This window comes from Eretmochelys imbricata, chromosome 17 (assembly GCF_965152235.1).
Source record: "Eretmochelys imbricata isolate rEreImb1 chromosome 17, rEreImb1.hap1, whole genome shotgun sequence".
NCBI lineage: Eukaryota > Metazoa > Chordata > Testudines > Cheloniidae > Eretmochelys > Eretmochelys imbricata.
In genome coordinates, this window is record NC_135588.1 from 22,907,710 (window position 1) to 23,317,022 (window position 409,313).

General features: G+C 48.6%; 3 protein-coding genes and 1 long non-coding RNA gene across 4 annotated transcripts; all 4 read right to left on the reverse strand.

The window, feature by feature from the left end:
• Window positions 1–15,762: 15,762 nt before the first annotated feature.
• MPO (myeloperoxidase) lies at window positions 15,763–78,813 on the reverse strand. The gene is made up of 13 exons (XM_077836539.1): window positions 78,738–78,813; window positions 74,617–74,710; window positions 62,153–62,328; window positions 61,274–61,397; window positions 59,351–59,480; window positions 49,470–49,676; window positions 42,110–42,425; window positions 38,276–38,436; window positions 28,952–29,198; window positions 26,767–26,937; window positions 21,939–22,176; window positions 17,755–17,966; window positions 15,763–15,845 (listed from the first exon to the last, which is right to left on the reverse strand). Exons 1-13 carry the CDS (start codon window positions 78,811–78,813, stop codon window positions 15,823–15,825), a joined length of 2,175 nt encoding a protein of 724 aa, XP_077692665.1. The 3' UTR covers window positions 15,763–15,822.
• A 36,343-nt stretch (window positions 78,814–115,156) lies between these two features.
• TSPOAP1 (TSPO associated protein 1) lies at window positions 115,157–347,022 on the reverse strand. Its single transcript, XM_077836656.1, has 31 exons — window positions 346,660–347,022; window positions 325,032–325,139; window positions 321,723–321,851; window positions 310,787–310,963; window positions 301,310–301,579; window positions 277,935–278,042; window positions 275,416–275,499; window positions 270,570–270,659; window positions 265,736–265,858; window positions 264,518–264,622; window positions 264,104–264,154; window positions 250,774–250,794; window positions 244,708–244,900; window positions 231,127–231,365; window positions 205,974–206,083; window positions 204,922–205,031; window positions 191,346–192,158; window positions 190,419–190,570; window positions 174,758–175,342; window positions 172,490–172,810; window positions 171,999–172,178; window positions 142,391–143,533; window positions 141,612–141,738; window positions 141,266–141,405; window positions 140,882–141,050; window positions 139,612–139,683; window positions 139,137–139,175; window positions 133,023–133,126; window positions 132,090–132,161; window positions 129,810–129,938; window positions 115,157–115,540 (listed from the first exon to the last, which is right to left on the reverse strand). The coding sequence occupies exons 1-31, from the start codon at window positions 347,020–347,022 to the stop codon at window positions 115,325–115,327; spliced, it is 6,543 nt and encodes a 2,180-aa protein (XP_077692782.1). The 3' UTR covers window positions 115,157–115,324.
• A 12,184-nt stretch (window positions 347,023–359,206) lies between these two features.
• Window positions 359,207–362,233, reverse strand: LOC144276603 (uncharacterized). The gene is made up of 2 exons (XR_013348286.1): window positions 362,082–362,233; window positions 359,207–361,796 (listed from the first exon to the last, which is right to left on the reverse strand). It is a non-coding gene; the product is annotated as an uncharacterized LOC144276603 (long non-coding RNA).
• A 23,814-nt stretch (window positions 362,234–386,047) lies between these two features.
• Window positions 386,048–391,805, reverse strand: SUPT4H1 (SPT4 homolog, DSIF elongation factor subunit). The gene is made up of 5 exons (XM_077836658.1): window positions 391,671–391,805; window positions 391,085–391,191; window positions 389,599–389,654; window positions 389,170–389,223; window positions 386,048–386,568 (listed from the first exon to the last, which is right to left on the reverse strand). Exons 1-5 carry the CDS (start codon window positions 391,737–391,739, stop codon window positions 386,501–386,503), a joined length of 354 nt encoding a protein of 117 aa, XP_077692784.1. The 5' UTR covers window positions 391,740–391,805; the 3' UTR covers window positions 386,048–386,500.
• Window positions 391,806–409,313: the final 17,508 nt, after the last annotated feature.

Here is a 409,313-nt window from a genome sequence, read left to right on the forward strand (position 1 = left end):
AAGGTGCCACCGGACTCCTTGTTGTTTTTGTGGATACAGACTAACACAGCTACCCCCTGATACTTGGTAAGGTGGGCTCACTTGAACAATAAGCCTTTTAGGCACACTTGTACAATGGAGATCTGTATTTTGGGAAAGTGACTCTGAAAGGCATTTAGGTGTCCTGGTGGAAAATCAGCAGGACATGAGCTCCTAGTGTGATGTTGTGGCTAAGAGCACTAATGTGAGCCTTTGATGTGTAAGCAGGGGTATATCAAATAGGGAAGATATCAAGATGGTATTATCTCTATACAATCCGTTAGCAAAACCATTGCTGGATACTGTGTCCAGTTCTGGGGGCCACACTTCAAAAAAGATGTTGAAAACTATAAATTGTTCTGAAAAGTGCTACATGAAAAATTCAATGTCTAGAAAAACCTACCTTATAGTGAGAGACAGGTTAAGAGATTACTTGATTACAACCTGTAAGTACCTATATGGGGAGAAGATTTCGGATACTAGAGGGCTCTTTACCAGAAAAATGCAAAAAAACCCAATGTCTGGAAGCTGAAGCTAGATACATTCAAAACAGAAATAAGGCACAAAATTTTAATAATGAGAGTAATTCATCCTTGGAACAAATTACCTACAGGTGTGGTGGATTCTTCATCACCCTCAGTCTTTTACTCAAGATTAGATGTGTCTTTCTAAAAAATACTTTAATCCAGGAACTATGGACTTGACACAGTTTTCACTAGGTGAGGTTATCTAGCATATCATATCTAGCAATCACAGTGGTTCCTTCTGGCCTTAAAAGTCAATGAATGTTTCTGAAGAGAATGGATAAGTTGAAAGGAGGTGGTGAAGATAACTGAGGAAATCCTACATCTCTTCTTAACTGTATCCACTTACAGAGCAACTCTGCCTTTATCCTCTCAGTTCAGCCCAGCTCATTTGATTCTTAGTAGACAAATAAGAATAGTTCCCACACTGGAGAAAAAAATGTATCCTACATGGCCAGTGTTTAACCTGTTCAATGTGCTGATGGGAAAGCTAAAGAGAGATACAATGGCATTTAGCAGACCTTTCACTGGAGGCACAGTATCTCTGCAGCATAGGATCCAACTATGGAAATCTGAGTGATACACATGTGCCTGTGTTCCCTAGGATTCACAAAACTAGCAATAGCAGCAGGCAGAATATTCCTTGCAGTTGACACCAGGATACCTTTCAATCTAGTCTTTTAGTTAATTAAAATTCAGAAGAAAGCAATATGATATGCTTACTTGCACTTATGTGACATAAACGTTACCTGTGTCTTGGTGCTGTATGAAGTTCCAGGAAGGGTGTGAACCTGGTACCTAAAGGAGATTGGGCTGGAAATCAAGGTGTATGGAAGCCTGTATGTTAGTGTCTTCACATAATTCACCCACCTTGCCCTGGGGACCCTGCCCAAGACTCACCCTTCCTGCTGGGGAGGGCCCTGTATGTAACTCATCCAATACATTCAGTATGGGCGGTACACAGCATCCATTCTCCAGTTCTCGGGGCCAAGCCAACACTCCCACCATGCATTATGCTGGCAGGGCTGCAGCTCCCCCTCCAGCTCATGCGTCTCAGCCTCCCACCCCCGCAGTGTGCAACTGACGAACGCAAATGTGACAAAAAGCCAAAATGTGAAACGCCTGTGTTTTGTTTTGTGTCACCCTATAACTGACATCATAATAATAATTAACCATAAATAAGGCTAAGTTTTAGTCACGGATATTTGTAGTAAATGTCATGGACAGGTGAGAGGCAGTAAACAAAAATTCACAGCCCATGACCTGTCCATGACTTTTACTAAAAATATCCCTGACTAAAACTGGGGGGGGACTTGGGGGCGTAGCCCAGGGGGTGCTGCGGGTGCCGGGGAGGGGGACACAGGTGCTCTGGGGGTGAGTCACGGCCCGGGGGGGCACCACGGGTGCTGGGGAGGGAGCCATGGCCCAGGGAAGCACTGCGGGTGCTAGGGGGGGCTCAGGGTGCTGGGGGAGTTGTGGTCGGGGAGGGCGCAGGTGCTGAGGGGTGGAGCTTGAGAGGGCTGGGGCAGGCTTCCTACCCAGCTCCTGGGAAGTGGCAACCCCAGCTCCCTAGCTCCATGTGCTGCCTCCACTCCGTCCCAAGCCCTGGTTCTGCAGCTCCCATTGGCTGGGAACCCCGGCCAATGGGAGCTGCAGGGGCTGTGCCTGGCTGCTGGCAGAGGCAGCATGGGGAGCTCTGGGAGCTGAGGGAGAGGAGCCCCCCACGTAAGCAGTGACCCCAAACCAAAGCCCCAAGACCCCCCCTACCCAAACTTCTGCTGCTGGGGGGTGAGAGGCCCCCGAGACTGCCCCAGCGACAGACCTGGGGCTGCCCGAGCAGCTCAGATGGCTCCTGGGTCAGGCACAAGTCACAGAGGTCACGGAAAGTCACGGAATCTGTGACTTTGTCTATCACTTGAGCCAAAGAAGTAAGGGCCACTTTGTAAAGTGATTGTTATGGTGCAAGGTGTTAATGGCTGCTGTCAGGGTTCCCTCCCCACTCTGAACTCTAGGGTACAGACATGGGGACCCGCATGAAAGACCGCCCCCCCAAGCTTATTTCTACCAGCTTAGTTAAAAACTCCCCAGACACAAATTCTCCCTTGTATCTTAGGTTTAAGTAAAGCTGCCACCACCAAGTGATTTAACAAAGAACCAGGGGAAAGGACCACTTGGAGTTCCTCTTCCCCCAGCAATCCCCCCAAGCCCTTAAGCCCCCCTGAGAATAATATCCTAACCAATTGCTTACAAAATGATCAAAGACCCAAACCCCTGGGTCTTGGAACAATGGAAAAATCAGTCAGGTTCTTAAAAGAAGGATTTTATTTAAAAAAAAAAAAAGGTAAAAATCCTCTCTTTAAAATCAGGATGGAAAATACGATACAGGGTATTCAGAGCCAAAACACAGAGGATTCCCGTCTGGGCAAAACCTTAAAGTTACAGAAAACAGGTTTCAGAGTAGCAGCCATGTTAGTCTGTATCCGCAAAAAGAAAAGGAGGATTTGTGGCACCTTAGAGACTAACCAATTTATTTGAGCATAAGCTTCCGTGAGCTACAGCTTACTTCGTCGGATGCATTCATGTGCAAAACCTCCGAGGAAGTGAGCTGTAGCTCACGAAAGCTTATGCTCAAATAAATTTTTTTGTCTCTAAGGTGTCACAAGTCCTCCTTTTCTTTTTGAGAAAACAGGAATAAACCTCCCTCTTCGCACAGGGAAAATTCAAGTTGCAGAAAACAGGAATAAATCTCCCTCCTAGCACAGGGAAATTTCACAAGTAAAACAAAAGATAAACTAATCCTCCTAGCCTGGCTTATGTATCCTGGTTGCAATATTGGAGACTTGGATTGGAATGGGTTGGAGAAGATGGATTTCTGTCTGGCCCCTCTCAGTCGCAAGAGAGAACCCCCCACACAAAACAAAGAGCACAAACAAAACCCTCCTCCCCTCCCAAGATCTGAAAGTACCTTCTTTCCCCATTGGTTCTGTAGGTCAGGTGCCAACCAGGCTATTTGAGCTTCTTAACCCTTACAGGAAAGGAGGAATTCTAGGCTACCCTTAGCTGTATGGTTATGACAGCTGCACTAAAGCATGTCTTTTATCTACAAGCAATCACAGACCTCCTCTCAGCTGATGGGAATGCTAGCCACCCTTCAGCAGTTAAGCTCTTTTATGGAATATAATAGCTGGAGACAATGGAAGCCACTGTCCAAAGCACTAGACCATATTCAAGGCTAATCAGAAGCCAACTATGTGGGCCAAGGGGTTTCCCCGGTGATTGATTTCAAACACAGAGACTGGAGCATTGATTGATTGCAGCTATGTGTATCTCTGTGTGTCAGAAGCAGAAAGCAGACAGAAGGCAAAAAGAAAGCCAAAAGACAGTGAGAGAAGCCATGGAGATCATGGCCCAGAGAGAACACAGAGACATCGCTCCTTGCGACATAAGACTGGCTGGAAACGCTGGGTTGGATTTCTGACCAAGGAAACTGCCTACAAATGTTGGTTCTTACTGTGTTCAGAGGAACAAGACTGTACATTCTTTGTAAATAAACAGGATTGCACCACACAAATACCTGACATAAGAACTGCCATACTGGGTTAGACCAATGGTTCATCTAGCTCAGTATCCTGTCTACTGACCGTGGCCAATGCCAAATGTTTCAGAAGCAATGAACAGAACAGGCAATCATGGAGTGAGCCACCGCTTGTTGTCCAGTCCCAGCTTCTGGCAGTCAGAGGTTTAGGGACTCCCAGAGCATGGGGTTGCATCCCTGACCATCTTAGATAATAGCCATTGATGGACCTGTCCTCCAGGAACTTCTCAAGTTCTTTTTTGAAGCCAGTTATACTTTTGTCCTCCACAATATCCCCCAGCAAAGAATTCCATACATTGTGTGTGGTATGAAGAAGTCCTTCCTTCTGTTTGTTTTAAACCTGCTGCCCAATTTCATTGGGTGATCCCTAGTTCTTGTGTTAGGTGAAAGGGTAAATAGCACTTCCCTATTCATTTTTTCTGCATTATTCATGATTATATAGACCTCTATCATATTGCACCCCTTCATCTCTTGGGGCATCAATTTCTCCTGCTAATTGGAACAATCCTACAAGGCCCTGGTATTGGAAAGCCACTCTCGACAGATTTTTAAAGACAGTTAAGTGCCAAAAGGTTTGTTTAGGCATCTTGAAAATCCCACAAGGTGACTAAAAGAATATTTAGGGACTTAAATACCCTTTAAAAGCTATCCCTTTTGCGTTGGGCAGCCAGAAGTGGGAGATGGGAAGTGATTCTACTTTGCTAATGGGCTACACAGCTAGTAGCTAGCGAGCTGTACAATATTGGGAATCTAGCTCCCTGAATTTAGTCCTGGCTTTGGAAAGGGAATGTGTTCTTGTGGATAGAGCAGTGGTTACCAGTACACAGGTTTGGGATGTCCTGCATGATATTGTAGTCCAGTGGGCTAGTTTGCCTTTATTATATTCACTGTTTTGCATTATATTCTGCTTTGCATTATATTTAGCAGTAATGCAAGAAACCTACAGGCCTGTATCATATATGAAATGCTTCAGCAAGTTAGCATAAGGCTTGAGGCCTATGAACTTTGAACAGATAAACTTTGCACAAAAAATGGCCCAACGGAAAACCTCAACCATTTGGGGAGCTGAAAATAGAGTTTAAAGGGAAGTTCTGACCACAGGTACGTGAGTCCACCACAGAAGTGTCCTGGCAATGAACAGATGTACATAATAGGTACATAAGACACATCTAAGCTAGCCTGCTTGCTTGCCTGTATATCTTTTCTTATATGTTTTTTATTTTCTTATGGATTTGATTATTCGTTTTATTATGGGTTTATAGGTTTATATTAAAGTATATTTTGACTGTAACACAAGGGATGTACTGGGCACATCCTGTATGTTGAGTTAATGCATAGTGTGCATACATATATTTGGGACCTTTCACCTAGTGATAGGGTGATGGGAGGGGGGAGGGATAGCTCAGTGGTTTGAGCATTGGCCTGCTAAACCCAGGGTTGTGAGTTCAATTCTTGAGGGGGCCATTTAGGGATCTGGGGCAAAAATTGGGGGATTGGTCCTGCTCTGAGCAGGGGGTTGGACTAGATGACCTCCAGAGGTCCCTTCCAACCCTGATAATCTATGATTCTATGATGAGCTAAAACATAAGGTCCATATATGGCTGCAACCTTTAACATAGAGGATGCATTGAAGTAGGTTGGCATTGGGGCTTCCTAAGTAAATACCCTTTTAAACTTAACAGGTACCTCACATCTTGGAACTTAGAAAGAACTGAAATAACCAGTTTGGACAGAAATAACAAATGTGATCCCTAACCACAAAAGGGCCATGGTAACAAATTGACATATATGATAATACGCTGAGATCATTGATATGCTAATCGATGGGAAAAGACACTCCAGTGTTAGTAAAGTGAGGAAATACAAATAAAGGAAAAGAGGGGGAAATCCCCTACTGAATACGCATCGAACATAACAGTGTCAGCATAACATATTATAAAAGTGGCATCCCAGCCTAGGGGCAGTAGGGGAGAGAGATGTAGTCCTTGGGAGGTGCCAGAATGATGGGCACTGGTGATGATGGGGAACGTGATGAGCAAGATGATGGCTAATATTTCCGGTTGTTCTACAGGAGGTGTGTGAATATATGCATGTGCAGATGTACGTTCTGTAGTATCTCTGTCTGCCTTACTGAGTTGGGGTGTTTGTGACTATTAATAATCTGTAGTTGTAAATATAAAGGAGTTCCTATAGTGTAGATGTTGCAACGGTGCACATTGGGTTTCCCAACTATATGATCATTTAAATAACACTGAGCCTGATCTTGTCAACCCTCAAAGTAATAACTGGGGAGTCTTAAGTAGTCAATACATAATCTAAAGATTGGGCAACAATAGGAAGTGCAGCTAAGCCTTGAGTCTGTCATACTAAAGACCTGATTTTGGTTACTAGTGCTGTCAAGAAAGATCCTGTGTAACTTCATTTGAAAAATAATGGAAGGAAACCACTTGCTTCCCTCTTAGGGCAGGGATGCTGAACAGTAGATGTTGTGACGCACCTACGAACACAAGTTTCCCTCAGTGAGGGAGAGGCATATGTAGAACCTACATCCTCCTGGCTACTAGGTCTTCCCTGAAGCCAAAGGGAACACTGTGGTGGAGTCTCATGTCTTCAGAACATTGACTTACTTTGGAGGTAAAACAGCCAAATGCAGAGAATCTCATGCAGTGGGGGAGGTACTCAAGTTGCAGTGGGGGAGGTTTAGATTGGATATTAGGAAAAACTTTTTCACTAAGAGGGTGGTGAAACACTGGAATGCGTTGCCTAGGGAGGTGGTGGAATCTCCTTCCTTGGAAGTTTTTAAGGTCAGGCTTGACAAAGCCCTGGCTGGGATGATTTAACTGGGAATTGGTCCTGCTTCGAGCAAGGGGTTGGACTAGATGACCTTCAGGGGTCCCTTCCAACCCTGATATTCTATGATTCTATGATTCAGTCTGGAAACATTGAGAAGACTGCTCCCATGAGGCTCTGTGCCAGTGGAGAAGGGAGGCAAGGAGCAGGGTCCTCAGAAGGCAGCTCTGAGTTGCTCCCTCCCTCCCCAAAACAAACAGTATTATTATAACAGAGTTGCCATCTCTCCAATATTTTTCACAGAGGCAGGATTTCAGAGGGGGCTGGAGCTTGTCTGGTGACGCTGAAGCTGGAAGAGTCTCTCCCCTCCACTACCTGCTTTGACGGTTGGAGGGGACAGCAAAGAGCCCAGCAGTCTGGCATGGCTCTGCTCCCTCCTCCCCTTCTGTGAGATTGCACCAAACAATTGCTGCTCCTCTCCCTCACCCAGCCTGGAAAGGGGGAGAGGGGACCCCACTGCAGACCCCTAGGCCAGGAAGATGGACGTGAAGAACCATAGGAGGAGCAGAGGTGAGGGTTGGGGACAGAACGGCTGGGGGTAGGCACTGATGAGTGGACCTACCTGACTAACTGGGGAAGTGTACGTTCACCCAAAGGCGATTGCATCATTTTAGTCTTTGTAATCTCATCAAAGACTAAAATCAGGTTTATTTGGCAAGAGCCATTTTCCGTAAAACCATACTGGCAGACACTAATTATATCGTCTTATTCTTTAACTCTTCAACATTTGAATCCCATATCAACTTTCCATTATTTTGCCCAGGACTGAGGTCAGACTGACTGATTTATAGTTACCCAGGTCATACCACTTGCACTTTTTGACTATTGACACAGCATTAGTACACTTCCAGTCTTTTGGAATTTTGCTGGTATTTAAAAATGTATTACAAATTAACATTGGTGGGCCACTGATCTACTCCAGATAACTGTTTTAGGACTCCTTGGTGCAAGTTATTTAGGCCTGCTGGCAGGGCTGAAACACAGTGCATCAACCTCATGTGACACAAATACATCAGCCTGCGTCTTTTCAGATACAGAACAGAAATATTTATTGAACACTTTCTGTATCATCATTAATTATTTTACTATTTCCACCTAGTAATATGCCATTACCATACCATTTTTAGAATTTTTTTAGATCTTAATATTCTTTTAAAACTCCTTCTTATGCATAGCCCTACCAGCCTTAGATTTTTTCCTGATGTCTTTAGCCTCCCTTATCAATATTCTACACTTCATAACTACTAATTTATATTGATTTCTATCTATTTCCTTTTATTTCAATGTCATATATTGTTTTTTTTTATTTCTTTATTTTATTTATTGCTGCGTCCACCACATGACTGAACCATGATGGACTTTTAATCAAAATTGTCCTCTTTCTTGATGGTGGAAGTATGGCTTTTTGAATATCTAGTAAATTTTTAAAGAACACCCAATTTTTATTCACATTTTTTTTTCTAAATATTTTTTCCAATCAATTTCCCACAGAATTTTCCTCAGCTTTGAGAGATTAGCCCTCTTGAAGCAACAAGTTTATCTGTCTCTGTTGGGACTTTCTTCTGTTTGTCCATAATGATGTACTCATGTTATGATCACTGATCCTGAGGCAACCACCAACTTTCAGTCCAGTGATAAACTCACCTTTAACTGTCATAATGAGTTCCAAACCAGAGTTATATCATGGGTCCAATTTGTGTTAGCTTTTGTATTAGATAATTATTATCTATAATTTTTGGAAATTGGAATTATGTTTTATTACTGGCTGCAAGAGATCTTCAGCATATGTCTCCTAAATTAAACGGCCCCATAACAACACCACTTCTGTCAACACATAACAGGTAGATATGTTCTATGGTCCAATTTAGTGACCTGTAACAGACCCCGCCACCAGTACCCTGTCCTGGGCTTTGTTAGGCAGCACATTGATCCATCTGCATTTGAGATCCTCTGTGGTTCTGAGTTATCAATAACTCTAAAACAGGTAACAGGGTCTTTAATGTAGAGTGCTACCTCCCCTCCACCTCTTTTATCCAATCTAGCCTTCCTAAGCAGGTTATAGCCTTGTCCCACAAGCGTTCAGTAATGCCAGTTATATCCATTTTTTATCCATGAATGAGCATTTCTAATTCCTCTTATTTGGTACCCAGACTCCTAGCATTAATGTATAAGCAACTTAAAAATTTCTTCTCTTCATTTTATTTGTCACATCAGTTCAATTTGTGCATGATGTTTGAGTTTTGTACCACATTTGCCTCCTTAGCATTCTTCTTTTGCGTTGATGGTTAAATGCCCTCCTCGCTGTTTCAGCTAGTCTTCAGCCTAGAAGACTAGCCCCCTACTTGTGAGATGCAGGCTATCCTGTTTGTACAGCCCCTTGGCCAACTGGAATGTGGCCCAATGATCCACAAATCCAAAACCTATTTTTTGCCTTCTCTTGCTCATTAGGTTGGTAGGATCGCTAAGGAGATCACTTGGACTGTCCTCTTTTTCTACTCCCTTCCAAGATGACTGAGATTTTCTATCATTTGTGTGGTTCCATGTGATGCTTTGTCTTTGGTTCCAGTGGGTATCATTGTCAGTGGAGACTTGCCAGACAACTTCATAATAATCCTGTCTAATCCTACAATGACATCTCATACTTTCACTCCTGGGAGACAGCACACCAGCCTATTCTCCTCATGTCCCTTGCTGAATTTTCTATCCACTCCTCTTAATATGGACTTGCTGATGATGATTGTTTGTATTCTCAGGATGATTGAAGAACCTCTCTTGGTAGCTGCTTACTTCATATCATATCAGGTGTGTCCCCTGCAGTTGTCTGTTCCATTCCTTCAGAGACTGGTTCTTCCATGGTTGGCTTGCTGAGTGTCTGAAAACTTTTTGATACTACTAGTCAGGTTGAATGACTACAAGTTTTCTTTCCCCTCTTGGTCACAAATCTCCTGTTCACTTCTTTGCTTTCTACTCTCTTCAATTCCCTTACCACTGATCGTTTCCCTTGTGGTGTTTGTCACAAAGATTTCTGAATCGGCTGATTCAAGAAGCTTTTGTTTTCTCAAATGCTGCATAATGTTGCAACTTATGCTTCCAGATTATATATCTTCTCCTCTAGTAAGGCCACCAGCTTGCATTTCATTCATCAGAATTCTATTTTATCATCTGACAGAAAGGAAAGCAGCACATCTAAGGCAGGTCACAGCAACGGTTCCCTCATCATCCATATCTGCTACCTGTTGGAGAGTCATACCTCAAATAGAGCTCACACTCCCTCTCTGCATTCACACTAGAACTCATCTGGTTCGTCTGCCTCTGTTAACCTGGCAACCATCATACTGCCTCACTGCTCAGCTCGCTCAAATAGCCACCCGGAGCCTGGTTCTGGACAATGCCCCTAGGCCTCCCGCCACACACCCTTGTTGTTAGTGCTGCAGAGTGGTGTTGAGGCTGCAGCGTCGCTAAGGCTGCTAAGTGCTGTTGTTGCGGGCGCTGCAATGTCAGCTGCGTGAGCAGGGAATGCAGGTCACCGATTCAGCGGACCTCGGTGTTACTCATAAAGAAAGGCCACGGGTTCAATTCGGTGGCGAAGGCGCTTGGCCGGGTTTATTATTTGCAAAACACGGTCCTAGTGCCCTGGCTCCGTGGTTACAGGTACACTAACACGTGTATGCTCACGACAATGGTACCACCTCAAACAGGACACCACAATCCTGTCCCCTAGACAGGCACCAAGATGCCCCTCCTATGGCTTCTCCTTTTATACGTTGATACAGACACGTTACGTATTACACTCCAGACCACCCTTCTCCGTGGACCTACTGACTTTACCAGAACATCCTTATCCATTGTCCTGTCATCGCCTCCTTATTTTTATGACAGGTCAGTGTGTTCCTGTGCCGTCTCTTAGGGATGTGTTTACACAGTTATTTGAGAGATTTGTGTGTTTTTGTACCATCATCTCTGGTCAGGAATGTAGTTATCTGGTTAGCTGACACCTAGTGTGTTACTATTCTGCCAAGGCCGCAGCCTTTGGTTTACACTGCTAGTGATATCTTGAGCTCCTGCAAGGCCTACAGTCCCGCCCCCCCCAGCCACTGTGGGGGCCACAGCCCAGCCACACAACCCTCATGCAGAAACACAACAAGCACTGAATCCTTCTTCCTGCAAGCACAGTGTTGGGGACACTGGGGCATGGCCACTAGGTAACTCGAGGGGATGGAAGACCACGAGTGTCGATGAAGCCCCCTCGCACTAGGCCCAGGTGTCCTTGGTCCCCCCGCCTGGAGGCACACACAGCAGTTATGCTGAGAATCTGCAACAATATGTTGCAGAGTCAGACTGCCTGAAACTAAGCAAGGCCACACAGGGCAGATATGGAAGAACAATGCTGAATAAAGCAGCTTTATGTATAGTTTAATAAATGATACAGAGAACCAGGGAACTAGCTGGGAACTGGATTGGCTGGCTATATGGGTACTTGGGGCAGCTTGCTATTGGATAAGTATGCTGGGAAAAAGGATGTATAAAAGCCTGTGTAACTTCCTGCTCTGTGCACAGGATTTGAGATTCAAATCTCCCTGTACCTATTTGAAGCTTCAAATAAACTTTTCTGCTTCTCCACCCCGTTGTGATTATTGGGTGTAGCATACCGGGTAACGAACCAACTTCAGCTGTTGTTTAGCCTCTTGGCACTGGGTGCCGGCAACAACAGGATTCACAGCTCAGAAGCTCCCTGTCTGCCGCTCTTGTTACCTGCTAAAGTGTTTGGAGAGGAAGGGAAGGAGGCTGGTGACATAGGCCACAATTTTTCACAAAGAAAATGTCTCAGCTCAGGGAGTTCCATGTCTCACCTCCATTAAAACAGTCTAACGCTTGCAGGCACATGTCACTTGGGGTGATCCAACATGTAGTTTGTGACATACAGCCAGTCAAACCCCATTTTCTTATTCAAGCTCCACAAACAGAATGGAAATGGGCTGGGGCATGACATCTCACAACACACTGCTCAAGAGCAAAGCATCAGGTTAGGGAGCGGCATATCCTGACTTCTTCAGAACTGTCGCACAGTTGCAGAGATGTGTCGCTTGGGCTGACCCACAATGCCATTTTTTTTGCATACAATCTGTAAAAACCCAGCTACTTATTCAAGCCATTTACACAATGAAAGTGGGTGGAGGTGTGATGTCTCATGGCATATTGCACAGAAGCAAAGTTTGGGGTAGGTGTGTGGCGTGTCCCTGCTCCCTCAGCACAGGCAAACAGCCACAGAAACGTGTCATGTGGGGCCAGCAGAGACAAAGATAGTCAAAACCCAGCTCTTATTCAAGCATCATTTCCACAATGGAAGTGGGGTGGAGGGGTGACATATGCCAGCAAGTTGCTTAAGAAGGAAGCTTCAGGTCAGCAAGTAGCATGTTCCAGCTACTTCAGCACAGTCGAATGGTCAGACATGTCACTTGGGGTGACCTGATCATACAATAGAATCATAGAATATCAGGGTTGGAAGGGCCCTCAGGAAGTCATCTAGTCCAACCCCCTGCTCAAAGAAGGACCAATCCCCAATTTTTGCCCCAGACCCCTAAATGGCCCCCTCAAGGATTGAACTCATAACCCTGGGTTTAGCAGGCCAAGGCTCAAACCACTGAGCTATCCCTCCCCCCCCCCACTCCCCCGATGCTTATTTTGTCATGTACAGCCAGTCAAAACCCAGTTCCTTCTTCAAAATCCCTGTACAAAATGGAAGTGGGGGGTGTGACATCACACAGGATATTTCTCAAGACCACAATGTCAGGTCAGGGAGTGGCATGTCCCAGCTGGGACTTGTTATGTGGTGTGACCAAAGATGCATTTTCTCTAAACCCAGTTCCACTCAAGCACCATTGACCATATGGATGTGGTGCGGGGGGAGATGGGGCAGCTTTGGGGTGGGGAGTGGCTTGTGCCCCAAAGCTGATGGTCATGGGGCTGGGTCAGACATTTTGTCAGGCACAGCCAGTCAAAACCCAACTCCTTCTTTGATTATTTAATTAATAATTAAATAATTGCTCATTTACATGTTTATCACATTCAGTCACATTAATTTGATGAAATTTCTAAAAAAAATAATCTTACATGGATATATTTTAAATAATTTTGCCCTCTGAGTAAGGCACTGGCAGTAAGGAAGCAATTTCAGCCTCATGGGCACCGGTCCCTGCAATCCCCCGTACTTACTTTGAGGGCTCAGCGGGGATGTCTTGTCCGCTCTGTGGGAGGGCTGGGGGTTTCATTATCAGCTGTTTCTCTGAGAGGCAGTTGTTGATTTGTACCATGCCCGCTGCAGTTCTCCTCCTCAGTTTTCTGTCACGGTATCCCATGTCCCAGGAAGCTAAGGCATGCCTCTGCTGCACAGGGACTCGGCAGGGCAATTTCTTTTCAGCATTCTCTACTTTGGCTCGTGCCTCTGGATTTGAGCAGGTACCTGCCGAGTCCCTGCACAATACCTGTCCTCACCCACCTCCCTTCACGACTTACTGCACTCATCGCGTTGCACAAGGGAAAGGAAAGTCAGCCTCGGTTCCAAAAAGCATTTTATTGGGCGATGCGTTACACAGAGAGTGGTTATACAGCAGGCATAGCAACTCAAGGCCCATTACAGGAGCGAAGGAGAAGTTGGTTTGCCCCTCACTTGAGGAATGGTGGGATATGTGTGGAATGAGACTATTTGAACTAGATCTGCTCTAGAACAAACAGGAATTAATTCAGGGAAGTTCTGTGGCCTGTGTTATACAGAAAGTTAGAGTAGATGATCACTATAGGCCCCTCTAGCCTTATAATTAATTAAGTGAAAGAAAGCTTATTTACAGACAAAGGCTCAAAAAAGAGTCACTGCCATCTGTATTGTGCCCAGCTTCCCACATAAATCGGCATGGCTGTAATAAACACACTTCCTGCCTCCCTGCGGATGCAATCCTGATTCTGCTGCTTAGACCCAGACTCAAACAATTTTGAGGACAGAAGAGTTCTAACAGAGAATGATTTTCTTCTCCAGCTTTGCTTATTCTAGTCCTAGCATGACACAGGGGCACGTACATTAACTGAGAGAGGACTTCATGTTCTGAGCAGACCTGAAAATCAGAGGAGTCCCTTGTTGTGTAATGCTGAAGATCACACTGTGGCTTTGTGACTGTCACTAGCAATTACTATTCACATCCCAAACTCTCAGCCCTCACTCAGCAGAAGATTCTTTGCACTGATGCCTGAGTTAATTAAATTAATTGAGGATTAAATTAAAATGCTAGAGGAACCACACAAATGAACACACTGGCTTTCCAAATTTATACAGCCTATGTGACTGGATAGCTAGGCACCAAATCACCCAAACGTAGGGCTACTTTGCACAATTCTAGCCACTTCAGCTGGACAAAGCAATTCTAATGCTAGTGGACCCTGTCCCAGAGAGCTAAACAATTATCACTGCATCAATTGCTGGTGGATTCCCCCTGCCTAAGGGAATCCTAAGGTAGCACAGAGCTTGTGTAATTTCTCCTGCACCTCAGCTGCCAGATGGGGATGGAGCCAGGGGAAAAGGAAGCATAGTTAAGGCATCCCTGCACCCATTTGGTTTTCATCTTCCAGCTGCTCTACTTAGCGCCAGGACTGGTCCCATCACCCAGGTTTAGGATGCAAAGACTCATGCCAAGTGCTTCTTCCCCAGCCCAGAGAACTGAGGCTGTCGTGCCAATTTCCTTTCATATGTTGATTCCTTTCAGATGATTTAACTGGGAATTGGTCCTGCTTCGAGCGGGGGGTTGGACTAGATGACCTTCAGGGGTCCCTTCCAACCCTGATATTCTATGATTCTATGTGGTGCTAACACTAATAGCACGTCCTTATTCTTTTGTGACTACCATGGAATAGCTTGGGGGGAGATAGTGCAGTGGTTTGAGCATTGGCCTGCTAAACCCAGGGCTGTGAGTTCAATCCTTGAGGGAGCCATTTAGGGATCTGGGCCACAAATTGGAGATTGGTCTGGCTTTGAGCAGGGGATTGGACTAGATGACCTCCTGAGGTCCCTTCCAACCCTGAGATTCTATGACTTTTCCAAAGTCTGCAAAAAGATTAGGAATTAATGAGTTAATGTCTCATTTCTTCAATAGAGACACTTTGCTGACTCACCATTCCAGGAAAATCAGAAAGAGAAGCTTTTTTATGCTAGAAACCAAAGAACAATAATTAAGTGGCATCACATGGCTGACAATCATTACTCTCTCGTTCAAATGCACCCCTGGAAAATCTGCAAACTTTGTTTCTCTTAAAGGAAAAATTCTAGGATTTGTTATACTAACTCAGAGAGCACAACAGAGTTTTAGTAAATAAGAGATATGTTGAGAGTTCATTGCAGAGAAATTCTAGTGCATCCGTTGGACCTACTTTGTCCTACAACACCATCTCCCAACAGAGACCCATATGATTATGGAAAATCAGACAGAAAGAAATGGCTCTTAAGAAATAGCTGATTTAGGCCAAATTTGTGTGAATTTCGTAAGAAGGCAGCTTCCTGGCTGATTGTCAAATATTCTGTTGTCGTTTTGAAAACTCATTCTAGTGCCGTTCTCTGCTCTGTAATGTCATGTTTAGAACATTTCATATATTGCACTGGAATGTCTTTTAACAATGCTCACTTTAATTTGGTTGCATCTCACTGAAGAGGCCTCATGCAAAACAAAATCAAGCCAAACGCTAGCACTTATGCCGTGTATTCCAGGCAGTAAAATCATTGGACTGAATGTGGTAAAGAATCCTTGTGGGCAGCATCCTGAATCCAGCCCTCCAGGGGAACTTCAGCTTCCATCACTAGTAGTCACCGGATGCTTCTTCTGTGGGGTGAAATGGGCAAGGTGTTAATAAAGCAGTGAAGGCCCCTGGGAGGCTGGGATTTTGTTTTATCTCTATGGGTTAAGCAGGAACAGGAGGACAAAGGGGAGAGAGGCAATATATCCACCAATCGATGCCCTCAGGCTCTGTGGGAGATGTTCACCTTGCCCAGCTGGAGTCCTTCTCTAATTACCCTAGTCCAGTACAGCAAAGCAGGATTCCCATCTGACTAGGCACAGGAGCCAAAAGATGGCCAAAGAACGTTTTAGAAGTACGACTTTTAAGTCTAAGACATCTACCAATGAGAACTCATGACACTTTGTGTACAGTGTCCCTCACGCCCCTGGCATTTTTACCACTTGAACCAGAGCGTGCAAATCTACTGGACAGGAAGGGTGGCAGTTGGTTGTATATCACAATGGGTCCTCTTGAACAGGTGACCTCATTTAGTCTAAAATTGTAATAATTAGATAAACAGTCATTAATAAGTTAATTTCTAATTTTTTCAAATGTAGCTTGGGCAAGAAATTTCAATGTTTTATCTGTTGGATATTCGTTGGTTACTTAGCTGCTGAAGAAGGGGAGCTACGTATCTCAGTTGCAGGGCAGGCTCCAGGCACCAGCTAAGGAAGCACGTGCCTGGGGCGGCCCCTGTGGAGCGGCGGCATTTCGGCCCATATTGGGGCGGCTCTTTGGCAGCTCTCTGTTTGCCTTTTTTCGTTTGCTTGGGGAGGCAAAAAAGCTCAAGCCGGCCCTGCTCAGTTGAGAACCTGAAGGATCAGAAAGGGCTGAGGAGCAGCTGAGTTCTGCAAAAGGAAAAGGCAGGGAAGCACCTACCAGCCCTGCTCTAGCCTGCTGCGGGAAGCCCGGGGCTGCAAGCCTGAGCTTGCACTGCAGTAGAGAGATCTCCTCGTGCCAGACCTCACTTCTCATGTTTCCTCAGATACCATCAGTTGACACTCCCAGGATGCAGCCACCCGGTATTCCCTGGTTACCAGGATGGCTGTTGTGTGAGAAGGGGATCTGCTAGCCTCTGCAGGGGAGTGACCCTCTGCAGCTGACCTCTTCCAGCTCCCTGAACCAGGACTCCTCTTGGCAAGCCATAGTGAAACATTCTCCTTCTGCAGCACTGAACTGCTCCTCACGTCCATCCCACAGCCCCCTGCGCTCCCTGCATTGCCCACTGGCAGAGGTGGTGCTAGCCCACTGGGGGCCCTAAGCAGGAATAACTCTCAACTCAGCCTTATCTTGGGAGCCACTCCTGATCCCTCAGCAATTATTTGCTAAGCACTGACAATGTGCTCAGAACAAGACAACAAGGACAGATGGCTGGAGGGATTGCTGCTCTGACCCACTATGGTAATTTTGATGTGACAGGAAGACCCGTCCTGAAGAGGTAACAAGCTAAACGTTTATATAAAGTCATCCCTGGCAGCCCAGGTTAGCTTTACCTTTGACCAGCCATGCTGAGGGACTGCATGCCCATGAGCTTACTCATAACGGGCCCAATTTTCAAGCCTGGGTGCCTAAATGGAGGCGTCTAAATCTGCATTAGGCATCTATATACCAGTTTCTGGACCTAAGAACCAGCTTTACAAAGCTATTTAGGCACCTCAATATGTAGATAGGCACCCAGTGGGATTTTCAAAAGCACTTCAGGGAATTACATGCCGAACTCGCACTGATTTTCAAGGGAGCTAAAGTATCTTAATCAGTTTAGGTGCTTTTGAAAATCTCACTAGGCCCCTATTTGCATCTTTAAACAACTAAAACCTTTGAAAATATGCCCCGTAAGTATATATCTAGGCCCATAAATGCAGATGCAAACATGCACCTTTGCGTATCCTACTTTGAAAATTGAGTTCCCCATGTTACGCTGAGTGCAAGCCAGCCAGTTCTCTCCATACCTACCTTCCCCAGCATACGTTGATCTCCAAGCTGAGAGGTCCAGCTTCTGTATCCGATTGCAGTTCACAAAGTCTCTGGGGTAAGTATTGGCATAGAAAATATGCCTAGGAACCTCAGTAATGTGGGTGTTATCACAGATTATACGTGGCAAGCTGATCCGTCTCAGGGCGCTTCGCTGCTGGGGAGTGAAAATCCCGATATTCTCCCACCAGAATCTGCCCAAAACAGGAAAAGAGCAGCAACAGATTTTATCCTGTGGGTTTTGATAGACTCGGGACAGCTGGCATGTCATTTCCAATGAAACATGAACACAAGCAACATCTTTCTCTTTAAAAAGAACAGGAGGACTTGTGGCACCTTAGAATAAGAGAATAATAGAATATCAGGGTTGGAAGGGACCTCAGGAGGTCATCTAGTCCAACCCCCTGCTCAAAGCAGGACCGATCCCCAACTAAATCATCCCAGCCAGGGCTTTGTCAAGCCTGACCTCACTAGTGTCGAATAGAGGGGAACGATCATGTCCCTCCATCTGCTGGCAATGCCCCTACTTATATATCCCAAAATGCTTTTGGCCTTCTTGGCAACAAGGGCACACTGTTGACTCATATCCAGCTTCTCGTCCACTGTAACCCCTAGGTCCTTTTCTGAAGAACTGCTGCCTAACCATTCGGTCCCTAGTCTTTAGCGGTGCATGGGGTTCTTCCATCCTAAGTGCAGGACTCTGCACTTGTCCTTGCTGACCCTCATCAGATTTCTTTTGGCCCAATCCTCCAATTTGTCTAGGTCCCTCTGTATCCTATCCCTACCCTCCAGCGTATCTACCTCTCCTCCCAGTTTAGTGTCATCTGCAAACTTGCTGAGGGCAATCCACACCATCCTCCAGATCATTTATGAAGATATTGAACAAAACCGGCCCCAGGACGGACCCTTGGGGCACTCTACTTGATACCAGCTGCCAACTAGACATGGAGCCATTGATCACTACCCGTTGAGCCCGACAATCTAGCCAGCTTTCTATCCACGTTATAGTCCATTCATCCAGCCCATACTTCTTTAATTTGCTGGCAAGAATACTGTGGGAGACAATGCCAAAAGCTTTGCTAAAGTCATGGAATAACACGTCCACTGCTTTTCCTTCTTCCACGGAACCAGTTATCTCATCATAGAAGGCAATTAGATTAGTCAGGCATGACTTGCCCTTGGTGAATCCATGCTGACTGTTCCTGATCACTTTCCTCTCCTCTAAGTGCTTCAGAATTGATTCCTTGAGGACCTGCTCCATGATTTTTCCAGGGACTGAGGTGAGGCTGACTGGCCTGTAGTTCCCAGGATCCTCCTTCTTCCCTTTTTTAAAGATGGGCACTACATTAGCCTTTTTCCAGTCGTCCGGGACTTCCCCCGATCGCCATGAGTTTTCAAAGATAATGGCCAATGGCTCTGCAATCACATCCGCCAACTCCTTTAGCACTCTCGGATGCAATGCATCCGGCCCCATGGACTTGTGCACGTCCAGCTTTTCTAAATAGTCCCGAACCACTTCTTAGAGACTAATAAATTTATTTGAGCATAAGCTTTCGTGAGCTACAGCTCACTTCATCAGTTTTCTACTGCATGCATCCAATGAAGTGAGCTGTAGCTCACGAAAGCTCATGCTCAAATAAATTTGTTAGTCTCTAAGGTGCCACAAGTCCTCCTTTTGTTTTTGCAGATACAGACTAACACGGCTGCTACTCTGAAATCTTTCTCTTTGTGAGCTTTGTAATGAATGGGGCTTTGTGATGAGGCTGAGCGGACTCGCTCTGAAGTGGAATGTGAGGGACCACTACATTTTTGTTATGGTCTCCCACAGTATTTTTGCCAGCAAGTTAAAAAAGTATGTATTGGATTAATGGACTATAAAATGGATAGAAAGCTGGCTAGATTGTTGGGCTCAACGGGTAGTGATCAATGGCTCCATGTCTAGTTGGCAGCCGGTATCAAGCAGAGTGCCCCAGGGGTTGGTCCTGGGGCCAGTTTTGTTCAATATCTTCATTAATGGTCCGGATGATGTGATTAATTGCACCCTCAGCAAGTTCGCAGATGACACTAAGCTCGGGGGAGAGGTAGATATGCTGGAGGGTAGGGATAGGTCCCAGAGTGACCTAGACAAATTGGAAGATTGGGCCAAAAGAAATCTGATGAGGTTCAACAAGGACAAGGGCAGAGTCCTGCACTTAGGAAGGAAGAATCCCATTCACCGCCACAGGCTGGGGACTGACTGGCTAAGCAGCAGTTACGCAGAGAAGGACCTAGGGGTTACAGTGGACAAGAAGCTGGATGTGAGTCAACAGTGTGCCCTTGTTGCCAACAAGGCCAACAGCATATTGGGCTTTATTACTAGGAGCATTGCCAGCAGATCGAGGGAAGTGATTATTCCCCTCTACTCGGGGCACTGGTGGGCCACACCTGGAGTATTGTGTCCAGTTTTGGTCCCCCCACTACAGAAGGGATGTGAACAAATTGGAAAGAGTCCAGCGGAGGGCAATGAAAATGATTACGAAGTCATGACTTATGAGGAGAGGCTGAGGGAACTAGGGTTAGTTAATCTGCAGAAGAGAAGAATGAGGAGGGATTTGATAGCAGCCTTCAACTACCTGAAGGGGGGTTCCAAAGAGGATGGAGCTCGGCTGTTCTCAGTGGTAGCAGATGACAGAACAAGGAACAATGGTCTAAAGTTGCCGCGGGGTGGGGTCTAGGTTGGATATTAGGAAACACTATTTCACTAGGTGGGTGGTGAAGCACTGGAATGGGTTACCTAGGGAGGCGGTGGAATCTCCTTCCTTAGAGGTTTTTAAGGCCCAGATAGACAAAGCCCTGGCTGGGATGACCTAGCTAGTGCTGGCCCAGCTTAGAGCAGGGGGTTGGACTAGATGACCCCCTGAATTCTCTTCCAACCCTGGGATTCTCTGATTCTATGCTCCCCTGGGTGGGCGGAGCCAAGCCCGCCCCACCCCTTTCACTGGAAGTACCAGGAGCTCCTCTGTTACTGAGCCACAGGAGAGACCGGATGTCTCTTCAGGGGAGCAGACGTCCCTGCAAGAGCCTGGTCCAGCCCAAGTGGACCGACACTTTGCCATCATGGGAGGCAGACGAGGACCCCGAGGAGCTGCCGGAGCTCCCCGTGGCCAAGTACCCCGAGCAGAGAGGGAACCTTTGGGACCAGGGCTGGCTCCAATGTTTTTGCCGCCCCAAGCCGCAAAAAAAACCCAAAAACATGTGGCTGAACACTGAAGCGGAGTGATGGTGTGGCCGCCGAATTGCCGCCGGTGACTGTAGAAGAGTCACATCCCGCCGCCGCTGAGGGCGGATTGCCGCCCCAGAGCCCGACGTCCTGCCGCCCCTTTACATTGGCCGCCCAAGACACCTGCTTGGTTCGCTGGTGCCTGGAGCCGGCCCTGTTTGGGACCCTACATCCAGACTGTGGTGGGGGGGGGCCCAGGGAGACCAGACTCTAGTCCGGTCCTGCTGCCGGAGTGTGAGTCAGCATGCTGCGGCTGGAATCCCCGCTGACCCAGTGGCAGATCACCTTGCCACTTTCAGGGGCCTGGGCTGGGATGCAGTGGAGTTGGGTGGGCCTGCGTCCCCCTGATACCCCACCCCTGGATGGCAGCCTCCCCACCATAGGCAAAGAGGCCTGTGTTGGCGTTCACACCCCCCTCCTCCCCCCCCGCCTGAGCCTCTTGTCTGCTTTGGTGCTCAGCTCCCGCTCTGCCCCGCCTGAGCCCCCAGACTGCTTTGGCACTCACCCCTGCAAGAGCCCTAATTGTGACTCCGCTCCGCCCAGAGGGAGCCAGAGCCCCTCTACAGACGGTTTGTAGCTGTCTGCCCAGCCAGGTGGCTGCAGGCTAAAGACTGTTTGTGTTTCTGCCCCCCCCCAAAAAGGGGCTGGAGCTCTTCCCTATAAGACTATTACTGTAGTCTGCCTGTAGTGAGGTCTGCCTGTAGTCTGCCTGTAGTGAGGCAGAGTAGCCTCCCTCTCCCACTTCAGAGTGAGGGACCACTACAGGCTTAAATTCCAGTGGCTTACTATGAATGGGGATCCCCTTTTCTGTATTCAGAATACCTACAGTGGAGCACCCACAGGGACACTACTCGAAGAAGAATAAGTAGATATCAACTGGGATTCCTATCTTTGTATGATCTCTTACCTGTCCCCATCTCGCAATTTTCTGAACTGAGATCCAATGAGGCAAGCCATGGTGGGCCCAACTCTGCCATTGGGAACAAATGGCTCCGCGAGTGCCCCAATCCAGATGTCGATATTGTCTGGTGTCCCGTACAGGTCCATGAACTTCTTGGCTAGCGTACCATTTCTCAGCTTTTCAGAGAGATCAGATACGTTGCGAAGCTGTGAAAGCCCACAGAATTGCCTCCAGGCGTTATATCCTGCAGAACCAGAGCAGAGCAGTCAATACCACCATCTCCCTCCCATCTGTGCTAGCAAGTTGTTCCTCTTCCTTGGGTGACGCAGTCACATATTTGTTTCTAGTGTATTTGAAGTCTTTTCTAAAGCTCTCCCCTTATTGTCTCTGATTTTCTGTTCTTTGTGTCAACTCTTTGTGTCAACTTTAGTTCCAATTAGTACCTTACCTGGCACGATCGGTATAGTTCAGGCAGGATGTCTATTCTTTAGATCATGCTGTTTTAGACATAACCCTTTCCTACCCGGCAGCTTTTACTCTTTGTTTGTTTTGGTGTCAGAGGCACATGAATAATTGTGTCTCTCTATGGAGTCTTAAGTTACTTTCAGGCTCCATTTACAGTTTAAGATTCTAACATATTCTTCCACCTACTATTAACCAAAATGATCTTTGGATGTATAAAGAGGGGAATGTTGAGTAGAACTAGTGAGATTCTGTCATCTCTGAATACATCACTGTTGGAACACTACATCCCATTCTGGTCTCCACACTTTAAAAATAATATTGAAAACCTGGGCAGGGTTCAGAGAAGAGCTAAGGAATCATTTGAAATCTGGAAAGTACAACTTACACTAAGAGATTTAATGAGCTCAATGTATTTCACTTATCAAAACAAAGATTAAGAGACTCTTTAATCCTGTCAATAATTGCCTATCTAGAGAAGGCACCAGGTATTAGGGAGCTCTTTGCTCTAGCAGATAAAGGCAGAATAAGATCCCATGGCTGGAAGCTGAAGTTAGACAAATTCAAATGAGAAATAAATTGCAGCTTTTTAACAGTGAGTGTAATGAAGCATTGGAACAGATTAGCAAGGGAGGGAGTAAATTATCCTCATTTAGAGGGTTTTAATCAATTTGGGTATCATTGTAAATGTTCTGTTCTAGTTCAGACACCTGGTAGTAGACCCAGTTGTGTTGCCTTATAAAGCAGGGAAGAATTATTCCCTCCACTGCAGGAATGACAGGCTGATGTTATATGGTCTGTGTTATGCCGGTCAGATTAGATCCTAGAGGTTACTTCTGGCCTTGAAAACTGTGAATTTATCACCATTCCTCACAGTTTTGAAGTCTGCCTTATTAAGTTTCCCACCACAATGCTATCCTAGTTACAATATCAGCCTAATTGGGCAGTGATCACTGTTAGCCCAGGAAGCTTCTATGCTCCATTTTAATTTTATTAACTCCTGTCTATTACTCAAGACTAAGGGCTTGTCTACACTGAAAACGCTGCAGCTGCCCCACTGCAGTGCTTCAATGAAGACGCTATCTACACCTCCTGTCGACATGGGTACTCCACTTCCCCAAGAGGTGGAACTAGGTCTGTACCAGGGGTCAGGTTGGTTTAACTGTGTCACTCAGGGGTGTGGATTATTCACTCCCCTGAGCGATGTAGTGATACTGACCTAATTTCCTGGTGTAGACCACATCTGAATTGAGAATTGCTTCTTATGTAGGCACCTCAACAGGCTGATATAAAAAGGTATCATTCTGGTACCAAACTGATACTCCAAACCATTCCCAGATTCATAGAGTGTAAGGCCAGAAGGAACTATTAGATCATCTAGTCTGACCTCCTGAGTAACACAGGCCAGAAATTTTAGCTTCTCCTGTGCTGAGCCCAACTAAATGTGTCTGAGTAAAGCATCTCTTCTAGAAACGTTTCAGAGTAGCAGCCATGTTAGTCTGTAGCCGCAAAAAGAAAAGGAGGACTTGTGGCACCTTAGAGACTAACAAATTTATTTGAGCATAAGCTTTCATGAGCAGCTCACTTCATCGGATTTGTTAGTCTCTAAGGTGCCACAAGTCCTCCTTTTCTCTTCTAGAAAGGCTCCAGTCTTGCTCTGAAGACTTAAGGAGGTGAGAATCGACCACTTTCCTTGGCAGTTTGTTCCAATGGCTAATCACCCTCTATTAAAAATCTGTGCCATATTTCCCATTTGAATTTGTCTGGCCTCAGCTTCTAGCCATTGGCTCTTGTTCTGCCTGTCTCCACTGCATTAAAGAGCCCTTTAGCACCCAGGCTTTTCTCCCCATGATGGTACTGAAACAGTATAGTCCAGTCACCTCTATATCGTCTTTCTGATCAGCTAGTCAGGTGGAGTTTTTTAAGTTTCTCACTGTAAGTTTCTCCAGCCCTCAAATCTTTTTAGTGGCACTTCTCTGTACCATCTTCAGTTTGTCATCATTTTTTTTCATTGGAGACACCAGAAATAGACGCAACATTCCAAGACTGGTCCCACCAATGCCGTACACAGAGGTAAAATCACCTCCTTACTCCTACTCACCATGGTCTAGTGAATCGTAGGGGAGTTAAAGGCATCCACTATAATTTTTCTACCTGCTACTTTTCTTTACGACTCCTCCACTTCTGCAATCTTAGCTGTGAGGTGTTACGGTTGGCTCCTGAGGGCACTGACCTGCTCACAGCAGGGGCACATTTGCCACACAATAAGTAGTGGTAGCAGATGACAAAACAAGGATCAATGGTCTCAAGTTGCAGTGGGGGAGGTCTAGGTTGGATATTAGGAAAAACTTTTTCACTAGGAGGATGGTGAAGCACTGGAATGGGTTCCCTAGGGAGGTGGTGGAATCTCCCTCCTTAGAGGTTTTTAAGGTCAGGCTTGACAAAGCCCTGGCTGGGATGATTCAGTTGAGGATTGGTCCTGCTTTGAGCAGGGGGTTGGACTAGATGGCCTCTTGGGGTCCCTTCCAACCCTGATCTTCTATGATTCTATGAGCCACAGACAGGACATGTGAGAAGATGCGATTTGTTGAATCAAAGAGGCAGCGTGGTTCAGGAGCTGGGCAGAGTTAGAATGCAGCAATTCCTGAATTCTAGTCCGGGCTTGGCAATGATTCTTGCAGACAAGTCATTAGCTTCCATGCCAGTTTTGCCATTTATCAACTGAAGATAATATGTTTGTTGTGACACAAAGAGAAGAGTTCATCAGTGACTGTTTGCAATGTTCTGTGCAATGTGATGTGAACGTAAAGGATTATGCCGCTAAGCATCTAACTCCAGTCAGCTCTTAGCTCCACACTGGCTGCTAAGTCAGTGGCTAACTTTCATAGAATCATAGAATATCAGGGTTGGAAGGGACCTCAGGAGGTCATCTAGTCCAAACCCCTGCTCAAAGCAGGACCGATCCCCAATTAAATCATCCCAGCCAGGGCTTTGTCAAGCTTGACCTTAAAAACTTCTAAGGAAGGAGATTCCACCACCTCCCTAGGTAACGCATTCCAGTGTTTCACCACCCTCCTAGTGAAAAAGTTTTTCCTAATATCCAACCTAAATCTCCCCCACTGAAACTTGAGACCATTACTCCTTGTTCTGTCATCTGCTACCACTGAGAACAGTCTAGAGCCATCCTCTTTGGAACCCCCTTTCAGGTAGTTGAAAGCAGCTATCAAATCCCCCCTCATTCTTCTCTTCCGTAGACTAAACATCCCCAGTTCCCTCAGCCTCTCCTCATAAGTCATGTGTTCCAGTCCCCTAATCACTTTTGTTGCCCTCCGCTGGACTCTTTCCAATTTTTCCACATCCTTCTTCTAGTGTGGGGCCCAAAACTGGACACAGTAGTCCAGATGAGGCCTCACCAGTGTCGAATAGAGGGGAACGATCATGTCCCTCCATCTGCTGGCAATGCCCCTACTTATATATCCCAAAATGCCATTGGCCTTCTTGGCAACAAGGGCACACTGTTGACTCATATCCAGCTTCTCGTCCACTGTAACCCCTAGGTCCTTTTCTGAAGAACTGCTGCCTAGCCATTCGGTCCCTAGTCTGTAGCGGTGCATGGGGTTCTTCCGTCCTAAGTGCAGGACTCTGCACTTGTCCTTGTTGAACCTCATCAGATTTCTTTTGGCCCAATCCTCCAATTTGTCTAGGTCCCTCTGTATCCTATCCCTACCCTCCAGCGTATCTACCTCTCCTCCCAGTTTAGTGTCATCTGCAAACTTGCTGAGGGTGCAATCCACACCATCCTCCAGATCATTTATGAAGATATTGAACAAAACCAGCCCCAGGACCGACCCTTGGGGCACTCCACTTGACACCGGCTTCCAACTAGACATGGAGCCATTGATCACTACCCGTTGAGCCCGACAATCTAGCCATCTTTCTATCCACGTTATAGTCCATTCATCCAGCCCATACTTCTTTAACTTGCTGGCAAGAATACTGTGGGAGACCGTGTCAAAAGCTTTGCTAAAGTCAAGGAACAACACGTCCACTGCTTTCCCTTCATACACTTTCCTACCTACTGGTTTACTGTGGCACAGTAAAGCAGACAGGACCCAGAAGAGATCCCGGCAAGATCCCAGCCAACACTGTGCTGTCAATATTTACTCTCCATGTTAGACTTTTTGTCGCAGGGTATGTGGATGGCTTAAGGTTGACTACATTTCTCTGTATTCCATTATGGGACTGTCTGGTTTTCCCCCTACGTTTCTAGAATATACTGCAATTTACATTCATTCCTGTGGGGTTTGGCATTTTGGTTTTTCCATTTCCTCTGGAGTTTTGTTTCTGAGATGGAGCCAGCTGGGATCCTCACCTGGGAGACCTTTATCTCTGCCCCGCTGCATGTTAAGTGCCGCTAAATCCAGTCCAATCCTCATGACCTGTTCAAACAGCCGATCCCGGACTTCATCCACAACCATTTGCCCCTGTGTCATCAGTTTGGCCTGATTAGCCATCAAGCCACGGAGAATAGGGTCAATGCCACCTGCAGGAATTAAACAGCTACTAGTAAATGGCCTTCCACATCCAACAACATTAGGGATGGACACTGCATTTGAAACAGAGGCCCTACCTGGGCTTTTGTTCATACATCTACTGGTATAGTAGATGACTTGGGAACCTAAGCTTTGAATTTCCTGATATCTGGAAAAGTGCTCCTTCAGAAAAGGAGGGTGGTCCAGCAGTTAACATGCTGACCTGGGACTCAGGAGACTTGGGTTGAATTCCCTGCACCATCACAAACTTCCTAGGAGGCCTTGGGCAAGATACTCAGGCCCCAATCCAAAAAAGGTGCATGGCCATTGTAAAGATTCACTTCTCGGTGCCTGGAAAATCAGGGGACCCACAAAGCCTGAGGTAGGCATCAGTGCATAGGGGGGTGGGGGAGTGAGGCACCCGAGGAAAGGCTCCACCAAAGCTCGGTGGGGAGCCATCCCAACTAGCCAACGGGGGAGGCAGATCAGAGGGCAGTGTTCTAAGCCCCACCCCCTCGCAGAGTTCAGCACCCAAATCCAGGCTGCAGGAAGACGCCTATCTCTGCTAGCAATCCACAGCCAGGAACCCCTCTGCTGGAGTCAGGAGGTTTAGGTGGCTGCCTAGCTTCCCACAACACTGAGGAAGCTGCCTCCTGTATAACCTTCAGTGCACTGGTTCGGGCACTCACCCAGGACATGGGAGACCAAGTTCAATTCCCTCCTCTGCCTGATATGTAGAAGGGATTTGACCAAGGCTCTTCCCCTGCTCATATGAACTGAACTATGGGATATTCTGGTAGTGCTGTCAGTCTCTCTTGTGAAAGCCGTTCTACTGTAACTAAATATTAATTGGGCCAGAGAAAGCATGAGAATCTCCCTATAGTCCAGTGTTTAAGGCACTCACCTAAGAGGTGGGAAAGCCCTCTTCAAACTTTTTCGCCTCATCAGGAAGAGGATGGAATTAAACTGGGGCCTCCCCCTTCCTGGGTGAGTACCCTAGCCACTGGATTAAAGGCTATAAGGGAGGCCAGCTCTTCCTCTTCCTCCCTCCTTGCCTGACTGTTCTGTGTAGCGTTAGGCATGTTCTGAGCACACCCACTGGACTGGGTCCTGCAGGAAGATAGGTGGAGGAACATGGTCAGGGTAGAACCATAGACCCCAAAGGAGCATTTGCAGCAAATGCATTTAGGCACCTAAAGGGTTAAATGGCAGCTTAGTGGGGGTTTTGTGACTTGCAGTGGTGCCTAAACAGGGATTTAGTCCCCTAAATCTGGGATTTAGGCACGTACATCCCTTTGTGAATCTCTCCTGTATTCTCTCTGGGCCTCAGTTCCCCATCTGCAACTGGGGACAGTAAGAATATCAGAACGGCTATCCTGGCTCAGAGCAGTGGTCCATCTAGCCCGGTGTCCTGTCTCTGACAGTGGCTGATGCCAGATGTCTGCCCTATCTCACAGGGGTGTTGTGAGGATAAATACCTTAAAGATTTCGTGAGCTACAGCTCACTTCATTGGATGAAGTGAGCTGTAGCTCACGAAAGCTTATGCTCAAATAAATTGGTTAGTCTCTAAGGTGTCACAAGTCCTCCTTTTCTTTTTGCAGATACAGACTAACACGGCCGCTACTCTGAAACCTTAAAGATTGTGAGAGACCCAGACCATATGGTGATGGGGACCATGTAAGTACCTCACATAACTCCAAACTTCCTGCATTCAGGTCTTTTTTCCTCCCCTCTCAGGAAAATGTTTATCTTCAGTGATTTTATTAACAACTATAAACATTTAACCAACCAGGTGTGAGCTACCCCAAGAGGACGGTTTCTACTTTGACCACTCAGAGGAACTGTGCTGGGATGGCAAGATGCTTTGGCCACTGGTGACTGGCAGGATTCACTGGCTGATTTTGAGACAACGACCCCTATGTTGATGTATCCTGTTGTGAAGTCTGGCCATAGTGGCAGACGGGAAGTGTCTGACCAGAATGGGTGTGGGGCAGCGGAGAGTAGGACTGCAGGAAGGGTTTTACCTTGTGTCACAATTTTCCACGTAGCAAAGAATTCTTTGCTGAGGGGAGTTGGGGGGCCTACAGGCTGGTAGCGATCATCCAAGCGGAACACAAAGGGCTGAATCGAAGCGTGAGCAAAGCGGAAAGCGATGGTGAAGATGCTGGATATTCGGGGATCCACAGAGTCATTGTACCCCTGGTAGAAAGGAATCGCTGTCCTGAAGTTATTTCCCAGCACGCGGGGCAAGTAGTCTCTGAAGGTTATAATCTGGGGAAAACAAGGAGAGGATGATCCACTCATGGCACCAACCATCAGCTCCCTGGGAGTGCAGAGAGGGCTATGCTCATCTCCCAAGAGTTATTCTATGTAACTGTTTCAAAACCACCTGTCTGGGAACACGCAATAAAAGGGCAAGTGCTTGTACAAAATGGGAGCAGAGAAAGTGCACAGGACAGGGGCTACCCAACAATCTCTCTGTTGACTTGGCCAGACACTCTTTTCACCCAAACACACTTTAGTCCCAGGTACCAGATTGTAACTTACTTCCTAACTTTGTGGCACAGACTCATGGTCCCTTCTACAGCTGGCCATTTTATCACATGGTCAGTGATGCATCTTTCGGCAGGCCAGATTTGGGTGTCAGCACAAAAGTCCTCTGCATATGGCTGCGGCTTCCCCAGCCATGCAATTGTTTCAGAATCTCAGCTTTCGTTACAAATAACAAAGTTTCCACCCTTCATGTTTGCTCAGAAAAGAATTAAAACACGCCCCAGCAGGCTACTGTGAGCACGTCAGACCTGTCCTCTACTTCCTACACTTGCTTACCATAGAATTTCACATTAAGTTCAAGGTCTCAGTCCCAGGGTATCTAAAAGACTAGCTAAAGCTCCCGGATGAAACCTGTGATCGACAACTCTGCTCCTCTGGCACAATGGAACTCTCAACAATCAGAGTAAAGATCATCGGTGTAGGAGACAAGACTTTTTCCGGGTTTAGTCTGACACAGTGCAATGAACTCCCCCAAGAATCAAGGACCATCCCATATCTCCTTGCTTTCCACTCCAGGTGCAAGGCACATTTCTTTGACCTTGCCAGTCAAAGGGGGCTGGTGGTTCCTAAAAGATGTAATCCTAGATGCTCAATATCAAGCTATTCCAGTGCAGAGAAAAGAAAAGAAAAGCCACAAGAGGCCAATGTGGCTGCATGAGTATCTTCATAGCTATCTACAAACCAAAAGGGATCCATAAAAGAAATGGAAGGAGGGGCATGGCACCAAGGAAGGATACATGGGATAGCGTGAGTGTGTAGGGACAGAATCAGGAGAGCCAAGGCAAAGAATAAGTTACAGCTGGCAAGGAATGTTAGAGACAAGAAGGGGATCTGCAAATATGTCAGACAAAAAAGGGAAGATCAGGGATGCTGAGGGTCCACTGTTCAATGGAGAAGGTGAACTGGTAATGGAAAATGATAGGAAAGAAGAGCTGCTCAATGTCTACTTTGCTTCAGTTTTCACGCACCAAATAACACGTGACTGGACGACTAGCGAAGTTACCATAGACAATAAAGGGGAAGGGATGCAGATCGGGATAAGTAAAGAACACATCAGAGATCTTCTGACTAATCTGAATGAATTCAAGTCAGTGGGGCCTGATGTTATTTATCCCAGGGTGCTGAAGAAATTAGCTGAAGAAATCTCAAAGCCACTGGCAATAATATTTGCAAACTCATGGATGACAGGAGAGGTCCCGGAAGACTGGAGAAGGGCAAATCTGGGGCTCATCTTTAAAAAGAGGAAAAAGGAGGAGCCAGGAAACTACAGACCAGTCAGCCTGACCTCCATCCCTGGGAAGCTACTAGAGCAATGTACAAAACAGTTAATTTGCAAATACCTGGAGGCTGAAGGGTGATCACAAGCAGCCAACATGGATTTATCAAGAACAAATCATGTCAAACCACCTTGATTTCCTTCTTTGACAAGGTCAAGAATTATAACATTCATAAACCAGTCGGAGAACACTTCAATCTCTCTGGTCACGCAATCACAGACATGAAGGTCGCTATCTTAAAACAAAAAAACTTCAAATCCAGACTCCAGCGAGAAACTGCTGAATTGGAATTCATTTGCAAATTGGATACTATTAATTTAGGCTTAAATAGAGACTGGGAGTGGCTAAGTCATTATGCAAGGTAGCCTATTTCCTCTTGTTTTTTCCTACCCCCCCGCCCCCAGATGTTCTGGTTTAACTTGGATTTAAACTTGGAGAGTGGTCAGTTTGGATGAGCTATTACCAGCAGGAGAGTGAGTTTGTGTGTGTATGGGGGTGGGTTTTTGGAGGGGGGTGAGGGAGTGAGAGAACCTGGATTTGTGCAGGAAATGGCCTAACTTGATTATCATGCACATTGTGTAAAGAGTTGTCACTTTGGATGGGCTATCACCAGCAGAAGAGTGAATTTGTGTGGGGGGGTGGAGGGTGAGAAAACCTGGATTTGTGCTGGAAATGGCCTAACCTGTTGATCACTTTAGATAAGCTATTACCAGCAGGACAGTGGGGTGGGAGGAGGTATTGTTTCATATTCTCTGTGTATATATAAAGTCTGCTGCAGTTTCCACAGTATGCATCCGATGAAGTGAGCTGTAGCTCACGAAAGCTCATGCTCAAATAAATTGGTTAGTCTCTAAGGTGCCACAAGTCCTCCTTTTCTTTTTGCGAATACAGACTAACACGGCTGTTACTCTGAAACCATTCTTTGACAAGGTAATTCGTTTAGTGGATGGGGGAAATGCGGTGGACATAAATACCCTGACTTTAGCAAGTCTTTTGACACAGTCCCACAAGACATTCTAATAAGTAAGTGGGAGAAATGCAGGCTCGGTGGAACTACCATTAAGTGAATACATAATATGTTAAACAGCCACAAACAAAGAGTAACTATTAATGGAATGATGTCAGATTGGAAGGAGGTCTTGGGTGGAGTTCCACTGGAATCTGTTCTGGGCCCAGTGTTGTTTAACATTGTTATTAATGACCTGGATGTAGGTATAGAGAGCACACTGATCAAGTTTGCAGATGACACAAAGCTGGGGGTGGTTGCCAACACTTTGGAGGGTAGAGCTAAAATTCAGAGGGATCTTGATAAACTGGAGAACTGGGCTAGACAACAAAATGAATTTCAACAAAGACAAATGTGAGGTGCTACACTTAGGGAAGAAAAACCAAATGCACAAATACAGAATGGGGGAAAACTGGCTTGGCAGCAGCTCTGCTGAGAAGGCTGTGGGGGTTGTGGTGGATCACAGCTTCAACATGAGTCAGCAATGTGATGCTGTTGCAAAAAAAGCAAATGCAATTTTAGGCTGTATTAACCTAAAGCTGGTTAGGCCTCAGCTGGAGTACAGTGTCCAGTTTTGGTCACCAATGTGTAGAAAGGATGAAGAGAAACTGGAAAGGATCCAGAGGTGAGGGACAAAGATGATCAAAGGAATGGAACACAAGCCATATAAGCAAAGGCTGAAGGAACCGGGTATGTTTAGTTTGGAAAAGAGGAGATTAAAGGAGGAGATAATACGATCTTCAAATACTTAAAAGACTGCCATAAAAAAGATGGAGAAAAGTTGTTCTCTCTTGCCATAGAGGACAGTACAAGAGGAAATCGGTAAAAACTACAGCATAGCAGATTTAGATTAAATCTCAGGAAAAACTTCCGAACTGTAAGAGCAGTAGGGCAATGGAACAGAGGCCTCTGGAGGTCATGGAAACTCCCACACTGGAGGTTTTCCAAAGGAGGCAGGATAGCAGGCTGTCTTGTATGGTTAAGACCAGTGGTTCTCAAACTTTAGCAACCCGAGGACACCCTTGATTTAAAATTTTTTGGGGACCCCCAAGGCCCTCCACTTAGCCCTGGCCCTGCCCCCTTCCCTGAGGCCATGCCTCACCCCTTCTCCAAGGCCCCATCCCTGCTCACTCCATCCCCCCTCCCTCTGTTGCTCGCTTTCCCCCACGCTCACTCACTTTCACCAGGCTGGAGCAGAGGGTTGGGGTGCAGGAGAGGGAGTTGGGTGCAGGCTCTGGGAGGGAGTTTGGGTGCAGAAGGGGGTCTGGGGTGCAGGCTCTGGAAGGGAGTTTGGGTGTGGGAGCGGGCTCTGGGCTGGGGCAATGGGTTGGGGTGCAGGAGGGGGTGACGGGTGCAGGCTCCAGCTGGGCAGTGCTTACCTCGGGCAGCTCCCGAAAGTGACTGGCACATCCCTCTGACAGCGGCTCCTAGGCTGCGTGGCCAGGGGGTCTCCGCACGCTGCCCCTGCCCACAGACACCACCCCTGCAGCTCCCATTGGCTGCAGTTCATGGCCAATGGGAACTGCGGACTCAGCACTTGGGGCGGGGGCATCGTGTGGACACCCCCCCCAGGGGTCGCAGGGACATGTCGGCCACTTCCGGGAGCGGCACGGAGTCAGAGCAGGTAGGAAGCCTGCCTTAGCCCCACTTAGCCCCACAGACTTTTGGCATGCAGGAAGCGCTGGGAGGGAGGTGCAGGAGTTGATGGAGGGATGGGGAGATCAGCAGAGCCCCTCAGGGACCCTCAGGGGTCTGCAGACCCCAGTTTGAGAAATCTGGTTTTGACACAAGAAATCCTTGGCAGTGGGTTAAAGTAGATGACCCTTGCAGTCCCTTCTAACCAGTGATGAGCTGCCAGAAGCTGAAGAACTGGTTCCCTCGGTCACTCTGGGTCTTCGGCAGTGCTGCCGAAGGGTCAGAGTGCTGCTGGGTGAGTAAAAATTCTCAGGGAAGCTTCCCCAGCCGAGAGCTCAGGCACTGGCCTCCCTCTTGGGGGGGCTCTGCCCCTCCCTTCTGACCTTTCGGCTCCACAAGTCAGATGAGGGCTGAAAGTGGCAGTGTCTCCCAAACACCATCCACTTGTGGCTCCAAAGGGAGATGCTGTTTCCAGCAGCCTGTGCAGATCTGTGAAATCCCGTCCCTCCTTTCTTGCATACTATAACCAATTTCCAGAAGAGTTAATAGTGCTGACATTTAAATTATCACCATTATTGAGCATAACCCCAAATATACATACAATACGATGGGGGCTAATTTAGCTACAACTAATCAGGAGAAAGATCTTGGAGTCATCGTGGATAGTTCTCCGAAGACATCCAGGCAGTGTGCAGTGGCAGTCAAAAAAGCAAATGGGATGTTAGGAATCCTTAAAAAAGGGATAGAGAATAAGACGGAGAATATCTTATTGCCCTTATATAAGTCCATGGTACACCCACATCTTGAATACTGTGTACAGATGTGGTCCCCTCATCTCAAAAAAGATATACTGGCATTAGAAAAGGTTCAGAGAAGAGCAACTAAAATGATTAGGGGTTTGGAATGGGTCCCATATGAGGAGAGATTAAAGAGGCTAGGCTTTTTCAGCTTGGAAAAGAGGAGACTAAGGGGGGATATGATAGAGGTATATAAAACCATGAGTGGTGTGGAGAAAGTGAATAAGGAAAAGTTATTTACTTGCTCCCATAATATAAGAACTAGGGGCCACCAAATGAAATTAATGGGTAGCAAGTTTAAAACAAATAAAAGGAAGTTCTTCTTCACTCAGTGCACAGCCAACCTCTGGAACTCCTTGCCTGAGGAGGTTGTGAAGGCTAGGACTATAACAGGGTTTAAAAGAGAACTAGATAAATTCATGGAGGTTAAGACCATTAATGGCTATTAGCCAGGATGGGTAAGGAATGCTGTGCCTAGCCTCTGTTTGTCAGAGGGTGGAGATGGATGGCAGGAGCGAGATTACTTGATCATTACCTGTTAGGTTCACTCCTTCTGGGGCACCTGGCATTGGCCACTGTCAGTAGACAGGATACTGGGCTGGATGGACCTTTGGTCTGACCCAGTATGGCCATTCTTATGTTCTTATCTGCACTCGAGACCCCAAAGCAATGAATGAGGCTGTCATAAATATAAAGGGAAGGGTAATCACCTTTAAAATCCCTTCTGGCCAGAGGAAAAATCCTTTCACCTGTAAAGGGTTAAGAAGCTAAAGGTAACCTCGCTGGCACCTGACCAAAATGACCAATGAGGAGACAAGATACTTTCAAAAGCTGGGAGGAGGGAGAAAAACAAAGGGTCTGTGTCTGTTTGTGTGATGCTTTTCCCAGGGACAGAACAGGAATGGAGTCTTAGAACTTAGTAAGTAATCTAGCTAGGTACGTGTTAGATTATGATTTCTTTAAATGGCTGAGAAAATAGTTGGGCTGAATAGAATGAATATTCCTGTCTGTGTGTCTTTTTTGTAACTTAAGGTTTTGCCTAGAGGGATTCTCTATGTTTTGAATCTAATTACCCTGTAAAGTATTTACCATCCTGATCTTACAGAGGTGATCCTTTTCTTTTTACTGTTTCTTCTATTAAAATGTTTCTTTTCAAGAACTGAATGCTTTTTTTCATTGTTCTAAGATCCAAGGGCTTGGGTCTGTGGTCACCTATGCAAATTGGTGAGGATTTTTACCAAACCTTCCCCAAGAAGTAGGGTGCAAGGGTTGGGAGGATTTTTGGGGGGAAAGACATTTCCAAACAACATTTTCTCAGGAACCCAGAGAAATGTTTGGTGGTGGCAGTGGAAAACCAAGGGCAAGGGGTAAAATAGTTTGTATCTTGGGGAAGTCTTAACCTAAGCTGGTAAAAGTAAGCTCAGGAGGTTTTCATGCAGGTCCCCACATCTGTACCCTAGAGTTCAGAGTGGGGAAGGAACCTTGACAGAGTGGGGAAGGAACCTTGACAGGGGCAGCCCATGCATCTCAGAGCTATTGTTTCAAGCCCTCTGACGATTCAGGCAGGCATCACACTCATTTCACATTTTCAAGGTTTTCTCTACAACTATAAAGGCTGGAGTTAGGGCTGAGCAAAAGTCAGAATTTCCATCCTGTGGGAAATTGCAATATTTCAACATTTATATCCGACCCTAGTCAGAATGAAAAGTTGAAATTTCAACAATGTTTGCAGAACAAAATAGTCCAAAATATTTTGTTTAGGAAATGCCAAAATCATAGAAATGTTGGGCTGGAAGGGACCTTGAAAGGTCATCTAGTCCATTCCCCTGTGCTAGGCCAGAACCAAGTAAACCTGGACCATCCCTGACAGGTGTTTGTCCAACCTGTTCTTAAAACTGCCAGGGATGAGGATTCCACAATCTCCCTTAGTAACCTGTTCCAGTACTTCACTATCCTCTGAGTTAGAAAGTTTTTCCTAATATCTAAAGTAAATTTCCCTTGCTGCAGATTAAGCCCATTACTTCTTATCCTACCTTCAGTGGATGTAGAGAACAACTGACCACTGTCCTCTATAACAGCCCTTCACATATTTGAAGACTGTTATCAGTTCTCCACCTCCCTCAGTCTTTTTTTCTTACGACTAAACATGCCTAGTTTATGTCCTCATAGGTCAGGTTTTCTAAACCTTTGATCATTTTTGTAATTCTCCTCTGGACTCTTTCCAATTTATTCCAATCTTTCCTAGAGGGTGGAACCCAGAACTGGACACAGTACTCCAGCTGAGGCCTCACAAGTGCTGAGTAGAGCAAAACAATTACCTCCACTGTCTCACATATGACACTCTTATTCATATGCCCCAGAATAATATTAGCCTTTTTCGCAGCTGCATCACATTGTTGACTCACATTCAATTTGTGATCCATGGTAATCCCAAAATCCTGTTCAGTTGTACTACTATCGAGCATGTTATTTCCCATTTTGTAGTTGTGCATGTGATGTCTCCTTCCTAGGCAAAGTACTTTGCACTTGTCTTTACTGAATTCCATCTTGTTGAATTCAGACCAATTCTCCAATTTGTCACGGTTGTTCTGAATTCTAATCCTCTCCTCCAAAGTGTCCTCCCAGCTTGTTGTCATTTCCAAATTTTAAAAGCATACTCTCCACTCTATTATCGAAATCATTAATGAAAATAGCAAATAGTACCAGGCCCAGGACAGAGGCACCACTACATAACATCCTCCCAGTTTGACAACAGACCATTGGTAACCACTCCCTGAGTGTTGTCTTTCAACCAGTTAAGCACCCATTTTATATTAATTTAATCTAGGCCATGTTTCTCTAGTTTGCTTACAGGAATGTCATGTGGGACTGTGTCAAAAGACTTAGTAAACTCAAATGCTGAAACGGCAATTTCCATCAGAAAATCATCCCAGCCGAAAACTCCAAACCAGCTATCGCTAAAGACCCTTTTCTAATATTAAAGGGAGAATCTGAACAAGTGGAGCATAAGAAAAATACTGGTTTCCCCAACATGGTATTCCCTAGCCTAATACAGCCCAGCAGATAGTGGAATTGGCTGGATGTGCTGTTGATGCAGAGTGAAGAGGAGGGGGATATGCTGTGTGCTGCTAAGGGCTGTAGGAGTTTTTCTTCCACATCACAACAGGGGACCACCAGAAAAATTGTGACTCCTTGGGTGCATCCCCAGTGCGAACCTTCACTGAGCAGCCCCTTCCTCAGGGCACAGTCTAACAGTCAGAGCAATGTTAATTCAATGCCCATCCAGCATTTTAAAATTTAAACCCACAGCATTTACACAATGTTGCTCCCTCCTACTTTCTTTGTCCCCATATTCCTCAGAGAGGTCTAGGCAGGAAGTCTGACAAGACAGACAAGACTCCCCACTCCCCACAGTGAAAAGTGATTTCCCCCACCTGCGTAACTCAGCAGTGGCCATTGTGTGCTCTTGCTTTCAGACAGGGAGTCTCTGAGGGGCTGGCATCAGGCATCTGATTGCTTAGCCAGAGAGGAACATTTTCCAGAAGTTCTCAGCAGCTGATGAGAGGGTGTTAAAGAGGAACACCCTTCTCAGCATCCCTCAGCTACTGCCATATCTTACATCCATGTGACATCAGCTATCCCAAATACTTCAAACCAGATATACAGTATCTTTCCACCCACCACGGAAATGCAGACACCACTTGCATAGAACATATAGCTACTTTATATCTATTATATCCAGAGGAATTTAGGGATGTCAAATTGGAATTTGGCAAAGCCCAACACCTACTCCCCTCTGAACAGTGCCGAGGACTATCTATTGACCTGATGAGGTCATAGCTTGGTTTCAGACAGCATCTCCAGTACCACAGTTCCCCAGCACCACACTGGGCATTGGTTCAGAACTGACTCAGAAGGAAAAGCACCACCTCCCTGACCCCTTTTGCCTCTTCCTGTAGGAACACAGATTTCCCTTGATGGTCCCATTTTCAAGTACTGATGAAACCTGACCATGCTTCGCCTATAAGCTCACAGCCCAAGGCAGCATGGCTGCGGGAAACCAGTCATTACAACTGGTACCTGGATCATGGCACCTATGATCTTCCGGGCCTCCTGGTAGAGCTTCTCTCCATCCCACTGTGGATTTAATCTCCTCAGCTCTCTGGCCAAACGATTGTGCTCCCGGAGAAAAAGTGTGTGCAAAGATGTCAGCTCTGGCATTTCATTGGCTCGAGTGTCACCTGTGGAAATCAAAACCACTTATTTCAGTCTCCCAGCCTTGTTCCCCTTGTAATCACATCTCCTTCCCCTCAACCCCCTACTGCTCCTCCCACTGAGTAGGTCCATGCTCCCTCCCAAGAACCCATAAGTAACCCTTTCACCCCAGACTCTCACTCACCGCCCAGCTACTCTTACCCTCCCCGTTATTTTATGCAGAATTCATATTTTCTGACTTCCACAAAGCGAAGAGGCTAATTCCTAACATGTCATAAATGTCTCAGCCTAATTTACTAAACACAGTAATGCAATCTGTGCTCTTCAGAGCTAATGCAATGCATTGGCCTAGCATGGGGAGGTGTCCTAGTGCTGCTCACAGCCTACTGCTAACTCACACCGACAGGACTCTCCACTCTGCTAACCTCTGTTCCTACTTGAGATTTCTCTCTTTATACAACCCAGGATCACATTAGCCCTTTTGGCCACAGCATAGCACTGGGAGCTCAAGTTCAGCTGATTATCCACCACGACCCCAAAGTCCTTTTCAGAGTCACTGCTTCCCAGGATAGAGCCCCTCATAGTGTATGTATGGCCTACATTTGTTCCTTGATGTATAACTTTATATTCAGCCATAATAAAATACATACTAAAATGCAGTCTGGATTGCTCTATATCAATGACCTCTCCTCTTCATTATTACCACTGCCCCAATTTTTGTGTCATCTACAAACTTTATCAGTGATGATTTTATGTTTTCTTCCAGATCATTGATAAAAATGTTAAATGTTATTTTAAAATGTTAAATAACGTAGGGCCAAAAACTGGTGCCTGCGGAATCCCACTAGAAACTGACCCACTCAATGATGATTCCTCATTTACAATTACATTTGAGACCTGTCAGACAGCCAGGTTTTAATCCATTTAATGGCACATTTTGTTATCAGTTTAGTTTTTTAATCAAAATGTCACCAGGCACCAATCAAATGCCTTACAGAAGTAGAAATATATTACATTGCCTCTGTTATCTTTATCAAGCAAACTGGTAGACTCATAAAAAAAAGAGCTCAAATCAATTTGATAGGACCTATTTTCCATAAGCCCTTGATGATTGGCATTAATTATATTAGTGTCCTTTAAATCTTTATTAATTGTGTCTCATAGGAACTGCGGCAATATTTTGCCTGTGCTTGATGCCAGGATGACATGGAAGAGAGCTAATAGGATCCTGGTTTGTGCCTAAACATCATGGTAATCAGACTATGTGTGATACACCAGAGTGTATTTTGCTCTCACTGGTCTGGTTAGATCCCATCAGGATTGGCCACCTTGTTTGCAGAAAGATATATCATCTGCAGGGATGGCAGTGGAACGTAAAGCCTGAGATATGAAAGTTGGAGAAACGAGGGCAGGGACATGGTGAGAGGAGTGAAGTATTTCAGCCAATTTGGGGTAATTGAGATGGAAGCTTTATGATCCCGTAAGGTTTTCAAACTCCCCTGATGCCAGATCCCAATCCCACAGGCAATTGGGGGTCACAGCAAGAAACCAGGAAGGGGGCATTAGGAAAGAGTGGGTTCTCCGGAACATGATCTGACACCTTGCACTTCCCTGCAGGTGTGGCTGACACATAGGCTTTCAGAGCTCCAGAAGGACCCCAGGATGGGAGGCTTGTGGGACTCATGTGCTACAAATAGGTGCCCCTAAACAGGCTCTTTGCCCCTCCTTTCTCTTTCTTTCTTTCTTTCTTTCTTTCTTTCTTTCTTTCAAAGTCTGAAGATGAGCTGTGACAATCAGGATCTGACAACCCCAGAAAAGAAGGTTTAAACCCCACCCCCCAAAATAAGCAGTTAAACCAACTGATTGCATCCAATGTTATTTTACTGTAAGAGTATATTGGGTAAAGTCTTTTATGAAAAGTTGCAATGCATTGAACTTACTAGTAATTACGAGCTATGAATACAGCTTATGGTTATGAATGGACATACTGTATCTATAGAACATTGTAATTGTAACTGTGGTGTAACTTTCAGCATCGCCTCACAATAGGGTGAGGAAGCCATCAGGCACAAAGGAGCCACCCCCACAACCAGACCAGACCAAGCCATTCTCCAGTTCAGGAAAAAACCACGTGGAACCATCAAAGGAAATGGGAACAGCATGAAACAGAAAAGAAAATCCCAGTCTTTGGAACCCAAGAAAAGAGGGAGTTTTCCCCTAGTGACTGAAGAAAAATCCTACAAACTCTTTTAAAATGGAAGGAGTTTGTACTAAAGTTCATCCAGAACTTGGGAGATGGTCTCAAGGTAGAAGGCTGCCCATGAGTGCTGGATCCCTCCTATAGCTAGGGGCTATGCTGGGAAACTGTTTGAAGGCGAGAAGTAACTCTGATTAGAAAAGGGATTTTATCCAGTATGAAAGTGTAAAGCCTCAGGTTGTCTTTATGTGTCTTTTCTGTCTGTTCGCTTTCCACTTACCAGTTCATCTCTCAATCTGGCGCTTTTCTTTGAAATAAACTTTTTATTGATTTCTCTCCCAAGCTGGTCTCTAGTGTGCAACCTGGGTGGTGTGTTGTGCCCAAGGGACCCAATAACTGGGACAGCTGCTTTCCCACCTTTGGACTGGAAGGACTATTGGTGTCACCATTCAAAGAGTAACTTGACTGGTAAGAGCCAGGGTGAGCTGGCTACCGGTGTCAGGGAACCGAACCAGAGCTGCGCAGCACAAAGGCCCCCAAAGCTACAGGGCAGGCAGTGACAGAACCCCTCTGTGGTCTGGGTGAACCCAAAACTTCACACTAGCTCAATATTATACCTGCAGGGACACAAGCGTGTGCCAACAATGGAAACAGCTTCCTTGTAGAATGAAGAGAACAAGCCAGAGTAATCCAGACTGCTGCATTCCCCATCCTACAGATGTGGAGAGCACGCGCCAGGGGCTGAATGCAACACCACTAAATAGCCACCGAGTCAGAGAAAAGAGTCCCCTGACCCATCCTCCCTCGCTCACGGGGGCCGTTCTTTAAGGGGATCCTGCTGCACTGGCTGTGTCTCTTGTTTATGGCCTTTTCTGCCACCGTTCTCCAGATCGTGGTGCAGGTAGGAGAACGCGGGGCAGTGACAGAGGTGAGCTCTTTATTAGCAGTGAACCAGGCTGACGCGGACAAGTCTGCACCAGCTCCACCAGCAGTGAAATTTTCAATATGCCCACTGAGGTGTCTTCAAGCCTAACGGCTTGGGGTTGAGCCTGCTGCACTGGCTTGGCTGTGCTTTCTGCCACAAGCCTGGCCTCTGGTGCTCGGCCTTTAGTACTACTGGAATGTATCACTTCAAGCCCTCGCTCCCTCAGTATTGTAGAGCGTCTGCTGGCCCTGTTTGAGCTCGTGTGAGCACAGCTCTGCAGTCCTCATTCCAGTGCTGGGTTGGGGTTATTGTTCAGGAGGTACCGTATCAAAGAAAGAGAGAGAGAAAGAGAGAGATTGCTTCTTCTCACCTTTAGAGAGAGAGTTTCTTCTCATCTCTAGACCCTTGTCTATTACAACCTGACCTGATCTTTAGAGAGTTCTGCTCTGCCCCTTTTTCCACTGATGTAATTGTTTGGATTTTTTAAAAAAATCAAGATACAAAATAGAAACCATAGACTCATTCACTCTGGGTCTCACTATCAGAGAATGGCAGATGCTGCAGATACCCGACTTACCTGCAAGAAAACATTGGATTTGAGCTGTTTTGTTGGTGAGAACACAGATGTCTTTCTCCACATTACTGAATGGCAGTAATGCCAATCCCTCATCAGTAAATTGCTGGTTAACAGCCATCAAGCCCAGCTGGTTGGTATTATTCCTTAGTCTGTTAGCCAAAGGTACTTCACTGCCGTACACCATGCTGCCATCAAGGAAGGATGTGAGTGCATTGATCTGGTTTCGAATGGCTCTGCCCATGGTGCATGCAGGGGCTGAGCGGGTGAATGGAATGCAGTCACTTTGGTTTTTAATTCGTGGATCGTTGGGTGGAATCTACAGCAAGAGATGAACGGGATTAATTACCACTGAGTGCAGAAGCCATTCTCCGTCCCGGAGCAGCATTTCCTGCCCTGCCCCATACTGAAACAGCCTCAGTTTCTTGTTAGATTTAAGCTATGGCTACACATAGAGTGCTTTGTTAATCCAGTCTCAAGGTGACAAAGGCCTGGGTCACTGCAACAAGCAGAGAAATGGTCACAATCTTATGGGCAGGTGCAGAGAGGAAAACATCTTGCTCGTCACTGCTCTTGTGTGACCATCCAACAGCCAAACAGGGAGCATAATGAAGGCCTCCATCAAGGATCATTCCCACTCTTCATCAAGAGCCTGGGTCTGGGGGTGCTGAGGGCACTCACTGCCCATAGGAGGGCCTCGTTCACTGCAGTCTGGGATGCAGGGGTAATGAAATGGGGGTTTCCTTATTCTATGACTGTACTTAGCCTGCCCTGATTGAAGGATCTCCATAACTTGAACCTCCCTCACTAAATATGGGGGAATGATGCCAAATCCAAGTAAAAGACAGAGGGGGCAGGGACAGTGTTCCTACCTGGTGGTGAGGACTCTGTTTAAGGATCTTAGATGCCACTGGATCCTCACTTTCCGGTATGTAAAGAGAGAGCTGAGGAGAGAGTCTGTGTCTCATCCCAGTGATCACTAGAGCTGAAATCGTTGACCGGCTGGCCTGTGGGGCTGCGCTGAGAGCCGGTGTGGGGCAGGGTTGTGGGGAAAGACAATGCAGAGGAGGGAGCAGCAGTGAAGTTCCCCATTACCTGGTGAAATCACGAAGAGCTGGGCTGCCTGGTGGAAGCTGCGAAGGCAGCAGTGCGGCTGCAGGCTGTGGGGCGGAGGGGCGCAGTGTAAAAGGGGCCCCTGCCAGCAGGCTGAGGGCTGTGATTACTCCTAGCTGGGCTAGGCGGGGCTCGTGGGGTGAGAGATGCAACAGCAGCAGAGCGGCGACAGAGGTGCAGGGGTGAAAGGTGGCAGCAGCAAAGCAAGACATGCACTCCAAGGGCTGCCGATGAACCCTCCTGCTGCACCCCTGGATTCTGGCCCTTTGCTGCCCTCAGGCAACAGCCCTGCATGGGGTGCAGCAGAGTGGAAGAGGGAGTGGCATGCTGTCACGGGACACTTGTTCATGGGACTTTCACACCACAAAGTGGGAAACTGAGGCAAAGGACAATGCCTAAGACACTGCGGAGCACGTGTTTTATTTATTGTTTGCAGACTATCAAATCATTGTTCCTATTTTCCCCTAATGAATGCTGTTTTTCCTCTCATCTTAATAGAAGATTTATTTGTGCTGTACACAGATTCAGTGCTTGTGACTGGGGAAGTATTGCCTCTTAGGGGTGCCCAGGGGAGATACATAGTTTTTCAGGGTTTCTGACTGGGGGCTCAAGATGGTTTTGTTTTGTAATTCTAAGAGGAACCCCAGGAAATTATACCCGGCCCTTATTGCTGTTAACAACACCTGGCAGAAGGGTTACATCAGAGACCTCTCCCTCCCCCTGACACACTTCCCCTGGTCAGCGGAGGCTTCTGAGTTGAAGAGTGATCAGTATAACAGAGAGAGGTGTCTGAGTGTTCTCCCTTAGGGCACTGTGTGAGGAGGTGTATTACTTCTCTTTCCATTATGGTGTCGCAGGGACACATGATTTGATTGGGAGTAATTGACAGGTCTTTTTAAGAACATCAGAGCGGCCATACTGGGTCAGACCAATGGTCCATCTAGCCCAGTATCCTGTCTTCCGGCAGTAGCCAGTGCCAGGTACCCCAGAGGGAATGAACAGAACAGGGCAACTATTGAGTGATCATCCTCTGTTATCCAGTCCCAGATTCTGGTAGCCAAAGCTTCAGGAACACTCAGAGCATGGGGTTGCATCCCTGGCCATCTTGGCTAATTGCCATTCATGGACTTGTGCTCCATGAATTTCTCTAATTCTTTGTTGAACCAATTTATGCCTTCACAACATCTTCCCACCTAGAATCATAGAATCATAGAATACCAGGGTTGGAAGGGACCTCAGGAGGTCATCTAGTCCAAACCCCTGTTCAAAGCTGGACCAATCCCCAAATAAATCATCCCAGCCAGGGCTTTGTCAAGCCTGACCTTAAAAATATCTTAGGAAGGAAATTCCACCCTCCCCCCCCCCCCCCCGCAGGTAATGCATTCCAGTGTTTCACCACCCTCCTAGTGAAAAAGTTTTTCCTAATATCCAACCTAAACCTCCCCCACTGCAACTTGAGACCATTACTCCTTGTTCTGTCATCTGCTACCACTGAGAACAGTCTAGATCCATCCTCTTTGGAACCCCCTTTCAGGTAGTTGAAAGCAGCTATACATCCCCCCTCATTCTTCTCTTCCGCAGACTAAACAATCCCAGTTCCCTCATAAGCCTCTCCTCATGTGTTCCAGTCCCCTAATCATTTTTCAGAGTAACAGCCGTGTTAGTCTGTATTCGCAAAAAGAAAAGGAGTACTTGTGGCACCTTAGAGACTAACCAATTTATTTGAGCATAAGCTTTCGTGAGCTACAGCTCATTTCATCGGATGCATAATTTCGGATGCATTATTTGAGCATAAGCTTTCGTGAGCTACAGCTCAATTCATTGGATGCATAATTTCGGATGCATTATTTGAGCATAAGCTTTCGTGAGCTACAGCTCACTGCATCGTATGCATCCGATGAAGTGAGCTGTAACTCACGAAAGCTTATGCTCAAATAAATTGGTTAGTCTCTAAGGTGCCACAAGTACTCCTTTTCTTTTTGCTAATCATTTTTGTTGCCCTCCGCTGGACTCTTTCCAATTTTTCCACATCCTTCTTGTAGTGTGGGGCCCAAAACTGGACACAGTACTCCAGATGAGGCCTCACCAATGTCGAATAGAGGGGAACAATCACGTCTCTCGATCTGCTGGCAGTGCCCCTACTTATACATCCCAAAATGCCATTGGCCTTCTTGGCAACAAGCGCACACTGTTGACTCATATCCAGCTTCTCATCCACTGTAACCCCTAGGTCATTTTCTGAAGAACTGCTGCCGAGCCATTCGGTCCCTAGTCTGTAGCAGTGCATGGGATTCTTCCGTCCTAAGTGCAGGACCCTGCACTTATCCTTATTGAACCTCATCAGATTTCTTTTGGCCCAATCCTCTCATTTGTCTAGGGCCCTTTGTATCCTATCCCTACCCTCCAGCATATCTACCTCTCCTCCCAGTTTAGTGTCATCTGCAAACTTGCTGAGGGTGCAATCCACACCATCCTCCAGATCATTTATGAAGATATTGAACAAAACCGGCCCCAGGACCAACCCTTGGGGCACTCCACTTGATACCGGCTGCCAACTAGACATGGAGCCATTGATCCCTACCCGTTGAGCCTGACAATCTAGCCAGCTTTCTATCCACCTTAGAGTCCATTCATCCAGCCCATACTTCTTTAACTTGCTGGCAAGATTACTGTGGGAGACCGTGTCAAAAGCTTTGCTAAAGCCAAGGAACACCACATCCGCCGCTTTCCCCTCATCCACAGAGCCAGTTATCTCATCATAGAAGGCAATTAGATTAGTCAGGCATGACTTGTCCTTGGTGAATCCATGCTGACTGTTCCAGATCACTTTCCTCTCCTCTAAGTGCTTCAGAATTGATTCCTTGAGGACCTGTTCCATGATTTTTCCAGGGACTGAGGTGAGGCTGACTGGCCTGTAGTTCCCATGATCCTCCTTCTTCCCTTTTTTAAAGATGGGCAATAGATTAGCCTTTTTCCACCTCTCTGTTTATCCCTTTTTCCAGATAATTTATGAATGTGTTGAACAGCACTGGTCCCAGTACAGACCCCTGGGGGACACCACTATTTCTCTCTCTCCATTCTGAAAACTGACCATTTATTCCTACCTTTTGTTTCCCGTCTTTTAACCAAAAAGAAAAGGAGTACTTGTGGCACCTTAGAGACATTGGTTAGTCTCTAAGGTGCCACAAGTACTCCTTTTCTTTTTGCGAATACAGACTAACACGGCTGCTACTCTGAAACCTGTCTTTTAACCAGTTACTGATCCATAAGAGGACCTTCCCTCTTATACCTAGACTGCTTATTTTGCTTAAGAGCCTTTGGTGATGGACCTTGTCAAAGGCTTTCTGAAAGTCCAAGTACACTATATCCACTGGATTACCCTTTTCCACATGTTTGTTGTCCCCCATCAAAGAATTCTAATAGATTGGTGAGGCATGATTTCCCTTTACAAAAGCTGGGTTGACTCTTCCCCAACAAACTGTGTTCATCTATGTGTCTGATTGTTCTGTTCTTTACTATAGTTTCAACCAACTTGCCTGCTACTGAAGTTAGGCTTACTGGCCTGTAATTGCCATTGTAATTGCCTCTGGAGCCTTTTTAAAAAATTGGTGTCATATTACTATCCTCCAGTCATCTGGTACTGAGGCTGATTCAATAGATTACATACCACAGTTAATAGTTCTGCAATTTCACATTTGAGTTCCTTCAGAACTCTTGGGTGAATGCCATCTGTTCCTGGTGACTTATTACTATGTAATATTTGTTTATTTGTTCCAAAAACTCCTCTATTGACTCCTCAACCTGGAACAATTCCTCAGATTTGTCACCCAAAATGAATGGCTCAGGTATGGGAATCTCCCTGACATCCTCTGCAAAGAAGACTAATGCAAAGAATTCATTTAGCTTCTCCGCAGTGACCTTATCTTCCTTGAATGCTCCTTTAGAACCTCAATCGTCCAGTGGCCCCTCTGATTGTTCAGCAGCTTCCTGCTTCTGATGGACTTAAAAATATTGCTATTAGTTTGTAAGTCTTTTCCTAATTGCTCTTCAAATTCTTTTTTGCCCTGCCTAATTATACTTGGACACTTGACTTGCCAGAGTTTATGCTCCTTTCTGTTTTCCTCAGTAGGATTTGACTTTCAATTTTTAAAAGATGCCTTTTGCCTCTAACCGCTTCTTTTACTTTGTTGTTTAGCCATGGTGGCACTTTGTTGGTCCTCTTACTGTGTTTTTTAATTTGGGGTATACGTTTAATTTGAGCCTCTATTAGGGTGTTTATTTATCAGGTTATTTTTAAAGATTGTCAAGGGTTCCCAGAGTATCAGACCAGCACTCGTTATTGTAGTTGGTAAAACATCCAAACAAACAAATAAATAAATAAATATAATGTATGAGTTAGCACAAGCCTACAAGGGGATTATGACATTCCAGACCAAAAATTAAGACAAAATTAATATTGTAAAGTGAATCACTCAAAAGTTGGGAAATTCCAAATTTAAGGGAGACTATGCCCCATTTGAATTTATATGACACAGTCTTTGTCTATGTGATCATAAACTATTATTAGCCTAATGCCAGGTCGTACATCTAGGAACAAAGAGTATAGGGCATAATTACAAGGTGAGACTGAGCTCTGGAAATAAAATGACAGTGGAAAAGAGTTAGGGCTCCTGGTGGAGACCAGCTGTCCATGAGTTCCCAGTGCAATGTTCTGTCTGAGAGGGCTAATGCGACATATCTGAGCAGGACAATATCAATTAGAGAGGTGTTACCACTGTGTACAGCATTATTGAGACCATTACTGAATACTGTGTGCAGTTTTGGTGTTCATACATTAAAAAAGGAAATTGTCAGATTGGAGAGGATTCAGGGAAGAATTATTTGACCTCTGGGAGCTGCCTCGCAAGAAAAGTTTAAAGGAGAGAAGAGAAGGTTAAGAGGTGACTTGATTACAGTTTATAAGAACTCATATGAGGAGAAGATGTCTGAGAGTAGGGGCACTTTAATCTAGCAGACAAAGCACAATGAGATCTAGTGACTGGAAGCAGAAGTTCTCTGGCCTGTGTTATACAGGAGGGCAGGCTAGATGATTATAACGTTCCCTTCTGGCCTTAAAATCTAAGAAACAACACCCCCACTCTCCTCTTAGTCATACCAACATGCCCTTTGGGAGGGAGACTCACTTGCAGGTATCTGCCCATGGAAAAGGGCAGGGAGAGACTCTGACAAACCCAGTCCCTAGGAGAAATTGATCAAGGGTAATGATCTGGATGATGGGATGGATTGCACCCTCAGCAAGTTCGTGGATGACACGAAGCTGGGGGGAGAGGTAGATACAATGGAAGGTCGGGATAGGGTCCAGGGTGACCTAGACAAATTGGAGGATTGGGCCAAACGAAATCTGATGAGGTTCAACAAGGACAAGTGCAGAGTCCTGCACTTAAGACGGAAGAATCCCATGCACCGCGCTACAGACTGGGGACCGAATGGCTCGGCAGCAGTTCTGCAGAAAAGGACGTAGGGGTGACAGTGGACGAGAAGCTGGATACGAGTCAACAGTGTGCCCTTGCTGCAAGAAGGCTAATGGCATATTGGGCTGCATTAGTAGGAGCATTGCCAGCAGATCGAGGGACGTGATTATTCCCTTCTATTCGGCACTGGTGAGGCCACATCTGGAGTACTGCATCCAGTTTTGGGCCCCCCCACTACAGAAAGGTTGTGGACAAATTGGAGAGAGTCCAGCGGAGGGCAATGAAAATGATCAGGGGGCTGGGGCACATGACGTATGAGGAGAGGCCGAGGGAACTGGGCTTATTTAGTCTGCAGAAGAGAAGAATGAGGCGGGATTTGATAGTTGCTTTCAACTACCTGAAGGGGGGTTCCAAAGAGGATGGAGCTCGGCTGTTCTCAGTGGTGGCCGATAACAGAACAAGGAGCAATGGTCTCAAGTTGCAGTGGGGAACGTCTAGGTTGGATATTAGGAAAAACTATTTCACTAGGAGGGTGGTGAAGCACTGGAATGGGTTTCCTAGGGAGATGGTGGGATCTCCATTCTTAGAGGTTTTTAAGGCCTGGCTTGACAAAACCCTGACTGGGATGATTTAGCTGGGGTTGGTACTGCTTTGAGCAGGGGGTTGAACTAAGTGACCTCCTGAGGTCTTTTCCAACCTTAATCATCTATGATTCTATTATTCTAAGGTGAGGTGCCCCCTCACTCTTCTGTTCCCTCCAGGAGAAATCCTGGCAGTACCTTGATGGGGAAGCAAGGTGGTTTTTTGGCACAGCTGGTCTGACAGTCCGTTCTGCTGCTGAAAGTGACTGTTGCTGGAGTCGCAGGGCCAAAGTCCATGTCATGGTCAATAAACTGGCCCCACTGCATGAAGATGAGTGCTCTGTTCTGATCCGATACGAGCTGCTCAGTGGGAAAGCATACAATCTTGTTTGAAACTTCTCGCACCTGGAGGGATTAAAGCAGAGAGTGTGTGTGTGTAATAAGATGGGCTAGGAACATGTGTTCTGTAGACAAGATTGGGGAGTGGGAGGTCAATTTCCCGTGCCATCAACAGGTGTCTAAGTGAGATGGAAGCTGCTCCAATTTCCTTTTTAAAAACACAAAAGTTTAAACGGTGAATTCTTTGTTTAATTTTCCTGCCGGCACCATTCTGGACTCCCTTACTAGAGGGCTCTAACTCTTCATTTGCCATCTCTGTTCAAGTCTGTTCAGCTCTGAACACACACTACAATACTCCACACATAATGCTCCTTCATTCATGGAGCTCAAAGAGCCTCACCAGTGCTTAATTTGTAATGAAAGAGGTGCTGGGGCTCAAGCAATTGTTTTACTTTCATAACTGACATGGCAAGCCCAGAGGTGCCGGGGCTGTGAACTGCCAGGCCCAGAGGTGCTGGGGCTGTGAACTGCCAAGCCCAGAGGTGCCGGGGCTCAGCCCTGGCAAGCCCTTGCACAATTATGCACTGAGCCTCACAAAGATGGTCAAGCTTTATCAACCCTTCACAGACTGGGAACTGAAGAAAACAAAGATAGAAGTCACTGTTTTGAAATGGGGGTGTCAGAAATGAGTCACCTATTGAAAACCTTTGAGAGTCAGCTGCCTCAATTTTGGCACAGACATTTGAAAACACTGACCTTCACCCCTTTGGTTTCCGTTACCATTTCTGTGAAAGAGAGGCAATGTTAGTTCCTTCCCACGTGGACGAGAGAGTCAAGCCTGCCTACCTACCTATATAAGTCTAAGGAGGAAAGTATGAAGGCCAGGCAGCGGAAGAACTACCCTCTTAGTCTTTTAATGGAATTTCTTAGGTTTTGTTTTAAAAGGAATTCCATAATCTGGACCTATCTGGCCAGCTCCCAGGCCTCTGCTGGCCTGCCCTGTGCTGCAAAGCACACATTGAATGAGACAAGACTTCACTGAAGCCCTTGCCTTATTTAATGTGCACTTTAGAAGATGCACATGTTCACTACATATTAAATTAGCTGAGTGCCTTGTCTAGTCCAGGATTTAAGGTGTGATGTTAGCACCTGTTAGATAATATGTTCCAATTAATACATTTTAAAAGCCTAATGTAGACATGGCTCACACAGCCTTTACCACGGGGATGGGGAGGGAAGCCAATGTAACACGTTTTCAGTGATAAACTACCTTATCTACACTAGACTTTTAGAACATTAGAACATGTAATTTTCAATCCCTAAGAACCTTTCTTTTAGTAACTTTATCTAGGACGTATACGAAATCTTACAAATCATTACCAAGCAAGTACCAAAAATACTCTATTTACAAATACAAAAGTGGACCTGCTTTTGCCAAGAGAGACATTATCCATTGGGCAGGGATAGTGTACCTCCTTTTATACACCATGAATGCATAAAATAATGGATTTTTTTTGGATAATAGTTTATAGTAAATATCTGGGTTAGATACAAACAATATTGCATCTCTGTTTGCTGCCTTCACACATCTCAGACTGGAGAACCTAGGCTCCGTTGGCTTTCACTGCTGCTTTTGTTCTGGGAGAGGGAACAATGATTCATTTAAGGCAATGGAGGCCAGTGCCAATGTTCATATGGGACAAAGTTCTGAATAAAAAATGCCACTCTGTCCTGTAAAACCCTTTTCCTCATCTGGAGATAACAAGAGAAGCATGTCCCCTTTAGCTCTGGCACTATGAATTACTCCAAATACTATACAAATATTACTTGACCTTTGTAAAGTCCTTAATTAATCCAGTTTGATCTGAATGTATATAAATCCCCTTCAGTTCTGCAAATAAAGAACAGTTTGGTGTGAATCTGGGCCTATCAGATCTGCATGAGGGAAGGGCTTCCCTTTTTCCCACGTTAGGGAGACCTAAAATAGCAGCTTCTTTCATAGATTTTGGAAGTTCCTCCCCTAACACAGCAGCATTAAAGGATCAACTGATACCTCCTTAATAGCTTTATAAAATTCTGCTGGAAATTTACAAGGCCTTGGAGTTTTCCACTTTTTAAATTTCCTCTGTTATTTCTTCTCCTAAAATTTCTCTGTCAGTCTCCTGTGTCTTTGGCAGCTACTTCCCACTGCCCGTTACTTCCAGATATTTTTGATAAAAAAATAAAACTTTAAGTATCTGAAGTATAGAGGTTATTCTAATAACAGCAAAAGCAGCACATACTTCGTAGCAGTGTGTAACTATCTTTTGCTGAGCATTTTTAACTGGTGGGATAGTGTATTGCTCTTTAATCCTTTGAGCTTTTAAGCATCGAGTTATCACATTTACTTCCTTTTTCATAGAAAAGCCTCTTTATACAAGTAAGGGCTTGTTTAGGGACATCTCCCATAAACTTATTCACTTCCCTCCCTATTATTAGTTAGCTGGTGATATGTTGTTCTGAGCCTGCACTTTTATGAATCTGTCACAGATTTTTGGAACATAGGAAGTGCCAGACTAGGTCAGACCAATGGTCCATCTATCCTGTCTTCTGACAGTGGCCAAAGCCAGATGCTACAGAGGGAATGAACAGAACAGGGCAATTATCCAATGATCCATCCATTGTTGTCCACCCCAGTTTCTGGCAGTCAGAGGTTTAGGGACACCCAGGGCATGGGGTTGCATCCCTGACCATCTTGGCTAATAGCCATTGATGGGCCTGTCCTGCAGGAACTGATCTAATTCTATTCTGAACCCAGTTATACTTTTGGCCTCTATCACATCCCCGGCAACGAATTCCACAGGCTGACTATGCGTTGTGTGAAGAAGTGCTTCCTTTGTTTGTTTTAAACCTGCTGCTTATTAATTCAGTTGGTGATCCCTGGTTCTTCTGTTATGTGAAGGGGAAAATAACACTTCCCTGTTCACTGTCTCTGCACCAGCCATGATTGTATAGACCTCTGTCATCTCCCCACTCAGTCGTCTCTTTCCTAATCTGCACAGTCCCAGTCTTGTCAGTCTGTCCTCACACAGAAGCGGTTCCATACCCCTCATCATTTCTGTTGCCCATGTCTCTACCTTTTCCAAATCTAATACATCCTTTTTGAGGTGGGGATTACCAGAACTGCAGGCAGTACTCAAGGTGTATCATGAATTTATATAGTAGCATTATGATATTCTCTATTTTATTATTTATCCATTTCCTAATGGTTCCTAACATAGTGTTAGCTTTTTCGACTGCTACTGCACATTGAGTGGATGTTTTCAGGGAACTATCCACAATGACTCCAAGATCTCTTTCTTGAGTGGTAACAGCTCACCTAGATCCCGTCATTTTAGCTAACGTAAGCAATAATTTACATACCCCTGTTAGTAGTTCTGCAATTTCATATTTGAGTTATTTCAGAACTCTTGGGCAAAAACCATCTGGTCCTGGTGACTTATTACTATTCAATTTATCAATTTCTTCCCAAACCTCCTCTAATGACGCTTCCATCTGGGACAGTTCCTCGGGTTTGTCACCTAAAATAATGTTTCAGGGGTGGGAATCTCCCTCACCGTCTCTGCAGTGAACACTGATGCAAAGAATCCTTTAGCACCTCCATCATTCAGTGGCCTCACTGACTCTTTGCCAGGCTTCCCTCTTCTGATGTACCTTTCTATTTTCCTCAGAAGGATCTGACTTCCAATTTTTAAAAGATGTCTTTTTGACTGTAATCTCCTCTTTTACTTTGTTATTTAGCCATGGTGGCATTGTTTTGGTCCTATTATTGTTTATTTTTTGTATTTGGGGTATACATATAGTTTGAGCCTCTGCTGTGGTGTTTCGAAAAGTTTTCATGCAGATTGGAGGCATTTCACTTTAGTGACTGTTCCTTTAAATTTCTGTTTAACTGGCCTCCTCATTTTTGGGTAGTTCCTCTTTTGAAGTTAAATGCTTCTGTGATGGGTTTCTTTGGTATTTTCCCCCTACAAAGAAGTTAAATTTTATTATATTATAGATGCTATTACTAGGACCCTACCAAATTCACGGTCTGTTTTGGTCAATTTCACTGTCATAGGATTTTAAAAATCGTAAAATTCATGATTTCAGCTATTTAAATCTGAAATTTCACAGTGTTGTAAATGTAGGGTTCCGAGCCCAAAACCGGGGGGGGAGGGGTCCACAGGATTACTGGGGGGGGGGTTGTGGTACTGCTCCCCTGATTTCTGTGCAGCTGCTGGCAGGGCGCTGCCTTCAGAACTTGACGCCTGGCCAACAGCCGCCGCTCCTGGCCGCTCAGCTCTGAAGGCAGCGCAGAAGGGTGGCAATACTGCGACCCCCCCCCAAAAATAACCTTGTGACCCCCTGCAATGCCCTTTTGGGTCAGGACCCCCAATGCTGGTCTCCCCCATGAAATCTGTATAATATAGAGCAGTGGTTCTCAAACTTTAGCAACCCGAGGACCTCCATTTTGATTTAAAATAGTTGGGGACCCCCAAGCCTTCCCACTCAGCCCCAGGACTCTCCCTCACTCCACCCCTTCCCCCAAGATCCTGCCTCTTCCTGCCGCCCGCTCACTCCATCCCCCCTCCCTCCATCACTCACTTTCACCAGGCTGGGGCAGGGAGTTGGGGTGCAGGCTCTGGAAGGGAGTTTGGGTGCAGGAGGGGGATGAGGGGTGCAGGCTCTGGGAGAGAGTTTGGGTGTGGGAGGGGGCTTAGGGCTGGGGCAGGCAGTTGGGGTACAGGAGGGGTGAAGGGTTCAGGCTCTGGGAGGGAGTTTGGGTGCAGGAGGGGGGTGAGGGGTGCAGGCTCTGGGAGGGAGTTTGGGTGTGGGAAGGGGCTCAGGGTTGGGGTAGGGGGTTGGTGCAGGAGAGGGTGAGGGGTGTGGGCTCTGGCCAGGTGGCGCTTACCTCAGGCAGCTCCTGAAAGTGACTGGCACAGCCCTCTGGCAGCAGTTCCTAGGCCCACAGGCACTGCCCCCACAGCTCCCATTGGTTGCAGTTCCCGGCCAATGGGAGCTGCGGAGTCGGCACTCAGGTCAGGGGCAACATGCAGTGACCCCCTGCTTCCCCCGCTAGGGCCGCAGGGACATGCCAACCACTTCCGGGAGTGGCACAGAGCCAGGGCAGGCAGGGAGCCTGTCTTAGCCCCGCTGCGTGGCCGGACTTTTAGCACCACTCAGGGAGGGGGAGGAGTTGAGGGAGGGAGGGGGAAGAGTTGATTAGCAGGGCTTACGGAGCCCATGGAGTACCCTCGGGGACCCCAGTTTGAGAAACTCTGGTATAGGGTAAAAGTACACAAAAGACCAGATTTCATGGGAGGAGACCAGCTTTCATGGTCCGTGATTAATTTTGATGGCCGCGAATTTGGTAGGGCCCTAGCTATTACCAAATGGTTCAGATATATTCACCACTTGGGTCAGCTCCTGTGCACCACTTAGGACTCTCCCCTTGTGGGTTTCAGAACTAGCTGCTCCAAAAAGAAGTCATTAATGGTGTGCAGAAAATTTAATGTCTACATCCCGGCGTGAGGTGACATGTCAATATGGGGGTAGTTGAAATCCCCCATTATTATTGGGTTTTCTGTTTTTGTAGCCTCAATAATCACCACGAGCATTTCACAGTCATCATCACTATACTGGTCAGGTGGTCGGTAGTATATCCCTACTGCTATACTCTTATTATTCAAGCGTGGAATTTCTATCCATAGAGATTCTATGGTACTGTTTGACTCTTTTCAGATTTTTACTACATTTGACTCTATGCTTTTTTCATATATAGTGCCACTCCTCTTCCAGTGCAACCTACTCTGCGATGCCTATTATACCAATATCCTCATTTAATACCGGGCACTCTGTACCTCAAAGTAGCATCCTGGAACCCCCATATTCACCACTGTGATAGGATTATGATATGTTTTGTACAAACTATACCTTGTGAGGTATCATTTTAAAAGTCTTGATCTGCTGAACATTAATATCCTGTTGGAATGTATGTGCGATCATTGTATGGGAAGTTATGACGTATTGCTATCTGTGTTACTGGAATATGTTGTGAGGTTGGGAACACACACCGCCACCCTTTCAGTTGCAACAAAGAAGGGCCCAGACAGCATTAATGGCCCATCAAAAAAGAGTCCCCTATCCCAGAGATTCCTTAGAGAAGACACCTATGCAATGAGGACTGCTTGACCAATGGGGACTGCCTAACCCCCCCCCATCTCATCAGGGATCTTTCTAGCAGCTGGAAGAAGGTATAAAAGAGGGAGAGTGACATCATCACTTGGACTCTCCTTCACCCCGCCCCCAGTTCAACACCTGGAAGATCATCTGGAGGACAAAGACTTTGAACTAGGAAGATTGGTCCCAGGCTGGAAGGATTTCCGTCTGTGTATTGAGGAACTGTAAATGTTAGGGTGTAAATCTGTTAATCTGTAAATCTGTTAGGGTGAGAAACCGTTTGATTCAAATCTTGTTTAGTCTGTTTAAGCGAGAATTTAGACTGCGTTTCTCTTTTTATTTCACTTAAAATTGATCTTTCTGCAGTGACTAAATCGGTTTTATATTTTATCTAAACCAGTGTGGTTTTGGTGGAAGTCCTTGGGAAATTTCCGCTCAGGTGAACAAGGGCTGTTGCACGCCCACTACACTTTTGTAGGACTGGTGAACTAATTAATGAGCTTACACCAGTCAGGCTTCTGACCAGTGCAAAATGGAAACAGTTCTGGGGTGTAGGGCTGGAGCTGGGGGGAATTGGCTGGAGCCTTTCTACTGATGGTTCATGAGTAGGGCCCTATCAAAGTCACAGCCCATTTTGGTCAATTTCATGATCATAGGATTTTAAAAATAGTAAATTTCATGATTTCAGCTATTTAAATCGGAAATTTCAGTGTTGTAACTGTCGGGGTCCTGACCCAAAAGGAGTTGGGGGGGGTCATAAGGTTATTGGTGGGGGGGGTTGTGGTACTGCTACCCTTACTTCTGCACTGCTGCCGAGGGCGGCGGCGCTGCCTTCAGAGCTGGGCGGCCGGAGAGCGGCGGCTGCTGGCCGGGAGCCCAGCGCTGAAGGCCGAGCCGCCGCCAGCAGCAGCAGTGCAGAAGTACGGACGGGATGGGATGGCATTGCCACCTTACTTTTGCCTTGCTGCTGGCAGGGTGCCGCCTTCAGAGTCGGGCCCTCGCTCTCCAGCCACCCAGCTCTGAAGGCAGTGCAGAAGTAAGGGTGGCAATACCATGACCCACCACCCTAAAATAACTTTGTGACCCCCCTGAAACTCCCTTTCAGGTCAGGACCTGCAATTTAAGAAATGCTGGTCTCCCCCGTGAAATCTGTATAGTGTAGGGTAAAAGCACACAAAAGACCAGATTTCACAGAGGGAGACCAGATTTCATGGTCCATGGTGCATTTTTCATGACTGCGAATTTGGTAGGAGCCTATTCATGAGTGGCTGGGAACTTGTTCAAGTAACTCAGGTGGGTGTGTCCCTGCCTGTGGATGGCTGTGTAAGTGCAGTACCTGTCCGAGGCTTGTAGCTTGACATTAGCGTCACTGTGTGAGAGACAGCCAAGCTGGTGGGTTTGAGAGCTCAGCGGTTCACAGTCCAGGCTGCACCCTGGGGACCTCGTCACACCCCCACTGTAGTGTTTAGAGTTCTTCCATTGCTGTAGAAGCACTTGTAAAATTTGTCAATATTTAGTTGTCTGCATTCATGTGGTATAACTGAATGAGATTCTATTTCACTTGAATGTTTTATCAACTTTATCAACTTCTATCTTCTCCTCTTTACTAGGATATCCCCATTAATAAATCCTTCCCTAAGGGATGTCTCTATTTGCACTGTGTGCCCCTCCGCACCTGTCAGCTTTCCCCCAGCCCTTAGTTTAAAAAATCCCATATGAAGTTTTTAATTTTATATGCCAACAATCTGGTTCCATTTTGGTGTAGGTGGAGCCCCTCCTTCCTGTGTAGGCTCCTCCTTTCCCAAAATGTTCCCCAGTTCCAAATAAACCTAAATCTCTCCTCCCAACACCATTGTCTCATCTGCACATTGAGACCCTGGAGTTCTGCCTGTCTAACTGGCCCACGCACGGAACTGGAAGCATTTAAAAGAATGCCACCATGGAGGTCCTGAACTTTAATCTCTTACCTACCCCAGAACCTCTCTCCTCTCTTTCCCTACGTCACTGGTACCCACATGTACCATGACCATCGCTTCCTACCCAGCACTGCACATAAGTCCGTCTAGATGTCTCGAGAGGTCTGCAACCGTAGCACTCAGGAGGCAATTCACCATGCGGTTCTCTCGGTCATCACAAACCCAACTATCTATATTTCTAATAACTGAATCCCCATAACTATTATCTTTCTCTTCCTAATAACTGTTGTTCCCTCCCGCAGAAGGGTATCCTCAGTGCCAGAGGACACCACAACATCATCTGGAAGGAGGATCCCAACTAAAGGATTGTTTCCCTCTATCCCAGCTGATGTTCTCCACCCCCGAGACTTTCATCCTCCTCAACAGCACAGAGGCTGTCAGACTGGGGGTGGGACCCACTGTACTGTGCCCAGGAAAGTCTCATCTACGCACCTCTGTCTCCCTTCACTCCTCCCATTCAGCCATCCTGGTCTCAACAGCCCATGCTCTGTCTCCGAGGGTGAGGAGCTGCTTGCACCAAATGCACAAGGTGGATTTTGGAAAGTGGAATGAGCATTTCAGCTGAAATCCCCAGCTACCCCGAATTCCTGCCTTTCTGAGCGCTGCTGTCGTTACATCCCAGTGGAGCAGCTAAAGGCTCCCCACCCACCCTGAGGAGCACACGTGGACAGACAGACACATACGCTTCCTTGCTGGGTATTTTAAAATATTTTTCTTCGGGGTTTTGTCCTTTAGAACTTTGCGCTCTGCTTTTTGGCAGGGTTAAGAGTCTCAAACTCAGGAGTTCAAAAATTATGAGTCAGGGCCTCAAAAGTCATGAGACTGGCTGTGAAATCACAAGAATTTTTAAAATAGTGACTTTGGGGCCTTTTTCTTTTGCCTTCTGGGGGTTGGGCCATTAGGGTTCAGGGTTCTTAGCTCTTCCTGCCAGCATACACGCTAGAAACTCTTTTTAAAAAAATGAAAGCAGAGATTTTCATGACTTCAAGAGCTGGGGATTTAGAGAAACCACCCAGTATGATGACTCTCCTGATAAAATTGTGTGAGTCAGCAATACTGGGTTAAGTGGGTCTAGGGGGAAAAGATGGAGGCAGATTATTCTGCTTTCCACTCAGGCTTCAGACAGCCATTTTAGGGTACAGCTACACTTTGAGCTAAGGGTGATTCCCAGCTCTGATTGAGCCAACGTGCTAAAAACATAGTAGGCCACCACAGCGTGAGTAGCTAGCTGCACTGAGTACCTACCCTACCTACTGGGCAGCTAGCTTCTGCCTGCGCCTCTGCCTGCTATGTCTCTTTTTAGCATACTAGCTCGATCAGATCTAGCCCTAGTACTTTGCCACGCACTGAGAATTACTCCTCCAGATGGAAGTGCAGACCTAATGGCCTGCTGTTTCTTTCATTTTTCACTTTGGTCATTATGTGCTCAGCTTAGAGATGGCAAAGGGGTTACTGATTGTGGAGGACGTGTGCCATGGGGCCCCTGAGCTATCCTACCTCTGGCAAAACTCTGAGCTCCCTTCCTACTATTTTAATTCAAAGAATTGAATTGACAGTCCTTACCAATGGGAGAGTAAATCCAGAATAACAGATTCCTTCTGTCCAGCCACGAGGGATTGAAACACCATCTTCATACTCTTGAGGCAGCCATCGGCTATAGGCTCTGTTTGAAGCCCCTAAGGTAGGGCTTCTCCTGGGAGATGGAATGAAAGAATCTGTATTTATAATACAGCAAATTATACCATCAACATCATCATAGAGCCTAGGAGCCTCAGTCACAGGCCAGAACATTGTGCTAGGCACTGTACAGACAGAACAAAAAGACAGTTCCTGCTCCAAGGAGATGACAGTCTAAGAATAAGACAAGAGACACCAAGTGGACACGAACAGGCCAGTGGAGGAGCACAAGGAAACAATCTGGGTCAGCATGACAAGCAGGGGCCTCAGCACACCAGCTGCCTAACCACTGCTGACTTTTTAGTAGGCGTCACTGCACAGGGGTGTGTTACGGAGGAACTGGAAGGAGGAAATGAGGTGGCATTGCTAATGCTTTTGGGAGCTTCTGCCATGGGTAAGGGGCAGTGTGGGGCAAAGCACAAAGCTTGTATGAGAAAGTCATGAGAGGCAGTGAAGGAGGGCATAGCTGACAGATGAAGGCAGGAGTCGATAGTGTGTAAAACACTGAGCAAAACCATTGCAAATGTTTCAGTGACACCCTGACACATGGCATCCTGGGGACAGACTAGACTATGAGCTGAAATCTGACCTCTGTTTTGGCATGGGTGTGACTTTCGCTCTAGGGGTTTTCTAGAAACCAGCCTGATTGTGAGGCTTGAGCCAGCCAGCCAGGAACACATGAGGAGGAAATGCTGGCTATTGAGCCAGAGCCGGGCACAGAGCCAGCAGTGTAAAGGGCTCTTCAGTGAGCTGCATTAACAAGAGTGTGTAGACACCAAATGCATGATCAGGCTCACCACTCCTGGTGGGGATTTTCCCCTGTGTACCCTGTGAGATTTCACCGGAACAGGCCTGGCTAGTGAGTTAGGAACATAAAAGCATTAGAACAGCCATACTGGGTCAAAGCAAAGGTCCATCTAGTCAAGTATCATGTCTTCTGACAGTGGCTAATGCCAGGAACTTCAGAGGGAATGAACAGAACAGGCAATCATTGAGTGATCCATCTGCTCTCGCCCATTCCCAGCTTCTGGCAAACATAGGTGAGGGACACCATCCCTGCCCATCCTGGCTAATAGCCATTGATGGACCTGTCCTCCATGAACTTATCTAGTTCTTTTTTGAACCCTGTTATAGTCTTGGCCTTCACAACGTCCTCTGGAAAGGAGTTCCACAGGTTGACTGTGCGTTGTGTGAAAAAATACTCCCTTTTGTTTGTTTTAAACCTGCTGCCTATTCATTTCATTTGGTGACCCCTAGTTCTTGTGTTATGAGAGGGAGTAAATAACACTTCCTTATTTACTTTCTCCCACACTAATCATAATTTTATAGACCTCTATCATATCCCCCTTTAGTTGTCTCTTTTCCAAGCTGAAAAGTCCCAGTTTTATTAATCTCTCCTCATATGGAAGGTGTTCCATGCCCCTAATCATTTTTGTTGCCCTTTTCTGAACCTTTTCCAGTTCCAATATATCTTTTTTGAGATGGGGCAACTACATCTGCAAGCAGTATTCAAGATGTGGGCGTACCATGGATTTATATAGAGGCAATATGATATTTTCTGTCTTATTATCTATCCCTTTCTTAATGATTCCCAAGATTCAGTTTGCCTTTTTGACTGCCACTGCACATTGAGTGGCTGTTTTCAGAGAACTATCAACAATGACTCCAAGATCTCTTTCTTGAGCAGTAACAGCTAATTTAGACCCCATCATTGTATATGTATAGTTGGGATTAGATAGGAACGTATAGATAGGAAGTTACTCTAGTGTAGGGAGGACCTGCCATGCTCTCCTTGACAGCTAGCATCACCTGTTGTTGCATTCACCAGTGATTGTTCGGTAAGGGTTTGCTTCGTCACATGGTATATTCATATTTTGTTGGGCACATCCAGTAGCCTTGGAAATCAATTCCAGCTGAGCTGGGGTCAGCATGTCTGCAAGAGAATGCAAAGGAGGTTCAGCAACTTGGTGTGCTGGGACTGGTGCCCCAGAAATGGGGCGAGGCAAAGAATTCTTGGAGGCCACTTCTGCACTCTGTCAAATCACTTCCCCAGCTCACTGCTGCCCTCACCAGGATGCAGCCTGCTCTGGTCGCAGAGTTGCTGTCTGGACTCACAGTAGAACAGAGTCTGAAGCAGCTGGGCATGTTCACACAGACATCACCGGCTGACTTTGAAGCCTCACCTCTGCAAAGCGGGGAGGGAGATGCCAGAGTGAAGGGAAAGAAGGCGGTACCAGGGAAGAGTCCCCTTCCCATTCCATCCCACAGCTGGACAGTGGTTATACCTGACCCAAATTCCAGAAGAAAGTGTTGGGGGAGGGCGGGAAAGTTGGCTTTCCCCTTCACACAAAGGAGCCTCTTGAACTACAACGCCTCCCCCTGCTTCTAGTCTCCCCAGGGGTTTGTGTCACCGAGGAAGCTATCTGAGTGACGAATGGGGAGATGCTAGCTCTGACGTGCATGACCTGACAGACAGACAGAAAGCTGCCATGTTTCATAGCTGGCCACTGCCTGGCAACAGACCCTTGCATGTACCTTGCAGCCACTCATCTTCTAGCTTTACAGGTGTATCTAATTAAGGGCCCAGTATTGCAGGACTGAAGTCAGTGGGAGGACAACTGAGCCCCAAGACACTGGGCAGAGAAAGGGCTCAAGGAGAGGAAGCCAGACTGACTTGCACCCCTGTACCTGTGACATTAAACTTCCTCTTCACAGTCCACTGCAACTTCTCCTTCAGCAGGCTCAGGGTGGTTTCCATGTAATCAGCAGCTCGGACCATGGCCCTGGTTCCTCCCACTGGCTGCTTGATATGTCCCAGGATATCTGCAGGGGTGAAGGCTTCATTCCTCAGTTTCTCCTTTAAACTGAAAGAAAAAAAGTCCCACTGTAGCTCTGGAGCAGAAACAATCCTACAAGTTGCAAGGGACCCCTTCTGCCTTTGGTCCATCGCAGCTCATTCCACAGTTACAGTAGTTACTATCCTGGCACGTGTGTGCGGTGTGGGGCTAGCAAACATATGTGTGCAGGCCAGAGCTGACCGGCAGGATGTATTGTGGCCTATATGATACAGTTGGGTTCTCCAGAATCTCAGCTTTCATTTAGAAAACCAGTTAAGTGTCTATCAGTCATGGCTGCAGTGCAGACATAACCTTCCCAAAGTGACTTAAGAGTAGCCAAGGCAGTGATGCCTGCCTAAGTCTGCCCAGAGCCTGACACCATGGCTCCGAGAGGTGATCTCCCCTGTTCCTCTCACTGAGATGTCCACTTTAAGTACCAGTGATGACATGTCCATGTCAACAATAACTGTTTAACTGCTGACCATTTAGTGGTTGGATGGGGAGCATGGGGAGGGAGTGAAGCCCACAGGGAAGAAATTGGATCTGGCTGCAGGGAAGGCAATGCAGAGAAAGTACAGAAGAATCACAGACAGTATAGGGAGAGAAATGGGAAGGTGGGTGGGGAAGGAAAAGAAGCTAAGGGCAGGACTAGCAGAGGCCTAACGAAGAACAGATTCTCTCAGTGTGTGATGGATATGACTATAAGGCACTGAACAAATACTACAGATAACAAAACAAACTCATCGTCGGGCCAGAGAGAGTCACAAGTGTAAGGCCAGATGGGACCAGCAGATCATCTAGCCTTCCCCCTGGGCATCACAGCCAACCCCCAACCCCTGCACACTAACCCCAACAATGGCATGAGCAATCTACAGCCCAGTGGTTCAGGCTCTCCGCTAGGAGGTGGGGCAGCCAGGTTCCAGTCTGCCTGCTCCAGTCAGTATTGAATGATTTACACAAAGTGGAGCAGATACGGCAGGAGAGACAGAGAGCCCTGCCCCCAAATCCCCTGACAGCTAGGGCACTCTCCTATGAGGGAGGAAATGCAGGTGAAGCCCTTTCTTAGGGGGCAGGAATTGAACCTGTTTCCTACATCCTGGGCAAGTGTTCTAGCCACAGAGCTAAAGGGGGCACCACAACCCCCTCTGCTCACCATTTTCTGTCAGTTTAGATGTGTACAGAGGGCATCTACCGGACCAATCCCACAAGGCAAGATAGGCAGGGGAATCCCTCATTTGTGAATCCCATCGAGTGTTAGGTGTTGAGCTGCATGGCAGTGTGGGGAGGTGCTCAGCTTCCAAAATGTTGGTACCTTGTGGACTTTACTGGCAGAAATATGGGTGCCTATCTATGGACTTTAGGCACCTACATGGTTACACAGAAGCTGACAGAGGGGTTGTGAATGCCAGTGGCACCTAACGTTGGACTGAGGAACTTAAAGTGGCAGTTAGGTGCCTATGTCCGCCTTGTGAATCCCACCCTTGCAGTCTGGTGTCTCTTTGCTCGTACCACGCAGGCTGCTCTCATCCAAAATGGCCACCACTTCTCCTGGTTCCCACTGAGAGTGACTCCAAGTTGCCTCCAGGGAAGACAGTAGTTCCCCATGCTATAAAGGAGTGGAGAGGAGCAGGTGAAAGGAGGCGGCGTCCATCTTTGCTATGGGACTCAGAAGAGTAAGAGATGGCAGCCATTTTGAGAGGGCAGTTGTTCATAGAATTCTCTGAAGTAGAACATTTTTCTTCAGCCACTGCTGAAGGAAAAACTTTCAGTTAGGAAGAATAATGGCAAAAAATTACCATGAATCCTAAACAAAAATTTTTGAGAAGTAGCCTATGGATACAAATTCAGTAAGGTTAATGATATGGAAAGTTTGAAGAGTCTTCATTATTTCATTAATGAGATTAGATTGGAACAAAAAAACTGTAATTATTTATTTTTGTATTAATTGTAATGCTGTTTAATTAATAGATTTTCTTGTATATGCTCAGAAAATTCATTTTATTCTCAAAGACTAAGTGCTGTCAGTTTGGGGAGGATATGGGGAGGATACGCAGGATGGTTCATACAAAACAAAATGCTGAATTCCTATGTAAAGTGCAATCTCCACACAACTGTGGAGTCCCAAACCGTATCTCCATAATGAGAACTTCCTGGGCACGTGTACAGCCCCCCCCCCTTACTCCACTGACTCATTTCACTCATTGGAATTGCAGCATGCAAATCACCTGTCAAGGGATTGTGATGGTTGGTTGAGTCATCTCTGATGCCACAAAAATGATCTATGCTGTTTGAACTGTCCTTGCCTGTATTTATGGAGGTGCCGGTTGCAGCTCGATAGTTTAGGCTGAGTTCTGTTTTGCACTTAAAATAGGGGTTCAATCTCTTGGTTATCTGTGAAGACAAATTTACACCTCCCTAAATTTACACCAATCACTCTTTGAGTTCAGAATGAATTTTCTGAGAATTTACAAGTAAACCTGAGAATTACCTTATGAGTTAAAATTAATTAAAAATTGGATCCTTTAAGAAATTTACCATCTAAGTCAGTCTTTTCTTTATCCCAAAATAATGGAATATCACACACTTATCAAATTTCCACAGTTATGATATTTGGCATCTTGTTCATAGTCTATATCTGAAGAAATGTGATTGTAATTAATTAAAGTATTAGTGATTGTTGCATAAATTGTTATGGTTGTACTGGGTCCAGATAAGATCAGGGCAACATCTCAAGTAACTCCAAGTCCTACCAATGTGACATCAGAGGTAGCTTAACTAATCCTCATCCTTCTTCTACAGCTCATTCGTGTGCAACAATTCTATTGGTGGTAATAAGACAGGTCTGAAGGAGATGGGATATGTCAAAAGTTCTCATTGGTAGATTACACAGCACAACTGCCACTCCTTTTAAAGGTCCCGTAGCCCCATACTGGCTTGGTCATCGGTGCTTGAAAGTTTCCCATTGGCTCCCCTGCACACAGAGAGGCCGCACTGCCAGAGGAAGTGAGGCAGGAGCACAGGCTAGAACTATTGGGACTCAGCAAACTTGTCTCTCCCAGCCTCCCTTCCTGTCGCACCAGTCTCGCTAACACCGATCAATAAAGCCACTGCAAATGAAGGGACAGATTTACCACTGTGCTTTGGCTGCTTTGTACTGCTCTTGTGAAGGGAAAAATAAAACCCCCTTAACGGTTCCTTAAAAAGTCCATGTCCTCCAATCTGGAACCACAAACATGAAATGTCTTCATCACAATCCAGAATCTGGAGTTGTGTGGTTATTGCCTGGCCTCACTACTCGCCACTCCCCAAACCTTACCACGTTTGGATTTCTTTTAAGCATAACTTTAACTCTGAATTTCCCAGGTTTGGAATGTTAGATATAGACTCACAACAGCCCTGAAATGTTCTTTCCCCTAAAATGTGGTTACATATTCTCTATCTTAACTATATTTGAACTACAACGGTTAGTAAAAGACGGTTACCTACCTCTTGTAACTGTTGTTCTTCGAGAAGTGTTGTTCACGTCCATTACAATTAGGTGTGTGCACACCACATGCACGGACGTTGGAAACTTTTTCCCTTAGCAGCTCCCATCAGGACAGCAGGGAAGCTCCCTAGAGTGGCGCCCTCATGGCAGGGTACATATTACCCTGCCAGCCCGACCCCCCTTCAGTTTCTTCTTGCCTTTCACTCCGACAGAGGGGAAAGGGGGTGGGTATTGTAATGGACATGAACAACACATCTCGAAGAACAACGGTTACTAGAGGTAGGTAACCGTCTTTTCTTCTTCGAGTGATTGTTCACGTCCATTCCAATTAGATGACTTCCAAGCTTACTATTGGAGGAGGGTAGGAGTCATGGAACGATTGATTGAAGAACAGCTCTGCTGACTGCTGCATCATCTCTGGCCTGTTGGTTAACAGCATAGTGGACTGTAAACGTGTTCACTGAAGACCAGGTGGCTGCTTTACAGATCTCCTGGATAGGGACCTGAGCCAGAAAGGCTGTCGAAGATGCCTGTGCTCTGGTTGAATGGGCCGTAATTGCTGGGGCTGGGACCTTGGCCAACTCATAGCATGTGCGAATGCAGTCTGTGATCCAGAACAATATGCACTGTGCAGAGACAGGAAGACCTTTCATTTTGTCAGCTATGGTGATGAACAATTGGGTCGACTTGTGGAAAGGTTTCGTGCACCCTATGTAGAAAGCCAGGGTTCTCCAGACATCCAGCGTGTGTAGGCTACGGTGTCTCGGGCTCATATGGGGTTTTGGAAAGAACACTAGTAAGCAAATGTCCTGACCCATGTGGAATTGGGAGACCACCTTGGGGAGAAATTTAGGATGTGGTCTAAGCTGCACCTTGTCCTTATGAAACACCGTGTACGGTGGTTTAGAGGTGAGGGCTCTCAGCTTGGACATCCTTCTTGCTGATGTAATGGCCACCAGGAACGCACCTTCGAAGAAAGATAGAGGAGGGAACAAGTGGCCAGGGGCTCAGATGGTGGGCTCATGAGTTTGGAGAGGACCAGGTTCAGGTTCCAGGTTGGGACTGGTGGTCGAGAATACAGGAACACCCTCTCCAGACCTTTGAGGAATCGCCATACAATGGGATTAGAAAATACCGAGTGCCCAGACTCCCCTGGATGGAAAGCTTAAATGGCCACCAGGTTTTCTCTGATGGAGGAAGGGGATAGACCCTGATGCTTAAGGTGTAGGAGGTATTTTAAAATAACTGTGATGGTACCCTGGAGTAGTTGAAGGCGCTTGGGTTCACACCTTATCCATTTCACCAGGTAGGTAGCCCCAGCAGAAGGTTTCCTACTGCCGAGGAGAATTTGTCTCACCAACTGAGAGCACTGGCTCTCCATGGGATTTAGCCACGGAGTTTCCAAGCCATGAGATGCAGAGACTGCAGGTTTGGGTGAAGGAGGCACCCGTGGTCCTGCGTGATCAGATCTGGGTTGAGGGGCAGGGCAATCAGGGCGTCTACAGATAGCTCTAGTAGGGTTGTATACCAATGCTGTCAGGGCCAAGAGGGGCTGATAATGATCACCATCACCCTATGTCTGCGAATTTTGAGGCGGACCCGATGGACAAGTGGGATAGGAGGGAAGGCATACTTCAGACCCTTGCCCCATGGTATTAAGAGCACATCAGCAATCGAGCCTGGACTGTGGTTTTGGAATGAGCAGAACTGAGGGCACTGTCTGTTGCTCCTGGTGGCGAAGAGGTCTACTTGGGGATCACCCCACTCCTGGCAGAGTGACTGTATGTTGTCCAATCTGATTGACCACTCGTGCATGTGGTATGACCTGCTGTGGCGATCAGCAAGCTCGTTCCACACTCCTGGAAGGTAGGATGCTTTGAGCTGAATGGATGAGGCTATACAGAAGTCCCAGAGAAGAAGAGCTTCATGGCAGAGAGGTGAGGAGCGGGCTCTGCCTTGTTTGTTTATATAGAACATGGTGGTTGTGTTGTCTGTCAGGACTGTCACGCTGTGACCTTGCAATGTGGCGTGAAAGGTCTGGCAGGTGAGATGAACTGCCCTGAGCTCCTTCAGGTTGATATGGAGAAGTATCTTGTCCCTCAACCACAAGCCTTGTGTCCTCAGGTCCCCTAAGTGTACGCCCCAGCCCAGATGTGACGCCTCTGTTACTAACATCAGAGAAGATTGGGGCTTGGCGAAGGGGACCCCTGAACAGACCACTGATTGGTCCAGCCACCAGCACAGGGATTTTAGAACCTGTTCCAGGATCATCACCACGAGGTCCAGGGGGTCTCTGTACAGACGATAAGACAGTGCGAACCACGCTTGCAAGGGTCTGAGTCTCAGTCGGGCATGGCTGATCACATACTGGCAAGCTGCCATATGCCCTATTAGCTGTACGCAACACCTGACTGTGGTAGTGGGATACCGAAGCATTGATTTTACAATCTGCTCTATGGCTTGGAATCTGGGCTCTGGAAGGTTCACTTTTGCCTGTACTGAGTCCAGGACTGTCCCTATAAACTCTAACCTTTGGGTGGGTATGAGAGAAGATATGGGCACATGAGGAGGATCCCCAGTCTGTGAAATGTGTCCATGACTACCATCACATGGGACTGGACCTCATCCTTGGAAGACCTGTGAGAAGCCAGGTACAGGTACACTCGAACCTGCTTTTTCCACAGGAAGGCTGCCACCACCGCCTTGCATTTCATGAACACTCGGGGGGCTGTGGACAGGCCGAATGGGAGAACCGTGAACTGGTAGTGATGTTGGTTTATGGCAAACCAGAGGAAGCGTCGGTGCACCGGATGAATAGCAATATGGAAGTATGCGTCTTTCATGTCGAGGGCAGCGTACCAATCCCCGGATCCAGTGATGGAATGATAGTGCTCAGGGAGACCATGCGGAACCGGAGCTTGACCATAAATTTGTTGAGTCCGCGAAGGTCTAAAATGGGTCGAAGACCCTCCTTTGCCTTGGGGATTAGGAAGTAACAGGAGTAAAACCCTTTTCCCCTTAGCTCCTGCGGAACCTCCTCCACTGCACCTATCTCGAGGAGCAAACGAGCCTCCTGAAGAAGGAGTTGCTCGTGAGAGGGGTCCCTGAAGAAGGATGGGGAAGGTGGATGGGAGGTAGGGGAGGAGGAGAACTGGAGAGAGTATCCAACCTGTACCATGTATAGGTCCGATGTTATATGGGACCACGCATGGTAGAAGTGGGATACACAGTTTAAAAACTCTGGGGATGGATCCAGGAGCTGGGTTGGTACACTGTCCTCGGGCATGCCTTCAAAACCCTTGCTTGTTTCCCAGTTGGGGCTTATTCTGGCCCTAGTTAGGCACATTGTTCTGTCCGTGCCTGTTATTTCTGCCCTGCCGGCAATACGGCTCCTGTCTGGGGTGGGGTTGATACTGCCTCTGCAGAGGCCTGAAGGGCTTTCTCTGGGTTGCCAGAGTATGGATCCCTAGTGACTTCAGGGTGGCCCGAGAATCCTTAAGGCGATGCAGCCTGGAGTCTGTTTGCTCCGAGAAAAGGCCTGAACCCTCAAAAGGAGGGTATTCTGGAACTCTGGAGGGAGGCTCGACGCTTGGAGCCATGCTGAGCATCGCCTAACTACCCCTGAGGCAATGGTTCTGGCCGCAGAGTCCGCTGAATCGAGGGAGGCTTGTAATGAAGTTTTAGCCACCGCCTTCCCTTCCTCAATTAAAGCCGCAAACTCAGAGTGTGAGTTCTGGGGCAGGCGATCCTTAAACTTGGACACGGCCATCCAAGAGTTGAAATTATGACTATTAAGGACTGTCTGCTGATTGGCTATACGTAACTGGAGGCTTCCGGAAGAGTAGGCCTTCCTATCGAAGAGGTCCAAACATTGGGCTTCCTTGGCCTTTGGGGCCAAGGCTTTTTGGCCCTGTCATTCCTTTTCGTTGACTGCTGAAATGACTAGGGAACAGGGAGCCGGATGGCAGAACTGGAACTCATAGCCATTGGAGGGAGCAAAGTATTTCCATTCTACGCCCCTCGAGGCCGGGGTCTGCCATATTGTTTTAAGAAAAGGAGTACTTGTGGTACCTTAGAGACTAACAAATTTATTTGGGCATAAGCTTTCATGAGCTACAGCTCACTTCATTGAATGCATCCGATGAAGTGAGCTGTAGCTCACGAAAGCTTATGCTCAAATAAATTTGTTAGTATCTAAGGTGCCACAAGTCCTCCTTTTCTTTTTGAGAATACAGACTAACACAGCTGCTACTCTGAAACCATATTGTTTTGTAATTCATTTGTATGGTCTTTATGAGAGGGAGCGCAACTCTGGAGGGACCCTCGGGCATCAGGCTATCCACCATCGGATCCTCTTGCTCAACCATTTCTTCTGCCTGGAAGCCCATATTGAGGGTGATCCCACAGAGTAGCTCCTGGTGAGCCCTGTGGTCAATCAGTGGCGGTCCTGAGACTGATGTGCTTGCCACTGCCTCATCTGGGGAAGAGGAGGAAGTGAGGTGCTGCAGGTTGCCCTCATCTAGACCCTCCTGTGTGTCCTCATATGCCTGGGTCACTTCAGGGCCCTGCAGGGCTTTGACACCTCTCGAGGTGTCGCAGAGCTTGGCACCGCCTCAGGTATTGGGCCTGGAGGCGCGGTTGCTCTTGTGGGTCTGGGGGTGGCCTAGAGAGAGTGGCCTCCCTTGTCCTTGATGGGTGCCTGTGTGGCGACCTGGAATGGTGTCACATAGATTGTCCGGACCCAGAGGCTCTGGAGGAGATGCCCTGTTGCTGGTGGTAGGCCCATGGGGTCCAGAAAGGCCACTGACCCGGAGGAGGCCATTGTGGCTGCCAAGCTGGTTGGGATTCTCTGCTGGCTATTGTTCGATGTCTGCTATAGCTAGAGCGACCAGAGTCGGCCTCAGAGCTGGAGGATACTGATGGAGAGGACCAGGGTGGTGCCGAACGTTGAGCGGTCGCAGGGTGCCGGGGAGCTGGGGAGGGGTGCCTGGCTGACCAGGACCATGAACGGTACTGGGAGTCTTGGGACCGGGATCAGTGTCTTGCACTCGGCGCCGGTGAGGTCCGGTGCCGGGCGACCAATGGTGTTGGGGACTGGCGTGCAGTCGCCGCGGGTGCCGCTGGCTGGTTCGTCTCTGGTGCCATAACCTCACTCTGGGTTGTGGGCACCAAGGAATAGTAAGACGCCGAGCTCAAATGGGAGTGGTGCTGAGATGGTGACCTCAAGCGGCGCACCATTGCCGGCTTCCCTCTGGACCGCCCCCTTTTAGGTGGTGCCAGAGGCTTCTTCCTGCACGGGAGTGGGTTTGGCACCGACAACTCAATGAGGTCTTTTTCTGTCTCAAAAGTGTTGGGTGTGGAGGGGTGTTCGAGGACCTCCTCCAGGCCTTCGTCGACACTGAATCAGCTGGGTACCAGAATCAAGAGGGCCTGTGGCGCCGGAGTCGATGGTGCTGGTTCTTGGCTCGGGCTCGCAATGTGTCTTTGCATGTCAGGAGCATCTTTGAGCGGTTTAGTAGCTCTTTGGGAGAGCGCCCTCTTTCCCCTTGCTTGTGCTGCTTAGTTGGTGCCGGAGAGGTCGACCAATGCAGAAGCTGGTCATCCCATCTCAGTGCTGGTGATTTACGGTGCCTGGGTGGTGCCGGGTCGCGCACGGATGCCAGGGCACTTTGCACCGAGGAAGCTGGGGCCAGTGCCGCTCGGTCAGAGGCCAGTGGTTGTAATGCAGCCTCCATGAGCAACTGCTTAAGGCGAAAGTCTCTTTCTTTCTTGGTGTGCAGCTTAAAGGTCTTGCAGATTTTGCAGCGCTCTGCCTGATGAGACGCTCCCAGACACCGGAGACAGGAATCGTAGGGGTCGCTGTTAGGCATAGACTTGCGGCACATGGCATAAGCTTTGAAACCCTGGGCTTGCAGCATGCCCCACAGCCCCAGACTGGTGCTGGAACTAGCTTCCAGACACCTGAAACAATGGAGTTCTAACAAACTGGCAACTATCTAAGAACAAGACTGAAAGGCTAAGGGATCTCTCGCAAGCAAGAGAGAGAGAAAATGTTCCAACACCGCCACGGACAGTAAGAAGGAACAGAAAGGGGGGTCGGGCTGGCAGGGCAATATATCCCCTGCCATGAGGGCACCACTCTAGGGAGTTCCCCTGCTGTCCTGATGGGAGCAGCTAAGGGGGAAAGTCTCCAACGTCCATGCACGCAGCGCGCGCACGCCTAATTAGAATGGACGTGAACAATCACTCAAAGAAGAACTTTCATTATGACCTGATTTGTTCAGCTGTGCTGAGTCCCCAGGTTTTTCAATGTGTGTTAATTATGTGGAAAGTTTGCAGGGTTGAATAAGGTGTCTGGAAGCTAGATGGGGCCCAGGAATACCTGTGACTCAAAAAAAAGTGATTTGTTAACATTTAGCTGAAAACCCTCAGAAGATTCAGCCTTTGCTCCCAGATTGCAGCTAGCAAGGATGTCAAGAGTACTAAGAAGGGTTTCTTCAGGTATGTTGGCAACAAGAAGAAAGCCAAGGAAACTGTGGGCCCCTTAATGAATGAGGGAGGCAACCTAGTGACAGAGGACGTGGAAAAAGCTAATGTACTCAATGTTTTTTTTGCCTCTGTCTTCACTAACAAGGTCAGCTCCCAGACTGCTGCGCTGGGCATCACAAAATGGGGAAGAGATGGCCAGCCCTCTGTGGAGATAGAGGTGGTTAGGGACTATTTAGAAAAGCTGGAAGTGTACAAGTCCATGGGGCCGGACGAGTTGCATCCGAGAGTGCTGAAGGAATTGGCGGCTGTGGTTGCAGAGCCACTGGCCATTATCTTTGAAAACTCGTGGCGAACGGGGGAAGTCCCGGATGACTGGAAAAAAGGCTAATGTAGTGCCAATCTTTAAAAAAGGGAAGAAGGAGGATCCTGGGAACTACAGGCCAGTCAGCCTCACCTCAGTCCCTGGAAAAATCATGGAGCAGGTCCTCAAAGAATCAATCCTGAAGTACTTGCATGAGAGGAAAGTGATCAGGAACAGCCAGCCTGGATTCACCAAGGGAAGGTCATGCCTGACTAATCTAATCACCTTTTATGATGAGATTACTGGTTCTGTGGATGAAGGGAAAGCAGTGGATGTATTGTTTCTTGACTTTAGCAAAGCTTTTGACACGGTCTCCCATAGTATTCTTGTCAGCAAGTTAAGGAAGTATGGGCTGGATGAATGCACTATAAGGTGGGTAGAAAGCTGGCTAGATTGTCGGGCTCAACGGGTAGTGATGAATGGCTCCATGTCTAGTTGGCAGCCGGTGTCAAGTGGAGTGCCCCAGGGGTCGGTCCTGGGGCCGGTTTTGTTCAATATCTTCATAAATGATCTGGAGGATGGTGTAGATTGCACTCTCAGCAAATTTGTGGATGATACTAAACTGGGAGGAGTGGTAGATACACTGGAGGGGAGGGATAGGATACAGAAGGACCTAGACAAATTGGAGGATTGGGCCAAAAGAAATCTGATGAGGTTCAATAAGGATAAGTGCAGGGTCCTGCACTTAGGACGGAAGAATCCAATGCACCGCTACAGACTAAGGGCCGAATGGCTAGGCAGCAGTTCTGCCGAAAAGGACCTACGGGTGACAGTGGATGAGAAGCTGGATATGAGTCAGCAGTGTGCCCTTGTTGCCAAGAAGGCCAATGGCATTTTGGGATGTATAAGTAGGGGCATTGCCAGCAGATCGAGGGACGTGATCGTTCCCCTCTATTCGACATTGGTGAGGCCTCATCTGGAGTACTGTGTCCAGTTTTGGGCCCCACACTACAAGAAGGATGTGGATAAATTGGAGAGAGTCCAGCGAAGGGCAACAAAAATGATTAGGGGTCTAGAACACATGACTTATGAGGAGAGGCTGAGGGAGCTGGGATTGTTTAGCTTGCAGAAGAGAAGAATGAGGGGGGATTTGATAGCTGCTTTCAACTACCTGAAAGGGGGTTCCAAAGAGGATGGCTCTAGACTGTTCTCAATGGTAGCAGATGACAGAACGAGGAGTAATGGTCTCAAGTTGCAGTGGGGGAGGTTTAGATTGGATATTAGGAAATACTTTTTCACTAGGGGGGTGGTGAAACACTGGAATGCGTTACCTAGGGAGGTGGTAGAATCTCCTTCCTTAGAGGTTTTTAAGGTCAGGCTTGACAAAGCCCTGGCTGGGATGATTTAACTGGGAATTGGTCCTGCTTCGAGCAGGGGGTTGGACTAGATGACCTTCTGGGGTCCCTTCCAACCCTGATATTCTATGATTCTATGATTCTATGATTAAGTGTTGTAAATTGAGGAAGATGCACTGTATTCTTAGATGAAAAACTGAACCCAACCTTAACTATGGAATAGCTGCTGTCAATTCCATAACAATTATGTCAGAGCACAGGTAACCATGAGGCTCACAGGCAGGTCGTGCATATACGAGAGGCCCATGGGGACAGACTGTCTCTGTCCCTCCATCTCTTTTACTGTCATTTTCTACTAAGGACAGTTAAATACCACCTTATTGACGCCCCTTTTGTAGCCCTGCTCGAGAATGTCACCAATCACAGATTAGGGCTCAGGCATTGTCCTACTTGCAACCTGGAGTAGAAGAGTGCCTTGGACTAGGGTCAGATATTGGACTGCAGCATATTACATATGGAGAATTACTGTGGGCCAGATTTTGACACCTGTGCTCAGGATAAGTTGCACCTTACTCTGCAAATAGTGACACTGAAATCAATGGAGCTACCTACTCATGGAGCAGGGAGCTATTCACCATGCAGAAGGGTATGACAGGCTGACCCTCTGTAAACAGGGAACTCACCGGTTCCGGGTGTACTTATATGCTGCATCCACCAGCTGCTTGGCTTCATCAACACTGCTCAGAAGGGACGGAGCCGACAGCATCCCTGAGATATCTAGTCCAAAGAGAAGAAGGAGCATGACATGAGGATAACTCCTTCCCACAAGTTCACTCCACAAATCAGGATTTGCTGTATATATTGGAGCAAGTCTCTGCCCATCGCAAGTTGAATCTTCCCTGAGGCTCACCATCTGGCCTCTGTCCCGCTCTCCTCAGATCGTATACTCACTCTTACAGCTATTCAATACCCACAGAGCTTGGACATTCAAAGATTAGGTTTCCTTTGTACTATTAGCTCTCCCATATAGTACATGTTGCATCAAATTCTACCCAAAATTACTGACATGTGCTTTGAAACTTGACTCCAGTTTAATGTAGCTTTTGTCTGAGAATTGCCCTGTTCTCTTTGCACTATTATTTCTCCACATGGTACCTACTGGAGCAGGTTCTGCCTAGTTGCTTCTGTGTGCCCAAGCTGAACTGAAGAGCTCTGTGTAGCTTGAAAGCTTGTCTCTTTTACCAATAGACACTGCTCCAGTAAAAGACATTATCTCATCCACCTTGTCTCTCTAGCTGAAACAGACATTTATAGACCAGAACAGGTTTGGATTTCTTTTAAGTTTAGTCTTTACTCTGAATTTCTTGGGTTCATAACAATTGTTTATGGGATAGTTACAACATCCCTGTTTTGTTTGTTATCCTAAACTACTGATACGTACTCTGAAACTTGATTTCACTTTAATGTAGCTTTTGTCTGAGAATCATCTTGATTTTAAAAAAATAATAATTTGCTTTTCATTTTTATGGCCAGATCTACTGGTTCAGGCTAACGTTTTTCTGCCCCTTGGAAGCAGCACAAAGCAGCAAGTACTGGCCATGGAAGTTGGGTTTACAGCTGCTTTGCATCTCCACAGTATAGCAAAGCAGTTGGAATACACTTTTTCCTCCCTCTTTCCTGCCCACATTCCCCTGAAGACACATTCTGGTTTCCACCTCCCTCCTGCTATCCCCTGTGTACCACTACACATGCTCCCCTCCTCCCCGCTCCCCCGAATAGGTCTGGTGCAATGGGTAGTTTCTGAAATGAAAGGTACAGAGCTAATTGTCTTTCCCATTACTCTTCATCACTGAAAGTCTGGAAGAACAATGAGAGAAGACAGACCTTTTGCAAAAGGGAAATTCATAGTGAGTTTCTCTGAAAAAAATTATTATTCTTCAGCCTCTGCCAAAAAAGAAACTTTCAGTTATGAAGAAAAATGAAGAATTCACAATTTATGCTAAAAATTATTTGTGGCATTACGCCCCATATTCTTCATGGTATTATTATTATGATATGAATATGGCATAATTATGATATATTTGGTACAAGATAAGGCATGTGAGATATCATTGAAGAGGTTATGATTTACTGAATATGATTATCCTATTTGTATGTATGTATCATTCTGGTATCTGAAGTTAGATATATTGAAATGTGCTTACACCTGGGGAACGCCCACTAGACAGAATGCAATCAGTCTAGATGGCTGGCTGGGAAGGGCCATTAGGGAAAACAATAGGTCTTAGAAGATGCTAATCTCTGACGGGGGAGCCTTTCTGAGGATGCTACAAACAGCATCTGATTCATGGCTGCTGTGGCCTTACAGAGACATGTGGCCAAGTCACTTGGTACTGGACTCCATCATAGAATACCAGTGTTTTTTCATTGAAAGGCATGGGTTGGCGACAAAGTTGGTGACAAAGGGTTTCCGCCATTTGCAAAAACTATTTAAGGCAGGGGAGTGACATCATTGGGGTTCTTCTTGGACTCCCCGCCCAAGAGAGACTGCTGGAAACATCTGAGGAACAAGGACTGGAACTGGGGAGAAGGGCTGGACCCAAGCTAGAGGGGTTTCTAGCCTGTGAAAGGAATAATGGGTTTTAAGTTCCAAGAAAGTGCAGCTTGCTCTCAAGACTCTGCAAACTGCCTAAATCAACACTTAGGGTGAGAATTTGCTACCGATATCCAATTTCTTTAGTATATTAAGCTTAGATTGCATTTTTGTTTAGTTGCAAGGTAATCTGCTTTGATCTGTTTGCTATCTCTTATAATCACTTAAAATCTATCTTTTGTAATTAATAAACTTGTTTTTGTTTTGTCTAAAACCAGCGTGTGGACATTATAACTTGGGGCAGAAAACTTTTGCATCTCTTTCTCCACGTTGAGGGAGAGGGCGAACTTCATGAGCTTACAGTTCTCTGTGCAGCTCTCTGTGCAGCACAAGACTGTATAATTTTGGGTTTACCCTCCAGAGGTGTGGTGTGCCTGAGAAGCTGGTAAGTACCCTAGTTGTATAGCCTTCCCATGCAGGGGCTGATCAGAAAGCCTGTTTGCATGTTACAACAGGTGTGTGTCCCTACCTGTGTGTATGCTGATTGAAAGAGCAAGCTTGGAGAGCTTAGCAACTTGTCACAGCAGCACAGTGTGAGAGGGAACCTAGGCTGGTGGGTCTGGGAGGCTCAGTGGTACCCAGTTCCAGGTGGCACCCCAGGGGGAACCCGTGACATTATTGTACACAGTTATTTAGCTAGATCTATTCAAAATTCACCTCTCTGCCAATTATTGTATGGACAGACAATGTCCGAGCTGAGATCATTGAAGAAAAAAAATGGTCTGATACGGCGTGCTAAATTTCTTAAAGAACCCATTTAAAATTCATTTTAACTTATAAACAAATTAGCAGATTTATATGTAAAGTCTCAGAAAATTCCTTCCAGATTCAAAGAGTAAGTGCTATAAATTTGGGAGACCAGGCTGCATTTTTCATGCCTCGATGGTCCCTCTAAGGACAGTGGGCCCAGCTTTCTTGTGTCTGCAGCTGGACCTGATTAGGAATGTGGGGTGGCATCTGGGGCCAAGGAAGACAGAAGGAAATTTGGGTAAGAGAGGATAGCAAAAGCCTGGGGGTTGGAGAAGGAGGGAGGCCAGGAGAGACTTGCCTGCTGCCCTCCCCAAGCCAAGAAAGCCAAAGGGCTGAAGAAGGCTGAGGGCCAGGGGAGCAGCAAGGGGGTTGCCCAATGACTTGTCCAAGTCTGAGAACAGACAGTATGAGAGGGTGCTGGACCATTTCCTGGAGGAGAAAGGATGCCAGGTAGGAACGCAGGGAGTTCCTGATGGACAGAGCAGGGAAGGATTTCAGATAGAAGGAGCTAGGGGGCTCCTGGATAAAAAGCAGACTAGAACTTAAGAAGAGCCCTGGGGCTGGTGGAAGGTCTCGGAGCTGTACAGATGCTGTGTTGATGGGCTGTATTCAAGGACTTGGAGAACGGTTTGAATTGTTGACATTAATAAACCAGCCCAAGCAGAGGTATTATTGCCCACAAGAAAGCCACTAGTGAAGTTCTTGAGCACCATGAGGAGGAAAAGCTGACAGGGCCCCTGCAAATATCATGCCTGTCACAAGGGAGCAATTAGGGATAAAGAGAATCTGTCTGAAGCCTTGTGGCTCTGTGGTTAAGATTGAGTTGAGTTCTGCACTTAAACCAAGTGTCCGAATCCCTGCTTTAAGAGCAAAACTCAGATTAATCTGAACTGTGCAGCCACAACTGGTGCCTCCATAATTAAATGCAGAGAAATCTGTAGCTAAGGTTGAGTTTTGAGGGAGATTCAGTCTCTGTTGGGCATGCAGCATGCAGCACATCCTCCCTAACATTATAGCATTTGCTCTCTGAATACCGAACGAATATAAATAAAACCAATAACATCTCTGTTCGACATGGCTGAACAGCAACAGGACACTAGCTGTCAGAAACTCGCCATCCTGTAGAATGACCAGTGCAGGAGAGGGAAAGGGCACTTGGGTCTAAGCGATTCTGAAAAGGCAAATTATCAACTGCTGGTTTGTTTTCCTGAGCAAGCTGTTTATTTCTTTTGTGGTTCAGCTTTTCTCGATGGAAGATTTCTGTGCAGGTGACATGTTTAATTCCTGATGCCATTGTAATTTTGCACTTTTTCCTTCTCAAAAATATAAACCACTTTTAAAAAAAAAATCTTTTTCAAACTTATTATAGAGAGCAGGAGGGGCAGGAGAAAGGGGCAATACCTTTCAAGGAAGGTCCAGATCCCTGGCACAGGCTCAGCGTTACCAGGAATCCGAAGAGGGTGATTGCTGGCTTCATCCCTGGAAAGATACACAAATACACCTGGGTTAGTGGCAATGAAGGGTGTCAAGGATTCACAGATTTCACCCACCCATCAAAAGAGCTCAATGCCCAGAGCTCTGACTGCCCCTCTCCTCGGTAAGGTTCAACTCCAGGCCAAAATCTCCTGCCTTTGGGTACAGATGGAGTCAGCTCCCAAGAAGTGAGGGGTTATTTTCAACCCAGAAGAGAGCCGCTGCCACACGGCAGCCGAATCCTCGGCTCACTCATACCACTGCAAGTCAGGCGTGACTCCACCGAAGTCAATGGCATTACCTTGGTGCAAAACCACTGGGCAAGGAGCTGGAAGCCCAGTAGGTAAGTGTCTGCTCCTCAGCCCCTCTGCTCAGGTGGCGCATCCTCTTGCTATTATCTGGTGACAACAGCAGAAAAGCTCATTGCATCACACCCTTTTGATGTGTGAAGTCACTTCCCCTGTGTTCAATGCTGTGTCCCACAGGAGCACCTCCTGCGTGCATCGCTCCCTGAGGAGCTGTGAGGGCAGTGGTCCCCTCCTGCGTGCATCGCTCCCTGAGGAGCTGTGAGGGCAGTGGTCCCCTCCTGCGTGCTTCGCTCCCTGAGGAGCTGTGAGGGCAGTGGTCCCCTCCTGCGTGCTTCGCTCCCTGAGGAGCTGTGAGGACAGTGGTCCCCTCCTGCGTGCATCGCTCCCTGAGGAGCTGTGAGGGCAGTGGTCCCCTCCTGCGTGCATCGCTCCCTGAGGAGCTGTGAGGGCAGTGGTCCCCTCCTGCGTGCATCGCTCCCTGAGGAGCTGTGAGGGCAGTGGTCCCCTCCTGCGTGCTTCGCTCCCTGAGGAGCTGTGAGGGCAGTGGTCCCCTCCTGCGTGCATCGCTCCCTGACGAGCTGTGAGGGCAGTGGTCCCCTCCTGCGTGCATCGCTCCCTGACGAGCTGTGAGGGCAGTGGTCCCCTCCTGCGTGCATCGCTCCCTGAGGAGCTGTGAGGGCAGTGGTCCCCTCCTGCGTGCATCGCTCCCTGAGGAGCTGTGAGGGCAGTGGTCCCCTCCTGCGTGCTTCGCTCCCTGAGGAGCTGTGAGGGCAGTGGTCCCCTCCTGCGTGCTTCGCTCCCTGAGGAGCTGTGAGGGCAGTGGTCCCCTCCTGCGTGCATCGCTCCCTGAGGAGCTGTGAGGGCAGTGGTCCCCTCCTGCGTGCATCGCTCCCTGAGGAGCTGTGAGGGCAGTGGTCCCCTCCTGCGTGCATCGCTCCCTGAGGAGCTGTGAGGGCAGTGGTCCCCTCCTGCGTGCATCGCTCCCTGAGGAGCTGTGAGGACAGTAGTTCCCTTCTGTGGAGCAGGAGGGACTTGTAAAAGGCTCAGTTCTGAAAATGTAGAAATTAGAATAGGAACTGGCCAAGAGAGGTGTAGCAGGAGAAAGACTGAGCCACCCTCCTCCCTGCTCCACAGGTAACTTTGGTGGGGCGCGGACAGGGCAGTGGACCCAGCTGGGCACAAGGTAGGGGGTCGCTGGGGAAGGCTCCGGGGGCAGAGTCTCTCTGCACAGCCAGAGGTAGGGATATTGCGCACGCCCCTCCCTCTGCTGAGATGTCCACGCGGGCATGGGCACTCCAGGGAGACACTGGTGCTGTGAGTCAGGCTGGAGCTGGATGCCCAAGCCCAGAGGCACGTTCTCCCTGCTCCTGTGGTCCCAGCCTCCCAGGAGCCAGCGGGATTGGCTGTCCTGGCCCAGGGAGGTGGGGCTGGAAGTTCCTCCCAGGGGCAACACATTGTGCCCCCCCAGTATCAGCAGGCATGAGTCATCTATGCCTGAGACCTTTAAAAGAGCTAAAGTGTCAGGATTAGTGTGGGGAGCACAAGTAACATCTAAATCCAGGAACTATGCCAGGGATGCCGCTGGCATGGGGATGCCCTCTACAGCTTGGACTGTCAGGAGCAGATGAATGGTGCTAAATGAGCAGCAGTACAGCAAGGCCTACAGGCCTCAGCTGGGATCAGCCCCATCGTGCCAGGCTCTCTCTCTCTATAGCGAGAGACAGGCCTTGGTCCACAGACTTTACAACCAACCAGACAAGAGGGCACAGAGAGATCAGGTGTTGCAGCCAAGGTCCCCAGGAGTCTAGAGCAGTTCCAGCAAATGAACCCTGAGTCTTAGTCGGTACAAAACCGCCCTTCTTCTCCACCTAGCCTTCTCTTCAGCAGGGAGCTGAGTCTCATGGAGTCATACAATCTAAGGGGCCATTGTGATCATCTCATCTAAAGCACAGGCCATTGGACTTCCAAGAACCAATTCCTGTTTGAACAAGGGCTGATCTTTTAGAAAAACCCCCAATCTTGATTAAAAATAGTCAGTGATGGAGAATCCGCCACAACTCCTGGTAAACTGTTCCAACGGCTGTTAAAAATATTCCTTATTTCCAGTCTGAATTTGTCCAGCTTCACTTTCCAGCCATTGGATCATGTTACACCTGTCTCTGCTAGACTGAAGAGCACTCTTTTATCAAATTTTTCTTCCCCATGTAGTTACCTACAGTCAGTGATCAAGTCACCCCTTAACCTTCTCTTTGTTAAACTAAATAGATTGAACTCCTTGAGTCTATCACCATAGGGCAGGGGCGGACAAACAGCCAGGCGTGGCCCAGCCCCCGCCTCCTATCTGACCCCCCCGCTTCTCGCCCCCCTGATGGCTCCCCCGGGACTCCTGCCCCATCCACCACCCCCTGCTCCCTGTCCCCTGACTACCCCCGGACCCCTCACCCCTGACTGCCCCCTGCCGCCCCAGCCAATCCCCCCCATTCCTGACTGCCCCCCCAGGACCCCTGCCCCATCCAATCCCCCTGTTCCCTGCCCTCTGACCGCCCCGACCCCATCCACACCCCGACCCCTGACCACACCCCTGAACGCCCCTGCCCTCTATCCAGCCCCCGCTACCCCCTTACCACACTGCCTGGAGCACCGGTGGCTGGCGGCGTTACAGCCGTGCCGCCCAGAGCACCGGGTCAGGCCGCGGCTCTGCAACTGCGCTGCCCGGCCACCCAGAGCATTGTGCCGGCAGTGCAGAGCGCTGAGGCTGCAGGGGAGGGGGAACGGCAGGGGAGGGGCCGGGGACTAGCCTCCCGGGCCAGGAGCTCAGGGGCCAGGCAGGAAGGTCCCGCGGGCCATATATGGCTCGCGGGTCATAGTTTGCCCACCTGTGCTACAGGGCATAATTTACAAGACTTTAATTATTCTTGTGGCTCTTTGAACTTTCTCCAGTTTCTCAACATCCTTCTTGAATTGTGGACACCATTCTGAACACAGGAGTCCAGCAGCAGTCGCACCAGTGCCAGATACAGAAGTAGAATAACTTCTCTAGTCCTATCCAAGATTCCCTGTTTATACAGCAAAGGATTGCACTAGCCCAAAGGTCCCCGAACTGTGGGGTGAGCCCCCTAGGGGGGCATGGAGGAACCTTTGCAGGGGGTGGGGGGCCAGCCCAGCCCCCACAAGGAGTGGGGAGAGAGCGCTATCCAACCCTGCCCTGCCACCAGCTCTGCTCTGGCCCCACCCCCAGCCATGGCCCCAGCTCCCAGACCTGCGACTGACCCGTCCCCAGCTTCGTGACTCCACACCTGGCCAGGGGCCCAGCTGCCAGCCCCCAATGTGGCCCGGCTGCAGCTCTGTTCCTGGCCTCACCACTGCCTCCAGGCTCGGTCCCTGGCCGCAGCTCTGGCCACAGCCCCAGACCCACCCCCGGCAGCAGTAGGGTTGCCAGGTGTCCGGTTTTCTACCAGAATGCCTGGTCAAAAAGGGACCCTGGTGGCTCCAGTCAGTGCTGCTGACTGGGCTGTTAAAAGTCCAGTCGGCAGTGCAGCAGGGCTAAGGCAGGCTCCCTACCTCCCGTAGCTCTGCGTGGCTCCCAGAAGCAGCGGCATGCCCCCCCCTCTGGCTCCTACACATAAAGGCAGCCTGGGGGCGCCACGCACTGCCCCCACCACAAGCGCCGGTTCAGCAGCTCCCATTGGCCGGGAACTGCAGCCAATAGGAGCTGCGGAGGCAGCGCCTGAAGACAGAGCAGTGTGCAGTGCCTCCTGGCCACGTCTCCACATAGGAGCCGGAGCGGGGTGTGACATTAGTGATATGAACTGGGACCCTATAGATCATTTTTGCAAGTAAAGGCCTGTAGTGGCCCCAAATCTTACATAAAGGGGGTCATATAAGGTGTCTAAGACAAGGTTATGGTTTGCTGGTTATGGTTATGCTATATATGTGTATATCTGTATATGTGTATCATTTTGCAGTTAAAATTATGAATATTGGCTCTGTACTGTCTGTATTTCAAACCTGTGCTATGCTTCTGGGGAACACTCCAGACAAGTTGGTGTCAGCTCTGCCTAGCCTGCTTGGTGGCCCATTAAGGACCATCAGACACAGGCACCAACTTTTGTCAGCGCCCGTGGATGCTCACGCCCCCCCCCGCCCCTCCCCCCCAGCTCCGCCCCTCCCTGCCCCTATTGGATCCCTCCCCAAATCCCCACCCTGGCCACGCCTCCTCCCCCAAGCGCACCACGTTCCCCCTCCTCCCCGCTCCCTCCCTGGCTTGCCACACAAAACAGCTGTTTTGCAGTGCAAGAGCTGGGGGGGAGTGGGGGAGAAGCAGGACCCAGAAGCGCGCTCAGGGGAGGAGGTGGAGCAGAGTCGGGGGTGAGCTAGGGTGGGGCGGGGAGCTGCCGGTGGGTTCACAGCACCCACCAATTTTTCTCCGTGGGTGCTCCAGCCCCGGAGCACCCATGATGTCAGTGCTCATGCCATCAGCGACACAACTGACCCATTGAGAGAAGGCAGACATGCCTTGGGACTCAGCCAGGTGTGCAGGGACCTGCCTAGGGACAGAACTGTGAGGTTTTTCCAGGCCATGTGCTGGGCAGCTCGTCCTTGGGACAAAGAAAGCAGAGACCACATGGCAGGAGACTATAAAAAGCTGCTGCAGCTCGTCCATCTTGTCTTCAATCCTGCTTCTTACCTCTGGAGGGACTTCGCTGCACTGAAGCTTTGAACCAAGGACTGAAAGACCCATCCCAGCTGTGGATGTTCTCCAGAGACTTGATTTGAACCTGCAGTTTACTCTATCACTGCGGCAAGCCTGAACCAAGAACTTGGCCGTTACTGTACGTCATTGATTCCATTGAACCAATTCTAGCTCTCATCTCTATTTCTTTCCTTTTATGAATAAACCTTTCGATTTTAGATTCGAAAGGATTGGCAACAGCGTGATTTGTGGGTAAGATCTGATTTGTATATTGACCTGGATCTGGGGCTTGGTCCTTTGGGACTGAGAGAACCTTTTTTCTTTTACTGGGACATTGGTTTTCATAACCGTTTGTCCCCATAACGAATGGCACTGGTGGGGATACTGGGAAACTGGAGTGTCTAAGGGAATTGCTTGTGTGACTTGTGGTTAGCCAGTGGGTAAAACCAAAGTCTTCTCTGTCTGTCTGGTTGGGTTTGCCTTGGTGTGCATAGAAATCCCAGCCTTGGGCTGTAACTGCCCTGCTTTCAGCAATTCATCCTGAATTGGCACTCTCAGTTGGGTTCCGCCAGAACCAGCATCATTACAGGGGGACATGCCGCTGCTTCCAGGAGCTGCTTGAGGTAAGGGCCAACTGGAGCCTGTACCCCTGAGCCTCTCCCCACAACCCAACCCCTGATCCCTGCTCCCGCCTTCCAAACCCTTCAGTCCCAGCCCGAAGCACCCTCCTGCACCCTAAATCCCTCATCCCCAGCCACAGCCCATGCCCCCAGCCAGAGCCCTCACCACCCCTGAACCCCAATGCCTTGCTCCAGCCGGTGAAAATGAGCGAGTGAGTGAGAGTGGGGAGAGGGAGCAACGGGGGTGGGGGGGGGGCTCAGAGAAGGGGCGGGGCCTCCGAGGAGGGGCAGGGCAGGGGGCAGGGGGCAGGGCAAGGGTGTTCAGTTTTGCGTGAGTAGAAAGTTGGAAACTCTAGGCAGCAGACCCAGACTCCTCACCCTCACCCTTGACTGTGGGCCCCCCCACCCCAAGACATGGCCCCACTCCTGGCCCTGACTCCGGGGGGTGGGGCATGGACAAGGGGAAGGAGAGACACCACCATCAAAAGTTTGGGGAACCACACTACATTAGCCCTTTTGACCATGTTGCACTGGGAGCTCATGCTCAGCTGATTATCCTCCGTTGTCTCCATGTTGACTCATCTGACCAACATTTGTGAGTGATGTCGTCCTCCAGGGACCCCAACTCAGAGAATACGATGAGGGCCCAAACTACAACTCCCATAAGGCAATGCACTAGCAAAATGAAGTTTAGTGGGTTTTTTTAACTGATCTGAAACAAAATGTTTCAGGTCAAGTTAATAAAATGACATATTCTGATTTGTGTTAAACTGACCCACAATGAAATATTACAATTTGATTTTCCCAATAGAAAATTGGAAATTTTTGGCAAAATTGAAAATTTCGCAAGGAAAATTTCAATTTTTGTAGAATCTGTATTTTCTGTCAGAAAAGCATTCTGATGCATAATTCCCAGCCAGTGCTATTAACGGCATTAAGCACTTTAGAGTGTGCAAAACTGCTGAGATGGGGAGAGCAGGATTTTAACAGTGGGACTAATTCACAAGTTTTGCTACAGCAGTATAACATAGAAGCTGGAATTCACAGAACCCACAGGAGTTCCCAGAGCTGCTGTTCTGGGTACCACTCGCTGGGGACTAGTGTTCTTACCCCAGCTCAAAGTTACAGGAGCCAGTTCTAGTCAGGAGCATGCAGTGGTGTTCACCCCACCTCAGAGGAGCTGCTGGCTACTAGCTAGTGCCAGACGACCCTGATTCTGGAGATCAAAGGTCACTAAGCACCACTTTGCCTCCCAGATGGCTGGGGGCCAGAGAGATCCCCAGTGGTTGCTCTAATTTATGCTATGCTGCAACTGCTCCCTATGGAGCCATCCAGCAGCAGAGACTATCTGGAGCAGTGTGCTCTGGCCATACCTCCACCTTCCCTCAGATCACCCCCCAGCAGGCCCCTGGGCCTGGGGCTGAGCCAAGAGAGGTGCAGGGCCATGCTGCCCTCCTTGCACCAAGCTATACACTGGCTTTGCATTTCCTGTAGGCCTGCAGAGCCAGTGTACAGGGCTCTCCGCGGCGGCCCAGTCAGGTCAGTGATGGTTCCAGACACAAGCAATGTTCGCAGCTATGGATGAACACTGTGTGTGGCACGGGGTTGCCAACTTTCATGATATTTGTTGCTTTTCCTAGCCCCCAGCTCCCGAGTCATGTGATTATCTGAGACTCTCAGCTGTCACATGAGGTAGAAAAAGTGTAAATTTCTACACTAATTCTTGTAGAGAAAAGCTTGAAAACATGACCAGAGTGCAGGATAAAGCTCCAGAATCAGAAGCCAAAGGCATATTATTATTTTAAGCCACTCTCATGATTTCTGAAGCCTGACACATGAATCCTGAATCTTCTGGGTTGGCAGCATTGGTGATAACTAGAGAGGGTCTGGAATTTTTTGATTAAACATTTTTTTTTCACTCAGAAATGTTGATTTGTTGAAACTGAAACTGTTTGCAAAACAGTTTCAAGTCTGACAAAACACCTGGCTTAAAAAAATAAAATAAAAAAAAAATTAAAAAAGAGATTAAAAAAAGTCTTGAAATTGTCAGAATGGAAAGTTTCAGATTTTTGAGTCAAAATGACTTTTCATTTTAAAATTTAAATAAACTTACACTAAAAGAGGTCTTTTTAATAAAGGAAAGAGTCCAAATCAAGACAAAATGTTTCAGAATTATAAAAATAAAATGTTTCTGTTGACCCAAACCCAATTTTTTTTCTTATTTTTTGGTTTTGGAAAATTTTCAAGCTTTTGATTTTTGTCACAGATCAGGCCAGGAAAAAATTTCAAAATGTTGAAAATGCTCCTTTTCCACCCAGCCCACATCACGGTGTTTAATTCTCCCGCAGTGGCTACTCCAGACTGGTGAGACTATTCCAACACACCTAGAGGACAGGCCCTGGGTTGGGGGGACAGGGCTGGGCAGCCTCACAAGCACAACAGTGGATGAAAGGGAAACATAACCAAACTCAGATCTCTGGCTGCTTTCCTTTGCCCCGACCCCCACAATGAAGATCACCCCCCAGCAGATCCCTGGTACAGTGCCTGGCTCAGCTGAACACTCTGCAGCCCTAGGCAGGCAAGCGTTACTACCAGACAGAGCCTGCTGGCCACACAGCAGAGACAGTGCCCAACGCTGGCACAGGTCACATGCCGCGGCGGCTGCCACACCGTGCAAAGCACTAGCAGGGACTTAACCGAGCTTTCCACAAGCAGCTCCCTGCACACCCTCCTAACAACCATGCCATTTTAGCAGCAGTTCTGCTCAAGCACATACAAGCATTAAACCTGCAGCATCTCACCTGCCATCTTCTGTTCCTCTTCGCATTGCAGCCTGGACCCCTGCACTTTTATCTCAAGGCAGGGGCAGCTCCTGATGGGCGGGACCTGCCAGGCTGTGGGAAATGCCCAGTTGGCATGAATTGGGCAGGGCCAAGAAAAAGCTCCGCCCACTTCTTGCCACCTCCCAACTCGTGATCCTGAAAGGACCAAGGCTTAGGGGCCATGTCACTGGTGCGCCCTGGCTGCTGTGTGCAACCAGAGAAGGCAAAACAACCAGAGCATACCAGTGAGTCTGAAGGTGCAGCTCCACCCCTCACCCCTATGCCTGGCTGGAGGGAGCCTAGTGCTAAAGCAGTGATTCTGTCGGTTTTCTCAGGGAGAGCCTGGACTGAATGTTAGGGAGGTTTTAGTGGCAGAGTTGAGGGGCTGGGACGACCCCAGGGGCTGTCTGGCATTTGCTTCCCCATTAGTTCTGTTAATCCCTCACTACTGTTCCTGACTCTACGCTGAAGCTGCCTTGCCCCGGTCCCTGGGAAGTCTGTGCCACTAGCTCTAAGTGCCTTTCCTCCTATGCTGGACCTAGCCCTGTCCTTCCTCAGCTCCATGCTTTTGGTTCTTGTCTTCCTGCTAATATAATGTATTATTCCTGCACGAGCCTAAAACATTCTTCATCTTCTCACAGGAGGTGTTAGACCAGGTGCCTTAGCAAAATCCATAGTAAAATCAACTCATGGCAAGATAGAGCCTGAATTTCCTTGTCTATGTTACCACAGCTGGCTTACACAACCGTGACCGTTCTTATGCAAACCTGCAGAGCTGGCAGATGGTTCAAGCTGTTATCGGTGCATTTGCTCTGCGGTCTCATACTACTTGCCCTTTGTAAGATGATCAATCTTTAGAAGATGCCACTGAAAAGTGTTCTGGCAGGCCTATGCTGATATATGTGTTATGCAATGAAGAACTACTGCTTTCATATGGCATTTGAAAAGCAATGGCCTGGAGCTGTAACTGCATCTTGAGATTCGAAAGCCAATTTAATGCTGCAGGAGTGGCCAGGTGGATTCCCCCTTGTGCCAAGCGTGAATGGGGCAGTCGAAGAACTTATTAAACCCCACTAAAAACCAGTGCCTGGTCTCACGATAACTGGATCTTCTGGGGGAGATTTTGTCTCTTGAAAGCTCCTGTCCATGCTCATTGTGGACTTCTCCCAGGAGCTGCCCACAGAACAACACTCTGCAGGAGCATGCATCTGAGATTCCCTTTGTGTTTTGGGGCACCTGTCTGCCAAACATCACCTTGAGCCCCAGAGCCCTCGCTGCTGCCATTTCCACCAAAACAGAATCATTACTGACCCAGGCTGAGGTGACACCAGGAAATGTGGCAACACTCCCAGAGCAGAGACTTCTTGCCTAGCCCCGAGGGGATTCCCTGGTCTCACGAGCTGAAGGGATGCTCATGGGAACGTCAGGCTTTAAACATTCTAGACACCCCAATGATACAGACAGACCCTCAGTGCAGCTGGAAAAAAACAGAATGGTGTTTCTATTTGGGGTCTATGTGTGTCCCTTAGTGAAGGCGGTTACCCATGCTGAGATATCCCCAGCCTGGGAGGAGGAGGAGAGCGCTGCTGGACTGGCCTGCGCCTCTTCACCATCATGGTTTGGCTGCCAGACCATTTAGATGAGCAATACTTTGAATATGGCACTAAACTACAGATCATGTCCAGCCTGGCAAGGGTCCTGCAACTGCTCTTTACTAACAAACACTGCACAACAACCATCTGTAACCCACTGGCCAGTGTGTGCAGGTCCATAGACAGATAACGCTCGGCTCTGACAGATTTCTCCTAAGCATAATTATTTATTATTGCTTCTTAAGCACCCATCGTGTGCAAGGGACACTTTAGACATGCTCCCCGCCTCAAGGAGCTTACAGTCTACACAAGCTCCAGGCAGACACAGAGCCACCAAGTTTTGTGCAGTACCATGCCAGACATTTGATGCAATTTTTTCAATCTAATTTGCATATTTCCAAATAATTTGCATAAAACAATAAACTTCAGTTTAAAACGACACGGGTTAGTGCTGGTGAAACAGTCCTGATGAATCAAGTCTACTCTTTACTTACAGGGCAGCAGCAGAATATGGTTCCCACACGCACTGACATGTCAGCCTGCTTCATCTTAATTCTTCTAGGAGGTCCCACAGGCTTTTTGGCCTCTCAGCCGAGGCTCCTAGACATGGTGCAGTGGGCAATGAGTTTGTGTGTTTTACACAGCAAGGAATTAGCCCCGAGCCCAAGTTGGCCGGCACGGGCCAACCATGGGTTTTTCTTTGTTGTATAGACATACCCCCAGTGGCCTATTAACCCAGCCCATGCACTGCCTTGGGGGCCTCAGGTCAGTAACCCAAACATAAGAACATAAGAACAGCCATACTGGGTATCAAACTGTCTGGCGTGGCTCACAACTGTGAGTGCTAACTCAGGGCAGGACAGACACCCCAAGTTGGTGGCATGTTCTATAATAAGATTTCACCAAAACCAGTAATAAATGTGAATTCCTGGATCACTACAACAGTCTTATGATGGAGTCACACACTGTCCCTTTAGACTCCCTAGTCTATCTTGCCACCCAAACAAACTGGATTTAGTGAAAAATGATAACTTACACCAAAAATTACACCACATTCAGGTTGCTTCCAGTCCCATAAGACCAATCATCTACCCCAGGTCACTCTAGATCCTACACCAAAGATAATGCCTGGAGCCAATCTTGTAATAAACTATCTAAAGGTTGATTACCTAGGGAAAAGGAACATGGGAGTTATTTACTGGGTTCAAGCAAGCAAATGTATACACACCAATAAGATACCATCTAAACCCTAAGAGTGAGAAAGTTGTAGTGTATTCCAAGTGTCTTTCGGGGCAGACCCAGGAGGCTGGGGATGTCTGGCTTCAATTTAGAGTCTCTGGCCCTTCAGAGTTCAAACAGCCAAAAAGATGCAGTTTCTCTTCTTGTCGGGGATTTTTATCCCTTCCTCCAGAGTTCAAGATGGTGGGATGAGTGCACATCTCCTCTTCATGGGTGGAGGGGGAGCAATGTCCTCTGATGTTCCACCATGGTTAGTTTGGTGTCTAGGGGCCTTCTTTTGCTGGGCAGGATATAACGCCTCCTGTGGCAAACTAGTATTTCATACTTGGTCATGTTTCTCTCCTGACTGTGGGGGTTTACAGTTACAAAGCAAACACTTAAATATTACCTAATCACATGGGATATAGACATTACAAGTGAGATTAATGCAGTCAGCAACACATGCAAGCGTTCCATAAGTCTAAACACTAAATACATTCTTATAAGATTAATACCTATTTTGAGCAAAACTAACATCCAGGTGACCTGGTCTGGTCTCCAGCTATGAGGTTGTCAGTTCTTAGCTACTGCCTGCAGCCTGGGCAAGGGCTGGAATTTGGCCTGCCAGTGTCACACTGGGTCAGACCAGTGGTCCATCTACCCCAGTATCCTGTCCTCAGAGAGCGGCTGGTGCCAGACATTTCAGAGGGAAGGACCAGAAGAGGGCAGTTATGGAGTGATCCATCCCCTGTCAGCCATTCCCAGCATCTGGCAGTGTGGAGTCTCTGGAAGTGGCATGGGTAAAACAAATGGGAGTGGTGTATTAATTTAGATGGAATATATGTGCCAAAAATGTCAAAAGTGTTAACTGTCCAACATTAAACATAATTTGGTGTTTGCTATACAGAGAACTCGGCCTGCTCCATCCCATTGCAAACACACATTTAATTAAAGAGACAGAAAAGAAGAAAAAACAGTTAAAGTATGTGCAATGTAAAATATTAAGCAAGATTTTCATTTTCACACCATCCCTTTATCTGGCGGGAGTTTTTAGAAGCTCCCCACCTCCCCCTGCAACTCTTAGATGGTATTAAAACTGGCAGTAACTGTTCTTTGGGGGATAGAGAAGAGTCAGTTGAAACATATGGAGCTGTTGTTGCTGCTGCTGTTGTTAAATCACAGAATATCAGGGTTGGAAGGGACCTCAGGAGGTCATCTAGTCCAACCCCCTGCTCAAAGCAGGATCAACCTCAACTAAATCATCCCAGCCAGGGCTTTGTCAAGCCTGACTTCAAAAATCTCTAAGGATGGAGATTCCACCACCTCCCTAGGTAACCCATTCCAGTGCTTCACCACCATCCTAGTGAAATATTGTTTCCTAATATCCAACCTAGACCTCCCCCACTGCAACTTGAGACCATTGCTCCTTGTTCTGTCATCTGCCACCACTGAGAACAGCCGAGCTCCATCCCCTTTGGAACCCCCCTTCAGGTAATTGAAGGCTGCTATCAAATCTCCCCTCATTCTTCGCTTCTGCAGACTAAACAAGGCCAGTTCCCTCAGCCTCTCCTCATAAGTGATGTGCTCCAGCCCCCTAATCATTGCCCTCTGTTGGACTCTCTCCAATTTGTCCACATCCCTTCTGTAGTGGGGGGACCAAAACTGGACACAATACTCCAGGTATGGCCCCACCAGTACCAAATAGAGAGGAATAATCACTTCCCTCGATCTGCTGGCAATGCTCCTACTAATGCAGCCCAATATGCCGTTGGCCTTCTTGGCAACAAGGGCACACTGCTGACTCATATCCAGCTTCTCATCCACTGTAATCCCCAGGTCCTTTTCTGCAAAACGGCTGCTTAGCCAGTCGATCCCCAGCCTGTAGCAGTGCATCCTAAGTGCAGAACTTTGCACTTGTCCTTGTTGAACCTCATCAGATTTCTTTTGGCCCAATCCTCCAATTTGTTTAGGTCACTCTGGACCCTATCCCTACCCTCCAGCATATCTACCTCTCCCCAAAGCTCAGTGTCGTCTGCGAACTTGCTGAGGGTGCAATTAATCATCATCCAGATCATTGATAAAGATGTTGAACAAAACCTGCCCCAGGACCGACCCTTGGGGCACTCCGCTTGATACTGGCTGCCAACTAGACATCGAGCTGCTGATCACTACCCATTGAGCCCAACAACCTAGCCACCTTTCTATCCACCTTATAGTCCATTCATCCAATCCATACTTTTTTAACTTGCTGGCAAGAATACTGTGGGAGACTGTATCAAAAGCTTTGCTAAAGTCACGATATATCACCTCCACTGCTTTCCCCATATCCACAGGGCCAGTTACCTCATCATAGAAGGCAATCAGGTTGGTCAGGCATGACTTGCCCTTGGTGAATCCATGCTGGCTGTTCCTGATCACCTTCCTCTCCTACAAGTGCTTCAAAATGGATTCCTTGAGGACCTGCTCCATGATTTTGCCGGGGACATGATTTTGTCTTTACTTCCCCAGGTTCTCTTTTTTCCCTTTTTAAAATATGGGGACCATATTTGCCTTTTTCCAATCGTCTGGGACCTCCTCCGATAACAATGAATTTTCAAAGATAATGGCCAATGGCCCTGCAATCACATCAGCCAACTCCCTCAGCACCCTTGGATGCATTAGATCTGGACCCATGGACTTGTGCATGTCCAGCTTTTCTAAATAGTCCTTAACCTGTTCTTTCACCACTGAGGGCTGCTCACCTACTCCCCATACGGTTTTGCCCAGTGCCGTAGTCTGGGAGCTGTCCTTGTCTGTGAAGACTGAGGCAAAAAAAGCATTGAGTACTTCAGCTTTTTCCATATCCTCTGTCACTAGGTTGCCTCCCCCATTCAGTAAGGGGCCCACACTTTCCTTGACTTTCTTCTTGTTGCTAACATACCTGAAGAAACCCTTCTTGTATCTCTTAACATCTCTTGCTAGCTGCAACTCCAAGTGCGATTTGGCCTTCCTGATTTCACTCCTGCATGCCCGAGCAATATTTTTATACTCTTCCCTGGTCATTTGTCCAATCTTCCACTTTTTGTAAGCTTCTTTTTTGTGTTTAAGATCAGCAAGGATTTCACTGTTAAGCCAAGCTGGTCGCATGCCATATTTGCTATTCTTTCTGCACTTCGGGATGGTTTGTTTCTGCACCCTCAATAAGGCATCTTTAAAATAAAGCCAGCTCTCCTGGACTCCTTTCCCCCTCATGTTATTCTCCCAAGGGATCCTGCCCATCAGTTCCCTGAGGGAGTCCAAGTCTGCTTTTCTAAGGTCCAGGGTCCATATTTTGCTTTTCTCCTTTCTTCCTTTTTTCAGGCTCCTGAACTCAACCATCTCATGGTCACTGCTGCCTAGGTCGCCACCCACTTCTACTTCCCCCACCAATTTTCCCTGTTTGTAAACAGCAGGTCAAGAGGAGTCCGATCCCATTTCCTAGAAGACAGAACAAGAAACATGCACAAGAGGGGCGAGAAAAGAACAGCAAAAAGAAAATGCATCTTCTGTCTCTAGCACTGACTCACTTGCACCCTCACTGCTGGAGAAATAGAGGCACAGCATAAGGTCTTGTCAGCCACTCCAAGACCTGGCAAACTCGTACGACCATCAGGCTCTTTAGGACATTGCTTTTAGCTGCTTCTTTATGGCCAAAGTCTGACAGCACTGTTGCAGTGCTGTTACAGTCCTGGCTGGCTAAGCCAGACTCTTATTAGACAGAAGGGAAAAAAAGAGGGGTATGAAAGAGAAGAAATAAGTTAGGGAAGGAAAAGGACATGAGGGGGTGGGGAGGGAAGGTAACAAAGTCTCTCTCACATCCCATGTGGTGGCTGGGATTTAGCCAGATCCAGTGGAGGTGATGATGTCAGTTGGATCCCTATCTCTGGCCCAGTCTGGTCATGACATCTCTCAGGACGAAGACCACAAAAGCCCAGCAATGACATCTCCCCAGGAGGTGGTGGGGTGGCAAACAGGATAGTAAAGCTCACGGCAGCGGTTGTTAGCAGACTGCTTCTTTTCTGCTACTTTTTGCCCCAAAGGCTGTTCTTTTTAAGAACCCCAAAAGGGAGCGATGGCGGGAACAGACCATTCTTCTAGTCACCAATTTAGATATAATTTCCAGCACACCAATTTTGGGTCACTGATTTCAAATCCCTTATTCCAAAAACCTTATGCTGTTCTCATTTACCAGGCATGATCTTAAAACAGACCTTGAATTATATCAGGAAGCCTTTTTGTTTGTACTAATTCAGTCAATTTGCCTCCCTTTTGCACCTTTTTACATCAGCATTTGTTGTTATAGGTTATTGTGACATTTCATGAATTTTCACTCACTTGTTGCACTTGACCTCACTGTTAGGTAAATGTATAAGCCCAATGATTGCAACAGTGACTGCCACCCACTACGCCAGCCCAAAGATCCCTTTAGCAAAGTGACGTGCATGGTACGAGGAGCTCTAGACTCTTCTTCACTTGCGTGCTGTTAATAATTCTATGCTTTGCACAACAAGCGTTGAACAAATCATTAATGTTTCAGTACAGTGATTGGACAGAAAATCCCCCCAAAACTCAGGGCGTTTTGAACCTAAACGGGTTTCGTTTTTCTTAGTTTTTCTTGACAAAATGAAAAAGATGAAAAAAAGGTCATTCTGGCTGAACAACGACATTTCAAACTGAAAGGTTTCCGCAAATTCATCAAAGAGGTTTGGCTGGAAAAAAATCCTTAAAACAACATGTCAGAAATGTCATCGCAATTTGAGGCAATTTGTTTTGAAACGTCATTGTTCAACCCGAATTAAATGTTTTCATTTTGCCAAGAAAAACAGAAACAATTCCATTTCAGTGAACTTTGGGGGGATTTTCTGTTCGACCACTGAACTGAAACATCAATTCTTTGTTCAGGGCTAGTTCTGCAAGGCACAGAATTATTAACAGCACGTAAGTGAGAAAAAAGAGTCTAGAGCTCTTCGCACCATGCACATCACTATGTTAAAGGGGTCTTTTGAGACACCTTGGGTACGTCTACACTGCAAAAAAACCCTCTGTGGCAGCAAGTCTCAGAGCCTGGGTCTACAGACTTAGGCTAGGGTTAGGGTTAGGCTCACACAACAGCACTAAAAATAGCAATGCGGCTGTTCCCATTCAAGCTGGAGCATGGGCTCTGAGCCCCCCAGCACCCCTCTCTGGGTTTCAGAGCCTAAGCTCCGGCCCGAGTGGGAATGTGTCCACTATAGTGTGAGTTCCATGAGTCTGTAGACTTGGTCTTTGAGACTCACTGCAAGGGTGGGGTTTGGGGGTTGTTGGGGTTTTTTTTGCAGTGTAGACCTATTCCCTGATGTTCCAGCGTAACAAAGCAGAATGGACAGCTCCAGTAAGTGTCCTTGCTAGGGAAAGGTTAAAAACAATTGCGACACTGTTCCGTTTTTTTCAAAAGATCTTAAACAACCTGCTTGAGAAACCACAGTCAGTATATTCAGTTATAACTGCTAACCGACTTCCTCTAAGGGGGCAGGCAACTATTGAGAATGCGTACACTGTGGGGAGGGAGAGTTTCTGGAGGATTGCCAAAACTGGAACTGTGTCTTTCCCAGCCACTGATACTCATACTAGAGGTTTAGCTTTAGAAAAAAATCCAGCCTCACTTGCAAGTTCCCTTGTGCTTCACAGAGCGTAAATCCACCCATTCCTGAGACCATTGTTGTTCCATTGATCACTTTGTACTTAGATTAACTTGAAGAGCTTTGAGAATTGGTTCTTCTCAGCATTCTGGAATAAACAGGGGGTTGTTACAGGAGTGGGTGGGTGAGATTCTGTGGCCTGTGTTGTGCAGGAGGTCAGACTAGACGATCATAATGGTCCCTTCTGACCTTAAAGTCTATGAGTCGATGATTCTATGAAACCAGCTTTATTTTTGAAAAGTGTTCACCACATGAACTGTGCCACTCATGATCATTTACTTAAAGGAGGCAGAATGTTTGCATTATAATGTTCAGAACTTCCCTAAACATTTCCCTTTGGGGGGGGTGACACCTTTGAGGCCCAGTCTCTGCCTGTAGGTGAATATTTCTGGCAAGCTGTAGAAAAATCCCTGTAGCCACTTCTGACATATAGGAGAGTAAAAGAAATGCATTTCCCTACCCCTGTACAACAGGAACTGCCAACTGTGTGTGTGTGTAAAGGGGTAACAACAAAATAGCAAAAGTTCAAACTTATGGCCCAATCCTGCCCCCATTGAAGTAAATGGCAAAAACTCATGCTGACATCAATGGGTCAGGATGAAGCTTTTGGAGACAAAATGGACTTGTGTTCAGTTGAAAGAACCAGGCTGGATTTTGGCCCCCACTGTTCTCGTGATGTGTGAGGACCATGGAGTGCCTGCAATGTCCCCAGGGCAGGAGGGACCAAAAGCCCTATGCTGCCCTCCTGCACAGCCCTCACAGTAGGAGATCTCTGGGGGAAGGAGTGGGAGGAGCGGGGGGTGCTCCTCAGTCCAGCCTATTCTGGGCAGCAGAGTGGCCCGCAGGGTGCTGTACAGCCCAGTAGGCCGCAGAGCAACCCTGAAGGCCGTGTTAGAATAACGTTCTCATGTTTGAAAATGCATAGTGGGGCATTTGTAGAAGAAACACCGTGAAGCTGTCACAATGCTGCCCAGGCATTAACTGGACGGTTCTTGGTGACCACAATTTACTAGTTCAGCTCCTGGAGTAGGAGGTGATTGTAAAATCAAGAGACTTAGGAGCTGTTTAGCAGGTGGTGGTGAAGCCAGTTAGTGCAGCTAGTAGCCTGGCTTCGGTCTTAGGACCTTGAAGCACTTTTGTATTCACCACCCACTCCTTAGTCTGACAAACTGTACCAGTGGGAGCTGTGCCTAGAGCCAGTCTGCCCCAGGAGATCTGTCCAGTTAGCTGGGACTGGAGAGCTGCCACGGACTGCAAGGGCTGTATTGATACAGGGTTGGATGTCTCCACCCCAAAGCATTCAAGTGTTAAACCCTTGCTTTACTACCACAAGAGTAGACAGGTAAGTGTGGTTCAGGGTTGTTGTTTGAGGCGACAGTGGCTCCCAGTGACCGAGCCAATCATAAAAAGAAAAGACAATTAAAGACTTTGAAATGTGCAGATTAAAGTGAAAGTCTCATTGTAACAATTCCCCTTATTGCCCTTCCCTTCGCCTGTATAAAGCCTTTGAAATGGTAAGTGCTGGGCGACGTCTCTGTATGTGTGTGGGGAGGGCCCCAGCCCACTGCCCCAACACAGCTAAGATGGGGGTGGCAACAGTAACATCACAGATGAGTCCCCATCAGGGAGGTGTCACAGGAGCAGGAATGGGGCAGAGGTGACAACATTCCCTACATCCTCCTGGCCTGTGTGTGGAGCAAATGTCTTCCTGAGCTCATACTACACACCTGTGAGTGCAGCCACGTCCTCCTCCCACTCCCAGCCCTCCTTCCAGCTCCCACTCTGTTCACTGCCCCTCCTCCTTCCTCACCCCTGTCATGACAATGGTGTGACGGGTTCCCCTCAGGGTGCCACCTGGAACTGGGGTACCACTGAGCCCTCTGATCCACCAGCTTGGGCCCCTTCTCACACTGTGCTGCTGTGACAAGTTGCTAAACTCTCCAAGCTTGCTCTTTCAATCAGCATACACACAGGTAGGGACCACACCCAGCTGTTGTAACATGCAAACAGGCTTTGTGACCAGCCCTGCATGTCTTTATTGAGTGTCCAGGGAGATTGAAGTGCTCTCCTACTGGGTTTTGAATGTTACAGTTCTTGACGTCTGATTTGTGTCCATTTATTCTTTTACGTAGAGACTGTCCCGTTTGACCAATGTACATGGCAGAGGGACATTGCTGGCACATGATGGCATATATCACATTGGTAGATGTGGAAGTGAATGAGCCCCTGATGGTGTGGCTGGTGTGGGTAGGTCCTATGATGGTGTCCCTTGAATATATATGTGGACAGAGTTGGCAACGGGCTTTGTTGCAGGGATTGGTTCCTGGGTTAGTGGTTCTGTTGTGTGGTGTGTGGTTGCTGGTGAGTATTTGCTTTAGGTTAGGGAGCTGTCTGTAAGCAAGGACTGGCCTGTCTCCCAAAGTAACCTTCCTTGAACTAAAAAGAAAAGGAGTACTTGTGGCACCTTAGAGACTAACCAATTTATTTGAGCATGAGCTTTCGTGAGCTACAGCTCACTTCATCAGATACATACCGTGGAAACTGCAGCAGACTTTATATATACACAGAGAATATGAAACAATACCTCCTCCCACCCCACTGTCCTGCTGGTAATAGCTTATCTAAAGTAATCGTCAGGTTAGGCCATTTCCAGCACAAATCCAGGTTTTCTCACCCTCCACCCCCCCACACAAATTCACTCTCCTGCTGGTGATAGCCCATCCAAAGTGACAACTCTTTACACAATGTGTATGATAATGAAGTTAGGCCATTTCCTGCACAAATCCAGGTTCTCTCACTCCCTCACCCCCCTCCAAAAACCCACCCCCATACACACACAGACTCACTCTCCTGCTGGTAATAGCTCGTCCAAACTGACCACTCTCCAAGTTTAAATCCAAGTTAAACCAGAACATCATGAAGGTTGCTATCTTAAAACAAAAAAACTTCAAATCCAGACTCCAGCGAGAAACTGCTGAATTGGAATTCATTTGCAAATTGGATACTATTAATTTAGGCTTAAATAGAGACTGGGAGTGGCTAAGTCATTATGCAAGGTAGCCTATTTCCTCTTGTTTTTTCCTTCCCCCCCCCCCCCCCAGATGTTCTGGTTTAACTTGGATTTAAACTTGGAGAGTGGTCAGTTTGGACGAGCTATTACCAGCAGGAGAGTGAGTCTGTGTGTGTATGGGGGTGGGTTTTTGGAGGGGGGTGAGGGAGTGAGAGAACCTGGATTTGTGCAGGAAATGGCCTAACTTCATTATCATACACATTGTGTAAAGAGTTGTCACTTTGGATGGGCTATCACCAGCAGGAGAGTGAATTTGTGTGGGGGGGTGGAGGGTGAGAAAACCTGGATTTGTGCTGGAAATGGCCTAACCTGACGATTACTTTAGATAAGCTATTACCAGCAGGACAGTGGGGTGGGAGGAGGAATTGTTTCATATTTTCTGTGTATATATAAAGTCTGCTGCAGTTTCCACGGTATGTATCTGATGAAGTGAGCTGTAGCTCACGAAAGCTCATGCTCAAATAAATTGGTTAGTCTCTAAGGTGCCACAAGTACTCCTTTTCTTTTTGCGAATACAGACTAACACGGCTGTTACTCTGAAACCTTCCTTGAACTGTGTGCGGAGCTTGCCCCTGACCTGCAGCACAAAATGAGAGCTGCCCTAACGGTGGGAAAGTGAGTGGCAATCGCTGTGTAGAAGCTGGCAACTCCAGACTGATACCAGTCAGTTCAAATCAGTTTGGAGTTGGGAAGTCCACTGTGGGGGTTGCAGTGATGCAAGTGTGCAGGGTCATTAATTGCCTCCTGCTACAAATGACTGTGACTCTGGCAATGTGTGGAAAACAGTGGCTGGCTTTGTGGCTATGTGATTCCCTGACTGCAGTGGGGTGATAACTAGCACATATATTCCAATTTTGGCCCCAGACCATCTTGCAACAGAGTACATCAAGAGAAAGGTTTACTTCTCTATGGTAGTTGATGGTTCACCAGGGTCATTTCACTGACGTCAACGCAGGGTGGTCATGGAAGATGCATACATCTTCAGGAACACTGGCCTGTATAGAAAGCTATGCAGGGACTTTCTTTCCAGACCAAAATCTTCCAATAGGGGATATGGAAATGTCCACAATGATCCTGGGAGACCCAGCCTACCCCTTACCTTCCCCTTCCCCCCTTTCTCCCATGAAGCTATACAGTGGAAACCTGGACAGCAGCAAGGAGTGCTTGAACAACAGGCTCATCGGGTGCAGAATGACCGTAGAATGTGCCTGGGGAGAGGGTGGTGCAAGATGAGACAGGGTCTGAGTGGTTTCAGAAAAGGATCAGTACAAATGCCTGGAGACACTATTCTGAACACTGGCACCATTTTCCACAGGTGGGGGTGATTGAAGCTGAAAGTACACTACAGAGGGTAACCGAAGATGCAAGGATGCATCTCCTGCATGTGTGTGGCTTCAGACCAGGTCCCTATGCTGCTCGCCTGTGTGCTGATTTAGTTCCTGCAGACACAATTGCTGATTGGCATGGCAAAGTTTCCTACAATGGGGGAAGAAACAAAGCAGCTCTGCCGAGGAACCTTTGGCAGAGGATTGCAGAGTATCTGCAGGAAAGTTTCCTGGAGATCTCTATGGAGGATTCCTGCGAGATCTTGGTGTGCATTAACAAACTTTTCCACAGGGCCTCCACTGTGTAGCTGCATGGGAGAATATGAAGCAGATGCAAATAGTACCTAGGGTCATTAATTTTGATCCCTTCTCCCATGTGCACCATGTAACAAAATAAAGGACACCTCTATCTCATGTAACCAGGCATTATAAAAGAAAAATGAGTACTTACCGGAGCTCCCCTCTCCTGCTTCAGGCATGCCAGACCTGGATTGCTGGGACTGGCTGGACCCCTTCAGAGTCAAAAAGAGGTCCTGGCTCGCCACACCACCAGATGAACCTGTCACCTGTCCCACATCCTCCTCCAAATCAACCTCCTTGTCCATCACTTCATCCTCAGAGCTGACTCCACTGACTGATGCCTCCAGTTCCCCTGAAATATCCACAGGGCTCTTGACAGTGGAGGTGGGATTGCCACAGAGGATGGTGTGCAGCTCCTTGTAGAAGGGGCATGTTTTCGGCACCACATCAGAGTAACGGTTGGCCTCCCTTGCCTTCTGGTATGCCTGTCTCAGCTCCCTTATCTTAGCATGGCATTGCTGCATGTCCCTTTCTTGCCCCTTCTCATCCATGCCATGAGCAATCTGGTTATAGGTGTCAAAGTTCCTACAGCTGGATTGAAGCTATCACTCCCCAGCCTCCTCTCCCCACAAATGCAACAGATCCAGCAACTCATGTACTCCACATGGGAGCCCATTCGCTGCGGAAAGCTGGCATGGTCAGCTGGGAAGATGCAATGTGCGTTGTCCATGCCTAGCAAACAGGAAGTGGAATTTCAAGGGCTTTAAAGGGAGAGAGGTGCATGCCTCTGTAACAGGCTGCAAGGCAGCGGAGTAGAAACTGCTGACCAGAGCAGTCATGATGGGCACTGTGGGATACCTCTTGGAGGCCACTTAGGGCAACATGAACAAACGTAGAGTCTACACTGACGCTGCATCACTAACTTCTGTGCAAAAGGCTCCGTGCCATGCAATGAGATGGTTTTATTATGGTGGCGTAGCAGGTGAGTTAAATCAGCAGGAGGAACTTTGCAGTGTGTACATCTGCACTGTTTTGTCAACAAAAACTGTGTAGACAAGGCCTTAGAGGGACCTGTAAGAGTGATCTAGTCTAACCCCCTGACAGGGTGGAGAATTTGTGTCATCAATGATTTAGAAGTAAATTGGAATAACAGAGACTTGGTGGGATAACTCACGTGACTGGAGTACTGTCATGGATGGGTATAAACTGTTCAGGAAGGACAGGCAGGGCAGAAAAGGTGGGGGAGTAGCACTGTATGTAATGGAGCCGTATGACTGCTCAGAGCTCCGGTACGAAACTGCAGAAAAACCTGAGTGTCTCTGGATTAAGTTTAGAAGTGTGTGCAACAAGGGTGATGTAGTGGTGGGAGTCTGCTATAGACCACCGGACCAGGGGGATGAGGTGGATGAGGCTTTCTTCCGGCAACTCGCAGAAGCTACTAAATCGCATGCCCTGGTTCTCATGGGTGACTTTAATTTTCCTGATATCTGCTGGGAGAGCAATACAGCGGTGCATAGACAATCCAGGAAGTTTTTGGAAAGCGTAGGGGACAATTTCCTGGTGCAAGTGCTGGAGTAGCCAACTAGGGGGGGAGCTTTTCTTGACCTGCTGCTCACAAACTGGGAAGAATTAGTGGGGGAAGCAAAAGTGGATGGGAACCTGGGAGGCAGTGACCATGAAATGGTCGAGTTCAGGATCCTGACACAGGGAAGAAAGGTAAGCAGCAGAATACGGATCCTGGACTTCAGGAAAGCAGACTTCGACTCCCTCAGGGAACGGATGGGTAGGATCCCCTGGGGGACTAACATGAAGGGGAAAGGAGTCCAGGAGAGCTGGCTGTATTTCAAGGAATCCCTGTTGAGGTTACAGGGACAAACCATCCCAATGTGTCGAAAGAATAATAAATATGGCAGGCGACCAGTTTGGCTTAACGGTTAAATCCTAGCGGATCTTAAACATAAAAAAGAAGCTTACAAGAAGTGGAAGGTTGGACATATGACCAGGGAAGAGTATAAAATATTGCTCGGGCATGTAGGAATGAAATCAGGAGGGCCAAATCGCACCTGGAGCTGCAGCTATTAAGAGATGTCAAGAGTAACAAGAAGGGTTTCTTCAGTTATGTTGGCAACAAGAAGAAAGCCAAGGAAAGTGTGGGCCCCTTAATGAATGAGGGAGGCAACCTAGTGACAGAGGATGTGGAAAAAGCTAATGTACTCAATGCTCTTTTTTCCTCTGTCTTCACGAACAAGGTCAGCTCCCAGACTGCTGTGCTGGTCAGCACAGCATGGGGAGGAGGTGACCAGCCCTCTGTGGAGAAAGAGGTGGTTAGGGACTATTTAGAAAAGCTGGACGTGCACAAGTCCATGAGGCCGGATGAGTTGCATCCGAGAGTGCTAAAGGAGTTGGTGGATGTGATTGCAGAGCCTTTGGCCATTATCTTTGAAAACTCGTGGCGAACGGGGGAAGTCCCGGATGACTGGAAAAAGGCTAATGTAGTGCCCATCTTTAAAAAAGGGAAGAAGGAGGATCCTGGGAACTACAGGCCAGTCAGCCTCACCTCAGTCCCCGGAAAAATCATGGAGCAGGTCCTCAAAGAATGAATCCTGAAGCACTTACATGAGAGGAAAGTGATCAGGAACAGTCAGCATGGATTCACCAAGGGAAGGTCATGCCTAACTAATCTAATCGCCTTCTATGATGAGATTACTGGTTCTGTGGATGAAGGGAAAGCAGTGGATGTATTGTTTCTTGACTTTAGCAAAGCTTTTGACACGGTCTCCCATAGTATTCTTGTCAGCAAGTTAAAGAAGTATGGGCTGGATGAATGCACTATAAGGTGCGTAGAAAGTTGGCTAGATTGTCAGGCTCAACGGGTAGTGATCAATGGCTCCGTATCTAGTTGGCAGCCGGAGTCAAGTGGAGTGCCCCAGGGGTCGGTCCTGGGGCCGGTTTTGTTCAATATCTTCATAAATGATCTGGAGGATGGTGTGGATTGCACTCTCAGCAAATTTGCGGATGATACTAAACTGGGAGGAGGGGTAGATACGCTGGAGGGCAGGGATAGGATACAGAGGGACCTAGACAAATTGGAGGATTGGGCCAAAAGAAATCTGATGAGGTTCAATAAGGATAAGTGCAGGGTCCTGCACTTAGGACGGAAGAACCCAATGCACCGCTACAGACTAGGGACCGAATGGCTGGGCAGCAGTTCTGCGGAAAAGGACCTTGGCGTGACAGTGGACGAGAAGCTGGATATGAGTCAGCAGTGTGCCCTTGTTGCCAAGAAAGCCAATGGCATTTTGGGATGTATAAGTAGGGGCATTGCCAGCAGATCAAGGGACGTGATCGTCCCCCTCTATTCGGCATTGGTGAGGCCTCATCTGGAGTACTGTGTCCAGTTTTGGGCCCCACACTACAAGAAGGATGTGGAAAAATTGGAGAGAGTCCAGTGAAGGGCAAAAAAAATGATTAGGGGTCTGGAACACATGACTTATGAGGAGAGGCTGAGGGAACTGGGATTGTTTAGTCTGCAGAAGAGAAGAATGAGGGGAGATTTGATAGCTGCTTTCAACTACCTGAGAGGTGGTTCCAGAGAGGATGGTTCTAGTCTATTCTCAGTGGTAGAAGAGGACAAGACAAGGAGTAATGGTCTCAAGTTGCAGTGGGGGAGGTTTAGGTTGGATATTAGGAAAAACTTTTTCACTAGGGGGTGGTGAAACACGGGAATGCGTTACCTAGGGAGGTGGTAGAATCTCCTTCCTTAGAAGTTTTTAAGGTCAGGCTTGACAAAGCCCTGGCTGGGATGATTTAATTGGGGATTGGTCCTGCTTTGAGCAGGGGGTTGGACTAGATGACCTCCTGAGGTCCCTTCCAACCCTGATATTCTATGATTCTATGAAATGTAAAATCACTGCTGTTAAAATTTGCGAATGACACAAAGATTGTAAAAGTGACAAATAACAATGAAGACAGGGCAGTCATACAGAGGGACCTGGAATACTTGGTAATCTGGACCCATTCCAACAATGTGCTTTTTAATATGGAAAAATGCAAGGCCATGCATCTAGGAACAAGGAGTGCAGGCCAGACCTACACAATGGTCTGGGGTCCCTAAACCTCTAAATGCCAGAAATTGGGAGTGGACGACAAGGGGTGATCACTCAAAATTGCCCTGTTCTGTTCATTCCCTCTGAACCATGTGGCACTGGCCACTATCAGAGACAGGATACTGAGCTAGATGGACCATTAGTCTGACCGAGTAGGGCCAGTCTTGTGAGTGTATCCTGGAAAGCAGTGACTCCAAAAAGGTTTTAGGGGTTATAGTGGAGAACTCAACATGAACACCCAATGCAATTCTGTGGCAGAAAGGGCTAATGTGATCCTTGGATACATAAAGAGGGGAATAGTGAGTAGGAGCAGAGAGGTGATTTTACCTTTGTATACAGCATCACAGAGACTGACGCTGGAATACTGTGCCTAGTTCTGGTGTCCACTTTTTTAAAAGGTTGTCGAAAAATTGGAGAGGGTACAGTAAAGAACTACAGATATGATGTGAGAGCTGGAGAAAATGCCTTACAGTGAGAAACATAAAGAACTTCATTTGTATAGCAAAAAGACTTGATTACAGTTCCTTCACAGGGAGAAAATCCCTGGCGTGAAAGGGCTCTTTAATCCAGTGGAGAAAGGCAGAACAAGAACCAATGGCTGAAACAAGACAAATTCAAATTAGAAATTAGGCCCAAATTTTAACAGTGAGGGTGATTAATCATTGGAACAAATTGCCAAGGGAAGTGGTGGATTCTTCATCTCTGAGTGTCTTCAAATCTCGACTGGCCACCTTTCTGGAAGACATTTTAGTCAAACAAAGCTATTGTGCTCAATTTTGAGGTTAAAAGGGAGAAAGTATGCTATACAGGATGTCAACGTAGATGATCTAATGGTACCTACTAGCCTTAACCTCTATGGATAAGATGGCACATGAGGGAGTGAGGTGCTGGAGGGGGAGAGGTTCCCTTGTGGTGGGAAGGTACCGGACTGGGCTGTCAGGGGAGTGAGGCGTCAGGGGGCTTGTTTCTGGATTGGTGATGGCACTGTGTGTCTCTCCAACCCTCCCATACCAGCAGAGATGGGGACACCTCCTAAGTTCCCTCTAAGCTGTGTGGCTAGGCAGCTGCCCAGCAGGCTAACAAGTGCCTCGCACTTCAGGTGCCCCTCCCCCAACTGCCACGTTGCTCCTGCCTCTGCCCTGGATCCCTGGCCAGCTGCTCCCGGGAGCCTCCTGCTTGCTGTTCTGATCCAGGGGGGAAGGGGCACGCTGATGGCAGGATGTCCCCCTCACCCAGCTCCTGTACCCCATCTCCACAAAGTGTGTGTGGGGGGGAGGGGGAACACGACAGAGCTCAGGATGGAGGGAGCTTGCTGGCAGCTGTTGATGTGTCTGAACAAGCAAGGAACAGGCTTCAGACTACTGAGTGCCAATCTACTTAGAAGGGCAGCATACTTAAAGGGACTACACGTGTCTCTCTGTCACACACTGTGATAAAGTGGGGTTTTATTCATCTTATGTTGTATGTCAGCCTGTGTGAGCCTTACTGTTTTGCATGAATGCTGTATGTGCCTAAGTTTCCCTGTTTCAGAGTAGCAGCCGTGTTAGTCTGTATTCACAAAAAGAAAAGGAGGACTTGTGGCACCTTAGAGACTAACCAACTTATTTGAGCATGAGCTTTCGTTAGCTACAGCTCACTTCATCGGATGCTGTAGCTCACGAAAGCTTATGCTCAAATAAATTGGTTAGTCTCTAAGGTGCCACAAGTCCTCCTTTTCTTTTTGCAAAGTTTCCTTGTGTATTACACCAATGCCTAGCTGGTGGGAATAAGGGTGTGTGACTTTTGCTGAGACACTCGGGGGCAGGTGAGGCTGCTCCAGCTGCCTGCACATATGCTATGATGGTGCCTTTCGTAATCTGAGACCCAGGAGGGGGATGCGACCAGCCCGCAAACTGAGACAAAGGCCAGGAGGAGAAGCAACAGGGGTGTCTGAGATTGGGTCACTGGAAGCTGGGCAGTCTGCTGTGGGGGCCTGGAAGTGCGGGGAGTCCAGGGCATCTGGCCCAGGGTTCCCCCAAGATAGACTTGGCTGAAAGTCACAGATTTCTGTGCTAACAAGTTCTGTTTTATGCTGTGTTCCTGTCGACTAATAAACCTTCCATTTTATGCTTGCTGAGAGTCACTGCTGACTGCAGAGCTGGGGTACAGGCCCCTCTGGCTTCCCGAGGAGCCCTGCCTGTGCGGACTCGCTGTGGGAAGCACACGGTGTGGAAGGAGATGCTGAATGCTCTGAGGTCAAACCCAGGAAGGTCAAAGCTGTGTAAGCTTCTTGCCCTGGTGACAATCTTCTCAGAGAGAAAAGGCTTCCCCAGAGTCCTGACTGGCCTCATATGGAGTAGTTCTAGAGCATCACCCCGGTAACTCCAAGACAACTGGTGGTAACGGTGGGATAAACTGCACCCTGTGGACAAAGCATCCTGCAGTAAGTAAGTAGAACGAAGGGGGATTAGCGAGAGACAGGCGTGCTGAAAGCTTAGAGAGGTGCGGTTCCAGGAGGCAGAGGAGCCTACGGCTTAACCCTGAGAGTGGACCCCTGAGAAGGGCTGTCACACTGAAGGGATTCCTCCCAGGGACCATGGGGAGCTGAGAGAACACAGGCCTGTGAGTCCCTGACAACTTGTGAACAGCGTGGAGATGGTTATACGTCCTTAAGAAGGACATTGTAGAGCTGTGCAGAGGGATACGGCTGCTCATTGGAAAGTTCACCAAAGCACAGCTAATTGCTCAGTTGGAGGAGAATGATTGCTCTAAGGAGCTGGTTCCTGACCCAGGTAGGGCAGCGAGAGAGGCTGGGAGCAGCCAGACAGCTCAAGGGACCCCACCAGTACCTGAGCCAGATGGGGCCGTGAGAGAGGCTGGGAGCAGCCGGGCGTTCCCGAGATCCGTATCCCTGACCAGCCGGAGGTCTCCACCAGGTGCCCCGTGGATGGATCTGAGACGGATGGAATTGGAGCTCCGATTGAAAGAGTCAGAGGACCAGGAGAGACAGGGAAGGCATGAGGGAGAATAGCAGGAGAGACAGAGGCTGCAGGAGGTGGTGATGGCTGAGCTGAGAGGCAGAAGGACCGATCCAGGAGTGAGTATGGATGGACCCAGGGGTGCCAATTCCCCAGGGAACCTCGACACTAAATTGCTGCCCCAGGTTAAGGAGGGGGGAGATATAGATGCCTGTCTCATGGCCTTTGGAAAGGCTGGCTATTGGAACCAGGCTGGCCCTGTGGAAAGGATCCGGTGTCTAGCTCCCTTCCTGGGTCCCAAGGCCAGAGCTGTTATAGCCAGATGGGTGGTGTGGCAGACTGGATCTCACTCCTAACCCCAGCAAAATGTCTGTCAGGCCCCTTGGACACCCAGTGGGAGCAGAAGGCGATGGTCAATAGGGAGACATTCCTAGGGTGGCGAGATCCTGGGACAGAGAGAACTGTTGTCAGGCCCTGGGTGGTGGAGCCTCAGCAGATGCTAAGGGGCTGTGTGACTTGGGTGAGGGTCCCAGGGATGAAGCCCCTTGCCCTGCCTATGCCCAGATCCCTGTGCAGACCCAGTAGGGGTCGGGCTGGCTGGTCATTGGGGTTCTCCAGGATATTGGCTGTGAAGTCCTGTTGCGGGGTGACTGTGTCTCTTTGGGACAGGATCCAGGCCCCGCTCCTGTAACGGCTGAGGATTTGAATTTGAATCCAGGGAACCAATCAGCTGAGACTGAAGCAGTCAGTGTAAATGCAAATGACCTGGCTGGCAGGGATGAGGAACCATAGAATCATAGAATATCAGGATTGGAAGGGACCTCAGGAGGTCATCTAGTCCAACCCCCTGCTCAAAGCAGGACCGATCCGCAATTAAATCATCCCAGCCAGGGCTTTGTCAAGCCTGACCTTAAAAACTTCTAAGGAAGGAGATTCCACCACCTCCCTAGGTAACGCATTCCAGTGTTTCACCACCCTACTAGTGAAAAAGTTTTTCCTAATACCCAACCTAAATCTCCCCCACTGCAACTTGAGACCATTACTCCTTGTTCTGTCATCTGCTACCACTGAGAACAGTCTAGAGCCATCCTCTTTGGAACCCCCTTTCAGGTAGTTGAAAGCAGCTATCAAATCCCCCCTCATTCTTCTCTTCCGTAGACTAAACATCCCCAGTTCCCTCAGTCTCTCCTCATAAGTCATGTGTTCCAGTCAACTAATCATTTTTGTTGCCCTCCGCTGGACACTTTCCATTTTTCCACATCCTTCTTGTAGTGTGGGGCCCAAAACTGGACACAGTACTCCAGATGAGACCTCACCAGTGTCGAATAGAGGGGAACAATCACGTCCCTCGATCTGCTGGGGATCTGCCCCTACTTATACATCCCAAAATGCCATTGGCGTTCTTGGCAACAAGGGCACACTGTTGACTCATACCCAGCTTCTCGTCCACTGTAACCCCTAGGTCCTTTTCTGAAGAACTGCTGCCGAGCCATTCGGCCCCTAGTCTGTAGCAGTGCATGGGATTCTTCCGTCCTAAGTGCAGGACTCTGCACTTGTCCTTGTTGAACCTCATCAGATTTCTTTTGGCCCAATCCTCCAATTTGTCTAGGTCCCTCTGTAACCTATCCCTACCCTCCAGCATATCTACCTCTCCTCCCAGTTTAGTGTCACCTGCAAACTTGCTGAGGGTGCAATCCACACCATCTTCCAGATCATTTATGAAGATATTGAACAAAACGGGCCCCAGGACCGACCCTTGGAACACTCCGCTAGATACCGGCTGCCAACTAGACACGGAGCCATTGATCACTACCCATTGAGCCCGACAATCTAGCCAGCTTTCTATCCACCTTATAGTCATTCATCCAGCCCATACTTCTTTAACTTGCTGGCAAGAATACTGTGGGAGACCGTGTCAAAAGCTTTGCTAAAGTCAAGGAACAAGACGTCCACTGCTTTCCCTTCATCCACAGAGCCAGTTATCTCGTCATAGAAGGCAATTAGATTAGTCAGACATGACTTGCCCTTGGTGAATCCATGCTGACTGTTCCAGATCACTTTCCTCTCCTCTAAGTGCTTCCAAATTGATTCCTTGAGGACCTGCTCCATGATTTTTTCCAGGGAGTGAGGTCAGGCTGACTGGCCTGTAGTTCCCAGGATCCTCCTTCTTCCCTTTTTCAAAGATGGGCACTACATGAGCCTTTTTCCAGTCGTCCGGGACTTCCCCCGATCGCCATGAGTTTTCAAAGATAATGGCCAATGACTCTGCAATCACATCCACCAACTCCTTTAGCACTCTCGGATGTAGTGCATCCGGCCCCATGGACTTGTGCACGTCCAGCTTTTCTAAATAGTCCCAAACCACTTCTTTCTCCACAGAGGGCTGGTCACCTCCTCCCCATGCTGTGCTGCCCAGTGCAGCAGTCTGGGAGCTGACCTTCCCGTGAAGACAGAGGCAAAAAAAGCATTGAGTACATTAGCTTTTTCCACATCCTCTGTCACTAGGTTGCCTCCCTCATTCAGTAAGGGGCCCACACTTTCCTTGACTTTCTTCTTGTTGCTAACATACCTGAAGAAACCCTTCTTGTTACTCTTAACATCTCTTGCTAGCTGCAACTCCAGGTGTGATTTGGCCTTCCTGATTTCACTCCTGCATCCCTGAGCAATATTTTTATACTCTTCCCTGGTCATTTGTCCAATCTTCCACTTCTTGTAAACTTCTTTTTTGTATTTAAGATCAGCAAGGATTTCACTGTTAAGCCAAGCTGGTCGCCTGCCATATTTACTATTCTTTCTACACATCGGGATGGTTTGTCCCTGTAACCTCAATAAGGATTCTTTAAAATACAGCCAGCTCTCCTGGACTCCTTTCCCCCTCATGTTATTCTCCCAGGGGATCCTGCCCATCAGTTCCCTGAGGGAGTCAAAGTCTGCTTTTCTGAAGTCCTGGGTCCGTATTCTGCTGCTTTCCTTTCTTCCTTGTGTCAGGATCCTGAACTCAATCATCTCATGGTCACTGCCTCCCAGGTTCCCATCCACTTTTGCTTCCCCTACTAATTCTTCCCGGTTTGTGAGCAGGAGGTCAAGAAGAGCTCTGCCCCTAGTTGGTTCCTCCAGCACTTGCACCAGGAAATTGTCCCCTACACTTTCCAAAAACTTCCTGGATTGTCTGTGCTCCGCTGTATTGCTTTCCCAGCAGATATCAGGGTGATTGAAGTCTCCCATGAGAACGAGGGCATGCGATCTAGTAACTTCTGTGAGTTGCCGGAAGAAAGCCTCGTCCACCTCATCCCCCTGGTTCAGTGGTCTATAGCAGACTCCCATCACGACATCACCCTTGTTGCTCACACTTCTAAACTTAATCCAGAGACTCTCAGGTTTTTCTGCAGTTTCATACTAGAGCTCTGAGCAGTCATACTGCTCTCTTACATACAGTGCAACTCCCCCACCTTTTCTGCCCTGCCTGTCCTTCCTGAACAGTTTATATCCATCCATGACAGTACTCCAGTCATGCGAGTTATCCCACCAAGTCTCTGTTATTCCAATCACATCATAATTCCTTGACTGTGCCAGGACTTCCAGTTCTCCCTGCTTCTTTCCCAGGCTTCTTGCATTTGTGTATAGGCATTTGAGATAACTTGCTGATCGTCCCTCCTTCTCAGTATGAGCCAGGAGCCCTCCCCTCTCGCGCGCTCCTGCTCATGCTTCCTCCCGGTATCCCACTTCCCCACTTACCTCAGGGCTTTGGTCTCCTTCCCCCAGTGAACCTAGTTTAAAGCCCTCCTCACTAGATTAGCCAGCCTGCTTGTGAAGATGCTCTTCCCTCTCTTCATTAGGTGGAGCCCATCTCTGCCTAGCACTCCTCCTTCTTGGAACACCATCCCATGGTCAAAGAATCCAAAGCCTTCTCTCCGACACCACCTGCGTAGCCATTTGTTGACTTCCATGATTCGACGGTCTCTACCCAGGCCTTTTCCTTCCACAGGGAGGATGGACAAGAACACCACTTGCGCCTCAAATTCCTTTATCCTTCTTCCCAGAGCCACGTAGTCTGCAGTGATCCACTCAAGGTCATTCTTGGCAGTATCCTTGGTGCCCAAGGGTGGAGAAGCAGGAAGGGGTAGCGATCCGAGGGCTTGATGAGTCTCGACAGTCTCTCTGTCACATCATGAATCCTAGCTCCTGGCAAGCAGCAGACTTCTCGGTTTTCCCGGTCAGGGCGGCAGATAGATGACTCAGTCCCCCTGAGGAGAGAGTCCCCGACCACCACCACCCACCTCCTTCTCTTGGGAGCAGTGGGTGGAACATATTATTATTGTTGTTGTTATTATTACTTGTTATTTCTTTCAAAGTGTGTGGTTTTAGTTTTTTGATTGGTCTATGCATTTCATAATTTTTATTTCTCTTGTATGCTTACATTTAATACTTTGAGTACTGAGTTCTAAAATGCCTAACCTGTCCTGGCTGGAGTAATTATCCTTATGGTAAAAAGAAAAGGAGGACTTGTGGCACCTTAGAGACTAACCAATTTATTTGAGCATAAGCTTTCGTGAGCTACAGAAGACACAGTATGCATCCGATGAAGTGAGCTGTAGCTCACGAAAGCTCATGCTCAAAAAAATTGGTTAGTCTCTAAGGTGCCACAAGTACTCCTTTTCCTTTTGCGAATACAGACTAACACGGCTGTTACTCTGAAACCTATCCTTATGGTAACTTTTTAAAAATATATATTGTATCTAGGTTTTTTGTTTCTACTGGTGGTGCAGATCCACACACTACATCAATATGGTGCACATAAAAAAATTCATTGTGCACATGGATGAAAAAAATTAGAGGGATCACTGGACACCTCCTGCATCCATTTACAAGTCGCTGGATCCAGTGCAGGCTCAAGGCATCTAGCTCATTCCTGAGTGAGCCAGTAGAAATGCACCCCAATGGCACTGGCTCTGAGTGAGGATGTCCAAGGTGTGTTTTCAGATTCCATCGGCTATTTGCCCATGCCCCTCATAGCCAAAAAGGGTCCAGGTCCTCATGCTTCTTCCACAGACTTTTTAAGAGAAAGAACCGCTGTTCCTTTCTGTCCGTTCCACTTAGGGTGACCAGATGTCTCGATTTTATAGGGACAGTCCAGATTTTTGGATCTTTTTCTTATATAGGCTCCTATTACCCCCCACCCCGTCCCGATTTTTCACACTTGCTATCTGGTCATCCTAGTTCCACTACAAATCTTGCTCAGGTCCCTCATTCATCATCCTGACCACTGGAAGTTCCCTAACATCCACACTGCCCCGCTCCAGTTCCATCCCAAGTGCTGATGCTGACATCACCGTTCTTGCCTCTTGCCCTGACCCTGTCTCCCCCTTTTCAGAATTCGCCTCCCTTCCTCCCCAGCATTGAGTTTAAGCTTTGCACATAACACCCCCACCTCCGCAAAATTGCCCCATATTGGGCCCTTGTTTCTTGTCACTTCACACCCCACCCTCCAATCCATGATGCCAACCTCAGGTCCCCCAGTCACCTGTGTTCACACAAACATCTTCATGCTTTCTCCACACTGACCCTATGCGTGGAACGCCTGTCCCACAGCTGAACCACAAGATTCCATCCCCTCCTCATTCATGTCTCTCGAGACCCATTTCTGCTGTGACACCGACATGAACTCAGACAGCTCAGACAACCATTAGCAAAGAAAACTAAAGAACAAACTCCGCCCCCCTTCATGCCATGCCCCGTCCATGCTGCGTGCTGCATGTAGCAACTTCCCAGATTGTCATTCCCCCACCCCACCTACTGCAGCATCGTGTCCAACTCAGCATGTCCTTTACCCAAGGCAGGATCAGTTGGTCTGATTTTAGGGCTGGCAAGTGCATCTCTGGACAACCTTTCTCTGAGCACCCCATTGTCTCTTGTTTTGGAAGGGGTTGGGTGGAAAAAATAAGCAGTAGTGAATTTACCCTTTTTTGTAGAGAAAGTGTATTTTTGTGAAAATAGATTTTATTACAATAAATTTTCATTTTAAATACAAACATACTGTATCACCAACACCCCTGGCCTGGCCTGCGTGTCATTCAAATACCAAACATAGCTGCCTTGCTCAAAACAAATACCCACCTGAAACATGCAAAGGAATAAACGCTGCCATAAAAGGATGGAACCATGTATTATAAAACTCTCCTTGGCTTTAGAAAGGGATGCATTCTCAATGCAAGGAGCACGGTGTCTCTTATGAAAATAGCTGCAAACTCTCTGGCGGGGTTTTGCTCCCAGTTCCGCTCTCCAGACACACACAGTCAGGATCACACAAACGTTGAAACAATCCAGTCAAAACAAGTTAAAGAAGCAGACAAGTCAAATAAGGCAGAATCCCCAGCTGACTGCAATTGCCATGCACCAACTGCAAACGCCAGGAATGTTTGTCCAGCAGACTCCTGCTAAAGCCTGCCAGCAGCCATGAGGAGATGCAAAGCTGCAGGGGGTTGGACTAGATGACCTCCTGAGGTCCCTTCCAACCCTGATATTCTATGATTCTATGATTCTATTTAATGTATCCCCTACTGCAAAATGCTTTGTGGCATTGACTCCAGGGCTGCTGGAACCGGGGGGATTAGGGGGACTCACAAGGGAACATTGTAGTGGTGCCACCCAGTGTAAACTTTGTGCACGCCGGATGGGGGGGGCGGAGGGCAGGAGACAAGGGGGGCAGAGGTGACAATGGGACCCAGAGGCTGGAATGGGCCTGGAAGCCGGCAGGTGGCCTCAGGACCCTCCATCCCAGCCTGGAGATGGCTGACCCTCCCCTTCCCTGCCAAGTCTCAGTACCACCCCTCACACCCCCTCCTATCACTTCCCCCCCCCCCCATTTTCCGGAAACTTTTGCCCTCCCCCGAATCTACTCCTTCCTTCTTGGTGAACTCTCGCAGTGCAGCACGACTGAGATGGAAGGATGCTCCTAGGCACAGCTGCATATTTACAGGTTTACAGTACAAATGTCGAACTCATGAGCCCAGAGGCAGCAAAAGGGACCGACAGGGAGTTCTCTCCAGTGCAAACACTCATTTCAGGGAGTGGAGGAGGAGTCGCCAACAGCCTAATCTGAATGGAACAGAGAAATGCTAGGGCACGCTAGCCACCGGAGTCTCAGTCTTACAACAAAGGAGTGCTTCCTAAGGGATCGGGCCTTAGTGGGAAGAGCCGGTTAGTGAAATTACAGCCAGAATATCTTCTTTGAAATTAAAATATGTACAAGGAGTTGGTGCTGTTGAGAGCTGGCTGGATCTGGGCACACTACTGCGAAGTACCTGCACCCCAGCTCCCAGGCCTCTTTGGGAGGTACCTGCCCCCTAGCTCCTAGGCCCCTTTCTGAGGTACCTGCATCTGAGCTCCTTGGCCCCCTCCCAAGGTACCTGCCCCCTAGCTCCTAGGCCCCTTTCTGAGGTACCTGCATCCGAGCTCCTTGGCCCCCTCCCGAGGTACCTGCCCCCTAGCTCCTAGGCCCCTTTCTGAGGTACCTGCATCCGAGCTCCTTGGCCCCCTCCCAAGGTACCTGCCCCCTAGCTCTTAGGCCCTAGCTGCAGGATCACTACCTCTGGCCAGGCAGTCGCTACACTGACCGTGCAGTCCCACAGCGGCATGGCTCTGTGTGAAGATGAGGTGAAGGAAGCCTAGGGTTGGAGCCATTGCAAGTCTTTAATCATCAAAGTTCACTTTTCCTTATTACAATACTCTGCGATGGTCAGTTTGCTGCAGAGGGCTTGTCCTTGTCTGGGCTCCGCAGACAGGCCTATGGAGATCAGCAACATCCTTTTCTAGTTCTTCTTACTGGGTCCTAGTTTCTTTAAGAGCTTTTTCCCCTTGCAGAAGAAGCTTCTCTTCTTTTTACTCTGAGCGGACAGGTCACTTGATTCAAGAGTCTCCAGTGATTCTTGGTCTGGACTTGGGTCACAAATGAGAGTGCAGGAAGGTGGCACTTCAGGAATGTTAGGCAAGGGGTCCTTCTGTTCACCAGGCCCATCTGAATTCAGCTAAACAGGAAAAGAGTAAACAAAAGAGAGAGTTTAGACCCCCAGCAGTGATACCATCTCCACAGAAAGGCTGTACAGTAAGAGAAAACCCTGACAGCCCATGTCTATAGCTGGTCATCTCTTCCGGAAAAGGCCACTTCCCCAGCAAATTCAGCCAGGCCATTTCTAGCGGCTTTAAAATGCTCCCCAGCTCCCACCAAGACCATGCAAGAGATCAGACTTTGCACAGCCCTTGGTAAATTTTGGGCTACACAATGAGAGTATCCCACAGGCTCTGAAGTATTGGAGACAATGCAGGCCATCTGCCTTTGGGTGACAGGCGCATAGCTTTGTGGGTGGAGGTGGTGGGAAGCAGGTCTTCAAGGCTGTGCCCTAAAGATGCCAGAGTAGGACTGGGCTGGCTGCTTGAGGGGGTCAGCCTGTGAGCTACCTGCTAAATATTCGGGCCACAGGGTTTGCCATGAGGCCTCTCCTCAGACTGGGGAGCCCAGGGCCTGATGGGGAGGGGTGTATGTGGGGTCTGTGTAGGGGCAAATTGCTTGGCCGAGCATATGCTACAGCTAGAATACTCCCATAACAGCAGCTGCTGGCCAGACCTGAGCTCTGAGCCTTTTCAGGGTCCTTCAGCATGAAGCACAGCTCAACCACGGCAGATAGTAACTATGGGAAGCTGCGTATGACTCAATGGGCAGGGAGGAGTTAATCATGGACCTGGACATAAAGGGGATCCTTGGAGCAAGTGACCATAAAGCAATTGAATTTCCAGCAGTAAGGAAGGTGCAAGCAGCAAGCAATCACAAAGAGGTGCCCAACTTCATCCAGGCAAATGGGGTTTGGTAGCACACAGCACAATGGGGCTCAACCTTCTGGGCATTACTGACATGTACAGAGTCATAGCAACCATTTGGGGCAATCCCGGCTCCTGGACCTTGTCCCCCAAGAAAGAGTACGGCCTTCACAGGCTGGGATTCCCTTCCTTCAAGCAGGAAACTCCAGTCCTTCATGCAAAGTGAAATTATGGAGGTAACATTTCAAAAGCACCTCCATGTCTTGGCAGCCAGTTTCACTGTAAGTCATGGACTCCAAAACCCGTACGGGGCTTTTGACAATGAGACATGGGCTCCTAAGTCATTCTGGTCTAGGGTCACAAAAGTCCAAAATCCCAGATTTAGGCTCCAGTGTGATTTGCAAAACTCCCATTGACCCTGCATGTGCCTAAACTCACTTGGCGCCTCTGTTTCTGAAGTAAAACGTTCCCTCGGTGCCTAGGTTTCTGCCTCTCGGCATACACACTGCTGCCTGCCACTTGGTATTCAGCTGCCTAAATTACATGCGGGACCCAATATGTGCTTAGAGGCTACCTAGCAGATCAACCCCTCAGGGGAGTTCACACAAACCAATGGGACGGGGCAAGGGGAGGCCCCCACAGCTATTAGCCTAGTGGTTCAGCTACTCATCTGGGATGCAGAAGACCTCCAGTTCATGTCCCCAGCCTCCACCTGATGAGGAAGGATTTGAATCAGAATCTGCCACCTCTCACACGAGTGCTGTAACCGCTGGGCTATGGGATACTCTGATAGGGGGAGGGGTGGCCTCCCTCACTCTCTGCTGTTGAAACGGTTTCACTCTGGCTCAATAATTAAAGAGCAACTGGAGCAGTGGAGCTGGACCCTGGGCCTCCCACATCCTGGGGGAGCACACTAACCACAAGGCTACAGAATCAGTCTCATGCTTGTGCCAGGTCTCTCTTGCCCAAAGGACTCTAATGATTTAATCCACAGTGGAACAGCTTCAACAGAAGTGGCTGTGAGACCCCCACATGAGAATATCCCATAGTTTAGAGTTAGATCACTCCCCGCAGTGGTAACAGAGCCCAGTTTAAACCCTTCTCCTTCTCAGGGGCTCTCCTAAATCCCAGGGGAGTAGCTGAACCTCTGGACTAAACATTATGACAGGTCATCCTTTCCCTCCCCACACCAAGCTTCCTGCACAAATCACCTTAGGTGCTTAACTCCAAAGCAGGGTCCCAGCTGAGAATCACTAGCAGAGACAGGTGCCTATCTCCAGGAGAGGGAAGGGCACCACACACACCCTGCTCACAGCATCTCCCACTGGCTAGCATAGGCAATTCCCTGCCTAGCATGCTGGCTTCTGTGAAGCGCAGTCTGAGTATGCCTACACAGCAACACAAGCCCCACGACAATGGGACTTGAGTTAGCAGACCTGGGCTTGAGACCCCAGAGCTCAAGTGGCTACAGCGCTAGGTCTTTAACCAGGATGTGAACTCAGGGCTCTGGCATCCACACTGCATCCACATGCAGATCTGAGTCCATCCAACGGTATCCCAGACTTCCTAGCACCCTCCCAAAATGTGGCCGCTCTAGACCTTTGTTGATGGTGCACTGTGGGAAAAGTTGACTGTCTACCCTGCACGTTACAGGAAGTTTGAACAACCCGCCAACGCATTGTCCAACTGTCATTTTAGTCTGTGCAGTCCCAGCAACATGAAGAACTTTTCTCACTTGCACTTTCACTCCTGTTTCAGGAAACATGCACAGCTTCTGTGAGACACTGGTGGACATTTCAGTGGTGTTTTCTGACCCATTGAAGGCACCTGACAGAGTTAATGATGGAGGAGGACGAGAAGGACACAGACATGGAAGTCTCAAACTGGCTGATGCTGCTTATAACACTCAGTACACCCACTGATGTCCCTTTTATAGACTGGCACTTCTGGGGCAGGGCCACAAAGACAGACTGGTGGGACCACATTGTCTTGCAGACCTGGGATGACCAGCAGTGGGTCCAGAACTTCTGCATGAAGGAATCTACTTTTCTAGAGATCTGTGAGCAGCTTGCCCCGGCTCTCCAGTGTGAAGACACATACATGAGGGCGGACATGGTGGCCCAGAAGCAGGTTTCTATAACCATCTGGAAGCTGGTTACCCCAGACTGCTACAGGTCCATTGCACACCAGTTTGGAGTTGGAAAGCCGACTGTGGGTAAATTGGTGGCGGAGATATATGAGGCAATCAGACGTGTGGTTTGCCCCAAGGTGGCGGGCATTACAGATATTCCTGAAGTAGTTGCTTGAGAAAAGTAGTTTTTGAGAAAATGGGGTTTCCAAACTGTGCTGGGGCTGTTGATGGGACTCGTGTGTTCATAGTTTGCCCTCTTCAAGGAGCACATAAACAGCAAAGGGTTCTACTCCATTGTTATACAGGCCTTGGTGGACCACGGAGGGCAATTTAGGAGTGTCACCATGGGTTGCAGTGGGAAAGGTCATGACGCCAGGGTTTTTCACCGATCGGGAGTCTGCATTCATGGACAGGCTGGGACACTATTCCCACAAAATGGCATTGTCATGAATGGAGTTACTGTCCCCACCGGTATTCTGGGGAACCCCGTGTACCCACTTTTGCCTTGGCTTTTGAAACCATACTCTGATCTCAGAGCTCTCACAAAAGACAGTTTAATTACACTGTCAGCAGGTGTGGAATGGTTGCTGGTTGTGCGTTTGGCAGACTGAAATCCCATTGGAGATGTCTACAGACCCATTTGGATGCCAGTGTCATCAATGCTGGGTGCATTGCAGAGGCTTGCTGTGCCCTTCACAACCTTTGTGAAGCCAGAGGGGGGCCATTTTCCCTGAATGGGCCTAGGACAGCGAGGAGCTGCTAAATCGGGACGCTCAGCCACAAAGTGCAGCTCCCTCAGCTGGAGCTGGAAGTACTGGGCACCAGAAGGCAGGGATGCTTTGTGCTCCCACATTGTGGGCTTGCCTGGCCCAACGGAAGAGGGGAATGGCACCTGTATGAATGTTCTGGGGTGGCGGGGGGAGATTCATTGCTTGTGGAGGGTTTCAGAGCTGCAGGGGGTTGATTGCCAAGCAATGTACTTATGAATGACCTGACTGAATATCAAATGGGGGTAGGGCGTTTTTCAAAGTTCGGGTCGCGACTCAGTACTGGGTCACGGCATGCCAGGCACTGGGTCATTCTGGTCAGCACAGCTGACCGAAATGTTAAAAGTCCCGTCGGCAGTGCTGCCCAGCTATGGCAGGCTAGTGCCTACCTGTTTCAACACCATGCTGCACCCTAGGCAAGGGGGACCATGGGGTTCTGCGCACTGCCACCGCCCATTGAAAACTGGCCAATGGGAGCTGGGGGGGGGGCAGTGCCTGCAGGTGAGAACCACATGGAGCCACTTGCGTGCCTCTGCCTAGGAGACGGACCTGCTGCTGGCCACTTCAGGCGCAGTGGAGCCCGCGGTGCCAGGACAGGTGGGAAGCCTGCCTCTGCACCCCGACTGTGCCATTGACCAGGAACTGCCGGAGGTAAGTCCATGCCCTAACCCCGCGCCCCAATCCCCTGCCCCAGCTCTGAGCCCCCCCCAACCTGGAACCCCTTCCTGCACACCAAACCCCTCATCCCCGGCCCCACCCCAGAGCCTGCACCCCCAGCCCAGAGCCCTCACCCTCTCCTGCACCCCAACCCCCTGCCACATCCCAGAGCCCCCTCCCATACCCTGAACCCCTCACTCCCAGCCCCACTCCACAGCCCTCACCCCCACACCCCAATCCTCTGCCCCATCCCTGAGCCCCTCCCACACCCCAAACTCCTCATCCCCAGCTCCGTTGGGTCACGGGCATCAACAATTTTCTTCAACTCGGTCCCTAGAAAAAACGTTTGAAAACCCCTGATGTAAGGTGACTGATGTAGCTAACTGTATTGATAACGAATGTTTGGCAATTGTCCCTGATCATGTGTTACCTTTATTGTGTGAAATACACACAGTATGATGTGACGCAGTGATAGCAATAAACTTTCTTAATAAAAAGCTTTACTTATAAACATGGCTCAGCTGCCATTAGCAAACCAAAACGCCAGCCACAACAAACCTTTAAAAAGAGAACAAAGTGCATGAACAAATGCGAACAGTGAAACCATGTCCAAGACAGAACCCCCCCTCCCCCGCCACTGCATATTCCCGGGCTCTCCATACCCCCTTCCCTTCCTTCCACATGTGCTGCACACTTGGCATCGGGGGAGGAGGGAGACAGGCATCCACAGGGGCGGGGAGCAATATGGAGGGCTGCATGTGCCACAGTTGCCCTGGCCCGCCGCTCACTGGGCCCAATTGCATGGGCCACCCAGCAATGGGCGTTGTCCAAGCTGTTTCTGGACTGCTGCATGGGGAACCGCCGAGGGGACTCAGGCCTTGGTGTGGGGGATGCAGCAGGAGCCTGTTAGTGATAGCAGCCACTCAAAAAGTTCTTTCTGCTGAGCTCCGTCCTCCTCCCTTAGTCGCTGTCCCTGGTCCAGGAACTGCAAAGAAAGTGACTGCTCCCACGCTGCAAACCTGTCCTCAAAGGCAGCCTGAGCCTTTCCCCTGCCTCTCGCCGCAAGTCCCTCTGCCCTTGGTTCTGGACCTGCCTGTGGGCCCTGTCCGGCACTTCAGCCGCCAGTTCATCACGGAAACACTCCCTCTTGGGACGGTCTGGGGAGGTTCGTTGGTCCAGGCTTCTGCTGCACTGTGGGCGAGCTGTGGAGGTGCTGCAGCCAGTAGGGGGCGAGGGGCCTGGCACAGGACCACACACCGAGGGCTTTCTTCTCAAACAGCAGGAGCACAGGAAGAATCCTTGTGGAATTGCAAGGACATAAAATGTTACTTTTCCAAACTGAACTTCCGTATATTGTGAGAGGGATGCTACACCACAGAAGCTCCCTGGACACAGCCTGGATAATTGCAGCGAAAGATGCCCAGAGACAGTGGTAAGTTAAAAATGACTGCTGCTTTTTTTCCCCTTAAAATTGCAGAACAACTTGGGTTAGCAGGGGAGATGGGTGGCCATACACTGCACAAGGGTTTCCTATCATTTCTGGCATTCCACATTTTGGAGGACGGAACAGTTCTTGTGGTGCCTGATTGGCAAAGAAAGGTGTTACTCCAAGCTGCCAATGGGAATCCTGCAGTGTATGCCACTGAACAGCACATCTACAAGTGAAGTGGGCTCATCAGCTACTGAGATGGCCTGGGAAAATACGACCTTCTCTGTGACTATCTGCTTCATGAGGGAATCAACAGGATGCTGCATTAGCTTCCACACAGTTTAGCCTGTTATGGCTCCATGCAAACACACAGAACTCCATGGCCTTGGAGAAAATTTCAAACCCCAGGACTGCATGGACTCCCTTAAACTGAAATGGACTAGATTTGTAAATGGAACATGTTTCCACACTCCTCCCTTTGGCTGTTTTCAGGTGGCTCGTCACACCACTGAGTGGTTACAGAGCGGTGTGATTACAGGGACAGCAAGGGAAGGTTATTATTTTCAAGGAACAGGAAAGCACTAGTAAAACTGTGCACCTTTTCAGTAGAAATTCACTTTTCAAGGTATTTTTTACTGTCTGCACTTTGTGGTCACCATTTTGAATTCCACATGGCGGGGCAGAGCGGGGGTTGCTGGGAGACACCAAGGTGCTGACATACAATCTGCCATTAGCAGATACACGCTGATAGCCAGGGCTAGTAATAACTTCTGCATTAGTTCACAGAATAGAAATCCCTCCCGTTCCTATATTAATAGACATTAACATGGAGCCCGAAACTTACCAGGCTCCAGGACGGCTTCTGTCTCTTCTGTTTCAGCTGCAGGTGCCAGGGTGGTTCCTCCTGTGGCATCAAAAAGCTCCTCTGAGTACAGCCCAGGTTGTATTGCAGCTGTTTTTGCTCCAAAGCCTCCTCCGGGACCAGGGCCAGCTTTGTCCCTGGCTTCCATCAGCCCCTGGCTGGCTCTGTGCTTGGCACAGTGCCCAGCACCCAGTTAAATGCCTCATAAAACGATGTCGGCAAGTTGCCCAAGGTGCCTTTCTCGTCCCTGTTTTCCCTGTCCTCAGTCCTGAGCTGCTTAGTCCGCTCCCTGCCATGGTCACTGGCCCAGTAGCTTTCCAGCATTGCCAGCTTCTTTCTATTTGCTGCTAGGCGTGGTCATTCCTGGTGCATCTCCTAAATCCACTGCTTTGCTGGCCTCACAGCAGAGATTTCCCAAATCTAGCGGTGCTCCCACAAGCATGAAGCAGCACGCTTTGCAAAGGATTGTGTCTGGTCAGTGTCCATTTCAAACACAAGAGGCTTTCTGAAGGTGTATTTGGAGCTTGGCGGTCGGGATAAAATGGAAGGGTTAAACTCTGACTGCCTGAGCTGCTGTAATACAAGGGGGAGTTGCTTCCATTTCCCTGGAATCAACTGGCAATTCTTGGGAGAGAGAACAAAGGAAGTTGGCCTATGGGATTATGGAATACTTTTGGCAGACTCCCAGAACCCGAATCGGGGGGCGGGGGGGGAACGGATGCCGGTGGGCTGCATCTACACTGCAGAATGATGGGGCTTGACCCTGAGTCCCAGCTTGACTCAAGCTTGAACCCTCCACCCTCTCAGGGTCCTAGGATCCTTGGTCTGAACTTGAGTCCAAGACATTTGTGTGTAGATGGAAGGGGGGCTTGGGCTCAGCTCAACTTTTGGTCCTGCTTTGAGCAGGGGGTTGGAGTAGATGACCTCCTGAGGTCCCTTCCAACCTGATATTCTATGATTCTGAGTCTAAGCCCAGGGTTATGCTGCAGTGTAGATATACTCTAAGGCAGTGGTTCTCAACCTTTCCAAACTACTGTACCCCTTTTAGGAGTCTGATTTGTCTTGTGTACCCCAAGCTTCACCTCACTTAAAACCTACTTGTTTACAAAATCATGAAGCTTTCCAGCTCAGCCATGACCTTAGCCATCCTGGGCTGCTAATGTATTGTGGACCCTATCACAACAAAACAGCCTTTGCCCTTTCTATGGCTCCTGAATGGGTACTGAACATTGACACTGACTTGCCAGGTCTAAGAATCATCCTTCCAGCTTCCAATTGTACTCACTACAGCATAATCACCTAAAGAGCAGCCTTGCAGGCAGGGGCAGAGAAGTGGGCAATCACCAGCATGCTGTTCTCAAACAGCATCACTAGAAGCTTTGTTCAGGAAACCATCGCTATTCAGGACAGCACCCAAGTCTGAGTTTAGGTTCCATAGGAGTCAATGGGAGTTAAGCACAGGCATAAGTGGTTTCATGAATCGAGGGCTAGAAGTGTCTAGCTAACAGAATGCTCCGTTGAGAAGAGCATGAGCCAGTGACATAGACAGCATGATGTTCTGCCTAGGGAGGGGTATTAGCAAAGAGCACAGAGGCTGTCTCTGGAGACAAGCATCGTATAATGCTGTTGGCTAGTGTCACTTGGGGACTTGGGCATGGGAACGCTTTGCTACTAGGAGCATGTTACAAAAAGAGGTTGCAGGTGCTGCATAAAGCAGAAATGGAGGCTCATATGGCTGGCAGTCTTGAGCCTGTTTCCTGTGTTGAAATAACAGACATAGCATCCCTGCATTACCCCACTGCTGAGCAACTCGGTGCCATTCAGGAGCAGTTAACAGGAAAGGCAGTTGTCTATGGTCTCTTTTTCTTTAGAGTTAAATTCCCCTCTAGTTATTCCAGACACTTCATTCATTTCCAAGAAGAACAAATTATAGGTATAAGATGAGCTGAAACACCACTTCTAGGGAGCCAGATCTCCTGAACACCTTGGGGGCGGGGTGTGTTACATGGAAAGAAGCCATTATTTAGCAGAGGGGTGACAAAAGTGGAATCAGTATTCCCGAGAAAGAGCCAAATGGACCTTTTAGAGAAATATGGCTTGGTACTGATGCAAAATGCATGTCGGTTCCCAACTCCTATGCGTTAACAGCAAGCACAGTGACTACAATGTTGCTTTCCAGCATCCCAGGTCACCAGGGGCTTGTTGCTGTTCATGGATTTAATAGACTTTAAGGCCACAAGGGACCATTATGTTAATGGAGCGTGACCTCCTGCACAGCGCTGGCCAGAGAACATCTCCCTGTCAAACCCGACATGCTTGGTTGCACTACAGCATATTTTTTTAGAAAAACATCCAGTCTTCATGTAGAGACTCCAAATGATGGACAATCCACCACATCCGTGAGTAACTGGTCCTAATGGTTCACGCTCTCAGTGTAAAACACTGGCATCTTATTCCCAACCGGAATGTATCTAACCTCAGCTTCCAACCGTTAGATCTTGTTCCGCCCTTGTCCATTAAATTATAAATTAAAGACCCTCTACTGTTGGAAGTCTTCTCCCCACATAGGGCCGATAGACAATTGGTTATAACAACAGTACTAATATATCAATTCACATATCAAATCTCCATCAGTTAGAAGGACATGACTAACTGTCTTTGTGGTCACAAGTCCTTCTGATTGCCATCTCTGGTGAATGACACACACTCACAGGCACACATGTACACACACACACCCCTCTAAGTTACATAAAGGCAGTGGACTCAACTGGTAAGTAACAAATGGAAATTCAAGTTCTGGATATTTCTCCAAGAAAAGAAATGAAGAAAAATTACTCTGGAAACATCTTGGTAAATAGTGTTAGTGTTGCAAAATCGAACAATCATGTTAGTCTTTTCTCTTCTCTGTTACTCATGAGTTTTTTCTGAAATGATAAATCAAATGTTAAAAAGGAAAAACACAATAAATCTGCTCCCCCTGCACCCTTCAAGCGGTGGAGTGCAGGAAGTCATACCCCACAGCCGCCTGGATACAATCCTTTCTGTGAGTGCTATCAAACAGAACAATTATCCGCCGGGGTTAATTTTAGGGACTAGCACCACCCCCATGACTTATTTAGTCAATTTGCTAGTCTTTGGATTGTTTACGGGAGCCCCAGGGCACACAGTGAGGAGGAACGGGAGAAAACTGAGCAAAGGAAAATGCAGGCTGAATATGGGAAACTATTAGCTTGCAGGCTGAGGCAGGAGCCCCATCACATGGGACAGCTACACCCAGTCTGGATAAAGCACCATAAACTACTGTGCAGAGAATAATCTTGCTCTAGCTGGGGCCAGTCCCTTGTTATCTCTTATTTCTAAGAAATCATACCACAGTCCCCAAAACCACCCGATAATTGTTCCAAACAACTGCACTTCACAGCATGGCTTCTCTTTTGTGATGAGCCTCATGCAGCCAGCCACTTCACAGCAGGGGAAGGAGAGAAGTCTGGCTGCATGGCAAGCTAGGGTACTGGGTCAGGCAGGTGATTAAGGCAACCTTCTCCCATACACTTACATGGTTGCTCTCTCTCTCTATGTATCATTCTTATCTATCACTGGACTCTTCTTTTCCTCATTCTCTGAAGAATATAACCGCCAGGGGTACATAATATGGGCAGAAATAAATAGATGAAATAAATTAGAATGGAATACTTTCTAAAGGTGCTTTACAAACCTCAGTCTTTGACAGAATTGGCATATTATTGATGCAAAGCATACCCGTTAGAGCAGTCCCTTGATAGCAACAACTATCATTGACATTACCATGGGATTTTCACTGTCGCATCCTGTTTTCACATGCTCAGGACTTCTCAGGGAGTTTCCCTTTGGGGTTGAGTTTTCAGTGCTTAGCCTGAGTCCAGAAGTGACATTTGTGTGAAAGTTTAAGCAAAATCCCTTAATCTCTTTCAGTTATTGGAGAGTTAAAAATATCCCCCATGTTTCCAGAATTGTACAAATCGTTTAGTCACCAGTGATTCACATAACTCATCCTCCTTCCTCTGCTTTGTATGGAAATCATCCTCACTGAGGTGCTGGGCCCCTTCTTGGTGTGGGGGGGAAAGCTTAATCCAGAAAATTATAAGCAATTGGAAAATCACTTATGAGTGAGCTCCTGCTAAGATCTGAGTAGGGCCTAATGAAGCTCACAGCTTTGTTGTGACATCACGTTGTTCGGTGACCCTGCCCTAGCAGGCAGAATGGCTCAGAGGCTGCAGCTAGGCAATCTGGCAGGAAGAATTTCATCCCCAATCTTCCAAAAGATTCCAATGATGCTCTCTCACTCCTGCCACCTCTCTGCTGCTTTTTCAGCTCTGCTGCCCTGCTGACCCAGCTTTGCGAGAAAAGGTCCCCAGCCGAACACAGGCAGCAGCAAATGTGAGAACTCCTCTCTCCTCAGCAACCAATCCCTTTCCCTGGCCAGGCCTAGCCTCAGCAAATAGGCTGTTTAAAGCCACGCTCACTAACACTTTTTAACCAACATGAGAGTAGGCCTGTAAAAATATGCTAGCTGGTTATGGTGAATCCTCAGTTCCCCCAGATGTACTTGGGTTGATGTCGATGAAACTATATTGATTCACAACGGGTGAGGATTGAGCCCACAGAATACATGCAATGTAGGCAGCTCAATGCTACTAGGAGAACCTTCACTTCTACCTTTCCTGCCTTTTGGTGCTTGCTATTTAATTTTAATGAAGCAATACCATGGGGGTGGGGAGGAAGGGGCTTGGCGAGGCTGTAGTATGTAATAGGAGTAAGAATGCAGCTCAGAGGTCCTGGAATGAGGCTTTACCGGTATGTTTCTTCTGGTAATTTAGGGGAGTGTGTAAAGACAGTCACTGCCAGGAGCTTCCCAGCAGTGCCCTTTCAATCCGATGCCATGTTGCTTTGCTATAGACACAACAGTCAGGCTATACAAATTCTGGGTTTCGTGAGAGGTGGGCACGCTGCAGAGACAATGCTAAGGGAACACTAGGGTAGTGAGACAAACCCTGTCGCTAACACTTCACAGCCAAAGGACACAACCGGGGTCATTAGTATTAATCCATCAGGGCCTCCAGTCAGACTCATGCCAAATGTCCTCTTTCCATTGGTGAGCTTTCTAATTAGCTCCTCCTTCAGTGGAGTCTCTACCATGCAAGTCAAGGTGAGGTCACGGCTACCCATCTGTGACATCACTGAATGTGGCAGGCAGCCATAAGCAGCTTCAGGATTCAAGTTCTCAACCACCAAGAGTCAAACTTTTGTTATGCAGGCCTTTGTATTCATACATGTTTCTCTCTAGTTCCTTTAATTGGAAGATCCTGGGGCAATTCAAGTGCATTCATTAATTAGCCTCATAAGACACAAACTATGGGAGGGAGGTGGTCATTCTGTCATACCTATCTAGGCACTTACGCCATGATCAGAATTTATAACCACACACAGAGGAGCTGACACTTAGAGAGGTGAAGTGACTAGTACCAGGTCACAAGGAATCAGAAACAGAGCCAAGTATAGAATTCAGTGTCCTATTCCTGGTTCCCCTCTGTAATCACTCACTCAAGCTATACAATGTGTGACAAAGATTCAAACGAGAAACACCCGGAGAACATAAACTCTTCAGGGTAGGGACCATGTCTTTGTATATTTATACAAAGTTCTTAGCACATGGTGTCCTGACCTCAAAAAGGGTCATACTCAATGTTCATGTTAATAAACACAGCAGGGAACTGGGAAGGATGTTGGGTAACTTTCTCAAAAATGTATGGAGCTTTATATAAAAGTGAGCTGACATCAGCCCTTGAGGGGAACAAAGGTAAATACTGGTACATTTGGGAGGAAAGTATGTCAGGGAGGAACTGGAAGGGGTAGACATGGGAGGCACGTCCGTGTACAGCAGGCAGCCTATTACCAGTTAAATCCTGCTGGAATGTAATAAGTTCAATCACTAACAACTGATTCCCCACATACACAGCCTCCACCTACCCCAGCCTTGGAACCACATGCCAAACCACAGACATCCAGAGCCATTAAAAACAGTTAGACCTTAATTGGAATTAGTATGCCTTGATGCACGTGGAAATCTGTTTAAGGGAGCTATGCAGAGCCCTCTACCCTAATCAGTGTCCATTCACACATTGGGGAATGCAGAGATTAAGGGCTCATCTAGACAGGGAAGTTGTACTGTGAATTTAAACTGATATCGTGAACTAGCGGAGCCCCCTTGTGGGCACCCTTATTCCAGTATCAGAGTGGGTATTTTCAGTTTACCTTTTGTCACTTTGGAAGTGCTTTAAACTAAACTGAAAAGGCCGCTCTTATTCTGGAATAAGAGTGTCCAAAGGGGAGTGGGACTAGTGTAACTACAGCTCTCTAACTATACCTGTATAATTGAACTGTTACAACTAGTAAAAGTTTCCCAAGCAGACACGCCCTTCAAATCAGGGTCAAAGGAATCTGAACATCCATGACCGGCAGCTCAGGTGGCCCAGCTTTGGGCTGGCTTTAGAAGATGGGGCAGGTAGCCTAATTGTATTTGACTGGTCTGCAAAGCAGGCACAGCACCTTCCCTGTATGGGGAGGAAATCAAGGCATTGTAGCAGACAGACGTTACAGAACATGAAGTAATCGGAAATGAGGGAGATGGTGCAGTAGCTGGGGAGGGAGGCTTGTGGAGACTCTAGTGTGTTTGAAGGCAAAGGCAAATGAGCAGGGGGTGGCTGAGTGTGGGGGAGAGGGATGGAGGAGGTCAGGAGCTGGGAGGGCTGGTGCAGGAATAACAGGTTGCAGGAAAGCCAGGAAGGATTTAGTTAGGGTGACACCAATAGTTCCAGCTTCTTTTAAGAGGCAGAAAATCCCAGAAACTGGGGCAGTCAGGGATATGTGCCTGTTCACAGACCAAGGCTTGGTGCCAGACTAGGCCTGTGGCTAATGGACAGCTCTGACATCTCTGTGACTCAGTGAGTGGGGAGCTATGGAGGTAACTTCCCGAAGGTAACTGATGGCGCCAAGAGATCCATTTGAGAATTAGGGCCCAACTGGGCATTGACTTCCCCTGGCAATCACTGTGGTTAGGGGCACTGCAGGGTGGGTAAGGCAGCACAGAATGGAGTCTGCTTTGGGGAGAGCAGGCTGGTTGTGCCAGGAAGCAGGGGAGGGAGTGGGTAACTCAGGATTTTCTGGCTGTGAGTTTCCTGGGTTTGAGAGGCGCTCTCATGGCCTTACATCCTTTTCACAGAGGTGCGTGTGGGGATGTCCCCAGTGGGTTTTCGGGTGTGTCACACTCACCACTGTGCAGCAGTGAGGGAGCAAGTCCTCAAAGCATTGTCTTGCCTAGAGGTTTCTCCCATCCTTTAACAAGTGGCCCTAATATTTCCCTGAAAACAGTTGAGCTGCTCCTGTGTGATAAAACCCTCTAGGCAAAGAGCAGTGATCTGAGTGGCTGCAGAAGATGGGGTGAACTGCACTCATGCCCTCCACTCCAGACCTCTGGTCAGCTTTGGAGTTTTGTCTCTCTCCCATTTCTCAACTATTGGAAGTCCTTTTATATGGCTATGGTAACAACAGTTACTGTCCCAAGAGTCCTCTGCACTAATCAGCTACCATGTCACCTTACCTGACTCTCGGCACTCACTGCACATGTGTCTTTGTCTTCCAAATGAAGCCCCTCAGTCATTCCTCCATCCAGAGAGACAGCTTCCAGAAAGTTAGACGGGACAAGGCCTCTCTGTCTGTTTAACTCCCCCTGCAAGGTCAGAGAAGCGGTTCTTAGTACGCCACTAAGAAAGACTGACTTGAGAAATGAAGCAGACAACCCCATTGCACAGGGCTGGGCAGACTGCAGCCTGTGGCTAAACCCAGCTAAGGTCATCAGGAAATGTGGCCTGCCTTGCTCCCACAGGCAGTGTGGCTTAGAGGACAGAACCTGGGTTCTGTTCCTGGCTCTGGCCTGCTGGGTGACCTTATGCAAGTCATGTCCCCTCCCTGTGCCGCAGTTTCCCCATTTCTACATCAGGGATAATGGTCCTGCTCTCCATTGTAAAGCACTTCGAGAGCTAAACTCTGGGGCTGGGACTGTCTCTTTGTACTGTGTTTGTAGAGTGCTAGCACAATGGGGTCCTGGGCAACAAGTGGGGCTCCTGGAAATACAAAGGGTGAGGATGACGAAAAGCACTGTGTAGGGGCTAGGGATTCCGGTCATTAGTATTGTGCTGGGGGCAGTGTGGGCAGATCTGCCAACACCCGTTCCACTCTCACTACAAGAACAGGTCAGTGTGAGGAGCAGAGTAAAGGGACAAACAGTTGAGCCTGATGGATAGATAGACACTGATCACCATACAGCTACAGAGCACACTGACACCTGGACAAATAGCAACTGACTTCAGCGAAACAAAGGGAAATGATGTGCCTGTTCTGGTGACTTTCTTAATCCTTTTGATTCTATTTGGCATTGTGGGTTTAACTAAAGCTTCTCTGAATTGTTACAGGTGCAAAGATACTTTATCCAACAGGATCCCAGGAATATAGAGCCATAGTAAATGGAGTGCAGAACTAAACGTGAAAACAGAATCTTGTAGGCAAGCCAGGGATCTTGGCTCAACACCTTGTAACATAAATATCCAATTCCTTGCAAACACCCTGGAAGATTCCTGGGCACCTGTAATAGCCCTGGGAGAGAATTAAATTAAATGTGTCTTTTATGAAGGGACTTTCTTTTCTCACCAGCCAGAGAGTTTGCATTTAGTAGAAAATGTCTGAGACAAACTGTTGCTACAGTGAAACTTTGACAACATCAGGAGTGTCTGGTAGTTCCCAAGTTCCTGTGTAAATGATACCATAGGCAAGTACACTGTTGTCACTCAGGTTTCAGAGTAGCAGCCATGTTAGTCTGTATTCGCAAAAAGAAAAGGAGGACTTGTGGCACCTTAGAGACGAACAAACTTACTCCGTATGCTTAACTGAAATGAATGGGTTTGGTTTTGTACCAAGAACAGACTGGTAACACCCAGAGCTGCCTGCACCACCCGAATAGCTGAGCTGCTCCATGTCTGGTGGGGTGCTGGTTTGAGCAGTACATCATGGGCAGTCACAGCGCAATCCCCCCCACACGGCCTGCTCAGCTTTCTTGACTGCAGGAGCCATCTCTCCCACAGAGAGGGAGCTTAGCTTCTAGGGCACATTCAGTTCTCAGGCTCCGAGTTCAGACCACCCCTTTATGCCATTAGTGCAAAGGAGTTTCTTTGGGATGTCCCCTACCTGGGAACCAGACTGAAAGAACCAATTCATTTCACATAAGCCACTACAGAGCCTGTGGACATCACCAGCTTTCAGTCACTGCCAACCTAACTGGATCTGAACCAGGCCCCCGGGTCCCTCCTAAGCCCTCCAGGCTCCCAGCAAACGTATCACTTGTGACTAAACTAGGTCATGGCACGTATAAAGAAAACAAGGAACGGACAGAGAAATAGAAATGGCCGTAACGAAATGGCAATTCTTTAATGACAACTCAGCCTGCAGCAGACGTCACGTAGCTCGCTGAGCACTGGTCATGTGCACAATGTGCAGCGTACACAGATTCCAGCTTGGCAACAGCTGTATTAGGGTTATGCCAAGAAAGGGACGAGGAGAATGAAAGGAGGGGAGGGGCCCCCCTCTTCCGGGGGCTGGACAGAGAGAGAGAATGGCCTAAAGGTAAAATGCAGAAAAAATACCCCAGCTGGAATGTGTCGAATTGGGATTGTCTATGTAAGAAACCAAAGGCTGGAATTCATTGTGTTTAGGACAGTCCCTGATGACAACCCTCCATTTTGTTTCCCAGTCTCTCCTATTTTGACAGTTGATTGGGAGTAGACCTTCAAGCTGCATGTCTCTCAGACCCTCTAGACCCAGTACTTACGTAATAGAATCCATCATCATCCATGGACCCAAACACTGTGATAACATCTCCAGCAGTAAATGTCAGCTCAGCCTAAAAGGAAGCACAGTAAGGATGTTGTTAGGAGAGCCCAGCTCTGGGAAGGAAATGGTTAGACACAAACAATGCTCTTGTGACCTGCCTTTCACAAGCTTCTGCATCCCCTTTCCTATTTTCATTTCCATTTTAGAAATTATCTGGGAGGTAAAATATTCCGAGGCCTTGGGATCTGTGTCCTGACTCCCAAGGCCATTGTGACAGGCTTGTGAGAGTCAGACTCCCAGTGAGGGAAGCAGGCTCTGTCTGGATGTGAAGATAAAAGGAAACACCAGAAACAGGTCACCCTTCTGCCCAGAGATGTCTGAGCGCAAGGAACTGTCATGAACGGAGCATTTGGCAGGGCCAAATTCTGTCTTGGATACATATGCAAAGCTCCCACTGACTTCAACAAAATGGCCCCTAACTCCTGTTGGCGAAGACCCAAATAGGAATGACTACGCCAGTATCTACAGACAACATGAACATTGGCTCATATATAAACAATGATGCAGCCTCTGTGTGTTTGGGCCCAATGCCTGGGAATGCTCGAGCAAAAGCGTTGGCTACCAATAACTATGTTTTACAGGGCCTGATTCCACACTGCAGCTGCAGTCAAAATTGAACTAAATAGACCGAACTTGGGTCTCACACTCCAATCAGAGTAGGGGAAGTCTGCACAGTCAAGCACCAGGCCTCATTTTGTGGATAAAGGGAAGACTTCTGTCTCCAAGGCTATTATTCCCAGACTTTCACAAGCACTCAGAAAGAGGATGATGCAAGGTCAGGCCAAAGGGATCCAGCATAAGAAGGCAAACCAGAGGGGGAGAGAGAGAAAGAGAAGTAAGCCTCAAGCAGGAAGTGACTGGTGCTGGTTACCTCCACATCCACATTTGGAGAGCTCTCCCTAGGGTTGTAGTCAAAAGCAGCCACCATGGTCCTAGGTGTGATCAGGTCAGCCCTGAGGTCCTGCCAGCTGGACCCTGAGGGACAGAAACAAAACAGACATTCATGAGACTGAAAATCCAGGATGAAACCCCAAATCAGAACAGTTTCTCTGCTATCTCAGATGCAAGCATTAGGTCTCAATGGGTATCTTAAATGGGGGAAGGACATTTGTAGGGTCCAGCTGGGTGACTGGAAAGGCAACTCAGCTGAACCTGGTGAGAAGGTGCCACCCTTTCTCTCACCTCCCCAACTTCCTCATATATCCGGGATTCCCTCACCAGCTCTCTCTGTCTGTCTCCTGACCTGTCTGTATCTCTCTGCCCCACTGTCCGGCTGGTGCTTCCAGGAATCATCCAGGCCACTTGCAGCCAGACTGGGGAGTTGAGGAACCGCAAAGCCATTTGGCTGGTGCGCGGCTACTGCTCTACTAATGGCAGAGCACTGGGGAAGGCAGGAGTCAATGTGATGTGGTTGCATGGTAAGGGAATGTGGAGGTGGTGAAGGTCCTGCAGAGCCTGCTGGGGAATACATTGGTCCCCCAGCCACCTCCTTCTATGATCAAAGGATTGCTGCCTTCCTTAGCTTATACAGCACGTGTGGGGCCCAGTTAGCATTTGCCAGACATGCTGCCACGTAGAGCCACTCAGGCTGCAATGCGTAAAAAGGGACGAGAGCTAACTGTGACCAATCCTGCGCCTCATCTCCAAAGGGACCTTCCAAACAGGGACCAACTGCCCCAGTTATCATGACAGTGCACAGCTAATGGCTGAGGCAGTCCTGTGAAAGGACCTCTCGGTTGGATCTGACACCTTTCTCACCCTTCTGGGATGACATGTTCCAGGGCTAGTCTCTACTCAGAGGCATTTCTTTTTGCTGAAAGTTTGAGCCAAAGCTGTTCAGCCCCTTCTGGGAAGAGAGACAGTAGCAAGGCCCAGCCCCAACTTAGAGACCCCAGGAACAGCATTCCTGGTTTGAGGCAGAGAGTTGAAATGCATCCCCCTTGGCAGGCTGGAAAAGGACCTTCCAGAGTCCCACTGAAATCCCATTTGGATTGGGCCATGTCAGCAGAGTTTGAAAATCACAGCTGCGGCTGTGCCTGCCATTTGTAACAACAAGACGCCACCCTGCATCATGCCCGGCTCTAGTCTAGCTCTAGCACAGGGCACACAGCATCAGCTGCGAATTGCTCACTGACGTGCAATGGAGCAGTAATGGAGAGGCGCAGTCAGGGGCCAGAGAGGACGCAGCTTGCTCCAGAATGTGCCTCCCTGGCAGAGCTGCAAGCTCTGCATAAGCCTGTCAGTGTGTGAAATCCAGGAGGTGCAAACTGTCCAGTCTCTAGCTGTTGGCTGCTGTACTGTCCCCAGATCCTCATGGGTCTAAGTGTTTAACACTGGCCGGGGCTGTGGAAAGGGAGAGAGGCAGTGGGTGTGGGGAGAGCAGTGTCCTAGGGAGGGGCAGGAGCTCATTCAGGAAAGTGCACATGGAATGCAAGAGGGCTCTGGGTGCATTTCCTAGCCCCTTAGCAAGTGCTCAACCTCCCTCCATCACACTCTCTTGGCAGAGGGATTTTAAAATGAACTTCAGATTTTTTGCAAAGCACCTACGATGACTTGTACCTAAACACTAAGACAAAAGCTAAATGAAATATTGCTAATGGCCAAATAAGGGGAAGAGATAGCTCAGTGGTTTGAGCATTGGCCTGCTAAACCCAGGGTTGTCAGTTCAATCCCTGAGGGGGCCATTTAGGGATCTGGGGCAAAAATTGGGGATTGGTCCTGCTTTGAGCAGGGGGTTGGACTAGATGACCTCCTGAGATCCCTTCCAACCCTGATATTCTATGATTCTAAGATGGCCTCAAAAAATCATATAACTCCAGAGAGAACTCACGTGACTCCTGTCTAGCAGAAATAACAATCAAACAGCTAAAATCCTACACAGAATATTTCATTTTGTGGTATATATCACCCAGCTCAGGCTTTGCAGACCATGGGTGAAGTCAATGGTTGTGTTGCCATAGACTTCCAGTGGGACCAGGAATTCACTCCACAAGAGATGGAAGCCCTTTACCAAGAATACCAAAATAAGACTTCACCTCTGGGGCCAGACAACAAGAGCATTCCCACTAAGGATTATTGTTGCAATCAAGTAGAGAGGGTGATTTGGTTCAGGGGTTAGTCTGGTCCTAAGCCCCCTAGGGCTCTGTGGATAAATGAATACCTTGCATTACATCTGGAAGTGCATGGGAAGCTAGTGCAGACCTTGATGGCTGGTGTTACATTCTCACATTTGCTTGTCCTGCTAAACAAACAGATGACCACATTCTGCATTAGCAGAAGCTTCCAAGTGGTCATCTAGAGCAAATCAAAGTAAAGTATATTTCAGCACTCCAGCCTGGAGTAGAAGGAGAGAGCCTGAAGCATGGGCCTGGTCCAAGGCCTGAGGCCTGAACCAAAGTCAGCCAAAGTTATGCTCTGAGCTACAGTCAGGCCCTGTCGAACGCAGATGCTCCCCTGCAAGCCACTGACCGGCACACAAACTCGGCACCAGGACTGCTAGTATTGATAAAACACGCTGAACATGTAAACGCACACCAGCAGGCCAGCGATAGAACACCCTAACTCAGCACACGACAACAGTGATGAATACTGATGTTTTGTCTAAAACATTAGAGTAAAAGTAAAAGACAGGTGGTGAATAGGGATGTTTTGTCTGAAACATCAGGAGGGAAGTACAAGGGGAGGTAACAAACATGTCATGAAACACATAAGGTGATATGTAAGTTGTTTATCCAAGTCTACAAATGTTGGGATACCTCGCTTTAACCCTTCGTCTGGCCTAGGGGGCAGTGGAAAGTCCCACCACTGACTGAGCTGGTCCATTGTCACGGGCATACAGGTGTTAAGTGTACCTGTAACCATTGAGCCGGAGCATTAGCACCGTGCTTCATCTGCAATAAACCTGACCGAGTGCCTTTGCTACGAGACGGGTCTGTGGTTATTGGGCAGTTCATTTGGAGCCTGCTGTACGGGCTAACTGGCCAGTGCTGGTACACCAGACAGAGAGAACACACACACACAGCCAACAACTGACAATACTGGTGACCCTGACCACTGATCTGGTCAATAAGTGAGCTGTCCTCTGTAGGAATTGTGATCTAACAGCGCAGGAAACTATGAGTTAGGGAACAATGGCACTGAGAGAGGCATATATGACAGTGGGTTCACAAAAGGAGAGACTGCAGCCTATGGCCTAGCTGAACATGGCAAAGGGCACTGCAAGCACTTATTTTTACCTAAGTGCTTAGGACCAGCAATGGCTCCAATATGATCTCAATAGCTTGACCCATAAAGGTCAATGATAAGCATACCTCCATCAGAAGAGGTAGCAGCCCCACCCTTCCTCCAGATGTTCCCCCATTCAGCAGCATTTCCCCTGCCTCATCTAAACTGAGCTCAGCACATCCAACTTTCATCAAAAACCTTAGCTTGGCCACTAACTGGGAAAGCAAGGAGCCTGCTGCTTCCGGTATGAAGAAAAGTAAATGGAAATCAGGGCAGGAGGGGTAAGGAGTTCAAGCAATCTGATTCTATTCCACCCTCTGCAGCAGACTTCCTGTGTGACCTTGGGCTTCTTCTCTGTGGGCACCTTGTAAAACCAGGGTCACACGGCCCAACCTCACAGGGTGGAGTGCTACCCGACATCACACTTGGTACCCATCCATCTCAAAGCACCTTGTAAAACCAGGGTCACACGGCCTGACCTCACAGGGTGTAAAGCCACCTGTCATAAATATAAAGAGAAGGGTAACCACCTTTCTGTATACAGTGCTATAAAATCCCTCCTGGTCAGAGGCAAAGTCCTTTTACCTGTAAAGGGTTAAGAAGCTCAAGTAACCTGGCTGGCAACTGGCCCAAATGACCAATGAGGGGACAAGATACTTTCAAATCTGGAGTGGGGGAAAAGGCTTTTGTCTGTCTGTGTGATACCTTTGCCGGGAACAGATTAAGGATGCAAGCCCTCCAACTCCTGTAAAGTTAGTAAGTAATCTAGCTAGAAAATGTATTAGGTTTTCTTTGTTTTGGCTTGTGAAATTGACTGTGCTGGAGGAAATGTGTATTCCTGTTTTTGTGTCTTTTGTAACTTAAGGTTTTGCCTAGAGGGATTCTCTATGTTTTGAATCTGACTGCCTGTAAGATTACCTTCCATTCTGATCTTACAGAGTTGTTCTTTTATCTTTTTTTGTTCTTCTAATAAAGTTCTGTTTTTTAAGAATCTGATTGGGTTTTTTGGGTCTTAAAAATCCAAGCTGGTTTGTGCTCATCTTGTTTATTCTCAAGCATCCCCAGGAAAGGGGGTGTAAGGGCTTGGGGGGATATTTTGGGGAAATAGGAACTCCAAGTGGTCCTTTCCCTGTTCTTTGTCTAAATCACTTTGTGGTGGCAGCATACTGTTCAAAGACAAGGCGAAATTTGTGCCTTGGGAAAGTTTTTAACCAAAGCTGGTAAAAATAAGCTGAGGGGGGGTTTTCATGCAGGTCCCCACATCTGTACCCCAGAGTTCAGAGTGGAGAGGGAACCCTGACACCACACGACATCACACGTGGTGCCCATCTGTCTCAAAGCACCTTGTAAAACCAGAGTCACACCGCCCGACCTCACAGGGTGTAGAGCCACCCAACATCACATGTGGTGTCCATCCGTCTCAAAGCACCTTGTAAAACCAGGGTCACACCGCCCGACCTCACAGGGTGTAGAGCCACCAGCCATCACACGTGGTGCCCATCCGTCTCAAAACATTTTCAAGGATGGGTAAGTATCATCGTCACCATTGTGCCTCTGGTTCCCCATCTGTACAGAGGGAGGATGAGACTTACTAAGGCCTCCCAGCAGGTCTGTGGAAAGTTCAGGAATGGAACCTCATTCTGCTGACTCCTGGTCCCATGCTCAATCCCCTAGATCACTGCTTGTTTGAAGCAGACCAGAATCTTACCCTCTAAATGGAAACCACTAACAGGCCTCAATAATAGACTCTATCTCCTCATGCTAATTTTCACTAGCTGTTAGTACCAAGGATCCATCTCCATCCTGTGCTGCCCCAGCACAGCCAAAACCGCCTCCAGGAAAGCGAGATCAAATGCTGCAGGTCCACCCACTCCTGCCCCAGCATGAGTCTCTGGAACCAGAGAGATGGTCATAGACCTAAGAAATCAGCCCAAGGAGTCATTGGAACTTCCCCCACAGCAAGAAGCCCTTCACTTCTTCTAGCTGTGGCACTGTAAGCCTATGGGGCAGGAACTTTTTGCACAGGGTCTATCACAAGGGGGTCCTGATCTCTGACTGGGGCACCTTGGCACTATGGTAATACAAATAAATCATCATCAGATGAGTCAGATATCCTACTACTACTCAGGACAGCTCCACCAGCCACCCAAAACAAGCCCACAGTCCCCCAACCACTTCCAGATTCCCACTGTGTGTCCAAAGGTCCAACAGCCACCATCCAAATAGGAGTGAGATCCTACACACACTGCAACCCCTCTGGTGTCACAACACGCTTTCCAAATGGCACAGGCTAACCATCTCTCCTGCTGTAGGAGTGATTTCTCAAACCTTACCCCTTTGTCCTCATTCCTGTCACCATGCGCACCTCCATGACAAACAGCCCAAGCCTGACTCTTCTGTAGTGAACCGTTCTGAGAGCAGCCTGCCATTCTCCAAGCTCATCTCACCCACCATCCATGTCCCCAATATCAACCGCATGGCACACACTACCCACTGCATAAACAGCCTGTTCCTTCTTGCCATAGCTTAGCTAGGATCTGGGTAAGACTGAACACTCTGAAACCACAAACTGGTAGCAGGACTCTTCTTACTAGGGTCACGCTGACAAGGTTCCACATAGGGAAGGGAGAGACACTTGCTCACAAGGGCTCTTATGAGGAAGTGATGTGGCTGCTCCCTGAGATGTGTTGCTGAAAAGCATCTATCTACTTTTACGAGCCCTTTCCCTGTAGTATCCGAGCATGGAAGGAGTATTTCTCACCTGGATGAGGCTTGTAGTTTTCCTGTTTTTCCAGCTCCGCTATGGAAGAAAAGGTTTAATGAGTCTGTATTCAGCTTTCAACACTGACAAAAACAGACACCTGACAAACAACAAGACGTTCCTCATGAAGAGTGCAGATTAAGCCAAGGCCCAACAAACACACACCACAAGCAGATCGTACATCCTATTCATGCAGCTCAAAGTCTAGGACAGTAACAGTGACACTGGAACATCATTGGAGGCAGAGGACAAGCTCCAGAAACATAAAGAGCTAATTGTCCTTGAGAACATTTAACACCCAGGCCAGGGTCCCAGCATGGAGTGATTACAAATGGTGCCAAACGGGAAGGAAAGGGTGCTCTGTCCACATGCTGCCAGTCTGACCATTTGGAGATCCTGAAAGCAGATAGTCAAAACTCAACTCAGTTTGCAACGCAAATGCCAAAATCAAATGCAAGCAGCAGGCGTGACAGACCTTTCTTGGCACGTCTGGGTTTCGGAGGAGGGACGGTGAGGCGGCGTGGAGGTCGAGCAAATGTACCATTTCCTTAATAAAATCCAAGAAAAAAAGCAAAAATAGACAAGAGAACAGTAAGACAGCGAATGAAAATGAAAAGCTTCTTGGAGAGTGAGCAAGCAGCACAGCAGCATGAAGAAACTTCCACTGGGAAGCAGACTGTGATTTATAGACTAAAGCGAGACCACACAGGGACTCTCATACTGTACAACCCACACACAGAGACAAGTTTTTATATATGCCCATCAAGAATGCAACAGAGCATGTCCTGCCTGTCCAACCCTCCCTGCCTGTGACTGCACATTACCTTTCAGGAATATTAGAGTAACAGTAAAACCAAACCCTAACATATTACAACCCAAAAGAAGCAAATTTAAGGTTGCACTTCTCAAACAAGCCACCCAACCCACATTAACCCTGCCCTTGTAGGAACACAGTTCCCCTCTTCCCCACTCTGCCGGAAGGTGAATGAATGAATGGGAGACTGGGAGAGAGCAGGGGATTTCAGGGGCTGGCAGGGGAGGAGATCGGGGTCCTTCCCTCCCTCTCCTGATGACCTCCTGAGCTCTGCAGGGGGGAAGATCCCCAGTGAGCCTGGGGAGGAGGCAGTTCACCTTCCAGGCCCTCATGTGAGGCTCTCAAGGGCAAATTCTCTTTTCTGTTGACAAGGTTTCCTAGTGATGGGGTGATGCTCTGAGCTTGATCTCTGCAGAGAAGAGGGACAGAGATGTTTTTGGTAAGTGCAAGCATCAGGCTCCTGCAGTCCCTATGCTCTGAATCAATGATCCACAGTGATTCAAATTTAAGAACTAGTAACTTCTGAAAATACATGTCAGCCTTTGTCATTGGACACTGGATCTCAGCCTGGGGAGATGGGGAAATACACTTCCTCTCTCTTCTTGTCTCCACTATCAGCTACAAAGTGGCAAAAGCACTGGACAGACTTTTAGAGTCTGGTGAACTGCTCTGTCACTCGGGTGTGAAATTGGGAGCCCCTTGTGCACATCACTCCACATTTGGTAGGAAAGTTCTATCCCAGCTTCCAGCGTTGCCGTCCACTCATGGCACTCCTGAGGGTGGCCACAAGAACCACCTTGGCAGGTGCAGTTGGCATGTAGCTGCAGTGCAGTGCAGTGCATGACAGCCGTGCTGAGCTTCCTGAATGTCAGGAAAGAAACACATTGTCCACATGCAGAAACCGAGTAGGTGTGGGAGGGAGGTACAGTACCTATGCTTTCCACCGATGTGGCAGCAGGAATGTAACCTTGCTTTAACATCTCCTTCCTCACTTCCTCACTCTCCACCTGAACTTCAGACACCATGTTACAAGGGATGTACCCTGCCCTTCCTGCACATTCACCTCTGTAAAACCCATCAGCGTCTTTGTCGCCACACACCTAGAAGAGGAGAAACAGCATCTGCATCAGTTCACATTAGGGCGCATGAGCCACGTAATGAAAGCAGGGATGCTCTGCAGGCAAAGCAGTTTAAGGAAGGTAATGACGGCCTGTTCAACTGAATTCTGCATCCAAATCTCCCAGCCATCTGCGCTCAGGACGTGGCAGGTTAGCAGCAACATGGAAGAGAAGACCTCATGTAGCACTGTTCTTACCTTCAGAATCTGCCCCTCCTTAAATGGGAGCTCTTCTTCAGCTGCATCAGGGTTAGGTGACATAGAAATGGGGTCATAGTCAAAAAGGGCCACAAATATCCTTAGTGAGTTGTCTTTAACAACAGCCTCTGAAGCTGTGCCTGCAAGCAAGGGAAAAGATGTTAGCACCACGTTCCAGGGAGGTCACATCACCAAATCTACATGTTTTCAGGATAGAAGTTACTGGCTTCTCTTTCAACATTTCAAAACAGATCGGTCTCTCTCCATCCCTCTGTCGGTCTCTCTCTCCCTGTACTATGCTCCCTTTCAGATGGAAAATAGTCTCAAGAAATGCTGACAAGCTCACCTGAACTGGAGATGGAAGATTTCAAGATTCGGCTTCTTCTCAACGTCTTGTTCCCTTTTTGGGTTGGAGTCTGCCAAGCTGGTGAGCCAAGTAACTCCTGTAACCTCAGATCTTCATTACCAGAAACCTGCAACAAAAACCACTGGAGAGTTACTAATGACCGTGCTTTGAACTCTGAATTAGCATGGACCCAGCTCCACCCCTCACCAGCGACATTAAGCACACCAAAAAAAGCAATGCATTCAAATGCAATATTCCTCTTTTGGGACACTCCAGAGATGAGAATTATGTGGTACTCTGGAAAACTGAAGCAAGTCAATATGGACAGGTGCTTTTCTTGGAGACCAGTAACAACTCCATTGTGGTTGTGAGGAGGGGTGGGAGGACACATCAAGGAAAAGACGAAAAGATCAGGGATCATCATTAATTTACTAGGAATTTTCACTAAGGTCCCAAGATCTTTCAACTTGGACAGCATCTTGTCCTAGGGAGGAGGACCCAGTTGAGAAAAGGAATACTGCATCCAGGATTTTTAGCAGCAGAGCAATGATTCTTCTCTGACTTTCCACAGTACAAGCATAAGCAGAGAATACAAGAAAAGCCTCAGAGCAGCACAGAGCTACAAGCTCTACAAACTCTCCCAGTCATACCCCTGGAGAGTCCGTTTCTGTACAACACTAGACAAAGCAGCACACAGGCAGGCTGGGGACAAGGGCAGGGGAGGAAACTATTGTCACTACAAGCTGCTTCAAAACCAGAAGAGGAAAAGACACCCAGACCCTTGTGTGCAATGCAGCACTGTGTATCCCCTTCCAAGGGCGCTCCGGCATCCTCCTCCAGCCAGCTGGACTACCCTCTCGTTCCCAGCCTTGCTCCTCTGAGCTGCCTTCACTCCTCAGTGCCTCCTTCTCTGGGCAAGGTAACTGTGGGTGGTGGCTTGGAGACCCAGCCCACACCATTCCTTTCTCTTCCCCAAACTCCTGCTTCTTCAGCGGGGTTTTCCCATCAGACTGGGCAGACTCAGACTGACTGGAGCAATCACTCCACCCTTCACAGCCAGTCTGGGACCCCTCCACGCTGCCATCTGACCATTCCCTACTCCCGGGGCTGGAAGGGAAGGTCAGATCCTGATCTTCCTCTGAGTCATACTCAATATTGATCTCGAGGCTCCTCGTGTTGAAGCAGTGGGTTGTCAATGCAGCAGGCTCTGCTAGGTCTGAAGGCATTAACTTTCTGTGGGATTTTCTAAAGGTGCCTGGTCTTGCATGACCACAGGTTTCTGACCCACCCTTGCCACTAGCACTGCTTATGACATTCAGCTTCTCCTTGAGGCTGTGGGCTCTGTACAGGCTACCTCCTGTCAGGCTGCAGGTGTTCAGCAGGCGACTGCAATGCTCTTTGACATCGCTCCGTTTCTTCCTGCTAACCTCAGGCAGATCATGGGCCCTTTCTTGAGAATTACCCCCTTTCTTTCTGCCCCACTGGGGGCTTGTGCCTGCAGTGGGCTTTATTCTACTCTCCTGGTAACCCCAATTACAGCTACCCCTCTTCTGAGTCCAGCTCAGCTCCAGATAGACAGGATTCTCCTTGTCAGAGTCTTCTCTGGTCTTCTGAAGGATAAGAGCCTCTTGGGGAGCCTGCACGGGAAGATTTTGGAAGGTGTCATTACCATCTGTGATTGGAAATGCCTGAGGGGCACTTATGGGAAGGGGCGTCCCCTTCCTTTCTGTATGGTATGGACGTCTCTCCAGAAAGCAGTCTGGGGATTCTCTCTTCTCCACATGAACACACTTTTCTTCCTCCTCTTCTTCCTCTGTTACTTCGGGAATGCTAAATAACTTCTTGCTGCAGTTCTGCTGATGTGGGAGCTCCAGAAGCCTCTCCAGAATTTCCTCATCGCTATCGGTGTCACAAGGGTCCAGCTGCAGCCCAGCCCCCAAAACGAGGCACAAAGGGGATAAGCAGAGAGAGAAAGAGGAAATAAACATTAACAAAGAAAGAAAGCTACAGACGCCCCTGCACAGTGTTTGAAACAGGGCAATCCAATGTCAGGACTAGGACAGCACAACATGACAGAGAGTGATTGCAGTCTGCAGAGATGCAAGGGTAGGAAGCAACGGAGGAGATGGATCTTCGGGCTAAAGAAAACAATTAGATGACCTACTGATGCAATGAGACAGCAAGAAAGGCCACTGGGTGGGACGGCCCTCCCCTGCCAAATCTGCACAGATGTGTAGTTGTGGCCGAGTGGTTAAGGTGATGGACTAGAAATCCATTGGGGTAAGGGGATGCAGGCAGTGGTTTGAGCATTGGCCTGCTAAACCCAAGGTTGTGAGTTCAATCCTTGAGGGGGCCATTTAGGGATCTGGGGCAAAAATTGGGGCTTGATCTTGCTTTGAGCAGGGGGTTGGACTAGATGACCTCCTGAGGTCCCTTCCAACTCTGTGATTCTGTGTCTGTGTTTGCAGCACCTTCAAGTGCACCCTCTGGATGCCACAGAGGCACTTGGAGCTACAGGAGGAAACTGGCTGGGCTGGGGTCAGGCACGCTTTCTCCAGGGCTGTCCTGTGTACACAGGGATCAGCAATTCACTCCATCCATAGGGACAGATCAGACTCTCCCTGTATGCTGGCCCCTGCTGGAGGGCACAAGGCTCTGCCTCCTCCACACCACCTTTTCTGCATCCTTCTCCCTGCAGAGGAGCAGAAGTAAGGTATCCCTGTGCTACCAGAGCAAAGGAGTGAAGGGGTTGCTACTGTGAGAAGCCCTTTGCCTCTGCAACTCACAATGGTCCCAGAGCAGCTGATTTGTAAATGCAGCCTGCCTGCAAACCCAGGTGAACACAAAACACTCCCTTAGCCAGACAAGGCAATCACTTTCCTTACATTAAACTGAAATGGATACACTTGATCCTACAGAGCTGTGTTCCATTCAGACATGCATTCAAAGACATTCACATTAAAGTGGTTATGCAAATGGTTGGGGAAACGTTGCACTGCTTGTAATAAAGCTGGTTTTTAACCACTGAAGCTAAGGGTGGGTTACGTCTTGCCTTTTACTATTTTAGTGTAAGCAGAGTCAGGTTGAGCTCTACCCTGACATCTGGTGGCGAGTTGTGGAAAAGGACTTCAAGGGCTGATCTCGTTAGTATGAGCACACCCACCCTGCCTAGCATGATGGGGCTGCTTGCCAAAATGGTCACTTTGGCTGCTGTGGTATCCCCAGTCCCTTTGTTATTGGGGCAGGAGTAAAAAAGTGTTGTTATCCTGGTTATGTGAATCAAGGACAGTAGAACTATACCTGGCATTTTATGACGGAGGGACCTGCCCTCAACTAAATAGCACTCGCTAGGCAAGGGACATGGGTTCTAGAACCTAGTGAGTTGAGAGAAGGAGGGTATAGATATGTGTACTTGAGGTGGGTGCCTTCTGAGGGCCTAGAACACCAATTTCACTCTATCCTCTTTCCACTGTGTAATATCAGAGCTAATTTTGATCCTATTAGGAGTCTGGTTACAGGTTGCTGAACTGAATTCACTTTGGGCTAATATTGCACTAGTACTAAGGCTCCCTGCTATGAGCTGAAATCACTGAGTGCTGTTAAGCAGGAGGGGCCCTGAAGATATATTGGTGAGTGGCTAGTGGGATGTCTACTGGAGATGAGTGGCTTGCAAGACAGCTGGCTGAGCTCATGGTGAAGGCTGCAGCAGACCCCTGCAGAAAGGCAGGGAAGTCGGCCGTTGACAGGAGCAGTGGAGCATGTAAGGTGCCCCCATACTTCCCCCCTTTACCTACCAGGCTGGGAGGTAAACTCTGTAGATGAACTTTTGAACTCTGGGGCTGTGCTGGACTTTTGGGACTTTGGGTGACTTTTGGGTTGCTGGACTCAAGAACCAAAGGGAAGGGACACAGCCCAATCTGCTTGGGGGTGGGTCTTCTGGTTCATGGTTTGTGTTTATGAACCCTAGTTGTGGTATTTCCCCAACATAATGATGCATTGTTTCCCTCCGTTATTAAAAGGGTTTTTTCTGCTACACCCAGACTCTGTGCTTGCGAGAGGGGAAGTATTGCCTCTTAGAAGCACCCAGAGGGGTGGTATGTAATTGTCCCAGATCACTAAGTGGGGGTTTGAGCCAATTTTGTATTGTGTTATTGAAACAGAACCCCTAGATACTGAACCCGGCCCTTGTTGCTGCCAACTTTGATGGGCAGAAGGCTTACCTTAGTAACAAAATAAAATGGTCACACTGGTACTAAGGGTTCATTTGCAAATAGTTTATAAAGGGCTACTCAATTATTAACATATTCTATAAGCATGATATAGATATGAGCAGTCTGTGGTATAGATAGTAATACATACCACAATAAAAGGTGTTTTAGATGGTTATAAGGAACCTATTGACCAGTTGGACGTCATAACAACTGATCAACCATTTATTAAAACGTCTGGTAATCATGTGTTAGTCCTCTGTAACCTGTTTATAAATTTACTCATAAAGCATGACCAATAAGACTTGGTTTACTTACATATAAAATCAATCCTTAATTTAAAAATACACAAGTAACATGGGCTTTTAATAAAATAAAATGGGTTCTAAAAAGCTCCATTAAGACTGTATCTAAAGCAAATGTAAGTAGCTATTAGCTTCTATACTAGAGTGAAATCAACTAAAGGAAACTTTGGTCTAAATATTAGGGGAGAAAATCATAGAATATCAGGGTTGTAAGGGACCTCAGAAGGTCATCTAGTCCAATCCCCTGCTGAAAGCAGGATCAATCCCCAACTTTTGCCCCAGATCCCTAAATGGCCCCATCAAGGATTGAACTGACAACCCTGGGTTTAGTAGGCCAATGCTCAAACCACTGAGCCATCCCTCCCCTAATCCTGACAGCAAGATCTATAAGACTATGGTAAAATCTCTTAAGGGATGTGTTGGAAGCTCAACAACAAAATCCTTCAGAAATGCTTTCAAATAAATCCCAGGTAATATCAGAGAAATAGACTTGATGCTTAACATACAAACAGCACGGCTACTGCCTCCTTCACAGAGCCTAAAATACTCATTGCCGTGAAGAGGAAAATCCTCACATATACAAAGGTTCACCTTCCAACAGGAAATGCACCGTCACCCAACCCCAGAAGCTGGTTCTCTTTACATGGCTCCCAGTGGGCTGGTTCCATCATGGCTCAGGAGAAGTGGTTCCCTGTAGGACGTAGGGCTTGACCCCAGCTGGCAGTAATGGCTGTGTGTTAGGGGGAGTCCAGCAGCCACAAGCCACTGGTGGCTGATTAGCTAATAAGAGAGGAAGGGCCTGTGCTTCCTGCAGCATGCTCAATGCTACCCATGCCTGTGCAGCAGCCTGGGCTGTCTGTTGGCCATCTGCAAAAGGGCCTTGCTTTTTCCACCACAGCATATGGTTGCTGCCTCACTGCCCCTTGGCTGAGTCTCAGCTTCTCTCTGTTGATAGAGTAGCTCAAGCCTCCAGCCAGACTAGAAACTCTCCCCCTCTGGCGTAAATAAAAATCCCCAAATAAACAAACCTAAAGTACCCAGTCCCTCCCCTTGGTGCAATACCTTCCCCATCCCATCTGCAAGGGTTCTCAGCAGGACCTTCACTCCTCAGCTCTTGGCATGTCCATATGCTACCTCCAGGCAGCACCACAGATTCATAGAGCTGAAAGCCAGAAAGGACCACTGGATCATCTATGCTAACTTCCTGTACATCACAGGCCATTAACGTTCACCCAGTTACCTCTGTATTTTGCCCAGTAACTTGTGTTTGACTAAATCTTCCAGAAAGGCATCCTGCCTAGATCTGAAGACATTAAGAATCCACCTCTTCTCTTGAGAGTTTGTGCCAATGATTAATCACCCTCACGGCTAGAAATCTGTGCCTTATTTCTAATCTGAATTCGTCTGGTTTCAACTTCCAGACATTGGTTTTTGTTCTGCCTTTCTCCACTGGATTAAAGAGCCCTTTCAAACCTGGGATTTTCTCTCCATGAAGAAACGGATACACTGTGACCCAGTCACCTCTCAGTCTTCTTTTGGATAAACTGAACAGATGGAGTTCTTTGCGTCTCTCGCTGTAAGGCATTTTTGCCAGCCCTCAAATAATTTTTGTGGTTCTTTTCCACACCTCCCCAATTTCTCAACATTCTTTCTAAAAGGTGGACACCAGGACTGGTAGACACTATTCCAGTACTGGTCTCAGCAGTGCCATATACAGAGGTAAAATACTCCCCTGTTCTTGCGCCCTATTTCCCTGTTTATACATCTGTGGGTCCCATCAGCCCCTTTTCCCACAGAATCGCACTGGGAGCTCATGCTAAGTTACTTCTCCACTATGACCACTAAATCCTTTTCAGAGTCACTGCTTTCCAGGATACAATCCCCCATCTGTAGATGTGTCCTGCATTCCTTCTTCCTACAAGTATGGCCTTGCATTTGGCTGTATTAAAATGCATTTTGTTTGAAAGGACCCAGTTTCCCAAGCAATCCTGATCACTCTGTATGACTGTCCTGTCCTAATCATTATTAATCACTGCACCAATCTTTGTATCATCTGCAAATTTTATCAGCAGTGACTTATATTTACTTCCAGATCATTGAGGAAAATGCTGAACAGCATCAGGTCTAGTATTCGCAAAAAGAAAAGGAGTACTTGTGGCACCTTAGAGACGAACAAATTTATTTGAGCATAAGTTTTCGTGAGCTACAGCTCACTTCATCGGATGGATCCAACTAGAAATACGTCCATTTGATAATGATTCCCCATTGAAACCTACTTTTTGAGATTTGTCACTTAGCCAGTTCTTAGTCCCTTTAACATGTGTTCTGTTGACACTGTATAATGCTAAATTTTTAATCAGAATAGTGCTGAATTTTAATCAGAACTAAGTCGAACACCTTACAAAAGTCTAAGTATATTAAATCTATACCGTTACCTTTATCAACCAAACTTGTATTCTCATCAAAGATTAAAATCAGGTTTGTTTGCATGATAATAATTTTATTCCTATCCTGAATCCTTTTTTTTATTGAGTTCTGTATTAGCTTTGCCATTGTTTTGCCCGAGATTTATGGCAGGTTAACGAGCCTATAGTTCCCACATTCTGCTTTGACTATTTGCACTCTGCCAGTCTTCTGGAATTTCCCCAGTATTCCAAGATTTATTTAAAATTAACATTAGCAGGTAAAAGATCTCCTCAGCCAACTCTTTTAGGACTCTTGGGTGCAAGTTCTCTGGGCTTGCTGATTTAAAAATGTTTATACAGAGTAGATGTTGTTTAACATTTTCATTAGTTACTAAGGGACTGGAAAGTACTTCATCACCATCATGTGATACAATCACATCATCCTGCTTCTTTTCCAAACCAGAACACAAAATGTATTTAACTTCTGCTTTTTCTACATTATTATTATTAACTATTTGCCATTTCCATCTCATAGTGGACCTATATCATTGCTAGGATTTCTTTTGTTATCAATATATTTTAAAAACACCTTTTTATTGTCAGCCCTGTCAACAATGGATATTTCCCTGATGTCTTTAGATTCCCTTATCAATTTTCTACTCTTCATAACTTCTAATTTATATTGATTGCTATCTCTTGCCCCTTTATTTCTATTTGTTATATGTTTCTCTTTTTTTATTTCTAATTGCTGACTTCACTTTTCCACTGAACCAGGATGTGCTTTTAGCCAAAGTTGTCATCTTTCATGATTATGGAATCATGGCTTTTTGACCATCAAATAAACTCTTCATTCATATTTTTCTGTCTAAATTTTTCCTCTAAATCAATTTCACTCATAATTTCCCTCAGCTTTGGGAAAATAACTCTTCTGAAGCACCAGGTGTGTGGCTGGGACTGTCCTCTGTTTAAATATTTAATGTAATTAGTTCATGATCAGTGGTTCCTAGGAAACCAGCAACTTTCAGTCCAGTGATTAATTTATCTTTATCTGACATAATGCACTCCAAAACAGAATTTGTAATTTTTGAAACTCTGACGATGTTTTGTAACGAGCCTGATGAAGGGGTATTCTGAATCAGAGCAATAAAGAGGTGCGGGGGAAATCTAGAGGCCAAATGATTTTTTATCTCAATCAGTTGGGGGCAAAGTAGAAATCAGTTAAGTGGCAAATAATCAGAAGTAAATCAAAGTTATTTGTTTTAGCAGGAAGAAGTTACTCACCTTGTGCAGTAACAATGGTTCTTTGAGATATGTGTCCCTATGGGTGCTCCACTGTAAGTGTGTCTGTGCCCCGCACTGCTGATCAGAGAATTTCAATAGCAGCGTGTCCCGCCCGCACAGCTCCCCATATGCCACAAGGTTAGTCAGTGTGTGCAGGCATTCAGTTCCTTCTCTACCACAGAGTCAACCACTGAAACTCCGAAGTAGAGGGGAGGAGGATGGGTTGTGGAGCACCCACAGGGACACACATCTCAAAGAACCATCGTTACTGCACAAGGTGAGTAACTTCTTCTTCTTTGAGTAGTGTCCCTATGGGTGCTCCACTGTAGGTGATTCCTGAGCAGTACCCACCAATGGAGGCTGGGACTTCAGAGTCAAGTCTGATCTGGACGACAATACTGTCGCACCAAATTTGGCATCTGAAGCCGAATCCCCCAGGATGGCATGGTGCTCTGCAAAGGTATGCACAGATGTCCAGGTAACTGTTCTGCAGATTTCTGATATATGGATACCCTTGGAGAAGGCAATGGGTGAGGAGAGCAGCCTCATGGAATGTGTGCATACTGAAGGTGGGGGTGCTAAATTACACAATTGGTAACAGAGTTTAATACACTCAGAGACCCACTTTGAGAGCTTCTGAGCTGAGATTGCTGTACCTTTTGACCTATCTGCAATGGAGAGGAAGAGTCTTGGAGATTTTCTAAAAGTCATTGTCCTGTCCAAATAGAAGGCCAAGGCTCTTCTCACGTCAAGTGTATGTATGATGGTGTCCATGTTATCCTTATGAGGTTTGGGATGAAATTCATAGATTCATAGATATTAAGGTCAGAAGGGACCATTACGATCATCTAGTCTGACCTTCTGCACAATGCAGGCCACAGAATCTCACCCACCCACTCCTGTGATAAACCTCTTACCTATGTCTGAGTTATTGAAGTCCTCAAATCATGGTTTAAAGACTTCAAGGAGCCCGTGCCCCATGCTACAGAGGAAGGTGAAAAACCTCCAGGGCCTCTTCCAATCTGCCCTGGAGGAAAATTCCTTCCCGACCCCAAATATGGCGATCAGCTGAATCCTGTTAGCATATGGGCGAGATTCACTAGCCACATACCCAGGAAAGAATTCTCTGTAGTAACTCAGATCCCACCCCATCTAACATCCCATCACAGGCCATTGGGCCTATTTACCATGAATAATTAAAGATCAATTAATTGCCAAAATGATTATCCCATCATACCATCTCCTCCATAAACTTATCAAGTTTAATCTTAAAGCCAGATAGGTCTTTTGCCCCCACTGCTTCCCTTGGAAGGCTATTCCAAAACTTCACTCCTCTGATGGTTAGAAACCTTTGTCTAATTTCAGTCTAAACTTCCTGATGACCAGTTTATATCTATTTGTTCTTATGTCCACATTGGTACTGAGTTTAAACAATTCCTCTCTCTCTCTGGTATTTATCCCTCTGATATATTTATAGAGAGCAATCATATCTCCCCTCAGCCTTCTTTTGGTTAGGCTAAACAAGCCAAGCTTCTTGAGTCTCCTTTCATAAGACAGGTTTTGCATTCCTCGGATCATCCTAGTAGCCCTTCTCTGCACCTGTTCCAGTTTGAATTCATCCTTCTTAAACATGGGAGACCAGAACTGCACACAGTATTCCAGGTGAGGTCTCACTAGTGCCTTGTATAAGGGTACTAAAACCTCCTTATCTCTACTGGAAATACCTCGCCTAATGCATCCCAAGACCGCATTAGCTTTTTTCACGGCCATATCACATTGGTGGCTCATAGTCATCCTGTGATCAAGCAATACTCCAAGGTCCTTCTCCTCCTCCATTACTTCTAATTGATGCATCCCCAGCTTATAACATAAACACCACCCTATACCTACTGACCGCTATTCCCACCTACATGCCTCCAGCTTTCACCCAGACCACACCACACGATCCATTGTCTACAGCCAAGCTCTACAATACAATCGCATTGGCTCCAACCCCTCAGACAGAGACAAATGCCTACAAGATCTCTATCAAGCATTCTTACAACTACAATTCCCACCGGCTGAAGTGAAGAAACAGATTTACAGAGCCAGAAGAGTACCCAGAAGTCACCTACTACAGGACAGGCCCAACAAAGAAAATAACAGAACACCACTAGCCATCACCTTCAACCCCCAACTAAAACCTCTCCAACGCATCATCAAAGATCTACAACCTATCCTGAAGGATGACCCACCACTCTCACAAATCTTGGGAGACAGGCCAGTCCTTGCCTACAGACAGCTCCCCAACCTGAAGCAAATACTCACCAGCAACCACACAACAGAACCACTAACCCAGGAACCTATCCTTGCAACAAAACCCGTTGCCAACTGTGCCCACATATCTATTCAGGGGACACCATCATAGGGCCTAATCACATCAGCCACACTATAAGAGGTTTGTTCACCTACACAGCTACCAATGTGATATATGCCATCATGTGCCAGCAATGCCCCTCTGCCATGTGCATTGGTCAAACTGGACAGTCTCTACGTAAAAGAATAAATGGACACAAATCAGATGTCAAGAATAATAACATTCATAAACCAGTCGGAGAACACTTCAATCTCTCTGGTCACTCGATTTCTGACCTAAAAGTGGCTATTCTTCAACAAAAAGACTTCAGAAACAGACTCCAACGAGAGACTGCTGAATTGGAATTAATTTGCAAATTGGATACAGTTAACTTAGTCTTGAATAGAGACTGGGAGTGGTTGAGTCATTACGCAAAGTAAAACTATTTCCCCTTGTTTATCCTCCCCCCCCCCGCCACTGTTCCTCAGACGTTCTTGTTAACTGCTGGAAATGGCCCACCTTGATTATCACTACAAAGGGTTTTCTCCCCCGTCCCATATACTCTCCTGCTGGTAATAGCTCATCTTAAGTGACAGGTTTCAGAGTAACAGCCGTGCTAGTCTGTATTCGCAAAAAGAAAAGGAGTACTTGTGGCACCTTAGAGACTAACCAATTTATTTGAGCATAAGCTTTCGTGAGCTACAGCTCACTTCATCGGATGCATACTTCCACAGTATGCATCCGATGAAGTGAGCTGGTTAGTCTCTAAGGTGCCACAAGTACTCCTTTTCTTTTTGCGAATACAGACTAACATGGCTGCTACTCTGAAACCAGCTTATAACTAAACTTCTTGTTATTAATCCCTAAATGCATGACCTTACACTTCTCACTATTAAATTTCATCCTATTACTATTACTCCAGTTTACAAGGTCATCCAGATCTTCCTGTATGATATCCCGGTCTCTCTCTAAATTGGCAATACCTCCCAGCTTTGTATCATCCGCAAACTTTATTAGCACACTCCCACTTTTTGTGCTGAGGTCAGTAATAAAAAGATTAAATAAGATTGGTCCCAAAACCGATCCCTGAGGAACTCCACTGGTAACCTCCCTCCAGCCTGACAGTTCACCTTTCAGTATGACCTGCTGTAGTCTCCCTTTTAACCAATTCCTTATCCACCTTTCAATTTTCATATTGATCCCCATCTTTTCCAATTTAACTAATAATTCCCCATGTGGCACAGTATCAAATGCCTTACGAAATCTAGGTAAATTAGATCCACTGCGTTTCCTTTGTCTAAAAAATCTGTTACTTTCTCAAAGAAGGAGATCAGGTTGGTTTGGTACGATCTACCTTTTGTAAAACCATGTTGTATTTTGTCCCATTTACCATTGACCTCAATGTCCTTAACTACTTTCTCCTTCAAAATTTTTTCCAAGACCTTGCATACTACAGATGTCAAACTAACAGGCCTGTAGTTACCTGGATCACGTTTTTTCGCTTTCTTAAAAATAGGAACTATGTTAGCAATTCTCCAGTCATACGGTACAACCCCTGAGTTTACAGATTCATTAAAAATTCTTGCTAATGGGCTTGCAATTTCATGTGCCAGTTCCTTTAATATTCTTGAATGAAGATTATCTGGGCCCCCCGATTTAGTCCCATTAAGCTGTTTGAGTTTCGCTTCTACCTTAGATATGGTAATATCTATCTCCATATCCTCATTCCCATTTGTCATGCTACCATTATCCCTAAGATCCTCATTAGCCTTATTAAAGACTGAGGCAAAGTATTTGTTTAGATCTTGGGCCATGCCTAGATTATCCTTAACCTCCACTCCATCCTCAGTGTTTAGCGGTCTCACTTCTTCTTTCTTTTTTTTTCTTCTTATTTATATGGCTATAGAACCTTTTACTATTGGTTTTAACTCCCTTTGCAAGGTCCAACTCTACTTGACTTTTAGCCTGTCTCACTTTATCCCTACATGTTCTGTCCTCAATAAGGCGGCTTTCCTTGCTGATCCCTCCCATCTTCCACTCCCTGTATGCTTTCTGCTTTTTCTTAATCACTTCTCTGAGATGCTTGCTGATCAAGCTTGGGCTACAACTCCTGCCGATGAAGTTTTTTCCCTTTCTTGGGATGCAGGCTTCCAATAGCTTCTGCAGCTTTGACTTAAAGTAATCCCAGGCCTCCTCTGCCTTTAGATCCATAAGTTCTTCAGTCCAATCCACTTCCCTAACTAATTTCCTTAATTTTTGGAAGTCAGCCCTTTTGAAATCAAAAACCCTAGTTGCAGATTTATTTTTGTTTGTCCTTCCTTTCAGTTTGAACTGAATTAGCTCATGATCACTTGAACCAAGGTTGTCCCCTACAACCATTTCATCTATGAGGTCCTCACTGCTCACCAAAACCAAATCTAAAATGTATCCCCTATAGTCGGTTCAGCAACTACTTGATGAAGGAATCCATCAGCTATCGCATCTGGGAAAATCTGAGCCCTATTATTATTACTAGCACTCGTCCTCCAGTCTATTAGTATTTACTTCATTAAAAACTTTAAAGAGGGCTCTATCCATATCCAAATTAGATCCCGGCGGTCTATAGCACACCCCAAGCACTATCACGGGGGGAGGGGGCTCTAGTAGTTTTCTTCCCCAATATGATTTTTGCCCAGACGGACTCTGTTTTATCCATTCCATCGCTTCTTATTTCTTTACATTCTACCTCATCATTGATAGACAATGCTACTCCACCACCTTTACCTTTATTTCGGTCTTTCTTAAACAGCACATACCCTTCAATACCCATACTCCAGTCATGACTACTATTCCACCCTGTTTCTGTTCTCCCTAGAATATCTGGTTTCACTTCCTGCACCGGTAGCTCTAGTTCCTCCATTTTATTACCTAGGCTTCTCACATTGGTGTACAAACATCTTAATTTTTGCTGTTTGGCCTCGCTCACATTCTGTACCCAATTAGGCACGGTCATTCTACAGCCAGTATGACCTATTAGACTGGTATCTACACTGCCCTTCCTCCTTATGTCCATTCTCCTACCCACAGCTGTATCCTTTCTTACTTTGTTTTCTTCCCTCTCAATGCATCTCCCAACCATCTCCCCCAAATTCCTACTTTAAAGCTCTCTTAATCACTTGTGCCAGCCTCCATCCTAGAATTCTATTTCCTTCCCTACTCAGATGAAGTCCATCCTGAGACAACTGTCCTCTGTCCATGAACGCCTCCCAGTGGCCATACATCCCAACGCCCACCTTATACCACCACTGCCTAAGCCATCTATTGATAGTCATAATCTTGTCACACCTTTGTTGCCCTTCTCTAGGAACAGGCAGAATCCCACTAAAGATCGCTTGAGCCTCGATTTCCTTAAGCGTCTTCCCCAGCCTAGCATAGTCTCCCTTGATACGTTCCAGCGAGAATCTACCAGTATCATTTGTTCCCACATGAAGGATAATTAGGGGATTCTTTCCCGCTCCCTTTAGGATCCTTTTCAACCTCAGGTTTACATCCCGTATTGTTGGAGACCCCAGGGTATGGCCACTAGTTAAGTCGAGGGGATGGAAGGCCATAAGGGTCGAGGAAGTGTTTATTGGGTAACGCACACCGGGCAACGAACCCCTGCTGTTGTTTTGTCTCTGGGCACTGGGCGCCAGCAACAGCTTTTGGAACCCAACGTGGGGCGTGAGGCTGCAATTTAGCCTTGCCCGGATCCCTTCCGGTGGTCGAGGATTGCAGCGACAACCAACGCCCAGCGCGCACCGGTGAGTTCATCGGGGGCCTCGGAGGAGACGCAGTTTGATTGACCCCAGAGGGCACAACGGTGCCACGCACTCACATAGTGGAGAAGTACCGAGGGTGACGGTGGGAGAAACCGGTCCTTCAGATAAGGTAGGAACTTTGTGAAATCCAGATTGTGCTCTCTGTTTGAACTTAGGGACGCCCTGTAGGTATGGGACAGGAACAGAGCACGGAAGATAGGGTACAGTGCACGCCCCTAGAGTGTATTTTTGTAAACTGAAAGGTATTTGGATCAGATCCAATGACTAAGGGTAAACTGAAGTGATTTTGTACGGTTGACTGGCCTCAGTACCAATTAGAGGACCAGAAACAGTGGCTTCCCGGAGGATCACTAAATCATAATATAATCCTCCAGTTACTCCTGTTCTGTCAGCGAACGGGGCAGTGAAATAAGCATTCGTATGCTTACTTGTTTATGACCTTGTGGTCTCGTACTGATATTTTACAACGCTGTAATTTAACCCCGATTGTCCAGGTAGCAATTAATGTCAGTCCCCGGACCCCCACCCCAAATGTAATGGCAGATCCGGTGTCTCCTTTGGCCCTTACACCCATACAGAGTGAGGCTCCTTCGGCCCCTACACCCACATAGAGCAAGGCTCAGAGTAAGATTCCTAGTGAAGCTCATAGTGAGGTTCGAGCTCCATTTGCTGGACTATACCCGTTACTTACCGAGACTAAAATCGCCCATAATGCAATAGAAAGAACAAGCTCTTACCATGCAGGTCTATACTCATGCACCTTTTAATCCTATGAACCTGGCCGCTTGCAAACCACAGGCTGGAAAATTTTCTATCAACCCAAGCAAGTTTGTATCGGTTTTTGAGGGATGTCTTAGCAGCTATAAGCCAGACTAAAATAATTGTATTGTCCTTCTGCAAACATTATTAACTAAGGTTAAACAAGAACAGGTCATAGCTAAAACAAGAAAGAAAGCAAAAAGGTGATATAACCAGAACCGTAACAATGTCCCAATCCCAGATAATCAGGTTCCCATAAAGGATCCTAGGTGGGACCCAAATGACAATCAGGCTATAACCCACCTCACCTCCTATAAGAAGCTGCTATTGTATGAACTCCGTCACGCAGCTGTCAGACAGAATAATTGGACTAAAGCATATGAGGTAGTGCAGGATCCAAAGAAAAGCCCTGAAGCCTTTTTACAACAACATTCAGGACACGATCCGACAGTATACCAATGCAAATCCTAATGATCCTCAGGCTGAGGCAATTATTAAAGAAGTATTTACAAGCAGGGCAGCCCCCGACATTAAGAAAAAGCTACAGAAAAAAAAGGATTTGATGGGTATGACAATGGCACAGATTTTAGAAGCAGCAGATCAAGTGTATAGTTTAAGAGAAGTGAAGAAAGAAAAGAAGCAAGTAAAATTGATGGTAGCGGCGGTGCAGGCAAGCACAAAAAAAAGTAAACAAAAAAAAAAAGGGGGCCGTGGACACGGATGTCCAGGCCCGCTAAAAAAACAACTGGGGCACAATCAGTGTGCCCTGTGTCGGCAAGAGGGACACTGAAAAAATAACTGCCCAAACAAAAAGAAAAGGGGGTACCTCTATAATGGCAATAAAAAAACAGAAATAGGGGTGTCAGGGAAGATGGATCATCCTACCCCCGGAACCCCAAGTAAAAAGGCAGGTGAAAAATGAAAAAATAGATTTTTTTTAGTGAACTCTGGAGTGGCACAAACTGCTGTGAATTAACCCCTTTAGTTGCCAGTAGCAGACTCCCTCACTGTAATGGGCGCCACAGGCAAAGATACCAAGCAAAGCTCTTAGAAAACCCCGAGGTCACGCTGCAGCCTTGTCCATCCCTTAACCCTGCCACCCTCTTACCAAAAACTGAGAAAAAGAAACGTAACTGTTTGAAGATCATAGATGCCCAATATTCTAGCCGCCCGGACTTAAAGGATGTGCCCCTCCCAAATGCAAATTATAAGTGGTACACTGATGGTAGCAGCATGGTAATAGATGGGGAAAGAAGGGCGGGTTATGCTATTGTGACCCTCAATGACACCGTGAAAGCTAAAAGTTTGCCCGCTGGAACCTCTGCCCAGTTGGCTGAGCTAGTGGCCCTGACCCGTGCACTCAAACTGTCCAAAGAAAAACAGGTCAATATTTTCACTAATTCCAAATATGCTTTTGGTGTGCTGCATGCCCATGTTGGTCTATGAAAACAAAGAAAAATGCTGACAGCCCAAGGTTCCCCAGTCAAGTACGGGCCCCAAATTCTCTGGCTTCTAAAGGCAGTGCAACTCCCCTTGGAAGTGGCAGTGGTACACTGTAAGGCCCATCAGAGGGAGGATCAAGATGTAACCAGGGGTAATGCCAGGGCAGATAAAAAGGCAATGTACGCTGCCACCCTGATGTCCCCTCAGACTGAGAACACCTGTATGCATGCCCTTATCCCAACAGTGGGGGAGCTCCCAACTCCTCAGTATTCTGGGAAGGAAAAACAGCTAGCTGACAAACTTGGTCTCCAGGAAAAGGAGGGATGGCTTCATTCCCTGGAAGGGAAAGACCAAAGGGCCTAATTCTGCCAGTATTACAGAAACTACATGAAACCACTCATGCTGGCAGAAAGGCACTTATCCAACTAATGGGAAAGTACTTTATAACCTCCAGACTCAGACCCCTGGCTGTCCAGGTACAGGCGGAATGCCTAGTCTGTCAAAAGAATAACCCCCGACCAAAACACCCAGTGCCACCAGCAGCCCTGGAACCCACTCCAGGCCCCGGACGGGTGTGGCAAATAAACTTGACTAAGTTTCCCCGGACCCAAGAGTTCAAGTATCTCCTTGTCATAGTGGATAGATTCAGCGGATGGTCGGAAGGCTTTCCATGTCGCAACTGCACTGCCAGGACAGTGGCCCTCAAGTTTGTTAAGAAGATCATTCCTCGCTTTGGACTTCCCCAGTGAATGGAATCTGACATTGGAACACACTTCACGTCAAAAATCATTCAAAGCATCTCACATGCCTTACAGATTGCCTGGAAACTCCATACACCCTGGAAACCGCAAGCCACTGGGGTAGTGGAGCGGACCAATCAAACCCTTAAGCAACATCTTTCAAAAGTATGCCAGGAGGCCTCCCTACGGTGGCCTGATGCCCTGCCCCTAGTTCTGCTCCGCATCCGTGCTCTCCCAAAGGGTAGATTAGGGCTCAGTCCCTTTGAAATTATGTTTAAAAGGGCATGGTCTATGAATGGTACACCGGTTGTGTCAGGGGAAAAGTGGAAATTGGGAAATGGGTTTCTGTCTCAGTATATGTGTTCCCTGTCTGCTGTTCTTTTGTCTCTTCTCAGGTATACTAAGGATTCCCAGCCTCTACCCTTGGACTCGCCCATCCATTCCCTGCAGCCTGGTGACTCAGTGCTCGTACGTACCTGGAAAGACGAGCCCCTCCAGGAAAAGTGGAAGGGACCCTATACTGTCCTGCTTGTCTCCCACACGGCAGCAAAGGTCGAGGGACACAAGAATTGGATTCATCCTACCCGGCTAAAGGCGGTGTCAATCCCCCCGCCCCCGGCTGAAAGGTGAACCGTGCATTCAGCCCCCTCCACTGAGGATCTTGAACTAAAATTACTATTTAAATGGCAGCCCACCGGGAAGGCAGAAAAATAGATGACAGGGTATATTTTATTCCCCCTCTTGGCTGTGTGCCTAACCGGTACTGCTGTTTCAGGCACTGTACCCGTAAATACCTGGCTGGCACTGGCCCAGAGTGCAGTGAATGCAATGTCGTTCTCAGAGAACCTTATTCTCAGAGACTTAGCCCTGGTCTACACTAGGACTTTAGGTCGAATTTAGCAGTGTTAAATCGATGTAAACCTGCACCCGTCCACACGATGAAGCCCTTTATTTCGACTTAAAGGGCTCTTAAAATCGATTTCCTTACTCCACCCCTGACAAGTGGATTAGCGCTTAAATCGGCCTTGCCGGGTCGAATTTGGGGTACTGTGGACACAATTCGACAGTATTGGCCTCCAGGAGCTATCCCAGAGTGCTCCATTGTGACTGCTCTGGACAGCACTCTCAACTCAGATGCATGATTGTCTGCCGTTGCTCTGATGCAGGGAGGGGTGACTGACGACATGGCTTACAGGGTTGGTTTACAGGGAGTTAAAATCAACAAAGGGGGTGGCTTTACATCAAGGAGTATTTCAGGCAGGACTTCACGGAGGGTTCCAATAAGAAATGGTGCACCTAAGTTATTGTTCTTATTGGAACAAGGAGGTTAGTCTGGCCTCTGATTGATACATGGCTAGATTTACCTCGCTGCACCTTCTCTGTGAGTGACTGCAGTGTGACCTAGAGGAATGAGTCCCCTAGACGGGGGGGGGGGGTGTTTGCAAATGAGTACAAAACAAATCTGGTCTATTTCTTGTTTTGATACACTCCATCTATCTTTTACATCTTTGGCTGGCAGCAGACGGTGCAGAAGGACTGCATGCCATCCACATCTTATGGCTGCTCGGCAGAATATGGTACAATAGGACTGCTAGCCATCCTCATCTCTTGCCTGCCCGGCAGAAGATGATGCAATAGGACTGCTAGCAATCCGTATTGCCTGCCTGCTCACCATAAGATGGGTCAATAGGACTGACTGCAGGGACTAAAGAGAATGACCTGGTCAAGTCACTCCAAATTTAATCCCTGCGTCCATGTCTGCCCAGGCGCTCCTGATCGACCTCACACAGGCGACCAGGAGCACCTCGGACATGACAATGACGGCTACCAGTCCTATTGCACTGTCTGCTGCCACAAGGCAATGGGTTGCTGCTGCTGTGTAGCAATGCAGTACCATGTCTGCCAGCGCCCAGGAGACATACGGTGACGGTTACCTGAGCGGGCTCCATGCTTGCCGTGGTATGGCGTCTGCACAGGTAACTCAGGAAAAAAGGCGTGAAACGATTGTCTGCCCTTGCTTTCACGGAGGGAGGGAGGGAACGGGGGCCTGACGATATGTACCCAGAACCACCCACGACAATGTTTCAGCCCCATCAGGCATTGGGATCTCAACCCAGAATTCCAGTGGGCAGCGGAGACTGCGGGAACTGTGGGGTAGCTACCCACAGTGCAACGCTCCAGAAGTCGACGCGAGGCTCGGTACTGTGGAAGCGCTCCGCCGAGTTAATGCACTTAGAGCATTTTCTGTGGGGACGCACACACTTGAATATATAAAACCGATTTCTAAAAAAACGACTTCTATAAATTCAACCTAATTTCGTAGTGTAAACATACCCTAAGGCAGCAGCTCTGGCCTTTTCCTTAGTTGGTATTCCTGGGCTTGTGGTGCATAATTATCACTCAGTAAAGCACCTTGCCTGCACGGTGGCAAAGGCCATTAATTTAACCTCAACCGTCCTGGCCCAACTCTCACGTGAGTTAGGGGAAGTACATCAGGGTATGCTACAGAACAGGCTGGCTGTGAATTATTTGCTTCTACGCCACAGTCACCTATGCCAGGAGTTTGCAGGCATGTGTTGCTTTAATATAACAGATGCAGGGCCATCCGTAAAAGCCAATTTACAACGCCTACAGCAGCTGGCAAAGGGCATTTATCAGCAAACTGGGGAGGATTGGCTAGGCTCTTTATTCGCTGGTTGGGGCCTTTCCCCGTGGCTAAGTGGGTTGTTTAGCCTATTATTTAAGCTTTTTTTTCCTGTATTAATTATGTTATGTTTGCTGTGTTGTATGTGGTCCTGTGTAAAGATGCTTGTTTTGCATAGCTTTAAAAATTTTAATTGTATGCATAGCCCGCTAGTAAGCAAATAAAAATGAGAAGACTCAAGAAACAAAAATGAGTATTCCCAAAGGAGGGAATTGTTGGAGACCCCAAGGTATGGCCACTAGTTAAGTCGAGGGGATGGAAGGCCATAAGGGTCGAGGAAGTCTCCCTGCTGTAGGCCTAAGGGCTTCTTTTCAACCCCCCTTAATAGAACTCAGGCCTGGCTGGTTTGAGTAAGCTCTTTTGCTCTTAAAAAAATGTTGCAGTTGTAAATAATGCCTTATAGTGTAAGGTTTGCTGACGCCAAGTTAAAGATAACAGGAATCATAGAATCATAAAATCATAGAATATCAGGGTTGGAAGGGACCTCAGAAGGTCATCTAGTCCAACCCCCTGCTCAAAAGCAGGACCCATCCCCAATTAAATCATCCCAGCCAGGGCTTTGTCAAGCCTGACCTTAAAAACTTCTAAGGAAGGAGATTCCACCACCTCCCTAGGCAACGCATTCCAGTGTTTCACCACCCTTCCAGTGAAAAAGTTTTTCCTAATATCCAACCTAAAGCTCCCCACTGCAACTTGAGACCATTACTCCTTGTCCTGTCCTCTTCCACCACTGAGAATAGTCTAGAACCATCCTCTCTGGAACCACCTCTCAGGTAGTTGAAAGCAGCTATCAAATCCCCCCTCATTCTTCTCTTCTGAAGACTAAACAATCCCAGTTCCCTCAGCCTCTCCTCATAAGTCATGTGTTCCAGACCCCTAATCATTTTTGTTGCCCTTCGCTGGACTCTTTCCAATTTATCCACATCCTTCTTGTAGTGTGGGGCCCAAAACTGGACTCAGTACTCCAGATGAGGCCTCACCAATGTCGAATAGAGGGTGACGATCACATCCCTCGATCTGCTCGCTATGCCCCTACTTATACATCCCAAAATGCTATTGCCCTTCTTGGCAACAAGGGCACACTGCTGACTCATATGCAGCTTCTCATCCACTGTCACCCCTAGGTCCTTTTCCGCAGAACTGCTGCCTAGCCATTCGGTCCCTAGTCTGTAGCTGTGCATTGGGTTCTTCCGTCCTAAGTGCAGGACCCTGCACTTATCCTTATTGAACCTCATCAGATTTCTTTTGGCCCAATCCTCCAATTTGTCTTTTGGCCCAATCCTCTGTACCCTATCCCTGCCCTCCAGCATATCTACCACTCCTCCCAGTTTAGTATCATCCGCAAATTTGCTGAGAGTGCAATCCACACCATCCACCAGATCATTTATGAAGATATTGAACAAAACCGGCCCTGGGGCACTCCACTTGACACCGGCTGCCAACTAGACATGGAGCCATTGATCACTACCCGTTGAGCCCGACAATCTAGCCAACTTTCTACCCACCTTATAGTGCATTCATCCAGCCCATACTTCTTTAACTTGCTGACAAGAATACTGTGGGAGACCGTGTCAAAAGCTTTGCTAAAGTCAAGGAATAACACGTCCACTGCTTTCCCTTCATCCACAGAACCAGTAATCTCATCATAGAAGGCGATTAGATTAGTCAGGCATGACCTTCCCTTAGTGAATCCATGCTGACTGTTCCTGATCACTTTCCTCTCCTCTAAGTGCTTCAGGATTGATTCTTTGAGGACCTGCTCCATGATTTTTCCAGGGACTGAAGTGAGGCTGACTGGCCTGTAGTTCCCAGGATCCTTCTTCTTCCCTTTTTTAAAGATTGGCACTACATTAGCCTTTTTCCAGTCATCCGGGACTTCCCCCGTTCGCCACGAGTTTTCAAAGATAATGGCCAATGGCTCTGCAATCACAACCGCCAGGAGAGACAGCTTCAAGGCCAGACAGGATGTGCTGGTTGTTTAAGTTGCTAGAAGTGCTTGTTAAAGGTTGCAAAAAATAAACATTGTTGTAACCCATATAAGGAAGGCAGACTATTTGTGCAAAGCTTTGATTGGCTGATGTGTAGTGTAGTAGCATTAAGGAATATAAAAGTGTGTGTAATAACCTGCTCTGGTGTGCAGGATTTGAGATTTCTCTCCCTGTACCTTTCTTTGGAATTCCAAATAAACATCTGCTTCTCTGGATGATTTCCAGCACCCACTTGTCGGTGGTTATTTGTTCCCTGGTGCTGTAGAACAGGATAGGGCGGTCTCTGAAAGGAGGAGTGAGGTTTCCCAGAGTGAAGTGGCAAGGAGAATAATCTACAGGCACTTCAAGCAACCCATCAAAACTGCCTCTTCGAGCTAGAGGGCTGAGATGAAGTGGCTTGGGGTCCCAATTGCTTTCGCTTGAGGAACCTTTATTTCTTTCTCTGTGGCTCGTAAGATTTTGTGACAAGTACTGAGACACATAGTGCGATGATCGTGGCTTAAATAGTGGCTGAGGGCTATATTTTCTCATGTAGGCCGGCATAAATATCCCTAGTACTCAAAGAGTCACCTGAGAATCCTTCTATGTGTGAAGAGATGCACCGGTCTTTTTGGCAAATAACTTCATTCCCTCAAAGGGAAGGTCCTCCATCGTGGTTTTGACATCTTTAGGAAAGCCAAAAAAATGCAGCCATGAATCCCTTCTCATAACAATAGCCATGGAAATCGAACGTGTCAGCCACGTCTAATGCATATTGGAAGGCCTAGTCAGGTGCACAGAATAGCTGCACCAGCTGGCCATTGTTAATTATGGCCTTGAATTGGTCCTTATGGGAGTCTGGGAGCTGCTCAATAAAGGTATCTAGTTTCACATGATTCTGGTAGTCATATTTGGCTAGCAAGGCCTGGTAATTTGCTACCCAGAACTGAAGGGTGGCTGATGAATAGGAATTCCTGCCAAACAGGTCCAAATGTTCCGGTCTCGGTCACACGGGATGGATTTAAACCGGCACTGGCAAGCCCTAGAATTAACCACATCTGCAATGATGGAATTGGGAGGTGGGTGTGAGAATAGAAATTCCGTGCCCTTCACCGGCACATAATACTTTTTGTCCACTCGCTTGCATGTCAGGAAGATGGACACAGGGGTCTGCCATATTACTTTAGCGGAATCCAGGAGCACCTCATTAACCAAGAGGGCCGCTCTGGCAGAGATGGAAGAGTGTAAATGTCCATCAGTTTGTGGTGAGGCTCAGTCACTTCATTCAACTGTATTCGCAGGGATTCTGCCACCCTCTTAGCTAGGTCCTGGAATGATTTAAAATCATCTGCCATGGATGGCGGAGGGGGCATCTCCTTGCCAGAGAATGTTGTGTAGGCCAAGACTATAACAGGGTTCAAAAAAGAAGTAGATATGTTCATGGAGGATAGGTCCATCAATGACTATTAGCCAGGATGGGCAGGGATGGTGTCCTTAGGCTCCATTTGCCGGAAGCTGGGAATATGTGACAGGGAATGGATCACTTGATGATGACCTGTTCTGTTCATTCCCTCTGGGGCACCTGGTATTGGCCACTGTCAGAAGACAGGAAACTGGACTAGATGGACCTTTGGTCTTACCCAGTATGGCTGTTCTTATCACCACCTCGTCAGGTGAAGATGACAAGAAACAAGCTTGAAGTGTGTCTTCCTCCTCTGTCTCAGCTCCAACTTCCTCCCCCGGTTGCTCAGGAGGTTTTGAACCCTTTGAAGCCGCAGCTGAAGGAGGGTGCTTCCTTGCCCGTTGGTATGCCTAACTAGAAGCCTGGGAGGCTTGTTGCCTCTGGCCTGCCAGGGGTCACAGTACGGCCACTGAGGGTAGGGGGCTGGTGGCTGGTGCCATGGCTGCCCAAACCATGGAGGTTGAGGGATGGGCGGGTGATATGCCTGGTGCTCATGGTGAAATTAGGTCCCATATGGCGGGTTATCCAACTCCGATGAGGAGAAAGGTGGAGTGTGGCATGGAGATGTCATCAAGTCCAATGCTCCAGGAGAACGTGGCACCAGAGTCCGGTACGTCAGACACCAAGAGATCTGTTGCTCACTGGAAATCCACGATGTGGATGTCGTTGTTACAGGTGGTTATCGGTGCCAAGAGCTTTGTACCAATGGAATCAGAGATACGGACCTAGTCGTACAGTCTGTCAGTGCCACGTGCACTGGGGTTCGTACCGGTGCTGATGACTGCGCCGACATAGCCTTCTCCGGGGTGGATCTTTCATGACTTTCATGCCCCATGCAATACCGGTATTTCTTTGCCTATGCCCATCGGGTCCTTGGCAGACCGACTTACTCTGTTGACTCGGTACTGCACGTGCCCTGAGTACCAACTTCAGGCATCTTCAACACCATCAGTACGGATGACACCGATGGAGCTGGAGACCATTTCTGGCTCAATCGGGACTCTCTATGGGGACTCCCAGACCTTTTCTTAACAGTCTTGAGTGAGTGGTTTGCCTCCTTGGGATCATCTGCCTTTGACATAGAAGGTTGTGGTAATAGCTCTCGCCAGCACCCTGGCAGTTGAAGGCCAACTCCATGAGCCGGAGTTTGATCCTTAACTCTCGGTCCTTCTTGGACCTGGGTTTTAACTGCTGGCACCAACTACACTTTTGTGGATTGTGCTTTTCTCTCAGGCAGTGAATGCAGTAGGAGTGTCCATCTATCACTGGGATGGATTCTTTCCAGCTAAGACACTTTTTGAAGCCTGGATAGTCAGGCACACCCTTGTCCGGGGGAGCGAACCCTTTCTTCTTCTTCTTTTTTTTTTTTTTCTTGGCATGGCCAACAAAAAACAAACGAAGGAAAAAGCTTCAAAGGAAGCTAAAATTTTGCAAAACTAAAGGGAGTTAACAATCCGTGAATGGACAGCTCTTAGCTCCATCTCTAACCAGGGGCGGCTGAGAAGGAACTGAGGAGGGAATGCCCAAGCACGCTGGCTGGCCTCGAGCTGCGCAGCGGGACAGACTGCTATTGAAATTCTCCAGTCAGCAGCACAGGGGCGCAGACACACCTAGAGTGGAGCACCCATGGGGACACTACTCGAAGAACCACCACTGCTGAGGCTAGACTCTAGGGTGCCACAAGGATCCTTGCTGTTTTTGATGAAACAGACTAACACGGCTACCACTGTGAAACCTGTCACCATAAACCATTGTAAACTAGTACTGTTTACTTACCTACTACCTTAATTAAACTCCTTTTATAGGTAACAATTTACAATTATGAAACAACAGAATTTTGAATTAGAAAATACAATGCAGTAGAACATAAACCCCACTGTTATACGTTTCCTTTTCAGTTTCTCAGTTTTTAGCCTCTTTAAGCCCAGACTTTGGAGGGAAAGTTCTCCAGGATGTTTAGTTATATCTTGAGTCTGCAATCTTTGTTTATGGTTTTGAGTTCCAGCATAAAGAAAGACATATTCCTTGATGTGATGTGGTGGCTTCTTGATGGAACAGTTATTCCTCCACTACTCTCTGGCTTACAGTCCCTTTGCTCTCTGATAATTTCTCTATTCCTGCATGTTTTAAGATGCTGTCTGGATGTTTTGTTTTACAGTCCTTACTATTTTCTTACTTTCACTACAGCTGACTTTCCCCTTATTCTTAACTCTATTTCTCTTTTATTACAGCTTCTTTCACATTTCCTTCATCTTTATTTTTCTAACTGTTTTTAATAATATTTTTCTAATAATTGCTTATGTTACTTACAGACTCTCTATTTATTTTTCCTCTTCTTAACCGTACTGTTCTTCCTTTAACTTTTCCTCTTTCCCCCTTCGACCACTGTCTTTCCTCTTGCTAGGTAAAGTTCCTTTTGTGGCTGTCCCTACAATTCCTACCATCTTTCTTTCTTTCTTTCGTGTCCTGAACTGGACATTCTCCCTTTCAGCTCTGTTCCTGGTGCCCCTGCGATGACACAGCTCAGCCACTGTGGTCCCTATCCACTTCCTTTCTAATGCCAGTTGCTGCCTTGCTCACTACTGGCCTCTCTCCCAGTGCTGGGCAGTCTCCCTCCAGGCTCCACCACCTGTTTCCACCTGCTCACAGCAGCACTCCAGATGGGAAGCTTCTGCCTGATCTCCCCTGCTGTCCTACCCCCCAAAGCCATCCCATGCTGAAGTGCCCCTCTCCCCCGCAAAGCAGCTGTTTCAGGCTCCCTTTAAAAAAAAACATTCTAAACAACATGAGGCTGTTTCTGAGCAGCCAGGCTTGCAACTTGCGAGGCTCCCCTTGCTCTTTTGACCCAACAACTTCCAGATGGGGCGTTACAGGTTTACTACGTTTTAATTTTTAACATTAACAGTATCTATCCCTTTCCTTTTCTACTGGGGGCTCTGAGAAGTGCAACACAGATGGCTCCTGTGATGCCACCATCCAAAGTGTCCAAAGACTGTGCTAAAATCCTTCACCAAAAAGAAGACAGCTGGGAAAGGGTGTTCCATAAACTCATCATTTTTAAGGCCAAAAAGGACCACTGTGATCATCTAGTCTGACAGCCTGCAAGTCATAGTACTTACCTGCATTAATGCCTGATTGAAGTCCAATGGTTGTGCTAGGACTAGAGCAAATCTTTAGAAAAACAGTCCTGATTTAAACATTGTCAGTGATGGAGAATCCACCATGACGCTTAATAAGTTACTCCAATAGTTATTTACCATCACTAGTAAAAATGTGCACCTTGTTCCAGTATAAATGTGCGTAGCTTCCACTTCTAGCCACTGGATCATGGTACACTTTTGTCTGCTAGATTGAAGAATCCTTTATTATCAAATTTCTGTTCCCCATGTAGGTATTTATAGACTGTGATCAAATCACCCCTTAACCTGCTCTTTGATAAGCTAAATAGATAGAACTCCATGAGTCTACCACTACAATTTTTTAACATCTTTATTCAAGTGTGGACACCAGAACTGAACACAGTATTCCACATTAGTGCCAAATACAGAGGTAAAATAACCTACCTACTCCTAATTGATATTCCCGTTTATACATCCAAGGACTGTATTAGCCCTTCTGACCACAGCGTTGCACTGGGAGTTAATGTTCAGCTGATTGTGCACTATGACCCCCAAGTCTTTTCCGTGTCCCTGGTTCCCAGGGTAGAGTTCCCACATCCTGTAAGCATTCTTTGTTCTCAGATGTGTGCTTTACAATTGGCCATATTGATAAACATTATTGTGTGCATGACCTGTTTACCAAACAATCCAGATCACTCTCCATCTGTGGCCTGTCGTCTTCATTATTTACCACTGCCCCATCTTTGTGCCATCTGCAAACTTTATCAGTGATGATTTTATGTTTTCTTCCAGGTCACTGATACAAATGTTAAACAGCATAGGGCCAGGAACCAATCCCTGTGTGACCCCACTAAAAACACACCCAGTGGTGCCAGAATGGAGGGTGTGGGGGGCAGGGCCCTTCCATTTTTTGAAAGTGTTGGGGGGGGGCCTGGCCCAGCCATTTTTCACCAGGGCGGACCCCTTCCCCTCCTCTTCCCCCCAAGGCCCTGCCTCACCCCTCAGCCAGGCCAGAGTGGAGCCCAGCCGGAGAACCCAGGGAGCTGTGGGGAACCGCGTGGACCCTCCACCTGCCTGGCATATGGGGGGGCGGGGCACTGAGAGCAACCCCTGGATGGTGTCCCCGACTGGCCGAGGGCAGGTAGAGGGTTTGTGACTCCACACTGGCTCCCCACAGCTGCCCACACGGCTCTCCCCGACCCAGCTCTGGCCAGGGTGGGAGCCTTAGAGCCTCATCCCAGCCACTGTAAGAGCTTTGTGGGCAGCTGTGCGAAGCCATGGCATGGACCCTCCACCTGCCCTTGGCCTGGAGCCCAGTGAGCAGGGATAAGGGCCAGGGGCTGCTCGGGTCCCCTGCACCATGGGCAGGTGGGGGGTCCACCGCAGCTCCCCACAGCTGCCCACCTGGCTTTTATCATTTGGGCTGTACCAAATTCACGGCCACGAAAAACGCATCACGGACATTGAAATCTGGTCTCTCCCTGTGAAAGATGGTCTTTTGTGTACTTTTACCTTATACTACACAGATTTCACAGGGGACACTGGCGTTTCCCAAATTGGGGGTCCTTACCTAAAGCAGAGTTGCAGGAAGTCACAAGGTTATTTTAGGGGGGTCGCAGTATTGTCACCCTTACGTCTGCACGCCCTTCAGAGCTGGGGGGCTGGAGACTGGTGGCTGTTGGCCGGGCGCCCGGCTCTGAAGGCAGCGCCCGCCAGCAGCAGCGCAGAAGTAAGGCTGGCAGTACCACACCAGGCCACCCTCACTTCTGTGCTGCTTCTGAGCTGGGCTCCCCGCCAGCAGCCGCCGCTCTCCAGCTGCCCAGTTCTCAAGGCAGCACCACCATCTGCAGCAACACAGATGTAAGGGCAGCAGTATCGCAACCCCCTACAATACCCTTGCGGCCCCCCACACCTGCTTTCTGGGTCAGGACCCCTACAATTACAGCACCAGGAACTTTCAGATTTAAATATCTGATATCCTGAAATATATGATTTTAAAAATCCTATGAACGTGAAATTGACCAAAATGGACTGTGAATTTGGTAGGACCCTACTTATCATGGCCGGGCTGCAACTCTGAGCCTCCGTCCCCCCTCCGGCCAGAGCTGAGTTGTGGAGAGCTGTGCGGGCAGCTGTGAGGAGCCTGGGTCCCTCCACCTGCCCTGGGCAGTGTCGGGGGGGCGAGCAGGGGGCTACTTTCAGCCCCACCCTGCCCCAAGTGCAGTGAGGGGTTTGGGGTGGGCTCCCTGGCCCTGATCTGGCTTCCAGCTTGGCCGGGGGCAGGGCCTCAGGAGCAGGGTCTCCTGACCCCCTTACTTTGGGGAGGGCTCTGGCACTCTTGAACACACCTGCTTGATGATGATTCCCCATTTACAATTACATTTTGAGATCTGTCAGTTAGCCAGTTTTTAAATCATTGAGTAAGTTCCATGTTGATTTGTATCATTCTAGTTTCTTAATGAAACCACCAAGCAGAGCTTTTTAAAAACAGCAACACTTTGAGGCCCAGTTTATACGTTACAGAGGTTCTGGGCAGAATACGAATAAAGTTCTTTGCTTCACAATTTACCTTGAAGTGGTAAAAACCCATGTTCAGTAGTAGGAGCCTTGTTCCCCCTGCATGGAGCTGCCAGGCTGCTGTGGTAAGCCAAACCCCAGTAGTGCCTTCCTAGGCAAGCCCACTACCTCCAACTACTGCACCAGTCCTAGAGTCAGCTAGACGCACTTCTTCCCAACTGGCCTTCCAGCTGCCCTGAACCTTCCCACCTAGCGACCTACATCCCTCCTGAGCAGGAGGAAAGCAGCAGCAGCAGATGGAACATCAGCAGATTCATCACATTGCCCTCTGCTAACTGTTTCTCCTCAGCAGCTTCGTCACGGCAGCAGTGCAAGCTGCCAGTCACACATCCCCAGATCAGCTAATTGTAGCTACCTTTTGGAACTGTAAAAGGAATTCAAATGGCCTCAGGCACTGACCAAAGAGCATTTTCTGCAAGTCTTTCCAGCTTGCTTGAAGACCACTTTGCATGCACAACCATATTCTAACCCTTTGTGTTTATTCATCGCAGCAATCATTTATGTGGTCAAATGCCATTTTTCAGTCATACACAATCTTAACTCTCTTCCCAGCTGAGGGTGAATAACTACAATGGAGTCTTTCATTTCAACATCACATGCTACTTCTCATATCGTGTGCGTGAACTTAGCTGACATTTCCTCACTTTTCAGAGCCTACCCATATAACCTCAGGCCACGAGCCTGCACTCATCTATCCGTGCGCTTAGCTTTATGCCCAGGAGAAGTCCAACTGCAATCATGTGCAGATAGTTACTAATGTGCATGAGCATTTGCAGGATTGGAGCTTTAATGCCACCTTCGTATCAGTTTTGTATGGGCTCTATAAATATGTGAACATTGCAGATTATTTGTATTTTTACACAAATCTGAGTACTAATTTATTGAACAGTCACTGTTATTTATATATTAGGGGTCAAATCCCAGCCCCAGTGACGTCTATGGAAGTTTTGCAATTGATTCCAATGGGGACAGGATCTCAGCCTATTGTGTTACCTTTGCAGTACATTTTGTATTGTTCCAGCTGAATAAAACATGTTTGAACTACTTACCCATTTGACTCCAGAGTTTATTTCTCACACCCATCCCTTCCCTTCTACAACAAACGGGTATCCCGGCTAGTGGGAGAGGACATGAGCCTGTAAGATGGAGAGCTCTGAGAGTAGGAGATTAGGAAACAGCTGCTGAGAGCATCTGGGCTCAGTGAGATGGCCCCTCTTACTCGCTAATGTAATGGAATGAGTCCACTCAAACGCACTAGTAAGGTGACATTGCCGGAAGTTACCTTTCCCCCGTTCTCTCCGCTGCAGTAAGCCCTTGGGTCCCACTGCTTCTCTCCCTGCAGGTCTGAGCTTAGGTCCTCCTCCTCCTCCTCCTCCAAAATATCTGACAGGTCAGAGCTGCGGCTGTGCTCCACAAGCAGATTCAGCTGCCATTTTCCTGCTTCTGCTATTTTCTCTTCCTGCTATTGAAAAGAAAAACCTCTGATGTAGAACTCAGACCTCTGAGACTGGCTCACCATTTCAGCAACGTACAAAGCTGCACTTCCCCTTCTGCCTAAGGATAGCTATCATAAGCATGGCAGGAGACAAGAGAGCAGAATGGAGATAGAGAGCAACTTATGTGGGCAAAAAGAAAAATCATGCAGAGCATCGTATCTGCGGGGGAAGAACTAGGCTCCTATACATTGCACAGGACTCTGCATGATGCACTTGCAGCTCTGGGGTTCAAAAACAATGGCCCCTTAGGCAGAAATTCTCCTGGAGTAACACAAACCTCTCTTTTGACTTTGGACGCCATCAGAGAAGAGTCTCCTCGGGAAATTTCTTTCATCAGTTTCTTTCCAGGGGACACTCTTAGGAATTCCTGCACAGAGCTTCCATTCCTGTCTGAGTCTCTGCAACTGTCCACACCCACCTCGGCCTGGTGGGTGGAGAGCTGAGGCTCTGGACTCAAGCACTGCTCATTTGCCTTCCTCTCTCTGTCAATGGTTGACGCTTTCAACTGCTCCTCCACAAAGCATGTGTGGCAGGTCTCCATGAGCATCTTCACATCACTGCTTTCTAGCCCAGGTTCTTTGCTTACAGAGAGCTCCTCCTGAAAAAGAAACTGTTTTGGTCAGGAAGATGAAGCTTCATAGTATTGGCTGCATGATTAATTCTCAGTACAAGGCCCTGGATCACACATTCCCTAACTCAGCATCTTTGTGGAACAAGGGTTAGGGAGAAATGCCTTTGCAGTCACCAGGGGTTGTGGAGGGCGAGACACAGAGAACCCTGAGCTTACACTTTTCAGTGAGTTTTGCTGCTACTAAAAGTCAGTTCCCCTGCCTATAGCCAGTCATAGTGCAGGTGGGATTAGGGAGGCTTCCCCTACACAGCCCTGCCAAGACACTCTAGTCATACCCAGCTCTGGCAGTTCAATGCACCCTCATCTTCACCTGCAGCAAAACCTGCTGCTTTAGTCCTGGACGCCCCTGGACTCCCCTGGAGCTCTGCCTGTGTCCCTCAACCCGCATCTCTTTCCCCTCTATTCCAATCCTTTGCACCCTTCAGTGCAAACTACAGACCGTGACTAACAGTGGTGGAGTTGTGGGTATGAAACATCCATTCATGATTAAGATGAAAGCAATCTCCCTGGATTAAACCCCTTCAGCCCATGTGGCATGTAAGTGCATGAGCACAGTTTAATGTGGCCCCTTTCTGCTTTGCATTGGAAACACTCCCTGCTGCAGGTGGCCCTGCAGCAAGTTCCTTCTAGCTTTTTGTTACTGGGGTTGGCATTACACTGGAGGTGACCTCACCCATTGCTAGTGACTGACTGTTTCTGTTTTCAAGATGTAGGCTGACAGCAAAGGCAGAAAGTAGACTGAGCTTATGGAAGAGAAGAAACTGGGATCAGTACATAGGCCAACATTTCAGTGGGCACCACTGGGGCTTCCTGCTAACTACACCTCTCAGCCTGCACTAATGCCGCAGTCTATCCCAAAGGAGAAGCCTAAAGAGCTGTCCTAAGTGTCAAAGAGACAAAGATTCTCCTCCACAGTTGTGACTGGCACAACACAGGTTAACAGGCCTCCTGTGCCTGCAGCCTGAATTCCTCACAGACCACCAGCCACCCTCCCTCACAGAGTGCTCTGCACCCCTGAATGGCAGATTCACACCTTGATCAGACCTTTCCTCCCAGGGCCTGTCTACAGTAGTCAGATATGGGACTGCGGCATGTGGACAAACCTGAGCTAGCTTTGATCTAGTTAGCTCGAGTATCAACGGCAACGACACCACGGTAGCGTGGGCAGCAGCGATCTGTACAAGCCTGCTCAGGACCCGAGGCATGTGGACTCAAGCAGCCAGCTGCTGCTCTGCAGCTTCACTCCCATTGTTATTCCATCTAGCTAGACCAAAGCTAGCTTGGGTACGTGCTGCAGTCACACCTGTGTGCACAGTCTGTGTACACAGACCCCCGCAGGCTAGTGACTTCAGACTGCTTAGTGCTATGGGAACCCATTACTCTGGTTCCCCACTCCTGATCAGCTACCGCCCCTGCAGCTATTTTCCTGGCTGCCTGTACAGACTGCCTCTGTACCCTTTCCTGCCCACCCTGCCCAGCACAGCTCACAGCGACCAATACCACCATGTGCATAGCCTGCACTGATAAGAGATGGACGGACGGTGAATGCCATACAAACACCATCATCATCACCGGTAATGATAATGATGATGGTGCCTTTTCCGTCACCCACATTTCTTATCTCTTGCCTCCCTGGTGCAGCTCTCTGATCTGATGGTGCACATGCAGCTGAGCAATGAGGTTCATTTGTCCTCTCCTGTTCTGTGCACACACCAAAGCAGGCAATACTATCCTTTTATTCTGCACCAGTGTGAGGCCCACACACTCTCAAACAGTGTGTCACCTGACAAAGAGAAAAATGGCACTCTGTCATTTCCCTATAAATTCTCTCCCCCCAACGAGGTCTGTTTCCCTTCCCTTTCCAGTGTCTTAGAATTCATGACACTTTTCAGACCAGGATTCCCAGACACTCACCGTCCCCTGTGCCTGGATGTCTTCACCAGGGCCCTTCAATGCTGCTGCCCTCGAAGGCTTGGGTTCTTCGCCCACACCTGCAGGCTGCGGAAGGGAAGTCGGACACTGCTCATGTCTTGCAGTGTCTGAAACAGGGGATGATGTGCCCAACACTTGCACCGAGGAAACCCGGAGAGAGGAGAGGCACAGGTGTGGGGACATCTTCCCTGGCAGACAATTCACTGAGCTATCACAGCTGGGAGTGGTGTGGACAGCAAAGTTGGCATCTGAACTGTCAGTGGAACACTTCTGTAGAGGGAAGAGCGGAGCTGTGTAGTGTGTAACTGGCATTCGCTTGGGAGGAGAGCCCTTGGGTTCCCCACAGATCAGTCTGGAAGTAAGACTGGTAGAAACAACAGTCTGTGGTAGTGAGGAATGTCTAGAAGCTTTCAGCAAGGCTGAGGGGATTTGGGCTGGCACTGAATCAGCTGATTCTCCATACAGAGACATAGTTCTCACAGAGACTTCCCGGCACACCTGGAACATTTGCAGCTGGGACAGCTCCACTAGGACACTGCCAGCAGTTGGAGATGCAACTTCCATCACCTGCAATAGAGAAACAGGAAGAGTCCCTTACCTGTGCACAGGTAACAGGTTCCAGTAGTATGTGGTGACATACCTGAGCTAGCTTTGATCTAGTTAGCTTCAGTATCAACAGCAATGACACCATGGTAGCATGGGCAGCAGCGTGGGCTGCACGAGCTGGCTCAGGACCCGAGGCATGTGAACTCAAGCAGCCAGCTTCCAACCTTACTGTCTTTCTATCATTTTTCAAAGCTCCTGGCTGTTGAGTGGTAGCAAGAAACTGCAGCTGTCCAGCCCTTCTGCGGAGGGAGATGAGGCAAGTCACAGCAGACAGAGAAAAGAGAATAAGTCACCCCAGCAAGAACTCAACTCTCCAGCTGTGTCTGCAGCCCCACAAAGGACTCCTTGGGCTGCCCCAGGACAAAGGACAAGAAGGAGTAGGTGGTTGTGGAAAGCCCTTGCTGGCAAAACCAGAACTGAAAATACACTCGTTAAATGCAGCAATGAGAGTCAATGAACCCTCTCCAATTTTAGCACATCCTTTCGCCCAGATTTAGTTACCTTCAACTGCATGAGAAATGTGGACAAGCTGAAACTATAATCTTCCCTTTTTCCAGCCCCTCCCACATCTGAATCCTCGGAACCAAATGCTGACTCTTCCTGTTTCCTAATCATAGAATCATAGAATACCAGGGTTGGAAGGGACCTCAAGAGGTCATCTAGTCCAACCCCCTGCTCAAAGCAGGACCAAACCCCAACTAAATCATCCCAGCCAGGGCTTTGTCAAGCCTGACCTTAAAAATTTCTAAGGAAGGAGATTCCACCACCTCCCTAGGTAACACATTCCAGTGTTTCACCACCCTCCTAGTGAAAAAGTTTTTCCTAATATCCAACCTAAACCTCCCCCCATTGCAACTTGAGACCATTACTTCTTGTTCTGTCATCTGCTACCACTGAGAACAGTCTAGAGCCATCCTCTTTGGAACCCCCTTTCAGGTAGTGGAAAGAGGCTATCAAATCCCCCCTCATTCTTCTTCTCTTCCGTAGACTAAATATCCCCAGTTCCCTCAGCCTCTCCTCATAACTCATGTGTTCCAGTCCCCTAATCATTTTTGTTGCCCTCCGCTGGACTCTTTCCAATTTTTCCACATCCTTCTTGTAGTGTGGGGCCCAAAACTGGACACAGTACTCCAGAGGAGGCCTCACCAGTGTCGAATAGAGGGGAATGATCACGTCCCTCGATCTGCTGGCAATGCCCCTACTTATACATCCCAAAATGCCATTGACCTTCTTGGCAACAAGGGCACACTGTTGACTCATATCCAGCTTCTCGGCCACTGTAACCACTAGGTCCTTTTCTGAAGAACTGCTGCTGAGCCATTCGGTCCCTAGTCTGTAGTGGTGCATGGGATTCTTCCGTCCTAAGTGCAGGACTCTGCACTTGTCCTTGTTGAACCTCATCAGATTTCTTTTGGCCCAATCCTCCAATTTGTCTAGGTCCCTCTGTATCCTATCTCTACCTTCCAGCGTATCTACCTCTCCTCCCAGTTTAGTGTCATCTGCAAATTTGCTGAGGGTGCAATCCACACCATCCTCCAGATCATTTATGAAGATATTGAACAAAACCAGCCCCAGGACTGACCCTTGGGGCACTCCACTTGATACCAGCTGCCAACTAGACATAGAGCCATTGATCACTACCTGTTGAGCCCGACAATCTAGCCAACTTTCTATCCACCTTATAGTCCATTCATCCAGCCCATATTTCTTTAACTTGCTGGCAAGAATACTGTGGGAGACCGTGTCAAAAGCTTTGCTAAAGTCAAGAAACAACAAGTCCACTGCTTTCCCTTCATCCACAGAACCAGTTATCTCGTCATAGAAGGCAATTAGATTAGTTAGGCATCACTTGGCCTTGGTGAATTCATGCTGACTGTTCCTGATCATTTTCCTCTCCTCTAAGTGCTTCAGAATTGATTCCTTGAGGACCTGCTCCATGATTTTTCCAGGGACTGAGGTGAGGCTGACTGGCCTGTAGTTCCCAGGATCCTCCTTCTTCCCTTTTTTACTGGCATCATTCCCAGCCAAGCCAACTAGCTGCTGCTTCCCTCTCTCCCAAGCCCTGACAGTCTTCCAGGCTCCTTGGCTTTGGCCTGGGGAAAGGAAGAGACTTGCCATTGCAAACAGCGTTCTCTCTTTCCTGTCCGAACTGTTTTGTGCTGTGCACTTTTCCTGCTCGCTGTGTTTCACCCTACAGGGGTACAGCTACACTGCAATGACCCACCGCAATGAGACTCGGAGCCTGGGCCAACTGATGTGTGGAGCTCATGCTATGGAGCAGAAAATAGCAGTGTAGTCATTCGGGCTCCTGCTGGGCTGTGAAACCCAGTGAGTGGGGAGGGTTTTGGATCCTGGCCTCCAGCCCTATCCCAAATGTCTACACTGGTAGTTTTAGCCCTCTAGAGCGAGCCCTGCAAGCCCCACTCAGCTAACCAGGGCTCTGAGACTCGCTGCCGCAGGTTTTCTTGCAATGTAAATGTACTCGAGGCAGCTGCGTTTCCATGAAGCCATGGGTACAGTAGGTTGCAGGTCAGTTTCAGCTTGCAGTGCTCTAAGCGATTCTCTGCAAGCATCTGTACTGGAGTGTGGAGCGTTCATACCCCACTCTCCTTTCCTGCTTCTAAGGTAGAGGGTGAGTTCCTTCACCAAGGGCTTGAAATATGCATCTGATACCTACTAGCACAAAAACTTTCAAAAGCTCCTAAGTAACCTGCGTGCCCTTGAGGGCCAGATTTCAAAAGGGACTTAGGCAATCAGAAAAGATTTAGACAAGTGCCTACTGGGATTTTTAAAACAGCCTATGCAGGTTTGGCGCCTAACCTGCAATCAATGGGAATTAGGAACCTAACCTGCTTAGATGCTTTGGGAAATTTGCCTACGTGCCAATCTGCATCTTTAGATGCCTAAATAGCTTTGAAAATCTGGCCCTAAATAATTTTTGGAAATGACTCTTAGGCTCCTAAATCCATTAAGTTCAATTTTCAAAAGTGGCTTGGGCAATTAAGTCACTTAGAGCCAGACCCACAAAAGGGACTTAGACACCTCCCTCCCTCTTTAGGTACCTCAGTCCACCAATTAGATGCCTCTGACATTCTCAAAACCACTGCTCAGCTGCTTCCTACCCCTGTAGGCATCTACGTACCCTCAGTGGCTCCATTTCTGCTGGTTGGCATGCATTAAGCCGCCTACACACGGATGCCGCCCCACAGCTAGTGAGCTCCTTGTGGTCCTAGCTCAAGCCAAAGCCCCAGTAGTGCCGAAGCGGGATTTTCCAACTAGACATTACCCCGGCTATGTCACCAGAAGGGTCTAATTGAGTAGGTGTGCTCAGAGCACGGATTGGATCTCACCCATAAATAACTGGGGAAGAGCAGCACGATAATTTATCATGGGTGTGTGTCACAGTCTAGTGGTTAGGAATGAAGGACAACATCCACAGGAGAAAGTGAGAGGCCTACCCTGAATAACCAGGGGGTCAGGGCACTCACCAGTGATATGGAGACCTCAGTTCTAGTCCTTGTTCCAATGAATAGTTGATTATTGATACAAAGTGGAGCAACTTCAACAGGCAAAACTGAGAGCTCCCTGCCCCTGAATACCCAACAGCCCAGCGGATAGGGCTTCCCAAGTGATATAAGAGCCCTGGATTAAAGTCTTCCCTCCACATCAGGTAGAGCAGCTCTCCTAGATCTCTGGGGGCCTGGGCTATTGGCTGCCATGTGGTAGGTTTCTCTCTGGCTTTTCATGAGAAAGGCCTGATTTTCTCCTGCTAGAGCACGGCTGAACTGGCTGAGATGCCTAACTCCAGGAGAGGGTCACTGCTGAGTCCTGAGCGGATTGATGCACGTCCCCCCTGCTCAACAGTCAGATGCCTAGAGGCCCTCATCAGTGGTAGTCAGTGCAGCCCTGCAGGAGCCCTAGGCATCACTAGCAATGTGAACCAAAGGCTGTGAACCAGAGCAGGCCTGGCCTTGGCAGAATAGCGACACACTAAGTGTCAGCTAACCAGGTAAGCACGTTCTTGACCGGAGAAGATGGTACAAGAACACCCAGAGTTCTCACGTAACTACATAAATGCATTTGTAAGAGGTGGTACAGGACCACACCGACCCTGCATAAAGATAAGGAGGGGATGACAGATAATGGATGAGGATGTTTTGCTGAACTAGCAGGTACAAAGAGAAGGGTGGTAACTAATCACATCTGGAGTGTAATACGTCCCTTGTTATGTTGATTGAGCAGGTACCTGTCACAAGCATCCATGTGCTAGTGTCCCTGTAGCTCCTATGGGGCATGAGGACCCTGCTTTGCTGACAATAAACCTGGCCAAGCGCCTTCACCACCGAACCGAGCCTGTGGCCTTTCTTATGGATAACATCGAGCTGCGCTGTCTGCAAGCACAGCTGAGATAGATGCTCCAAGAACGGCAGCACTAGCCACATTAACAACTCTGCCACACCAGCAACACGCCGCAGCACGAACAACAGTTAGGTGCTTAAAGGCCTCTGCATTTCACTCCTGGTTAGGGTGCTGGCATCTGCGGTTCCTTTCCAGGACCCGTTCTGCTAGGCCAGGGGTGGGCAAACTTTTTGGCCTGAGGGCAAATCAGGGTTCCGAAACTGTAAATTGCTCCCCGTAGGAGTGTGCTACTTACAGCTGCCAGCCCTGGTACTCTGAGCAGTATAGTAAGGTGTGGGGGGGGGGGAGATGGATAAGGGGCAGGGAGTCCTGGGGAGCAGTCAGGGGACAGGGGCGGTTGGATAGGCATGGGAGTCCCGGGGGCCTGTCAGGGACTGGGGGTGTGGATAGGGGTCAGGGCAGTCAGGGGACAGGGAGGTTGGATAGGCGTGGGAGTCCCGGGGGCCTGTCAGGGATTGGGGGTGTGGATAGGGGTCAGGGCAGTCAGGGGACAGGGAGGTTGGATAGGCATGGGAGGCCCAGGGGGCCTGTCAGGGATTGGGAGTGTGGATAGGGGTCAGGGCAGTCAGCGGACAGGGAGGTTGGATGGGAGTGGGGTCCCGGGGGGCCTGTCAGGGATTGGGGGTGTGGATAGGGGTCAGGGCAGTCAGGGGACAGGGAGGTTGGATAGGCGTGGGAGGCCCGGGGGGCCTGTCAGGGATTGGGAGTGTGGATAGGGGTCAGGGCAGTCAGGGAACAGGGAGGTTGGATAGGCGTGGGAGGCCCGGGGGGCCTGTCAGGGATTGGGAGTGTGGATAGGGGTCAGGGCAGTCAGGGGACAGGGAGGTTGGATGGGAGTGGGGTCCCGGGGGGCCTGTCAGGGACTGGGGGTGTGGATAGGGGTCAGGGCAGTCAGGGGTCAGGGGCGGTTAGATGGGAGTGGGGTCCCGGGGGGCCTGTCAGGGATTGGGGGTGTGGATAGGGGTCAGGGCAGTCAGGGGACAGAGCGGTCGGATGGGAGGGGGGTCCCAGGGGGCCTGTCAGGGATTGGGAGTGTGGATAGGGGTCAGGGCAGTCAGGGGACAGGGAGGTTGGATAGGCGTGGGAGTCCCGGGGGCCTGTCAGGGATTGGGGGTGTGAATAGGGGTCAGGGCAGTCAGGGGACAGGGAGGTTGGATAGGCGTGGGAGTCCCCGGGGGCCTGTCAGGGATTGGGGGTGTGGATAGGGGTCAGGGCAGTCAGGGGACAGGGCGGTTGGATGGGAGTGGGGTCCCGGGGGGCCTGTCAGGGATTGGGAGTGTGGATAGGGGTCAGGGCAGTCAGCGGACAGGGAGGTTGGATGGGAGTGGGGTCCCGGGGGGCCTGTCAGGGATTGGGGGTGTGGATAGGGGTCAGGGCAGTCAGGGGACAGGGAGGTTGGATAGGCGTGGGAGGCCCGGGGGGCCTGTCAGGGATTGGGAGTGTGGATAGGGGTCAGGGCAGTCAGGGAACAGGGAGGTTGGATAGGCGTGGGAGGCCCGGGGGGCCTGTCAGGGATTGGGAGTGTGGATAGGGGTCAGGGCAGTCAGGGGACAGGGAGGTTGGATGGGAGTGGGGTCCCGGGGGGCCTGTCAGGGATTGGGGGTGTGGATAGGGGTCAGGGCAGTCAGGGGTCAGGGGCGGTTGGATGGGAGTGGGGTCCCGGGGGGCCTGTCAGGGATTGGGGGTGTGGATAGGGGTCAGGGCAGTCAGGAGACAGAGCGGTCGGATGGGTGGGGGGTCCCAGGGGGCCTGTCAGGGATTGGGAGTGTGGATAGGGGTCAGGGCAGTCAGGGGACAGGGAGGTTGGATAGGCGTGGGAGTCCCGGGGGCCTGTCAGGGATTGGGGGTGTGGATAGGGGTCAGGGCAGTCAGGGGACAGGGAGGTTGGATGGGAGTGGGGTCCCGGGGGGCCTGTCAGGGATTGGGAGTGTGGATAGGGGTCAGGGCAGTCAGGGGACAGGGAGGTTGGATGGGAGGGGGGTCCCAGGGGGCCTGTCAGGGATTGGGAGTGTGGATAGGGGTCAGGGCAGTCAGGGGACAGGGAGGTTGGATAGGCGTGGGAGGCCCAGGGGGCCTGTCAGAGATTGGGAGTGTGCATAGGGGTCAGGGCAGTCAGGGGACAGGGAGGTTGGATGGGAGTGGGGTCCCGGGGGGCCTGTCAGGGATTGGGGGTGTGGATAGGGGTCAGGGCAGTCAGGGGACAGGGAGGTTGGATGGGAGGGGGGTCCCGGGGGGCCTGTCAGGGATTGGGGGTGTGGATAGGGGTCAGGGCAGTCAGGGGACAGGGAGGTTGGATGGGAGGGGGGTCCCAGGGGGCCTGTCAGGGATTGGGAGTGTGGATAGGGGTCAGGGCAGTCAGGGGACAGGGAGGTTGGATAGGCGTGGGAGTCCCTGGGGGCCTGTCAGGGATTGCGGGTGTGGATAGGGGTCAGGGCAGTCAGGGGACAGGGCAGTTGGATAGGCGTGGGAGTCCCGGGGGGGCCTGTCAGGGATTGGGGGTGTGGATAGGGGTCAGGGCAGTCAAGGGACAGGGCGGTTGGATGGGAGTGGGGTCCCGGGGGGGCCTGTCAGGGATTGGGGGTGTGGATAGGGGTCAGGGCAGTCAGGGGACAGGGAGGTTGGATGGGAGTGGGGCTCCAGGGGGCCTGTCAGGGATTGGGGTGTGGATAGGGGTCAGGGCAGTCAGGGGACAGGGAGGTTGGATGGGAGTGGGGTCCCAGAGGGGCGGTTAGGGACGGGGGGGTCCCAGGAGAGGGCAGTCAGGGGACAAGAAGCAGAGGAGGTTGGATGGGTCAGGGTTTCTGAGGGGAGCAGTCGGGGGTGGAAAGTGGGAGGGGATGGATGGGGACAGGAGCCAGGGCGTTTGGGGAGGCACCAGCTCCCCTGCCCAGGGTAGGGTATTCAATTGCTCCCCACAGGAATGTGCTACTTACGGTGTGTTGCTTAGTGCTGCCAGCCCTTCTGCTCCATGAGTCGCACATGACTACGGGGAGCGATTTATTACGCGACGCCTGGCGGCTCTCGCAGCCACCCCGCCCCCCAGAGCTCTGGCGGCATGGTGAGCTGAGGCTGCAGGCGAGGGGCCCGGGGCTAGCCTCCCCAGCCGGGAGCTCAGGGGCCGGGCAGGACAGTCCCGAGGGCTGAATGGGGCCCGCGGGCTGTAGTTTGCCCACCTCTGTGCTCGGGGCTGTGCAAACTGATACCAAAAAGATGCTTCCTGCTGCAAAGAGTTTACACTCTAGTTCTAATACAAGACACAGACCCCCAAGGGAGCACACGGAAACTTCTGGCAACCTGACAGGCAGTGATTTCACAACAGCAGCTGCCCTACCTGCTGTCAAGTTTTCTTTAGGCATCATGGCAAAGGAGAGTTTTAAGGGGGGATCTGAAGGATGACAGTGAGGTGGCTTTGTGGACGGTCACAGGAAGCTCCACCCATAGGTGAAGGGTAGGCTGGGACAAAGCATGAAGATTCCTATTTGACAATGTAATGAGTGGGTGATAGAGACTGGCATTGTTGGCAGAATGGAGGTGCAAGCTGACATCCTAGTAATGTCTGAGTGACAATAGATAGCATGGAGATAAGACAGATGGGATGAATGCATTACAAGGTGGATAGAAAGCTGGCTAGGTTGTCGGGCTCAACAGGTAGTGATCAACGACTCGATGTCTAGTTGGCAGCCGGTATCAAGCAGAGTGCCCCAGGGGTCGGTCCTAGGGCCGGTTTTGTTCAACATCTTTTATTAATGATCTGGATGATGGGATTAATTGCACCCTCAGCAAGTTCACAGATGACACTAAACTGGAGGGAGAGGTAGATACACTGGAGGGTAGGGATAGGATCCAGAGTGACCTAGACAAATTGGACGATTGGGCCAAAAGAAATCTGATGAGGTTCAACAAGGACAAGGGCAGAGTTCTGCACTTAGGAAGGAAGAATCCCATGCACTGCTACAGGCTGGGGACCGACTGGCTAAGCAGCAGTTCTGCAGAAAAGGACCTGAGGATTACAGTGGATGGGAAGCTGGATATGAGTCAACAGTGTGCCCTTGTTCCCAAGAAGGCTAATGCCATTTTGGGCTGCATTAGTAGGAGCATTGCCAGCAGATCGAGGGACGTGATCGTTCCCCTCTATTCGACATTGGTGAGGCGACATCTGGAGTATTGTGTCCAGTTTTGGGCCCCCCCTCCCCCTACAGAAAGGATGTGGACAAATTGGAGAGAGTCCAGTGGAGGGCAACAAAAATGATTAGGGGGCTGGGGCACATGACTTCCGAGGAGAGGCTGAGGGAATTGGGATTGTTTAGTCTTCAGAAGAGAAGAGTGAGGTGGGATTTGATAGCAGCCTTCAATTACCTGAAGGGGGGTTCCAAAGAGGATGGAGCTCGGCTGCTCTCAGTGGTAGCTGATGACAGAAAAAGGAGCAATGGTCTCAAGTTGCAATGGGGGAGGTCTAGGTTGGATATTAGGAAACACAATTTCACTAGGAGGGTGGTGAAGCACTGGAATGGGTTACCTAGAGGTGGTGGAATCTCTATCCTTAGACATTTTTAAGGCCTGGCTTGACAAAGCCCTGGCCGGGCTGATTTAGTTGGGGTTGGTCCTGCTTTGAGACCTCCTGAGGTCTCTTCCAATCTTCCTAATCTCTCTTCTCTCTTCCTAATCTTCTATGATTCTAAGCTGTGAACTGCCTTGAAAGTGAAGCTGAGTAGGTTGTGTTTGACGTGATGGAAAACGAAGGGGAATAGTGGAAGGATGCACAGAAAGGGGTGATGTGCTCAAAATAATGAACTAGTTACATTTTTTGGGCAGTGGAATTTTGAATGGATATGTGGAGCAAAGTCGCATTTGTCAAGGGCAGAGAAGAGGAGGGCGCATCCATCAAGACATGGGATGAGGAGACTCAGAATGAGGCCTTTAACTGCATGGATGGAGAGGAAAGACCAGACCTTCCAGATGTTAAACTGAAGAATTGGCAAGATTTAGACAAAGCATCAATGTAAGGCCCTAGAGTGAGGGCCGAGTCAAAGATGGCACCCAAGTTATGAGCCTGAGTGACAGGGAAGATGATGGTGGTATTCATGGCGATGAATAAAGGAGGGAAGGGGGAAGTTTTGGGGAGAAAGATGAAGAACTTGGCCTTAGCCTTAATCTGGCATCTGAACATTCACCAGGAGATGCCAGAGGCAGGCCCAGATTTTGGCCTGGACTCAAGGAGTCAGGTCTGAGGCGGAAGGTTCCTCCTGGCTGCTATTTGGAAGTGGCAGGATCTTTAACTCTCCATTCTCTACCAGGCTGCTACAATGAGTTGTGGGCATCTCCACTGCTCTGTTAATCCCTCCTCTATAGAGAACAGTGCTGGTGTCTGCCTCCACTTCCCAAAGAGCAGCCAAGTGACAATTATCTCAGCTCTGTCAGCTTCACTGCTGCTGACAGAGCTCTGAATAGCAGCAATAAAGCTGAGAAGATTCTGGTCAGTGTTCTGTCTGCTGCAGCTGAGCAGAGCTTTGAGCAGCACTGGACACACTAGAGTGGTCTCCTGCAGTCTCAGGCAGAAGTCACTACTTTGCCAGCACTCAGGTCATTCTTCAGCAGGATTTCTTCTCAACAATGAAGACTACAAACTGAATTCATTAAACAAAAGCTGAGATCCTACAGGAGTTGATGGACCTCTCTCTGGAACATGTGCTGCCCATCATGGGCAAGTAGGCCAGTGGATTCTGCAAGGCCTGCCTAAAATTTTTCTGGGTCCACCAGGCCTTCCAGCTCATTTATCACTGCTGTTTGCATTCTCTCTAATTATTGTGGTCTTTTTAAAAGGAAATGCCGCATGATTCTAGCAGACCACTCTCTGGTATGAGATACCAACTCCAGGCTGCTGTGTGGAGTGTAGTGCTCAAGGAATATGATACAGAAATTGTACATATGAAGGGTAAAGAAACTGCAGTGGCAGATGGATTGTCCAGGCTATGGGGTTCCAAACCAATATAAACAGAATAGTCAGTGGCTAGCCCTACTGTGCCAATGTAAGGGGTGAGATGTGATCCAGGACCCTTTTGGGGCAAACTAGCAGAGGGCATGGGAGGGTAGAGAGATTTACAGGGATCTGCTGGGTTGTATATATGCATAATAATTCACTAAATCGTGGTATGTGAGGTCTCTACCAAGAGTTAGTAGTCTACTGGACATCAAAACCACGGCACAATGTATGTACAGATAATATTTAAGGAGTTATGTGTCCAGACTGAGAGCAGAAAGCAGGATGCCACCCATGATCCTGTGAGCAGCATGGACTCTGCCTCTGCCTGTGTTACAAAGCTCTTTATTCTCCCATCACAAACCAGCCATTCTACTCTGGAACCAGAGAGATGCTCAATTTGGGAAGGCAGAACTGAATGAGGGAGGCAACCTAGTGACAGAGGATGCGGATAAAGCTAATGTACTCAATGCTTTTTTTGCCTCTGTCTTCACAAACAAGGTCAGCTCCCAGACTGCTGCGCTGGGCAGCACAGCATGGGGAGGAGGTGACCAGCCCTCTGTGGAGAAAGAAGTGGTTCGGGACTATTTAGAAAAGCTGGACGTGCACGAGTCCATGGGGCCGGATGCTTTGCAACCGAGAGTACTAAAGGAGTTGGCGGATGTGATTGCGGAGCCATTGGCCATTATCTTTGAAAACTCATGGCAAACGGGGAAGTCCCGGAAGACTGGAAAAAGGCTCATGTAGTGCCCATCTTTAAAAAAGGGAAGAAGGAGGATCCTGGGAACTACAGGCCAGTCAGCCTCACCTCAGTCCCTGGAAAAATCATGGAGCAGGTCCTCAAAGAATCAATCCTGAAGCACTTGGAGGAGAGGAAAGTGATCAGGAACAGTCAGCATGGATTCACCAAGGGAAAGTCATGCCTGACTAATCTAATCGCCTTTTATGATGAGATTACTGGTTCTGTGGATGAAGGGAAAGCAGTGGATGTATTGTTTCTTGACTTTAGCAAAGCTTTTGACACGGTCTCCCTCAGTATTCTTGTCAGCAAGTTAAGGAAGTATGGGCTGGATGAATGCACTATAAGGTGGGTAGAAAGCTGGCTAGATTGTCGGGCTCAACGGGTAGTGATCAATGGCTCCATGCCTAGTTGGCAGCCGGTGTCAAGTGGAGTGCCCCAGGGGTCGGTCCTAGGGCCGGTTTTGTTCAATATCTTCATAAATGATCTGGAGGATGGTGTAGATTGCACTCTCAGCAAATTTGCGGATGATACTAAACTGGGAGGAGTGGTAGATACGCTGGAGGGGAGGGATAGGATACAGAAGGACCTAGACAAATTGGAGGATTGGGCCAAAAGAAATCTGATGAGGTTCAATAAGGATAAGTGCTGGGTCCTGCACTTAGGACGGAAGAATCCAATGCACCGCTACAGACTAGGGACCGAATGGCTAGGCAGCAGTTCTGCGGAAATTGACCTAGGGGTGACAGTGGATGAGAAGCTGGATATGAGTCAGCAGTGTGCCCTTGTTGCCAAGAAGGCCAATGGCATTTTGGGATGTATAAGTAGGGGCACAGCGAGCAGATCGAGGGACGTGATCGTTCCCCTCTATTCGACATTGGTGAGGCCTCATCTGGAGTACTGTGTCCAGTTTTGGGCCCCACACTACAAGAAGGATGTGGAGAAATTGGAGAGAGTCCAGCGAAGGGCAACAAAAATGATTAGGGGTCTAGAACACACGACTTATGAGAAGAGGCTGAGGGAGCTGGGATTGTTTAGTCTGCAGAAGAGAAGAATGAGGGGGGATTTGATAGCTGCTTTCAACTACCTGAAAGGGGGTTCCAAAGAGGATGGCTCTAGACTGTTCTCAATGGTAGCAGATGACAGAACGAGGAGTAATGGTCTCAAGTTGCAGTGGGGGAGGTTTAGATTGGATATTAGGAAAAACTTTTTCACTATGAGGGTGGTGAAACACTGGAATGCGTTACCTAGGGAGGTGGTAGAATCTCCTTCCTTAGAGGTTTTTAAGGTCAGGCTTGACAAAGCCCTGGCTGGGATGATTTAACTGGGAATTGGTCCTGCTTCGAGCAGGGGGTTGGACTAGATGACCTCCTGAGGTCCCTTCCAACCCTGATATTCTATGATTCTATGATTCTTAAACGGTGCTTTGAGACAGAGAGAGGCGGAGGACAGGTACCAAGGCAGGATTGTGGATGCACATAAGTTAGGCAGGCACAAGCTCCCCTAACAGAGTTACTATGAAGTTGCCTAGCAAGACATAGGCTGTGACTCCCACAAAGTGCATTGATTTCTATGACAACTGGAACACCCAAACACCAGGAAACCTGATCTCCATTCAGCGCTCTGTTAGTGCTGCAGGCAGAGGGGCATTGTGAGATCAGAGGTAACTCAGCCAGTCATTACTCTCTCGCTCCAGTTTATTTGCATATTTCAATCTCATTGGTTGAAAAGAGTCAGCCAATGAAACTGCAGGTCAGGACTGAAGTGTATTGTCAGCATTGGGGGCGCAGGGGTTCAGGAATGGAATAACAGAACCGGAGCACAGTTGCCAACTTCCATGCGGTAAATAAGCACCCCGATTTTCATAATAAGCCAAAAATCAAGCTAATCCCATTGCAAATTTCTGCATTTTTTCTGCGGGTTTGGCATGTTGATCCAGAGCTAGATTGGCTGAGTATGAGTGAGGCTGGAGATTTGCATAGTGCCTCCCTCTACGCTATGCCCATTTACCTTCGCCCAGTCAAAACTGTTTTAGTTCATCTAAACAGTTCCTGCCCTGGCAGCACCAAATGGGCAATGACAAGGGGAGAGATGGCCAAGGCTGGCAGCAAGGTTTAAAGTTCGGGTTACTGGAGGGAGGGAATGACGACTGGCTGAGTTACCTCTGACTTTCCAAAGTTACTGCTCTGGCTCCTCTGCCTACAGACCCACATGGTCCCTGTCAGGAGGAAGGTGTTGATATGAAAGTGATAAACCAACACAGAGAAGAAGAGGACTTAACAGACAAACGTAGGGTTAGTGGCAGTATCCTGTCAAACTGCTACAGGTTCTGGGATACAGCTGCTGTTCCTGCCCCTCCCTCCCCCACCAGCTCAGCCTGTCTAGGGAACAGAGTGGGTGACACTCTAATTATGCAACCTTACCTGGAAGACGAGCTCCCACCCACAATGGAATTAACCCATTTGACAAACAAGGAAAGGGAGGCACAGAGTGGGACGTGACTTGCCGCAGGGTGCACAGAGAGCCAGTGGCAGAGAACTCCATTTCCCAGCACTGCACACACTCCCTCAGTCCATGCTGTCTGGAGTAGCTACTCGATTCTCCGCACAATTCTAAGCTGGGAGAGCTAACAGTGCCTGAATCATGCAAGTTCTTATTTCTGTTGGTCCTAATATTCAAAAATAGCTCGGCTGACATTATTCCATTTCTCCAGAACAGATCCTATTCACCCAGTACACCACGTGTTGAGCGTCAACCCAAAGTTATCAATCTGTTCAGAGACAACCCATGCCTGCCGATAGAGGTGGGGCAGAGTGAGGGCAGCCAGCTTCAGCAGTGTTACTGAGCATGCTCAATCTGTGTGAGCATGCTCAGTACAAGCCAAGTGTGATGGGGCAGGTGCCCCTTACTGGCAGAAAAGGGGTTAAAAGCAGACCTAGGCTGCGCTGGAGCAGCCAATCAGAGAAGGGCTGAAAGGAGCAGCCAATCAGGGCCAAGCAGGCCCATGTAAAAAGGGAGCTGCAGGGCAGAGAAAGGCAGTTGTCTGCTGGGAGCCCAGGGAGGAAGGGCTGTGTCTCTGGAGGGCTGAGAGAAATGCCAGCACCCTGGACAGAGCAGTGCTGCAAGCAGGGACCGCGGAAGCTAGAGAGAGCTCCTGGCTGGCTGCTAGGGCCTGCAGACTGAGGCCCTGAGGTAAGGGCAGACGAGGGTGCTGAAGCCACATCCCATTGGACTGCAGTTGCCTCTGAGGGAAGTGGCTGGATAGCGATTGCAGGCCCCCCGGAAGCGGGGAAGGACAATGTGTGGTACGGCAGGAGGGCAGTGTCGCTGAAGAGGACACCATGGTCCTTGGAGAGACGTGGGTCCTAGAGCAGGAGTGACAGTAGCGAGGCACCACCCGAAGAGGGCGCACTACCATGCAGAGCTAATTCCCAAGACAACCAGCAGGAGGTGCCAGAGTGACGAGCGCACCCCGTCACACCAAGCAGAAAATCAGGAGGGGAACGTGACCCTCCATGTCTCCCTCACACATCGCCTCTGAATCTGGTGCCATGGATGTGTCTAAAAACGCCAAATGTGTAACCAGGAACTTTCAGCTAACTAGCTATTCCCTGCATGCACCATACCGAATGACGTCCTTGCAGAATAAGTCTTTTTGCATCTGATGTTTCAGCCCTAATCTCTTTGGAGCAGAGACCTTGTCTTCCTTTGTGTTTGCACATCACTAACATGACAGGGACTCCCTCACTTGTGATGGGGGCAACTGAGCACCATGGCAACAGCAAATTAATTGGCATTATCCATGGGACTTCACTGAACCATATGGAGCCTCTACAATAACATACCCACTCCCCACATCCCTTTGCACCCCAGTATCCAGCCTATGACTGCATGTATATTACCTTCTGTCCATCGGCATATACAGCATAGCCGGTAACTCGGACCCCATTCGATGATCCTTCTGCATCAATGGTGACAGGTAGCCAACTGATAACCAGAATGCCTGCTGAGGGGCCAGGCTCTGCTTGGACATCAAGTGGTGCATCAGGAGTTCCTAGGAGAGATCAATGAGATTTTCCCTTTTATTTGTCAGGACAGTGGCATAATTGCCAAACTAAATCCAAGTAAGTAGTGGAAGGAAGGAAGTGAAGCTCTCTCACCCAAAAGTTACAGGAGTAGAAATCACTGGAGCAGTTCATCTCCGGACTTGGGAGAAAGAGACCAAATCGGAGCAGGGAAAATGCAATGCTTTTTGCTTTGTGAATTTCCCCATGTGGAAATCAGGCTTTTGCAAATGTAGGTGAGGGTGAAGTGAAGTGATTCCTGCAGCTTGGTGCATGAATTTAATGATGATAATACATGTCACCTCTCCCCCAGGAAGGCACACTTCAATGAAGGTGGACATTTGCTATTTTCACTCAGCAACTTGCAGCAAGAAGAGTTTAACTTGTAAAACTAAAACAGGAAAATGTTAAAACCAAATGACAAACCAGCTTAGGTCTGTCTACACTTGGAGCTGGGGCTCTGACATACACGGGCTAGCTCTCATCAAGCTAGAGTGCCAAAAATAGAGAGTAGCTGCATCAGCATGAGCTGTGGGAAGGGCTAGCCACCCTGTGTATGTAGTTAGTGTCTCTGATGGGCAGCCACTCGGGGTGGCTAGCCCTCCCACAGCTCCCGCTACATTCTGGTTTTAGCATAGTAACTCAAGGAGAGCTAGTGCAATTATGTCTTCTGGAACTGGGAATCCCAGCTCCAAGTGTTACTCTTTGGAAATCAGAGAAACCACCTAGTAAACTGCATTGTTTGTCCCCCTCTGTCCCCAGTACCTGCTAAGGGAGTAGTGAAGTGTATCGCTGCTGACTTCTTCTCACGCCTCTCCTGGGGCAACTCCCAGAGCACCCCGGGGGGCCGGGCCTCCACCTTGGCAACATACTGAGTGCTCGGGCGCAGGCTGCGGAAAGTGTACCAGTAGACACCTGGCTTTGTGGTATCACACTCTTCCTCATCGAGGTACACTGCATGAACGTAGTTGCTGTTGCACGGTAGCCAGGTCACTTCTGCTGAGGTCGCTGTCATGCTTCTGATTTTCAGCAGCATTGGTGCTATGCAGAAATCTTGCCCTACACAGAAAGTGCACCGCAGCTTATCGGAGCTTCCTTGGTCTGTCACACTTTGCACAGAGATGCGATAGGCTTTCAGCTCCAAGTCCAGCTTCTCGATCACAGCTTTAGTTTGAGAGCCACTCTTCACATTCTGGCATAACTCTGCATCCACATAGACGTTATAGCTCTGTATGTCTGCGCAGCCAGCTGGCAAAAGTGGTGGCTCCCAGCCTACAACTATGCTTCTGGTGAGCTGTTTGATCAGAGTCAGCTTTCTCGGGTAAGGCACTGCTGTGTGACTGACAGGCTCCTCCTGGTCTTCTGGTCTACCAGGCAATGGACTGATACTGGCCTCATCAGCAGAGTGATCACTTCTCTCTCCACTGCTAGTGCTTGCACCAACAAAAATCCTCTCGTGGTATGAGCTCTGGGTGAGATCATTTACCTCTGGAGGCAGAAAGGTCATGAGGTCATCATCTGAAACTTGTTCAACAAAATTGGAGGGGACCAGCCCTCTCCTGCCATCCATTAGCTCCCCTAGATGAGAAACAGGAAACCCGTTATCACCACACCTGCCCTTCAGACTCCAAACCTAGCAGTGGTAGAGAGAAAAGAGAGCAGCATCCCTGGCCAATCACTATCCCGACATGATCAGAAGAGAGAAGCCCTGTCAGGCCACAGCGAGCACAGCACTCTGCCAGGAAAGGACTGCTCCCTCCATTTCCTCGCACTTTGTCCCATCTGGTTCTACATGTTCCACAGGATGGGGTCTCCACCACTTCCCTTGGAGAGTATTTCACAGCCTAGGAACTAGGAAGTATTTCTAGATATTTAGACTAAGCTTCCTTTCCTTTTATTTCATCTAGTCACACTCCTTTTGCTACCTTAAACCTTCTTCTCTAGCCTTTCCAACCCAATATCTATACCAGTTGGGGCATGGAGTGGAATCTTTGTTTTGGAGGATTTGTACAATTACCCAAAGCAAGAGTTCATGGCCTGGGACAGTGCAGAAGGAGAAAAACGGTTACTAACCTTCCAATGTAGGTGTGCGCACGCCATGTGCACTGTCCCCCAGTGGTATCCATCAGATCGGCTATGGTGCCCCATGGAGTGACGCCTACATGGTGCAGTATATAGATACCTGCTGCCCTACTGCCCCCTCAGTTCTTTCTTGACTGCAACTCTGACAGAGGGGTAGGAAGGCGGGTTTTGGAATGGACATGAGCAACACATCTCGAAGAACAACAGTTACAGAAAAGTTAGTAACCGTCTTTTCTTCTTCGAGTGTTTGCTCATGTCCATTCCAATGCAGGGGATTCCTAAGGTGGTCAGGTGGTGGGATCAGAGTTTCACTGACAAGCAGACTAGCACCGCTTGGCCAAAACCTGCATCATCTCTAGCCTGCTGAGTGATGGCGTAGTTTGAGGTAAACTTGTGGATCGGCGACCAGGTCACATTCTCTAGATATCCTGGATTGGGACCTGTGCTGCGTACGCCACCGCTGATGCTTGCAACCTTATAGAATGAGCCATCAAGCAAGGATGTAGGACTTCACCAGGTCACAACAAGTGCAGATGCAAGATGTAATCCAAGAAGAAATTCTCTGGGCAGAAACTGGACTGCCTCTCATTCTGCCTGCGATGGCTACGAAGAGTTGGGTGGTCTTTCTAAATGGCTTAGTCCTCTCTATGTAGAATGCCAGCGCACATCTCATATCCAGTGAGTAGAGCCTCTGTTCCTCCCTGCTAGAGTGTGGCTTAGGCTAGAAGACCGGGATAAAAATGTCCTGGCTACTATGAAATTGAGAGACCACATTAGGGAGGAAAGACGGGTGTGGCCGGAGCCATATCTTGTTCTTGAAAAAGCCCATATACAGTGGTTCAGAGGTGAGGACTCTTCTGGCTGAGGTGATGGCCATGAGAAAAGCCACCTTCAAATAAAGATAGAGCAAAAAGCACATTGCCAGTGGCTCGAATGGGGGGTCCTGTCAGCCTTGTCAATACCAAATTAAGGTCCCAAGGGGGCAGAGGCTGGGGTACTTGTTAGTAGAGTTGTTTCAAACCCTTCGAGAAATGGTTGCAATTAGGTTTGAAAACACTGACTGGCCGTTCACTTCACGGTGAAATGCAGAGATCACAGCTAAATGAACCCTTATGGATGACATTGTCAATCCCTCCTGCTTTAAATAAAGCAGCTAGTCTAGAATGAGGGGCAGTGAGGATTCTGTAGGTGAAACACCTTTCTGCGCTGACCAGATCGAGAACCTCTTCCATTTAGTCAGATAGGCGGTTCTCGTCTGCTACCCAAGAGCACCTCCTGTACCGGAGGTGAACAAGACTGTTCCGCCTGGTTCAGCCATGGAGGTTCCATGCTGCCAGGGGAGGCACTCAAGGTTCAGGCAGAGTAGGCGGCTGTGGTCCCAAGAGATCAAGTCTAGGTTGATTGGTGTGTCCACTGAGAGTTCCAGCAGGGTTAATCACGTTTTGTCCCTTCTGACCCTGAGCAGAACTTTATGTATAAGAGGAGTGGGAGGGAACACGTAAAAGAGCCTCCCCTTCGAGGGAAGGAGAAAGGCATCTGTGAGCAAGCCCGGACTGTGCCCCAGGAAGGAGCAGAACTAAGGGCACTTCCTGTTGTGCCTCGTCATGACTAGGTCCACTGGGGAAACCCCCACTTGTGGGACAATAGCGTTTAAGACGTCTGGGTGAATGGATCACTCGTGATGGTTGGAAAAGGATCTGCTGAGGTGGTCTGCCAGCCTGTTCTGCGACCCTGGTATGTAGGAGGCTTCCAGGTGAATGGAGTGGGCTATACAAAAGTCCCATAGGCTCAACACTTCCTGGCAAAGGGTGGAGGAGCTGGCTCTCCCTTGCTTGTTTGTGTAAAACATTGTTGTGTTGTCTATGCGGACTGAGATGCACTTGCCTTCTAAGTGGGGTCGGAGCGCCTGGCAGGCTAAGCAAACCACCCTTAGCTCTATCACACTGATAGGTAAGATTCGCTACCGCAGCTCATCTCTGATGAGTCTGTGACTAGGGACATTGAAGCGGTGGGCCACGAAAAGGGGACGCCTGGGTTCTGATCCAGCAACCACCAAAGGGCCGAAATCACCAGTGACAGAAGTGTGATCACCTTGTCCAGCGGTATCGATCCAGTATGGACACCGATGCCCACCATAATGGGAGGGGCCACAGACAGAGTCACGCGTGTTGCACCACACAGGTACAAGACGCCATGTGCCCCAGAAGCTTTGAGCAGTTTCCCGCTGTGGTGATGGGGAAATCTCTCAAACCGTTTATGAGAGATTCAATGGCTCTGAATCAGCTTTCTGGGAGGAAGGCTCTGTCCTGGATCGAGTCCAGAACTGCCCCTATGAACTCTATTCTCTGAACTGGCAAAAAAGTTGACTTTTGCATATTTATCAACAGCTCCAGATTCTGGAAGGTTGACTGTATCTGCTCTACATGCGCCTTCACCTGATCTCTCAATCGACCTTAGATCAGCCAGCCATCCAGGTATGGGTATACTTTCACCCCTCTCCTCCTGAGAAAGGATGCCACAACTCCCATGCACTTCATGAACATCTGTTGGCCTGCCGACAGACCAAAGGATTGAACGGTGAACTGATAATGATTCTGGTTTACCACGAATCAGAGGTACATCTTGTGACCTGGGAAGATGGCCATGTGAAAATACAGGTCCTTTAAGTCAAGTAGTGTACCAATCCCCTGGATCCAGGGAGGGGACAACAGAGGCCAGGGAGATCTTGTGGAACTTCAGCTTTTTCATGAATTTGTTGAGGTTTCACAGATCCAGGATGGGTCTGAGGTCACCATTGGCCTTCAGGATTAGGGTGAGTAAAACCCCTTGCCTCTTAACTCCAGAGGAACCTCCTCCACAGCTCCCGCCCTTAGGAGTGGCTACACCTCCTGGGCAAAAAGTCTCTCATGAGAAGGGTCCCTCAAGAGGGACGGGGAGGGAAACAACTGAACTGCAGGGTATATCCCACTTCCACCATGAGCAATACTCAACGGTCCAAGGTAATGCGGGTCCACGCTTGGCAGAAGAGGGACAACTGGTCAACAAACAGGGGAGATAAGATCCAGGCACTATCCTGGTATGCTGTCTGCAGGCGCCCCCGAGAAGATCTGCTTCGGTTCCGTTGAGTGTCTTCTGGGAGCAGATGTGAGGGCCGATGAGAAGTGAGGTGTAGGCTTCCTCCTTCTTATTCCTCCTGTGTCAAAACTCTTGCCTCTGCTGAGGATGCTGTTGAGGATAGAGATGGCCCATAGGTTGGGGTTTATAGTGTTTCTGAGCTGGGGCTGGGGTGTGGAGACCCAAGGATTTTAAAATAGCCCTTCAGTACTTTAGCCTATGGAGCTTAGCATCAGTCTGCTCCAAGAAAAGGGAGTTCCCTTCAAAGGGTAGGTACTGAATAGTCTGTTGGACTTCACAGGATAGTCCTGAGGACTGAAGCCAGGACCTCCACCTCATGACCACTGCTGAGGCATGAATCAGGTTGCCAAGTCCGCCATGTCCAAGGCAGCTTGGAGAGATTCTTTGATCACCACGTTACCCTCCTCTACAAGGACCAAGAATTTAGTCCGGGACTCCAAAGGTAAGAGTTCCTTAAATTTTGTCATGGCTGACCAGAAAACAAAATCATAATGGCCCAAGGGCTTGACGGTTGGCTATTCTCAGCTGGAGGCTCCGCGTTGAGTATACCTTCCTGCCCCGTAAGTCCAGCTTCTTGGCCTCTTTCGCATTAGGCGATGGCCCTTATTGCCCCCGTTTCTCCGTTTCATTAGCTGCCATGACAACCAGCAAGCCTGGTGGAGGGTGAGTATAAAGATCCTCATATCCCTTGGGGGGCACAAAATATTTCCTTTCCATCCACTTATCTGTGGGCTGGAGGGAAGCAGGAGTCTGCCACAGAGTCTTTATGGGCTGCAAGATGACATCATTTAAAGGCAGGGCCACCCTTTAAAGGGCACTAATATGTCCATCAGGGCCATGGGCTGACTCAGAGATTTCCTCAGCCTGTATTCCCAAGTTCTGTGTGTTGCAATGTAGAAGCTCTTAATGAGCCCTATAGTCATCTTGCGTGGGCACCATGGTCATCCCCACCACTGCCTGGTCTGGGGAGGAGGACAATGAAGCTTGTACCAGAACTGGGCCTTCTACCGCCTCTGTTGCCCTGTGTCCCGGTGCCAACCTCAGCAGGATGGATTAAACCCCTTTCAGATGGGGAAGGCAGAGGCGCTCTCACCTCCAGTGGTGCCAAGAGCACCCGGAGTGGAAACCTTGAAACGGATGGATCACCCAAGGGTACACTGGCCACTGCACTGGCATTTACCATTGTGTCGATGACCATGCTATCAGTACGTGCCTTTGTGCCATAGCTGCTGGGTGTCTATGGTCAGCCTGGTACCTGCTCCTCTGGGAGGTGTACGATTCTGCCTCCAATTCACAGCCCAAGGACCCACTCCTGGGTGATCACAGTGGAGCAGTGCTGAGATGGGGACCGGTGCTGCGATAAGGAGTGTTGCTGTGACAAGGAGCAGCGCAGGGAGGGAGAGCTCAATGAATGGTGGTGCCGCACTATCATTGCTGGCTTGCCCTCTAGTGGCACCTGCTTCAACGTTGAGGCATCCCGCGGTGCTGGAGCTGTCATCAACAGTCCACAACCTGACGGGGATGGCGGTACTGGGAGAGCAAGGAGGCTCCTGGCCACCTCAATAGCCTCCAGCATCAATGGTAGAGCCAGGGCTGTATCACCTTGGTGGTTCTCTCTAGGCAGGGAGTCCACCGGTACCAGACTCAATGGTCCCCTTCCCATACCTCAGAGTGACCCGGCACAGGCCCCACTCTTTCTGTGGCCTTATGTCTTGGGGTCAGAGCACCCCTGGTCTGACTTTGTCTATCTCTTCTTCAGCACTGGTGATGGGGAGCGGTACCGGGAGGCCAGAGTTGGCACTGACTTCTTGCACATTGGAGAAACAATGCGAGACTGGGGACAGAGTCTTTCATTGGCGCCAGGGATGTGGAATCACTCTGTACCTCTCTCAGGGAGGCCGGGGCACTTCCAACAGATACCAAGGTGCTTGGTGCCGATTCTGCCTGTGGCTCCGAGGAGGGATGAAGTGTTACCTCCATGAGGAGGAATCTAAGTCTATTGTCCCTCTCCTTTTTTGTCCTCAGCTTGAAGTTCTTATAGATCTGGCATCAATCTTGCATGTGGCCCTCTCCCAGGTACTTCAGACAAGTATCCTGCAGATCATTCACCAGCATCGGTTTGTGCCACCCTGCACACTATTTGAAACCCTGGGACCGAGGCATACCCCAGGAGCCCAAGTTGGCCTAGCCCCGCAGGATGGGGAGCACTTCTAACTACACTAGGCTACTTGACTATGTGCTAACTTATTCTAATTCTAACTGTTTACAGAACAGAAGACTACTGAAGAGTAACACTGCAAACAATGTTCCAGTGATCCCCCAAATACGATAAGAAGGAACTGAGGGGGCGGCGGGGTGGCATATTCCTGTATACCACACCATGAAGGTGCCAATCCAGGGGGCACAAGAGCTGACCCTATGGATACCACTGAGGGAAAAACTTTCCAGCGATGGTGCATGCGGCGCGCCCCCACCTACACTGGAATGGACATGAGCTAGCACTCGACGAAGAACTAACTGAATCAGTTATTCCTTTAACACTGAAAAATTCTTTCAAATTGGCTTGCATTATGTGATAGACCCAGGCCAGTTGGGTACAGCAGAGGAGCCTTATTGGGATCCAGGAAGTGGGCGGATAAAGGATCCCCCCCCAGCCTAAGGGGGGGGTCCACAGGACCTGGGAAACCAATTAATTACGGGGGACAACTAATGAACAACAGGGACAGGAGTGCGGTCAAAGGTCAAACGAAGGGAACCGGACGGGGACACCGAGCAGAGAACCCCGGACAGCGCCCACTGCTCCTCAAAGGCGTCAAAGGAGTCAGTGGACGCCGCCCAGAGGAACTCTGCTCGGAGGCGTGAACGGACAGAGGATCGGAAATAGGCCCCACAGTCGCAGGAGACTCCATTGGCCAACCTCCACACCCTGGTTTTATAGATGGCCACTTTAGCCAGGGCCAGGAGGAGGTTGACCAGGAGGTCCCGCGACTTAGTGGGACCACGGACAGGGAGTGCGTAGATAAGGAGGTGAGGGGAAAAGTGCAACCAAAACTTTAACAAAATATTCGTGAGGAACCGGAATAGGGGCTGCAGCCTGGCGCACACCAGGTAGACGTGCACCAGGGTTTCCCTCACACCGCAAAAGGGGCAGGTGTCCGGGATTGGGGTGAACCGCGCCAAGTACACGCCCTTGCTCACGGCCCCGTGAAGGAGCAGCCAACTGATACCCCAGCGGGCCTCGGGACTAAGGTGGAATATAGGCTGGCCCACCAGGGCTCCTCACCTTCTAGAGGTGGCAGGAGGTCCCGCCACTTTGTGTCAGGGCGGGACGCAAGGGTGAGGACGTGAAGGGTGTGGAGCACGAGCGTGTAGAGATGTTTCCTTGGTGCGGTCTGGAACCAGACCAGCTGCAGCTTGCGTAGCCGGCTCACGGTGAAGGGGCGTGGGGGTTAGTCAGGTCCACGCAGGAGCCCGATGAAAAGGTCCGGAGGGCCTGGGGTGGAGGGTGGGCGGGGCGCGCCCTCTCGTAGGACCCAGTCGAGGTAAACCCGAGCAGCAGGCGGCAAAGCGACCCTCACCTCCGGAAGTACGCGCAGGGGAGTACGAGGTCTGGAGAGCCCCATGCACTGAGCGAGCATCAGGGGATCCAGCCAGTCTCCCTGGTCGTAGTCCAGGAGGTCTCCGACTCTGGTGACTTCTGCCACGACCAACCTCTGGCGCACGGAGGGGGACTCCGCCACCTGTACACGGAGCTGGGGGTTGTGTAGCAGGGGCTCCGCGAGGAGATCTTCCCCCACGGAGGCCGCCACGGACCTGGTTGCTGTGAACAGTTTCCAGGTCCAGAGGAGGTACTGGTAGAAGACCGGCAGCCCGGAGAGGTCTCGCGGAAGACCCCTCGGATGAAGGTAAAGGAGCTGCCGGTCATATCGGAGCCCTCAGAAGCGGCACAGGAAGGCGTGTGCCAGTACGCTCCATGCCAGACTACCTGCACCATAAAGGAGCCTCTGCAGGGCCTGGAGGCGGAAGACATGGACCTGAGTGCGGAGACACTTCAGGCCCTGCCCTCCCTCGTCCAGAGGTTGGACAGGAAATCTGGGGCTGGGACCAGGGTGTTGAGCCGGAACCAGAGCATGGACAGGACTAGTTGATTGAGCACCAGTGCCCGCCCTCAAAAGGACAGACACCGGAGTAGTCCTGTCCATCTCCGGAGCCGCTCTACCATCCTGCCCTCAACCCTGCCAGTTCTCCGGCAGAGATGGATGCATGGCAGAAAGGTGAACGCCAAGATAGAGCAGCGGACCAGCGCTCCACCGGATGGCTTGAAACGCGGGTGGGAGGGAGCTCGCCTGCCGCCAGTCCCCTACCACCAAGGCAGAGCTCTTGACCCAGTTGACCCGGGCGGAGGAGGCTGCCGAGTAGACGCCCTGGCAAGCCTCCACCTGCACCAAGTCGCCCGGGTCCTGGACCACGAGGAGCACATCGTCGGCGTATGCCGACAGGACCAGCCGCAGCTCCGGCTCCCGTAGAGCCAACCCCGTCAACCTCCTGCGGAGGAGATAGAGGAAGGGCTCGATCGCCAGAGCGTATAGCTGGCCCAAGAGGGGGCACCCCTGCCGTTCTCCTCGCCCAAAGCTGACCGCTTCGGTCAGGGTCCAGTTGAGGCTGACCAGACACTCTGCGGAGGCGTACAGCACCTGGAGAAAACCCACAAACTGGGGTCCAAAGCCAAATGCTCACAGAGTGCTCAGGAGATACCCGTGATCCACCCTGTCGAACGCCTTCTCCTGATCCAGGGACAGGAGGGCAAACAACAGACCGTCCCTACACCCGAGTTCCAAGAGGTCCCGGACCAGATATAGGTTGTCGAAGATGGTGCGGCCCGGGATGGTGGATCATGTCCGCCAGCACGGACACTAGCCACAGCGAGATGGCTTTCGCTACGACCTTGTAGTCCGTGCTGAGGAGTGAGACGGGACGCCAATTTCGTAAATCACAGAGGTCCCCCTTCTTTGGCAATAAGGCGAGCATGGCTCACCTGCACGAAAGAGGGAGGACCCCGCTCTGCAAAGACTCGGCCCAGACGGTGACTAGGTGTGGGCCAAGGACGTTCTAGAACACGCGGTAGAACTCCACGGTCAGCCCGTCCATGCCCGGAGATTTATTGGTGGGCATGCGGCGAAGGGCTTCCGAGAACTCGGCCAGAGTGAGAGGCAGCTCTAGCTGGTCTCGGTCGCCCGTGCTGACTGTCGGGAGTTCGTCCCAGAGCACTCTGCAAGCTTTGGCGGCTGGATCCGTATGGATCTCCTGCAGGAAAACCACGGAGTACCCCCCCTCCCGAAGGAAGGAGAGCACCTGGCACCTGCGGAGACCCATCCTACAGCCCCGAGTGTTAACGTTGTGATGGTGAGAGGTGCCATGAGGAGGGCTGGGGGGGGATCCTCGCCGGCAGGGACGCTTGCGGTTCCCAATGGTCTGCGCAATAATCCGTGACCTACCCCGTAGGTAAGTAGGGAGTCACAGAAGAGGTGGACCAGCTGGTAGGCTGCGGCAGCCTGCTTCCTGGTCCTTTTATTCTCCCCCATGAGGGCCCTCACGGCCCGGAGGATTAGATGGAAATCCCCCCATCGCTGCAGGGCGAGCTGCACCTTATTACGGGAGCCCCGGACATCCTCAAGGAACTCCCGCAGCTCCTCTCGCAGCGTATGGGGGGCAGGGGTCACTACTCCTCCAGAGGAACCACTGACAAAGGCCCGTGGCCCACTGAAACGGGCAGGCAAGGGGCAGACCCCTGACATGGCGCCCGATGGGCTGGCGCCACGCTGCCCTCCTCAAACCCTGGCTTGATTTGGGGCGGCGGAGGGAAGGTAGCAGCCCCTAGTGAGTCGGGACTGGGAAATACAGAAGCCGCTCCCTGGGGGCTATCCTCTATGAACGAGGAGATGACGGCCCCAGGGGCGGCAACGATATCACGGGAGACTGAGGGGGCAGGGACGAGGTTGACATCAGGGGCAGGGCAGGGCAGGGATCTAGAGTAGGGGCAAGGTAGGGGTCGGGTGCAGAGTCAGGGAGAGGGGGCAAAAGCAGGATCCTGAGTCCCAGGAGCCAGGCCATTGGGAAATGGCCCCTCTCGATCCAGCTCAGGGAGCTGGGGGCGGGGTAGGGGGCCCTCTATGACGCTGGGCTCCGGCACCATGACCAGCGTAGGAGCCACAGCATCTTCAGTGGGGTCCCAGTCTGGGAAGGAGGTCGGTCGCCCCACGCCCACGAGAGGCAGCCCGCGGGGCTCAGGTCCCAGCCGCACGGCACCAGCGGCTGCCTCGGTGGGCTCAGCAGCCAACAGCAGGGTGCCACCCACAGCCAGGTAGATGGAGGAGCCCAGGGAACCCTCAGAGGCGGGAGCAGAAACAGCGGTTAGGGGAAGGGAGCATGGAGAAGGCGGGGCCGGGGTGAAGTCGCTCAGATCGGGGCCCGCTAGCAAAGGGTCGTCCTCCCCCCTGGGGTGACTGGGGTCAGACCTAGGGCCTCGATCTTCTCATAAATGGAGGGGAGCTCTCCTTCCGCCACCCCGGAGGTCTCCCCGCCAGTGCCCGAAGCGACGCTCGCCCCGGGGCTCACGGGGGTTCTGGATGGTAACGGGGCAGGTGGGGCTCCATCGGGGGCCTTGGAGGGAAGGGACCCCAATGGAGGGACGGTACTGCCCTCCCGTGCTGCCACGTTTTCCCCAGCTGGCACCAGGGGATGGCACGCCCCCACGGGCAAGGCAGAGGGCTCGGCATCGGCGTCCCCCTTTCTGGTCTGCTGGGGGGCTTCTGGGGGGCTTCCGCATCGGTGGAAAGAAGTGGACCACGAGCCCTCCGCTTGCCCCGCTTCCCCTGGACTAGAGCCCAGCCCTCCATGGCATCATCAGGGGGCCGGCTAACAGGGGTCGGGTCGGGGGACAAGGACGATGGCTCAGGGACCGTGGGAGGCAGCAGTGAGGCGGAATGAGAGAGGGAAGATTCCCCCTGGGGTGGGCCCTCTCCCACGCTTGGCGGTATCCCTGCCGCACCTCCTCTAGGGGCCCCGCCGGATTGCAGGCAGCAAAGGCGGGGCTCTCCCGCTCGTCTGGGCATGCTGGGGGGAGCGCCCCTGGGGCCCGAGCGGGAGCAGTGATGGACTGAGTGGGAGGAGGGGCGGCTCCCGGATGCCTCTCCGTGCTGGGCCAAGGGGCAGTCCCCCTGGACGTGCCCCATCGCCCGGCAGAGGTAGCACCAGCCCCCCCCCTCCCCAAGGGGCTGTAGTTGGAGCAGTAGCAACAGCACCCAAGAGTGGGTGGGGGAGTCCAGCAGCTAGCCAGCAACCAGGTAGCGGAGAAGGGGGGTGGGTGGGTGGTGTCCGGCCCAGCCAGGGGAGCAGCTGAAGCAGGGGCAGTGGCAGCAAGGGCCCAAGGCCCAGGAGCAGCAGTCTCCCTCCTCCCTCCAGGCCAGTTGGGTACAGCAGAGGAGCAGAAGGCCGATATGCTGGCCACTGGATTAGCAGTTTTTTATTCCGTGACTGACCAGAGCAGGGGCTGCTCCAGCTTAATGAGAACACCTGACTCCAATTAACCTGCAAAGAGTCAGGTGAGGCCATTAAGCTAATGTGACCACCTGACTCTAATTAAGGCCCCTCTGATACTATAAAAGGGTTCACTCCAGTTTGGCAGAGAGGAATCAGGGGAGAGGAAGTGTGGTTGAAGGGCTTGTTAATGAAGACACTAGTCATTGGTAAGGGAGCCCTAAGGTAAGGGTGAAGAAGGGAGAAGCAGGAGAGCTGTGGGGAAGTGGCCCAGGGAAATGTAGCAACTCTGGCAGTGAAAGGTTGGCTGCCAACAGCTGCTACCATTAGGGTCCCTGGGCCAGAACCCGGAGTAGAGGGCGGGCCCAGGTTCCCCCAAACTCACCACTACAGAAACACCTCCTGGGAGGGGAAAACAGGCCCCTGTCAGGACACGAGACTAAACTGTTTTGGTATTGAGGCCGTAGGAGCAACAGAGACTGTGGGAGTTCTCTCACCAACCTCCTTGCTGGCTTATGATGAAAAGAGCTCAGTAGACTGTATCCCTGGCCCGAGAGAGAGGAGGGCTACATGGAGGGTTGCAGTGAGCCTCTGAAGCTAGCATAAACTGCCTGGAAGCACGGGACCCACAGGGACAAGGTCAGAGCTCTGCCACAATGAATATACAGAGGATATAAATCTGTCTAAAAGACCACTGACAAAGGGCAAATGTAAACACCAACATATTGACATGGAGGGGTCTAGGGGGAGCCACAATCATCAGTGTTAGCATCACTCTTTGGTGTGATTTAGAAGAGGGAGCTCTCAGAACCCTGATGAAAAACACACAAGTAAGGATAAAAAAAACTTTAAAATGGAAATCAATTTTGTTTCAAGTCAACTGAAAATGTTTTGGTCGACTTGAAACTAATCAAAAACATTGAAAAATAATAATTTCTAGTCAACTCAAAACATTTCTGGGATTCAAAACAATTTTTTTGAGTTTTCAATTCAATAAAAACAAAGTTTAAATGTTGTTTTGGTTCAAATCCAACCGGCTTTTTCTGGATGCTTTGATTCAGCCCCTGAACTGTAGTTCTGTAGTACTGAATTAGTAATTGCTCAGCTCAATTCCTGAGTTCGTAGAGAATGCCAAACACCAAGGGCGGTGGGGCTATGTCGTGCAACACCAGAGCTGTAACACGTGTATTGGGAGCCCAGGATAAGTGCAAGGCAATGTCTTAAACCCTTGGCACCAGTGGGTGCATCATGGCATTACCAGCTGTCGACTCTTTGAGAGAAAAGTGTGATGCCTATTGTTAAGGAGTCAGAAAGAGTTCAGGTAAAACACTATGGGTGAAGTCCAGGCTCTAATGAAGCTAATGGCAAAACTCCAACTAACTTCAATGGGGCCAGGATTTCACCCTCGGGTCTTAATTCAACCCTGGCGTAAATAAATGCCTTCCCCATGAAGTCATGAGAGCTGCACTCACTTATGCTGCTGCCCACTTTGACCTTATGATCTTTTGTTTCCTTATAGCTGTAAAAATCATTAAGTGCCTCTCTGTTTTTTCATGATGCCAGTCACATCTCGTTCCATCAAACCCACCTTCAAAGAAGCCATCCTCGTCCATGTCCCCATAGATGTAAATATACTCTCCAGCAGTCAGTGGGAGCTCTGACTCCGGGTTCTCATTAGGACCATCAAAAGGATTATAGCTGAAACACATGCAACAATAAAATGTACTTTGTACAGCAGCTTCCACTGGTCACACTACATCAGCTCACTGGTCAACTGAGGCTGGTATCCTGCCTCTGGGAGTAGCCAGTGCTTCCGAGGAAGGCCAAAGCATAGCTGCTTCCTGGATCCTTGGACCCAAACTTTTTGAGTCCATGGGCTCCCTACTAGCCCAGGGCTCAGATCTCATGGTACACATTGGATCTATTCATGGTGAGCAAGTAATTGTCCCAGGCCATTTGCAGCTAAGAGGATGTTATGTCTTTAAAACTGTAGCTGCATATCCTGAACAGTAAACGGGTACATATGTTTCCCCATAACTACCTTGGGTATCAGAATTAACGTTTCACAATCATTATCAGAGCTGACCAGAAAATGGGGGTTTATTCTGTGGAAAATTTTGGATTTTTGCTGAAAAAAAATTGAAACCGAAACTTCAGCCAAAACCAGAAAGTTTTTGGTCAAAAACTACGTTTTAGTTTTGCAGCTGCAAACTTTTCAGCTTTGATGGTTCTTTGATGAAAATGTGACATTTTCCCCAGAAAGAAGGCACTTTCACAAAAAAATATGCATAACTAAAACCCCAATTTTCATAAACAAAACAGTTGAAAAGGAAAATTTTCAGCCAGCCCTGCTGGTTATACAACTTGTGAGTTTGCTACGTTTTGACATATGCAACTATTATTTTTGTTTGTATAGATCCTTAGCACTATGGGTATTCCCGAACTCTATCGGAGGCATGCACCATCTACTCCAGTATCTCGTCTCCAACAGTGGATAGTGCTAGATGCTCATAAAAAGGAGCAAGAAACCCCAAAGTGGACAATTATGGGATAGCCTGCTCCACAGATCAACCCTGTAGCCAAAAATCCCCTCATTTCTTCCTTCCCTTTACACCAAGGCCCTTGTATGTAGTTCAGTACCTGTAACGAGTTAGGAAGACCTGGAGTTTTGCAGGGCCTTGGTTCTCTGACTCTGGAATCAAAGAGATGCTATCAACATCCAGTTCTTCCATTTCACTTGCAGTGTCCACCTAAGAAACACAAAAATAAGGAGAGAGAGGCTACAGCTCTGACTAAAGGAACAGTGGCAGAAAGATCACAACAGCAGTGAAGCAACAGAAATCTTATTTCTGAGCTGGTGTATACAGTCTGATTACACCAGTAGTATACTGCACAGAGAAGCAGAGAATGGTTAAACTATCTGTAGGAACTGCTCTGAGAAGCTAGAATTGGTAACAGATGCACATTCTTGGCTCCAGGACATAAAAATACATCTAGTAGTCAGAGGACTAAATCTACAGTCCAAGGTCGATATGAAAGAAGTGGTGAGAGGGCACCTCTAGAGAGGTCAAGGCACAAGTCCCTGGTAAGAAGCCTGAAACCTCTGCCATCCCCAGCAACTGGGAAAGTGCCATCCCTGGACCCTGCTCCATCTTTTGTAGCCACCTCTGTATATTAAGGGTGAAATCCTGGCCCTATTTAAGTGTATAGGAGTTTTGCCACGGTCTTCACCTATTGAGCATCTTATGTCTGCCCACATCTAAAGGCCCCTCCCCCCAGCCTAAGGGGAGGAGCTACCAAAACCAGAGCCCAGATGAGTTCAGGGGACAAATAATGAAAAACGGATGGGAGTGAGACCAAATGGTCAAAATCAGGGAGCCAAAGAGGCCCAGACAGCGCCCACTGCTGCTTGAAGGCATCCACGGAGCCCATGGACGCAGCACAGTGGAACTCTGCCCAGATGAGGATTGAAGGGAGAAGCAGAAATAGACCCCACAGTCACAGAGCACCTCCCCATCCAGCGTTCTCCTCCTGGTACGGTGGACAGACACCTTGGCCAGTGCCAGGAGGAGTTTGACGAGGAGGTCTCAAAACTTCGTGGAAACACAGATGGGGTGTGCGTAGATCGGGAGGTGCAAGGAAAAGGGCAGCCAGAACCTGAGGAGAAGGTTCTGGAGGTGCCGGAAAAGGGGCTGCAACCTGGCACACTCGAGGTACATGTATACCAGGGTCTCCCTCATGCCGCAAAAAGGGCAGGTGTCAGCGACGGGGTGAACCGCACTAAGTACATGCCTATGCTCACAGCTCCATGAAGAACCTGTCAACTAATATCCCTGGCCTTGGAACCAAGGTGGAATACAGACTGGCCCACTGTTTTCAATTGAGCCAACATTTCATTCTCAGTCTATTCTACTTGTGTAGCCCCCTGCCTGCTGGAAGGGTGAAGGAGCTTTCTCTTTTCTTCTCTCCTCTTGAGAATCTCCTGGATGTTGCAAGTGGGGCAGGTCCCGCCTGTTCTACCCCCCTGGCCTCCTGGAAGCACGGAGGAGTGGTGGGGAGAAATCTCTAGCACTCTACCCCTCCCCAATCTCCGTTTCTTCTGTCAGTCTGTCTGTACCACACCCATCATCACAGTGTCTAGGTCTTCCTGTGCCTACACCTGGATCTGCTCAGAGATTTCCCAGACAGCAGGAGCATGAAGCTGACATGAATCTTGATAGTTTCATGGCTGCCCAGGGTATTTGAATAGCAGCAGTGAAACTCACCAGCATTGTGTTAATTTCACTCTACAGCTACAGGGCAAATCTGCAAAGGCACTGCAGCTGTCTAACTGCAGACTCAGTAGGATAGCTGTGTAGTGGTTGCATTCACTATATATTTAGAAGTAAAATGAATGTAACCATGTTGCCTAAAATACTTTTACTAAAAGCTTGAATTCTGCAGAAATTGGTGCCATAAGCGGCTGTGCTCTGCAGTGGAAATTCACCACTCACCACCAAGCAGGAGACTTTTCAAGCCCTTTTCAGGTCCTTGCTTACTGCATGATACTCTTGTGTACTGTCGCCACCTCTGAGCCTCACTTTCTCCATATGAGCTCTCTATTCCTAATGTTTTTCTCCCAAATGCTTCATAAATATAGTGCTGAAATAATAGGGCTGAGGGTCTGCACTAAAGTGCTTTAGTAACAACAATATGTAGCAGTTGAGGCCTGTACAAACCTATTTCCAACATGAATGGTTAATATTAAATTTATATCTCAATAAGCAAATTCAATAATTACTTAATGTATACAAAAAGAAAAAGAGTACTTGTGGCACCTTAGAGACTAACCAATTTATTTGAGCATAAGCTTTCGTGAGCTACAGCTCACTTCATCGGATGCATACTGTGGAAAATACAGAAGATGTTTTTATACACACAAACCATGAAAAAATGGGTGTTTATCACTACAAAAGGTTTTCTCTCCCCCCACCTCACTGTTCTGCTGGTAATAGCTTATCTAAAGTGATCACTCTCCTTACAGTGTGTATGATAATCAAGGTGGGCCATTTCCAGCACAAATCCAGGGTTTAACAAGAACGTCTGAGGAACAGTGGGGGGTCAGGGGGAGGAATAAACAAGGGGAAATTGGTTACTTTTTATAATGAAGTTATAATGAAGTTATAAAGTTTATAATGAAGTTACATTATAAAAAGTAACCTATTTCCCCTTGTTTATTTCCCCCCCCCCCCCCCCACTGTTCCTCAGACGTTCTTGTTAAACCCTGGATTTGTGCTGGAAATGGCCCACCTTGATTATCATACACACTGTAAGGAGAGTGATCAATTTAGGTAAGCTATTACCAGCAGGAGAGTGGGGTGGGGGAAGAAAACCTGGATTTGTGCTGGAAATGGCCCACCTTGATTATCATACACATTGTAAGAAGAGTGATCACCTTAGATAAGCTACTACCAACAGGAGAGTGGGTTTGGGGGGAGAGAAAACCTTTTGTAGTGATAAACACCCATTTTTTCATGGTCTGTGTGTATAAAAACATCTTCTGTATTTTCCACAGTACGCATCCGATGAAGTGAGCTGTAGCTCACAAAAGCTTATGCTCAAATAAATTGGTTAGTCTCTAAGGTGCCACAAGTACTCCTTTTCTTTTTGTGAATACAGACTAACACGGCTGTTACTCTGAAACCTGTCATTAATGTATACAACTGCACAATATAGTTTTCCAGATTAGAAGAAACTCTAATTAATACTAATTAAATAACAAATCAATATATTGTTTTAAGTGATTACCACAGTCTCTTAAGTGAACTTTCTGAGGGTTTTTCAATCCTTTCTATGAAGCACTTTGACTCTGTGAGTGACAGAAATGTCCAGCCGTCAGATCTACCGATTCAGGCACCAATCTCTGCAAACACTATGCCCGTGCTGAATTTTACATATAAATCGAAACTCCCTTGAACTCGGGTGTTAGGTGTTTGCAGACTGGTGCCTAAGCTGTGCTTTAAGAAAAAAAGGTAGAATCCTAAAGCCCCTACTACTGGGAGCCTCTTCCACTTTCATTTGAAATCAGCTTCCCTCTCCCCAGAAAACACTTCCTCTACCCCCATTCTCTATTCATATACTCTGAGAATTTCCTACTTGACTCCCTCTGGTCTGTGCGGCTGGTAGCAGATGTCAAATACAAAGAGCAGCGTTTCTTCTTCTCTGCTCCTACAGATTGTAAACAGTAAATCGATCACTGGGAGCAATGATTTATCCCTGTAATAGGGATACACGCCTAACTCCCAGCTGATCAAGCAAAAGTTAACAGCCCACAGATGGGAAGGATGGGCTCTGCTCTGGAGAGTTTGTCTGAGATGCTCACAGTAGAGGGAGAGCCCTGCAGATGGGCTTGCTATGTAGCAGGTATAAAAAGGATAACCTGTGTCCTTTCTCTTATGCCTAGGGTGAGCCACAGTGGTGGGCTAGGTTTAGAGGCCGGGCATTCCTGTGTCTGGCATTGGCTGACGAGAAATCCAGCCTTGTGTTTTTACTCTGAGCCCTGAATGCCCCATACCCCCACCTCCCCACAGGACTTGACATGAGGACAGATATTTGGCATGCCTATGAACTCTTTGGGCTGCAGCTGGAGGAAATCCTGGTGGTGGTGTGAGCCTTAAAGGGGCAGGACATTTTTCTTTGTTCTATTTGCCTACTAGCCTTTATTGCGGATATCCGGCACTTTACCTGGCTCCTGCCTGCTATATGGCCACCTGAGACTTTGATGAGCCCCAGAGAAAAGGTGACAATCTGGCACCTGGCCATGGTCCCACTACCTCTGCTTTCAGAAGGCTTTGAGAATCACCTGAGCAAAGGAGAAATCTCTAAAAGTTTAAGTAAAAACAGTTCAGCTCTTCTCAAATACAAGGAAAACAAAACATGTGAACACAAGTGAAAAGGCTGCACTGCTCCCATTACAAATTATTGCAGACTGGCGTTGAACAGCCAAAGCTTGAAAGTTGCAAGCAGGCAGGGAAACAGCCTTCACTAAGGAGCAATGCACAGTCTACCATGAACTGCGATCTCTGTCAATCTGGGATTTCTTGTAAGCCAGAAGAGCTTTGAAGCCCTGCAGACTGAAGGTCCTTCTCATCTTTCTTTTGAAAGCCAGCTTTCTGAGATTACACAGTCACTATTTTTCAGATAACACATGTTGTGAAACTCTTTTCTACAGCCTCAGGTACACATGTGCGTATGTCAGACAGAATGCACCCAAACCACTTGGAGTGCTGCCAGCTCTTGCAATTTTATCACAAGTCTCGCAATATTTCATGTTTTTCTTGAAGCTTCAGCTCCTGGAGTCAGGTGATTTAATGAGAATCTCAGCTTTCACTGAAAAAAGTAAGATCCTAGCCCTTGTGATTTCAGAGAAGATCTTGAAAATGTGAAATGAGTGCAGCCTAAAGGCTAAAAATACTGGAGACAAAAAAAAACAAAATTCTCATGATTTTTACGCCAATCTCATGTTTTTTAAGGCTTAATTCATTATTTTTCAATGCTTGGGGTTGGCTACATTTCCTTTGCATGAAAAATACACAGACAAAATTTCCTTCAGTGACATATTCAAGATTCATAGCTTATAACACCAGAAAGGACCACTATGATCATCTAAACTGACCTCCAGTATAGCTCACCATAGAACTGCCCCAAAGGAATTTCTAGAGCAGATCTCTGAGAAAAACATCCCATCTTGATTTAAAAGGTATCAGTGATGGAGAATCCACCCTGAGCCTTGGTAAATTGTTCCAGTGGTTAATTACTCACAGGTAAAAATTTACACCTTATTAATACTAATCAACATGGGCTTATGGAAAACAGATTCTGTCAAACTAACTTGGTATCTTTTTTTGATGAGATTACAAGTTTGCTGATAGACTTAGACTTCTGTAAGGCATTTGACTTGGCACCAGATGACATTCTGCTTAAAAATCTAGAAAGATATAAAATTATATGCAGTGCAGTTCTAGGTGTTCCGGTCCCAGGAGTTGGTCCAATAAAAGATATAACCTCACCCACCTTCTCTCAGTAATAAAATTAACATGGCACACATAAAATGAATTAAAAGTTGGCTAACTGGTAGGCCTTAAAATGTAACTGTATATAGGAAATCATGTTCAACTGGTATGTTTCCAGTGGGGTTCAGCAGGGATGGGAACTTGGTCTTATGCTTTTTGACATTTTTATTAATGACCTAAAAGAAAACATAAAATCACTGATAAAGTTTGCAGATGAACAAAACTTGGGGGAGTGATAAATAATGAAGAGGACAGGTCACAGATACAGAATAATCTGGATTGCTTGGTAAAATGGATTCAAGCAAACAATATGAGTTTTAATATGTTTAGAAATCATGCCTCATAGTGATAGACTCAAGGAGCTCAATCAACTTAGCTTGACAAAGAGAAGTTAAGGAGTGACTTGATCACAGTCTATAAATACCTACACATGGGGAACAAATATTTAACAATGGGCTCTTCAATCTAGCAGAGAAAGGGATAACAAGATCCAAAGGCTGGAAGCTGAAGTTCAGAGTGGAAATAAGGTGCAAATGTTTAACAGTGAGAGTAATTAACCATTGGAACAACTTACCAAGAGTCACAGTGAATTTTCCATCACTGGACATTTTTTAATCAAGATGGGATGTTTTTCTAAAAGATCTGCTCTAGTTCAACCAGAAATTCAGAGATTCATAGGGTATGTCTACACTATGAAATTAGGTCGAATTTATAGAAGTCGGTTTTTTAGAAATCAGTTTTATATATTGGAGTGTGTGTGTCCCCACAGAAAATGCTCTAAGTGCATTAAGTGCATTAACTCGGCGGAGTGCTTCCACAATAACGAGGCAAGCGTCGACTTCCGGAGTGTTGCACTGTGGGTAGCTATTCCACAGTTCTCGCAGTCTCCGGAATGAGATTCAAAAGTTCACGGTTCTTTTCCTGTCTACCTGGCCAGTGCATCTGAGTTGAGAGTGCTGTCCAGAGCGGTCACAATAGAGCACTCTGGGATAGCTCCCGGAGGCCAATACCGTCGAATTGTGTCCATAGTACCCCAAATTCGACGCGGTAAGGCCGATTTAAGCGCTAATCCACTTGTCAGGGGTGGAGTAAGGAAATCAATTTTAAGAGCCCTTTAAGTCGAAAAAAAGGGCTTCATCGTGTGGACGGGTGCAGGTTTACATCGATTTAACGCTGCTAAATCGACCTAAAGTCCTAGTGTAGACCAGGGCATAGATTCCAAGGCCAGAAGGGACCTTTGTGATCAACTAGTCTGACCTCCTGTACAACACAGGACAGAGACCTGCAGATCTGCTACAAAAACACCTATTCTTAATTTAAACATTGTCAGTGATTGTTTCCCATGTAGGTACTTTTTAGACTGTGATCAAGTCACCCCTTAACCTTCTCTTCGTTGAGTTAGATCAACTGAGCTCCTGCAATCTATCACTTTATAAGGCAGGTTTTCCAATCCTTTAACCAGTCTCGTTTCTCTTCTCTGAACCCTCTCCAATTTATCAACACTCTTATTGAAATGTGGGCTCCAGAATTAACACAGGATTCCAGAATTGATTGCACCAGTGCCAGATACAGAGGTAAAATAATCTCTTGACTCCTACTCGAGAATCCCATGTTTATGTATCTAAGGATGGTATTAGCCTTATTGGCCAAAGTGTCACACTCGGAGCTCATGTTCAGTTCGTTATCCACCATGACCCCTAAACCTTTTTCAGAGTCACTGCTTCCCAGGATCATAGAATCATAGAATATCAGGGTTGGAAGGGACCCCTGAAGGTCATCTAGTCCAACCCCCTCCTCAAAGCAGGACCAATTCCCAGTTAAATCATCCCAGCCAGGGCTTTGTCAAGCCTGACCTTAAAAACTTCTAAGGAAGGAGATTCTACCACCTCCCTAGGTAACGCATTCCAGTGTTTCACCACCCTCTTAGTGAAAAAGTTTTTCCTAATATCCAATCTAAACCTCCCCCACTGCAACTTGAGACCATTACTCCTCGTTCTGTCATCTGCTACCATTGAGAACAGTCTAGAGCCATCCTCTTTGGAACCCCCTTTCAGGTAGTTGAAAGCAGCTATCAAATCCCCCCTCATTCTTCTCTTCTGCAGACTAAACAATCCCAGCTCCCTCAGCCTCTCCTCATAAGTCATGTGTTCCAGACCCCTAATCATTTTTGTTGCCCTTCGCTGGACTCTCTCCAATTTATCCACATCCTTCTTGTAGTGTGGGGCCCAAAACTGGATACAGTACTCCAGATGAGGCCTCACCAATGTCGAATAGAGCAGAACGATCACGTCCCTCGATCTGCTCGCTATGCCCCTACTTATACATCCCAAAATGCCATTGGCCTTCTTGGCAACAAGGGCACACTGCTGACTCATATCCAGCTTCTCCTCCACTGTCACCCCTAGGTCCTTTTCCGCAGAACTGCTGCCTAGCCATTCGGCCCCTAGTCTGTAGCTGTGCATTGGGTTCTTCCGTCCTAAGTGCAGGACCCTGCACTTATCCTTATTGAACCTCATCAGATTTCTTTTGGCCCAATCCTCCAATTTGTCTAGGTCCCTCTGTATCCTATCCCTCCCCTCCAGCGTATCTACCAGGATAGAGTACCTGAGTTCCAGTGCCAGATTCCCACTGGACCAGATCAAGGATGACTATGCCAGACTGAGGAAGATGCTCAAAGTGGAGGCTTAGGTGATCTTCAGTGGAATTGTTCTGCTCCCTAGAAGGATTGGTCAGCAAAGAAAGCTACATCTTGAAAGTCAAAAAGTGTAGGGATAAACTAAGAATTCCCAAAAGTCAAAATGAGTTTGACCTTGCAAAAGAAATAAAAACTAACAGTTAAAGGGTCTTTGCACATATAAATAAAAAAAGAACAAGGGGTCCACTATGCAGCAAGGGTGGGGTACAGATTAAGGACTATCTAGGTATGACCAAAACTAACTGAATACTTTGCCTCAGTCTTCAATAAGGATGATTTTATAGAACATGGGGGCAAAGGCAGGATGGCTAACGGGAATGAGTGTACAGAGTGATCTGGCTCACTTGGTAAACTGGGCACAAGCAAACAATATGTATTTCTATACAGCCAAATGCAAAGTCATACATCTGGGAACAAAGAATGAAAGCTATATCTACAGACTGGGAACTCTATCCTGGGAAGCAGTGACTCTGATAATGATTTAGGGATCGTGGTGGAAGTTGAACAGTTGAACAGGAGCTCTCAGTGCGATGCTGCAATGCTGTAAAAGTTGGGCCTAAAAATTCCCCCTGTGAGCTAAACTGTAAAAAGTGAGTGAAAGTTCGTAAGATATCACAACAACCTTTAACAATAAATGTTGATGGGAAAAGGTGCAGAAGCGAGACAGATAGACTGAATTATTCCGAACAAGAAGGCCTCCTGATACTGATAAGGACTGTGTTACGATCATAAACAACATGAGACCAAAAATGAAAGAACTAAAACTGATGGATCAGAAACTAAGTCTAATTGGTGGACAAAATAATGAGGGGATGGGCTATCCTGCCAAACACTCCCTTTTTGGGTCCTTAAAGAAAAACTTTGGGGAAAGAAATTGGCTATTGGAGCAAGCTTCACCACAATGACTGCCACCCTCAGCATCTCCTGGGATACCAGACCTTCTTCATCCTAATCCTGAGAGATGTCCTGACCAAACCGGGCAGGTGAGGGACCCAGATGACATCACCACCTCAACCAGAATCCCGAACACTGCCTTCGGTGTGAGACTTTGGGTACATCTACATGGGGATAAAAGCCCCCGGCACAGTCACAGCTGCCCCGGGTCAGATGACTGGGCTTGGGCTGCAGGGCAAAAAATTGCTGTGTAGATGTTCAAGCTCGTGAGTCCCAGAGCTTGGGATCGAGCCCGAACCCAAACGACTACACAGTGATTTTGCAGTCCTGGAGACCAAACCCCACGAGCCAAAGTCAGCTGACCTGGGCCAGCTGCAGGCTTTTACTCCTGAGGGAATTCTGCACCAAAAAATTAAAATTCTGTGTGCAATATTTTAAAATCCTGCAAAATTCTGTATATTTTGTTTATAAATGTAGAGGCTCTAGCATGGCAGTGGGGAGCACAAGCCACTGGCTGCACAGAGGTGGGAGATCTCTTCAGGAGGGCCAAGGTGAAAGTGGTTGTGGCTCAGCGGGGGGGGGGAGGAGGTCTGGATGTGGGGAGAAGGGGCTCAGCAGGGGAAATCTGGGTGTGGGGGGTTCAGCAAGGGGGTCTGGGTGCTGGGGAGAAGGGCTTGGTGGGGTAGAGGTCTGGGTGCAGCTGGTTGGGGCTCAATCAGGTGGGGGGTCCAGATGCAGGGGGGAGGGGCTCAGTGGGGGTCTGGATGCAGGGGGGTGGGACTCGACAGGGGGGTGGAACTCAATGGGGGGCTGGGTGCAGGGGGGGCTCCAGATGCAGAGGGTGAGGCTCGGTGGAGTGGCAACTTGGGGGGGTTGCTGGGGGGGTTCTGGGTGCAGGGGAGTGAGGCTTGGCAGGTATGGGTATGGGGGGGCCAGATGGACAGGAGTTGGGTAGATGGGGGAGCAGCTCCTTGTACAGTGACCTCTCCCCCTGCAGCTGAGGAGTGATGGGGGCAGGGTGTGAGACGGAAAGGAAAGCAGAGCTTCCTGCAGCCAGGGAGGTTTCCAGGGGTGGGTCTGACCTGCCCACTCCTTGCAGGGGAAGAGCAAATCCCATCACACTCCCCCATCCCCACAGCCAGGCTGGGACTAGCAGCTGAGTCTAGCACATGATAGGAGCTACCTGACGGGGCATCCTCAGCCCCCCGCCCACAATGATTTCCTCTCTGCCTCCAGGTGCCTGAAATAACGTGCCCCGCACTGCTGGGGAGGGGTACATGACCATTCTTGTGGCTTCCCTTTGCTTCCCCATCATTTTCTGGGGGGAAGCAAAGAAATCTACAGGGGACATGAATTCTGCGTGCACACATTGGTGCAGAATTGCCCCGGGAATAAGGTTTTTTATCCCACTGTACACCTAACCTCTGTCACACACCTTTCCCTACTTGTGTATCCTTTTCCTTCCCTACCTTATTTCTTCTCTTACTTAGCCTCATACAAGAAGATTTGGACAACTTTGTAAAGTGGAGTAATAGAAATGGGACAAAATTTAATAGTGCAAAGTCCTGCATTTAGGGATTAATAACAAGAATTTTTGCTATAATCTGGGGATATATCAGGTGGAAGTGACAAAGGTGGAGAAAAACCTGAGTGTATTGGTTGATCACAGGATGACTAAGCCGCCAGTGTGATCTGGCAGTACCATTATACACAGCACTGCTGAGACCACACCTGGAATACTGTGTGCAGTGTGACAGGGTTGGGCCAGATGACTATAGGAGAGTAATTTTTTTTTATAGTAGAGTGATTTTATTTGTGTAACACTTACAAAGAATCACCAAAAAGGATAAAGCAAAACTATGCAACAAAACAAAAGCAAACACAAGGTATAACACAGCAGCCTTCAGGAGGGAGAAGTGTTCAGGCTAGCCTGGGCTCAGAGCGGGGGGGCTTCCTCGACACTCGTGGTCTTCCACCCCCTCGAGTTACCTAGTGCCACGCCCAGTGTCACCGATTATCCCTCTCCTGAGAGTGCCCGAAAAGATGGGCACAGCTGCGGGGTGACGGTTTAGGAGTGGGGGGGACGTACACCCACGTGTGATAGGACCCCTCCTAGGTGACAGTGATGATGGTATCCACAGTGGCAACGGCTGGGGCTGGGGTCTCTCGCTCTTCCCCTCAATCAAAGGGTCAGACGGAGGGAACTGGATGGGGTCACCGAGCAGAGAACCTCGGACAGCGCCCACCTTTCCTCGAAGGCGTCAAGGGAGTCGGTGGACGCCGCCCAGAGGAACTCCACCCAGGTACGTGAATGTACTGAGGATCGGAAAACGGCCCTACAATCGCAGCACGCTTCATTAGCCAATCTCCCCTCTCTGGTTTTATAAATGGCTATTTTAGTTAGGGCTAGGAGGAGGTTAACCAGGAGATCTCGCGATTTTGTGGGGCCATGGATGGGGAGTGTGTAGATAAAAAGGTGAGGGGAAAAGTGTAGTCAAAAGTGTAATAAAATATTCATGAGGAGCCGGAAAAAAGGCTGCAGCCTGGCATACTCTAAATATACGTGTGCCAGGGTTTCCCTCACGTTGCAAAAAGGGCAAGCATCCGGGTTGCGGGTGAACCGCGTCAAAAACATGCCCGTGCTCACAGCTCCGTGAAGGAGCCGCCAACTAATGTCCCCGACGGGCCTCGGGACCCAGGTGGAATACAGGCTAGCCCACCGGGGTTGCTCACCCTTCAAAGGTGGCAGGAGGTCCTGCCACTTTGTATCGGGGCGGGACACCAGGGTGTGGGTGTGAAGGGTGTGAAGCATGAGTGTGTATAGATATTTCCGTGGTGCGATTTGGAAGCTGACCGGCTGCAGTTCATGCAGCCAGCTTGCAGTGAAAGGGTGAGGGGTTTGTTGGGATCTACGGGGTAGGGGCCCGATGGAAAGGTCCGGCGGGCCTGTGGTAGAGCGTGGGCGGGGCGCGCCCTCGCGCAGGGCTCGGTTGAGATAAGCCTGATCAGCGGGCGTCAAGGCGGCCTTCACCTCCTGAAGTACGCGCCGGGGGGTACGAGCTCTGGAGAGCCCCATGCACTGAGCGAGCGTCAGGGGATCCAGCCAGTCTCCCCGGTCGTAGTCCAGGAGGTCTCCAACTCTCGTGACTTCTGCCAGGACCAACCTCTGGCGCACCGAGCGGGACTCCGCCACCTGCACACAGAGCTGGGGGTTGTGTAGCAGGGGCTCCGCGAGGAGATCTGCTCCCACAGTGACCGCCACGGACCTGGTCGTTGAAAACAGTTTCCAGGTCCGGAGGAGGTCCTGGTAGAAGACTGGCAGCCTGGAGAGGTCTCGCAGAAAACCTCTCAGACAAAGATAAAAGAGCTGCCAGTCATATCGAAGCCCTTGGAAACGGCGCAGGAAGGCGTGCGTCAGTATGCTCCACGTCGAACTACCTGCACCATAGAGGAGCCTCTGCAGGGCCTGGAGGCGGAAAACGTGGACCTGAGTGTACAGACACTTCAGGCCCTGCCCTCCTTCCTTCAGGGGGAGATGAAGAACCCCAACACGGGCCCAGTGCATTCCTGACCAAAAGAACCCCAGAATCGATGTCCGGAGGTTGGTCAGGAAACCTGGGGCCAGGACCAGGGTGTTGAGCCGGTACCAGAGCGTGGACAGGACTAGTTGGTTAAGCACCAGTGCTCTCCCTCGGAGGGAGAGACATCGGAATAGCCTCGTCCATTTCCGGAGCCGCTCTATCACCCCGCCTTCTAAATATTGCCAGTTCTCCGGCGGGGAAGGGTCCGTGGCGGAAAGGTAAACGCCGAGGTAGAGCAGTGGACCCGCGCTCCACCGGATGGCCTGAAGCGCGGGTGGGAGGGAGCTCAGCTGCCGCCAGTCCCCCACCACCAAGGCAGAGTTCTTGACCCAGTTGACTCGGGCGGAGGAGGCTGCCGAATAGATGGCCTGGCAAGCCTCCATCCGCGCCAAGTCGCCCGGGTCCTGGACCACGAGGAGTACGTCATCGGCGTACGCCGACAGGACCAGCCGCAGCTCCAGCTCCCGCAGCACCAACCCTGTCATCCTCCTGTGGAGGAGGCAGTGGAAGGACTTGATTGCCAGAGCGTACAGCTGGCCCGAGAGGGGGCACCCCTGCCGCACTCCTCGCCCGAAGCCGACTGGTTCGGTCCGGGTCCAGTTAAGCCTAACCAGACACTCCGCGGAGGCGTACAGCACCCGGAGAAAACTCACAAACTGAGCTCCGAATCCAAACGCCTGCAGAGTGCCCAGGAGGTACCCAGGGTCCACTCTATCGAACGCCTTCTCCTGATCAAGAGACAGGAGGGCGAACGACAGATCGTCTCTACGCCCGAGTTCCAAAAGGTTTCGGACTAGAAATAGGTTGTCAAAAATGCTGCGGCCTGGGACAGTGTAGGTCTGGTCGGGGTGGATCACGTCCGCCATCACGGACCCTAGCCACAGCGAGATTGCTTTCGCTACGATTTTGTAGTCCGTGCTAAGGAGCGAGACAGGACGCCAGTTTCGTAAATCACGGAGGTCCCCCCTTCTTCGGCAATAAGGCGAGCACCGCTCGCCTGCACGAAAGAGGGAGGACCCCGCCCTGCAAAGACTCAGCCCAGAGAGTGGCTAGGTCTGGGCCAAGGATGTCCCAGAATGCGCAGTAGAACTCCACAGTCAGCCCGTCCATGCCCGGAGATTTATTGGTGGGCATGCGAAGGAGGGTTTCCAAGAACTCGGCCAGGGTGAGAGGCAGCTCTAGTCGCTCTTGGTCGCCCACGCTGACCGTGGGGAGTTCCTCCCAGAGCACCCTGCAAGCGCCAGGATCAGTCAGATCCGGGGAGAAAAGGCAAGTGTAGAAGTCACGGGCCCTCCTACACATCTCCACCGGATCCGTGAGGGGGGTGCCATCTTCTGCTAGAAGGCAGGTGACGTGTTTCTTGGCCCCCCTCGTTTTCTCCAGGGCGTAGAAGAAACGAGAGCCACGATCCATCTCCTGAAGGAGGCGGATGCGGGATCGAACAAAGGCACCTCGGGCCCGATGGTCCTCGAGGGCCCGGAGCTCCTCCCGCTTCTCCCGGCACGCTCCGCAGAGGAACGGGTCCTCGGGGCTGGCGGCCAGACGCCTCTCCATCTCTAAGACCTCCCGTTCCAACTGCTCTATCGCTGCATTTCTCCGTCGGCTGGTGCCCCGAGTGTAGTCACGGCAGAAGAGCTTGGCGTGCAACGTCCCTAGATCCCACCATCGCCGCACCAAGGGAAAGGCACGCCGCTGCTCTCGCCAGGCCAGCCAAAACTCCCGGAAGGACGTCACAAAGCCCTCATCCTCCAACAGGCTGTTGTTAAAATGCCAATAGGCCAACCCCGGCCTCTCTGCACGGAGGGAGGCTGTTATGGTGGCTAGATGATGGTCGGAAAATGAGGCCGGCCGAATGTTGGAGGAGTGGGCTTGTGAAAGATGGAAATGGGATAAATAAATACGGTCCAACCAAGAGTGGTGTGACCGATGGGCCTCCACCCAGACAAAGGTGAACGTGGAAGTGTCATCTGGGTGGTAGTCACGCCAGACGTCCACTAGGGAGTGATGTTCGACTATTCCTCGGAGAATGTTCCCGGCGGCCGGGCTCAGCTTGGCCCCTGAGCGGTCCTGTTCCTCGAGGGTGGTGTTAAAGTCCCCTCCCAGGACTAGGCACTCATGAGAATCTAGGGTGCCGAGGAAGTCGGACACCCGCTGATAGAATTGCGGCCGCTTTGGGCTCATTGTCGGGGCATAGATGTTAACGAGGTTGACCACGAGCCCCTCCATACGGACTCGGAGATGCAGCAGGTGGCCTGGCACGGCCTCAGTGACCCCTAGCACCTCAGGCCGTAGGTTGGGGGAAAACAGGGTCACCACTCCAGCTTGTCGAATCGTGAAGTGGCTAAAGTAGACCCCGTCCCCCCACTCCAGCTGCCAGCTGTCCTCGGCGGTCGGATCCGTATGGGTCTCCTGAAGGAAAAAAACACAGAGTACCCCCCTTCCCGAAGGTAAGAGAGCACCTGGGACCTGCAGAGAGCCATCCTACAGCCCCTGGTGTTCAAAGTTGCGATAATGAGAGGCGTCATGCGGAGGGCTGGGGGTTCCTTGTTGGCGGGGGTGTTCGCAGCCCCTGGCGGGTCGCACAGCAATCCGTGACCCATCCCATAAGTGAGTAAATCATCACGGAAGCTCCAGGCCCCCTGCCTTCCTTTCCCTCTACCCTCCTTTATAAGGGCCCTTGTGGCCTGGAGGAGTTGATCAAAATCCCCCCATTACTGGAGAGCCAGCTGTACCCTGTTGTGGGAGCCACAGATGTCTTCTAAAAACTCCCGCAACGCTTTTTGCAGCTCATGGAGGGGTGGGGTTGCGATTTCCCAGTTATTCCCTGGTGGGGCTCTTGGTGCAGCCTCGTGGTCTGCTGAGGTGGGCAGGCAGGGTGCAGACCACCGATGGGGCGTCTGACAGGCTAAAGTTATTAAGTCCGTCTCAAGCCTTGGGGTAGAAGGGGATGGCGGAGGGAAAATTGCAGCTCCTAATGGGTCGCGGCAGGAAAATGCAAAGGCTGCTCCTTGGGGGGGATCCGCAAAAAAAGGGAAAGAAACAACCCCGGGGCGGCAATAGCATTGGAGGAGGAGGTGGATTGGGCAGGTTTATGGATCTTGGGTAGTAGACAAGCCATTTACAACGCACACTTTGCTTCTCTACAAAAGAAAAAGGACACTAAACTTTCTAAACTACTACATGCTACAAGGGGCCACAGCAAAGGTTCCCTCAACCCACCCAGCAATATTGTTAACCTATCCAACTATACTCTCAACCCACAGAAGCAGCTGTCTTATCTCGGGGCCTCTCCTTCTGCCCCTCCACCCCCACGAACATGATACAGTTCTGTGGTGACCTAGAATCCTATTTTCGACGTCTCCGACTCAAGGAATATTTCCAAAATACCGCTGAACAACATACTAATCCACAGAGGCCTCCCTACCAACATTACAAAAAGAAGGATTCTAGGTGGACTCCTCCTGAAGGTCGAAACAGCAGACTGGACTTCTACATAGACTGCTTCCACCGACGTGCACGGGCTGAAATTGTGGAAAAGCAGCATCACTTGCCCCATAACCTCAGCCGTGCAGAACACAATGCCATCCACAGCCTCAGAAACAACTCTGACATCATAATCAAAAAGGCTGACAAAGGAGGTGCTGTTGTCATCATGAATAGGTCGGAATAGGTCGGAATATGAACAAGAGGCTGCTCGGCAGCTCTCCAACACCACTTTCTACAAGCCATTACCCTATGATCCCACTGAGAGTTACCAAAGAAACTATAGCATTTGCTCAAGAAACTTCCTGAAAAAGCACAAGATCAAATCCGCACAGACACACCCCTGGAACCCCGACCTGGCGTATTCTATCTACTACCCAAGATCCATAAACCTGGAAATCCTGGACACCCCATCATCTCAGGCATTGGCACCCTGACAGCAGGATTGTCTGGCTATGTAGACTCCCTCCTCAGGCCCTACGCTACCAGCACTCCCAGCTATCGAGACACCACTGACTTCCTGAGGAAACTACAATCCATCGGTGATCTTCCTGATAACACCATCTTGGCCACTATGGATGTAGAAGCCCTCTACACCAATATTCCACACAAAGATGGACTACAAGCTGTCAAGAACACTATCCCCGATAATGTCACGGCTAACCTGGTGGCTGAACTTTGTGACTTTGTCCTTACCCATAACTATTTCACATTTGGGGACAATGTATACCTTCAGATCAGCGGCACTGCTATGGGTACGCGCATGGCCCCACAGTATGCCAACATTTTTATGGCTGACTTAGAACAACACTTCCTCAGCTCTCGTCCCCTAACGCCCCTACTCTACTTGCGCTATATTGATGACATCTTCATCATCTGAAGCCCTTGAGGAATTCCACCATGATTTCAACAATTTCCATCCCACCATCAACCTCAGCCTGGTCCAGTCCACACAAGAGATCCACTTCCTGGACACTACAGTGCTCATAAACGATGGTCACATAAACACCACCCTATACCGGAAACTTACTGACCGCTATTCCTACCTACATGCCTCCAGCTTTCACCCTGACCACACCACACGATCCATCGTCTACAGCCAAGCTCTGCGATACAACCGCATTTGCTCCAACCCCTCAGACAGAGACAAACACCTACAAGACCTCTATCAAGCATTCTTACAACTACAATACCCACCTGCGGAAGTGAAGAAACAGATTGATAGAGCCAGAAGAGTTCCCAGAAGTCACCTACTACAGGCCTAAAAAAGAAAATAACAGAACGCCACTAGCCGTCACCTTCAGCCCCCAACTAAAACCCCTCCAACGCATTATTAAGGATCTACAACCTATCCTGAAGGATGACCCAACACTCCCACAAATCTTGGGAGACAGGCCAGTCCTTGCCTACAGACAGCCCCCCAACCTGAAGCAAATACTCACCAACAACCACATACCACACAACAGAACCACTAACCCAGGAACCTATCTTTGCAACAAAGCCCGTTGCCAACTGTGCCCACATATCTATTCAGGGGACACCATCAAAAGGCCTAATAACATCAGCCACACTATCAGAGGCTCGTTCACCTGCACATCCACCAATGTGATATATGCCATCATGTGCCAGCAATGCCCCTCTGCCATGTACATTGGTCAAACTGGACAATCTCTACGTAAAAGAATAAATGGACACAAATCAGATGTCAAGAATTATAACTTTCATAAACCAGTCGGAGAACACTTCAATCTCTCTGGTCACGCAATCACAGACATGAAGGTCGCTATCTTACAACAAAAAAACTTCAAATCCAGACTCCAGTGAGAAACTGCTGAATTGGAATTCATTTGCAAATTGGATACTATTAATTTAGGCTTAAATAGAGACTGGGAGTGGCTAAGTCATTATGCAAGGTAACCTATTTCTCCTTGTTTTTTTCTACCCCCCCCCCCCCCCGACATTCTGGTTAAACTTGGATTTGTGCTGGAAATGGCCCACCTTGATTATCATGCACACTGTAAGGATAGTGGTCAGTTTGGATGAGCTATTACCAGCAGGAGAGTGAGTTTGTGTGTATATGGGGGTGGGGGGGGTGAGAAAACCTGGATTTGTGCTGGAAATGGCCCACCTTGATTATCATGCACATTGTAGGGAGAGTGGTCACTTTGGATGAGCTATTACCAGCGGGAGAGTGAGTTTGTGTGTGTATGGGGGTGGGGGGGTGAGAAAACCTGGATTTGTGCTGGAAATGGCCCACCTTAATTATCATACACATTTTAAAGAGAGCGGTCACTTTTGATTGGCTATCACCAGCAGGAGAGTGAGTTTGTGCGGGGGTGGGGGGGCGGAGAGTGAGAAAACCTGGATTTGTGCTGGAAATGGCCCAACTTGATGATCACTTTAGATAAGCTATTACCAGCAGGAGAGTGGGGTGGGAGGAGGTGTTGTTTCATGGTCTCTGTGTATATAATGTCTTCTGTAGTTTCCACAGTATGCATCCGATGAAGTGAGCTGTAGCTCACGAAAGCTTATGCTCAAATAAATTGGTTAGTCTCTAAGGTGCCACAAGTACTCCTTTTCTTTTTGCGAATACAGACTAACACGGCTGTTACTCTGAAACCTGAGGTTGTTAGAGGGGCCTCACCCCTCTCATTCCCCGCCATTGTGAGCAGGGAGAGACGGGGAGACACCAGAAGGAGGGGGGGGTAGGGGGAAGCAGATTAACCACTTCTCCCTGTTGGGCTGCAGGCGGGGAGGGAGGGGCAAATGGGTCGGACTGGACAAGGGGAGGAAACAGGAGTTGGGATCCGGTAGTAGGGGCAAACTGTGGGGTGGGCAGTGCAGGGGGGGAGGGGATGTGGACCCACGCGCGTTTGTCCAAAGAGTCTTGTTTGGTCGGCTGTCGTTTCCAGTCCGGATGGCGGAATTCAGAGCAAGCAGCTGAATCCAGAGGCAGATGGCAAGTTGCCAACAGGGACGGACGGCGGGGGGGCCATGACGGCTGTAGTAGTGTTGGGGGGGGCACCGATGGATCGGGGAGCAGCTCCGTGCCACACTCTTGTGCCCCTACAAATGCAGTTAAGACACAGTCAAACTCCCCCCACACGAGAGTACAGTTCAAAAGTTACTCAGTCTTACGGCCCCCTCCACGATGATTTGTAGCTTCCCTGGGCGATTCCTCTGTTGGCTATCTTCTCTCCCGGGCTTTGTGGAGCATTCCAAAAATGCCAAGTAGATAAGGAGAAAAAAATAACTTGTCGGTTAATTACAGGTCCACAAACAAACAGCAAACGGCTGTGTCTGCGGGCTTCCACTCCCCTCCTCCGGGGAGCAGGTCGGCAGTCCTCCCCCTCCCACCCCCCCCGGGGGTTTCAGCTGGAGCAGTAGCAGCGTCCGAGGGCAGGCGTGGGGGGCCGGGCAGCAAGCTGGCAGCCGAGCAGCACTCGAACGGCAGCAAAGAAAAACAGTAAAAAAAAAACAAAACGAAGAAAAAGCGTCTGGCCCGGTCGCGGGGGGAACTGAAGCAGGGTCAAAAAGTAAAAAAAGCCCAGGCCAGTGGGGCTTTAGCAGAGAATAGAAAGCATATAGCTGAGCAGCAAGCGAAGGAGGTCCCTTTTCCCTGGGTAAGGGAGCAGGGAAGGTTCCAGAACAATCAGGAACCTTATGGAGACAATTAAGACAGGCTGACTAGAACACCTGCAGCCAATCAAGAACCTGCTAGAATCAATTAAGGCAGGCTAATCAGGGCACCTGGGTTTTAAAAAGGAGCTCACTTCAGTTTGTGGTGTACGTGTGAGGAGTTGGGAGCAAGAGGCACTAGGAGCTGAGAGTGAGAACGCGGACTGTTGGAGGACTGAAGCGTACAAGCATTATCAGACACCAGGAGGAAGGTCCTGTGGTGAGGATAAAGAAGGTGTTGGGAGGAGGCCATGGGGAAGTAGCCCAGGGAGGTGTAGCTGTCGCACAGCTGTTCCAGGAGGCACTCTAGACAGCTGCATTCCACAGGGCCCTGGACTGGAGCCCGGAGTAGAGGGAGGGCCCAGGTTCCCCCCAATCCTCCCAACTCCTGGTCAGACACAGGAGGAGTCGACCTAGACTGTGAATTCAGAAAAACGGCCAAGCTGAGGGCTGCCGTGAAGCTCCAAGGCGAGCAAATCCGCCAATAAGCACAAGACCCACCAAGGTAGAGCAGGAACTTTGTCACAGCAGTTCTAGTCTCCCATGTTTAAGAAAGATGAATTCAAACTGGAAGAGGTGCAGAGAAGGGCAACTAGGATGATCTGGGGAATGGAAGACCTACCTTATGAGAGGAGACTCAAGGAGCGTGGCTTGTTTCGCATAACCAAAAGAATGCTGAGGGGAGATATGATGGCTCATAAATACCAGGGAGGAAGAGGAGATATTTAAATTAAGCACCAACGTGGACACAAGAACAAATGGATATAAACTGGCCATCCACAAGTTTAGGCTTGAAATTAGGTGAAGGTTTCTGACCATCAAAGGAGTGAAGTTCTGCAACAGCCTTCAAAGGGTATAGTGGGGGCAAAAAGCCTAAGATTCAAGACTGAGCTTGATAAGTTTATGGAGGGGATGACATGATGGGACTGCCCACATAGCTGATCTGCGACTGCTAGCAGCAAATATCTCCAAGGGCTGGTGAGGGGACACTAGATGGAGAGGGCTCTGAGTTACTGCATGGGATTCTTCCTTCCTAAGTGCAGGACTCTGCACTTGTCCTTGTTGAACCTCATCAGACTTCTTTTGGCCCAATCCTCCAATTTGTCTAGGTCACTCTGGACCCTATCCCTACCCTTCAGGGTATCTATCTCTCCCCCCAGCTTAGTGTCATCTGTGAACTTGCTGAGGGTGCAATTCATCCCATCATTCAGATCATTGATAAAGATGTTGAACAAAACCGGACCGAGGACCGACCCCTGGAGCACTCCACTTGATACCAACTGCCAACTAGACATCCAGCTGTTGATCACTACCCATTGAGCCCAACAATCTAGCCAGCTTTCTATCCACCTTATAGTCCATTCATCCAATCCATACTTTTTTAACTTGCTGGCAAGAATACTGTGGGAGACCGTATCAAAAGCTTTGTTAAACCCTTTGAAATAATCTCCAGGACCCATCTGTCAGAGGTGATATTCTCGCAACTGCTGTGAAAGAGGGCCAGGCAACTTCTGAAGGGGCGTGACAGGTGTGTAGATGGCAGCTGATGTTGCAAGGTCTAATTGTTCAGGCCGTCGACCAACCCATCAAAAGTGCATAGAAGAGACAGTCTCAAAGGTCGCAGATTGGGGTGCAGACTGCTTCCGCTTTTGAGCCCTGGTCCTCCTACACTGTGGCTCGTAACAGTGCTGAGATGGTGGGTATTGAGGAGGTTGTGATCTGTGCTGTGGCTGAGAGCTCTATCTTCTCTTCTGTCCCACAGTGTAGATTCCCAGATCATAGAATCATAGAATATCAGGGTTGGAAGGGACCTCAGGAGGTCATCTAGTCCAACCCCCTGCTCAAAAGCAGGACCCATCCCCAATTAAATCAAATTTAATATTTAATCAGATAGGGTAATGTGGTCTAGGAATCCTTCAGGGTGTGGAGAGAAGAATCTGTCCTCTCCATGAAGAGTTTAAGCTCTTCAAACTGGAGGTCTTCTGCAGCTCTTTGGGCAACCCAGAAAGGTGTAGCCAAGAAGCCTGCCTCATTACCACTGTCATGGAGACCGGGTGGGCCGCTGTATCAGCCACCTCCAGTGCTGTCTCTAGCACCTGTCTGGCTAATAACTGACCCTCTCTGAGAATGGCGTGAAACTGCTCCTTTTGTGTCTCCGGTAAATGTTCCAGAAACGCATTGAGTTTCTCATAATTAATAAAATCATATTTGGCCATGACAGTTTGGCAATTTGCAACTCAAAACTAATGTCACCAACAAATACATCGTCCTCCCAAGCTCAATCGTAGTGGGTCGACTTGGCACGATGTTGCTTGCCTCATGCATTAACTACATCCACTACAATGGAGTTGGGTTGTGGATGTTGAAGCAGGAAGTCTGCCTCTTTGGGAGGGATACAGCATTTTTTTGTCAGCTCTCTTGCTGGTTGGTGTGATAGAGGCTGGTGTCTGCCAGATGACTTCGGCAGGATCTAGAATCACCTCATTAATTGGGCGGGCAATACTGGATGAGAAAGAGGTGGGCAGAATATCCACCAACTTGTGATGTGCATCTGCATCTCCTGTAGGGCAATCTGCAGCTCATCTACCACCTGCCCTGGTGCCAAGAGCGATTCCGGGTGCTGGGATGTGCTCAGTACGGGGGCCCCGGTACCAAGTAATGGGGATTGCGGTTCTTCCTCAACCATCAGGTCTCCAGGATACCGGAGTTCATGCAGTACCCTGGGCTCACTCAAGACCGTGGAGGAGTGTCCATGGTACTTTGTCAGTACCAGTGGTTGAGAAGGTGCAGAGCACTCCCTAGATGGGAGTGTTGTTGCAGCCAATACTGAAAGTTTTCTCGGAGCTGCTCTTTTGGAGACGGTATGGTACTGTCTTTCCCTGGGTATTGGGGCCCGGTACTGAGTAATGGGGATTGCAGTTCTTCCCCAACCGTCAGGTCTCCAGAGTACCACAGCTCATGTGGTACCCTGGGCTCACTCGGGACCACGGAGGAGCGTCCATGGTACTTTGTCGGTACCAATGGTTGAGAAGGTGCAGAGCTCTCCCTAGGTGGGAGTTTTGACACACCTGGTACCGAAAGTTGCTCTTTTAGAGGCAATACGGTAATTGTCTCTCTCATTAGGGGGCAGTACCATTGCCTCAGAGCCCGAGACCCTGGTTTCTCCAGGCGATGGGTGCGGCAGAGCTCATAGCAGAGGCCCCCTTCTGGGTACCATGCTTCAGAGCTGCCAGTGCCATCGGTACCGAGGTGGCTGCACTGGGGAACCCCTCTGGCTGGCCAGCAACTCAGAGCCCTTTTTTCGAGCCTTTACAGGGGGAGTCTGCTGGGTTTTTCCATGACTCTACCCCCTTTGAAGTTAAAGGCTCCAGGGATGATCCGGGTGCAGCACCGGAGTCCCCTGGAGACTAAAGTGTCTTCTTCATAAGGAGGAGTTTTAACTTCAGTTCTCAGTTCCTGCGAGCCTGCAGTTTTAGCTGTGGTAAGAGAAGCACTTCTATGGGACTCTCCCAGGCACCAGACCAGTGAGTGTCTGGATGTTACAGGAATCGACTTCTTGTAGGAGAGGCACCTCTTGGAGCCGGGAGAGCCGGGAATGCCCCTGGGCGGGCGTGGGGGGCTATCATCCTCTAGCAGTGATTTATGCAGATGCAAGGTCTTCTTTCCTCCTCCTCTTCTTTTCCTCTCTTTTTTTAACTGAAAAAACGTAATCTTCTAAACGCCCAAGGGAGTAGGGGGCAATCCCCCCAGACAGGGCAGGAAATGTAAACTAAACTTCTTTTTCTTTTTTTCCCTTTAATCCCAACAGAGCAAAAAGGAAAAGCTAAGTATTAAGGAGAAAAAACAGGAAAAAAACCAACTACTTATGCTAATGATGCAAATAAAGAAGGGCTGACTGCTTGCTCCTTTGGAGGCCAAAGGCGGTTGAGAAGGAACAGGGCGGGGGGCAGGGGCGGTCACTCAGCAGTGCTATATAGCCTTGAGGCAGACCACAAGGGAGGGACAGCACATGTGCAGGCTCAATGAACACTGCTACCAAAAATCTCCAATTAGAGGTGCAGGGGCACAGATACACCTACAGCGGAGCACCCATAGGGACACTACTAACTCGACGAAGAACTGGGTGTTCACTTGTAACTGCTGCCAATACACTGTTTACAGCCCTCGGAGAGAAAGCAATGCCCTGGCTCTAGCTGTTAGATGGACCGGTTTGCTGGAGATAACAAAGTGTAAGGCAGGGAGCTGTGCAGTCTTAAAACCCTGGTCAGCAGGGAGATAGACACGGTCTCCTTCCAAGAGAGGTGATGGCTGGGGGGCCAGAAACCTTAAGTGAGTGCCCTCCAGGGACCAGGGAGGGGGAAGTCAGATGCCATCACCCTGAAACTGAGATACAGTTCATGCTCAGGGGATCTGGGTTCCAATCCCAGCTATGACTTTGGGTACATCAGCTGATCTGTCTGTGACTCAGTCACCCTGTCAGTACAATGATATTTGTTCACCTTGTAGGAATGTTATGAAGCTTAAAGAGGGCTTGTGAAGTTCAAAGTACTAAGAGACATACTCAGCAGGAAGGGTAGGCTTAGAAATCAGGATCTCTTGGCTCTTAGCCCTGAACCTACTCTGCTAGGCTAAGAGAGTACATTGGAGAGTGGACATAGAATCAGAAGAAGAAAGGAGCACTCTCTTACCAGACATAGATTTTCATGAGCTTCCCTAGTGATCTAACGGGAACATTAAATAAGGGAGGGGACAGGACTGAGCCCCACAAGAATCCATACACGAGACCTACTGGGCAGAGGGAGCAGCTGCCATCACATCCCTGAGAGGGAGGAGAAAGCAAAGTCAATGTAACCTGTCTGCATCTGCCGTCACCAGCTCAGTAGCCCTTCATGATCTCCTGCACCAACAGCTACTAATAAGTCTAACGGTATCAGCAGCAATGTTTGCACCAGCATGCGCCCTCTTGGCTCTATGCCAAGGACAGCAGGGCACAGGCACATGCCTTCATGTTGCTAAACCACTACTACAGGCTGCAGTACGCAGCTATTGTGTGGCAATCCAGGGCTGTGAAGTCACAACAAAGACTATCCAGGACTAAACACAAATTGAAAACATTCAGGAAACTTGCTATAAATTTCCCAGGGCTTTTCTTCGGTTGTCTGCATTCCTCTCAGACCGCAATGATCTGTACAAATGGCCATCACAGAGTGTTGACAAGTGAAGAGGGAGCAAATCCCTTCAACAGTTTTCTGCAAGTTTTCTATTATTTTTCCACAGGATTCTCTAGTTCCCAGACACAGGTTTAAGAGGTAGCTGTAAGCGGAGGAAAGCAGTGCTAGTAAATGCATTGATCCCAAGGTGTGCTTATCCCCACTTGGGTAATGACAAGGGACACCAGAAACAACACTGACCTCTGGAGTGGGGCAGGACTTGGGACTGTTCTGCATGGATTCTGATTTTGAAGAGCTTGACTGAGACTCCAGTCTCTTGACTTGCTTCTGAGATGTGGCAGCAGCACCTGAGACTGGAATTTTGGTGACACTAGACATGGGATTGGGGATCTGAGGTAACGATTCCAGCTCTTCACTCCCTTCATCATGAATCTTCTTAGTGCACTGAAGAGCAGGACGTGCAGGGGCAACATCTGGATCTGAAACCAAACATTCCATTTGTTACTCCAAACCAGCAGAGCAGAAGAAGAGCTACTGTGAGCACCATGGTGCTTGCAGTGTAGACACACTCTATAGCAGGGATCTACCCAGGGGCTTAGCTTTGAGCTGTGGAAACACGCTCAGCCCTGATTCTCCTTGCACTCACACCAAGAGCAGCTACACTGAAGTTACCAGATGGAACTGATAAAAGGGAGGGAGGATCAGGCACTTGAAATTAAATACTCAGCCCTGCATGCTGCTGTGGACCAAATCCTCTCCTTCACCGAGGTCCACTCTGCACGGGAGGTAGGGGAGCTATTAGGGAGCTCGTTAGGGCTTGCTGAACCTGTGGGCTTGTCTGCACCAGCCCCAGTTTGACTTAACTTACACCACAGGGATGTTAACGGGTCACTTCACCTTGAATGGTTCCTTAGAACATGTGCTAAACTTATGCTAAACAATCTGTTCGATCTCGTGACACTTTCTCAGACTGAGGAAGGGCTCTGTGTAGCTTGAAAGCTTCTCACCAGCATAAGGTGGTCCAATAAAAGATATTACCTCACCCACCTTGTCTCTCTAGGGTGGTGGTTCTCAACCTATGGCCATAGGCCACTTGCAGCCCAATCAGCACACAGCTCCAGCTCATGTGACATCCTCAGGGCCATACAGGTAGTAAAACCGGTTACTCACCTTCTCGCAACTGTTGTTCTTTGAGATGTGTTGCTCTGGTCCATTCCAATTAGGTGTGTGTGTGCCCATGTGCACAGTCGTCAGAAGGTTTTTCCCCTAGCAGCATCTGTCGGGTCGGCTCTGGAGACCCCTGGAGTGGCGCCTTCATGGCGGTGTACATAGGTCCCTGCCAACCAGCCACCTGTTCAGTTCCTTCTTGCCGGCTACTCCGACAGATGGGAAGACGGGTGGGTCTTAGAATGGACATGAGCAACACATCTCGAAGAACAACAATTATGAGAAGGTGAGTAACCATTTTTTCTTCTTTGAGTGCTTGCTCATGTCGATTCCAATTAGGTGACTCCCAAGCCCTAATTAGGAGGTGGGGTCGGAGCTCGAGGAATCGCTGATTGAAACACTGCTCTGCCGAATGTAGCATCGTCCCTGACGTGCTGGGTAATGGCATAAAGAGAGGTGAAAGTGTGAACTGAGGACCATGTTGCTGCCCTGCAGATATCCTGGATCAGGACCTGGGCCAGGAATGCTGTCAAGGAGGCCTGCGCCCTTGTGGAATGAGCCATTAGTGCAGGGGCCGGAACTTTTGTTAGATCATAGCTTGCCCGGATACAGGACGTGATCCATAATGAAATTCTCTGTGACAACACCAGAAGGCCGTCCATTCTATCTACAACCACCACGAACAACTGGTTCAACTTACGGAACAGCTTTGTGCATTTGATGTAAAAAGCCAGAGCTCTCCGAAAATCCAACGAGTGTAGTCTTTCCACTCCTGCGCTTAGGTCCTGCACTTAGGACAGAAGAATCCAATGCACCGCTACAGACTAGGGACCGAATGGCTAGGCAGCAGTTCTGCGGAAAAGGACCTAGGGGTGACAGTGGACGAGAAGCTGGATATGAGTCAACAGTGTGCCCTTGTTGCCAAGAAGGCCAATGGCATTTTGGGATGTATAAGTAGGGGCATAGCGAGCAGATGGAGGGACGTGATCGTTCCCCTCTATTCGACATTGGTGAGGCCTTATCTGGAGTACTGTGTCCAGTTTTGGGCCCCACACTACAAGAAGGATGTGGAGAAATTGGAGAGAGTCCAGCGAAGAGCAACAAAAATGATTAGGGGTCTGGAACACATGACTTATGAGGAGAGGCTGACGGAACTGGGATTGTTTAGTCTGCAGAAGAGAAGAATGAGGGGGGATTTGATAGCTGCTTTCAACTACCTGAGAGGTGGTTCCAAAGAGGATGGTTCTAGACTATTCTCAGTGGTAGAAGATGACAGGACAAGAAGTAATGGTCTCAAGTTGCAGTGGGGGAGGTTTAGGTTGGATATTAGGAAAAAGTTTTTCACTAGGAGGGTGGTGAAACACTGGAATGCGTTACCTAGGGAGGTGGTAGAATCTCCTTCCTTAGAAGTTTTTAAGGTCAGGCTTGACAAAGCCCTGGCTGGGATGATTTAATTGGGGATTGGCCCTGCAGTCAGGCCCTGTGAGCAGGGGGTTGGACTAGATGACCTCCTGAGGTCCCTTCCAACCCTGATTATTCTATGATTCTATGATTCTTTGTTTCCAGCCATCCGCATGAGGTTTAGGGTAAAAGACTGGTAGAAAAATGTCCTAATTGGCATGGAATTGGGAGACAACCTTTGGAAGAAAGGCTGGATGAAGCCTAAGTTGTACCTTGTCCTTATAAAAAATGATATAAGGAGGATCGGAGGTTAGGGCTTTAAGCTCGGAGACTCTCCTTGCTGACGTAATGGTGACTAGAAAAGCCACCTTCCACGATAGGTCGAGCAATGAACAAGTTGCTAGGAATTCAAACAGGGGTCCCATTAGCCTGGAAAAGACCAGGTTAAGGTCCCATGCTGGGATTTGTTGCTTAACCTGCGGGTATAGCCTGTCCAGACCTTTCAGGAAGCAACTGACCATCGGGTTGGCCAAGACTGAACAGCCGGCTGCTCCCAGGTGGAAAGTTGAAATTGCTGCCAGGTGAACCTGGAGAGATGAAACCAAGAGGCCCTGCTGTTTTAAGTCTAATAGGTAGTCTAAGATGAGTGGTAGGGTTGTGCTCTCCCAATGCAGGCACCTATGAGAACACCAGATTGAAACCCTTTTCCACTTGGCCAGGTAGGTAGCCCTGGTGGAGGATTTCCTGCTGCCCAGCAGAAGCTCCCTAACGGGCTCCAAGCACATCAGCTCAATCAGGTTGAGCCATGAAGCTTCCAAGCGGTGAGGTAAAGAGACTCGAGATCGTGATGATGAAGATGACTGTGGCCTTGGGTGATCAGGTGCGGAAGCAGAGGCAATGAGAATGGAGCATCCACTGACAGCTCCAGAAGCATGGTATACCAGTGCTGGCAAGGCCAGGCTGGCGCTACCAGTATGACTGTACTCTTCTCTCTGAGCATGACTGGAGTACTGTCGTGGATGGGTATAAACTGTTCAGGAAGGACAGGGAGGCCAGAAAAGGAGAGGGAGTTGCATTGTATGTAAGGGAGCAGTATGACTGCTCAGAGCTCAAGTATGAAACTGCAGAAAAAATCTGAGAGTCTCTGGATTAAGTTTAGAAGCGTGAGCACCACCGGACCAGGGGGATGAGGTGGACGAGGCTTTCTTCCGGCAACTCGCAGAAGCTACTAGATCGCACACCCTAGTTCTCATGGGTGACTTCAATCATCCTGATATCTGCTGGGAGAGCAATACAGCGGTGCACAGACAATCCAGGAAGTTTTTGGAAACTGTAGGGGACAATTTCCTGGTGCAAGTGCTGGAGGAACCAACTAGGGGCGGAGCTCTTCTTGACCTGCTGCTCACAAACCGGGAAGAATTAGTAGAGGAAGCAAAAGTGGATGGAAACCTGGGAGGCAGTGACCATGAGCTGGTCGAGTTCAGGATCCTGACACAAGGAAGAAAGGAAAGCAGCAGAATACAGACCCGGGACATCAGAAAAGCAGACTTTGACTCCCTCAGGGAACTGATGGGCAGGGTCCCCTGGGAGAATAACATGAGGGGGAAAGGAATCCAGGAGAGCTGGCTGTATTTTAAAGAATTCTTATTGTGGTTACAGGGACAAATCATCCTGATGTGTCGAAAGAACAGTAAATATGGCAGGTGACCAGCTTGGCTTCACAGTGAAATCCTTGCTGATCTTAAGCACAAAAAGGAGGCTTACAAGAAGTGGAAGATTGGACAAATGACCAGGGATGAATATATAAATATTGCTCGGGCATGTAGGAATGAAATCAGGAAGGCTAAATCACACCTGGAGTTGCAGCTAGCGAGGGATGTTAAGAGTAACAAGAAGGGTTTCCTGAGGTATGTTGGCAACAAGAAGAAAGCCAAGGAAACTCATGGCGATCGGGGGAAGTCCCGGAAGACTGGAAAAAGGCTAATGTAGTGCCCATCTTTAAAAAAGGGAAGAAGGAGGATCCTGGGAACTACAGGCCGGTCAGCCTCACCTCAGTCCCTGGAAAAATCATGGAGCAGGTCCTCAAGGAATCAATTCGGAAGCACTTAGAGGAGAGAAAAGTGATCAGGAACAGTCAGCATGGATTCACCGAGGGAAAGTCATGCCTGACTAATCTAATTACCTTCTATGATGAGATAACTGGTTCTGTGGATGAAGGGAAAGCAGTGGACGTGTTATTCCTTGACTTTAGCAAAGCTTTCGACACGGTCTCCCACAGTATTCTTGCCAGCAAGTTAAAGAAGTATGGGCTGGATGGATGCACTACAAGTTGGGTAGAAAGTTGGCTAGATTGTCGGGCTCAACGGGTAGTGATCAATGGCTCCATTTCTAGTTGGCAGCCGGTATCTAGCAGAGTGCCCCAAGGGTCGGTCCTCAGGCCGGTTTTGTTCAATATCTTCATTCACGATCTGGAGGATGGTGTGTATTGCACCCTCAGCTAGTTTGCGGATGACACTAAACTGGGAGGAGTGGTAGATACGCTGGAGGGTAGGGATAGGATACAGAGGGACCTAGACAAATTGATGGATTGGGCCAAAAGAAATCTGATGAGGTTCAACAAGGACAAGTGCAGAGTCCTGCACTTACGACGGAAGAATCCAATGCACCGCTACAGACTAGGGACCGAATGGCTCGGCAGCAGTTCTGCAGAGAAGGACCTAGGGGTGACAGTGGACGAGAAGCTGGATATGAGTCAACAGTGTGCCCTTGCTGCCAAGAAGGCCAATGGCATTTTGGGGTGTATAAGTAGGGGCGTTGCCACCAGATCGAGGGACGTGATCGTTCCGCTCTATTCGACACTGGTGAGGCCTCATCTGGAGTACTGTGTCCAGTTTTGGGCCCCACACTACAAGAAGGATGTGGAGAAATTGGAGAGAGTCCAGCGAAGGGCAACAAAAATGATTAGGGGTCTGGAACACATGACTTATGAGGAGAGGCTGACGGAACTGGGATTGTTTAGTCTACGGAAGAGAAGAATGAGGGGGGATTTGATAGCTGCTTTCAACTACCTGAGAGGTGGATCCAAAGAGGATGGATCTAGACTATTCTCAGTGATAGCAGATGACAGGACAAGGAGTAATGGTCTCAAGTTGCAGTGGGGGAGATTTAGGTTGGATATTAGGAAAAACTTTTTCACTAGGAGAGTGGTGAAACACTGGAATATGTTACCTAGGAAGGTAGTGGAATCCCCTTCCTTAGAAGTTTTTAAGGTGAGGCTTGACAAAGCCCTGGCTGGGATGATTTGGTTTGGATTGGTCCTACTCTGGGCAGGGGGTTGGACTAGATGACCTCCAGAGTTCCCTTCCAACTCTGATATTCTATGATCTTGAGCAGAACCTTGTGAACGAGTGGAAACGATGGGAACACATACAACAGATGGTCCATCCAGGGGAGGAGGAACATGTCCATGAGGGACTGTGATTCTGGAAGGAACAGAAGTGGGGACATTTTCTGTTGCTCTTCATGGCGAACAGGTCAATTTGGGGAACCTCCACCTTTGGAAAACATTGTACACCATGTCCGGGCAGCTGGACCACTTCTGACTGTGGAAGGATCTGCTGAGATAGTCCGCCAACTTGTTCTGGGAACCTGGGAGGTAGAATGCTTCCAAGTGAATGGAGTGGGCTATGCAGAAGTCCCACAGCTTGAGGGCTTCCCGACTTAGGGGAGAGGAATGACCTCCACCCTGCTTATTTGTATAAAACATTGCAGTTGTGTTGTCCACCATCACCTCCGTGCATTTCCCCTGCAAGTGGGCCTGGAAGGTCTGGCATGCCAGGCGGACTGCTCTCAGCTCCTTAACGTTGATGTGGAGTGAGAGCTCTTCTTGTGACCAGAGACCTTGGGTCTGAAGGTCTCCCAGGTGAGCACCCCATCCCAACGTTGCTGCATCTGTCACCAGGGACAGGGAGGGCTGGGGCTTTGCGAAGGGGACTCCCACACATACCGTCTGTGGGTTGAGCCTCCAGTGGAAAGACTCGAGAACTGGCGCCGGGAGGGTGACCACCTTGTCTAGACTGTTGCTCCCTGGCCGATAAGCTGACACCAGCCAGACCTGGAGAGGTCTGAGCCTCAGTTCATGTGCTGTACCACATACATATGTGCTGCCATGTGGCTGAGGAGCTTTAAGCAGTTCCTTGCTTGGGTGGTGGGGTACCCACTTGAAGTTTTGTATGATGTCTGTCATTGTCCAAAACTGAGATTCCGGCAGGGATGCTCTGGCCTGACCCAAGTCCACCACTGCTCCGATAAATTCTATTATCTGCGGAGAGGATAGAGTTGATTTGCGCTTGTTGAGAAGGACACCCAGCCTGTCAAAGGAGGATCTTACCAGGTTGATCTGGCGCTCCACTTGCTCCTTGGAGTGGCCCCTGAGCAGCCAGTCATCAAGATACGGGAATATCTACATCTGCCTCAGTCATAGGAAGGTGGAGACAACTGCCATGTATTTGGTAAACACTCAAGGGGCCACTAACAGACCAACGGGGAGGACCGTAAATTGGTAATGGTTGTGGTTGATCACAAACCTGAGAAAACACCTGTGAGCTGGAATTATAGCTATGTGGAAGTACGCGTCCTTGAGGTCGAGGGTGGCATACCAGTCTCCCAGATCCAGAGATGGAATGACTGTTTTTAGAGAGAACATGTGGAACCTCAACTTTTTCATGAATTTGTTGAGGCCTCACAGGTTGAGGATGGGTCTGAGGCCCCCTTTGGCTTTGGGGATTAGAAAATAATGGGAATAGAACCCCTTGCCCTTTAGCTCCTAAGGAACCTCCTCCACTGCTCCCGCAACTATGAGCATTTGGACCTCCTGCATGAGGAGATGCTCATGAGAAGGGTCCCTGAAGAGAAGGGGGGTGGGAGGAAGGAGAGGAGCAGAATTGGAGAGAACATCCCACTTCCAGCATGCAAAAGACCAAGCGGTCTGAAGTTATCTGGGACTAAGCACAGTAAAAGTGGGACAGATGATTCAGGAAACAGGGAGAAGGATCCGGTGAATAGACTGGTGCATCGCCCCCAGGTGCACCTTCAAAAGGCCTTAGAGCCTGATGACTGCCTTGCTGAGTTCTGGCCTTGGCTGGGTGGAGGATTGGGAGGCTTATGCCTGCCATTCCTGCTCTGCTTCCTTAAGAAGTTCTGCCTGGGCCGGGGAGGGTAGAAGCGCTGCGGGGGCTGAGGTTTAAAATGTTTTCGCTGGGTAGCAGGGGTATGCAGGCTCAGCAACTTTAATGTAGCCTGCAAATCATAGAATCATAGAATATCAGGTATGGAAGGGACCTCACAAATCTTTTAGGCTCCGCAAAAAGGCCCGTACCATCAAAAGGCAGGTCTTGAATTGTCTGTTGAACTTCAGGAGGAAGGCCGGATGCTTGGAGCCATGAACTCCTCCTCATAGCTATGCTCGAGGTTTGCGTGGCCAAGTCTGCAGATCCAGTGAGACCTGTAAAGAGGTCTGTGCCACTGCCTTTCCCTCATCCACTATGGAAGCAAACTCTGCCTTGGATTCAGATGGGACCAACTCCTTGAATTTCAGCATGGAGTTCCATGAGTTGAAATTAGATCTACTCAGGATTGCCTGTTGGTTAGCAACCCTGAGCTGAAGCCCTCCGGTCGAGTAAACCTTCCATCTGAAGAGGCCCAGCTTTTCTGAGTCTTTAGACTTTGGGGTGGCCCTTACTGTGTCTGCCTCTCTCTCTCATTCACCGAGGCCACAACAAGCGAGCAGCGCTGCGGGTGAGTAAATAAGTACTCATACCCCTTAGAGGGGATAAAATACTTCTTCTCCACCCCCTTTGCTGTAGGGGGAATGGAGGCAGGGGTTTGCCACAGGGTTTTTGTAGTGACCTGAATAGTCTTCATGAGGGGCAAAGCCACCCTAGACAGCCATTCCGGGGTTAGAATGTCCTGTGATTCGACTACCTCCTCAGCCTGAAGCCCAATATTGTGAGCCACCTTATGCAGCAGGTCCTGGTGTGCTCTGTCAATGGGGGGCAGCCTGAAGGAGGAAGGCCCCGCCACCGCTTCGTCCAGTGAGGATGACGACAAGGCCAAAGGAGGCACCAGGCTCTCCTTGCCCTCTGGCTCTCCGGACTCGTCCTGCTTGGTGCCATGCTCCTCGGCGCCAACCGCAGGCTCAGGGCTGGTGGTGGGCCCGGGATCTGGACGCAGCTCCGTACTGTGCCCTGACGCTGTTTCAGAGCCCCGAAGGGTGGGATGGTCCGTGGCTGGCGGAAGCGACCAGGCTTCCAACACCACAGAGTGAGAACCCTTGGAGTGCGCGCCCTGGGCTTGGTGGTAGGCTCACAAGGTCCTGAATGGCCATTGCACGGGCCCTTGTCACTGCACTTGCCATGGCACCATCCTCACGTTCTGCCTATGTCTGCAGTGGTCTGATCAAGTAATAGGACGCCACCTCTGAGTCCAATGTTCGGGATCTCGAGCACGAAGATCACGACGGTGGCGATCGGGATGGTGCCGGAGAGCGGTTGCAGGGATGGTACCAGAGAGCAGTGCTGCGATGAAGGTGCTGAAGACCGGTGCTGCAGGGACAGGTGCTACAGGGACGGTGGTGGTGACCAGTGCCGCAGGGAGCAGTGCCACGTAGATGGTGAGCGGTGCCTTATAATTGCTGGCTTGCCTCGGGATGGTGCCCCGTGTTGCAGTGCCAGATGTCTATTCCAGCTGACGGGGGACTGCGGAGCCGTCATGGCAAATCATGTCCCTCACCACCTCATCCACCTGACACTCTCGATCAGGAGAGTCAGAATCATAGAATATCAGGGTTGGAAGGGACCTCAGGAGGTCATCTAGTCCAACCCCCTGCTCAAAGCAGGACCAATCCCCAATTTTTGCCCCAGATCCGTAAATGGCCCCCTCAAGGATTGAGCTCACAACCCTGGGTTTAGCAGGTCAACGCTCAAACCACTGAGCTATCCCTCCCCCCAACAGCACCAGACTCGACAGACCCCGGGACCAAAGTCTACAGTGCCAGCTCATGTGATGTCAGCCACAGGTGCTCCTGCGCAGGACGCCCCTCGGTGGTGCTGTCCGATCCGGCCACTCTTGGTGCGGGCGAGCACCCTCTGTCCACCTTCTTGTGCTGCTTATGTGGCACCAGAGAGTGCAAGATTCTGCGAGCTTTGGTGCCAGGGAATGTCGGTGCTGAGGATATCTATGGCCAGAGTCCTTCCTTGACACCGTTTCTTGCACAGAGGCCAGAGCGCTCCACACAGAGGTGCTTGGTGCCAGATCCTGTCAGCACAGAGCCAGCTGGGAACGAAGAGCTGCTTCCATCTGGATCTGCTTCAGCCTGAAGTCCCGTTCTTTGTTAGTCCTCGGGCAGAAACCTTTACAAATCTTGCACTGTTCTGTTTGGTGCGCCTCCCCTAGACACTCAAGACAAGAGTTGTGGGGGTCGCCCATTGGCATGGGCTTGAGGCAGGTTCCGCAGGTTTAAACCCTTGGGATCAAGGCATGCCCCGAATCCCAAAGAGGAGACAAATTAGGGTGGGGGAAGGACCTCCACTCCTAGCTAGCAAACCAACTAAACTAACTCACTCTAAGGAATAACTATTTACAGAGAAATAAATACAAACACTAGGGGAAGCACTTGCTAAGGCAAGCGACCGCAGTTCCAATGACTATCTCTGGCGGTAAGAAGGAACTGAAGAAGCAGCGGGTCAGTAGGCACCTATATTCACCGCCATGAAGGCGCCACTCCAGGGGGTTCCACGGCCAAAATGACGGGTGCTGCTGGGGGAAAACCTTCCGACAACTGTGCACACGGCACACACACACCTAACTGGAATCGACATGAGCAAGCACTCAAAGAAGAATATATATCGTGTGGATGCGACCCACACAACACATGGAGAGTGGCATATGCGGCCCACAATGGTAAACAGGGGGAGAATCACTGCTCTAGGAACTCTATCTGGCCTACATAAATCGATGTACAGCAAGGGTGGGCAAACTATGGCCCGCAGACCACATATGGCCTGCCAACCGTTTTAATCCGGCCCTCGAGCTCCAGCCGGAGAGCGGGGTCTGGAGCTTGCCCTGCTACCAGGCTCCAGCCAGGGAGCAGGGTTGGGGGCCACTCCACGCATGCGTGCCACAGCTCCGTATGGCTCCCAGAAGCAGCAGCATGTCCCCCCTCCGGCTCCACATGCTGCCCCCGCCCCAAGTGCTGCCCCCACAGCTCCCATTGGCCAGGAACTGCGGCCAATGGGAGCTACAGGGACGACACCTGCAGATGGGGCAGCGCACAGAGCTGCATGGCCATGCCTCTGTGTAGTAGCCGGGGGGGGGGGACATGCCGCTGCTTCTGGGAGCTGCTTGAGGTAAGCGCCACCCGGAGCCTACACCCATGACTCCCTCCTGTGCCCCAAGCCCCTGCCCCAGCCTTGATCTCCCTCCCACCCTCCAAACCCCTCGATGCCAGCCTGGAGCACTCTCCTGCACCCCAAACCCCTCATCCCCAGCCAGAGCCCTCAAACACCTCTGCACCCTAACTCCCTGCCTCAGCGCAGAGCCCCCTCCTGCACTCCGAACCCTTCATCCCCAGCTCCACCCCAGAGCCCACACCTCCAGCCGGAGCCCTCACCCCCCCATCGCACCCCAACTCCCTGCCCCAACCCAGATCCCCCTCCTGAACCCTGAACTCCTCATCCCCAGCCCCACCCCAGAGCCCACACCCCCAGCCAGAGCTCTCACACATCTCTGCACCCTAACCCCCTGCCTCAGCGCAGAGCCCCCTCCTGCACTCCGAACCCCTCATCCCCAGCCCCACCCCAGAGCCCACACCTCCAGCCGGAGCCCTCACTGCCCCCTATCGCACCCCAACCCTCTGCCCCAACCCAGAGCCCCCTCCTGCACCCTGAACGCCTCATCCCCAGCCCCACCCCAGAGCCCACACCCCCAGCCAGAGCTCTCACACATCTCTGCACCCTAACCCCCTGCCTCAGCGCAGAGCCCCCTCCTGCACTCCGAACCCCTCATCCCCAGCCCCACCCCAGAGCCCACACCTCCAGCCGGAGCCCTCACTGCCCCCTATCGCACCCCAACCCTCTGCCCCAACCCAGAGCCCCCTCCTGCACCCTGAACTCCTCATCCCCAGCCCCACCCCAGAGCCCCCACCCCCAGGCGGAGCCCTCACCCCCCCATCCCACCCCAACCCCAATTTCATGAGCATTCATGGCCCGCCCTACAATTTCCATACCCAGATGTGGCCCTTGGACCAAAAGTTTGCCCACCCCTGATGTACAGCATAGAAGATGCTGCACAAACATATCTAATAAGTCTGGTTGACAAATAGCAAAATGTTTGGGAAAATTTTCACAACGAAATCAATCCCTTAAAATTCTGAATTTCGAACAGCTTTAAGGGGTGATTTTTGTGGAAATGTCTGCAAAACTATTTTGTTTTTTGTTGAAATATCAAAATTTGGAAAATGCTGATCAGATTTAGTATTAGTATTTAGTAGATTTGTAGAAACACTTATGAGAAAAGGTATGTGACCATGTTATTAACTGTATAACAACACATCTGCCACAGGGGCAGAGCTAAGGTTTTTTGGTAACTTCCTAGTTGGCATTTCTTGACTTCTGAGGTCTTTGCCATCCAACTTCACCCTGACTCTGTGATGGTGCTGGGGAGTCCCATGTTTATTGTTTCTCAGCAACTCCAGAAAACTGCTTCCAGGGTCTTCAAGTAAAAAGAGTCAGTTTTTAGCTGCCGGTCCCACAAACTCACCCTGGGCTCTGGGAGCCAAGCTAGTTTCCTTTGAACCAGTAATGCAAGCAAAATGATCAGTGACAAGAGGACAGTGTTATTGTCTTCTGTTGATTTGCATGGAACTCAGCAATGTTAGGATGAATTTGCCCCTAGGCACAGGGATAAACACAAGGACCTATGCTAAGTAAAGCTGGGCAAATTTTTGGCAAATTGCATTATTCTGCAAATAAATTGTTTCAGTCAACCCTAAACTGCCTGTAACTTTGTGCAGAGTTTGCTAAACCGTTTCCACCCCCTCGAAAAATTGAAATGTTTCAGTAATGCTGAAACATTCCAAGCTAAGACCTGCCAGGGGGCACCATCACCTCCTCCCTCTCTCTCAGTGAAATGGTGAAACTGAAACAAAAGCTTTCAAATCAGAGCAAACAAAACATTTTGTTAGACCTGACTCAAAATGTTCTCGGACTTTTCGATTCACGACATACTTTGAAAAAGTTCATTTTTTGTTTCACCCAAAATAAAGTTTGTCTTCAGTTTTTTCAGATTGCCAGCAACCAAAAAAGATTTTTTGCCCAGCTCTAATTTATGAGGTCTTAAGTGGGATTTAAGTGGTGCACAAGTATTGTGAAGATCCTCTGTACAAGGGGAATTTCATCTCTCACAGAGAGTCCACAAGATGCACAGCTGAGGAAATTGCTTTGCTGATTGCCTAAAGTGCACAAATCCATAGATTTTCAAGGCCAGAAAGGACCATTATGATAATCTAATTTGACCTCCCGCATGACTCCGGCTAGAAAGTGTCACCCAGCGAGTCCACAACTGCTGGCGGAACTAGAGAGTATCCTTGAGAAAGACACCCAAGCTCGATTTAAAGCTCCAAGGGATGGATAATCCACCTCATCCCTTGGTAAGTTGTTTCAATGTATGAGGACGGCATTTGATCAGGGCTTGCACCTGCAAGCCTTACAAAGGGCCCAGATGCTCTCCCTCAATCCTCTTGCATGTTACCTTGCATTTAAACACAAATCTTCTGGAGGCATCAGCAGTGGCTCCAGAGCTAAGGCTGTCCTGAAATTTGCATTTATAGAGTGACACCATCCCACTGTTAGCTATTGTACTCTCTTCCTCCCCAACTAACATCGTTTACTGCTGGGCATAGACCTAATTATTTGGGAAATTATTCCAAGCAAATGTTTAGTAGTTTGGGGCTAGGAATTAAAGACTCCTTTCGTAAGTGTAAAGTGTCAGTGGAATATTTCCCTCTAACAACTGAAGTGTTAAGTACGTGTAGTTCTAAATCAGTCTCAGACATATGCTAGTGGGGTTTAAAAAGAAAGTAAAGAGATGAGAGAATTATTCCCATTATTGATCCTAACTGGTTCTATTTACACTCGGGGAAGCCAACAGACAATGTATTAACTATCAAAGCACGCATCAGCTTCTCGCAGCAGTTACCCTTCTCCCATTGATGGCACTGGGATTGAGGGATGGAACAGCAGGGCGTGAGCGGGAGCTCAGAAGTCACCAGTGTTGAGGTCAGAGGGCCACTCTTTCCGGTCTGTAGCTGGAATCGTTTGAGTTCCTGAGACAGGAGGCTGAACTGTTCGATGTGGCTGCGGCACTGATCCTCCAGATCTCTCACTTGGGCCTGGCGGGGAAGCAAAGCAAAGTGAGGTACAAACACAGGCCCGAACTGGGACAAGGCTCTGAACAGCAGCGGTATTTGCTGTGTCGTTCCATGTAATGGAGCTGGGATTTTCAGAGAGGATGAAAGGAGGGAGGTGCCCACATCCCAGAGATGATCAGTAGGGGATGGCAGCCCCCGGGCCATAGGCCCTTTGAAAATCCCAGTCCCAATAGACAGGTTTAGGATTGGTTTCACTCTAAACCCAAGCTGAGCCATCACTGGTAAGCTGCTTTGTGCCTGCAATTTCCCCATTTCATTCCCATACAGGAGAAAAGGTAGGAGGGGCTGGAAGCGAGTCAAACAAGGCCCTTTGAGATCGGGGAGATGGGAAGGCTTTTCACATCTAAGTCATATCTCCAAAAGGGACTCCACCAGACTTAACTGATCTAGGGAGCCTCCCTGGGACATGAGGCCTCCAGCAGCTTCCCCACCAAACCACTGGGGGCAGAAGCCCTAACATTCCCCTCCTGGGCCAAGTTCATCCACGAGTGAGAGAGACTCCAGGGAGCAATAGAGCATCAAGGCCCCTGGACTATCCAAGAACCTGCACACGCCCCACTGATGTCACACAACCCACCTCCAGGAATTGTTTTCCACGGGGGACTGTGGATTGCAGCAGACGTAGGAAAGCGGAGGAGATGATTCTCCAGAGGGAGATGTGGGGGCTACGAGGATCACTTGAGAATCACCTGCACACCCCTGGCTTCCGGCCCCAGAGTGCCTCTCCTTCCTGTGTGCATGGCCCGCGCAGCTGGGCTCTTGTCCCAATAGGGGTTTAAAAATACACATAACCCATCTCCAACATAGCCTACTGCAGCTCCCACATCCAGCTCCCTCAATGCCCCCAGCCCACACAGCTTCCAGGGACCACCTGTCCTTTAACCCCGCTTTTAACCTCACTCCTAGCAAACAAACAAAACTTACTAAAGCCTGTTGGGAATGTCCTGTCTAAATACTTTTTCAACAGAAAATGTAGTTTCTGCAGGAAAATCTCCAATTTCCCCCAAATTTTTAATTTTTCAGGTCAGTTCAACACTAATCATGGTCTGCACGAGAGGCGGTGGTGCCTCATTGGAGGAGCTGTAGTTTGGGTGCCTTACATCTGTTCTTCTCTATGGGCTGGGCTCCCCTGTGGGACTACGTCTCGGATGATTAAGGCTGCGAGTTTGTCACGGAGGTCACGGATTCCGTGACTTTCCGTGACCTTCCGTGACTTCTGCAGCGGCCAGTGCACCTGGCTCACCGCACCGGCAGCTGCTGGGGCAGTCTCGGGCCCCCACAAACCCCAACCCCAGCAGCAGAGTTTGGGTGTGGGAGGGGGCAGGGGACTGGGGCATGGGAGGGGGTGAGGAGAGCTCTTGGCAGCGCTCACCAGGGGGGCTCCCCGGAAGCAACGACATCCCCCTCACTCAGCTGCTAGGCAGAGGCATGGCCAGGCAGCTCTGCGCGCTGCCCCTGCCTGCAGGCACCACCCCACTCAGCTCCCATTGACCCAGTTCCCAGCCAATGGGAGCTGCGAAGCCAGTGCTCTGGGTGGATGCAGTGTGCAGAGGTAAGCGCCGCCCAGAACCCGCCTCACCCCATCCCGTGCCCCAATCCCTGCCCCCTCCCACACCCGAATTCTGCTGCTGCTGGTGGGGAGGAGGCACAGAGCCAGGTAGGGAGCCTGCCAGCCCCGCCAACTCCTCCCTCCCCAGCAACAGCAGGGGTCCTGGGCCTAGTACCACGGCTCACCCCCCCGCCAGCACCAGCAGGGATCCCGGGTCGTGCACCACCCCTTTCCCTCCAGCACCCGGGCCGCCCTCCACCAGCACCCGCGGGGCCCCCGGGCAAACCTCCCCACCACCCCAAGTTTTAGTCACAGGCATTTTTAGTAAAAAACATGGACAGGTCACGGGCCATGAATTTTTGTTTACCGCCAGTGACCTGTCCGTGACTTTTACTAAAGATACCCGTGACTAAAACATAGCCTTACGCATGATGCACTGCAGTATCTTCTCTGAACATCTAGTTTACATCAGAAATGTCAAAATGAAAAATTTTGAGTCAACGTTTTCAAAGTTTTCCATTCCATGAAAATTTTTGATATGTTGAACTTTCGTCCGACTTTGGAATGAAAAACTACTGGAATTTTCTGTAGAAAAGAAATTCTGATTTTTGACCAACTCTAAAAATGACATATTTGAATCTCTTGTCCTTTTTCAGATGAGCACAAGACCTTTCCATTCAGTTTTTTAACAACTAACAAAATCATCCAAAGCACAGGACTTGGTGGTGATGGGCGACTTCGACAACCCAGACATCTGCTGGGAAAATAACACAGCAGGGCACAGATTATCCAACCAGTTCTTGGAATGTATTGGACACAATTTTTTATTTTAGAAGATGGAGAAAACTACTAGATTTGATTTTGACGAATAAGGAGGAACTGACTGAGAATTTGAAAGTGGAAGGCAACTGTGGTAAAAGTGATCATGAAATGGTAGAGTTCATGATTCTAAAGAATGGTAGGAGGGAGAACAGCACAATAAAGGCAATGGATTTCAAGAAGGCAGACTTTAGCAAACTCAGGGAGTTGGTAAGTGAAATCCCATGGGAAGCAAGTCTAAGGAGAAAAACAATTGAAGACAGCTGGCAGTTTTTCAAAGAGACATTATTAAGGCCACAAGAGCAAACTATCCCACTGTGTAGGAAAGATAGGAAGTATGGCAAGAGACCACCCTGGCTTAACCAGGAGATCTTGAATGATCTAAAACTCAAAAAAGAGTTCTACAAAAAGTGGAAACTTGGTCAAATTACAAAGGATGACTATAAACAAATAACACAAGTATGTAGGGACAAAATTAGAAAGGCCAGGGCACAAAACGAGATCAAACTAGCTAGAGACATAAAGTGCAACAAGAAAACATACTACAAATACATTAGAAGCAAGAGGAAGACCAAGGACAGGGTAGGCTCGTTACTCAATGAGGGGGGGAAATAACAACAGGAAATGGCAGAGGTCCTTAATGACTTCTTTATTTCGGTTTTCACCAAGAAGGTTGGTGGTGGTTGGACGCTAACATAGTGAATGACAATGAAAATGAGGTAGGATCAGAGTCTAAAATAGGGAAAGAACAAGTCAAAAATTACTTAAGACAAATTAGATGTCGTCAAAACACCAGGGCCTGATGAAATGCGTCCTAGAATACTCAAGGAGCTGACTGAGGCGATAGCTGAGCCATTAGTGATTATCTTTGAAAAGTCATGGAAGACGGGAGACATTCCAGAAGACTGAAAGAGGGCAAATCTAGTGCCCATCTATAAAAAGGAAAATAAGGACAACCTGGGGAATTACAGACCAGTCAGCTTTACTTCTGTACCCAGAAAGATAATGGAGCAAATAATTAAGAAATCAATTGCAAACACCTAGAAGATAATAAGGTGATAAGTAACAGTCAGCATGCATTTGTCAAGAACAAATAGTGTCAAACCAACCTGATAGCTTTCTTTGACAGGGTAACAAGCCTTCTGGATGGGGGGAAGCAATAGATGTGGTATATCTTGACTTTAGTAAGGCTTTTGATACTGTCTCACATGACCTTCTCATAAACAAACTAGGGAAATACAACCTAGATGGAGCTACTATAAGGTGGGTGCATAACTGGTTGGAAAACCGTTCCCAGAGAGTAGTTACCATTGGTTCACAGTCATGCTGGAAGGGCATAATGAGTGGGGTCCCACAGGATTGGTTCTGGGTCCGGTTCTGTTCAATATCTTCATCAAGATATTTAGATAACAGCATAGAGAATACATGTATAAAGTTTGCGGACGATACCAAGCTGGGAGGGGTTGCAACTGCTTTGGAGGATAGGATTAAAATTCAAAATGATCTGGACAAATGGGAGAAACGGTCTGAAGTAAATAGGATGAAATTCAATAAGGACAAATGCAAAGTACTCCACTTAGGAAGGAACAATCAGTTGCACACATACAAAATGGGAAATGACTGCCTAGGAAGGAGTACTGCAGAAAGGGATCTGGGGGTCATAGTGGATCACAAGCTAAATATGAGTCAACAGTGTAACACTGTTGCAAAAAAGCAAACATTATTCTGGGAATGTTGTAAGCAAGACATGAGAATAATTCTTCCGCTCTACTCTGCACTGATTAGGCCTCAACTGGAGTACTGTCTCCAGTTCTGGGCGCCACATTTCAGGAAAGATGTGGACAAATTGGAGAAAGTCCACAGAAGAGCAACAAAAATTATTAAAGGTCTAGAAAACATGACCTATGAGGGAAGATTGAAAAAACTGGGTTTGTTTAGTCTGGAGAAGAGAAGACTGATGGGGGACATGATAACAATTTTCAAGTACATAAAAGGTTGTTACAAGGAGGACGGAGAAAAATTGTTCTTCTTAACCTCTGGGGATAGGACAAGAAGCAATGGGCTTAAATTGCAGCAAGGGCGGTTTAGATTGGACATTAGGAAAAAATTCCTGTCAGAGTGGTTAAGCACTAGAATAAATTGCCTAGGGAGGTTGTGGAATCTCCATCATTGTGGATTTTTAAGAGCCGGGTGAGCAAACACCTGTCAGGGATGGTCTAGATAATACTTAGTTCTGCCTTGAGTGTAGGGTACTGACTAGATGACCTCTCGAGGTCCCTTCCCACCCATGATTCTATGAACTCCTGACAATGACTGCATTTTACTTCAGAGGAATAAACCGTTTGCAGCGCTTGAGTCCATTCCGTTACTTGCCTGACATCACTGGATCAACAGTTTTCATACTTAATACAGTAAGCATAAGAGACCACCCCATGGCTATTCAACAGTGTTAAGACTGACAAATGAGAGCTAGTCAGCTTTACACTGAGCGAGGTGATCTGATGCCCTGCCCACCTTACAGAGGTTTTTAGATTCTAACAAACCAAAGATTGCTAATTATTCATACCTCTGCCTTTTCCCTGCTCTACCATATACAATGACTGCTGATTCCACCCATTAGCTAACCCCTTATCTGTAAACATAAGTTATCCCACCAATTCCCCTTCTCCTCTAAGGTGTGATCTATACTTAAATCTTAGGTCAACATAGTTACAGCACTCAGGCAGTGAGAGCCATGCCTGGAATCAGATTGGAGGAGCAGGGAGCTGAGAGGGGGCAGCCAGGATCTCAACAGGGACCCAAGACGCCGGTGGGCAGCAGGGCTCCCAGCAGGGAGACCGGGTGGCAGCCCAACCCAAGAGCCTGGGTGGCAGCACCAGCTCGGAGTGGAGACCAGACAGCAGTTCATCTGGGGAGCAGGAAGGCTTGTCAATTTCACAGATTCAGTGGAGTCATGAAATTGACAAGACAGTCAACAGCAGATTTAAGGAATGCAGTGTCTTCACAGACACTGCATCACCCTAACTACACCGACATAAGCCCTACGCCTCTTGTGGAGATAGAGTTATTATGTTGGTGTAGTAGGGCACTTACTTCGGCAGGAGCAAGGTTGTAGTGTAGACACTGACATAGTTAGGTTGACATAAGCTGCCTTATGTCAACATAACTCTGCCATGGACCAAGCCAGAGAAGCTGAAAAAACGGAAAACCTGGAAAAGCTCACAAAAACTGAAAAAACAACCAACCCATTGTGTTGGATTTTTTTCTGAGAAAGAAAAGGTTTTAACAAGTAAGTGCTCTGCTCTGTAAAGCAGCAGCAGTAGCAGCCTTTTCATTATTTTAGCTCTACTTTTTAGAGATAACACCATACTAACACAACAGGAATCCATGTCTAACATACACCCCACACAATAGTCAGAGTTAAGCAGCAGCAGGAGGAAAATGCCCTGCTCAATTATCTCAGTACCTGCATGCAATCCAAGGTATTCTGTCAGCAAGGAAAAGAGCAAACAGAGATTTAAAACCACATATCAGCATTTTCATTAACCAAAAATCAAGACACTGCAAAGCATAACAAAATCCTCAGTTTAGGAAGCATTCTTCTCCCAGTTAGTACACAATAAGTGTTGAGACCCTCTGAGACGTCCCTCCCCCCAGCTGCTAAAATAAATTCCACAGATGGAAAGCATGCATCAGAGTGCTGCTACCTCAGAAACACTCACACTCGCCAAGGGCCTCCCTCAAGAAGTGCCTTTTAATCATGAATCTCAAACCCTTTTCTCCCAACCACACTTGTGGCTGACAATTCCCTGAACTAGCTGATCTCCTGCATCAGAGCTCCACACAATGCTGGAAAGACAGAGGGGTTGAGTGAGCAAGTTACAATGTCCTCATTCTTGGAGCTGAACGAGCCCTGGCACAACTTAGAGCAGCTACCAGACTGCTCTAAGAGTATGTCTGTACTGCAGCGGAGAGATAGAACTCCCAAGTGGGGCAGACATACACACACACACTAGTTCTGCTTGAACTAGCATGCTACAAATTGCAGAGCGGCCGCAGTGGCAGTGGCTGGGCTGGCCTCCGAGCACAACCCCAACTGAGGTAAGTCCCAAGTAGCAGCTTTACAGGTCTCAATAATGGGCACGTTCTTAAGGAAAGCTGCAGAAATGGTAATGAACCTTGTAGAATGAGTGCGTATATTCAAAAGTGGTTGAATATTGTGAGATTCATAACAAAAGTCAATGCAGACAGATATCCACTTGGAAAGCTTCTGGTTAGAGGCTGCAGACACTTCTGCTCTATCTGCTAGCAAGACGAACAGCCTGTGGGTCTTTCTGAAGGACTCTGTCCTATCCAGACAGAAGGCACGGGCTCTCCTGATGTCAAGGGTGTGCAGCAGTGCCTCCTGGTTACCTAGATGTGGTTTGGGGTGGAAGACAGGCAGGTGAATGGGCTGATTGATATGGAACGCAGAAGAAACCTTGGATAAGAATTTGGGGTGGGGCCTCAGTGTGACCTCATCCTTAAAAAATATGGTGAAAGGGGAGCTGACATGACAGCTATCAGGAATGCCATTTTCATCGACAAATGGAGCAGTGAGCTGGTAGCCATTTGTTCAAATCGTGGTCTTGTGAGGCATTTAAGGACCAGATTGAGGTCCCATACTGGAGTAGGATGTTGGACTAGTGGATAGAAGTTTCCAATCCTTTCAGGAATCTCACTGTGGCTGGCAAAGACCGAATAATCCTCTCTTGGGGGGTGGAAAGCTATGATTGCTGCCAGGTGGACACTTATGCAGCTCATCGATAGTCCCGAGATTTTTAGAGTTAGAAGGTAGTCCAGTATATCCAGAAGCAATGAGGTCATCAGTGAAGCATGCCTGAGGTCACAACATCTGGCCAACCTGGTCCATTTCTCAGAGTACATGCAGTGAGCAGTTTGTTTCCTGCTATATGTTAGTATTCTTTTTACGTCATCTGAGCAGGTTGCTTCTAGTCCTGTTAGCAATCGACCAACCATGCACAGAGACGTTGCACTGCGAGATTGGGGGGAAGGATCTGCCTGCCTTTCTGGGACAGAAGATGAGGAGCAATGTGGAGAATGATCAGAGAGCAAAATGGCCAGCTGTATCAGATAAGGAAACCACGTTTGCTTGGGCCAGGTCGGAACTATTAGGAGGACTCTGGCTTTGTCTTTCTTTATTTTGAGCATAGTTTTGGCTATTAGGGGAGTCGGTGGGAATGCACACAGGAGAGTTGATGACCACTGAAGGTGCAAAGTATCCCGCAGGGCCTGGAGAGTCAGTCTGTACCTCAAGCAGAAGTGGGTACATTTCTTGTTTGACTCTGTGGCAAAGGAGTCTACCGGAGGCGTGTCCCTGTTGACAGATTTCAGAGTAGCAGCCGTGTTAGTCTGTATTTGCAAAAAGAAAAGGAGGACTTGTAGAACCTTAGAGACTAACAAATTTATTTGAGCATAAGCTTTCATGAGCTACAGCTCACTTCATCGGATGCATGGAGAAATAGTTTTACTTTGTGTAATGACCCATCCACCCCCAGTCTCTATTCAAGCCTAAGTTAACTGTATCCAGTTTGCAAATTAATTCCAATTCAGCAGTCTCTCATTGGACTCTGTTTTCGAAGTTTTTGTGTTGAAGTAGTGCCACTTTTAGGTCTGTAATTGAGTGACCAGAGAGACTGAAGTGTTCTCCAACTGGTTTTTGAATGTTATAATTCTTGACGTCTGATTTGTGTCCATTTATTCTTTTATGTAGAGACTGTCCAGTTTGGCCAATGTACATGGCAGAGGGGCACTGCTGGCACATGATGGCATATATCACATTGGTAGATGTGCAGGTGAACGAGCCTCTGATGGTGTGGCTGATGTGATTAGGCACTATGATGGTGTCCCCTGAATAGATATGTGGACACAGTTGGCAACAGGCTTTGTTGCAAGGATACATTCCTGGGTTAGTGGTTCTGTTGTGTGGTGTGTGGTTGCTAGTGAGTATTTGTTTCAGGTTGGGGGGCTGTCTGTAAGCAAGGACTGGCCTGTCTCCCAAGATCTGTGAGAGTGATGGGTCGTCCTTCAGGATAGGTTGTAGACCCTTGATGATGCGTTGGAGAGGTTTTAGTTGGGGGCTGAAGGTGACGGCTAGTGGCGTTCTGTTATTTTCTTTGTTGGGCCTGTCCTGTAGTAGGTGACTTCTGGGTTCTCTTCTGGCTCTGTTAATCTGTTTCTTCACTTCAGCAGGTGGGTATTGTAGTTGTAAGAATGCTTGATAGAGATCTTGTAGGCGTTTGTCTCTGTCTCAGGGGTTGGAGCAAATGCGGTTGTATCACAGAGCTTGGCTGTAGACAATGGATCGTGTGGTGTGGTCTGGATGAAAGCTGGAGGCATGTAGATAGAAACAGCCATCAGTAGGTTTCCGGTATAGGGCGGTGTCTATGTGAACATCGCTTATTAGCACCATAGTGTCCCAGAAGTTGATCTCTTGTGTGGACTGGACCAGGCTGAAGTTGATGGTGGGATGGAAATTGTTGAAATCATGGTGGAATTCCTCAAGGGCTTCTTTTCCATGGGTCCAGATGATGAAGATGTCATCAATGTAGCGCAAGTAGAGTAGGGGCATTAGGGGACTAGAGCTGAGGAAGCGTTGTTCTAAGTCAGCCATAAAAGTGTTGGCATACTGTGGGGCCATGCGCGTACCCATAGCAGTGCCGCTGATTTGAAGGTCTACATTGTCCCCAAATGTGAAATAGTTATGGGTGGGGACAAAGTCACAAAGTTCAGCCACCAGGTTTGCCGTGACATTATCGGGGATACTTGTTCCTGACGGCTTGTAGTCCATCTTTGTGTGGAATGTTGGTGTAGAGGGTTCTACATCCATATTGGCCAGGGATGGTGTTTTCAGGAAGATCACCAATGGATTGTAGTTTCCTCAGGAAGTCAGTGGTGTCTCGAAGATAGCTGGGAGTGCTGGTAGCGTAGGGCCTGAGGAGGGAGCCTACATGCCAGACGATCCTGCTGTCAGGGTGCCTATGCCTGAGATGATGGGGTGTCCAGGATTTCCAGGTTTATGGAACTTGGGTAGCAGATAGAATACCCCAGGTCAGGGTTCCAGGGGTGTGTCTGTGCGGATTTGTCCTTGTGCTTTTTCAGGGAGTTTCTTGAGCAAATGCTGTAGTTTCTTTTGGTAACCCTCAGTGGGATCAGAGGGTAATGGCTTGCAGAAAGTGGTGTTAGAGAGCTGCCTAGCAGCCTCTTGTTCATATTCCGACCTATTCATTATGAGAACACATGGTGTAATTTACTGGGGTCTGTTTCCCACTCGTGGTCTTCCAAGATGTGCCTGCTGAATGCATCTGCGGTCACATTCTGAACCCTTGGGAGACAGGCTGCTGTGATTGCAATCTGATTGCATATGCACCAATTCCAAAGCTTGACAGACTTGGCACAGAAGGAGGGGAATCTTGCCCCTCCTTTGCGACTGCTGAAAAACATGCATGATGTATCGTCCATCATGATCTTTATGTGTTTGCTGTGGGCAGTGGTAGGAAATGAAGACAGGCATATCTGACCAATCTGAGTTTCAGGAGGTTGATTTGCAGCATCAGCTCTTATGACATCCACTTGTCCTGGGTCACGTGAGTGTCTAGATGCATTCCCCATCATAACAGAGAGGTGTCCATCATTATGATGACTGTTGGGGAAGAATGTGCAAACGGAACTCCTGTACACACATTGTGATGGTCTTTCCACCAGCTGAGGGATTGTTTTACATAGGTAGGTATGGAAAGAAGCATATTTAAACGGAGTCTGTTTGGTGAATAAAACAGTTCTGAGCCACCCTTGAAGGCAGCGCATTATGTTCTGTGACGAAAGTGGTGGCTGCCATGTGCCCCAGTAATTGAAGATAGCTCCTGACTGTGGTTTGGGGGCTGAGCTGAACTGTGTTGGCTATGTTGGAAATGGCCACAAACCTGTGTGGAGGAAGGCAGGCTCTCGCTGTTACCAAACAGAGATGTGCCCCTATGAACTCGAAGCTTTGCACAGGGGTCAAACTGGATTTTGGATGTTCAACTGCAGTCCCAACTCAAAGAAGAGATCTGTGGCCTTGGAAGACATCAGTTTGAGGGAGTGGCCTTTCAGTAGCCAATCGTCCAGGTAAGAAAATACTAAGATACCTTTCCTGCAGAGCTTCGCTGGTACTACTGACATGACTTTCGAGAAGAACCTCGGGGCAGATGACAGGCCAAAGGGGAGCACTCAGTATTGAAGGTGATACTGGCCGATAGTGAAACACTGGAATCATTTGTGGGATGGGTGGAGAGCGATATGGAAATATGCATCTTGAAGGTCAAGGACTGAGAACCAATCCCCTTGCTCTAATGACAGAATTACCACTGTAAGTGTCACCATTTTGAATTTTTGTGTCTTCACACAGGTGTTCAGTAGTCTCAAACCTAGGATGGGTCTCCAACTTCCACTCTTTCTTGGTATCAGGAAGTACCTATAATAAAACCCCTTCCTTCTGTGCTGCATGGGGACTGGTTCTATAGCTCCCAAGTGTAAGAGAGTGTCTCCTTCTTGAAGAAGCAAGCTCTTGTGAGAGGGACAGGGAAGGGGGGTTTATTGATGGAAGTGTAGTAAAGTGGATAGTGTATCCTGTGAAGATGATCACTAAAACCCACTTGTCCGTAGTGATCAACTCCCAAGTCCACCTGAAGTGCTGAAGGCGGTCACTGAAGGGAGGAAGGCTGGTGAATCGGTGCAGCTGAAGAGGATGAGGATGGTAATTCAAGCCCTCTACCAACCCATCAGAATTGCTGCTTGGAGGTGGATAGTTGCAAGGCAGGAGGTTGAGAAGTGGATTGTTTCCTCCTCTGGAATCTCTGCCTCTTCTGGTGCAGTTCATACGACCTCTGGGAGGTAATGAATTGGGCAAGGTGGGATCACTGGGTCTTTTGGGACTTGTTGAGCTTTCTCTTGTAGGTGAGTGTGGAAATACCAAGAGACCATACGGTAGCTCTAGAGTCCCTTAATATTTGCAGAGACTTGTCTGTGCTATCTGCGAACAACTTAGACCCATCAAAAGAGAGGTCCTCTACTGTATTCTGGACCTCTTTTGGGAATCCAAGGAGTTGGAGCCAGGAAACCCCTCACATAACTATCACTGTAGCAATCAAACAGGAAGCAGTATCAGCGGCATCAAGGGAGGTTTGTAGAGCTGTTCTGGCAAGTAGTTGGCCCTCCACAATAATTGCCTGGAACTGCTCTTTGGGCTCTTTCAGTAGGTGATCCACAAAATAGTTCATCTTGGTACAATTCAAGGATTGTACTTTGCTATTAACACCTGAAAACTGGTGTTTCTAAATTAGAAGGAAGCCGAAGAATAAGATTAAGGGGCACATGACTTATGAGAAGAGGCTGAGGGAACTGGTCTTATTTAATCTAAAGAAGAGAAGAGCGAGGGGGGATTTGATAGAAGCCTTCAACTACCTGAAAGGGAGTTCTAAAGAGGATGGAGCTCGGCTGTTCTCAGTGGTGGCAGATGACAGAAGGAGAAATAGTCTCAAGTTGCAGTGTGGGAGGTTTAAATTGGATATTAGGAAAAACTTTTTCACTAGGAGGGTGTTGAAGCCCGGGAATGGGTTACCTAGGGAGGTGGTGGAATTTCCATCCTTAAAAACCTCTAAGGCCTGGCTTGACAAAGCCCTGGCTGGGATGATTTAGTTGGTGTTGGTCCTACTTTGAGCAGGGGGTTGGACTAGATGACTTCCATTTGAAGCCAGGAGAACTGGGCATAACCTCCCCATAAAGAATACTACTAACTAACTATGGATATAAACTGGCCATCGGGAAGTTTAGACTTGAAATTAGACGAAGGTTTCTAACCGTCAGAGGAGTGAAGTTCTGGAATAGTCTTCCAAGGGAAGCAGTGGGGGCAAAAGACCTATCTGGCTTTAAGATTAAACTCGATAAGCTTATGGAGGAAATGGTATGATGGGATAACATGATTTTGGCAATTAATTGATCTTTAAAGATTCATGGTAAATAGGCCCAACGGCCTATGATGGGATGTTAGATGGGGTGGGATCTGAGTTACTACAGAGAATTCTTTCCTGGGTATCTGGCTGGTGAATCTTGCCCACATGATCAGGGTTCAGCTGATCGCCATATTTGAGGTCAGGAAGGAATTTTCCTCCAGGGCAGATTAGAAGAGGCCCTGGGGGTTTTTCGCCTTCCTCTGTAGCTTGGGGCACGGGTCACTTGCTGGAGGATTCTCCGCGCCTTGAAGTCTTTAAACCACGATTTGAGGACTTCAATAGCTCAGACAGAGGTGAGAGGTTTATTGCAGGAGTGGGTGGGTGAGATTCTGTGGCCTGCATTGTGCAGGAGGTCAGACTAGATGATCATAATGGTCCCTCCTCACCTTAATATCTGTCAGTCTATGAGTCTATGAACTAGTACCTATCTAAATGCAACACGAGAGAAAATAAAAGAAATAAAATTCTCAAAAAAATAAAAAGATGACAAAATACACTACTACTACTATTTACTAACTATTGAAACTCACATTAAGACTCTGACTAACTATTAAAAAGAAAAGAGGATAAAGTTGAGGAAATCTCTCTGAGGCAACTGCCAGAGCTCCGTCTCAGGCCAAGGCGGTCGAGAAGGAACGGAAAGCGTTTCTCCTGCGTAGTGTGACATAACAACAGCACGGGACACGAGACTGCCTAACACACATGCACGGGCCAAACAGACAATGTTATGAGAAATCTCCAATTGCAGGCACAGGGGGCGCTAGCACACCGAGAGTGGAGCACCCGTCAGGACACTACTCAAAGAAGAATTAATTACTAGCTCAAGATCTTGGCCTGATGGGACAGACACTGAACTGAACTTTCATTAGCAGCCAGAGAAAGAATAAAGATAGGCAATAACCTCCACAGTGGAGTCATCTTCTAAATCTAATTTTATTACTGAGCGCAAGCTTCCAGCAGGGAAGTGAGGACAAACCTCTGTTCAGAATTAAGGCTATGCTGAAAAGCAATACACACGTATTATAATTTGGGAATACACAGTTAAGGCACCCAAACAGCATTATAAGATGGATGGATTCACCAAGGGTAAGTCATGCCTGACTAATCTAATTGCCTTCCATGACGAGATAACTGGTTCTGTGGATGAAGGGAAAGCAGTGGACGTGTTGTTCCTTGACTTTAGCAAAGCTTTTGACACGGTCTCCCACAGTACTCTTGCCAGCAAGTTAAAGAAGTATGGGCTGGATGAATGGACTATAAGATGGACAGAAAGCTGGCTAGATTGTCGGGCTCAACGGGTAGTGATCAATGGCTCCATGTCTAGCTGGCAGCCGGTATCAAGTGGAGTGCCCCAAGGGTCGGTCCTAGGGCCGATTTTGTTCAATATCTTCATAAATGATCTGGAGGATGGTGTGGATTGCACCCTCAGCAAGTTTGCAGATGACACTAAACTGAGAGGAGAGGTAGATACGCTGGAGAGTAGGGATAGGATACAGAGGGACCTAGACAAATTGGAGGATTGGGCCAAAAGAAATCTGATGAGGTTCAACAAGGACAAGGGTAGAGTCCTGCACTTAGGACAGAAGAATCCCATGCACCGCTACAGACTAGGGACCGAATGGCTAGGCAGCAGTTCTGCAGAAAAGGACCTAGGGGTTTCAGTGGACGAGAAGCTGGATATGAGTCAACAGTGAGCCCTTGTTGCCAAGAAGGCCAATGGCATTTTGGGATGTATAAGTAGGGGCATTGCCAGCAGATCGAAGGACGTGATCGTTCCCATCTATTCGACACTGGTGAGGCCTCATCTGGAGTATTGTGTCCAGTTTTGGGCCCCACACTACAAGAAGGATGTGGAAAAATTGGAGAGAGTTCAGTGGAGGGCAACAAAAATGATTAGGGGACTGGAACACATGAGTTATGAGGAGAGACTGAGGGAACTGGGATTGTTTAGTCTACAGAAGAGAAGAATGAGGGGGGATTTGATAGCTGCTTTCAACTACCTGAAAGGGGGTTCCAAAGAGGATGGCTCTAGACTGTTCTCAGTGGTAGCAGATGACAGAACAAGGAGTAATGGTCTCAAGTTGCAGTGGGGGAGATTTAGGTTGGATATTAGGAAAAACTTTTTCACTAGGAGGGTGGTGAAACACTGGAATGCATTACCTAGGGAGGTGGTGGAATCTCCTTCCTTAGAAGTTTTTAAGGTCAAGCTTGACAAAGCCCTGGCTGGGATGATTTAATTGGGGATCAGTCCTACTTTGAGCAGGGGGTTGGACTACATGACCTCCTGAGGTCCCTTCCAACCCTGATATTCTATGATTCTAACATAATTATAGTTATTGTCTGGTGTCACTGCAGTGACACCAGACAATAACTATAACTATCTTTATAGCATTTTAATGGTTGTGGCCCTGGATTAGATTAAAATGGTTTTTTAAAACAGAATATTTTTCTCTCTCTTTTTCCTTCCTATTGTCACTGGATTGCAGTGCAGCTCCTTGTCTGCCAGGTGGAGACATGGGGGACTTCAATCACCCTGATATCTGCTGGGAGAGCAATACAGCAGTGCAGAGATAATCCAAGAAGTTTTTGGAGAGTGTTGGGAACAACTTCCTGCTGCAGGTGCTGGAGGAACCAACTAGGGGCTGTGCTCCTCTTGACCAGCTGCTCACAAACAGGGAAGAATTGGTGGGGGAAGTAGAAATGGGTGGCAACCTGGGGAACAGTGACCATGAGATGATCGAGTTCAGGATCCTCACACAAGGAAGAAAGGAGAACAGCAGAATACGGACCTTAGACTTCAGAAAAGCAGACTTTGACTCCCTCGGGGAACTGATGGGCAGGATCCCCTGGGAAGCTAAAATGAGGGGGAAAGGAGTCCAGGAGAGATGACTGTATTTTCAAGAAGCCTTATTGAGGGCGCAGGAACAAACCATCCTGATGTGCAGAAAGAATAGCAAATAGGGCAGGCAACCAGCTTGGTTTAACAGAGAAATCTCAGGTGAGCTTAAACAAAAAAAGGAAGTTTACAAGAAGTTGAAACTGGGACAGCTGACTTGGGAGGAGTATAAAAATATTGCTTGGGCATGCAGGAGTGAAATCAGGAAGGCCAAAGCACAATTGGAGTTGCAGCTAGCAAGGATGTTAAGAGTAACAAGAAGGGTTTCTACAGGTATGTTAGCAACTAGAAGAAGGTCAGGGAAAGTGTGGGATCCTTACTGAATGGGGGAGGCAACCTAGTGACAGAGGATGTGGAAAAAGCTAATGTACTCAAATGCTTTTTCTGCCTTGGTCTTCACAAAGTCAGCTCCCAGACTGCTGCACGGGGCAGCACAGTTTGGGGAGGAGGTGAGCAGCCCTCAGTGGTGAAAGAAGTAGTTCGGAACTATTTAGAAAAGCTGGACATGCACAAGTCCGTGGGGCCAGATGCACTGCATCCTAGGGTGCTGAGGGAGTTGGCTGATGTGATTGCAGAGCCATTGGTCATTATCTTTGAAAACTCATGGCAATCGGGGGAGGTACCAGATGACTGGGAAAAAGGCAAATATAGTGCCCATCTTTAAAAGGAAGTAGGAGAAACCAGGGAATATAGACTGGTCAGCCTCACCTCAGTCCCCGGAAAAATCATGGAGCAGATCCTCAAGGAATCCTTTCTGAAGCACGTAGAGAAGGGGAAGGTGATTAGGAACAGTCAACATGGATTCACCAAGGACAAGTCATGCCTGACCAACCTTATTGCCTTCTATGATGAGATAACTGGCTCTGTGGATATGGGGAAAGTGGTGGGCATGATATACCTTGATTTTAGCAAAGCTTTTGATATGGTCTCCCACAGTATTCTTGCCAGCAAGTTAAAGAAGTATGGATTAGATGAATGGACTATAAGGTGGACAGAAAGCTGGCTAGATAGTCGGGTCAATGGGTAATGATCAACGGTTTGATGTCTAGTTGGGGGCAGCCGGTATCAAACGGAGTGCCCCAGGGTTTGGTCCTGGGGCCGGTTTTGTTCAACATCTTCATTAATGATCTGGATGGCGGGATAGATTGCACCCTCAGCAAGTTCACAGATGACACTAACATGCGGGGAGGGGCAGATATGCTGGAGGGTAGGAATCGGGTCCAGAGTGACCTAAACAAATTGGAGAATTGGGAAAGAAATCTGATGAGGTTCAACAAGGACAAGTGCAGAGTCCTCCACTTAGGACGGAAGAATCCCATGCACTGCTATAGCCTGAGGACGGACTGCCTATGTGGCAGTTCTGCAGAAAAGGACCTAGGGGTTACAGTGGATGAGAAGCTGGATACGAGTCAACAGTGTGCCCTTGTTGCCAAGAAGGCTAACCACATATTGGGCTGCATTAGTAGGAGCATTGCCAGTAGATTAAGGGATGTGGTTATTCCCATCTATTCAGCACCGGTGAGGCCACATCTGGAGTACTGCATCCAGTTTTGGGCCCCCCACTACAAGAAGGATGTGGACAAATTGGAGAGAGTCCAGCGGAGGGCAACGAAAATGATTAGGGGGCTGGGACACATGACTTATGAGGAGAGGCTGAGGGAACACGGCTTCTTTTCTAGGGAGAAGAAGAGTGAGGGGGGATTTGATAGAAGCCTTCAACTACCTGAAGGGGGGTTCCAAAGAGGATGAAGCTCAGCTGTTCTCAGTGATGCCAGATGACAGAACAAGGAGCAATGGTCTCAAGTTGCAGTGGGGGAGGTCTAGGTTGGAAATTAGGAAACACTATTTCACTAGGAGGGTGGTGAAGCACTGGAATGGGTTCCCTTGGGAGGTGGTGGAATCTCCATCCTTAGAGGTTTTTAAGGCCTAGCTTGACAAAGCCCTGACTGGGATGATTTAATTGGTGTTGATCCTGCTTTGAGCAAGGGGTTGGACTGGGTGGCCTCCTAGGGTCTCTTCCAACTCTAGTCTTCTACGATTCTATGACAGAGGATCACCAACTGCTGGAGCCTCTTCTGACAGGCATAACCAACATCTTAGGGGAGATTCATTCTTTGCCTTTTTCCTTCAAACATGCAATAGTCTACCCAAACTGAAGAAAGGCACCTTGGAGGTAATGGACCTAGCTAACTATTGCAAATATTAAACCTTTCTTCCCTGAACAAGCTTGTTAAGGAGCTAGCTAAATGCCAGCTTGAAACTCCTCTAGCAGAAGCCATATCCTAGACATGCCACAATCCAGATTCAGGTCAGCACGTGGTCAGGAAACAGGCAGTGGAATTGGTGGTCAGTCTTTTGTGTCAGTGGAAGACTGATGTCCATTCTCAAATCTCTGGACTCTGCAGCATTCAACACAGTCAGCCACAAGATATTGCTGTCCCATCTAAGCAAGATGGCAGTGGCTAATGAAAGAACTGGAACAGTCTGACCACTTTCTGGAGGAACACACCCAAAGGGTCACTGTGTGAACCTGCACCTGCACCTTCACCCCCAGGCCTCTTACTTTTGGAGCTCCACAATGATCTATTTAACGTCAAAATGCAGCAGCCTGCTGAACTGGTGAGACATCACAAGGTCAAATGACAACAAGGTGTAGCTGAGACACAGCTCTAGCTATTTACTCTTTACAACAGACAGCAGTGCCATTGGCACCAAGCTAACCTGGATGCCCTGGAACAAAGATGAGAAAGGGTTAGTTAAAGCTACTGGTTGGCAGAGGAGACCTTGCACAATCTCCACCAGTCAAAGACACATACCCATACCTGCTCAGCTGACTTCACAGGTTCTTATAGACTCCTCACTGACACCAAGCTCTCACAGAGCCGAGGTCACAAGAAATGCATTCTGCCATTTCTGACTGTGTTCCATCACTGGAGAGGAAGAGTTGCCCTCGACAGCACATACCTTCATTACCCGCCAACCACACTGTAAGAAAGCAGCTTACTTGGGCTTGGAAGGTTCAGCACTGAGAAAATTACAACTGATGGAGAATGCAGCAGCTCACTCCATAGGCATCAAACCTGGCCCCCACTCACTGCACTGGATTCCCCTAAAGCATGATATCAAGTTGAAACTGTTGGTCCTTTGTCATTATGCCTCTAAACAGTTTGGGCCCAGGTTATCTAAGAGATCACCTCATGCTTGGGATCAAAACTATGGTCATCACTTCTCTCCACTGGCATAATGGAGTTGGCTACCACAACGATAAAGCTTGTTTGTACAGGGGGCAGAGCAATGGGAAGGACTGGCACTTTGGAGGACTGTGGCATTCATTCCTGCTGGATCACAGAACTACCCTCACCACTTTCCGTTCCAAGAGCTAAACCGCATCTTTGCCATGTCTCCTGTAATAACAGCATAGACCACATAACGTAAAAACCAACCAACCAAAAACCCATATGCAGAAAGTCATGGAGAAGGCTGCAGACATGACAGTTATGTTGCTTAATGCATCACTGGAAGATATACAGGCACCACAGTGATGGTCATTGTCTGAAAACCTGAACTGAGTAAACAGTCTTAGGGCAGATTTTCCAAGACGATCAGTATGCCAGGTTTCAAGCTCTTGAAAATTCTAGCCCTAATGGCTACTCGCCTGAGTGACAGATAAGTGTGCGCCGCACTGTAAAGAGACAGGTCTACCACTTGCAGTGTTTGCTAGGGAACATTCTGACCCAGGAACATCAGCCCACAGAGAAACAAAGCTCTTGGAGACCAAATTTGCAAACACCTGGCTTTTTTTCTTTTTGCAAATTTGCAAACTCCTGGCTGATTTTGCCTTTCCATCTTACCTCTAGTAGCTGCACTGCTCCTTCATGATCCCTTTTTGCCTCTTCCTGGGCCTGAAGTCAAACAGGAGACAAGGAGTTACTGACCAAACACCCCTCAGAAAGCTCACTTCTGCTGTCAGCATCTCAATAGGCTGCAAGATAGATTTAAAAGAACAGAACAACAGGACAAGAGACATCCCTGCTCTGTGGACAAAGAGCCTTTGCAGATTAGAATTGTCATGCATGAGAACAGCCCCTTGTAGTGCCCAGGTATCAGAGTTCACTTCCCTGGATTAGTTTATCTGGTAAACTCACACATACCTCCTCCCTGCACAGTCCCACCAAGGAGACAATGCAGGAGTTCCATCTCTTTCCATGGTGGGATTCAGAGAGTTAAAGTGTCCATTTTCTCACTGTCTTGCACTCACTGCATACCTGCTGCAACCATCTGACTTCCTCTTGTTTCGCCTGCAGTGCGAGCTGGGCTTCCTCGTGTTCAGCCTCCAGCTGCTGCCTTCGCTCAGCCACATCTCTCATATGCTGGAGAAGAAGTCACACACAATTTAGGGGAGGCATTGTTGAAGCATTGCCTCTCGGAGCTCTACTGAGGGCCTCATCCTCCATGCTTTCCTGATGGCAATTAACAGACCAAGTGTTTTTCACGGACTAATTAAAAAACGGGGAGGTTACTTTCAGGGGTGGGGTTCCAGCACATATTGGGCAGATCCTTGGCCTCCCAAAGCTCTCCAAGCCACTCCATCAATATAAACGGGGTTCATAGTGGCTTCAGACAGCTTTACACCACCAGCTTCCCCCTCAGATGCAGAGTGCATGGAGAGGAGCGGTATGCCATTTATGCCAACAGGGCAGGGCCAACACACACAGCACTCTGGCCAGTCCTCAGCCGGCAAAGCAGTCCCTGTGGAACCACAGCAGCCAGCATAATTTAGAGTCACTCTCAACAGACAAGGCACTTGTCAAAAACCAGATATCTGAAATGAGAATCTTCTTGTAGAAGCCAGAGGAGCCCAGTTTGAGAAACTCCCTAAGTAGGGAAAGCCACTAACAGTGAAACTATACATAGGAGACCCAAACAACTGCAGGAAATCATACTGCAGGAAATCAATCACATACTGCAGGAATCAGAGTAACAGCCGTGTTAGCCTGTATTCGCAAAAAGAAAAGGAGTACTTGTAATTGGTTAGTCTCTAAGGTGCCACAAGTACTCCTTTTCTTCATACTGCAGGAAATCAACCACATCCCTCCAACCTGGCTGGCTTCCACTGTATCACAGCCCAGGTGGGCTCCCAGCCTGACAGACTACTGTCTGTGGTGATCAAGGAGCACCAGGGAATCATGGTGCATCATAAATCTCCAACTGCAACAGGAAATAATAGCAATCGCTTCTCTCCCATATTACCCACAGCCAAGGAGACACATTCCTAGGTCTCTCTTCTTGCTGCTTATGGCAGACCTTAGACATTCCTCTAACAAGCCCTTTCGAAATAGCATTGGATTAACTAAATCACTAGCTTAGATAGATCAAACACTGTAAGTAAGAGAGGGGGAACTTCATGTCCTTTCCTGATCAAACCAATCAAAACAGTGTTTAGTGTTTCAATAGCCTTTTCAGAAGCTCTGAATTCGACTAACCTTCAGCACCTGCTCTAGATTCTCCAGCTTGGTTTGGAGTCCTTGGCTCTTCTGAAGAGCAGAATCTCGTTCCTTAGTAACTACAACAACCTGTAACTTCAGGTCAGCATTTTCAGATTCAACCTGTGGAAAGAGGATAGTGTATTACTACAAACAGCCTCAGGCACACTTTGTATAAATAATGGCGGTCCATCATTTTTCACAGTTTGAACCACATCTTAGACTTAAGTATCAGGGGGTAGCCACGTTAGGCTGTATCCACAAAAGCAACAAGGAGTCTGGTGGCACCTTAAAGACTAACAGATTTATTTGGGCATAAGCTTTCATGGGTAAAAAACCACTTCAAGTGGTTTTTCATGAAAGCTTATGCCCAAATAAATCTGTTACTCTGTAAGGTTCCACCAGACTCCTTGTTATCTTAGACTTAGACACACCTTCCATTGGCAGGGACATGAACCTATGTCTTTTACTCTCCCATTGGCAAACACGGGACCGCCACATCTCCTCCCATCCCATTGGCAGTCAAGTAAACCCATCTTTCCTCACATTTGTGATCAAACATAACATTAGGAAAATATTCATATATTTGTATCTTTCTTAATTATGACTAATGGTTATTCACACAGCCTGCATTTGCTACTGAAGTAATCTCCCATCCCAAATGTGAGGTTTTCTGAACATGATTTATGCTGGAGAGACTGTGGAGAGCCAGGCCATAAAACCTGGACACAGCAAGAATAAACACAGAGATTTGTGCTTCGGGTTGAACAGAATTGTAACCTGATCATAGAATCATAGAATCATAGAATATCAGGGTTGGAAGGGACCTCAGGAGGTCATCTAGTCCAACCCCCCGCTCAAAAGCAGGACCCATACCCACTTAAATCATCCCAGCCAGGGCTTTGTCAAGCCTGACCTTAAAAACTTCTAAGGAAGGAGATTCCACCACCTCCCTAGGCAACGCATTCCAGTGTTTCACCACCCTCCTAGTGAAAAAGTTTTTCCTAATATCCAACCTAAACCTCCCCCACTGCAACTTGAGACCATTATTCCTTGTCCTGTCCTCTTCCACCACTGAGAATAGTCTAGAACCATCCTCTCTGGAACTACCTCTCAGGTAGTTGAAAGCAGCTATCAAATCCCCCCTCATTCTTCTCTTCCGCAGACTAAACAATCCCAGTTCCCTCAGCCTCTCCTCATAAGTCATGTGTTCCAGATGCCTAATCATTTTTGTTGCCCTTCGCTGGACTCTCTCCAATTTCTCCACATCCTTCTTGTAGTGTGGGGCCCAAAACTGGACACAGTACTCCAGATAAGGCCTCACCAATGTCGAATAGAGGGGGACGATCACGTCCCTCGATCTGCTCGCTATGCCCCTACTTATACATCCCAAAATGCCATTGGCCTTCTTGGCAACAAGGGCACACTGCTGACTCATATCCAGCTTCTCGTCCACTGTCACCCCTAGGTCCTTTTCTGCAGAACTGCTGCCTAGCCATTCGGTCCCTAGTCTGTAGCGGTGCATTGGGTTCTTCCGTCCTAAGTGCAGGACCCTGCACTTATCCTTATTGAACCTCATCAGATTTCTTTTGGCCCAAACCTCCAATTTGACTAGGTCCCTCTGAATCCTATCCCTGCCCTCCAGCGTACCTACCACTCCTCCCAGTTCAGTATCATCCGCAAATGTATTGTGATGTATTGTGTTCTCCCCTACATTCACCATATAAGGTGCTGATGATTAGTCTTTAGATCTAAGCAGAATGAACTATAACGTGGGTATTATGAGCAACTAAGATCACCAGTGTAAGGCTAATGCTCCCTTTCTGACAGGTGGCTTGTGAAGATCTAGGAAGTCCTAATCATGGGGAAAATGACCAGTCTTCAGAGTGAAACCCAGTGTAAAATTTGGCTTTTTGCCTCACTTATGTTGAGAGAAGGAGCTGAGTTAAGAAACCACATCTTTGAGGGATCCTGCCCCCTATACAAAACCTTTATCAATTCCCACCCATTTATGCACATATAAAATCTTCCCTTTACTTGTTAGTGTGTGCCTTATGGTTACCTTAACGCCTGCAGCCAATATGATGAATTATTTTCTTACTTTTTTCCTTGCTGCTCTGTGCATCTGTGTGATTTTGATTTTCCTGTTTGTTATGACCACCGTGCAGTTATTTACTGGGGGTAATGCCAGAGAGCGTACTCACGTCCTAAAAAGCCAGGCCGCAAACTTGGCACCATAATTACCCCACCTGCACCCTTAGGGGGATTCACACCAGGAATGCAGCTGATGTTGCTGCCTCCTGTCCTGCTTCAGGGTTTCCATCAGGCAAAGGCAGCTGTAAATTGCACTGGGTCTCTCCCCTGCTCCCCAGGGTACACCCTGCCCTCAGCCAGCACTGCCCCCCACTTATGCCCCAGCTATGGAGAGAAGTTTATGGCCGCATGTCATAAAGATAAGGGAAGGGTAACCACCTTTCTGTATACAGTGCTATAAAATCCCTCCTGGCCAGAGGAAAAACCCTTTCACTTGTAAAGAGTTAAGAAGCTAAGGTAATCTCGCTGGCACCTGACCCAAAATGACCAATAAGGGGACAAGATACTTTCAGATCTGGAGGGGGGGAAAGGGTTTTGTCTGTCTGTGTGATGTTTTTGCCAGGAACAGATCAGGAAAGCAGGTCTTACAACTCCTGTAAAGTTAGTAAGTAATCTAGCTAGAAAATGCATTAGATTTTCTTTTGTTTAATGGCTTGTAAAATAAGCTGTGCTGGAGGAAATGTGTATTCCTGTTTTTGTTTCTTTTTGTAACTTAAGGTTTTGCCTAGAGGGATTCTCTGTGTTTTGAATCTGATTACGCTGTAAGGTATTCACCATCCTGATTTTACAGAGGTGATTCTTTTACCTTTTCTTTAATTAAAATTCTTCTTTTAAGAACATGATTGATTTTTCATTGTTCTTAAGATCCAAGGGTTTGGGTCTGTGTTCACCTGTACCAATTGGTGAGGATCATTATCAAGCCTTCCCCAGGAAAGGGGGTGTAGGGCTTAGGGGGGCATATTTTGGGGGAAGACGTCTCCAAGCGGGCTCTTTCCCTGTTCTTTGTTTAAAACGTTGGTCGTGGCAGCATACTGTTCAAGGACAAGGCAAAGTTTGTACCTTGGGGAAGTTTTTAACCTCAGCTGGTAAGAATAAGCTTAGGGGGTCTTTCAGGCAGGTCCCCACATCTATACCCTAGAGTTCAGAGTGGGGAAGGAACCTTGACACCACGATCCTCCATTGTAATCACCCCATGGTGGACCCAACGAGCCCCATACAAGGCCCCTCATCAAGCATTACAACAGCAGAAATCACCGTGGAGAATCACAGAATCATAGAAAGGTAGGACTGGAAGGGACTTCAAGAGATCATCAAGTCCAGGCCACTGCGCTGTGGCAGGACTGAGTAAACCTAGACCATCGCTGACAGATGTTTGTCCAACCTGCTCTTAAAAACTTCCAGTGATGGGGATTCCACAACATCCCTTGGAAGCCTGTTCCAAAGCTTAACTACCCTTACAGTTGGAAAGTTTTTCCTAATATTGAACCTAAATCTCCTTTGCTGTAGATTAAGCCCATGACTTCTCATCCTATCTTCAGTAGATATGGAGGACAATTGATCACTGTCATCTTTATAACAGCCCTTCACATATTTGAAGACTGATCAGGTCCCCACCTCAGTCTGCTTTTCTCAAGACTAACCAGGCCCAGGTTTTTGGTTTTTTTTAACCTTTCCTCATAGGTCAGGGTTTCTAAACCTTTTAAAATTTGTGTTGCTCTGCTCTGGGCTCTCTCCAGTTTGTTCCCATTTTTCCTAAAGTGTGGTGCCCAGAATTACCATGGGCAGCGCGTGCAACCCCTGTTCAGGGAGGCTAGCCCCCTTCCCTGCCTCTTCCGCCCAAGGCCTCACCCTACCCCTTCCACCCAAGCCCTCCCTTCCTCGCCCTGGTCCAAACCCTGCTGGTGCCCGGAGCAGCCCTGAGCCCTGACCAGCCCGACAATGCCCAGAGCAGCCCGGAGGAGGCTTGGGCTGAGCTCTGGGCCCAGGCCGCCCAGCAGAGCTCTGAGCCCTGCCACGGCCTGGCCCAAGACCATGGCGGGGAGCATTAGCAGAAGTTTGGGGAGCCTGAGCCTCCTCCAGCCTCCATTACCCGCCGCCCATGGCTGAGGCCTCACAGTGCTAAGTAAAATGGGGAAATTACCTCCTGTGTCCTACCTATGATGCTCATGTTAATATGCCCCAGAATAATATTAGCCTTTTTCATAGCTGCATCACATTGTTGACTCATAATTAATTTGTGATCCACTATAACCCCTAGATCCTTTTCTGCAGTATTATCACCTAATCAGTTATTCCCCTTTTTGTAGTTGTGCATTTGATTTTTTCCTTCCTAAGTGTAGCACTTGGCACTTGTTTATTGAATTTCATCTTGTTGAATTCAGACCAATTCTCCAATTTCTCAAGGTCGTTTTGAATTCTTATCCTGTCCTTCAAAGTGCTAGCAACTCCTCCCAGCCTGGTGTCCCCTGCAAATTGTATAAGCACACTCTTCACTCCATTATCCAAGTAATTAATGAAAATATTACATAGTAACAGATCCAGGACTGACACCTACAGGATCCCACTAGATACAGTCTCCCAGTTTCACAGCCAGCCATTGGTAACTACACTTTGAATCTGGGCTACTGCTTTGTCTTAGTCCTGTGATAAGCTCTGCTTGGTAGAGGAGTTTTGCAATGTTGACATAAACATAAAATAGAAGCTAATGCTCCATTGACGGAACAAGAGTATCCCTGGTTACCTGTCGTGCCCATTCCGCCTTTCCATTTAGTTGAGTGTTCTCCTGAGCCAGCCGTGCATTTTCACCCTGCACCACTTGCAGCTGGATTTCCTGTCCAGAGAGAATGATCTTGTTACTATACTAAAGTTCTCTGATTAACTGCTTTGCCCAGGCAAGAGGGAACTAGGAGGCTGAGCTGCACCTGGCTGATTGCAGGAGAAGATTATAGTTCTGTGCCTTGATGCCCACTCTTGCAGACCTAGGAGATGCAGCTCACATAAACGTGAGTGGTGATATGGGGAGACGAAGATTTTCCCCAGGCTGGGTGATCACCACAGAATGATGAGTGGTCGCTATAGTAATGGAAGAAGTTTACTGAATTTCATTCTCTCCCACACACAAACACACATTGTGGTAGATGTCAAAAACTCCAGAGAAGGAAAACAGGCTGTTACTGACCATCAAACATCTCCTGGACACCCACTTGGCACAAATTCCCTCTGCAGAGAGACTCACAATCCAATTCCTCTGCGGTCACCAAATAATCTAGGGTCAGCCAGTCCTATCATAGCCATTGGGGGTCAGGTTCTGACACTCTTACACACAGTGAATGAACAGCATCGTATCCCACAACCTGCCCTGCTGACTTCAGTGACTTGGTGCTACCCAACATGAGTCAGGCGACCAGAATCTGGCCCTAAATCAATTTGTGGTCAAGACATGATTAAAACAGACCCCATGAGGGTAACAGTGGCTCCTGCATCCCTGTTCCTACAGGGCACTTTTCTTCACATTCCCAAAGATCACACCATTAGCAGTGCAATAGCCAAGGCTCTGCTGGGAGATGTATAAGGGGGCTGTTGGCCCCTTACTGAAACGTAGTGGTTTTTTGGTTGGTCCCCTGTCAATACCAGGAGAAAGGGGAAGGGCTGAAGAGGAGTCAGGATCCAGGGACTGACAGGTCCCCAGGGTCAATGGGGAGAGGCCAGCACTCCAAGTCAGCCAGATTGTCAGGGTGGGCAAGTCGATGATGGAGCCAAGAGCTCAGGGCCCTTGCAGCAGCCCAGAGCAGAGCCAGGGAGAGTGCAGCAGCCCAGAGTAGGGGGTTAATTTTATGTTTTCTGCCAGGTCATTGATAAAAATGTTAAACAGCACAAGACCAAGAACCAATACCTGCGGGACCCCATTAAAAATACACTCATTCAGTGACGATTCCCCATTTACAATTACATTTTGAGACCTATCAGTTAACCAGCTTTTAATTAATTTAATGTGTCCCACGTAAATTTTATAGAGACAATGTGGGTGAGGGACTATCTTTTAATGGGATAACTTCTGTTGGTGAGAGAGACAAGTTTTCAGGCTACACAGAGCCCTTCGTCAGGTCTGGGAAATGTCCTGTGAGTGTCACAACTAAATACAAGGTAGAACAGATTGTTTAGCAAACCAGGACCCACCAAGTCAAAGCAGCACCAGACCCTGCCAGAACAACAGATGCGAAACCTGCACACATAGCTCCACTGCTACAATAATCAACACACCCCACAACACACCTTTTAGTCCATGGGTCCTACACACACAGAAAAATGATACAAGAAAAAACACCCTGTCACCTGTGGGTGAACACTTCACCATCACTCTATATCTGACCTCTCAGTCCTCATCCTCAAAGGAAAAATGAACAACATCTTCAAAAGAAGATCTTGGGAGCTTAAATTCATAACTTTACTAGACACTAAAAATCACAGACTCAAAGATATTGAATTTTATGGCATATTGCAACAACCTGTAACCCACTAACCCCTTGTTTTGTCCTGTGACTGGAGAGAGGTGAACGGGCCACTTCACCATGAATGGTCTCATAGAATAGGTGTTAACTACTTGCGCTAAACAATCTGTTCCACCTTTCCTTTAGCTGTGATGCTCCAAGTACCGTCCCCAGACCTGAGGAAGAGCTCTGTGTAGCTCGAAAGCTTGTCTCTTTCACCAATAGAAGTTGGTCCAATAAAATATATTCCCTCACCCACCTTGTCTCTAATATCCTGGGACAAACACGGCTACAACAACACTACAAACAGCCTGTTAATTTTATATTTTTCTAATTTTTGTAATCAAAATGTCGTGTGGTACCAAGTCAAATGCCTTACAGATGTCTATGGCCAGGTCTGCAGGACAGACATATATTGGTATAACTACTTCACTTAGTGAAAAATCCACACAACTGAGCAATGTAGTTATGCTGACCTAACCCGCCACGTAGACAGCACTATGTCGGCAGCACATCAACATGGCTACCGCCTGTCGCAGAGGTGGATTAACTACACCCACGTGAGCAGCTTTCCTGTCGGCATAGAAACATCCTCACTAAAGCAAAGCAGCTTTACTGGTGCAGCTGTGTCTCTGTAGTGCTGTACGTGAAAACAAGCCCTAAGTATATAACATCAACACTATTATCTTTATCAACCAAAATAGTAATCTCATCAAAAAAAATACCAAATCCATGTAATAAACACTTCAGTGCTAGAGATATTTGTGACCATAGAACCATATCCTCTGCATATCATATGACAGACACAGGGGCATTCATGATTTTAGGGGGGAAATACTGATCCCCTTTTAATGCTAAAACCACATCATAAAAGATAAAAAGAAAAGGGGCTACTAGACACCCCCATCAAACCTCCTTTCTAACTGGGATAGAATCAGTTAGTCCCCCATCCAGGTTTATCCACTGTTTGTCTGTGAAGAGCTCTTAAAAGAAGTAGTAATCAGGGATCTGTTCCAGCAATCTCCAATTTGCCTCACTGATGGTCCCTAACAATCAGTTCAAAGGCTGATTTTAGATCAACAAAAGGTGCATACAATTTTCTCCCCATAGGAGGCACATATTTGTAAATCAAATAAGAATGTGTTTGGTACTGTCACCGGGAAGCCCTTTCAATAAATTACTCCAAAGCTAACAGAACTGTCTTTCATCAGAGACTGTGGTTGCATAAATGGAGGATTGATGACAATATACTGAACAAGTTAGCTCTTTTCCCCTACCTGGGTATCTGGTTCTCACAAAATGGTTTGCGTCATGCGAATATTCAGGTAACAAAAGAGAAGGTCTCAGATTCAATGCAAGTGGTGTTACATTTTACCTGCACTCATGGTGGAAACTTTATTGCACCAGCCTTTCGAGTGTTTGAGGCTAAGGTATGCACTCAAATTTTGTATGGAGCAGAAATGTGGGGATAGTCTGATCCCAGAGACAGGAAGTGATTCAAAACAAATTTATTAGAAAGATCCTTGGTCTCCCAAATAATACTCCAGCCACTCTTCTAATCAGAAATTAGATTTAAGTTTAAAAATGTGAAATCCCTAATCAGGTGGAGAATAGAGAATATTAATAAGCAATTGGATATGGCATGGTCAGCCACTGATATAAGGAAAAGGCAAGTGGCACAGGGATCATATACAGATTAATGGCATATCTCCTTTTTAATCCTTATAAATATTGTAATATTTTATAACCTTGGATTTAGCTTTAAGTTTTATTGTAATAACTTTTGCTTTTTGCATACCGTCCCCAGGCTAATTTGCTGTTAAAACACTATAACATATAAAAAGTGATATCAAGTTAGTTTGACAGGATCTATTTTACATAAAATCACATTGATTGGCATAAGTTTGAGTACCCTCCTTTAATTCTTTATTAATCAACTCCCATAACAGCCACTCCATTATCTTGCCTGGGATCGATGTCAGATTGACAGTCCTATAATTACCCAGGTCATCACATTTACCCTTTTTAAATACTGGCACATTTAGCTTTCTTCCAGTCTTCTGGAACTTCCCCAGTGTTCCAAGACTTATTGAAAATCAACATTAATAGTCCAGCAAGGCCCAGAGCCAGCTCTTTTAAAACTCTTGGATGCAAGTTATCTGGACCTGCTGATTTAAAAATGGCTAACTTTAGTAGCTGCTATTTAACATCCTCTTGAGATACAAATGGAATGAAAAAAGTGTCATTATATGATATGATAATATCATCACTATTCCCAAATACAGAACAGAAATATTTAATGAACACTTTTGTCTTCTCTGCATTATTACTGATAATTCTACGATTTCCACCTTATAATGGACCAATACTAGTGTCAGGATTATTTTTGTTCCTAATATACTTGAAAAAACTCCTTATTGTCCTTATCTCTGCTGGCCATTGATTTTTCCTTGTGTCTCTTTGTTCCCTCATCAATTTTCTACAACTCCTTGCTACGGATTTATATTCATTTCTGTCAACTTCCCCTTTCTTCCATTTGTTTTTTATATATATTATATGTATATTATAGCTGCCTTCACTTCCTCTCTGAAGCAGGTCATATTTTTAACCAATATGGCCTTCTTCCTTGACTGTGGCTTTTTAGGCTTCTCTTGAAGTATTCTTAAACAATTCCAATCATCATTCAAATTTTTCTGATTACATTTTTCCTCCCAACTGATTTTTAAGACTGGTCGGGACCTTTAATATCTTCTAACCTGACACACATAGACACACACACCCACACCCCGCATAACACAGGGGGAATTTCACCCAACAATCCTTCAAGAGGAGGGAATTATTTTTCCCTACTACATACATTAAGATTAATTTAATGCAGAAGAATCTACACATTTGGTCTGCAACCAGCTGAAACACTAAATGAACTAAACTTTAGGCTATAAAGGTTGGGACCCATTTGTGATTTTGTTGAAATGAGAAATAAGAGACGGAAAAGAAATTACTTTAGCTAAACAAGGAAAAAAATCCCAAATAAGAATGCAGCAATCTAACCATTCATCTAACATCAAACTCACAGCTGTAGAGAGAGACAATGCTTACCAATTCTTTGCATCTTTTGTGCTTCTTCCTTACTTCATGTTCAAGGTTTTCACATTTTTTACGCTTTTTCCTGAGCTCAAATTCCTACACAAGAAAAGCAAAGGAAGCCATGAAGAAACACTGGACCAAACAGAGAGCAGCATCCCAGATGTCTCATGGTGCACGTGAAATTCAAAACAGCTTACCTAATCTAACTCCACACAAGCTTTTTCTCTTCCACATGAAAATCTCTTTGTGAAAATTATTTGAAAAAAGTTAACGACAGCTCTTAAGAAGACAACAAGAAATGCCCAAACAAAACTCAGTATGCTAACCAGCTATTTTTATGGGCCCCTTTCCTCCTCCCACCTTTTCAGTTCTGGACATAGCTCTCTGCTTTCCCACTTGAATCATGCTGATGACAAGCAGTACATGGCATGACATCTAGCACAAGTGGGGAGCTTTGTAAACTCTGTCATGCAAAATACAGGGCTAAGGGCTAGCGCTATGCAGAAGGATCAGCCTGAGCTGCAAAAAAGGTATTAACTCAGCTATGGTTCAAATCCAGACTGTAACTAACAGCCAGCACAAATTTGCTCAACATGTGTTGACATCTCTAGCTACTTGCTACCTTTTTTGGCTCCTCTGGATACCTATGAACATTATCAGGCTGTCAAACTTGGAATACGCTATGAACAAGCCTGGTTTGTTGGGATAGCTCATAAGGGACATATGAGTTACATGGTATTTCTCCTATGTCCCTGATAGGATGTACCTATTCCATTTTAGAAAAAGTGTAAGCCCAGAAAAGCAAAACAGATGTTCACCTTTTTTCACTTTCAATTAGTTTTGAGGTGGTTGATTGCTTCATCTGATATATATCATTCAGCCAGCAGTGATCAAAACACCTTGGAATGTGTACATCCAGGGCATCGGTGAATGAGGGAAGTCATGAGTGCCTATGCCCTTGTGTGGCACTCTGTGCTCTAAAGCAGTACCCTGGCACCCCCATATTTACCATGCTGATATAATTATGATCTCTTTTGTACAAAGTATGCCTTATGAGGTATCATGGAGACAGGGGATGGATCACTCGATGAGTACATGCTCTGTTCATTCCCTCTGGGGCACCTAGCATTGGCCACTGTCAGTAGACAGGATACTGGGCTAGATGGACCTTTGATCTGACCCAGTATGGCCATTCTTATGTAATCTTATGTTATTTTAAAGGGCTTGATTTGTTGAACATTAATATCTTGTTGGATTGTATGTGCTATCATTGTATGCGGAGTTATGAAGTTTTGCTATGTGTGTGTTACTGAAAGATGTTGTGAGGTTGGGAACACCCACAACCAGCCTTTCAGGTGCAACAATGGAGGAGCCAGATGCACTGATGGCCCATTAAAGGGAATACACATTCCACAAGGACTGTCCCAGGAATCTATACAATGGAGACTTCTCAGAGATAGTACATAGACAATGGAGGCTGCTTGACCCACCTCACAAACATAGATGTTTCCAGCAAGAAGGAGGAAACTATGAAAGAGAAGTGACATCATCACTCCCCCCCCCGACCCCCCAGCTCAACACCTGAAAGCACACTGGAGGACAAAGACTGGAAGCGGTCCCAGGCTGGAAAGGAGAATCCCAGCCTATATATTAAGGAACTCTACCATCTATCAGGATGAGACACTGCTTGATTCAAATCCTGTTTAGTTTATAGAACTGAGACTGTGAATTTGTTTTATTTCTTAAAAAGAAAAGGAGTACTTGTGGCACCTTAGAGACTAACCAATTTAATTGAGCATAAGCTTTCGTGAGCTACAGATGCGATGAGGTGAGCTGTAGCTCATGAAAGCTTATGCTCAATTAAATTGGTTAATCTCTAAGGTGCCACAAGTACTCCTTTTCTTTTTGCGAATACAGACTAACACGGCTGTTACTCTGAAACCTTTTATTTCTTAGGTAACCAACTTTGATCTGTACACTTATTACTTATTACTGTACACTTAAAATCTATCTGTCTGTAGTTAATAAATCTGGTTTATATTTTATCTAAAACAGTGCTTTTGGCTGAAGTGCTTGGGAAATCTGCTCAGGGTGCAAGGGCTGGTGCACGTCCACTTTCCTTTGTAGAAGTGGCAGACTGGGTAATAAACTTACACTGTGGATGTCTGTTTAAGTGCAGAACCTGCCAGAGGCTTATAGCTTGTCACAGCATCACAGTGTGAGAAGGAGCCCAGACTGATAGGACAGAGTGCTCAGCTTACCCCAGTTCCAGGTTGCAGCCCAGGAACCCGTCACACTTTGACCACCTGTTCTGCAGCTGGTTCTTGGCACAGGCCAGTTCCCCAGCACGTCACTCTGAGACCAGCAAGCACCTGGAAGACTTTACCCCAAATCCCACATATGAAATCAGAGATGTAAAAACTGAAACAGTTGTAGCATTTCATCCCAAGAAAGCCTTGCTTTCACTCTAAGGGAGAAAGGCCCACAGGTGGAGTCCCCTTTTGAGCCTGTGGAAAGGGACTGCAACTCACCAATTGCTGTATTTGCTGACTGCTCTCTGGGTCTGCTACCACACTTTTTGGAGGAAAGTTTTCATACTCCTCAGAGGCATGTCCCAAAGGTAGCACTCCTGGCTCCACCTGAAAGGGAAGAAAGTGATCCCAGAGGGATATGAGAGAGAATCAGGGTAACAGCACAACCTGATTGTCAAGGGAAGGACAGCTTTGCTTCCAGCACAGTCTAACCTACAGACATAGATGCTAACAGCCCAGGAGAACAGCCCAGGAGAACATTTTCTTTCTCTCTGAAATCAGCCAGCAGAATGAGTCATGCTAGAGATGTCAATAAAGGAAAATAAGTGTTTCTATTATATCACATTGCACACCTTCCTGGAGCTTTGTGAGATTTTTCATGGATGAGAGAGTTCCTAGGAAAACCCAGGTGCTGCAGGCCATGGTGCTGGTGATCCACTAGAAGAAGCTTTTCCTTCTGAATCAGCTGACCCCAATGTCCCAGTAAGGTGTTAGTGGATGCTGTGATGGTTGAGGCCTTCTAATGACAGCTATGGGTCTTGGCATTTCTCACCAGAAAATAAGTATGTCCTCAGCAGATTCCAATGTGGGGCAGGAAAGGTGTCTGGTATTTTGCTGTCCTCAGCAAAGTTCAATATACACATTCTCCTTCCATCCATCCATTCTGTCCCAGCCAAGGTTTGACCTTTTTTCATTGAGTTATCGTCACGGAAAAATCTCATATAATTTAATATGGATAAAACTAATACAGTGCTATGGAAATTACTCTAAATAGCTACAGAATTTAATACAGAATGTGCTCTCCTTTCCACTTAATTTTTAAGCCTCCTGTCACATAGCTGCATCTATGGGATAAGCTGTGCTTTCTCTTCTCCTGACTAGCTAAAGCACGGGAAGCCTTGGGGAATTCCCTGTATTTCAGTTGATTTGCTTTCTGTGTTTTGTGACAGTTTGGTGACTAATAAACAAGCCCTGAGGAAAGGGCCTTAAAGAAGTCAGGCTAGGAGCTTTATGTCTATTCCTTTAATTGTGGAACCACCACCAGCTCACTCTACCAGGTATAATAGATAATTATGGAAACACCGCATAGCCACTCCATAGTTAGAGCTACGTTTTCAAATGGGGCATTATGATCAGCTCTGAGCAGACATCCTGTGTAACCCAGGCAAGAGACCTTGTGATTCCTGCATCAAACCTATAATTTCTGTCTGAGCTACAGCATATAGTTTAGAACAGTGGTCACCAACCAATCGATCATGATGGACTAGTCGATCCTGGAGACTTTCCCAGTTGATTGCAATCTCTGGCCGCTAAAAATCCAGTGGTGCAGCAGGGCTGCCGGGAACGGGGAACTGTGGCCAATGGGAGCTGCGGGGGGCAGTGCTTGCAGACAGAAGCAGTGCACGGAGACCCCTGCCCACCATCCCACACACACACACACACACACACAGGCTGCGGGGGCGTGCTCGCCGTTTCTGGGAGCAGCGCGGGGCCGGGGCAACAGGGAGCCACTTTAGCCCCGCTGAGCCACCAACCAAGAGCCGCCCGAGGTAACTGCCACCCAGCGGGAGCCCGCACACCAACCCCAGCCCCCTCCTGGAGCCAGTACCCCATACCCCCTCTTGCACTCCAACACTCTGGCCCAGCCTGGAGCCCCCTCCTACACCCAAACTCCCTCTCAGAGCTTGCACCCCCTCAGCCCCTCCTGCACCCAACTCCCTTTCCCAGGCTCAGCCTGAAGCCCCCTCCCACACTCCGAACCCCTCAGCCCCAGCCCAGAGTCCGTATCCCCTCCCGAACCCCAACCCCCTGCCCCAGCCCGATGAAAGTGGGTGAGGGAGAGCGAGCAACGGAGGGAAGAGCAGATGGAGTGAGTGGGTCAGGGCCTCAGAGAAGGGGCGGGGCCTTGGGGAAGGGGTAGGGTAGATCCTGGATTGCACTTAAATTCAAAAAGTAATCATATGCATAAAAAGGTTGGAGACCACTGCTTTAGAAAGACATTAATTTTGATTTAAAGGCTCTAAAACACAGCGACTCCACCACATCCCTTGGTAATCTGTTCCAATGGTTAATTCTCCTCACTGTTAAAAATATGCACCTTAATTCTAGTTTGAATTTGTCTACTTCAACTTCCAAGCACTGGATCTCATTCTGCCTTTGTCTTCCAGACTAAAGAGCAATCTGCTATCAGAAATCTTCTCCCCATGTAAGTATTTATACGCACGAGCGGCAGGTTTGTATAATTTTTGGTGGTGCCCAAATGGATCCATCCCATCCATAGGACAGACCAGGGCAACCGCCCCGGGCCCTGTGCTTTGGGGGGCCCTGCGCTTCAGGGGGATGCGGGGTCCAGGGTGGCCTGGGGGTTAGCGGGGTGCCTGGTGCTGACAGCAGCAAGCAACCCTGTTCCGCTCCGCGTCTTCCCACCCCACCCCCACTCCACCTCTTCCCTGAAGCCCCCGCCTCTGAGCAATGCCGGGAGCCAGCGAGGTGGAGCAGAGCAGGCTGGGGCTGGGGCTGGGGCTGGGGCTGGGGCCAGGTCACTTGCTGCTGCCCGCGCCAGGCCCCCCGCTAACTCCCCAGGCCACCCTGGACCCCGTGACCCCCTGAAGCACAAGGCAGGGGTAGGCACCACCATGTTGTGCGACAAACACTTGACAGAATTACCGGACTTGCTGACGGACATTGGGGGTGGGGGGGTATTATGTCATTCAATCATTCAACCCATAAAATAGCACACATTTTGCCACACACAAAAAAACCCCCAGTAATCTAGCTAATAATAATAACAATAATAATAATAAATTCAACTCATATAATTAATGAAAAATATGTGTATACTGCAGGGGTCAGCAACCTTTCAGAAGTGGTGTGCCGAGTCTTCATTTATTCACTCTAATTGAAGGTTTCGCGTGCCAGTCATACATTTTAACGTTTTTAGAAGGTCTCTTTCTATAAGTCTATATTATATAACTAAACTATTGTTGTATGTAAAGTAAATAAGGTTTTTAAAATGTTTAAGAAGCTTCATTTGAAATTAAATTAAAATGCAGAGCCCCCCAGACCAGTGGCCAGGACCCGGGCAGTGTGAGTGCGACTGAACATCAGCTCGCTTGCTGCCTTTGGCACACGTGCCATAGGTTGCCTACCCCTGGTTGACTGTATATGAGATTATATGAGAAATGAAAATGAGCTTGCTTTGGGATTTTACAAGGTACTTATATCGTTTAAACACTTTTGGTACCTTGAGTAAGGATAACACTTCTTGCAAATCACATAAAGAGGGTCCCCTTCCCTCACCCCATTGCAAAGGCACAGGGGTTATTGCTGGCTGCCCTAGGGCTGCAGAAAACCCTATGGACAAAACATATGGAAAGAAGAGGATCAATTTATACAGAGGGCTGAGGGGGACTCCCATAGTGCTTTAATTAACACTTAATAAATACATAAAATTAAATACATTTCAGAGATAAGAACCTGTAATGCCAGACTTTACTGCATGAGAAGCTCCAGAGAAAGAAGACCCAGAGGGAGTAATGGTAGGGGCAATCCTAGGGAGACCAAAGGGGCTGGTAGAGAGAGCAGACAGAGAACAAGGTAAGAGGCAGAGTCCCTGCAGGGTTGACCCAGGCTTCTGCCTCTCTCCTGTGGGTGGGAACACTTGTCACTATCACTATAGGAGGGAACAATAGAATGGACTGCCCAGAAGAATGAATGACTTGAGGACAATTTCTTGAAGGGACCCTTACCCTTGCAGAGATTTTCTAGCTCCGACATTTACATTTCTACACAGGGTGGTTTGGCCCACAGAAATAAAAATCTACACATCTTCCATGTGGTTTTGGACCAATGGAAAAAACCAGGTACAATTCAAGTGACTTTTAAAATTGCCTATGAAACCGAGTTAACAAAATAAATGAGCTTATGAACAACCAGAAAATATACTTCTCAAGCGAAAAAACTATACATGGACTTCTTTGAAAAGAAATTGTAAGGTTTCTTACAAGAAAAACCACAAACTGTCTGGAAAGGAAGAGTCGATTGAATTACTTGCCTCAGTGAAATTAAATACCCAGAGAATTGCTGGGCCTGTGGTCATGATGACTGGGGCTTGCTCACCTGTGACTCCCCCTGCCGGTGCTTTGGAGGCACGGCCAGGCAGATCTGCATCTGCAAGCAGGCCCCCTGCCTCAGGTGCAGCTCCCATTGGCCGCACTGACCAATAGACTGGGAGCCTTCCGGCCAAGGGGCTGGGGGGGAGGGGGAAGGCAAAGGGGGAGGTTTTAGGGAGCAGAGGGGAGGGGAGCGGTCTCTGGGGGCACAAAGTGGGGGACTCTCTGGAAAGGGGTGACAGGGGCACAGGGGCCATTGGGGGTCTTTCGGGGGGGGCAGAGAGTGGCGTGGGTCTCTGTGGGGCGGGGGGAGTGATGGACAGAGCCAGCCGCAGCCCGAGTCTGCTCTGCAGGGGGGTGTTGCTATAGCCCCCTCAGGAAGCACTCTCTGTACTGTGTATTTTATGCCAGTCCCGGGAGTGCCCATCACTGCTCCTTTCCCTGGCCCACGGCTCCATCTGTCTGTCCTCACAACCTCCCGGCTGCGTCTGTGTGTCTGTCTCACAGTGGCAGGCTCCTGCTGCTCCCTCGCTGCCTGGGGCTCCCTCCCGCTCCCTGCTGTGGAGCTGAGGCCAGGCAGCGCTGGGGCCCGCCCCTGCAGCTCCCATTGGCCGGGGTTCCCGGCCAATGGGCTGGGAGCTGGGTCAGCGCTGGGGCCTCCCCGCAGCACACAGCGACTCCAGGGAAGGGGGTGCTGCCCCAGAGGTGAGAGTGCCCCATGTTGCTGCCCCATGGCACGGGGTCCCCCAAAGCACGGGGCCTAGGGCCTAAACATTGGTGGAGCTGGGCCCACCTTCATGAATACGGATGGACCACGGGCACCACGGGCCCATATAACTCGCCACCTCTGCTTATACGCTGTCATCCAGTCCCCTCTTAAAGTTCCGGCGGAAAGACGAAATGCATTGAATTTCTTTATCGTGTGACAAGTTTTGTAAACGTTGAATCAATCTTGTATGTAAAACCACAAGAATCAAAACCACTAGTGCTACAGCTACCCCAATATACTGACTCTGGCAAGGGTACAAGATGCTTCAGATGGAAGGAACAGAATGGGCCAATTCTGAGTGATCGATCCCCAGCCATATACCCCCAGCTTCTGGCAGATGGGGGATTTAGGGACACTTGGAGCATGAGGTTGCATCTCTGACCATTCTGTCTAATAGCCACTGATGGACCTATCCTCCATTAACTTACCTATTTATTTTTTGAACCCAGTTATATTTTCGGCCTTCACAACATCCTTTCACAGTCATGTAACATTACCTAGTATTTCTGACTCCAAGCAGTAGCTGGGGGAGAGTGTTTGGCACATTGCAGATTCTGCAACTGACCCTCCCCTCTACCGCTTGGAGTCTCCAGCTTACACTGACATCTCAGTTTGTTAATTTTATTCTAGCTGTCTGCAGGCTTCCCTCAACTCTGGTTTGTGTCTGGCTGGATTTCTTGAGCAACTTAGCTGAATTTCTGTTGGAGACTGTTTGCTGTCTGATGCAATGGAAGGAAAACCCAAAATAAAATAAAAGCACTAAACAAATGGAACTGAAGCATCATTTAAGGGAGAAATTGGGCCAGATGTAATTTACTCAGACAAAAGAGCTTCTAAGGAAGTTACACGAGCCCCTTTCCCTGTTAGTTTCACACAGGTGCTATACATGCCTGCACCAACCAAGAGCACATTAGCTGAATGGCAACTAATGGCAATGGCATTCACCAATGGCTGAAAAAGAACATCTGCTTCCATACAGGTCACAACCTAATCCCAGGAGAATGCTGGCAAACTGAAGAGGGTTCAGACAAGAGCCACCAGAATGATTAAAGGATTAGAAAGCCTGCTTTATATTGATAGGCTCAAGGGGCTCAATTGATTTAGCTTAACAAACAGAATGCTAAGGGGCAGCGTAATCACAGTCTGTAACAGGGGTGGCCAACCTGTTGCGCCGGAAGCTCTGCAGAAGTTAATTCGCGGCTCCTTGTCTAGGCACCGCTCCGTGGCTGGAGATACAGGCGCCAACTTTCCAGTGTGCCGGGGGGCGCTCACTGCTCAACCCCCGGCTCTGCCACAGGCTCTGCCCCCACTCCACCCCTTCCCGGCCCCTCCCCTGAACCTGCCGTGCCCTCGCTCCTCCCCCTCCCCGTCCCCCTCTCCCCCAGAGCCTCCTGCATAGGATCATAGACTATCAGGGTTGGAAGGGACCTCAGGAGGTCATCTAGTCCAACCCCCTGCTCAAAGCAGGACCAATCCCCAATTTTTGCCCCAGATCCCTAAATGGCCCCCTCAAGGATTGAACTCACAACCCTGGGTTTAGAAGGCCAATGCTCAAACCACTGAGCTATCCCTCCCCCCATGCCACGGAACAGCTGATCGGGAGGTGTGGGGAAGGAGGGGGAGACGCTGATTGGCGGGGTGGGCGGGAGGCGCTGGGAGCAGGGGATGGGGAGCAGTTGCAGGGCTGCTGACTTTGACTGTGGCTCTTTAGTAATGTACATTGGCACAGGCGCCAACTTTCCTTGGCGCTGGTGGGTGCTCGTGCCCCCCCCTGGCCCCACCCCAACTCTGCCCCCTCCCTGCCCCTATTGGACCCTCCCCAAATCCCTGCCCTGGCCCCGCCTCTTCCCCAAGCGTGCCGCGTTCCTCCTCCTCCCTCCTAGCACTTGCCACGCGAAACAGCGATTTCATGGCACAAGTGCTGGGAGGGAGGGGAGAGAAGCAGGACACGGCATTGTGCTCACGGGAGGAGGCAGAGGTGAGCTGGGGCGGGGGGGGGGGGCGGGGAGCTGCCGGTGGGTGCAGAACACCCACCAATTTTTCCCCGTGGGTGCTCCAGCCCCGGAGTAGCCACGAAGTCGCTGCCTATGTACATTGGTAAATTCTGGCTCCTTCTCAGACTCAGGTTGGCCACCCAAGGTCTATAAATACCTACTTGGGGAACAGATATTTGATACTGGGCTCTCCAGTCTAGCAGAGACAGGTCTAACATAGAATCATGGAAGATTAGGGTTGGAAGAGACCTCAGGAGCTCATCTAGTCCAACCCCCTGCTCAAAGCAGGACCAATCCCAACTAAATCATCCCAGCCAGGGCTTTGTCAAGCCTGACCTTAAAAATCTCTAAGGAAGGAGACTCCACCACCTCCCTAGGTAACCCATTCCAGTGCTTCACCACCCTCCTAGTGAAAAAGTTTTTTCTAATATCCAACTTCAGCCTCCCACACTGCAACTTGAGACCATTGCTCCTTGTTCTGTCATCTGCTACCACTGAGAACAGCCAAGCTCCATCCTCTTTGGAACCCGCCTTCAGGTAGTTGAAGGCTGCTATCAAATCCCCCCTCACTCTTCTCTTCTGCAGACTAAACAACCCCAGTTCCCTCAGCCTCTCCTCATAAGTCATGTGCTGCAGCCCCCTAATCATTTTTGTTGCCCTCCACTGGACTCTCTCCAGTCTGTCCACATCCTTTCTTTAGTGGAGGGCCCAAAGCTGGACACAGTACTCCAGATATGGCTTCATCAGTGCCGAATAGAGGGGAATAATTATTTCCCTTGATCTGCTGCCAATACCCCTACTAATGCAGCCCAATATGCCATTGGCCTTCCTGGCAACAAGGGCACACTGTTGACTCATATCCAGCTCCTCGTCCACTGTAACCCCCAGGTCCTTTTCTGCAGAACTGCCGCTTAGCCAGTCGGTCCCCAGTGTGTAGCAGTGCATGGGATTCTTCTGTCCTAAGTGCAGGACTCTGCACTTGTCCTTGTTGAACCTCATCAGATTTCTTTTGGTCCAATCCTCCAATTTGTATAGGTCACTCTGGACCCTATCCCTACCCTCCAGCGCATCTACCTCTCCCCCAGCTTAGTGTCATCACAAACTTGCTGAGGGTGTGTCATAAATATAAAGGAAAGGGTAAACCCCTTTAAAATCCCTCCTGGCCAGAGGAAAAATCCTCTCACCTGTAAAGGGTTAAGAAACTAAAGGTAACCTTGCTGGCACCTGACCAAAATGACCAATGAGGAGACAAGATAATTTCAAAAGCTGGGAGGAGGGAGAGAAACAAAGGGTCTGTGTCTGTCTGTATGCTGCTTTTGCTGGGGCTAGAACAGGAATGGAGTCTTAGAACTTTTAGTAAGTAATCTAGCTAGGTATGTGTTAGATTATGATTTCTTTAAATGGCTGAGAAAAGAACTGTGCTGAATAGAATGACTATTCCTGTCTGTGTGTCTTTTTTGTAACTTAAGGTTTTGCCTAGAGGGATTCTCTATGTTTTGAATCTAATTACCCTGTAAGGTATCTACCATCCTGATTTTGCAGAGGGGATTCCTTTACTTCTATTAAAAGTCTTCTTGTAAGAAAACTGAATGCTTTTTCATTGTTCTCAGATCCAAGGGCTTGGGTCCGTGGTCACCTATGCAAATTGGTGAGGATTTTTACCAAACCTTCCCCAGGAAGTGGGGATCAAGGGTTGGGAGGATTTTGGGGGGAAAGACGTGTCCAAACTATGTTTCTCAGTAAACCCAGTTAGAGTTTGGTGGTGGCAGTGGAGATCCAGGGTCAAAGGATAAAATTAATTTGTACCTTGGGGAAGTTTTAACCTAAGCTGGTGAAAGTAAGCTTAGGAGGTTTTCATGCAGGTCCCCACATCTGTACCCTAGAGTTCAGAGTGGGGGAGGAACCTTGACAGGGTGCAATCCATGCCATCCTCCAGATCATTAATGAAGATGTTGAACAAACCCGGCCCAAGGACAGAACCCTGGGGCACTCCACTTGATACCGGCTGCCAATTAGAGATAGAGCCGTTGATCACTACCTGTTCAGCCCAATGATCTAGCCAACTTTCTATCCACCTTACAGTCCCAACCATATTTCTTTAACTTGCTGGCAAGAATACTGTGGGAGACAGTATCAAAAGCTTTGCTAAAATCAAGGTATATCATGTCCACCGCTTTCCCCATATCCACAGAGCTAGTTATCTCATCATAGAAGGCAATCAGGTTGGTCAGGCATGACTTGCCCTTGGTGAATCCATGTTGACTGTTCCTGATCACCTTCCTCTCCTCCAAGTGCTTCAAAATGGATTCCTTGAGGACCTGCTCCATGATTTTTCTGCGGACTGAGGTGAGGCTGATGGGTCTGCAGTTCCCTGGATTGTTCTTTTTCCCTTTTTAAAAGATGGGCACTACATTTGCCTTTTTCCAATCATCTGGCACCTCCCCTGATCATCACAAATTTTCAAAGATAACGGCCAATGGCTCTGCAATCACATCAGCCAACTCCCTCAGCACCTTCAGATACATTGCATCCAACCCGATGGACTTGTGCATGTCCAGCTTTTCTAAATAGCCCTTACCCTATTCTTTCACCACTGAGGGCTGCTCACCTCCTCCCCATACTGTGCTGCCCAGTGCAGCAGTCTGGGAGCTGACCTTGTCAGTGAAGACTGAGGCAAAAAAAGCATTGTGAGTACTTCAGCTTCTTCCACATCATCTACATGGTCCAATGGCTGGAAGTTTGGCAAATTCAGACTGGAAATCTGGCATACATGTTTAACAGTGAGAGAAATCAACACTGGAACAACTTAACAAGGGTCTTGGTGGATTCTCAATCACTGACCGTTTTTAAATCAAGATGGGATTTTTTTTCTAAAAAGTAAACACTAGAGAATTCTGTCTGGGCAGGTCTCCGGCCTGTGTCACAGAGGCGACCAGACTAGATGCTCACAGTGGTCCCAGCTGGCCTCGGAAGGGATACATCTATGAATCCCTCCATCCTAGCCTGGGGCCTTTATTCTCATCAGACAGAAACCGAGCTGGGGAACTAATACTTTGTAGTGCAGCAGCCTGCGGGAAGGCAGCAGGCTCCGGCAGGATGTCCTTGGGCGGGTCCTTATTTGAACCCTCCTGTGCAGACACCCCAACGGGGCAGTGATGCTGTTCAAAGCTGCCCGGCGAGCAGGGCGCGGGTGGGGGCAAGGCGCTGCCCGGGAGAGCAGGGGGAACAGCCCCAGGGCAGCAGCCGGCGGCGGAGGCTGTTTCGGGAGGGGGCCGAGCGGCGCTGCGGGGCGGCGAGCGTCTGGTGCCCGGGAACTCGCGGGGGCCGCTCGGGCCAGGCCCCGGCAGCGGAGCTGAGCGCACAGAGCCCTCAGGAAGCGGGCGCGGGCCGGGCCGGGCCAAGAACCACCTGCTCCAGCCCCGAGGGCCCGGGCACCGCTCCCCCAGCCCGCCCCTGTGGCCCCGGAGAGGGCTCCGCGCCTACCTGGGTCCGGAGCCGCGGGGGCGGGTCGGGAGCCGCGTCCTGCCCGGCGGCGGAGCGCAGCGGGCCGGCGCAGCGGACTGAGCGGGCCGTACCACTGGCCCGGCGGGGGGCGCTGGCCGCGGGCGCGGCGCGGCCCCGTTGCCAGCGGCGGGAGCAGAGCGCCCCTGCCCCGGCCGCCTCGGCCGCCAGCGCTCGGCCGGGGGGGCTGCGCGGCTGCCGGGGCCCAGCACAGGCCGCAGTGACCCTGGGGCGGCGCGGGCCGGCCCCGGTGCCCAGCCGCCCAGGAGCAGCGCACAGCCCAGGGCAGCGACTGGCTCCGGCTCCCCGAGCCCCGGGCGCACAGTCTGGATGTGACCCCCCAGCTGTGCCTGGGAAGCAGAGGCCTGGTGCCGGAGGGGCGTGTGGGGCCCGTTGCACACCCCGAACCTTCTCCGAACTCAGCCAGGCTCTGGGGTCTGCAGGCCTGGGTGGGAATGGCAGGAGAACAGGCTCTGCCAAGGGATTTGTAGCCCTTCCTGCTTCTGCCCGAGTCTCCAGTAGCCACGCTGGCTGAGCCCAAAGGTCCAAGGACAGTGTCCCACCAACACACAAAACAGAGGGAACTTCTCAAAGGCTGGCAGGCCCCACCCATCGCAGCCCCTTCCCCTGGCCCTGCCCCAGTTCCACTACGGAAATGCTGTCCATGGATTCAGCACTTTCACCCTTCCCAACAATGCCCCCTTCCGAGGCCCACCCGCTTTGCAGTGCCACTCGCCTTATGCTTTTTAACCTACTCTCTTCTCTTGAACTCATTCAGCTGTCACACAACCCAGACTCCCACTTCAGCTGCCCTGCTACATTTCCTAGAGAGAATAAAGCCTGGGATGGTTGGTTTGTGTCTGGGAAATTCTGCATCTGGGGTTCACGTTGGGAGGAGTTGGGTAGGGTGGAGTGGAAAGGGAGTTTGGTGTCTGCTGATGATCGGTTTTTAGTTAGGACTGTGTTAGTTACTAACTAAACATGAAAATTTATATCTAAAGGCCTCATTTGTAATCTCACTATTCCAAATTTGTTTTACTTCTCATATACATAGCACTGTGGAACACGCAAAAACAATTCCTCAAAACACTCAGCCTGCTACCAATAATCCTACAGGTAATAAAAGGAGTGTATTGCTATCTGCAGCACCAAAGTAAAAGGGCCAAACTACACTACTATATTTCATGTTATGCTTCAATATAAGATGGTGTCATATGTACACATACATGGGCAGTGGGTATAATAGGCCAGAGGAGGCTGCCTGCCCCGGCACTGCCATGGCTGCGACCACCAGACCTCCAGTTGCAGGCTTTGGCGGTGACGTTTTTGTTTTATTATGCCCCATGCAGGTTCCAGGGTGGCTGAGGAGGCACATAAAAGGCTCTTCAGCTGCCCCAGAACCTGCATGGGCCATATCAAACGCATCTTCTAAGTAACAGAAACTTTTCCTCTGGGTGGGTTGGGTCCAAGGAGTTGAGGCATGGTGCAGCTTCAGCCATCCTGGGGCTCCTTGGGTGGGGCTTGGGGCTTCAGCCAGCCAAGTGGGGGCACACTCTGGGCTGCAGCCAGCCCAGGGCATCTCCAGCCAAGGCAGGGAGTGCTCAGGGCTCCTGTGGCCAGGGGTGTGTGCTCTGGGCGTCGGCGGGAGGGCTTGTGGCTCCGGTCACTTGGGGAACAGGGGGTCTCAGGGCTCTGGCCATGGGGAGGGTGCAGGTGGAAGGGGCGGAGCGAGGGGCTAGCCTCCCCAAATGCGGGGTCCACCTGCTGTCCACGTACACATATATACCCATATACACTACAAAAGTATACATCATATCCATATTATTCCTATATATTAATTATCTGGTAGTGCCTCCAAGGTTCAATCATAAAACTACATTCCTCAATCAAAGTCCCAGGCCTAACATTGTCAGGCCCACCATAAGAGACGACAAATGATTGGAAAATAAAATCCGTCCATCAGTCATATAAGGAAATCTGGAAACTAAGGGAGAGATGGGGCATGAATGTGTGGATGGAAAAGTAAGGTGGCCACATAAAAGTGTTTAGCCCATTGGGTGATCTTCAGTCCACACATGATGCTTTTCGGGAATGATGGGTAAACATCCTCCCCATAAAAAAAAAAACAAAAAGTGGGGGAATGTAGGAGGAAGAGAGCCTGAGACATAAGCCCTTGTATCAAAGGCCTGAATGAGGCAGGACCTGCTCACAGAATCTGGCAAGAACAGGGCTGATATTGCAGAAATACACATTCCTAAGAAGTGCTAGTCACAGACTGCTCATGCAAACACATCCCGATATCAAGGGGTATCAGAACATCCCAATATCAAGGATGGTCTGCTACTTGCCAGGAGCTAGGATTCACGATGTGACGGAGAGACTGCTGAGACTCATCAAGCCCTCGGATCGCTACCCCTTCCTGCTTCTCCACGTGGGCACCAATGATACTGCCAAGAATGACCTTGAGTGGATCACTGCAGACTACATGGCCCTGGGAAGAAGGATAAAGGAGTTTGAGGTGCAAGTGGTGTTATCGTCCATCCTCCCTGTTGAAGGAAAAGGTCTGGGTAGAGACCGTCAAATCGTGGAAGTCAACAAATGGCTACGCAGGTGGTGTCAGAGAGAAGGCTTTGGATTCTTTGACCATGGGATGGTGTTCCAAGAAGGAGGAGTGCTAGGCAGAGATGGGCTCCACCTAATGAAGAGAGGGAAGAGCATCTTCACAAGCAGGCTGGCTAACCTAGTGAAGAGGGCTTTAAACTAGGTTCACCGGGGGAAGGAGACCAAAGCCCTGAGGTAAGTGGGGACGTGGGATACCAGGAGGAAGCACGAGCAGGAGAGCACAAGAGGGGAGGGCTCCTGCCTCATACTAAGAAAGCAGGACAAACAGCAAGTTATCTCAAGTGCCTATACACAAATGCAAGAAGCCTGGGAAAGAAGCAGGGAGAACTGGAAGTCCTGGCACAGTCAAAGAATTATGATGTGACTGGAATAAGAGAGACTTGGTGGGATAACTCACATGACTGGAGTATTCTCATGGATGGATATAAACTGTTCAGGAAGGACAGGCAGGGCAGAAAAGGTGGGGGAGTTGCATTGTATGTAAGGGAGCAGTATGACTGCTCAGAGCTCCAGTATGAAACTGCAGAAAAACCTGAGAGTCTCTGGATTAAGTTTAGAAGTGTGAGCAACAAGGGTGATGTCGTGGTGGGAGTCTGCTATACACCACCGGACCAGGGGGATGAGGTGGACAAGGCTTTCTTCCGGCAACTCACAGAAGTTACTAGATCGCAGGCCCTGGTTCTCATGGGAGACTTCAATCACCCTGATATCTGCTGGGAGAGCAATACAGCGGTGCACAGACAATCCAGGAAGTTTTTGGAAAGGGTAGGGGACAATTTCCTGGTGCAAGTGCTGGAGGAACCAACTAGAGGCAGAGCTCTTCTTGACCTGCTGCTCACAAACAGGGAAGAATTAGTAGGGGAAGCAAAAGTGGATGGGAAACTGGGAGGCAGTGACCATGAGCTGGTTGAGTTTAGGATCCTGACACAGGGAAGAAAGGAGAGCAGCAGAATACAGACCCGGGACATCAGAAAAGCAGATTTTGGCTCCCTCAAGGAACTGATGGGCAGGATCCCCTGGGAGAATAACATGAGGGGGAAAGGAGTCCAGGAGAGCTGGCTGTATTTTAAAGAATCCTTATTGAGGTTACAGGTACAAACCATACCGAAGTGTAGAAAGAATAGTAAACATCACAGGCAACCAGCTTGGCTTAACAGTGAAATCCTTGCTGATTTTAAACACAAAAAAGAAGCTTACAAGAAGTGGAAGTTGGACAAATGACCAGGGAAGAGTATAAAAATATTGCTCGGGCATGCAGGAGTGAAATCAGGAAGGCCACATCACACTTGGAGTTGCAGCTAGCAAGAGATGTTAAGAGTAACAAGAAGGGTTTCTTCAGGTATGTTAACAACAAGAAGAAAGTTAAGGAAAGTGTGGGCCCCTTACTGAATGAGGGAGGCAACCTGGTGACAGAGAATGTGGAAAAAGCTAATGTACTCAATGCTTTTTTTGCCTCTGTCTTCACGGGAAGGTCAGCTCCCAGATTACTGCACTGGGCAGCACAGCATGGGGAGGAGTTGACCAGCCCTCTGTGGAGAAAGAAGTGGTTCGGGACTATTTAGAAAAGCTGGACGAGCACAAGTCCATGGGGCCGGATGCACTACATCCGAGAGTGCTAAAGGAGTTGGCGGATGTGATTGCAGAGCCATTGGCCATTATCTTTGAAAACTCATGGCGATCGGGGGAGGTCCCGGACGACTGAAAAAAGGATAATGTAGTGCCCATCTTTAAAAAAGGGAAGGAGGAGGATCTTGGGAACTACAGGCCAGTCAGCCTCACCTCAGTCCCTGGAAAAATCATGGAGCAGGTCCTCAAGGAATCAATTCGGAAGCACTTAGAGGAGAGGAAAGTGATCAGGAACAGTCAGCATGGATTCACCAAGGGAAAGTCATGCCTGACTAATCTAATTGCCTTCTATGACGAGATAACTGGTTCTGTGGATGAAGGGAAAGCAGTGGACGTGTTGTTCCTTGACTTTAGCAAAGCTTTTGACACGGTCTCCCACAGTATTCTTGCCAGAAAGTCAAAGAAGTATGGGCTGGATGAATGGACTTTCAGGTGGATAGAAAGCTGGCTAGATTGTTGGGCTCAATGGGTAGTGATCAATGGCTCCGTGTCTAGTTGGCAGCCGGTATCAAGTGGAGTGCCCCAAGGGTCGGTCCTGGGGCCGGTTTTGTTCAATATCTTCATAAATGATCTGGAGGATGGTGTGGATTGCACCCTCAGCAAGTTTGCAGATGACACTAAACTGGGAGGAGAGGTAGATACACTGGAGGGTAGGGATAGGATACAGAGGGCCCTAGACAAATTAGAGGATTGGGCCAAAAGAAATCTGATGAGGTTCAACAAGGACAAGTGTAGAGTCCTGCACTTAGGATGGAAGAATCCCATGCACCACTACAGACTAGGGACTGAATGGCTAGGCAGCAGTTCTGCAGAAAAGGACCTAGGGGTTTCAGTGGACGAGAAGCTGGATATGAGTCAACAGTGTGCCCTTGTTGCCAAGAAGGCCAATGGCATTTTGGGATGTATAAGTAGGGGCATTGCCAGCAGATCGAAGGACGTGATCATTCCCATCTCTTCGACACTGGTGAGGCCTCATCTGGAGTACTGTGTCCAGTTTTGGGCCCCACACTACAAGAAGGATGTGGAAAAATTGGAAAACGTCCAGCGGAGGGCAACAGAAATGATTAAGGGACTGGAACACATGACTTATGAGGAGAGGCTGAGGGAACTGGGATTGTTTAGTCTAAGGAAGAGAAGAATGAGGGGGGATTTGATAGCTGCTTTCAACTACCTGAAAGGTGGTTCCAAAGAGGATGGATCTAGACTGTTCTCAGTGGTAGGAGATGACAGAACGAGGAGTAATGGTCTCAAGTTGCAGTGGGGGAGGTTTAGGTTGGATATTAGGAAAAACTTTTTTACAAGGATTGTGGTGAAGCACTGGAATGCGTTACCTCGGGAGGTGGTGGAATCTCCTTCCTTAGAAGTTTTTAAGGTCAGGCTTGACAAAGCCCTGGCTGGGATGATTTAATTGGGGATGGGTCCTGCTTTGAGCAGGGGGTTGGACTAGATGACCTCCTGAGGTCCCTGCCAACCCTGATATTCTATTATTCTATGATTTTATGGTACAAAAACATTCCCCAAGGATAACAGGAACATATTGACCCCTCCTAAAGATAAGGTCACAATGACAGTACATAATAGAAATGTTTTAATCAAACCAACATGTACACAGTGATGGGTAATAACTAGTGACATCTGGGGGCAGTAACTATGTCAAAGGGCCAGTACTAACTTGTTTTATCAGGGTATAAAGATGTATCTCAGAGGGAGTATCTTTGTCCAGCCAAGGGGGGAATGGAAAGTCCTGCCATTCACTGAGCTGCGTCCATTGTCATGAGCATACATGTCTTCGTATCCTCGTAGAGTCTGCCAGGGGCTATTACCGTGCTTCGCCAACAATAAACCTGGCCAGGAGCCTTCGCTGAAAACTGAGTCTGTGGATTTATTGGGCAGTTTAATTGAGGTTTGCTGTCTCCGCTGCCTGTGAGCAGCTGGGACAGAATACTCAATAAACACACACAGCCAACATCTGACCACAGTGGTGAGCTGTGGTAGGAGAGGTAGAGCGGTGGTGTAGCTGGCAATGTCCTCTGATTTTAGTGGCTGTGGTGATAGGAAACCCAGTTCAGCAACTTTAACTCCAAGTTACCCAGTTTCTTTGTGTGGGTATTTCCATGGCTTTTTAGAATGTGTTTGGGGGAAGGCAGCAGTGCTGGGAATAGGGAGGTAGAACAGGTGTTTGACCTCGGAAATGCACGAGGGGAAATGGAAGCAGCAGGGAAGACATGCAGGGCTGGAGAGGAAATGAGCTCCCCTCGGGGGCACCACAGGAACCTGTCCAGAAAGGGAAGCTGCCCCCTTAGCAGAGCTGCAAACTCCATTTTCTAGGCAAATTTGGATGCAACTCTCCCCCTGTCCCATCATCTCCTAGCCCCTCATTTCAAATGCGGGCATGAAGGAAGCAAGGTAGAGAATATTATGGTAAGTGGTAAGATGCAAATGTGAAACAGACGGACATATTAGCCGCATAGTGAATGAGTCTGGGGACAGCCCCAGGGAGCATTACCTATGAGATAATCATCCAGGCATATTAAAGGAACCTAACAGACACATGTGGGCTGTGATGGATAAAGATAGGTGTGTCTGGCTGAGATGGGTGTGCTTAGCATAGAGAGTAGGAGAAATCTAAGGCAGTAACTTCATGGTGCCAAGTCAAGGCGGCAGCTCCCAGTTTCACTCTCACTGAGTATCAGACTAAGGCACCACTTTCTTCCATATAAATTCTTGACCAAATTACAGATGGTCTGGTCAACACCTAAAACTCAGCTTGATCTACCTACATTGCTCAGAGCTGTGAAAAATGTCATGCCCTGTGTGATGTAGTTTGGTCGACCTAGCCTCCACTAAAGAGGCAGTTAGGTCAGCAGAAGAATTCTTTCATTGACCGCCTCTCAGAGAGGGGATTTATGAAATGCCTTCCATCCCTGTAGTAAGTGTCTACACCAGAGCACTACAGCAGTGTATCATCTGCAGTGCAGACACAGCACAAATGGAGCGATAAGGTGAGCTGAAGCCACTGCAGTGCATCTTGAGGAGAAGATGACCTCTTGTGATAGGCATTTGGGGAGAAAACGGTACCTGTTCTGGGACAAAGGCAATTCCCATAGCCTGCCTTCTGGGTCCTGGCTGCATTCGGTAAGGGAATGGGGAAATGGAGTACACAGAGTGGCAAGAATAGGGATATAACATTCTCTAGGCTAAGCAGCTGCCCAGGGGCACTGGTGAGGCAGGGAGGCAGCTTGGGAGAACAGACACAGCTGGAGGAGCTGGGCCGTTCCACTGGCTTTTCTTTGTTGAGCTAAATTGTTGGGACATTGCACCCCATTTAATAGTCATTTAAACAGATATCCATCACTATCACAGATGGTCCCAGCACATGACAGCAACTGACAAAAAGCCTTTATTTGAGAAGCAGCCTGTCTCTGAAACATTAAGAGGGTACATATGTGTGTACGTACATTTGTGTGATGCTTGAAATTTTGGGGGACTGTGAGTCTATGGGGAGGCAAAAATATATTTAGATTCTCAGTCTTAATGTTTGCTCTGCAAAAGTTAGTCAATATTTTACTAACTATTATAAAACATTCAGTTGTCTTCTGCAGAGTGGCCAAAAGAGGCAGGGGAGAGACACTGCATGTCAAAAGTGGCATTACCCATTTCCCAGTCATTGACAACTTGAAAACAAATGATCTTGAATGCTTATGGATCAAAGTCCTAACAAATAAAGAACAAGATAGAACAGTAGTTGATGCCTGCTACAGACCACCAAATCATACTAGGGAATAGGACAAAAATCTCCTTAAGCACCTAACTATAATGTGTAGGGGAGAAAACAGTGTTATCATGGGGGACTTCAGTCTCCGTGACATGTGCTGGAGGTCTCATGCTGACTAAAACTGACCAATGACTAAACATTATAGATGACAATTTACTCAAAAAGTGCTGGATCCAAAAAGGGGGAATTCTATATTAGACCTCATCTTGACAGATAAAAAGGAATTGATTGCAGAATTAAAAATTAGTGGATGCTTAGGTGCAAGCGATCATAACTTGATTACATCTGTTATGTGCAAACAGAATAAAGTCCAGTCTAGTAATATATATATACTTGGTCCTTTAAAGGGCCAATTTCACAAAGCTGAAAACAATTTTGACCCAATCAGTTGGAGAAAAGAATTTAAACAGAAAATGCAAATGATAATTGGAAATTGTTTAAGAACATTTTATTAGATGTCCAAAAAGCCACAATCCTACAACTAAGAAAGAAGGCTGCACTGGTTAAAAAAAAAGAACCTGGTTTAGAGGGGAAGTAAAGGCCACTATAAAAAATAAAATAAAACACAATATATAACAAATGAAAGGAAGAGAAAGTTGCAAGTTGCAGATATATTAGCCCCAGGTTAAGTAGGTCCCATTTCCCTGGCTAAGGTAACAGGGAAGGTTCCAGAACAATCAGGAACTTTCTGGAAACAATTAAGGCAGACAGGCTGATTAGAATACCCGCAGCCAATCAAGAAGCAGCTAGAATCAATTAAGGCAGGCTAATCAGGGTACCTGGGTTTTAAAAAGGAGCTCACTTCAGTCTGTGGTGCGCGTGCAAGGAGCTGGGAGCAAGAGGCGCAAGAAGGTGAGAGTGAGAAGGCGCACTACTGGAAGACTGAGAAGTACAAGCATTATCAGACATCAGGAGGAAGGTCCTGTGGTGAGACTAAAGAAGGTGTTGGGAGGAGGCCATGGGGAAGTAGCCCAGGGAGTTGTAGCTGTCATGCAGCTGTTACAGGTTTCAGAGTAGCAGCTGTGTTAGTCAGAGTAGCAGCCGTGTTAGTTACTCGTTTTCTTTTAGCAGCCGCAAAAAGAAAAGGAGTACTTGTGGCACCTCAGAGACTAACCAATTTATTTGAGCATGAGCTTTCGTGAGCTACAGCTCACTTCATCGGATGCATGCAGTGGAAAATACAGTGGGGAGATTTTATATACACAGAGAACATGAAACAATGGGTGTTACCATACACACTGTAACAAGAGTGATCAGGTAAAGTGAGCTATTACCAGCAGGAGAGGAAAAAAATCTTTTGTAATGAGGTGGGCCATTTCCAGCAGTTGACAAGAACGTGTGAGGAACAGTTGGGGGGCAGGGAGGAAAAAACATGGGGAAATGGTTTTACTTTGTGTAATGACCCATCCACTCCCAGTCTTTATTCAAGCCTAAGTTAACTGTGTCCAGTTTGCAAATTAATTCCAATTCAGCAGTCTCTCGTTGGACTCTGTTTTTGAAGTTTTTTTGTTGAAGAATTGCCACTTTTAGGTCTGTAATTGAGTGACCAAAGAGACTGAAGTGTTCTCCGACTGGTTTTTGAAATGTTATAATTCTTGACGTCTGATTTGTGTCCATTTATTCTTTTATGTAGAGACTGTCCAGTTTGGCCAATGTACATGGCAGAGGGGCATTGTTGGCACATGATGGCATATATCACATTGGTGGATGTGCAGGTGAACGAGCCTCTGATAATGTGGCTGATGTGATTAGGCCCTATGATGGTGTCCCCTGAATAGATATGTGGACACAGTTGGCAACGGGCTTTGTTGCAAGGATAGGTACCTGGGTTAGTGGTTCCGTTGTGTGGTGTGTGGTTGCTGGTGAGTATTTGCTTCAGGTTGGGGGGCTGTCTGTAAGCAAGGACTGGCCTGTCTCCCAAGATCTGTGAGAGTGATGGGTCGTCCTTCAGGATAGGCTGTAGATCCTTGATGATGCGTTGGAGAGGTTTTAGTTGGGGGCTGAAGGTGACGGCTAGTGGCGTTCTGTTATTTTCTTTGTTGGGCCTGTCCTGTAGTAAGTGACTTCTGGGAACTCTTCTGGCTCTGTCAATCTGTTTCTTCACTTCAGCAGGTGGGTATTGTAGTTGTAAGAACGCTTGATAGAGATCTTATAGGTGTTTGTCTCTGTCTGAGGGGTTGGAGCAAATGCGGTTGTATCGTAGAGCTTGGCTGTAGACAATGGATCGAGTGGTGTGGTCTGGATGAAAGCTGGAGGCATGTAGATAGGAATAGCAGTCAGCAGGTTTCCGGTATAGCGTGGTGTTTATGTGACCATCACTTATTAGCACTGTAGTGTCCAGGAAGTGGATCTCTTTTGTGGACTGATCCAGGCTGAGGTTGATGGTGGGATGGAAATTGTTGAAATCATGGTGGAATTCCTCAAGGGCTTCTTTTCCATGGGTCCAGATGATGAAGATGTCATCAGTATAGCGCAAGTAGAGTAGGGGCATTAGGGGACGAGAGCTGAGGAAGCGTTGTTCTAAGTCAGCTATAAAAATGTTGGCATCCTGTGGGGCCATGCGGGTACCCATAGCATACCTTCAAATCAGCGGCACTGCTATGGGTACCCGCGTGGCCCCACAGGATGCCAACATTTTTATGGCTGATTTAGAACAAAGCTTCCTCGTCACATCAGCCACACTATCAGAGGCACACACACACACACAGAGTATCAGTTTTGAACAATTTAATACGGTACACAGCAGTGATGATTGTGAAGCTTGGTTGAGCTGGTGAAGTCAGAGGGTGGAAGAGGGTGGGATATTTCCCAAGGAATGCCTTTCTGCTAAATGATGAACTAGCATTCAGCTGACCCCTCCAGGGATAACACGTTGTTAATGTAGCCTCACACTCTACAAGGTAGCACAAATGGAGGGAGGGGAGACAGCCTGGCAGACAGAGACAGAGACACACACCCTGTGTGTGGGAGAGAGTGCGCAATGCGCGTTGCCCCTTTAAGTACACTGACGCCACATTCTAAGTACATTGTCTTTAAAAACATCAGGAAGTTGAGACAGCAGCTGCGGCCAGCTCCCTCCGTCCTGAGCCCTGTTGTGTCTCCCCCCTGCTCTCTATGGAGAAGGGGTAAGCGGGGGGCAGGAGTAGGGGGAGGGGGACACCCTGACATTAGTCCCCCTCTTCCCCACTCCTCTGCACAGCAAGCAGGAGGCTCCCGGGAGCAGCTCCCAGGCAGAGGGCAGGAGCAGCACAGGGCAGTGGGGGAGGGACAGCTGAACTGCTGGCAATTGCTAGCCTGCTGGGCAGCTGCTGCACAGGGAACTTAGGGGAACAGGGAGCGGATAGGGGGGCTGCCGGTCCACCCTGGTTCCAAGCCCCCCACAGCTCGCTGCAAAGGGCTGCTCTTCCTGAAAGCAGTGGACAAAGCAGGCGGCTGCCATACAACGTTATAAGGGAGCATTGCACAACTTTAAACGAGCATGTTCCCTAATTGATCAGCAACATAACCAGGAAACAAAACAACTTTAAGTGAGGAGTTCCTGTATATTAGGAACAAAAGGAATCCCAAATGTGGTATTGGTCCATTACTAGATGGAAATGGTAGAATTTTCAATAATAATTCAGAAAAGGCAGAAGTATTCTGTAAATATTTCTGTTCTGGATTAGGGAAAAAGCCAGGTGATATATTATATGATGATGAAATACTTTCCATTCCAACAGTGACTAAGGAGGATGTAAAACAGCAGCTATTAAAGTTGGCCATTTTTAAATCAGCAGGTCCAGATAAATTGCATCCAAGAGTTTTATAAGAGCTGGCCAATGAGCTTATTGGATGGTTAAGGTTGATATTCAATAAATCTTGTGCAAGTTCCAAAGGAGTGGAAGAAAGCTAATATTGTGCCAATACTTAAACAGGATAACCTGGGCAATTATAGGCCTGTCAGTCACACATTAATCCTGATCAACATAATGGAACAGCTGATACAGGACTCAATAAAGAAGTAAAGGAAGGTAATATAAGTAATGCCAATCAACATGGTTTTATGGAAAATAGGTCTTGTCCAACTAACCTGTTTATTGTATACCAGGTTTTAGTGTGTGCACACGCACGCATAGAGCTGCCCTATTTCATCCAGCTTCAATACAGTTTTCAGAGGCTTCCAGAATGTGGGACATATTTTTTGCCCAACTTCACAAATGGAAAAATGTTGCACAAAGTGCTACCTTTTAATGGAAGTTTTGCAAAATCAAAGCACAAAAAGAACTGGCCTAGGCCTATCTCTACCTACTCCATTGTCACCTTGCAAGGTTTAAGGATGCCATAGAACAGTGGCTCTCAACCTTTCCAGACTACTATACCTCTTTTAGGAGTCTGATTTGTCTTGCGTACCCCCAAGTTTCACCTCACTTAAAGACTACTTGCTTACAAAATCAGACATAAAAATACAAAAGTGGCATAGCACGCTATTACTGAAAAATAGCTGACTTTCTCATTTTACCATATAATTATAAAATAAATCAGTTGCGATATAAATATTTTACTTACATTTCACTGTATAGTATATGTACTGATTTGGCTAGTGCTTTTTCTGTAGCCTGTTGTAAAACTAGGCAAATATCTAGATGGGTTGATGTACCCCCTGGAAGACCTCGCATACCCCTAGGAGTACATATACCCCTGGTTGAGAACCACTGCCATAGGATTCACTCTGGGATATGCTTATTAGGCTTTCTATAGCAACCAGACTTACCATTCTCTCTCTTCACTATATGACACCTGACACCTTACCATACACTCACAGATGTCTTTCAGTATCTAAAAGGTCATTTTAAAAACCTATAATATCTATTTATAGCAGAGAGGATAATAACAGTAATAATCTTAGCAATTACACAACAGTAAAAGTTCTGTAAGAACATTCATTAATTGACTGATTAATTAGCAAAAACTTCAGATCATTGACCCAGATATCTCACCTTCCTATGTGCTTCCATTGCTAGTGTTGGCTCTCCTAATTGCACCCCCTTTGATAGAGATGAAAAATTGATGCTGGTATCTAGAGTTGGCACAGATGGTCCCAAGCAATTGGCAGCAATTGACAAAGAGCTTTTTGAACCAGCTTTAGAGGAATGGAGAGACTCCTTGAAATTCTTCAGTGCAATCTGTCTCTGTAACCGTAACACTTCCTTCTGAGATTCCCGCAACAGGTGATCAAAGTCTATGAGGTTCAGGCAATGATGGCCCTCCTAAGGAAATGCAAACACAACATGATGTAGCCCCTGTGGTTGAAAGGATGGGAAATAGAGGTTGCTGGGTTTTTTTCATGAATTGCCAAAGTGTTGTTCAATAGACAACAGACCGGCACAAACACACCTGCTCTGTTTGCAAACCACTAGAACCAACATGGTGGAAGGAGGAAGAAAATGACTGCGGCCTAGATTCACAAAGGGACTTAGATGTCATGATGTTCACTGTCATGCCTAGATTTGGGGCGCTTAGAAAATCACAAGAACACACCGATTCACAGAGCCTGTGTAAGGTGCCCAGGCTCCCTATGCAGTGCCTGGGGAGAGACAGGAGCATAAGGATATGATCCACAAAAGCCAGCACCTGGGCAGGGAGCTGCCTAAACTAGCCAATGGGAAATGATGACTAAGTCCCACTCCCTTGTGAACATAGATGCCTGAGTCCAGGCTGCATGGAAGTGCCTATCTCTGCTACTGAATCACAGCCACGAATCCTCTCCTGATGTTGGGTGGCTCAGGGGCCTAACGCACTTCTTGTTAGAATCACTTAGGCAGGTGCCCAACTCTACCCAAAACAGCCAGAGGAGAAGGTGCATCCATGCACCTTATAACTATTAACTCAGCACTCCTCTGAGATGTGGAAGGCTAATGTACAATTCTCCCCTCTGCCTGAGGGGGATACAGGACTCAAACAGGGGGTCTTTTACCTCTCAGCATAGTGCTTTAACCACTGAGCTTTGGGATATTCTGACATGGGGCTCTCTAAATTTCTTCTGTTGAAGCTGTTCCATTGTGGATAAATATTAGAGTCATTGGAGCAGGAGGGCTGGGCACTAGGTCTCCCACCTGCTGGAGAGGGAGGAAGTTTGCCCTAACCACCAGCCAACAGAGTCATTCTCTCTCTCTCACTTTCTCTCTGGCCCAATGACTCCCTCTCTCTCTCTCTCCTGTTGGCACTTTTCCACTTGGGATAAATACCTAAAGAGTCACTAGGCCAAAGAGAGATTGTAGTCTGTAGTCTGACAGTTAGAGTACCCAGCTGGGAGGTGGGAGACCCACAGTCTAGTTCCTCGACTCTAAGGACTCTTTAATTATTTATCCATAGTGAAACAGCTTCAATGGAAGAGACTAAGGGAGCCCCACATCAGACTAGCCCACAGCCCAGTGGTTAGCGCACACTCCTAAGTGGTAGGAGACCCCTGTTCAAATCCTTTATCTGCCTTGGGCGGAATTGAACTTGGGTCTCCCACCTCTAACCACTGAGCTAGAAATTATAAGATGGGCAATGCCACCTCCTCCAGACAGATTTGGAATGGAACCTGATGCAGGTTTGCCTCTGAGAAAACCTACCAGATCGGGACACAGGCAGATGAACTATCTACCCCCCAGTTTGTAGATCGCTCTGGGACGTAGACAGGAGACACCTAGAGCGACGCAGCAGTGTGCACATCCAGAGGCTGAAACATGGGCACCAAGGGAACTTTTACCCTGAAAATATAGGTGCTGAGTGAGTTTAGGCGCCTGCAGGGTTCAGCAGAGTTTTGTGGATCACAGTGAAGCCTAAAAGTGGGACAGAGGCACCTATGTACTTCTGTGAATCTCTTAGATTTGCCTGTGTCAATATGTGGCAACAGCTCCCCCTAGGTAGAACACTACCACATGAAGCCATGCAATTACCTCACTGTTGATGTGACCTTAAGGGAGTTCCTGTATCCTGCACTTACGGGAGCTCCTGCATGTACGATAACACGCAGCAGGGAGCGAGTCAGGATCACATTAATTATCCTCATTTTCCCTGCAAAGCGAGGGTCTGGTTTGAATTCTGGCTGTCTGACTTACTCAGTGTGAATGTTAGAAACTAAGAAGATAAGAACAGCCATACTGGATGAGGCCAATGGTCCATCTAGCTCAGTATCCTGTTTTCCGACAGTGGCCAGTGCCAGGTGCTACAGAGGGAATGAACAGAACAGGGCAATTATCCAGTGATCCATCCCAGCATCCACTCCCAGCTTCTGGCAGTCAGAGGCTAGGGACACCCAGAGCTTGGGGTTTCCTCCCTGACCATCTTGGCTAATAGCCATTGATGGACCTATCCTCCAGGAATTTATCTAGTTGATTTTTGAACCCAGTTATACTTTTGGCCTTCACAACATCCTCTGGCTATGAGGGATGACTGCAGGTTGTGTGAAGAAGTACTTCCTTTTGTTTGTTTCAAACCTGCTGTCTATTAATTTCATTGGGTGACCCCTAGTTCTTGTGCGATGAGAAGGACTAAATAACCCTTCCTTATGCACTGTCTCCCCACCAGTCACGATTCTACAGACCTCTACCATGTCCCCTCTTAGCCATCTCTTTTCCAAACGAAAAAGTCCCCATCTTTTTAATCTCTCATCAGAGACTATTCCATACCTCCAATCATTTTTGTTGCCCTTCTCTCTTCCTTTTCCAATTCTAATATATCTTTTTTGAGATGGGATGACCAGAACAACGCACAGTATTCAAGGCATGGGCATATCATGGATTTATATAGTGGCATTACGATATTTACTGTCTTACTATCTATCTCTTTCCTAATGGTTCCTAACATTCTGTTGGCTTTTTTTTGACTGCGGCTGCACATTGAGGGGATGTTTTCATAGAACTATTCACAGTGACACCAAGATCTCTTTCTTGGGTGGTAACAGCTCATTTAGACCCCATCATTTTGTAAATATACTTGGGATGATGTTTTCCAATGTGCATTACTTTGCATTTATCAACATTGAATTTCACCTGCCATTTTGTTGCCCACTCACCCAGTTTTGTGAGATCCTTTTGTAGCTCTTCGCAGTCTACTTTGGACTTAACTGTCTTGAGCAATTTTGTATCATTTACAATTTTTGCCACCTCACTGTTTACCCCTTTTTGTTAGGAAGCAGCTCTGGCTCTCTACATATGTGGATTTTAAGTGCTGGGGTAGGAAAGGATCTGGAAGGAAACTTTTTAAAATTCTGTCCCAAGGGGGCTGGTTTGTTCGTTCATGTTTAGAGAAAGTTAGAAGCTGGAACTCAGAAAGTGAGTTTGGGCTGCAGCTCTGGCACTGGCTGGTCATCCCGGCCCTACACTCCAGAGGCAAAACTTGCAGCTATCACAGCTAAACCAGGGGACACTCGGGAGACTTTCTCTCACAAATATTCATGTGAGATTTTTCACCAGTTTGTTTCACCTAATACTGCATCCATCAAAGTTTGAGTTTTTACATGAAATTCAGGAAACCCAGAATTGTTTTGACAGGCAAAAAGACCGCAAAAGGCCAGTTCTGGAAAAGGCTGCACTCATGGATTTTGGAAGAGTTGCTGCAGGAGGCAATGCCCATTCCTCCAAAAAGCTCATAACCCACTGGATTAAGCAAAAGGCTGGGAGTCAGGAAATCTTGACTCTGTGCCCACATCTGCCCCTGCAGGGCCCTAGTAATACCCTGCACCTTATAAACATAACTGAATTATAGAGCAGGTAAATATAATTGTCCCCATGTGTGATGGAATGTAAATCCTGTCAGGCACCAGAAGGGTTACAGGAGCCTGGGCCTGCTTCTAACCTGGGGAGGGTCTGGTCAGATGAGAAGATGGTTTAAGAAAAAGCAGAAAGAGGGTGATGGAGACGAGACTGAGCCAGAGGAGGGAAATGATGTGTCTCTGGAAAGCAGCCTGTGAGAAGGCTGAGGAGACCAGGTGGGCTACTCCCAGGTGAGCTGGAAGCCTGCCTGGAGGTAGGACCCTGATGAGCTGCACCCTGCCTGACCCCAGAGGGAGGGGAAGAGTGTGCCACTCCCTGCACAATGGAGCTGTTGGAGGTTCAGGACCCTGGGACAAGGTGTAGGGACAGACTATACTAGTCAAGGTGCCCACACTGTGCCTCATGCTTCAGAGCCTGAGCTCCAGCCCAAGCCACAATGTCTACACAACTATCTGTAGTGCACTAGCATGAGCCCCACTAACACAGGCGGACCTGGCCTGTGAGGCCTGCTCCCAGAAGCAGTCTAGACATACCCTTTGAAGTGGTCAGCCAGGTCACTCCTGTGGCTGGAGTAGACCAGAAGACAGTGGGGGATCCAGAGGCAGAGGTGCAGCTTCATTGCATCTTGCCACAAGGCAGGGCAGTGGAGCAGGACTTTGCTACACCAGGCAACAGAGGGGGAAAGTGAGGCATGGCGCTATAGGGACTGGCTTGAAGCCAGGATTAGAAGCCACGTCCTCCTGACTTCTAGACCCATGTCGAGTCCACTAAGGCAGTGATTTTTAGCTGGCAGGATGAGCAAAGGGTGAGCTGCAGCTTTGTGTGAAAGCTCTCTCTCCCCCCGTCCCAAACTCTCTAGGGGACAGTTGCTAAGGCCAGGGGGAGTGTGGGATCAGGAAAGAGAAGCTCATTCCTTCTGCCTGGCCCAGCTAGGCTGTTGCTACTGCCATTACACCCCACCCCTTCTGCAGCCTTCTTGCTGCTCTCTACCTACACCACATGCAGCTCCAGGAAAGCACCACTGGGAGATGCCATGACACAAATGGCCTGGCCTGCATGGCGCCCCAATGCTCAGGTATTTCCAGAACATCAACAATTCTCCAGTACTGCAGGCAATGCAGGTGGAGAAACAATGAGCTGAAGGAGCAGGTCCACCCACAGCACTGCCCACCAGGCCCTGCCCAGAGGTCCGTCCACCTAACTCACCTAATGCATCCGATGAAGTGAGCTGTAGCTCACGAAAGCTTATGCTCAAATCAATTGGTTAGTCTCTAAGGTGCCACAAGTCCTCCTTTTCTTTTTGCTAACTCACATAGAATCATAGAAGTGTAGCTGATTTTCATTTTGTTGTCTAGCCCAGTTCTCCAGTTTATCAAGATCCCTCTGAATTTTAGCTCTTTCCTCCAAAGTGTCATCTGCAAACTTGATCAGGATGCTCTCTATTCCTACATCTAGGTCATTAATAAAGATGTTAAACAACACCGGGCCCAGAACAGAGCCCCGTGAAACCCCACTTGAGACTTCCCTCCAATCCAACAGCATTCCATTAATAGTGACTCTTTGTTGCGGTTGCTTAACCAATTACGTATCCACTTAATGGTAGTTCTGCTGAGCTCACATTTCTTCAGCTTATTTATCAGAATGTCCTGTGGGACTATGTCAAAGCCTTGCTAAAGTCAGGGTATTTATGTCCACCTCATTCCCCCTATACACCAAACCAGTTACCCTGTCAAAGAAGGAAATCCAGCTGCTTTGACATGATTTATTCTTGGTAAATCCAGGCTGCCTGCTAGTGATCACCCTTCATCCTCCAGGTTTTCGCAAATTAAATGTTTTATACATTGCTCTAGTAGCTTCCCAGGGATCAAGGTCAGGCTGACTGGTCTGTAGTTCCCCAGCTCCTCCTTTCCCACATTTTTAAAGATGGGCAGCACATTAGCCCTTCTCCAGGCTTCTGAGACCTCTCCTGTCATCCATGAGCTTGCAAATATTACTGCCTGTGGCTCCAAGATTCCGTCGATACCCTTGGGTGAAGAGCGTCTGGCTCTGCTGGTTAATTCATTCAAATTGGTCAGAAGATCTCTGACATGTTCTTTACTTATCCTGATCTGTGTCCCTTCCCCTTTATAGTCTATGGTAACTTCACTAGTCATCCAGGCATGTTATTTTTTGTGAGAAAACTGAAGCATTAATAGTAGGCATTGAGCACCACTGCCTTCCTATCATCTCCGCTACCAGCTCACCTTCTCCATTGAGCCGTGGACCCACACCTATGAGCACCTTACATTCGTCTTTGTTGAATTTCATGTTGTTGTCTATAGCCCAGTTCTCCCATGTTAGCCTTGATCAAGCTACCATGATAAAAACAGAAGGATAGCCATGACAATACATGCAGCAGGAGGGGCTAGCCACCCCAGGTACATACATTTGGTCTCAGATGGATCATACTGGGGGCAGCTATCCACTTCCACAGCTTGTGCCACTGTGGCTACACTTCTGCTTTAAGAATTGCTAGTTCCATCAGAGCTAGCATGGGTTTGTCTCCTCCAGCTGGAAATTACACTTTCCAGTTCCAGCACAGACACACCTTTAGAGCTTAGCAATATGTTTGAGTAGTCCAAATTATTCCTTCCAATGTACATTATCTTGCACTTATCTACGTAGACTTTAATCTGCCAAAGTGTTGTCTGTTCACCTCACTTTGTTGGGTTCTTCTGCAGCTCCTCCTCACCCTATGACCCCTGTGTTTATGTTGCCTGATGCTTCCCATTATGAAGATTCTTCTGCCAGTTTTTTTAAAAATCTAGTGTCTCTGTGGTTTACAGAAGGAACTTGACATTTGCCAAGGGGGTAGTCCTGAGCTAAGGGAGTTGCCTATGGCTGGCACCATGGAAATTCATTCAGATTTGGGCACGTTATTCACAGATTTTTTTTTAAGGCCAGAAAGGACTATTACATCATCTAGTCTGACCTCCTGTGTAACACAAGCCAGAGGATGTTACCCAGTGATTCCTGCATCAAGTCCATCATTTCTGGTCTACTGCAGATCTGTGAGAGACAGCTAATTTTGATCTAAAGACCTCAAATGACCAAAAACCCACCATTTTCCTTAGTAAGTTGTTGCAATGGCTAACTCACCTCACTGTTAAACATTTGCAATGTATTTCCAGTCTGAATTTATCTAGCTTCAACTTCCAGCTCTTGTAGATCTTGTTCTGCCTTTTTCTGCCTGACTAAATTCCATGCAGATAAGTGCAAGGTAACATGCACTGGAAGGAATAATTTGAATTACTCACCCCCTTCGCTGGGTTCTAAATCACTGCTAGTCACTCAGGAAGGAAAGGGAGAGTATCATTCTGGCCAGCTCAACCTTAATTCTGGCCTTTTCTAACTTCTGAGTGCTTGACTTTGGGATTACGGTCCTTTGATACAGTTTTTAAAAAATAATGAATATATGATAGAACTCTGGATTTAGGAATGGCCCTATCAGGACTTAATCCTGAGAGGAGCTCAGCTCGCCAGCCCTGCTCCAACAAAGCCTTGCAGCATGCTTTCAGCAGTGGGCAGCACAACTGAAGCCTGATGAAGTCACTCAGAAGAAGTGCAGCCCAGAGACTAGAGCAGTAGCCTGGGACTTGAGTCAGTTCCCTGCTCTGCCCCAGACAAGACACCTAGGGCTAGATTCACAGAGGTACTGAGGTTCCTCCACACCAGAATTACATGTCTCTATCTGGGTTTAGGCCTCTAAATCACAATTTTAGGCTCCACTGTGACCCTCAAAACTCCCACAGAAACCTTGTAGGCACCGAAATTCACATAACACCTACATTTTCAGGGTAAAAGTTCCCTCAGCACCTACACTTCTGCCTCTGGACACATCGCTGCTGCCTCCCTCTAGGTGTCCAGACACCCGTCTCTCCCCAGTACCCAACCATGAACCAGGGAAGTTCCTCTGCCTCACTTGTATGCAAGACACAATCCAGTAGGCATGCTCAGAGGCGCCCTTTTGGATAGGGTCCCATTCAAACAGGGAGGAAATGGCAGCGCCCACTAGCCTGGGATGTGGGAGACCCAGGTTCAATTCCCCTCTCTGCCAGACAAGAAGAAAGGATTTGAACAGGTGCATGGTGGCTCCTCTGGCTGTTTCGTGTGGAGTTGGGCACCTGCCTAAGTCATTTGCACAAGGAACACCTTAGGTGCCTGAGTGGTTCTGGCCTGTGAACCACTAGCAGAGATAGGTGCCTCCTTGCAACCTGGATTTAAACATCTACTGTATCTCTGTGGGGGAGCAGGGCTTAGTCACCATCTCCCATTGGCTAGATTAGGCAGCTCCCCACCTAGAATGCTGGCTTTTGTGGATCATATTCTTCCACACCTGTTGCTCCCTGTCCATGGTACAAGGAACCTGGGGGCTTTGTCGATGGCAGAGTGTTCCAGTGATTTGCTAGGCACCTAAAAGTGCAGCGTTGTGATGATGAGCAGCATGGTGTCTAAGTCCCTTTGTGAATCTTGCTCCTAGTCTCTTGGTATCTCAATTATCTTTCTGTCAAATGAGGAAAATAGCCCTGCCCTGCCTCACAGGGGGGTTGTGATGATAAATCCATTACTGACTGAGGTGTGAGTAGGGGCCTAGAGCAGTAGCTAGGTTACTGTCAAACTTCAGAGACCACTAGTAAATCTGACAACGCTGGAATATTATTGTGTGTAAAAAATGAAGTATTTGCAGTAATTAACTTGTTCTACTGCTAAAACGGATCCATGAATATTTGGCTTGGGAAAGGAATTCACTCTGGGGCAAGCTGTCCAGAGTATTGAAACACTTTCACTGGCAGCAGCATTTGTAAAAGCACAAATTTTAAGTGTTATCAAACAGTCATGCAGAATATTCATGGAACCCAAATGTAGACTCTGCAGCTGTGAGTAGGCACGAAGGAGACCCACTCTAGAGCAACCGCACTCAGTCAGAGAACACAACTGTGAGCTGCGTCCCCCAACAAAACAGCTTGACTTTTGAAAGGAAAATATTTACCACAAGCTGTTCTTTAATTGCAGAATTAGAGGGGGTTCAGAGAAGAGCAACAAGAATGATCAAGGGCCTGGAAAACTCATCTGAAGGGAGACTGAAAAGACTGGGGCTGTTTACCTTAGACAGGAGACAAATAAGAGGGGTTGTGATAAAATAGTAAATGGTCTAGAAGTTCTCCCTGTCTCATAACACAAGAACAAGGAAATATCAATTAAATTACAAGGTGAGAAATTCAAAACCAGCAAAAGGAAATACTTCTTCTCTGGGCATGTAATTAGACCATGTAACTCACTGCCACCAGATGTTGTTGAAGCCAACAATTTAGTGAGATTCAAAAAGAGACTAGACATATATATGGATACAACATCCCAGATCCTACTAATGCTAACAAACATTTTGGAAGGGAAATAAACCCTCCTGCTTCAAGGCTTAAGCCAATCTCTAAGTATCACAGACTTTATGGGGTGCAGGTAATCAAACATCTACCCACTGCAGGGCTCTTGCACCTTCCTCTGACACGTCTGGTGCTGGCCACTGTCAGAGACAGGGCTAGCTGGACCGGGGGTCTGAGCCAGGCTTGTAATTCCCACGTTCCTCTCCAACAAGCTACACACCAATTATACTGAAGACATTTGAAAACTGAAAACTGTCCATGCCAATGAGTAAAACCCCAGAAAGACACTCACCTTCCCAGCTGTGAGCTTCGCCTGTAGCTCCCAACACTCCTGCTGCAAAGCTTCAATCTGTTTATCTTTCGCTAGCAGGGCACTGGCCTGTTCTGTCAAGTCCTTGGCACGCTGGTGGGCACATGCTTTTTTACACAGCTCTAGGCTGGAGCCCTTCACAGCCACTGGAGCATTTACCTGCACCAGGGAGAGAACAGCAAGGAAGAAACCACACATGTGGTGGTACTGTTAATAATTGCACAGTTAGGCAGCAGGCCCAGAGCAAAGAACTGGAGCTGGGGGGCTCACTAACTTTTTAGGTTCACTGGCAGCTTCGAAAAATTGAAAGAAAAAATATCAGTTGGAACTTCTGATAAATTTTGGTGAATCAAAAAAGTTGGCAAAAAATGTGCTTTGGAGCAAAGAAATGTTCTGTTCCGACTCCAGGCACTTTGAAAAGCAAAGCAAAGGGAACGAAGGGCTTGTTTCACAAAGCAGGTGGTGCTCTTACAAGCTTTAGCCCACGGCTCTCACCTGGGATGAGATGAAAGACCCAGGCTCAAGGCCCCTCTGCCTCTTGTTTTAGATGGATTTGAATTGGTTTTCCCACATTGCATCCCACTGAGCTACAGGTAGTCTGGGCTCAGGTTGTGCTCAAGGAGCACCTGGTTCTACTGTGTGCTCATGCAGTCAGTCAAAATGACTCTCAGCAGGTGGCTAGACCACTCAGAGGGGAGTCCCTGCTCCACAGCAGGCAGAGAAGGGAAGTGAACCTGCATCTTCTACATCCCACAAGTGCCCTGACCACTGAGCTAAAGGCTCCTCTTCCTCTGTCAGCTTGTGAGTGGAGGGAGAGGAGACGAATCTGGAGGGACTGAGCTGGAGATGACTGCTGGGCTCCCAGAGACACCAAAGGGGCTGCTGGGCAGAGGGAGATTTGGACCCATCAGCTCTAGATGGAGGTTAATTAGCATTTCTTGTTAAGAGGCCAAAGCCATGGCCCACAGGAGTGAGCAGCAGAGAGAGAAGAATGTGCAATGCCCTGTGCATGAGACACATTCTACCCTAGGAAATGCAGCAGGAGTTAATAGCAAGTGTGGCTGGGGTGGTACTGAGCATAGGTCAGCTATAAGTACACACAGGATCAGGCGATGTCCAGCACCATGCAGCAGCCTGGCTGAACTGTGCGTGCATGGCTGAACCAGTGCTGGGTCCTGTCTGGCTCTAACTACACATGCATCCCCCACCCAGCTGCACCCACCACCAGAGCCCATTGCCAGCAATGGTGACATTTCCTAGGGTAGCCTTAATCACTGAGTGCTGGCAAAGCAGCCATCAGTCATGGCCAGGCTCCTTTGCTCTTCTCCGGACGCTCAACAGCCTTTACACAAGGGGCAGCCTCGGCAAAATCGAAGTTCTCTGCACCACTGCAAAATGAAGCCAGTTCCCAAAGGTCAGGATTTAACAGAAACCTGCTCATGGGTGACTCCCACCCCCACTGTGAATTTCCTCCTCCGTCAGTGCAAAGGGGATAGATAACTCAGTACAAACTCTTGTTTTCTAATTCCTTTCATATATCAAATCATCCAGCAGCAGGATCTCTGTGCTCAGGGGACCTTGCATCACTAGGCAGGCCCAGTGTGCTGCAGCATATCCGGGCACTGAAGCCACCTCTAGCAACCAAATGCTAACTCCTCAGCACCTCTCCCTTTAAATATACGCCTGCCACAGCAACAGTGCACAGATGCCTCCCACACACTCCCTTATTACACAAGGCTGGTGTGTTGTAACTAGACCAGCTAGAAATCAAGTTGTCCATTATACATTTTGTTTCTCTGAGGTTAGCAGCTCAGAGTGTTCATGTTCCAACACTCTGAAATCAGGTGTGTGTGTTTCTGGTGCTCACTGAAACCCATTGAGCCTTCCCTGTTCTGGAGAGATACAGAAGATTTTTGATGCAGTTTGAGGAGGAAAAGGGGGAGTTTTACTGGTCCATGTTATTTCTGCATCTCAGATGCCCCACTTTATCCACAAGTGACAGGCAACAGTGCCCACGAGATGCTGTTGATTTCTTTGCCCAGTCCCTGAAAGGTGCTTTGTGCTGCACAGAGAACTTGCACAGAAAGCTCCCACGGGGGGAGCTTACAATGGACATTTCAGAAAGGGCACAACCCCACAGCAGAGAGTTCTCCAGCAGTACAATCGCACAGCGACCCCAGTCACTCCACTGTACCTGCACCGCAGGGTGGTTCAATAAGGGGTTTTCAACTATCTAAAAAGCAATGATCCTTGTCTCACTTCTCATGGGGACTGCAGAAGGAGAGCTGGCACGCACCAATTCCAGGATACAGACAGTGCCTGTCCTGCCTTCTCCTGTGGACATAGCTGCCACCTCTTTCAGAGCTGGATTAACTATGCCGACAGGAGAGCTCTCTGATAACAGTTTTCAAGTACGTAAAAGGATGTTACAAGGAGGAGGGAGAAAAATTGTTTTTCTTTACTGCCGAGGACAGGACAAGAAGCAATGGGCTTAAATTGCAGCAAGGGCAGTTTAAATTGAACATTAGGAAAAACTTCCTAACTGTCAGGGTGGTTAAGCACTGGAATAAATTGCCTAGGGAGGTTGTGGAATCTCCATCATTGGAGGTTTTTAAGAGCAGGTTAGACACACACCTATCGGGGATGGGCTAGATAATACCTAGTCCTGCCATGAGTGCAGGGGACTGGACTAGATGACCTCTCAGGGTCCCTTCCAGTTCTATGTTTCTCCCCCCAAACCATGCCAAGGCTTCCTGGGTACTCAGGAGACTGACACCAGGGGAAATAACCATCTGCCAGATGACCTTTGCAAATGGCTGAAGATGCCCTGACTGAGCAGGCGAGTCTCTAAGCAGGCGAGTCTCTCTGTCAAGGCTGTTCTCCTCCTGCCTTTCAGTATGAGCGCAAGCTGCTTTGGTACAGCTGCGGCTGTGCAGACGACCCTATGCCAACAGGAGAGCGCTCTGCTGCCGGTGTAGTTAGAATCAAAGAATCTCAGGGCTGGAAGGGCCCTCAGGAGGCCATCTAGTCCCACCCCCTGCTCAAAGCAGGAGCTATCCCCAATTTTTGCCCCAGATCCCTAAATGGCCCCCTCAAGGATTGAACTCACAACCCTGGGTTTAGCAGGCCAAGGCTCAAACCCCTGAGCTATCCCTCCCACATTAATAAGGAGTTAACCCACCTCCACAAGAGGCGGTCGCTGTGTCGACAAGAGAAGTTCTCCCGCTGACATAGCACTGTCTACCCGGGCCTAGGGTAGTGTAGCTGTGTTGCTCAGGGAGATGCCCTGAGAGACGTCGCTATACTGCTATAAGCCTGCAGTGTAGACCTGGCCTCAGGATATGTCTGCACTTAAAATACTACAGCTGCACCACTGCAGCACTTCCCTGAGGACACCACCCATGCGCGCAGGAGGGGTTCTCCCCTCAGCTTTGCTACCCACCTCCCCAAGAGGCAGTAGCTAGGTCAGCCGGAGAATGCCGGTGCTGTCTACGGCAGGCATTAGGTCCATTCCGCTGTGGCTCTCCAGAGACGGATTTCTCCCACAGCTGTACCAACGTACGTGCCCAGTGTAGCCCAGGCCTCAGGCTCTTCCTCCTAACGAGAAGCTATGACCTGGCTGGGGAATCTCACCAGTATTGCTTTGGAGCAGGGTTAGCACTGAGCTTGTGTACGTGACACCCATTTCCCAGGGGAGACACAGGGGCCCTGAGAGGGACCTGCCTCGAGCCACGCAGCACATCAGTGCAACCATCTAGATTCAGACTCGGTGTTCCTTGTCCCAGGCCCTGTCCCAGCAGACTCGGCTGCCTTTGACCTTTGCTGCTGGCAGTTGAGCAGCAGGGGCTTCTGCCTGCACCTCTGCCTCTGAAAGGCCCTGGCCAGGAGAAGGGGAAGGGGACGCAGTTCTGGGTGGTGGAGAAGCTTGGACACGTAGTCATATCCCTGGTGTCCTGCCTGGCGAGTGAGCAGAGCTGCAGCACAGACTCTCAGCAAAGGACTTCGAGGCACTAAGCTCAGCACAGTGTATACCGAGAAAGGCTTTTACCCCTACCCCGCCGGCCGCAGGCATCACCCGCTGGCAGAGGGCTAACACACTGTGAGCAACTGGTCCCACTCGGCCAGGCCGTGGAGGAAGCGCACAGCTTGCCTTTGAATGCTCAGCAGAGACACTGCTACCCCCACTTGTGTGGGCATGTTCCAGGAAGTAAATTCAACCTGGAGCAGACACCTAATGCCCACACACCAAACCAATGGCTACCCCACCCACTGGTCAGGACTCTCATCACGTCCTCTCCCATCACCTTGTGTCAGAGTTCCTTCCCCACTCTGAACTCTGGAGTACAGATGTGGGGACCCGCATGAAAGACCCCCTAAGATTATTCTTACCCTCTTAAGTTAAAATTTCCCCAAGGCACAGATTCCTTTCTTGCCTTGCGATCGCTGCCACCACCAAGTGATTTAACAAACAATCAGGGAAAGGACCACTTGGAGTCCCATTCCCCCAAAATAGTCCCCCAAGCCTACACCCCCTTTCCTGGGGAAAGCTTGGGCATATATCCTCACCAATTGGTTACAAAGGGACTACAGATCCAAACCCTTGGGTCTTAGAACAATGGAAAAATCAGTCAGGTTCTTAAAAAGAAGGATTTTATTTAAAGAGAAAAAGGTAAAAGAATCACCTGTGTAAACTTGGGCTGGTAGTTAACCTACAGAGTAGCGGAAAATTCAAAGAGCACAGAGGAACCTTAGCCTTAGTTTCAAAGTTACAACAAAACAAAACCTCCCTCTAGCAAAGGGAAAATTCACAAGTTGAGAAAACAAAGATAAACTAATAGGCCTTGCCTGGCTGTTACTTACAAGTCTGAAATATGAGAGACTTGTTCAGAAAGATTTGGAGAACATGGATTGATGCCCGGTCCCTCTTAGTCCCAAGAGCAAACAGCCACAGAAAACAAAGAAGCCAACACAAAACGTGCCTCCCCCCGCCCAGATTTGAAAGGATCTTTTGTCTCCATTGGTTCCTTTGGTCAGGTGCCAACCAGGTTACTTGAGCTTCTTAACCCCTTACAGGTCAGGAGGAATTTAGGCTCCCCCTATGGTTACGACACCTTGTGTGGCTCATCTCTTCCCATTCCAGTTCCTACAGCCCCTCACTCTCTCCAGCTCCCGGGTCCTCAGCACACTGCAGACATGCCGCCTGGCCAGGGCCAGACTCTGGCCCCTGGTGCCTGGTCCTTCTCCTCCATTCAGAATCCAGCCTCTCTCTCCTCCCACCCCAGGCAGGCTCCAGGCCCTACCCCCCTGCACTGGCATCACAGCTGCCTACCTCAGGCCTGTTGGTCAGAGACTCTAACTGCCTGGCCTCTTCTGGAGCTCCCCTTGCTAGAGCAGGCCAGGGTGAACCTCTCTGGAGTCAGACAAAAGATCTTCCCAGCAAAAAGCCCTGGGCTGGAGAATACCCTGAGGTGGAGGCTGAATGTACAGTAGCCTGACCATGGTCACAGCCTGATGCAAACCACACAGGCAGCCTCAGAAACTAAGAGAAGGGGTAAAGAGCAGGAAGGGAGGAAGGCATTGCCAGAGCAGGGCATGCTTGCAGCCCAGGTAACCCAATGGCCTGTCTCTAACAGGGGCCAGCCACAGCTGCTTCAGCAGAGGTGCAAGAAGCCCTCCAGTGGGTAGTTCTGGACTAACTTGCCCATGGGGAAGTGTAATGGCATGGAGGTCACCCCAGCGTGTCCCTCGTGATCAGGTACAACATGATCCGTGAGACCCTTCCTCAGTTTCCCTCCAGGGCATAAACAAGTCCAAGCAGGCTTTCCAGTACTAAAGAGCATCCTCTTCAGAGGGCCTTGTTCATTTAATAGGAAAGAGCAACACAAAAGCTTCAATTAGCTGCTCCCCCAGAAGCTTTCCACCCCTGTTTTTCCCCTTTAGCCCCAAAGCCGGCTTCTTGGCCTGGTAGCTTGGTGGGCACTCAGCTAGATCCCCACCTTCCCCTCAACTACACCAGTCCCTAGTGGCTCCCCAGGAGGTCCAACACCCAGTTCATTCCTCTGGAGCACTTTCTCTCCAGGCCTGTTCCTCTCTCCGGGATCCTCTGCTCTCGAGGGAAACACCACTGGGAGTAGCTTCCTGCCCAGCCCCCTGCGGAGTCTCTCCCTCCGCACCTTCCTCTTTTCTGGGCTTCCTGACTGAGTCCCCACAAACCTGTGTTAGGCCCAGGTGCCCCTTACCAGGTGCAGATGCTGGAGGAACCAACTCGGGGCAGAGCTCTTCTTGACCTGCTGCTCACAAAATGGGGAGAATTAGTAGGGGAAGCAAAAGTGGATGGGATCCTGGGAGGCAGTGACCATGAGATGGTCGAGTTCAGGATCCTGACACAGGGAAGAAAGGAGAGCAGCAGAATACGGACCCTGGACTTCAAATAAGCAGACTTTGACTCCCTCAGGGAACTGATGGGCAGGATCCCCTGGGAGAATAACATGAGGGGGAAAGGAGTCCAGGAGAGCTGGCTGTATTTTAAAGAATCCTTATTGAGGTTACAGGGACAAACCATCCCAATGTGTAGAAAGAATAGTAAATATGGCAGGCGACCAGATTGGCTTAACAGTGAAATCCTTGCTGATCTTAAACACAAAAAAGGAAGATTACAAAAAGTGGAAGATTGGACAAATGACCAGAGAGGAGTATAAAAATATTGCTCGGGCATGCAGGAGTGAAATCAGGAAGGCCAAATCACACTTGGAGTTGCAGCTAGCAAGAGATGTTAAGAGTAACAAGAAGGGTTTCTACAGATATGTTAGCAACAAGAAGAAAGTCAAGGAAAGCATGGGCCCTTTTACTGAATGGGGGAGGCAACCTAGTGACAGAGGATGTGGTAAAAGCTAATGTACTCAATGCTATTTTTGCCTCCGTCTTCACAAACAAATTCAGCTCCCAGACTACTGCGCTGGGCAGCGCAGTATGGGGAGGAGGTGACCAGCCCTCTGTGGAGAAAGAAGTGGTTCGGGACTATTTAGAAAAGCTGGACGAGCACAAATTCATGGGGCCGGATGTGCTGCATCTGAGAGTGCTAAAGGAGTTGGCGGATGTGATTGCAGAGTCATTGGCCATTATCTTTGAAAACTGATGGCGATCGGGGGAGGTCCCGGATGACTGGGAAAAGGCTAATGTGGTGCCCATCTTTAAAAATGAGAAGAAGGAGGATCCGGGGAACTACAGGCCAATCAGCCTCACCTCAGTCCCTGGAAAAATCATGGAGCAGGTCCTCAAGGAATTAATTTTGAAGCACGTCGAGGAGAGGAAAATGCTCAGGAACAGTCAGCATGGATTCACCACGGGCAAGTCATGCCTGACTAACCTAATTGCCCTCTATGATGGGATAACTGGCTCTGTGGATGAGGGGAAAGCAGTGGACATCAATTCCTTGACTTTAGCAAAGCTTTTGACACGGTCTCCCACAGTCTTCTTGCCAGAAAGTTAAAGAAGTATGGGCTGGATGAATGGACTATAAGGTGGATAGAGCGCTGGCTAGATCATCAGGCTCAACGGGTAGTGATCAATGGCTCCATGTCTAGTTGGCAGTCGGTATCAAGCAGAGTGCCGCAAGGGACGATCCTGGGGCCGGTTTTGTTCAATATCTTCATTAATGATCTGGAGGATGTGTGTATTGCACCCTCAGCAAGTTTGCAGATGACACTAAACTGGGAGGAGTGGTAGATATGCTGGAAGATAGGGATAGGATACAGAGGGCCCTAGACAAATTAGAGGATTGGGCCAAAAGTAATCTGTTGAGGTTCAACAAGGACAAGTGCAGAGTTCTGCACTTGGGATGGAAGAATCCCATTCACTGCTACAGTCCTGCTGCTAGGGACCGAATGGCTAGGCAGCAGTTCTGCAGAAAAAGACCTAGGGGTTACAGTGGACAGGAAGCTGGATATGAGTCAACAGTGTGCCCTTGTTGCCAAGAAAGCTAATGGCATTTTGGGGTGTATAAGTAAGAGCATTGCCAGCAGATCGAGGAATGTAATCATTCCCCTCTATTCAGCATTTGTGAGGCCTCATCTGGAGTACTATGTCCAGTTTTGGGCCCCACACTACAAGAACGATATGGAAAAATTGGAAAGAGTCCAACAAAAATGATTAGGGGACTGGAGCACATGACTTATGAGGAGAGGCTGAGGGAACTGGGATTATTTAGTCTGCAAAAGAGAAGAATGAGGAAGGATTTGATAGCTGCTTTCAGCTACCTGAAAGGGGGTTCCAAAGAGGATGGATCTAGACTGTTCTCAGTGGTGGCAGATGACAGAACAAGGAGAAATGGTTTAAAGTTGCAGTGGGGGAGGTTTATGCATTTAGGGATTAATAACAAGAATTTTAGTTATAAGGTGGGGACGCATCAATTAGAAGTAACAGAGGAGGAGAAGGACCTTGGAGTATTGGTTGATCATAGGATGACTATGAGCCGCCAATGTGATATGGCCGTCAAAAAACCTAATGCGGTCTTGGGATGCATCAGGCGAGGTATTTCCAGTAGAGATAAGGAGGTGTTAGTACAAGGCACTGGTGAGACCTCAACTGGAATACTGTGTGCAGTTCTGGTCTCCCATGTTTAAGAAGGATGAATTCAAACTGGAACAGGTACAGAGAAGGGCTACTAGGATGATCCGAGGAATGGAAAACATGTCTTATGAAAGGAGACTCAAGGAGCTTGGCTTGTTTAGCCTAACTAAAAGAAGGCTGAGGGGAGATATGATTGCTCTCTATAAATATATCAGAGGGATAAATACCGGAGAGGGAGAGGAATTATTCAAGCTCAGTACCAATGTGGACACAAGAACAAATGGATATAAACTGGTCATTGGGAAGTTTAGACTTGAAATTAGATGAAGGTTTCTAACCATCAGAGGAGTGAAGTTCTGGAATAGCCTTCCAAGGGAAGCAGTGGGGGCAAAAGACCTATCTGACTTTAAGATTAGACTCGATAAGTTTATGGAGGAGATAGTATGATGGGATAACATGATTTTGGCAATTAATCGATCTTTAAATATTCATGGTAAATAGGCCCAACAGCCTGTGATGGGATGCTAGTTGGGGTGGGATCTGAGTTACTACAGAAAATTCTTTCCTGGGTATCTGGCTGGTGAATCTTGCCCATATGCTCAGGTTTAGCTGATCGCCATATTTGGGGTCGGGAAGGAATTTTCCTCCAGGGCAGAATGGAAGAGGCCCTGGAGGTTTTTCGTCTTCCTCTGTAGCATGGGGCATGGGTCACTTGCTGGAGGATTCTCTGCTCCTTGAAGTCTTTAAACCATGATTTGAGAATTTCAATAGCTCAGACAGAGGTGAGAGGTTTTTCGCAGGAGTGGGTGGGTGAGATTCTGTGGCCTGCATTGTGCAGGAGGTCAGACTAGATGATCATAATGGTCCCTTCTGACCTTAATATCTATGAATCTATGAAAAGCACTGGAATGGGTTACCTAGGGAGGTGGTGGAATCTCCTTTCTTAGAGGTTTTTAAGGACCAGCTTGACAAAGCCCTGGCTGGGATGATTTAGTTGGGGATTGGTCCTGCTTTGAGCAGGGGATTGGACTAGATGACCTCCTGAGGTCCCTTGCAACCCTGATATTCTATTATTCTAATGAACTGCTGCCCAGCTACCTAGGCAATTAACTAGCCACCAGCAGGGGAGCTAGAACTAGGGGTCCTGGGGTTGCAGCAGCACCCCCTGGCTTGAAGTGGTTCCATCGCATACAGGGTTTGCAGCTTGGTTCAGTGGCTCCCAGCACCCCTGCTATACACATTGTTCCAGGGCCTCTGTCCACAGGTGGAGCTGGGTTGGCTCCTTCTCCTTAACAGAACTTGTCACAGGAAGACTAGGTGCCTGATACTCTCTGGGACCTGCCCCTGGGACAGCGAGTTTCTTCCTACCCCTGTCAGACAGGCTGGCTGATGCCCTGAAGCAGAAGGGCTGGTCTCGCTCTGATCTTTCTCCTCTCCTCCCACATCACTGGGGATCTTCTATTACCCACAGAAATGTCCTGTTCATCTTTTTAATCCTCCTAAGGAAGGAAGGAACAAATCCGAGTTACGGCAGCAGTTGAACCTTCAGAAGGTGAGTGCCCATTTCAAATTATCTCTTCCTAACACTGTGTCTGGCACTTACATAGCCCAGTGATTGGTGCCCCAAAGTAACTGAACAGGCAGGCAGTTGTGACAGTGCATGTGGGAATGAAGGGCAACGCCCACACACCATGGAAACCTCGCCCACCTGCATCCACCATGACCTCACTTCCCCTCTCATTTCCCATGCTGATACCTACTCCCTCTCCAGCAGCACGTGCTCCATCTCCCCCGGCACGCTGCGGAGAACCCACTGAAACCAGCCAGCCAGTGGTTACAATTACCACCAGGTCCCACACCCCACTATGCCATGGCCACACTGCAGGTATCACCAATGTGGTAGGGAAGACACTCGGAGGGACACTCTGGTAGATGCTGGCATGTTAATGGGGATGGGTGTAGAGCTGAGCTACCCAATGCAGCAGAGTTACCCAATACAGCAGGGCAGCCTGAGGGGAGAATGTCAGCCTGAATGGTGAATTTGCTCTCTTTCGCTGGGTACAGTGAGAGACAGGCTTTTGGCATTCCTGGAATTGTGTCTGTGGCACCCCAAGGCTCTCCCGGGGGGTTCCAAGGAAGCCTGCCTGGGACACATGCTGTATCTTCCTGTTAGCCAAAGGTACAGGATGGCAGTATTGAAAAATAACCTGCCAACTCTGCTCCAGTTTGCATTCTCCTCCAATTACCCAATCATTGCTAGGAATAACTAGGGACACTGAAGGCCTGCGGGGAGGGGATGGACAGCCAGTGCCATGCCACATGCTGCTGCTGCAAACGGTTAAACACTTACTACTTTGAGGTTTGCTTCCTGCAGTTTTCTTGCTCTTTCCTCCAGGCGCTTCGCGATCAGGGCCAGCTCTGCATTCTTTCTCTTCAAGTGCTTCACCTTCTCCTCAGTCTCGGGAAAGCAGCTCTTCCGCTAAGTAATGAGTGGAATGGTTAACAACCCTTTTGCTCACCCTCTGTTCACAGCCCTACAGCCCCCCAAGCCTCCATCTCCAATCTCACCCTGTCCAGACAAGGCCCCCATTATAACTACACAATCAGAGAACTAGAGCCGGCAAAGAGCCTTGGCAGTAGAAGATCCAGTCCATCCTCTGGGGCTAATGCAGGATTCTTCAATTTCTACATTTTCTAGCTTTTTGTCTGCTCAAGTTTTACAGATCCCAGGTACTGAGGCTTCTACCCCATTTCCCTGAGACTCTTCCACAGCTTCCTATGCCTCACTGTCAGTTTATTTTTCCTGATATTCATTCTAAATATTGCCCCTTTCTTAATTTCATCCCATTGACTTCCAGTTAAGCCCCTGGATGCCACCCTACACAGTTCTCCTTCTGCTGTGCTTACATCCTTTGGCCATTTGCAGGCTCTTACGCTGTTCCCCGAAGCATCCCTTAGCCAAGCCAGGATTTAGCACTTTCAGCTCCTCTCAAATAAAATCCCTCCATTCTCCTTAACCATTTGTTTTTTCTCCTCTGAGATCCCTGCAGTTTATCTGCAGCTTTCCAACCATATGGTGCCCAGGACCGACTGCAAGCTTCCAACACCACACCCTTGATTTGCGCCATATAGCTTCTTCAAAAGCTGCCCCCAAATCACACTTGGCTCTTTTGCTGCCACAGCACATGGATCTCTCATGTGCATCTACCTCTCCCCGCAGTCTCTCTAGAGATCACTGCTTTCCCAACACTCCATCCCAATCAGTCTCTGTGTTTCAAATGATTTGTCTCCACATGCGTTAATTCCATTTTTCCAAATTGTATCTCATTTTATTTTCTTCCCATGTTTTTATTCTCTCTAAATCCTTTTTTATTATTTATCTGTCCTCACTGATAAACTGCAACTGCTCCAAATGTAATGTCATCTGGCAACATCATTCACAGGCTGTTTACTCCTCTTTTAGAAAGCGTTAAGTAAGATGAGCCCTAAAACCAACTCCTGCCATGCCCCAGCTGGATGCTCCCCAGCATATCTGCTATTTTCATGACCCTTTCTTTACCCTTTCGATCAGTGACGAGATCAGAGTTAATGTCGAGAGTAAGATCTCGGGAGACCTGGTTTGATAAATGCTTTACTAAAGCGCACATGCATGGCATTACGGGGGAGCAGTAGTGACACCATCGTTGGGTTTGGCCAGCTTCTTTATTTGGTGGGGTGCTAAAGCTATCCCAAATCTGTGTATTTTGAAAGATATGATTAATTTTAAATCCTTAATGCAGATATCAAAGGGGTTGATTTTTAAGGGCTTTTTGAAGGAAAAAAAACAACCTGGGCTTAGGTGTCATTGTCCCAAACCCACCATTTTGGATTGTTTGCGCTTTCTTCAGATCTTTATAAAAATATAATAAAGCAGCATAAGGGATTAAATTAATGTGCGCAAATGTTTAGTACGTGTTGTTTGGACCAATGTAAACCTTTCAGCTCCACTCCTCTGAAGGTTTGTAAAGGTTTTTTTTTTTGACTGTTGATGGTGGACACTTTAACAATGCTCCAGGCGTAAGAGTTACAAGGATGCCCTTGTCTACACTACAATGTTCTGCCGGCAAAACTTACTCCACTTTAATTAAAGCGCTGTTGCATGTCCACACTAGCTCCTTGTGTCAGCAGGGTGCATCCACACTAGCAGCTCTTGCATCCACACAGAGAGCAGTGCTCTGTGGGTAGCGATCCCACTGTGCAACTGGCTGCAGGGTGCTTTGGGAAGGGTTTGCAATGCCTCATGGGACAGGTACAGCCTCACATGATGCAGGTTTCTCAGTCCCATGGTTCCAGGGGCATCCTAGTAGAGTGCCAGCCGCTTTTTCAACTGAAGTGTGCGGGGGGAGGAGAGGAGAGTGGTGTGTCTGGGGCGGGGGAGACAGCAAGGCTGACCGACCTCTCCTGAGGCAGGGGGAGAGGGACACACACACCCACACGTCAGCCCCCAGCTTTGCTCGGCACAGCTGTCTCTCCCGAAGCAGCCCACTCTGCCTGCCTGCCTGTGGTTCTGTGATTCCCGCCGAGCTCTCCCACAGCCTCCTCAGCTGCGGGGAGCAGCATCCTGAGCAGCTCTGTGAGCTCTCCATGCTGAGGGGTATCAAACCAACGCAGCAGTCCCTGTCCCCACCATGCTTCCCGCAGCAGCAGTCTGCCTTCCCCTGCGTTCCAATGATTTGCTCTTTGTTCCCCCAAGGAGCAGCAGGCTCAGCTGTCAGATACTTCCCCGATCTTTGAAAGGGGAAGGACACATGCCTGCAGGGCAGTAGAGATCAAAACAGTGAGCAGAGCGGTCACGGCAGGCATTGTGGGATATTGGTGGAAGCCAGTTATGTCAACAAGTCAAATAGCAGCATCTACAAACTTTGCTGCAAAAAGCTTTATGCCTCTCGTTGAGGTGGTTTTATTTTGTTGGCAAAACAGCCCTCCACTTATAAAGGTTTATGGGTCTACTATTGCGGCAGGCTTAGCGGCTCTGCTCTTCAGCTTGAGCATTCGCGCTGCTGAGCTTAGAACCTGAGGTCTTGGGTTCAGTCCTTGCAGGTGATCCCAAAGTCTTGTTATAAATGGTGCCCAGAGAGGGATTTGAACTGCTGTGGTTCTTGGAAGCTTTGGGATGAGCTCCCCTAGCCAGGAGCAATGGAGAACTAACACAGTGTGGCTCTTTGTCATGCTCAGTAGTTAAACCACTTACATAACTTTCCTGTGGAACTTCTCCTGCCAGTGAGCTAGAGAGTGATGAGCATGTGAAGACGGGTTACAATGAAGTTATAGCGCTCCTGTGGCATTAATGCAGGCCCAGGGTGCTGGGTCTGATGTGGCCGTAGGCTGCTTTTGGATCTGATCGGGCGGGAGCCTGGCTCAGGGAGCCGCTGCCTTGCTGTTACTCTTCAGCTGTGTCAGCAAACAAATCAACATTGGCTCTTCCCAACAGCTGCTTCCGCCCTGCCCCAGTGCTGTCAGCCTGGGATTGGGTCTCTGATTGTCAGTGGGCCGGACAGGCTCCTGGGGAGGTTCACAAGAGCCATGCCTCCCTTGGCCCTGCACAGCGTCCTCCCGCTCATGCTCCTTCGCGCTCCCAAGCCAGCACAGACTCCACCCAAGGCCCCTCTCCCGTGCTCACCAGCAGGCAGTTTTCCTCCTTCAGGCTGGCACAGCAATGCTGTGACTCCTCCAGTGCCCTCAGGAGCTTCGTATTCTGCTGCACCAGGTAGCTGTGATCAGCACAACACTATGGAGGAAGGGAAGGGAGAGACAAGCTAGGACATCGCTGCCACTTTGCAATGAGCTCAGATGCACACCTGCCCACCCCGACTGTCCTGCACTAGCCAGCCGCACATCGTAGGAATTCCTCCTAAAGGCTGAAGAATAGCATGATGGGTGTGGGCAGGAAGGATGGGGGGAACTGGGAGGCTGTAGGGCAGTGGTCCCTAAACTTTTTAACCTCACGCCCTCCCTTACTCCTGTCCGTGCCCCTCCCCCGCCGGAACTGAGGCCGGGAGTGCGGGATGCGGAAAAGAGTTAGGGGGCCAGGCGAGGCTGGGACCACAGCGGAGGGTGGGGGTGGGGCAAGGAGTGGAGCTGAGGCCAAGGCCAGCAGCCAGGGCCCTCGGCACAGGGCCAGCACCTGGGGCCAGGGCCAAGAGCAGCACTGGGTGATGCACACTCCCTCCCTGCCCCCGAACGTTCCTCCCATGTCCCACAGTTTGGGGACCTCTGCTGTAGGGGGAGGTGGGATGGGATGGGATGAGAGGCTGCAGGGGGAGGGGAGGCTGCAGGTGGAGCTAGGATAGGAGGCTGCAGGGGAGAGCTGGGAGGGGGATGGGAGGCTGCGGGGGAGAGCTGGGAGGGAGATGGGAGGCTGCAGAGGGAGCTGGGAGGGGGATGGGAGGCTGCAGAGGGAGCTGGGACGGGGGATGGGAGCTGCAGGGGGAGCTGGGACAGGATGGGAGGCTGCAGGGGGGAACTGGGAGGGGGATGGAAGGCTGCAGGGGGAGCTGGGACGGGGGATGGGAGCTGCAGGGGGAGATGGGACAGGATGGGAGGCTGCAGGGGGAAGCTGGGAGGGGGATGGGAGGCTGCAGGGGGGAGCTGGGAGGGGGATGGGAGGCTGCAGAGGGAGCTGGGAGGGGGACGGGAGGCTGCAAGGGGAGCTGGGACAGGATGGGAGGCTGCACGGGGGAGCTGGGAGGGGGATGGGAGGCTGCAGGGGGAGCTGGGAGGGGGATGGGAGGCTGCAGGGGGAGATGGGACAGGATGGGAGGCTGCAGGGGGGAGCTGGGAGGGGGATGGGAGCTGCAGGGGGAGCTGGGACAGGATGGGAGGCTGCAGGGGGGAGCTGGGAGGGGGATGGGAGGCTGCAGGGGGAGCTGGGACGGGGGATGGGAGGCTGCAGGGGGAGCTGGGACGGGGGATGGGAGCTGCAGGGGGAGATGGGACAGGATGGGAGGCTGCAGGGGGGAGCTGGGAGGGGGATGGGAGGCTGCAGGGGGAGCTGGGAGGGGGATGGGAGCTGCAGGGGGAGCTGGGAGGGGGATGGGAGGCTGCAGGGGGGAGCTGGGAGGGGGATGGGAGGCTGCAGGGGGAGCTGGGACGGGGGATGGGAGCTGCAGGGGGAGATGGGACAGGATGGGAGGCTGCAGGGGGAGCTGGGAGGGGGACGGGAGGCTGCAGGGGGGAGTTGGGAGGGGGACGGGAGGCTGCAGGTGGGAGTTGGGAGGGGGATGGGAGGCTGCAAGGGGAGCTGGGAGGGGGATGGGAGGCTGCAGGGGGAGCTGGGATGAAGACAAGGAGGGAGTTTGCAGGGGTGGGGAATGTGCTTGCAAGAGGCAGGTTTAAGGAGCAGCTGGGATGTAAGTCACAGGCTCCAGGTCCTTCTGGAGACCAAGCTCAGCAGCAGAAATAGCTCCCGGCCCTTGACAGCTTCTGGCCTAGTATTACCTCCTGCACCAGCCCCACTTTGCCTCTTGGCAGGAAATGCACTGGCCTGGAAGTCTCGTTCTCCTGCTAACAGATCTGTCCCCACAGCTCGGGTTTCGGTCGGGAGGTTGGCAGCTGTCTAGCAAGCAGCACCCTGTCATTATTGTGAAGCTCCTCTGGAACTCTGCACACACTTGCCTTTCATTACAAACACAATTACTACTAGTGGGGAAGGATACAGATGTCATAGATTTTTAAGGGACTGTTGTGATCTTTTAGTCTGTCCTCCTGGATAACACAGCGCCAAGAACCTCACCCGCAATCTCTCCATCAAACCCAGCCCTTGTGTTTGAGCTCTAGCTTATCTTTTAGAAAGACACTTGTCCTGATTTAAAGACTTCAGGTGCCGGAGAATCCCTAGGTGAGCTCAGACCTGCAGAGAAGCAGGCCTCAGGAGGATTCACATATGACTTGAGACAGGCGCATCGGAACGGGGGGGGTCTAGCCCATCCACTTTTTGCCACAGAACCCCACCCCCTGCTCCTCCTCTTCCCCCCTGAAGCCTAGCCAGGGAGCCCAGGCAATTGAGGTCCATGCCAACTCCCCATAGCTGCCCACACAGCTCTTCTTACTCCGACCCGTGTCCGGTTTAGGGGAGGGGCCTCGGAGCCACAGCCAATCATGGTAAGAGCCACATGGGCAGCTGTGGGGAGCCTGAGTCCCTCCACCTGGCCTGGGTGGGGAACCCGGGGACAAGGACACAGGCAGGGGGCTGCTTTCAGGTCCCCCTCCCTGGGTGTGGGGGAGAGCTCCCCAGCCCCACTCTGGCTTGGCTGGTGGCAGGCCTTGGGAGGGGGGGTCTGGCCCCCCCACTTTTGGGAAGGCTCTGCCGCCCCTGACTTGAGAACAGAGGAACAGCTCAGCCAGTCTGAGCTGAGCGCACTTTGGGCAGCACCCTTACCGCCCACTGACTTCCTAGCAGCCCAGCAGAGTCCTCAGCTCCACAACAAGCTCCTTTTCCCTTCCACCATGTAACCCAGCCAACGTCCACACAGCCTGATCCCCACCCCTGAATTCTGGCAGGGCAGCTTAGAGCCACCCCCAGGAGCAGCGATCTGCCAGGCAGACGGAGGGAAGGGTATACATTCCGTGTGACCCACAGATGGGCATGGGGCTCTGGTGGGGGCTGCTGGACATGGACTCTAGTGGGAGATCAGTGACTCCTGGGGGAGCAGAGTCCTGGCATGGGGAGCATGGGGGATAAGAACATGGGGAGTAATGATCCAGGGTGGTGGGAGAGCATGTCCTCCTGACCCCAACAGCAGCTCGGTGCCCAGTTGGGCTAAGCAGAGGTTTCTATGAAAACAGTATGGGCACATCCTCAGTGGGTGTCAACTGGCACTGCTCCTTTGACTTCAGTGGAGCGGCTTGACCCCAGCTGCCAATGTGACCTTTAAACGTCTCACTCCCACAGGAATCCGCCTGGGGCTATTGAGGGGGGGCGAGATGCAGGCTTAATGGATGGGAAGCAGAGCAGAGATGCTGTTGTTGGGGGCGGGCAGAGGGGGGGGATTGATAAGAATGGGGGAGGCTGTGTCTCGGGCCCAGCAAGGCTGCGGTGTTCTAAATCCTTTGTTTATTGAACAGCTCCGTGTGTTTGGGGCCTGTGATTCCCTTCAGACTCTCCCCTGCCTGGCAGTCTCTGAGATGCCACTGAAGATGGTGTTAACTCTTGTGGCTGGGGAAAAGTGACAGTTGGTTTAGGTTGCTGTGGGTGATGTCTGATCCCTTCAAACCAAAACAAGACTAAACGCACACGAAATGGGGAGCGGGGAGAAAATGCTAGGCAGAAAATGCATCTTCTGTCTTTCTGTTACTCTTCTGCTTGCTGCCTCACTGCTGGGAAACGACAGTCCCAGCTCACGGGCTCATTGAGAGAGCGGGCAAAGGCTTTACTTCAGCTCGGCTTCCTGGCCCCAGCCCCTGGTCATGTTGCAAAAGGTGCATATGTCTGTGGCATGCAGCGGGGGTGAGCCCCTTGCTCGATCTGTAGCTGGAGGATTCTTGAAGAAGAGAAGGAATATGTAGGAATTATTTTCAAAATGTAACTTGAATTTTGTCATGTCAAAAACAACAGCAGATCTGTTTATAGATATGGATACAGATAACCCTGTGGTTCTGACTTCCTGCTACTAAGCAGCCAGCCACAGGCATGCCACAGACAGCAGTGTCCTGAAAATGACGTATGAGCATGCAAGCTGTCACCATGTCAGCGTCAAGCTTCTGACTGGCTACTCACCACAACAAGCCACAGGCCCCGTGAAAATCTGCCCAGAAGCGTTTACCAGCAGCACCTAGGAACTCGGAGGCAGTTCAGTTTGTTGCTTGGAAAACTGTGTTGCTGTTGTTACAAATCTAGCACCCTGCCAGTCCATGTCTGGGCTTTGTAGGTAATAAGCAGGGGAGTCACAATCGAATGTTCCTCAGTTACTGGAGAATCAGTTAAAAAATGTACCAGTATGGCCAGAGTTCCAAGTGTTCAAAAATCATGAGACAGCCCCAAAAGCCAAAAGGCAGCTTCAAATCATGAGTTTGCCAGCAGCTGTGGACCAACCAGCTCTGCTCTCTATGGCCATGCTGCCTATATTATCAATTAATGTGGAGGGTTGCCAAGGTGGTCAGTTACTCAGAACTAGCTGTCTCCCCACATTGCTCTGGCTAGGAAAAGGAAACAATGCCTCACGGTGGCTGTAGAAGGAGTCAGGGCTTAGAAGAAATCGTGCCTTCCTCCGGATGATCTAGAGAGGTGTTCATGGAATGAAATGTTGCAAACCGTCCCCCCCACAAACACACACCTACACACACCAGCTCTCGCCTCTCCTTGGTCTCCTGGCATGCACACACACCCCTTGATTGTTACCAGCCATATCCTCAAGCGACGCTTCACTGGGAGCAGATCCCTTGATCCAGACCTTTTTGACCAAGGTGGGAATTTAGGTTCCAGAAACCCTTTACCCTTTAGTTCCTCTCCTTAGAGGTTGCCATCGGAGACAGACTCAGTGAAAATCCCACACAAAACAGTAGATCTCTTAGTAAAATAAGATTTTTTAAAAATAGAGAAAAGGGAGTGAAAACCAAAGCTGTGATTGATTTAACATGTCCCACTGAAAGGGAAAGGCAAAGTTTCCGCATGTCTAGAGAGCAAGACTAGCTCTCGTCCCTCCCTTCTAGTCTCTGCATCCTGTTGCCATGTCATAGAATCATAGAATCATAGAATATCAGGGTTGGAAGGGACCCCTGAAGGTCATCTAGTCCAACCCCCTGCTCGAAGCAGGACCAATTCCCAGTTAAATCATCCCAGCCAGGGCTTTGTCAAGCCTGACCTTAAAAACCTCTAAGGAAGGAGATTCTACCACCTCCCTAGGTAACGCATTCCAGTGTTTCACCACCCTCTTAGTGAAAAAGTTTTTCCTAATATCCAATCTAAACCTCCCCCACTGCAACTTGAGACCATTACTCCTCGTTCTGTCATCTGCTACCATTGAGAACAGTCTAGAGCCAACCTCTTTGGAACCCCCTTTCAGGTAGTTGAAAGCAGCTATCAAATCCCCCCTCATTCTTCTCTTCTGCAGGCTAAACAATCCCAGCTCCCTCAGCCTCTCCTCATAAGTCATGTGTTCTAGACCCCTAATCATTTTTGTTGCCCTTCGCTGGACTCTCTCCAATTTATCCACATCCTTCTTGTAGTGTGGGGTCCAAAACTGGACACAGTACTCCAGATGAGGCCTCACCAATGTCGAATAGAGGGGAACGATCACGTCCCTCGATCTGCTCGCTATGCCCCTACTTATACATCCCAAAATGCCATTGGCCTTCTTGGCAACAAGGGCACACTGCTGACTCATATCCAGCTTCTCGTCCACTGTCACCCCTAGGTCCTTTTCCGCAGAACTGCTGCCTAGCCATTCGGTCCCTAGTCTGTAGCGGTGCATTGGATTCTTCCATCCTAAGTGCAGGACCCTGCACTTATCCTTATTGAACCTCATCAGATTTCTTTTGGCCCAATCCTCCAATTTGTCTAGGTCCTTCTGTATCCTATCCCTCCCCTCCAGCGTATCTACCACTCCTCCCAGCTTAGTATCATCCGCAAATTTGCTGAGAGTGCAATCCACACCATCCTCCAGATCATTTATGAGGATATTGAACAAAACCGGCCCCAGGACTGACCCTTGGGGCACTCCACTTGATACCGGCTGCCAACTAGACATGGAGCCATTGATCACTACCTGTTGAGCCCGACAATCTAGCCAGCTTTCTACCCACCTTATAGTGCATTCATCCAGCCCATACTTCCTTAACTTGCTGACAAGAATACTGTGGGAGACCGTGTCAAAAGCTTTGCTAAAGTCAAGAAACAATACATCCACTGCTTTCCCTTCATCCACAGAACCAGTCATCTCATCATAAAAGGCGATTAGATTAGTCAGGCATGACCTTCCCTTGGTGAATCCATGCTGGCTGTTCCTGATCACTTTCCTCTCATGCAAGTACTTCAAGATTGATTCTTTGAGGACCTGCTCCATGATTTTTCCAGGGACTGAGGTGAGGCTGACTGGCCTGTAGTTCCCAGGATCCTCCTTCTTCCCTTTTTTAAAGATTGGCACTACATTAGCCTTTTTCCAGTCATCCGGGACTTCCCCGGTTCGCCACGAGTTTTCAAAGATAATGGCCAATGGCTCTGCAATCACAGCTGCCAATTCCTTCAGCACTCTCGGATGCAACTCGTCCGGCCCCATGGACTTGTGCACGTCTAGCTTTTCTAAATAGTCCCTAACCACCTCTATCTCCACAGAGGGCTGGCCATCTCTTCCCCATTTTGTGATGCCCAGCGCAGCAGTCTGGGAGCTGACCTTGTTAGTGAAAACAGAGGCAAAAAAAGCATTGAGTACATTAGCTTTTTCCACATCCTCTGTCACTAGGTTGCCTCCCTCATTCAGTAAGGGGCCCACACTTTCCTTGGCTTTCTTCTTGTTGCCAACATACCTGAAAAAACCCTTCTTGTTACTCTTGACATCTCTCGCTAGCTGCAGCTCCAGGTGCGATTTGGCCCTCCTGATTTCATTCCTACATGCCCGAGCAATATTTTTATACTCTTCCCTGGAGAGAAATGATTCATCCCTCTGCACCTGCTTATCAAAGCCTCTGTCTTTGGGTTCATTACTGTGCCCTACTTGGGTCACCTTTCCCCACAACCTGCGTAAAACCATTCAAGGGAAGGCACTCCCATGCCTCCCACACCAGGAGCAATAGGTATTGGGTCACTCCAAGTCTTGGCCCAATCATCAGAACAGTTGTTTCCTGATGGCTTCCCCATCTGGCTGCACAGAGATGTTGGTTTGTAACTCCAGCTGGATTTTTTCCTAAACACGAAACCCATCTCACTTAGTTATAAAATAGAAATGATGAATGAGGCCCTGGCCCATGAAGCAAGGGCTCTTGATCCTGCACTGCAGGTCTTGGGCAGGACAGCATGCTCTGCTGCTACCCAACTAATGGCCAAATATGGCAAAACGTCTTCATTTCTTCATTTCCCCCCTTTTAAAATATGTAGGAAATTCCACTGAAAAAGGCCTCAACATTAAAAGACCACTGAGTGCAAAGGGAAGCACTCAGAGCCTGGCAATGGTGACATTAAGGTACCTTCACAGTCTTAACCGTTCCTCTGAAGCCAGCCTGGCCTACTGTCTGATGTGGATGGGACAGTCCAGTACTTTCAGCCTATAGCCTGGGTCTCCTAGTCTCTAAGTAACTAGGACTAAGCATGTGTTCTTGTTTCTTCCCACAGTGCCATGACTACTAGGAGCTGCTGCTGTGGAAACCAGTGTTTCTCCCTGATGTTCTTCACTGTTCTCTTGGCCTCTTCCCCTCTGTCTCCAGAATGACTCTCTGTAGATCCAGAAGCTGACACCACCCTACCTGCCCTCCCCCTTTGGAACTGGGAGCAATTTCAAATGCCTCAGAGAAGCAGGTGAGGGGAGAGAGGAAGAGAAGAATCCAGGCAGCAAGTTCCTGGAAGAGGGAAACCTCAGGAAGGAGATCTGACACACAAGGAAGCCAGAGAGACACTTCAAGTCCCACCACTTGCCTTAATCATCGCTTTCTACCTGGTGCTCAGGATTCAAGTGCAAAGAGTGTCACGGACAGCAGCTGTTACTGGGTTGGAGACAATGCTTAATTCACGCCAGCATTGAGCCCCGGCACCTCTGGGCCTGGCAGTTCCTAGCCCTGGCACTTCTGGGCCTGGCAGTTCATGGCCCTGGCACCTCTGGGCTTGGCAGTTCCTAGCCCTGGCACCTCTGGGCCTGGCAGTTCCTAGCCCTGGCACCTCTGGGCCTGGCAGTTCCTGGCCCTGGCACCTCTGGGCCTGGCAGTTCATGGCCCTGGCACCTCTGGGCCTGGCAGTTCCTAGCCCTGGCACCTCTGGGCCTGGCAGTTCATGGCCCTGGCACCTCTGGCCCTGGCAGTTCTTGGCCCTGGCACCTCTGGGCTTGGCAGTTCCTAGCCCTGGCACCTCTGGGCCTGGCAGTTCTTGGCCGTGGCACCTCTGGGCTTGCTGCATCCGTTATGAACGTAAAAAAAAAATGGTTTGAGCCCAAGCACCTAATAGCTTGATCCCCGGCACCTCTTTCATTACAAATTAAGCACTGGCTGGAGGCAGACGGCCCGGATGCAGGTTGGGCAGCTCCCTCACTTTTCGTTGATCAAGATTTCTCTGGGGCTAGGCCTCTGTATTTTGTTGGTGTTGGTCTGGCTCACTTGGCAACGCTACCAGTAACCAGCAGCTCCTCAAAGCAGGAATACAGATTCTGGATTCTGGATCAAGGCTGGGCACCTCCCATGATCGGAGGCTTGCTGAGACTCTCACCCAGCTGATCAGCCAAAGGAAGAGCCTTGTACCACCAGGGACGCTTAGAAATCTCTTGTGTCAGGTGTAAAGAGGGATCCTTGTGAAAGGTCAATAGACACAAGCGTATCCCTGGTCACAGTTGCAGCCTTGCGTTTCTGGTACCTACCATCAGTTGGGTGACCCCTTGTGGAACCTGGTGGGTGTAACACTGCCCTGCATTTCGACAGTAGAAACAGGTGAGCTGGCGAGAAATGGGACAGGCAGGAAGTAAGCTGCCAGTGGCAGCTGAGGAGGAAAATGTCCTCTCCAATCAGCAAACGGAATAAAAGTGAAAGCTCCTTTCCAGGGTGTCAGGGTAACTCCAGCCACTGCCCTTCCCAGTGGGAGGCAGGGCCATCCTTAGGTTTTACGGGGCCCTACTATGAAACTGGTGCCCCCATGCCCGACGGCAGCCCGGGCTCGCATGTGTATTTTAGAGAAGGGTGGCCTTTTGAAGGATTTATTTAAAAAATGATATGTCTGAAGATCCAAGCATTTAAGACTAAAGATGAATACTCAGCTTGTGCATCTAAAAATCTTTGCAAGGATTTCTTAGAGACGTGATTTTATAATCTTCAGCAACACACTAATGAAATAACTTTAAACTAAAGGTCCTGTAGACTAACAAATTTTAAACTAAGGTCCTGTAGACTAACATGTTCTGAGTAATTATTACAGTGATGCACAACTGGTTTTGTCAGTAAATTCAGAAACTGACAGTATATACCTGGGGGTTGGTAAATGCCAGTTAAATGGCTTCATTACCACTTGAATGGCTCTCTAACAGTTTCAGTGTTGTGCTAATAGGTCTAGCAGGTTGGAGGCTTTTTCACTTTTAAGTACTACATCCCCTGTCCTCCCTTACAGACAGCCCACCAACCTGAAGCAAATACTCACCAGCACCCACACACCACACAACAAAAACACTAACTCAGGAACCTATCCTTGCAACAAAGCCCGTTGCCAACTGTGTCCACATATCTATTCAAGGGACACCATCATAGGGCCTAATCACATCAGCCACACTATCAGAGGCTCGTTCACCTGCACATCTACCAATGTGATATATGCCATCGTGTGCCAGCAATGCCCCTCTGCCATGTACATTGGTCAAACCGGACAGTCTCTACGTAAAAGAATAAATGGACACAAATCAGACGTCAAGAATTATAACATTCAAAAACCAGTCAGAGAACACTTCAATCTCTTTGGTCACTCGATTACAGCCCTAAAAGTCACAATATTACAACAAAAAAACTTCAAAAACCAACTCCAGTGAGAGACTGCTGAATTGGAATTAATTTGCAAACTGGACACCATTAAATTAGGCTTGAATAAAGACTGGGAGTGGATGTGTCATTACACAAAGTAAAACTATTTCCCCATGCTTATTTTCCCCCCCTACTGTTACTCTCACCTTCTTGTCAACTGTTGGAAATGGGCCATCCTGATTATCACCACAAAATGTTTTTTTCTCCTGCTGATAATAGCCCACCTTAACTGATCACTCTCCTTATAGTGTGTATGGCAACACCCATTGTTTATGTTCTCTGTGTGTATACATCTTCCCACTGTATTTTCCACTGCATGCATCCGATGAAGTGGGTTTTAGCTCACGAAAGCTTATGCTCAAATAAATTTGTTAGTCTTCAAGGTGCCACAAGTACTCCTCGTTCTTTTTGCGGATACAGACTAACACGGCTGCTACTCTGAAACCTCTGGAGGAAGACTCACCAGGCTGCGACAGCCAGCTGTGGTGGGAGCCTGCAGGAAGGGTCAGAACAGGAATAGGAAGAGGTGACAGGGTGGACACTAAGACCCAGCGGTGCCCCAAATTTTCAAGTGCCCTACGCAGCTGCTAAGGACGGCCCTGTTGGGAGCATTCTAGCACCATTCTAGACGAGCACTCACCACCACTTTGCAGCGCACTGGGTGGGGCTCTTTCCAGCTATAGAACTGCAGGGCTGAGAGAGCCCAGACATATTCGGGATGGGTCTGCCCCGGCCTCTTCTCCAGAGGATGTGTGTGCCCTGCCAAGATAGGAAGGACTGTATAGATTTCAGGCTACACTTATTAAATATTCATTACTAGGATGAAATGGCTTTTATTTTATTACACACTCCATTGTTTACCACAAACAATAATGCAGCCTCGTTCCAGGCCATGCTAATATTCCTAGGTGTTTATGGCATGAAATGCAATCCAGACTAAGCTTTTCAAAGGAACCGAAGAGAATTAGGCAGCCAGAACCTCCTTGAGGCGCCTATGAAGATCCCTACCTCGTAAAGGAATTAAGATGGGATTTTCAATCTGCCTATGAGAGTTAGGAGCATACATCTCAAGTTCACCCTTAGTCTCAGAGTTTGACAGCGAAGTAAACAGTCAGCAGGGGCAGGGGAAAGAAGCAGTGCAGTGATGCAGCTCAATGTGTTCTAGGCCAGGGAAATTCCAGGGTGATCACCAACAGTTCAGGAACACAACCTCTCAGCCTTTGCTTCTAAAACCATTGCAAACCTGTGTAAAATACTAACCATTATACAAAAGTTACACACTGCAAACTCTCTACAGCCCTCTAAGCAAATTAAAACATCACAATCATTCTGCAGAAGAGCTGGCCCAGCCATGCAGGGAACAAAAACGAAAACTTCCTTTAGCAATTCAGTGTATCCCGAAAAGGAGCACAGGCCTTTTCCGCTTGTCACAAAAGCAAGGGTGCAGGTACTCCGCCAACTCTGCAGCAAACACGACCAAAAATAAAATATCTGATTTAGGCATTAAAAAAATCTCAGTTAAAGAAACATTTGCAAAATGTTGCCCAGCAAAAGCTAAAAGGATCAGTAAAAATATAAGAAGCCTATTAGAGCAAGAAATGGGTCATAAAATATAGTTTAACTATAGCCAAAAACCAAAAAGCCCACAAAATTTCCAAAGTAATTTTAAAATCCCAACAAAACAATTTTAAAAAGCCATTTGTGGAGTGTTAGCTCAAAATCTGCAAAGGATCCCAGTACCCCATCTTAGTCCCTGCTCCTGCCATGTGAAACAGCTGGGCAGAGCCCTGCAACCATATTGAGTCCCAGTAACCTCAGCCATGCTCCAGGTCTCTGTCCACACGCTTCACATTGTAGGAGCAGGTCCTTCCAGCTGGTATTCCTGTGTCTGTCCCTTATACGCTGATACGAACAAACCTAGCCAACAAACAGAAAGGTGACAGTGAAATAAAGGATCATCGTAACGGTGTTTAAAACCCCACAAAGTTCAATCAGATTTCAAACAATAGAGTAAACAGAACAAAAAAGCTAAACAATATGCGAATGAATCTGGCATGTTGTGAAACTTTCAAGAACACTGCATGGTGCCTTCAAACACCAATTGTTAGAACTGGTTAAAAATGGGAGGCTTTTTCTGCAGAAAATTTTGATTGTCAGAAACTGAACAATTTGATTCAGAACTCCCAGCGTCATGGGTACTGGGAGCTACAGTTGGGGGTGGCTAATGCTGCCATTCTCTTATAAGGCTGCTGATGCAACCCAGATTCAGATCCCTTGTGCATATGGAGCCCTAGCACAGTGCACCGGTCACAAGCACCTTCTAGCTAACTGACCAGGTCACACTCACCACAGAAGAGAGGAAGGTCCAGCTCTGTTCAGCCGAATCAACAGGGGGAATTTCAGTAAAACCTACACTGACATTTAGCCAAGACAATGGGGTTTACATTCCTACTTCTGCAAAAAGCAACACGAGCTCTTCTTATTCACATTTGGTCACAGGAAACATCACCTCCAGCAGCCTCCTTAGCACACGCTGCTTTGCTGGCACAGTAAAGATGCAAAGGCCCCTTGGGGAGCTGACAGAGGCAGACTGCTTTGCCCTCTTCTACAGATCAATGGGCCCTTTCCCAAGAGGGACAGCAAGGCAACCTGATAGCCCCTTCCACACTGGCCTCGCCATTCTCAGCATCAGCTAGGCTGGTTCAGAGTCCAGGTAAAGGACTGAGGAGTTAATGTGCCCCCATAACTGAGAGGGAGAGACAAAAAGGGAGGATTAAATGTGTGAACAAGGAGATAGGGACATCTCACCCAGAACCATGACCAATTCCAATTCACTGACATTGGAGCAATTCCTCTCCACCCAGACACTTGAACAGCAAATCCACAAGAAAAAGTCCTAGCAGTCAGGCAAAAAGACAATGACACAGAAACACCTCAAGGTTGCTGTCAAAGTCAGATCAGAACTGCACACCGTATTCTCTAAAGTGTCATCTTATGTGCTTCTTCATCTCTCATAAACTGACCCAAATAGAACAATTTCCAGAGGTGACCTGAGAATCCTGAGCAGTTTTCTTTCTCCACAGGGCAAGCCTGCTGTCATCCGGTGCTGAGACAGAGAGTACTTTGAACACTCTTTCCAACTGCTGATTACCAGCCGAACACACACAGGTGTAACAAGTTTTCCCTAACCCCCAAACACAAGCAGGCCTCTCTACTTGGGTGAGCTCCTCATGGGACTTTACACAGTATATTATGCTGCTTCTGACAGGAAGCAAGATGCCTGGACTGTTTACAATCTAGCTCCAACACCAGATCTTACTCAACAAGAAACTACTGACAGTGACCATTACAATCCGATAACTTCCTACTTAGCTATTCAATAGGTTTTGTTTCTGTGTCTGTTTTAATAAGAAGCACTAGAAAACTCCATTGCAAAGCCAAACACTCAAAAGTTAGGAAATGCCAGTATTAACATTGCCTGTGCAATCTTAATTCCACTCCTTTGTGTGTATCCATTAGGAGAAAGTTTGATCACAGACAGTTTTTTCCCAACAGTTCCTCTGTCTCATTCAGTGCAGAGTTGGAAGGTGTGTAATGAAAGGCTGAAGTCTGCTTTGGTCAAGGCTGGTCTTATGCTTTAGGCAGTGGAAAAATGCCACAGATCTCCCATGTGATGCTGGACAAGTCACTTAGCTAGGAGAAAAGCGAACCCAGTTGAGACTGTTTCATTTAGAGAAGGGAAGATTAAAACGTGATGAGAGGAGTAAAGCATTTAAATGACCTCAGGATTATTACAGTAAACACTATAGTTAAGCTTGCCAAACAATTTCCCTTACAATAGCCACTTTTCACATTTTTTATACCTCTTGGAAACTCCTTCTGCACTGAAATTTTACATGCTTGGTTTCTGTCGCAAGGTGTTTTTTGTTTTGGTTTGGTTTGCTTTGGGGGTTTTTTGTAAAATTTGAGCAAAATCTATCCAGTTTTTGAGTTATCAGTAAGCGAAAAAAATAGTTTTCCCATTTTAAAACATTGTTCCAATAGGTTTTTCCAGGACCAAAGGGCAGAAACAGCTGGGCCTTTAAATCTGAGATTAATCCTGGACATATTAGTGAATATCTAGTATGTGTTTTACTGCACTTTCAAGCACTCATTGTACAGTGATCAGTAATGAATGTCTGAAAATCCAGCTGGGTGTCTAAGCAGTAATGTATGCCACTAAGGCACCAATCCTGCAAAAGAATTATGCAGAGTTTTGTGAGTAGTTCCACGGGCTGGGGTGGCACAGGCTAGCCGCCCGGGTACAATCCCACCTGACCCCACAAGCTGCCACCATGGCCACTCTGCTATTTTTAGCGCCCTAGCTTGAGCAGAGCTAGCACGAGTCTGTCTACCACACCGGAAATCACCCTCCCAGGGGCAGCGTGTGAAGTTAAATATGTATATAAGTCTTTGTGGGATCAGAGTCTTAGGTTTAAGCTATCGTGTGAACTCTGGATATGATGCACGTGTGTCCTGCTAAACCAATTTAACAGGGAAATTACTAGTGCACTGAAGCCAAGACCTGCCACAGTGAAGATTCCTACATTAATGCTAAATTTGGCATGTTGCACATATAAGGTGAAATCCCAGCTCCAAAGAGTCAATGGGAATTTTGTGGTTGACTTCAATGGATTTCACCCACTGAATATTTTCTATTCCTGGTTTACCCTGATAAATGTGCGGTTGAGTGTAGAGATACATTTTTAATGATTTTATTTTTATTGCATTCAAGATAAATATTAAGAGGAAGCATTACAAGAAAATCAGAGTACTGAATGGCATATCAGGTAACAAGGGGAAAGGGCTGCTAAAATGCTCAGTCAATAGGAGCATGTCTTACAAATTAAAAACACTTAGGAATTAAAAATTCTAGATAATTCTTAAATGACATCCTCACTTTTTCTTCAGATTGCATTTGTACGTAATATAAATGGAACGTATGATCATACACTGGCCCTTTCCTGTGTCAAAATGTAAAGACAAAGAGAGAGACAACAGAAGCTAAAAACATAAAGTAGTAGTCTTGTATGTTGGCTCTGCTTTATCCAGAGATTGGCCATAATTATCGTTGAATCAGCTAAATATCTGGCTTATTATATCCTTTTTTAAAATTTCTTTCTGTTTTATTTTTGAAAAATTAATCCAGAATAAATATAGATAATAAACTTTTCTTCACCTCCATCTAATCTTCATTATAAACCTATTTGCTGGTAGGTTTCAGAGTAGCAGCCCTGTTAGTCTGTATTCCCAAAAAGAAAAGGAGTCCTTGTGGCACCTTAGAGACTAACCAATTTATCTGAGCATGAGCTTTCATGAGCTACAGCTCATTTATCTTGGGCAATGGATTGATTGACTTGAGGTGTCCCCTGAGCCATGGTATCAAATCCCTGGCCTTCGGGCTCTGTCCAGCTCACTTGATGCATTTATATGGCCTGCTTCGTATACTTAGAAGCTCAGGTTTCATTTTAAAACAGCAGGTAACTCTCTAGTCTTCCTGGCTACAAAGAATGTCTTCCCAGAGCAAACCAAGCGTAACCAGCACAGTGACACTCCCTTAGGGTATGTTTACACTTAAAACGCTACAGTGGCCTAGCTACACTGCTGTAGCGCTTCAGTGTAGACACCCACTGCAGTGACGGCAGGGGCTCCCCTGTTGCTGTAGTTAATCCACCTCCCCGAGAGGTGGTATCTAGGTTGAAGGAATAATTTTTCCAACCTAGCACTGCCTACATAGGGGGTTAGGTTGACACAGCTGTGTAGTTTTCACATCCCAGAGAGATGGAGCTAGGCCGATGTCAGTTTCCAGTGTAGACCAGCCCTGAGTCTGCGAACAGCCTGCAACGGTGACTCTGAGAGAGCTGATCTCCCAACCCCCTTTAATCTCACTGGAGTGTGAACTCTAGGCTCTGATGACATTTGAATGTAACTATTAACCATTGAATTGTTAGCGGACGTAATGGGGAAGGAGGTGGGAGTGAGACTGAGGCCAGGTCTACGCTACTGCTTTGAGCAGGGGCTTGGACTAGATGACCTCCTGAGGGCCCTTCCAGCCGTAATTTTCTATGAGTCTCTCTCAGGGCTGCACAATGTAGTTATACAGACCTAACCCATGTGTAGACAGCGCTGTGTTGGTGGGAGAGCTTCTCCCGTCGACGGAGATGCCACCTGTCATGAAGGTGGATTGTCTATGCCAAGAGGGGAATCTCTCCAGCCCGCCTAGGAGCATCTTCACATAAGCGCTACAGTTATGCAGCTGCACCAGTGCGGCACTTTAAGTGTAGACCCGCCCTCGTGGCATGGAGGCATTGGGCGTTACTGCGAGGAAGGGAATGGAGTGGGAAGACTCGAGGAGAGTGCTGGCAATAAGAGGCTTCAAAGGGGTGTTAAAGTAATCTCTGCCACTGATTACCTGAAAGGGAACATTAAGAATTTTATGATCTCAGGTTCAGGGTACACAACTTGGGCAAGGCACATGGGAGTGTCTCTCAAGGGAGAATAGGCATTTATCTGGGTTAGGCCACCAGACAAATATTACATCTAATCAGTTCTTCCTCAGTTGTGGGGATATTTTTTAGTGCCCACATGTAGGAAGTGTCTAGCATTTAGGTACATATGGAAATCTGTAGAAAGTAGATTAGATTAGTTTTGAGCTGTTCAAAATTCAGTGGTGTTGTATCTTGGACATAGGTGACATTGACAGTCCTTTAGTAGGTCATCTTTTAAAATGAGCAGCCTCTTGTTCTGGAGGAGAGTCTGGCCCAAAGGAAGCACATGTATCTAGGACAACACTGAGAATTTGGCACTAGACCAGTGGTTCCCAAACTGGGGTTCGCGAACTCCTGGGAGTTCGCAGAACATTACAGGGGGTTCGCCAGAAAAATTTCACTAATGGCGGCCAGAGGACCCTGGGCTTTGGAGGCAGCACGTGGGACCCAGTTGCAGGGCAGACCGCCCGAGCCCCAGGGAGAGCGGGGCAGGGCAGTTGGGGCTGGCAGCCCAAGCCCCGGCGATCTGCGGGACCTGCAGCCTGACCTCAGTGGGGCTCAGTTGACCGGGGCGATCAACGGGGTCCAGCAGCAGGAGCCCCATGGGTTGCGAAGTGTGGAGGAAATTAAAACTTAAATCCCTGGAAATATTCATGTTTAGGAGGGGGTTCACAAGATTTCACAATTTAGTGAAAGGGGTTCGCGGGCTGTTAAATTTGGGAACCATGGCACTAGACCAATGTACGTGGTAACCTTTCTCCATATTGGCAGAGTGGGTCCTATTGGAGGATGTTGTCAGATCTCCTGAGGAATCTGCTCCATAAATCAGGTTGGCAGGAAGAGCAGCCGGCTGCCATGTCAGAGTGCTGTTATGTACGGCTGTTATTCTGAGTTTTAGTACAATGTAATCAGTGCCGAACACAGAACTACAGATGCCCTGCGGTAGTATCCGCACTTGGGGAGGGTAACATACCTGTTCCTGTTTCTGTCGCTGGAGCCTCAGCAAGCTAATTCTTGGTCTCAGGTGTTCCTCTTTATTCTGTTGACTCAGTCAAACATCCATGGGTGTGATTTCCTAAAGCACTCAGCTTGGGCCCAACTCTGAGTGCTAGTGAAAATCCTCCCAGAGGTTGGTACGTTATTCCACGTCAGGTCTTGAAGTGAGGGTTAGTAACTAGGGAGCAGATCTGGCATTGTTAGTTCAGTTAAAACAGGGGTATTGGTCCCACAGGACCTGAGGGGAACCTCCACTTTGCAATTAACTCAAGAGCCTTGCTGGCTGGGTGCACAGGAGAATCGCCTCTGACTGGACCTGGTCATATTTGCTCAAGAGCTACCTCCAGCGCTGAAGGCCTGTGAGAGACACATCTGGAATGGAAGTATGTATTTCACCAATCTCAAACAGGATGTTATCTGTCAAGAGAACAATGTTATGTTCTTTATCATGGACTGTGTTGCCCTAAATCTCTGGAGAATCTCTGATGGCTATTGCAAGTAGTTAAAGAGAAACAGGGGATGAAGTAGGTCCTTCCCTTGCACGGCTCCTTAGAAATAAAGGCTCTGATTCAAAGTTCAAAAAAAGGGTTTCATGTGGAGAACTGCAAAAGGGTTGTAAACTGGTGTCCAAAATTACGCCTCCGGTACTATAAAAAGATAGTCCCAAAGAACCTCATAAAATGTCTCATCAGCGTGGGTGGATAATGACAGAGCTACAGAGAGAGGTTTGCTGATATCTTATTGCCTAGATTAATGATATTGCTCCCAGTATGTACAATCTTCTGGCCTTTTATCTTTTGTCAGGAGTGTGGGTATACTGGTTTTCTAACATGAATTGGGCAATTTTCCCTCTTTAAGGAAGTTATAGAACTTTTGAAGTACTTGAGACACTAAAAACTCCTGAACAAATGTATACAACTCACTGCTAAAGCCATCTGGTGCTGGAGACTTGCCATTTGGAAAGTCTTTTACAGCATTTTCAAATTCATCTGTTGATATGTCTGCTTCAAATCGTACCTTTTTATGTTTCGATATTCAGTAATTGCAGGATTTTAGGAGACCTTAAGTGTGAATAGAATTTTCGGTAGAATTTTTAAACGTCCAGTGATGTGGGCTGTCCAGACTGAGAGGCCTTGGGTCTGATTTCACAGCTTTGCTGAGTACCTGCCGCTCCCATTGACCTCAGCTGAAGTTGTGAGTGCTCAGCACATCAGATAATCAGGTGTGAGGTGTTTCAGGCTGGCATCCAGAAAATAAGCAATGCACGCTAGTGGCCAGGCCCACCCCCACCAAGCACAGAAGCCATGCCAGTCACAACTGGTACCCAAACGGTAAGGGTTTCAGAACAGAATCAACTTCTGCACTCCCCCAGCAACAAAACACCCCGGGGTGCATTACTGGGCCAGGCACTCTGATGGTGGACACCCTGCTCTGCAGGAGCACTTGTTTGGTTTGCAGAAGGCACTGGTTACTGCTGGTGACAGCAGCCCTGTTAGAGGGCAAACAACTTCTATTCCCAGAACAAATGCAGCATACACACAACCGCATTATAAGCTTCACCTCACCACGCCCACCCACAGGCCCCAGCCGCGACCTGGAAAAACCAGCCCTCAGACAAGAGGGTAGCATCCTGTCTCTGCCCATTCACCCTCCACTAGCATGATTCTATGACACGAACACCTGCCTGCTAGGAACTGGATTGAGAGACCACACTTCCCATAGGCCAATCAAGTATCAGTATCTGTTATCGCTTGATACTGAATTACGCTCCTGTGACCAAGGATGTTAAGTTGAGACGGCCATCGGGGCGCAATCCAGGGCTCACTTGATAAGCTTTAACCATCTTGTGTTTGACACCAGGATGAAATGTTTAACTCTTTCCCAGTGGGAGACACGCTAACTGCTGGAGCTCTGACTCACTGCACAGCAGCAGCGCTCACCTCCACTGACAACCAGGGACAGAAGAGGCAACTCCCAGAATGAGAGGTGTGCATGAGAGGAGGAGAGCACTGGGCATCAAAGGGGTCACCCAGCCAAGTGTCTGCAGGATACCTAGGGGGGTACCCAGGCAAGCAGAAACGTACAAGGCTGGGAGGGTTCAGGATTGTATTTATGCAATAACTGCTATCACTCAACCTCCTCAGCAGCTAAGAGCACGAGCCACTACGGCTTGAGCTAATGGAACAAGTCCCCTGCTAGGAGCCAGAGCAGAGTCAGAGCCTCTATAAAGCAAGCACAGAGATGGACATGTGACACACTGAACAGTGGATTACCCACAGCAACATCAGTACTAGTCAGCTCCTCCCCACACACAGCCCTGCACCCTCACTGCCCCTCTCTCCTTCCAGCCCAGGCTCCAGGACCCTGCGAGGTGGGAGGGTCACAGAGCCTGGGCTCCAGCCCGAGCCCAGAAGTCTACACAGTCATGAAACAGCCCCGCAGCCCAAGCTCCACGAGCCCAAGTCGCCTAGCACAGGCCAGCCACAGGGTTTTCTTTGCTGTGTAGACACACCCCGTCTTACTGCAGGTAAACTCACCATGGTCAGTGATCTTACCTCACAGTAAACTGAAGCTCCTGCTCTTCTCCATGTGTCACCTCAAGATAGTCCACGGTAAAAAACGCATCTCTTTTAGTTGTGAAGACAAGGTCTCCAATATCTTATCAGGGAGTCAGGAAATTTGCATTTGTCAGATCAGGGGCTAATGAGGTACAACAGCACACCAGAGGTGCTGAACTCCAGTGAGCACAGCAGCTAGGCTTCCAGCAGCAGCTTCCAAATGCCCTTTCTCCCCCTTCTGAGAATACATCTGCAGCATGAACTGGGATTGTGATTCCCAGCCCATGTTATCACACTCACACTATCTCTCCTTGAGCTAATGGACTAAAACCAGTAGCATAGCTGGGATAGCATGCACAGCAGAGAGCAGTAGCATGGGCAAGCCTTGACGAGTACAAGCCCGCCTCCACCCCACGGGTACCGTGCTGCACTCGTTACACTATAATTTTGAGTGTGACTCCCTAACAAAGTGAACTTTTCAAGTGTTTGCATTAAACAGGGCGTTCAAAAAAACCAAACGAGTTCAAAGTATCTAAACTAAAGCCACGTCCCTTCGCACTTAATTAGTTTTCACTTTTAGTTTCTCTAATGTGCCAAACCTGCCACTTCGCCATAGAGTTTTCTAGGAATACAGGGTAGACATGTCCTAAATATCTATTGTAAAAAACCCAACCCCTTTTCAGGCCTTCTCTGTCTATCACTGTAATAATGGGCCCAGACTCTATTTTTCCCCTTTTCAGAAAGCCTGGCTGGGCCATTCCTGTGTCCCACATGCTGTCATTGGTGGGGTTCTCACAGTAATTCCTGGATTCCCCAAGAGGACATGGAGGGAGTGTGACACATCCTGGGGAGGAGGGAACTTACAAACCGTGGAACGCTGTTGCCCTGTCCCTAGGGAGATGCTGGGTGGAGTTAAGCACTGGACTGGCTGAATGATCCCTGGGGTTCTCTGCAAACTGTGGTGCCCGTGTCTGGGACCAGCAGACCCACACCGTATCACCTCAGCAGATAAAGGATCTTATGGAAGAAGCTTCCAATTAATCCCATCATACTCTTCAGTCGCAAAGCCAGGAGCTCCCTCCATAGTGAGGAGAGGCTGCAGAGACAAAAAGATCTACCTTCCCCTTTGCACTGCACAGTGACTGCATCTGCTGAGAACCAGCACACTCCCACAGTCAGCAGCCCCAGGCAGCTCTCATCCAAGCTCCACAAAACATCCTCCAGCACTGGCCAAAGTACAGCCAGTTGGAGATCCCTGCAAAAGGGCAACTAGCTGGACAGGTGCCTTCACTCTCAGTCCTCCAAGCAACACAGTCATTCCTTGGGACTGACCTCAAGCCCACAGCAAAGCTTTGCCGAGCCATAGATGTGAGGGTTCAGTCACGGAGAGACAGTTACTGCCTGGGCCTCTCTCCACACCAAGTCAGCGTTGGTGTCTCATCTCACAAGCACCCCGGCCGAAACACCAGCGTGAATCTCTTCCTCTCACTGGAACGCATGCGGCAGTTCCCCACCTGAAAGCAAAGGGCCTTACCTTGGAGGAGCCATCTGCCGGGTCGTGTCTGAGCCCCTCCATTGCACACTGAGGCCTAACGCTCTCCAGGGCTTGCGCTGGTGCCTCCCATCGGCCTGGGGCCCACAGGGAGCTTGCCTGGGATTGCACCAGGACTGACCGTCCCTCTAGACCAGGCTGTGACACCCCAGGACTCAGTTCAAGAACCACCCCGTTGCCAATATCCCCCAAAGGGGCTCCACCTTCTTGCACATTTGCCACCAAGGGCGAGTCCTGACATACAAGCCCTTCAGGGACTACGCTGCTGTGCCATGCCGGGCAGCCCTGACATGGTGACAGCTGTATTAAGTCAGCATGTGGCTTCATTTCTTCCTGCTTCTCCATGTCTTTCTGTGGGGCAATGTGCTTCTCTCAAACACTGATCTCACCCTGTCTATGGCTAGGAATTTTTTGCAGCCACAAAGCTCTAGAGGACAGGATAAAAACCCTGAAGGCATCACAGCCTGAGCACCGGAGAGGATCCCAGGAACATCTTGGGCTGCATTTCTTCACTGCTGGGATAAAAGGAAATGGAAGAGTCTCTCTGCTAGGAAAGGGTTACCTTGCATCATCCTCATTGTAACCTGTCAAAGATTTTGCAGACTGAAAATCCACGGTGTGAGCTCCCCCTCCTTCCCATCATACAAAGACTGCTAAATGAACGGCAGAATATCAAGGTCTGTGTTCTCAGCTGCAGATCCTCAATGCACCGGCTCTGTCATCACTCAGCAGGGTCTCCGGTTCTCATTCCCAGAGCAAACAGCATCCAAGCAGGGCTGCTTATTTATTCAGGGTCTGATGCTCATCTGCAGCTCTGTGCTACGGAGGCCTTGTCCGATCTAGTGCTTGCCTCATACTCACACACACTGAAGCGATGACGTAAGTGGAGGGGCTGGTAAAGTTGTCAGCCCTTAACAGCTCCAAGGAATCCTTCCGTGCTGCTTGCTAGATTTTTCCAGTGCACGCTCCATTGCCAGCTGTGGAATCACTAAAATCACCAGCACAAATAGTGCAAAGTCATCAATATTAAGATGGGACTTGCACCTAGTAGGACTGTGTAGCTCCTGTGAGCCCTCCAATAGGAAGAGACTTCTGGTTTCCATGGAAATCATGCTGGAATGGTGTGTTTGCTGCCTATTGATTAGAGGTTAGGGTACTGCAATACAGAGCTGTCAGACAACATGCATTTCTAATCCACAGCTACCTCTGCTGAACCAAAATTGACAGCATGCACCCCAAATCCCTACTGGACTCAGAACCAAAGAACCCCTGTCATCTCAGTCTTTAATCACTTTCTAACTCTTTGGCTGAAGCAGCTCTGCATTGTGACAGCTACGTGTATGTTCTTGGGGGACAGGTGTGGGTTACCGCAACTGCAGTCCAACAATATAGAGACCTCAGCAGAACCAGCAGTCACAGTTCCACAACCCAGTCTGGTAGTCTGCATGAATGCGTCCAGGACACAGAGTCCTTAAAGAGATCACCCAGCAGGGAATGCACTGCATGAGAGCAGGAGTTACTCTGTTGTCAGTAAAATGCATTCCCAGATCAGCTCCCTCATGAACGGTTAGTTCCTACTGGAGGAAGCAGCACAGCTCTGCCTTCAGCTGCCCCTTCTGATAAAACTGATGAAACTGATGGCTCTAATCCTCTTGTCAGAGGGAAGATTCAGATGCTTCTCATCTTCCCCTCTGGCAAGCTAAAACTCCTGCCCACCCCATGTACTAATTATGGCAACCACAGAGCAGCACTAACCAATCCACCCTAAACCATTGTCTTCTACGCTAGCTACACAATTCACAAACAAAGACACGGGGTCTGCCTGAAATCCCCCTACATTAGGAAATTCAGAGGATGAAACCTGGAAAGCAGGGGTTCTGAAGAGAGAGCTGAGGGAATGCTGGACTGCAAATTAGACAGAAGCTTACAGTATAAGAAGGATGTGGAAAAATTGGAAAGAGTCCAGTGGAGGGCAACAAAAATGATTAGGGGACTGGAACACATGACTTATGAGGAGAGGCTGAGGGAACTGGGGATGTTTAGTCTGCGGAAGAGAAGAGTGAGTGAGGACCTAGACAAATTGGAGGATTGGGCCAAAAGAAATCTGATGAGGTTCAATAAGGATAAGTGCAGGGTCCTGCACTTAGGACGGAAGAATCCAATGCACCGCTACAGACTAGGGACCGAATGGCTAGGCAGCAGTTCTGCGGAAAAGGACCTAGGGGTGACAGTGGACGAGAAGCTGGATATGAGTCAGCAGTGTGCCCTTGTTGCCAAGGCCAATGGCATTTTGGGATGTATAAGTAGGGGCATAGCGAGCAGATCGAGGGACGTGATCGTCCCCCTCTATTCGACATTGGTGAGGCCTCATCTGGAGTACTGTGTCCAGTTTTGGGCCCCACACTACAAGAAGGATGTGGATAAATTGGAGAGAGTCCAGCGAAGGGCAACAAAAATGATTAGGGGTCTAGAACACATGACTTATGAGGAGAGGCTGAGGGAGCTGGGATTGTTTAGCCTGCAGAAGAGAAGAATGAGGGGGGATTTGATAGCTGCTTTCAACTACCTGAAAGGGGGTTCCAAAGAGGATGGCTCTAGACTGTTCTCAATGGTAGCAGATGACAGAACGAGGAGTAATGGCCTCAAGTTGCAGTGGGGGAGGTTTAGATTGGATATTAGGAAAAACTTTTTCACTAAGAGGGTGGTGAAACACTGGAATGCGTTGCCTAGGGTGGTGGTGGAATCTCCTTCCTTGGAAGTTTTTAAGGTCAGGCTTGACAAAGCCCTGGCTGGGATGATTTAACTGGGAATTGGTCCTGCTTCGAGCAGGGGGTTGGACTAGATGACCTTCAGGGGTCCCTTCCAACCCTGATATTCTATGATTCTATGATTCTATGATTCTATGATTTGATAGCTGCTTTCAACTACCTGAAAGGGGGTTCCAAAGAGGATGGAGCTCGGCTGTTCTCAGTGGTGGCAGATGACAGAACGAGGAGTAATGGTCTCAAGTCGCAGTGGGGGAGGTTTAGGTTGGATATTAGGAAAAACTTTTTCACTAGGAGGGTGGTGAAACACTGGAATGCGTTACCTAGTGAGGTGGTAGAATCTCCTTCCTAAGAAGTTTTTAAGGTCAAGCTTGACAAACCCCTGGCTGGGATGATTTAACTGGGGATTGGTCCTGCTGTGAGCAGGGGGTTGGACTAGATGACCTCCTGAGGTCCCTTCCAACCCTGATATTCTATGATTCTATGATAACACAGAAGTAAAATAGGCCACTGCAATTTTTGAGCACTTATTCAGAGACATTACATAGCAGAGCAGACAGCTCTTGTATCTATCTTGTCCACCTATGCATTTCAGATACAATTCAATTCAATGAAACTTTATGGGCAGGACAAAGTTATACAAATATTACCAAAGTGTAAGAAAAATGCCAGTCCCCTCGGGTCTCTGTCAGTCCCACGTCCGACTCCCCCAGGATGGCGTCACATGCTGCATTTAGCACTGACTCCCAGAGTCCAGTTGTGATGAGAAACCATTCCTGACTCAGTGGTAGATCACTCTGTAGTTTAGTTCCGTCTCTGCCGTCTCTCTCCATCTCCCAAGGTCACGAATCGTCTTTCCACCTCATTCCTTAACAAGGTGTCTTCTATGGCTCCTGATAGTTTGAGGAGATCTCTCCCTTGCCCTCTCTTGTACTTGGGACACTGGCGCGCAGGAGTCTGTCCTCTCCGCCTCTCCTGTGGCATGCTGGCAACACAGTCTCTCCCCTTCTCATTTGGACTGGGCTTTGTGTCCCCACTTTCCACCTGTAGCTTGTAGTCACTGTTCTGCATTTGGGGAGAGTCAGCCTTAACTTTGCACATCACTGTGGTAGGTTTCTACTAGGTGGATTGTTCTGTGCAGAGACCTGGAGCCCTCCAGTTCACTGATATTTTTGATCTGTTCTTCCCAATAGCTTTTTTGGCATTTTACATGCTGGTCTAGCATCTTGGGCACCCTTCAGTTTTGACTGTTTGCTTCTCTGCTTGGGCATGTTTGAAAATACAACTAGGCACCTCTCTGCATCTTCAGGTGCCTAAAGACCTTTGAACAACATGGCCCAAAGTCCCTGAAGGCCACATACCAGGAGCTGCTCTGAATGAGTCTATCAGCAAAGCTTCCAATGGCAGAGGAGTGAAACAGCCAATTGAATCCCATGATATGGCCCCACAGAGACACTACTTGCTATTATTATCATTATTATGGTAAGTGGGTTTCACAGGTTTCACCATACCCCTAGGGGCAGCTAATCATCAGGGGCCCTTACTCATGTGCAGTGGGTTTCAGCAGCCTGGGTTCTTAGCTGCCAGCTGGTGGTGCCTCCACCTGACTGTTTAAGGGAGTCAGGATCCCACCTTACCTCCCTATGTCATTTCAACGCTCCCTGACCCAGTACGTACCCCTGAGACTAGCCTGCTACCGTGTCATACACGCTTCTGACACCTCTGTAATGGATGAATCAGCAACAACTGTACACGTTATTTACAGGGGGAAATATAGAGGAAGCATAGAAAGGGAAGGGGAAGATGCATTTGGCGTGAGAAACACCCCAACTAGCATAACCCAGCGTGGATTTCCCTGGATTCACGAACCCCATTTACTCCACACCAGTGGGCTCAGGGATGTGGAGGAACCCAGGTACCCTGATGAGGCATTGCAGGCCCGAAGGTGCTTGGGTGTGACGAGGTGACGAGGGTGCCAATTCGCCCAGGGGGACGACCTCTCTGCAGCAGCAACAGGCGATTCAGTGGGAAAAATCCCCATGGAGTAGGGGGCCTCTTCAGTGTTTCTAAGATGAGTTGAGTATTAGGGGGGTAGCCGTGTTAGTCTGTATCCACAAAAACAACAAGGAGTCCGGTGGCATTTAAAGACTAACAGATTTATTTGAGCATAAGCTTTCGTGGGTAAAAACCCCACTTCTGCAGATGCATCTGAAGAAGTTGAGCACGAAAGCTTATGCTCAAATAAATCTGTTAGTCTTTAAAGTGCCACCGGACTCCTTGTTATCTTTAAGATGTGTTGCTCTCTCCCAGAATAGTTTGGCAAACCCCCTTTCAGGGTGAGATAGGCAACACCCCAGGCAGGAGGAGACAGTCAGGAGATTGCCCGCATTCCCCTCAGACAGGGAGAGACAGCCAGGGGGGGTCGCCCGCACTCCCCTCGGGCAGGGGAGACAGTCGGGGGATCGCCCGCACTCCCCTCGGGCAGGGGAGACAGTCGGGGGGTCGCCCGCACTCCCCTCGGGCAGGGGGAGACAGTCGGGGGGTTGCCCGCACTCCTCTCGGGCAGGGGGAGACAGTGGGGGGGTCGCCCGCACTCCCCTCGGGCAGGGGGAGACAGTCGGGGGGTCGCCCGCACTCCCCTCGGGCAGGGGGAGACAGTCGGGGGGTCGCCCGCACTCCTCTTGGGCAGGGGGAGACAGTGGGGGGGTCGCCCGCACTCCCCTCGGGCAGGGGGAGACAGTCGGGGGGTTGCCCGCACTCCTCTCGGGCAGGGGGAGACAGTGGGGGGGTCGCCCGCACTCCCCTCGGGCAGGGGGAGACAGTCGGGGGGTCGCCCGCACTCCCCTCGGGCAGGGGGAGACAGTCGGGGGGTCGCCCGCACTCCTCTCGGGCAGGGGGAGACAGTGGGGGGGTCGCCCGCACTCCCCTCGGGCAGGGGGAGACAGTCGGGGGGTCGCCCGCACTCCCTTCGTGCAGGGGAGACAGTCGGGGGGTCGCCCGCACTCCTCTCGGGCAGGGGGAGACAGTGGGGGGGTCGCCCGCACTCCCCTCGGGCAGGGGGAGACAGTCGGGGGGTCGCCCGCACTCCCCTCGGGCAGGGGAGACAGTCGGGGGGTCGCCCGGACTCCCTTCGTGCAGGGGAGACAGTCGGGGGGTCGCCCGCACTCCCCTCGGGCAGGGGGAGACAGTCGGGGGGTCGCCCGCACTCCTCTCGGGCAGGGGGAGACAGTCGGGGGTCGCCTGCACTCGTTTAGGCACAGCTGTCCTCCTCTCATCCCCACTCTGAATGGCTTAGTCAGCCTTCCATCTCCCAGGGTTTGCCCAGTCACGAGGCTCTACAATCTTGGCAACGTGAGTACATTGCAGTCTTCCCCATCTCTCATCTACCAGGCAATAAGTGTGGTTCCCCCTTTCATCAGACCCATTAACTTGGGTTACATTATTATTGCATGCCTGGGTATCTCAGCAATGGAACATGACCCCATTGTGCTAGGCACTGTACAGAACAAGGAGACTGTTCTTACCTCTAAAGAGTTCACAGTATAAGAGACAAAGATGAGTTCAGACAGGTGGGAGAATGCAAGGAAACAAAAAACCCATATTGGTCAGCACAATGAGTAGTGGTCTCAGCACACCAGCAGCCTAACTGTTGTCAGGTTTTTATTATTTTTATTCCAGTGATGCCCAGAGATCCTGAGCAGGATAAGGCCCCTTGTGCCAGGCCCTGCACAGACGTGTTGTAAGGCACAGGCCCTGCCCGGACACCTTTAAGACAAGACATAAAAAGTGGCTTTAACAAACAACAGCAGGGGAGGGGAGGGGAGGGGAGGGGAAGTGAAAGGCTGATAAGATCATGCGGTTGCAGAGGCCAGTGCACAGCTTGCAGAGACAGTGTGTGTCTAGAAGCCCCTGCTCTTGCATGTTTCATTTTTCAGTTACATTGACTTGTGCTGTTATTTTCCTCTTTGCCTGGTTCCTTTTGATTCGTTTCGACTTTTATTTGCTCAGTAGAATCTGACCCCGGCTGCCATTGTTATTGCCTGTTCTTCGGGCAGCTGCCACCCAAGGCACATGCTCCCAGAGAGGGCCCTCTCCTTGGGACTGTTGCCCCGTGGTCTGGGGAGGGGGAGGGTGGAGACACTGGGTGGGCGGATCCTTGCAGAATTCCTGGTCCAATCAGACAGCAGATTCTAAAAGTTCAAATTCCAAAACCAGGGGGCGCTGATGTGAGGGTCAGGGGTGGGGGGGTGGCTGGGTTTTCCTGCCCACTTCCTTCCAGCAGCTCCCTGCTCCTAAGGACTAGCTCCACTCCTGGGAATCGGGGACACTCCTCTCCCAGCCTGTACACCTGCTGGAGTCTGGACCTGGGGGAGCCCCTGGTAGGGTCTCCCCACTTTGCCCTGCGGCAGCAGCTCCTACACTCACCGATGGGATGTATCCTGTGACTGCTGTTGGATTCTCTGAGCAAACTGGAAAAACAAGGGTTGCTTTGACCTGCAAGTCAGGAATTGGGGGTTTATCAGGCCACATAGCAAGCAAGTGAAGGAGGCCTATTGGCAGGAATGTTAGAGGGGCTCCATCATGCACAGACTCATCCTCCAAGACTGAGTTCACTACCCTGTGGGGAGACCCCCTCCCCATTTCAGTGTCAGAGACAAAGTCTGCGCAATGATGGATGACTGTGCAACAAATTGCCACACACCCTGTGCTTTGTGTAAAACACCTCAACGCAGCACATGGTGCTCTGGGGAAATTCAAGCCAGGGCGAGACGAAAACACAGATGAGCTCTGACTGTGGACACGCTGACCCAGGAAGTGTGAGGGGCCGGGCTGCCTGTAACATGGACTGAGGAGCCAGCTGTGATATCATGAACCAAAGAGATGCACTTTGTCGTAGTCAGGTGGTCTCCTGGATGTGGGAGAAGCCATCTTGGCCCCAAACATACACTCCAGCATGTGAGTCTGGTGCAGGGCGCAGCCTCCGTGTCCCTTCCTCACTTCCACCCAGGTCCCTCACAGCATTTGGCACCACAAATCACATAAAACACATAAAATCCCACGTCCTCCTCCCCGTATTCCTCCATCCATTCGTGTGCTCCTAACTATGGGCAACAGCACCACAAAGTGAGCTCAGGGGGTTGAGTCTATCACCTGCTGTCTCAGGTCACCCCACCTCACCAGTTCCCTCGCTGCCAGCAATTCCCAATCCTCTGAGCTCTGTGCCTGCAGCATCCCTCCATTGTGGCCTCAGCATCGGAGGGGACTGGAGGTATAACGACCAGATCAAGGAGACATGCCTGCGCTAGCTCTGAGCTAACTAGCATGCTAAAAATAGCAGTGTGGCTGCAGTGACACAAGCAGCTAGCTGCACCAGATCTGATCCTATCTGAGACCACAGGCGCACATTTGGAGTGGCTAGCCACTCCTGCATACTTCTAGTTTTAGACTGCCGGTTTGATCAGAGCTAGCATAGGCCGGTCTCCTGGAGCTGGGAATTACACCTCCAGCTCCAAGGTAGATGTAACATGTAGGCAAGGTCTATGGGTAATGCTGCTGCCTCAGCTACTGGGCAACGTGTAAGGCCGTGAGTGTGTCAGAGAAGCCTGCCACACAGGGCCCATCTGCTTCTCACACAGGCAGGTGCCAGCCACTGCTGCCAAATGGTCCAAACCACCCTGTATAAACCGAGTGTCTTGACGAGAGGCTGCACCATTCCACTCTGCAGAGGCTGCTTGCTGCACTCCAGGCGCTCGTCATCTTGCTGTTGCACGGCTAGGATGGTGCTGCATGGTCTTTTGCCCTTGTGGAGATGAAAGTTTGCTGCCCCATCCCTCAAGCACTGTGTATGTAACCTCCCAAAATGCCCTATCCACCTTTTCGCTTCCCCAGCTGCAGTTAGTGTTCCTGGACATGGGACTGCCAGTTGAGGGCCCTGCTGGGCATGGCAGTTTCCCCTCCACCGCAGGCTGCACCTTTCTCTCCCCTCCGCCCATCCATGCTTGTGTGGAGTGACAGCCACCGTGTTAACCAACACAGCAGGGACTGAGCTGAAAGCGGGAGTTGCTACAGCTTGAGCTAAAGACTCCATAGAAGGGGCTGTAACAAACTCATGTCCTCAGTGAACCCTGCCAGTGCTCTTCCCCTGCAAGATCCAGAAGTCAGGTCTTTTCTTTCCCTGTTCACAACTCTGATGCAGCTGCCCCTGCATCAACAACATTGAGCACCCTATTGTAGGCTAGCCTTCAGGAACCTGTCTGGGCCTTTGACACCGGGGGTCTCACAAGAAAAATTTTGGTTGCCTCAGAGTGTGGCCACCAACTCTTGCTGGTGGCCGCGCTGACATTTTTCCTAAAATACTTAATCAACTTTAGGAAAAACAAATAAATATGCACATCTGCATGTTCAAATCATTGTAATTTATTTATGTAGATTTTTATTGCAGACTCAATAATAAAAATAATGTACAGTTGTTTCTGTTCTTTACTGGACCCGGTACAGAAGAGAAACAATGTGCTTTGCACTTTCTTGTGGTTTTTGTTGTTGTCGTTGTTTCTTTTGCTTTTTTGGTTGTTTTTTTAAAAAGACTTGCTAGCTAGAAAGTCTGTTTCTGTGAAAAGTGATATTTGCGTGTTTGTTAACACTGCTTTGCCCCCCCCCCATCACCGCTCAGGAAGTTATGGCCACAAGAAAAGACCCTGGTGGCCACATGTGGCCACAGTGGCTGCATTTGAGCATTGGAACAGCAAACCGTTAGGTGTCCCACTGCCTAGTTGAACCCGCAGCCTCCAGTTTAGGTGCCCAGGTGCCTACACAACACACGGGGAGAGTCAGGCACCTACGAATGGGAGTCACAAAAGCCAGTGGGCTGAGCAAGGAGCTGTCGAAACTAGCCAATGGGAAACACTGAGAAGGGTGGGCATAAGCCCTGCCCCTCAAAGGGACTTTGGCACCTAAGGCTGGGCTGGAGGGAGAGGGCTCCTTTCCCGCCAGATTCACAGCCACAAGCACACTCCTGGAGCTTAGTCCTAAGCCAGCTCAGCCCTTTCTCAAGAAAACTCCAGGTTGTTGAGGCATTGGCACCCCGAAAACCTGGTAGGTTAAGCCAGTGACGAGCTGCCAGAAGCTGAAGAACTGGTTCCTTCAGTCGCTCCGGGTCTTCGGTGGCACTGAAGGACCTGCCGCCGAAGTGCGGCCGAAGGGCCAGAGTGCCGCAGGGTGAGTAAAAATTCTCAGGGGAGCTTCCCCAGCCGAGAGCTCAGGCGGGACGGACAGGATGGTCCCGCGGGCCAGAGTTTGCCCACCCCTTTAACAACCGGTTCTAAACCGGCTTCAAAATTTAACAACCGGTTCACGTGAACCGGTGCGAACCAGCTTCAGCTCACCACTGGTGTTAAGCCCTTCGCTGGGATGTAGGAAACCTAGGTTCAAATTTCCGCTCTGCCTGAGGTTTGAACCCAGATCTCCCATGGGCTGCCCTAACTACTGGGCTATGGGGCGGGATTTGGGGGGAATCCCTCCTGTGGAGGCGGTTCAACTTTGTATAAAATACTTATGAGTCATTGGAGCAGGGAGTGGAACTTGAATCTCCCAGGTGAGTCCCCTAACTACTGGGCTACAGTCACCCTTGCTGCCTGGCGCAATGAATTTTGTACATGCCCAGCAGAAATTTTGGGATGCCTACAGGATTAGGCAACAGCTGAAGTGGGGCTTTTATGATCTAAATTTGGACTTAGGTGGCTAAAGTAACAGTCGGGAGTCTAAATCCCTTTGTGGCTCTAGCCTCATGTGTCTAACACAGAGCAATCAAGACTGTATTCAAAATAGTGACAGTGGCAGAAGAGTCATTCTCACAGGGCTGTCATCAGCAGAGTAGCAACAGTGGGAGGGTTCTCAGAATAAAGCCCAGAGAGGACAAGGCCTAGACAGTTCTTGGGGCACATCCCTGGGGTTTGAAGAATAACACACCCACAGAATGCCCCACTCCCCCACACTCTGCTCTGGCTTCTTGGTAGAAAAGCAGCTCTGAGCCGACCATGACTGCAGCTTCCATTCAGTATAGACCAGGACCGGGGAGATTTCATAACTATGATTTTTAAAATACGTCGAAATACAAGTGGGAAATATTGCTTTGTGTATCCCAGTCAGAAGAACATCACTGAGGTGACACTAAGACCAAAAGTGGATTTCAGTTGCTTAAGATTAAAACTTCTCAAGGAAACATTGTCACTGTCAAAAAGTTGAAATATGGGAAAATAATTTCTCAAAGAAATGTTAAAGTGGTTTCTGTTTTGCTGAGTTCATATGGAACAAGTTTCCAAACCTTTTCATGTTGTTTTTGAAAATTTTGAATCTTAAGATTTTGAACTTTTGAAATTTCATTTTTTTCCCTTTTCTCTCCCTTGTTTCCTTTTTTCCACTGAGGGCAATAAAATTAATTCTATCTAGGGCTTCTCTCTTCTTTACACTTTTTCCTTTGAACTTCTCCAACTTTGGAAATCACTGGTGTCAGAGATACTATTTCAGTTTTACTTTTGTCCCCTCAAACTTTCTCAAAGTTGGAGAAGTGTTGACAGATTACAGAATAGCAAAAAGTCAAAGTGAGGGGGAAAAGTCCTAAACATTATTAATTCTGTTTCATAAAGGAAATAAATGGGGAAGGGGGGATACAGTTTCAACAAAATCAATTCCTGCACCCCCTGCAAAAAAAAATCCGCAAGGTTTTAGTTTAGAAAAAAAAGGCATTTTTAGTTAAAAAAATAGTTTTGAATGAATTTTTTTATCAGATCTAGTAAAAAACCAAGAAATTCAGAGTTAAAGTTACACTTGCAACAAACCAAAACTTCTGAAAGCCAGGGAATGTCTACCTCTGCGTAATGGAGTCTATGATATTTCCCGCTCGCTCAGGGGTACCAAGAGCAGCAATCCATTGATGTGTGCAAGGTGCTCAGAGAGGCAGGGACAGCAGCATGAGCTTTCCCATCTTACAGTAAGGGGCCATACAAGTAGAGAGAGAGAGAGAACACACCCATTAAGAGGCTCTTTAGGGGCCAGCCACCCCTCTCCTCTCCACAAGCCTTGGGAGGCTCATTTGTCCCCACTGAGACAAGACAAGACCCTCAGCCACACCCTGAGGTTGATCTCAGGACAGTGAGGAAAAAGGCTGGTGACTCCATGTAGGGCTGTTGGGATCTGTTGAATTTAATAAGGTTCTTGGGAGTGGAGCATAGTTTTGAGGGCCCCTCTCAAAACTAGGAAGGATCATAGGTAGCAGGAGTGGGAGATAGCCAGGGCTCCCAAGGAGCTCGAGGTCTGCATGGGGGTGGAATGCTTGGAGCCTGCTGTCCCGCTCCACTTACAGAGATCAGTGAACCACTTGGTATCTCTCTCTTTCAACTTTTTTGCAAAATAGCCTGTGGAGAACACTCATTGGAGGATGTCCTCACGGAGCAGCCCATTGCCCAATTTACTTCAAATTTGGTTAAAAATAATATTCTGCTCCAGACTTAACCTAGTAGTGCTGAGCCCAGAATCCTTTCACTGGCAACACAGAGAAAGGGGCTAAAATCAGGCTTCTAGTAGAAACTCAACTGCAACTTTAATGCTAGAGTGACTGCCCGCACTCTATAATGGGCAAGTAAACACTGGGCTCTTTATTGTGCAAGCTGGGGCCTGCGTGGTAGGTTCCCACGCCTTTGTGTCTGAACGGACGCTGGTAAGTACCGTACCTTGGCTTTATGTTTTATACAAATACAGCAGAAAAAGTCTACAAAAAATAATAAAACGTTTTATTGATTAACGCCCTCCTCCTCCAGCACTGTACATCATAATGAAACAAATCAAAACAATTCAAAAGACACATCAAACAAGACCTTAGGCTTACAGGGACCCAAGCACTTACACAATACACTGGAGTCTGCAGCGTACCCCCTGGCCAGTTACACTAATGCTGCAGACTGCTGTAGCTCAGAGCCGAGGAAACACATCGCTCTGCTTTCTGCGCTTGGCAGTGCATTGTCTGGTGCCGGTGTCCCGCCATGGCAGCCAGGCATTTGCCTCAGCCATTTATGTCGCTCTGTCACACTGTAATAGGGGCAAGAAAAACACTTTTCAACGCAGGAGGATGTGCTCTGGACTCTCTGGAGCACCTACGCTCACATCTTTAAAGTCTGCCTAGACCTAACCCATCAGCAACACTTCACTCCTGGAGCCAGGTGTCTACACGGCCAGCTTGCCGCCCCCCCACCCCATAGGGAACTGAATCCCCTTCCTGCAGCACTTCCAGTGCGCTCCCGCCTCTGCCAGGGGCAGTAGTTGTAGCTGTAGCTGATCAAATTCTCCATATTTAAGGAGTGGAAGCAAAAGAGCCTTTGCTTCCATGGAGCATCTCAGTGTGGACAGATTCAGGAGCTAAGCACGGACTCTGGGGCACTATTAAGACAGGCTCCAGGCAGCGGCAGCACCCAGTACACACAGTTCAGCCCAGCAGCCCAAGTGCTCACAGGGCTTCCCAATCCATGATGGCCGTGGTTGCAGCAATCCGTTCCAGCGGTGGGTGCAGGCAGTCGGTGTCCTGGTGACCGGCGTGCTCTCTTCTCCGTAGCCCACAGTACACTCATCCATAAAGTAGGAAACACTACACCCTGCAGTGCTGTTTAGTAGTGCTTTCTACTTTATGGGTGACTGCACTGTCTCTCAATCGCCGTGCAGCTCCTCTTCACCCGATCACAGGCTCTCTCCCTCCAGCAGGTCCTTAGAAAGGCCCTGAGTGGCAGCCAGGACCCATCTCCCACTCGGACAGGAAAACAGACCCTGTGGCCAGCACAGGGACAGATTTACAGCTGCTTCCAGTTGGCAGCTAGGTTTTATAATGGAGCAACAGGTCTATGAGGCTGCTGTCCCCAGGACTAACTATCCTCCCATGTTTTAGAGTAGCAGCCGTTTTAGTCTGTATCCGTAAAAAAGAACAGGAGTACTTGTGGCACCTTAGAGACTAACCAATTTATTTGTGCATAAGCTCACTTCATCGGATTCCTCCCATAAGAATCAAGATATTCTTGGCCACAGGAGACTGCCCTACCCCCCATCCTGGCCCCTCACGCTCCCAGTCCCAGCCAAAGGAGACTCTGCCCTGCACCCTCATGTGCTGTGACTGAAATAGGCTGTTTTCGGAACCTTTTCCCACTGATGCTAACTCCAGTTCAGCTCAGCTTGTCATGGGAACATGGGTTGGCGCCCCAGGTAAACTTGCCACCAGCCTTTTAACCACACAGTCGTCAGAGCAGCTGCCCGCTACATGGAGGGGAGGAATGAGGGGCTTTCCTAGAGGCCTGGAGCCTGCCCCGGACTCAGCTCCCACTATTGCTCCAACCAGGGGTCTGCCTGCGCGTGAGGAAATGTCCCCAGAAAAGCTAGTGTGGCTGAGGCTCTGGTGATTCATTGATGGCCTTTTCCCCAGGCAGCCCTTTGCTCTAGCTGCGTCAATAGGAAGTTCCCCTTATTAGCAAACTGATTGTTGTGGAGATAGGCATCAAACCCAGAGCCTGAAGCCAGCAAAGCAGACAGAGGATCCTCTTGGACCAGGAGTTTTGGAAGCAAGCAGTGGGAAGACACAGCCAGCCAGCCTCCCTCCTCCTCCCCCACTCCGGGTTCCTAAAAGTGGGACAGAACTAACTTCACTACAGACTCTGCCTTGTCAATTCGGGGGAAATATCCTGCCTCCAATGAGCTTGTTACCAGGTCCCTGCTCCTGGGAGAATGCCCTCGCTAAGCCTCACTCATGGACTCACCTGCATTAAGAGCCCCAGGCAGGGACATGGGCCAGGGGCCCCCACTAGCTAGCCCCAGCTGCCAGCTCCGCTCTGGTTCTAGAACCCCTGTCTCCAACAGTGACGGACAGAATTATGCACTTCTGCTTTTGACACTTCCGCTGTCTGCTCCCTGGGCCCATCCTCCCCTTTCCAGAGTCAAACCAGACCAAAGAAGGCACATAGGATAACTGCAGCCAAGAGCCCCCCGAGTCCCAGCACCCAACAGGCACATGACCACAAGGGCAGGCATCTACTCAGGCAGCCCCCAGCTCCTGGCACACACATGGCCATCCAGGCAGCCCCCAGTGGCACACATCTACCCAGGCAGCTTCTGGTGGGCACATGGCAACCCAGGCAGGCCCCAGCTCCTGGCAGCACCTAGACAGGCCCCATTCCACCTGCTCACAGCATTAGCTTAAATAAAGCTTTTTGGAGCTTCGGCAGGGAGCCTGCCAGCCTCTGCCTCTGGGAGGGTCTTTCTTACCTGGTCAGGTGCTGTCCAACTGCCTCACATCTGGGTCTCAGAAACTGGGCACTGAAGTGGCCTCTTTCAGAGGGAACAATTGACAGTTAAAGGGTAAGTGAGCAGATGCAACCCAGACACTGAACTTGATTGGTGCTCCCCAGCCCCATTCTCTGGTGTGCTCATTCCCCCTGGAAACGCACATCCACAGACACTCACGCACACACAGACAGTCATGCAGTTTACACACCCCTGACAAGGCCTATTTTCTGGACTCTGAGCAGCACCCAGAAAGGCAGAAGCTGCAGCATCACTGCCCAGTGAGTTTCCTCGTGGACAGGGCCATTAGGAGAGCTCTAAATACATTACCAAATTCCGCCCTGTGCGTGATGAGCTGCACGGGGTAAAAACCACCATAAACTCCTGTCAATTGTCCACCTGCTGCCCCTGCTGCGGCTGCTCAGGGTGCAGCACCTTGCATTCACGGTGTCTCAGGAGGAATGGACGCCCCCACCAAAGAGTGAGCCTGCTTTTAACCCCATCCTGCCCACGTGGGTTCAACCACAGGAAGAGCCGTAGCTGCTAGAAAGATAAAGTGTGTAGCTGTCCCACCCAGTGACACTCCAGCAGTCTGACCGCAGGCTGTTCTCAAGCGACGACTACGTGGAACTGCTGCTGCTGCAGAAAGACGCACAGGAAGCAAGAAACACTGTTGCAGTCACAGCCATTTAAGCACTTCGGAACTTTGCCGTTCAGAGCGACAAACTTGTTTTTTTCCAAACATCTGCTTTCCACAGGCCCTAAGTGTCTGACTCCCCCTTCCTTCTGGGTTTGTATCCCCAGCTAGTCATTCTCCTTCCTTGACCTACGAAGTCCCAACAGAATCACCAGCTGGATGACTTGCCAGAGCAGCATGGCACGCAGGGGTGAGCAGTGCAGATCCTACGGTGTGGCATCCAGTGAGCAAGACAGCAGCACAGCAAGCTAGAGAGAAGGGCTTTTTCCACTGGTGCCTCCTGTTCTCCTCATTCCCAGCAGGGAGCTGGAGTTAACTTTAGGTCAGTTTGCACTTGAAGCACTAGTTCAAGCACATGCTGCAAGTCATGTGCACCTGGCACAGAGCTGAGGGAGCTTGCAATGCCAGCGAGAGGGCCGGAGCACGAACCTTCCAGAACAAAGACTAGCAGCCTCAAAGGGGATGTTGCATCATTGCTGGTGGTCAAAATCTCTTGGGGTACATGGAAGATGGGGCAGGTAGATTGCAAAGGCATGTCACTCCCTGAGGTCCCAGTCTATCACTCTCACACTGGCTCCATTCTTTACTCCATTGATTTCAATGGGGTACTTCTGGAGTAAGGGATCACTCAGTATGAGTATGGGTGACAGCACTGGACCCCTACTGAATGTGTCCAAAGGTACTCAGGCTACCCGAGGCAGAAGTGGACTGGAAATAAAAGGTTTAGAAACCTGACCTATGAAGAAAGGTTAAAAAAAACTGGGCACGTTTATGCTTGAGAAAAGCAGACTGAGGGGGGGACCTGAGAACAGGTTTCCAATATGTGAAGGGCTGTTATAAAGAGCAAAGGGATCAATTGTTCTCCGTGTCCACTGAAGATAGGACAAGAAGTAGTGGGCTTAATCTTCAGCAAGGGAAATTTAGGCTAGATATACAGAACAACTTTCCAACTATAAAGGTAGTTAAGTTCTGGGACAGGCTTCTAAGGGAGGTTGTGCAATCCCTGTCACTGGAGGTTTTTAAGGCCAAACACCTGCCTGGGATGGTCTAGATATACTTGGTCCTGCCGCTTAAGGTCTCTTCCAACCCTACATTTCTGTGATTCTATGACTCATGAACCTGAAAGAGTATTCCAGCACCCAAAAGGGTTCAGGAGGCCATGCTGGCTCCTGAATTTCTGAGCCACATGGCAGGAGTGATGTTTGGGAAAGGGGAGGAGTTTGTCGCTCTCAGTTACATGAATTACGGTAATATTCATTTAGGCAGGGAGCTGGAAGCACCCCAGTAGACTTCTAGCAGCAGAATGCAAGGCCTAAATGCATTTCCTAGTGATCAAGACTGAGCTTTCACCAACACAGCAAGGAGGAAATAGAAAAACCCAGATAGTCTAAAAGGATGAAATCCAGGATCCAGTAATGGCCAACAATGACCTGGGGCCAACAGCAGACAAAGCAAATTAGATATGGATTTGCAAAGGGACTGGGAAGTTCAGGGGAAATGGGATACAGAGCCTTCTGCTTCACAATTTGAATCCATGCAAGGCTAGAAGTGATTGAGAGCTGTCACCATCTGACAGACATATAGGGAGAGGCCCACGTGACATTAGTTTAATAATCTCAATTAAGCTCTTAGTGGACATTCCACATCACAAAATTGGTGCCATTTAGCAACCTTCTTGACACCTGCAGCAAAAAGGCCAAGGACTGAATGGGAGTGGAGACTCATCTACCCTTCCTTCTTGTCACGGGCGACGACTCACTGCTGTGGTGCCTCCTGCTGGTTGTCCAGGGAATTAGCTCTTTTCAGCCAGGAGCGGCCTCTGCCGGTCAGTGTCTCGGCTGCCGCTGGCCCCGTGCCCCTCCTGGACCCCGATGCCCTTCTAGATTAGGGTTCTGCCCCCTGGCAATACCCCCTCAGTCTGGGTCTCCCCTCCCAGGGGAACCCCCAATCCCTCCCTTGCCTCAGTGGCTACTGTCAGTCATCATCTAGCCCCCGCTCCCTGGGGCAGACTGCAGTCTGTACCGCTCATCATCGGCAAGGGGGGCTCGGACCAGCTGCCTCTGTCTAGGTCTGGGCTGCTCCTCTGCAGCCTTAGTACCCTTTCGTGGGCCTTTACCTCGGCCTGGGGCTCTGCTAGGCTGGAGCTCCCCAGCTTCCTCTGTCCTTCCCCAGCACTGCTCTGCCCTAGGTACCTTCTTCAGCTTCCCAGACAGCCAGGTCCTCCTCTCTCCATGTAGCTAGATAGAGTGTCTGTCTAACTGATAGATCCCAAGAAGTAACTGAAAGGGGTAATAGAGGTAACTTGATGTAATATATTTAAACTTCTGTAAGGCATGTGATTGGTTCCACACATTTTGCTTAATAAACTAGCATGATACAGAATCAATGTGACATACATTAAATGGATTAAAAACTGGCTAATGTATAGGTCTCAAAATTGAATTGTAAATAGGGAAGTGTAATCAAGCGGGTGTGTTTCCAGTGGGGTTCCACATGGATCAGTTCTTGGCTCTATGCAATTTAACATTTTTATCAATGACCTGGAAGGAAACATAAAATCATCACTGATAAAGTTTGCAGATGGCACAAAGACTGGATGAGTAGTAAATAATGATGAGGAGAGGTCATTGATATGTAGCAATCTGGATCGCTTGGTAAACTGGGCACATGAAAACAATATGCATTTTAATACAGCCAACATCTAGTAACAAAAAATGCAGGCTATGCTTACAGAATGGGGGGGCGGGCTCTATCCTGGGAAGCTGGGACTCTGAAAAAGATCTGGGAGTCATGGTGGATAATCAGCTGAACATGACCTCTCAGTGTGATGCCATGGCAAAAAGGGCTAATGGGATCTTCAGATGTATAAACGGGAATCTCCAGTAAGAATAAGAAGGTTATTTTACTTCTGCATTTGCCACTGGTGCGATCACTACTGGAATCCTGGGTCCAGTTCTGGTGCCCACAACTCAAGAAGGATGTTGATAAATTAGAGAGGGCTCAGAGAAGACCCGCAAGAGTGATTAAAGGGTTAGAAAATCTGGCTACGGTGATATACTCAAGAAACTCTATTACCTTAAAAAAAGAAGACTAAGGAGTGTCTTAATCATAGTCTATAAGTACCTACGAGGGGGACAAACATTGATAATGGGCTCTTCAATCTAGCTGACAAAGGTACAACAAGATCCAATGGCTGGAAGCTGAAGTCAGACAAATTCAGACAGGAAATAAGATGCAAAATTTTAACAGTGAGTAATTAACCTTTAGAAAAATTTACTAAGGATTGTAGCAGATTTGGGATAGCTCAGTGGTTTGAGCATTAGCCTGCTAAACCCATGGTTGTGAGTTCAATCTGTGAAAGGGCCATTTAGGGATCTGGGGTGAAAATTGGGGATTGGTCCTGCTTTGAGCAAGGGGTTGGACTAGATGACCTCCTGAGGTCCCTTCCAACCCTGAGATTCTATGATTCTCCATCACCGACAATTTTTAAATCAAGATTGGATGTTTTTTCTAAAGATCTGCTTTAATTCAAACAGGAATTAATTCAAGGAAGTTTTATGGACTATGCTATGCAAGGGGTCAGACTAGGTGATCACTGGACCCTTCTGGCTTTATAATCTGTTAATTGTGAATGAGGACTCATCATCCAAAGGGGCATTTCTAGTGAGGTTCCACAGGGATCTGTGCTTGACCCAATGCTATCCAATATTTGTATTGAGAGCTGGAAAAAAATGTAGAATCATTACTGGTAAAATTTGCAGATGGCACAAAAATTGGTGAAGTAGAAAACAAAGAGAAGAACAGGTGAGGTTTTCAGAGTGATCAGAATTGCTTGGTAAGCTTGGCTCATTTGAACAACATGCATTTTAACCCAGCCAAAAGTAAATTTCTACATCTAGGAACCAAAGATGTAGGTCACACTTTCATGATGGAGACTGTCTCCTAGAAAGCAATGACACTGGAAAGGGCTTAGGGGTCACAGTGGGAACCAATTGAACCTGAGCTCCCAGTGCAATGCAGCGTCTAGGCAGGATACATGATTCCTGGATGTGAAGCAGACAAGTATTGCGTAGGAGCAGTGAGGTGGTATTATCTCTGTATAGGGCACTGACGAGAGCATTACTGGATACTACATCCAATTCTGGTGTCCACGCTTCCAAAAAGGATGTTGAAAAATTGGAAAGGGTTCAGAGAAGAGCTACAAGAATTATTGGAAAACTGGCCTTACAGTGAAAGACTCTCTGGCCGCCCAGCTCTGAAGGCAGCAACTCAGAAGTAGGGGTGGCATGGTCTGGTGTCGCCACCCTTCCTTCTGCGCTGCAGCTGGCGGGGCCCTGCCTACAGAGGTGGGTGCCTGGCCAACAGCCACAGAAGTAAGGGTGTCAATACCACGACCCCCCTTAAATAACTTTGTGACCCCCTTCAGATCCCTTTTGAATCAGGACCCCCAATTTGAGAAATGTTGGTCTCCCCCGTGAAATCTGTATAGTATAGGGTAAAAGCACACAAAAGACCAGATTTCATGGGGGAAGACCAGATTTCACGGTCTGTGACATGTTTTTCATGGCCGTGAATTTGGTAGGGCCCTACCCATAGCTGTACCGGATAGCAGGAGGAAAAAATGTGACTGATGGATGTCACTCACATCGGCAGCTCTGCCTCCGAGTACAAGTAAGGAGCAGATCAGCACTGGTGGCTTTTCAGAGTATAACTACAATCTGACTTGGAAACCTGAAAGCGTTTTGCTCTGTGTAACTCAGAGACAATGTCATTCAGAGAGAATGAGTGCTAGCTATGTGTTCTCAACATCAAGTTAGCCCAGTAGCTAAAGAGTTAATTATCTAGCTTTGTTGCACATGGCATGACACATGTTGGCACAAACTGTGCACCTGTGTTAAATTAACCACTGTGAAGACAGCTCTCTTAAGAAGACGCATTTTGGGGCACTTTGAAAAGCCAGCTCTTAAACAGAAAGCTCTTCTCAGCCTAACTATAGAAGTCGCTCTCACTAGCCTGGCTGGCCAGCTGATTCAGTCTTACTCCTTGGAGAATTTTTGTGAAAGTGAAGCATCTGCTAAGACAATCCAACTGAGAGTTTCATAATTATTCAACACACAGCCAAGTCCCGGTGCTGTGGATAAACTGTGGAATCCCGCCCTCTGCGCTTTTGCTGGTCACAAATCCAAATGGAATGTTCCAACATTTAGTTTTGAGCAAACTTATTTGCAATGTGATGTAGCAGTGTAGAAAAGCCAGGGTGACTGTTTATCACGTCCCAGGGCAAGAGGGGAAAAGAGCCACTCTGGCAGTGCTGCCGTGACTGCTGTTGCGTTTATTAGTTAGGTTGAATTAAATCCGGGAGTATGTGAACTGGAACGAACTATAACATCATGACTAGTGTGGAGAACGTGAATAGGGAAGTGTTATTTACCCCTTCACATAACATAAGAACTAGGGGACACCCAATGAAATTAACAGGCAGAAGGTTTAAAACAAAGTATTTTGTCACACAATGCCCAGCCTGTGGAACTCACTGCCAGGGGATGTTGTGAAGGCCAAAAGTATAACTGAGTTCAAAAAAGAATTAGACAAGTTCCTAGGTGCATCAATGGCTATTAGTCAGGATGGGCAGGGATGCAACCCCTGCTCTGGGTGTCACTAAGCCTCTGACTGCCAGAAGCTGGGACTGACCAACAGGCGATGGCTCACTAGATAATTGCGCTGTTCTGTTCATTCCTGCTTAAGCACCTGGCACTGGCCACTGTCAGAAGGTCACTTTGGATGGGCTATCACCAGCAGGAGAGTGAATTTGTGTGGGGGGGTGGAGGGTGAGAAAACCTGGATTTGTGCTGGAAATGGCCTAACCTGTTGCTCACTTTAGATAAGCTATTACCAGCAGGACAGTGGGGTGGGAGGAGGTATTGTTTCATATTCTCTGTGTATATATAAAGTCTGCTGCAGTTTCCACGGTATGCATCTGATGAAGTGAGCTGTAGCTCACGAAAGCTCATGCTCAAATAAATTGGTTAGTCTCTAAGGTGCCACAAGGACTCCTTTTCTTTTTGCGAATACAGACTAACACGGCTGTTACTCTGAAACCTGTCAGAAGACAGGACATTGGGGTAGATGGACCATTGGTCTGACCCAGTATGGCCGTTCTTATGCTGGGAGTCCAGGTATAGCAACACTAAGCCGCAGTGGGCTGGAGGGAGCCATTGTGGGGAAAGAGTTAAACAGAGTGACACAACTAACTGAGCGATGGAGAAACCCACCTTTTGCTGTTGCTGCCACCCTCCCTCTCCTGCCCTTCACTTTACCTTGATCCCTCCCAGCAATTTTCTCATAAAATTGCCCTGAATCCAAGCATCAGTCTCTTGGACCCGGATACAGTGATTGCTGCCATGCAGCACTCAGCTTGGTGCCCTGCCTAATGCCCCCAGGGGGCCTGAGTCAGCTGGAGGGAGCTGGGAATCTGGAGCAGGGGAGGGGGCCACTCTCTGCCACAGCATCCACAAGAAGATCCAGAACAGCTCTCCTGGGGCTCAAAGAAGAAGGAGTGTGGCTGCAGCAGTCTAGGATGAGGGAAGAAGCCAGGGGAGTCTGGCATAGAGGTGGCAGGACGTGAAGCAGACAGCCAAGGAGATGTGATGTGTTAAACTCCAGGAGGGTGGCTCTGAGCTGACTGATATGGAAGCTGGGGAGCTGATGAACTGCTGGAGCCTGGGGCCGGAGAGTGTAGGTGAGGCTCCAACCAGAGACAGTCAAGCACACTGGTGACATGGAAGTGATAGTGCAAAGGTGATGGCTGGCAGAGCTACTGCACAAGGAAAAGGGGGTTCCAAGTCAGAAGTGATGGATGGTGCTAGCACATGGGGAGCTGGAGATGTCCTCGTTGATGCTCCTCTTGCCCTGGATACACGTTCTCCTGAGGTGTTCCCCTGAAGGTGATGATGGCTAGAGAGGGTGGTGTCAAAGGCACCAGAAGCTCTGGTCAGCTGCTGTCAGATGAAAGCAGAAAGGAAGGTTACAGGGGTGATGGCCAGGAGGGAGAAGGTAGATTGAAAAACAGCAGCAGCAGAACTGAACTTGGTGGTGTAGCCAGGGGTTGATAGGCAGGCAAAGCCACATGCCAGGAGAGCCTGGGGATGGGCAGGCTCTGCACTAAGGAATCCCAGGCTGCCCATGACCTGGGGAGGGAGAGTGCATTGGGTGGGTGTGTAAATGGAAGCAAGGACTGCAGGCAGCTCTGCAAAGAGGGGCAGAAGCCCTCAGGGGCTCCCTGTAGCTCAGCTGAGCTGACCCTAGCTCCCAGCCAAGTGCCCTGGAACTCTAGTAGGGCAGCTCCCCACTTCATGGTTCCTGTACCAAACCGGGCAGTCAGTAGCAGATGCACGTACGTCCAAGCGTGGTGCCAGTCACTGCAGTTGAATGATGCCAGCAGGATGGGGAGGCGTTACAGCCCGCTGAGTTGTCACTGTCCCGCCGTGCTGCAGGCATTGCCAGGCAGGAAGCTGGAGAGTGGAGTAGCCCAGGAGGACACACTGGGCCTTGTCACACTTGCAAAGATGTGGGGGAGGTGACCTCTTTTATTGGACCAACTTCTGTTGGGGATAGGGACAAGCTTTGGAGCTCCACTGAGCTCTTCTTCAGACCTGAAAGCTTGTCTCTGCCCCCAACAGAAGTGGGTCCAATAAAAGACGTTCCCTCCCCCACCTCGTCTCTCTCCTATCCTGGGACCCACTCGGCTAGAACAACGCTGCAAACAGGGAGTCTATTTGGATTTTCAGAAGGAAGAGAATGGGGGGAGGGTCGCACCTCCTCTTTCCCACGCCCTAGTGGGCAGGGTTAGAGGTGATTTGAAATTTTGGGGGGTCTTTATCTCCTAGTTCCCTACTCCAGCAGCCCTTGACAGTGAGTCTGCCTCACTGCTCCCTTCCCAGTGTTGGCCACTGCACCCAAAAGCAGCAGCTCAGGCTGTTCTCAGTGGTAGCGGATGACAGAACAAGGAGTGATGGTCTCAAGTTGCAGTGGGGGAGGTTTAGGTTGGATATTAAGAAAAACTTCTTCACTAGGAGGGTGGTGAAACACTGGAATGCGTTACCTAGGGAGGTGGTGGAATCTCCTTCCTTAGAGGTTTTTAAGGTCAGGCTTGACAAAGCCCTGGCTGGCATGATTTAGTGGGGGTTGGTCCTGCTTTGAGCGGGGGGTTGGACTGGATGACCTCCTGAGGTCTCTTCCAACCATCATCTTCTATGATTCTCTGATTTTATGACAGCTAGTTGCTCAAGCATTGAAACAGTTAACAGTGTTGCCATTTACATTTAGATTCATATATTTAAAACCAGAAAGGACCATTCTGATCATCTAGTCTGACTTCTGGCATAGCACAGGCCAGAGAATGTAACCCAGTGATTACATCAAGCCCATACATTCTGCATATCTTTTAGAAAAAGACACTCAATCCTGAAGTAAAGACTCCCCTTTATGGGGACTCTACCACAGCCCTCAGTGATCTGCTCAACGGGATAGTTAGTCTCACTGTTAAAAAAAACTGAGCTTCATTTCGAATTGTCATTTGTCTTTTTGCCTTCGTGTACTCAACTGAAAAGCCCTCTACTATCAGAAATCTTTTCCCCGTGGAGATACTTATACACCATGACCAAGTTACCACTTAACCTTGTCTTCAGTCAGTTAAATAGACAAAGCTTCTTAAGTGTTGCACTGTGAGGCAGGTTTTCCAGACCCCAGATCATTCTTTCGCTTGTCTGAACCCTTTCCAGTCATCCAATGTCCTTTTTGAAGTATGGACACCAGAACTGGACACAGTATCCAGCTATGAGATGGGGGAGGGATAGCTCAGTGGTTTAAGCATTGGTCTGTTAAACCCAGGGTTGAGAGTACAATCCTTGAGGGGGCCATTTAGGGATCTGGGGCAAAAATTGGGGATTGGTCCTGCTTTGAGCAGAGGGTTGGACTAGATGACCTCCTGAGGTCCCTTCCAGCCCTGATAGTCTATGATCTCACTAATGCTGTGTACAGCCGTGTTACGCTGGAAGCAGGTGTTCAGTCGCTTTCCATCTTCACCCCAAATCCTTTTCAGTCACCGCTTTCATGGGTTCAGTTCCTGTGCTGTGAGCGTGAGCTGGGTTCTTTGTACCTTTATCCTTGTTAAAGTCCAAAATTAACAGCCCATTTTGATGAGCGGAACAGCTCCCCACTTTCAGCGCTATTGCTTTAGGCTCGCTGCAGATTCAGGCAGACAGGCACTGCATCAGGTCACCACAGTCCCATTCAGAGGTTGTCTTCATATGGATATGGACTAGAGACTTAATTTTTAAAATGAAATAATATTCTGCATCGTGACTGTATAGCAGCCGCTGAACTACAGAGAACGCAGAGCATGGCTCTTCGCAGATGTGGCTGGGCCACGGGCCAGTCACTCTCTTCCTATGGGGTTCAGAGGGGACGTGAGTGATAGGGCTCAAGAAGGGCAGTGGGCAGCACAAAGCTGTTAGTGTCAATGCAGGGGCCAAACTATTAGTCAGCATGGGGGAAGGGCTCTTGTCAGTCTGTGCAGACAGGTTGCAGAGAAAGCTCTGATATTTCTTATCTCTCCCTACAGCAACTTCCCTCCTTGCTTGTGGTCACAGTTCACTCCTGCACTCGCAGGGGAAGTAGAGATCCTGGCCCAGCTGCCTTGTAGCCCAATTTTACTCTGCTCTGTCTTAAAGAAACACTGCTCCATTTCAGCATCAGTACCTCATGGTAGGCTGTTGATTGCTGATAGTTCTCTTTTGTTCAGAGAATTTACTCTGCCAGCCAACTGCCCAGCTGTTTACCCATAAGAACATAAAAACATAAGAGCGGCCAGACTGGGTCAGACCAAAGGTCCATCTAGCCCAGTATCCTGTCTGCCGACAGTGGCCAGCACCAGGTACCCCAGAGGGAATGAACAGAACAGGTAATCATCAAGTGATCCATCCCCTGTCGCTCATTCCCAGCTTTTGGCAAACAGAGGCTAGGGACACTATTCCTGCCCATCCTGGCTAATAGCCATTGACGGACCTAGCCTCCAGCTCAGCACCTGTTGACAGCGTCCACCAATGATCCACATCAAGCATAGTTCCAAAGCATATACCTAACCTAACCCCCGCCTGAGATCCAGCCTGCATGCACCAGTCGCAGCCTTGTCTTTGCTCTGATCACTTGTTCTGAGCTAATCACCCCATTGCACAAAGCACACAGCAAAAGCAGAAGGGACTAGAGACCAGTGCCGGAAATGGGGAAAGACCTGGAGAGGGGCTATACAATGTTGGTAGAGAGGAGACAAATACAGGGGATATGACAGGGTTGTAAAATAGTCAGTGGCATAAAGAAAGGGAATCAGTTCTTATTTAGTCATTTATTTACTCTCTCAGAATACTAGAACATTGGGGTACCTAGTTAAGGGAAATATTTTATGCAATGCATGACTGACCTGTGAAACTCACTGCCACAAAATGTCACTGAGTCATTGATCTTAAAAAGTATCCCAAAAGAATTATATGTGTATATGAATAATAAGAATATCATCTGTGTTACACAAGGTAGGACAAAATATTATAAGGGGTATCAACATTCATGCATCATGACATAAACCAGCTGCTAACTCCGTAAACTAACTTATTTTCACTTTCCTCTAAAGTATCTGGAAGTGGCCAATGTTTAAGACAAGAAGTGGGTATGATGGACCATTGGTCTGACCCCTATATTCCTGGCAACCAACTGCTGCTTATACAAACATCTCAGAGCACACTTTTTAAAATCAGGGATTTGCAAAATCCAATCACCAGCTCTCTGATTGGGTTCAGAGCACATTTAGCAGTTCCATAATAACATCCCACTGTCTAGCTGACATCTCACCACAAGGATGAGAGCAGCAGCCAGGGCCACTCCAGAGAGAGGAATTTTGAGGCAGTTTCTGAAGCATGTATAGATGCCAGACTCTGAGTAGTGAGCAACTGGAAACAAGAGCTGAGTGGTAGATCTATGCATTTTGAAGCCCTTGTGTCTCTTTCTCTGGAGGCTTTGTATGATATCTGGGTGAGTTATTGAAGGGTAGGAGAGGGCAGGTCTCAGGCAGGAGAAAGACCTTTCCCCAAACAAACCTGGGAGCAGCAAATGGAAAGAAGCTGCCATCATGTGCTCGACAGTCCCTGTGTATATAAAAGTGTCTAGCCCTGGTGTTTGTGAAAATAACTTTCAACATCTCCTAGATGTACCCCAATGCAACAGTGTCTGCCTGAGTCTGAAGGAGACGTGCATTCATCTAAGTTACTTGCTAAATCTGACCCTAATGACTGCATTACCATTGTTCACTATTTCACTGCTAATCAGAGTAAGCAAGAAGGGAGAGAGACTTCATACCTCAAAGGTCTGTTCAACCTCCTGTGAATTATGTCTCATGTTAGCATTATGAATGGGTGGAGCTTGGGTTGTGGAATTGATTTTTTTCCAATTTGCCCCCTGAATAAATAGCGAGTAACTGGGATACAGAATAGCTGCCAGAGGATCCAAGGGAGTCTGACACAAGCGATGCTACTGGGGAAAAGCAGAGAGCTGGCTCAGACAGTTTTCTCAGAGGGCCTTCTGGTGCCAAGGGAGAGCTAAAAACAGAAGGCTGACAGCCACCTGCTGAGAGGAGGGGTTTGGACAAGCACAGCAGTGAGTTGCCTTCTGCAGTGGAAAGTGACTGCTGCTAACCTCCACTTCAGCATGTGGGTTAAGGACTGGCAGGTTGGAGAGAGGTGAGAAAGGGATAGAAGAGCATCTGCGATCACGCCCAGCCTGGCATGGGATGCTAGTTGAGTGCGTGTGCACGTGTGTCTGTGTGTTCATATCACACCTGCTGCAACAGAAAGCTACAGCCTACCTGCTCAGGAGCAGTCAGTAAGGCCTGATCCAAAGGCTCCCTGAAGTCCAGGGAAAGACTCCCCTCGGCTCCAATGGGGGTTTTGATCAGAACTGATGCTGAGTGCCCAATTACAGACACCTTGCAGAGGGGTCAAGCACCATTCAGAGCTGGGAGCACCCAGCACCTCTGAGAACCCAGCCCAGATTGTGTCATGGTGGGTCCCCAAAAATGGAGGCATCCAAACTTAGTGGCCACGTGTTATGCAGGGGCTAAAACTGTCAGCAGGATCCCACAGCCTGGCCTGCTTCACACTATGCTGCAGTACTCAGCCATCTAGGCCCCTCCGGCATTTCCTTTACACTGCAATAGTGGTGCCAGACTTTGGGGACAATCCATGCAGAGGATTTTGTTCTTTTTCAATTCACAGTTTGGTGCCAGGCACAGCAGCTTATTGGGCCGTTCGTTCCATTCAGCTGTCAGCTCCACATCCAAGTGTGATTAATAAACATGGCCCTCTGAATAAGTGCCTCCGATGGAAACATCTCGTGGCTGAAACCCCGCTCTGCTGCTCTTGCTCCGCTAATCACTAACTGACTTTCTCAGAGCCACTTGTGACCCTCCCCTGAGCCAGCAGCTGCCGAGCTTAGAATTAGTCCGTTAAAAAGTGAGTCAACTAGAAACTGACAAGTGAAACACACTGGGCTTTGAAGGCAAATAAGAGCGTGAAACAAAACCTCAAAAAGCGAAGTGACAAACCCCAGCAGCAGGCCCAGCCAAGGGAGGAAAGGGTTAATACGGGAGCGCTGGCATGCCCATATATAGACAAAACTGACACACGCCCCACCAATGGTGCAGCTGCCAGGCTGTGTTCTGAGCTAGCGAGTCAGACCGTGCCCAAGGGGGGGGAGGGAATATCTTCCCCGGGACCCGCTTCTGCAGGTGAGAGAAGCTTTGGCCCCAGCCGGAGCCCTGCCTCAGGCCTGGGGCAGGTGCCCCCATGTCACAGAGCATGCCAGGGGGACAGATGGGTTAGCACAGTAGCTAACATATTTCAAGGGACCCTTCCAGGAGAAGTGACCTGAGACCCCTCCAGCCATAAGGAGGAAAGGCCTGGGGGCGGGGGAAGCAGTTGGGGGGGGTGTTAGTGGGTTACAGATTGTCAGAATAAGCCATAAATTCAGTGCCCTCGTTTTCCATTTCACCTGCTGTGAACAGACTGAGCCAGGCACCTGGAGAGAGACAGGGCAGTGGTGGCTGGAGGGGGCAGCACCCCATCCTTCCTCTCCCAAGGGTATTTCAAAACAGGCCTTTCCACTGTTAGCAGGGACTGGCTCCTACACGTCTGCACATTGAGGGCCACTCCTGACTGCTTCCACAGCACCCTCACCTGTACCCACCACTCCCTAGGCACAACGAGGTTTCCTAGGACTGCGCTGTTTCTCCCTTGGGCTGAGCTGCCCCCCACCCCTCGTTCCCATGGCACCTCACTTCTGCCCTGGAGCGAGCATCTCTTCCTGGGGTGATTGGTGCTGCTCCAGGCAAGTTCGTATTTTGGAACAGAGTTCCCACGTTGTCCTAGCCTGGGGCCCAGCACCGCAGCACCAATCTAAGGAGGGAAGAGGAGAGCACATCCTACAACTGAGCCCTGGCTGGAGGAAGAGAGGGGCTCTGACCCCTGCTGCTAAGGAGGAGCCACAGGAAGGATCCCAGCCTTTCCACTGATTTCAGGGAAGAATCAAGAGACAGTGCCCCCAGCAGTGGCTGTTGGAAGACTGTAGGGTGTTGTGGAAACCGGGAGCACAGCTGGGGAACTACTGAAAGACTTGCCAGAAACAGACAGGAGAGAGGAGCTTCGTCACTGCCCTAAATGCCAGAGGTGTCATGGGAACATGATGATAATGATGATGAATATAAACAAATAACACAAGTATGTAGCGACAAAATTAGAAAGGCCAGGGCACAAAATGAGATCAAACTAGCTAGAGACATAAAGAGCAACAAGAAAACATACTACAAATACATTAGAAGCAAGAGGAAGACCAAGGGCAGGGTAGGCCCATTACTCAATGAGGGGGGGAAATAACAACAGGAAATGGCAGAGGTCCTTAATGATTTCTTTGTTTCAGTTTTCACCAAGAAGGTTGGTGGTGATTGGATGTTTAACATAGTGAATGTCAGTGAAAATGAGGTAGGATCTGAGGCTAAAATAGGGAAAGAACAAGTTAAAAATTTCTTAGACAAATTAGATGTCTTCAAGTCACCAGGGCCTGATGAAATGCATCCTAGAATTCTCAAGGAGCTGACTGAGAAGATAGCTGAGCCATTAGCAATTATCTTTGAAAAGTCATGGAAGATGGGAGAGAGTCCAGAAGACTGGAAAATGGCAAATCTAGTGCCAATCTATAAAAAGGAAAATAAGGACAACCTGGGGAATTACAGACCAGTCATCTTAACTTCTGCACCTGGAAAGATAATGGAGCAAATAATTAAGCAATCAGTTTGCAAATACCTAGAAGATAATAAGGTGATAAGTAACAGTCAGCAAGGATTTGTCAAGAACAAATCATGTCACTCCAACCTGATAGCTTTCTTTGACAGGTTGTGGATGTGGGGAAGCGGTAGACGTGGCATATCTTGACTTTAGTAAAGCTTTTGTTACTGTCTTGCATGCTCTTCTCATACACAAACCTGGGAAATGCAACCTAGATGGAGCTACTATAAGGTGGGTGGAAAATTGGTTGGAAAACCATACCCAGAGAGTAGTTATTGGTGGTTCACAGTCATGCTGGAAGGGCATATCGAGTGGGGTCCCACAGGGATCAGTTCTGGGTCCAGTTCTGTTCAATATCTTCATCAATGATTTAGATAATGACAAAGAGTACACTTAGAAAGTTTGCGGACGATACCAAGCTGGGAGGGGTTGCCAGTGCTTTGGAGGATAGGATTTAAATTCAAAATAATCTGGACAAACTGGAGAAATGGTCTGAAGTAAATAGGATGAAATTCAATAAGGACTAATGCAAAGATCTCCACTTAGAAGGAACAATCAGTTGCACACATACAAAATGGGAAATGACTGCCTAGGAAGGATTATTGCAGAAAGGGATCTGGGGGTCATAGTGGATCACAAGCTAAATATGAGTCAACAGTGTAACACTGTTGCAAAAAAATCAAACATCATTCTGGGATGTATTAGCAGGAGTGTTGTGAGAAGTAATTCTTCCGCTCTACTTCACGCTGATTAGGCCTCAGCTGGAGTATTGTGTCCAGTTCTGGGTACCACATTTCAGGAAAGATGTGGACAAATTGGAAAAAGTCCAGAGAAGAGCAACAAAAATGATTAAAGGTCTAGAAAACATGACCTGTGAGGGAAGATTGGGAAACTTGGGTTTGTTTAGTCTGGAGAAGAGAAGACTGAGGGGGACATGATAACAACTTTTATGTACTTGAAAACTGTTACAAGGAGGAGAGAGAAAAATTATTCTTGTTAACCTCTGCAGACAGGACAAGAAACAATGGGCTTAAATTGCAGCAAGGGAGGTTTAGGTTGCACATAAGGAAAAACTTCCTGTCAGGGTGGTTAAGCACTGGAATAAATTGCTTAGGGAGGTTGTGGAATCTCCATCATCGGAGATTTTTAAGAGCAGATTAGACAAACACTAGTGAGGAATAGTCTAGATAATACTTAGTCCAGCCATGAGTGCAGGGGACTGGACTAGATGACCTCTCAGGGTCCCTTCCAGTCCTATGATTCTACGATGATGAGAGTTATTACCTTAAGAGAGAGGTTTTCAGCCTGGGGCACGGCCAACACCTGGGGCACCGCAGAGTACGTCTAAGATTGCCAAAGGGGTCCACACCTCCATTTGAAATTTTTAGGAGTCCACAAATGAAAAAAAGGTTGAAAACCACTGCTCTAGTGCAGGGGTTCTCAAACTGTGGGTCAGGACCCCAAAGTGGGTCAGGACTCCATTTTAATGGGATCACCAGGGCTGGGTGTTAGACTTGCTGGAGCCCCACCATCTGGGGCTAAAACCCTTTGGCTTTGGCTTTCCTGCTTGGGCCAGGGGGCTTGGGTGGGCTCAGGCTTCTATTTAACCCTCCTAGGGTCATGCAATAATTTTTGTGGTCAGAAGGGGGTCGCAGTGCAATGAAGTTTGACAACCCCTGCTCTAGTATATTTGTTTCAAGGAAATGCACCCCCTAGGGGCCCCTCAGAGAACTGCACCAGTTCATGATCCACTGTGCATACTGCCCCTTGGCATGCCAGCAGCTGTTGGACCCAGGTCTCCACTACTGTGAAGTTTTCACAGTAGAATGTGGGCAGAGCCACCCTAGAATTGGTAGGGACTTCTGAAAAAGAAGAGAGCAGGACCCCTTCTCTCCCCCTCTGCACAACTTAACCACCAAGGCAGTGCGTCACCTTAGGCTGCATTTATGGACCATGCTAAGCATAAGCAGCTCACATTGGCTGTGAAGAGTTGTGAGTGCCTAGCATCTAGGAAAATCAGGCCCTTTTAAGGTGTCCCAGCTTCAGCACCCAGAAGCAAAGACATCGAGAATCAATGGCCTATTCTGGAAGTTTTGACCCAGAAGTATGCCAGGACTTGCCAGGCGGAGTGTTGGGCTGCCAACACAGCAGAGGCATTTCAGCCTTGTGTATGGTTTTACCTCTGAAAGGAGCGAGTCCCTTCGCCCTGGTTCTCCTCCAGCCTCTCACATCAGTATTTCATTCACAGGGTCCCCCTCCTCCACCATCCCACCTTTTTAGCAGGGGACTCACCATATGCTCACCCTGCAACCGATAGCTGGGTGATCTTACTTGAAAGCATGGGTTCAGCCATCATCACTGATAACTCATGGAGAGAGCTACTCCCAGGTTCTGGAGCCTGCGAGGTGCAGGAGGTCAGACTAGATGATCATGATGATCCCTCCTGGCCTTGGAGTCTAAATTGTTCAGTTTATTCACCACAAAATGCAGTTTTGGTCAACCTGAAACTATTTGCAAATTTGAGCTGCTCATGTCAGCCAAGGAAAAGTGTTTCAGAGCCAGCAGAGTGGACTTGTTTATCTGTCCCCTTTATCACTCTTAGCTCAGTGGTTAGGCTACTTGCCTAGAATGTGGGAGACCCAGGTTTGACTCTCCAGGTTGGGAAAGGACTTGGGGACAGATCTCCCCCGCCCAGGTGAACAGTCCAACCCCCAGGCTGTAGGCTGTTCCACTTTGTATAAGTACGTAACCATTCGTTGGGCCAGAGAAACTGAGGAGGATGGTGGAGCTTGGTGATTAAGGCACATGCCTGGGAGATGTGGAGTCAAATCCCTCCTCTGATTCAGGCAGAGAGAAGACTGGAATCCACAGCTCCTCCTCCCCCCTGAGTGCCTTAACCACCAGGCTATACAGTCCTTCTCGCACTCTTTGGCCCAACGGAGAGTTAAATGTTTATACCAACCAGCAGAGTTTCAACAGAAGAGTGCGAGCCACCCACCCTAGAATAGCCTGCTGGTTAAGGTACTCACGGGGGGGGGGGGGGGGGGGAGCGGGAGCTGAGTTCAAGTCCCTGGGCCTCCCACAGCCAGGCACGTGTCTAACCCATGGGCAAATACAGACCCAGGTGGTTTGCTGCCTGAAATGGCCTTTCCCGGGGTGTCAGCAAATTTCAAACATTTTCAGAACCAAACCGAACATTTCCCCTGATGTTTCAGTTTGCTTACTAAACTAAAAAGTCATTGATGTGTCCAGTTCCACTCACAGAGCCACCTCTTTACTCAGGACCTGCCCCCTTCCATCCAAATTGAACTCTCTCCTTCTTCCCACATAATCACCTCATGCACGGCTAGCCAGCAAACGGAACGTTATGTCCAAGTGGAGCTCCGAAGGTCCCCCACATGCACCCGTCTGTTATATTGGTGAGTCCCTCCTGCCCCCCTGCCACTCAGGACCATCACCTGGGCATCGCCTTTGGCTCAGCACATGCAGGCTCTGTCAAACCTTGCAGCTTCTTCCTACGCTTTCCAAAAGCCCGACCTGTCTTGTCTGCTCACCCTCCCCCAAAATCCTTGTCCAGGCATTTGTCATCTCACATCTTGACTACTGCAACTGTCTCCTCTCGGCCTCACCAAGGGCAAAATCCCTTCCCCACCACACCCACACAAACACTGCTGCTAAGATCAGCTTCTTTGCCTCTCACCCTGGTCCCTCTTCCCCACCACATTAAACATGCTACTTTCAGGCCACTTGGAACCTAGCCTACCCAGCCTGTCACCTCTGACACATTACCAAGCCCCCTCCCCTCTGCCAGCAATGCCAGGCTTCATGGCCCATTCAGCCAATTTCCCAGCAAGTACCTTTGTGCTTTCTCCCATGCCTGCCCTTTCTGCCTGGGCAAAGCTTCCCATTACTATCTAACACTTCTGCACTGTCCTCCTTAAACTCACCTTGCCCCAATGCCTACACAGCACCCATCCTTGGCTAGGCCGTGGCAGGCTGGGACAGCTGTTTGTAAAGCTAATCACTGCCACCACGCCCCTGGCTGTTTTACCCACCTGTTGTCATCTACGAGACTGTAAATTCCTGCTGCTTTGGTATGTACCAAAGTGTGTCCAGCACCCAGCACAACAGAGCCCGGATTCCTGGCTGGGGCACGAGGTGCTAGCAAATGCTAATAAGCCTGTGTATTACCGCTCAGCACCTGGCCACTCGGCCGGGACAAGGAGGAACTTCTTACCCCTCAACAACACACAGGTGACATGCAAGCTGGGCGGTGAGAGGAGAAGCAAACAAGGAAGGATGAGAGCAAAGCAGGAGAAAAGAGCGTGTGAGGACTGGTTACACCAACACAGCTAATGCTGTTGGATCTTCACAGCCAGGAAAGCATTTGCAAGGGCTACATCTAGGAGGAAAATGTCAGAGTGTTGACAGCCCAAGGCCGTGCTCAGCCCTGCCCTCCTGTTCAGTTCACTGAGTGCAGTCACTTCCACACCCAGATCCTCCCCTCTTAAACCCCAGCCAGAGGGGGCTGCGAGAGCTCAGAGGACTCTCAGTGGCCTGCAGGCCAACCCAAGCTATTAAGCTGTCCTTACAGGCGCTCTGCACATGCAGCTACAGCCCTGATGCTGCACGGAGCTGGAACTTGTGAGGAGCAAAAGTACGTGGGCAGCCAAATAAGGCAGAGGCTGCGTGTGAAAGTGGGCAAAAGGCAGCCCCTTGCTCTGTAGCAAGTGCAGGTGGTGGCTGCTTGGCTGGGTGTTCCCCAGAGCTGCAGGCAGCTGCTTTCGGAAGAGACATTCTGCACTTTGTAGTTTTGGAAACTCACTTTTCATGACCTGAGGCAGAGCTGGGTATCAGTTCTTGAAACCTGTGCAGCAAAATCAACTCACTCACACTTCCTGCCTCAGCCCATCCTAGCTGCAGCCAGCCCCCAGCCCAGTCCCTGGATCAGCACTCTCACGCCACACAGGCTCAGGCTACCCAGAGAGCAGCCAGGCTGCTTAGGGCCAGTTCAGACAAGGCTGACACACCCATACCCCCAGGCTCGGCTGAAATAATCCAGCAGCACTCCATGCAAGAGCAGAGTAGGAGCTTCTGTCATCTGACTGCAAGCTCTGGAGTCCCACCCCAAACAACTGGGATCCCTCTTTCCTGTCTCCTGGCCAGAATACATTACAGGTTCTTCCAGCTGCCTGTGTAATGGGAAACCTCCATCCACTGTCACCCTAATCCCCTCTGTAGGCCAGCTCTGGGTATGTCTCTAACCCCCAGGCAGGAGACAATTCCCCTGCCCTTAGCTGTACAGGCAGAGCAAGTTTGGGGAAGGCCTGCTGAGAAGAGAGATCATTAATCTTGGCCTTTGCAGTTGTGTGGTCATTTGACTAGCTGTGCAGGGCCCCCCGCTTCCCTAGAACTAGCCCAGAGGCTAGCAAGTGAGTAGGTGGCCAGTACTGCCCCATCTGCCCCAGCATGGGCTAGGGCGCTGAGCTGCAGGCAGTGGGGAGAGCATGCTGGTAGATGCCACAGTCCATCAGTACCACCTAATGCCCAGCATAGCAGTAGAGGGCACGCTACTGCTGGAAGCCCCATAATCTGCACCAGACAGAAAAAGCAAGGTGCAAGCCACTCAGATCCCCTGATACTCAAGACATTTGCCTGAGCCTCTTAGCCAAATGCCAACACTGGCTGTCAAACTTCACTTTCCTCCATTCCCCTTGTAGTCTCGCCTCAGTACAGATTGCTTCTTCATGTCCTGACATGCTGCACTGCTGTGCTGTTAAACAGCTGCCAGGTATCTGCCCAGAGGTGGCTGCATTTCACTGGTGGGAGGAGGAGAGATTCCTGTGCTGGGTTTGCAAAGTGTTTTGGTCTCCTGAAAGGCACTACGGGAGTGGACATTACTAAAGCACAGCAGCAGCAGAACGTATAGGTGGAAGACAAAGTTCCCCACTCCCACAACCCAGTGCTGGGCTACAGCCCACACAACCAACAATGCACAAAAAGCTCTCCCTTGCCTCTCCTCCACTTGCCAGCAAGACCCTTCCCTTGCCCGTTCCACCCTGAGCACATCAGACTGCCCCTATGCCCAGCACTTGCCAGCCTACTCCATACACAGATCCACCAGGGCCCCAGCCAGTTTCACTCTGCTCCATGTTCCTAGCAGCAGGGCAGGACAGACAGAACTGGGAAGGCAAAACCCCTAGCCGGGCCCTACTCCCAGGCAGCCAACAATCTTCCCTCTCATGAGACAACAGCCCGGGCCAGCCACCCCTGGCTCCTTGGAAGGAGTGAGTCTCCCTGTCGGTAAGCAGCACCCTAAGGGCTTGGCTGTCGAGCACCCGGTGAGGGCTGGGTGCAGGAGCCTCCAGCACAGAGCCAGAAAGCTGGGAAACAGCGAAGCGTAATTGGCAAGTAAGAGGGAAGCTGAGACCATGCAGTCTGCCTGCCCTCCCACACCACCCACACACTTCCCTATGCCAGAGCTCAGCAAGGCCCACAAGGCTGTGGCGCCCCCATGTGGCAGCCAAAAAGGGTCAGCAGTTAGGCCCTCAGCCAGCAGGGCTAGGACCAGGGAAACATGTGAACAGCCCCCTAACCCCAAGCACAGAGCCCACCTCCCCACCTGAAAGCCAACTCCACAGAATCTCCTCCCCCCACTCTGGTAATTCAAGCCCTCTACAAACTACCTGCATCTACACTATGAACCTTGAATATGCTCCCAGCACAAGCTTCCCCACGAGAGGATACAAATGCTGGTAAGCCCCAAATCCCACCCCGGACACAACTGACCCTGGCTAGCCTGAACCCTCCCCCACAACCCCTCTCAGGTCAGACTAAACCACACTTGGGTGTGGCAGGTTACCTAATTTATGCTGCACAGCTGCCCAGAAACCATAGAATCATAGAATATCAGGGTTGGAAGGGACCTCAGGAGGTCTTCTAGTCCAACCCCCTGCTCAAAGCAGGACCAATCCCCAACTAAATCATCCCAGCCAGGGCTTTGTCAAGCCTGACCATCACTAGCTCTCCCCGAGCTCCAAGGTTTAACCAGGACCGGTTGTCCCAGGATCACAGCCCTTTCCATAAAGCAGCTCGGCCCAGCAGTCACTGATGCAAAGTATTCTCCACGGATGCTTTTCACATCACAGAAATTCAGTTTAATTTTACTATTCGTTGAGAAGGAACTGCCAGGCTGGATCAGACCCAAGGTCCAGGATACTGACTCCAATAATGGTCAGAACCAGATGCTCCAGAGAACAATGCAAGAACCCCACAGTCGGTTGTTTTAGGATAATCATCAGGTCCTGGGAAGGTTTTTCCTAATCACCATCAGTTAGTCAAGCATCTCCCAGTGTGTGGCATGCCAGACTAGCCTTGGGCCAGATTCAAAAATTAAAATGAAGAGGCTTTTAACTCCACAGATTAGGGCTGAATGGTGCTCAACAGGTTTCACTTTCCTGTGGGGGATGGCTTAGGAGACACCCAGTTAGAAGCTGACTTAATCCCCAAAGCACGAGGGTCATATCACAATTCAGAACCCAACTTTCATCCAAGTTTTGTGGTGGGATGTGAAATCACCGGCAAAGACCCAGAAACAGTTGGCATTGGGCATGTCAGAAAGGAGCCTTTTTAATCTCATGGGCAGGAATATACACAGAACAATGTGACAGTCTCAGAAAGCACAAGGATTGATATTCATGGAGTTACAGTAGAGATTTAGAACTGAAATGTGAATGCAGCCTTCATTAGGCACAGGTTGAGTTGAGATTGGAACCTTGGTTCTCCAAAAGCACATAGGCCTCGGCCTCACATCCAAGTTCTTTCTAAGTTGCAACCAGCCGGTAGTGGGCCACATGCTCCCACACAGGTAGGTGTATGTACACATGCACACTCTCCCCTACCCTGCAGCCAAAGAAAAAACATCTCCCATCCCGCCACCCTTGTTTTTTTTATAAGGCTCTACCCATCCACAGATACTGTTAATAACTTTGCCTTGTGATAACCTCTCTTCAAATGAAGTCAGCATGTTCGTTTTCAAGGAGTTTTAACTCACAGGAAGTCTGGAGGGAGAGTAAGAAACCATCACCGAACTGCCGAGACAAACAACAAGAGGCAAAATCTCTAATCAGGGAAGTGTGAAGAATCTCTCTGAGCAATGAGCTAAATGCCTTAATGACTCAGCACTAGGAGTACCCCTGAAGTCACAAGGCCACATACCCCTAAATCATGTTGGAAAAAGCTCACCCTCAGACATACATTTTTCTTCACACTTGCAAAAATATTCTTCTCGGTTTAAATGCAGAAACTTTCATGCGAAGCCAGTTTTCCAGGCTCAATTGATAGGATGCAAAAATAGGGCATTATAATGGACACTGATTGCAAGGTTAGTTCCAGAGAGGAAGGAAAATATGATTCACGTGGCTAATTTTTATGAGCTGCCGAAGTGCTTTGTCAACTCTAATGTTTATAAGTCAGAGACCCCCATCCTCTATGGTCAGCAGCTCTTGCTGGACTAGCATGGAATGAAGAAGAGTCTTATGCAAATACAGAAGTAACATGAGCAGCATTTTCACAGGAGACAAACGGGAAGAGGAGTAGGGAAGTGCCATCTGCCTGGAGGGCAGGGCACCGGTGAGAGCACAGGGGACTCTGGAGTCCAAGCTGTATGGAGTGTGGGATGTAATGTGTACACCCCTCATTTCTCCCCTTCACTGTGTCCAAGTGCTACCACAAGCCAACTGGAGTCCCTGGTACCCCTCCACGAGCCTTTTTCTTGCTCTACATGCCACAAAATCCTCAGCACCAGCTTCACATTCCTGCCTCCAGCTTGTGCTAGGTACTATACAAACAAACAGGGAAAGCCTGCTTGTGACTGTTAGGAGCTACTGCACTATCCAGTGCTCAGTAATGTCCTCCTTCACCCCAGCTCCCTCCTCCCTCCAGCACCTGGTGCTAGAGCTTCAGCCATTAGACTCTGCTCAGTAGTGCAGAAACGAGGCCCAATCCCAGTGAGCACAAGGATTCCCATCTGGCCCAAGGTGCAGAGAAAGGGGTGGCAGTTGCAGAGTCTAAGCCCAATCTACAATTCCAGCATGCAAAGGGCAGCAACCAACCAGAACAACTCCCACGGTGAGTCCCTATATGGGGCCCCAACCCTCCTCAGACAGACTGCTAGGAGGCTGGTGCAATAGGTGACTAGGAAAAGAAAACAGATGCCTGTGACCACATTTTTATTGGGAATATTTACACAAAACAATCCCCCTCCCATGACCCCTCCCCCACACAACGTCTGGCTGACCTGCTGCTTCTGAAAAACTCGGGGGGCGGGGTGGGGGGGGTCATCTGTACAATGCTCTTAGAGAAATCCTTCATCATACACAGATGTGTTCCTGCCAGCCCACTGTTTCCCCCAACCCTGGCCCCTGGGCTCAAAGATTCTCCATCTGCTGGGTGAAGAGAGAGTCACCTTAAGAATCCAGATAATGCTTGAGAAGCCCCCACTACCACCGCCATCACATCAGGAGTTCCTGCTCGCCTTCCCTCCCACCCACCCCAGGACTGAAAAGCACCAGAGCTGCTTCCTAGAGCAGTCTCTGTACCCCAGCTGCTCTGCAGAAAAGGAACACTGGCCAGATGCTGGAGACTCCTCCACGTGGTGCAATGACTGCTTAGGTTTTTATGGCTGTGTCTCGGGATTTGTAGGCCACACCTCGGCTCTTCAGCTCCCGTACAATCCCTGCAACAAGGAGACAAACAAGAACTTCAGTGTCATTTGGAAAAGGGAGATTTGGGAAATCTGGTGGCATCCTACCCCAGGTGTAGGCCCTCACCCAGGCCCATAATGCCCAAAGCCTCACTAATACTGATTACTCTGGTTCACATTCCTTGTGAGGTGGGCAAGTCTCAGCCCCATTTTAAAGACGGGCAGCTCAAAGGGCCCTTAAATCATCCAGTCTGACCACCTGTATAACACAGACCATTACATGCCACCCAGTCATCCCTGGATTGGGCCCAATAACTTGTCTTTGACTAAAGCACCTTGCAGAAAGGCATCCAGTCTGGATTTGAGAACATCAAGACCAAGAATTCACCAATCCCTTTGGCAGGTTATTCCAATAGCTCATCACCATCACTGTTAAATATCTGTGTCTGTTTCTACTTTGCATTTGTGTGGCTTTAACTTCCACCCACTGGGTCTTGCTCGGCCTTTCTGCACTAGATTAAAGAGCCCTTTGGCATCCAGTATTTTCTCCCCATGTAATTAATTCCCCTTAACCTTCTCTTTGACCAGTTAAACAGGTTGAGCTCTTGAAGTCTCTCACTGCAAGGCATTTTCACCAGCCCTCACATCATTTCTCTGGATTTCTTTACACCCTCTCCAATTTTTTCATCTTTTAAAAAGTGCTGATTCAACAATTGCATGAAGTCTTCCAGTATTGTCTCATCAATGCTGTATATGGAGGTAAACATCGTCTTCATAGTCACTACTCCTGTTTATAGAAAAGGAGTACTTGTGGCACCTTAGAGACTAACCAATTTATTTGAGCATGAGCTTTTGTGAGCTACAGCTCACTTCATCGGATGCATACCATGGAAACTGCAGCAGACATTATATACACACAGAGATCATGAAACAATACCTCCTCCCACCCCACTGTCCTGCTGGTAATAGCTTATCTAAAGTGATAAAGGGGTGGGGGGGGGTGAGAAAGCCTGGATTTGTGCTGGAAATGGCCCACCTTGATTACCATGCACATTGTAGGGAGAGTGGTCACTTTGGATGAGCTATTACCAGCAGCAGAGTGAGTTTGTGTGTGTATGGGGGTGGGGGGGTGAGAAAACCTGGATTTGTACTGGAAATGGCCCATCTTGATTATCATGCACATTGTAGGGAGAGTGGTCACTTTGGATGAGCTATTACCAGCAGGAGAGTGAGTTTGTGTGTGTGGTTTTTGGAGGGGGGTGAGAAAACCTGGATTTGTGCTGGAAATGGCCCACCTTGATTATCATGCACATTGTAGGGAGAGTGGTCACTTTGGATAAGCTATTACCAGCAGGAGAGTGAGTTTGGGGGGGAGGGGGGCGGAGGGTGAGAAAACCTGGATTTGTGCTGGAAATGGCCCAACTTGATGATCACTTTGGAGGTATTGTTTCATGATCTCTGTGTGTATATAATGTCTGCTGCAGTTTCCACGGTATGCATCCGATGAAGTGAGCTGTAGCTCACGAAAGCTCATGCTCAAATAAATTGGTTAGTCTCTAAGGTGCCACAAGTACTCCTGTTTATGTATCATGTCTCACTTTAGCTTTATCTGCCCCAGCATCACACTGGGAACTCAGGATGATTTGCTTGTCCACTTGACCCTTCAATCCTTTAAAGGCTCACTGTAGGTACAGCCTGCATTTCTTCTTCCTAGATGCATTGCATTGCATCATCTCCTTTTCCCGAAACACTAGGTAGGGCTAAGGTTTGAGCAGATTCCAATCATGTCAGTTCTGAGCTGCCTTCTGAGACTGTTGGCAGGTTGCCTGGATGGTTTCCCCACCTATCTCCTTGACTGTCCACAGTTTCTCTCTCCATGCACACTTCCATAGAGAAGAATTTTCGGCAGTCGGCAGGAGGTTACTCTAGCAGCATGGCCAAACTACTGAAGTTTTCAGAGCTCTGTGTAAGCTTGACAATTTGTGTCTCTTACCCACAGAAGGTGGTCCAATAGAAAGATATTACCTGACCCACCCTGTCTCATTAATATCCTGGGATCCACATGGCTAAAACACTGCCTGGCCCATCTTTGTCATTTACTACTCCTCCTTTGTCTCACCTGCAAATTTGACCAGCAATGATTTTATGTTTACATCCAGATCAATGGATATAAACATGATGGCAATGTTGCCGCATTGGGCCTCCTACCAATGTCGGCGGAACCCCACCAGTAACACCCACATTACCCACGTTTGATGACGATTCCCCATCGACAAGTACTTTTTGAGATTGTCAGTTAGCCAGTTTGTACTCAGCTTAACACATTCTCTGATACTGTACAATTCTCTTTTTAAAAACAAAGAACAGAATGGTGTGTTGTACTAAATCAAATGCCTTACAAGAATCTAGGTAAATTACACGTATGCATTTTTATTAAGCAAACATATAACCTCAAAATGAAATCAGGCAGAGAGGTACAAAACTTGCCTGGGTCATACAGAGAGTACATGGCAGAGCTGAGAAGAGAATCCTGATCCTCCCTCCACCATGTGCGCATTCAGGTGAGTCCCCCTACATGGGGAGACACCATCCCACCATGCTTTTAAAAATCAGGAGAAAAGTCAGCCAGATTACCTTGGGGCAGACGACCAGTTACAGACACTGCATACACACCAGGCTTGAAATTACCTGCAAGAGAAAGACAAAACCAGCACACACGCTGGCTTATTCTCCACATCACCATCCAGGCAAGAGAACTCAGCCTGTGGTAATTTGGTGTGTTGAATTCCCCCCACCTCCACCCCAAATTCAATGGTAATAAGGGAGGAATTCACTAGAAGGGAGTGAGAAAGCACTTTTCCCACGGAGAGTAAATCATGGTGTCTTTAAAGGACACCTGCTCAACAGCAGGGCACCAGCCAGGACTCCACAGCCCCACCTGGGACTTATCCAACCCCCCTGGCCCTGCAGGGGTGGTGAGAAAAGCTATTGCTGCTACCTGAACATTCGTCAAAGGAAAATAAGCTAAATTATAAATCCATATTAGAAGAGAGAGACACTCACTGACACGCTGCCACTTGGAGACCCAGCTGTCCTCAGGGCTCATCATAGCAATAATCCTGCAGAAGAGAAGAGGGTTAGTGCACAAGGCATGTTCCTGACAACAAGCCCCACCACACAGCACAACCCAGACTAACCAGAGATAGGATGAAGAGCAAGTCAAGACCCCCTCCCCAACAGTGCTCTACATTCCCCAGCACTTGGGAGCAGTGGTATCATGGATACTAGCAGCAAAAATTAAGCCCTCTTCTATGGCGTCACCATGTCAGAGCTCCCTCTGGCAAAAGACAAAGTGGAGGAGGGGGAAGTGTGGAAACAGGAGACTCCCATCTACCCATGGGAACGTACCAGCTCCAGCAGGTTGAGCGAGACATGTCTGCCTTGACCAGTCAGATCAGACACTTGAGACTCCACTATCTATACACATGCCTGGCACTGGGAATGAGGGTGGATAATCAGCCGAATATGAGCTCCCATAGGAAGCTGTAGCCAAAAGAGATAATATGATCCTGGGATGCATAAACAGAAGAATCTTGAGTAGGGGTAGAAATGTTATTTTACATCTGTATTTGGCCCTGGTGCGACCACTGTCACAATACTGTGTCCAGTTCTGGTGCCCACAATTCAAGAAGGCTGTTGATAAATTGGAGAGGGTTCAGAGAAGAGCCATGAGAAGGATTCAAAGATTAGAAAACCTGCCTCATAGTGAGAGACTCAAAGAGCTAAATCTATTTAGCTAACCAAAGAGAAGGTTAAGGTGTGACTTGATTAGTCTATAAGTATCTACAGGGGGAACAAATATTTAATAATGAGCTCTTCAATCTAGCTGAGAAAGCTGTGACACAATGGCTGGAAGTAGATGCTAGACAAATTCAGATGAGAAATAAGTCATAATTTCCTAACCATGAGGTAATTAACCATTAGAACAATTTACCAAGGATTTTGGTGGATTCTTCATCACCAACAATTTTTAAATCAAGACTGGACATTTTTCTAAAAGTTCTGCTTCAAGAATCACTTTAATGACAATCTCTGGCCTATGTTCTACAGGTCAGACTACTACATGGTCACAATGATCCCTTCTGGCCTTGGAGTTCATGAATCTGTATTATATAGCGGGGTGGCCTAATGGCGGCTCATGAGCCACGTGGCTCTTTTACAGTTAAAATGCAGCTCGCAGGGCCCCCCATTCTCCACCTACCAGACTGGATGGGGGGGAGCTCGGGGCTTCTGCCCTGCACCAGGATGGCTGGGCTAGGGGGAATCTGGTCAGAGGGAGGTAGGTCTAGGAGCGTCAGCCCCACAGGAGGCACATGCCGGGATTCAGTGGCTTCAGCCCCACTCTTGGTGAAGCTCCGAGCCCCAGCAGGCGGCTCCCACAGCCCAAGGGGGAGCGGCCTCGCCAGGAAGCACTAGAGCTAGTGTCTAGTAGCACCTGAGTTCCCGGAAAGTCACTGTGGCCCCCCAGCTGCCTTGGCCCCAGGCTCACCCATCAAAGGAGGAGCTGGTGCAGTCATAGACCATCTCACGGTTGCCCTTCATCTGCAGGTAGGCGTCGCAGTTATCGCACCCGTCATACTCGAACTGGTCAATGGTCTGTGCGGCAGAAAGAGAGGGATCAGAGCCTGGTGTCCCCTTCCCCTCCACGCCTACCTGCCCCGCCCCGCACTCACCGTGTGTCCCCCGCCTGCCCCCCACCGCGCCCGCCCCCAGCACCAGCCTGCCCCCCCCCCGCGCCCGCCCCCTCGGCACCCGCCCGCCCCGTGTCCCCCACCTGCCCCCCACCGCGTCCGCCCCCCGGCACCCGCCAGCCCCCTCCACGCTCGCCCCGTGTCCCCCTTCCCCCCCCCGCGCTCGCCCCGTGTCCCCCTCCTGCCCCCCCCGCGCCCGCCCCCCCGGCACCTGCCCGCCCCCCCCACGCTCGCCCCGTGTCCCCCGCCTGCCCCCCACCGCGCCCGCCCCCCCAGCACCCGCCTGCCCCCCCCACGCTCGCCCCGTGTCCCCCGCCTGCCCCCCCCCGCGCTCGCCCCGTGTCCCCCGCCTGCCCCCCCCGCGCTCGCCCCGTGTCCCGGCACCTTGACCAAGGAGCAGAGCAGACAGGCCCGCAGATGCCGCAGATCCTTGGGCACCGTCTCCAGCGCCATCCCTCGCCCCACCCGCAGCGGAAGAAGGCGGAGCCCCGCGGAGCACAGACAGAGCGGCTCGGCCACTTCCTGTGACGGACAAGCGCACTTCCGGTCCCGCGCCACTCTCGGCGCCAAGCGCAAGCGCAGAATGCTCCGTTCCCGGGCGGGGGAGGCGCGAGCAGGAGAACGCCCCCCCCCCCCCCCCCCGCGCGCCAGGCGGGGCTTGGCAACGGGCCCGAGCTCGCTTAGCAACGCGGCCCGGCTCCCTGCGGGCCCGCGGGACGGCCCGGCGGGAGCGGCGCTCTGGGCCCGCTCTGGGGAGCCGTCGCTCGCTCGCTTCCCGCAGCCCTCGTGGAGGTCGGAAGATGCGGGGAGCAGCTGTGCCCGGGCGGAGCTGGCGTGTGGCCAGCGGGGGGATTGAACCAGCGATGTCCCGGGAGCTGGTGCCTGCTGCGGGGGGCGGGAGGCCAGGTGGTGGCGGGAACTCTGACCAGCGGCTTAAACAGGCAAACTGCGCGAGAAATGTCGAAGGGCCTGTTTTGCTGGTTTACGTCCCAGTGCAGAGATTATCCTTGTTAAGAACCAGAGCTGGGCAAGGAAAGTGGGGCCCCTGACTGAATGAGGGGGACAACCTGGTCACAGAGGATGTGGAAAAAGCGAATGTACCCAATGCTTTTTTGCCTCTGTCTTCACGAACAAGGTCAGCTCCCAGACTACTGCACTGGGCAGCACAGCATGGGGAGGAGGGGACCAGCCCTCTGTGGAGAAAGAAGTGGCTCGGGACTATTTAGAAAAGCTGGACGTGCACAAGTCCATGGGGCCGGATGCGTTGCATCCGAGAGTGCTAAAGGAATTGGTGGCTGTGATTGCAGAGCCATTGGCCATTATCTTTCAAAACTCGTGGCGATCGGGGAAGTCCCGGACGACTGGAAAAAGGCTTATGAAATGCCCATCTTTAAAAAAGGGGAGAAGGAGATCCTGGGAACTACAGGCCAGTCAGCCTCACCTCAGTCCCTGGAAAAATCATGGAGCAGGTCCTCAAAGAATCAATTCTGAAGCACTTGGAGGAGAGGAAAGTGATCAGGATCAGTCAGCATGGATTCACCAAGGGCGAGTCATGCCTGACTAATCTAATTGCCTTCTATGACGAGATAACTGGCTCTGTGGATGAAGGGAAAGCAGTGGACGTGTTATTCCTTGACTTTAGCAAAGCTTTTGACACGGTCTCCCACAGTATTCTTGCCAGCAAGTTAAAGAAGTATGGGCTGGCTGAATGGAATATAAGGTGGATAGAAAGCTGGCTAGATGGTCGGGCTCAACGGGTAGTGATCAATGGCTCCATGTCTAGTTGGCAGCCGGTATCAAGCGGAGTGCCCCAAGGGTCAGTCCTGGGGCTGGTTTTGTTCAATATCTTCATAAATGATCTGGAGGATGGTGTGGATTGCACCCTCAGCAACTTTGCAGATGACACTAAACTGGGAGGAGGGATAGATACGCTGGAGGGTAGGGATAGGATACAGAGGGCCCTAGACAAATTAGAGGATTGGGCCAAAAGAAATCTGATGAGGTTCAACAAGGACAACTGCAGAGTCTTCCACTTAGGATGGAAGAATCCCATGCACCGCTACAGACTAGGGACCGAGTGGCTAGGCAGCAGTTCTGCAGAAAAGGACCTAAGGGTTAGAGTGGACGAGAAGCTGGATATAAGCCAACAGCGTGACCTTGTTGCCAAAAAGGCTAATGGCATTTTGGGCTGTATACGTAGGGGCATTGCCAGCAGATGGAGGGATGTGATCGTTCCCCTCTATTCGAGACATTGGTGAGGCCTCATCTGGAGTACTGTGTCCAGTTTTGGGCCCCACACTACAAGACGGATGTGGAAAAATTGGAAAACGTCCAGCATAGGGCAAGAGAAATGATTAGGGGACTGGGACTCATGACTTATGAGGAGACGCTGAGGGAACTGGGATTGTTTAGTCTGTGGAAGAGAAGAATGAGGGGGGATTTATAGCTGCTTTCAACTACCTGAAAGGGGTTTCCGAAGAGGATGGATCTAGGCTGTTCTCAGTGGTGGCAGATGACAGAACAAGGAGTAATAGTTTCAAGCTGCAGTGGGGGAGATTTAGGTTGGATATTAGGAAAAACTTTTTCACTAGGAGGGTGGTGAAGTACTGGAATGGGTTACCTAGGGAGGTGGTGAAATCTCCATCCTTTGAGGTTTTTAAGGTCAGGCTTGACAAAGCCCTGGTTGGGATGATTTAGTTGGGGATTGGTCCTGCTTTGAGCAAGGGGTTGGACTAGATGACCTCCTGAGGTCCCTTCATACCCTGAGATTCTATGATTCTCTTTCCTGTGTGAATCATGTGCAACCAGACCATTCCCCCAGCTAGATCAGCAGCAGAGGCTGAACCCCTTGATCTTTAGATGTTTTGTAAAGATTCTTTGCTAAGTGAGCTACAGGAGAAACTACTGACTCTTGTATAGACCAGCCACTGGAGTAGGACTTGATATGCATTTTCCCAGTGAGTTACTCAACTGCTTATTAGTCAATAGTAGGTTATTGGGCCCAGATCCTCCATGGAAGTTAGGTATCAGGGGGTAGCCGTGTTAGTCTGTATCCACAAAAACAACAAGGTGTCCGGTGGCACCTTAAAGACTAACAGATGTATTTGGGTATAAGCTTTCGTGGGCTAGAACCCACTTCATCGGATGCATGGAGTGAAAATTACAGATGCAGGCATTATTATACTGACACATGAAAAGAAGGGAGTTACTTCACAAGTGGAGAACCAGTGTTAGTTAGGACCCTAAATGGAAGTTAGGATCCTAAATACCTTTGAGGATCTGGGCTTTAGTGACCAGGAATTTTGGAGTCTGTTACTGGCTCTGGAAACTGCGTGTGGCTGGAGAAGAGAAGACAGGTCTCCAGTTCATTCCTCTGGCAGCAAGACAGAAATATCCTTGCCTGAAGGGAGGGGAGCAGTGCACAAGTGACTGGTTTCCGCTGTAGTGAACTTGGCTTTTTTCCTCTGGCTCTTTTGGAGTATGCCTGCACTGCAATAGGAGGTGTGATTGCAGCATGTGTAGACATACTTGAGCTAGTTTTAATCTAGCTAGTTCAGGTACTAATAGCAATTAAACTGTCAAGCACAAACCCACTAGGGAGCCTGGGTATGTACCATAAGCCTCTAGGGCCTGTGCTATGTTAGCTCATAGGTTGTAGCTGGCTCATAATCCTCTATGTCAGGGGTCAGCAACCTTTCAGAAGTGGTGTGCCGAGTCTTCATTTATTCCCTCTAATTTAAGGTTTTGCGTGCCAGTAATACATTTTAATGTTTTTAGAAGGTCTCTTTCTATAAGATACAACTAAACTATTGTTGTATGTAAAGTAAATAAGGTTTTTAAAATGTTTAAGAAGCTTCATTTAAAATTAAATTAAAATGCAGATCTTATCAGTTTAGTGTGATCCTTGCCCTTGCTTTTCCTTGCTGAGTGTTCCAATGTCTGGCACATATTTGGATACTTTAAGCTGCACACAGGCTTCTGAGTGATCAGTTGTTAACTGGCTCCAAGAGGGACAGAGGACAGATTTCATGTGTGAAAATATCTGTTCAAACAGGTATGTGGATCCAAATGCTGAAAGCATTGCGAACGCAATTTTCTTCAAACAGTTAAATTTCACTGGCAGGGACATCCAGCAGGTCAGAATAGAGGCCCCATGATCACTGTCAGTAGCTTTAAGTGCACTCCGCAGATCTCGAAACTTTGATGCCCACAATTCTGAGCTTTTTAACTGAATGAGCTGCATTTCGAAATTTTCAACACCCATCCACTGAAATACAGACAAATCCAAGTCACTTTAGTTGAACTTTTCAGGTTCAATTAGAAAAGAAAGCATTGGGCCAAATCACTGGAAATCTTCAAATCTGTCAGAAAATTCTGATCCAGTTCTTGCATGTACGTTCTAATCTCAACATCAAACACAGTGTGCTGTTCCACGTGATGTGAAAGTGATGTAAGCAGCAAATCAGGACTTAAAAATATCCCGGTACAGTGGCGCTGGAACAATTTTTAAGGTGGGGTGCTGAGCTGCGCCCCCTCTTGCCCCTGTCGGCATCCCTCACTGCCCCGGGCTGAGGCCAGTGGGCCACAGCTGGGGGTGGCTGCAGAGCCCCGGGCCAGCGGCCAGGACCCGAGGCCAACAGCAGAGTCCCCTGGACTATTGGCCGGGACCCAGGACCAGCAGCGGGCTGAGCGGGGCCGGCAGATGGAACCCCAGCTGGCAGGGGGCCAGCGGCCGGTACCCCAGGCCAGCAGCGGAGCCCCCGGGACCGATGGCCGGGCTGAGCAGGGCCAGCAGCGGGCTGAGGGGGGCCAGCGGACGGAACCCTAGGCCAGCAGCAGAGCCCCTGGGACTGGTGGCCAGGAGCCGGGCAGTGTGAGTGCCACTGAAAATCAGCTTGTGTGCCGCCTGCCTACTCTTGCTCTATGTAGTCCAGCCACTGGAAGATAAAGAACCATTCCGTGTTAGTGTGGGTGATGCACAATAAAAAATAAATTGCTGTACTGCTCAAAGCCTCGGTCCTTCATCTAATTATCTCCTTTTTCTTTCTTCCTGCCTCTTTTCCTTTACTTTTCAGTTTTTGATTTGATTCACTTTTCTTTCCTCTTTCTCTGTTTAACTCTCCCATCCTCCCACACGCTCATCTAATGCGCTTACTTCACCTCCTCACTTTAGAGTATCAGGAGGGGAGAGATGATGAAGCCATTTTGTTGCCCCAGGAATGTGACTTGTCCTGCCTTTTCTCCCAGGAAGGGGATGGGAAGCCACCAAAGGAATCTGAAGAGGGGTGTCTTTGTTGCGTCTGATTCCAGCCCCTGCTCACTGCAAGGAATGAGGGGTTTGTGACATTAGTTAATGTTTGTGCAGTGCTTTACTCAGGCTACTGGAATTCCTGGAACCCAGCAGATTGCACAGGCAGCTAACACAGAGAACTACAGCTTGGGCTTGTCAGAGGGCAGAAGCAAACCTGCCTACTGTGCTATCTTCACAATGCTGGCTGCCCAAGGGGTGAAGCGAGGGTAAGTACAGTAGTTACTCACTGACAGAGACAGCTGGACCAGGCTCCCAATGACTATCCCCCAAACCTAGCACACAGCTCCAGTGGCCCATCCCCCCTTGAGACACTACTTGTGGGAGGAGATCCCCCACACTCTGGTTGTGGGGGAGAAGGGAGAGAAAGTGAGTCAGGGTGGTTTTCACCCTGTCCACACCCACACCTTCAGCAGTCCCTCTCCCTCATGGGCTAACCGACTTCTGTTACCAGATAAGGAGCTAGCAGGCAGTACTACAGATTCAATTCCTACTGCTGATGTGTGATGGGTTGTTACATTTGTACACAATAGCATTTGGTTTTGTTTTTTTCAAAAACTAGAAGATTAACTAGAAGCAAACTACACTGAAAGAACATTATTTAGGTTGCAAAGTGCTATTGGAGCACTTGAAAGTTAGGAAATGCCAGATTTAGGGTAGCCCATGCAACCTTAATTTGCCTTCTTTGTGTGTATGTGTTTTTAATTACTTGACCACATATTGTTTTTCCTATGAGACCTCTGCCTCATTCAGTGCACAAGTTGGGTGCACAAGTGAACAGAATTAAAGTTGCACAGGCAACCAACTTTCAAGTACTTGACTTTGCTCACGTACTGGATTGCACCTCCTGCTCCCACCTACAGCTAGGAGCTTGGGAGTGTCCTCATGTCAACATGAGATCATTTGAAATAATTTACTTCTGTGGAATTGGAAGGAGGCACCTTCTTAGAACACAAGCCTCTAATGACTGTATACAGAACAAAAACACAAGAGCAGACCTGATACGTGGATAAATATATTAGTAAATAAATATATTTCTGAGCACATCACCGTATTCAAACATCTTTGTTTCCATCTCAGACATAAATATACAGATTTGCATATATAAAAAACCTATTCTTCCTTTTTGGTTTGTAATTTACCCAAAACACCCAAGAGCCTTGCAGAACAGACTCAGCAAAAACTAAAAACCATGTTCACATTTCAAAAGGATCTGAGCTTTACAAGACGAAGGAACAGAGGGTTCTTTGCATGAATGAAGGAGGCTACAGACACAACTCTGGGAGCTGTGCCCACTTTGGGCTCCTCTCAGTGACACTGGCTGTCCTGGGAAGAGGATATAACTCAGCTGCCTGTGAGCTCTGGGAAAGTGCTGAGGGTTCGGTAATGAGTAATGCTCATTTGAGAAGCTCTGGCGTTCACTTCTACTCCCAGCGGGGTCCTCCACACTCTTAGGGCAAGGAAAGAGAGCTTAAAAACTGAACCCCTGCCTTGGACAAATACTACAAACATTCAATGCTTGATCCTGAGAGCTGCTGAGCACCTGTACATCTCCTTGAAGTTACAAGTCCCTTTGGAGTTGCAAGTGTTCAGCACGTCAGGATTATTTTTCATTGATTCCAAGGCCAAGGAATCTATTCCTCCTCCTATTTAATGGTCCCTTGGAATAACTCTTCCAGGCAGAGCTCTTCCCCTTCTTCCCATCTGATAACCTATATGGACAGAACTGCAAACCCTCCCCCATCTAAACTACTCTCTAGATCTGCTCTCCATGTCCAGAGGGATCCTGAGGCCTTGATAGGTTGGTTTTGTGAAAGGAAAGTAGCAGCATAAGGCCAGGAAATGAAAACACTTTAAAGTGGGAGCTGTCCAATGCAGCCCACCTAATACTGCAGTACAGAGCAGCAGGGGTCCTTTACTACTGAGCACACATTCCACTGAGCCTGGGGCTTATGCCAGACAGAGTCCTCCTAAAGGAAAGAGATGAATACTATTGAATAAGAGACCTAGTCTTTCAAGGTGCCAAGTGGGCTCAATTCCTGCAGCCATCAACGGGGGTTTAGTTCTGGGGTGGAAGTCCGCAGCGTGCAGGATCCTGCCCTTGGTCTGAAAGCCACTTGGAGTTCAGGACCCTCCTCTTTGTTAAGTCAATTGAACAGCATTTGGCTGGGGCATGTGATGAACTGCATAAGAAGAGCCATAGGCCAGCATGCACTGTAAGCAGAACCTTGGGAATCTAGGCCAGCGCCTGCTTTTACTTCTAGTTTAGTGGTGACCTGCGAGGGGGACTGGGCTTGTGTCCTTTTCTTTCTTCTTTATGATGGAGAAAGAAAGCCTGAAAGGTTTTAGATACAAATCTGTTTGTTTTTGCCCTTAGAAATCCAGACCCTCTCCATGATGAAAGACTTTGCGGTTGGCTGAAGAACTAGTGAAATGGTGATATCACAGGAGCCAACAGAATGAAAGCAGACCAACTGGGGGAAGAGGTTTTGGTTAGACTATTTACAACAGTGTTATTGGTTAGCTGTTATTAACACCTGGATAATTTCAGTGGCAATGGACACTTGGGCGACAGGAAGCCATTATTACTGATTAAGGAGTTCAGAATTCACAGTAAACTTCCCTGGGATCCACTCCAAAGGTCCCACATCAAAGAACACAAGAGTTAGATCAAGATCCATCCAGGGCAAGGCCCTGTCTCTGACAGGGGCCAGCCCCAGTTGCCTCAAAGGAAGATGTAAACAGGGGTGGCAAGTTATATGGGCCTGTGGTGCCCGTGCTCCAGGAATATTCAGGGCCCGGGGGCCCAGTTCCACCAATGTTCGGGGCCGGGTCTCTCCCCCGGCCGTGCCTGCTGCCCTGCATGCCTCCCCCGGAGCATCTCCCAGCCCTGCCTGCTGCCCCGGGTGATTTAAAAGGGCTGGGGGGCCCCCGGCCACCGCTGCCACCACTGGCAGCGCAAAGGGGCTGAGGCGACTTCCTGTTCACCCTCGCTCCATGCCACTCCCAGAAGCAGCCGGCATGTCCCTGTGGCCCTAGGGGTGGGGGGTATCTCCCTGCACTGCCCCCGCCCCGAGCGCTGAATCCACAGCTCCCATTGACCAGGAACTGTGGCCAATGGGAGATGCGGGGGTGGTGCCTGTAGGCAGTGGCGCGTGGAGACCCCCAGACCCCCACCTAGGTGCCACTGCCAGAGGGGTGTGTAGGTTGCTTTCGGGAGCCGCCCGAGATAAGCACTGCCCCCTCACCCTCTCCCGCACCCCAACCCCCCGCCCCAGCCCAGAGCCCACATCCCACACCCAAACTCCCTCCCAGAGCCCGCCCCCCATCCCTCCTCCTGCACCCCAACTCCCTGTCCCAGACCAGAGCCCGCATGCCACACCCAAACTCCCTCCCAGAGCCTGACCCCTCACCCCTCCCGCACCCAAACTCCCTCCCAGAGCCTTAGGCAGGTGTGTCGGGGGGTGGAACTTGGACCCATTCTGGGCACCACCAAAAATTATACAAACCTGCCGCCCCTGGGTGCACACACCTCACGGTAGCAGCTGTGGGAAAATCTGCCCCCACATCAGGTCTCGGCCTGGTCTCTCCTACAGTAGAACATCAGAGTTTACGAACTGACCAGTGATCCACACACCTCATTTGGAAGCAGAAGTACACAATCAGGCAGCAGCAGAGATAAAATAATACGTTTAACACAGTATTGTGTAAACTACTAAAAAAAAGGGAAAGCAGCATTTTTGTTCTGCGTAGTAAAGTTTCAAAGCCGTATTTTGAAATAACAACCATAATGTTTTGTTCAGAGTTACAAACATTTCAGAGTTATGAACAACCTCCATTTCCAAGGTGTTCGTATCTCTGAGGTTCTACTGTAGTTAGAAACTGGCTTCAGCCCTGAAGCACGGGCGGGGGGACTAATATCCCTTCCAGCATTCTCATTAGCATGAGAACTCTGGGTATTTCTCATGTCCATATAACTGTCCAACCCCATTCTGAATCTTGCTAAATCCTTAAATGACTTTTTGTAGCAGCGAGTTCCACCGATTAATTATGCATTGTGTGAAAAAGTATTTTGTTTGATCAATTTTGAATATCACACCTTTTAATTTCATCATATGGCCCCTTGTTCTTGTGCTGTAAGACAGGGAGAGCAGAAGATCCCGATTTCCCTTCTCCAGACCATTCATTAGTCTGATCTGTCTCCTCTCTAAGGTAACAATCCCAATCTTTCCAATCTCTTTTCACATGAGAGTTTTTCCAGTCTCTGTTCATTCTCATCACCCTTGCCCTCTGAAACCCTCCACTTCCACAAAATCCTTTCTGAGAGGGCTGATCAGAGCTGCACCATGTCCAGGGGAAGCTGCACCAACTGAGTTCTATAATGGCATTATAATAGCTTCTGTATTATTCTCAGTGCCATTCTGTATGCATCTTGTTTGCTTTTTTGACCACAGTTGCATACTGAACTGAGGTAAAATTTAATATGCATATCTTTCTAACAAATCTGCTCTAGCTCAGTTCTAGAGCAGTGTGATTCTGGAACAGCCTTCCAAGAGGAGTAGTGGGGCCAAACAACGTCACTGGTTTTAAAATGTAGATTGATACATGTATGAATGGGATTATCTGACAGGGTTGGCTGCGATAGCTGGGGACAGGAGTCAAAGACCCGGAAGGTCCTTTCCAGTCCTATGGTCTGTGTTCTTATGTTCCAATAAGAAATCATGGGTTTGATGCAGGACTCACTGAGTGACATTCTCTGGCTTGTGTTATACAGGAACTCAGATTAGATGATCATAATGCTTCCTTCTAGCCTTAATACTTGTGAATCCATGAATTCCTGGATTTCTAAGGTAAATGCAAGCAACAAGAAAAAACCCTCCTTGTTTTTTCCAGCCATCTGCCTCCACCAGAAAGAAGCTAGAACAGGACACAGCTGACTTTGAAGAATTCATTTGCAGGTCACTGAAAACATCTTAAGATTCCAGAAATGTTAGCTGGGGCTCTCCTGAGCATTTACTGTCCCAGGTGCTTTCCCAGGGACTCCAGTGTGCGTCTCACTATGCCAGGTGATGATGATGGCAATGATCATGATGAGGAAGGTAGGAGGAGAACTCCTGCTGGCTAATGGATTAAGAGGACAGTCTCTCATTTCTCTATGATTCCCATGCTTTCCAGAAAGATGCTTAGAGAGGCTTTGAAACATGCACTGTAAGTGAGCTACTGAGCACAGTTATAGGGCTGGCCTTATAACTACTTTGATAATTAAGCTAGGACTGAAGTGATAATGAGGAATCCAATAACACTTCCAGGTAACGTAATGGATTCTGAGAAGATTCTCAGCCCCAGCTCTTTCCTGGAAATGCTAGCAGAATCTGGAATGTCCTCACTGCTCCTCCAGCTAGATCCTAGGATAGGCAAAATTACAAGTTGTGCCCACCCTGGCCTCAGCTGAAGGATAGTTAATTGCCAAGTGGCAGGGACCCTCAATTCCCATTGCAGTCAGTGGAAGCATCTTGCAGGGTCAGGACCTAAGAGAGCTCCTGCAGTGTAGAAATGGAAGAGAGTATCCTGTGCTTAAGTTTAAGCTTAAATAAGAGTATTCAGGGTTAGTGAAGTAGGCTGGCCTGACTTTGACCTAAGTGAGGAAATGAAAAAGGCAGGAGCTATTTGGCTATATAATGTCATCTCTTCAGCTTTTAGTCTCACAGGTCTGCCCATTTCCAAAACATTTCCAAAAGCCTCCAAACTCCCACAGGTTTGTGACCATGCCAAAATACCAGTTTATGTCTACCCAGCAGGCTCTCCAGATAACGAACATTGGACACAGGGTTGGAATGAATAAGTCCATGCCCCCAGAGTGTCTTCTGATCAGTGTGTGCTGTCTGTGCCTTAAAAGGAGAGAGCAGTGGTGGTTTTGTGTGACCACAATATGGTAATGTGGGCGGGGAGCAGGCAGGAGGGGGCATCATGGAGGTTACCAGCACATTTTGTTTCTCAGTGTGGGGCAGACTAGGACTGTTACTACACTACCTGCTCAGAGATATAGGAAATAAGTCACTGATTCCAGTTCTTGTTCATTTCCTGAATGTTTTGTCCACTCTGGCTCTCTGTAGTATGCAGATGAGTTCATCTTTCATTAAACAGAATGTTCGTACACATCTTGGATCTCCTCCTTGGATCCTGCATTCAAAAAAGAAAACATAAGTCACAGGTATTCCAGCCCCCAAGGCACAGCTCCAACGGGGTCTTGATCCAGAGATAATACGGAGAACAACAAATGCCCCCAGGTTCCTGCCAGCATGTCCTGGGGGAACCTTCCTGTCCCCACATGCATAGTCAGTCTAGCCTTCCCAGGTAATGAATAGTCCAAGCTACAACTAAGGATAAAACAAAAAGTGCTCTTATAAGTACCTGGTTCACTCAGAACTTTTTGAAACCACTTACCATGGATGTGACACTTTCCAGGCTTTGCGCCAGCATCAAAGGGGTTTCGGTTGTTGGTGTTTTAGGGAGGCTGAGTTTGTTTTAATTTGAATAAAATATATTCAGCCATTTTTGGATTATTAGTGATTGACAATAACAATTATTGTATACCCAGAGTGCCCCGACCACACCCTCCATGCCCTGGGCTGTACAGCAGAGTAAACTTGACTGCAGTACAAGGAGTACACAAGTTCTTTGGGTGCGGGTGCAAGCGGGTGTGTTGTGTGTCAAGAATGTACTGGGGGAAGCTACATGGAAAGTTGTGTAATTGTTTCTGAGTTGACAATGAAGTCAAGCCCCAGCAGAGGCAGAGTTTGAGCCTGGACTCCAGGCTTGCGTGCTCTGCTGAGGTAGTGATAGGGCCCGACAAGTGCCTTTCTCTCTGAATTATCCAGGCGCTGCGTGGTTTACATAGACATGTTTCAGCCTATGGTCTGCTCACAGACTATTTGCCAGGACTATCGCTTCAAATATTCACTATTTCTGCTGTGTGACTAGGCACATAAATCACATGGGATCGTTTCTCCCCCCTCACTGAGTGACTCGCAAATCATAGAAGATTAGAGTTGGAAGAGACCTCAGGAGGTCTTCTAGTCCAACCCCCTGCTCAAAGCAGGACCAATACCAACTAAATCATGCCAGCCAGGGCTTTGTCAAGCCAGGCCTTAAAAACCTCTAAGAATGGAGATTCCACTACCTCCCTAGGTAACCCATTCCAGTGCTTCACCACCTTCCTAGTGAAACAGTGTTTCCTAATATCCAACTCAGACCATCCCACAAGGCGCTCTCATAATAATGTCCAGAACAAATGCACATCTGTACGAGTCTTTACAACATTCTCCTTGCCCCAAATTTATTAAGAATGAAAGGAAACAGTTGCTTGTCTGAATATTTGTGGAAAGTTAATACAAAAGGTTGTGAAACCTATCACATCAAATTCAGTGTCTACAAATACTTCATTGCTTTGGAAATGGGACCAGACAGATTAGAAATACAGGCAGAAAATAAGCAAATAAATTTAGCTTGAAAAAAGAAGGTGCTAGATTTGGGAAGATTAATCCCAAACAGTTGCGATGCAGAAGGACTGTTCTGTCTCTGCATATATGTACATAAATAGGTAATAGATAAGGTGCCAGTAGGCAGTGCTCAAAAATATGTAGCACTGTTCCTGGGTTTTGCAGGACCAATAAAACCTGTTGTTAAGCACTGCAGATTGTTTCTCATGTGTAATATTTAAATGCAGTTTGCAATGTGGAGTTAAAAAGTTTTTACTTGTCTAATTCTACTTTGTGGCTGACCAGAGGCCCTGAGTCACTTTGGCAAAGGCCGTGAGCAACATTCCACGCCCGTCTGCAATGCCAGTGCATGAGGCTGTCTGTGAAGCAAGCATTCTGCAGCCTCGTGGACAAACGCTGAAGCAGCTGCAAGGCTAACATTCTGCAGTGTCCCATTAGTGTCGTCCCAGGACAGTGAAGTGTCCACACACAGTCCAGCTTCACAAACCAGACCAGGAAATAACTGAAACACTGTTAAGTGCTTCTGCTTTGGTCAGAATCAAGTGATAAGCTGCAGCTATTACAAGTGATGGATGATGTAATGATCTGCAAGGTAGCAGACAGTTCCAGCAAATAATCAATATGGGGATTTTTGTAAAGGTCTTGGATTTTCCTGGAGAATATCACTTGGAAATCAGTCCTAAGCTGAAACTGCCACATGCACCACACAGTGAAGAAAGAACTTAAATACCAGCTTGACAACTTTGTGGAGAGGGGAGTCTAAAAGAAAGTGAAATGATTGACAGACTGGACACCAGTCCAGTAGCTATTAAAATACTAGACAAACTCTGGTATTCACCCCATACGCCTCAGTGAAGCTCTAAAACACTCCCATTGTACTTTCTTAGCCACTGGAGGGATCCTGCCCAGCCTCACAAGGGAGCTGTTCTGTTCAGACACCACAGATGGCTTCTGGCAGGTAAAATGTGATCAGAAAGCAGCTCTTTGACAAACATCTGGACTTCTTTAGGCAGATATAAATGGCAGGGAAGGCCATTTGGCATTTCTCTGTCTCCAGAAGAGCACCAGGGATGTCACCACAAAGTGCTAGAGGGACTCACGGAATTGATGTAATTGCAAATGGCATATAAGGGCTTGTCTACACAGCACCACAGTGTGGACTCTGGGGGTGTGAATTGCAGTGCACACTAAAACGTTGTGCTGTAACTGCCCCATGTAGACCCTGCTGGCATGAACTAAAATGTACCTTGTTTGCATTAACATGGTCCTGTTTCAAGCAGGACTATTTTGGCTGTAGCGGATTGGTTGTGGAGACGCCCTCGCAGACGCTAATGCTGATCATGATCATATCCTGATTGCACTGTTCAATAGAGAATTTCTAGTGAGCCTGAAACTGAATAATAAAAAGTGAGTCTGTGCCTGTCAGCTGTGCCACGTATCAGACACCTTTGAATAACAGAAAGCTGAAAACCAGACCTGAGACGCCTCAGGAGGTTTTGGAAATGGCCATCCAGAATGTCTGGATGAGAAGGAAGAGTATTTTTAGTATTCAGGAATATTGGAAATACTTAGAAGAAAGAGAATCAACTTCATGAAAGCTTCTGCTCAAATAAATTTGTTAGTCTCTAAGGTGCTACAAGTCCTCCTTTTCTTTTCGTGAATACAGACTAACACGGCTGCTACTCTGAAACCTGCGCAGTAACTGGAGTTCTTCGAGCTGTGTTGTTCACATATGTATTCCCCTCAAGATGTATATGTATCCATGTGCTCTCAATTGGAGATTTTTGCTAGCTGTGTCCGTTAGTCTGTGCATGTGCCCTGAACACCCTCGTGCTCCGTACCAAGGGCATAAGGGGTGGAGTTGGACCAACCGCCACTTCAGTTCCCTCTCTACTTCAGACCTGCAAGGTGTAATAGGATGTTGAAGCAGAAGGGAAGGTGGGAGGGTCATGGAATAGACATATGAATAGCACATTCCAAAGAACTCCAGTTACTGTACAGGTAAGTAACTTCCCTTTCTTCTCAAGTGATTGTCCCTATGTATATTCCACTCAAGGTGATTCCTAAGCAATGACCTGAATAAGGAGGTGGGAGCTTGGAGTCTTAACCAAGCAGAGGCCTTTGCTGAAAGAAGCATCCATTCTAGATGCCCCAAGTGGTAGCTTTACAAATGTCTGCAATGGGGACATTTTATAAAGAAGCACCTAAAGCTGCCAGAACTCTCATGGAATGTTCCCTATTATTTGGTCATTATAATTTGACTACCTTGTAGCACAAATTGATGTACTACAAAGCTCATTTCATCAGCCTCTCTGTTGATATGGGGTTTCCCTTCATCTTTTCAGCACAGAAAACAAACAGTCTTGGAGAAGACCAAAAGGGTCTGGTCCTTTGAAGATAAAATGCAAAGGGCCTTTTAATGTCTTAAGTGTAATTTGGCTTCACCACAGTTAGTATGAGGGTCTGAAAAAAATATGGGCACACGGATGACCTGCTTTAGATACAACTCAGACACAGGTTTTGGAATGACCTTTGGATACGGTCTCTACGATATCCGATCTGGACAAAAAATGCACACTGGGGTCCGCCATAGGAGCACCTAGTTCACCTGCCTCCTTGCAGATGTTATTGCAATGAGGAAGGAAGTTTTCATGGATATGTGCTGTAAATAGCATGTAGTCAAAGGTTAAAAACAGGGACCTATAAGGCCTGATAAGACTACATTTAAACCCCAGGGGTTCCTGCATGGCGGAAATACTCTCACTTTTAAAAATCTGGTAGTGATAGGATGGGAAAACACAGCGTATTCCTCTGCAGGGCACTAACAGCAGCGTGGTACTCCCGGAAAGAACTGATTGAGAGACCTGTGTTCTTCAGGAACAGTATATACTATCTACGCCGAGATCAAAGGAATTTTGGCATCCAAAGTCATTAGGTGACGTTCACACCAAACAACAAATATTTTCCACTTTGAATTATTAAGTCTTTTTAGTGAAGACTTTCCTGCTATTGATTAGTATGTTGTGTAGTTCAGAAGAACATTTACTTTTTCTACTTCTGACATCTATCCAAAGCCCCTGCAGTTTCATGGAGGGTGTCTAGGTTGGGATATTGGATTAGATTGGATTGTTGTTCTAAGATACTAGGTCTGGATCTAATGGTAGAAGTATTGGTGGCAATTGAATGCCATGTGAGTTATGGGAAGCAATACTGTCTTGGCCATAGTGGAACTGTCAAGATAATCTTTGCTGCACCCTGCCTGGCTTTCCGGAGCACCCTGGGAATCAAAGGAACTGGTGGGAATAGATGTACCTGAGCATCCGAACATGAAATGAGCAATGCATCCCCTCGGGACCCCACACTGAATCCCCATATGGACTAGAAAGGTGGACATGTCTTGCCCTCGTGCATTGCAAACAAGTCAATTGAGGAGAGACCCCACCTTTTGAAGATGAACTGAATCACTGAATACTTTATTTCCTGTTCATGTTCTGTCAAGGATTTCTTGCTCAGATCTATCTGCCAGTGTGTTCTGTAATCCTGATAAATGGATAGCTGTGACTGTAATGTGATGCTGACTGCACAAGTTCCAGTGTTGCACAGCTTCTCTGCACAGGGTTGATGACAAATCCCCTCCCTGCCTGTTACACAAAGCATGGAAGTTGTATTCCCTATCATGATCATAGAATCATAGAATCATAGAATATCAGGGTTGGAAGGGACCTCAGGAGGTCATCTAGTCCAACCCCCTGCTCAAAAGCAGGACCCATACCCAATTAAATCATCCCAGCCAGGGCTTTGTCAAGCCTGACCTTAAAAACTTCTAAGGAAGGAGATTCCACCACCTCCCTAGGCAACGCATTCCAGTGTTTCACCACCCTCCTAGTGAAAAAGTTTTTCCTAATATCCAACCTAAACCTCCCCCACTGCAACTTGAGACCATTACTCCTTGTCCTGTCCTCTTCCACCACTGAGAATAGTCTAGAACCATCCTCTCTGGAACTACCTCTCAGGTCGTTGAAAGCAGCTATCAAATCCCCCCTCATTCTTCTCTTCTGCCAATCTTTAAAAAAGGGAAGGAGGATCCTGGGAACTACAGGCCAGTCAGCCTCACCTCAGTCCCTGGAAAAATCATGGAGCAGGTCCTCAAAGAATCAATCCTGATGCACTTGCATGAGAGGAAAGTGATCAGGAACAGCCAGCATGGATTCACCAAGGGAAGGTCATGCCTGACTAATCTAATCGCCTTTTATGATGAGATTACTGGTTCTGTGGATGAAGGGAAAGCAGTGGATGTATTGTTTCTTGACTTTAGCAAAGCTTTTGACACGATCTCCCACAGTATTCTTGTCAGCAAGTTAAGGAAGTATGGGCTGGATGAATGCACTATAAGGTGGGTAGAAAGCTGGCTAGATTGTCGGGCTCAACGGGTAGTGATCAATGGCTTCATGTCTAGTTGGCAGCCGGTATCAAGTGGAGTGCCCCAAGGGTCGGTCCTGGGTCCGGTTTTGTTCAATATCTTCATAAATGATCTGGAGGATGGTGTGGATTGCACTCTCAGCAAATTTGCGGATGATACTAAACTGGGAGGAGTGGTAGATACGCTGGAGGGGAGGGATAGGATACAGAAGGACCTAGACAAATTGGAGGACTGGGCCAAAAGAAATCTGATGAGGTTCAATAAGGATAAGTGCAGGGTCCTGCACTTAGGATGGAAGAATCCAATGCACCGCTACAGACTAGGGACCGAATGGCTAGGCAGCAGTTCTGCAGAAAAGGACCTAGGGGTGACAGTGGACGAGAAGCTGGATATGAGTCAGCAGTGTGCCCTTGTTGCCAAGAAGGCCAATGGCATTTTGGGATGTATAAGTAGGGGCATAGCGAGCAGATCGAGGGAAGTGATCGTTCCCCTCTATTCGACATTGGTGAGGCCTCATCTGAAGTACTGTGTCCAGTTTTGGGCCCCACACTACAAGAAGGATGTGGATAAATTGGAGAGAGTCCAGCGAAGGGCAACAAAAATGATTAGGGGTCTAGAACACATGACTTATGAGGAGAGGCTGAGGGAGCTGGGATTGTTTAGCCTGCAGAAGAGAAGAATGAGGGGGGATTTGATAGCTGCTTTCAACTACCTGAAAGGGGGTTCCAAAGAGGATGGCTCTAGACTGTTCTCAATGGTAGCAGATGACAGAACGAGGAGTAATGGTCTCAAGTTGCAGT

What these genes read in the sequence shown, in the direction of transcription:
- MPO (XM_077836539.1), bottom strand. Translation starts at nt 78,813, where the DNA reads ATGAAGCCAGCAATCACCCTCTTCGGATTCCTGGTAACGCTGAGCCTG. An exon ending in ACTGGTGAATGCAACAACAG is followed by an intron (nt 59,481 to 61,273) that starts GTGATGCTAGCT and finishes TCCATCTCCCAG; the next exon opens with GAGAAGCCCTACCTTAGGGG. An exon ending in AATCCAATGTTTTCTTGCAG is followed by an intron (nt 38,437 to 42,109) that starts GTAAGTCGGGTA and finishes TGATTTCCACAG; the next exon opens with GTGACACTCGAGCCAATGAA.
- TSPOAP1 (XM_077836656.1), bottom strand. Translation starts at nt 347,022, where the DNA reads ATGGAGAAGCAGGAAGAAATGAAGCCACATGCTGACTTAATACAGCTG. An exon ending in AGGCGGAATGGGCACGACAG is followed by an intron (nt 265,859 to 270,569) that starts GTAACCAGGGAT and finishes CTCTTTCCACAG; the next exon opens with GTTGAATCTGAAAATGCTGA. An exon ending in ATCTAGAGCAGGTGCTGAAG is followed by an intron (nt 264,623 to 265,735) that starts GTTAGTCGAATT and finishes CTTCTTCTCCAG; the next exon opens with CATATGAGAGATGTGGCTGA.
- SUPT4H1 (XM_077836658.1), bottom strand. Translation starts at nt 391,739, where the DNA reads ATGGCGCTGGAGACGGTGCCCAAGGATCTGCGGCATCTGCGGGCCTGT. An exon ending in ACCAGCTCCTCCTTTGATGG is followed by an intron (nt 389,655 to 391,084) that starts GTGAGCCTGGGG and finishes TCTCTTCTGCAG; the next exon opens with GATTATTGCTATGATGAGCC. An exon ending in CTCCAAGTGGCAGCGTGTCA is followed by an intron (nt 389,224 to 389,598) that starts GTGAGTGTCTCT and finishes TTTCTCTTGCAG; the next exon opens with GTAATTTCAAGCCTGGTGTG.